The 576716-nt window shown below is 38.8% G+C and overlaps 16 protein-coding genes across 33 annotated transcripts in view; 8 read left to right on the forward strand and 8 right to left on the reverse strand.

The window, feature by feature from the left end:
• Window positions 1-16069: 16069 nt before the first annotated feature.
• ABHD13 (abhydrolase domain containing 13) lies at window positions 16070-24334 on the reverse strand. Of its 6 annotated transcripts, XM_083349157.1 has the most exons (4): window positions 23876-23939; window positions 22745-22854; window positions 18280-18339; window positions 16070-17310 (listed from the first exon to the last, which is right to left on the reverse strand). In XM_083349157.1, the coding sequence occupies exon 4, from the start codon at window positions 17271-17273 to the stop codon at window positions 16260-16262; it is 1014 nt and encodes a 337-aa protein (XP_083205283.1). In that variant the 5' UTR covers window positions 17274-17310; window positions 18280-18339; window positions 22745-22854; window positions 23876-23939; the 3' UTR covers window positions 16070-16259. The 6 variants fall into 6 exon arrangements, with proteins under 6 accessions (XP_083205283.1, XP_083205281.1, XP_083205284.1 ...); XM_083349155.1 differs by lacking the exon at window positions 18280-18339; XM_083349158.1 differs by lacking the exon at window positions 22745-22854 and having other exon boundaries at window positions 23876-23924.
• On the forward strand, window positions 23993-31625 carry LIG4 (DNA ligase 4). Of its 2 annotated transcripts, none has more exons than XM_083349151.1 (2): window positions 23993-24203; window positions 28115-31625. In XM_083349151.1, exon 2 carries the CDS (start codon window positions 28132-28134, stop codon window positions 30844-30846), a length of 2715 nt encoding a protein of 904 aa, XP_083205277.1. In that variant the 5' UTR covers window positions 23993-24203; window positions 28115-28131; the 3' UTR covers window positions 30847-31625. The 2 variants fall into 2 exon arrangements, with proteins under 2 accessions (XP_083205277.1, XP_083205278.1); XM_083349152.1 differs by lacking the exon at window positions 23993-24203 and adding an exon at window positions 26288-26438.
• Window positions 31626-41304: 9679 nt separating this feature from the next.
• On the reverse strand, window positions 41305-50773 carry HTR2A (5-hydroxytryptamine receptor 2A). The gene is made up of 3 exons (XM_083350262.1): window positions 50064-50773; window positions 45232-45432; window positions 41305-42581 (listed from the first exon to the last, which is right to left on the reverse strand). The coding sequence occupies exons 1-3, from the start codon at window positions 50464-50466 to the stop codon at window positions 41788-41790; spliced, it is 1398 nt and encodes a 465-aa protein (XP_083206388.1). The 5' UTR covers window positions 50467-50773; the 3' UTR covers window positions 41305-41787.
• An 8335-nt stretch (window positions 50774-59108) lies between these two features.
• SUCLA2 (succinate-CoA ligase ADP-forming subunit beta) lies at window positions 59109-94438 on the reverse strand. The gene is made up of 11 exons (XM_083349153.1): window positions 94249-94438; window positions 71541-71718; window positions 70688-70787; window positions 70170-70332; window positions 68395-68523; window positions 67271-67409; window positions 65519-65680; window positions 65265-65407; window positions 64065-64185; window positions 61199-61287; window positions 59109-59909 (listed from the first exon to the last, which is right to left on the reverse strand). The coding sequence occupies exons 1-11, from the start codon at window positions 94351-94353 to the stop codon at window positions 59835-59837; spliced, it is 1404 nt and encodes a 467-aa protein (XP_083205279.1). The 5' UTR covers window positions 94354-94438; the 3' UTR covers window positions 59109-59834.
• Window positions 94439-94993: 555 nt separating this feature from the next.
• MED4 (mediator complex subunit 4) lies at window positions 94994-104471 on the forward strand. Its single transcript, XM_083349160.1, has 7 exons — window positions 94994-95357; window positions 97079-97145; window positions 98069-98239; window positions 98973-99030; window positions 99967-100053; window positions 100777-100908; window positions 103362-104471. Exons 1-7 carry the CDS (start codon window positions 95275-95277, stop codon window positions 103532-103534), a joined length of 771 nt encoding a protein of 256 aa, XP_083205286.1. The 5' UTR covers window positions 94994-95274; the 3' UTR covers window positions 103535-104471.
• Window positions 104472-105219: 748 nt separating this feature from the next.
• Window positions 105220-112128, reverse strand: NUDT15 (nudix hydrolase 15; the record flags this gene model as incomplete). The annotated part of the gene is made up of 3 exons (XM_083374282.1): window positions 105220-106157; window positions 106943-107139; window positions 111986-112128. The coding sequence occupies 3 exons, from the start codon at window positions 112126-112128 to the stop codon at window positions 106021-106023; spliced, it is 477 nt and encodes a 158-aa protein (XP_083230408.1). The 3' UTR covers window positions 105220-106020.
• Window positions 112129-113231: 1103 nt separating this feature from the next.
• On the forward strand, window positions 113232-129604 carry ITM2B (integral membrane protein 2B). The gene is made up of 6 exons (XM_083374269.1): window positions 113232-113770; window positions 118146-118274; window positions 122184-122387; window positions 124907-125017; window positions 126520-126670; window positions 128964-129604. The coding sequence occupies exons 1-6, from the start codon at window positions 113633-113635 to the stop codon at window positions 129050-129052; spliced, it is 822 nt and encodes a 273-aa protein (XP_083230395.1). The 5' UTR covers window positions 113232-113632; the 3' UTR covers window positions 129053-129604.
• A 3607-nt stretch (window positions 129605-133211) lies between these two features.
• RB1 (RB transcriptional corepressor 1) lies at window positions 133212-208067 on the forward strand. 4 transcript variants are annotated; one of them, XM_083350072.1, is made up of 27 exons: window positions 133212-133438; window positions 135198-135303; window positions 137291-137400; window positions 144749-144883; window positions 146083-146121; window positions 146667-146734; window positions 147590-147700; window positions 150427-150569; window positions 156398-156475; window positions 156984-157093; window positions 157855-157929; window positions 158389-158476; window positions 163498-163614; window positions 166098-166154; window positions 166244-166275; window positions 166380-166456; window positions 166653-166855; window positions 191683-191801; window positions 192654-192790; window positions 193674-193819; window positions 195764-195868; window positions 196876-196989; window positions 197080-197246; window positions 198474-198504; window positions 202839-202981; window positions 205860-205909; window positions 206648-208067. In XM_083350072.1, the coding sequence occupies exons 1-27, from the start codon at window positions 133323-133325 to the stop codon at window positions 206719-206721; spliced, it is 2751 nt and encodes a 916-aa protein (XP_083206198.1). In that variant the 5' UTR covers window positions 133212-133322; the 3' UTR covers window positions 206722-208067. The 4 variants fall into 4 exon arrangements, with proteins under 4 accessions (XP_083206198.1, XP_083206199.1, XP_083206200.1 ...); XM_083350073.1 differs by having other exon boundaries at window positions 197116-197246; XM_083350074.1 differs by lacking the exons at window positions 133212-133438; window positions 135198-135303; window positions 137291-137400; ... (2 more) ...; window positions 146667-146734; window positions 150427-150569 and having other exon boundaries at window positions 147682-147700.
• Window positions 175371-176560, reverse strand: LPAR6 (lysophosphatidic acid receptor 6; the record flags this gene model as incomplete). Its single annotated transcript, XM_083350076.1, has 1 exon — window positions 175371-176560. One exon carries the CDS (start codon window positions 176558-176560, stop codon window positions 175535-175537), a length of 1026 nt encoding a protein of 341 aa, XP_083206202.1. The 3' UTR covers window positions 175371-175534.
• Window positions 208068-223001: 14934 nt separating the features above from the next.
• PCNT (pericentrin) lies at window positions 223002-335236 on the reverse strand. Of its 4 annotated transcripts, XR_014492080.1 has the most exons (43): window positions 335182-335236; window positions 333350-333511; window positions 332794-333049; window positions 332335-332393; window positions 331449-331596; window positions 329717-329841; window positions 328077-328167; window positions 323302-323563; window positions 322762-322849; window positions 321147-321363; window positions 318924-319162; window positions 314657-315123; window positions 308492-309038; window positions 307415-307636; window positions 306207-306352; window positions 303273-303499; window positions 297714-297904; window positions 296815-296977; window positions 294463-294675; window positions 293551-293780; window positions 293248-293367; window positions 283446-283673; window positions 279474-279641; window positions 276985-277137; window positions 275544-275711; window positions 273895-274866; window positions 272901-273422; window positions 269862-269964; window positions 268680-268840; window positions 267865-268056; window positions 253731-253929; window positions 252185-252407; window positions 249623-249773; window positions 246753-247445; window positions 243402-243658; window positions 242802-242895; window positions 239412-239570; window positions 237250-237488; window positions 236859-236947; window positions 233522-233660; window positions 227888-227946; window positions 224795-224904; window positions 223002-223355 (listed from the first exon to the last, which is right to left on the reverse strand). XR_014492080.1 is itself a non-coding variant. In XM_083359159.1 (42 exons), exons 1-42 carry the CDS (start codon window positions 335233-335235, stop codon window positions 223330-223332), a joined length of 9273 nt encoding a protein of 3090 aa, XP_083215285.1. In that variant the 5' UTR covers window position 335236; the 3' UTR covers window positions 223002-223329. The 4 variants fall into 4 exon arrangements, 2 of the variants coding, with proteins under 2 accessions (XP_083215285.1, XP_083215286.1); XM_083359159.1 differs by lacking the exon at window positions 227888-227946; XM_083359160.1 differs by lacking the exons at window positions 227888-227946; window positions 242802-242895; window positions 243402-243658.
• A 4933-nt stretch (window positions 335237-340169) lies between these two features.
• Window positions 340170-352278, forward strand: LOC310632378 (uncharacterized protein C21orf58; the record flags this gene model as incomplete). The annotated part of the gene is made up of 8 exons (XM_083349578.1): window positions 340170-340226; window positions 340923-340977; window positions 341995-342068; window positions 342562-342756; window positions 348709-348826; window positions 350595-350731; window positions 351653-351861; window positions 352236-352278. 8 exons carry the CDS (start codon window positions 340170-340172, stop codon window positions 352276-352278), a joined length of 888 nt encoding a protein of 295 aa, XP_083205704.1.
• Window positions 352279-366071: 13793 nt separating this feature from the next.
• Window positions 366072-395895, forward strand: KMO (kynurenine 3-monooxygenase; the record flags this gene model as incomplete). The annotated part of the gene is made up of 15 exons (XM_083349127.1): window positions 366072-366125; window positions 367515-367584; window positions 371173-371270; window positions 375823-375912; window positions 384273-384321; window positions 385322-385409; window positions 386244-386409; window positions 386513-386584; window positions 388838-388959; window positions 389720-389867; window positions 391960-392017; window positions 394454-394536; window positions 394616-394717; window positions 394834-394893; window positions 395648-395895. The coding sequence occupies 15 exons, from the start codon at window positions 366072-366074 to the stop codon at window positions 395768-395770; spliced, it is 1383 nt and encodes a 460-aa protein (XP_083205253.1). The 3' UTR covers window positions 395771-395895.
• A 5597-nt stretch (window positions 395896-401492) lies between these two features.
• Window positions 401493-439286, reverse strand: ITGB2 (integrin subunit beta 2). 2 transcript variants are annotated; one of them, XM_083353835.1, is made up of 16 exons: window positions 439212-439286; window positions 429516-429576; window positions 427126-427214; window positions 424729-424909; window positions 423791-423961; window positions 422134-422375; window positions 421136-421291; window positions 419905-420000; window positions 419692-419781; window positions 416445-416585; window positions 415175-415362; window positions 411125-411369; window positions 410390-410609; window positions 402966-403171; window positions 401969-402135; window positions 401493-401696 (listed from the first exon to the last, which is right to left on the reverse strand). In XM_083353835.1, the coding sequence occupies exons 1-16, from the start codon at window positions 439233-439235 to the stop codon at window positions 401631-401633; spliced, it is 2343 nt and encodes a 780-aa protein (XP_083209961.1). In that variant the 5' UTR covers window positions 439236-439286; the 3' UTR covers window positions 401493-401630. The 2 variants fall into 2 exon arrangements, with proteins under 2 accessions (XP_083209961.1, XP_083209962.1); XM_083353836.1 differs by lacking the exons at window positions 427126-427214; window positions 439212-439286 and having other exon boundaries at window positions 429516-429575.
• Window positions 439287-454011: 14725 nt separating this feature from the next.
• Window positions 454012-477781, forward strand: SLX9 (SLX9 ribosome biogenesis factor). 2 transcript variants are annotated; one of them, XM_083348807.1, is made up of 6 exons: window positions 454012-454180; window positions 457778-457886; window positions 464543-464608; window positions 471800-471956; window positions 472716-472781; window positions 474821-477781. In XM_083348807.1, exons 1-6 carry the CDS (start codon window positions 454052-454054, stop codon window positions 474945-474947), a joined length of 654 nt encoding a protein of 217 aa, XP_083204933.1. In that variant the 5' UTR covers window positions 454012-454051; the 3' UTR covers window positions 474948-477781. The 2 variants fall into 2 exon arrangements, with proteins under 2 accessions (XP_083204933.1, XP_083204934.1); XM_083348808.1 differs by lacking the exon at window positions 464543-464608.
• A 10843-nt stretch (window positions 477782-488624) lies between these two features.
• On the forward strand, window positions 488625-556113 carry ADARB1 (adenosine deaminase RNA specific B1). Of its 4 annotated transcripts, none has more exons than XM_083372551.1 (11): window positions 488625-488858; window positions 521757-521801; window positions 524090-524164; window positions 536129-537057; window positions 540648-540762; window positions 542264-542432; window positions 547000-547148; window positions 548092-548260; window positions 550980-551161; window positions 553025-553203; window positions 555252-556113. In XM_083372551.1, exons 2-11 carry the CDS (start codon window positions 521777-521779, stop codon window positions 555426-555428), a joined length of 2169 nt encoding a protein of 722 aa, XP_083228677.1. In that variant the 5' UTR covers window positions 488625-488858; window positions 521757-521776; the 3' UTR covers window positions 555429-556113. The 4 variants fall into 4 exon arrangements, with proteins under 4 accessions (XP_083228677.1, XP_083228678.1, XP_083228679.1 ...); XM_083372553.1 differs by lacking the exon at window positions 488625-488858 and adding an exon at window positions 525194-525257 and having other exon boundaries at window positions 521779-521801; window positions 536083-537057; XM_083372552.1 differs by lacking the exon at window positions 521757-521801.
• Window positions 556114-563207: 7094 nt separating this feature from the next.
• The window catches only part of COL4A1 (collagen type IV alpha 1 chain), a 154987-nt gene continuing 141478 nt past the window's right edge, over window positions 563208-576716 (reverse strand). Inside the window, exons 47-52 of the mRNA XM_083349205.1 lie at window positions 575261-575359; window positions 574282-574494; window positions 572450-572627; window positions 571067-571181; window positions 566434-566606; window positions 563208-564347 (exon numbers count right to left, since the gene is read on the reverse strand). Of these exons, the coding sequence (XP_083205331.1) occupies window positions 564266-564347; window positions 566434-566606; window positions 571067-571181; window positions 572450-572627; window positions 574282-574494; window positions 575261-575359 (860 nt within the window). The 3' untranslated portion in view covers window positions 563208-564265. The remainder of the gene's footprint in view (window positions 564348-566433; window positions 566607-571066; window positions 571182-572449; window positions 572628-574281; window positions 574495-575260; window positions 575360-576716) is intronic.

Consider the following 576716-nt stretch of genomic DNA (forward strand, 5'->3'; position numbering starts at 1 on the left):
GTGGGAGTTTGGCTCCTGGTAACAGTTCGATAGAGCAATCATTGGGTCGGTGGGGAGGTAGGGTGTCACATTATTTCTCACTAAATGCCTCCACTAGGTCCCTGTATTCAGTGGAGATGAGTGACTCGCCTGGTTGAGACAAGGCGGCCATGTGTGCTAGCTCCTTGGGTCGGCTAAAGTCTCCTGTAACATCCGTCAAGTTAAGGGGGGGCTTGGGTCCTATAGGTAACCTCACAGTCCTTATTCCCTTCTCCCACCAGATAAACAGCTAGCCATAGGATCATAGCCTCAGTCATTTTTGGAGGCACTATGAAATGAATGAACTCCCAGTGCTCACCTATTTCTAAGCATAGGGGTTCAGTCAATTGCATGACTAAAACTCCTCCCATTAGGGAGCCATCGGCTTGCTCAAACCTCATGGGTTTGGAGAGCAGCCTTGGTCGTATGCCTATTTTCAGGGCAAGTGACAAGCTAATAATGCAACAGGAGCATCCAGAGTCGACTAGCACTTTAAATTTCCTTTAATACATACTGTTTCTTGTTTAAATTAATATATTTCTTATTCCATCCATCAGCTACTTAATAGCTTTCTTACATTTATCAATAATTTTACATGTCTTATTTATTTTGACATTCCATCTTTTGGACCATCAATAACCTTATAAATTTTCCCAGCTTTAGTTTTGCATTAATATTTAAATTAAACATTTAAAATTTATCATTTACAAATTTTTATATGACCCCCAGTTCCCTTTATCACAATTTCCCCCAACCTCTAGTGTTCTAGATACATATCTTGTCTATCTCACTTCATATCAACAGATTAGTAATACAATGTAATATTCTTATTATCATTATAATTTCCAAATATTATAGGTTCAATAACCAAGATTTCTCCCATTTCAGCATTTAATACATCCTCTCTCTTCTTCTTTATGTCCACTTTCTTTAAGCTTAAGCTTTAAACTTATAATTTTATTCTTACCACTACATCAAAACATATTAATTACATCACTCTTAACATATATATGTTTTAATCACCTTTATCTAACCTTTATAAAAACTCAATATCTCAATTTAACTATTAACATTCATACATCTAGATTTTAATTAGCCAACATTTTTCTTTATCTTCATATCTTAACAATATCTCATATTCAAAATACGGATCTTGCCTACTTAGATATATTCTCTTTTAAACCTCCTAAATATGTCCACACTCCATTCTTCTTCAGTCTTATTCTGGCTTTTTGCCCTTGCCAAGTTATCTTCTGTGTCCTTGCTTCAGGATCGTCAAAGAGCTCTTGTATTATTGTGTCATATTGAGTTAAAGGGTCTGGTGGGCTACCAGATCTTCTCTTTGGACTCTCTCTGGACTGTTTATCTTTTCTTCCATCTGTTTCTCATTTTGATCTTCGAATTCCTTCTGATTTATATAGGTTTCTTACTCCATCCATTTTGTCAGATTTTTTTTCCTGAATCTTCTGTTTTCTGTATTTGTTGGGCACTTAGATCTTCTGTCAAAATATTTAATTGTTTGATTTTTTTCTGTTGTATTCTGTATAGATAGGTTTTTTTAGTTGTACTCAAAGTTTGAGTCTGCATATCTAAGATGCTTTCTTGTTTTACCCCCAAAAGCTCTTTTTTCATCACCAGCTGTAAGAAGAGTTTGGTAAGTTTGATAGGTTATTTTCATCATAACAAGGATTTCTTTTTGCATTTCTTCCATAGTAAAAGTCTGTTCCTGGTCTTCCATAGTGATGAGTTGAATTGAAAACTTTTACAGTTTTTTTCCCCTCAAGTAAATAAGAAACCCAACTAAGACTCTCACAGCTCATGTTCAAGGCTACATGAATCTTATCTTGTTCTCAAAACTATCAGCCAAGTCTCTTTTAAGAATAATACCTTGCAATTTCAGGTTTAGCCACAAGATGTCCCCCCACCGTTTAGGGAATTCCTTTAAGTCTCAAAATTAATTTAATCCTTTCAATTATTTCTTCTATTTTAGGAGAAAAAATCCAAACTTTCAAGTAAAAATAGGAGGTAAAAAGTAGATAATCAAAAGCTTTTAATCCACAATTTTTAAAAAATAAAGTTCTAGTTGGGATCCAATTATTTTTCAATTTTTTTAAAAAACTCCCCTGTATAGTGGTTGCTGGCCTCCCCACTGTGGATATTGCATCCCCAACTGTTGCTGCCCCCCCATGGTGGTTGACACATCCCCAGATGCTGCAAGCCTCCCAGTGTTGTTGCACACCTGGGAGCTGTTGCCACCCCCATGGCTGTTGCATTGCTGGCGGCTGTGGCACCCTGAATTGTTGTATGACCCCGACTGGTCTCAACGGCTGCTGTAATAGCACCCCCAACTGCTGTGGGCCTCCCAGAGGTTGCTGCATGGGTGGTGGCTGCTGCCATCCCCACTGCTTCTGGCCTATGGGGGTTGTGATGCCCCCAGTTGCTGCAGGCTCCCCTGTGGGCCCCTCAGCAGTTGCTGCACATTTGGAGGTGGCGACCAGCCCCACTGCTGCTGCAACACTCCCAGCGGTTGCTGACCCCCCAGCAGCTGCATCACTCCCGGTTGTTGCAAGGCCCCATCTGTTGCAGCACATTCAGGGGCTGCGGCAACGCCCAGCTTGGCTGCTGCACTACCAGAACTGCTGGCTTCCCACCTGGGGAGGCTGCGACATTTCCCATTGTTGTACGCGCCCTGGGCTGGGTGACCAGTAAGCATGTCAATCCAGGGTTTGGCTGTCCCGGTGGCAGCTCAGGCTCTTATCCCGCTGGTGGCGATCTGGGATTTTGGAGGGGGAACAACTGGAGCTGTCTCTCCCTACAGGGCTGGAGGCCATGGTTAGTGGCTTCGAGGATGGGGAGGCTACCTGATCTGCACAGGGGGACTGGGTATTCCCCTTGGTAGGAGTTGGCGGCTGCCTCGCCAATCATCATGACTGCTCGCATATGGGGAAGGGGAAGGTTGTACTTCACCCCTCATCTCTAGCTCCTCAAATCTTTCCACCAGCTTCTCCACTGATTGACTACGGGCTGCGGACAGGTACTTCCACTCACCCGAGTCCTCAGTGGTAGATGATTTTACAGTACTCCACCGGTCTGGGGAACACGATGTGTGGGAATCCACTCTTTGCAGCTCAACCTCATCCACCTTTGAAGGACTTGATGGTGGCAAGGCCATTTCAAAGTGTCTGGAGTCTTTACTGGGTAGAGTCCATTCTGATGACTAGATCAGCTGTCCTCGCAGCTTGGGCTTTGCCCCCAACTGGGAGGCCTGAAAAAGTTCCTTCTTCACCAGTGCGCTGGCTTTCACTTCCCCCTCTGGGGTAGCAGCCGCCACCGGGGTGCTGGTTTCAGGTGCTCTTTCTTTCTCAATGCTGAGATATTTCCTGAATCTTTGTCGGTCTATCCCTCAATTCTAGGGACAGCGACTGGGGCTCAGGATCCCAAAATAGTTAGGTAAAAAATGGAGTTTTGGGCTTAATGTCATGGTTCCAACAGATGAAACTCTTCAAAATAACTTCAAGGCATAGTTTACCTTAAAGAATCTTTTATTCGAGAAGCAAAGTATCATCACTACATAGTTAAAGCCAAAAACTGAATTCCCCTCCCCTGGGCACAAAGTAGCAAAGCACAATTCCCTCCTCCAATTAACAATCATAAATCACATTCCCCACTTAGCTTGAAGTGCAGGCTTTCTCCCCAGCTCTCCAGCCCACCAAAACACTATCAGCTCTTGGCCCAATGTTCTTGGGTTCCCATGGCTAAGTTATTATTGTTATGACTAACTAGACTCTCATCCACATCCCCCCTCCCAGCATCATCTAACTCTAAAAGAGAAAGAGAAAAGATGGCTACATTTCCATCTGTTGTCAAAGCAAGAACATCCAATTTTAGCACCATTGATAACCTTTGTTTGAGAGATAAGTGGCTTTTTTGTGAAATTCTAGATTTTAAGCCAAATTACTGCAGTCTGTGCCGAACAGTCCTTGCACTCAACTTCACATTGCATTTTGCCATTTCATCTTGTATACACCCAGATGATTTTCTTCTGTCACATAGGCACAGTCTTTTAATTCTTCTATCATCACTTGCTGTTGTGCACCTTTTCCTGCCTTTACTTTAAGTGTGGTTTTGTAGTACTGAGTCTCCTTATACCTCTTCAAAAACTTAGAAATGCGACCTTTGGTTAAGTTTCCACCAATTTTTCTTCTAATTTCTTTATAACTGTAGCCTTGTTCACTTAATAATACTATTTTATATTGCTTTCTGGGTGACCAGTCAACTCTTTGCACCATTACTTTAATTTTATTACATTTTACAAGCTCACTAAATGAAAGAACACAAAAAAGCACAACCAACTTGATAGTGATCACATAACACAATGACAAATGTCCTCAGCTTCAATACATGACATCAATAACTGAATCTTACTGTGATCTGATTGGCTCATTGCCAAAACAAGATGACACCTGATTGGCTCTCTAAACTCTCATGCTCATTGGCTACAATCAGATGAAGGAAAGCTACCTGATATCAACCTAAGCAAGTTGTGCTTCATTTTTCTGGTTATTTGGCTATAATTTTTCATAGAATACAGATAATTGAACAAACTTTGTTGCATTACATTCTTGATTATCTTTCTATTGATATATAATTTTATGGTACTACTCCAAAAAAAAGTGGTGCTATTAGCCATCAAACCTCAAATGTACACTTTTCCCAAAAGGTTCCCACAATTTTGGCCACTACTGTATGTATTTTCCTGGCCTCTGTTCTAATCTTGTTAGTCTTAATTTGCTCAGCTTGGTGCTGAGTCAGATTGATTTCCATTGGGTTTTTTTTCTGAATTGGCCAATGTATTTCTTTTTTTTTTATTATTTTAATTCCATTTATATCCCGCCCTTCTCCGAAGACTCAGGGCGGCTTACACAAGCTTAGCAGTAGCCATCATTCTATGTATATGCCTGCTTGTTAGGGCTTTCACCCTCCCCCCAAGCGGCATTATTACAAAGTCAGCTTAATTGCCCCCAACAATCTGGATCCTTGTTTGATTAAATTACATCCTTTTTATTGGGGTTGAAGGGGGTGTCTCTCATCATTAAGTACTAATTGTAAATGCATCATTTTATTGCATACTTCAGTACACAAATGTAGATGTTGAGTAAAGATTTAATGCAAAGAAAAATGAGAATAAAAATATAAGCAATTATTTTATTATTTATTATTCACACGCTGAACACACAAGAAATAGCAGGATTATTCAGCTTAGCTTTTGAGTCTTCTCCACTCACACACACACACACCATGAGAAGAATCTCCTCTTAAAACTTATTTATTCAACTTCCATTTGTTTGGAACGTGGCTCAAGATCCAAAACAAAACATTCCTGTTCCGATTTCAGTGAGGCGGTCGGAGAACTTGATCGTTCGGCTGAAATTTCTTTTTGTTGGGGATCCTAAGGGGCCAGAATCCACCCTGGAGGAGTGGACTGAAGAAAGGGAATTCCAGGGACCAAGGAGAGACGGTGGTCTCTCCAAATAGCCCAGGAGAACCCTCCCAAAAACCAACAGAAGAAAAGGCTGGCTAACGTTATGTCCAGTCATAGCTGAAATACCAACGGGAAGTCAAAAGCGATCAAACAAGTGAATAATAAACAGCATGCTTGAATCTGGGTAAGAATATTGATTTTTTATATCCTACCTACTTTTTCTGAAGAAGAAATCCCCAAGATAAGATCTCCGAAGAAAGAGGGGGAGGGAGATTTTGTTCCTTCCCTTTTTCTTGGCAGCGACTTTTTTACTACTTGGAGAAGGAAAACAACTAAAGACATGATAAATGAGTAAATGCTGACACCTGCTGGCGGATGAGGATTTCTTTTCTTTTTCCTTCTTTTCCTTTGTCTTTGAACTCTTAAGCTCTTAGAATGCACCTGTGTAAACAGCAACACAGTTGAAGCAATGAATATGTTACTAAAAGAAAAGCGACAACAATTTCAAAGGACAATAACTTTAAATTACATAGAGATTCAGAATAATTTCAAGAGTATGAATCAACTTATTGTCAGCTTAATTTCACTCCAAGAAACTTCTCAGGAAAACATAGCAGAGACCAATTGATTTTCAACTTAACCTCACTTCCAGAACTTCCTCAGGAAAAGATAGCAGAGATGTTTAACTGTAACTCTGAGGAAAGAGGCTGGAGGATGGAACTATATAAAATAAAAAAAAACATGACTTAATTCAAATGGGAAATATTTTAAGAGATGGATTTTACCAGAAAGAATACTTTAAAAAGAAACATTTGTTTGAATATGGTTGAACAATGGGGAAATCTTGAAATATATACTCTTAGAGGGAAACTTTTTTGTTTGTTTTTCTCTTTCTTCCTCTTAATTAATATAATTGTGTCTTTTTTCTTTTGATTTTTTGTTTTATTCTAAGTTGAAATGATTTAAACAGGAATAAAATATAAAAGATATGTTTTAAATGAGTTTTAGAGGACTAGATGATTAGAAATTTTAAAGCTTAAATAGATTAAATATATTTTTAGCATAGGTTGAGAAGAGTGGAAATTGAGGGAATGGATGTATATTGAACTGGAAGAAATGTATATCTCTTCCACTTTTTTCTCTATTTTTTTCACTTTTTAACTCTGTATTTCTCTCTTTTTTGTTTCTTTGCTAAGAAATATAAAAGCATAGAGGGTCTATATGAAAAAAACAGAATTAAATTTATAAATGTAAATATAGCCGAATGTTGAAATAATTATCTGTAAGAACATTTAGAATGTTGAGGGAGAAATAAGCTGTCCTTGTTTTTTGTTCTCTTTTTTAAAAAAATATTTTTACTCATTGATTAGGAAATATAAAAGTGTGAGAGGGTCTGCATGAAGGGAGAAAAAAAATGAAATCCATCAACGTAAATATAGTTGAGTGTTTAAAAAAGATTATTTGTAAATATTTTTGTTTGGGAGGAAAATAAGCTGAAATAAATATAGTGACAGGATTTATGATAAGGCAACTAAAACGATATATAGGATTATTGAAACTATATATTTAACTGTTGTTTAAATAAACAAAACTGTTTCAATCTAATGCTTTGCGAGAAACGATATGTTAGGGATACGGGAAATCAAATGAAATTAGCAGATGGAATATAGATTATAGAAATTAATTGTTAAAGATTGTTTTATAAATGTTACCCAGACAACATTCTGTTTTACAATGATCTATGTTATGTTAAAGAAAAAAATTCTAATAAAATATATATACAAAAAAGATCCAAAACAAAACAAACTCACTTGGAATTCCAGCAACAAAGTTTTATTTTAAAAGAAGCGTTTGCAAAGGCTTGGTGTTCAGCCACAGCTTACAGAGCTGTTTGACACATTTTTTATCCTATCCCCGATGCAGATTCTCACTCCATTGCACTCAAAGCCCCTTCCCTAATCATCCGATAAACTTTCCGGACCGCCTAAAACCACTGTCCTTCCCATGTTCCAGGAAGCCCCTTTGTCCATAGCCTATCTTTCACCATCTAATTTTCTGTTACCACAGTCCGACTCCTATAGTTGTTTCGATGTTTCATCTTACAATTTGTAACTTCTGCTTTTCACATTTGTACTTGTCAATACTTAGATAAAATATTATTTCTGATCTTTAGTTGGCTTCTGCTTCAACCTTTAGACTTATTAGAAATTTCTGAATAATACTTTTATTCCTTTCACATTGACTTCAATCCCTATTTTTTTAAGTGTTTATGCATACACCTCTCCCCCACAACTGCCATCAAATGTGTTACATGATTTATTGCTTTGCAAGTGCAAATGAGGTGGACAGTCATCACTTTGTGAAAGTCAACACTGACTTTGAAGGGAAAAGTCCAATTTAAAACAGTGACTTTGAAGGGAAAAGGTATTTTGAGCCTGCCCTACAGAACTCCTCCCCCAACTAAAAAAAACTGTATTACAATACAGGAAGTTTAGGAAGCAGTCGGGAAAAGGTTTGTAAAATACAATTGCTAAAGATAATAATGCAAGACTGGAAAAAATACAGATTTGTAAAAATAATTAATCTTGCACAATCTTTACCTGCTCTTTACTCCAAAAAGTTAACAAGTGTTACACTATCAACTTACAAAAATGAAAGGACTACTTAAAATGTATTACATGTGATCAGAATAATCATAGTAGAAATTGGTGAGGGAATATCATAACAAAGAGAATTTCTTAGTTTATGAGACATCAGACTATCATTTACAAACTTAAATTTTAATGCATTACAGAGACCTGGTTGGGCCCAGAGGGTGGTATCCCTCTGGTTGATCTTTGCCCACCAGGTTTCCGGGTGCTTCACCGGCCTCGGGCTCAGGGTAGGGGCGGGGGAGTGGCGGTAGATATGAGGGAGACCTTGTGTCCGCAGGAGGCCACCGTTGTCCAAATAGCCGGGTGTGAGTCCCTCCTCCTGAAATGTGGCCCTAAGGCGCAGTTGGGCTTGCTGCTGGTGTACCTTTCGCCTAGTCGCGCAGCAGCAGCCCTGCCTGAGCTTCTCGATATCCTCTCGGGGCTGGTGATTGAGTTCCCCAAATTTATGGTTTTGGTGACTTTAATCTACCATCCCTGGGAGGATCATCTGAGTTAGCTTGGGAGTTCATGGCTTCCATGACGGCCATGGACCTGACGCAAGTAATTCAGGGCCCGACTCATGTGGGGGGCCACATGCTCGATTTGGTTTTTCTATCTGGATGGTGGTTAGATGATCTTGGTGGGGGTTCTCCAATTGTTATGTCCCTGTCATGGACCGATCATCATCTCCTGCGGCTGGTCTTCCGTTTTGCCACTGCCCGTCGTGGGCCTGTTGAACCAACGAGATGGTTCCACCCCAGGCGCTTAATGGACCCTGAGAGGTTCCAGGCAGCGCTGGGGTCCCCACCTGCCTCCTTTGCTCACAGCTCGGCAGATGCCTTAGTGGAAGCCTGGGAAAAGGCAGCCACGGAGGCACTTGACCGAGTTGTACCCTTGCGGCCCCTGACCCGGTGCAGATACCAGTGGGCTCCATGGTTTTCCGCGGAGCTCCGGGAGATGAAGCGTCGGAGACGGGGCCTAGAGAGCTGTTGGAGATCCAGCCGGTCTGAATCCGACCGATCGCGACTAAGATCCTTTACTAGGTCTTATCTCGCGGCGATGAGGATGGCGAGGTCTAATTACTTCGCTACCCTCATCGCGTCCGCAGATAACCGCCCGGCCGCCCTGTTTAGGGTGACCCGCTCCCTCCTTAATCAGGAGGTGAGGGAGGATCCCTTGCAGGGTTGTGCCGAGGAGTTTAGTCAACATCTGTCGGACAAAATCGCTCAGATTCGGACCGGTTTGGACTCCGACTGGGCAGAGTCTGACGATCAGGACATGGGTGGTCTTGTCGATGTTATCTGGGAGGAGTTCGATCCTGTGACTCCGGAGGAAGTGGACAGGATTATGGGGAAGCTGAGCTCCACCACGTGTTTATTGGACCCGTGCCCTTCCTGGCTGGTTTATGTGGCTCAGGAGGGGACACGAGGCTGGCTCCAGGCGGTGATATCTGCATCTTTGAGTGAGGGTAGTTTCCCCGCCATCTTGAAGGAGGCGGTGGTGAGACCTCTCCTCAAGAAGCCTGCCTTGGACCCAGCTGTATTAAACAACTTTCATCCGATCTCCAACCTTCGCTTTCTTGCGAAGGTTGTTGAGAGCGTGATGGCGCATCAGCTCCCTTTGGTCCTGGAGGAAGCTGACTATCTATCTGGTGAATGATCTCTCGAGGGCCTGGGACAGGGGATGTTCCTCTGTCCTAGTCCTATTAGACCTCTCAGTGGTGCGCCTGACCTGTGGAACCGTTTACCGGTTGAGCTCCGGATGGCCCCCGACCTTCGCTCCTTCCGACGTGATATAAAAACCTATTTGTTTGAGCAAGCCGGCCTGGTCTGATGGGTTTGGGTTTTAATTATTGTTTTTAAGTAATTTATTTATTGTATTTGGGCACTATGGTTTAATCTGTTCTTAATTTTTGTATTTTGGTATTTATTGCCCTGTTCACCGCCCTGAGTCCTTCGGGAGAAGGGCGGTATACAAATTAAATAAAATAAATAAAATAAATAAATAAATGACAGAATTGTAAAAATTTTACAAAACATTAACTAAATGCAATAATAGTCATGTTAAAATTAGGAAAAACATTAAAGATATTTCTCTCCCCCTCTCCCATCCAAATGCACACTTTAAATATCTACTTGATCAGGTCACATATAAATTTGATAAGTGATTATTGGCATAATAGGACACCGCATACACTCACACATATGATCTCTATATTTAATTGGATCCAGTCTGCAAAACTTTCAATGACCACTAGAGGGCAGAAAGAAATGTACTTTAACACCTCGTTGCCATCTATGGTTTGTATTTTTATCCAGTGGAACTTTCATCCAAACAGCAAAAGGTCAATGTAGCGTTCTAGTATACAAATACCCTAGGACTGACTGTCAAAGAGTACCATTATTTGTGATTCCCTAGTTTGCAGTTTCAAACAGTAATATGTATAAAAACAAATTTTGGACACAAATCAGTCATTACAACTAAGCCTAACAAACTTGTGCAATCATTTGAGCTGAGTGCTGTATAAATAGTTTGAGTGACTATTTCAGGTAGAAATAAAAATTAAGAGGGCTTTATATATTTGCTATGAACCTACCTGAATCACAGTTCTTTCAGCACAATTCTTCTACATTTCTCAATGCAATAATAAAAATTAATTGCATATGTTAGAAAGTAATTAGAAAAGTAATTTAATTAATGAATCAATATACACATCAATTAATAAATTAATTAGAAAATTCATTGCATATATTAGAGATTAGTTTGCATGAGCTAAAATTACTCCAATTTATATTTATAACCCTCCCCCTCTGAGCAATTACAAAGAAAAAATGATTATCTGCGTCTATTATTATACTGCACAGTATTTCTTCTTTTCAGATATATAGTATATTTTCTTGGAAACATTGTTTCTCTTGTCCTTTCCCAGTAATACTGTATGATAATGTAAATAGAAGACAAATTTTGCATATGGGAAAAGATTTATTAGATTTCTATCTTGCCTTTATTATTTTATAAGTAACTCGAGATGATGAACATGCCTGATATTTCTTCCTCCTCCTATTTCCCTTAGAACAACAACTTTGTGAGGTGGGTTGGGCTGAGATTGATTAGTCCAAAGTCACCCAGCCGGCTTTTATGCCTAAGGCTGGACTAGAACCTAGTCTACCAGCTTCTAGCCTGGCACCTTAACCATTAGACCCAACTGGTGTACTTAAAAAGTTTTTGCTCAAAAATATTGGTTAAAAGTTTTAATTACAGGCAGTGGCGTAGCGTGGGTTGTCAGCACCCGGGGCAAGGCAAGTAATTTGCGCCCCCTAACCCGTGGATTTTAGCACTCGAGTCTGCCGCAGGGAGCCCCGCATCCTGGGCGTCCGCCGCACCCCCCACCCACGCCTCCCCCGGGAAAAGGGGGAAGGTCCGGCATCCCCTCCCTCACGTGCGGCAGAAGCGCCGGGACCCCAGAGTCACTTTGGGTTAGTTACTTAATTACTAGTCTACCTGCAAGGTTGTTGTTTGGGGAAAATAGGAGAAGGGAATACTGTACATGTGTCAGAATCCTGTCTTTTTACGGGCATTAGGGTTTCTGTTCTCTTTTCGGGTTCTAACATTCCTCTGGGGGGAGGAGGTGCTCAGGATTGCTACAGTGTATTTCCTTTGCTTTGTTCCTTGTTCTATCCTCTTTGATGTTTCTTCCTCGGGGTGAGAATGGAATGTGCCTCCGACCATCTGCCTTATCTCCCAGAGTGGAGACCTAACAGCCTTGGAAGCAGCCCCTTATAGCTCCATTCCCACATTTTCACAGCTGTGGGTTGGCCTATTCGAATCATTCGGATGGACAGTTGGGGTGGGGTTTTCATTGTCTCTTTTAAACTATTGATTCACACAGAAAATCCTCAGATCCTGCCTTCTACTACTGCTGTCAACACCTTCCAATAAAAGTTCCTTTTGAAATGATGCTTGTTTCAAGAGTTCTGCTTTCTTGGGAGGCTTAATTGAGGCAGTTCCTTACAACATCCATTGCCTTGAGTTCCTGAGCGAAAGATGGGGTATACATCTAATAAATAATAAAGTACTATGTCAGTGAAAAGAAATGGCAGGAACAAAGGATAAAAAAATGCCCCCACCAAAAAATCCAAGACTAATCCTAGCTTTACTTATAAAGTAATACCTCGGTACCCAATGTTAATTCGTTCCAGGCACAATGAGCATCAAAAACGATGAGTACCAAACAAATTTTTCCCATGAGGAATAATGTAGTGAGTCACAAGGCAGCCAACATCAACAAGTTCTAGATTGTACATTGAGTACAAAACAAACAATGAGTACCAGGACAAAATGCATTGTACCAAATCTGATGAGTTTCAAAGCAGTTGAGTATCAAGGTACCACTGTATATGTAAAATGTATGAAAAAACAGTCTCATTTAGCTGCATCCAAAAATATTGGCAATAGTATCTCAGGAAAGACAGTTTTAAACCATGTGTGTCAAAGTATTAAGATTTTGAGATGTCTAAATGGTTCTAGAGAGAATGGCTGGCTTAAAGTCAAATATTTTTTTTAAAAAAAGTTGAATCATCAGTAGATGAATTGTACTGGATCAAACAATTTGATTTAATAATAGTGAAAGTCAAATTACCACACATGTATTGTTGCCTTCACAAATTGCTTTCAGGTTTGCATTTTATTCCAAACCAAACTTACTTTGCGCAAAGTGTTCCAATAATTGGGAATGTAATTCCCAAATAGGAAATAAAGATTCTTTGCTCAAAAACCAGAATATTTTCAGTTTATATTTGTGTTACATATATGTAAACATACACACACATAGTATCTCTATACAAAACCTAGGAAAAAAGTGTGCTCCCCATTGTGGTCATATAGAAAGCTTCCTTTTTGGATAACGAATTGCATGGGGAATTAGAGTTGAATGTAAAAAAACTAAATTTTCAGTATCCTATTCTCAATTATCAACATGTCATTCCAGTAAAATAGTATTTTAGCTGTCCTGTTAGGCAGTTTAATTTTTTCATCCCAGGGCTCCTTTTATCTATCTGTTTATCTAACTGTTTCCCAGACAATTAAAACAATATAAATTTTAAATTAAAGACAGGAGCAATAGAGAAAAATATAGAAAAGTGGAAATGAAATAAAGATAAAAAGGCAAAAGAAAAAAGGGCTAATGAGAAAATAATAAATGGCTTTTGATCTTAACAGTTTCAAGTTCATTTATATTTTACCCTCTAAGGTTACATCAAAGTTTCTTTCCATAATGTACTCTTGGTACTAATCAAATTCCTAAATCATCAGTTCATTTTTTTTCTTTTTTCAGCAAAAAGTCCATAAGGAATTTCAAGTAACTAATAAATGTAGTAACTGATCTTTCTCAAAACAACCAAGTTAATTGTGCCATTTCTACTAATTTTGTCATCTTCGCCAATCATTCCTCCATTGTGGGTGTTTCAGAATCTTTCAATTTTTGTGCATATTGTTGCTCTGCAGCAGCAATCATATTATATATTTGTTGCTCTTAACCTGCTGTTTTTTTCCCTATAAAATACTTCTTGTGCCGTGACCTATAAAGGCATTTTCAGGCACAGTTTGGAATATATCCATTCCATATTCTCAGTATGGCACTTCTGGCACAGTAATTTTTGAAATCTACATTAAATTTATAGTTCAACAGAAAGCCATGCCTTCCAAACTTCAGAACATGCTAATTCAAAAATTCTTTTCTCAGCAGCACCCATTCTTTTATCCAAAGTAAACCACTGGCTACAAAATACAGTTTTAAATCAGGCAATCTCAATCTCCTGGAGGGAGGGAGCACTCAAATTTGAATCAGGATTTCCTCATGATGAAAGTAAATAAAAATCCTTAGGAAAATATTGAGTTCATTCTGTAATACCAGGACTGCAAACTAAAGTCTTGGGTATGACCAGGTTTACCTGCCTTTGAGACTGTGTGGTAATATCAAAATGATTATAACCTTTAGATATACCTTTTGTTACTTAAATGTAGAATTAACAGTAAAAATTAAAATTAAGTAGCTATTCCAATGAAGTGTTTCCCTTAACATTATTTATAATATTAATATTAAAAGATGTTAATTGTGCATCAAAAAATTAGATTAAATTTGGAGATTTAATCATGTATGTATTAAAGTAATAGTTGTCAGATTTCTCCTGCCAAGACTGGACTAGAGAATGACAAACAGGCAGTCAAGGACAAAGCAAAAGATTTCTGATAAATGAAATATCATAGAAAAGCCACCCATCAACTATTACTTAAGAAGAAATTGCAAGACTTATTTACAGTGAAATCAAGGTTCAAATTTTTGTGCCATTTCTGCTCCCCCCTTCTATAGTAATAGTTTCCTTTATTTATGACAGTTGTACAGCCACACAACTCAAACAATTTTGCATGGGCAGCATACAAAAATCACTAAACGAAAACAAACACGTACCAGTAAAATAAAATACTGCAGAACAATTACATGGCGATTAAAACAAAAAGCTTGCTGTATCTCACCAAATGGGAAATCTGCTCCTCTTGTCCCAAGGGCTGGCAGAAAAGCCAGATCTTAACCTTTCTAAAGCTTGCAGTGCTGGGGCCAGCAGTGTATCAGGAGGAGGAAGACAAATCCAAAGGCTAGGGGCCACTGCTGAGAAGATACGCTTCTGGAGTCCCACAAGATGGCATTGTTTCATCTTGGGCCCTTTCAGTTGGAGCACATGGGACAGGCATAAACCATTGGAAAAAGCAGTCCCATAAACAATTTACTCCAATGCCATGCTGTGGTTTACAGGTAACAACTAGCACTTTGAATTGCAACCAGAAACCTATGTACAGCCAATGCATCTTGTGGAGATGTCACATGGGTATAATGAGGAATGTCTAGAACTATCTGCCCAGCTGCATTCTGGATCAATTGATGATTCAAAATAGTTTTAAAGGGCAGCCCCTTTGTGACTGGGAGCAGCCCAGGAGAAGGTACAAATGGTGTACAAAAGTCCCTGTGCTCACGAGTCCAGGAAGACTACAAAATTGCATGCTGAATCCAAGCAGGGCAGTACAACCCCATTCGAAGTTGAAATATCTCCAGCCCAGGTCCTACGGGGGCCCAAGCCCCCAGCCACTGTCCTGGTAGGTTGAGCTGAAGTCTGTCCTTCCATATCAACTAGTGATAGGACCTTGATGCACATATTAAAAAGGAAGGATGTGTGTGTGTGAAGCCCTGTGGCACTCTTCAAAGCAGGGATCTAGGACATGACTCTGCCCTCAAACTGACTGGGACCTTCAGACAGGAACATTGTGCTCTCTATACTCAAACTCTAAATTTGTCCAGGATATATGTATAGTATGAAAAGCTACAAAGAAATCACCAATGGCCAGATGGATACACTACCCCCATCTTAAGTCTGCACAAGTCATCAAGGGTGACTAAGTTGTTTCAGTACTGTACCATGATCTGAAAACTGATTGCCACCTTCAGAGCTGTAGTTGGATCACATTCTCCATTTTTTCCCAGAAGCCTGGACACTGGATGGAAATTGTTCAAATCACAGGGATCCAGTAGCAGTTTCATAAGGTGAAGACTTATCTCTTTCAGAGTTGGAGGGACTTTCCTCTCTCAAGGAAGCACTCACCATTGCAGGGATCTACCCACATGCCTCTCCCTGGAGGTCTTAATCAAGTAGGCGCTGGGGTCGAAAATTCTGATTAATTTTAGTAACAGACTAACCTAGTATCTAGCTGTCTATGGTTCTCTGAAAACCAACTGTCAAAAATATTTTGCAAACCATTTTTATCCAGGGAGCTAACATACACACTGTACTGAACTCCTTTATTCTTCCCTCAGATCCAGAACATTCAGTAACAAATGTGTTAAAATGCCTTTTCCTAAAATAAAAAAAACTAATTTTATTAAAACAAATAGAAGTTTTATTTGTTTACAATGCAGTGTAAAAACTATGTTGGATCATAAATCAGTAGATGTCTCCATGTTTAATTTCACTTTTTTAAGATACAGACAGAATACACATTTTAAAAATGGTAATTAATGATCACTTCCCACAAATCCAGGTACAATGCAGTTGTATCAGAAAGACAGATTGGAATTACAATTATATTATTGTTACATTAGATGTCATTTTTGCCATTTCTTCAGGGGAGTGGCTTTTTATAACTTCTTTGATAAACTGTTCGAGTGCAGTAAAGTAGCCTTGGCACTGCCAAGTGTCATTATGAGTTCCATCTGGAAATATTGCCAATCTTTTAGTCCGAGCAGGAGAAAGTTCATAAAGTTGCTTCATCATAACTGGAGGAATCAATTGGTCAGCAAGTCCAGAAATGAAGAGTGAAGGCATCCTGCACTGAGAGATTTTTCTGTAAGACAGGAACTTGTTCTTATAGCACCATAAAGGAAGGTACCTCATAGGGAAGAAAGAAAACAGAGTGCTGGCCATATGTGGGATACTAAGGAATGTATTCTCCACCAAGATGGCAGAAATCCTATGAGAATTTTCAGAGGCCAGGTGAATAGCAACTGCTCCCCCCAAAGAACGGCCAAAAAGAAAAATTTTTGTCTTGTCAAGATCTGATCTAGTCATCACATAATCTAGAACAGCCTCACAATCTAAATAGATGCCATCCTCACTTGCTTCTCCTTCACTCTTCCCATAGCCTCTATAGTCAACCAATAATAAATTTACTTTCAGGTTTACCAGCATCAATAAAGCATTTGGTAGTCGATGACCAATGTTGCCTGCATTCCCATGAAAATAAATAATAGTAGGAGAATATGAGGAATTATCACCCGTGAATCTGAGAAGAATTAGGTTGAGCAACACACCATCTTTGGTTTTGATAAAGATATTCTCATGTGGGATGCCAGTAGGCATGGGAACATAGAGTCGTGATGAAGAGGGTTGCTCAGGGAAATAAAGCAACACATCCTGGAATTTATATAATATACCTGTGATAGATACAAATATTAACAGAGGTAAAATCAGGCCACCATACAAATGAAAAGTCACTATCAAAGGTAAGAGAGAAATACGGCAGACACCCCAGGACCATGACACCAAAGCAAGCAGCCATTTTTCAATGGAAGTCCAAAGCATCCATGATTTTTCCATTATAGTAGCCAATGAATCTCTCTAGTCCACATGAATCCTGAAAGAAGAAAATACACTTAAGCTTAAAACAACATGAACAAAAAAGTAAAGCAAAACAAATAGTAAGCATAATATATCAGAAAAAATAGGTTGCTCTGGTAATCTGAGCTGTTTTTGAAAAATAAAACAAAGTGTCTCATCTAAGGCACTTGAAAAGTGTATTAATTAAACAAATTAAAAAGAAAATTAATTTAAAAATTCATAAATAAAAGACAGAGAAAATAGAGATAAGGAAGGTTGAGAGCTTCAGCCCTTTCTCTCCTTAGGTTTGACTGATGTGTTCTAAATCAAAGCAAATTAAATTTGTTCTCTTTCCCCACTCACCTCAAAAGAGAAAACCAGTTTAACTAGATTTAATCAAAATTCCTTCATTCAAATCCATGTACAGAGATACCAGCTTGCAGTAGCAATTAAAACTCATTAGTTGGAAAGAACTATTAGTTAGTGTATAAGGGCAGTGCTGTGTTCAATATTGGTTTTGCCCTAGTATGAAACAAGACAGGACCTTCATTGCCTGCCATACAATCTCAACAAATGAATGCCTTTCTTTGGCTATGCCTTGAGATAGCTGATTTTTACCAACTTCCTATTCTTGCTTTCAGCACACTACACTGTTCTAAAGCTTGAAAGGATGGGTTATAAGAGACGATCTTACTACAAAAACATGCTGCCTATAATTTTTCAAAGGAATTGCAAGCTGGAACACAAAATATATTAAGTGGAGAAAACAGGGCAGTGCTTCCCCAAAGACATGAGAGTAGCTGTGACTCCATGGGAGTAGCCTTGACTCCTTTAATGAGACATAGACAAGTGCAATATTTGTACTCCTACATGTTCCAAAGAACTTTCAAAAGCAATGCCAAGTACCACCTCTGTTTCGCAAATTACTATTTAAGTGTGTAAGATGGTAAAAACAAATGCATGGAAGTGGTAGAATAGGCATCACAGACTTTTCCTAATGTATTACCTGAAGGTAAAAGAAAAGATCAACTTTGGCCTAGATGTGAGATACAAGATACAGAAGGTGCTGTAGGAAAAAGGAAGGCAAGTGAAGAATCAGGATAACATCATAGCTTATGTAAGCAGTATTCAACTGCAGACAAATGACATATTTTCATAATAGGTTATGGTCTTCTACCAAAAGCCCACATTGGCTGGGTCAATCAATATAATACTTTAAACAAAGTAAAATAAGCTACATTATGGCTGAGTGCTGCATTAAGTGTAATTCAGAAACCATAATTTCTGGTTTAGTATGCTGTGCTAATCTAGAAATTGTGGCTCATTTAATAAATTATGGTAAAAACAATGAATTAATAAAATTTATACAGCTAGCCATTCCATCTATCAAGAAAGCAGCTGTGGGAACTCAAAATCCTACTTGGCATGTTTAGGTAGCAACTGATGCCTTACCTTTATGCAACACCATTCTATTTTATAACTTAGGTTTAGATAATTCTGCCATTCAAGACCTAAGTATTTCTTCAGACTTCTGTATCTTGTGATCTCCTCTCTTCCTGACAATTCAATAGATACCAGAGCTGGGACATGGACATAAAACAGAACCCCATTTAGATCCTCCCATTTATACGGAAACTGAATAGAATATAATATACATACTCTAGTCTAGACTACTGAGCATGTAAATGTAGAAATGGATAAGTCATGGAAGATCAACCCTGCTTGCTTTATAGGGCAGATTTCCAGGCCAGCAAATATTTCCACTGATTTTTTTTTTAAAAAAAAACATATAGGGGAAAAAACGCCATTTTTCAAACTTAGTGATGTCAGAAGTTGTATTATCTTTCTAAAATATGTAATATAACTAAGACTTTTTTAACTTTTAAAACTTTCACAAAGCCATATGTTCTTCTAATAGTGATAGTTCTTTAAGGAATGAAAACATCTTCACTGAAGCTTGCTAGAATGGTTATATTACTATCTCGCCTACTATATTTCAGGGGTAAAATTTCTAGCTTTTAATCATATCCAAATGCAGATTATGAGAAAATGACAAATTCTGATGATACAAGCTTTCATATTAAGTTAATCTTTTCATCCTTTTCCCTTAACATCCTATTTGGGTTGCGTCATTTCAAACTATCGGCCTGTGGGTATTTACTGACTTCAATTAACACATAAGCTATTCTAGCAGCCTTCTAGGTTGAACAGCAACACATTAACATTTTTAAATAATTAATAAGGTTCTTCAGTAGAAACTTAATAAGTGCTGAACTTTTAGTATTGATTCAAAGAAATTTTAAATAACCACTATCATCCAGTAATATCTATATTAGCCTAATAATGATTAGGCATACTTTAAAGTTTTATGGGCAAATCTATTTACTTCAATTTTGACAAAAATTTGCTGGAAAAAAAACTTCCAGGGCTACCAATGAAGTGTACAACTAGATAATGGTTTAATCCAAAATAGCATGAGCAGAATTATGGCCATGTAGCAGTTTCCTGTCTCATCCAGCCCAGTGCAGCTTCCTACTCCCCTAAAAAGGTTTATATCATAAACTACATGGAATTACTTAGGGTGATATAGAAATATAATGAATGAATGAATTAATGAACTGTTTGAAAGTCAGATGGCCATTCCAGCTGCAATATTCTTATGTCCCTCAAACCAGGTGTTTACAGTTGAAGTACCATCAAGAATAGTATTGGAATAGACTGCAGCTGGATCAGAGAACCAGGAACTGCACTGATGTGCTTCCATTCTCATACTGAATCACACAAACTTTAGCCAATATCATACCAAAAATACTTTAGATACATAAATATCTTCATAAATGACTTAAATGAGGAAATTGAAGACGAATTCATCAAATTTGTAGATGACACCAAATTGACAGGAGTAGCCAACACCCCAGAAGACAAACTCAGGATCCAAAAAGATCTTGACAAAGTTAAACAATGGGTCCTATCCAACAAAATGTTTCAATGTGGTGAAAAGCAGTTTTATATTTAGGCAGGAAAAATCAAAGGTACAAGTACAGATTGGGCTAGACCTGGCTCAAAAACAATTAACTGTGAGAGGGACCTTGGAGTCCTAGTGGACAATCACTTGACTATGAGCCAGCAGTGTGCAGCAAGCAACCAAAAAAGCTAATACAATGCTGGGTTGTATAAATAAAGGCATAGGATCAAGAGCTTGTGAAGTATTATTACCGCTTTATAAAATCCTAGTAAGACCACACCTGGAATACCATATCACAAAAAAGATGTTGAGACTTTGGAAAAAAATCAGAGAAGACCATTTAGATGACCAAAGGCCTGGAGACTAAAACATATGAAGAACGGCTGCAGGACTTGGGTTTGGCTAATCTAAAGAAAAGAAGAAATAGGGGAGACATGATAGCAGTATTCCAGTATCTGAGGAGCTGCCCAAGGAAGAGGGGGTCACTTTGTTCACCAGAGCACCAGAGGGAAGGACGAGAAACAATGGTTGGAAACTGATCAAAGAGAGAAGCAACCTGGAATTAAGGAGGCACTTCCTGACAGTGAGGACAATCAACCAATGGAACAGCTTGCCTCCAGAAATCGTGGACACTCCATCACTAGAGATTTTTAAGAAGAGTCTAAACAATCACCTGTCTGAGATGGTATAGGTGCTTCTGCTTGAGAAGGGGGCTGGACTAGAAGACCTCCAAGGTTCTATTTATATTTATATTCTATTCTCATACCAAAAAATGACTTGAGGAAAATATCACAAACATCTCACCATTCAGGAATCTAGAAACATTATATCAACACCCATGAATTTGGAATATCTTTCTTCAGCCCCTACAGGGTTGGTACTTAAAAGCATAATGATGGTTTTGTGCATAGGATAATTAATCCACCTCTCAAAAGTAATACCTTCTCATCTGGTATTTAGTTTTTTTAAAAAACTTTTATCAGATTTCTAACAAATATGGTAATTGGGATTGCCAAGCAGCATAACTTATGTGCATGATAACCTTGCACACTAAAAGTAACAGTATTACACTTTTATTTCAAACTATTATAAACTACTACCATGGCTGCAGTCATAGACTTTTCATTGGGATTACTTTATTTATCATCCATCTATGTCCTAATCTTGGAACTGTACAACTGCAACAGTAATATTAATTTTACAATATTATTTTAGTTCTGGTTTCTCTTCACTCTTTTAAAATAATAATCATTACTGTTGATTCTTGTGATTATCCCAGCCCTGCAAAATATACGTTTAAAGTAGTGCTTATCCTATATTTGTTCCTTAGTAATAAGTGACAAAGAGATGAAATATTACCAGTAGTTATAAAGAATCTAGATTTTTTAGAAAAATATTCTGCAGATTTCATTAATTTTTCAGCTGTTAAGCCTGATGTGTGTTACCTGCAGCATCGTGAGAATCATTTAATTGTTCTCTGATAATTAAACTCAAAAGAAGATAGGCAGACTCAAAAACACAGATGGCAATAAGATACCTTTCCTACTTTCTCACATGTTCTCAATTTCTAGAATATTTAATTTTAAGATAATGTTCAGCTTTGGGCTAAATAATAATAAACAAGTCAGATCCACAAACCATATTGGAAACTGATTTATTTGAAGCTGACCAGCTTGTTTTACAAGACAAAAATTGGTTTCTAGATCATACTAAATTTAAATTCTATAAACAATGTTACAAAGTCAGTTCTACTATAGGGTTAGAGTTATAGTACATAAATCTAAGGTTTCAAATCAAATTTGTTGCAGATTGTCCACAAAGTTAAGCTATTGCTTGGAAATACAAATACAATCCGCTTTACCATAAAATCCTTCAATATTTGTTCTTAAACTAATCAAATAAAACAACTGTCCTAACTGCTAGCATTATTTTTTAATACCATGGTGGTATTCTGAAGTTTACATTAGTGCAAATAATTGGAAGGAATATCTACAGAATATTCTATATAATACAGAAGAACAATACGCTATGTTTTACAATAATAGCATGGAGAAAACAGTTTAAATTGGCCCCATGCAACGTTTCATACAAAAACATGGGAGAACTATACCTTATATATCTGCTAGTGGTATCTCAACTGTGCAAATCGCTTCAACTCGCTCTAATAATGCATTTGTGATATAACTGAATATCACAAAGGCTTCGGTGTGCTCGTTCTCAACTGTGCAAATCGCTTCAACTCGCTCTAATAATGCATTTGTGATATAACTGAATATCACAAAGGCTTCGGTGTGCTCGTTTGTGTACTCTAAAGGAAGCCTATTGTATTTCTGAAATAAGCCAGTATTTTTCCAGACCTAAATATTTTCTGGTTATGAGCTAAAATATTTATTAGCAATCTAATGTAATGTAAATAAACAAACCAGGTAAAGAATTTGGCACTGACTGGAGAAACTACATGGTAATATATGACAATAGAAACACAAGACAGCTGATGCATTCATACCTAAAGATCAACTTCTTGAAGAAAATGTCTCTTACATAAGCCATCTCCTTTCAACTTTAGATCAGGTACTGTTTTATAACAAAGAATGCCCACAGGATTTAGTAACGGAGCTAGGACAGAAAATAAAGAAGTTCGAAGAGCAACTATTTCAATTGCTGTACTACTATATTTGTTTTGAAATGTTCTTACTGTTCACGAATTCTACTAAATGCATTAAATATTTTAGTAAGCATTATTTTACTGTTTAGTAAGCCATAAGAAAACGTGACTGTCTGAAAAGAACTACACTGTGATCCACTTTTACTAGTTGAACCAGCACTTCACCCACTTAACTGGCGAAACCACAGCGGCAATCCTTTTCAGTGGTTCTCTTCTGGCCAAACCTGATGTATTATTACAAAAGATCGGCAGTTTGATCTTCCAATGTACGTTTGGCTTAAAAACAATCATGGAAGCGATTCAGACAAGAGGCTAGCCTAGGCTAAAAGAGGCTAATCTCAGAAAGACTATCACGTCGTTAACTGTTAACTAGGGCCAACCTTTCCCAATCTGGGGCAATCCAGAAAGTCAGAACTAGAAATTCCAGCCTCCAGAGTCGTTTAAGGGATGAGGGGGAAAGCCCTATTTCGGAACGCCGCGGTGAAATGTCCTTTTCGAAAGACCTCAGAAAATTCTCCTGCCTCGAGTACGAGGCAGCGAGGAAATGTTTTCGAGAGGAGAACTACACGTGAGCAGCCCTTTCCGCCCACCCCGGGGACTTTCTAGAGCAGGGGTCTTCAAACTTGGCCCTTTTATGACTTGTGGACTTCAACTCCCAGAATTCCTCAGCCAGCTTTGCTGGCTGAGGAATTCTGGGAGTTGAAGTCCACAAGTCATAAAAGGGCCAAGTTTGAAGACCCCTGTTGTAGAGAAACGCACGGCGTCGACTCCAGCGGCACGAAGAGAGGGAGCCTCCGCGAGCCAGGAGGCGAAGGGCTCGATGGACCTGGCGGCGGCCGAGGCCACGGGCCCCTGGAGGAGACCCAGACGGCTGCTTCCCCCACCTCGAAGGGAGAGGACGACGGCGCCAGTCGGCTTCCTAGCTAAGCGCGCAGGCCTCTCCTCGAACCAGCGGAGTCCCGGCACACCAACCTCATCGCTGCCCGGGACGGGATACCCCGCATCCTGTCCTTCCTCCTCTTGGACCGGGTTTGACTCGCTCGGCCGTCACTTCCGGGAAAGCGAATCGACGTCACAAGTGCTTCCGGGCAACGAGTAAGGACGACGGAGCTCCTTGAACCGACCGAAAGAGCGCTGCGCGCCGGTTTGCGAACGCAAGCAGAAAGTGGCCAGAGGGGACTTTCTCGGGCTCGAGGGCAGGCAGGCCGGCCTTCCTGTTTCTATGGCAACTTCCGAACCGTTCCTGTGAAGTTCCAGGAGTGGCGCTTTAATAGGCTGCGGTTCGCCGTGGAATGCGGAGGTGCCGTTCTCTGTCTCTCCCCCCTCCCCCTCCAGCGGGAACCCACAACAACTCCATTACGGCACAGAAATGGAGGAGCCCTGAATATTTTCCTTCATTATTTTGGTTGACCTCTCTTACCCGCTGCGGAAGAGGCGGAATGGAGGGTGGGGTAAAAATGTGTGGGTGAACATCCCAGCCCATTTTTCCTCCTGCAGCCGCCGCCGCCGCCTCCTTCGTCATGGCTGATAAAGAGAGCCTCTCTTTTTTTGTCACTGCTCCTTCAAAATAATTAGGCAGTGAGATTGGAGAACTGAAAGCAAGAGACCTACTCCCGCCTTGCTGTCCTCCAGTAGTGCTGGCTCGCCCTGTGGAGTAAGCGCTGTGGCGTGTAATCTGCCGGTGAATGAGGATAAACTTTGGCACATATATGCTCGTGAATAAGCCAACACTAGAATGTTTAACCAAAGTAGTATGAAAAATGTGCCACTTGCCAATAAGTCAATCCCACATTTTGCTTCTCTGCAGATGGTTTATTTTTGGGTGAAAAGTTAAAAGTTCAAGGATTGGCTTACAGTATCTGCAGATGGACATATATAAACATATACACTGGTACTTTAAAATGTAACCTTATGCACTTGTGAACACAGTCATCTATGAATAAGCCGAACCCAATTTTTTTATGTACTTTGGCACTTAAATTTCAAGGCTTATGCATGAGTATGTATAGGTAGTCCATAACTTACAACTGGGTTGCTTAGTGATTGAAGTTACAACAGACCCCTTCAGTTTCAGAGTTCTAAAGGCTGCCCCTCCCATGGTCACATGACAATCAGCCTGCATTTATTTATTTATTTATTTATTTATTTATTTATTTATTTATTTATTTATTTATTTATTTATGTATTTATTTATTTAATTTGTATACCGCCCTTCTCCCGAAGGACTCAGGGTGGTGAACAGGGCAATACATAAAAACAAGATACAAAAATTAAAAATTATTAAAAAGTAATTAAACAGTGCCAGTAATAAATTAATACAGATTAAAAGTTAAAATCCATTTATGGTTGTTTGCAATGCCCTGCAGTCACACAACCATGATTTATGTTTTTGCCAAAACTGGTTTTCTGGTTTCTGGCAAAGAAGTTTCCATAGTAAACAGTGGGTTTGCTTAATGGCTGCAGCATTCAATTAACTACCATGTTTGCTTAACACATGCTGCAAAAGCCATCATAAAATTGGGGCCAATCACATGGTGACGCTCTTGAAGACATCATGACCTAGGGCCATAATTGCAAGCTCAATTATGGGCATAAACCGAGGACTACCTGTATAGTAATAATGTTGTGGAGGGCTGCTGGAAATGGGTCAAAAGCTGTACCCACCCAACCCTGCTAATTAGGCAGTACTGTGCTTCATCTTGTTTGCCCCAACCCTTTTGGCTTTTTGCAAAGCTTGAAAAACCTGGCTGTGTACCCAGACCTGGGATTAGGAATGTGTTAAGGGGCCCCGTTGGCTTTACTATTAGTTGATTAATCATCATGGCTGCTGTTTATACTTATTTATGTTGTGGATGTTTTTATTGTTTTAATATCTTTAAATTGATTTATAATTTTAGAATTCTAAGCCACTCAGAGTCACTTGGTTGAGTTGGGCAGGTATAGAAATTGAACAAACAAAAAAATCTGGCATAGCTAAATGAGCAATATTATTCTGGGAGGGCTGACAGTTAAGAATGCCTCCTCTTTCTCCAAAAGTCCTTGATCCTACAGTATTAAAACTTAAAATTTGGTTGTTTGATCTTGCTGGCCTGGACTGAGGGGTTTTTAATTTAATTTTAATTTAATTTTAATTTTAATTTTAATTTGTTTAATTGTGGGCTAGTCTTAATTTAATTCTATTTTAAATTGTACTTATTTGTATTGTTTTAACTCACCCTGTAAACCTCCCTGAGTCCTTCGGGAATAGGGCGGTATATAAAATCAAATAAATAAATTGGGTAGGAGAATTGGTGCTTAAAGAACAGCTGCCCAAACACGCTTTTCTTGCCATTCCTCTTGGCTGCCTGAGGTCTGTTGCCAGAATTGGCACAGAATGTTGGAGACATGGCTGATGAACTCATTCAGTGAATCCAGATTTTCCTACTGCTATAAGGCAAATGGCCCTGAAGATCAGTAGGCAAGGATTGGAGCAGGAACATATGCACAGCAGCCTCTGGCTGTCACACCAATGTTATCTTGATACAAGATGAAACAGGTAGATGACAGGGCACAGCTTCTGCCAAAAGAAGTTGAAAATATAACTATTGTATTTACCATAGATTTAAAATATAGTTTAAAAAAATAGGGAAATATGTGTTCAGGGTGCCTTCTCTGTGGGTCAGAAATGTGTTAATGATTACTTAATCACTTCTCATCCTCCAAATATGATTGCTGAAGTTTCTCTGATCTCCAGTTAACAGGCTGTGGAAATGACAACAAGTTTGATGTAGAATAAAGGTTCTGGTTTAGAAACCAGGAAAGACTTAATTCTCAGTCTCCCTTGGGAGTAAAAGATGACTAGGTGACTTTGAGGCAGTCACTATCAGCTGAGTCCACCTCACAGAGTTGTTGTGGGAAAACAGATGTATTAGATAGGTTTGCTGCCGTGAGTTATAGATAAAAAGGCAGGACAAAATATAATTACTTAGAAGACAAATCTGGTGTGGCAGATTGTGTTGGTTTATTCTCCCAGTCTGGCGAGTGCTGAGTTTTGGCAGCATTCTGTGTCTCATCAAAGAGGGCAGTCATGGTAGGAGAATGGGAAAGACTGGTCCAGTATTCTCCCTTGCAGGTGGCCTAGCACAGAGTGGACCTAGTTGCCAGAGTGACCTATGTGGCCACTCAAACATGCGGCCCATGTAGACTACATGTACCCCAGCCCCGCCAGGGCAAAACAAATCCCGATACAATACAGCCCCCAATGTGATTGGGTTTGATACCCCTGCTCTAGATTAAGCACCTGGCTATCTTCATCTGCTCTCTTTCTGAGCAGCAGAATTCTGTTGGATCAGCATCTCAAGGGCAACAGGATAATTGGCTCTATATTTTTATTTCTTTATTAGATTTTTATCCTGCCTTTATTACTTAAGTAGTGAAGACTTAAGACTTAAAGTAGTGAACATACAATATGCTACTCCCTCCACTGATTTTCCCTACAATAACAAACCTGTGAGGTGGGTTGTGTTGAGAGAATGGTCCAAAGTCACCCAGCCAGCTTTCATGCCTAAGGTGGGACTAGAATTCAGTCTCCTGGTTTCTAGGTCAGGACCTTAACCATTACACCAAACTGTCTCTCTAATCCTCTGGGTCTAAGGATGCTGGATGCAGAAAGCAAAAAACAAAAAAAAAGAAGAAGAAGAATACAAGTAGAGCATGCTGCCTGTAGTAGTCCCTTCGTCACCTGCTGCCATTCTATCTCATTAAACATTAACATTTGTTGACTTACAAAGGACTTTGGGAGCATCACTGGTGAGGGCACATGTAGCTTTATGCCTCAATTAATACACTTCATAATCAGTGTTTGCTCAGTTTTCCTCACTGTGTTGCCATGTAGTGCTACTATATCCTCATGTAGCAAAAAATACCTTCAAAGGTAAAGTAATTTAAGACTATAAATTTAGAATAACTGGATATGGAAAGAAACAATATAGTAAAAATAAAACGGGAAGCTTCTTTGCTTACAGAGTATATAACACTGCAGCCTAAAACTCTTTTATTTAGTTTCTGAGGTGGCATTTGGCTTTGCCCTTGTACATCATCTGATGATATTCTGATATTCTGAACATGTTTCTAACCACATATAGATCACTTTGGCATAGCTGGAGCCAGAGAGTAAGACTAAATGTATTGCTTTGAGTTTAACGTTCTTTCTTTGGTTGTTTCTTTTTGTAGAGAAAAAAACATCTAAGATGGCTTCAGTCCCCACTTCACATTCATCTTCCAAGCTAACTGTAGCATCACAAGTCCCATTTGCAGATCTCTGTTCAACATTAGAACGAATACAGAAGTGCAAATCCCGATCAGATAAAATAAAATATTTCAAGGATTTTCTAGATTCCTGGAGGAAATTTCATGATGCTCTTCATAAAAATGAGAAGGATGTGACAGATTCTTTTTATCCTGCAATGAGGCTTATTCTTCCGCAGTTGGAAAGAGAGAGGATGGCTTACGGAATTAAAGAAACAATGCTTGCTAAGCTATATATTGAATTGCTAAATTTACCCAAAGATGGAAAAGACGCTTTAAAACTTTTAAATTTTCGAACACCCACTGGCTCACAAGGAAATGTTGGAGACTTTGCTATGATTGCCTACTTTGTTTTGAAATCAAGATGCATCAACCAAGGCCAACTGACCATACAACAAGTGAATGATCTTCTAGATTCAGTTTCTAATAATAATGCTGCCAAAAGGAAGGGTCTAGTCAAGAATAGCCTTCTTCAGTTAATAACTCAGAGCTCAGCACTAGAACAGAAGTGGTTGATCAGGATGATCATAAAGGATTTGAAACTTGGTGTCAGCCAGCAAACTTTGTTTTCTATTTTCCATTCTGATGCTGCAGAATTGCACAGTGTCACAACAGATTTGGAAAAGGTTTGTAGGCAGCTGCATAATCCTTCAGTATCACTTAGTGATGCTTCTATTATATTATTTTCTGCCTTTAAGCCAATGCTTGCTTCTATTGCCAGTGTGCACCAAATTGAGAAACAAATGAAAAATCAGACTTTTTATATAGAAACCAAATTAGATGGTGAACGAATGCAGATGCACAAAGATGGAGATGTTTACAAATACTTTTCCAGAAATGGGTATGATTACACTCAGCAGTTTGGTGCTTCTCCCCTTCAAGGTTCATTGACTCCTTTCATTCATCAGGTCTTTAAAAATATTCAAAACTGCATTCTGGATGGTGAAATGATGGCCTATAATCCCACCACCCAGACTTTTATGCAGAAAGGAAGCATAAGGATGGTGGATGATTCTGAATTACAAAAATGCTTCTGTGTATTTGATGTTCTTATGGTCAATGACCAAAAGTTGGGTCATGAGATGCTGAGCAAAAGGTGCAATATATTAAATACAGTTTTTACACCAATACCTGGTCGAGTACAGATTGTTTCTAGAATTCAAGCAAACACACAGAAAGAAGTAGTAGATGCCCTGAATGAAGCCATTGATAACAGAGAAGAAGGAATTGTAATAAAGGACCCCATATCAATTTACAAGCCAGATAAGCGTGGGGAAGGATGGCTGAAGATTAAGCCAGAATATGTCAGTGGGTTGATGGACGAACTGGACCTTTTAATTATTGGAGGCTACTGGGGCGAAGGTCGTCGTGGTGGCATGATATCTCATTTTTTATGTGCAGTTGCTGAGGCTCCTTTGCCCGGTGAAAGACCATCTAAATTCCATTCTATTTGTCGTGTTGGTTCCGGTTGCACCATGAGAGAATTGTATGATCTTGGTTTGAAATTGGCCAGATATTGGAAAAAATACGATAGGAAGGTTCCCCCTTGTAATATCCTATGTGCTGCTGAGAAGCCTCAAGTCTTTATTGATCCTTGTAATTCAGTGATTGTCCAGATTAAAGCTGCTGAGATTGTGAGTAGTGATATGTATAAAACAGAATGCACATTACGCTTTCCACGCATTGAAAGAATAAGGGAAGATAAAGAATGGTATGAATGTATGACTGTTGACCTTCTAGAACAACTCAGAAGTAAAGCTGCTGGGAAGCTTGCAACAAAACACCTTGATATAGTTGAGGATGAACCACAAGAAAAGAAGCGCAAAACTGTTGCAAAAATTAAAAAAGCAGTCAGTTTAATGGATCGTTTTAAAGCACCTGACCTTTCTAAAATAAGCAAAGTTTCTAATGTTTTTGAAGATGTTGAGTTTTGTATTATGACTGGGACACAACATTATTCAAAGTATGCTCTGGAAAGCAAAGTAGCAGAATATGGTGGCAGCATAGTTCAAAATCCTGGGCCTGACACTTATTGTGTTGTGGCAGGGACCGAGAATGTTAGAGTGAAAAATATTATTTCTTCCAATAATTATGATGTTGTGAGAGCAGAATGGCTTTTACAGTGTTTCCAAGCTGGAAAGTTTGTGCCATGGCAGCCTGCTTTTATGATTCACATGTCTCCTGAAACAAAGCAACATTTTGCTTGTGAATATGATACTTATGGTGATAGTTTCACAGCTGATACTGATCCACCAGAGTTGAAGTCATTGTTCTCAAGAATTAATACCTCTGAAGAGATTTTTCAGGATGTGATTGCTGACATAGAAGCCCGTTATTCTTGGGAAAGTTCCTTAAGTATGTTCAGGCAACAAACCATTTACTTGAGCCTTTCTGACGAAATGAGCAATTTAAGAGACAGGCGAAATCAAACCAGATGTTTAACCGTAGAGTTGATACTTCGCTTTCATGGAGCAAAAGTGGTGTCACAGCTTGAGGAAGGTGTATCCCATGTAATCAGTGGAGATCATTCTGATTTGAAGAAAATAAAAACCATTAGAAGGACATTTAAGAAAAAGTTTAAAATTGTGTCAGAGCAATGGATAAAAGATTCTGTAAAAGCTGGAGAATTACAAAATGAAAACTTGTATGTAATGTAAGAGTTTAATTAGTAAGAAAAGTCTTTTTAGGATTGTGCAAAGCATTTGAAGAAGGTGATTTGCAGTAACAGGAGCGGGAGTGAAGTACATCTCTTTCAAAATAGCTGTGCTTTCTGCAAGATGATGTGGCTGCTTCCAAAGTTGTTTTCAGAGTGCACTCTAACCTGGCAGAATGTGATTTTTGAATGTGTTGCACAATTCTATTTTTTTAATATTCCATCTCTCTTGAAGATATGTGAATGAAAGAAAAGGATGCTTAGGAAAATAGGGTGATGATTGTTTCTCAGTGTTGTGTTTTTATCTGTTTACCTAGCTTTTAATATATTTATAGGAAAACCTGTATTACTCAATTATATTAAAATTGTACAGATCTTAAAACAACTTTTATCATTTGCAGTCAACAGGGCTATATATTTAAATGTCCAGTACTGAATGTGGTTTGAGATGCATTTTAATTGTTTTTAAAGTCCCATGTTTCATTCATGTTTAATGTATTGTTAATAATGATGAATTTTTAAATGAATGAATATGTATCCTCAGAATTCAAAACATCTATAATCTTAAATGTATCATAGGAGTGTTTTTCCCAGCAAAGAGGCCTTTAGTTTTACAACCACAATTAAAGTTTTAGCAAAAGAGAATCCAGGGATCTATCTTCTGAAACGTGAAAAGACTGTTTTTCAATAGTATAGCAAGAACAGTTTGTTTCTGCACGTTTTCTGTTTTCATCATTTTGTAATAAATATTTGATATAATTAAATATATATTTTAAAACCTGATTCTGTTTTGAAATAAGTAATTAGTTGAGACTATTTAATTTTATGTATATATTCAAGGTTCTGTTAATGGCTGTGCAGTACAATTTGTAGTAGCTGATAATGTGGTTTTGTTTTTTTTAATCAGAGCAACCTGGTCTACCCAAATATAGGACCGAGCATACTGCTTCTGCTTCCGCCTTTCAGCCCCAGTGTAGGAGCCTTCACAAGCAGTCGCTTCTGCGACCACAGAATTCTCCCTTTAATTCTTTGTCGGTAAATTTAAATTTAACATAGCTGATAATGTGGTTTATTAGAAGATATTACTAGGATTAAACATGCTTTGGATAAACACATCTATCAGCTGACAAAAATTAAAAAAATAAAATAATTAAAATTAATTTTAATTACTAATTTAATTATTTTAATTAATTAAAAAGAAAAGGTTTTTTAGTCCTTTTCCAAAGAAGACAAGCCTGCAGTGGCGCAATAGATCTGGCGTCCCTGGAGGCCTACATCTTCCATGCAAAAAAGCTTTTCCAAAGAGCACGGAAGCGTGTATAAGGACATGAGACCTAAAGAAAGCAGTTTCATCGGCGTCTGAGAAAACAGCCACTTTTCCGCCACCTGGCCCTGAGCTGTGGGGACCCTAAAGGGTGGGAAGGGGAGTATGAGATATCTCAGTGGATGCGGGGAAGCCTTGGGTGGCTGGAAGGAGATAGTCTTGTTCCTGCACCAATACCCCATGAGCTTCCTCACCCCTGGGGTACCTAATGCACATTTAACCTGTGCATTTGATTAATGTTCATTTAACAGGATTCAATTAATGTTATGACTGTAATGGGCAGACTCCATTACAGTCATAACTCAAGGACTACCTGTAGTGTTTCTCAAGAGGTAATGAATGTGGGCAATGTATGCATAAGTGGAAGAGATGGTTGAACATGGTAGATTTGATGATTGTGGAAAACGAATTAATAGGAATTACTGAAGGGAGTAAAGGAACCAATTTCAATGCTAAGGATAAAGAAACCTGACACTGCTGAAGAAAATTGAGGTTTTGACTTATTAGTGAGGATCAAAATAGAACATACTCAAATAGACAGATGTGTACTCTGAATATTAGATTTTGTTATGAGCTGAGGTAAAGAAAATTGGTCATTTGAAACTTGGAAGTATAAATATTAAAAGTTAAATTTGAATATTGATTTGCTATAAAGGTTTGTAAAAGTAATTAAGATACCTATAAGCTAAAAATCTATCGATAAATGTAATAAATTGTTTTTACTTAGTTGCTATAACAAAAATTACTAGCTTAAATATGAGATAGTAGACTTCAAGAGAAAAAGAGGAAGTATTTAATGTTGAAATAAATTTTTGTTACTAAATTTAAGATATTTGGAAATTAATAGAAAATAATGTTATACTATTATTAATTAGTTGATGTAAGATGGTGAGAAATAGAATATATTCAAGTAGATAAGACGTGTATCCTGAACATTAGATTTTGTGATGAATTGGGATAAAGGGAACTGTGGTTATTTAAAACTTGGAAATTATAAATATTAAATGTTAAATTTAAATATTAATAGGAAACTAAAAATTGGGAAAAACTAATTAGTTTGATAGTCTATAAAAATTGAATGTTAAAATAACCAGGATATGTATAAACTAAAAATTATTGATAAATGTAAGAAAGTTATTTTTATTTAATTATTTACCCCTTAAATCATATGTAAAGGATACTTCCTTTGTTACTATGTCTATGGTAGTAAACATGGTTATGTTCCTAAACTTGAAAAACAGAAGAATATCATGTTGAAAGAAAGCAGCCAACCCATTCAACAGTGGCCAATTATCTACAAACAAACACCAGTCTGACATATACAGGTGAAAGTCGAAAAATTAGAATATTGTGCAAAAGTTCATTTATTTCAGTAATGCAACTTAAAAGGGGAAACTAATATATGAGATAGACTCATTACATGCAAAGCAAGATAGTTCAAGCCGTGATTTGTCATAATTGTGATGATTATGGCATACAGCTCATGAAAACCCCAAATCCACAATCTCAGAAAATTAGAATATTACATGCAATCAATAAAACAAGGAGTGTACATAGAACAATATCGGACCTCTGAAAAGTATATGCATGCATATGTACTCAGTACTTGGTTTGGGCCCCTTTTGCAGCAATTACTGCCTCAATGCGGCGTGCCATGGAAGCTATCAGCCTGTGGCATTGCTGTGGTGTTATGGAAGACCAGGATGCTTCAATAGCGGCCTTCACCTCTTCTGCATTGTTCGGTCTCATGTCTCATCTTTCTCTTGGCAATGCCCCATAGATTCTCTATGGAGTTCAGGTCAGGCAAGTTTGCTGGCCAATCAAGCACAGTAACCCCACGGTCACTGAACCAGGTTTTGGTGCTTTTGGCAGTGTGGGCAGGTGCCAAGTCCTGCTGGAAAATGAAGTCAGCATCCCCATAAAGCTCATCTGCGGAAGGCAGCATGAAGTGCTCCAAAATCTCCTGGTAGATGGCTGCGTTGACCCTGGACTTAATAAAGCACAGTGGACCAACACCAGCAGATGACATGGCTCCCCAAATCAACACAGACTGGAAACTTCACGCTGGACTTCAAGCATCTTGCAGTGTGTGCCTCACCATTCTTCCTCCGGGTCTCTGGGTCCTTGGTTTCCAAATGAGATGCAAAAGTTGCTCTCATCAGAAAAGAGGACTTTGGACCACTGAGCAACACACCAGGTCTGTTTTTCTTTAGCCCAGGTAAGACGCTTCTGAGGTTTGTTGTTCAGGAGCGGCTTGACGAGGAATACGACATTTGAAGCCCATGTCCAGGATCCGTCTGTGTGTGGTGGCTCTTGATGCACTGACTCCAGCCTCAGTCCACTCCTTGTGAAAGTCCCCAACACTTTTGAATGGCCTTTTCCTGACAATCCTCTCCAGGCTGCGGTCATCCCTGCTGCTTGTGCATCTTTTTCTTCCACACTTTTCCCTTCCACATAACTTTCTATTAATGTGCTTTGATACAGCACTTTGGGAACATCCAACTTCTTTTGCAATTACCTTTTGAGGCTTTCCCTCCTTATGGAGGGTGTCAATGATGGTTTTCTGCACAACTGTCAGGTCAGCAGTCTTCCCCATGATTGTGATGCCTACTGAACCAGACTGAGAGACCATTTAAAGGCTCAGGAACCCTTTGCAGGTGTTATGGCTTAATTAGCTGGTTAGAGTGGGACACTTTGAGCCTAGAATATTGCACCTTTTCACAATATTCTAATTTACTGATATTGTGGATTTGGGGTTTTCATGAGCTGTACGCCATAATCATCACAATTATGACAAATCACGGCTTGAACTATCTTGCTTTGCATGTAATGAGTCTATCTCATATATTAGTTTCCCCTTTTAAGTTGCATTACTGAAATAAATGAACTTTTGCACGATATTCTAATTTTTCGAGTTTCACCTGTATAATAAGAATTGTATTAGTTTAAACATGAGACAGTAAACAGGAGAGGAATTTTTTTTATACTGTATATATTAAGAAAATTTTATTAAATATACAATTAAAAACAAAAGTGGACATGTTACAGCTTCCCTGATTTCAACATTGCTATTAGTAATACCTTATATAAAGAAAAGAAAAAAGAAAAGAAAAAAGAAAAAGAAGAAAGTTACATTGTAGCAAAATGTGCATATAACATCAGTAAGTTTTCTAGTGAACATTCTTTCATTTGTCTACAATGTAGTCAAATATCTTTCAATTCTATCCTGTAAAAGGTTTCTAAACTATCAACTAATCAGTCGGTATTCATCCCAGTGTTCCTCCTTAACTCTATCCATTTGTACACATTGTTCCAAATTTCATAATAGTCCGTTTCGGTTTTGTTTTTGATCTCTAATGTTAACCTATCCATTTCAGCGCAGGAAGAGGATTTTGCTTATTCTTCTTCAGTAGGGGTTTCTTTCCTTTTCCATTTTTGAGTGTAAGCTAATCTTGCTGCAGTCAAAATATGCAGTATTAAGTATAAAGATCCTTCATTGAATTTATCATTAATAATCCCTAGTAGGAAGGTATCGGGTTTTAGTTCAAATTTTTGTAATGTTATCTCTTCAAACCAACTTTTTATCAGGTGCCAAAAATTTTGAGCTTTTAGACATTCCCACCACATGTGATAATAGGTCCCAGGTAACTTTTTACATCTCCAGCATGTCAGTGAGGTTTTTTATCCATTTTTGCTAGCCTTGTGGGGGGAAGGTAACACCTATAAAACATCTTGTATAAATTTTCTTTATAGGAGGTGGCTAGCGTTAACCTCCTGTTTCTATCCCATAGTGATTGCCAATTGTCCAGATCAATGGTATAGCCAAACTTTTTGCTCCAGATTAGCATTGTATCTTTAACCTGTTCTTCTAACAGATATTGATATATCTTTTTTATCGTTTTGTCTTCTGTTTCTAATAGGATTTTATCTAATTCTGTGTGCTCTAATTTTATCCTGGTTCCTTTTTATCTTTTCTATATCGTGTGTATTTGCAAGCAGGCCCACCATTCCAGCTCCGTACCATCTTCTAATAGTGTTTTCCTTGTTTTCAGCTCTCCGTTCTTATCTAGAATATCTTTATATGTAATTACTATTCCTAAGTTCATGAATTTTGGGTGCATAAATATCTCCAATGTTGATATCTAGTTGGGAATTTTTATATAGTTGATTTTTTAAATTTTAGTCCACACCTCTATTAGTGCCCATCTAATATAGTGTTTCTGAAAGTACTGATGTGCCTTGTGTTTCCCGTCCCACAGTATCACATGCCACCCTATCTGCATGTCATGGCCTTCTAATGCTAACAATCTTCTGTTCTTTAGATTTATCCAGTCCTTTATCCACACAGATGCTGCCGCCTGATAATATTTTTCCCAATTCGGGAGGCCAAGCCTTCCTCTTTCCTTTGCATCTTGTAATAGTTTAAATATGATTCTTTGTTTTCTCCCTTGCCAGATAAATTTGGATGTAATTTTATTTAGGTTTTCAAAGAAATCTTTGCCTAATTTAATCGGTACACTTTGAAATAAAAAGAGTAGTTTAGGGAGTATATTCATCTTGATTGTCACTATTCTCCCCATGAAGGAGAGCTGCAAGTTTTTCCATCTATCTAGGTCTACTGTGATTTGATCTATTAATTTATCGTAATTTTCTCTTTTGAGTGTGATGCATCTTGCTGACAGTTGGATCCCCAGGTACCTTACCCTTTTAGATATTTGAATGTTAATTTTTTCCACTAGCTCAATTTCTTCTAATTTGGACATGTTTTTAACTAGCATTTTGGTTTTTTCTTTCTTGATCTTCAACCCCGCTACATCTCCATAATTTTCCAGAACCTGTATTAGTCTTTTCCGGACTCTAGGGGCTCTTCTAAAATAAAAACTAAATTGTCTGCGTAGGCCTGTAGTTTGAATGTCTCTTTCTTAGTTTTTAATCCTTTAATCAGCTTATCTTTTCGAACTATTCTTGTTAATACCTCTAGAGAGAGTACAAACAATAGTGCTGAAAGTGGGCAGCCTTGTCTCGTACCTTTTTGTATTGGAAAGCTTTTAATTCTCCATTCATAATTACTTTTGCTTCTTGTTTAGAGTAGAATGCTTTAAACATGTTTATGAATCTTTCCCCAAATTCCATATGTTTAAGTTTGGTCAACATAAAATTCCATTTGACATTGTCAAATACTTTCTGAGTGTCAACAAAAATCAATGCCATTTGTTTTCCATTGTGTGATTCATAATATTCTAGGGTGTCTAATATAATCCTAACATTGTGTCTTATTTGCTTTTTGGGTAAGAAACAGTTTTGGTTGGTATGGATAAATTCAACCAAGTATCTTTTTAATCTTTCTGCCATTATAGTCATAAAGATCTTGTAATCTGTGTTCAATAAAGAAATAGGTCTATAGTTTTTAATGCAGGTCAAATTGGAGTTTTCTTTAGGAATTAGCGAGATGGTTGCTTCTTTTGATGAATTTGGGATTTTTGCTACTTTTAATACTTCATTAAATGTGTCCAATAAAGTTGGGCCCAAAAGTTCTTCAAGGTTCTTGTATATTTCAGACGGTAGTCCATCAGGACCAGGGGTTTTGTTACTTTTTTGTTCTTTATTGCTTCTATAATTACCTGGGGTGTTATGTCCTTGTTTAATATATTTTGTAATTCTTCGGGTACCTTTGGCAAGTCCGCACTCATGAGGCATTGTAATATTTTTCCCTCACTGATCTTTTCATCATCTTTATAGAGGCTTTTATAGAATTCATACATTACGTGTTTTTTTTCTTCATTTTGGTATACCATCTCCCCTACTTTGTTGCACAGTTTACTAATCCATCTTTTATCTTTTTGTTTTTTCAATCTGTAAGCCAACCACCTCCCAGGTTTATTTGCATGTGCAAAAAAATTTTGTCTGATGCTTTTTATTCTTTGTGCCATTTCTTCCTTTTCTATAATACTCAGTTTATGCTTATTTAAATCTAGTTGTCGTTTTAGGTCCCTACATTGTGGTGGGGTTTTTTTTTTGTAGTTCTGTTTCCAGTTTGTTGTGCTCTTCCTCTAAAGTTTTTTGATATTGACTTTTCTTTTTATTTTCATTGGCCATATATGAAATTGTGGTTCCTCTCATGACTACCTTGGCCGTATCCCATAGGTATTGGATGTTAGTCTCCTCTTCCTTATTCGTCTGGAAGAATATCCGCATTTGTTCTTCCATCTTACACTTTAATTCTTTTTGGTTTAAGATTGCCTTTTTTAGGGTCCACCTCCTTGTTGTTTTCTGTCCTTTCCATTTAATTATAATGGGATTGTGGTCTACCCATGTATTAATATCTATTGCTACGTCGTCTACATCTGAATTTAATTCTTTCGTTATCCAGACCATGTCAATTCTAGACCAGGATTGGTGATGCCCTGAATAATATGTGAATTGCTTTGCATTCAAATTTCTCTCCCTCCAACTATCCTGGATATTAAGTTCCTCCACCATTTTGAAAAAAGTACCGGGTAGTATTCTCCTGGTTCCTTTCCTTACTTCCTCACATTTATAATCTAATTCTCTGTCTACAATTGCGTTGAAATCGCCAATTAAGCAAATGTTCTCACATTCAACTTTATGTGGTTGCTTATAAAATTGTCTTTGTTTCTCATTAGGTGCATAAATTCCTACCAGGATGATATTTTTTTAATTCAGGGAAATTTCAATTATCAATATTCTACCTTCCTCAATTTGATAGATTTGTTTTGCTGGGATTCTTTCCTTGACATATATCACAATTAGGAGAGGAAATATTTAATTTAGTAGTCTGAAACTTGTACTAAAGATATTTGTATGTTATTGAATTATTGATTCACTCAGCTGCCACGTTGCTTTTTAAACATTTAAATGTAAAAGTAGAAAATTGATAAAACTTTTATAAAAAAAACCTGACACTGTTAAAAAAAACATAGTAAGAAAGAGAAAAGCCTGTATTATACTACCTAGAAGGGGTGGGGTAGGGCAACAAAAAAACCCAAACTCCTGAAAATGGGGAAAATTAAAGCCTATCTAAACAAAATTAAAAACTTATTACTCCCAAATTATATCTATAGTTCTATATAATTTTAATAGTGTGATATATTTATGCATTGGAAGTTATTACAGGTGGTTGTACTAAAGCTGCCAAGACTCTGGATTGCTGCATGGTGTTTAATAAATAAATAGCAGGTGGGGCAGTTTAACTAAGGAGAAAAAGAGAATCAGTTTGTCAGATCTGCCATCTTCCAGCTTAGAGTTTTGCTGGCATCCTGCCATAAATTGTTAGGAGCTGGGGGAAAGAGGAAATAAGCAATTGGCATGTAAATGGTAGAGATGAGCTAAAAGGCAGGGGTGTGACAGGTTTGATAGAAGCCAGAGGTGTGAGAACCACCTGTTCCAGTCTTCAAGGCCACGAAGCCAGGGAAAGGAATGTGAACTGCAACAAGCACCCCAAACATCTGAGCAGGTCCCAAAACACCTATGCAGCACATTGGACGAAGACAAACAGCCAAGGCGGGTGGGCCAGGGAGAAAGGGAATACTGTAACTCTTTGTGTGAAAACTAGTTCTAGCCTGCTTTCACTCCAACCACTAATCCTTAATAAAAGAACCTATCCCTTCTTACAAATGGACTCGAGGGTCTTTCTTGCCTAGGGATCTGGCTGAGGCATGCCTGACACAGTTGAACTCCCAGAGTAGTTTTGGTTGGCACCTGGCTGAGAAAAGGGCTAAAAGTGCCAAATTGCCAAGATAAATAGGGGAAGCGGTGCCTTTGTGAAGGCTTAGTATTACTTGATATTGTAAAGGTAAAGGTTCCCCGCACATACGTGCTAGTCGTTTCCGACTCTAGGGGCCGGTGCTCATCTCCCTTTCAAAGCTGAAGAACCAGCGCATGTCCGAGGACGTCTCCGTGGTCATGTGGCCTGCATGACTAGATGCCAAAGGTGCACGGAACGCTGTTACCTTCCCACCATAGTGGTCCCTATTTTTCTACTTGCATTTTTACGTGCTTTCGAACTGCTAGGTTGGCAGAAGCTGGGACGAGTAACAGGCGCTCACTCTGTTACACGGCACTTGGGATTCAACCTGCCAAACTGCCAACCTTCTGATCGACAAGCTCAGCGTCCTAATCCACTGAGCCACCGTGTCCCTATATTGATATTGTATAGAGAGGCAATTGGGTTAATCATGCCTCCTGTTTTGCTACTGTTGTCAATAAATTTAAGTTTGATATCTGTAGAAAAAAATTGTGCATACTAAAACATCAGTTTGGTATCTTTGGAAGTATTTGTAATAGAGAATTGGTATGCAAGATGAAGCTTATGTTACCCCAAAGGTCAGTCTCTTTAATCTTTCAAACCATAATAAAATTATTGTATTTAAAAGGCAGCTTTTTCCTCACAACTATTGAAACTTTGCCCTTTGAAGTTAGAAATAATAAAGCAACATGTACAAGGAAAAAAAGAGAGGAACCTTTATATTCATATGCATTTTAGGTAATGTCTTTCCCTTCTGGGATTCCCAGATCTGTATAAAATAATGCAAAGTGAAAAACCAATATCACTATGGTACGTGCAGTTTACATTTAGAAAATCTACTAGTAGACAGCCCCGCAGGAAAGGCGTTAAATTCTCATGGGGGTATTTGTGGAATGTAGAATCATAGATGGGCATGGGATGTCCTCTGACCATATGGCTGTGGTCACACTACGTACAGTAATCGTTCAAATTCATTTTCATTATTGGTACAATTGAGAATAAAAACTTGATTTTCTGAAGTGCAAAGAGTTGATCTGATAAAATTAAATGTAGTTAAAGAAAGCATTAGCTCTGTTTTCTGTGGGTGCACAACAAAGTGAATTAAAAATGACTGCAACTGCCTGGATTTGTGCATGTCATTAAATCAGGTACAACTCACTTAACAACTGCCTTGCTTAGCAACAGAAATTTTGGTGCCAATTATGGTTGTAATTTGAGGAATACCTGTGTAATGAGTCACAGTAGTTCAGAGTCATAATAACAATCTGCAAAAGAAGAAATTGCTACTTAATTTGCAGCAGTAGACCTGAATATGTCATTTTTATCAGTATTTGAATTATTTTTTCAACAAAAAGGCAAGGAAAACAAACATCTTATAGCAATTACTCAATTTATTTGTATTCTGTTTATAACATATTTCATATTACTTCTACTGTTATATTTTCTATATTTTCTGTTAATTAGTTTGATATAAAAATATATTAGTTTGGTATAATTAAATCAAAAATTTATATTGCACTGCTCTCATTTTCCAAGTCCAATCTTACATGACAGTGCACTTTATGACCATGTTGAGTAGCCACAGAAATTCCAGCTCCAGTTACTGTCATTAAGTGAGGGCTGCATGGTCCTAGAAACAATTGACACGAGTGACTTTAATGAGTCATAGATAGGAGCTAGCTGCTTTCACATGCCTGTGCATTCCTGTTTCCAGCATTGAGAAAAGTGAGAGACAAGTCTTCGATAGTGAAGCACTGTCTTGCAAATTCCCAGCAAAGTTGCATACTATTTTTCCAGGTCAGCTTTCTCCAGTTTGCAGAATATATGCAATTAAAGAAAATGGTGTTGTACCAGAGTCACAAGCAGCTAACATTTTCATTCATGTTGCTGACTTCTCTCTTTAAGGTTTCATCCAAACCATGTACTTCAGATGTCCCTGTGGAATAGTCTTTAGCCATCAACTTGGATTCCTTTCTAAAGCATTTCTTTTGTGTCATCTGATGTGAGTTGTACACTACAGTAGAGACAGTGTCCACTAAGAACAACTGCAGAGGTTTCTTTTTCTCTTTGTAGCGACATTGGATGTAATGTATAAAAGCGGATCGGTAGGTTTTACTGAATAATGTATATATAAGTGGGTTGACGGCCGAAGAAAGGTAGCCAATCCAAACAAAAACGTTAAGCAGATCCTCGATTACATCTTTGTCACATGCCTCCCTGCAAAAAACTACCATCACATTCATGATGAAAAAAGGACACCACATTATCACAAACAGGAAAAAGACAATTCCAAGTACCTTGGATGCTTTCTGTTCATTACTTATTGATTGCATCTTTCTCCTCCTAAAAGTTCCAGATTCTTTGTTCAGAGAGTGCTTGGAATGTTTATCCAAAGAAAGAGAACTTTGAAGGGAAAAACTGAATGAGCCAAACTTAACTTTTGAATCAAGATCATTCATGCATAATGTGGCTTCTTTCTGAAGGGATTTTATAGTTAAAAAATAGGAGATCATCATGATAGCAAGTGGAATAAAAAATGCTACAAAAGAACCAATTAAAACAAAATTCTCATCCACAAGGAAACAACTTCCATTCTTGAAAACTTTAGAATCATCATGGAATCCAAATATAGGAACTGGCATTGAAATACCTATATGTTTAGTTAAAAAAAGAAGAAAGATAAGTACAGTCATTTTCACTTTTAAGAATACATCTTGTACCACATTGGGTGCCCACTCATTCCCAATAACATTCCTGAAAACAAAGATCAGATCATCATTGCAGAGCATGACTGTTGCTTCCTTGAAGTTTGCACAGCTATTCAGTAGAAGCTAAAAACATAGTACCGTTTTACAAATAGAACTTAAAGGTTTTGGCTTTGGTAGTAGCTAAAAGCACTGTGTAAACTGAGCGGTGGCTCAGTGGGTTAGGACGCTGAGCTTGTCGATCAGAAGGTCGGCAGTTTGGCGGGTCGAATCCCGAGTGCCGTGTAACAGAGTGAGCGCCTGTTACTCGTCCCAGCTTCTGCCAACCTAGCAGTTCAAAAGCACGTAAAAAATGCAAGTAGAAAAATAGGGACCACTACAGTGGGAAGGTAACAGCGTTCTGTGCGCCTTTGGCGTCCAGTCATGCCGGCCACATGACCACGGAGACATCCTCGGACAAGCGCTGGCTCTTCGGCTTTGAAACGGAGATGAGCACTGGCCCCTAGAGTCGGAAACGACTAGCACGCATGTGCGGGGGAACCTTTACCTTTACCTTTAAACTCTACAAGGACAGATTGGAAAGCCACTTAAACCAATTGCTGAATTCAGAAGTCCCCAGCAACACCAATCTTATACGTTAGAATTTCAATTCAGAAATGTGAATGTTTATTAGCTCATTAGCTTTTATTGGGGGAAAAACACAATCATAAGATTTTCCTGTTTGGCAGGTTTAGTAATACAGACAGTGCTCATTTAGTGACCAGTCATTCAGCAACCATTTAAAGTTATGATGCTGCTGAATGGGGGAAACTATAACCGTTCCTTGCAGTTGCAGCCACTGCAGCATCCCCATACTCCTATGATCATGAGTTGGGTGCTTGGCAACCAACTTACAATTATGATGGTGATGACATCCCATGGTCACCATTTGTAAAGTTCCCTGTTGCTTTCCCACAAGCAAAATTAATGAGGAAGCTGGCAGGAAGTCACAAACAGTGATCCTATAATTCTGAGACACTAACTGTGCAGGATTTGCTTTAACAACTCTCATAATTCTGGGAACAGCTTCAAGTTGATGCAGTCATACAACATCATGCTTTCAAAATATGCTGCTCAACAATGAAACGGCTAGTCCCCATTATCTTCACTAAGCAAGGACTACCTGTACTATATTGTCCTAATGCAATCTCACACAGGGCACAAAAATAATGCTGGTGTATCTTGGGAACCACACATATATGTTTGCCAGCATATATACACTTTGAGGCAAAGCATCCCCTCCTTCCCCAGTGATTTAATGCAGTTGAGATCACTGGGAAGAGGAAGGTAAAATCTCCCCATCAGCAAACTCTACTGAGATTGTTCTATTTCAACTACATAAAGATTATGATCACTTTGGGATGCGGTGAGTGGGCAGTGCCAAATTGCAATTTTTAAAAACTCAATAGTTTATTCTGTTCCTTGCTTTCTTTTTAGGGTTTAAAACTTTTAAGACTTTCTTTTAACACTCCCTCCAGAAAAAACAACAAAGCTGGCCTTCAATACTGTATGTTCAAGCCATACATATTTCATCCACTGTTCACTATGTCTGCTGCGAATGATCAAGGCCTACTCTTTGAGGCTATTTTGATTCTGAAGCGTATTTTATCTCCATGCATTCTATATATGGCAAAAGGAAACAGTACTATCTGTACAGGACACAGCTAGAGAAAAAGACAATGTTCTAGTGCTCTGCAGTAATGCACATGCCAATCAAGCACGGAGAACTGCATCTTCAAGAAAACATCACTTAATAAATAAATTAACAACAGTTACTGCAATTTTCTCTCCGTGTTACACCGCTGCAATTAACCCTCTTTTTCTTCTATTACTTCTGTTTGGGGGCGGGTGGTGGTGGTGGTTGTCTTCTTGTTTCTTTCTGAAGAGACATGTTAGCTACAAAAGACATTGTTCCCAATAAAAAAATGTTATGTTTCAGACCTTCATTGATGGTTATGATTAACCATATAGTTACAGCAGGAAGCAATAAGAAGACACCCAAATTTTTAATGATTACAGAATGGGTTTTTCATGTTCCAGCCATTGTCCCATGCAGCAAAGTTGACTTTCTACTGTTGAACAGTGTTGTTTCATGTGAAGAGTTCTTAGGATAATAAGGCTACTGCGCTGTGGTAAATTTACAAAGCACTTTCCTGAATAAATTGTATCTATTTAGATTTGCATTTCACTTTATGAGTAAGTGTATTTTGAAGGGAAGACTCCATCTGAATTAAAATAGAACTGCACTAGCAGCACATGAGCTTTTAAACTAAATCCTCTGGGAAAAAATCAATGTAAAATATTGACAATTTAGTTCAAATTGAATTATCCTGGGGTGACATGGAGGTGAAAACATTTTTGATTTCCCAAATAGTAATAATAGTAATAAAAAGCCATGAAATGCAATAGAAAATATGGCATCAATGAAAGACATCAAAAGGCCACAGGCGAAAATGCACAGCTTTAGAGAGAGATTGGGAGAGGGATGCGCATATAATTTTACTGAAAGTAAAAATCCCTGATGATAACATAACACATACAGATTGAACAACTCACCTATTGATACCATCCAAACAAGAGCAATTTTTGCCAAGGCCTTTGTTCTGGAGTTAAACCGGCTATGATGAATGGGGTCTTGAATGGCAATATAGCGATCCAGAGATATGGCACAAAGATGCATGATGGAGGCAGTAGAGAAAAGCACATCTAAATAAATCCACACAGCACAGAGGTTCCTGGGCAGTGGCCATCTATATTCTGTAATCAAGGAGAGTGTTTATGAACTGTACAGCAGCTGGAAAGCTATATTTCACTGATACGAAACATATTTTCTGTTGTTATATTTTACCTCATCCATCTACAAATTTTTAAAAGTGGTTGGTCTGTGTCTTGCTGATATCTACAGGCTCCCATATTCAATTCTGAAGCCAGCAGAATTCTCTAGATCTCACTGTGGCTGATGTGGCAGCAAATTTGCCAAATTTTAATGATACAATTGCCTTTGTACTCTCCCCTCCCATCTTTCTGTACAGTTGTAAGATTTTATAAGCCTAGTGGGGAAACACTAAAGAATGCTAACCTTTACTGAAAAATTTGCATTCTGAGTCAGTTTATGCATGAAAGGGCTAAAATGTATATCAGAAAGTATAAACGGTTGTTATACATGTATAAATATGTATGCGAAACCAGCAGCCTGAAGACCGATGTGAGTAATGGTACTGTAATAGATAAATGAAGGATTTGTTTGGAGGAAAATTGTGCAACCTAATGAATGTAATTCGGGGAGGGGGGAACTATTCTGCTAGTCATAGGAATGGATAGACAAGGGATTGCAAGCAAACTGATCGGATCATTCAGATATTGCAAAGTGAAGGAGCATGGTGAATATTTGCTTGCAATAAAGGCGTTTGTTCTGGCTAAATGGTTTAAGAATAAATCTTACTGTAAATACACATGGCAGAGAACATCCAGTAGACTGAACAAAATTAAAAATAGGAATAATAAAATTATTTGAAATGGTAGAGTTCTGAAATTAATATTTTGAATAGGAATGATAGTTGACTCAGGGTTGACTCAGCCTTCCATCCTTCCAAGGTAGGTAAAATGAGGACCCAGATTGTTGGGGGCAATAAGCTGACTTTGTAATAATGCCGCTGGGGTGTGTGTGAAAACCCTAATAAGCAGGCATATACATAGAATGAAGGCTACTGCTAAGCTTGTAAGCCGCCCTGAGTCTTCGGAGAAGGGCGGGATATAAATGGAATTAAAATAAAAATAAATTAAAAAAAATAGTGACTGAGAAGACAGGAACTGAAAAGATAGTCCTTGACTTATGTTCATTTAGTGACCGTTCAAAGTTACAACAGCATTGAAAAAAGTGACTTATGACCATTTTTCATATTTACGACCACTGCAGCATCCCCATAGTCATGTGATCAAAATTCAGATGCTTGGCAACTGACTCATACCTATGACAGTTGGGGTGGCCTGGGATCACGTGATCCCCTTTTGCAACTTTCTGAGAAGCCAAGTCAATGTAGGAGCCAGATTCACTTAACAACTGTGTTACTAATTTAACAACTGCTCTGATTCACTTAATAACTGTGGTAAGAAAGGAGCAATGGAATGGAAATGGAGTAAAACTCACTTAAATGTCTTGCAACAACTGAATTGTGGCCATAAGTCAAAGACTACCTGTATAAATGTTAGCATTCAAGAAAAATTAATGAAAGGAAAGTCTGAAATACAGCGAGAATGTTAAAAATGATAGTGCTATAGGTTAGGTGATGTAACTGAAAAAATATTAAAATAGTGTGATTTATAGGTAGTTGGGCAACCTGTTTACCATGTGTGAGGTGTCTTGCTATTATTCTGCTACACAATGGAAAATGTATCAAAAACAAATGCATAAATACAGGGGGATTATTTTATGCCTGGAATAGTATACAGTGGAGTTCTGATCCAAAAGATGTAAATGAACAAAATGTGGGAAGTATAACATGGCATTAGGCCACACAGAGCTTGTGAAATCCATATTTTTGCTCTTCTGCAGGTTACTAAAAATATATGAATGTGAAAAAGAAGTTTATTGTACATTTGTTAATTTAGGGAGAGTGTATGATTATATGAATATACTAAATTTTGGAATGTTTCGCAGTAAAATTGATTTTAAGTATGGATATGAAGGATACAATAGATTATGTGCATATAACAATACAAAAGAAGTGTGTGAAAATAAAGGCTTAGGGGTTAAGGAATCTTTGGAGTTGAAAATTGCTGAATGTATTAAAGCAACTTTGCAAATAAAGGAAAGCTTAGCAAGTAGTTCACACAGTAAGGTATAATTACATGTTATCTCTTTGGCTGTTTAATATATTTATAGATAAATGTATAAGGAAAGCCTGTCCTGATGTTAGCAATCTATTGAATAGGGATGTGAATCTACATGTCCTTTTGAATAGTGGCTGAAACCACCTTGTTGGCTGAGAACCCACATGATAGTCAGGAAAGACATTAATGCACACTTAAACCTTTGACCGTGCCCTGTATATGATTTGCAAATGCAATGTTTAGTAAACGCAAGCACCAAAACTCACTTTTAATTTTAAAGTGATGTACAAGAGTATCCAAATAAGTATTTTCGCTATTCTCTATTAGAGATACCATCATTTAACACAGGTGTGGTTTGCTGGGCAAATACCTGACTAGAGGTTCCAAAGCTCTGATTCCTTATTCCGGATATCCAGTTTCAAAAACTCCTTCTCAGGAAAAAGTGATAATTTATTGGTTTGTGTTATTCCCCACCACTGTATTTTAGGACTTTTTGTGAGTGTTAACAGATGTGTATCTCTTTGTGCCTTGTCAGTGTAACATATAGACAGAGACAGAGAGAGACTTTATATCTGTTTGGACAAACACAAGTGCACATGCTGAAAAGAAATATCTTTACAATGCTTTCAATAGTTATCAAATAGAAAAGGTGCAGAAAAAATGGCACAAACTCTTCTCAGTATTCATCCCTGCAGCTATTTTCTGAGGGTGGGAAGCTCAGCATCACAAAACCAGACATTATATTTCTCTTAAAATTAAGGCAATAATATATCTCCATAGCACTCTTAAAAACTTCCCTCTCACTTATCCCTGCAGTACATTATAGAGAGCAGTAATTTTGACTAGACAACTTTACCTTTAGGAGCATAATGATCTCTGCACTATGCTATTTCAGAAAATAAAAATTCATTTGGACAGGGTGAAATATTCCAAAGTAATCTACAAATGCAAGGGCTGTTTTACATAATCACATTATTAATACTTCCTACTTTATTTATGTGCCATTCTTCCTACTCAAGAACCCTGAGGGACCTCACATAGGATATCTCTCCCAGCCATACGCATTGAGGGTTGCCATTCTTTGGAATTTAAGCCTTAGACACCTGATCCTGCACAAAGCATTCCCTCGAATATTAAATACGTAAGCTACCCAGAGTCATTCAGTGAGATGTGCTGTTAGTATACATTCAATCAAACAAACAAATAGAAATATTAGATGCTAAGCCACATGCAGCCTAATGATGTCCTTACAAAAACCATGAAATGCAGCTGATTACAGCCAGCCAGCGAGCCAATGGATTCCCTGGAAGAACAATATGATCTGATCTCTGAAAGATATTCCAGCCAGCACCCTCGCTACTACATTCTGCCTCAAGTATCTCAATTTAAAATTCTTGTGAAATTATTTTAATGCTCCTGATATTTTATATCAGGGTTACTTTCTTATCCTTTAGTTACTGAGGAATTCTTTGGCAAAGAATGAGGATTATAGGGGGACTTTTGTAATCAATTATGCTCACCCTGCCTGTTTAACTTATTTGCAGAGCACATCATGAGAAAGGCAAGGCTAGATGAATCAAAAGTTGGAATTAAGATTGCCGGGAGAAATATCAACAACCTAAGATATGCATAATATACCACTCTAATGGCAGAAAGTGAAGAGGGACTAAAGAGCCTCTTGTTGAGGGTGAAGAAGGAGAGTGCAAAACTTGGGTTGAAACTAAACATTAAGAAAACCAAGATCATGGCATCCGGCCCTCTCAATTCCTGGCAAGTAGATGTGGAAGAAATAGAGGTAGTGACAGATTTTATTTTCCTGGGCTCCAAGATCACCACAGACAGGAACTGCAGCCAAGAAATTAAAAGACACTTACTCCTGGGGAGGAAAGCTATGGCAAATCTAGACAGCACACTAAAAAGCAGAGACATCACCCTGCCAACAAAAGTGCATATAGTCAAGGCTATGGTCTTCCCAGTTGCAATGTATGGCAGTGAAAGCTGGACCATAAGAAAGGCTGAGCACCAAAGAATTGAAGCCTTTGAACTATGGTGCTGGAGAAGACTCCGGCGAGTCCCTTGGACTGCAAGGCGATCAACCCTGACTGCTCTTTAGAAGGCCAGATCCTGAAGTTGAAACTCAAATACTTTGGCCACCTAATAAGAAGGAAGGACTCACTGGAGAAGAGCCTAATGCTGGGAAAGGTTGAGGGCAAGAGAAGAAGGGGACGACAGAGAATGAGGTGGTTGGATGGAGTCACTGAAGCAGTAGGCGTGAGCTTAAATGGACTCCAGAAGATGGTAGAGGACAGGAAGGCCTGGAGGAACGTTGTCCATGGGGTTGCGATGGGTCGGACATGACTTCGCAACTAACAACAACAACAACAAATCATGCAGAATGAAGGTTTCAGACATCCACACCTAGTTCACAATTTTCATTTTTTACAAAGCGTGGGATTTACCTCTTTTCATTGAGTCTATAGTTACATTAAAGTAACTTGTAATATGTATATTAATCAATTAAAGTATATTGAGTTTTAAAGGTTGTTGATGGTACTTACCATATAATATAGTTAGCATTGATATCGGCATGACAAGAAAACCCAAGAGCATATCAGTTATTGCAAGTGACATCAGGAAATAATTTGTAGCATTGTGCAGCTTCTTTTCTAGTGAGACAGCCAAGATGACTAGAATATTTCCAAAAATGGTTATAACAATCACAATAATAATTAGAAGAGCAGGCCAGTTTTTCTCATGAATAATAGGAAATAATGATGTAGTCATGTTCCCTGTACAAGAACAGTTCATTATATGATCAAAGTCTACAGTCACATTGCATAAACAAGAATTATTATTTTCTTCAGATGTAAGTACACTTCTCATAAATTTTCTGGCTTGGCTTAATTGCAGTGAGGAATGTGCTTTTAGGTTCACAGAGCATTCTTCAGAAAAAATATGCATTTCTAAAAATTCCGAAACTGGTGAAAAATGCAAATTGTGGCTGTTTTGTTACCACCAAGCTCTATATTGATTATTAGTGCAAAAAAGGAAAAAAAATTTTTACCAAAAACTGACAGTCATTCAGATAACAGTATGATTTTCAATTTCATATATAATCTGATAGTGAATCTTGCTGAATGATTTCAATCAATTTTAAACCGTTAAGGAAAAGAAAAAGCAATCCATCCTCCTCCAATGTTTTCAGCCATAGCGATCTTCCCCCAAAACATTTTAATCATGTAACTGACAATTTAAAAATATTTTAATAATTAGTTACAATTATTATTTTGTCCTGTCATGGAAGTTATTAAATACCATAAGTTTATTTAATGCTATCATTCTGAAAAATGCTATTAAAAATACACTTACAATGTATTTGAAAAATTGCCTAAATTAAATTAAAGCTGTGCCTTGATTTATGTTATCCTTTGTTGCATTTGCTGGCATGATATTCTTTAGTTCCAGTTTGCATGAATCAAATGCATTTTGCAGATTCCTCAGCTGCCCCCTTACAGCAATGGTATTTCCTTGTTTGTTCTTCTTTGCCATTTACAGCTGCTCCGCTTATACTTCCCTGTGTTGTTTTTCTCCTTAAGGTTAATCATGTTGGAAGAATAATCTTTGGATAATCATCCCAAAAATTTACAATGCATGGAGGAAAGAAATTTCCAAAAGGGGTTCAAAATAATTTCTGGCAAAAATGGAGGTGATTCTCTTTTGTCCTGTTTCTTTACATAAATGGCAAAGGCAGAAGAAGGATAAACTGAAGGCAGCTGAATTTTTTTTACATGTTGCAGTTTTATATGTATCAATGTTAGGCATTCATGCTTTAAAAAAGTTAACATTTCCCACAGGATATCCTGCAGAGCAGCTCTTGATAACAGCAGCCTATACTAAAGTACGTTCTTGTATGAAAAAGAAGAAGAAGCTAGGAATTGCATATTATAGGCAAACATCAGATTATTCCTTTTAACAAACTGATCACATCCTAGCTCTAAATTGAAAGGTGAATATTATACTGTCAGTAGTGCTAATGTGTGTGTGGGGGTGTAATTTTGATGGTATAGAAAATAATTTGCTCAAGAAGAGGAATTACCTTTGCTTGCTTTTTGGATTACAAACAACTAACTGGGCCTGCTTGAAAAAAAGCATATAGAATGCAACTACTTAGAGCACCTGTCTACACCCATAAAACGTCAGCTCGAGGTTGTCTACCTAACCCTTCTCGAAGGATACCTGTGCATGATGCAGCCTTCCTCTCCTAACCTGTCTTTATCTGAGGGCAGCTAACTTATTTTCTCTGAAGTGCTCTTTCCCACTTTCTCCAACCCAGCAAAAACCTTGTTAGTGGTAGAACATGTGGGACCTGGGATGTGTCTATAGTTAATGATGTGGTGGTGAAATTGGGGGATTGCCCCAGCCAGTGGCGTAGCGTGGGTTGTCAGCACCCGGGGCAAGGCAACCGGAAGCGGAAATAGAGGGCCGGGTGGGCGGTGACGTCACGGCACTGCTGAAAAGACGCGCCCTGCAGCGGCGTAGACTTTCCAAGAAGAGTCGCACGCATGCGGGATGCTTCCGGGTCCCTCTTGAGGGCGGCTGGGCGGGGCTCCGACCTGCAAGAGCCGCTGCATTCAAGCTCGCACGTGAGCCCCGCTAAATAAAGCCATGCATGCATACGAAGCTAGGCCGGCCGGCCAGCGGGTCTGTCTTCGCTCGGCCAAACCTGCCAGGGCGCCTGCGGGGCGCTTGCGGTTGGCCTGAGCCTGGGCGGAGAGTTGGCCGCTTCTATTTATTTTATTCAGTTTATGTGGCCGCCCATCTCACCTGCCGGACTCATTTCGCTTTGCAAGAAAGAGCAGCTCGAGAGCGGAGCCAAGCCAACTCTGTGCAGCCCTTGGGGCTCCCTGAGCAGCTCAGTGCGAGCGCCCCCCCAGATGTTGCGCCCGGTGCGGCCGGCCCCCCCTGCACCCCCTACGCTACGCCACTGGCCCCAGCATCTCTCAGCTGCTTTCAAAAGGTGTCATTGTGAGGCTGGTGCATGCAGACTTCAGAGTCCCAAAGGACAGGCTTGACATTGTACATTTTTTCTACCTGGATCACCACATGTGGGAAAAGAAGACCTAACTGACATCAGCTGCCTGCGGGACTCAGAACTCTGCCTCTTAGCCTCTAGCTATGTGGGTGAATAAGAATGATAACCAGGATGCTTACTGTTGTTGATAAAACTGAGTGCTTGCCCTACTTATATGTGTATGTGAGAAGAGGCTGATAAGGGTGCTCAGCTACCCATAGAATATTATTGGACAAACTCCTACTCTTTATGCAGTTAAAGTGCATTATTTAATACATAGTTTAGAGTGATCACCATCATTGCCTGCCCACTCTTGGTGAATCAGATGCTGAAAGTGATCAACTATGTGCACTGGGAAAACTGTATGTCAAGCAGGAAAGGAGAGCTTCTGATCCTTGAGTGCAAGCTCCATCATCCCATATCACCTGTTGTTCAGGTGTTAGAAGTAATCCAGTGGGGTAAAGGCTTCCGAGTAAAACAGAGAGGACACTCTATTATTTTTTTGCCCCCTCCCCAATCAAGTTCAGTTGAATTGCTAAATCCACCACTCTAGATATCTGAACTTGCCTCTTCCCCTGTTGAGGACAATAATTTTCCTGCTGACAGTGTAATACATCAATTGCTGTATTTTAAGTTGCCCTTCAGCATCACTCACCAGGCACCAGAATTGAGATCAGCTATGACAGTAGAGCAAATTTATACAGTACTGGCATACTGGAAAAAAGTGGAGAAAATGTGGAGAAAAGCAAGGCAACCTGTGCAGGAAAAGCCAAAGGTACAAGTACAGATTAGATGAAATCTGGCTCAAAAACAGTTAACTGTGAGAACAACCTTGGAGTCCCAGTGGATAATCACTTAAACATGAGTCAGCAGTATGTGACAACAGCTTAAAAAGGTAATACAATCCTTGGTTGTATAAACAGAGGCATAGAATCAAAATCACGTGAAGTATTAATACCACTTTTAAAGCATTAATAAGGCCTCATCTAGAACACATCTGCATCCAGTTTTGGTCATCATGTTATAAAAAAAGATGATGAGACTTTGGAAAAAGTACAAAGATCAACTAAGATGATTATAGGCCTGGAGACTAAAACATATGAAGAATGGTTGAAGGATTTGTGTTTCGCCAGTCTAGAGAAAAGAAGGACTAGGGGGGACATGACAGCAGTATGCCAGTATTTGAGAGCCTGTCACAAAAAAGAGTGGGTCAACTTATCCACCAAAGCACCAGAAGGCAAAACAAGAAACAATGGTTGGAAACTAATCAAAGAGAGAAGCAACCTGTAATTAAGGAGAAACTTCCTAACAGTGAGGACAATTAACCAGTGGAACAGCTTGCCTACAGACGTTGTGGGTGCTTCATCACTGGAGGTTGGACAATCACTTGTCTAAAATGGTATAGGGTCTCCTGCTTGAGCAGGGGGCTGGACTAGAAGACCTCCAAGGTCCCTTTAAGCTCTATTCTGATTCTGATTTTGATTCTGGAGCACATTAATCAGATTGTCTAGATCCGTGGTGGTGAACCTATGGCACGCGTGCCACAGGTGGCACACAAAGCCCTCTCTCTGGGCACATGTGCCATTGCCCCAGTCCAAGGCCTTCAGCTGGGTTTTATAAAACCTTTTCGCTTTAGGCCTCCACCACCATGTGCAAAAAAAAAAAGTTCAATCAATCAATTTCAACTTCTTGTGGGAAAAAAAGATCTCGCAAAGTTGGAATTGATTGATTGAACTTTTTAGTCCCACCCAGTCTGCCGTTACCACCATGGCCATGCCCACCCAATGGGCCATGCTCACCCAATGGGCCACATCCACCCAATTGGACACACCCACCCAATGGGCCACGCCCACCTAGCACCCGATAATACATAAGTGGGTTTTGGGTTGTAGTTTGGGCACTTGGTCTCTAAAAGGTTCACCATCACTGGTCTAGATCTACTCTATATGTCAGTAAAATTAAAATAGCATCTATGCTATGTTTAATAAAAAAATAAAAATTATATTTTATATTCAATGAACATAAAAGACAGAAAACAGGGCCACCAAATTTGAGATGCTGGTGGGTATATTTAAAAAGCATGTTGTTGGTACTAGCTGCCAATTGAGAAGAGTGGATCCTTATCCATTCACATTACCAGTCTCAACCCATCAATTTGTAGAAGGCAAAGTTACAATTTCCTTGACTACTACTAAAGTTTCAGACTTCCAGACAAGATGGAGAGGCTTCTGGTCAGTAAGAAATCAGGCACAGGTTTGAAGCCTGAGTTTATCCATTCTGGATGAGGTTGTATTCTCCCCAAAAGAGCAGATCTATAGTTTGGGAAAGCTCTTTGATTCTCTGTTGTTTCTGGATTTAATTTCTTGGTGGTTATGTAACTGTGTTCTCAGATGCTGCTGTGGGAGAGTCTGGAGGCTTAGACCTAAGCTTATTGTTATGGAGACATGAACACTTCTTATTTCACTTACTGGAATCAGGGGGGAAATAAATGTATACTGTAAATAGAAAAGAAAATAGGGAAGAAGAAAAGTGGAGAGTATTGGTGCTTAGTTGGACTAGTGGAGTTAAGGGAGTCATCATATTTTCACTGTACAAATGCCAAAGGACATTAAATAGTGTGTTAGTGTCTATCTTAGTATACAAATTTAAATATCACTTGGGCAAAGCAAAAATTGTTTTCCTTTATCTCCAATAATTCAAAGTTATTTCAATAACTTATTTTAATGCCCAAATGCTCATGCAAACATCATTTTTACACCCTTTGCACTTTTTAAACACGTATCATAGTATAGGTCTGGACTGGTTTTGTGGTTTGGGAATAGGAGGCAGTTTTGTGGTGGCTCTTCTCTTTCCTCCATGGCAAGTTTCAGCTGGTGTTGTGGGGAGAGGTCAAACACTAGGTCCCCACAGTGTGGGATGCCTTTGGGGCTGGGGTCTCCATCCTCTCCTCTTTTAACATCTACATGAAAAACCACTGGGTGAGGTCATCTGGCAGTATGGGATACACTATCATCAGAATGTTGATGACACTCACCTATTGATCCCCACCCCTTTCCAGGTAACTGATACTATTGATATACTGGCCAATTGCTTAGAGGATGTGAGGACCTGGATGGTGAGAAACTGACTTTGCTCAACCCTAGCAAGAAAGAAATACCTTTGGGTTTTTGGCCCCTAGGGTGTGGTGATTTGCCATCCTTGACTCTTCGTTGGACTGAACTGGTGCATATTTTGGACACCCACCTGGACTCACACTGGATGTTCAAGGAGCAGGTGCCAGACCATTCAGAAGCTTCAACTCGTCCAGAATGCAGCACTGCAGACAGTATTGGGTGATCCTAGGTTCACCCATGTTCTACTTCTGCTATGTGGGCTGCATTGGCTCCCAGAGAAATGGGACATTTAGGCACCGACCCTTGGCTGTATTCCCTTCGCCTACAGACACCCACCTCAGCTGATTTACAGCCAGCTTTCCTCCTCCACTGGCCCTCCCCTGTCCATTCTCCATGGCCTTGGGCCCCTGGCCCTCCACCCCTGCCCATTCCCCCAGACACTGTTTGACCCAGGCCTTTGGCTGCATGGGACAAATAGCCCCCAGCCAATTGGGTGGCAAGCAAAAACAATGGTGCTGTGGGGGCAGCAGGCGATTGGCAATGGGCGGGAAGATCGCAGGGGCTGTGTGGTGGGCAGCATGCGATGCAAGGTTTTTTAAAAACCTGCTGAGGCTGCTCTGCAAGCTGTACTTTCGGACCAATTGGGTGGCTCCAGAGTGTGATTCTGACAGGTAATGCAGAGCGGGACAGGGCCTGAGTTATACAAGTGTCAGAAATGGCAGAGCTGCACTGCGAAAGCATCCAGCTGCTTGGGGCCTTGTGGATCTGTCTCCAGGACCAAAGGGGAGTGCGAGTTGTGGTAGGAGAGTAGCCGCCACCAGGGCCACCCCATTTGCCTGCCACACCCTCTGCACCAGCAGCCAAGCGCCAACGCAGATATTGCTCTCTCCCCAGCCTGCCACTGATCATATTGCATGCTGCCCACCCAGCACCCTCAGTCACCCCCCCAGTGCCATCACTGCCACCCACCACTCATTTGGCTGGGGGTTATTTGTCCTTTGCTGCCCAAGTCAAATTATGTCTAGGACAATGGGCCAGGACGAAGGGGCCTATTTGCTCAGGAAAATGGCCGGGGGAGGGACAGCAGAGGAGGAAAGCTGGCTGTAAATCAGCTGAGGCAGGCAGCTGTGGGCAAAGGGGGCATGGCCATGGGTCGAAGCCTAAAATCCTAGACCCAGCTCCCGGTGTCTCTTGGGTGCAATTCAAGGTTCCATTTATCAACTTTAAAGTCCTACATGGCACGGGACCAAGTTATTTATGGAACCACCTCTCCTTGAGAATAATTGCCCATCTTACTATATCACATAGGGTAGGCATGTTCTTGATTCCTTCCCTGAAATCTTGCATCTAGTGGGACCATGGAAGTGTACCTTTTCCATAGCTGCACCTACCTTATGCAACATCCCACCTCCAGTGATTCAGCAGGCCTTTCGAAAGGCTATCAACACCTGGCTTTTTACCAGGTGCTCGGATAGAACAAGGATATCTGGAGCTGGTTGTGGGGCAATCTATAATGATGGAGGCACTGGGTTTTTTTGACTTTATGGTTTTATAGTTACTGGTTTTATTAAGTTGCCCAGAGGTATAGTTATCGGTGGGCATAAAAATATTTTATATAAATAACAATATAGCACAAAATTGAAAATGAATTGACTACATTGAATTTGATAAAAAAGCATCCCACCCTATTGTAGGCAGAAAAAATATGGACCTCAGCAATAGCAAGAATAGAAGGATATGTCACAAATAGTAGATGGATTTTATAAATGTTTGCAGAAAAAAAGAAAAGAAAAATAGAAAATCAGAGGGACAAAGAATTATTTGCCATCTGGAAACAAACCATGGCATAAACAAATCTTTGCAGATCTTTTCTGCAGTGCTTCCATAATATTAGTTTTCATCTAGCCCCCAGTGCACCTGGGTGGCAAGTTTAGTTATCCTTAGCAGTATTTAGCAAATTATAGTACCAATAATTTTATATCTTTTCGCATATCATCGTGAAGTGATTGCTATCTGATGCATTCCAAAAGTTTTTGATGTGGTTTGCATGCTGCTCTGTGTGACAAAGAAGGTACCAGACCCTCCTTAAATTGACCTCCTTTTTAAAGGGGAGCATGTTTTAGGAAAAAGTACTGTAATAATTGTAGTAGCTCTTTCTCTTCCACCTTTGACAGAGTCTTCCGCTTTATTAAGAAATAATAAATATTAAATAATATTTTCTTTATTAAGAAAGTGAGATGATGACAATCCCTCCATTTCCTATTTGATGTCTATGGCCTTGGATGTGTGGATTGTGCCAGTTCTGCTTCCTTCTGCTCCAGATGAGGGAAATGGCTACCTCAAGCTGTTTTCAGTTGAGCAGGTTTTACAGCATTCAAAAACAGCATAGTCCCCTTCCTTGAAACAGAATGGTTTGGTGTTATGTGGCCACAAATCTCCTAACTTATTCAAGAACTCAACAAGGTTATTTTTAAACTGGTTTGGAGAATATTTTTATATTTGGGAACAGTGAGATCCCTCCTTTTCTACATATACTGTAACCATAAGGCTTCCCATAATCTTTCCAGCAAAAATTGAAAATATTTCTAAATGATATGATGCTTACCAATATAGCTTTCAAAATGCCATTAAAATATTTAATAAGACCATTGGTCTAAGACAAGCAATAGGTTTTAAGTGTTTATCCCCCAGATTTCTGTATCTTTTGTATGAATGTGGCCTTGGGGTAAATGGGTAGAACAAAATTTTTGAAGGAATATCCCTGTTTTTTTTAAGTTTTGGAATGTGAGAAAAGATTTCGCCCCAAATACTAGCTTTGCTCATTAAAGAGAGAGCTGCAGTTTAATGCAAACTACCGTGTACAATGGTGAGAAGTAATGCAAATATACATATATATATATTTCTATACCCATACATCAAAAGATATAGGCATCCCAAAAGATGATTTATCATATTCCACTGTTTTCTTACAAAAAAACTTATAAGGGTTAATAGTCTTATTTTGAACAAATTTGTAGAAATGTTTCCTTCTCCTCCATTCCTTTCTCATAAAGACACATTTGTAATATGTCAAAGATAATGAGAGCTGTAGAAAACACGGCTATTCTTGAAAAGGTGGTTGATATTATTACAAGTTTGTATCTTTTTCATAAAAGATAACACATATTGATCGAAGTGATGTAAAAATTATAGTGTCATCAATTACATCAATTGTCTGTGCTGCTTTTACAAACAAAGGACTTTATTATTCGGGGTGAAGTCCAAGTAAAACTCTGTCTGTTGCATTCAAAGTCAACTGAATGGAGGTCCAGAGAACTGAGGCTCTAATCCCATTATAGTTGGATAAATTATCTGCTTGCAAATTTCATTGCAATGTTTAAATGAAAGGATGCTGGAAAAAATCAGATTAAGAACAGTACTGAGCTTTTAAAAACTTTATTACTTTATATCATGTCTACTCAGCACTAAGATAAATAAATTTTGTTTACAAACAGAAAACTCCATGATACTTTTAAATAAGTACCAGAAATTAAGTATTACGTGTTACAGTATTTCCTGTAGTGGTTAAGTTACTGTGTTCAAAGAATGGTTGCTTCTGAAAACAATAACTGGAGAGATACACTGTCCATAAATAATAAGTGAGATGCTCCATTTATTCAGTGTACTGCAGAATATAAATATATTCACTAGGTATGCATTATCTGTATATGCCAATCAAAATATTCTAATATTCTTGTGCTTCCTGAATTATTCCTCAACAGCTGTTGAATGGTTCGATTGCAACTGCTCATATCTACTCTCAACAGTCTTATCACTTGGTTAATTATCAGAGAGGCAAAGGGAAAAACCTATTCACATCAAACTGATATTTGGAAAAAAACAAAGCTGTATGTTTTTGTTTACAAAGATATATTGAGAACTGCTCAGTCTGCATTTGGAAATTTAAGGAACTAAGATCTGTAACTAAGTAATTGGCATCAAGCCATTCTTTTACAATAAACATTCTATTAATAGAAAAGTGAAACCTGCATGTGGTCATTAAAACTACTACACATCAAATGCAGACATACATAAACGTTGGGGAGGGGAGAAGAAAAGCATTTAAGAAAAAAAACAAGGATGAGGGATAGTAACTATATACCGGACTAAATTGGCAACTGAAATTTAACATCTACTTGGGCTTGTTTTGCTAGGGTCACTATTTCAGAAAGTTTCACAACCTGGAAGACAAAACAGAGATAATATTTTCAGGAAAAGTTGAGGTAATACACTTTATCCTACATGCAATACTAGTGAGCCTATATTAGTTGTAAGCCCACTTTTCAATCAAACTCAAGTTATTGCAAACTGAATGGTAGCCATAAAATTCCCCTTTTAGGAGAGTACCTAAACAGATTCAGTAAAGTAGCTGCATCAAAGAGGTTAACTGTTAGGCCAATATGATGACCAGTGGCTTCCCTGGGGTTTTCTGAGATGTATAGGTAGTCATGGGATCTGTATCTAAGTTCAAGTTGTATTTTTTATAATCAGAGATGCCAGTTTCAACCTCCATCTATTCTTCTTCTCTGCCCAAATATAATTTCTTCATTGCCTTATCCAAACTGATTTTAATCTTCAGATATTGAAAGTTATGATTATGTGGCTGGCTTTCTCATCTACACACACACACACACACACACACACCTAAAGATTTTGATGTTCTAATCCAGGGGTGTCAAACTGCCGGCCCACGGGCCAGACGCATCGCGCCAAAACTGTGCCCACCCCATTGCCGGCAATGGGGAAAAAGTTCCAATACGTCGCGCGACGTCATGTGATGTCGCGACTTTGATATGTCTGTTCTAATCTGTAACTGGTGACAGGTCATCAGGGCACTGAAACCCAAGAGTGATGCTCCAGCACAGAGAATTAATGTAGTGAGCTTTATACAATTGAGAAGATTAAATAGTAAATATATACAAACTAAGCTTGAATGCATTTATACAAATTCTACAACAGTCTAAATTTCTTAAGTGTATGAAATTTTGTCCCTATAAAGGTAAAGGTTCCCCCGCACATGTGTGCTAGTTGTTTCCGACTCTAGGGGCCGGTGTTCATCTCCGTTTCAAAGCCGAAGAGCCAGTGCTTGTCCGAGGATGTCTTCCGTGGTCATGTGGCCGGCATGACTAGACGCCAAAGGCGCACGGAATGCTGTTATGTTCCCACCGTAGTGGTCCCTATTTTTCTACTTGCATTTTTACGTGCTTTCGAACTGCTAGGTTGGCAGAAGCTGGGACGAGTAACAGGCGCTCACTCTGTTACGCGGCACTCGGGATTCGACCCGCCAAACTGCCGACCTTCTGATGGACAAGCTCAGTGTCCTAACCCACTGAGCCACCACGTCCCTTTTTTGTCCCTATACATTTTTGTCCCTATACATGCCCCTATTAACAATCTATGTAACAAATGTTGAGAGTACCTTGTGGTAAGAACTAGTGGCTAAAAAATATATGGAAACTTTTTCACTTACCATTTTAGCAGCTTCATCCAAGTCATCACAAGCAAGTATTTTCAGACCACTGTCTGTTATTAAAACTTTGGCATCATCAACTCGTGTACCTGCACAATTATATGGTTGTTTCAGGATTACAATATTACTTCTCTCAATTTCAATAATATGTATCATTCATACCACAGAATGGTCTCTCTCTTTTTTTTTGGAGCAGCTGCCACACCATTCCTTCCTTCCCACTGATTTTTCCCATGATTTATTATTTATTTATTTATTATTTATTAATTTAATTTGTATACCGCCCTTCTCCCGAAGGACTCAGGGCGGTGAACAGGGCAATACATATTAAAAAACAAGATACAAAAATTAAAAGCGATTAAACAACAATGCCCATGAATAAATTAGTACACATTAAAAAAGTTAAAACAGATTTATAAAACCCAACCCCATCCCATCAGGCCAGGCCAGCTTGTTCAAAAAGGTAGGTTTTGAGATCGCGCCGGAAGGAGCGGAGGTCAGGCGCCATCCGGAGCTTGACTGGAAGATGGTTCCATAAATCCGGCATGCCCACAGAGAACGCCCTCCCTCTGGGGGCCACCAGTCGACATTTTTTGACCAGTGGCACCCTGAGGAGGCCCTCTCTGTGGGAGCGTACTGGGCGGAGGGAAGTTGACGCCGGCCGCAGGTGCTCCCCAAGGTATTCCGGACCCATGCCATGTAGGGCTTTGTAGGTCATTACCAACACCTTGAATCTCACCCAGAAGACAACTGGAAGCCAATGCAGCTCGCGGAGCAGAGGTGTAACATGGGAGTGTTGGGAAACTCCCAACACAACTCTCGCGGCTGCATTCTGTACCAGTTGGAGCCTCCGAGTGGTCTTCAAGGGTAGCCCCATGTAGAGAGCGTTGCAGTAGTCCAGACGAGAGGTCACGAGCGCGTGAGTGACCGTACGTAAGGCATCCGGTCTAGATAGGGCCGCAACTGGCGCACCAGGCGTACCTGGGCGAAAGCCCCCCTAGTCACAGCTACTATATGGTCTTCTAAAGAAAGCTGTGAATCTAGGAGGACTCCCAAGTTGCGAGCCCTATCTACGGGGGGTAATAACTCACACCCCATAGAGAGGGATGGGATATCTTGAATATCCCGAGATGCCGGTACGCACAGCCACTCAGTCTTGTCAGGGTTGAGTCGAAGCCTGTTCCTCCCCATCCAGACCCGAACCGCCTCCAGGCAGCGGGACATCACGTCGAGGGCATCACTGGGGTGGTTTGGGGTCGAAATGAAAAGCTGGGTATCATCAGCATACTGATGGTACCCAACTCCAAAACCACGAATGATCTCACCCAGCGGTTTCATGTAGATGTTGAACAGGAGAGGCGAGAGAACCGACCCCTGAGGGACTCCACAAACGAGAGGCCTCGCGGTCGACCTCTGCCCCCCTGCCAACACCGACTGCGAGCGTCCCAGGAGATAGGAGGAGAACCACTGAAGGACCGTGCCTCCCACTCCCAATCCTCTGAGACGCCGCAGCAGGATACCATGGTCGATGGTATCGAAAGCCGCTGAGAGGTCTAATAGGACTAGGACAGAGGACTATCCCCTGTCCCGAGCCCTCCAGAGATCATTCACCAGAGCGACCAATGCCGTCTCCGTGCTGTACCCGGGCCTGAAACCCGATTGGTACGGGTCTAGATAATCCGCTTCATCCAGAACCAGAGGGAGCTGATGCGCCACCACATTCTCAACAACCTTCGCAAGAAAGCAAAGGTTGGAGACCGGATGAAAGTTATTTAACACAGCTGGGTCCAAGGCAGGCTTCTTGAGGAGAGGTCTCACCACCGCCTCTTTCAAGGCGGCGGGGAAACTACCCTCACTCAAAGAGGCAGATATAACCGCCTGGAACCAGCCTCGTGTCCCCTCCCGGGCTGCATGAACCAGCCAGGAACGGCACGGGTCCAATAAACATATGGTGCTCAGCCTCCCCATAATCCTGTCCACTTCCTCCGGAGTTACAGGATCGAACTCCTCCCAGATAACATTGACAAGACCACCTGTGTCCTGATCGTCCGACTCTGCCCAGTCGGAGTCCAAACCAGTCCGAATCCGAACGATTTTGTCCGACAGATGTTGACAAAACTCCTCGGCACGCCCCTGCAAGGGTTCCTCACTCACCTCCTGATTAAGGAGGGAGCAGGTCACCCTAAACAGGGCGGCTGGGCGATTATCTGCAGACGCGATAAGGGTAGCGAAGTAATTAGACCTCGCCACCCTTATCGCAGCGAGATAAGACCTAATATGGGTTCTTAGTCACAATCGGTCGGATTCAGATCGGCTGGACCTGCAAGGCTCTAGGAGTTGACTATAATATCAAGCCTCTGTCAAGAGTGCTTTTCTGAATTAAACAGCTTTATTATCATTCCAGCCTGACTTTTAGGTACAGACCAATAATCAACAGCTTGACTGAGCACAAAGCTTGTACCTGCCTATAAGCAGAAACAGGCTCAAGCATAAAGAGTGGAACATTCCCAACAGAATTTTCAACTGTTCTCAGTTCAATGCTAGAACTAAGTGTGCCCATCCAACCCAGGGACATACATTAAAGTTATCTGAGAAATACTGCTCGTAAGCATAACCAGATCTCACTTGATAACTGCTCTTTTCAAAGCAAGGATATTGGGGGGGGGGGGGGTGGATGACAGAGTGTAATATTGCATGTAATAAAGAGCTAAGGCAATTGCTCCAGATACAGCTTTTTAACATATGAATGTTATTATTTCAATATATTTAAGATTTTTGGGTTTGTTTTTTTACTGTCAATGGATGGATGAAAAAAACAAAGAGGTCACTCAACAGATTTTAATTCAACCATATTTGGAATGCTTACCTTGTAACCGTACAACAATAGGTATTTTTAGATCCAAATCTTTTACTGCCATAATTATGCCTTGGGCAATCACATCACACCGCATAATGCCACCAAAAATATTTACTAGAATAGCCTGAACCTATGTAAATAAGTAATACATATCATCATAAGCTGAAGCACTATTAAAAGTAGATATTCTTTAAGCTTTTCCAATTTACATGAAAACAATTTGTTTTAATCAATTTTTGGAACATAAAGAACTAAATTACTCTCGGTATAATATTCACACATCTATCTTTCACACTGGTAGGAATGGGTTGATTTCTATATAATGGAGCAAGACTTAAAAGATTCAACTTGCTGCTTTTTAAAAATTGTTATTTATTTGGATTTCTCCTCCTTAAAGCAAGATGACTATCCAGACTTAGGAAAATTGTGGAGGAGGTAATTGATGTCTTTTATTCTAACAGAGAGTAAATGTTACAATTATACATGAAAGTCTCTTTTTAAAAGCCTCCAGGGATGAAGCACCCACAACTTCTGAAGGCAAGCTGTTCCACTGGTTGATTGTTCTCACTGTTACAGTTAAAGGTTACGGGATCAAGAGTTTTAGTAGTATATAGTACATGATATGAAAGTATTGGCATCTACGGTATTTAGGTTTAGAAAAAGCAGATGGTAAAGGCTACAACAAATTAATGAAAGCTAAGCAGAACTAGCTTTAGTCAGTTATTGAATGGGAAGCTGCCAGGGAGCCAGATGTATACATTTTGCCTTTATATTTTGCCATTATACATAAATTTATAGATAAAAGAAATTTATTTGCATTTAGCTAAAGGCCTTGGCAAAACAAGGACATAAAAGAATTTCAAAACTGGCTTCCTCACAGAGAGGATATCATGCACAAGTGAAAATAGTGAATGTCTTACAAATATTCAAATTAAACTTTTAACAATTATTAAACAGCAATACGATGTTTTTGTGCAAGACTGTAAGCCTGTGCGCACTTTTTAGTAGACAGCATACTGAAAGCTTTTTGAGACTTGTTTCTGAATATGAGAATATAGTATGTGAGATTGTGTTATCTATAAATATTCAATAGATACTCTGACAAAAAAAGCTCCTTATTTACGATACACTAGCATTTGGGTCCTTCAGCTCAGAAAGAGGTGTTTTTTTTTAGAAAACAATGAAATAAATCAAAGATTCTATTCATACCTTTTTATCTGAAGTTATAAGTTTAAACGCCTCAGTTACTTGTTGCACTGTAGCACCACCTCCAACATCAAGAAAATTTGCTGGAGTGCCTCCATGAAGTTTAATTATATCCATTGTAGCCATTGCCAGACCAGCTCCGTTCACTTGAGTGAACGTGGGGTGGGTAGAAAGACAAAGGGTGAGGACAAAAAAGAATCACAACTATCCAAAGCACTCTTGTTTTGAGCTTCCAATATTGGATGAGCAAAACATACCCAGGCATCCAATGTTTCCGTCTAATCCTATGTAATTGAGATCTGCTTTTGCTGCATCCCTGTCTCTCTTATCTTCCTGGGTCCAGTCCTGCAGGTCGAAGATTTTCTGCTGACGATAAGCCGAATTGCTATCAAAATTTATCTTTGCGTCCATACACATCACTTGGAAGACAAACAAATTTTGTTTAGATCCCTTAGCACTAAAACTTAAAACTTCTCCTAGAAAAATATGTTCTGGAAGTTAGGTGGTGATGTCACACTACCATTTTCCCTTCACTTAAATGCAGTTCTGCAAAATGACAGAAAACTGCATTCTTTGTGATCTAATGAGTCAGTGTAACAACATGTCTGCCTTCCGCACTGCGAGTACCTGTTCTCCTGAGTTTTTGTGCTTGTTTTTAACCTTTTATTTTAAAAAAAATACCGGGCAAGATTGTGGCAAGATTCCTGCCACCCTCCTCCTTTTCTATCCCTTAATACTCTGAGACCCAAGTAGGCTAACTTCTAAATGATTGAATTCAAAGAATCAGGGAATTAGAAGGGCATCAATTCAGTAAATTCTTCTACTAGAACAATACTAGGAGATAGCCATCAATGCTTGAATTCAAATGTATGTAGATCTAGAATCCGACCCTTTCGGAGGCAGTCTGTTTCATCAACAAATAGCCTGTATCATCACGGTATTTTCCTAAGGTTTAGTCCAGTGATAAGAGTGGGGAACCAGGGCACCTCTAGAGGACATTAAACTCATGACCATTTTAATAAACATGGAATAAGGCGAGGGATCATTGCAGGTCAGCAACCTTTGGTGTTCAGATGCTTACTAATTATAAGAAGTTTATCTAAATCCTTTTGGAGTGATTGACTAAACCCACTGGCTCTAGTCCCACAACACCCTTCTTAACCTGCAGTGCTTACAACTGAACACAGAATTCCAGGTGAGCTCTGACCAAAGTAGAATAAAGTGATAAAGTGACTATTATCCCTTGTGGACACTATGTTTCTTGCAGTTTAGCTGTTGTATAATGCTTATAACAAAACTGATCTGTATTTAGCTTTGGTCTACAACTCTAGAATCTTTTTGCATTTTATGCATCCACCATCCTTATTGTGCTGCATCTTCTATGTTTCTTTATCCAAAACTCATATAAAGTTAGTAAACACTATGTTGCATCTCATTTGTCACTTCTTCTAAATAGATCAGACTCACTGAGGAGCATTCAGTACAAATACAGTCCATCAAACAATTACCACAAATAAATATCTCCATAAAATTGTTCTCTATATTTTACTAATTTGTTAAAAAGAATATTAACAACTTTTCCAAAATCAAAATATATTGTACCATAGGACTCCTATGATGTACAAAGAAAAGGAGGCAGCATTAATTTGATATGATTTGCTTTTAAGGATTCTATGCTTTTTAAAGATTCCATGCTTGTGATGAACACTTTTTAAAAATGTGGAATAGTTTGCTGAAGAAACCATAGATTGAGCCCTGTATAATGCTAAGCCGTGTCTTAACCGCAGCTGCAGTAAACTGGTCTCAACACATTCTAGAATACTAATGATATGCAGCATTTTATAAGAGTAACATTGTGAAAATTGAGTAGCAATTTTGGACATACCGGGATATCCCAAGTAAGCTTTATTGTTCATAATTTCCTTTTTAGTGAAACTGGAACTTAAATACCGAAACTTAAGCCTTTTAAATGTTACCATATCAAAGAAGTCCATGAGAAAGTACTTTACCAATCCCTGTTGAATCTTCAATCATTGGATTTATTTCTACCATAGTGGCATCAAATTTAATGAAGAGGTTATATATCTTAATCATATTTTCAGCTGCTTCATCTACCAAATTAGCAGGAAATCCCATTTTCTGGGCTAGCTAAAAAAGAAAAAAGGGGAAGAAAGTAAGGAACCAACTACTGCATTATTTTATATTACAAATAAATATGCATAGCATACATCTGGGACACTCAACAATAAGTGTTATCTGCAGTGAGGGGCCCTCTGCTCTTCCCACAGATGAGCCATATTGCAAAAATTTCTGTTACATTTCAAAAATTTTGGAAAAACCCTGATGAAAGCAATACATTCACACATAAAACATGAAGCCTTTCCTTCCGTGAATTTATGCTGTGATCCTCAGTGAACATCCAGTCATTCCTCTTGGGGGGGGGGGGGGGAGAAAGAGAACTCCTTGTGATTTTTTTTTTAATTCCATTTATATCCCGCCCTTCTCCGAAGACTCAGGGCGGCTTACAAGCTTAGCAGTAGCCTTCATTCTATGTATATGCCTGCTTATTAGGGCTTTCACACACACACCCCAAGCGGCATTATTACAAAGTCAGCTTAATTGCCCCCAACAATCTGGGTCCTCATTTTACCTACCTCGGAAGGATGGAAGGCTGAGTCAACCTTGAGCCTGGTGGGATGCGAACCTGCACTAATTGCAGGCAGCTGGTGTTACTTAAGGAGGCATTAGCCCACTGCTCCACCAAGGCTCTTGGTGACAGTGATGCAACTTCTAATTAATATAGACAACATTAAGGTAGATGGACCAAAGACCTGATTCTTATTGAAAGATGATGGCACTAAAAACATTTCATATATTCTTGAAATTCCCATACTGCATTTCTGTCAAAGAACAGGATGTTATGCAACAAAACCCACACACAAAAGAAAATAGGCCATACATTGTTTCAACATAGTCTATTTAAGGACAAATTACAATAATCTATACTGCAGCTTCCTTCCCATGTTAGAACATTTCCGTGGGCATCCATCCAATACATTTTTATCAGTTCAACAGGTTGCACCACTTATGTTATACATGTGATGCCATTGAGCAAAAAGGGACATTTCATTACCTTGATGGCTTGTTCTTTTTTGATGCCTTCTACAATGTCAACTGGTTCCTTTGCAATTGCATCAGGATTCTCAGCAGCCACATCTTCAATATTGACACCTCCCTGAGAACTGCCAATGAGAACAGGCCCCTGAAAAGAGGAAATGTTTTAGCAAATTAGTACTATATTAGGTAAAGGTAAAGGTTCCCCCGCACATGTGTGCTAGTTGTTTCCGACTCTAGGGGCCGGTGCTCATCTCCGTTTCAAAGCTGAAGAGCCAGCGCTTGTCCGAGGACGTCCGAGGACGAGTAACAGGCGCTCACTCTGCTACGCGGCACTCGGGATCCGACCTGTCAAACTGCCGACCTTCTGATCGACAAGCTCAGCGTCCTAACCCACTGAGCCACCGCATCCCTTAGTACTATATTAAAGGTAAAAGGTAAAGGTTCCCCCGCACATGCGTGCTAGTCGTTTCCGACTCTAGGGGCCGGTGCTCATCTCCGTTTCAAAGCCGAAGAGCCAGCGCTTGTCCGAGGACGTCTCCGTGGTCATGTGGCCGGCATGACTAGACGCCAAAGGCGCACGGAACGCTGTTACCTTCCCACCGTAGTGGTCCCTATTTTTCTACTTGCATTTTTACGTGCTTTCGAACTGCTAGGTTGGCAGAAGCTGGGACGAGTAACAGGCGCTCACTCTGTTACGCGGCACTCGGGATTCGACCCGCCAAACTGCCGACCTTCTGATCGACAAGCTCAGCGTCCTAACCCACTGAGCCACCGCATCCCTAGTACTATATTAATACTGTTTAAAACCAGAAACCGCATTCATACTCTATTTAGCCTCTGGTTAGAACAAAGGCTTTTTAATAGGCTTCCAGAAAACAGAGCTATATATTAATGGTAAAAGCTTGTGACTGAGTGGAAGACAAATCAATGTAAGTTTATTAACATGTGATAGCCACATAATTTTAAATTCTGAAAACTATCCCAGCCTTCTTTGTTACATCAAAAACTCTGCAGTAGAAATTCTGTGGAAAAAAATGCAACATTTATGGATTTTTTATATAAGCAGACTGTCAAAGACAATAACAGTCTGATATCAACTTGTAGCACAGTACATACAGGCAAAAATTCCGAGCAGCTTTAATACTTTTCATTTTAAACAAAACTGTTTTGATCCAGAGGACAAATACTTTCTACCCACATACTTCCAAATATCTAAAGGTAAAGGTAAAGGTTCCCCCGCACATGCGTGCTAGTCGTTTCCGATTCTAGGGGCCGGTGCTCATCTCCGTTTCAAAGCCAAAGAGCCAGCGCTTGTCCGAGGACGTCTCCGTGGTCATGTGGCCGGCATGACTAGATGCCAAAGGCGCACGGAACGCTGTTACCTTCCCACCGTAGTGGTCCCTATTTTTCTACTTGCATTTTTACGTGCTTTCGAACTGCTAGGTTGGCAGAAGCTGGGACGAGTAACAGGCGCTCACTCTGTTACGCGGCACTCGGGATTCGACCCGCCAAACTGCCGACCTTCTGATCGACAAGCTCAGCGTCCTAACCCACTGAGCCACCGTGTCCCTTCCAAATATCTAGCCAGCCCTCAAATTCTTTGTAAGCCATGACCCAAAAGTGGCAAGCAAGATATCATTTTTATATTATTACATTTAATTCTATAAGATAAAAATATATTAAAGAAAATGGGAAATTATATGATTGATTATGGAATAATATTTTTATGTAGCAAAATATTTTCACAGAGTAACTGAGGAGGAGGTGTCTGTACTCGGTAGATACACTTGCCTGAAATGACCGTTCCATGGTTATGGCAAAATAGTACTCTCTCCTGGGATATCTGCGTTCACAAATAAATACTTGATTGCATATCCTGCCCTTTTCTCCTGTTTGTTTGGTATACAACTTTTTTCCAATCATTTTTGAAGATACCTCTTTTGCTTCTTCTGGACTAAAAAAAAAAGAAATCAAGTGTTAAAGATAGAGGAAAATAAAAATACTGTATTTTTAGAAACCACATTCTAGATGTAAACTTTAATCACTAGATTCAGAGAATCTCTTAAAACCAGTAAGTGGAAAGTTTTGCTCAGGTTCTCTCTGTAAACAATCCCACAGACATTATCTGGGCACTTGATTCCAAATGAGAACTATGTACATAAGGTCATATCCAGCATTGCTCTTCTTACAGTCAATTTTTCAAATAACCAACATGATTAGAATTCTGATATTGAAATAATTCAAGCAAATGTCTAAATGTAGTAGATTTGTAAGATCTAAAATAGCAGTCATCTACTGGTTTAACTTACGAAAAAACTATTTTCACTCCTCCTTTAAGGCCACCTTCAAATGTTCCTTTTCCCCTGCCACCTGCCAAAACCTGTGCCTTTACAACCAGATCCTTTGTACCTAGAATAAAAAGGGATAAGGCAAGAATTATATTAATTTAAATATTAAAAATCACATTTTTAATCTATAGCAATTGTGCATCTAGCTTTGAAAATCAGTGATAAAATAATGCAGACAGAAACTCTCCTCTACATAGTTAAAAAAAAAATGAAATCAACTTTTTATTATTATAAAATATCCTTGATGTCAAGCCAAAAAAATACACCGTTCAAGAAAGATTCCAATAAGATTATGAACTTGTTTCTCAAGATGTAGCTTTGCTGTTTGTTTTTTTAACTAAAACAGGTCAGAAGTGCACTAGGACAGCTGTCAGTGAAAGGAGATTACTATCACAAATGCTTCTGTAAGCAGTCAGCTGAGACCAAACATTTCAGTTCTAGATAAGCTCAATGCAGCAGCTTGAGGTCATAGGATGTTTAATTTTTAGGTGATTTAATAATTTTAATTAGGTGATTAGATAATAAATTAGGTGTTAGATAATACAGGATAAAATATAAAAAATTAGTAGCATTTACCTGTTAATACCAATTAATTCCAGCCTGAAGAACTATTGAAATTTACAACATCTTCCCAACATCTACTATAATAGCTAAGCATTTGTTTCCAGTGTAATAGTTCATATGGATAGACACTGGAGTGGGGGCTAAAATAAACACATATGTTTAAAATGCCCGAAATCTCATTTGAAGAATGAAAACAGGTTACTGCATCAACCTATAAATTTTACTGTACATATTCCCTTTGGTCATTTACCTATTTTTTTTGCAATGTTGTAAGCTTCCTCTGGTGTCTGTGCAACCAATCCATATGGAACAGAAATGCCAGCATCTTTCAGTAATTCCATACTCAAGTATTCGTGTAGTGATAAGTTCCTTCGTTGTTGAACTTGAAATACATGTCTATTAAATAAAACTGGATTTCCACCTAGGACCTGTGGAAATTAGAACACAGCTTTCACAACTGGACAAAATTTTTAATTAATCCTTTAGCATTATTCTTTTAACTAAGCAGCCTGGCCTTTGCAGAAGTATAGTGTATAACTACCAACTGGACCAAAAACCTCTGGTTCATAGAAATTCATAGGCTGAGATGGAAGCTCTGTTTCCCCAAATATAACATTTCCGATACTGAAGCCCCATATAAACAATCTATGATTACAAACTATCATGTGATTAAATGTTTTTGGACTTTGATCTTTTGGCATTTGAAATTTGAAGATTTTTTTCTGTTCCAGTTTTCACAATGCCTTTTACCATTCCCTATAGTTCTATATTTTCTTTATACATAAATTGTGTATACTGAATCTACTGGATGAAATGGACTGCAGATACGTATGAACTATCAATATATGAATTAAGGAGGTTTTTTGAGAAAGGCTGAAAGAGGCAATATGATTAAATTTGCTTGTACTTTATAGTTTTTGTAGACGAGATTGAGATTTATTAAATTTATATGCTGCCCTTCTCCCCAAGGACTCAGGGCGGCTCACAACAATAAAAAATTAAAAAACATAAAATACAAAATTTAAAAAAGGAATTAAACAATGGATGTAATAAATTAATGACAATTTAGCCCAATAAAAATCTAATTTAAAACCATAGTCCAGGGGTGTCAAACTCAATTTCATTGAGGGCCACATCAGCATTGCGGATGCCCTCAGGGGGCCGGGTGGGCATGGCCTGGGTGGGCGTGGCTAGAGTGCGTATGGCCTACTGGGTGGGCATGGCCAGCTCTACATCGTTCACATCAAGGGTGCCTATGGGGGCCTGGGCAGGAGTGGGACAGATCTGAGGGTCTCTGGCAGGAGGAGGGTCTCTGGGCCAGGGCCAAGGCAGTGGGGGCCATTCCCTCACTGTTTCCAGGATGGCTTCGCGGGCTGCATGAAACCACTTTGCGGGCCGCATCCGGCCCCCGGGCCTTGTGTTTGACATGTCTGCCATAGTCAGTCCAGGCCCGCTTGTTGGAACTGTATGTATGCCTTTTTTCTTTTCCATATATTTCAGTGCTGTTTGTTAAGAATCTGTGTATGGACATATGTATGTATACATAATGCACATACACATAGTCATTCTAATTACTTTGATGTAATATAACTTTTCCAACTTATTGAAAAGGTAGTTACAAGACATTTTCACGAGACAAAATATTTCCCTTTCCAGATGTTCCTTTTGAAATGCATCAATCATCTGATTAAAAGATCCTAAAAGCTTTAAAATGAAGCTTTGGGGTGAGGTTCTATGATGTACCGGACACCTCTGAAGTAGTGGGGATGTTGTAGCAATAGTGAATGGTGTCTAGTGTTGATTTCTGGTGGGCAAAGGTTTTTTTCACATAATGGACAGAATGAGATTGCCCACGTGTCCTAGACAGCTGCTCCTCTTGAGTAGACTTTGGGATGAAAGTCTTGTGGTTTTATTGTGAGTAGAGCATGGGGGGGGGGGGTGTCAAAGGAAAAAGAACTTGCTTAACTCTCAAGGTGCAGTAAGTTCAACTAGCCTTCACTTTCTTAATCACTTCAGGATATAGTAAACTTACAGTTGAAAATAGGTCTTTGAAAACAAGTCTTTGAAAACAGTTGGATAAATAAAACAGGACAAACGAAACTTCTTGATGAGTCAGCCTTCCTTTTAACAAGCCTCAGAGGGCATGTTAATAGGTAGGCCTAGAAGTCAAACCTCTCATAACTCAAAACAATGCAATAGTCTGTGATTTCAGGTCATAACACATGCAGAAAGAAATTTGTTTTTGCAATGGATATTGCCACAGCATTTTAAATTGGCTTTACATTGTATTTCATTGGATTTGAATCAGGTTTGCTTTTAGCTACTTAGCAGGGTGCTTTAGCTCATACAGTTGTTTCTATACCACAGGAGCATCTTTAAGTACACTGACATGCACCAAAGAGTAGTAGCTATGTTAACTGCAGTAACATCGTTCCCTATTTCTCTGATCAATCAGAGCACTGACATAATTACTGATTAGGTAATTATAAGCATTTCTAAGATCCCCTAAAATCTAACTGGATGTTTTTTTACAAAACTATTCTAGCTGTCCCCAGATAAATCAGATTTAATTCAATTTTATTCACATGCCATTTATCTCTGGCAGTTTGCTGACAAAATATTAAAAAGCTTACAGAAACATTTGAAACATCTACTAGATATTGAGTTAATTTCCTAGGATGCCCAGCTAAGATAGCAAAGTGACAAAATACTGTATAAGAACTTACTGAACATCGGGCAGCCAAGATTGAGATGACTTTCTTAATGTCAGAGATTCCCCAAACTGGAAAGTTAAGACTAAAAGAAACTTAACTCCTATTGAACATCCAGAGTAGGACCATTTCTAGAAGTATTAAAAGGTAAAATATTTAATAGGTAAGTATCAGTCCTAGCCCAAGAATGATGTAATACAATCTGGCCAAAATTCAGTTCTGTATTTTCTCACACCATATAGACAGAATCTTGTCAGCATTAAAGCATAGAAGATTCTAGGAAGTGGCTATCCTAAATTTTTTCCTCTTCTCATGATCCAGCTTGGGACTGTGCCATCTCTTGTTTTATTCCCCTTCCCTGGAAAGTACCCTTTCCTTCCTGAGAACCTGCTGTTACTGTGGTCCATCACTTTAAGACATTAGCCAAAACACAGCTTGATTACATTAACTACCTGCCTCACTGCAATATCCACTGATAAACTGTATCTGTCATGGTTGTGATAGATGAAATCAGTAAAAGAACTTCAAGGCAAGAATTCTTCCTTAAAGAACATTTTATTTAGGAAACAACGTATCGGCACTTACATAGTTGAACCCAAGAATGAGATTCCCTCCCCCCCAGATACAAAGTAACAAATTGCAATTCCCACCCCACAAGAGTTGTCATAAATCACATTCCCCAATTGCCAAAACCTTGTCAGAACACGTCCTTGAGTTTCCACATTTCTACATTGTTATGGCTAGCTAAATCCTCAGGCATTTACTCCATCCCCCCCTTCTACATCTGAGCTCTATAAGAATAGAAAGGCACATTAAAAGCGAAAGTAAAAATGGCTGCTGGTTCTCAGTTGTCAGAGCGACGACATCCATTGTCACAGCGTTGACAGTATCACTAATTTGGAATACCATTATAGGTGATCCTTATGGCCACAATTGGGAATGAAATCTTGTTCCTTGAGTGGTCATTAAATGAGACACTCATTGACTGCTTTGCTCATTGACTGCAATCCTTGTACTCCTAGCTGCAATTGTTAAACAATCTCCCAGATCATTAAATGGATGGAGCAAATCTCAAGAGAAGCCAAAATCCTCTTGGCAGCAGCCTGTTTGGTCTCAAATATTCTTGCAGCCCATTAAAAGATTTCCGCTCCCCTCCATGCACGGAGGGGAAATCCTTCTTGAAGCTGCAGGAGTGGAGCTGAAATGTTTGGGATTTCAATTCTATTCTGGCAGCCTGCCAAAGAATTTCCCCTTACCTCCATGCACTTCTGGCCACTGTAAAACATTGTTCTGTCCCTCTCCTCCCTCCCCCCAACGTGGTGACATGTCCACATTTTGGGAAGCCAGCAAGGAAGGTTACAAGTGAAGGGGATTTGTAACAATCTTCCCCCATGGTCTTCTGCAGAAATAGAAGCAGCTAATGCCACCCCTTCAGTACGTGTAACAGCTCCTAATGATGCTCTCTAGATGATAAAAGAAAGGGGAAAGGGAAACATATTCAGCAGATAATGGGAAGTTAGAAGCCAGTCAGGAAACAAATTGTTTAGCAGATTAGAGATGTATTGTTTCCCCACATCATGGGGAACATAAATGGAGAACACATTATTCCCCACATTATAACCACCATCACACCCAAATATAGTCTTATATCATCATCCTGGTATCAACCTGTGTAGCAATTTTCTTTTATTGTTTTTTTTTAAACAACTCAAAAGCAGGGATTCGTTTCAATTAAAATATAAGCACTTCAATACAACCACACATAAAAATGAGTATTTAACCCAAACACTACCCTTTCTTAAATTTGTCTATTTTATAATAATATTGTTCAAAAAGAGTCAGTTTGGTGTAATGGTTAAGGCATCAGGACAAGAAACCAGGAGACTGAATGTTCTAGTCCCACTTGAGGACAAGCTAACTGGGTGACTTTGGGCCATCCCTTCTCTCTCAGCTCTAGGAAGAAGGCAAGGACAAACCACTTCTAAAATCTTGCCAAGAAAACTACAGGTTGTCCAGGTAGTTGCTAGGAGACAAAACTGATTTGAAGCAATTCCTCTCCCAATTCTATCCAAACAAAAACACCCGGCAACTGCATATAAACAAAGGTCAGGATAAAGACACACAGACATAAATCTCAAATGCCTAGGCTTAACTAAGCAGAGCAAATGCCATAATGGAGGGAATTCTTGATATAAACTCTGCAAATGAATTCCTAGTGTATGCTGCACCCTCAACATGGCATAATACTAAGATTAGTTGATAAGGGGTATCAAGTCTTGGTGCAAGTATTATACCCAATACCCTGATTCTGTAGGAGGTTTTGTCTGTCAGAGTAAGTATGCTTAATCTGTCTTGGTAGCAAAGTGACAGCTGCTTCAGAACAAATGTAATATTTTTTGGTAAACTTTTTATTTTGTCATACAATTCAATAGTATTTACTCAACAAACGTGTTCTCTGAGTTTATCATTCAATAATACAAATTTAATTCCTAATCCTTTATTCTTTTCTCAAGCCATTGATAAAATAAGTCCCAAGTTTGAAAGTATTCTGTTTCTTCTTTTTCTTTCAACCTCATAGTAAGTCTGTCCATTTCCGCACATTCCAGTATTTTTTAAATTATTTCTTCCTATGGTATTTTTTCATTTTTCCAATATTGTGTGAATATGATTCTTGCTGCTGTTATCACATGTACAATCAAGTATATACTTTGTTTATCAATCTTTTCTGGCATTATACCTAGTAAAAAAGTTCAGGTTTAAAATCTACATGCTTTCCCAACATCTTTTCTAGCCAAGTATGTATTTTCCCCAGTCCCTCTTTGCTTTAAAACATGTCCACCATACATGATAATAAGTACCTGACTTATGTTTGCATTTCCAACATCTATCTTTTTTTAAAACATTTTTGCTAATCTTGCTAGTGGCAAGTGCCATCTATAAAACATTTTATACAGGTTTTCTTTATAAGAAGTTGACATTGTCAATTTATAATTTCTTTCCCACAGGTTTTGCCATTTTTCTAAATCTATGTTATATCCAAAATTTCTTGCCCATGTTATCATTGTTTCTTTAATGTTTTTTTCCACTTTCAAACTCAATAAAAAGTTATAAATTTTTAAAGTATTTTTTCATCAGAGGTTAATAATGTCTGATCAAACAAGGTCTGCTCTTTATAAAATCCGTACAGTTTAACATCTTTATCATATCTAACTTGCATTTGTAAGTATGCCCACCATGATAGATCCATACCCTGATTTTTCATCTGTTTAGATTTTAAATTCCTTTCAGAATTTAGAATATATCTGTATATCCATATTTTCTCAAAATTAACTAAATTTGGATGTACAAATGTTTCCATTGTTGAAAGCCAGCCTGGAATTTTCAAGTATATTTTATATTTTATTTTTTCCCATGTTAGTTGTAATGCATTTCTTATATAGTGGTTTTGAAAATACTTATGAACTTTGTTTTTCCCACACCATAAAAAAGTGTGCCAACCAAGTTGTAACTCCATTTTCCTTGGCTTCTTGTAGCATTTTCAATTTAATTCTAGCTTTCTTTCCTTGCCAAATAAATTTCAAAATTAGTGAATTTAAATCTTCAAAAAAATTCTAATTTTATGGGTATCATTTGAAATAGAAACAATATTTTTGGTAATATATTCATTTTCACCATAGCAATTCTTCCTAACATCGGCAATTGCAAATTCATCCATTTTTCCAGATCCAGTCTTTCTTGGTTCAGTAATTTAATATAGTTGTCAGGACCCACCCCAATCCACATCTTAGGAAAACAAAAACTCTTGGGAGTCAGTTCTAGTCCAAAAGGAATTTTTACTAGGACATGTTTGGTTGTGGAAATACAAGACAGGACCTGGTATTGTTTTACAGATTGAAACTTTTATAAAGAGTTCCCGGTTCAACCCCCATTCCCTCAACCCCATTTGGTCAGCCCCCCATCATTTACTTTGTGTCATCCCTTTCGTGGGAAAAAGGGAACTTCGGATCTTTACGATTATTGCCTTCTTCCTTTACAGATTCAAATGGAGACACAGGCCAGATGCCTTCTTCCCTAACCCTCCCCTTTGTTCCCCCAGTTCAAAAGGGTTCCCTTGGTCTTTGAAATAACCTAAGGCAGGCTGAATCGACATCCGCTCCTCCTTCCTCGGGAGATGGCAGAATCCAGGGGGAAGGGAAATAATGTTTTAAACATACATTTATGAATGTGATATAAATGGATTCAGACAATAGTTATCTTCTTTTATTGTAGAACATCTTGCTGTTAAATATATTCCCAAGTATTTAACCTTTTTAACTATTTGTAGTCCTATTTTTTCTGACATTTTTTTTTGTTTATCTGTAATATTTTTAACTATCACTTTAGGTTTTTTTCCTTTTTATTTTCAGTCCTGCTATCTCTCCATATTGTTCTATCTTTTCTAATAATTTAGGAATCAACTCTAAAGTTTCCTCTAAGATAAATACCAAGTCATCTGCAAATTCTTACAGTTTATAAGTTATACCTTTTATTTCTAGTCCTTTAATATCTGCATCTTGCCTAATATTTATATTTAAAACTTCCAAGGTTAGAATAAATAACAATGGAGATAGTGGACATCCTTGTCTTGTATCTTTTCTTATCTCGAAGTTCTCTGTATAGTCTCCATTTACAATCTCTTTTACTATTTGTTTATAGTATATCATTTCAATCATATTTATAAAGTTTTGTCCAAAGTCCATTGTTTTTAGTAGTTGAGTCATAAATTGCCAGGAAACATTATCAAACGCTTTTTGAGCATCTAAGAATACTAGTGCCAATTGTTTCCCTGGATGCATTTCATAATATTCCAATATGTCCATTATAACTCTTATTTGTCTCTTTGGTAAAAATCCATTTTGATCTAAATTAGTGTTAGCTGTCTTTTAAGCATATTCTCTTTTTCACCCACTCATAAATTTTCCCCCAAATTTCATAATACTCTGACTCTGTCTTATCTTTAATTATCATTGTTAATCTATTCATTTCCGCACATTCCATTATTTTCCTGATCACCTCTTCTTCTGGAGGAGCTTTCAATGGCTTCCAGTTTTGTGCAGACACAATCCTAGCTGCAGTGGTTATATGAATAATCAAATATGTGTTCTCGTTGCTGTATTTCTCTGGTAAAATACCCAACAGGAATATTTCTGGTCTTAAGTCTATATGTTGTTGTATCATCTTTTCTATCCATGATTTGATTATGTTCCAATAGGTTTTAGCTTCTGCACACATCCACCACATATGATAGAAAGAGCCTGGTATTTGATGGCATTTCCAACATTTCATAGATCTGTCCTTAAATATTTTAGCTAGTTTTTCTGGAGACATATGCCATCTGTAGAACATCTTGTACATATTCTCTTTGTACGATGTCGCCATTGTCAGTTTATAGTTTGTTTCCCACAATTGCTGCCATCTATCTAATTCAATCGTATATCCAAAATTTCTTGACCATTTTGTCATTGACTCTTTAACTTGCTCCTCCTCTAATTCCCTATATAATAAGTAGCTATACATTTTTAATCCATTTTTCTTCAGTTCCCGTATTTCATCTAACTCTGTTCTCCCCAAATTAAAACCATCTATTTTAGCATCTTTTTCATATCTAGATTGTATTTGCGTTCTCATGTACCAATCCATCTTTATTCCTTGTTCCTCTAATTGTTGTTTGGTTTTCAGCTTCCCCGTATCTGTTAGTAGGTCTTTATATCTTATAATGTTTCCCATGTTAAACATATTGGGGTGTATTATCGCTTCCATCGTTGAGAGCGAATCTGGAATCCTCAAGTAATGCTTCCTCTTTATTTTCTCCCAAACCATCAATAAAGAATTCCTGATATAATGTCTCTGGAAATAGCTGTGTATTCTATTTTTCCCATACCATATAAACAAATGCCATCCAAACTGTAAATCATGTCCCTCTAATATCAATAATCTAGTATTCCTCAGTAAAATCCATTCTCTCATTACTGCAGCCTGGTAATATAATTCCCAATTAGGTAAGCTAAACCCACCTCTGAGTCTTGCATCCTGTAACATTTTTAAATTAATCCTTGCCTTTTTCTCCTGCCAAATATATTTCAAAATTATTTTATTTAGCCCCTCAAAATATTTCTTTTCCAATCTTATTGGTATTGTTGAAAACAAAAACAATAATCGTGGTAATATATTCATTTTGATTATTGCAATCCTGCCCATTAATGATAGTTGTACCTTTTTCCATTTATCCAAATCTACTTCGATTTGTCTTTTCAATTTGTAATAGTTATCTTCTTTAATTGCTGTACATCTTGCTGTCAGGTGAAACCCCAGATATTTTACCTTCTTTACAATCTGTATCTCTAACTTTCCCATCAATTTTTTTGTTGTTTTTCAGCAATATTTTTCACTAACATTTTTGTTTTATCTTTGTTAATCTTCAAACCTGCTACCTCACCATATTTTTATATTTGTTCTATTAATACAGGTCCTATCTCTAGTGGCTCCTCCAAGTTAAATACTAAATCATCTGCGAAAGCTTGTAGCTTATATTCTTCTCTCTCAACTTTCATACCTTTTATATCCTTATTCTGTCTTATAGTTCTAGTTAGTATCTCTAGTGTCAATACAAACAATAATGGGGATAAAGGACATCCCTGCCTTGTTCCCTTCATAATGTTAATCTTTTCAGTCATATCTCCATTTATCATTATTTTGGCTATTTGCTTATTGTAAATTGCTTTAACTATATCTATAAATTTCTCCCCAAAATCCATAATCTGTAGTTGTCTTATCATGAATTGCCAATTCACATTGTCGAGTGGTTTCTGTGCATCCAAAAACATCAATGCCATCTGTTTTTCGGGATGTTTCATAATATTCTAATGTGTTTAATATAATTTGCATATTGTCTCTAATCTGTCTTTTGGGCAGGAACCCATTTTGATCCATATGTATAAATTTGTTTAGGAACTTTTTCAGTCTTTTGGCCATGATTGATGTGAATATTTTATAGTCCACATTCAGTAAGGAAATCGATCTATAGTTCTTTATTTTCTGTATTTCTGTTTCTTCCTTTGGTATCAGGGTAATAAGTGCTTCCAACCATGAATCTGGTATCTTAGCTTCAGAGAGGAGTTCATTATAGAGTTCCAGCATTACATTGCCTAACAGTTCCTGCAATGTTCTACATAGTTCCGCTGGTAGCCCATCTGGTCCTGGTGTTCTGCCATTCTTTTGTTTTTTAATTGCTTCTGTTAATTCCATCATTGTTACCGTATTTTCCGGCGTATAAGACGACTTTTTAACCCATGAAAATCTTCTCAAAAGTCAGGGGTCGTCTTATACACTGGGTGCTGAAACTTTAGGGACAGGGCTGGCTGGAAAACCTGGAGCGGATCTCCCGTTTAGTCTGCGCAGGGAAAGCGGGACCAATTGGAGTAGAAGCTGCAGTCTGTGATTTTTTACAGGCTGGGGTCTGGGCGTCTTTCCTTCTAAAGTTGAAGAGCAGCTGTAGTCTATCCCAACTTGAAAGGCAGGTGGGGAATGCCGCAGCCAGAACAGCTGCTTAGCTCTAAGGACACATTTGACTCAGGAACTGGGCGGGCTGGCTGGAAAACCTGGAGTGGATCTCCCATTGGGTCTTTTTTTAAAAAAATCCCATTTATATCCCGCCCTTCTCTGAAGACTCAGGGCGGCTTACAATTGAAAGCACAAATCAATGTGCTAAGCAATAGCCTTCATTCTATGTATATGCCTGCTTATTAGAGCTTTCACCCCCCCCCCCAAGCAGCATTATTACAAAGTCATCTTATTGCTCCCAACAATCTGGGTCCTCATTTTACCTACCTCGGAAGGATGGAAGGCTGAGTCAACCTTGAGCCTGGTGGGATCTGAACCTGCACTAATTGCAGGCAGCTGGTGTTACTTAAGGCTCTGCGCAGGGAAAGCTTTAGAGTGAATTAGGAAAAGTGAAAAAGTGAATTAGGAAAATAGAAAACAGTTGCTGGAACTGGGTATGTGTAGTTTAATGAAGAGAAGGGTGAGGGGTGACATGATAGCAGTGATCCAATATCTCAGGGGCTGCCACAAAGAAGAGGGAGCCAAGCTATTCTCCAAAGCACCTGAAAGCAGGACAAGAAGCAATGGATGGAAACTAGTCAAGGAGAGAAGCAACCTAGAACTAAGGAAAAACTTCCTGACAGTTAGAACAATTAACCAGTGGAACAACCTGCCTCCAGAGGTGGTGAATGCTCCAACACTGGAAGTTTTTAAGAAGAGACTGGACAGCCATTTGTCTGAAATGGTATAGGGTTTCCTGCCTTAGCAGGGGGTTGGACTAGATGACCTCCAAGGTCCCTTCCAACTTCTTCTTCTTCTTCTTCTTCTTCTTCTTCTTCTTCTTATTATTATTATTATTATTATTATTATTATTATTATTATTATTAAGTTTCATCCACTTGCACTGTTTTATGTTTACATGTTTGATGACAAACAGCCTTATGTTTATAAGTGACAGTTTTCCTATGTACCTGCATGTCATAAGCATTTGAATTAAAATTACCATAATAAAATCAAATCTGATGTTTTTTAAATTTGATTTGGTGTGCATTGGAAGAGGGGTAGTCTTATACGGCGAGTATAGCCCAAACCCTATAATTTAACAGGAAATGTAGGGGGTCCTATATGCCCAGTCGTCTTATACGCCAGAAAATACGGTATTTTCTCTTCTAGTAGCTTTTTAAATTTCTCTGGTACTTTAGGAATCTCTGTTTTTTCCAAGAATTGTTTTATCCTATCATCTGAAACTACTTGTTGCTTATATAAATTATCATAATATTCCCAAGCTATTTTTTTCTTTTCTTCATTCCGGTGTTGTAAAGTCCCCTCGGCATCTTCCAGTTGTTTAATCCATCTCTTCTCTTTCTCCTTTTTAATTTTATATGTCAACCATCTCCCTGGTTTGTTTGCATGTTCAAAAAAGGTTTGTTTAGCTGCCTTTATTTTCCTTGCCACCTCTTCATTTTCTATTAAGTTCATTTTATACTTGTTCAACTCCATTAAATTTTTTATCTTTTTCTTTTGTGTATCTTTCTGTAATTCTTTCTCAAGAGTCTTATATTCTTCCTCCAGTTTTTCCCTAATTTGTCTTTTCTGTTTATTATTTTCCCCCATATAAGATATAGCAAGTCCTCTCATGTACGCTTTCGCCGTATCCCAGACATTTTGAAGTGAGGTATCTTCTGTTTTGTTTTCCTTAAAGAAGAAAGTCATTTCTTTTTCCATATATTGCTGGAAGTCTTTTTCATTCAATACAGTTTGATTTAATGTCCATCTTGTTCTTTTTTTTTGTACTTTCCATATAATTGTGACTGGGTTGTGGTCCGCCCATGTGTTTGTTTCTATGTTTATATTTTGTGTAGTTGTAAATAAGTCTATTGATGTCCATATCATATCTATTCTCGACCAGGACAGGTGTCTGTTAGAATAAAATGTATATTGCTTCTTTTCCGGATATTTTTCTCTCCAAACAACTAGTATATTTAATTCATCCACCATATTATGAAAAGATTTTGGAAGTGTTCTCCTTAGAGTCTTTTTTTTTGTTGTATTATAATCCAGCCCGGCCTTTACAATAGCATTGAAATCTCCAATCATACACATGCTTTCGAATTCCAATTCTATTATTTTCTGGTGTAATTTTGAATAGAAATTTTCTTGGTTTTCATTTGGGGCATAAATTACTACCAATAAAGTTTTTTTTACAATTCATAATTACTTCCACCATTAAAATTCGCCCTTCTTCATCTGAATATAACAATGTAGTTTGTATTGTTTTTTGAATATATACCACACCTCTTTTACTCTGATCTGCAAGTGAGGTATATAAGTCTCCCAATTTTGGATATTCTAGTAGATTTTTATGTTGTTTCTTAATATGAACTTTTTGTAAACAGATTATATCCATTTTTAATTTCCCCAATTTATTTAATGTTCTTTTTCTTTTTATAGTCGAATTCAGTCCATTTACATTTATCGAAATTGCTTTTATTTCTTCCATGATTATTTGAAGTTTTAGTTGCTCTCGTTATTCTCATCTCTTTGCTCTTTTGTCTCTTTTGCTCGTCCCTTCTCTCAACACCCTTTCCTCCTGTTCTATGCTGTACTTACTGCGTTGCTTCTCTGTCTCGTCTCCTTGCTGTCTGATTACTCTTTCCCCTCTCAGTCTTTCTTCTTCTTGCTGCCCAAAGTATTGATCATAGAAAAGTTCTGCTTTCTCTATTGTGTCCAGTCTATGTCTCTGTTCTTGCCAATTTATCATTACTCCTTCTGGTATTAACCATCTAAAATTTATCCCTTTTTTAATTAAGCATTTTGCCAGAAATTGATACTTTCTCAGGTCTCTCACTCTTCTTGGGATCTGTTTTAACATCACTATCTCTCTTACTTTATATTTTATTTTAACATTTCTCAGCTTCTGTAGTATATCTACCCTTAATGCTTTTTAGTAAATCTTATATGCACCTCTCTGGGGAGAGTATTTCTCATTGCATATCTAGTGTATATTCTAAATATCTCATCTATATCATTAATTATCTTTTCCTTGCTTTCCTCCAATGCTTCTGCTAATATTCCTGCCATTACATCTGCTAGGTTCTCTCCCTTTTCTTCTTCAACATTTTGGAATCTTAAATAATAATCAGCTCTATCCATCTCTAAAGTAACAATCATTTTCTCCTGGTTCCTATCTGTTAATGTAAATCGGTTATCAATCTCCTCTAGTCTCTTGAATAAATAATTTTGGAGTCTAGTCCCTTTATATTCACTGAAAACATTCCATTTTCTTTCTCCATTTTGTTTACTTATATTTCGATCGTTGATATTGCGGTCCTCTGTTCTGTTACCATTACCTCATCCTCTTGGTCTGGCTAATCTTTCTCTCCTTCAATTTGTACAGCTGTTTCCTCTGTTGTTTGTTCTGTCTGCTCTTGTTCTTTTTTATGCTCTTGTTGATGTTGTGCTCTTTCATCCAGGAAAGCTCTGTTTCTTTCATCAAAATCTTCTGCCTTCCAAACTGAATCCAGTCGATATCTTGTATTGTTCCAATTAATTAGGATCTCTTCTGGCATTAACCATCTAAAGTTTATTCCTTTGGCAATTAACTTCTGTGGTCAAGAAGGGATATTGTCTTCGGATGTCTCTTACTCTCTTGGGGATCTGCTTCAACACCACAATTTCTTATTTTTATATTGTAATGGTTCATCTCTAACTCTTCTCAGTATCTCATCTCTTACTGTTTTCTTTATAAATCTTACATGGACTTCTCTGGGTAATTTATATTTCCTCACATAGCTTGAATTCATTCAGAATATTTCATCTATTTCCATTTGTATCTCCGCTCTATTTTTTAGGGTCTTCGCCAATAGATTAATGATCACTTCTGCTATATATTTCTCCTTGTCTTCAGATATATTTTGGAATCTTAAGTAATGTACAGCTTTCTCCATTTCCAAGGCTGCAACTGCTCCTTCTAAGCTTGGTTTGCTTGTTCTAATCTTTTATTATCTTGCATTAATGCCTCCATTTTTTTATCAGTTTCTTCTGATTTATTTTCCATTTTCTGGATTCTTTGTTCATTTTTAGCAATCATTTGGTGATGGGCATCAAATTGTGCCTTCATATCCAGCATTTGCTCATTTAGCTTATCAAAATTGGTTTTTGTCTCTTCATGATTTTTCTGTATTGATTCTTGAATTAGCTGTAATGTGGCTTGCAACTCTCACTGAGCACTATGCTTTTTCTCCCTGCAGCATTGTTTCAATAGATCCCTGGCTTGCTGGACTAAGAGTTCCAACAGAGGGTGCAGAAGTTTTCTTCATAAGTTTAGTGAGATTTGGTACACTCATTTTTCAATTGAGTGAGTTTTATAAGTCCACAAGGAGAAAAAGAAAAAGAAAAAAAAAGGCAACTGTCTTAGGCTATAATCCAACCATGAAAGGAGCCATTTAGGCTAATCCAAATGTTCCAGTTAGTTTAAAGGTGTAAAAAGCCCTGTTTCCAAATAGTTTCTTTTGTAGTTATATCCAGGGTCAGAAGATATGATTGTAGAAAATCTTCTCTGGCACAGAGTCACATAAGGTTTTGTTTACGCCAGGTTTTGTTTCAAGGTCAAGAGCTCCTCAAGTTCTTTTAGTATTTTGGTATTGTTGTAATATCTCCTTTTACCATTAGATGTCCTTATTTACTGTATTGTCTATGTCCGGGTTTAAAAAGTTCTTTTTAGGAGGTTTTCTCATAGAAATTAAATATAAAAAGATTTTCCACACGTTAGAGTTAACTAAATTTTCTTTAAATCAGTCCCAATTCCAGTTTTATATTTTTTTATATTCTTTAATTTCATTCCCCTGTTTATAATTTCTTGCCGCTTTTAACTCTCTTCTTCCCAAATCTTTCCAGGGTCTTTGCTTTGAATTTTTTTCCCATCAGTGGATCTCTATTTCCAAGTCCATAAGAAAGAGGAATATAAAAAAACGGTCTCACCCAGTTCTCAGCACATTGTCAATCACCTGTTCAGCGGCTTGCCATGGCTCGCTCCCCCCCCCGGTTGTCGATGACTTGGGCTGCCTGTGCCTACAGGCAGCCTTTCTTCCGTCTGTTTGAAGAGGTTCCTTGGTTCGTTCGGATCGACTGCCATCTGGTCCAAACTCCCAAAGCTTCCCTTCTCCTTCATTGCCTCTCCAGGGAAACTTTCCAACCCTTGGGGTCTCCAGACAGAGCAAAATTAGGCTAAGAAGCCAGAGCTTCAGTTTCTTTCACCCATCTCGTCATGATATCCTTCGTGAATCAAATGTAATATTTTAAAATTGTAACAGCAAAATAGCATATTGCAATAATCAAATCTCAAAGTAATTCAGAGCAATCCATGTCCAGGAACAGCTGTAACTGGAAACAGGTACTCTTTGTCCTGGAGGTCATTCATCTCTCCATGTATAATGATGGGTATGGTATAAGAATATCTCCAGTTTATGTAACTGATCTCTCTTGTCCAAAGCAGGAAAATTTCCAAATTAGACAACTATGTTGCTTATTGGGATATAATCTCAACATATTGGGTTTCAACTAAGTATCCATTTTCTCCAGCTATTAACCCAGAGCACAATTTACGATGAATTGCATAGTATTAAAAAACAAAATAGGAGATATTTAGAATATTTTAATGTCACTCCATTTCTTCTGATTGCTCCCAAAAGCTGCATAAAGATTTCAAACAGCATTTGTAATAGTAATCCATAAAAAGTTGATTTTCACATGACCAAGGTATAGCCACCCAAATGGTCCCCTTATGAACACACCTCCATAAATAGTAATAGGAGTCCATTGTAAAAAAATAACAACAACCCAATTTCCAACGCAAAACCTGGTCTGGAATATTATGGTTAACAGAATCAAAAACCAGAGAGGTCCAGAAGAATCAACTAGGTTGCATTCCTTATACCTCTCTTCCTAAATAGCTTATCCATTAGCTTTCACAACCATCACTTGAAACCAGATCAAAACAGAATCAGATAATCTGCATCTTCAAAGAGCATCTGCAGTTATGTAGTTACCACCTTCTAAGTTCTCTTCACCTGAAAGGAGATATTAACAAATTAATTACTATTAAGATCCAAAGAAACCAGAGCTATTTTTTTTAAATTTATGCATCACTTACATTTAGCTTTTCATTCTTCAAGAATGAAGTTACCTCCCTTTCAACTCATTCAGCTAATCCTGTCAAACTTCATTAACTCAGCCATGATGTGCAGGAGTTGAGTTGAGGTGTTCTAACACAAGTTTCTTGTCCATATTCTCAGGTCAAAAGAACTGATAACCCAACATAACCAGCAAAGTCAAAATCTTGGATATGCATAAAAGTATACTATAGAATAGAATAGAATAGAATAGAATAGAATAGAATAGAATAGAATAGAATAGAATAGAATAGAATAGAATAGTTTGAAGAAACCTTGGAGGTCTTCTAGTCCAACCCACTGCTCGAGCAGAAGACCCCACTGGTTAATTGTCCTCACTGTTAGGAAGTTTCTTAATTCCAGGTTGCTTCTCTCTTTGGTCAGTTTCCAACCATTGTTTGGTGTCTTGCTCTTTGGTGCTTTGTGGCAGTCCCTCAAATACTGGAAATACTGCCATCATGTCACCCGTTTCTTCTTTTCTTTGGACTAGCCAAATCCAAGTCCTGCAGCCGTTCTTCATACATTTTGGTCTCCAGGCCTTTGATCATTTTCTTTGCTCTTCTCTGAACTTTTTCCAGGGTCTCAACATCTTTTTTGTAGCATGTTGACCAAAATTAGTTTCAGTATTCCAGGTGTGGTCTTATTAGTGTTTTATAAAGTGGTACTAATACTTTGTGCGATCTTAATTCTATGCTTCTGTTTATACAACCCAGGATTGTATTAGCTTTTTTTTTGCACATTGCTGGCTCATAGTGATCGTCCACTAAGACTCCAAGGTCCCTCTCACAGTTGCTCTATTTGAGCCAGGTCCCACTTAATCTGTACTTAAACCTTGGATTTTTTTTTCTGCCTAAATGTAAAACTTTGCTTTTTTCCACACTAGCCTGTAGCATCTGCTTATTTTTGTGCCATTTCAGCTATCCCTGCTTCAGCTCTCCTCCATCCTACCTCATCCTCAGTAGATCCTTTGGGAACAAGTGGCTTTCCAGTATCTAAAGAATTAGCAGCCTGCTTTGTACTACAGGTTAAACCCTTATCCACAATCTCAATGCCCATATTTATATCACATATCATACATTTATTTTTAAACACCATTGGGTTTTACTGAGTTAATTTGAACATTCTGAAAAAGCTACCGTACACTCTCTCAAAGTCTAAAAATGGTAATATTCAGTCACTAAAATGTGGTATGTATGCAAAATGAATACAACTGTCTCTATAGTATGCTTGTTTATTTTTCATAGTCAAGTAGATGCTTTGTTGATTTTAACCTTACTAAAGCCTTCAAAGAGTCTAGAATGTAATATGAGATGTGAAAAACTAACCTTTATCCTATTTGAAGAAGCAGAAATAATTATACAAGAAAACAGAATATACTTAGATTGTGATTTCATTGGACTACTCCAGGGATAGGCAACCTCGGCTCTTTTATGACTCATGGACTTCAATTCCCAGAATTCCTGACTCAGCTGACTCAGGAATTCTGGGAGTTGAAGTCCATGAGTCATAAAAGAGCCGAGGTTGCCTACCCCTGGACTACTCTAACAAGAAAATGAGAAGTACAAAATATAACTCCACTATGTGGTGTCGTAACTTTAAATTGAAACAATTAATGTTAGAGCAATGAGCAACTGCTTGAAGATACTGCATCGCCTATGAGGAAGAGAGGGGGGTTCAGAATTTTTTTAAGAAATACTCTTTATCAGTAGGGTTGTGGAAAATTACTCTTTTTATATTAAATAAAAATAAGGGAAGGTAAAGCCAATGACATCACCACCAGCTTCCTTCTGATATTTGAGTCCAGTCTGGCGCCAGGACTTTAATAATCACCCTCTTTTGGCTGTGCTTGCACAACATAGTGAATCATAAATTAAGCAGATTTTAACCTAGTGTATTGTGTAACCATAGTTGGTATAATTTACAATTCATGTGTTGTACAAATAAAAAAATAGGTTAACTGAGAAAAACAGTTATGGTTAAACTTGGGTGTGTTTGGCAAACATATCCTACAAGTTGCAAAGGGAGAAAAGCTGGTTAAGCTTTTCCCTACAAATATAGGGCTCACATATTTTCATTTTTTGAAACAAATATTCTTTTCTACAATCAAGATCCCTTTAAAACTAGAATCTGTCTTCTAAATTATTAACCATACTTAGTAGTCTGGTGTCATCTCTACATCTGATAAACAAACCTTTACATTATAAATCAACAACCTGCATCAATAATGCCAACCCTTTTTAAAGTGCAGCCATTCAATAATGTATAATTAGCTGTTTGACAGTAAAAGGTTGCTGGTTTCCCATTAGAAATTGAATTGTCTCACTGTTGCTCCTTCTTCCCAATGACTCTGTCCCACATGTGCTGCCCTGAGCAGAACCACTGAAAGGGAGAGAGAATTAGGCCTTTCAAAGACTTCAGTTAATTTTTTTTATTTTTCCTAGTAGAAAACATGCAAGCAATTGGAGTTGAGGGGAAGCAGGTAAACATGTATGAATGGGACAGTTTTCAATATGACAGCTGAAATCATGTACTGATCTATTCTCTTGGCCTGGCAATTTATAAAAAATTGAACCGAACAGAGCTTAGGACAGATCCCAAGAATTTTCAACGTCACACTCTTGTTCAAGCTGACAGCAATGAGAACACACTGAGTATGACTTTTTTTGCCTTTCTTTTTCCTGGAAAACCCCTTCCCTTTCAAAAGACGCATTGTTGTCTTTCATCTACATAGCCATCTATCCTAAGTGCTCATATATAAGAAACACAGAACCTTCCTAAGGTGATCTCAAAGCTTTATTAGGCTAGTTTGAAAGGGTACAGATCATCTCTAGTAACTTATTTTGCATTATTTCTCTAAGAATAGTTAAAAGCAGACCTAATTCAATTAAATGTACATTCATTTTCTAAAGGTTTAGATAGCAAACATCATTCAGGTATTCTTCATGGGTATTTATTATAATGCATGTACTAAATTTGCATCCTCCCTTTCCTCCTGGAGGTCAAATACGATGCAAAACATTATTCTCATTTGCATTGGCCCCACAACTGTCTTGTGGGACGGACTGAGCTAAGTGACAATGACTGGCCTCAAAGCTTTCACTGTGCTTCCATGGCTGGATGTGAATCTGTTTTTTTTCTCAGTTCTTGTCCAACAGGTTAACAAATACCTACTTGTAAACAATTTTCCCCTGCAAGCTATCAAACTGCTGCACATAGAATAAATTGCCCTATTATCAGCATTAATGTCAGATATAAATCTGCAACTCAGAAATAACAAAAAAGGAGAATTTTTTGCCAAATGGAGATAAACCATTAAAAATAGCCTAATACAGATCAGGCAAAAAACAACACAGAATGTACCTAGGCAATGTACAGGACATACACGTGAAGAAAACTCTTAGCATATTGATAGGACAAAGAGAAAATTGAAGAAATTTGATTATATGCAGGAAATGATTTGTTGGGGGAAGCTGTAATACTTTATTCAATTTGTACATCTAAACTACGATCCGTCAGAGACTGCAAAAAACTTTGTACTTTTTCTTGCCTTTGTTTTGTATGATAGTTGCTGCTTTGGTTCTGTAAACATTTATTCTATTTCTTAAACTTGGTAATTACAGTAACTTCTAATTTTGCATAGTACAGTAGTATGCTGTCATTGAAATCTTAAAATATTTTTGCATATTCAAATTACTTACATTTATTTTAAAAAATTACATGGCTATCTTATAAATGATAATCCTAAACAATTCAAAATAGTAATATAAACTCACAAAATCCCCAAAGAACCATACTTCCCATGACAGCATCACAAAATCCCACCAACTGTACATTTGATGGGGTCACTTCCATCCTAGTGGACGATCACTCAACTATAAGCCAGCAGTGTGAAGCAGCAACCAAAAACGCTAATACAATCCTGGGTTGTATAAACAGAGGCATAGAATCAAGATTATGCGAGGTATTAGTACTGCTTTACAGGCCCTAGTAATATCACACTTGAAATACTGCAGCCAATTTTAGTCACCATATCACAAAAAAGATATTGAGAGTTTGGAAAAAATTCAGAGAAGAGCAACTAAGATGATCAAAGGCCTGGAGACCAAAACATACTAAGAACGGCTGCGGAACTTGGGTTTGGCTAGTCTAAAGAAAAGAAGAAATAGGGGAGACATGATAGCAGTGTTCCAGTATCCGAGGGACTGCCACAAGGCAGAGGGGGATCACTTTGTTCACCAGAGCACCAGAGGGAAGGATGAGAAACAATGGTTGGAAATTGATCAGAGAGAGAAGCAACCTGGAATTAAGAAGAAACTTCCTGACAGTGAGGACAATTAACTAGTGGAACAGCTTGCCTTTAGAAATCATGGGTGCTCCATCACTGGAGATTTTTAAGAAGAGGCTAGAGCTAGACAGTCACTTGTCTGAGATGGCATAGGTTCTCCTGCTTGAGCAAGGGGCTGGACTAGAAGACCTCCAAGGTTCTATTCTATTCCTATTCCTATTCCTCTTCTATTCCTATTCTAATTTTATTCCTATTCCTATTCCTATTCCTATTCCTATTCCTATTCCTTATTCTATTCCATTCCATTCCATTCCATTCCATTCCATTCCATTCCATTCCATTCCATTCCATTCCATTCCATTCCATTCCATTCCATTCTATTCTATTCTATTCTATTCTATTCCATTCCATTCTAATTCCATTTTCTAATCAAGTGAACAGTCAGGTCTTCACAACCCTTGGGAAGGCTAATAGAGGTGGCTCTTTTAATCTTGGATGGGAGGGGGAAGGCTGTTCTAAACCTAAAGGACTGGGGCAGCCTCATAAAAGTCATGCCTTCAAGGTATTACCAGATGACACCATTTAAGGAAAAGAAGCTGGAGTTGACTTGGTGGGGTGAGCAAATTTCCTCGGAGATATGCTAACCTACAAAACATGGCCTCATGACATTCACTGCTTTAACCAGCACCTTGAGTTGCATTTGGAAATAAAGCCAATGCAGTTCATGCAACAGTGATATGACATGAGTAAATAATGAAATATGTACTTGTCCAGTTCTGAGTGCTATTCAATAGCAATCGCATGTAGAGCATGTCACAGTAATCTACAGAGCAGTGACTATGAATGACTATGGCTATGGGCAGTATGAATGATTGTGAGCAAAGATCTCCAGTCTAGGAAAGGATGCAAAGCCCCCACTTAGCCACAGCTGCCCCTGCTCCTACTCTTGTTCAGTATTTTCCTTATCACAGATTTGTTAATGCTGACATTAGATACTGATACTTAACTTGTTTGTGATCTCATGAAATACTGTATGCGTTGGTTTTGGGAGGCTCTTGCTGGATATTCATCCAGCAAGTGTTGCACTTTCTCCATTTGTATAGTAATGCCTTATTATTGATCGATGGAGGCCAGTATCTTTAGCAAGAATTTGTCAGCTTTTTCCAGACTCCTGAACATCAACATGAAGACTGCCTGCATCACTTTTGACTGGGGCAAGATTCAGTTCTATAAACTTATGAACAGCAGATTCCAGTGATGGCAATCAACATGCATGTTTGTTTTATAGGGGAGGAGCTCTTAAACTCTGATTGCCAATCTCACTCACTGAAATGTGATTCAATGTATCCCTAAGATAGCTGATTATCCTAAAGTTTCACATATCCTTTCCTACAAAAGCAGTGAATACTAGCTTAGCATGTTCAATAAAGACATGGTTGCAAGAATCTATTAACAGGAGTGAGTTATAGTATTGCAGTATATGAATTGTTCTAAGGAGGCACCAACTTCATCTCAGGGCTGTATACTTAAAAAAATACCTGAAAGTTCCACACACATTCCCCAACTATTAATACACAATGACAATCAACAGCACCCGAGAATGTATCCCACAAGTGTAGACAATGTCTTATTTCTTCTTTCTAAAAAAAATAGATCGAATTTCAATTCTCATGCAGACCTTACTGTAGCTGTTCCACTTGTAACAGAGCAAAACCTGCATCCAAAATACATAAACGCAACCTTTGATAATGTACCTTGCTTTTCCCTTTATGATGCCACAAGCATAGGGAAAGAGTACACATGTCATGATCTTTCTGAGTGACCTTGCTTTAGCCAAGTGATCCCAACTCTCTTCACTATCCTTCAAACTGAAATTCAGAGTTTGAACTATCCTTGAAGGCAGGATCCCCAACACCATTCCGGGCAGCTCTCTCTGCTTTCATCTGTATTAACTCTTCTTTCCAACCCCCTGAAAGGTGCTGAAATAAGGCAGCATAGCGGCCAGACACCCGAAGAGGAGAGGATGAGGTTGGGAAGAATGGCCGGAGCCGCAGTTGCCCTCCATGTGTGCTCTTTCGCTGCAAAGCAAGGAGGGGAGGCGAGGCGAGGCGAGGCAAGGAGGCACCCGATCCCCTTCGGGGCGCCTCGGGGCAGTGTGTGTCTCTTGCAGCTGACCCTCCCTTCCCTGCCAGGGACCGCTGCCCGCTCGCTCACCTTGGCAGCAGCGTTCAAACTCGCGTGGCTCCCGCCACCTTGGCACCCGCTCAGCTGCCGGACGGCCGCGGTGACCATCCGCGCACAGAGCACGGAAGCGGCCATGATTGACCTCCTTCCTGCGGAGTCCCGCCGCTCTCGAGAACAGCCCCGCCCGCCCCGCGCCTGCGCAGAAAGGCAGGAACTGACCCGAAGGCAAACCCAGCCTCTTGATGCATTTACGGTACTCTTCTTCCCGTTCCAGGGAGGAAGCGGAAACCCCCGGCGGAGACGCCCAAGGCAGTCGTCACGCGTTGGCGGCGCGTAAGACGTCTTGAACCCCGTGGCCTTTATGCGTACCCCGAGAAAGCTTAAGTTGGTGCTTTGACGCCCCGGTTGCTCCGCCCCTCCTTCAAAGTAGTTTAGGGATTTCATTATGTAGCCTCGAGTTGTTTTCGACTCCTAGCGACCGCAGGCAGATTTTCTCCCTATCGGATCTATCCCTAACCGGGCCTTTCAAGTCTCCCAACGGTGACAGCCACCATAGCTGAGTCTTTCTACTTGCTGCCGATTCGTTTTGCGTCCCACCTTTCCCAACGTACAGTAGCTCCGAAGAAAACTTCCTTTTTCCTGCCTTTTATCCAAAGAGCTTTAATTTTATTTATGCAACTGTGAACGTTTCAAACGCTCCTCCCCGCAACGAATTCGGATAGTATGCAGGGGAAAAAAAAGAGAGGCCTTCCCTTGGCCGAAACCTATTAAGAGATGCAAGAGGTTAAATGCAGGCGTAATAGGCCGGCCACCATCTATCTTCCGTTAAAACGGCCCCAATGAACGGGGTTTCCTTTCCCAGCAGGAGCCCTTGCAGGGAACAAGCAGCCTTAGTCATGCGAGGCTTCGGAACAGAACCGGGGCCGAAAGCCGCGTGAATTTCCCTATTTTCCCTGCGCGGGCCTTAACGCCGAAGTCGCCAGGGGCCGCTCTCGCCTCACTGAGCGCGGCAGCTCTTCGCATCTCTCCCGCGGCTTCCCCTTCCGGCCGGCAGAGATGGCGGCCGGAGCGAACGTGGAGCAGAGCAGCACCAGGGAGAGGCTGTTGGCTGCCTTGGACGATCTGGAGCTGCTGGCCAGGTGGGCGTTGGTGGCCGTCGCGCCGTGGACCTGTCCTGGGCTGCGCTTCGCCGCGGGACTCGGCGCTTTCCGTGGAGTAGCCCAACCAGGAATTAATTCAGGCAGCCAATGTTCGGGGCTCGTATTGTTATTATTACTATTGTCGTTCCGGACTCCTCTCCTCAGCCAACGGGGTGGTTTAAAGCAGCGTTTTCCAACCTTAGGAACTTGAAGATGCGTGGACTTCAACTCCCAGAATTCCCCAGCCAGCTGGCTGGGGAATTCTGGGAGTTGAAGTCCACGCATCTTCAAGTTCCTAAGGTTGGAAAACGCTGCTTTAAAGCGGGGACGCTCGGGCCGCGACGTGCGCATAACGTTATTGGACGGTTAATAAGTACCCAATTTCAAATGATTAATTTCTAGGTTCACGTGACAAAGTGAACTATTTATTTATATCTCGCCTTTATTACTTTTACAAATAACTCAATGCGGCGAACGTGTCCAATACTTTCTTTCCCACCTCCTGTTTTCCCCACGACAACAACAGCCCCGTGAGGTGGGTTGGGCTGAGAGAGAGTCGCCCAAAGTCATCCAGGTGGCTTTCCTGGCTAAGGCATGAGCTCAACATTTGCTTTCTAGCCTGGTGCCTTAGTAGCCCGATCTGGCTAGCTTAACCATAAAGTGGAGGGCTGGGAGACCTGCACGAACAGACCTGGAAAGCATCAGTTGAGGGAAGTGTGCTCAGGAGTGTTAGAAACGGGAAATGAAATTTGCTCTTTTTTGAATCTGGATTTTGTTCACAATTGTTCTTCAAACATTTTATGTGTCAATGTTTACGTTTGTGGGGTGCAAAAATTACTTTTTTCAATTGAATGTACATTTATTTTGATGCGCCTCTGAGCAGAATTTTAAAGGTTTGCTTTACATTGCAAATGCTACTTCACTTGACAATCCATAAAGGTAAAGGTTCCCCCGCACATGCGTGCTAGTCGTTTCCGACTCTAGGGGCCCGTGCTCATCTCCGTTTCAAAGCCGAAGAGCCAGCGCTTGTCCGAGGACGTCTCCGTGGTCATGTGGCCGGCATGACTAGACACCAAAGGTGCACGGAACGCTGTTACCTTCCCACCGTAGTGGTTCCTATTTTTCTACTTGCATTTTTACGTGCTTTCGAACTGCTAGGTTGGCAGAAGCTGGGACGAGTAACAGGCGCTCACTCTGTTACGCGGCACTCGGGATTCGACCCACCAAACTGCTGACCTTCTGATCGACAAGCTCAGCATCCTAACCCACTGAGCCACCCACTGAGCCGTCCCTGACAATCCATAGTCGTTAGCAATTAATGATTAGGGGGGGAAAAGAAATTACTGGTTTTTTCACAGTTAAGGGGAAAAAAACCTACAATGGTCCATCATAGACAGGATGTCCACTTTGAGCACCATGCCCTGTCTGGTTCAATTTCACAAGCTATATATTTTTAAAACTAGAATCCCCATCCCCATCTGTTATCTTTTTACTGTAAGACCACTTACATTGTTTTAATTTTTTACTAACTGCATTTATCAATTATATTTTTATAACAATTATTTCCCTCAAATATTAAATGTAACGATTTCCCCTAATTAGCTGAAACAATAGGGAAGCAAAATTTAAGATGAAAGGCTTAATTTATTTGCTTTGGAGGAATAGGAAATACACTAAAACTGTCTCCTTTTTGGTCACATACTTATATTGTTTTGCTTTAGAGAACTGATTGAAGTTTTGGCAATTTCAAGAAACCAGAAGCTAGCACAACCTGGGGAAGAGAGCCAGGTAAAGAGTTTGAAAATCTTATAAAACTAGAGAGAAAAATGTTTTGTTAATTATCTAAATGTTGACCAGCCTGAAAAGTAAACTAATAAGTCTGCTTCTCTACTTTTACTGTAATGTTGTTACATGGACACTTTTATATTTTTTAATTCAGGCCCTGAGATTTATAACCAGAGCTATTAGAAAATCTAGATCAGACATGTCAAACTCACGATGTCATGTGACATTGCACAACATATCAGGAGAGTTTTGCCATTGCCGGCAATTGGGTGGGTGTGGTTTCTGGATGATGTGTCCGGCCCATGGGCCAGCAGTTTGACACCCCTGATCTAGATAGCTACGTTGTGACAACAAAAATTCCCATATTACACCTCTGCTCCATGAGCTGCACTGGCTTCCAGTTGCCTTCCGGGTGAAATTCAAGGTGCTAGTGATGACATACAAAGCCCTACATGGCGTGGGTCCGGATTACCTACGGGAACACCTACTGCCAGCGTCAACATCCCTCCGTCCTGTGCGCTCCCACAGAGAGGGCCTCCTCAGGGTGCCACCGGTCAGAGAATGTCGGCTGGTGACCTCCAGGGGGAGAGCATTCTCGGTGGGTGCGCCAATCCTTTGGAACCGCTTACCAGCTGAAATCCGGATGGCCCCCGACCTTCACTCCTTCCGGCGTGATCTAAAAACTTATCTATTCCAACAAGCCGACCTGGCCTGATGGATTTGGGTTTTAAAATTTTCTCACTTTATTGCTTTATTGTATTCTTACTTTATTGCTCTGTACACCGCCCTGAGTCCTCCGGGAGAAGGGCGGTATATAAAACAAATAAATAATAAATAAATAATAACTACAAGGTTTGATTTTATTGGAAATCCTGAAATTGACAACAGCTACATTTTCCTGTAATATATAATTATTTATTGTACAGATCCTGGAACTGTTAATTCAGCGGGATAAAGAGTTCCAAGAATTGATGAAACTAGCTCTTGATCAAGGGAAAATCCATCACGAAATGCAGGTATTGGAAAAAGTTATAGAGAAAAGAGACAATGATATTCAGCAGCTTCAAAAACAACTAAAAGAAGCAGAGCATATTCTGGTGAGTATAGTGCTCGATGTCTTTTGATGTTTGCCTATTAAATCAGTCATACAGAAACTTGGTATAGTTTGTTAGTATTAAATGGATCTAGTAAATGCAAATTAGGCTAGTTTATTTTTAATTTTTTCCTTTCCTTGGTTGCCATATTACTGCAAGCCAAAGTTGTCTTTACTTTCTTGAAATTGTTTTCTTTCTCTGTGCTAGTCTGCAGGGTTTTTTTCTTGATATTTGGATGTGCTAGCCAAAACCGTGTGAGTATTTTAGATGAATCCTCAAGCATGTTACCAAATAAGATATAACTCTGTGAGTCTGCAACCTCTGATTGTAAAATTGTTGCCTGAATTTATGTAGCATATGCAACTGTAATTAAGCAAGAGGTTGAATTGTACAATTCTTTGGACCAAAACCATAATTTGGCTAGCATGCTGTACAAAATCAGTCAATTTAGTTTTTGCCTTAGCATCTTGTGTAAATCCAATCAGTTCTTGTTTAATAGCCCATTATTAAACTATGGTTTAGTACAATTTTAAACCAGGCACTGGATCAAGATTTTATTGTTAGCACATTAGCTAGAAATATAATCCTAAAGAAGTACAAAAACATTCTTGGGATTCTGTCAAATAACCAAGCCATATTTCCTATACTAAACTAATTTTAATTTCTTTTAAGAAGATTTATGAAAGATTAATATGCTTTTTATAAATCAGCATAACAAATAGTATTTTACATATAGGCTACAGCTGTTTATCAAGCAAAAGAAAAACTGAAATCAATAGAAAAGGCAAGAAAGGGTAAGTGTTTTTAATTATTTCTTAGGAAGTCTATTTCCACAACCATAAATTGATCATTGCATGTCTCATGAAATTTATAAATATTTGTTTAATCATTATTTTCTTCAATAATTGTATATTTTTAAAAATTCATGGTACATTTGAAAAATATCACAGTTCAGTAGCACCATATATAATTTATTGTTCACTCCAAGGCATTTTCAGGCATTTGCACCTTAATACAGCTGTGACCAAAGCAAATTAAATAAAATTACGGTATGCAATTTTCTATGAGATCTTGGAGTCCAACAAGAGCTTCCTGCTGGAGCAGCTATTTAGAAGAGGATTGAGGTGAAACTAAAAGGAGCAATTGAACAACACACATATTCTTAATTTAGTTTCTCCAGCTTTGTAAAGACAGTGCTTCACAGGATGCTAGATATAATTATGAGAAGGGGAAACAATGGCTTTCCAGAGATTTGAAAATTGCAACTCCCAGCATTCTTTACATTAGAGCACACCTGGGAACTGTAATTTAACTATGTAGAATTATAGAGCAGAACGGAAGGTAAAACTACTGAAATGTCTCTATTGCTGTCTGTAATATATACATGAATCAGCAGAGAGGAATGTTCTGAGTGTTTGGCTTTAACTGCATCATTTTTGCACAAGAATTTGAGGACACAAAAATATTTTTATTTGAGTATTTCAAAGAGTTTGTGAACCATCATACCATACGAAAATGTAGCACCTTTTAAGATAAATTTCCATTACAGAAGAGAGATTGAAATGCACATAGAACTGCCCAAAAAGAAAGAAAGGACTCAGGAAAATGAAAAGAAATGATCATTTTATAATGTTAGTGCTTCTACATTTTTTACTTGAAAGGACTGGTAGTGAATTTTATGTTACAGAATGGATGGCTGCATGCATTCATTGTATCCACATTTCTTACAGGAGCTATTTCTTCTGAAGAAATAATTAAATATGCTCATAGAATTAGTGCCAGCAATGCTGTCTGTGCTCCTCTGACTTGGGTGCCAGGTAAATAATATGCATATATCACCTTATTTTTACTGACAGTAGATATTTACATATTCTTTGTTAATTGCAAGTATGTCTATGTATACTACTACTTGGTAAATTTGATAGAGAGGTAAGGCAAAATACATATTTTCTGACCTGGGAGGCTTATGCGGAGTTTGGGATTTTTAAGGTGAAAAGATGCCTTGGAGCCCGTGTGTGTGTGTGTGTGTGTGTGTGTGTGTGTGTATATGTGTGTATGTATGTATGTATGTATATATATGTATGACTAGCATGCAGTTCCTTGAATCTGCCTTCTAGAATTAAACTAGCTGCAGCGGCAGCCTGAGAAAAGGTGCAGCTGCTTTAAGGAGTTGCCAATACTCTCCTGAATGCTGCAATCTTTTTTCCTTTGACTCTGAATTTCTGACTACGGAATACACAATGCATGCCTTGTGTTAACCAAGTGAGTAGCTGTTAACTTAGATTTTTTTTTATGAAGAGTGTGACAAGGTAAACTATTTGTTCATTCATGCTATTTCTAAAGCTGGCCATTCATGAATGACTTCAGGTGGTTTACAGAAGGTTTAAATAAGTAAAGGTAAATGAAAGCAATAGTAAAAATGATCACGACAAGAAAAACCCACTATTATATATTTGCTTTACATTTGTTTATTTAGAATTGCAAACAAAATTATTATTTTTATTATTATTTATTTTATTTTATTACTATTATTTTTTAAGGGGATCCTCGAAGACCATATCCAACTGATTTGGAGATGAGGAGTGGTCTTTTGGGTCAGATGAACAATCCTTCAGCAAATGGAGTTAATGGACACTTACCAGGAGATGCACTTGCAGCTGGAAGATTGCCAGGTAATAGAAATTTAAGAGACATGAGTCTGCTGTCAGGTGTGTTGATATACACATTTTATATGTATTAAATTTATATACGTGTACGGGATATGCAACATGGAACCTTAGGCAATGCAAATGTATATCACTGATGTTAATGAAATTAGGAAAATAAAGACAAGTCCCTTGAAATAAACTAAGTAAAATAGATTGAAATATATTTAAAGAGATTAAAAATGAAAATACTAAAAGCATTTGTTGATCACTGTAGTGAAATGTGTGTACATTATTTACACAGGCTTGAGTAAAAGAATTGATTGTTTTTTTTAAAAGCTTAGATTTAATATTTGATCAGGAGATTATTTCTAACTTTTAAATCAAAGCTGGTCTGTAATGGAAAAACAAGTGACACTATGAAATGCAGTAGAGGGGCATAAGATCAGGATGGTTTCAGATTTTAGCACTTAGCAGCATTTAAACTTATATACTACCCCATAGTGCTTTATAGCATTCTCTGGGTGGTTTACAGGGTCAGCGTATTGCCTCCAACAATCTGGATCCTCATTTTACCAACCTCAGAAGGATGGAAGGCAGGGTCAACCCTGAGCTTGATCAGGATCAAACTCCAGGCTGTGGGCATAATTTGCCAGCAATACTGCATTCTAACCACTGCACCATCAGGGCTCATGGGGGGAGAGGGGGGGAACTGGAATATCAGCATCACCTTACCCCTGAAGTTGAGAACTATGGAGGGAAAAAGAAGGTTACCTTCTTTTTCTGTAAGATGCTTTTTTGGTGAAAGTGCATATACTGCTAATTTTAGAGGAAAGAAGACTTCCGAGGAATGATTTTGATCCTGTGATTTTTTTAAAAATGGAAAAAATAAAGCAAGAAGAGTTAAGCACGTGGATTTCTAAAGAAGTCAAGATTCTGATAGTTTGAGGTAATAGCCTGAGAAATAAATTAAACAAAAATAACAAAAAGGTGGCCTGGAAAATAGTAGAAAAAAGTGAGGTACGTGCTAAACCAGAGATTTCTAGGGTTGATGTAAGCGAGAGAGAGAAAAGCAAATTGGCTTCTTGACCAATTAAAATAAATGGAAGATAGCATAAAGAATAGCTGCTTTTATTTGCTGTCTTGTCTATCATGAGAGCTTTGTTTAGATTGTTCTAAAGCCCAGGTTGGCAGCACAGTGCTTGCAAATGCCACTGAACTCTTGCAGAATCACTACTATACCCTCAAAGTATCCACATCCTTTAACTAATCAGCATATCATTTCACCATTACCTACACCTTAACATTCTGTATCCTCTGAGGTTGCACTGTCTTGGCTCAAGGTAGTAGAGGATAACGCAAAATGCTGCAGGAGAACCAGTTGTGGCTGTTGATATGCTTGTTGGGAAGCTTTATGAGCTGCCTGGTAGAAAGATAAGATTCTGTAGGTGGAGGCAAAAAGAATAGACATTGACCATTGTAAAGTTAAATTTGAGGCGTTTGTTGATCTACTACTACCAGCAATATTTTTTTAAAAAAAATTAGCTACGTCCAGTGGTTTATACTTCATTGTATATGGGGAATATGTCATTTATTATGGGAGAAATTTGTTTTAGTCTGGGAAATCCAGTTTTGGTGCTTGGAGGAGGTCATTTGATTTATATCAAGGAGGGTGTTTGTCCAGTTGTTTAACACTATTGGATGTCCATTCAGTTTGCAAAGGGAGAAGGTATACAGTAAACAGTTGTGCCCCAATGGAAGCTCAATTGTTAAAAAAATTAAGAGGAATATTAGCTGATTCAATTATTTTTATCTGTTAAGCATGTGTACTATAGTTTGAAATCAGGAATCTGGTATCATCTTTTTAGATTAACAAATTTTATTATGGGTAATCCTCAATTTACAAACCCGTTAAGCCCAAAATTTCTGTTGCTAAATGAGACAGTTGTGAGTTTTGCTCCATTTTACAATCTTTCTTGCCACAGTTAAGTGAATCACTGCAGGTGTTCAAGTTAGTAACACAGTTGTTAAGCAAATCTAGCTTTCCTACTGACTTTGCTTATCAGGTCGCAAAAGGGGATTACGACTCCAGGACACTGCAGTCGTCATGAGTCAATTGCCAGGTATCTGAATTTTGATCGCGTGACCCTGGGGATGCTGCAATGGTCATGTGCAAAATGGTCATTTTTTCAGTGCTACTATAACTTTGGTCATCAAATGAATGGTTGTAAGTTGAGGACTACCTGTACAAGGCACTCTTAGCATCAGAGGATTTAATGGGAAAAATAGTATGTTCCTGTCTCCTGAAAGCAGTGGGAATTACTGTACAAATGTGTGGCTAGTTTATTTTGATTTTTGTAAAATTGATGTGCAATTTTATACTGTGAATTTCTGGTTGTCAGTCAAAGGTTGTCATTTTAATATATTGTTAAAAAAACCAAATAGAGCATGGAGTAATTGTATATTTCTTTTTTCTTCAGATGTTCTTGCACCCCAGTATCCCTGGCAATCAAGTGACATGTCAATGAACATGCTTCCTCCTAATCATAGCAATGACTTTATTTTAGAACCTCCTGGACATAATAAGGAGAATGAGGATGATGTAGAGGTTATGTCAACAGATTCCTCAAGTAGCAGTAGTGACTCCGATTAGGGCCTGATCTGAATAACTTGATTGTATCAGCGAAAGAAGACTGTATATCATTATACATATTCTGCATTCCAAATGGAGGCTTGGATACCAAGGAGGAAACTTACAAATTCATGAGAATCATTCTCTTGTATTTGATGAATATGATTTTATCCCAGAATTTCAGATAATCGTTGGAAAAAGTGTGGCGATAGCCACTGGAAACATGTTATGCTCTGACATAATTTATTTTGGTATTGTTTACTCATAACAATGTTTTGCACAAAATAAATACATATGAAGTTGCAAGTTAGCTTTTACATGTGAACACATACTGTTCTATAAACAGCAAAGAATTGCAAGGAGCAAATGTCACTGATTCCTTATTACATTTTTATGGTAAGTCTTCCAGTCTTTCAAAATGGATCTTCAAGGAGCAGAGATGTGGGAGAAAATTCCATTCAACTCCATTAACAGAAGCATTGTATGAGTAATGGTTGCTAATGGAGCTTTAGATCCAATAATCTTTCCAATTGCATAAAATCAGAAAATATTATTTAGATGAGAGTTCCCCAGCCTGCTACTTTGCATGTGCGTTAGTTTGTAATATTCTACCAGCACTCCCACTTCCTAGGCTTTTTGTCATGAGAATTGTAGCCCAATGCACACAAAAAGCATGAGGGTATAAAACAGTTAATGAATTTTATTAGTATGATTCCCTCACAATCAGGTTGTATATGTTTGTAGTAAATAATAGGTTTTACATATAAAATAGTAAGTTTTCACTAAAAATACTGAATGTATTGTGGTCGCGTCTTGTTTAATGAATGCGGGGGAAATGAGATCATAAGGTTATGTAATATGTCGCTGAATCATGGAGTTGCTGGTCCCAATTGTGATTATTAAACATGGACAATCTAAAAGTTTTAACAGTAAGCTAGCCCCATTAAACATGCCCTAAATCTGGCAACCAGAGAGGGTGCAGGAGATGGCTTTGGTTCTCAATCTTGGATATAAGAGAATGAATTCAAGAGGATGGTGAAGGCAAGGAGATCGGGAGAGAGAAATGGCGCCAGATCATCAGAAGCCAGGAAGGGCAAAGGAAAGCATCAGTCATAGAAGCTAAGCACAGCTATAGAATAGGGGCTCCCAACCCCCGGTTTGTGAACCAGTACCGGGCTGCAGCATGTCAGCAACTGGTCCGCACAACAAGTAAAGCCCCATCCATGGAATGCAGGCAGCACACAAAGCCATGCCCCCTCCGGTCCGTGGAAAGACCACGGAACCAGTCCCTGGTGCCCAAAAGGTTGGGGACCTATGACATAGAAAGACTATGACTGAGAAAGGGCAGCCTTTTCAATGGGAACACTGGGGACTTGGCTTTCCCAATGAACTAGAGGAAGAAGTAAATTTTAAGAAAACCTGAGTAATAGGAATGGATTTAAACATCCTGGAAACCTTTTTCTTAAAAGCTGATTTATTAAAATCAAAATTGGCTGGTTCTTTATATTAAGCCAAAATTAAATTGATATACTCTGTGAATTCAGCCTGCCTGTTTAAGATTTCACTTGTTATACTTGGCATATGTTCCTGACTGTTCCAGGTTACTAGGATTCCCCCCCCCCCCCAATCTTATCTGCTGGGATCCCTTGCTAAAATACTGTTCATGTTAGTTTTAAGTTAAAAAAACCCAGCACTTTCCTCTTGGATCTCAGTTATCTGCTAACTTCTTTTTTTCTTTTCAATTAAAATATCCCCAAATCAAACACTTTTTGTTTAAAAAGAATGTTCCTGAAAAAATTAAAGGCTTAGTTCATATGAAATGGATTTTCATAGTTCCTGGTTTATTCAGTTAATTATAGAGGCAAGATTCCCACAATACACTGAACTAACGTGGCTGAAGAGATTTTGGTTCAATGTTATCATGCAAAAATAACTATATAGTGGAAAACAACACAATGTGAGTTATATAATTGCATAAAATGTATAGTTCTTCCCCATAATTGGAAGTTTCATAAGGTTTTTATAATGAAAAAAGGCTTGCACACTGGTATTTTTTCTCCTTTACAATGGTATACTTCTAAGTCAGAGCAAAATGGATTAGAATGGAAGAGTTTAAAATATGGACCTTTGTGATTACAATGGATCATTCAATTATGGGGGCAACTATAATGCTTTTACTATACAATCATCTTTTCCGACCGAGCAAAGTAACATAAAATATAGGATGCATTATTGCAGCTGCTTTGACCAATAACCATAAGTATTATAAGCATGCATTAACCCTTGTATACTAGGATACATCATTGTATTAAACTATCTGTTATAAAGAAAAATAATTTAAAGCTCTATGCCAAAATACAGCTTTTGGAGGGAACATGATTAGTGCCAGTCACGCAGTAATGGCAGAGGTTGGTTCCAAGTATTTAGAGCACATGTACAACTTGGCACTGATAAGTCACTTCGGCGCCTATTGATATATTGTCTGCTTTAAATCCAGAAAATATAACTTATAGATTTCCAGTGTATCCAATCAGATGATTTAATTCTTCTTTGAAAGGATTATAATTTTGTTCTCTTAAGCAGCGTAGAGGCCAGAAGAGTTTATTGGCTGGTGGAAAGTCATCCCATTTTACCCATTCCCAACCTACAAAAAGAAAAAGAAAAGAAATGTTTCAGCGTAAAAAGTAAATCTGTCAATGATCTTCAGGATGATGTAGCATAAGACTGGGAAATGGGAGTTTATATAGAAGAAAGTCATTGGAAAATAGTAAAGTCCTAAAAGTTCCACATTGTTGTGATACAAAGATATGATTTTTTTAAACCCAGAAACACAAAAGTACTTCATTATTTTAGACTGCTCCATATGACTGACAACTGCAAGTGGTTAATTATTACTTCAGTGATACACATAAGCACAAGCCCAGCCCTGTATAATATAGTAGCCCTGAAGGATCAGGTCAAAGATCATCTTAATCCAGCATTTTGTTTCTTATACAGTACTTTTTACCAAGGTATCTTCAGAAGAAGCAGATGGAAATGAACTGTTCTCCTGCATAAAATTAGATTTAAGCATTCCTGTTTTATTATTACATTTATTTGAGTTCCAACCTGCCTAGTTATTTTGGAGTCTTACAGTTTGACATGATATTCTGTTACAGGAAGTTTAAAAGACAAATATCAAGTAGACAACTCAAAAGGTAATACTGGGACACTTTTTCAGTACCCTTTATCCTGAAAATAAATTTGGTTTACTTCAAGACAAATCAGGCAAACTTGCAGCCCAAGCCTTACCCAGATATAATATCAACAAATAAGGGATATGATTTGTACTTTCACACACACAAAAATGTTCAAACAAAAAAAGCAGCAAACCATTCTTACATTATACATATATGCAGACAACATGGATACAGTTTTTTAAAAACTTACTTTCATTTTTATCAGGTTCTAGATTCTTTGGTTCAGATTCATGATTCATATCAACTTCTCCTTTCATTAGGATGGTGACATAATGGTAATTGTCCTTTAAACTAGCAGCATTTACCACTGAAGCAAACTGCACATTTGTTAGATGCAAAGCAGCTTCTTCTAAAGTTTCTCTCTTTGCACATTCTACCAAACTTTCACTGCACAGAGAGGAAAAAAGGAAGGAAATAGGAGTTATTCAGAAAGCAAGAGTTGTCCTATCTATCAGTTTGAAACATCACAAGAATCCAGTTTATATGACAACTAGCAGGCATCTACTCTGAACAAGGTGCCTGAATATTTTTCTCAATTTTGTTTGCCCTTATTCTGAGAGAAATGGGTTTGCTTATAAAGAAGTGATACCACTTTATTTTCATTAATTCTTTTTCTCTAGTGTAGCATAATTAATATCTGTTGACTGGTGTAAAGCCTTTTTGTATGTTGAGATAATGGAAAAACTTTGATGTTTCAGTAGTCTCAGACTGTTTTTCTTATTTATTGTACTTTAATAACCCTATGGAATGGCTATAGATAGATAGAAGTCTATCATGTTTAGTCTTAGATGGAGTTGCACTGCCCCAGACAGACTCAGGGCGTAATCTGGGGGTCAGGTAGTCAGATGTGAGGCAGGCCCCCACTTTCCTAGCCTTCTGAAAAGGCATTAAAACATGGCTCGACCCCAGACAAAACCAGCACGGCTGCATAAAAAACTCTGATAAACTGAAAGACAAAATAGACAAGAATAAAAAGTGGAAAGAGGGACACATAAGTAAAACAGAATACCAGTATATAGCCTGAATCTGCATTTAACATCAGGAAAGTTACAAATGAGAAGTAAGAACTAAGACTTGCAATAAATGTTAAAAACAATAAAAATTTCTTTCAATATGTAAAAGACAAGAAAAGTCAAGGAAACGATCAGTCCGCTAATGGGAGAAGATGATGAGGTGACAGGCAGCAGTGAAGAAAGCAGAACTGTTTAATTATGTAAGACTGCTAAAACAAAACTGGATCTGGAAAAGTGGAAAAACTTACAACTTTCAATGCTGGGGAGAATAGCAACAGTGAAAATGAATATCTTACCGAAAATACTCTTTTTATTTCAAACAATTCCTGTAAGGCTGGGAAAAGCCTTTTTGGAAGAACTGAATACAACAATACTGAAATTTATCTGGCAAGGAAAAAAAGGTAGAATTAGACTGAAAATGTTACAAGAAGCGAAAGAAAGTGGAGGATTTGGACTGCCGGACTGGATGTTATACTACCAAGCAACTATTTTACAATGGTTTAAAGAATGGATAATGCTTAGAGACAAAAGACTATTATACCTAGAGGAGCATGACCTCCAAATTGGTTGGCATGCCTTTCTATGGTATGGGAAAAATAAAATACATAGATACTTTCAAGACCACTTTATAAGAAATATACTTTTTTCAGAATGGGAAAAAAACAAAAGCAAAAATTTACCTTAAGATACCTGGGACGGCTTTCAATAATAGAAGCTTTTGCTTACCCAAATTTAATTAATTATGACAAAGTTGTGACCCATAAAGATATCTTGGACAATGAAGGAAAATTGAAAGAGACAGACAAGATTTACAGGAACAAGGTATTGATCTATCAGAGATATGAAAAGGATGCTAAAATGATGGGATTCTATAAAGAACAGACAGAATTTGACCAGATACTCTATAAATATCTGTTAAACTTAAAGATGAAGAACAATTAAAAGAAAGAATGATAACAGGGCAAAGAACTTTGGATATAATATAGAATTAGAAAACTGGCAAAAGTTATGGGAAAGAAATGTAAAATTAACTAAAGCAGTGGCATATAAAGAAAATTTATATAAAATGTTTTACAGATGGCATATGACACCAGTGAGATAGCAAAAATGTTTAAAAATACTTTAAATAAGTGTTGGAAATGCAAACAAAGACCAGGTACTTATTACCATATCTGGTAGACATGCCTTAAAGCAAAAGGATTTTGGTTAAAAATACATTTATGGTTGGAGAAAATGACTAAAAAACAAATAAGACTTTTACCCAGGATTATTTTTGTTAGGAATAATAAGAGCAAATTATGAGAAAGATTGTATATATTTAATTTTACACGTACTAACTGCAGCAAGAATTGTACTTGCCCAACATTGGAAAAATGAAAATTTACCAACTGAAGAAGAATTAAATTTTTTTTAGAATGTGCAGAAATGTATAGATTCACTTTAAAGATAAAGAGAAAGAAGACTCGGTATTTTAGAACATGGGATAATTTTTAAGAATGGCTAGAAAAACGAGTTAGAAAGGAATGTGATACATAACTTTGAATATATATTAGCAAGAAGACTACTGAGTGATTAACATATTTATGATAATTAACTATTATCTATTATTTTTGTTAAACACATGAACCCCATTATGCTGTTTACTAAATATTGAGGTTATTTGAAAAAATTCTAATCCGAACTCCAACCCTAATCCTAACCCAAATCCCAGCTCCACCTCATTCATAATCCTATAAAAACTAATAAAATTTATATATATATATATATATATATATATATATATATATATGTATGTATGTGTGTGTATATATATATATATATATATATGTGTGTGTGTGTGTGTGTGTGTGTGTATGTATGTATGTATGTATAAAACAGAACTGCTTAAGTCATTCTTTGCATTGATCTTTACACAAAAAGGGGAAAAAATAGTTCAACCTATCAAAGACAACACTGTAGAAGACAGAATAGCAATGCAAATCAAAATAGGCAAGAAAATGGTAAGATAACACCTATCCACTCTAGACAAGTTCAAATCACCTGGAACAAATGAGTTTTGAAGGAGGCAGCAGATGTGATCTCAGAACTACTGAATCCTATCTTTCAAAGATCCTGGAACACCAGGGAATTACTATAGGACCAGAAAAGAACTGATATGGTTCCGATCTTCAAAAAAGGGAAAAAATGGATTCAAGAAACTACAGAATAATCAGCCTGATGTCAATATTTTTGAAGACCCTGACAAAGATAATCAAGCAACAGATCTGTGAATGCTAGACAAACCTTACTGCATTCTTTGACAAAGTGACTAAATTAGTGGACCAGTGAAACGCTGTGGACATTGGACTTCAGTAATTTGACAAAGTAGATCATAGCCTACTTCTTGGCCAACATAGAAAAATGTGGGATAGACGTTATCACCACCAGATGGATTTGTAGCTGGCTGATCAACAACTCTAAACATGTAGTCCTCAGTGAAACTGTACATGAAGGGAAATATACAGTGGGGTACCCAAAGTTCTGTCTTAGGCCGAGTACTCTTTAATGTCTTTGTAAATGCTTACATGAGGGGATAGAAGGGGAATTCATCAAATTTGCAGATGAAATGTGGGGGGGGCAGGATAGCCAACACTTTAGAACAGGGTCCGCAATTACTTTTCCTAAGGGCTCACATGCAAAACTGCAAATGTTGTGGAGGGCTGAACCAATGGGGCTGCTGCCATGCACCCTGCCATCATGGGTTGGACAACGTCAGCTGCGGGCCATAAAATGCCCAGGTCTGTCCAGAAGAATCTTGACAGACATGTACACTTGGCTTTATACAATAAAATGTAATTTGATGATAAGAAAAATAAGGTTTTACATTTAGGCAAGAAAAACCAAATGCATATGTATAGAACAAGTGGTACCTGGTTTAACAGCAGTAATTGTGAGGGTGATCTAGATGTCCTAGTAGATAAACACTTAAGTATGAGCCAGCTAAGTGCTGCAGCTGCTGAAAAAAGCCAATACAATCCTAGGCTGCATTAAGCAAGGGATAATATGAAGATCAAATGAAGTGGTGGTACTGCTTTATGGTACATTAGTAAAACCACACTTGGAATACTACATCGAGTTTTGATCACAATACAAAAATGATGAAAGAGTGCAGAGAAGAGCACAAAGATGATAAGGGGACTGAAGGATGAAACACAATGAATGGTTGCAGGAGCTGGGTATGTCTAGCCTAATGCAGAGGAGGACTGGGATGACTTGATAGCAGTCTTCCAATATTTGAGGGGCTGTCACAGAGAGGAAAGGATGAATCAATTCTCCAAAAGCATGTGATGACAGTAAGATTAATCCAGTCTTGAATTAAGAAGAAATTTTCTGTCAGTGAGAATAATTAATCAGTGGAATGGCCTGCTTCCTGAAGTTGTGGGTGCTCCATTATTGGAGGTTATTAAGAAGGGATTGGACACCCACTTGTCCAGAATGGTACAGGATCTCCTCCTTGAGCAGGGGGTTTAACTAGAAGACCTCCAAGGTCTCTTTCAACTTTGTTATTTTGTTACTATTATTGCCACTAGAAAGTAAAGCAAAGCCTTTTCTTCCTTTCCCCTCAATTCTGTGCTGCAATAAGACTAGTAGCAAAATTCCCCATAACAAGCAATACCAGATTTGGGCTACAAAAAAGAAAAGCAAATGTTAGTCTACTATATCTATTGTTACCACTCTTGGTCAATTAATGTTTTACAACCAAAATCTAGTAGCTTTACCACCAATATAAGTTTTTTTTAAAAAAAATAACACTCCACATTATTAAAACTGTTTCCTGCTTTAGCAGGGCGTTTAGACTAGAAGACCTCAAGGTCCCTTTCAACTGTTATTCTGTTACTGATACCAAGAACGGCTGACTCCTTACTTACTAATTCCCTTTTTCTCCCGAGTCTATGCGGCCTACAACTTTTTAAAATTACAATTGAGCGTTCATTCAGAAGGCATCCCATCTATTTAACCCGGTGTTTTTCCAAGACGGCAGCATTAAAAGTGCGGACTTCCATTCCTGGAATGTTGGCTGTGGGATTCCGGAAATTGGAGTCCACACATCGTAAAGTAGCCGAGTATGACAAACGCCTATTTCTTTCCAGGACAGAAGCCGCCAAAGCCTCTCCGCCAGGTCCACGCGCGCAAGAGAAACGGGCCGCGCGGCACCGTCACGAGGCACGCCTCCAGCTCACCCAAACTCTAAGTGCCCTCCAGGAAGCTGGAAGGAGCCCCTCCCGACGACACTTCTCCGCTTGCCTACTAGGACGCAACCAGGGTGCCTAAGACTCGTTATCACCACCCCAACTCCGACCCCCGGGCGAAGCGGCTTCTCCATACCGGGTCCCGCAGAATTGCGCTGGGTTTAACTCCGCCTTCCTTGGCCAGCCGGTCGCGCAGCCAATCCGCGCGGTAAAGGCTCTTGGCAGGCTTCTCAAGGCTCAACTGCCGGTGGTAACTGCTAATCTGGTAGCAGAAACGTTCAAGGAGGGTAGTTATTATCTCGATTAAAAAAAGAACTTTTTAAAAGGACAGAAGCTGTCTTAAATCTCCACTGGGAATGAAAGGAAAGCCGACTATAAAAATCTACTGATCAAACAATGGTGGTGGATGCAATTCAGGGTAAACAAGCACAAAATAATACTAATATGGGCAAAAACGCCAAACTTCACTTTAAAATGAAGGGGTTGGCTCTGACTTTGCAATGTACCCCTTATTAATCATGATTTACTGGATTTACACAGTGCATTAGGCCATAAACTGATAACCCGAATGAAGAAGCACCCTTAACTGTTCTTATAAAATTAAGCAGGATCAAATCTGATTAGCAAGTAGATGGAGGCCACGGGGAATGTTAAGGCATCAAAGCTAGAAACCAGGAGCCCTTGAGTTAGATTAGCTTGGGCCACTTTCTCTCCACCCTAGGAAGGGCAAACTACTACTGAAAAACTTTGCCAAGAAAACTCTGGGAATTTGTCCAGGCAGAAGAAAAAGGGGGAAAAATTACATAGGGAAACAAGATTACATGTTTGTGTCTTTACCAGGAGTTGAGCTAAGTGGCTGGAGTCTTTAATTTACAGCTCAGGCAGTTATTTAGCCAAAGATGAGCAGCACATCTTTAATAGCAGAAACTGCCTTGAGCCATGGCTTACTATAGTAGGAGTAAATATCTGCATTAGAACTCTGGAGGAGGGGTATCCACCTGTGTTATGTCTGGGAGTAAAATGAAAGGTTTCAGGTGAATGAATTTAGGAGACGTTATGATTTGTGATGTAACAACGCATGGTTGCCTTATTTGCTCTAGTAGCTCAGGATTACATAGAATGGAGTATGGTCCGAACCACGTGAGCTTTATGAGCAATTTCTGACCTAAGCTAACTGAATTCATCCAGTTTCAGATAGCAACAATCTAGCCCCGGAGTGAAGGCGAACCTGAGTAGTTGCGGCCAAGTTTTTGTGCCTCGGGCAAACTTCCGCAGAAGGCTCGCGCTCTACCGGAGCTTTTGGTTTCCTGCGTAGCAGCTCCGACTTCTGGTCCGTCGAGTCTGGTTCTCGCTTGCCCTGCGGCGGAGGGTTGGCTGCTCGATCCGGCCGTCGAGGCTGAGTTGGCTGGCTGGCTCCCGCCCTCCCGAATCCTCCCCCTGCCTTCTCGGCTTCCCTTACTCGGTCGGGCATGCTCAGCACCTGAGGGCGACAGAGGAGGAGGGAAGCCGCGCAGAACCTGCTCCGCTCTGCCTCTGGGACTCGGCGAGAAGGAAGCGGAGGCCCGATCGGCCAACTTCGCCGCAGCTGCCTGTCGCTTTGTTTCCCTGCTGAAGCCTTAGCCGAGAGCTTCTGCAGCCATGGTGAAGGTCTCGTTTAACTCGGCCTTGGCACAGAAAGACTCAGCCAAGAAGGAGGAGGAGGAGGAGGAGGAAAGGGGGCAGAATGAAAAAAACAGCTGCAGCAGCCAAGTGCTCATCTTGTCCCCAGACACAAAGGTGAGGAGGATGCTCCTGCCGAGCGCCAGCAGGGCCAGCAGCAGAAACGAGAGCGGTTCTCCCGGGCGCGGAGTAGCAGCTCATTTTGCAAGCTGTGGCCTAAAAGAGCAATCAGGAAGCGCAACGCCGAGTTTGGAAGGAGAACGTATGAACGTCCGGGGGGAGCAAGATGGGGGTCAAGACAAGGAGGTCTTATATAGGGCCTAATGAGACTCCGGAAGTAGCTTTAAGGCGGCTGGGGCTTTGAAAGCGAGTCTATTTCTTATGGGTTTCCAACGTGCGTTAGCTCGGAGAATTGCCTCGGAGCGCGACGGTGGGAAAGAGAGAGATTACCTCAAATTTTTGGCAGATCAGTTTATGAATCTAAAATGGCTGACGCGTGAATAGCCTTTAAACATCGCGGGTCTCTCTATATTTATATATTTTATCTCAGTTACGCAGGACCGAGTCGGCCTTGCATTTTTTTAAGGCGTTTCCTTTTCCTTTTGCATAATACTATCTGGGTTTTGCTTGGGCTCTGAACCTAAATAAAGAGTTGCGCCTGATTAGTACTTGGATGGGAGACCACAGAGAACTCCAGACTAGATTGACCTGGAATTTAGGAAAAAAAGTATATTGTTATTTTGATACTGGATGCAGACCCCATTAAAAGGGCAAAAGCAATTGATTTCAGATTTGCTTTTCTTGTTTATGAAATCTAATGAGATTCCAACCAGTAATTTTGGAAAATATTTTTAAAATTTTGGATCCTTTGGATATCATCTAACCCTGCCAAAGGAAACTGAGTTCCTGTCCTGCCTTAAAGCAGGAAGCTTGCTGGGTAATCTTTTCCAGTCACTTTCCCTGAGCAGGAGGAAGAAGGCAAAAGTAAAATGCTAATGAAAATTGCATGCATTTATCTAGTTGCCAGACATCCAAACTGACTCAGGAATGGCTTACTTGTCTGATGACTGTGATTTTGGACTTCTTTTCTTCTCAGTTCACCATTAGATTCAGTATGACTGATCTTACAACATCTGTTATATAACTCATTTTCTGGATGTATGAAGTACATTGAACCATAAACTAACCAGATGTGCTGAGTTTATACTGTATAACATTCTAACCTATAATGTTCCTTTGGATTGACCTTGGAAGACAGGAGGAAGACCTGGAGCTTATACAGTGGTCTGATATAATAATAATTAATAATAATAATAATAATAATAATAATAATAATAATAATAATAATAATAATAATAATAATAATAATAATAATAATTTTATTTATATACCGCCCTTCTCCCGAAGGACTCAGGGCGGTGAACAGGGCAGATATATAAAAAATACAAAAATACAAAAGTTAAAAGAAAATTAAACATATGCCCAACTAAAAACAGTAAATACATATATTAAAAATGACAATAAAAACCCAACCCATCCCCCATCAGGCCAGGCTGGCTTGTTCAAATAAGAGTGTCTTCAGATCGTGACGGAAGGAGCGAAGGTCGGGCGCCATCCAGAGCTCAACCGGCAACCGATTCCATAGCTCCGGGGCACCCACAGATATGACAAATCTGAGTTCAAAAGAGAGGTGGAGAAAGGGTCTCAGAAGGGATCCTCCCTAGTTTTTGAGAGGGTAAAAGTAGGGGACATTTGCACTCAATTTCCACCTATTTTTGCTTTTTTCAATTTTAATTTCCCATCCGTTCAAAGTATCCCAATCATTTATAATTTCAAAACAAATTATATTTGGGCAACCAAAAGCATCACTTATTCAAAGTTCTTAGCATATTCTTATTTCCCTTTTCATATCAAGATTTAATATTCTGATCACAAATCCTCTAGTTATAATAATGCTTCTATTTCTAACAATATTCTTAACCATGTTTAAACCTCTAATTAGTAATAACCCCTCTAATAGGTCAAAGTTTCTGTTTCCTTCAATCTTACTCTAGCTTTCTTTCTTTGCCAACTAACTTTCCAAGTCAGTGCATTTGGATCATCAAATAATTCTTCCTCTATTTTTGTATATATTATTCAAAACAAGAGAAACAATTTGGTTAAAGTGTTTTTGGAAAAGCTAGCCCATTGATAGCCCGCCTCCCTCCTCCTCCAGTTCCCCACAGTTCTGTTAACGGCTTTATCTTCTATTCCATCAGCTCTCCTTCCTTGTCATCCATTTTGTTCTGAAACCTTGGTTTGTCTTTTCTGTTTCCAATATTATCATTGTATCTTCTAAGTTTTCATTTATCTGAGTCTGGTCATTAGTTTTTTCCTTTAGATCATCATCAATGTTTGTGTCAGCATTCTCTAGTTTTCCTTCTATTTTCTGGGTTGCTGGTTCCTTCTATGTAGTTGCTGAGTTTGTAAACTTAAATTAGAAAATCATTCTTTTATCTCCTTTGTGTTATTTTTAACCTGATCACAAGCTAAAGCAATTGTTTTTTGTATTAATTTCAACATGGAGAAAATTTCTTTCTGTGATTCATCAGTATTTTCTCAGTGGTATGGCAAGTTAAGGCTACTGGGATGTTAAAGATGGTGTTTTATTATTTAAAGCTGAGCATGAAACATCCATTTTTTTTGGTAAGTAGCCTTTATAAAGTTATCCAACCAACTCTCCGTTCCTGAACCTCTCCTAAGCAAATATAAGTAAAGTTCAAATTTTTCTGTCCAGTAAGAAATATATCCTTTCTGTCCAGGGAGAAAAAAGAACCATTGAAGGTTGTTTAACAATCAAGATTTATAACCCAAAGTGTTCCATATGTTTCTTCCACAAGAAAATAAATCCACAATACAGTTCTGAAAGTCAGTATTTATTTTCAAAATTCAGACAGGCCAAATTTAGAATATTGTTCTTGACTCTGCCACATAGATAGGCACCCCCCAAGCCTGTTACTTTTTTTTTCTCAGATGCAATTCTCAATAGTAAAAGCTTCCAAGGCCAGCCAAAGTCTTATCTAGTTCTGAGCTTCCAGCCAGGTTTCTTTTAGGCATAAATAAGTTGTGGTGCCGTAATTCACCACTAGATGTCATCAACACCCTTTTCCAGTTTTTAGATGCAAAATGTATATTGTAAACTTTTCAAGTCTTTTTTTTTAAAAAAAAGTCTTAAAAACACTTTTAGTCCCCAAATTTTCAAGCTGTACGTATATATTAATTTCAAATAAGTCTTACAGGTTTCGCCATTTTCCCCAAGTAATTAATTCGCTGCTTTTCTTTTCTGAGGGAATGGGGCGAAAATCCATTTCCCTCTTTCATCGGAGGGAGTGCTTTGGGCAGATTTTCAGGAAGAGGTCTTAAAATCATCAAGTGAGGATCAGGTCTCACCCAATTTCATCTGCGTTGCTGTAAAGTTGCTTGGTAGTGCTTGTTGTCTTCCATTGTCAGCAGCTTCGGACTGGCTACGCGAATGCAGTTTGGAGGGCTTCCTCAGATCAAACGGGAGGGCTGCCACCCCCACCCCGCAATCAACAAGAGTCCCCTCCTTGCTTGCCACCTGTACGGGACAACTTTTGACCCTTGCAAGGTTCCCCAGCAGGGCAAAACAAAATGCGAAAGTCTTCCTACATCTGCATCACCGCGACATCAAAACCAGAAATCCCAGATTGATTATTCTCTTAATGGGGAAAGGTCCCCCATTTTTTGGCCCTAGCTTCTTTGAGGGTTGCAGGGATTTTAAGTATTTTGTTGATTCTTGGTCCTCTACTTGAAACAGTTTGGGTTCCATTCGTTTTTTGTCTGCCTGGAATTTATAAGCTTCTCTAGCTTTGTCTGAAGCCTTTCTCACAACCGGCCAGGTGCTTTATTGGTTAGTAATGATAGATTAAATTGAAATTGGAAATAAACACAAGCTTGATGTAATGTAATCATACTGAGCACTTCTAGTAATTTCTTTTGCTTACCTTTTTATGTTGTCTCAAGTTTGCAGATTGTCTTCCAGAGCAGCCTTGTAAGTAATGCATTATATTAATCTAGGTATTCAGGTGACATGAAATTACACTAAGAAGTTGCTGTTCAAAGACAATTGTGAAAATTTATGTGCTTCTATTCCACATTTATGCTTATAATGTTTTGATTTCAAAGTGCCTGAAAACTTTATAGTCAAATTCTGTTTAATAATTAAAAAACTGCCTAAAAAGTAATTAGATTTGTGGCCTTGAGAGAAATAGGTGACACCTCTTTTTCCTGATGGAATAGCTTCTGCATTAGAATTCCACCTGCCACTCCAGAAGGTAGTTTGGGGATTCTGTGGAAGATTTGGTGGCTGTGTAATGTGGAAAAGAAGATAAGAAAGGAAGCCAGTTGACATAGCAGACACAAGTGGTGACCACATGATGTAGTAGCAGGATATACCTCACTACTGATTACTTTTTTGTGTGTCACTTCCTAGGATCCAGCAGAAGTGGTGCCTCTTGGACAAAGAAGAGCTTGGTGCTGGTGTATGTGTTTTGGATTAGCTTTTATGCTTGCTGTTGTTATCCTTGGCGGTGCCTATCTGTACAAATATTTTCAAATTCAGGTAGGCTGGAAATATGTATATGATCAAGCTTTGAATGTTTTTGTTGTTAACTTACTAGGATTTATCCAGCTTGGTTTATCACCTTACGTCTTAATATAAAATTCATTTTTAATATTTTAAAACTTGAGAAAATTAACTCCAATACAACATAACATACCGTAACTCTAAATACATTTGGATTTAAGCTTATTATTAGGAAATATTTGTCAGTGCTTCTGCTGTGGAAATTAAGGCTTTGGGGATAACTAGATCAGGGGTGTCAAACTGCTGGCCCATGGGCATCATAGTGAAATCGCGCCCACCCCATTGCCTATATTAACTGTATATCAAAAATGGAAATTGTTTAAAGTTTCTGGGAGAAATGTAAGCTGCTGAATGTGTTTTACATTAGAGAAAGAGGGGAAAAAATCAGTGTTTTTATTTGTAATATTTATATCTCGCCTTCCCTTCAGACACTCAGAGCAGCATATTTTTCAGTTCCAAACATTTTTACTTTTAAAGCTTAGATACAAAACCTAAGAGAGAGAGAGAGAGAGAGAGAGAGAAGCAGTGACCAGGACCTCTGTTCTTTTTCTCCCAAGTGGCAGCAAGTGTTATGATAGCAGAAAGGAGATCTACTGCTCCTCTTTGTCAGCCAGATTCAGAAGGACAGCTAGCTAACTAGCTCTTCTTTCTTGCCTAGAAAGATTACTTTTCTGGATGCAGCAGTTATTTAGGGCTCTTTGTTAGGGATTGGTTTTTTTGGTATCATTATTTTGCTGTGAACCTCTGTGCAGTTTAACAAGATCTTTAAATTCACTAGTTATAGGAACCAGGCTAATGTTGGAAAGTTAATTGAAGCCTACAGGATATAAAATTTTCTTAAGTATTCTATCCAGACAACCTGGTGACAACTTCATCTAACATCCATATGGAATTAATCTAATTTTCTAGGTACACAGCATATAATGAAACGAATACAGTAGTCTGGTTTGTACAACACATTGGGCTAAAATGGAGTTTGTTTCTCTGTGTTTTCATACACAATCTACACAATCTAGAGCTAAAAATAATATGTGATTCATTTTGCTGATAGTTTGCTTGTGCAATAGCAAAAGAAAGGCAAAAGCCACCATAATAAAGTTCAAGTGCATATGTATGACTTGCTGATGGAATGTTGGTTGATTAAATTAAGTTGTCCATTGCCATCTTAATCTCATTCTGTTGGCTGTGTAATCATTGCTAGTGGTTGACTTGAACTTCAGAATATTATTTCTATGTCTATCAAGGCAACCAACATTTCCAGCTGCTGCTCTCTAGAATTTCAAATAAACAACTGGTCATTCCTAAAGTCATTACTAAAAGCCAACATGGGTTTGTCAAAAACAGATCATGCCAGACAAATCTTATTACATTCTTTGACCAAGTGACAAAATTAGTGGACCAGAGGAATGCTGTAGATATAATTTACTTGGACTTCAGTAAGGCATTTGATAAAGTAAATCACAACCTTCTACTTGATAAGATAGAAAAATGCGGGTTAGACAGAATCACCACCAGATGGATTCGTAGCTGGCTGACAGGCCGTACTCAGCATGTGGTCCTCAATGGAACTGCATCTACATGGAAGTAAGTGTGTAGTGGGATGCCCCAGGGCTCTGTTCTGGGCCCAGTGCTCTTCAACATCTTCATCAATGATTTGGACGAAGGGATAAATGGGGAACTCATCAGATTTGCAGACGACACCAAGCTGGCAGGAACAGCCAACACTCCAGAAGATAGGCTTAAGATACAAGAGGATCTGGACAGACTTGAACACTGGGCGCTATCTAACAAAATGAAATTCAATGGTGAAAAAAGAAAGGTTCTACATTTAGGCAAGAAAAACCAAATTTACAGGTATAATAGAGGGGGTACCTTGCTCAATAGTAGTAACTGTGAGAGGGATCTTGAAGTCCTAGTAGACAATCACTTAAATATGAGCCAGCAGTGTGCTGCAACTGCCAAAAAAGCCAACACAGTGCTAGGCTGCATTAAGAGAGGGATAGAATCAAGATCACGTGAAGTACTAATACCACTTTACAATGCCTTGGTAATGCCACACTTGGAATACTGCATCCAGTTTTGGTCACCATGATGTAAAAAAGATGTTGAGACTCTAGAAAGAGTACAGAGAAGAGCAACAAAGATGATTAGGGGACTGGAGACTAAAACATATAAGGAACGGCTGCTGGAATTGGGTATGTCTAGTTTAATGAAGAGAAGGACGAAGGGGGCATGATAGCAGTGTTCCAATATCTCATGGGCTGCCACAAAGAGGAGGAACTCAAGCTATTCTCCAAAGCACCTGAAGGCAGGACAAGAAGCAACGGATGGAAACTAATCAAGGAGAGAAGCAACCTAGAACTAAGGAGAAACTTCCTGACAGTTAGAACAATTAACCAGTGGAACAACCTGCCTCCAGAAGCTGTGAATGCTCCAACACGAGTTTTTTAAGAAGAGACTGGAGAGCCATTTGTCTGAAGTGGTATAGGGTTTCCTGCCTGAGCAGGGGGTTGGACTAGATGACCTCCAAGGTCCCTTCCAATTTTATTATTATTATTATTCTCTGGTTGATTTTAGATTGATGGATACAAAGTAGTCTGACCCAGAGGCCTGGGTGATTTCTGAAGGGGCTCGATAGTTTTTATCTTGTTTGCCAGCAGATGTTCTGAATAGTCAATACTATCATGGAAATAGCTTGTTTTTCAATGGATGACCTTTCTCATTCTTAAAAGTTGAAAAAAAATTATATTGCCAAAGTTTGGCCTTCTTTTGGCAAATTTTGCTGATGCAATCTTAAAAGCCTAGTTATCTTTTTAAAAATATATATTTTTTATTTTTTATCTTTAAAGCTATAGTTATCTTTTGTGGCCTACAGAATGCTCACCTTTGTGCTAAGCCACAGCATGGGGTTCTCATAATTTTTGTTCTTTGGATGTCTGAACCAAAACCAGAATGATTGTTGATCTGAATAACACTAATGTAGTCAACTGTGGTTGATTTAATAATTAAACAAATATGTATGAAAGTTGTATTTATTTATTTATTATTTATTTATTGATGGGATTTATATCCCGCCCTATCTCCCGAAGGACTCAGGGCGGCTAACAACAAAACATATAATAAGTACAGAAATCAAGATAAAAATAAAATTGAAATCATCTGTGCAATAAATTAAAATTAAAGAATTAAAAATAAATTCTAAATATAAATTAATTAAAATGCCTGTCAGTCCAGGTCAGCCTGGTGGAACAGGAGTGTTTTGAGGCCGCGGCGAAAGGATTGGAAGTTGTGGGCTATCCGAAGCTCAGGGGGGAGCTGATTCCATAGGGCTGGCGCTCCCACAGAGAAGGCCCTCCCCCTGGGGGTCGCCAGCCGACATTTCCTAGCTGACGGTACCCTGAGGAGGCCTTCTCTGTGTGAGCGTACTGGACGATGGGAATTTGTTCCCGGCAGCAGATGGTCCTGCAAGTATCCCGGACCTAAGCCATGTAGGGCTTTAAAGGTAAGTACCAGCACCTTAAATCTCACCCGGAGGGCAACTGGTAGCCAATGCAGCTCACGCAGGAGGGGTGTAATATGGGAGTATCGGGGTGTATGGACCTATGCTGAGGTTTTTTAGTAATTATTACTTAATGGTTAGCCAGTACAAAAAGTTATAAGTTTAAACTGTGAACTCTTTTTAGATGATAGATAATAATCTTCTTCTGATGGCAAATTCTGCTCTGAATAAGCTATAATATTATCTAATAAGTTTAAAAACAGAGTGGCTAGTATTCCAGATTTGAAATTTAAAAGTGATGAGGCTGGGGTAGATATATGCTGCAATAAGATTCATGAACTCTGCTTTGTTTGCATTGACTTATGTGTATTACCTTTGTTTTTTAGGAAAATGTTTACTTCTGTGGAATTAAGTATATTGAGGATGGTTTAACCCTAACGGACTCAGATACAGTTGCTTCAGCTCCTCGCTATCAGATAATTGAAGAGAGTATCCAGATTCTCCAGGAGGAGGATGTTGAATTCATTAGTGTGCCAGTTCCAGAATTTGCTGACAATGATCCAGCTGATATTGTTCATGATTTTCAGAGGGTAAGGGATAATACTCTGGATAACATTGTAACTGGAGGAAAAGGAACTTGTTCTCCCATTGAAGTTACTGATTATTTCTGGTGTCTTGGCTATATTTGTATATATAATGGTAGGTGCACAAAGAAAAATGAGATAGGTCCCAGAGTGGAGGAAGTAAAAGGACTGCATAGATTGGTTAAAGAGCCATGGTGGCGCAATGGTTAGAATACTGTATTGCAGGCTAATTCTGCTGACTGCCAATTGCCAGGAGTTCAGCAGTTTGAGTCTCAGTGGCTCAAGGTTGACTCAGCCTTCCATCTTTCCAAGGTAGGTCAAATGAAAATCCAGATTGTTGGGGGCAATATGCTGACTCTGTAAACTGCTTAAAGAGGGCTGTAAAGCACTGTGGAGCAGTATATAGGTCTGAGTACTATTGCTATTACAGCCTGCAAAGTTTTGTATTCCCTATTGTACAAGTGAGGAAATAATTTAATTATGCAAGAACAAGGAAAAAAACTGCTTGTATCCAACCTTCTAAAAGCAATGTGCCTTTTCTGTGTTAGTGCTAGCCTGAAACATTTAATACTATTTAGAGTTTTCAAAGTACACTCTTTCTTACCTTTTATTTGTGTTATATTGTACTAAAATTTTAATATAATATTTTAAAAATATAAAAATAGCCCAACCTACCAAAAAGAGAACTCTAAAGACAGACTGGGAATACAAATTAAAATAAGTAAGAATATGGTAAGAGAACGCCTGTCCACCCTAGATGAGTTCAAATTCAAATGGATTATATCCCAGAGTTCTAAAGGACTGGCAGATGTGATCTCAGAACCACTGAACCATATCTTGCAAAGATCCTGGAGCACTGGGGGAAATACCAGAAGAGCTGCTGTGGTTCTTATCTTCAAAAAAAAAAAGGAAAAAGGAAAAAAAATGGATCCAGGAAACTACAGACCAATCAACCTGCCATCAATACCTGGGAAAATCTTGGAAAAGATAATCAAACAACAGATCTACAAGCAAACAAAGTTATAACCAAAAGTCAACATGGTTTGTCAAAACATATCATGCCAAACAAATCTTATTTCATTCTTTGACAAAGTGATTAAATTAGTGGATCAGCAAAATGCTGTGGACATAGTATACTTGAATTTCAATAAGGCATTTACACAATAGACCACAACCTACTTAATTTGTAACTGGCTGACAAACTGCACTCAACGTGTAGTCCTTAATGGAACTACATGTACATGGAGGGAAGTAAGTAGTGGAATACCCCGAGATTCCATCTTAGGCCCATGCTGTTCAGTATCTTGATAAATGATTTACATGAGAGAATAGAAAGCACCAGAGGGCAGGATAAGAAACAATGGTTGGAAACTGATCAAAGAGAGAATTAAAGAGAAACTTTCTGACAGGGAGGACAATTAACCAGTGGAATAACTTGCCTTTAGAAATTGTGGGTGCTCCATCACTGGAGATTTTTTAAAAGAGGCTAGACAGTCACTTGTCTGAGATGGTATAGGTTCTCCTGCTTGAGCAGGGGGCTGGATTAGAAGACCTCCAAGGTCCCTTCCAGCTCTATTTTATTCAATATAAAAAGGATTTTGAGATCCTGGAAAATGTGCAGAGAAGAGTAACAAAGATGATTAGAGGGCTGGAGGTAAAAACATAGTTCCAGGAATTGGGTATGTCTAGTGAAAACAAGGTCTAGGGCAGCGTTTCCCAACCTTAGGAACTTGAAGATGCGTGGACTTCAACTCCCAGAATTCCCCAGCCAGCATAGCTGGCTGGGGAATTCTGGGAATTGAAGTCCACGCATCTTCAAGTTCCTAAGGTTGGGAAACGCTGGTCTAGGGGAGAAATGATAGCAGTGTTCCAATATTTGAGGGGCTGCCACAAAGTTAAGTTTAAGTTTATTGAATTTATATACCGCCCTTTTCCCGTAGGACTCAGGGTGGTTTACAAAGTATTTAAAAACGTCAATGCAATACAAAAGTTAAAGAAGTGGGGGGGTGAGTCAATCTGTTTTCCAGAGCACCAGAAAGCAGGACAAGAAGCAACGAATGGAAACTAATCAAGGAAAGAAGCAACCTAGAACTAAGGAAAAATTTCCTGATAGTGAGAAGAATTTATCAATGGAATAGTTTGCCTCCAGAAGTTGTGGGTGCTCCATAACTAGAGGTCAGCCATTTGTATGTCTCTTGCTTGAGCAGGGGATTGGACTAGAAGACCTCCAAGGTCCCTTCCAATTCTGTTACTCTTATATACCTGTCGTGTAATACTTTGATCTGTATTTACTGTTTTAAATGTATCTGGAACATATAAGGTAGAAAACTATTCTGTAATTTTTTCCTTATGCTAATTCTTTTTTTTTCTTGTTATCAGAAAATAATGTTTTAATAACTAAAAATGGAATAAATGATACCTAGAGTATTTAAATTATGGTTTTTGAAAGCAGCACAGTATATGAAGTTATATACAGTGTTATATATTCTAACATTATTAAGAGATTCATGCCATTTCTTTATTAGAAACTTACAGCTTATCTTGACCTCAGCCTGAATAAGTGCTATGTCATTTCTCTGAATACGTCAGTTGTTATGCCACCTAAAAACTTCTTAGAACTGCTGATCAACATCAAAGTAAGACTAAAATAGTTTTTTTAATGTATTCAGTAATCCTTATCTTTACTAAGATAATTTAAGTCCCAGCTGGCTAGAATGACTGTGAATTTAGTTTTATCCTATTATGGTATGCTTTATATTAGTTGATTCCTTTGTACAGTTTTTGATATGGTGTTTGTTTCATTGTCAGAGCAAGTAAAATGCAAAAAAATTCCTATCAGTTACTAAGTTAAACCTCTTAAGATGCTGCTTCCACTCTCATTTGTATTAACATTTTTATTACCCTAGGCTAAATAATCCCTCTCAACAAAATCAGATCTTATGTGCAATTTGTTCTTTGCTTATGGTCTAACAAATATCAGACACATTAAAAAAATTAATATACATAAATTACATAAAAGGTAGCCAAAACTATAAAGAAGGCGCCAACTGTTTCTCATGGGCTAAAGCTACAGGTAATAATTTTGCCATTGCCATTGAGAAATTGGTCACCTTAAAGGAAAGCAGTACTCTCCTTATAATGAGGAGAGTTTGTTATAATTGGAGGCATATGTTTTAATTGCCATTGTGTGCAGAGTGGACACTTTAATAAAATATAGGATATAGATATAGATGGAAATATCTTTAAATTGTCACCCTGTTGGGTACATAATTTGGGCCAGAGGAAAAAAAAATCCTCTTACTGTGTTTCCCCAAAAATAAGACCGGGTCTTATATTAATTTTTGCTCCAAAAGAGGCATTAGGGCTTATTTTCCAGTTGGGTCTTATTTTCAGGGAAACACGGTATGTGAAGCAAGCATGATCATAACAAGAAAAAAATACTCAGGGACAATCAAGGAAGATGGGATAATTTTATTACAGACATGGGAGATTTGGGCCTTGACTGACTAGAAATTATCTAAGTTCCAGACCCTCCTTTTGAGTTCTGTACAGGTTTTTATGAGGCCTAAAGTAATGTAAAGTTGGTATTGACAGATCACAATCTATTTTTTGGGGCTAAGATGAACCACAGGAGTCCCCCCTCTTGCTTGAGATCTTAAGCATTGCAGTCTTGCATGAGGCCTGAGCTGAGCCCAGTGTGTGCTGGTTTTAGAAACAGCTTGCAAAGAGTACAAGTTGCACATTTTCTTACACACCTGAGGATCATACAGCAGCAGGGTGCCCAAAATGTTGGCCTTGAATAGCTTAATAGTATGCCATTTAGATTTTAAAAATCAGCTGGCATCCCAGAAATATTTTTTTTAAAGACAAACCTCTTTAGCAAAGAAAATATCACTAACTTGTGTAGGGGACTATTGGTTCTCAGTCCATGATTTAAACTATGATCACTTCAAAAAAAAGTAGACTACTTTTTTCTGTTTCTTAAGATCCATATTTTTCAGAGGCAAAATTATAGATATAACTTAATAAATATAAATTCACATAAATTGAATTAATAATAAAGAAGTTAAATGAAAATGAATGCAACAGATGTATTTTTTTATTTTAAACTCTTCCATGTTTCTATTAATTTATGTAGGCTGGAACATACTTGCCACAATCATACTTGATTCATGAACGCATGATAGTCACTGACCGCATTGAAAATGTGGATCAACTGGGTTTTTTCATTTATCGCCTTTGTCGTGGTAAAGAGACGTACAAATTGCAGCGTAAGGAAGCACTGAAAGGTATGGCATAAACCAGGGCTTTTCAACCAGTGGTACGGGTACCACCTGTAGTACATTGGCACCTGGTAGGTGGTATGTGACCATCCTAGAAAAGTGGTAGTGGGGAAGGGGAATGAGCTGAACCGGTGGCAGCACTGCACAAGCCTGAGCGAGAGATGGCTGGAGCTACAGGGCTGTCAGGGCTCAGTGGAAGCACCAGGATCAGCGCCAGGCTCCAACTGGAGCTCAGCGCTGATCCTGGCGCTTCTGCTAAGCCCAGAAGAAGCACTGATCAGCTGGAATGTTGCAGCATCCCCAGGGTCTTGTGATTTACATTCAGATGCTTGGCAACTGATTCATATTTATGATGGTCACAGTGTCCCAGGGTCATGTGAAGTGACCAAAACGCTGCAACCACTCAGCAGCCAGCGGGAATAAAAATCAAACACCACCCCACCCCACCCCACCTGTACTGCCAATCCTCAACAGAAATGTTCACAACAATGAAAACCTCGGACAGGAGGAAGAGCGCTGCCGGGCGGGTAGGCAGGTGTCTTGCTTGGCGGCCACTTTTTTCAGTGCCATTGTAACTTTGAACAGTCACTAAGTGAACTGTTGTAAGTTGAGGACTACCTGTACTTAATCACTTTTTTCCTTTTTTTTTGGTCATTAAGTTTTTGACACCTTGCTAGGCAACTGGTGGTACTCGGATGTTGCCATATCCTAAAAGTGGTACATGGGTGAAAAGGTTGAAAAGACCTGGCATAAACATAGATGAGATAATAAAGATAGCCATAATTAATATTTGGTTTCCACGTGAAACTATGCCATAATTAATATTTGGTTTCCATGTGAAACTATGCAGAAGTAATATTTCAGTCTGTATATATACTGCTCACAAAATAAAGGGAACACTTAAACAACACAATTTACTGTAATAGTAGGATGTCTTATTTTCTGTTCCCTTTATTTTTTCAGCAGTATATTTTGCTGCATTGTAATAAAATCTTTGTATATGCAGTTTTCTCTTATTAATGCTATCACTAAGTGTTGCAGTCATAAGCAGTGACATGATGTGACCATGCTAATCTATGAAAAGAGTTGCATCTATGACAACAGTTGCTGGAATTAGGTGAATCCTATGTGACTGCAGCATCTTGCAATTACCATTTGCAACCTCTTGCTGTCTTTCTAATTGACTGCTTATTGAAAGCCAGCAGTGATAGTCACAAGTGGTGATCACGTGTTCTTGGGATGTTGCAGCATCATAATTATAAGTCACCAAGTGTGATCGTGATTGTGGGGATGCTACAACTAGGAGTACCATTAAAATGTCAAAGGGTGATTAATAAGTGGATTTTACATGAGGATTGCTTATATTATAAAAATGTCCTTAAAACATCCATGCTTCTTATATCACGTAATTTTTAATATTACAGATGTGCATATTTAATATATGCAAAGCTTTAAAACAGATTTTTTTGCCTTTGAATATTTCACATCAGTTGCAATGTCAGTAATTTTATGTTTAACACAATGTTCTGGTTGGAAAAAAAAATTCAGTACACACTTAAAATAAGAAACCAGTGAAGATACTGGTAGCAGATGGAAAAGTTTGGATATACTTCCAGCTAAGAAGAGTGCTTTTTTAAAAAAACAAAAACCATAATGTTGTTTAGGCTCACCTGTTTTCCGATTATTAAGAATAGGAGGTACTATCGTATTGTATGAGTATATGTGGACCGGGGTCAAGGTATTGCAGTGCTGCCTGAGTACAGCTATGTGTGTGTGGGTGCGCGCGCACACACACACACACACACACACACACTGTAGTGTGAGCTCACACTACAGAGTACAAGATCCCTGGGATCTCATAGCAGAGCTCCTTGGCAGAAGTGACTTACAACCTTCTCTGCTGGCTTCTCCATGGACTTTGCTAGTGTCAAGATGGCAGGAAAGGTTGCAAATGGTGGTCATGTCACTGCAGGACACTTTGTCATAAATGTGAACTGGTTGCGAAGTACCCAAATTGCAATTGTATGACCGTGGAGTGCTGTCATGATCGAGACTTTTAAGACTGGTTGTAAACACCACTCATTAAGCACCATCACAACTTCAAATGATCACTGAATGAGTGATCATCAAATGAGGATTACCTGTACTTGCAGATTACCTGTCATTTCAATTCAGAATGAGATTACTGTTTCTTTGTATAGGATTCTTTCTTTCCTGTATTTAAGAGGCTAATATTTTTCCATACAAGACATGTATACATAATTTCTTTATAAAATAACTTAATTGTTCTCCCATTTAGGCATTCACAAGCGTGAAGCAGATAATTGCCGGATAATTCGACATTTTGAGAACAGATTTGCGATAGAAACGCTTATTTGCGAAGAATAATAAGGAATACTACTGTAACAGAAGATTAAAAAGATACTTCAATTTATCCTTTCAATTATGTGCAGTGATTTCTTTTTTCTAATCATTTATGTAAAGAATAGACAAGGCTATATAGCCGAATCCAATTACTTAATCTCATGAAACATTTTTATGTCATATTTTGAAGTATAATGTTATTTTTTATGTTGGAAGCTATATATTGTTAGTGTATTTCACATAATAAATCCTGAACTATCAGGAGATAAATTATGCATCCAATATTACAAAAATATATATAACATAATTCTAGTTAAAAGCTAAAAAAGTGTATAGATCAATTGCAACTTTTGAGGTTTTTAACAGTATAATAATAATAGTATGGATTATAGCTCATTAAGAAACATTTTATAATAAAGATGGAATTTGTTGTGTTTCCAGTCACATTTAAATTCACTTCAAATTGGCTGTGCTAATATAAGTGCTGTACAAACTCCAGCAGTAATTTCATGTTACTGACCTGTATATAAGCTATCTGTGTGCAAAACAAAATAAATACAAATCTGTTTGTGTAAACATTTTTGCTAAGTTCTTTTATATCAGGGGTCTTCAAACCTGGTCCTTTTATGACTTGTGGACTTCAACTCCCAGAATTCCTCAGCTAGTGTGTGTTTTACATGAATTGTTTGTCTAAGAATTGTATTTTAATGGAGTTAAATTTCTAGTAATTACAGTACTAGGCTACTAAATCTTGGAATTATTTAATTTTATTTGTAATAAAAGTTTAGAGTAGAACTGAAAGTTGCTAAAAAGTAAATGTTAAAATATTGTTTTCTTTGGTTTTACTAAGGTTTTATCATTTGTTTATTTAAGTAGCAAAGAATGGACTTTTCTTGAAACCCCTTGCCTGGCAATCTCTCTGCAAGGTGGGGGAAACAAGTCAGGCACAGGAGAGATGCAGAAGTGGCTCCTGCCCCTCCTCACACTCCAAAAAGTGAAGAGATTGGAGAGGAAGGGATTACAAGAGTAAGCAGGCGCACAATAGGAATATGTCTGTTTGCATAGTGTGTTTGCAACTGACAGCAGCAGTTCATTGCTTTTGTTGTGTATTCCTCAGTGTGCCTGCTTATTTTCTAATCCCTAATTTCTCCACTATGCAAGGGGGAAAAACACAAAAAATGTATTGATTGGAATGGTGATCACGTGACAAAGGGATTGGGTGAAGGTTGTAAATGTGGGCATTGGATATAAAATTATTTTTTCAACACTATCATAACTTTGAATGCCCAGGATAAGGCACTCAATAAGTGAGATTATCTGTATTGGCATGGATTTCATGGGAAAAGTGTTCTGAAGAACTGCAAAAAGAACAATATCCAAATATAGAGTTTATTATGGTCCAGATAGAAACAATTAAAAATAACACAAAACAGGATAAGAATGTTGGAATTGGTGTTAGTCAAGGTATGTCTAATTTTACAGGCTGTTTAATAGAGTTTGGTTAGACAAGTCTTATGAGCCTCATAGAGAATACTGTACAGTGTAAGAAGACATGAGCTGTAGTTTCAATAGCCTCTTATCTGCAGGGGCATATTTTTATCTCATAGGGAACTTTTCTATATAGGTCCTCCAAAAACTTGTGAGAAGATTGTTGAAGCATGCTACAGTTAGTGATCTGTGGAATTTGTAGATTATATAATGTAAATATCTTGGTAATTTGAAAAATGGGCTTGAGCAACTATGTCAGACTGAAAGAACTCTCCATCCTAACTCATGTATTTTTGCCCTGCCAGACTGTGAGTTCAAGTCTTGCCTTAGCTATGGGCAACTTTCTGCTAGTCATTCTTTCTCAGCCCAACCCACCTCACAGAGTTATTTTTGGGAAAAGAGGAGAAAGGTGTGTTGGATATGTTTGCATCCTTATTTGTAAAAGTAATAAAGGGATACAAATAAAAATAAATACATTCCTAGGTTAACACATTGTGTAACTCTAAATTATTGTGATTTTCTGATTTGAACTAAGTTTCAAATTCTGATTACTTCTGCATTCACTTTGATCTGGGATCATGTGAAATGTTGATAGAAGTGGTTAGAAAGCTGAAGATTGGTGGGTATAAGTTATGATTTCCATAGGACCAACCTGGTTGACTTTTTGATGCAAAACAAGAAGCCTTGCATGGGAGTGCACAAGGACACCAGCTTCCGACCAGAAAACCTAGCAAATGGGGTCGACAGCAATAATTGTTGATGTTTGGAACGTGGCTCAATATCCCAAAACAAACTAACTCACTTGGAATTCCAGTAACAAAGTTTTTATTTAAAAAGAAGCGTTTGCAAAGGTTTGGTGAGCTGAAACCCACACAGGAGTTCAGTCACACCTTACAGAGCTGTTTGACACATTTTTATATCCTATCTCCGACGCGGATTCCCCCCTCCCCTATCGCACTCAACGCCCCTTCCCTAATCATCCGATAAACTATCCGGACTGCCTAAAACCACTGTCCCTCCCATGTTCCAGGAAGCCCCTTTGTACACATCCTATCTATCACCGTCTAATTTTCTGTTAACAAAGCTCGGCTCCTATAGTTATTTCTGTAGTTCGGTTTAGGTTAGCTAGCATTTTCAGCTTGTCACATTTGTACTTGTCAGCTTTTAGATGAGATGATAGACAATCGTTATTAGGATTTTCAGGTGGTTTCTTCTAATGTCCTTTACACTCATTAGAAATTTCTGAATAGTATTTTATTCCTTTCAATGTGAATATCATAATATCTACTGTTCACTAAAAGCAATCACTAAACCAGGGGCAGTGGCGTAGCGTGGGGGGTGCAGGGGGGGCCGGCCGCACCGGGTGCAACATCTGGGGGGGCGCGCTCGCACTGAGCTGCTCAGGGAGCCCCAAGGGCTGCACAGAGTTGGCTTGGCTCCGCTCTCGAGCTGCTCTTTCTTGCAAAGCGAAATGAGTCCGGCAGGTGAGATGGGCAGCCACATAAACTGAATAAAATAAATAGAAGCGGCCAACTCTCCGCCCAGGCTCAGGCCAACCGCAAGCGCCCCGCAGGCGCCCTGGCAGGTTTGGCCGAGCGAAGACGGACCCGCTGGCCGGCCGGCCTAGCTTCGTGCGCATGCGTGGCTTTATTTAGCGGGGCTCACATGCGAGCTTGAATGCAGCGGCTCTTGCAGGTCGGAGCCCCGCCCAGCCGCCCTCGAGAGGGACCCGGAAGCATCCCGCATGCGCGCGACTCTTCTTGGAAAGTCTACGCCGCTGCGGGGCGCGTCTTTTCAGCAGTGCCGTGACGTCACCGCCCGCCCGCCCCTCTATTTCCACTTCCGGTTGCCTTGCCCCGCCCCGGGTGCTGACAACCCACGCTACGCCACTGACCAGGGGTAGGCAACCTCGGCTCTTTTATGACTCATGGACTTCAACTCCCAGAATTCCTGAGCCAGCACAGCTGGCTCAGGAATTCTGGGAGTTGAAGTCCATGAGTCATAAAAGGGCCGAGGTTGCCTACCCCTGCACTAAACCATGTCAGCGGTTATTGCAGGGGTCTTCAAACCTGGCCCTTTTATGACTTGTGGACTTCAACTCCCAGAATTCCTCAGCTAGCATGCCTGGCTGAGGAATTCTGGGAGTTGAAGTCCACAAGTCATAAAAGGGCCAAGTTTGAAGACCCCTGGGTTATTGGCTCCCATTAGGGAGCCTCCGGGACTCCAGCAGAAGGCCCAGAAAAGTGTAGCAGCAAACACTCCCGCCGTTCAACGCAACTCTGAGATCTGCCTCTTCTTCCCGCGTGGTCGCCTTCCCCTTTTCTTTGTCCTGAGCCTCCTAAGAGACATTGCACGAATGTCGGGTTTGATTCACGGGTTTGATTCGCAGCTTCCTTCTCTCTTCCGACAACGTTGCAGAGCTGGAAACGTGGAGAGTTACAGCTCGGCTTCACTCGTCGTTCCAAGAAACGGGGCAAGTTTGGAACAAGATGGATGGGTGGGAGGCCGGGATCGTAGAAATAAGCTTCGCTATTTATCCCGGGAGAACTAGCCTAGCGCCCAGCGCCCAGGACGTCTCGGCTGAATGCGAGCCACGTCTATATACGTATCTCTACGGCAGTCTCCGCCGGAGCGCTTCACCAGAAGTGACGTCTCGGGGTGGGGCGTGAAGCATTTTCCCGCGGTTTGGGAGACGGGTGGGGGTTTCTTTGAGGAGCGCGGCTACGATAGTGGCCCGGCTTTCTGTAGCAGCGTCGAGGCTCTCGGGGGTGGGGGGGGGAACCTTTATGTGGTGGAGGCGTCGAGCATGGCGCCGACCAGCCCTCCCCAGAAAATGGGAACTGGCCTCCCAAGCCAGACGGAGGATAGCTCCCAGTCTGCGGGGGAGCCTGAAGCGCCCGCCGCCCCCCAGACTCCTGACAGGTCAGTTCGCCCCGCAGTGGCAGCTCTCGCCTGGGATCCGGGGGTGGTGGGGGTGGTAGTGAGTCGTGGGGCAGCAAGTGAGGGCAGGGTCAGGAGAGAGGAGAGAGAGCCGTCAGTCCAGCCCAGGGGTCTTCAAACTTGGCCCTTTTATGACTTGTGGACTTCAAGTCCCAGAATTCCTCAGCCAGCTTTGCTGGCTGAGGAATTCTGGGAGTTGAAGTCCACAAGTCATAAAAGGGCCAAGTTTGAAGACCCCTGGTCCAGCCCTTTGAGTGGCCCGTAGGTTGCCATCTTTTCCGTGCAAGGGAGGAAATTCGCGGCCTCCGCATCTCGATTGCTCCTTGGATTAAGGGAATTGTATCTCTGGGACTCATGGCTGGATTGCTTTTTTTTTTCTTCCCCTGGGAGCTTGCGTGTTACATAGAAAATAAATACAAAATATCTAAATAAAAATACGAACAGAGCCTTTTCCCCGTTTTAAAAGCTGTCGCCCTTATTTCCTCTGTCTGGGACATCGAGTGCGTGCCAGACAAGGTCCCGAGAGGAGTGAAGCAGTTTGATGACTTGGAAAAGATGCTAGGCTGGGAGACCAAAAAGGCATGTAAATCAACGCCAATCCCGACGGTGCTGAGTTTTGAGATCAGTGATATTTAACAGAAGGGAAGGAGTACAGGCTTCATTCTCGGCGTTTGCCTTACTGATCAGATGAGATGGCGCTCCGCATAAAGTGGAGAACATCATGCTTCTCTGCTTCTCTTGTTGCCTGTGCAGCTTTTCTTTCTGGCTGTTAGGCTTATCATAATGTGGATTTTACCTGGAAGAGAGAGGGCCTTGCAAAAGAAACAAACTATAAGCATTGTCAGTTCTTGAGATTTCTCTTTCCACAATAAATACCTGAAAATGACACTTTTCTGTGTATCATTTGTGTGTGTATATGTATGTGTGCAAGAAAAAGGGATAGAAAATTGGGAGGAGAATAACACAGAAGTAACAACTGGAAAGAAAAAAGTACCTCTTTAAATATTGTGGGAAATATTAAAAGGCCAGCAAAGCAAGGAACATTTTAGGTTATTTTCAAATCTATCCAGCTTTTCAGCAGCAGTGTTGCAGTCATATTAAAAGAAAGCTGAGACTGTGTCAAGGCTGGTGGGAGATGAGCCCTCTCTTTCCAGGAGATAGTATGTAATAAATAAATTTGGTTTTGGATTAGAAAAATTCAGATGAATCATAGCAGCAGCATTTTTAGAATAGAATTAGTTGTGAGAGCTTGAACCTAAATTTGAGTTATTGGGGAAAATGTGTTAGCATGCTGTGAAGACCACTAGCAGATTTAAGGAACTAGCAAAACATAGATCTAAATTTACACCACTGTTGAATAGCAACAATTAAAGTATCACTGTTTTGAGATGATGCTTTTCATCAGAAATTCTTTTTAGGTTTTAGAATGAATAAAGTATGTTTCATTGCACCAGGATCAAATAACTATATGCATTCATATGTATATGAACTTGTGTCTTGAGTTCATGGAATGAGGTCAGAAAAATACCATGGTACCTGTTGGTAACAGATAGGGCCTGTGATTGCATTTTTCATATATAATTTGCATTGTTTGTGCTTATTAATATATACAAAAAATACTGGGAATGAAAACGTAGTAGTTTATTTGCTAAAATAGTGTAGTACATACTCCACAGAATTATACAATCGGTCAAGCACCTAAAATATTCAGTTTTATCACTTACATATTTCTCTTTGGTAGGCTTTTGTTTGCTGAAACAGACTTTGTTTCCTTATGTGATGCTTTACACGTAACAGACAATGTGAGAATAATTGCTTGGAAGACCTGTGAAAAAATGGATGTAGTTGTGAGTATGTCTTGCTTATTAACTATGTAATTTTAGTTAATAAAATCAACTAAATAACCATAATATGTTTTGGAAAATAATAGCAAATACACACACATGCTTCCCCCAATTTAGTTTTAATGCTATTTCACTTTTCTCATGAGGTGAAGTTGATTTTAAAATAATTAGTACACATGAGATACAATCTAGACAAAGTTTTGTTTTGTAGTGTGAGTAGTGCTTAATTTCTTGCTCTCCATGCTAAAATGATTGCAAAGTGCTAATATTTCAGAATTACTTGTTGCTATTTATGGCCAGTAGCTTTGATATGGTACAGAATCCTTCCCTATGTAAGTAGAAGGCCGACCTATAGATAAACCTCTATACATCCCTTTCCTTTCCCATTTGTATAATAGATAGTCTGTTCCAGCTTCTTTCTCTGTATAGTCTACTCTAAGCTGCTATGGCTTATTTGGCCAGTAAGAATAAGCTGGATGAAATACAGAAATCCTATTCAATAGTTTGCATTGATTTCTTGAGATATTCCAAATTGTACTAATATACAGGTATATCCTAGAAAGTGTTTCTGTTACTCTTGACTATTAAATTATGGCTGGAGAAATGCAGTTTGATCTGCTGGCTCAAAGTACAGAATTGTATTAAATATAAAAGGCACACATATACAGCAAAAAAATACAATATATCTAATAATTCCCATATAGGACTTCATTCAGTTAGTACCAAGACTTGTAATACTTTTGGAGGAAAGTTTTTGAAGTATAAAAATATATTTTCATTTTTCTGTTTTTTAGAAATCTCCTTTTGTTCAAATCCTGTGAAATAGCAATAAATTATTCAGATTTTGGGTCATTAATCTGAGACTATTTTATAGCTTTCATCACCTAAAATTGCCACATCTTTGCATTTTCAAGATATGTGGCAAATACCAGCTAGGAAAGGCTTCTTAAATAGTATATACTGGTGATATGATATCAGGCAAATGATTTCAGTTTTGAAATGTTACTCAATAGCAAACATTTCAACCTCCACGATAATAGTTTGGGCTTTTTCAATTATCTTCCTTTTCTTTTGGTGCAATAAACTTCAATATTTGATTGATCCTAAAAAGTGCAATCCTAAGTAGTCGCTAAGCCATTCTTACATTTGACATAGCAATAACTTAAAATTTCTTTTGAGTTCCCTATACATACAGCAACAGTAATTAGCTTTTGTGAAATGATAAGGTGTTGGTCCATTTATTATTAATAATAATGATAATAATAAAATTTGGAAGGGACCTTGGAGGTCTTGTAGTCCAACCCCCTGCTCAGGCACTTAACAAATGTCTTACTTAGCAACAGAAATTTTGGGCTTAATTGTGGTTGTAAGTTGAGGACTACCTATAATAGCCTTCAACAGTAAGACCCTGTTATAGAAAGACATGTTTCCCGTAGATGATGATGATGATTATGATGATAGAGTTGGAAGGTATCTTGGAGGTCTTCTTGTCCAACTTCCTGCTCAGGCAGGAAACTATACCATTTCAGACAAATGGCTGTCCAGTCTCTTCTTAAAAACTTCCAATGTTGGAGCATTCACAACTTCTGGAGGCAGGTTGTTCCATGGATTAATTGTTCTAACTGTCAGGAAATTTCTCCTTAGTTCTAGGTTGCTTCTCTCTTTGATTAGTTTCCATCCATTGCTTCTTGTCCTGCCTTCAGGTGCTTTGGAGAATAGCTTGACTCCCTCTTCTTTGTGGCAGCCCCTGAGATATTGGAACACTGCTATCATGTCACCCCTAGTCCTTCTCTTCATTAAACTACAGATACCCAATTCCACCAACCATTCGTTAGTTCGATAATAGAAGATATTATGATGGTAAACTGTATAAATATAACTGCAAAATTTCTGTGTAAGACAATTGTTAAATATAAATTTTGATCTGATATTGTTTATTTATTACAGTTCTAAATAATACAACATATAAATAAGCTAACCTTTTTTCTAGGAGAGCCATCTAAAAAAAGAAATGTGGGGCATCTGCATTTTTATGGCTGCAGTTGACCTGGATGAGATGACCTTCACTTTTACAGAACTTCTGAAATGTTTAAAAATTAGGTATGTTTGTATCCACTTAGATTTCTATAATTATGCAGTTATAGTAATGTCTGTTTAATGACATTAAAGAATAAATTTTATTTAGATTCATGATGAGAAGCCTTAAATTATCTGTATGAATATTCATAATCAGTAATTAGTAAATTACATGTTCAAGTAGTAGGATTGGAGAAATTATTCATTTATACATATTCCTCACACTGTTTCCCTCTGGGATAAATGAAAGCATGCAGGGTCCAAAAAAGAGTAAAATCTAGTTAGCCAAAGAAATTAAAAGCATGAGGTAAAGTAAAAGGAAAAATAACTAATACCACCATATATCTTAATAATATCTTTCTGTCTTTAGATACTGTCCTTGCTCATTCATATATGACCTCATAAATCACCATAATACTCACCTCTTTTTAAAGGATTTTATCAGTACCATCCAACCAGAACTTTCTTAGTTGTTCCCTTCCTCTCAATCTATTTACTCATCCATTTCAGTTTTCATTTCATCATTACATTAAACATCTTTCTTTGTGCTTTCACTTAGCCTTATTCCACATGTTTCTGTGGCACTCTTACACAATTCTTTTCTTTTTATTCCAAGCATCTTCAATATTGTCTTTCCTTACATTCATTTCTTATTCATTCTTTTGGGTAATTGTTTTATGAGGTACAATCAAAATACATAAAAATAGTGAAACAACCAATTAAAATAAAAATAAAAACAAGTAAAAATAAGTAAAGATGGTAGGAAATATACATATACTCTTATTAACTGTCATAAAGCAGCAGCCCCCAATCTTTCTGGCTCTGTGGACTAGTGGCAGGGGTGGGGGGGAGACTGAGGATGGTTTTGCACATGCCCACACTGCTTACACAAATGAAATTGTGTGCTTGCCTGCTGCTTGCACATCCCAGGTCCCAACAGTCTGCAGCCTAGCACTGGGCCATGGACTGGGGGTTGGGGACTCCTGTCATAAAGCCATCTAGCAGAATCTATCATGGGAATCCCAAGCTGGTTGAAAAAAAATATGTTTTAAAGGCCTTCTACAAGGCAAAACAGAGTTGGGGCCAGTCTTTTCTGGGAGGGAATGATGTTCCATAGCATGGGACCACAGCAGAAATAGACTTTCCTTCTAGCCCAGTGGAATTCCCTGGTTGACAGAACACATAGCATACCTCACTTTCCTTCTAGCCCAGTGGAACAGATGGGACAGATATAAGTGGGGAAAAGCAATTTCCTCAAATATCAAATAATTAATCTCTCTTAATATTTTTTCATCTGGAATCATACTTTTTCTCTTTTCTTCTTTCACTTCTTTCCTTTGCTTCTGTGTCCATGTATTTTGTAGATCCATTCTTGAGGGTCTCTTCAAATGGCCTGTTTCATGTTTAGAACCTCAAGCCACCCTTGTATCCAGCTCTAATTCTGTCAGACTTTCATATGTTATACAGGTAGTCCTCGAGTTATGAGTGTAATGGAGCCTACCCATTCCACTCATAACTCAAAAACTCATAGAGTGAATCTCATACTTTCGTTAAGATGCACATAGCTCGTTAAGTGAACATGAGGTATCTCAGAATGGGGAAGATCATGGAGGCCTCCTTGACCCAGTAAGATACCTCATGCTTCCCCCTCCCTTCCTGCCCCACCAGACTCACCTGGAAAAGATCCATCTCCTCTCTGCCACGGTTCCTGCTGCTGCACAGATCTGAGGCTAGGGGACGCTTGTGAGCCCCTCCTGCAGGCTGATCTGGGCTCCGGAGGCCTTTTCCAGGCCATTGCCGCCCAGATCTGAGGCCGGAGGACGCTTCCGTGCCCCCCCATAGCCCACTTCTGCATCCCCCTGTGGTCTGATCCGGGCTCTGGAGGCCTTTTCCAGGCTGCTGCCGCCTGGATCTGAGGCCAGGGAATGCTGCTGTGGCCTCCCACAGCCTGATTGGGCTCCGGAAGCCTTTTTTAGGCTGCCGCTGCCTGGAAATAGACCACTGGAGGGCTACGTAACAGTCCCTTGACCTCAGATCTGGGTGGCAGCGGCCTGGAAAAGGCGTCCGGAGCCTGGATTGGGCCACAGGCGCCGCAGAAGTGTCCCCCAGCCTCAGATCTGGGTGGCAGTGGACTGGAAAAGGCCTCCGATGCCCCAATCTAACCTCCTGAGGGACGTGGAAGTATCCCCCAGCTTCGGTTCTGTTCTTTGTTGCAGAGGACAGAGGCCTAAAGTACCATGAGATCACACAAGATCAGTAGCATGAGATCTTGCCCCACTGATCTCGCGTGATCTTGCATTACTTTAGGCCTCTATTCTCTGCGAACGCACCAAAGGCCTGGAGCATCCAAGAAAGCGAAGGATTTCTATCTTTGCAGGATTAGTATTGAAAGCCTGGTGCCTAGGGAGACCCAGGTGGGGAGGGAGGGAACAACCAGGGTGAATGTTGCAGTGCCACTGTGGTCGCTTGTAAGGGTGAATGACTGCCGTGGTGTGGCAACATTTGTAATTTCGGGACTTGCTCGTAAGCACTAGGGAGTGCTCATCATGTAACTTAGAACAAGCGTTAAGTGAACACTTGTAACGTGGGGATTACCTGTACTTCTAGATTTATATTCTGTAGGGATTTGTCTAAATAAATAAACCTGCCTTAAATGCTTGTATTCAAAACAAACCTACCAAAATCTAGTTCTTTCATTTTCTCTATACTCTGGATCATAAATTGTCACCAGTATAGATTTGTAGCTTCATGTATATCCACAACCTCAATGGCACTGTTTCATACTTTCTGATACATATTTTACAGTCATGGCCGAAATTGTTGGCACCCCAGAAATTTTTCCAGAAAATCAAGTATTTCTCACAGAAAAGTATTGCAGGAACACATGTTTTGCTATGCACAGGTTTATTCCCTTTGTGTGTATTGGAACACAACAAAAAAGGGAGGAAAAAAAAGCAAATTGGACATAATGTCAAACAAAACTCCAAAAATGGGCCAGATAAAATTATTGGCACCCTTAACTTAATATTTGGTTGCACACCCTTTGGAAAAAATAACTGAAATCAGTTGCTTCCTATAACCATCAATAAGCTTCTTACACCTCTCACCCGGAATTTTGGACCACTCTTCCTTTGCAAACTGCTCCAGGTCTCTCTTATTGGAAGGGCGCCTTTTCCCAACAGCAATTTTAAGATCTCTCCACAGGTGTTCAATGGGATTCAGATCTGGACTCATTGCTGGCCACTTCAGAACTCTCCAGCGCTTTTTTGCCGTCCATTTCTTGGTGCTTTTTGACGTATGTTTGGGGTCATTGCCCTGCTGGAAGACCCAGGATCTCGGACGCAAACCCAGCTTTCTGACACTGGGCTCTACAGTGCAACCCAAAATCCTTTGGTAATCCTCAGATTTCATGATGCCTTGCACACATTCAAGGCACCCAGTGCCAGAGGCAGCAAAACAACCCCAAAACATCATTGAACCTCCACCACATTTCACTGTAGGTACTGTGTTCTTTTCTTTGTAGGCCTCATTTTGTTTTCGGTAAACAGTAGAATGATGTGCTTTACCAAAAAGCTCTATCTTGGTCTCATCTGTCCACAAGATGTTTTCCCAGAAGGATTTTGGCTTACTCAAGTACATTTTGGCAAACTGTAATCTTGCTTTTTTATGTCTCTGTGTCAGCAGTGGGGTCCTCCTGGGTCTCCTGCCATAGCGTTTCATTTCATTTAAATGTCGACGGATAGTTTGCGCTGACACTGATGCTCCCTGAGCCTGCAGGACAGCTTGCATTCCTTTGGAACTTGTTTGGGGCTGCTTATCCACCATCCGGACTATCCTGCGTTGCAACCTTTCATCAACTTTTCTCTTCTGTCCACGACCAGGGAGATTCGCTACAGTGCCATGGGTTGCAAATGTCTTGATAATGTTGCGCACTGTGGACAAAGGCAAATCTAGATCTCTGGAGATGGACTTGTAACCTTGAGATTGTTGATATTTGTCCACAATTTTGGTTCTCAAGTCCTCAGACAGTTCTCTTCTCCTCTTTCTGTTGTCCATGCTTAGTGTGGCATACACAGACACACAATGCAAAGACTAAGTGAACTTCTCTCCTTTTTATCTGCTTTCAGGTGTGATTTTTATATTGCCCACACCTGTTACTTGCCCCAGGTGAGTTTAAAGGAGCATCACATGCTTGGAACAATCTTGTTTACCCACAATTTTGAAAGGGTGCCAATAATTTTGTCTGGCCCATTTTTGGAGTTTTGTTTGACATTATGTCCAATTTGCTTTTTTTCCTCCCTTTTTTTGTTGTGTTCCAATACACACAAAGGGAATAAACCTGTGTATAGCAAAACATGTGTTCCTGCAATACTTTTCTGTGAGAAATACTTGATTTTCTGGAAAAATTTCTGGGGTGCCAACAATTTCGGCCATGACTGTAGCTATTTTATTTATAATTTTACATTTTCAGTTCTTACCATGTATTCATCAACTGCACTGTACAAAATCAGTTCATCTTCATACCTATTACAGCAGTGACAGCAGTGGACTGCCATTGCTTCTTTTGATCTTACGGGATGACTTTTTTTTTAAACTTCATAGTTCAGCCTATGGCTTTGGGATTTCTTGGTCATCGCCACTTAGGTACTAGCAAAGTACTTAGATTTTTTTTTATAGACATTAGTGACTACAATAATAAATTACTCTTAGTTGATTGATAATAGTTATTCAATCAATAGCAACATTTAAAACTACAAAAACAAAGTAAAGCAAATAGATACAAAAACATACTAGCAACTAAGAAAATAGTATACATTCACTCTTCTATTACTATATTAATCCATCTATAACCCAGATAATTTATATCTATTATACATTATATACCGCATTTCCCCAAAAGTAAACCATACTCCAAAGGGAAGCCCCGGCTGATTTTCAGGGGGGTGGGGGTGGGCCTAATATAAAACCTACCTGAAAGTATACCCTAGTGTGGGGTGGGGTGAGTCAACCCAGATCTTCTGTGCAACAGCTGGAGCACCCTGCTGGGCTGCTCCTGCCTGGTACGGGCCGAGTTGGCCAAGATCTGGAGTGCTGGCCCACCACCAGCCTGCCAGGGTCATTCGCCAGCGACCGCCAGTGGAACCGCATTGGCTACGCCTCTGCCCTTGGGCTGCTTTGTATGGCTTGTTCTTTCTAAAAGAAAGGCAATTTTATCTTTTTCTTATTCTTTTTATTAAGGTAAACAAGAAAGCTCTCTCAACCCCAGGTATACCACTCAGCATACCTGGGCATTTTTCCCACGGCACATGACTTTAACTGACATCCTCTTCTTTTGAAATATCTGCAATTTCTGTGTCCTCACTTAATTCTTCACTTAATTCTTCTGCTTCATCAGTTTGTTCCAGTACTTTTCCACTGAGTTGTAACTAGGTAAACACTGATTGGAAAATTGCTTCTGGGTCAGGTTCATTGCAGATTGCCAAGTTGTCATCCACTGCAATAACGTCTTCAAAATCTATTCCCTCGAATTGCACACGGGAGATGAGCTGCCTAGCGGGGCTGCAACATCTTGCTCTTGGGTTGTAACCAGTCCAGCTTTCTTGAAGCACTTCTGCGTTGTTTCAGGCTGAACTTCATTCCAAGCAGAATTAATCCAGAGAACAGCCTCCAGAGCAGTAATAAAATAGATGATTTGGCTTTTGCCAAATAGGTTTGGGTTTTAGCAATGACCCACCGCAGAAGCTGGGCTTGGTAGTGCATTTTGAATGTTTTGATTATGCCTTGGTCAAGAGGTTGAATTTTTGATGTAGCGTTTGGAGGCAAAAATTTCAGTTTCACATTTGAAAGGTGATTCAGTTGGGGATGACTAGAACAATTGTCCAAAAATGGACCACTTTTTCTTCTTCATTTCTCGGTCAATACTTCTTATGCAGTCCTCAAATTGGGCACCAGTCATCCATGTGTATTTGTTAAAGTTCCAGGTGATGGGAGGTCTTTCGGTTGCAGGTTCTTGAATGAGCGTGGCTTTGCCGACTTACCAATCACCAAAGGTTTTCGCTTCTCTCCGGTTAAGCTAGTGCACAGCAGAACTATGAAACATTCTTTAGAAAGCTTTCCACTGTTAACATTTGTCACCCCTCATAACGAGGGTCCTGTCAGGCGTTGCCTTGAAAAAGAGTCCACACTTGTCAGCGTTAAAGATGTCATCATCTTTGAAGCCATTGGCGAAGCCTGGAAACTTTTCAATGAACTGTTCAACAACTTCTACTGGAACTCCATCAGATTTGCCACACAATACTTTCTGGGAGATGTCATATCACAGTTTAAATTTCTCGAGCCATCCACTTGATGCTTGGAAATGTGATACTCGAGCTCGTTTGTGAACTTTTTAGCAATTTCTTGTTCCGCCCTTTCTTTGGCTACTGTTTTCTAAAAAACGTAAAAGTACAACCTTCTTCAATGTCAACTCTTTCGATTCCTTCCTTTTCGCCATCACGACTCAACTTGCATAGAGAAAAGACAAAAAAAAGTAAAAGCTGGTTTTTTCTCATACAACTGCTTTGTAATTGTACCTAAACATTGTTTGCTACACTTTAAAATTTTCTCTTTCTTTCTTTCTTTCTTTCTTTCTTTCTTTCTTTCTTTCTTTCTTTCTTTCTTTCTTGTTAGATCCATTGTAAATCTCACACTGTTATTGGCGCTTTGCTTTGATGGCCACTGCCAGGTAAAACGAGTAAAATGGGTTGTATATGTCTGTTGTGCATGTACTTGTTTCATTTTACCATTGGCTATTTTTTTATTGATCCTGAAAAAAGAAAAAAATGAAGTGGGAAAAATTTAAGTCTTCATGCAATTTCTATTATGAAATGAATCCATAATTAATATTGTTAAATTGCCAAATCAAAGTCCAAAAGTATTGTATTGTTTGATATTCTTCTTGAAATTCATTGCTACCAATTCTGCATTTCACTTTTCTTACCCTTGGTGCAGACTGGACTCAACCGGTTAAGTTATATATAAAGAATAAATTAATACCGTGTGTCAAGGTCCAGGTGGTCAAGATACAACATACAGAGGTGGTCAGTATAGAGAGGTTGGTTTTCTATTGTGTGCATATAGTATATGTCCAGTCTACGAAAATTAGGAAAACTTAGGGAGGTGGTCAACTATGGAGGTCTTACTGTAATTGTATTTGTTAGGGCGTGAAAACATCAGACATGAGACAGATGATATATTAACAGAAAATATCAGACATGGGAACAAAGTCACTGTTACAATGAATATAATTTCATAGAAATGGGAAAATATTACACTTAATTTAGTAAATGTTAGAAATGAATGATTTGGTTGCTCTCTTCTATTTTTCTTGCAGTGTGTGCAAATTTCTGCACTTGATTAAAGAAATAGATGTCAACATGGATACAATTAGTGCTAAAGTGGACTGTACTATATCACGTCTGAAAATAAAATATGATACACTATTTGCACTCTACCAGAAGTTTACAAGGTAAAATATCTATTGCATTAGAAATTTAGATTTCTTTAAAAAGTAATGTTTTGCTTAAGAACTACTTATATATTTGTTATGAAATGGCTTTATTTATAGTTAAGATAAGATAACCTTTATTGTCATTTTTTTACTGTGGGCACAATGGCACACATCAAAAATGAAATTTAGTTGCCCACTCTCAAAGTGGAACACATATATGACACACACGTAACCATACTATAAACAGTTGCTGGTAAGAAAACCAGGACAAATGTTTTTAATATTATTGCTGTGAAATTTAAAGGTTATTGGTTGAATCAGAACCAGGAATCACATGATTGTTCCATTTTATACTATTTACAGTTGTTAAAAAAGGAAACTTGTAGCTTAATCCTGAATTTTTTGACTTATTAACACCATCTAATGCATATGTGAAAAAGAAACTATTATAAAGGATATTACTGAGTTCCAAGTTGTTTTTCCCTTGGGGTTAAAAAAATGTATAAAATAAGTACTGTATGTGGGGGAAGTCCAGTCAGTAACAGTTTCTCTAGATGGTACAAGTTTTAATACACTTTAAAAAGTTTTCATTTTAAAAGAAGCTTGGCAAATGCCAAGGCAAGTACTAAAAGATTATATGAACTGTTTAACTATAATTATCTAGATATCTTGATCCCCATAGTGAAAGTGTTCAGGGCAAAAATAACCCCAGTGCTGATTTATGATGTGGAATTGTAGAGCCTTACAAAAGCTACCTTAATAGAGACCTATTTTTAAGAAGCTTACTGGGAAGTGACAACACATCAGCTCCTGTGGTCAGAGCTGAAACAGATATCCATTCCATACATAGTCAATAATTAAAGTTTTCACACATTGGCAGAGGATCCTTTAAATGGATTCTGATAGGCTGCAGGCTACCCAAATATAGGTAGTCCTTATGACTCCAAATGAGCGCAGTATTTCAGATCATCTCAAGAACATAATCAGCAAGGGCCCTTTCTGTTGAATTCGGAACCCTGAGGTCTGCTCCCTGAATTTCTCAAAAATGTTAAATAATCCCCTTTTGCATCAGCCCAATTTCACTAAAAATACTATTGCTAATATAATTAGTTCTGATTAATCCCACAAGAAAACTATCTCCTCTAAGATATTATAAATATATTAAGGCGAAATTTCAGATTCTATAAGCAGATGTCTTCATTTCTGGGTTTTTTTAGGACTTGTGAAATTATCTACGTTGACAAGCCCAATGATCAGTAAGTTTGTTTTCATAGAATAAAGATGGCTAATATTTTTATTATTATAAAACATTATTTCAAATATTCAGGCAGAACAATGGGTAAGGACAGATGGGTGAGCAGATAAGTGTAGGGTTGTTAGCTGATTTTTTTCTTTAAATAACAAAGAATTATTTTAAATGTTACCTTTACAATTAGTGATGGAGAAATAAGAATAATTTAAGAAATAGCTTCACCATAATTAGATTACTTGAAATAAGTTCAGAAGATAGACTAGGAAATATAGCTAATAATCCAAGCTGATGTTACAAGAAAGTGAAAACTATTGCTCCTATCTTGAATTTGTATGAGTTCTGATGAAGTTAATAACAGGAGGGTAGTCATGTTGTTTTACTTTTATTCATGTCATGTAATGTTAACATTTTTCCTAAAACTGTAAATGAAATATTCCTAATTAACTATTTTTTGGCTGAAAAGGTCTATGCAATGCAAAATATGGAGCCACTATATTTACAATTGCTTTAAAAGTTCAAATGTGAAATCTTACTGTGTTTTATTTGTAGAACTTGTGCTGAAATAAGTTCTTGCTTATTTATAAAACTCTGCTGGATTATGTTTCTTTTGGCAAAAGGTATGGATGTTTAAATCATTTATTATCACATTTACTTCATTTCAAATTGTGTTTATAACTGAAATAATAGTTAGATTAGCAAAGTATTTTGGGGAATTTTTGGTTTAATATTGGTTCAAGACAATAAAAACAAATAATAGTTAATATTATTGAGTGATATTATAGTAATTTAAAATCTATATTTACTCTGAGATCTCAAAGGATTGTAAGTGACAGTGTTCCCTCATATAATTTCTATAATAAAAATGTTTGGTAATAAGAAAATGACTTTCCCTGTGTCATCCAACGAGTTTCATGGTCTAGTTCTAGTAGAACTTGAACTTCATTTTCTCTGTTCCAATCCAATATTTTAAGCAATGCATTATAGTGGCTCACTATTCTGGTAGAACAGAGATAAGGATTAGCTTATCAATTTATTTGAGCAAAAGAAAGAGGAATATATTTAATAATTGTACCAGCTGAAATTCAGCATTCCTTTATTTTTATTTATTTCTATTTCTCCTTTATTATTTTTACAAATAAGGCAGCAAACACATCTAGCACACCTTCCTCCTGTTTCCCCCACAATAACCCTGTGAGGTGGGTTGAACTGAGAGAGTGATTGGTCCACAGTCACCCAACTGGCTTTCATGGCTAAGAGAGACTTAGAACTCAGGGTCTCCCACTTTCTAGCCTGGTGCCTTAACCACTAGACCAAACATTTAATGAGTTTTAGTGCTTCCTCTGAACAAGGGGAGAACAGGAGAAATAGACCAAGTAATTATTTTATAATGGCTTTGAAGAACATTTCAAAAGAGAAAGTCTTATTTTATAAAGATTTATATTCAGCACAAATATTTTTTTTTAATATTTCAGGAAAAATACTGCAGATGGAAGATGATTTGGTTATCTCTTTCCAGCTTCTGCTGTGTGTTTTTGATTATTGTATCGGACAATTACCACTTGCACTACTGAAAGAACCATATAGTAAGGATTTAATATGTTTTATTAACAAATATAATAATAATGACTATATTATAATAGTTCAAAAAATGGTATCCTGTCTTATACATTTTATAGCTGTGTTTTCATTTCAACTATCACTTTCTTCTACTTTTATTCTGTTCTGACCCATTTGTGTCAGGCGCAAAAGATCAGATCCACCCATGGTCCAATTAAGCTGATTTATTGTTACTCTTGTCTGTGTGCAGGAATATTCTCAACTAATAGTATCTGCTAGGAGTAAGATAAGGGTTAACTGAATTAAAGAGGTGGTTGGCCTTAGTCTGCTTGTAGCTACGTAGAGATTCTAGGCTGAGTGCTCTTTTTAACTTCATCCCCAGGCTTTGACACTCGGACTACAATTTGATATTTAATTGCAATATAGCACTTTTTCATTTAATGATCTAAAACAGCAGGCCCAAATAAAAAATTTTAAATTTTAATCATGCTTTATTAATGGAAATTAATACATTATTGTATATGCATTATTTTATTTTAGCCCATGCAAGTATATGAACTGGTTTAGTATTATATTTTTATCATGCTGGACAAAAAGATATTTGTCTGTTTCTTTTACATCTCTTTGTAATACTAATGGTGATTATAAAAACTGAAGAACTGGAAAGACATTACCAAATCCAAAGAGAATAAACAATCCTATATTTATTTTTTTCCAGAAGTAAAAGTGAAACAAATTTCTTATATTCTCATTATAGAATAGAAGATATACTTGTATTTTGTAAACTAGTCTTAAAAATGCTGGAATATCATGTTTTAATTTATATAGGGATGACCAATCAAAGAGTACAGTATTGGTCTGAAGTTGCTACTGTATCTGAACATTAAAGTATGGTAGATACAGCTGATGGGAATTCAAAAGGCAATATTCAGAAGGCCACAAGTGCCTGACTTGTTAATACTCTGAAAACATTTTTATTTACAGGTAATCCTTGACTAATAGCCATTCATTTAGTGACTGTTCCAAAGGCACTGAAAAAAGTGACTTATGACCATTTTTCACACTTACGACCATTGCAGCATCCCCATTGTCATGTGATCAAAATTGGGATACTTAGCAACTGATTCATATTCATATTTAGAACCAAGAAAGTTTATAAAATGTTGCAAAACTTACTTGACAACTGTCTAACCTAGCAACAGAAATTTTTGGCTCAATTGTTAGTTAAGTAGTACCTGTATTTATTTTATTTGTTAAATTTATTTGCCACCCATCTCAGTTTGAAGCTACTCTGGATGGTGCTTTAAACATTTTTTAAGGATACATTTAACTAGATGTGTCTCATTCTAATCTGTAGTTCTGTGGATATTCCAGCGATCTCCTTAATACCATCTATCCAAATTATCTATTATCTTCCTCTACTTAGTAACATACTATGTAAGGGTTAGAAGCAGTGGTGGGATTCAAAGACGTGAACAACCAGTTCTCTGTGTGGATGCCACTTCCAGAAGTCCATTCTGGGCCTGGGCAACAAAAAATTAGCTACCGGTTCTGCCAAAGTGGTGCGTACCGGCTGAATCCCACCACTGGTTAGAAGGGATCTGGGAAAACTTCTATTCCGGGTACTTACCCAGTACAAATTTCAGCACTACACCATTTCTCATACATGGCCATCCAGCCTCTATTTGAACATGTTCACATCTCCTAAGGAAGTTTGTTTCCATTTTTCCTTGATATGAAACTTAAATGTGTTTCCTTGTGACATAAATTCATTGTTTCTTGTCCTGTCTTCTGGAGCAACTCTTGATAACTCTGATTGCCCTTCAGACACTTAACCATCTTGTCTTCTTATAATCTTCTCCTATCAAGATTAAACATATCCTTTTCCTTCAACTGCTCCTCATAGGCTTTTTCTTCCAAGCTCCTTATCGTCTGGGACAATCCAATCTGTCAGTGGCCTACTTAAGATATGTCTAGAACTGAAGGCAATATTATAGGTGTGACGTAATGCAATCTAAAATTGGGGAATGGGAAAAAAACAGGAGGAATTGCTAATGGGAATAGGAGTGCAACAATATATATATAATAATGAAATACTTAGGTCATACTGAAAGAAATAGACCAAGATATTCTCTTCACATATTGCTCTTCATCCCTCTGAGAAGATGCTATGAATAATGTGGGAACCATTTGGAGTAGTGTGAAAAAGAAGGAAGTTTTGTAGAGGGAAAGAAGCAACTTGGAAAAATGGCTTCTTTGCCCTTTTATCAGATATCTCTGCAAACTGAAGGATTCACTCTATTCCTAGAGAGATGTGGGCTAAACCATTAGACTTTTTCAGTTTGGTATAAGAGTTAAGACGTTAAGCCAAAATTTGGAGCTTAAGAAAATATACCCCCTCTTCACATTTTTCCTCACAACAACAGTCCTATCATGTAGGCTGAGCTAAGAGTGACCTGCCCAAAAATTATTGAATAGGGTACTGTGGTTGAGAATGGACTAGATTTTCTTGATGCATGTCCCAAACTTTATGACCTATGCCCTACTGACTCTCATTTAATAGTTCCTTTGGGAAGCACCCAGCCTGGCAAGGAGGAGGGCTTAAGCATGTGTGGGTCTACCTGTTTGCGCCTGACAGTTTCTGATCTAGTAAATAAATCTTTTTTTGTATACTTGAAAGCAGTTTTTAAACTTTGCTTATTATTTTGAAATAATCATTTACAATAGGCAAACAATTGGCTTCTTTCCATAGAATCTGTAATTGCAGTATCTGGTAATGCCTCATCTCGTACAAGTAGACAAAGTCAGAATAGAAGTACAAGAACATCAAAAACTGATACAGACATCAAGGTTATTGAAGAGCTCTGTAAAGAGTATGATTGTAATTTGGATGAGGTAAGAGTAGAATTTTTAGAATTTTGCATTTTAAATACAAAATATTTTTATTTTAATTTATTTTACCAAGTTTTACTGAAAGATACAAAAAAACGAAAAAAGAAATATACAAATAGTCCTACAACCATTCCCAGGAGTCCTTCACATACCTTCCCACATCCTTGTGTACCCTCTCCAATTCTCCCTTACACCCTTCTACCATGGTAAAAATGGTCTTAAAATTGGGTCCAGTGGCTTAATGAATAGTTTTATAATGGCATTGTTTCACAATCAAAATTCTGATCTCAATTATTATAAGTCAAGGAGTACCTGTAGAACATTTTGCCTATTATATTATGTAATCTACACTAATAGTGTCCCGTGATTAATCTATTATTACAGATACCCAAATGCTAATCCTAAATAAAAATAAATCACTTAGGATTTCACTAGGTAAATTGAAATTATAATAATTATAACTTACTTTATATTTTATCAGCTATGGAATATAATAATAATAATAATAATTTAATTTCTATACCGCCCTTCTCCCGAAGGACTCAGGGCGGTGTACAGGGCAAATACAATAAAAATACAATATATAAAAGTTAAAAAGGAATTAAATAGTGCAGCCCAATAACAATAAAAATAATACAATTAATATTAATATTAAAATACCCCAAACCCATCAGAGCAGGCCGGCTTGTTCAAATAAGTATGTTTTTAGATCACGTCGGAAGGAGCGAAGGTTGGGAGCCATCCGGAGCTCAACCGGTAAACGGTTCCAAAGGTCTGGCGTGCCCACAGAGAATGCCCTCCCCCTGGGGGTCGCCAGTCGACACTCTTTGACCAACGGCACCCTAAGGTGGCCCTCTCTGTGGGAGCGCACTGGACGAAGGGAAGTTGATGCCGGCAGCAGGTGCTCCCGTAAGTAATCCAGACCCATGCCATTTAGGGCTTTATAGGTCATTACCAGCACCTTGAATCTTACCCGGAGGGCAACCGGAAGCCAATGCAGCTCGCGGAGTACAGGTGTTACATTGGAGTATCGGGAAACCCCCACCACCACTTGCGAGGCTGCATTCTGCACCAGCTGAAGCCTCCAAATAGTCCTCAAGGGCAGCCCCATGTAGAGAGCATTGCAGTAGTCCAAACGGGAGGTCACGAGCGCATGAGTGACTGTACGCAAGGCATCTCGGTCCAGATAGGGCAGCAACTGGCGCACCAGGCGAACCTGGGCGAAGGCCCCCCTAGTCACAGCTCCGATATGATCTTCCAAGGAGAGCTGTGAATCTAGGAGGACACCCAAGTTGCGAGCCCTATCTATGGGGGGTAATATCTTACCCCCCATGGTTAGAGATGAAATAATTGAATTTCCCAAGATGCCGGCACATACAGCCACTCATTCTTGTCGTGGTTGAGCCAAAGCCTGTTCCTCCCCATCCAGACCCAAACCGCCTCCAGGCAATGGGACATCACATCGAGGGCATCACTGGGGTGGTTTGGGGTAGAGATGAAAAGCTGGGTATCATCAGCATATTGATGATACCCAACCCCAAAACCACGAATGATCTCACCCAGCGGCTTCATATAGATGTTGAACAGGAGAGGCGAGAGGGCCAACCCCTGAGGAACTCCACAAATAAGAGGCCTCGAGGCCGACCTCTGCCCTCCTGCCAACACCGACTGCGAACGTCCCAGGAAGTAGGAGAACCACCGTAAAACGGTGCCTCCCACTCCCAACCCCCTGAGACGCCGCAGTAAGATACCATGGTCGATGGTATCAAAAGCCACTGAGAGGTCTAATAGGACTAGGACAGAGGAACAACCCCTGTCCCGAGCCCGCCAGAGATCATTCACCAGCGCGACCAATGCCGTCTCCGTGCTGTACCCGGGCCTGAAGCCCGATTGGTACGGGTCCAGATAATCAGCTTCCTCCAGGAACAAAGGAAGCTGATGTGCCACCATGCTCTCAACAACCTTCGCAAGAAAGCGAAGGTTGGAGACCGGACGATAGTTGTTTAAAACAGCTGGGTCCAGGGCAGTCTTCTTGAGGGGTCTCACCACCGCCTCCTTCAAGGCAGCGGGGAAACTGCCCTCACTCAAAGAAGCAGTTATCACTGCCTGAAGCCAGCCTCGTGTCCCCTCCCGAGATGAATAAACCAGCCAGGAGGGGCACAGGTCTAATAAACGTGGTGGAGCTCAGCTTCCCCATAATCCTGTCCACCTCTTCCAGAGTCAAAGGATCAAACTCCTCCCAGATGACATTACCAAGACCGCCCATGTCCTCACCGTCAGACTCTGCCCAGTCGGAGTCTGACAAATGTTGGCTAAACTCCTCGGCTCGACCCTGCAAGGGCTCCTCCCTCACCTCCTGATTAAGGAGGGAGCGAGTCACCCTAAACAGGGCGGCCGGGCGATTATCTGTGGACGCAATGAGGGTAGCAAAGTAGTTAGACCTCGCCGTCCTCATCACTGCGAGATAAGACCTTGTAGAGGATCTTAGTCGCAATCGGTCGGATTCAGACCGGCTGGACCTCCAACAGCTCTCTAGGCCCCGTCTCCAACGCTTCATCTCACGGAGCTCCACGGAAAACCACGGGGCCCACTGGGTACTGCACCGGGTCAGCAGGCTTGTAGGCTTTCTTGGAAAATTTCTTCTTATTTCCATTAAGGTCCTGGAAATTGCTGGGGTCCATATAATAGAAAAGGTATTCATTTCTGGATTTTTAAGTAGCTGACATGCTCAGACTGTTGGTTCCATATTATATTCAACTTTTTGGGGAAAAAATTCTGCAGTATTTTTTCCCCAGCCTATATTTTCATTATACTTTTTTACAAATTCCATGATTTTTAAATTTATTTATTTACATCCTAGCTTTATTTAATTTTTTTACAAATAACTCAGGTCGGCAAACATATCCAGCACACTTTCTTCCTCCTATTATACCCACAACTGCAACCATGTGAAGTGAGTTGAGCTGAGATCACCCAGCTATAGGGTGGATAATAATCAAGGATTTTTTTAAAAAAACAGATTTTTTTATTTAAATCAGATTTTCTTTATTTTTATCAAATTTATTTTAATAAAATGTTTTTGGAGTAAAAATCTAAAGATAGTTTTCTATTTAACATACATTAATAATTTAGTTTATTCAGCATGAAATGGAGCTTAGTTATGTAGCATGAGACTATATTCTTCAATATTTACATTTTTGGTTAACACATTCAATGAATCCAAGCTCTGCAAGTTGAGATAACATATAATTGCATTGATGCATTCACACAATTTCACAGTAATGTTGACATAAATCATAAAGGTTCAGGAATATTCCTTTATCCCATTGTTTTGCAAATCGTTGTACACTATGTACACAAATCTATGTATGATTGTTTGAAGAGAATTGCATCTGTTCCAGGCTCTAAGTGTTTTAATTAAATAAAAGAATTTGAGTAGTTCTCCAACTATGTGTGATTAACCTATTAACCTAAAATTGGTTCTGATATTGCTGTTTTACTAACCTGACAGCTTATTATTCTAAATAGGAAATCTTCATTTTGTTTGCAAATAATAATATTAAAGATTCTAATAGCAGCAAGAATGAGTTCTTATATTTAAGGAACACCTGTCATTTCAGATCCATCATGGCAGCGCCTGTTAGCGGGCATCTACTCACCTGCTGCCTGCCACGTCCCTCACCTTGTTGTGTCACTGCCGCATCAGCAGCCATCCTATTAAAGTGAATGGGACTGTTGGTGAGTGCACAGCAGGTCAGAGGAGGAGCCGCTGCGGGACAGAGATGACAGTTGCTCTTTAAAAATTATGATTTAAATTGAGTTGATTTAAATCAAGCCTTTTTACTAGTGATTTAAATCATGATTTAAATCAACTCGATTTAAATCAAATCTACTCTGCCCAGCTAGCTTTCATAACTAAAGCAAGACTCATGGTCTCTTGCTTTCTAGCCTGGTGCCTTAACTGCTAGCCCAAACTGGCTCTCTAGTGTTAATTAGTTAGCTGGTATTTTCTAGGACACTGTTCCAGTTCCTCTTACTTATTGGATATGGAAACAATATCACCGTATATACTTGAGTATAAGCCGACTCGAGTATCAGCCGAGACCCCTAATTTTACCCCAAAAAACTGGAAAAAGTTATTGACTCGAGTATAAGCCGAGTATAAGTATAAGCTTGGCCCCTTCTTAGCAACATATCTATATTCTGTGCCACGACGAGCCGCTCGTTGACTCTGGCAGCATCCCGGAGCTGGCTCGGGCCGCAGTTCGCAGGGTCCGCTCATCAGGCTGCCAGGCTTCCTGGCAGCACATCCCGCAGGGAAGGTCTGCTAGGGAGGCGGCAGTCAAGCGTTGTTTCCCTCCTCGTGCGTGTGTGTGTGTGTGTGTGAGAGAGAGAGACCTGCGGGAACGGCTGGTAGAGGTGGCGGCAGTCCGGCGTTTCCCCCCCTCATGCATGCGTGCGTGTGTCAGACCTGCGGTAATGGCTGGTAAGGAAGCGGCGTCCCCCCCTCCTGTGTGTCGGGCCCACGGGGCTTGACACACAGAGAAACGCAAATGCCGGACTGCCGCCACCTTTACTAGCCATTCCTGCGGGTCTGACACACACACACACACACACAAGGGGGAGAAACAATGCTGGACTGCCGCCACCTCTACCAGCTCTGCAAGCCTCTGCCGCCCCTTCTCTCCGCTGCCTGTTCCGAACGAAGGGGCATCCCTTCGTTCGGGCCAGGCTGCTGAGAGAAGGGAGCGGCAGAGCCTTGCAGAGCTGCTCCCTTCGGCTCCTCTTTGTTCAGGCCAGGCAGCGGAGAGAAGGGGCAGCAAAGGCTTGCAGAGCTGGTAGAGGTGGTGGCAGTCCAGCGTTGTTTCTCCCCCTCGTGCGTGCGTGTGTGTGTCAGACCCACGGGAATGGCTGGTAGGGAAGCGGCATTCCAGCATTCCCCCCCTTCCTGTGTGTCGGGCCCACGGGGCTTGACACACAGAGAAACGCAAATGCCGGACTGCCGCCACCTTTACTAGCCATTCCTGCGGGTCTGACACACACACACACGCACGAGGGGGAGAAACAACGCTGGACTGCCGCCACCTCTACCAGCCCTGCAAGCCTCTGCCGCCCCTTCTCTCCGCTGCCTGTTCTGAACGAAGGGGCGTCCCTTCGTTCGGGCCAGGCTACTGAGAGAAGGGAGCGGCAGAGCCTTGCAGAGCTGCTCCCTTCGGCTCCTGAACAAAGAGGATACATATGGATCTTTGGTTATTCAGGCTTTTTCTCACGTAGAATTGAAGGTGTAAAAGCAACGTTTCGACAAAATCCCATCCGTCATCATCAGGCTGGTGGCTTCTGCTTCCTTCTTCCATATACAAACACCCGCGAAAACCTCAGAAAACATGTGTGTGTGTGTGTGTGTGTGTGTGAAGTATTTGTCAAGGCTTTTTTGAATATATATATATATGGATATAGCAAAGTTTCATTCTTTGCTGTCATTCCTTTGTAATAGAATCAGTAAAACTAATCTTGAAACATGCTGTGAACTTAGTTTTCAGATGGTAAAACAACAGAAGGTACTCCAGAAGAAGATTAGTCTCTTTTTATGATCAAGACTTATGATAATCTTGCGTATAACTGCTTAGGACAGTTCATATAAATGATATGTCCTAAACCATATATTTTTGCAGGCATTTTATGCTAAACTAAATGTAATTCTAGATAACAAGTCTGTCAGATGTAGCAATGTCTTCATGCTACTAAATATAATAGTAAATCACATACATTTTTATACCATTTTATGGATGAAAAATGACACTCATGACACAGATTCTCTTTTATAATTTTAGGTGAAAAATGTTTACTTTACTAGCTTTATTCCATTCCTGAATTCAATGGGTATTACAACGTTCGGAGGACTTCCAGAGGTAAAGCTAAATTAATTTGAAAATCTGTTTGCTATTATGAATCCTTGATCTGATTTTGATAATAAGAAACTTGTCCCTTGGTAGACTTTTCTAATAGTGAGATGCTACTTAGCAGTTTATTAATCTTTTTTATGATTATGGATGTATTTGAATGTCACATGGCACAAAATCAGTGGTTCTTAAATTGTTTGATCCAATTACGCTTTTCCTGATACTGTCATTACCTGTCTGATTTTAGACTAAGCTCCAAAACCGGATCCTGAACTCAAAAACAAATAATGCTAAATTGCTCCATTACCCCCAGAATATGCCCAAATTATCCCCTTAGGATAATTGCCCACAGTTTAAGAACCACTGCATTAAATGGTAACTTACATAAAATTTTTTTTAAAATAAATGGAATAAATAAATGGAGTATAAACAATGTTTTCCAAAATAAATTACACATAAATGTATTATAGATGAACAGTATATTTTCAGTATGAATCTATTTTTCTTTCAACTTAAGGTTGAAGATATGTCAAGCAAATATGAAGAAATGTATTTGAAAAACAAGGATATTGATGCTAGATTATTTCTGGAGAAAGATGAGACTTTGCAACCTGAAAATCCAGAATGGTAGTCTATTTCTTTTTTGCATAGTCTGTATTCCAGTAATATCTATTCATTCATTAAGTTAATTGAGAATTAGCTTCATCTGCCTCACAGGCAGTGATACCTCATTTAAAAATGGAGGACTAGAATGAATATCCAGATCTATGATCTTATTGACAATAGAAGAGAGTAATTTGGTTAAAGATAGTATGGTCTCTTTTATTAATTGCTATCCAGCTTTGGCAATGCTGTTGCTGCTTTTGTAGAGGTGTGGGCTAAAATGGGTGCTTGATCATTCCAAGTTACAATTATAATATAAATATGATTTTGAATTGCAAGAGTCAGTCAAGCCTAAGTCTGGGAGGTTTGCTAAAGGAAATGAGAATGAATAAATGTTAGATCAGGTGTGTCAAATTGCCAGCCCATGGGCCGGATGCATCATGCCAAAACCATTGCCGGTAATGGAAAGAAAGTGACAATACATCGTGACATGTCACGTGACGTTGCAAGTTTGACACCCCTGTGCTAGATGTATATCTAATACATATTGGGGAAAAATTGAAAAGAATGAAGCAAGAAACCACAGGGCACTTATAGGGACTACTATTTTCAGAACTCAACTAGGAGTATGTAACAATCGCTCTTTGAATGTTGCCATTAACAAGAACTCTGTCATGAATGGTGTGGGGAGCAAATGTGACCAGAGATTTCAGCTTGGTTTAAGAAAAGAGGCTTTTATATATCTACATGACATGTATAGGTAGAGACATTTTTTTAATTTTAAGTTTACAGTTAGAGAGAACTCCTACAAAAAACCAAAGTGAAGATTCTCCTATTATACTTCCACAAACCCCTGTTCGGTAAGAATCATTTAAATTGTATTAATTTAATACTTTATTTAAATTATTTCTGAATTGTAACTTTCAAACATTTAAATAAATTGAATAAAATAAGTGTCAGTTTCTTAAATATTTAGGTCATTGAAATATTGCACACAAATACAACAGTAAGGGTAGTCTTAGCCTATCTTAGGGGTTTAAATATTTTAATAATAGTAGTTTTCTCAGCATATAGTAGAATGCTTGCAAACATTTTATATCTTAGATCATTAGCAAATCTATGCCTGAAGTTGTCATAGAACTTCATTGCTACTACAAATAAGTTCTTCATAATATGAGTAGTTTGAAATGCTTCATAGGATGCTAATACTATCATTATAGGGAACACTATAATGTTATACTAAAAATTATATTCTGAGAAATGTATTTAAATTCTGTTGTATTTCAAAAAAATACTAATAGTGTTTTTATTCATTTTAGAGCTGCAATGAATACTATTCAGCAGTTAATGATAATATTAAACTCTGCAAGTGATACTCCTTCAGACAACCTTCTCTTTTATTTTAATGTAAGTAGCAACAATTTAACTATTTTTGTGACTTCTTAATAGTTTGTATCAGATTTGTTTAGTTTTGTTCCTGACTGGAAATAATTGCTTCCAGTTTACATGATATGGTTAGCTTTAGTAAGCCAATTTGTTTAAGAAGTTGGCAGCGTATACTGCTGTTGGTCAAGTTTGTTGGTTTATCTTGTGCAGACTGCACCAATATGTTATAAATTTCTTTATACCATTGTGTGTTTTTATGAAGAGTATGTGCTTTTTCTGAAATTCTAAAGATGGTTGTTTAATTTCTGCAATTATTTTTTGTTAGGATAGTAACAAAATTTAATAATTCCCCATATTTCCTTTTGCTCAGGTATGATCTGGGCATGCCGAAATTTATTGTTTAACTACGTAAATGGAGTTGAATATAACAGGAATTCTTTTGTCTTGTAATTGCTTTTATGGAGCATAAAATACACCGGAAATAGCTGGATTCCAGTAAGACAACTGTTAAAACAAGCCTATAGTTATAAGCAAATTCAGAATTATGGCTTAACATCATAGGAAAACTCAGCTATGTTTTATGTATTTCAGTGTTGTTAGGATCTTTTTAAAACTAAAAAGATAAAAATACATTTTAAAAATGTCAATATTTTAAAATATATTATTTTGTCAGGATTTACTTCTTTATTTCTGATAAGCCATAAACTTTGGGAAAAGGAAGATTTTTGCAGGATGGGTATTATTTCCACCAGGAATAAAAACACATAATAAAATGCTAATTAAAAAGAAATTTAATATTCTCTTTTTTAAATAATTGGGTGAAATTCAGTGGTATCTGTCTACTATGGTTGACAGGATTTCCTCGTAAACAGCCCACACCAGCAGGTTCTCTAAAACTTATGGATGCCCCAAAGGACCTTTTTTAGAACTCAGTAAGAGGAAAGGACAAGTCAGTTTCTGTGAATTGATATTTGTGTACAGCTTGTGATTACTCCCCTACAACATGCATTTATTTATTTTACTTGTTCTGAATAAATTCTAAGTAGAAAATAATTACGGTAACATCCTAAGCAGCCTCAATCTCCCTGCTCTGCCGTCCCAGTAACCATTGTCAAGGGGACAATGGTTGACTTTTATACATAAGACTAACGCAGGATTTTGAAAGTGGTGCTGGTATGACAACAATTTGGTCCTAGTCTGGGCAAGATCTCATACATGGGAAGGAGCTGACACAGAAAATGTCCTTTGCTTCACGGCCATTGCCTGTACTTCAAATTGCCTCCAAATTGCCCAGACTAGGACCAAACAAAGACCTTTGTTGAACTTAAAGTAAATGTAGGCGTACTTCATTCAGGCTTATGGGCTAAACTTTGTTTTTCCCCCTTTTTTCAATCATTGCACAAAATCCTAAAATCTCAGTTAAGGCAAAATGTAAGCCATCCAGAAATTTATTCTGGGTCCTTAGTTATGGAGGAGTGTCATGCTGGGAATGATCAATAGATTAATAACAGATCCCACCACCCATTTTCATCCTACTCCCCCTTTCCCATCTTTTAGTTATAATTGATAATTTGTATTTTTATATTGTTTTATTTTTTATTATGTACATTTTTTGTATTTTTTTTAACATTGTAAGAAAAGTGGTCCCTAACCTTTCTGGCTTTCTGGACCAGTGGGGAGGAGGGAGAGGGAATGGTTTCAACACGAGTGGCAGGTGAGCATCCACTCTCCCGCTGCTTCCATGGCTCGGTTCCAAAGAGGCTATGGCCTGGTAATTGACGGTAGCCTGGGGATTGGGGCTCCTGTTGTAAGCTGACCAGAGTCAATTCGTGGTGAGATGAGTGTAAAACAAAATAAATATTTTGCCAACCAGGTATTATTAGCATTAGACATTTTTAAGGCCTTTGATTGTGTGGAATAAAAGGCCTACACTGAAAATATTAATAGAGAAATTAGAAAGGTGATAAATCAACTATACTCAGAGAATAAGGCAAGAATAGTCATAAATGATGGTGTTACAGAGACAATAACCTTAAGCCAGGGAATGAGACAAGGTTGCCCCTTATCCCCAGTTCTATTTGTATTATTGATGGAGGTTTTGGCAAATGCCATTAGGAAAGATTCATTGATTGAAGGAATTGGTGCATATAAGAAAACGAAAATAAATTTATTTGCAGATGATACATTACTAACATTTCAAAATCCCATAGCTACTATAGAGAGGGTATATTCACATTTGAATGAATTTGGGAAATATAGTGGATTGCAAATAAATTGGAAAAAATCAGAAATGATGTTTTATAACCATAGTAAAGAAGAAATGGATGTATTGAAAGAAAAATATAAATTAAAAATGGTAGATAGTATCAAATATTTAGGTATTGACATCCCAAAAAATATTAAAAAGTAAAGAAGATGAATTATGAGAAGTTAAAGAAAGATATAAAAGATAAAATGGATAAATATGGAAAAGTAAAATTATCATTGTTCGTAAGAATTACAGCATTAAAAATGAAAGTTTTACCAAAAAATATTGTTTTGTTTTGGATGATCCTAATTAAGTTTTCGGATCAGGAACTAAAGGAAATACTGTACATAGATTGCTGGAGGTGTATTGTAACGGAGGCAAGAGAGCAAGAATAAGTAAAGCTTTATGGTATGAAGCATTAAAAAAGGGTGGGCTGGGTCTTCCAAATGTTAGAAATTATTGGGCAGTTAATCAATTAAGGGTGGTTAATTAAGGATAATAATTATAGCAGATAGAGATTCATTATGTAGCGATATAGAATTGAAGGAGTTAAGGGAAATAGGCGATCCTATAGAAACACATTGGTTTAAAAAAGATATTTTTAAAAATGTTAAGAGAATTCAAAATTTCTTTTTAAAAAACTTGCTAGAATTATGGAATAAATGGAGAAATTGGTTAATGCCAGGAATTTCTCCTTTAACACCAGTAGTAGAAATGGAGAAATTCCCTAAGATTGAATTGAAAGATTGGATTAGTAAATTAAAAAAACATATATAAATGGGAAGACTGGAAGAACTAGATAAAGAATATAATACAATTAAAGAATGTTTTATCAGATACTAATTAAATTGGCTGAATTTAATACAATTTGAGAAATGCATAAAAATGGAAGAAAAATTTGGGATGAAAGACAGTTAACAAAATTTGAAATGATTATAAAAGAAAGTGAGGAAAATGAAGAATATATAGGTAAAGGAAGAATTGGGAAAATATACAGAATATTAACTGAACTAGAAGATCAGGCAAAAGGTTTAAAATTAATCTGGGAAAGAGATTTAGGAGAAATAAATGATAAAGATTGGAAAAATATTTGGAACAGAATATGTCAGTTAGAGTTAGGAAAATGGATATAAAGTGATATGGAGGTGGTACCTAACACCATGTAAATTAAATCAAATAGATGTTAAATATACAAATATTTGCTGGAGGTGCAAGAAAGAGATTGGAACATATAAACATATGTGGTGGGATTGTGATAGCACACAAAAGATATGGGACATGGTGTTTAGGGAAATTAGAGAACTTTTGAAGGTAAATTTAGATATGTGACCAAGGATTGCATTACTGTTACTGATGGAAAAACAAGATATAAATGAAGCAAAAAAGGAATTGATTGTAAATTGATAATGTCAGCTAGATTGGTGATGGTTAAATATTGGAGATGGAATTGGGTTATTCAACGAAATGAATGGTATAGTGAAATATGGAATATGGCAATCAATGATAAATTAACAACAGAAATTAAGTTTAAAAAAGGGATGATTAAAGTAAATAATTATAATGAAATATGGGATGATTTTATAAAAACAGTCTTGATGAAAGGCAAAGGGAATAAACCTGCTCAAGAATATATGTTGTTTTGGAAGGGATAAGGGCATAATTGAAATTTATTGTATATTGTTATTTATTATCTGAGAAGAAATATAGGTAATAAAAGTGGTCTCCAGGGGTGTGGGTGCACTGTAGTATTTGTATTTTTATACTATTTTTATTTAGATTTATATGTGTTATGTTTGTATTATTTGTATTTGAATAAAATAAAATTTAAAAAAGAAAAAAGAAAAACAGATATTATTAATATGAGAGGCATACTTTTATATGGCAAGCCTCCATGTCATATTGTATCCTAACTAGGTGTATAATATTCATCCCTGTTACAAAAAACTCTGAAAGTTTGTTGTAACGTGTTTATAATAGCAGATCCTAAATAATAATGTTACTTACATATTTTGAACTATGTTCAAAGCAGGTTAATATAATATATAAATGAGAGGTTATCAGAGTAGGAATCATTGCTATACTTGCCTATAATGTTCATAGCAATGATACTTCTCTGATAAAAAGAACTCATGTTTGTAGAGTTGGTTTTTCTGTTGCAATAATACATCTGTGAGTTTAAGTTTTAAATTAATTCAAAGACTCTTTCTTATATGTTAGCCTCCTAAGTTGATTTTTTAAATGTGTTTGTTCTCACTAAAACAATCCTAACCTGTTGCTAAAAAAATGAAGCAGTGTTTTAATAATGTACTACTGTATTTTTCCGGGTATAAGACGCTATTTTTTCCTGCAAACACCCTCTTCAAAAATCAAGTGTGTCTTATACGTGGAAAAATAATGGTAACCTCTGCAGCCCAGGACATGCCTGTATGGGTTGCCATGCCACTTGGTGCAGGTGTCAAGCCCCTGTGCATTTGCCCACTAATGGGAGAAAGGAGGGGGCAAGATGTTCGGCCGGCCGAGCCTCTGGATTTGCTGGTTCAGCGCAGAGAGTGTCTTATACAAGGGTGCATCTTATATGACGGAAAAATATGGTATTTCTAAAATTCACCTTTCAGTTGAAGATAGTTTTTCTAATATAAGATGATGATGATATCCATTCAGTCATGTCCGATTCTTGGTGATTCTATGGGCCAGGTCTCTCCACATCTTCCCATCTTGCACTACGACTGAGTTTTTCTGTGCTCTGTGTCAGTTTTGATGGTGGTATCTAAAGATTTCCTTCAAAATATTACAGAACTGCACAGTTAATCCTCATGAAGCAATAGTGAAAAGAATAGAAAATATGGGTATTATCTTCAAGAACAAATTTGCTGAAGCAGTTGGACAAGGCTGTGCTGAAATTGGATCTCAGGTAGGGTTCTTCAATAATTCATAACAAAATCTATTTTTTATTAAATGGTAGGTAAATTCTGAACTAGGGAATGCATTGAATTAGGGAAAGCAATGAATTTAAAGTATTCCACAAATCATGTAGGTGTCATAATTCTTATTAATTCACGTCCTTTACATATCTTTGGAAACAAAAATAAGATGCTTCAATTATCTTTAAAAGCAAGCTGATTTTTACTACTTAGTTTTTTTATGTCAGTTCTACTTTATTATGAAAACACTGTGTAATCTAGAACTCAAATGAGAATATAACTATCCTATATGTTGGTACAATATAGAAATGAAATACCTATAAATATATTGGAATGAATGGCATTTGAGGTGCTACAGTAATTAGAATTGGAGCACCGTTGAAGATGTCCTGCTGAATGCCTTACTTGCCCTCAGCCTGTTATAGTGCTCTCTGATCTTGCTTGCTTTCCTGCAGATGTTTCATTACCCTAACTAGGTAACCTCATCAGTGCTAGTAAGGAGTGCTGTTTGCTGATGGTTTTGCTGTATTCTGGTGTCTTGCCTGTCTGGGTGGGTGGGGGAGGTCTTAGGGATTCTTTAGTTGGGCTGTTTACTAATGGCTCTGTGGCAGTTTCTTGATTGGGTATTGCTTACTTGATTGTTGGACTGAAGGTGACCTTGGAGTTAATATATGCTGATCTGAGTGCTGATTACTGGTGGAGAGGTGCTAGAGTCTTTCTCTCTTTTGGGCTGGTTGATTGTTTCTTTTGCATAGTCTATAGATGTTGGTAATGTCTATGTATTTATTGATGGCTGATTTGTCATCTAGAAATTCCCTGGCATTTTTGGATTTGGCCTGGTCTAGATGGTCACATTTTCCCAATTGAAATTATGGTTAAATCTGTCTATACGTTGTGAAAGTAAAGAATTTGACTGCCAGTTGGTGTTTATGGATGGATTCTGCCAGTTTTCTGCCTGTTTGTCCTACATAGTGGTTGTTGCAGTTCTTACATTGTAACCCTAACCCTAACCCTGAACTCAAAGGCCCTGCTCACTATTACTCGTGCCCTTGTAACCTCTCATTTAGGTTACTGCAATGTGCTCTATGTCAGAGGTGCCCAACCTTTCTTGATTGGCGGACTGGAGGGAAAGGGGGGGAAAGCATTTTAAGAGTGCGTGTGCACACACGCACATACGGGCCACATGCAACACAAACAGGACGGGGTTAGTGCCCCCGTGATACTCACTAGTCCTGCCCTGTTCTTGCGCAGTGCACTGTTACCATACCCTGCGGTGCGGCAGCACCTGTTTTTGCACCCTGTGGTGCGGTAGCATCCCATTTTTGCATTCTGAGGTGTGGCAGCATCCCATTTTTGCGCTCCAAGGCATGGTAGCATCGCTTTTCGCACCCCGAGGTGCGGCAGTGTCCTGTTTTGACACCCCGCGGTGTGGTGGCCTCCCATTTTTGTGCCCCGTGGTGGCTCATTTTCATGCCCCATGGCATGGCGGTGTCCCATTTTTTCACCCTGAGGTGCAGCGGCATCCTGTTTTTGCACCCTGTTGCACGGTGTCCCATTTTCATGCCCCACAGTGCAGTGTCCTGTTTTTGCACCCCATGGCCACAGTGCTAGCCCGAGTGGTGCTTGTGTGCGCTCACACGGTGCTAGCCCGAGTGGTGCTTGTGTGCACTCACACGTGCTCACTGGCCAGCCTATCCTGCAGCCCGGTGGTCAGGAGGCCACGGCCCACTGCTAGGCCACGGCCCACAGGTTGGGGGGACCCCTGCTCTATGTGGAGTTGCCACCAAGGAGCACTCAGAAACTATAGTTGTTGCAGAATGCAGCCGAGCAAATAGTAAATGGTGCCAGACATTTGGCATAAATAACAATATTACTATGTGAGCTGCATTGGTTGCCTGTATGTTTCCAGGTGCAATTCAAGGTGCTGGTTGTCCCATATGATTTGGGATTCAGTTACCTGAGTGACCACCTTTTTCTAAGAGTCTTTGTCTAATTCTCAAGTTAATTAACATAGGTTTTGTAAAATATCACTAAGATTAATATTTTAAATACATAGCTCTCTTCAATAGCTTTGGGTACGTTCCCATGAAGGGATATCAAGCAAATGTGTGGCATTTATTTTTTATTTTTTGGAGCAGTATAAATAGATAAAGGGATAAAAGCAAATTTAGCACTTTACTCAAAGAAAAATTTAAAGTTCCTTGTAATATATTTCCAATACTATGTTATATACTGAAGTATTTCTTAGGTCATAAGATAAAATGTGTTATAAAAGTCATGGTATTGTGTATGATTTTTTTGTATAGGCATATTTTATTTTTTAAATTTTTGGATGCCAGCCATAATACACTTTTTTAAGTAGTACTGTATAATTAAATTGTTCCACAAAAATTGACAAAAGAGATTAAATAATAATTTGTATTCATAGCATTATGTTTCACTTTGCAAATTAATATTTTATTTGCTATTTCAGAGGTACAAAATTGGAGTAAGGTTATACTACAGAGTGATGGAATCCTTATTAAAGTCGGTATGTTTTCAGTATATTATTTTTTATAATACTCTAGATGTTAGCTTTGTAAAATGCTATACTAAATTTTAGTTATATATGTGTTACAGGAAGAAAAACGTCTGTCAGTTCATAATTTTAGGTATGTTTACATTGTTCAGATATCTCCACTTTGTAAAACTTTTTTGGAATGCTTTTATGATAAAAAGTTATTACTGAGGTATGCTGTTGTTGTTTTTTTTACAGCAAACTTTTGAACAATGACATCTTCCACATCTCTCTGCTGGCTTGTGCTCTTGAGCTAGTCATGGCTACATATGGCAGTAAGTTCAAATTAACTAGAAGCATTATCAAGCAGTCATTCCTGGGACAAACTTTTCCCAAAGCATTTTCTGTGGTAGAGGATCTGCCATCTTTAAAATGTTATTTTAAATCTAAAGTCTTGTACTAACTCACCTTAGTATAACAATTTTATAGATGACTTTGTTGCTCCAAATTAATTAGTTGTGTTCTCCTAAGCTTCAAGAAATGCTTCACAGAGCATGAAGGTAGAGACAGACTTGTCTTTTCCATGGATCATCAACATCCTGGATTTGAAAGCCTTTGAATTATACATGATTATTGAAAGCTTCATTAAAGCAGAACCAAGCTTGACCAGAGAGATGATAAAACACCTGGAAGGCTGTGAACACAAAATTATGGAATCCCTTGCATGGCAATCAGTAAGTTGTTTTCTAAACATATAATAACATGGAATTGGTAGGTCTGTGTTCCATAAAATTATTTTTATTGTATACTTTATTGGGTGAACTTTGAATTTATACTAGGACAATTTTATAAATGCATAGTCTAAGTGAGGTAGGAGTTGAACTGATACCTATTTTCCCAGTAGAACACACAGTACTTTTTAAATTGTGAAGACTAGTTTGAAGACCTACATTCCAAGGCATTTTCTGTTCATTTATAATAGTTTTGCTTCTGTACAGTGTTTGGAAACAGATTGGTTGTTGGGTTTGCAACTGCTCCTTAGAGTGAATTGGAAGGTTATTAAAAAAGGAGCAATGTGAACAGGATAGAAGTATTTATCTTTTTTTGTCAGTTCAGTATTGATCTTCTTTAATGCATCCTACATATTCCCTTACATACTCCCTCCGTCCCGTCTTTGACAGTTACACAAAATTTGAATTTAAAAAGAATGTAAAGGGGAAAATAAAAATATCTTCATTAGATTTCAAAGACCATGACTAAAAAAACCAAATGTAAGTTTATTCTTTAAAGCCAACATGGGTTTGTCAAAAACAGATCATGCCAGACAAATCTTATTGCATTCTTTGACCAAGGAACAAAATTAGTGGATCAGAGGAATGCTGTGCATATAATTTACTTGGACTTCAGTAAGGCATTTGATAAAGCAGATCACGAACTACTACTTGATAAAATAGAAAAATGTCGGTTAGACTGTATCACCACCAGATGGATTTGTAGCTGGCTGACCGGCCATACTCAGCATGTGGTCCTCAATGGAACCGCATCTACATGGAGGGAAGTATGTAGTGGGGTGCCCCAGGGCTCTCTTCTGGGCCCAGTGCTCTTCAATATCTTCATCAACGATTTGGATGAGGGGATAGATAGGGAACTCACCAAATCTGCAGATGTCACCAAACTGGCAGGAACAGCCAACACTCCAAAAGACAGGCTTAAAATACAGGAGGATCTGGACAGACTTGAACACTGGGCGCTATCTAACAAAATGAAATTCAATGGTGAAAAAAGAAAGGTTCTACATTTAGGCAAGAAAAACCAAATGTACAGGTATAGTAGAGGGGGTACCTTGCTCAATAGTAGTAACTGTGAGAGGGATCTCAGAGTCCTAGTGGACAATCACTTAAATATGAGCCAGCAGTGTGCTGCAGCTACCAAAAAAGCCAACACAGTGCTAGGCTGCATTAACAGAGGGATAGGATCAAGATCACGTGAAGTATTAATACCACTTTACAATGCCTTGGTAAGGCCACACTTGGAATACTGCATCCAGTTTTGGTCACCAGGATGTAAAAAAGATGTTGAGACTCTGGAAAGAGTACAGAGAAGAGCAACAAAGATGATTAGGGGGCAGGAGGCTAAACATATAAGGAACAGCTGCTAGAATTGGGTATGTCTAGTTTAATGACGAGAAGGATGAGGGATGACGTGATAGCAGTGTTCCAATATCTCAGGGGCTGCCACAAAGAGGAGGGAGGCAAGCGATTCTCCAAAGTGCCCGAAGGCAGGACAAGAAGCAACCGATGGAAACTAGTCAAGGAGAGAAGCAACCTAGAACTAAGGAGAAACTTCCTGACAGTTAGAACAATTAACCAGTGGAACAACCTGCCTCCAGAAGATGTGAATGCTCCAACACTGGAGTTTTTTAAGAAGATACTGGAGAGCCATTTGTCTGAAATGGTATAGGGTTTCCTGCCTGAGCAGGGGGTTGGACTAGATGACCTCCAAGGTCCCTTCCAACTTTACCATTATGATTATGATTATAACAAAAGTTGTAACTGAAAAATAGTCATAAGTCACTTTTTTCAGTGCCATTGTAACTTTGAATGGTCACTAAATGAACTGTTGTAAGTTGAGGACTACTTGTAAACTAAAGGAAGAAATCAATCAATAAATCTTTATTTTTGTTGTAGACCAGCATCATTAAATGAAGGACAAAACATGAGTTTTCTATTTTGTAGATAAGCATTAAAGCAATCAAAAGATAACTATTTTACCTGGAAGGTGACCAAAACAATTAAGAGGATAATTCAGCACTTTGCATTAGCATTGGAAGTCCTAAATCCTAGGAAGTAAATAAGATGTTTAAAAATCTTACTATTTCTGTAGTGGTCTACTGGAGGGGTCCCCAACCCTTGGGCTGTGGCCCACAGCTGGGCCGCATCCCGTTCAGAGCCAGGCTGCGGAGGTGGCGGGTGAGCACGAGCGCATGGACACAGATCCAGTTGAGTGTGCAGCAGGAGAACAAGAAGCACACGTGACTCCATTTGTGCAAATGGACCTGCACATGCTCTCCTGCCACTTGCACAGAATCATCCCCTTTCCCCCCTCCCCCTCCATTGGTCCACAAAACTGGAAAGGTTGGAGATGGCTGGTCTGCTATTTCAGAGATTCCATTATTTATGGTAATAACAGTATTACAATTTCACAGTTTACAGATTTTCTATGCCTGTGCTTAATTACTTCTGAAAGTGTTCATCCAAATGCATTCAGTTAGTCAGATAGTCATGGTTATCAAAGATTATTTTAACTAATCAAAGCTGCAGTAAAAAAAATGGATACTAAGTGCTTCCACAGAATATATCAAGATTTTCTGGGTTTAGCTGTACTCGCAAGTGTTTTAATTATGCAACTAATCCTTAGCTACTATTATATTGATAAAACAATCCTACAGATGCTCCTATACAGGTAGTCCTCGAGTTACAAATGTAATGGAGCCTGCCCATTACATTCCTAACCTGAGAATTTGTAGGAGTGAATGGCGTAACTCAAATGCAATCACTCCCTGCTTTTGCCCTCGCGTTCACTAATTGAATGTGCAAGTCTTTAAGTGCAATAACTTCCATCATGAGGTTGGAAGTTTTGATTGAAATTTCTTTTTAATCCCACAGACTTCTTTGTTTCCCTGCACATTTCTTCCGTTTGCAAGGCAGCTTTTAAAGCTGCAAAACCAAGAGCAGCTGTCAGGCAATGGAAGTTATTTCCCATTGGAGGGGAACCAGGATTAAACGGAGTGCAAAGAGGAGCTTTGCCTAGACGTTTGAGGTCAGCCTCCCACCCTCCTTGGGCTGCCTCCAGTTCCAGGTTAGGGTCCGAGGCTGTGAATGGGATTCCAGACTCATGCTTGCAATGAGTGGCAAGCTGCTTCTGCCAACCTGTGCTATGCAAAGCTGCAAAGGCATTGCCATGCCCTGCACCTCTGCAAAGTCTCCATTCAGGAGATCTTGCAGCAAAGCCACGGGGAGGGGAGGCAGAACCTAGCCGGCCAAGCCTCTTCCTTCCAATCTAGAAGCTAGACAGGAGCAGCCAGCTTGCTCTGGGTGGTTTCTTTCCACTCGCATCCAAAAAGGGGCAAGTGCTACGAAGTGAGGTGAACTGGATGATGGTGCGCCAAGGTGTCCAGCTCTGCAGTGGCAGAGAAACATAATGGGTTGTTTAGGAGCCCTTCTTGCAATTTGGAAAATTTGGAGTGAATGCTTGTAGCAAGCCAGGGGAGCAGAGTGGTGGTGCGCCAAGCTCTCCAGCTCTGTGGCCACAAAATTTGTGAAATCCGGGCAGGTTTGACACTCCACCAAGCGGCAAGCAGGGCTGCGCCTGCTTGTGAGAAACTGGATCTCGGTAGGGAAGGGGAGAGGCTGGGCCGGCACTTCTCTGCCTGGCTCAACAAGGGCTCCGGCACCCAAGGCTACGCAGGAGGCAAGCGTGGGCAGTTCAGGATTCTCAGATGTGGCACCAAAATAGCATGTTGCAGCGTCTCTGCGGTCATTTGTAAGTGCAAACAACCGCTGCGATGTTGCCAGATACATAATTTTGGGACCTGGTTGTAAGAATTTTTGGTGGGGGATGTTGTAACTTTGAACATTTGCTAAGTGAACTTTCGTAACTCAGGGACTACCTGTACCACCACCACCCAAGTCTCTCAGCCTAACTTAAGCTTCTTTTCAATGTTGAAGGTATGCTTAATCATCCATTTCAGAAACTGATTTGTAACATTTAATCAAGAGCATTGTAAGGACCTGCCCAGCTTTTACTTTCCTTGGGAAAGTAAAACTCTTGACTCTATTGAGATTAATCAAAAGAACATTTAGTGAGATAAAGTGGATGCAGAAAAATCAGGCAGAATCTGAAAGTCCTGTGCGAAACACAAAGCAATTCTTTTGTCTTCCCAAACCCAACCCCCCTGTCCAGTCCACCAGCAGCCAGATGTGATGCCACAGGGTTGTTTTGAGAACACTTAGGTGCTAGGTAGATAACAGGTCACCTTCAGGGCACCACAGCCTTGGAACCAGGCTGGAACCTGCTGGGAAGGAGTATGCTTCATCTCCTACCTAAGATAATTCCCCTCCCTAATTCCCAAGCGGTTACAGCAAAAGCGAATGCATGTGCAGAATGCCAGCAACCTTCCTCCTCCCCTCCAACTGAATAGCAGGACGCCAGCACAGTGAATCTGGCAAGCATCCTCAACTTTCACAAGGACACAAGTGGCTTTCATGTTGCTCTCTCTTTTAGTGTTCTTTAAGGTATTTCAGTGGATCTTGGAAACCTTAATTTTATTTACACTATATAAGTTTTAAGTATTAGATGCCTACATAATTTTTTAAATGCTCAAGATGCTGAGATACAGGCCTATCTTCTATACTGATCTTGTTTTTAAATGTATTCACATCAGATGATGAGACAGATTAAATAAGGAATCTTCATGTTACTAGACCCTATTAAAATTCTACCGATTAGCTTCTTTCAATAAAGGAATTTTGCTTCCAATGATAAAGTAGGCAGATAAATCTCCTACAAGGGTACAGTTATGCATCTGGAAAATGAGTTTTTGAATGCAAGTGGAGGTAGTCCTTGACTTACAACAGTTCATTTAGTGATGATTCAAAGTTAAACGGCACTATAAAAAGTGACTTATGACCATTGTTACACTCAGCGACCATTGTGGCATCCTCATGGCCATGTGATAAAATTCAGGTGCTTGGCAAGTGACTCACATTTATGATGGCTGCAGTGTCTCGGGGTCATGCTATTGCCTTGTCCGCCCTTCCCCATTGACAAGCAAAGTCAATGGGGAAACCAAATTCACTTAACAACCGTGTTACTAACTTAATGGCAGTGATTCACGTAACAACTGTGGCAAGAAAAGTAGTAAAATGAGGCAAAACTCACTTAACAAATGTCTTACTTAGCAACAGAAATTTTGGGCTTAATTGTGGTTGTAAGTTGAGGACTACCTATAATAGCCTTCAACAGTAAGACCCTGTTATAGAAAGACATGTTTCCCGTAGATGATGATGATGATTATGATGATAGAGTTGGAAGGTATCTTGGAGGTCTTCTTGTCCGACTTCCTGCTCAGGCAGGAAACTATACCACTTCAGACAAATGGCTGTCCAGTCTCTTCTTAAAAACTTTCAGTGTTGGAGCATTCACAACTTCTGGAAGCAGGTTGTTCCGCTGGTTAATTGTTCTGTCAGGAAATTTCTCCTTTGTTCTAGGTTGTTTCTCTCCTGAGTTTCCGTCCATTGATTCTTGTTCTGCCCTCAGGTGCTTTGGAGAATAGCTTGCCTCCCTCTTCTTTGGCAACCCCTGAGATATTGGACCAATCAAGCTAACCAAGTATTATTCTGAAAGTTCATAATCTTTTCCTCTTTGAACATCTATTGCAACTGTCTCTTTAATTTTCCTGAGGACCGCTCGTTCCTCTATCTGAGCTTCTTGATATTATCTTGTGCAGAACTAGATGATATCCTTGTCATCATGGAAGCCAGGAGTTCATTTTAGTTCTGCTTTAGTGGTGAAACTGCCTCAAGTGGTTCTGACAAAAATAATAGAATGCGGGAAATTAGTTTCTGATAAATGTGTGTGTGCTTGTATGTGTGTATGCATGAAATAATTTTATATATTTAAATAGACACAGATATACAGAAGGTTAAGAGAAGTTTGGAGAAAAAAAGCTAGTTTTTTAGAACAACAAATTAGAAACCCATGAATGAATGATACTCCTCAGAATTTGTAGTAATAACTATTAGCAGAGACAATTTAATACTAATTTGAGAAACTGTTTCTGAAACTTGGCAATTTTAAAATATATAGATTTCCAACTCCCAGAACTCCCCAACCCTCATGATGAACTAGAGAAGTTCTGTGTTTCTGGTGAATTGAATCATAGGGGAAAAAACTTGGCATGCATAGGAAAAAATCATGTTTAGAATCCTAAAGTCCTTTGTCTCCAAAAAAATACAAAGAACAAGGAATAATTAAAATTGCTTACAGAAGCTATCTTAATGTTTATATAAATAAACACACATTGTGACTTCTGAAATATAGTTGTAGCATTGTCCAACCCAAAGCTTTCCTGTGGTAGATTGCTATAATTACCCCCTTCCGTATCCACACAACTAGTAATATTTCAAAGTAAAGTCTGGCTCACTGCCATGTGCTATATTTATTTTCTAAGAAATATGCTGGGTTCCTGTGAGGCCCAGAGGGTTATGTGGAATTAAAATGGCGGGTTGCTGGAGGCCAGCTCTTTAAGGTTGAAGACTCTTGTTGCTCCTAACTAAGAATGGCTTTGCATGCACATACACGCAGAGACAAACTGAGTGTGTATTCCAAAAGAATTGTCTAGGCCTTGTAAATAAAATTGTTGCTTTAATGAATTAAAAAGAGTCATATGTTTCTACATGTTGGAAACATCTCTTTTGAATGATTTCCTCAGCCTTGGACATAGCTTTATGCGAAGGTGATTTCTTGCACGTTTTGCCTTTGAGTTGAGGATATTAATATATTCCTAATTTACTATGTTTTCATATTGATTGTAGCCAGAGGTGCCTTTCTCCAGTTGAGAATTATGTGCCGATTTTACTTATTCCTAATGCAGTCTTGTTTCATACTGTTACTATACAACTATTAATTTGATTATGATTTGATTACTGTAAATTTTTCTGCAGGCAACTGAGCCTCTAAAATCACTGAGAATATTAAACCAACTGGTTATTGTCTGTACAGTAATTTAAGGTGACGTAGTTTATTTTTCTGGTAGAAGTTGCTGAGCAATTAATTGTTGCTCAAGATTCTAGTTTCCAAGTCAAATTGTGCAATTTAAAAGATGTGTTAGTTCCAACAAATATATAAAATCCACCTAAGCTCTCACAGCTTTTAAATACTAATAGAACTAAACAGAAAATTAAAGGGAATAAATGTATAAAGTATAGACCAGAAGAAAAAAAAACAGAATCTCACAATAGAGTTTACTCACATCATTTTTTAAAACCGTGGATTGCTCAATAAGCAAAATTAGCAAGGTACTTATGACTTTTGTTTACACTTATGGGCTTTGCGGCATCCCCATCAACACATGACCAAAATTCAAATGCTTGGCACCTGGCATATATTTATGATGGTTGCAGTGTCGTGGGCTCAGCTGAACACCTTTTGTGATCCTCGGACAAGCACAAGTCAATGGGGAAGCAACATTAACAACCACGTTACTGATATAACAACTGCTGTGATTCACTTAACAACTATGGCAAGAAAGATCATAAAATGGGGCAAAACTCACTTAACAATTGTCTTGCTTAGCAACAGAAATTTTGGGGTCAATTGTGGCCATAAGTTGAGGACTACCTGTGTAACTAGGTTCATATTTTAAGCTAAAACTAAATGAACAGTATCTTATGTTGTGAACTTAGTGTATTAATTGTTCTCTATTATTACTAGCTGAAACAATTTAAAAATATCACAAGTTATCTACTCAGAAAGATGCATTTATGTATCTTTCTAAGGCAGAGGTCCACAACCTCTGGAGGTTGGCAACCCAGCTGGAGGGGAGAGGGGAACTGGGCAGTGCGAGTGGTGGGTTGGCGCGCATACATGCAATTGCCTGCTGGCTCCCCGCAGTTGAGCTGCGTGCATGCGCGCGTGCTCTGGCCAGCCACTCGTGCGGCCCAATTCCAAATAGAGATTGGGTACTCCTAAGGTACAATATAATTCCAGGTTTTTGCTGCAATTAACTAACATACTTCTCTAAAATGTATCTGAAAATCTCATAATATTCTGTCTAAAGGCTACAAATATTGTTTTCTCATTCACAGTAGGAATTTTTTTAACTATCACCAAGATTAAAATAATAATATTTCACTTAGAACTTGTTAATTCCATGGGATAGTTGAAAGTGATATTTAATAATTCATAATTCAAATAGATTTTACCAAGGCTCAGTTTGGTAAACAATCACCATAAACTACTTCTCTTCACTTTTACATGGTAGAATTTATTATACAGTTCCACAGTCTTTTCAATACCTTTGAATAAAATAAAATATTAAATTGTCAATGAAGTTAATATTGATACTAGTAACATAGAAAGAAAACAATTTATTGTATAATAAGGAAACCTATTAAGTCTTTATTATAACACCTCCTTTTCCTAAGACATTGAACAATAAGATTATTTTTAATCAAAACAGATGAAATATTTTTCTAATTTGATAATATAAATTTCAGGAAACAATGGCTTACAGATTAAAAATAGTGTTTAAAATTCACAAGTTTTAAATTCAATATAACCTCTTATATTTGCAGAAAAAAGAAGAATATTTATATCTTAAACATTCTATTTTCTAAATCTGTCAACACCATTTATATGGTAGATTCAGTGTCCAGTACTCTTGCTTTTAAGGCTTGGAATCTAACTTGAATATCAGAAACTTGAGTTTCAGGAAATCTCTGTTTTCTAGTTGATGAAGTTTTCATTTTTATTGAATTTTGAATAGTGCTCGAAATAAAATAATATACTATAGGGTCAAAACAACAGTTTGAAACAGCAATACACAGAGTGATTGGATACATAACTCTAACAGCAGTAACAACTGAACAATTAATCCAGGCTTGTGTTCTCATGAGTGCATAAAAAATTAGGGTGATGTTATACGGAACAAAGCAGAAACAGAAAATCAGTAAGTGAACGAGTATCATTCGTAGAACTTTTTTTTTACTTAATTTATTCCTGGTCAGTGTAATTGGCTTATTTAATGTCCTTATAACTATTGCAGAGCATGTCACATTCAGTATGAGAGGAATAAAAAACCCTACTGTTTCGATGAAAATAATAATTCTTGAAAGATAGGTTTTCCAAGTTTTTTCAGAAAAGTGTTCAAAACAGGTATTGTGTGTCCATCCTTCAGAATTAACACGAGCATTGGTGGATTGAAAGAAGCTTGCAGGTATACTTCCTGTTGTCACAATTATCCAAATTATAATGCAGATTATCTTTGCATTTCTTTTTGTTCTGATTGTCTTTGACTGAAATGGATATACAATGGCTAAAAAACGGTCAACGCTGATACTGGTTAAAAACAAAATGCTCCCATACATGTTTGTATAAAATAGTGTGACAGAAATCTTGCATAGTACATCTCCAAATGGCCAGTCTTTTGATGCAAAAGAATAAATCCTGAATGGTAATGTAAACACAAAAAGGAGATCTGATATTGCTAGATTAAGCATGTAAGTTGTAGTTTCATTTCTGATTTTTAGGGTCCAAGTAAAGATGTAAATAGCAACACAGTTTGATATTAAACCAAGGACAAATACCATACTAAACACACAGCCATATAAAGTATATTTAAATGAGTCATGAATAGTACAGTTGGAATTTGCTACCATAATGACAATTATTTATAATTACAGAATTTCTCAGTAAGCCTGTACCTTTGTTATAGTTGTGGTAAATCCTCGGTTGGTTTATAAATCTAGTCTTTCCATTCACTTGGGTCCACATTATTTGAAATTTTCATAGTTCAGTAGGTCACAGTGCTACTTATTAGTATGCCATTCCTTTTTTCCCAAAAATATTAGTAGTTCATGTTCACAAATCTAGACAGTAGTAAATTTCAGAAATAAGGAACATCATCCTTTCAATTAATTAAAATCCAAAATCTAATTTCTTCAAATGTTGAGATTGCTTTTTCCCCGTTCACTGGAAAAATACAGCAAATGAAAAACATAAACAAATAAATCCTGTGAAAACTTAAGTAACTTTGAAACTCCTAGGAAAATAGACGTTGAGGTTTCATCACTGTGTTGCAGTTTTCAGTTTTCTTGTTGTTGAACTGTACGATGGAATAAAATTCCGAAGCATGTCCTTTCTTGCTGAATTTCAGCTCTCTCCTTAGATGTTACTCTGCTATTATGCATTTCTGTCTACAGAGAAGATTAAACAAAGCCCTACCCATGCTTACTTAACTTATATGATAACATCACAGGAAGAAGGGGCTGAGCTACAAAATGTTTCAGTTTTCAATTTGCTTTAAGGGGTTTAGTTGGAAAGATTTTAGCCACAAATATTTGTATTGGAAAGTATGTAAATAATTCAGTATAATAATCAAAACTTCCTTAACTCTTGAAGTCTTTGCTAGACTGAACTTATTTTAGAGACACTTGAACTTTATCTATTAGACTTAAACATAATTCATACACATTATTTAAAGCTCGTTGTAAGGGCGTTTGCCACATTCATGCAATGAAGTAATACTCGATTTACTTTGGGAGGTAAAGGTAATGCTTCAACTTTTTATTGTTGTTGAATGAATTACCTGTAGGTGTAGGGCTAATCTACTATAGATTAAACTTTACAAGGACTACAGGTAGGCTGAAAAATAGGCAGGTGCTAGTTTAAAGTGGAATGAACCTCTGTGTGTACTTTACTCCATGGTCCAGTTTTGTCATTCTCTTTAATACATTGCTGCAACCTAGTCCTAGCATCTAAGCAGTTTTTCCTAAAATGTAAATGGGAAACAGAGTCACTTCTCATAACATGATTGCCAATATGATATATATTCCTTGGAGGAAGCAAGTAAGCTTTTAAAATAACCTATTAGTTACAATAACCTAATTATTTTACCATTGCCAAATAAAATTTATTTTGTACACACTTTGCTGAACATGTTTAATGGCTGTACATGCGTTCCCTTGGAAAAATATAGCACAGACAAGTCTTTGAAGTCGAGCAAGTCCTCTCTTGTGGCTATTCACCCAATTTCATTGGGTGACTCCTCAGATGATCAAAGTTTGTGTGGGTCATCTTCAAACTGAATAATATCACAATCCTTTAAGGTTTGTCAGTATGGGTGAGCCAAGATTTAGTAATTCCATACTTGAATTCAGCCTATTGGCTTCTCAAGACAGAACATTTTCCCTTACTGTAAATTCAGGAATAGAGTGAGACATTCAGAACCTTGGCTACAGCCAAATAGACTTTTGTAGCCAGTGCTAAAGGCAGGTCTTTACAGCCTAAGAGTTTTCAGTGGGAACATATTGTGGTAAGCTTTAATTTGTTGAGGTATATGACTTACTAAATCACAAGCCCCGATCTATAGCTACAATGATTGGCTATATACTGCATACTCAGCCAAAACTCTACAAGCTGGCTAATGATTTGGATGAATCCAAATCTTGTTAGGGTCGATAATCTTTGCATTATGTATAAAAGGTTGCTGTCATGCACTTAGAAAGAGCTTGTTCTTATAACATTAAACAAGAATGTCCATACAGCCATCTTAACCCTTCAAGCACAAAAACACATGAAGAACTCTAGACTAAAATTCATGACATCACTGAAGATGAGGCCAACCAGAAATTTCCACAATAGAAAAAGAAATACAAATTGGATTTAAAATTGCTGGAACAATCATCTTTACCCTGAAATATTTTGATAATACTACTTAATGGCTTTTAAAATATGAAAGTAGTGATCTGCTACTCAAGATTTAAAAACCTTCAAGATGTCAAAAAACAATGCCAACCCAAGGCAAATAGGCAGAGAATTGAAGCAGTAATATATTTTACTAGGCTTGAGAATGGTGACTTTAGCTATAATGTAAAGAAAAGTCTATTACTTGAGAAGAACTAAAGTTCTAAACAAAGTATTATTGTAGAGATATCATGCAAACAGCAAAAGCACATATTGTTAAGGCTATTGTTGTAGAAAGAAGAGACTCATGCCAGCTCTTCAGGAAAGGAAAAGTTTAATACGCAGGTTCAGAAGGCTTGAACAAAGCAAAAGTCTGAACCCCGAAGGGCTCATAAACAGACATTTTTATAGACCTCTAATTCCTAGTTATACATTGTTATACATTGTTACTTATGTGGTTAATATTCTACACATTCTTATCCGAAGACAGTTTACAGAAGAAAATTACTTGTAGTACGTGTAGACAGGATATAATTATCCCAATCATCATCTGCTTTAAGGACAAGACTATGTTTGCTTAAACAAGGACTTTAGTACATTCCTCTTTAAGACAGTCACCGGGGAATACGTGTAGTTACGCTAACAGGATTATGGCTTCCTTGATCAGTATCTGTTCTAAGGACAAGAATACTTTTGTTTCACTATTATTTTAGTACATTTCCTCTTTACTATGGTTTTCCAAATTTTAACATATGACTATGAAACCTAGATCATCAGACAAACTGAATGAAGAAAAATTGGTGCCTTTACATTGAGATCTTGGAGAAAATTGTTGAGAAACACTGGAGCTGCAAGTAAAATATTGTTATTCCAAATGAAGTAAAACCATACTGTTGCCTAATTACGTTTTGGATTCATATTATGAAAGGAAGAGCTATTGGAGAAAACCCTGATGCCTGAAAAAAAAGACAATATAAGAAAAATGGAAGACATAGCGGACAAAGCTGGGAAGAACTCAACTGTGTTGGATTATATATCATATGTCAATCATCTGTTTGTGGAGCCTTGTTAATTTTTTTCAAGCATGTTAAGGCATAGATTTTCAACATTAACTAATGTTACAAAAAAGTTTCTTGTCAAAGCAAGAACATTCGATGTTAGCAGCGTTGACAACCTCCGGAAGTCAGGGAGAAACTATAATATTTTTGCTTGATGCTATGTATTTACAGATTTTTCAAAACATTTTTATTTTTTTGCAATAAACTACTGTATTTTCTGAACTGGCATTTCTTGTTAATTCAAATGAGCTTTAGAGTTCAGCTGTTTTTATTTTATTTCATGAAATCCTTAATTTCGTAATGTTTCACCTTGGTTTCCTGTACATTTATATGTAGCTAAGTGTAGGATGCTTAATGCTGTGGGACAGAATGTAATATATTTAACTTTATGTACAAATATGATTATTTAAATATTTTCCCTAGATAAAAGTGAAAGAAGGTACAAAGTCCTAGGTGTAGGGCATGGTTCTGCTTAGTAATATTCCTTTAAAATTCTGCTCTATAGTGCTGGATTATCTGGGCAGATCAAGTCTATATGAATTTTATGGCATTTTACTTCTTGTATGGTTATTCAGAAAATATGACAATAGCTTATTGAATGTACATTGGATGGAAAGAACTCTTGTCAGATTTTAACAGTGTTTTGTAAATTTCTTTGATCATAAATACTATAAATATGCACGTTACTACTTTAAAATCCATTTATGAAAGTTATAGCCAAATACCAGTTAGTGGTGGAATTTATCTTACTTAGAAGAATTGATATGGCATTTTCTGTAAATATGCTATTATTTTTTTAAAACTTATGGGGAAATGCTGAAAATAATGTGTAAATGAATTCACAAAAAAAAATCACTAGTCTTTAGGTAAAAGTAGATGGGGTCCCCCCCCAAAAAAGTAATACCTATATATAAATACTGTTTTACCTGGGTGCTGCTTTTTACTGTTTCCTTATTATATTTAAAATTTTCTAGACAAAAGAGTCAAGATAATCCAGTTTGCCTGCCTTGAGAACTGTACTGTGGGCACAATTATTAGGCAAGTTGTATTCTGAAAGATTATTTTTTTATTGAACAACTACAGTGCTCTCTGTTAATCCAAAATGTTAATAAACCTAAAATATTTAAGAAAGTAAAAGTGAGGTTTTGGTTTTCTTAGGAGAATATCTATGTGTGCAGAATTACTGGGCAACTATTATTATGCAGAATTAGGCAACTAAATGAAAAATGAAAATTTGCTTATCTCATTTGTTTATTTGTATTTGTTAAAATGGGAATAATAAACAACCAATTCAAAATGTACAAACAAACATTTCTGACATTTTTTTAAAAAAATCAGTGAACAATATAGCCACCCTTCTTTTCAATAACAGTCATAAGGCTTCTATTCATGGAATGCATCAGTTTTCTTGATCTGTTGATGATCAACTTGGTGGCGGCAAATCCCCTGCCAGGAGTGCCTCTTATTCCCAATGAATATCGAGATTTGGCTGAAGTGTTCAGCAAGACAGAATGTGACATCTGTTAGTCATATGATTGTAGCCTAACTGGTTGGGTTGGCAATATATGAGCCATGATTTGTAATGTATCCCTTTAATGTGTAATGATTGGCCAACGCTGTGTTCTTTCAACGGCCATAAGAGGGAGCTAGAGACATAGCTTCTTACTCTCTGTGTTAGTTGCTGATTATTGTTGATTGTGGTTTTGCTACTGTTTGCTAAACCTGAAGAACTGTGTTTTTGACTTTTGGACTGGTAAGACGACTTTGTATTGGATAACTCTTGAACTGTTGATATCTTCTCTGTACCTATGTATGACCTGGACTGTTTATTCTTGACTTGTGCTACTCCTAAAAGTATTTTCCTTTTTACATCTCAGTGTATCAGTGTGGTTGCTGTGCAAAACCTGACTACTCTTAATACCACTTCTTCTGTGCATTCTCCTTGTTGGCTCAGGAGATATTCTGCACAAACCCTGTCATTGGTTATGGGCCCAGAGACGTACTGAGTGCTAGCATACACAGTACCATATCATAATAGCTCAGTTTTGTGTTACCTCTTCAACTGGAAATGGCACAAGAACAAGCAACAGGTATTTCCTGGATAACCCGGTTAAATGGGACAAACTATGTTTCCTGGTCCACGAAATGCTGCTTGCTTCTGCGCAAGGAAGGACTATGGGCTGTAGTTCATGACCCACCAGACGTGACTGCTTGGGATCCAGAAGATGAGGACGATGCAAAGAAAATAGAGAAATTTAACCAAGAAAACAAAAGAGCTCTTTGCCTAATTGGACTAACACTGGATGACCAGCAGCATGTCCATATCCGTGGTGAGGAGTCTGCTGCTAGGTGTTGGGACAGTTTGCGAAGAATTTATGTTCGTGATAGTGTGGGTGCACATATACACCTTACGCGCAAACTGTTTAGGGCTCATCTTCAGAAGGATGGGGACATGGTAGCTCATCTGGCATTCATGAAGAAAATTTTGCAAGAGCTACATGAAAAGGAGCTGATTTTCTCAGAGCTGCATCAGGTGTATATTATTCTTTCATCTTTGGATGAGAGCTATGATTTGTATGCCTCGTCTTTAGAAGTCCTGACCAGAGAGGAACTAACATTAACAAACATAACTGGGAGATTGCTGGAAGAATCCAGAAGAAGGCAAGACAGAGACCAGCTGAGAGAGACACAACCACAAGTGGAACAACAATCTACTGCTGCTTATACTGTTAAGAAATGTTATTCTTGTGGGGCTAAAGGGCATATTGCTAGATTTTGTAAGAAGGGCAAGAAACAGAATGCAGATAGCAATAGGAAAATAAGAAAAGATGTTGGTTTAGCTGTTTCTGATTCTCCAACATCCTTAAACCATGATTTGTGGGTGGTTGACAGTGGGGCTTCTCAGTGTATAACCAAGACTAAAGAGAGATTTGCCCGTATGACTAAGAGTAAACAGTATGCGTCTTTAGCAAATGGCTGGAAAATGAAAGCCTCTGGTGAAGGTAGTGCCTACTGTCCACATATTAATGAACGTTTACCAATGTTATATGTGCCTAAACTAAAGTTTAATTTGTTATCTGTGAAGGCATTGGTACAGGCTGGGTTTGTAGTGACCTTCAGGGGAGATAAATGTATTATTGAAAAGAATGGTATCAGAGCTATCGCTAACCTGAAGAACGATTTATTTGTTCTCATTGACAACCCAGGAATTATGGCTTATGCTGGTTCTGTCTATGAGAACAAAAAATGATGATTGTATCTATCTGCTTCATAGACCTTTAGGGCATGTGAATTTCAATACGTTATGGAAGACTGTTGAACTGGCTAAAGGGATAAAACTGAAACCGTGTCAGAAGTACTTGAATTGTAATGCGTGTAGCCAGGAGAAAAGCAAGGTAACCCCTGCAAACAGGACTAATGGTTTTAAGACCACTGTACCTTTAGAGGTAGTGATTGCAGATATCATTGGCCCTATGAAACCTAGTATTGGTGGAGCATGCTATATTTTGAGTATCATGTACCATTATTCATGTTAGGTTTTTGTTATTTAATGAAAACAAAAGCAGACACTTTTCAGAATTTCGCAAACTGGCTGAAGTTTGTTGAAAGAAAAATGAAAAGGAAGGCTCAGTGTATTGTAACAGATCATGGTACTGAGTTTACCAATACACGTTTTGTAGCCATGTTACAGACAGACAGCATTGAATATAAGCGTTTTGCCCCTTACAGACCCCAACACAACGCATTTGTTGAGCGACGAGGGCAAACGCTGCAAGCTATGATAAGAACATTGTTGTCCGATTCCAGATTACCCAAGAAACTGTGGGGAGAGGCGGCAATGTGTGCCAACCACATCTTAAACGTTGTGGTTCATTCCACAACTGGTGAACTACCATACACACGTTGGCATGGTAGAAAACCTGATCTAGGTTACTTACACACATTTGGAGCCCCAGCATGGGTTCATATTCCAGCACAACTGAGGCGAAAGGGACAGCATAGAGCAAGACAATTGTTTTTTGTAGGCTACGACTCCAACCACAGGTCTTTTAGGTTTTGGGAACAAGGTACCACTACTGTGTATTGTAGTGCTAGTGCTAAGTTTCTAGAGCATGTAGGTTGGAACAAGCTAGAGCAGGAAAGCGTTGGTGTTGATCCTATTGTGTTTAGTGACACCCCTGTTACTGTAAAAGGATGTAGTGATAAACCTTCTGTAGCTCTGAAAGAGGAGGTATCGATAGGGGAGGTAGAAGAAGCAGAAGAGGAGAGTTCAACACCAAGTCCTGTATTGCCTAGACGTCCACCTGATAGATACCAGGCTAGTGTTGTATGTCAGGTGAATGAAGAACCGTCTAATTTTGAAGAGATTAAATTGTATCCCGAAAAAGAACAGAGAGCATGGAAGGGAGCAATGGATAAGGAGTTACAATCCTTGCAAGAGTTAGAAGTATATGAAAATGTTAGACTCCCACCAGGTAAGTGTGCAATTAGTTGTAAGTGGGTCTATAAACTGAAGAAGGGTGTAGATGGGACTGTTACCCATAAGGCATGTTTAGTTGCTCAAGGGTTTGCTTCTGTCAAACGAAGACTATGATAAAGTGTTTGCACCTAGTCTAAGGGCTACTACGTTGAGAGCAGCGTTAGTTTGGGCAGCTAGAAACCGGTATAAAATAAACCATGTAGATGTAGAAACAGCATATCTGCATGCTCCCTTACATCACACTATCTACCTAACAAAACCACCAGGGGTTAACAAAACTGAGAAGAATGATTGTTGGAAACTAAAAAAGAGTCTTTATGGCTTGAAACAATCAGGTTTTGAATGGAACAGGTGTATAGTAGACGAATTGGTTGAAATGGGCTTTGTTGCCAGTATTGCAGATCCATGTTTATTTCGGAAGGAGAAGGATGGTGTATTTTCTATTATTATTGCTATTCACTGATGACATAGCAATCGTTACTAAGACTGACCAAGAAGCAATAAACATTGTTTCACGTTTAAAAAAGAAGTTCAGGATTAGGAATCTAGGAGAAATTAATCACTATTTAGGTCTGGATGTTGTGAAGACTGATACAGGTTATAAGATTTCACAGGCTGGAAAGATAAGCCAACTGCTGAAGCAGTACAACATGGAGCTATGTAAGCCTGCAAAGACTCCAATGGCACAGGTCATTAAACACGCTATTACAGCAAGTCCTGCTTTTGACAAAACGGTGTATCAATCTTTGATTGGTAGCCTTTCATATCTCAGTAATTGGTCAAGGCCGGATATTTTTACAATGTGAACCAATTAGCCAGATATAATGCTGAACCTACTGTTAGGCACTGGCAGGCAGCTAAGCGAATATTGAGATATCTAAAACAAACCATATATTACTCCTTATATTTGGAGCCCAGTCGTGATTTAGTTCTAACTGCTTATGCAGATGCGAGTTTTGCTACTGATGCAACCACTCGAAAATCAACATCAGGTTTAGTGATTATGTTAGGTGGTTCGCTCACAGGGTGGAAATCCATCAGGCAGAAACATATCAGTGTGTCCACTATGGAAGCTGAGTTTTCCTGTTTATCTGTTTTGTGTACTGAATTGTTATTTTATAAACAAGTCTTAATTGACATGGGATTAACTGTAGAAAGTCCATTTCTCGTGTATGAAGATAACCAGTCTGCAATTAAGATGGCAACAAATGCAGCCATCAGAACACGGTCTAAGCATACTGATCTACGTTACTTGAATGTTAGACAGTGTATAAAAGAGAAACTAATATGGTTGGAATACTGTGCAACCGATAAGATATTGTCCTACCCAAAGGGGAAAATGTCAGTCATATGATTGTAGCCTAACTAGAGCATGTAGGTGCCTATCAAGTGCCCTTCGTCCAGTGCGCTCCCACAGGGAGGGTCTGCTCAGGGTCCCACCGGTAAGAGATTGCTGGCGGGTAACACCCAGGGATAGGGCCTTCTCAGTGGGGGCGCCTGCCCTCTGGAACCAGCTGCCAGTGGAGCTGAGGACTGCCCCCGACCTCCGTTCATTCCGCCGGGGCCTGAAGACCTGGCTCTTCGAGCTCTCTGGCCCAGGCTGAGGAGTAATTTATTTTAATTGGGGTTTTAATTGCACAGGGTTACGTTTAATCTTTTTTAAATTGGTTTTAACTTTTGTATTGTTGGTTTTTTAATTCCCTGTAAACCGCCCTGAGTCCTCAGGGAAAGGGCGGTATATAAATGTAATAAAATAAATAAATAAATAAATAACTGGTTGGGTTGGCAATATATAAGCCATGATTTGTAATGTATTGTATCTCTTTAAATGTGTAATGATTGGCCAATGCTGTGTTCTTTCAACGGCCATAAGAGGGAGCTAGAGACATAGCTTCTTTCTCTCTGTGTTAGTTGCTGATTATTGTTGATTGTGGTTTTGCTACTGTTTGCTAAACCTGAAGAACTGTGTTTTTGACTTTTGGACTGGTAAGATGAATTTGTATTGGATAACTCTTGAACTGTTGATATCTTCTCTGTACCCGTGTATGACCTGGACTGTTTATTCTTGACTTGTGCTACTCCTAAAAGTATTTTCCTTTTTACACATCTCAGTGTATTAGTGTGGTTGCTGTGCAAAACCTGACTACTCTCAGTACCACTTCTTCTGTGCATTCTCCTTGTTGGCTCAGGAGATATTCTGCACAAACCCTGTCAACATCCCTCCCCCTAGCACCACTGATTGTGCTATTGAGATTCTGCCAGAAGCTAAATTGCCAAAGTCAAAGATGTATGCAATGACCCCACTCAAAGTGGAAGAATTGAAGGAATACATTGATAAAAATTTGATGAGGGGTTTTATTGAACCCACAAAATCCAAAGTGGCTGCCCCTGTGCTTTTTAAAGAGAAAAAAGATGGATCACTTAGACTCTGCATTGATTTTAAAGGTCTGAACGCTGTTAGTGTGGAGAATATGTACCCTCTCCTTAATGAAGGACATATTAGCCCACCTGGCGAAAGGATGAATTTTTACCAAATTAGACCTAAGAGGCGTATTATCACGTGAGAAGAAGAAAAGGTGATGAATGGAAAACTGCCGCCAACAGTAGTTAAAGTCATGCCTTTTGGATTACAAGGAGCTCCTGCTGTGTTCATGCAGCTGATCAACCAGGTGCTTCATGATCATTTATATAAACGGGTTTTGGTGTATCCTGATGACATCTTAATCTATACAGAACATACAGTTTTAGTATGAGAAATACTAAAGAAACCGCTGAACGTTAAACTCTCTGCCAAACTCTCAAAGTGCGGGTTCCATCAGGCACGTTTGGATTATCTGGGTTACAGAATCTCCAGGGAAGACATTGAAATGGATCCAGCTGAAGTAAAAGCAGTGATTGAATGGCAGCCTCACAAACTCAGAAACAGCTCCAAGGTTTTTTGTGATTTGCAAAAAAATTCTACCGTCAATTTATACCTTCATTTGCTGAGATTGATTTGCCCTTTACAGAACTATTAAAAACTGGCAAGGATGGGGGTAAACCACGACCAGGTCAACCCTTATACTGGTCGTTAGAGTGCCAAACCGCTTTTGAAAATTTAAAAAGACTGCTGCAGAACCAATTCTCAAACAACCTCATCCTGAGCAGCAATTTGTTATTCAAGCTGATGTCAGTGATGTGGCTATGGGGGCAGTGCTGTTGCAAAAAAAAATGAAGGAAATTTACAACCCTGTCCTTACACTTCGAAAAAACTCACTGACACAGAGTGTAGGTGGGCCGTTTGGAAGAAGAAAGCCTTTGCAATCAAATGGGCTTTATTGACTTGGCGGTGCCTTTTGAAGTATGGACTGATCACAAAAACTTAGAGGCTCTGAAAACTCCCTGTAAATTGTCTCCCAAACAAGTACGCTAGGCGTAATATTTAATCATTTTAACTTTACCCTGAAATACATACCGGGTGGAAAGAATTTCTTAGCTGATGTCTTCTCTAGACTGCCTCAATATAAAAGCCAACATGAACAAGTCATAGATTCTATTATGCCTCCACCTCAAGTTATTTCTCAAATAATCCCTGGGAAACAATGATATGTGAAGTCCCCTAACCCAGACGACCCATTGACAAAAGAAATTGAAGCAAGAACTAAAAAATGACAAACAGCTCAAGGAAAATCAAACCATCCTAAATGGGCTAGCTTGGAAAGGGGGAAAATTATATTTGCCTGAATCGCTCAGACTCCAAGCACTCCAGCTCAGACATGATATTAAACAAGCTGGTCACTTTGGCTATTTAAAGACACTACACTTAGTTTGAAGGCAATTTTGGTGGCCAGGCTTAAAGAAAGATGTGGAGAGTTATGTAAAAAGCTGTGCAGTCTGTGCTACCATGAAGAGGATCCCAGGAAAGCCTCCTGGGCTATTACAGCCTGTTGCAGATCCTTCTCAACTATGGGAAGAGATTGTTATGGACTTTATTGCTGAATTACCGTAGAGTAAAGGAAATACGGTAATATGGACTGTGATTGACCCTTTTGTCAAAACAAGCTCACTTTATAGCATGCTTTGGCCACCCATATGCCCCCAAACTAGCCACATTATTTCTCAAACATATTTACCGATTGCACGGTGCACCAAAATGAATAATTTCTGACAGGGGAGTTCAATTTACAGCCAGATTTTGGAGGGATTTCCTCAAGCTGATTGGGTCTACACAAGGACTCTCATCGGCTTTTTATCCCTGCACGAATGGAACGGCTGAAGAAGCAAATGCAATGGTGGAGCAGTATCTTAGATGCTATGTAGATTACCAACAGACAAATTGGACTTTTGCTGAAGTGGCTAACAACAACACAGTACAGCAGCACCGGACTTACACTGTTCAAAGAGCCACTGGAAGGGATTTTATTCCGATGCCTGAATACCCTCAGAACCCCCCTACCTCTCAAACATTAGATCAATGGGTATCTGCTGGAGAGGTGTTTGGGACAATACAAAAAAAGCTTTAACAAAAGCCTCAGAGGTTTACAAAAAACAGGCTGATAAGAAAAAAGCACCTCATTCCGGGTGGGTGAAAAGGTTTATCTTTCTACAAAGTATCTAAAGACTTAAGTTACCTAGCAAAAAATTGGGGTCAAAATACCTGGGACCATTTTCCATAGTGCATATTTTGAACACAATCACTGTAGACTTAAAACTCCCTCGTCTTTTAGGAAAGATCCACCCAGTGTTTCACTGCAGTCTGTTAAAACCTTTCAGAGAGTCAACTCTTTCCAAGAAAGCACCTGGCCCGCTTGTGGTGGCTGGAGAGACTCATAAAGTAAAGCGTATTCTTGATGCTAGATTATACAAGGGTAAATTGCAATATTTAGTGCAGTGGAAGGGATACCTGTTATCAGAAACCACCTGGTTGTGCTGATGTGAAAGCTGATAGACTTATAGGCAAATTCTGTGATAAACATCCAAGTAAACCGAGAGGGGATTCTTAATTTTTATTCTTGTTTAATTTGCAGGATTTTTCCTTTCTTTTAAGGGGAGCCGAATGTCAACGCTGTGACAAACTGAACTGAAGCCATTTTCATTTTGTCTTTCTTGCTACATATTTAGTTTAGAAAAAGAAGAAAGGGGTGTGTGTGTAGTTTTCAGTTAGCCAAAACAATTCAAATATATGGGAACCAAGGTCATTGCTGATAATGTTTTGGTGGCCTGGAGAGTGCCCGCGTTTTCTAACAATTGGTGAATGTGATTTATGACAGCAAATTGGGGTGGGAATTGCAACTTGCAACTTTGTAACCAAGGGGAGGGGAATTTAGTCTTGGGTTCACCTTTGTATGTGCCGTTATATTGTAGCCAAATAAAAATGTTCTTTAAGGAAGAATTCCTTTCCTTGAAGTTCTTTTAATTGGTCTCATCTTTTGGAACCATGACACAATGTTTTGTGCAGCAGCAGCCATAGTCTCCCAGACACTGTTCAGAGAGCTGTACTGTTTTCCTTCACTGTAAATTTCCCATTTAAGAAGGACCCACAAATTCTGTATAGGGTTTAGTTGAGGTGAGGAAGGGGCCCATGTCATTATTCGTTCATCTTTGAGGCCTTTACTGGCTAGCCATGCAGTGGAGTTCTTCAATGCATGCTATGGAGCATTGTCCTGCATAAAATTCACGGTTTCTTGAAAGATGCAGCCTTTTTCCTGTACCACTGCTTGAAGAAAGTGTCTTCTAAAATCTAGTAGTGGTTTTGGGAGTTGATTTTGAGTCCATCTTCAACCTGAAAAGGTCCAACTAGCTCATATTTCTTTAATAATACCAGGTCATGCCAGTACTCCACCTATAACTTACTGTTGCGTGAGTCCATCCATCTGGTCCGTCAAGAGTCATTCTCGTCTCATCAGTCTATGAAACCTTTGAAAAATCTGTCTTCAGATATTTCTTCACCCAGTCTTGCCATTTCAACTTATCTTGTTCAGTGATGGTCAGGTTTCAGCCTTCCTCACCTTGGCCATGTCTCTGAGCACTGAACATCTTGTACTTCTGGGCACTCCAGAACGTTTGAGTCTTCTCAAATCTTTGGCAGTTAATGTGTATCTTTACTATTTTTTACTTTTCAGAGTCAGTTAAATCTCTTTTTTGGCCCATTTTGCCTGAGGAAAAGAAGCTGCCTAATAATTATGCACACTTTGATGTGTTGATCTCCTTAGGTCACACCTTGTCTCATTATACAAATACAATCATCACCTGATATGGTCATATCCACTAAGAATTTAAGTTTATACAGCTTGGAGGTAGAAGATATGCATAAAAATGATATGGTCAAAATACTCATTTGCCTAATAATTGTGCATACAGTGTAGTACTGCAGCATTTCTGAAGAGGTTCTCTGTGTGTCATGCTCTCACTATTTTGATAATTTTGATTATTCAACTAGTTATCACAAAAGTTGATATAGAGAATAAAGAAACGCTATTATTTAATATAAATGAATTTCTGTGTACAAAGTTGGAAAGAATAGTGTAAATTGGTTGCACTTTTTAAATACTTTAGTATACTCATTTCACTCTCTACACAATCTCATATTTGCTACTTACAGTAGGAATAAATTACTTGCAAAATTTCCAAAAGAATAAATAGTTTAATGTTAGGGACCTCCCTGGTAGGATGACTTAAGCTAGAAATAATAAAAGCTACTTTGATAATTTTTAAATTAAAATGTTGATAATTGAGGGCAGCATTCAATGAACTTCCAGGTTGTTTCATTCCATTTCATCTCAGATTTTGCTTGCTTCCCAACCCTTAGAGAATATTTTATCACCACTGAGCATGCTTAGTTCTTACCAACATTTTGAAAATTTTTATATCCTTTTCAGTAACGTTGGGCAATATTGTTATTCTGATGCATGAGAATTATTTTACTACATATTTTGGGGACATTTTCCTTTATATAGCCTTATTTTCATACCAGGGTTAAATAAATATTCCTTTGAATCATACCTACATAATACTTAAATAGGGGACCTCTAGGAAAATTCAGGACTTGGATGCTACTGTGGTATTCTGCAGCACTGTAATTTTTTCACTGGCATCCAGAATTAGTAGTGCAGGATTTAGAAGGCCTATCCTTCTGATATTATAAGCTTAGAGAAGTGAACCTTATTGGGATTCAGTATAGCACATTTTCACATGGTATTATTGATGTGTAAATCAGGCTTATTTGTGATACAAATAGGAAATTAAAATAAAGCGGAACAACATGAAAGTTATGAATTTGTACATACTTATAATATCTCATTGATTTCTTTATATATTTCATAATTTATGATTTACTAATGTAATTATTTAAATAACTTAAAATGCAGCTTTCTATTTGCTTATATACTTCATATATAAGTACTATGGTTGCTAAATTCCTTGCTGTTAAAAGCTGTATTGACAAATGTTTGAAACAAATGTATATGGAAGTTAGCTTCCATTTTGAATATTCTTAGGATGGTACTTCTAAGATAGACTATTATGTTATGAGTAAGAAGAATTTACATAAGAAATGTAATTATTGTTTGGTGTCTTTTAGAATTCACCATTATTTGAGCTGATAAAGCAGTCCAAAGAGCGAGAGGGGCAGGCTGATGAGCCCGAGCCTGCCAACTATTTTACTCAGCCTCTTCAACATAATCACAGTGCTGCAGATTTGTAAGTAATATGGTCCTCAAAGAAGATATTTTCCACTTTCATATAGAGCTACCCTCTTGCATGTCGGGATCCAGATTAAAAGATTGCTTATAGACAGTTGTGTAGCATCTGCTTGAACATAATGCAGCAAGAAATGGACACCTGCTACCTCTCTGGGTAACTCTTTTCATTATCAGGTTGCACTTTCTCTTAAGAATTTCCCTAATATTCTCTCTGAATTTGTTTTCCTGTAAGCTTCAGTACTTGCTGCTTTTATCAAAACCATGCAAGTAGCATTCTACTATTGTGTTGCAAGCTTTGTTTTTGTGGGGCAGGCAGGCAGGCAGGCAGGCAGGTATCATCGTAATGTACATAGAAAAGGAGTGAGCATGCTTTGTGACAATGCAAGGCTGCTTTTGTCAGTTGCTTCCCCCTATAGATACAGCTTTAAATCCATGATTCCATATCTTGCACTTGGAAACACTCTTGACCAGCCTTTTATCTGTCTGAACTGTGCTACTTTCTGCTATTTTATTCTGTATATTACTGTCTTTGATACAGAATGGCATCTAAAGAAGTTTATAGCAAATGCAAGTTTAAAACACTTGAATTAAAATGTAAATAGGTTAAGACAGTAACCAAAGTGCAGCAGTAAATAGATCCAGTAAGATGCTTTGTCTCACACTGTATTTTTTTCTAGCTATGTGAGCTGTGTTTTACTAGTAACAGTCATTGAGAGCTGGATTGGAAAGCAATGGAGAAGGAGCTAGCCCACCTTATACTCAAGTCATTTTGAAAATTAGGCTTGTGGTCTAGAATATCATTGTTCTAATTATCCTTTTTTTATTCTGCGTATCTGTATCCTGTTTTTAGGTACCTCTCTCCCACAAAATCTCCTAAGAAAAAAGTTTCTCCCGCTTTTGTATATTCTCCAGAGTCACAGGGTTTGGGGCTAAATCAGCCTCAGAAACCTTATAAATCTATTTCTTTGTCATATTTCTATAAAAAAGGTGAGTGGATTTTAAAAGCTATTTTTCAACATTGTTGTCAAATTTAGATTGGGGTGCCCAACCTTGGCAACTTTAAGACTAGTGGACCCCAATTCCCAGAATTCTAGGAGTTGAGAACCACCAGTCTTAAAGTTGCCAAATTTGGACACCCCTAATCTAGAATAAATCATGAAGGTAGCAGGTGAGGGGGCAAATGAGCCAACCGCACAGAAAGTCTCCTGTGCCAGTCTTCTTTGCCTGGTAAAAGCCAGTTCTGGCTGGTCAGCTGAAGGGCATAAAAGGAAGGACTGGAGACTAAAAAAATATTTAAGGCATGTTTCGGGTCTAAGTTAATCCATTGCCTTCCTTTACCACTAACTTTATTGCAATTTAAAAATAGTCCTAATATATGTTTTAATTGCAGCATTATGTAAATTATATTTTTTAAACATTTTAATGCATTTCTTGATATCTTCTATAATTATTTGCCCATGACATATGTATCATGGAATTTTATTACGTGTAGAGTTTACCAAATTAAAAGAACAATATAAAACTTACATATTACTAATTCCTAATATATTTCTACAAATTCGAGCAGTGATTTCAGATTACTAAAAAACGCTTCTGTTGAAATCACAGCAGTTATTAGAAAAGAAGAGTTTCTATACCATTATCAAAAGTGACCGTCTCCCAATAAATAAGCTGACTTTGTACAGGCTAATATAATTTTGCTGTGATTAAAATAACACTACACCTTTTTACATTGCTGGAGTAAATTCGTAAATATATTCTGTACATTACATTACATTATTTCCCTGTGTCTCTATAAATATAAATATAAACATACATATAAATATTGATTTGACCTTGTTTGTAATTTATAAACAAATCTCTCCTCCAGTGTATTGCTTGGCTTATAGACGATTAAATAGCCTATGTTTGCGTCTTCTGCCTGACCATCCTGAACTTGAACATTTGATATGGACCCTTTTTCATCACACACTGCAAAATGAATATGAACTGATGAAAGACAGACACTTAGACCAGGTAATATATCTGACTGGATGGGCTTATTTACTATGTTACCTTTTTAATTTAGATTTTCCATGCTAAAACAATGGCAATTAGACTAGTCTTAGACTTAGACTTAGACTTAGACTTAGAATGGAATGGAATGGAACGGAACGGAACGGAACAGAATAGAATAGAGCTGAAAGGGACCTTGGAGGTCTTCTAGTCCAGCCCCTTGCTCAAGCAAGAGAACCTATACCAGGGCTTTTCAACCACTGGTATGGGTACCACCTGTGGAACATTGGCACCTGGCAGGTGGTAAGCAACCATCCTAGAAAAGTGGTAGCAGGGGAGGGGAATGAGCTGAACCGGTGGCAGCACCGCACAAGCCTGAGCGAGAGATGGCTGGAGCTGCAGGGCTGTCAGGGCTCAGCGGAAGCGCCAGGATCAGCGCCAGGCTCCAGCTGGAGCTCGGCACTGATCCCGGTGCTTCTGCTGAGCCTAGAAGAAGCGCCGATCAGCTGGAATGTTGCAGCATCCCCAAGGTCTTGTGATTTACATTCAGATGCTTGGCAACTGATTCATATTTATGATTGTCACAGTGTCCCAGGGTCATGTGAAGTGACCAAAACCTGCTGCAACCACCCAGCAGACGGGGGGGGGGGGGAGAAAAAGCAAACACCCCCCCACCCCACCCCCACTGCCAATCCTCAACAGAAATGCTCGCAACAATGAAAACCTCGGACAGGAGGAAGAGCGCCACTGGGCAGGCAGGCAGGTGTCCTGCTCAGCTGTGGCTTGGGGGGCACTTTTTTCAGTGCCATTGTTACTTCAAACAGTCACTAAGTGAACTGTTGTAAGTCGAGGACTACCTGTACTTCATCACTTTTTTCCTTTTTCGGGGGGGGGGGGGTGTCGTCAAGTTTTTGACACCTTTCTAGGTGACTGGTGGTACTCAGATGTTGCCATATCCTAAAAGTGGTACATGGGTGAAAAGGTTGAAAAGCCCTGACCTATACCATCTCAGACAAGTGACTGTCTAGCCTCTTCTTAAAAATCTCCCAGTAATAGAGCGCCCCCAATTTCTGGAGGCAAGCTCTTCCACTGGTTAATTGTCCTCAATGTCAGGAAGTTTCTCCTTAACTCCAGGTTGCTTCTCTCTGATCAGTTTCCAACCATTGTTTGTTGTCCTGCCCTCTGGTACTTTGATGAATAGTTTTACACCTTAGCTTACCTTACCTTAGGTATGTCAAAAACTTGATGATAGGCAAGCAAAAACAAATGATAATGTTATCCATTCAGTCATGTCCGACTCTTGGTAGTTCTATGGGCCTGGTCTCTCCACATCTTTCAATCTTGGACTGTTTTGAGCTTTTCTGTGCTCTGGCTGCTGACAGCTTTGATGGTGTCCATCCACCGTATTCTTTGACAGCCATGTTTCCTTTTATTGCTAACTCTTCCAAACACAATTGCTTTCTTCAGTGAATTCCCCTGCAAGACGTGTCCAAAGTATGTGAGAAGTAAGTAGTAACACACAAATGGTAAAACAAGATTAGAAGGACAGAGGGAGTATGAGTCCCTTATATTCCTATTTGTTATTGAAATCCCTATTTAGAGTTGTAACTTTAAGAAGTAAAGGATTCACTTTCATTCCCAAGGTTGGGAGTTAAATGGTGTTCCATATCTGTTTCTTATGTTAAACATCTACATGAACCTTTCTCAAGCTGGTGCCCCAATTATTTTGGAGTACAATGTTTAAAGGATTTTGTTTTTTGTTAAAATGTTATTTAATATTACATAGTTTTATTATTTCTTATAGTTTTATTATCTTGTTATGTTATTTCAGTTGTTTAAATAAACTTTACATATTTTTAAAATTAAATTAGTGCTAAGGTCTTGAAGCTTTTTCTATTCCTGAAAAGCCTGCACCGAACTTTCTTTAATGATGAGTTGTGATGTTTCTTCTCTGCATTTCAACAGATTATGATGTGTTCCATGTATGGCATATGTAAGGTGAAGAATATTGATCTCAGGTTTAAAACTATTGTGACAGCATACAAGGATCTCAACAATGCAAATCAAGAGGTATGGGACACATTTTAGCATTATTTGCATTAAAACTCTTACTTGAGTACGTTTGCAACAATGGTAAGCAACCACAAGCTTTTAGACCAGGGGGCTGCGGGATAGGCTGGCCAGCATGTGCACATGTGTGCGCACGCACACCCCCACTTATGCTAATGCTGCAGCTGCAAAAACAGGATGCTGAAAACAGGACTTTGCCACACCGCAGGGTTCAAAAACAAGCCACTACCATGCCTCGAGGTGCGAAAACAGGGCACCATGGAGTGTGAAAACAGGATGCCATTGCACCTCAGGGCACGAAAATGGGACACTGAGCCTTGCAAGAATGGGGCAGGGCTAGCGAGTATCACGTGGGCACTAGCCCCGCCCTGTTTGCATCACATGCGTGCTCGCGGCCCCATGCGTGCACATGCACGTGTACAAAATGCTTCCTCTTCCCTTTCCTCTGGTCTGCCAACCGAGAAAGGTTGGTGACCTGTTCTAGACATCACTGATTTATGGATGTTGTTTGTGACATCTTCTAGCAGTTGTGGTAGGAAACAATCTTACTTGCCTTTTTGCTAGCAATCAGCAATATTTGCCAGATTAGCCATTTTGCAAGAATTCCACAACATGTTTTCAAAATTCCAAATGAATGCGTGGTAAAAATTATGCATAATGCCAACATTAATTAGTATATCACTATATCCAAGCTTGAGATGCCACTTAAAAATAGTTCCCTCACATTTTACTGTATTCAGTATACCTCATGTCTAAAGCATTTGAAAAGGATTACTCAAAAAAAGGTGAAATTCACTGATTAATTCATCCAGGAACAAACATTTTCTGAATAAATCATTCTCAGATTAAGGCAGCTAACTTTGAGAAGATGGGGGAGGGAGGGTCAGCATAAGAATTTTCCAAAGAAGGAAAATCCTGTACAAATTAAGATGTTATAAACAGATATAGCTGCTGGAAGGAGTTAGTATAGATGGCTGATGCTTAACTCTCTCATCAATTCCATCTAGACATTCAAGTGTGTTTTGATCAGGGAAGGACAATACGATTCCATTATAGTCTTCTACAACACGGTATTTATGCAAAGACTGAAAACTAATATTTTGCAATATGCTTCCAATAGGGTAAGTAATTATACGTCTATCCTCTAATGACTATTTCTCAATAAAAATTGACAAATCCCCATAGCGCTAATTTAAAATTTCATCTTCCAGCCTCCAACATTAACACCCATTCCTCACATTCTACAGAGCCCTTATAAGTTTTCTAATTCTCCTTTACGTGTTTCTGCTGGAAATAATATCTATGTCTCACCTTTGAAGAATCCCAGCAAATTTTCTGAAGGGCTATTGTCACCCACAAAAATGACACCCAGAACAAGGTTAGTAAATTATTCCTTTAAGCAACTAAATCAAACACCAACCTAAGCTGGATAGATATTTTTCAGTTGTAATAGAAGTGATCATCTTCTGCTATTCTTCCATGATAGGAAATATCTATTTGATTAGGCATAAAAAGTTGTTTGTGCAATCTGCACACCCTCACCCCAAAAAAGAAACCTTACTCTCAGATTCTTTATATATTCTGTATAGACATTCTGGACGTAACGTGAATTGTACAGCCTGATGTTAAAAAGCATTTGTGGTTTCCTAGACTTTAGTGCATTTCTTAGTGGGCTAATGGAATCTCATGTGGACTTTCATCTTGAGCTGTCTTTGGGGGAACCATAGATTCAAATAGTTAATTGGATGGAGGGGTCAGTTCTATCTTCCTTTCTCTCTGTTCACCCCTTGGTCTGCTTACTGCCATCCCTGCTGTTTGCTAGAAATTGCTATTTTGCCACAGTGACATTCATGTAGTTGGTCTCAATTGCTGACGTAAGCAGCAGCGCCCTTTTCTTAGTCAGTTGGGGATCTAGTTTCCATCAACTAACAGCTCCTTGTTTTGCGCTGTTTCTACCCACATTATTTTATTATAAAATAACGATTTTTCTGGAAAGATGCTAAAAAAATCAAAATCTGAGAGCAGTGAACAATAGTGCTCACAGAAACACATTAACACTGGGCTGAAAGAGTGCCTGTCCCAAAGAAACTAAAAACAGCTGCCCTATCCTAACACTAATACGGCAGTAATCAGCACAAGGCCTAGAGGAACTTTAGGGCAAGAGGTATCTGAAGCTGAAAAATACTTTAAGTAAGGTATTATTCATCATGATTCACTCTAAATTTTTTTGGATCAATAAAACTCAAAAATTAGCTTTCTGAATCTCCAAAAAGGGAGGCAAACATCAAATCCAGCTTAATTTATCCAGGGAAAGTATTTGCATGTTTGAATAATTTCTGGATGGGCTTTTTGGAATATTTTTAGAATAATTTAGAATATTTTTTAGCATATTTCCTTTTTGCCTTTTCTCTTCATAAAGTGGGTCCTATTGTGGCATTGGAAATTAATAAATAGACAGTAACAGTATCTGTATGGTAATACAACTGGACAATATTGTATAAATTGCTTTATATTTATATATCCTTTATGTCTATGTCTTGTGTGTAGTTTCAAACTTCTTTTCTTAGAAAAAAGATTAAATGGGTTTTTTTATCTTTGTCTTCAGAATATTGGTTTCCATTGGTGAATCCTTTGGGGTAAGTTTCCTGTTCTGAGTAATTATTTAAATTTTTAAAAATGTATTGGATTTGCTTTCCATACAACTGAGATTTTATGTTTCTCCTAATATTTTCTGATGAAAAGTAACAGAAAAGTCACAGTTGACACGAAGAAAAGACAGGGCTCGAGGTGTTATGACCCAGGTGCTCAAGGTAAGGCAGGCTTCTAGAGAGTCCTCTATTGCCCAACAAACAGCCCTCCAATAACTGGTAAGGCTCCACCCCACGCTAACCTGAAGGTAGCCACCCTCAGTCCCCCAAACAATAGCCCATATGTAACAAAGGAAGTCCACAGAGTAGGAGCATACTCAGGGTGAGGTCCAGGGTCCCAGGTCCAGTCCACCTGGCTAAGTGAGTCCACAAGGAAAATTGTGGTCCACAAGGCAAAATCAAAGCATGAGGCAAAAGGCAGTTTGCAAGGCAAGGCAAAAGGCACTACTTAAGGAAAGGGCAAGGTACAAGACAAAAGGCATAAGGCGGTCTGCAAGGCAAGGCAAGGCAAAAAGCATGAGTCAAGGCCAGGTGTGTGTGTGTGTAAATCAAAGTAAACAATTGTTCCTGGCAAAGCTAACTTCTCACAGCTTCTCCTTAAGTCAATACACTCCCAAGTGTTCCTTGTGAGGGAAGGTGGGGAGACCCTTCTCCTGAGTAGCTTTGCAGCCCTTCTCTGAGGTTGCCTACACTCCGCTCTCTGTACCCTTGGGTCGAGGGGGGGCAGCTGTTCCTCATCAGAAAGGAACTGCTGCCTCTCAGCTCCACAACCTGTCTGCATCCAATCCTCCCCTGTGTCTGTGAGGACAGGCCGCTCTCCGTCCAGTTGACCTCCCCTCCCCCTGATGCCTGAGGGTCCTGGGACAGCCTCGTCCTGAGCCCCTGAATGTTTCCAAACATTCCAAGGGAGGCAGGCCTCCCCCATCTGATGGTCCCGATTCCAACTCCTCCTCCGAACTGGACTCCGACGGGGCCATGATTCTAGGTTTCCCCTTGGCTGCTTTTCTGTTCCAAAATTACTAGATATGCTTTATTTCCACCTATTAGTAAGGAACAGACAAACAGTAGGAAAAGGGTTCACACCAGTGGTGGGATTCAGCCAGTTCGCACCACTTTGGCAGAACCGGTAGCTAATTTTTTGTTGCCAAGGCCCAGAATGGACTTCCAGAAGCGGCATCCACATAGAGAACCGGTTGTTCACATCTTTGAATCCCTCCACTGGTTCACACGGAACCCTAGGTAATGGTTCTCCAAAAGATTGTAGATCCGGCTTTGGGGAAGGGAAGATAGAAATTGTCCTGAGAAAGTGGAAAGGATGAGAAAGAAATGCAAGATAACACTGTCTTGGCTTTTATTTTAATATGAGATAAGAGAACCCCTTGGCAGACTTTCCAGGTTGTGGTTATCCTACACTGCAACAGTAAAGGACATTCCTGGAATCCCTGCTGCTCCTGTTTCTTCGTCTCGCTTACTTCAGAGGGATGACAACTTCCCGCATTAGAAATGTCAGTTCGCTTCCATAGGAATTGCACCCAAAATATTTTGTGGGCATCAAAGTGCGTGTCAGTAAAGGAGTAGTTCAGGATTGAAATGGAGGGTTCTTGATGTTCTCTGAGCTTGCTTGGTTGCTTTCACTCATTACCCAAACTAGGTAACATCAGTACTAGTGAGGAATGGGGTTTGCTCTCAGTTTGTCCTGTCAGTGTTTTGGAGGTTCTTTGGTTGGGCTGTTTACTAGCTTATTTGGCAGTTCCAGGAATGGGGTATTCTATACTTTTGATGGTTGGTCTGATGTTAATCTTTGTGTTAATCTATGCTCATCTTGGTGTTGATTGCTGTTGGGGGTGCTTTGGTTGTTTTCATTCCCTTTTTGGCTTGTTGATGTCTTTTTTGCAGGATACGTATATGTTGTTTATGTCTGTGTGTCTATCGATGGCCAGTTTGTCAGAGTGCCAGGTTTTCAGGAATTGTCTAGTGTTTTTTGCACTTGGCTTGGTCTAGGATGGTCACAGTTTACCATTGAAACCATGGTTAAGTCTGTTCATATGTTGTGAAATTTAAGAGTTTCCATCATGATTTCTGAGTGCTAGTTAGTGTTCATAGTTCTGTTCTGCTAGGCTCTTCCTGTCTGTCCTACATAGTGGCTGTTGCAATCTTTACACTCTATGTCAGGGGTCCCCAGGCCACTACCAGACCATGGCCTATTCAGAACCAAGCTGCACGATTACTTAGGATGTTTTAGAGGGCTTTAGTTGTGTGCTATACTGATTCCACATAGTTGTAATAGTGTGTTGATAGTTTCTGAGATGTTTTTGATGTATGGCAATGTTCATCCTTTTATGGCTTGTGTTAGTTGTGCTATTTCAGATATGTCAAACACAAGGCCCGCAGGCCAGGTCCGGCCCAATATGTGGTTCCATCTGGGCTGGGGTCCTGCTCTGGAAACAGCGAAGGACTGGCCTGCTGCACCTTGGCCCAACCCAGGCCAACTGGGCACTGATCTACAACCTGGTTGTCTCCATAAAAGCCAGAATGCGCTCAGCCCTGCTGACTTCACCCAGGACACCGACGCTGGCTGTCTCCTTTGTGCACACCCAGGGGCGGGGCAGAGGCGGCAGGGCAGCCCCTTGCTGGTTCCAGGGTTAAGGCTGAGCACGTTCTGGCTTTGATGGAGCATGGCAGCGCTGGCAATCTCTTCCCCCTCTCATCACCCCTTCCTGAGTGCGGAGGAAGTAAAGAGATGAGAAGGAGAAAAGGAAGGAAGAAAGGAATGAAGGTTCCACAGAACAGCCCTGGAATCAGCAAGGAGCTGCCCCGCCGCCTCTGCCCTGCCCCCCCAGGTGTGCTCACGGGAGAGGGCCAGTGCCAGCCTCCTGAGTGAAGTCAGCCTGCGGGGCAAGACAGCCATCAGGGGCGCCAGACTTCGCTTGCACGTGCATGCCCCCAGGAGGCGGGGCGGGGCTGCCTGTGGAGCGTATTCTGGCTTTGATGGACGCAACCAGGTTGTAGATCAGCACTGCACCCCTCCCACCAGCACCTCCAGCCTCGCAACCATGAGACTTTTCTTTCACCGGGACAGCTCCCGCCTGCCCATGTGGGACAGCAATCTCTGGCAGTCTCTCCCCCTCCCATCACCCCTTCCTGAGCCTAGAGGAAGGAAAGAGATGAGAAGGTTAAGGAACAAACAGAGGGAGGGAGGGTAAAAAGGGAGGGAGGAATGGAGGGTAGGAGGAAGGAACGGAGGAACAGAGGGAGGGTGGAAGGGAGGGAAGGAAGGAAGGAGAGGCAACTTGGTTGGAGATGCCCCACTTTTTTTGGAGTAGTACCATAAAGTTATATACCAATGGAAAGATAATTTAACCAGGAATGTAATGCAACAAAGTTTGTTCAATTATCTGTATTCTATGAAACGTTATAGCCAAATAGCCAGAAAAATGAAGCACAACTTGCTTAGGTTGATATCAGGTAGCTTTCCTTCATCTGATTGTAGCCAATGAGCATGAGTGGTTAGAGAGCCAATCAGGTGTCATCTTGTTTTGGCAATGAGCCAATCAGATCACAGTAGCATTCACTTACTGATGTCATGAATTGAAGCGGAGAGGAGGACATTTGTCAGTGTGTTATGTGATCGCTATCAAGTTGTTTGGGGTTTTTTGTGTTCTTTCATTTAGTGAGCTTCTAAAACATAATAAAATTAAAGTAATGGTGCAAAGAGTTGACTGGTCGCCCAGAAAGTGATATAAAATAGTATTATTAAGTGAACAAAGCTACAGTTATAAAGAAATTAGAAGAAAAATTGGTGGAAGCTTGACCAAAGGTGGCATTTCTACTCTATACTTTTCCCAGAAGGTTTCCACAATTTTGGCCACTAGTGTAGTGCTAACACACCAGAGCAGAGCAAGATCTGTTTGGGCCAGGAGGAAGATGGCTTCTCCTTCTTTAACAGACTAACAGAAGTGGAAGGGACCTTGGAGGTCTTCAACTTCCTGCTGAAGCAGGAAACCCTATACCATTTCAGATGAATGGTTGTCCGATCTCTTAAAAACCTTGAGTATTGGAGCACCCACAACTTCTGGAGGCAAGTTGTTCCACTGATTAATTGAAATTAATTCCTTCTTTCTGCCAGGGACACCCAAACAAATTACAAAGCTTTGACTCTCAGTTGTTTGACATTCTGAACAACAGCACGCGTAGAGGCATGGAATATGCTGTCCGTTTGTTTTAAAGGGACCATATTTTCTCTTAAAGGAATTCCACTTAATACTTATCCAACCATATGTAAAAACAAATTATCTTTTTAATTTATCTTCCTGGATTTCTAGAGTTCTGAAAAGTTTCAAAAGATAAACAAGATGGTATGTAACAGTGATCGTCATCTCAAACGGAGCGCTGAACTAAGCACCACTCCTAAGCCTTTGAAGAGATTGCGTTTTGATATAGAAGGTCAGGATGAAGCTGATGGAAGGTGAGCTGATTTCTGAATAAAATAATGCAAGTCTGTATTAGTGGCCCCATCTCAGTATCCTGATTCATTCACATAGAATTTTGGCTTAGAATGTGGAAACCCATCTCTGCTATCCAGTTTATGGCAGAAATGCTTAATTGTAATTTTTAATGAGATTGGGGTAAAAAAAGACATTTTAATTTAATTAAAATTTCATTAAATTTACATGTGAACTAAATATAATCAACTTTAGTTTTTGATTTAGAATTGATTCCTTCTCCTTCGTTCAGTTTCTAGGCACAAATCTCTTCCTTTTATCCCTTCACCCTCCTTTCACTCTTTTTCCCCCCTATTTATGATGGAAGGACAAAAGGCAATGCACCTGTATGCATTTCATTATATTGCAATGATTTGTGTTTAAGAGAATGGTTGGGATATGTAAATGGGGGAATCTATTGATTTTATAAATGGGTTATTTTATTAGTTAATGCTATTTTTGAAGATCATATTGGAGTCGTGGCTAGGGGGGCATTTGCCCAGATTCGCCTGGTACGCCAGTTGCGCCCCTTTCTGGACCGAGATGCCCTACGTACAGTCACCCACGCACTCGTTACCTCCCGTATAGATTACTGCAATGCTCTCTACATGGGGCTGCCCTTGAAGACCACCCGGAGGCTTCAGCTGGTGCAGAGTGCGGCTGCACGGGTAGTGATGGGAGCACCCTGATACTCCCATATTACACCCCTTCTGCGTGAGCTGCATTGGTTACCGGTTGACCTCTGGGTGAGATTTAAGGTGCTGGTACTTACCTTTAAAGCCCTACATGGCTTAGGCCCGGGATACTTGCAGGACCATCTGCTGCCGGGAACGAATTCCCATCGCCCAGTACGCTCACACAGAGAAGGCCTCCTCAGGGTGCCGTCGGCCAGACAATGTCGGCTGGCAACCCCCAGGAGGAGGGCCTTCTCTGTGGGAGCGCCAGCCCTGTGGAACCAGCTCCCCCCTGAGCTTCAGATGGCCCCAGATCTCCAGTCCTTTCGTCGCGGCTTCAAAACACTCCTTTTCCACCAGGCTGACCTGGACTGACAGGGATTTTAATTATGTTTTTAATTTTTTAACTCTAATTTTTAATTTATTTTAATTTTAATTTTAATTTGTACAGGGGCCTTTAATTTTAATTTTATCTTAACTTCTGTATTTATTGTATGTTATTGTTGTTAGCCGCCCTGAGTCCTTCGGGAGATAGGGCGGCATATAAGTCCCAATAATAAATAGATTAGATAGATAGATAGATAGATAGATAGATAGATAGATAGATAGATAGATAGATAGATAGATATTTGTCTTGGCCTACCTGAAGTCTGTCTTTTGGCACATATTTATACAGAAAAACCTCAGTTGAGTCCGCTTGCATGAAGTGGACAAATTTCCCTGTGTTATTTGCATCATTTGTTCTATTTGTATATTGATACCAGATGGGTATAAATAATGTAATTTATACCACTAGCATAATATTGCAATAGACCAGCTATGTCCAACATTTGGTTTTCCTGGGCTGCATTGAGTAAAGGGGAATTCTCCTAGGCCCCATATAAAATGGTTCATCGCACAGTCAGCCAAATGTTCAGCCTGGATTTGGTATTTTTAGCTACTATCGAGTCCTTCTCAGCAGCCTGGGATAGGAAGATGTTGATGTTTCATGGTGTTAGAGGTATCCTCAGCTGTTTGAGTAAAGCTGCCTTTTGCAATTGATTGATGGTGAGTTTGTCAATACTGATGGTGTTCAGGTGGTGTTCCAGTTGTCTTGGGATTGCATCAAGGGGCATATTACTATTGGTACTACCTTGGTTTTCTTTTGTATGTATATAAATAACAAATTTATTTTAAAATATTTTTATAAAATTTTGGGCCATATTACTAGCTGTCCAGGACTGCATGCGGCCCGTGGCTTGGACATGCCTGCTATAGATGATATGCTGCCCAATTCAGTGGGCAACCCCTTTTTTTCTAGCTGGTCTGTAAATTGTTTCCTTGTGATTTCTTCAAATTTTATTTTTAGTAAAAACAGTATGCAGAAAGAAGCTAAAAATGGAATTTGAAGACTGTTAAACTGATCTCTCTCTTAACAGTTTCCCCCTCCCCTCCCCAGCGGTTCTGCCTCAAAACAGGGATCTTTCCAGCTCAACAGACTAGTTCTTGAATTGTTTTCGGCATTTATATATACCACTTTTTGTTTGCTGGTTCCTGACTTCAAAAATGTTGCTCTTAAGCAACTTAGTAATAATAGTAATAGCAAGTTAGTTAGACATCGTGTTAGATCTACTTTAGTTACATCAGTTAATGTTGGCAGAGAATATCTAAAATAGCGCTCTTGTGATGAAATTGGAAATTCTGTGTAGTTTATTTTTGAACAAAAATGAAATTTGAATTTTAAGTTTTGCAGTCAGGATTATATAAAAATGAAAGTACAGTCTTGCTTTTCAAAGGACATATACATAGTGAAGGCATGTTCCCCAAGCAGAACTAGATAACCTTTGTTTATTCAAATTTTCTGCATATAGCAGATATGCATTTGAAGGAGGATTATTCCATTTGGTTACTGTAGGTATTCCAATGTGAATTGTCATTTGCTGACTAGAGCTGTCTAGAGTAGACCTGGGCATTTTATGGCCCACAGGCACATCCGGTCTGCAGATGGTCCCAGTGTGGTCCACAGTGCTGGTGGGGCGGGGATGGTGGTGCTGGGGATGGGGCAACAGCCTTCCACAACAATTCCACAAACTCATGTAGCCCTTTGATAAAATTAATTGCCTGCCTCTGGTCTGGAGTCACAAGTTATGTGCAACACACTTTGAACTGTATAAAATGTAGAATTTATCTCCCCTCCCTTTATCTACAGGGAACATCTTTCTGGAGAGTCAAAATTCCAACAAAAGCTCGCAGAAATGAGTAAGTTTTGTACAGCATGAGAATAATTATAAATTACTGTTGGGGACAGTTGAGGTGGTCGTCTACAACAATGGGCAAGTTTCTCACTAGTGCCATGCGTTTACTGGGCTATGGGGGTAGTGGTTCCCAAGCACATAAAACAACATGCTATATAATCCAACGAGATCAGCTAATCACTATTTAAATGCCTCGTGTAAGAGGAGTCTCCGTGCAGCTAAGTACTATTTGGATTTTAATTGACCTTTAGCATCTGGTCTGCCCTTTAAGCTTCCCAGCACCTTTACTTTTCCTCTTCCCCAGGAAATCCCTCAACCATACTGTTCTCCCAACCCCAATCATCTTCATTTTGGTCTGTGTCCAAAAGAGAACCCCATTTTACTCCGTATCTTGGCCACTTTTCAGTTCATGCATGAACAATTTTATGAATTCCTAACTGCTACATTTAAATCAAAGATCAGCCAGTAATTTTTATGAGATTTCATATGTTTGAAATAGTTTAAAAAGCTATTTTGCCTTTTCTTTAATTTTACATTATTGTAATCTGCTGAAAGAACAATTATCAAAGTCCCCCAAGATCTAATTTAAATCTAGGGGCCTGCATTTCATGAGGATTCTGTTTTTAATTCACAGATCCGAGAGTAGCTGCTTACATGTCTTTGGTTTTATTTTAGCAAACATTTTCTTTATCACAATTTAGACTAACTTGTTAAAAAGGCAGTACTGTTTTTGTTTCTATAGCATCTACTCGGACTAGAATACAAAACCAGAAAATGAATGATGGTGCTGACGTTTCAGACACTGTACAGAAGTGAACTGCTGTTGAGATCCAGGATCTGCACTGTAGCTTTGATTTCTACCAGATTGTTTTGCATATATTGCATAGCTAATTTAATTTAGTTGAATTTCATGTTTTTTGGTGTTTTATGCTATAATATAGCATATGTATTATCCATTTAAGTGTTAATTTATATGTATTAGTTTTAAGTAAAATTGATTTCCTAGTGCATTCTTACTGAATTATATTACCTTTTCAGTTTTTATTGAACTACTTTTAGATATTCAATGTTCAGAATGCACTATGTATTTTGTTAAGAATTGTCATTTTAATGTTAGATTTGATGCACTATTTATATATTTGAGGTCCCCCTCCAAGAAACACCCAATACTATATCAGAGAACTGCCTGCAGGACAGAGTTCTACAATAATTTATACAATTGGACTGTGAGGTATAGTCACTAGTTCGGGATGCCCCCCACTTTCCTGGACACCACTTAAGTATGGTGTCTAGATCCAAAACATTAGATATCTCTATTAAATCATATACCTTTCTAACAATTTTGTCTTTTTTCCATTTTAAAACTCATACACAAATTAGAAAATTTGGCAACCTGGTTGAATTTTATTATTTTATTTCAGCAACCACAATGACTGTGCAACAAAACACCTACACTGTGCACACTCTAATTTGTCTCCTGATCAGAGAAGTGCAATTCTGTAGCTGTCATTCTTTAGTCTGTTAGTTTTGTAATAATCAGTAGCCAGATTGCAAACTCAATATAGACTATGAAAATAAAGTTCTGAAATTTTATTAACAGTAACTATTAAGAGTTGGCTAACCTAAACTATCATAACTATGTATTTTGACAAATTGAGCATAGAAATATTCTGTATTCTAATAAACATTAAAGATTAATAAAATAATTTTAAAAATAAGAATGAGAATCATTAATATTATACAATGAAAATTATATTTAATATATTTTATCCTGAAGTTGAGTTTGATATAATTTAGCTTATTGGCTTGCTAGCTATAATTCAGTAAACATGAAATAGCAATTAAACTTTCAGACATATTTCATACAGTGAACTTAAAATTGGAAAATTGGCTGACAGAATACAATCCACATTCTCCACATCGTATGAATGTATGCTTTCCCAGTAAGTATAAGAAAGTATAAGAAAATAAGCACCTTAATGTTTAAATGTGTTACCTTATTAAATATACTATTTAAACTCAGATTCAAAACCTTCTGTATTTCAGATTTTAGATCAGTATCTAGGTTGCTCATTGTTTTGTGATTCTGTTAGTGTAAACAAATTTTCCCACAAACGATTATTTTGCTCCATATCAGAATTTATTTGCAATAAAATATCATAAAGAAACACATATTCATATTTTCATTTAAAATTTCAGAAAGATAATAAAAGAACAGGAATGTGTAGAATCATCTCCATTCTTATAGTTTCAATAGAATTTTTTTAATCAGGTTATTTCATTGAAAGTTTGGCTTGTGGCCAAAGAGTGAGCCACTATTACTTTATCCCTTACACAATGTGAATTGTTCTATCCAGATTAGGGACAAGGATGTAGGTTTAGCTACTCCACAATTACATTGTTTAGAAATACAAGAGCAAGACTTTTATTTCTTGCCTCAGGCATGCCTCTTGACCTTCACATGCTCCTGTTTGAGAACTTAAATTCTTAGAAGCTTTAGCCCAGTGGTGGCAAACCTTTTAGAGACTGAGTGCCCAAACTGCAACCCAAAACCCACTTATGTATCGCCGGGTGCCAGGTGGGCGTGGCCCACTGGGTGCGCATGGCTACATTGGTCATGGCAGACTGGGTGGGCGTGGCCAGGATGGGCTTGGCCAGCTCGATGTTGCTTCTGGGGAGGGATGGGGACTGGGCAGGGTTGGGGGAGTTCCAGGAGGGTCTTTGGCGGGTGGGGCAGTGGGCAGGAGGGCATCTTGCTCAGCTGATGGCTTGGGGGAAAGGGGCAGCTACACCCCCTCCCAAATGCTGCCATCTCATAAAAGCAGGATGAAAATTCCAAAAAGCAACAAGGAAAAAAAGTTAAAACAGAAGAGTGTCTCGCGATGGTTTTCTTCCCTGGAAGGGGGGTGGGGGGCATAGGGGGAGGTTCCTGATCCCCGCAGTTCTTCTGAGGGGTGGAGGAGGAGAGTGGGGAGGGCTGTGCTGGGATCGGGGCTCCTCATGCCTTCTGCTGCCCACCTGCGCTCTTCTGCTGCAGATGCTGTGGCTCCACTTGCCTGGCAGGGTGGGGGCACACTTGCACACAGGGACGCACATGCGGCTGATGCTTCGCTTTCTGTGCCGTGCTTCCTGGGGCTGGGCTGGACTGGACGTGGAACCTCCACACCACTTCTTCCCTTGCGGACAGCGGGAGCACCCATTCCCACCTACCGCTCATCCCAAGGCAGCTGCTGTCCAGCGCTCTCTAGCCGGTCGGTGCGCCGAGCTTGGGCCTTGGGCGGATGGAGGCCAGAGGGGAGCGAGAGCCACAGCTTCTGATTCGCAAGGCCTGGAGTGGCAGGTGGGACTTGGGAGTGGCCGCGGGCAGGCTTTCGCATTTGTTTTGATGAAAGAAACTGGCGCTGTTCTGTCCCAGTCTACTACGTCCTTGTTACTTCACAAGGCAACCTCTAATTCAGCAGTAGACTTGATAAAAAAACCCTGTTTACTGAAGTTGCAGACCTTGTCCACAAACAAAACAGAGCACGGGCCAACAGGAAATAACTCACTGGTAACATAAACAGACCATCATCTCTTGACACAGAAGTTCTTTGCAAACGGTTGCCTCCAGCAACCAGCCCTGCCCACACTTCCTTTTTTGTTACTCAGCCCCCAAGGTGTGGCTTCTCACTGCTTTCTCTTTCTGCCCTGGAGTCGCCCTATTGGTTCCCTTTGATTTACTCGTGTGAACTGTCTACATTTCCGAGCGTCTCTGAGGTCTTCCAGCTGTGCTTCCTCTGAGTCTGACTCCGCCTCCAAGCCCAGCTGGTTTTCAGCTTGACCATGACTGGAGGGGCCAGGTTCTTCCTCACTTTGTAAGTCTGCTAACTCAGCCTTTCTCCAACTCTGATGGCTTTCCAGGCCCCTCCTCCTCTGATTCCCTATACTCAGCTGCCAGGATCACAGGCTGGCACGGAATCACAACAGGCGCGTAGCTATCTGGGAGCAGTGAGAATTGGGGTGGCTTCGGTCTTTTCGCTCCTCGAGTGAAATGGCAGTACTGCAAGGGGAACTTTCTGTGGCTCCCACTGCCACCCAGTGATGGTCTTGATTAGCTGGCTTGCATAAAATGGTAGCTTTGGATCAAAATACAGGCAAAAATCTCCCCTCTGAAGGGGGTTGAGTGAGGTAATAATAAAGTGCTTGGTCAGGGCTAGAGCAGGATGAATATGTAGCCAAAGCCTATCCACTCTCAAACCCAAGGGTAATTGGGGACTATGGGCCCGCAGGAAGTGCTGCCATGGCTCTTCCTGCCCACTGAGATGCCGCTGCTGCCGAAAGTGCTGCTCAGGTATGGTTGGGAGAGCCTCTGCCGGCCCAGGGAGCCCCGTGCACGGAGGCAGGGATGGAACGGAGACCCCCTTCCCCCTCGGCCAGTCTCCATGGGGCCCACGGTTCCTTTCTGAATAGGACCAAGCCCATCAGGGAAAGGAAGCCCTCTTGTGCCTTTAATTTACCCTCTTTTGAGAAATGTCGGCTTAGTAATTCGGCTCCTCTGCTTTATGAACAAAAGAGGTGGCGTTGAACACTGGTTATTACATGAGGTGAAATACCTTGCACTATAAAATCTTACTTGACAAATGACTTCTACTATAAAGACCACCTATAATAACGTGAAATAGAGGTCCCATACCTAGTTATAAAATTATTTTCAATGTCTGATTTTAAAGTCCTCAACGCACTATTAATAGAATATAGATGAAGACCAGGAAAAGATCCTTTCCATGTTGAAAGCAATACATGAAACCATTCTTTCAGCTTGTGACAAAATAAGATGCAACATAGAAATTTGAGGAGAAAGAAGAACAGATTGAATGGAAGATAAACATAGGAGAATCATGGGGAATTGGAATAATAGGGAGACGATCTAATGAACACAAATGGCAACTAAAATGGTCTCTTATTTCAAATAATATAGATAATAATAGAGGGAGATCTATTTGATGATTTAAAAGCATTGACATGAAAGGTTAGTTGGCAAAGGAAGAAAGCCAGAATAATGCTGAAGAAAATTGGGGTTTTGATTTATTAGAGGGGATTTCATATTAATTAGAGGGTTAAAGGGAGAAGTGGAGATAAGGGAAATTTTGGTCATTAAATTTAAAATATTTGGAAATTAGTTGAAAATAAGGATTCTATTTGTTTAATATTTAAAAATTAGACCCAAAAGAAAAAAATATGAATATGTTTGATTTATTGATTCCCAGACAATATATATAATGGTTTTAATTTATTGAAGGGGATACTGTATTATTAATTAGATGATTTAATATGGTGGGAAATAGATAACTTAGAAAATAGAACAAGACTACTTAAATAGATAAGATGTATATTTTGAATATTAGATTCTGTTATGAATTGAGATAAGGGAAACTTTAATTACCTAAAGCCTGGAAATTATAAATATCAAATGTTAAATTTGAATATTGATGGGAAACTAAAAATTGGGAAAAAAAACCAATAACAGGACATTGATTGCCTATAAAGATTGAATGTAAAAATAATTAAGATATATATAAGCTAAAATGTATTGATCAATGTAATAATGATGTTTTTATTTAGTTGATATAGTAAGAACTGTATTAGCTTAAATAAAAGATAGTAGATATTAAGAGAAAAAGAGAGGAAATGTTTGATGTTGTAACTTGAGATTTGTACTAAAGATTTTTGTATGTTATTGAACTATTGATTAACCCAGCCACCACGTTGCTTTTTAAATACCTAAATGTAAAATTAGAAAACTATTAAAATATTATTTTTAAAAAAGAAAGATGTGGTGTTGTATGCATAGTCAGGAATTGGATTGCTCTGGCTTCTTTGAGCCAAATTATTTCCTCCCCCTTTACTAGCGGTGACAGGTGCTTTCCTCCATAGCCAAATGCTGTAATGTAACTTCAGAGGGTTACTGTTGCAAGAGGGTTAGGCATGTCTGGGCTGGAAAGAACCTCTTCCAGGATTTCTTGTTTTGATGTCCCGGTCTAGCATACTGTTTAGGACAGGGCCTTCAAAATTTATAGCATTGTAGCTCCCTAAAACGATAAATGAATTTGTATAATCTTCTACATGAATAAAACTGTTTTGTTGAAGTTAGAATTCTACAAGAAAGGCACCATTTACTAAAACTGTCATCATGGTTCCAGACTTAAGCTGTTTTAACAACCATCTTTAATTTTTTCTCCATTTTTAAAAACTAGAATTTAAACAAAATTATATTTCACTCCTACGTATACTTTGCTGGTCATTTTTTATTTTTATCCTGACTTCATTATTTTTATAAATAACTCTAGGTGGCAAACATACATCCTTTCTGCTCCTATTATACTTACAACAACCTTGTGACATGGGTTGGCCTGAGAGTGAGTGACTGGCCCAAGGTCACCCAGCTGACTTTCATGCCTGGCAGGATTGGAACTGTGTGTCTCTTGGTTTCTAGGCAGCAATTAATTTTTTTGAAAAAATGATACATAAATACTTCTAAACACTGCAATCAGAACTTACCAGCTGAGTTTGACTGATTGCTGTTTGGCACTTTTGAACTTCACTCCCTGTGTTGCTTGCACAAGGCTGCTATGGTCTAAAGCAGGAGCAAAGTTATCACTTTGTACAAACATAATAAGCAAACAATTTGTTTTTTAAATATGTGTCCCACCCCCTGGAATCATGATCCAGAGTTTGAAAATCTTTGTCTTAGAGCTACCACATCTGGCCCTCAAATGTCTCTAGGATGACCCCTAGAACACAGGAGTTTTCTGTACTGACTGTCAGGACCCACTTCAGTACCTCATCCCAGGAAAGCAAAACTCATGGAAACAAACTCTTCCAAAAGGAACTTTTATTAGGAGAAGCTGATAGCAGGCATACAGGATCTGAGGTTTTCCTGCGCAGATCGATAGGTTAAAGTGTCCCCAAGCACACCCCACCACATAGTTCATCCGGTCATTTCAAATCAGCCAATCCCCAGGTGTCAAGTCCATTGTGGGAAAGGGGAGATAACATCAGGCCGGCTCTGGTTGTAACAACAATGTTTAGGCGGCTCTTTGCACCTTCTCTTGAGAGCGCAGAGATAAGCCAGTTGGTGGAGGTTACATTCCTTTCTTCCTCCCCCCTTTGCTAGCTGACAGTAAGGGAGAAGATAGTTCAGAGAGAAATAATGTAGGAAAGCAAAGTGTTACATTGCAACGATAGAGGAAGCCATGGCAATAAACCCGCAATCATTCCCCCCTCCCCTCCAGGAGTATGGCAGAACCCAGAGGGAGAAGAGAATGGGAATTGGGTCAGGGAAGCAAAAGGAAGGAGAAATAGGAAAACAGGATAGATATGGGTTCTGACACTGACAATTCTTTTTCGGATTTTTACAAAACAGATCTGGTAGCCAAACAAGCTTCCTATCCAAATATTAACCAGGTTATTACCCTCCCCACTTTCCCTTTTTCCGTATTTTTCTATTTGTTGTAATCTGTCTAATAATGATTATATGCTGAAGGAAAAAAATCAGTTTCTTTACTAAATCTATCACACCCCTGCCTACCATCTATCCCTCGCCATCAGCCAGAACCACCCCAAAGCCTTGAAATGAGTATAAAATATTAGTTCCTTGACCTACAAAATCATTTTCTCAATGTTGTACTTTGAGACACTAGATAAATCTTTTCGATAGATAGATAATTTATCACCTAAGAATATTGAATTGCTCATGCATACAGATATAAATCTCAAAAGTTGTTTGAATATTACTATTTAAATTGGTAACCTCTTTGAATGCCTTAGAGATTCTGTTCCAGAAACTAATGTGACGTAGAGAGAAACATTTACTTTATTTGGAATGGACAAAAGCTGGCTAATAATGCTGCAATCGTTACATTTCTCTCTCTTATGTTATTACATAAATGGATTCTGTTCTTTCATGTTTAATTTGATCACAAAATGGATTTAGGTTCTTGAAGAAATGCACCTGTCTATTCCATCTTCTTAGTAGCTCCATATTAGTCACAGCATTAGTAACAGTAGTCATCCTTGTGGCTGCCAGTGTGGTTGCTGTACTTACATCTGAAGAGGTCAGCTTCACTGTTATGAAGATTGCAATGTGGATGAGAATTGTCAGAACTCCTAAGAACACATTTAAAGTCCAAACTATGTTGAAAGCACTTTTTTCAGCCTCAGCTGATGATAGATTGACTTAGTACATTTCACCCCTGATGAACAGGAAATACTTAAGAGGGAGACAGGCACATGTATATGGTTCTGAAAATAGTTCTAATATATATTGCTAAATTAAGTACCATTTTCAAGCACAGAGTTTCCTACTACCAAATATTTAATCAGTTTTGAGCATTGTAAGAAACGTCACTATCCTCACTCCAGCGTTTCTCAGCCCTTTTCTTCCTGTTCCTTTCAGCCATTACAATGGCAGCTACAACAGTTACAAATACGGTAAAAGTTATGACAAGAACAGTCACTGTCTCAGCAATGCAAAGTTCCGTATCTACAGCTGACAGAGGCAGGTTTCTCAAGAGATGGGGCTCCATGCATGTCATGTTATGGTAATCATCCAAGATCAGTCTCCTGACACTGTGTAGCTTTGCAAAAACTCTTTGAAGATCACAGTCACAGAACCAGGGATTGCCTGAGAGTAAAATATGAGTTCCAGAGGTTTGCAAAGATAATAATGTTTTGAATTTAATATGGTCAATTTTATTGTGGATCAAGTTAAGTATTGTAAGGTGGCTTAATGGAATAAAGGCTCCAGGAGAAATAGTTTTTATCCTATTACTCTCCAAGTTCAGGATCTCTAAGTGTTGCAGCATAGAAAATAATCTATTATGTAGGGCATGAAGGCAATTGTTCTGAAGATAAAGTTGCCTCAAGCGAGTAAGACTGCGGAAAGTCCCCATTTCTATGGAGGAAATGTTATTATTTTGCAAATTCAGCTTCTGAAGGTTTTCAAAGTACTGAAAACTTTTGTACTGTAGCTCCTGTAGTTTATTGTAGGCCAAAATAAGTTCATAGAGAGAAATAAGACCCACTGAAAAATTGTTGCCAAGAAACGAGATATCATTTCTACCAATATCAAGCTTGTGAAGTCTGCCCAATGAAATGAATGTTCTTTCTCCAACTTTGTGGATGGAGTTGCTGCTCAAAAGGAGAACCTGCAACTTCCACAAGAAACTTAGAGATTTCCAAGGAATAGAATACAAGTTGTTGTGAGAAAGGTCCAAGTGTTCTGCATCAGGGGGAAATGTTAGATTTGACACCAGAGCGTGGACTCCCGAACAGTTCACAAACATTGTCCCCTCTTTGCAAAAACAGACTTTCTTGCAGGCTTGGTAGATTCTAGAATCACTGTGTGAAGAAGCAAACCAAAGCCAGACTAAGTAATGGAAATACATTTTCTGCCTCATTTTATTCTGTTTTTGATGATTCCTGTTGGGTAATACAAATAAAATATATATTTTAGAAAAAGTTGCATAATGCATAATTACATTTTAATTACAGGTAGTCCTCGACTTACGACCACAATTGAGCTTAACATTTAAGTGAGAAATTTGTTAAGTGAGTTTTGCCCCGTTTTATGACTTTTTGCCACATTTGTTAAGTGAATCACTGCAGTTGTAAAGTTAGAAATGCGGTTGTTAAGTGAATCCAGCTTCCCATTGACTTTGCTTATCAAAGGGTCACAAAAGGGGATCACATGACCCCAAGACACTGCAACCATCATGAATAAGAACCAGTTGCCAAGCAGCTGAATTTTGATCAATGTGACCATGGGGATGCTACAACAGTCATAAGTGTGAAAAATGGTCATATATTACTTTTTTCAATGCTGTTGCAACTTTGAATGGTCACTAAATGACCTGTTGTTAGTTAAGGACTACCTGTATTATCATGAGATAAAGTTGTTATTTCATTGACATGTCTCCTCTATACTTAATAAATTATCAGGCTGTCAAGTCCTCAGCAGTTTCCACAGATTTTGACTTACAGTTTAGTTAGGCTATTGGCTGTATGCCTGTTAAGGCTCTTCAGCACATAACATGGCAGATTTAAATAACAATCTATTATTTAAAAGTGAATACACCACTAAAATATTTGATTGTCTAAAGGAGCAGTTGTTTTGAGTTCCATTGCTCCCAATGGCACTAACAATCAAAATATCATCTGATAGAATATTCCAAATAGGTCTGTTTGTTCTGCACTTATGATAAAGCAAATTTGGTTTCATCTACATCTCTACATTTTAATGCAAATATTGGTAACTTGATAGGTTTGGGATACATCTTTTAAAATGCACAGTGGATTATTAGTGTAACTACTTTTTCTCTATTTTTGATAAGGGAATAGGCTACCTACTTATAAGCAGAAAGAAATGAAATAACAAATCAAGGAAGGGAGGTTTGACCTTATATTTCCTTTAATTAAAAACTGGTTATTTAAGAGACAAGTAGTAAAAATTAACTTTATTCAGTTAATGTTTAGTGGATATTCACTTTGAATTTTTCATCATAGGCACTATGACAATTTAAATTAAGGTTTTTATTTCAGAATTCTTAGTTTGTAGGACATTTCTTATTTAAAACATTTCTATACTGTTTCAATCAATAGACTCCTAAGGTGGTACAAAAGTTTAACATAGCTTAAAAAGTTTAAAATATTTAGACATACAGTATACCATTTACCAATCGGCAAACCATGAAAAGCTTATTTAATGCTTATAAATAAGATACCACAATACCAATGACGAACAAAAATAACAGCTCTCAAAAGAAACCGCATGGCTGCATAAAAAACTCTGATAAATTGAAAGACAAAAGGGACAAGTATAAAAAATGGAAAGAGGGGCACATAGCTAAGGCAGAATATCAGCAAATAGCCTGAGCCTGCAAAGATGAAGTGAGGAAAGCTAAGGCTCAAAATGAACTAAGGCTTGCAACGAGTCAAAAATAAAAAAAAAGCTTTCAACACATAAAAAACAACAAAAAGGTAAGGAAATGATTGGTCCATTAGTGGGAGAGAGTGGCAAGAAGGTGACAATCAACAAGGAAAAAGCAGAACTAAACTCGTTTTTTGCATCCGTATTTATACAAAGGGAAAAAAGAGTCCAACATATCAAAAACAGTACCGTAAAAAACAGATTATAAACACAAGTTACGATAAGCAAGAAAATGGTAAGTGAGCACCTGTCCACCCTAGATGAGTTCAAATCACCAGGATCAGACGGACTACACCCCAAGGTACTGAAGGAACTGGCAGACATAATCTCAGAACCACTGAACGATATCTTTCAAAGATCTTGGAGCACTGGGGAACTATCAGAGGACTGGAAAAGTGCTGAAGTAGTTCCCATCTTAAAAAAGGGGGGGGGAAATGGATCCAGGAAACTACAGACCTATCAGCCTGACTTCAGTACCTGGGAAGATCTTGGAAAAGATAAATCAAGCAATGAATCAGTGAACACCTGCAGGCAAACAAAGTCATTACCAAAAGCCAATATGGGTTTGCCAAAAACAGATCATGCCAGATAAATCTTATTGCACTTTTTGACCAGGTGATAAAATTAGTGGACCAGAGGAATACTGTGGATAAAATTTACTTGGACTTCAGTAAGGCATTTGATAAAGTAGACCATAACCTATTACTTGATAAGATAGAAAAATGTGGGTTAGACAGCATCACCACCAGATGGATTTGTAGGTGGCTGACTGGCCGTACTCAGCGTGTGGTCCTCAATGGAACTGCATCTACATGGAGGGAAGTGTGTAGTGGGGTGCACGGGGCTCTGTTCTCGGCCCAGTGCTCTTCAACATCTTCATCAATGATTTGGATGAGGGGATAGATGGGGAACTCATCAAATTTGCAGACATCAAGCTGGCAGGAATAGCCAACACTCCAGAAGATAGGCTTAAGATACAGAAGGATCTTGACAGACTTGAACATTGGGCGCTATCTAACAAAATGGAATTCAGTGGTGAAAAAAGGAAGGTTCTACATTTAGGCAAGAAAAACCTAAATGCACAGGTATAGTATACTATATATGTGGTACCTTGCTCAATAGTAGCAACTGTGAGAGGGATCTTGGAGTCCTAGAGGACAATCTGTTAAATATGAGCCAGTAGGGTGCTGCAGCTGCCAAAAAAGCCAACACAGTGCTAGGCTGCATTAACAGAGGGATCAAAATCACATGAAGTATTAATACCACTTGCCTTGGTAAGGCCACACTTGGAATACTGCATCGTTTTGGTCACCATAATGTAAAAAAGATGTTGAGACTCTAGAAAGAGTACAGAGAAGAGCAACAAAGATGAGTGGAGTGGAGTGGAGGTGGAGGCTAAAACATATAAGGAACGGTTGCTGGAATTGGGTATGTCTAGTTTAATGAAGAGAAGGACAAGGGGTGACATGATAGCAGTGTTCCAATATCTCAGGGGCTGCCACAAAGAAGAGGGAGTCAAGCTATTGTCCAAAGCACCTGAAGGTAGGACAAGAAGCAACGAATGGAAACTAATCAAGGAGAGAAGCAACCTAGAACTATAAGGAGAAATTTTCCGACAGTTAGAAGAATTAAATCAGTGGAACAACCTGCCTCCAGAAGCTGTGAATGCTCCAACACTGGAGTTTTTTAAGAAGAGACTGGACAGCCACTTGTCTGAAATGGTATAGGGTTTCCTGCCTGACCAGGGAGTTGGACTAGATGACCTCTAAAGTCCCTTGCAACTTTTATTAGGTAATTAGGTAAGATGCCGCTCTAGTGAGTGGGGGAGAGTTAGTCTATGATAAAGTAAGGAACAGCTTCATCTTAAACAAGGTAGACCTTGAGATAATTTGACCCAATGGAAGAGTGTGGGTTTTCTTTTCCTAATATGCACTGAAATCTTTTTTTTAAAAGATTTTGTTAAAAGATCATGAGCTTGAAAGGGCATCATTTCAAACACAAGATATTTATATTCTTTATCTTTAATTGATAAAGATGCCACACATTGCAAAATAGGAGTGGGTAACCCACAGCTTCCAAATGTTTGCTTTGTAATGTAGCATCCAGAACACAGATAATTATTGTAAACATGCCTTATTGTGAGATGGAAAACATGAAAACCAGCATAAGCTATAGAAGAGGCTCCTGAGGACCTTATTCTCATTTTACATAAACATAGCTTTGACAAAGATGCACAATATATTAATTGTGTATGCTCTCCCAGAGTTTTGAAGTGTAATAAATTATTTGAGGAATGTTGTTAATGCATGAAATGTGAGAGTAAGCTGTCACAACACCTGTGTATGAATGGATAAACTTAAATAGTCCCAATTTTTTCAAAATAAAATTACCCATACAAAGCTGAAAAAAATATTAATGGTTTTCAAACACTGTAGACAACACAGATTGTACTAACAAAAATGTCCAACTCCTCACTCGGAACAGCGGAAATGAAAATACATTTTTGTTATTTTGCATTGGTGTGCCTTTTCAGCAACTTTCACTATTTGTCATATCCAACAGTATTCAAAGCAGTCTTACCTTTGTTGCAGCCTGAGACGCCCATAAAGTGCATGTTTCAAATGCCTTTCAAAGGAGAGCGACTGGTGGAAAAAGTATAGAGATGAAAGGATTGGCTATCATTGTGCTAAGACAGACTAGTTGAAATGTGTGTGTCTGCAGAAGCATCAGGTTAAAAAGAAAAGTGTTAATAATTTAAGGATGCAACTGAACATTTATGCCCACCACCTGCTTCTTTTAGTAAATACTGATACTCAAATCATCTTATCAGAATGTAGAAATATAAAAACACGTTTTCACTGTAATATACTGTGCTCCCTCCTAGTAAATTATAATCTACTAAAAGTTGATATGGGTGCATATTTTGGATAGCCACCCATATATGCATTGGCAAGATATCTCAACAGACATGTGAAGCAAGTAATGCAATAGTAAAAATAGTGATTTCTGCTAAGTTTTTTTTGCGATAATATTGTATGTTAGGACACTTCTCCTTAAAACATGACTTTAATAGAATGTATTGTATTTGTATTTTCCAAACCACATCAACCCATGACATTAAAATAAACAGAAGATTTTGCATGTATTCTTGACTTTATTGACTGTATCCTTGAATATACATTGAATATACATTCAAGAATATACATTCTTCAGTCCTTAAGAAAAGCTAAGTTTGGTTTATACTAACCTATTTTTAATATATCAGCTAAAATTAACAGTCCACATTATTAATGCAAAACCTACAGAGTAATTGCTTCAGGTCAGCTACCTTGTGTATTTCTTAAAATTGATAGAGCCTTTCTTTAGCATACAGCAACTAAAGTCTTTAACATATAGCACAGGGGTGTCAAACTGCCAGCCTGAGGGCCAGTTGCATCATGCGGAAGCCGTGCCCACCCCAGCTCTGGCAATGCAAAAAAAGTTGCGATACATCATGAGACGTCACGTGATGCGGTGAGTTTGACAACCATGATATAGCAGCTAAGCATCCTAACCAAAGGCAATCTGCCATTTTAACCTCAGGTTTAAAACCTTCCACAAGATGCTTACCCACTACTACACCAAGCTTGAGGGAAATGCAAAACATTGTTTCAGCTTTCCAAGATAATCTTGTCCCATTGTTCTCCTCATATGCTACAATAGCCTATTGTAAATATCCAAAATATAACCTATAATTTATTTTAAATCAGTGATCTAGGATAGGGGTTGCCAACCTTTCTGGGTTGGCGGCCGGGTGGGAAAGGGAGGCACAGGCACCTTTATGTGTGCATATGCACACACACAAATGTGGCTGCGTGCACCTGAACGGGGCCGAGAGCATTCGCGCTCTGCAAATGGGGCTGCTAGCACCGGTGCACAGCTCACCTAGCTGGCAAAAGATTCATGGCTCGGCTAGCAGACACAAGGACAGGCGGTGAGTGTGCATACATGCATCTGTGAACTGGCCAGCCACTCATGCAGCCCAGTGGCCAAGATGCCACAGCCCGGGAGTGGGCCGCGGCCCATAGGTTGGGGACCTCTGGTCTAGGAGAATTCTGTTCTCAGCATGATTGAAGTTTGTATGAATTTCCAAGTAAGCTAAAGTTTTCTTCTATTGGTACAATAAATACAAGTTTTGTTAGTTTAACCCATATGTATGAAAGGATATAGGTCAGGGTTGTCAGCCAGTCCAGAGGTCAGAATTTCATAGGCAGAATGCCACTTGGGTTAGAGATCACTTGTTTCCAGCAAAGGAACTTGGGTCAGAGTTGCCTCTTAAATCAGGCTGCAGCCAGCTGTCACTAATCGTTACTCCCTTGCTTGGCAAGGAGTTTCATAGAGGTCTCTGCTCTGCTTTCCTCCTTACTGACCAGGTGCAGATTTACATCTTCCTCCTCCAGCTATTCAAGTGGTGCCTATTTTTCAACAACTTCATGTGGTTCCTGGATACGATCATTCTACAGGTTCAGCTCAAATAGCTTCTTGGTAACCAAATTCATAGTCTGAGTCCTGGGCCACGACACACTAGGAAGTTTTATTTGAATCCTACAAATTTGGTGTACTTCAAAATCTGTTTCTGCTAGATGCATATAATTACGGTTTTGATCTACATGTATTGGCAGCACAACTGAATTTCTAGAAACATAGCTATTTTAAAAAGTTAGATCTAAGTGAAGAGCATTATAAACTTGTATTAATGAGGGTGAAGGTTCGTACTCCGAGCTTGTGGGTTGGTTTCCAAATGTTTTGTTACCAGGCTAGGTAACATCTTCAGCAGAGTTTAGGGGAGGTCAGTGTTCTGACCTTCACCCTCATTCTATACCCAAGCTACAGATATTCACCACTATTGCAAACTTGTATTAATGTTTCTATTGTTTGTACTTGTTAAGTTACCCAAGTATATACGATAGACATCAAGCCCTTTCTCATCACACAAAATCTCTCTCCACCAAAAGGTGTTTCTGAGAAATCAAAGAGGAATTTATCAGGCTACCGTATATGTTAATTCTAGCTAAGATTGTTAAAATTATGCTTGTTGTTGTTGTTGTTAGTTGCAAAGTCATGTCTGACCCATTGCGACCACATGGACAACGTTCCTCCAGGTCTTCCTGTCCTCTACCATCTTCTGGAGTCCATTTAAGCTCACGCCTACCGCTTCAGTGACTCCATCCAGCCACCTCAGTCTTTGTCGTCCCCTTTTTCTCTTGCCCTCAACCTTTCCCAGCATTAGGCTCTTCTCCAGTGAGTTATTGTGCTTATAGAACTGGAAAGTAGGAACAGGCCTATTAAAATCAGAAAAATGTGATAGTTTGGCCCCATACAATACAGAGGAAATCCCAGACCTACTTCATGCTTTACTGGATCACTTATGTCATAGTCCTATGATGGGAAAATCTGCCAAGATTTTAGAACTGAGAATCTATGCAAATTCTGATTAGGAGATCAGTGCCCAGAAAAAATGGGAAAGCTGACAAAATATTGTGCCAAAGTATGCTTAATGTATAAACTTTTATATATCCACGAGCTCTAAAAATATCTCTTTCCTCTTTATATGTCATTCCATGACAATAATATGTACTAGGATCGAGGCTGTTTTAAACTATGATTTGTTTAAACAAACCAGTATCCACATTTCAGATTAGTCAGTTTGAAACAAATTATAGGGTGATTATTGCATGTTCCATTATCTCCAAAACAGTTTGTAGAAGATCTGCAATCATCTTTAGACTTACTGATCTCCAAATGTTAAGGAACGAAACTCCTGCACACCCAAACCCACACCATCCACTTCCTCCACAAAACTCCAGAGAAAAGGCTGACAAATTCATTGGAGGGCTACGATCATTAAACCATAATTCATAGCATGATACTGAAAAGCTGTCATTAATGTAATCCAGACTAATGTCATATAGAAGATCACATTTGCAGTGAAAGAAACTGGCATTAGTAGTACAAGTAGGACTTCTATTCTAGAATATTAATTAATTTTTCTGTTTTGGGAAATGTAAATTAATTAGCAACTACAATCATAAAGAAGTAAAATCATTCTAAGTAAGTATTAGAAATGTATTTTGAATAAGAGTCTGTGCAATTCAGTTGAACGTTTTTAATAAAAGCATAAATGGGAATCAGCATTAATAATATAGAAAAGGAAAGCCGAAGTTGTAAGCTTCCCAGCAATTTCGATAAAAAACTGACCATTATTTTATATGAAATATCAGTATAAAAACACATTCAAACACAAAGATTTTTTTTTAATAAAATCTGATGCAAGATTTATCACACAGAGATCCCTTTATTTAAATGCTCATCAATGTTGAAAGATCCGCAGGGCACAACACTAGTGCAAGCCATTCACTGGTGAATAAGGCAGTTACCAAAGAACTCTGGTTCAGATTCAAAGCGGGTTCTCACTACATTTAATTCTTTTCTTGTGCAGCTTGTCCTAAATTAATACAAATTTAAATTAAATTAGTTATTACACAAACTTTTGGAAATAGATATTTTACAACTTTAAAATAAGATGTTTTAAAAGGGATTTGAATTAAACAGTATAGAAAAATCTAACTTGTAATTAAAACTCAATTTCTGATACTATACAAAATGTATTGATGTATTGATATTTAAATAGTGTATAAAAGGACATAACTGTGGTCTAACTTGCACATAAGAGTGAGACATAATTCTTCCCAATCCCATCAGTTTAGCTGTACATGCTGCTTTTGCATTCTGATTAGCTACTACAACCAACTAATTTTAGATTCAGACTTTGCCTTAACAAGCGAGGAATTCTTAAACTGTCTGTGGTTTGCGTAGATTTAGATCCTAGAGCTAACATTTGGGGTTGAGGAGCAGTTTGATTTTTTTTTTAAATGTATCACTTCCTTGTCCTCAAGAAAGCAAACTACATGAAGGCATTTTGTTCTTGAAGTTTTTACCGCTAATTCCTAAATGTAAGGTTGATCTTCTAGAAAATTGTAGCCATATCTGACCAAAAATGTATATAATTTCACTTAAAGTAGCATAAAAGAATAAGCTTTGTATTGTGCTCTTAACTAAAGTGAATTACTGATATTGTGATATTACTTAGGTACATAGGAATGTATACATTTAATAACCTTAGTTGGGATTGGAATTTCCATCACTTAGTGATGCAGTCATCAGGCCAAATATCATATGACTGCACTACTTAACAGTGATAGTTTTGGCAGACCTCATGCTTCTTCTGCACTCACTCTCACCTATCCCCTATCTCTCCCCCCCCCCCCGGCTTTTAGCCACCCTGCTCTTACTGCCCTGTTGCTCCTACCACTTGGCTTCCCTGTCTTCTTCCTCCTGCTGCTGATTAGGTGTCTCCAGCCTAGCCCTTTGTGAAGCAGTTGCTGACCACACACAGCATTCCCAAGGCCTTGATGGCAAAGGTCACCTGGGGACAGCCCAAAGGGCAGAGATTGGGGAAGATAGGTGGGCTGGGTGAGTTGAAGTATATCCCATTGTCATGAATGTGGGCAGGCTGCCAAGTGCCCAAAATATGATCATGTGACCAATCATTCAATAACTTAGAACAGTTGCTGACTGAATAGTCATTAAGGAGGGAGTACGTGCAATTTCTGCTTCATGGAAGAAAATTTGTTCTAGTTTCTTCCAAACATGGTTAAATAATTAGACTGGAATTTGGTTGTCATGCAGACAGAGGAGCTTTTACATGTTCTCCAAAAGATAAAGGAGAGTAGGAAATCATTGAATTAAGCTTCTATAGTGTTTACACCAAAGTCAGCAAATTATATCTAGTTTAAGATTGGACTTTATGTCAACTCTAAGATTATCAGGTATGATTTAAAACAAGTTAATGCTTTCATTCAGAATTTATCAATATGAATTTACCTGGCAGAAGAATTCCTAGTCTTTCCTGAATGGCCTCCAAGTGTGCAATGTATTCAGTTAATGAATCTTCAGGATCTTTTAATGAAGTTTGTGAAATAAAACTTGTAGACCTATACAACAGAAATTATACTTTACCTTAAAATATATTACACGTTAGAAAATATATAAACAGAAAAATACAAAAGAATGTGTTAAATGATTTACAAATGTCAGAGATTATACTTTTCCAGTATGTATAAGTGTATGTGCCTGTGAGTCTGTGATGACTCTTGACAACTGGTTTGACATTGACTGCTCTCATTTCTACGGCTGATAGTGTGACTGACCCAAGGACACCTAGCTGGCTTTGTGCTTAAGGTAACACCAGAACTCATGATCTTCTAGTTTCTAAGCTGAGACGTTAACTACTACAGCAAACTGGCCACACTAAACTTTGTGGTATATGAATTGTGAATAATGGTATATGTAAGGACCCACTTCAAAACCTCATCCCAAGAAAGCAGGACTCTTAGAACAATTTCATTCCAAAAGGAACTTTTATTAGGAGAAGCTGATAGCAGGCATAGAAGGCAAGATCTGAGGGTTTCCTGCTCAGATCAAAAGGTTAAAGGAGTCCCAAGCATAACCCCACCCCAATAGTTCATCCGGTCAGTTTGAATGGGCCAATCCCCAGGTGTTACGTCCGCTATGGGAACGGAGCTGATAACAGAGCCCATTCCCATGCCTGTGAAGACATTGTTGGGTCTTCACACCTTTCTCTTCTGCAGCGAGATAAGCCAGATGGCCGAGGCACATTCCTTTATCACCCCAGGTTGACAGGAAGGGAGAAACAGTTCAAAGAGCAAGCATATAAAAACAGCAGAGAGGATACATTGTAGCAAAGTGAAAGGGCATCCCATAGAACCTTCCCCCCTCCCCCTCAGGAGAATGGCAGAATCCACAGAAAGAAATGAATTAGATGCCCCCCAGGAAGGAAATGGGTTCTGACAGTATATATTATATCAAGAACCATAATACATATAGAACACAAAATGAAAACTATGAACTATAATAAAATCTGTCCATAGTACTAAAGGCCATTCTAATTTTAAAATCCTGTAAAACTGAAATATGGATTTTAGGTAGATAGAAATGCAAATTTTGGATGTGCTACAAATCTATAAACTGGGGTCTAGGAATAGGTTACAATTTGAATTAAATTGTGTTGTCAGATTACTCTTAAGATATGAAATTATTTTAGACATTGAAGCATACTCCCACAATGTAGCTCTTGGCATAGGAAGGGACTTTGGAAGTCTTCTGCTCAAGCAGAACCTATACTATCTCAGACAAGTGACTATCTAGCCTCTTTTTAAAAATCTCCAGTGAGAGAGCACCCATGATTTCTGGGAGAAAGCTATTCCACTTTTTTCCACATTGAAACTCATTTTGTTGGATAGGGCCCATTGTTCAAGTTTGTCAAGATCTTTTTGGATCCTGAATTTGTATTCTGGGCTGTTGGCTACTCCTGCCAGTTTGGTGTCATCTGCAAATTTGATGAGTTCCCCTTCAATTCCCTTATCTAAGTCACTGATGAAGATATTGAAGAGTAGATGGAACCTTGTGGTACCCCACTGCTTACTTCTCTCCATGTGGATGTAGTGCCATTGAGGACTACTCGAGTACGGTTTGCCAGCCAGCTACAGATCCATCTGGTGGTGATGTTGTCTATTCCACCTTTTTCTAGCTTACCAAGGAGTAGGTTGTGGTCTACTTTATCAAATGCCTTGCTGAAGTCTAAGTATACTACGTCCACAGTATTTCGCTGGTCTATTAGTTTAGTCACTTTGTCGAAGAATGAAATAAGATTGGTTTGGCATGATCTGTTTTTAACAAACCCGTGCTGTCTACTTGTTATAACTTTGCTTCTAGTTGTTCACAGATCTGTTTTTTGATTACTTTTCTAGGATCTTCCCAGGTATTGATGTTAAACTGATTGGTCTGCATTTTCTTGGGTCCATTTTTCCCCCTTTCTTGAAGATGGGAACCACATCAGCCCTTTTCCAATCCTCAGGTACTTCCGCAGTGCTCCAGGATTTTTGAAAGATGGTGCAATGGTTCTGATAAGATCAGCCAGCTCCTTCAGAACTCTGGGATGTAATCGGTCAAGACCTGGTGATTTATATTCGTCAAGGTTGGATAGGTGTTCTTTTACCATTTTCTGGCTTGTTTTAATTTTATTTCTAATTTGTCTTTTGCAGTGGTTTTTTTGGTATGTTGGGCTATAGTTTCTTTTTGTGTAAAGATTGATGCAAAAGTATGAGTTAAGCAGCTCTGCTTTCTTCATGTTGTCTGTTATTTCCTTGCCATCTTTTCTCTTTAGTGTTGGAAGAAACTATTTTTATTATCCATGATTTCTGTTGCAACTCTTTGTTTGTTCTGAGCCTTTGCTTTCCTGATTCCATCTTTGCTTGTTCTGGCTGTCTGCTGATAATCAGCCTTAGTTATGTGCCCCTTTCCATTTTTTGTATTTATCCTTTTTTGTCTTTCAGTTTGTCAGAGAGATCTTTGTGCAGCCATGCTGGTTTCTTCTTGAACTTCTTGTTTTTCTTTTTCAGTGGTATTGTGCTGGTCTGGCCTTTTATGATTGCATTTTTCAGAGTTACCCATGCTTCTTGGGTTGTTTTCCCCTTTAGAATTTCCATCCATGGGATCTTTCCTAGGTCCTCTCTGAGTTTGTTAAAGTCAGCTCTTTTGAAGTTCAAGACCCTGGTTGGATTGTGTTTGTATTATATTAAATTCCAGTACAATGTGGTCACTTTCGCCCAAGGTTCCTTCAACTTCCTCTATTACTTCTTTTCTATTAGTTAGAATTAAGTCTAGTAAGGCTTTACATCTAGTTCCCTCCTCCACCTTTTGGATAACAAAGTTGTCGGCTAGTTAGTTAGGAATCTTTTTGGTCTCCCGCTTGCTGCAGAGTTTGTCTCCCAGTTGATATCTGGATAGCTGAAGTCTCCCATTACTACTGTGGTATGCTTCCATACATTTGTTAACTGGTTGGCAAACTTTGGTGGAATATATGATCAAAAATGTGGTGCCTGGGAGTCTACTCACACTTAGAACAGGCTTCAACTCTCATCATCTTCAGTTGGTAAATTTTCATTTTTCCAATGCTGGGGAAATACAATTCTTGCTGCAGTTAGTATGTGTAAAATTAAATATATACAATCTTTCTCACAATTTGCTCCTATTATTCCTAACAAAAATAATTCTGGCTTAAAGTCTATTTGTTTTTTAGTCATTTTCTCCAACCATAAATATATTTTTACCCAAAATCTTTTTGCTTTTGGACATGTCCACCAGATACGATAGTACGTACCTAGTCTTTGTTTGCATTTCCAACACTTGTTTGAAGTATTTTTAAACATATTTGCTCACTCGTGTCATATGCCATCTGTAAAACATTTTATATAAGTTTTCTTTATATGCCACTGCTTTACTTAATTTTATACTTCTTTCCCATAACTTTTGCCAGTCTTCTAATTCTATATTATATCCAAAGTTCTTTGCCCATATTATCATTGTTTCTTTAACTTGTTCTTTACATTTAACAGAAAGCTATAGTTTCTTAATCAGCTTTTCATCTGTTTTTAACAGTATGTGATCAAATTCTGTCTGTTCCTTATAGAATCCCATTGTTTTAACATCTTTTTCATCTCGTTTGAATTTGCAGATATGGCCACCATGCTAGATCAATACCTTGTTCTGGTAGGTCTTGTCTTTCAATTTTCCTTCTTTGTCCATAATATCTTTATAAGTCACAACTTTGTTGTAATTAATTAAATTTGGGTAAGTGAAAACTTCCATTGTTGAAAGCTATCCAGATATTTTAATGTAAACTTTTGCTTTTAATTTTTTCCCATAGTGAAAGTTGTAGATTATGCCCCTCTACGTATAATAGTCTTTTGTCTTGAGCATTATCCATTCTTTAAGCCTTGTTAAAATAGTTGCTTGGTAGTATAATGTGCAATCCGGCAGTCCAAATCCTCCACTTTCTTTTGCTTCTTCTAGCATTTTCAGTCTAATTCTAGCTTTTTTCCCTTGCCAGATAAATTTCAGTATTGTTGTATTCAGTTCATCCAAAAAGGCTTTTCCCAGCCTTACAGGAATCGTTTGAAATAAAAAGAGTATTTTTGGTAAGATATTCATTTTCACTGTTGCTATTCTCTCCAGCATTGAAAGTTGTATGTTTTTCCACTTTTACAGATCGAGTTTTGTTTTAGTAGTCTTACATAGTTATCTTCTTTTATTGTTACACATCTTGCTGTTAGATAAATTCCCAAATATTTGACTTTTTTAACTACTTGAAGATTTTTTTTGTTAGATGATTTTTTTGTTTTTCTGTTAGATTCTTTATTAGCACTTTAGTCTTTTCTATTTATTTTCAACCCTGCCACTTCTCCAAATTTTTCTATTTTCTCCATAAGTTTAGATTCAATTGATCTTCCAATATAAAAACCAAGTCATCTGCAAATGTTTGTAGTTTATATTTTTCTATAAATATAATTTAATTTCTATATCTTGTTTGATGTTTCTATTCAATACTTCCAGTGTTAGTATAAATAGTAATGGAGATAGTGGGCATCCTTGTCTTGTTCCTTTTTTAACGTTAACGTTTTCTGTGAAATCTCCCTTTACAATTATTTTGGCAGTTTGTTTACAATAAATTGTTTTGATTACATTTATAAAGTTTTTTCCAAAGTCCATTCTGCAAACTGCTGAAACATAAATTGCCAGTTTACATTGTCAAATGCTTTCTGTGCATCAAGGAATATTAAAGCCACCTGTTTCCCTGGATGAATTTCATAGTACTCTACCACATCAAGAACCATTCTGAAATTATTTTTTATCTGTCTTTCTGGTAGAAAACCATTTTGGTCTATATGTATAAATTCAATCCAAAATTTCTTTAGTCTTTCTATTATTGAGGCAAAAATTTTATAGTCTACATTTCATAGTGATATTGGTCTATAGTTTTTTTTATTTGCGTTAGATCAGAGTATTCTTTGGGTATTTGATGTTGGCTTCAGTCCACGTATTTGGTAATTTTTTTTTAATCCCATTTATATCCCGCCCTTCTCCGAAGACTCAGGGCGGCTTACAATTTTAAGCACAAACCAATGTGCTTAGCAATTTAACCTCCAGGAATATTTCATTACACAGTTCTCTCAAAGTAGGAATTAATACATCTTGTAATGATTTATAAAGCTCTGGAAGTAATCCACCTGGACCTGGAGTCTTATCATTTTTTTGCCTTATACCCTCTATAATCTCCACTGATATTTTTCCATTTAGTATATTTTGAATATTCTCTGAGATTTTTGGTAAATCTGTTTTTTTAAATATTGCTGTATTTTTTCTTTTGGAATTTCCTCTGCTTTGTAAAGTATCTCATAATAATCTTTGATAATTTTTTAAATTGTATCATTTTGAAACTGTAATTCACCTCTTGTATCTTGCAGCTTGTTTATCAGTTTTTTCCTCTTTTTCTTTTTTCAGTCTATATGCTAATCATCTCCTCGGTTTGTTGGCATTTTTAAAGAAGTTCTGTTTAGCCCTTTTAATCTGTTGAGCCATCATTTCGGTCTCAGCTTAATTTAATTTATGTTTTATTATCTCCATTTGTTTCTTAAGTATTTTCTTTTTAGATCTATTTGTAATTCTGATTCTAACTTTCTGAATTCTTCCTTCAACTTTAACTGTTGTTGTTTCTTTTATTCTTTTTAGCGTTACAGGTTATAGCCAACACCCTGAAATATGCTTTAGCCATATCCCACACATTTTGAAGCGATGTTTCTTCTTTGTTTATTTTGAAGAAAAATAAGTTTAAAGCTAATATTTTTTAATGTAATTTTTGGTAAAATTGTTCTTGTTTATCGTTTGGCGCATATATTGCTACCATCAGTATCTGTTTTTGATCAATCATTATTTCCACCATTAATATTCTCCCCTCTTCATCCGCATAAATTTGTTTAGGGTTCACTGTTTCTTTAATGTATAGAGCTATTCCTCTTTTCTTTTGTAGTGCTAATGTGAAGTTTACTGATTTTCAGTTGTTCTAACAACTTATAATGTTGTCTCTTAATATATGTTTCTTGGAGACAAATTATATCCATTTTTAATTTTTTATTTGTGTAAAGATTTTTCTCCTTTTTGAGGGAGAATTTAGTCCATTTATATTCGTTGATAAAATGCCACTCTTTCAATTATATTTAGGTCTTAATCTTCTAGTTGATCTTATCTGTCTCTGATCTCTTCCGTCTTGCTCCTTCTTCTGTATATGTGTTTTTAAATTATTCCTCCTTAGTTTAACTGCACCTTCTACTGCCATTTCTTGCTGTTTCTTTGTTTTTCTCTTTGTACCAGATTCAGAGTCATCTCCTTTGAGAAATGCTCTATGGTTGTCAAAGAATTCTATTGCTTTAAGTGGCATATCCAATCTATATCTTTTCGTATCCCAATAGATTAAAATCCCTTCTGGAATCAGCCATCTGAAATTCACTTCTTTTTCAATTAATTTCCTAGTTAGAAACTGGTATTCTCTTCAGGATTCTCTTATTCTCCTAGGAATTTGTTTGAGGACTACAATTTCTTTTTCTCTGTATTTTAAAGGTTCATCTCTTACTCTTCTCAGAATCTCGTCTCTTATGGATCTTTTGAGAAATCTAACATGTACTTCCCTGGGAACTTTATTTCTTCTAGCATAGTTTGAGTTGATAGATCTGATCTAATTCTCTTTCCATTTGCTGTTTCCCAATTCCTAATGGGTCTGCCAATAATTCCATTACCAAGTTTAGGAGATCTTCTTCCTTATCTTTCATTATATTTTGAAATCTTAAAAACTATGAGGCTCTTTCTATCTCCATCCCAGCTATCGAGTCTTCTAGTTCTCCATTTATTTGCATCAATTTCTGATTTTCATCTTTTAAGACTTCTAATTTCTGATCAACCTTGGTTGATTTATCTTCTACTTTTTGGATTCTTTGTTGATTATCTGTAATCCTCTGTTTAAAAATTTCAAATTGAAAGTCCATGATGTTAATGTTTTGATTCACTTCTCATCTCATGATTTCTTGTTGTAACCGCCATGTGAGTAGCGTTTGCCTCGAATGGTTTGTAGAGTCACTCAAGTTTCCTTTTGGAAGTTATTAGCCTTTTCTTGTTGTAGCATTGTATCAATTGATCTCTGATAGACTGGACTTGCAGAAGGAGAAAAGGGAGCAGAAGATCCTTTTTTTCCAACTGTAGATAGATTAGGGATGCTCATCTTTATCTTTTAATCATACTTTATAATCCACCAAGTAAATCAAAATTTATAATCCAACAGGCTTGTAAGAAATAGGAGGGGTAAATAATAAAAATAGTGAGTGGTAAAAAAGAGCAAAAGGGGAAAAAGAAAAAAAAGGAAAAAGAAGAAAAATTTATATACCAAAATTTGTAATCTGAAGTGTTCTGTTCAAACAGATTTCTTGTTATTCACTCTTTCAAAACAGCTTGTAAAAATTCCAGGTTAAGCTGTATTTGTAATCCAGGGAAGTTGATGACTTCAAAAACAATTTTTATTTATAATTGTAATCCATCCTGTAGAAAAGGGAAATCCAAAAACAGTCTTTTCTTTTTCAGCCACAATCTTCAGGACTATAAATTCCAAGGAGACTAAAATGTTTAAACTATAAGCTGTGTCTGGGCATACAGCCAAGTTTTAAAACTCCAATCAAAACAACTCAGTAAGATAAAGAAAAGAGGGGGAAAAAGCAAGATTAAAAGTAGTTCTCAGTTTTGCCACTAGATGTCATTAGATGTCCATTTCCATCATACTTTAAAAAAAGTTTAAGTTAAAACCTGATAGTTTCCAAACAAGGAATAAACAAAAAAGATTTATAAATCCAAAAGTTTTCGAAATTATCCTTCTTTTATGCCTCAGTTATCTTCACAATATTGTTATAGGTCAGTTTTAATTTCCCCAAAGCTTAAACTACCGCTTAAAATTCAGGGGGGAGGGGTAAGGGAAAAAAAGCCTCCCCTCCCTGGAGCTTGGGGATTTCTTGCTTTTGAATGCTTTTTCCCAGAACTGGTATTTCCACTTGTAGAGAGATAAGGAAAGCAGTCTCACCCAAATCAGCTGTTTTGCTTTCGGTTTTAGAATTTGTTGTCTCCGACAATCAGCTGCTTTTGGCTGACCGCATGGGTGCCATTAGCCTTTCTTCCTGCCAGTCCCGAGGACTCCTTTGGATCAAGGGGGCCAGCTACTGCTGGCCCGCGATCTGCAAAGTTTCATCCTCTGGCCAGTTGCCTTTATGGGGTGACTTTCGGTCCTATTGGACTCCTCAGCTGGTAGAAATCAGGCTTGGGGAACAGAGTTTCATTCCCCAGTGCCCATCTTGCAGCAACATCACCAGAAAACCCCAAGTTTGATATGAAACTTTATTCATATTATATTTTTATCAACAAGTACTTTTAATCATACCATTGAAGCTATACCTTTCATAAACATGGAAATACAATAATAAAATGAAGTACAAATTTTACAATCATGTAGATAAAATAATTTTGGTATAAATAAACATAGATTTTATTATCTACAGAACTGGACATGAGTCTAGTTAAGCATAATATATATTTATAATATTGTTAATAAAAATAATCCTGCAAAAGACACACATACAGTGAAGTAAGGTCTGCACTGACCTGTTATGTAAATGATGTAAAGATTTAACTGTGGAGCTTGCAAGTCTCATGAGATTATTTCTGTTGCATTCACCTTCTGGAGCAGCATAACTTGGGAAGGGCTTTTGTTGCTTTAGTACTTCTAAACTAGCTACAGGATCTGTTTTAAACAATGTAAAATTTTAATCTGAATTGTGAGAATTTCAGGTTATAGCTGTTTCACAAATGAAGAAAAATAAGCACGATTAGTACATTCTATTGTGCATTAAAAACTGTGAATACAGGTAGTCCTCAAGTTATGACCATAACACAGTCTGCCCATTGCAGTCAAAAGTCAGAAGGGCTGTTAAGTGAACCACCTCATTAACAACTGCGCCATCGCTGCTCTCTCCAATGCATTCGTTAAATGAATGCATGGATCATTAAGTGGAACACTGGGTATCTTGTGGACAGGGAGACCCTGGGAGGCTTAGAGTAGACACAAGCCTATCTGCTTTGGGCCTCCCAAGGCCTCCTCTGAGATACCTCATGCCCCCTTCCTGCCCACAGCCCTATGGGACTCCTCCCTACTTTACCCTGTCACAATTGCACTTACTTTTTGAGATCCTCAGAGCTCAAGGAGGTGAGGGTAGGGAAGGACATGCTGCTCTGTTGCTGGGCCACAACTGAGAAGAAATCCCGTCTTGAAAGGGAAAACCCTTTCAACATTGCTAGTTTTATATATGCAAGTGCTGCTAACACTGGGGAATCTAAAACTGTTTAGGAATGAAGAAAAACTGGCAAGATTTCTTGTCCTCACTAGCATTAGTGCAGTTAATGCTGGGGCAGCTAACACTTTTAACTATTGACCATGGTATCTTTTGGGGCTGATTTAGGGAATTGGAGAAGGGTAGCACAGTGTTCTGCTAGTTCATCTCCTTCTTCAAGTCCCAGTTGGTGTTAATAGGATGTGCAAGATCCAGCTCACCACAGCCACTTCTCTGGACTTTCTTTGCTCCTTTTTAGCATCTACATCAAGCCCTGTGGAATGAAACATGAAACTGCTGGGCAAGATCACCTGTCACCATGGGATGAGGTATCAACAGTATGCTGATGATTCTCGGTTATATATCTTTGTCCTGGGACAAGTGAATGATGCAGCAGACATTCTTTTGTGGTGCCTGGAGGCTGTGAGGGCCTGGATGGGGAACAGACTTCAGCTGAACTCTGGCAAGGTGGGAGTGGCTATATATCCAGATCTTTGGTCTTGGATGGGGTTGCATTCCAACTTGGAAGTCCTCGTGGACTCATGACTCTTGTTTGAAGAGCAGTGGGAAGCTGTGGCTAGGACAGCGTTTGAACAACTTCATGTTATGCGCCAGTTACTTCTTTTCATGGACAGTGAGGGTTTGTTTGATCATCTCCCGTGTGGTATACTGCAACTATATGGGGCTACCTTTGAAAAGTATCTGGAAGCTTCAGCTACGAGCTATACTAGGTACCCAAAGAAGGGCACCTAGTATAGCTCAGCGAACTGCATTGGGTACCAGTTCGCTTCTGGGTCCAATTCAAGGTGTTGGGTTATTACCTATAAAGCCCTACAATTTTAACTCAATAACTTAACTAACATTTTAATTGTTTAATATACTGACTTATCTTTTAATGTCTTATTGTATAATCTCCAAAGTCCCTCTTTGAAGGCGATGAGTGGTTTAGAAATGTAAATATAAATAAAGTATTAAAAGTGGTGTATTTATTTCCTGCCTAACCCTAACTTCAATGATACTGATTTTATTATGAGGTAGGTGTCTCAAAACTTCTGAATTAAGATATATATTAATTTAAAATGTGTGCTTAGCCCCTACCTGTACTCTTTATACACATATGATTGTGTATCATCTGACCCATCCACTGCGATAATCAAGTTCGCAGATGATACAACTGTGGTGGGTCTTATTACAGGTGGGGATGAGACAGCATACAGGGCGGAGGTACAAAAACTATCCATATGGTGTAGTAACAGCAACTTTCACCTAAACATTGGCAAGACGAAAGAGATGGTGTTAGACTTCCGGAGAAAAAAGGAGGAACCTGCCCCACTTTACATCGGGGAGGACTGTGTAGAGAGAGTTTCCTCCTTTAAATTTCTGGGAGTCTACCTCTGTGAAGATCTGACGTGGAAAGTTAACACAACTCAGGTGGCTAGAAAGGCCCAACAGAGGCTTCACTTTCTTAGGGTCTTGCGGAAGAACAGGGTAGAACAACGGCTAATGACCCTCTTTTACCGGTCTACTATAGAGAGCGTCCTCTCGTATGGTATTGTGGTTTGGTATGCTGGTCTGACAGCCGCGGACAGGTAAGTATTACAGAGGGTAGTGAGCACAGCACAAGACATTGTGGGCTGTCCCCTGACACCACTGGATGACATCGCCAGGGCTTGTTGTCTTGGAAGAGTGAGGAAAATTCTCAGGGATAACTCACACACTGGACGGTAGTTCTTTACTCTCCTACCATCGGGTAGGAGATATAGGAGTATAGCCAGCCGTACCAACAGGCTGAAAAACAGCTTTTATCCGTGGGCTGTTAGGCTTTTGAATAGGATATAATCTCTGTGAACTTATGCAGAATTGACTTGGGAGGCCGGTGTGTGGTGTAGTTGGTTCACATGGTGTGGTAGGATGGAGGGTTTGTTGTCATTGTGTGTTGTGGGGAGGGAGCACGGGGAGAGGTTCAGCTAATCTCAATGTACACATGTTGTACTTTGACAATAAAGGTTTATTATTATTATTATTATTTATTTTTATGTAAAAATAAACTGGCTTAAGATTTTAATATTGCTAGTGACAATAAATGTTGAGAATATAGCATATATTGGCATACAAACGCTAATTTGTCTATAGCAGTCATTTGTTCTTTTCACATTATTTAAATTAAGTTAATAAAACTGAATTAAAATTGCAATTGGTGTAAATATCCAATTATTTTATCAAAATGTCATACAGAAATACAATACAAGGTACCTATTTGTTATCGGCAAGTGACGTATTTCCCCAAACAAGATATTCATATCAATTTAATTTTGCCAAATAAATACCCCCAACTTAAGGCAGCCAAGCTATCCATTGAATATCTCTATTGCTCTCTAACAATCTCAGTCTCATATAATTTCCAGAAGTGTTTATTTTAAATTTAAACAATTACAAAAAGTAAGAATATGTTGTTGCGCTTTTACAATTTCTTCAGCATAATAAAATATTTTGTTTACTCAGAATAAATCTAATAGAAATATATGTATATATCATTACTTTGCAGTTTACTTAATAGAAATGATTTACTAAGAATTACAGTGAAGCTATAGGATTTATCAGAAAACACTCACATGAATTGCGTCCAAGGCTAGAAGAAATGACTTCCAGTGGCATTTCTTTCTTATTTACTTTATGCCATTTCCTTACTAGAAACTGTAATCTTTGGAGATAGAAAAAGAGAAACATTAATGAGTAAATTGAAACAACACATAAGATAATATTTCTATATTAACTATTAATTATCGAAGTTTACAAGTGCTGTCAACCACAGTATTTTGCTTTCTCATACTTGTTTTTAAAAAAGGAAACATGGATTAAAGCTTTAATAGTTAACCAACCATTCAAATCCCATTAGTTCCATTGGAACTATAAGGATTTTTATTCACCATTTATAGAAACCAACATCAGGAAATAATAAATTAATGTAAACCCTTTGAAAAAAAAATACTAAAGATTAGTTACCTTAATATTGCAATGACCACACGGACTGCAGATCTGAACTTGGTAAAAAAACGACTTCGTGTTTCAGAAACATTCAGATCAGGAGGAGAAGGATAAATCCCCATGCGTGCTATCAGAGACAATGTTGCTTGTTCACATTCTTGAAATCCACCCAAAAGCAGAAGAAGGTATTTCTTCTGATACACCAGGGCCTTCCTAAAACTCTCAGCTCTCAAATACTTACAATAAAGCTTCTGTATCTAAATAACAACAACAACAACAACAACAACAATAATAGCAGTAGCAAAATAATTCTTATGGGGAGCTAAGAAAATCTTTTGGAGTTCTGGTAATCACAGTGCTTAACAACAGCCACTGATTACACCAACTGCATCTCTTAGCGCTGACAATCCTTGGACTTCCTGCTGCTCTTCAACAAGCAAAGGATTATTGTTGTGGGGGGAAATGGAGAAAGAAGAAATATTAGCTGTGTTTGCCACCTTGAGTTACATAGAAATTAATAAAGATGGGATAAAAATCTAATAAATCTAAATAAATACATACATTACATACATACAGTTGGGAAGTCACAAGTATCAGGTAGTACACAAAGAGTAAATGCTGTTGCCAAGGGGAGAGGCGGAGAGTGCATTAATGGCCCCTGAGATGTAGCCTGAGCATGGTGGGGCCAGCTGTTGCCGAGTGGGAAGGGTGCACAAGGGCAGGTGGCTGGCACAATGCAAGCAAAACAGGGCCAAAGGTGGCCGCTGCCAGGTGGACTGGCAGCCTTTGGGGAATGGTGTGAGTGTGGTGTGGCCAGGGCTGGCTGCTTCAGGGTTTGCAAGAACGCAGGAGGGGTGTGGATGACTGGTAAGAGTAGGACCAGGGAGTGGCTGCTGCACTATGGTAACTGTGGCTGGAGACACAAAATTGTGCAGATGTGGGATGAGCACAGTGGTCCTAGGATTGGCTGCACAGGTGGCTGCTGTGGGCAGCAGTTCCACGTGAGTATGGAGTATGACATCCCCAGAACCTTCAGAGGAAAAACCTCTGAATCTCAGCGATTTACTACAGCAATAGTCCCCAACCTTTTGGTACCAGGGACCAATTCCATGGAGATAGATTTTTCCATGGACCAGAGGGGGTGTGCTGCCTGCAACTGGTGGATGGGGCTTCACTTATTTGTGTGGCTGGTTTCTGGCATGTCATGGACTGGTGCTGGTCCATGGACCAGGGGTTAGGGATCCCTATACTAGAGCAACTCACAACCTTTAGTTCCAGCTCTTTGATTGATTTTGCTTGCGGGAAGCCAACAGGAAAGGTTGCAAGTAGTGATGATGTGACATAGGATACTGCAACTGTGGTAAATGTAAGTCGATTGCCAAGCACGAGATCAGGATCACATGACCACTGGAATGTTGGGATGCCAGAACTTGAAGAACTAGTTTCACTCAACGCTGTCATAACAGCCAACGGTTGTTAGCTGAGAACTACCTATAGCTTAATGAGTGAAAACTTCTTTGCATCTCAGAAGTTGCACTAGGCATATAAAATAAGGACTGGATCCTACAATATCTGTTAGCTGAATGTTCTGTTGTTAAGGGCAGTAAACATATATTCACGTTCATAGTTGTACAAATTCTGAATAAATGCTAAGAACTGTGCTTTTGTATCATTTTTATAGGAAAAAAGTTTGGATTTATTAATTTTTTTTCAGTAAGTGGGAGTTGAAAGAGTTAACCATTACTTCTGAAGAATGTAAGACGATTAAAACAAAGCTGATATGTTTCAAATGTTCTGGGGATTATGTTTTCAAAAATATTTTAAAATCTTCCATTCTGCCAAATTATTTGTATTTTGGATGGTGAACAACAATCCAATATAGTTGGTAGATGACATCCAATCTGGGAGTGGAAAAAATGGAGCAGTAGCTCATCCCAAATTTCTATTTTTTCCTATAGCCAGAATACTCACAATATTCCTGTGATAAAGAAAATTTACCTTGGCTGTTTTGTATGTTCTTAACTCTAAAAACTACATGAATCAGAGACTACTTATTTGAAATTTCAGCTAAAATTAAAACTCTGCTTTCTCTTGGCAAGCCCACTAAATCCCAGTCTGCTCTCCTTTGCCATTCCCAGACAGACAATGGACAAAAATAATAGAAATATAGTACTGTTTACCTTTGGGGTGGAAGACATCACAGTTTCTTTGTTTTCTGTCACATTTGTTTTGGTTGCTGCATAGTTTGTTGCTTTCAAACCATTCTGTAAACCATGCTTATCCTGGCAAGTATACCCTTCTGATGCTTGCGTAGAGTGAATTATACTTGTAGGGATAACCTAAATGTAACATTTTAATAATAAAGTGATTAAAAACTTCACACAACAAAACATGACTTTAATTCAACAGTATAAATATATATGTTAAAAAAATTAAATCCACTGTGGCAAATCAATCTGCTACAAGATTAATTTAAAAGAGGACTGGATAACTTCCTGAGGACACCTAGTTTACACCGTTAAGTCAGTACTGACTTCTGGCAATAGTCTGGACTAGTTCTTGCAGTTTTCTTAACCAAAAAAAAAAGGAAAAAAGTGATAACTTATGAAGTCATCAAGTTTTTGACACCTTGCTAGGTGATTGGTGGTACTGAGATATTTTAGGATATTGTTATATCCTATAAGTACTACAACTTACAACATTTCACTTAGTGACTGTTGTAAGCCCCAGGATCAGCGCCAGGCTCCAGTTGATTGGCACTTCTTCGGGGCTCAGCAGAAGTGCCAGGATCAGTGTCGGGCTCCAAATGATCAGCGCTTATGTGGGGCTCAGCAGAAGCGCAAGGATCAGCCAAATTTAGATGGAACAACACTGACTCATTTTTCAAGCAATATTGTGCGAGGGGAAGGGAGCGGGGATAAATATAAGAATGGGAGCACTTAGCCTCCCAGAAGCTGTTCCTACACTTATTGGGCATTACTGTTGAATTTTAATTATACAATAAGCCATGGGAAGGCCATATCTGATCTACAGGACATTTGTTAACCACTGAAAATATTTTATTGCATATATGAAAGTCTTCATATTTCCCATCAAAGTCTAAATAATTTTTAAATGTTAAGATTATTTAACACTGAAAAAAATGTTATTGTGATAAGAACATAATTAACTGGTTTGGATTCCAAACTACATTCAAAAATATATATACAGTAGAAAATAAACAGGTAGCCCTAACTTATAACCATTTGTTCAGTGACCGTTGAAGTTATGATGGTGCTGAACAAATCGTGGTTACAACTAGACCTGAGTTTTGGCTGTCCCAGTGTCCCTGTGATCAGTTGCAATGCCCCATGACCGCTTGATTGCCAATTGTGACCTTCTCTTCTGGCTTCCCCAGAAAATCAATGAGAAAGCCAGTAGGGAATGTAATAATTTACTGGGGTAAGTCTCCCGTACCTGTGCACCCTCCTCCAGCTCTACACCTGTGACAGCCACTCACACATCCTTGCGCATCCTTCCCAAGCCTTCCTTCTTTGCATCCTCGCACACCCTCTGATTCTCACTCTGCCTCCCTCACACCATCCCTTATGAACTCTCCCACCTGGCAGCCACTGCATACTTACCTACCAATCTGCTTGCAAGCCACTTGGGACTTGCAACATCCTGCTAGCTTCCCAGTAACTAGGTTATGGGACATTGGCAGGAAGTTGTAGGTTTCAGTTAACAATGACAACAAGGACTGCAGGGATTGCGGTCGCTAAGTATACATAGTCAAGTCTTTTAATTTCCCAGGGAAAGATTTTGGGGAAAAGAGTAGTTTATTACGTTTTAATTTTTTTTATAATAAAATATAAAAATAATACAATTATTTAAATATTATTTTATTTATTTTTTTTTATTTTTATTTAACTTATATACCGCCCTATTCCCGTAGGACTCAGGGCGGTTTACAGGGCAATTGAAATCATACCATACGAAAGTTAAAAAATTTAAAACAGTTAATTAAAACAGTTAATTAAATTTGGAGCCCAAAATTTAAAAAGTTAAAACATTAAAACCCAACGAAAACCCCTCAGTCTAGGCCCGACAGCTCAAAGAGCCAAGTTTTCAGGTCCCGGCGGAATGAGCGGAGGTCGGAGGCAGTTCTAAGTTCCATCGGAAGTTGGTTCCAGAGGGCAGGCGCCCCCACAGAGAAGGCTCCCTCTCTGGGATTATTATAAATAATAATACAAAATACTATATAATGTGTATATTATACAATAATATAAAATGTTATATTATAATAAGAATTGTTAATTTATTTTAGACAATCTGTTTTAAAGGACAAGATCATAGGTTTATGTCAAAGTTCTGCCACAGAGGCTTTTCAAACCACAAACCTTGGGAAAATAGATTGCTACTGTGAGTTTTCTTGCCATTTTTAACATGGATCTAGACCAGGGGTCAGCAACCTGAAACAGCAAAAGAGCCACTCGGAACCGGTTCCGTCACACACACAAAAAATTGGGAGCCGCAAAATGTGTGCACGCATGCGTGCACACACGCGCATGCGCATAACAAGGCAAAATGTGCACCAGCCCTGCCCCCGTCCACCTCTACTATGGACGGCTCTGCCATCCTGGGCTTTTCCTCCCTCAGAAAAACTGCTCTCCCCCCACCCTGCGCTCTCTCTCTCTGGGACTTTTTTCTTTCCGCCTTTTGTGACGTTTCGGGATCAGCTCCTGCCCTGGATCGCTTGCACTGCACTGATCCTTGGCAGCCCCGACGCCTGTGCCACATTCTGAGCCATGTGCACCTGTCGCCGCTCGGTGCCTCCAGCTTACCGGGGGGGGGGGACTCGCAGGCTGAGCCGCGCAAAGACGAGGAAGGAAACGGCCTTTCAGAGGATCCCGCCTGGGCCCCCCTCAGAGGCAATGGGACCTTACCCGGCCGAAGGAAGCCTTGCGTCTCTCGCAGCGTGGCTCTCCCGAGCCGGGAGGCACCTGCACGGCGGCGGGTCTTCCTGGCGACAGGCGCTCGGTCGCAGCGCTGCCTTCAGCCCGGGCGCCGCTGGAGTCACGCAAGCACCCTGCCCCTCCCCCCGGGGCCTCCAAACCTCTGCCGCCCCATTCTCTCAATGGGAATGGGGCGGTGGAGGTTCGGAGAGCTGTTGCCTTCGTCTGCGTTTCCTTCGGCCTTGAAAGAAACACGGACGAAGGCAGCAGCTCTCCAAACCTCCACTGCCCCGTTTGGAGCCGCAGGTTGCCGACCCGTGATCTAGACTGCGATATATTAAAAATCTGAGCAGAGAACTTCAAATTGTGTTTTGATGTGCCTGTACTAGTGCTAATTCAAAACTGATGTGATACTTCACAGCTTTGTCGTGGGGAAAATAGGAAGAGGAAAGTGTGTTGGATAAATTTGCTGCAATGAGTTTTGTAAAAATAATAAAAGCAAGATATAAATAAATTAAAGTAAAATAAAATGAAAATATTTTTATCCTATTGGAAGACATGAGATTAGCTGGTTTTCTATAAATTTTAACTAAAGTCTAAATAGTTATTTATGAAAAGAAAAAGACATCCTCTTACCACAGGTTTGGAAAAAGCCAGTAATTCTTTGATTTCAAGTGTATGAAGTAAGGCTGCAACTATTTTATCATTTGATGCAGACCAATTTACTGTTCTGTTAAGTACAAGACAGAAAAATGTAATCTAGGTAGCTATGCAACAAGTAGCTATCCCAAAAAACAGATATATAACTCTGTATATTTAGTCTCAAGCAACATAGCTAAAGATAATAAGTTTGTGTAAAAACAATTAATCTTATATAGATTTTCGCAGTCATATAAAATTAATATTCACCAGCCAACTTCACAAATGATTTTGGGCAGGGGACAATTTCTGCTACTAGGAATCTTATGCACCACTTGACTGAAATCTGGAAAGCAGTTAATATTCAGTACAGAAAGCAGAGTTCCATATATCATTGAATTCAAGCTTTCTGATTAACTATCACTCATCTAAACAGTAATGTCAGGTATTGCCGTTAATATTTTTTTCCAGGAAGACTGATATTTTTTGGAAAGTATAGACAGTGTGTCCAGTTGTTAGAATTAATGAGTTCGCCTTGTTTCTCCAATTTCTAGAAGATGTTTCTAAATCAAAGAGAATTCTTAAAAGAATACTCACTTGTCTATAGTTTTATATATGAACTCAGAAAGATATGCAGCAACAAGAACCAGCTGTTCTCTGATGTTTTCCAATATCTGTTGTTCAACATGCAATTTTACAGTATCAGATGTAAAAGTTAAGTCAGTGTAATTATTTTTTGAAGGAAATTCATTATATTTTTTTAATAATATTTCTTGTTTCTTCAGATCTTCTAGCATTTTTTGTAATTCCATGAATTTCATACAGTTTTGCAAATATTGTAGTGTGGACGCATTCTATTGGAATAAAAAAATACAGTAATTTGTATTATATCCAATAATGTATATGTAGAACATCCATAAACAGAGGGAACTTGTCAGTGTTATTGATTTTTAATTGACAAAATATCATTAGAAATATACTTCTCAACATCTGAGTATATACAGAGAAGCCAAAGCATTTTTTGGGGTACAAGAGGCACTTTGTGGTAGTTGGTGATTCTTTGGTAAGAGAAATAAGGACTGAGTATGCCAAGCTGGTATTATATCACAGGGACAACCAGAATATTTATTTATTTATTTATTTATTTAATTTATTTTATTTTATTTAACTTATATACCGCCCTATTCCCGTAGGACTCAGGGCAGTTTACAGGGCAATTAAAATCATACCATACAAAAGTTAAAAAATATAATGATGAACAGGTTGCTGAAACTGCAAAGTATGGTAACCATCCCTCTGAGTATTCAACATGAATGACAATGCCAAAAAAGACTTTCAGAGACTACAAAGTCCTGGGCAGAAAAATGGGAATATAAATATTGTTTTTGTTAATCTTTACATCTATAAGGATAAAAGCCTTTCACATGTGATAAGAGGAACAGGATTCTAGAAGTCAACAGTTAGCTATATAGACTGTGCTGCTATCTTTGAATTCCTCAGTCATGGATCCATTTACACAAAGAACTCATGAAAAAGGTACCGTATTTTCCGGCGTATAAGACAACTGGGCGTATAAGACGACCCCCTACATTTCCTGTTAAATTATAGGGTTTGGGCTATACTCGCCGTATAAGACTACCCCTCTTCCTCTTCCAATGCACACCAAATAAAAATTAAAAAACATCAGATTTGATTTTAATATGGTAGTTTTAATTCAAATGCTTATGACATGCAGGTACTTAGTAGGAAAACTGTCACTTATAAACATAAGGCTGTTTGTCATCAAACATGTAAACATAAAACAGTGCAAGTGGATTAAACATAATAATAATAATAATAATAATAATAATAATAATAATAATAATAATAATAATAAGTAGTTGGAAGGGACCTTGGAGGTCATCTAGTCCAACCCCCTGCTAAGGCAGGAAACCCTATACCATTTCAGACAAATGGCTGTCCAGTCTCTTCTTAAAAACTTCCAGTGTTGGAGCATTCACCACCTCTGGAGGCAGGTTGTTCCACTGGTTAATTGTTCTAACTGTCAGGAAGTTTCTCCTTAGTTCTAGGTTGCTTCTCTCCTTGACTAGTTTCCATCCGTTGCTTCTTGTCCTGCTTTCAGGTGCTTTGGAGAATAGCTTGGCTCCCTCTTCTTTGTGGCAGCCCCTGAGATATTGGATCACTGCTATCATGTCACCCGTCACCCTTCTCTTCGTTAAACTACACATACCCAATTCCAGCAACCATTTCCTATTTTCCTAATTCACTTTTTCACTTTTCCTAATTCACTCTAAAGCTTTCCCTGCGCAGAGCCTTAAGTAACACCAGCTGCCTGCAATTAGTGCAGGTTCTCATCCCACCAGGCTCAAGGTTGAGTCAGCCTTCCATCCTTCCGAGGTAGGTAAAATGAGGACTCAGATTGGTGGGAGCAATAAGCTGACTTTGTAATAATGCTGCTTGGGGGGGGGGTGAAAGCTCTAATAAGCAGACATATACATAGAATGAAGGCTATTGCTAAGCACATTGATTTGTGCTTTAAATTGTAAGCCGCCCTGAGTCTTCGGAGAAGGGCGGGATATAAATGGGATTAAAAAAAAAAGACCAAATGGGAGATCCGCTCCAGGTTTTTCAGCCAGCCCGCCCAGTTCCTGAGTCAAATGTGTCCTTAGAGCTAAGCAGCTGCTCTGGCTACGGCTTTCCCCACCTGCCTTTCAAGTTGCTCTTGCATTCCCCACCTGCCTACAGCTGCTCTTCAACTTTAGAAGGAAAGATGCCCAGACCCCAGCCTGTAAAAAATCACAGACTGCAGCTTCTACTCCAATTGGTCCCGCTTTCCCTGCGCAGACTAAATGGAAGATCCGCTCCAGGTTTTCCAGCCAGCTCTGTCCCTAAAGTTTCAGCACCCGGCGTATAAGAAGACCCTGACTTTTGAGAAGATTTTCATGGGTTAAAAAGTCGTCTTATACGCCGGAAACTACGGTAGGCTACATCTCATGGAACCGGGAAATATCTCACCATTCTCAACAAGAAGCATTAAATGGAAGAAAAAGGGGAAGGATGGTGTTGAATGTATCACCAAGGACTGAGAACAGGTCCACACTTGAAGAGCCAATTACTCATTTATTGCTACTCCTGCTTATGCACAGGAATAGTGAAATTGATATTTAACACATACTTGGAGTTAGATAGAGTAAACAGAATTCAAGGAAGGTTAGACTCTTTTCACTGTGTCCCCAGGTTCTGCCACCAACAATGCAGGAGACATAGGAAATCAAAGAAGTTGAAGGGTATGTAGAGATTGAAAGAAATTATAAAAGTGAAGCCACTAGGAGCCATTATTTTAAACATGAATTGTGAATTTATTAGGTTACCTTAGACAGGCATAATATATGGAAGAGATCCTTCTGTGTCACATTAAAAACTTGACAATGGGAGATTTTAATTAATATGATATCTAACAATTATAGTCCTCTCTTGCTGAAAACCTCTTTGGCAGAAAATAGAAGGATCAAAGGGAGAGGGTTCTATTTTGGAGCCAATCATTTTTAATTTTGTGTATGTGTGTGTATGTATGTATAAAATACATTTATTTTATTATATAAGAGAGTCAGCCAGCTGGATGACCTGGGGCCGGTCACTCCCTCTTAGCCCAACTCACCTCACAGGGTTGTTGTGGGGAAAATATGAGGAATACGTATTAGGTGTGTTTGCTGCCTTGAGTTGTTTATAAAAATAATAAAAGTAGGACACAAATCAAAATTAATCAATCAATCCATTAATGTTCTTTACTCATAGGCTTCAAATATAGACTACATAGCTGTCTGTTCCAAACACTTTAATAGCCCTTGCACAGGTGATCTATAGGCTGGACCACAAAATCTACAATTCTACATGGATTCCTCTATGTGCATTATACTACTAAGGCAACAAAAAATAGGATATTCTTACTTGATTTTCTTGAGCTTCTAGAAGTGAGCTTAGACAGTGACATTCAGTTTGTTGCTGCTGTGCCCTTTTTCTTTCTCCTTGTACTGTCCTGATCTGTTGATCGCTCGTTGATTTCACAACAGACTGCAATTGTTTCCACCCCCTTTTCGTTTGTGCTTCTTTCTCTCTTTGTACCTCCAAAGTATGAGCAACATCTTGTTTTTTATTTTGCATCATTGACCCTGTAACTTGAACAGTGTTTTGGAGATCTTGTTCTTGTTGAAACTCTTTACAATGTATATGCATTTCTTCCATCTGTTTCTTTGAATCAAATATCTGCTGCTGTGATTTCTCAATTATAGCAAAAAGTTTCCTAGAATTGGACCTTTCTAAATCCAACTGTGCTTGCAATTCCAGCAATGAATCTTTATGTTTACAAGATCCACATTCATTTAATTTCATAGTCAGATGTTCTGTCAAAACACGTTCATGGTTCAAGGCATTTAACAGGTCTGCATTTTGTTTTTTCTCAAAATCTAAATTTTTCTGCAGTTCCAACAGTTTATTCTGATCCTTGGATAATAAAGCCTCACAGCGAGATTGTTCAATTTGGAGTTCTTTACGGAGATTATTATTTGCTGACTGTTCATGCTCTAAAGCGACAGTTAATTGATTGTTCTGAATACACTGTAACTCCAAGGCAGCTTGCAACTCCTGTACAACACAAAGATATATTTACATTAATTATATGAAAATTCAAACCTGAATATCTATGAAGTCTAATACTGTAGTCAATGAGATTTCATGGAAATTAGGATTTGAGTCCAGACAACTTTAAGAAAAACAGACAGAAGTAGTCTTTCAGAAATGCAAAGAAACAATTTCACCAGTGAAAAAAGGTCCATTCCTTCTACCTGTGTTTTCAGCTATAGGCTACACTCTCCCAAAGATAAATTGATTTATAAAACAGCAGCATAAAATTAGGGAAGAAGCACTTACCCAAGACAATATGTTAAAAAAAACACAACTAAGTAAATTAATGAGACATGAATAGTAAACACATTTTCATCATTTAAATTGGTGTTGCAAGGGTAAGCCTATTTGAAGTGCTTTAGTAAGTTGATTAAGGCCTGGAGGAACGTTGTCCATGGGGTCGCGATGGGTCGGACACGACTTCGCAACTAACAACAACAACAACAACAAAGTAAGTTGATTGAAGTTTGCCAAACTAGCCATTTATAGCTATACAAATCTAAAGTGAGCTCTTGCTGGCTAGCTGAAGGTAATTTGATGATCTAAATTTTAAAATATTTTGAAGGTGGATTTATTGCTACTAGGCTTTTCTTTAAAACTATTGGAAATTTGGACTGGCAGGACATAAACATCATGCCATATCCAGTAAATCTGACATTCATTTCAGGGATAATGAATTTGATAAAGTCCTCGGAGAAGATTTTTACTTGTGAGCAGTGTGTTATGTTGTCAAACTTAAAAGTATTTTGTATTTTCATATTTCTGTGTTATTTTTCAGCATCTCTGACCATGTCACGGCTGCCATTCTGCTAAACTATGCATAGCAAGCTGACAGCCTGACAGTAACAAGAGGAGGAGGCAGCAGTGGGGGTAGGGACAAAGGGAGGGAACCAGGAGCAATCAAAACCAAGCCATACTGTCCAGTGAGAAGCTCCAGCCGTCTCAAGGGCACACCAAAATAATGCGGAGCCGGCAAGTGCCGAAAACAGGGACTGTTTCCCAAACAATTTTGGGACTGGACAATAACCAGCGATTGGCTGGGAACAAGGGAAAGTTGACGGTATCTTTTGGTGTGAAATGCTCAGATCCAGCTTGTTCCAATGACTATCTACCCCAGATTCATTACACTTATCAACAAACACAGTAAAATAGAGATACAAAAATAAAGGCCTTCTCTACACATTGAGGTGTTAAATACTGACATTTTATATAAATTTATGATAAAAAACCAGGGCAAATTCTTTTTATTGTTTGTAGAAAAATGAAACTGCTACGCTGAATTGGTTATTTATTTATTTATTTATTTATTTGTTTTATATACCACCCTTCTCCCGGAGAACTCAGGGCGGTGTACAGAGCAATAAAGTAAGAATACAATAAAGCAATATAGCTGTCTTTTCACTGACAGATATCTTTCTTTATTGTAAAAATTAAATATTAGATGATCTTTGCAAGACAACTATTGAAAGGAGTCTTTTAAATATGTGAGAAACTGACCTGGCAAGCTTGCATCTTAGTATATTTGGAAGCAAATAAACAAAACAATTGGTTGATTTTGTCCTCTTTTACATTTAAGAATTATTAATAACACTACATGGAACATTTTCTGAGAAGGAGACAATGTATTAGCAAAGTAACATACAGATTTTTTTAAGGATCAGTCAGTATCAAATTAAAGACAAATGTAAGATCAAACTATAGGGTGTGACAACTATATAAGTTATCTAAAATATATCATCTGGCTGGGGCTTGAAACAAAATCACAGTTAGTACTATAATAAATAAAATAAAACAAGATGTGTTATCACTTTTAGGCATACTGAGCTAACAAAAAATGAATCTAGTTTGAACTTTGATCATTATACAGTTTTTGGAAAGTGCTCCATGACAAGTGATCTAGAGGTAGTTATTCCTTCCTAGCCTAGCCTAACTGAAATTTGTTAATGGGCCCAGTTAGTCAGTTTATAGATATTATTTATTTTCATCAGGAAAAGGATATATATCTAGTAATGGGGAACAAGAAAAAAAATTGTTTGCTTTGGAGATTTACTACATTGAATTTAACCTATTTTGGTTGAAGACAAGAATATAAAAAACTGTGTAGCAATAGGGATTATTATTTTCATGACATATTTTACCTCTGTAGCTTTTGATTTTTCATCCTCTTTTATTTTATGCTGTTTCTGCTGTTCATCCAACTTAATCTGTAATTCTTTGTTTTTAAGATGTTCCCTCTGTAAATTCTCAAGTGCTGCTGTAATACTTCTCTCTTTATTTTCCAATGCAGAACTATGACATAAAATTTTAAAATATTATTTATAAAAATTGTTAATCTAACTGCAAATCATTCTTTTCAGGAAATTAGGCCTTTAATGACTGAACAAAAATAAAATTAATATATTTTTCACTATAGATTTTAATCATAGTGGTAAAAAAAGTCAAATTTCTTTTTGTGAATCTCTTCATACTGGTATCAATACACAATATAAAAATGATTTCTCTATATACACACAGCTGAAAATATAAAATAGGAATGGTATGTATCATTACAAAATTAGGCCTATGCGAAAAGGGCAACTCAAATAAGAAATCATAACAATAATGAAGTTAATTACCACAATAAAAATAACAAAAATAATTCTTTATGTAGGAAGCAGGCATTTTTTAAACAAAGTTATAAACACCCAAAAAGATTTATTAGAATTGGTTTAAAGGAATCTCAGAAGTGAGCCTTTATGCTATACAATAGGGATTGAAGCTATATACCCCAAAATGACGACCCCCTTCTATTCAAATTCCCATGAATAGAACTAATGAGTTCATGAATGGGATAATCCTACTGAAGGGGCCAGGAAAATTCCTTTTTAAGAACAAGTGTATTAACCCTATGCCAGATGCAATTTACTTTGGAGTAACTTATACATATAGTAAATAAGTACAGGCTGTACACACACACACAAATATTTGTATGAATCCACATACAAACACACTAGTGTACATCTTCCCCGATGCACTTATATTTTGCTGATATGTAGGCTGACATTCTCCACATATAAGTGTCCATCTTTCTTCCTCTTCCATTCCAGGATGTAGATGACTTTTTTTCCCTTTTCTAACCTCTTCCAGGAACAAGGGAGATATCCTAGTTCTCCTCCTCTTTCCATAGAAGGTGCTTACTGAGGTCTCCCCCAAAGCCCATCTGAAAAAGGAGGAAACGAACATCTGGATCCCAGCATCACCCAAATGTTCCTCCTTCTACTTGGCATTTTGTTTTCCAGCTGAGCCTGTTGGGAATGGTGGCTGATTCCAGACTGTTCCTGTATAGAATTGGGATATTTTGTATGGGTGTGCAAATCACTTGAAAGGGCAGGAGTAAAGATAGGAGTGAATCTCCTTTCTCTTTGCTCCTTTTGGCTGCCTTTCTCTTATCCTTTCTTGACTTTCCTGTTAACACATCCTGATGTATCACACTGATCCCACTTAAACAAATGAATATGGGTACTGATAAGTCAGAGGATGTACCACAATTCATCCCTCCCCCACACATCACTCGGAGATAGCATCCAAAGAGCAGAGCAGTGGCACTATTAATGCGTCTGCTGCATTTCTAATACAATAGAACTAATAAAACTAAGGAGAAATTTCCTGACAGTGAGAATAATCAACAGTGGAATAGCTTGCATTCAGAAGTTGTGGGTGCTCCAACACTGGAGGCTTTTAAGAAGAAACTGGATAGTCATTTGTCTGAAATGACATAGAGCAGACATGTCAAACACAAGGCCCGGGGGCCGGATGCGGCCCGCGAAGTGGTTTCATGCGGCCCGCGAAGCCATCCTGGAAAAAAGTGAGGGAACGGCCCCCACTGCTTTGGCCCTGGCCCAGAGACCCTCCTTCTGCCAGAGACCCTCAGATCTGTCCCACTCCTGCCCAGGCCCCCATAGGCATCCTTGATGCGAACAATGAAGAGCTGGCCACGCCCACCCAGTAGGCCACACCCACTATAGCCACGGCCACCCAGTAGGCCACGCCCACCCTGGCCATACCCACCCGGCCCCCTGAGGGCAACCGCAATGCTGATGCGGCCCTCAATGAAATTGAGTTTGACACCCCTGACATAGAGTCTCCTGCCTGAGCAGTGGATTGGACTAGAAGACCTCCAAGATCCCTTCCAACTCTGTTATTCTGTTCTATTCTTCTGTTCTATTATTCTTACAAGGCAGATTCCCACACCACACAGCACATGTCTGAAGATACAGAGGATCCAGAGACAGCCATCCTCAGTCAATTGAGGTTGCAGCTACCATATGAATCCAAGCTGACATTGGCTCACCACCATCTCTCCTTGCAAAGTAGCTGCCAAGCTACCACAGAAAGGGAAGAGGACATCAACCCTCATTTAGCCCACTACTTTAGGGCTTGCAAATGTTGCTGAGGATAGTAGAATTGGGAGGGAATTATAGATAGGTATATGGGAATAAAAAAAGAAAGATAAGACAGATTTAAGAGAATCCTAATGGTCCTGGTTGCAGAGCTCTTTGGTAGAGGTCCCTTGTATAGACAAGCTGGCTACAACTCCCCCCCCCCAAAAAAAGCCTATGATCCCACTCTCCACCCGTGTGGAAGAAAAGAGAAATTTCATAATATACCAGTAGCAATGCATTAACAAAAATGTAAGGCAGAATCCATTTGGAAATCTTTACCTGTATTTCATTACTTCATTTTGGTTTTTTTGTAAAGATTTTTCTAACTTCTCATTTGTTTGTTTGCTTTCACAAAGATCTGATTTCAAATTCAATATTGCAGTGTGTTCCTGTTTCAGCAATTCGTGCATTTCAGAAGCTTTCTCTTGTTCATGTTTTAGGGAAGCCTGCAAGTCATTTGCAATGGATTGTTCTTGCTGAAGTTTATATTCTAGAAGTTCAACTGAGAATAAATTTAAACATTGCAAAAATACATAAATCTATTCCTAAGCTTTCTATATTTTCCCCAAATATATTTTCCCAATATCTTTCCTTTTTAAAAATAAAGATTTAATTTAGATGGAAGATTAGGATAATAAGGTAGCCCTTAACTTACCACACTTCTTTTCGTGATCGTTTGAAGTTACAATGATACTGAAAAAAGTGTGACTGTTTTCCACACTTATGACCATTGCACGTGATCAAAATTCAGACACTTGGCAACTGGCTCATTTTATGATGGTTGCAATGTCCTTTTGCAACCTATTGATAAGCTAAGTCAATGGAGAAGCCAGAGTCACTTAACAACTCTGTTACTAACTAACTTAACAACTGCAATGGTTCGTTTAACTACTGTGGCAAGAAAGGTCATAAAACGGGGCAAAACTCACTTATCAATGGTCTCGCTTAGCAACAGAAATTTTAGATCCATTTGTACTCATAAATGGAGGACTACCTATTGCATCACATGCTCTCACCATCTGTCTCCCTTTCCTTTCATTGTTCAAACCAAATTGAATCTGCTTGAAATTGTTTTAACAAGAATATTTGAGGGACAAGTTGCCAGGCAAGGTAAGAAAGAGGAAATAAGTTTGCTGAGTTTGTTCCCTTTTGATAAATTTAATTCTGATGATACAAAGGTTATTCTTGTTATTCACACAAACCGTTCGAAATCAACAACCATGAATAAACAGAATACCCATGAAAAGTGTTCTTTGCAATGTGCGAGTGTTCATTTGTTCCATTTTGTGACAAAAAATACATAAAAAACATACATAAGTGAAATCCTGAATAGATATTGAAATCTGGTGAGCAATTTCCAATTGGAGATATATGTAGTTGCATACAATGAAACCAGGAATAGTAGTACTTGGATAATACAACCAATAGATATATTTAAGAGATATTTTAATTAATATTTCATTAATTGGAGGTTATCAAATCTTCATTTTGGTAGACAATTTTTTTATCAGCTAGGAAAGATACAAGCTAGTGGGGGATAAAAGAAATTACAAATAGGTAGTGGATGAGATGTTGAGTATTCAGAATTGAGAACTCCTTATCCAGCTTATCCGGTTCTCCAATATTTGGCATAGACGTATATTAGGGGTAAAAGATACAAACAAGAAAGGATGCACTAGTAATGCAGCACAGCAAATTTGGGAAGCAGATATATATTTCAGTAGCCTGGTATCTAGTATTCACAAAAAATGTAAACAAAACCAATAATGAATAATTATTGATTTTTATTTTTAATATGTATTTATTCAAATGAACAATACATTACCCTGTCTTTGAAGCTGGTACTCTTGCTTTTTCCCCTGATTCTCTGTATTTATAAGTGTTTCTTGGAGTTCCTGTAACTTTTCTTGGCTTTGAAGTTGTGTACGTCTCAACTGAATTTCAAGATCCTGCATATCAGAAAGCAAGCTGTTCTTATCTGAGGATGAAAGATGTTCAACAGCTCTCTTTGGTTGCTCCTCCTCCTGAAAGAAAGTTCATTTCATACAGTGAAAGAAAATATGGTAGATTTTTAAAAAGATGTAAATTCACATGCCTATTTTTTCAGCAAGAATTTAAAACTGATTCAAACTATGAATAACATGTTATTTACATTTTTAGGCTACTTGAATTTACATAGATTTGTAAGATTTTTTCTGGTTCCTTACGGAAAAACAAAAGATTAATGTGAGTTGTTGATACTGGCACTGGTTTGGATTTGCACATGTACATGCATGCATATTTCAGTAAACCACATATGTGTATAATTTGACACAAATAAGAGTCTTGGTGGAGCAGTGGGCTAATGCCTCCTTAAGTAACACCAGCTGCCTGCAATTAGTGCAGGTTCGCGTCCCACCAGGCTCAAGGTTGACTCAGCCTTCCATCCTTCCGAGGTAGGTAAAATGAGGACCCAGATTGTTGGGGGCAATAAGCTGACTTTGTAATAATGCTGCTTGGGGGGGGGCGAAATCCCTAATAAGCAGGCATATACATAGAATGAAGGCTATTGCTAAGCACATTGATTTGTGCTTTAAATTGTAAGCCGCCCTGAGTCTTCGGAGAAGGGCGGGATATAAATGGGATTAAAATAAATAAATAAATAAATAATTGTTTTGTTCCTAAAAGGGTATGTGATTTCCAGACTAATTTTTTTTAGAAATAAAATACTGAAAAAAAATAGCAGTTTGCTTCAAGTGTAATCATTTCACTTTACCGTTGCAGGCAAAAGTTTAGACATTTAGTCTAATTGTATGTTTCAGTGCATTCTTAAAAAATGGAGGTTGGTACAACCCATACATGATACAAAGTTAATGTCACCCGGATTTCCTGCTTGCAGTTTGCCCACTTGGGGAAGTGAGCTGATGTAAGAATTGGAAGGGAGGATCACTCATCATCAGAGTGGACATGTTTAGACTCCATCAAGGCCATCTGCCGAAAGGATTTCTCATAACATCATACTGGACGCTGATTGGTCTGCAGGGATCGGACCATGGAGGGAGGGCTATGGGGAAACTTTCAATGTGTAACTTTCACGTGGTTTTTACTCAGATCTTGCCTTGCTTTTGCTGCTATCAATTCATTCTTAGTAAAAGTACCTCCTTGGAGTTGGGTTTTTTCTTTCTTAGGATTTGAATGGAGGCAGACCTGATAATTAATACTGACATTTCTCTATGACTTGTGGACTTCAACTCCCAGAATTCCTCAGCCAGCTTGCCTGGCTGAGGAATTCTGGCAGTTGAAGTCCACAAGTCATAAAAGGGCCAAGTTTGAAGACCCCTGCCCTAACCCTTGGTATTTAACTGAATTCATTCTTCCTTCCATTTTAGAGTGTTTCCTGTGCGATTGACTGCTATACCACTCCTACAGCAGCTGCATTTTCAATGATTGGCAAAGTTTACTGGATGAACAGTTCAGTTTTTCTCAGTCCAAAGCAACTTGTGCCAAAAATGTTCAAGCTTTTCAAGGCTTTTGTACATGAAAGAAGGTTGGAAAAATTTTTATTTCTGACAACTTGCCCATATAGATCATAATTGTTTAATCCCAAGTAGACACAGGATTAACTATTCTAGTGAGAGCTAAATTTCCATTAGGTCATTAGTGATTTGTTATATCTTATCAATCCGACTAGTTTTCAGGCAATTACAAAAAAATTTCTTTATTGAAGGTAAAGCAATAGTCCTTTGTAACCTGAATTTCTTTAAGAATGGGTTTGATAGGTAAAATTATTAGCTGGAAGTCTTTATTATTATTTATTTATTATTGGGACTTATATGCCGCCCTATTTCCCGAAGGTCTTTATCCCTGCTTTATAAGTGTAAATTATTTTCATTCAAGGCCACACTGTTTAGATCTACATATACAGTATCTATACTAATACATTATGACATCCTAGATTCTTGGGAAGAACTAGATACATATGAAGGCAAACACTAGGCAACTTTTCCAGTCTGGTGTTTGATGAGACAGGTGGAAGAAGCTGGGGCTCCTGGAGGGGCAACGAAGGAGGAGGGATGCCTCAGGAGTCCGGAACAGATGGCGGTTGGTCCAGATGGAGTGAATAAACCCTCGAAAAGGACGGAGGAAAGGCTGCCTGGTAAGCCCAGACAGCCCAAGTCATCGCCAGCCGAAAGAAAAGTGAGGAGCCGCTAAACAGCTGATTGTCAACAGCATGCTGAAACTGGGTGAGCCTGCTCTTTCATTCCTTTTCCTTTTGGACCTAGAAATGTTGACCCCCTGACTGGGAAGAGCTATGAAGTAAAGACCCCAGAAGGACTAGGGGAGAAGAGAGTTAAAAGTGGTGAACAACTACAGGAGACGGAAGGATTTTAAGGATGATAAAACAACTCTTAAAAATTGAACTTGATTGACTCAAAGAAAGACTGCTTAACCTAAAGGATGTGAAAAAAAAATTAGATATAATTTCTAGGGTAAATAACCTATAAAGAACTTTAAAAGAAAAAGTTGTTATAATCTTTTAAAACCACATATTGAGAAAACAGTGTACGAGGACATCTAGTGGTGAAAAGAGATATTACAGTAATACTAAATAATAAAAGAACCTGAAAGTGTTTGACCTTGAAACAACACCTGGTGTAAACAAAGTCCCTTTGTGTGAGTTTATAAGTGAAAAGACTTTCTACAATTATATCTGTTGACTCTGGATATAACCAAAACAGGAATTACTTGGAGACAACGGGCGTTTTACATCTGTGACTCGACTGGAGGATTTGGATTTAGCCTAAAGTAGTTGGCTTGTTCTTTTTGGTTGGATTTTAGCCTAAGATAGTTGGCTTTTTTCCCCTTTTTTACTTTGTTTTCTCTCCTTGAGATATTGGGATTTAGCCTAAAGTAGTTGGGTCCTTTTACAGTTTGGATTTTAGCCTAAGATGGTTGGCTTGAAAAATGAGTACATCAAACCTCACCAGACTTATGAAAAAGACTTCCTCTGCACCCTCTGTTGGAACATCTAGCTCAGGGGTAAGCAACCTTGGCACTTTTATGACTCATGGACTTCAATTCCCAGAATTCCTGAACCAGCATGGCTGGCTCAGGAATTCTGGGAGTTGAAGTCCACAAGTCATAAAACAGCCAAGGTTGCCTACCCCTGATCTAGTCCAACAAGCCAGGGATCTATCGAAACAATGTTGTAGTGTGAGAAAATAAGCACTGCTCAAAATGAGATGCAAACTACATTAAAATTAATTCAAGAATCAATACAAAAAAAAAACAAAGAGACAAATATAGGATATAAAGACACAGTTTGAAGTCCACCACCAAATGATTGTTAAAAATGAACAAAGAATTCAGAAAACGGAAAATAAATCAGATGATATTGACAAAAAATGGAAGTAGTAATACAAGAAAATTAAAATTTAGAACAAACAAATCAAAATCTAGAAGGAGCGGTGGCGATCTTAGAAATGGAGAAAGCAGAACACTACTTAAGATTTCAAAATATTCCTGAAGACAGAGAAGAAAATATAGCACTTGTGATTATTGATCTCCGGGCAGAGGCCTTGAAAGGAGACAGAGCAGAGAGGCAAATGGAGATAGATGAAATATTTTGAATGAATTCAAGCTATGCAAGGAAATATAAACTACCAAGAGAAGTGCACGTAAGATTTATAAAGAAAACAACAAGAGATGAAATACTGAGAAAAGTTAGAGATTAGCCGTTACGAGAATAAAGAAATTGTGGTGTTAAAGCAGATACCCAGAGAGTAAGAGATACTCGAAGACAACATCATTTCCTAACTACAAAGCTGATTGCAAAAGGCATAAATTTCAGATGGTTAATGCCAGAAGGGATTTTAATTAACTGGAATAATACAAGATACTGATTGGATTCAATTTGGAAAGCAGAAGATTTTGATGAAAGAAATTGAGCATTCTTAGATGAAGGAGTGCAACATCAACAAGAGGAGAAAAAAGATCAGAAACAAATTGAAGAAGCAACTGAAGAAGTAATTATACAAACAGGAGAACAGAAAGAGAAATTTGATCAAGTTAGTGAAGGAACCGCAGGAGAATAGAGGATTACAAGATCGACTAGACTTAAATATAAATAATTGAAATGGAGAAAGAAAATGGAATTTTTTCAGTGAATAAAAATGGTCTAAACTCCCCATCAAAAAGAAACAAAATGTTTAGAAAACTACAGAAATTAAATATAGATATAATTTGTCTGTAAGAGACACATATAAAAAGACAATATTATAAGCTGTTGGAATACCCCAAAATTGGGAAACTTTACTATGCATCAGCACAACAGAAAAAAAAGAGGTGTTGCCGTATATATTAAAGAGACAATAGATTCTAAAATGATTTATTCAGATGAAGAAGGAAGAATTGTGATGGTAGAAATATACTTATATAAAAACAAACATTGCTGGTAGTAATCTATGCACCAAATAATAACCAGTAAGAATTCTATCAAAATCTCCATAGAAAAAATAATAGAAATGGAGTATCAAAACATTTGTTTAGTAGGAGACTTTAATGCGATAGCGGATGGGACATTAGATTATAAAAGTAGTAAAACGGGAAAAACTGGAAGAAAAAGATTACTTAAGACCTTTTTTAATATGATAGAAGAAATTGGAGTACAAGATGTTTTGAGGGAAATCAATCCAGGAAAATTACAATACACATTTTATTCAAACAGTCAAAAATCCTGGTCCAGAATTGACATGATCTGGATGACATCTGAACTGAGGACAAATATGCAGGAAACAGAGATAAAACCAGGTACATGGGCAGATCACATCCCTTTAAAAGTGACATGGAGAGGAATACAAAAAAAATCAAGATGGACTTTGAACCAATCTATATTAAAAGAAAGAGAATTTATAGAACTAGCAAAAAAAGAAATGGAGTTTTTTTCCAAAGAAAAAAAAAGAAGATATCTGTTGGATTCAGAAAAATTGGCACAGCAAATAAAAAGAACAAAACAAACTTTTTTGAAAATGCAAATAAACCAGGAAGATGGTTAGCTTATAAACTTAAAAAACAGAATAAGAAAATAATAAATAACTTAGTAGATGAAAAAGGTTCCCTACAATTTAAAAATGAAGAAATAAAAAAATAATTAAAGAATATTATAAGAAACTGTATGACATAGAAGAAATTCCAAGAAAATCATCCAATATCTGGAAGAAAATAATCTTCCAAAAATTTCAGAAACCTGTAAGATTATGTTAGAGGAAAAAAAACGATGGAAATAACATAGGCCATAAGACGACAAAAAAACCAGAAAACACCGGGGCCAGATGGACTACCGGAGGAGTTATATAAAGTTTTACAAGATATACTAAGTAAACTGCTGAAAGATGTTTGCAATGAACTTTTGTTGGAGGCTAAACTCTCAAATACATGTATAGAAGCAAATATTACCGTATATACTTGAGTATAAGCCGAATTTTTCAGCCCACTTTTTGGGCTGAAAAATTCCACTTCGGCTTATACTCCAGTCAACAAAAAAAACTTACCGAGGACTTGTGCGCGGCCGAGGCTTTGGTGCTTCCGGGATCGCCCGCACCTCTCCCAAGCCACCGCCGTCCGAGACCTGCCGAAGTTTGGGGAGGTTTGGGGAGGTGCGCGCGCACCTCCCCAAACTCCGCGCCTTGCCTGCCTGCTTCTTTCCGCAGCGGAAAGAAGCAGGCAGGCAGGGCGCGGAGGAACGGAGACTTGCCGACGTTTGGGGAGGTTTGGGCGTCTCCCCAAACCTCGGCAGGTCTCCGTTCCTCCGCGCAGACCTGCCGACATTTGGGGAGGTTTGGGCGCCTCCCCAAACCTCCCCAAACCTCGGCAGGTCTCCGTTCCTCCTGCCGACCTTTGGGGAGGTTTGGGCGCCTCCCCAAACCTCCCCAAACCTCGGCAGGTCTCCGTTCCTCCTGCCGACCTTTGGGGAGGTTTGGGCGCCTCCCCAAACCTCGGCAGGTCTCCGTTCCTCCGCGCAGACCTGCCGACGTTTGGGAAGGTTTGGGCGCCTCCCCAAACCTCCCCAGGTCTCCGTTCCTGTTTGGGGAGGTTTGGGCGCCTCCCCAAACCTCCCCAAACCTCGGCAGGTCTCCGTTCCTGTTTGGGGAGGTTTGGGCGCCTCCCCAAACCTCCCCAAACCTCGGCAGGTCTCCGTTCCTCCGCGCAGACCTGCCGACCTTTGGGGAGGTTTGGGCGCCTCCCCAAACGTCCCCAAACCTCGGCAGGTCTCCGTTCCTGTTTGGGGAGGTTTGGGCGCCTCCCCAAACCTCCCCAAACCTCGGCAGGTCTCCGTTCCTCCGCGCAGACCTGCCGACCTTTGGGGAGGTTTGGGCGCCTCCCCAAACGTCCCCAAACCTCGGCAGGTCTCCGTTCCTGTTTGGGGAGCTTTGGGCGCCTCCCCAAACCTCCCCAAACCTCGGCAGGTCTCCGTTCCTGTTTGGGGAGGTTTGGGCGCCTCCCCAAACGTCCCCAAACCTCGGCAGGTCTCCGTTCCTCCGCGCAGACCTGCCGACCTTTGGGGAGGTTTGGGCGCCTCCCCAAACGTCCCCAAACCTCGGCAGGTCTCCGTTCCTGTTTGGGGAGGTTTGGGCACCTCACCAAACCTCCCCAAACCTCGGCAGGTCTCCGTTCCTGTTTGGGGAGGTTTGGGCGCCTCCCCAAACCTCGGCAGGTCTCCGTTCCTCCGCGCAGACCTGCCGACCTTTGGGGAGGTTTGGGCGCCTCCCCAAACGTCCCCAAACCTCGGCAGGTCTCCGTTCCTGTTTGGGGAGGTTTGGGCGCCTCCCCAAACGTCCCCAAACCTCGGCAGGTCTCCGTTCCTCCGCGCAGACCTGCCGACCTTTGGGGAGGTTTGGGCGCCTCCCCAAACGTCCCCAAACCTCGGCAGGTCTCCGTTCCTGTTTGGGGAGGTTTGGGCGCCTCCCCAAACCTCCCCAAACCTCGGCAGGTCTCCGTTCCTCCGCGCAGACCTGCCGACCTTTGGGGAGGTTTGGGCGCCTCCCCAAACGTCCCCAAACCTCGGCAGGTCTCCGTTCCTGTTTGGGGAGGTTTGGGCGCCTCCCCAAACCTCCCCAAACCTCGGCAGGTCTCCGTTCCTGTTTGGGGAGGTTTGGGCGCCTCCCCAAACCTCCCCAAACCTCGGCAGGTCTCCGTTCCTCCGCGCAGACCTGCCGACCTTTGGGGAGGTTTGGGCGCCTCCCCAAACGTCCCCAAACCTCGGCAGGTCTCCGTTCCTGTTTGGGGAGGTTTGGGCGCCTCCCCAAACGTCCCCAAACCTCGGCAGGTCTCCGTTCCTCCGCGCAGACCTGCCGACCTTTGGGGAAGTTTGGGCGCCTCCCCAAACCTCCCCAAACCTCGGCAGGTCTCCGTTCCTCCGCGCAGACCTGCCGAGGTTTGGGGAGGTTTGGGGAGGCGCCCAAACCTCCCCAAAGGGCGGCAGGAAGAACGGAGACCTGCCGAGGTTTGGGGAGGTTTGGGGAGGCGCCCAAACCTCCCCAAAGGTCGGCAGGTCTGCGCGGAGGAACGGAGACCTGCCGAGGTTTGGGGAGGTTTGGGGAGGCGCCCAAACCTCCCCAAACAGGAACGGAGACCTGCCGAGGTTTGGGGACGTGTGGGGTGGCGCCCAAACCTCCCCAAAGGTCGGCAGGTCTGCGCGGAGGAACGGAGACCTGCCGAGGTTTGGGGACGTTTGGGGAGGCGCCCAAACCTCCCCAAACAGGAACGGAGACCTGCCGAGGTTTGGGGACGTTTGGGGAGGCGCCCAAACCTCCCCAAAGGTCGGCAGATCTGCGCGGAGGAACGGAGACCTGCCGAGGTTTGGGGAGGTTTGGGGAGGCGCCCAAACCTCCCCAAACAGGAACGGAGACCTGCCGAGGTTTGGGGACGTTTGGGGTGGCGCCCAAACCTCCCCAAAGGTCGGCAGGTCTGCGCGGAGGAACGGAGACCTGCCGAGGTTTGGGGACGTTTGGGGAGGCGCCCAAACCTCCCCAAACAGGAACGGAGACCTGCCGAGGTTTGGGGACGTTTGGGGAGGCGCCCAAACCTCCCCAAAGGTCGGCAGGTCTGCGCGGAGGAACGGAGACCTGCCGAGGTTTGGGGACGTTTGGGGAGGCGCCCAAACCTCCCCAAACAGGAACGGAGACCTGCCGAGGTTTGGGGACGTTTGGGGAGGCGCCCAAACCTCCCCAAAGGTCGGCAGGTCTGCGCGGAGGAACGGAGACCTGCCGAGGTTTGGGGACGTTTGGGGAGGCGCCCAAACCTCCCCAAAGGTCGGCAGGTCTGCGCGGAGGAACGGAGACCTGCCGAGGTTTGGGGAGGTTTGGGGAGGCGCCCAAACCTCCCCAAACAGGAACGGAGACCTGCCGAGGTTTGGGGAGGTTTGGGGAGGCGCCCAAACCTCCCCAAACAGGAACGGAGACCTGCCGAGGTTTGGGGACGTTTGGGGAGGCGCCCAAACCTCCCCAAAGGTCGGCAGGTCTGCGCGGAGGAACGGAGACCTGCCGAGGTTTGGGGACGTTTGGGGAGGCGCCCAAACCTCCCCAAACAGGAACGGAGACCTGCCGAGGTTTGGGGACGTTTGGGGAGGCGCCCAAACCTCCCCAAAGGTCGGCAGGTCTGCGCGGAGGAACGGAGACCTGCCGAGGTTTGGGGAGGTTTGGGGAGGCGCCCAAACCTCCCCAAACAGGAACGGAGACCTGCCGAGGTTTGGGGAGGTTTGGGGAGGCGCCCAAACCTCCCCAAAGGTCGGCAGGTCTGCGCGGAGGAACGGAGACCTGCCGAGGTTTGGGGAGGTTTGGGGAGGCGCCCAAAGCTCCCCAAACAGGAACGGAGACCTGCCGAGGTTTGGGGACGTTTGGGGAGGCGCCCAAACCTCCCCAAAGGTCGGCAGGTCTGCGCGGAGGAACGGAGACCTGCCGAGGTTTGGGGACGTTTGGGGAGGCGCCCAAACCTCCCCAAAGGTCGGCAGGTCTGCGCGGAGGAACGGAGACCTGCCGAGGTTTGGGGAGGTTTGGGGAGGCGCCCAAACCTCCCCAAACAGGAACGGAGACCTGCCGAGGTTTGGGGAGGTTTGGGGAGGCGCCCAAACCTCCCCAAACAGGAACGGAGACCTGGGGAGGTTTGGGGAGGCGCCCAAACCTTCCCAAACGTCGGCGGGTCTGCGCGGAGGAACGGAGACCTGCCGAGGTTTGGGGAGGCGCCCAAACCTCCCCAAACAGGAACGGGGACCTGGGGAGGTTTGGGGAGGCGCCCAAACCTTCCCAAACGTCGGCAGGTCTGCGCGGAGGAACGGAGACCTGGGGAGGTTTGGGGAGGCGCCCAAACCTCCCCAAAGGTCGGCAGGAGGAACGGAGACCTGCCGAGGTTTGGGGAGGTTTGGGGAGGCGCCCAAACCTCCCCAAAGGTCGGCAGGAGGAACGGAGACCTGCCGACGAGCCGCGGCTACACAGGGTATTCCTGTGTATTCAGGCTTGCAAAATGGCGGATCGAGCCTCTGCTGGCGGCAGAGGCTTGCAGAACGGCGGATCGGCTTATACTCGAGTCAATAACTTTTTCCAGTTTTTGGGGGTGAAATTGGGGGTCTCGGCTTATACTCGAGTCGGCTTATACTCAAGTATATACGGTACCTTAATACCAAAAGAAGATTCAGATTTGCCACAGATAAAAAATTATAGACCGATATTGTTACTAAATGTAGATTATAAAATTTTTACTTCAATAATGGCAGAGACTGAAAAGATTCTTAACTGAATTTATACATTCAGACCAAAATGGTTTCTTACCAAAGAGACAAATTAAAAATAATTTAAGAGTGATAATGGATGTATGGGAATATTATGAATTACATCCAGGGAAACAACTAGCACTAATATTTCTAGATGCCCAAAAGGCATTTGATAATGTTTCTTGGCAATTTATGATTCAGCAATTAAAAATAATGTACTTTGAACAGAACTTTATAAACATGATAAAATAATATACAATAAACAAACAGCGAAAGTGATTGTGAATGGAGACTATACAGAGAACTTTGAGATAAGAAAAGGCACAAGGCAATGATGTCCATTATCTCCATTGTTATTTATTTTCACCTTGGAAGTTCTAAATAGAAATATTAGGCAAGATATAGAAATTAAAGGACTAGAAATAAAAGATGAAACATATAAATTACAAGCATTTCCTGATGATTCGGTATTTGTTTTAGAAGAACCTTTGGAGATGATTCCTAAACTACTGGGAAAGATAGAACAATATGGAGAAATGGACTGAAAATAAGAGAAAAAAACCAAAGTAATAGTTAAAAATCTTACAGATAAGAAAAAAAAAGTTGGAAAAAACAGAATTGCAAATAGTTAAAAAGGTCAAATATTTGGGAATATATTTAACAGCAAGATGTTCAATGATAAAAGAAGATAATTACCGTATATACTTGAGTATAAGCCGACTCGAGTATAAGCCGAGACCCCAATTTCACCCCCAAAAACTGGAAAAAGTTATTGACTCGAGTATAAGCCGATCCGCCGTTCTGCAAGCCTCTGCCGCCAGCAGAGGCTCGATCCGCCATTTTGCAAGCCTGAATACACAGGAATACCCTGTGTGGCCGCGGCTCTCGGGGAAGCCCTGGCTGTCCGCTTCCTCGCTCCACGCTGCCATTCGGGGCCCGCGCGTTCCCCGGGCAAATCGCGGCGCCCAGCAGGCGAGGAAACACACCCGCTCCAGTCGCCCCCCCCTTCCCTCAGGAGACGCGAAGCAAGTGACCGCCCGGAGCTTACCGAGGACTTGCGCGCGGCCGAGGCTTCGGTGCTTCCAGGATCGCGCGCACCTCTCCCAAGCCGCCGCCGTCCGGAGACCTGCCGAAGTTTGGGGAGGTTTGGGGAGGTGCGCGCGCACCTCCCCAAACGTCGGCAGGTCTCCGGACCTCCGCGCCCTGCCTGCCTGCTTCTTTCCGCTGCGGAAAGAAGCAGGCAGGCAGGGCACGGAGGAACGGAGACCTGCCGACGTTTGGGGAGGTTTGGGCGCCTCCCCAAACCTCCCCAAACGTCGGCAGGTCTCCGTTCCTCCGCGCAGACCTGCCGACGTTTGGGGAGGTTTGGGCGCCTCACCAAACCTCCCCAGGTCTCCGTTCCTCCTGCCAACGTTTGGGGAGGTTTGGGCGCCTCACCAAACCTCCCCAGGTCTCCGTTCCTCCGCGCAGACCTGCCGACGTTTGGGGAGGTTTGGGCGCCTCCCCAAACCTCCCCAAACGTCGGCAGGTCTCCGTTCCTCCTGCCGACGTTTGGGGAGGTTTGGGCGCCTCCCCAAACCTCCCCAGGTCTCCGTTCCTCCGCGCAGACCTGCCGACGTTTGGGGAGGTTTGGGCGCCTCCCCAAACGTCGGCAGGTCTCCGTTCCTCCTGCCGACGTTTGGGGAGGTTTGGGCGCCTCCCCAAACCTCCCCAGGTCTCCGTTCCTCCGCGCAGACCTGCCGATGTTTGGGGAGGTTTGGGCGCCTCCCCAAACCTCCCCAAACGTCGGCAGGAGGAACGGAGACCTGCCGACGTTTGGGGAGGTGCCCAAACCTCCCCAAACGTCGGCAGGTCTGCGTGGAGGAACGGAGACCTGGGGAGGTTTGGGGAGGCGCCCAAACCTCCCCAAACGTCGGCAGGAGGAACGGAGACCTGCCGACGTTTGGGGAGGTTTGGGGAGGCGCCCAAACCTCCCCAAACGTCAGCAGGTCTGCGCGGAGGAACGGAGACCTGGGGAGGTTTGGGGAGGCGCCCAAACCTCCCCAAACGTCGGCAGGAGGAACGGAGACCTGCCGACGTTTGGGGAGGTTTGGGGAGGCGCCCAAACCTCCCCAAACGTCGGCAGGAGGAACGGAGACCTGCCGACGTTTGGGGAGGTTTGGGGAGGCGCCCAAACCTCCCCAAACGTCGGCAGGTCTGCGCGGAGGAACGGAGACCTGGGGAGGTTTGGGGAGGCGCCCAAACCTCCCCAAACGTCGGCAGGAGGAACGGAGACCTGCCGACGTTTGGGGAGGTTTGGGGAGGCGCCCAAACCTCCCCAAACGTCGGCAGGTCTGCGCGGAGGAACGGAGACCTGGGGAGGTTTGGGGAGGCGCCCAAACCTCCCCAAACGTCGGCAGGAGGAACGGAGACCTGCCGACGTTTGGGGAGGTGCGCGCGCACCTCCCCAAACCTCGGCAGGTCTCGGACGGCGGTGGCTTGGGAGAGGTGCGCGCGATCCCGGAAGCACCAAAGCCTCGGCCGCGCACAAGTCCTCGGTAAGTTTTTTTGTTGACTGGAGTATAAGCCGAAGTGGAATTTTTCAGCCCAAAAGGTGGGTTGGAAAATTCGGCTTATACTCAAGTATATACGGTATACAAAACTATTTAATCAAATAAGACTGGGTTTGGAAAAATGGAAAAACTTGCAATTGTTACTATTAGGAATAATTGCTACAGTGAAAATGAACATACTACAGAAAATCTTATTCTTATTCCAAACAATACTTATAAAACTTGAGAAAAAATTCTTTGAAGACTTAAATTTATTAATCTTGAAATTTATTTGGCAAGGAAAGAAAGCTAGAATTAAGACGAAAATGTTACAAGATGCCAAGGAAAATGGAGATCTTGGTTTACCAGAGCGAGTTCTATATTATCAAGCATCTGCATTAACATGGGTAAAAGAATGGATAACTCTCAGAAATAAAAGGCTGTTATATCTGGAGGGGCATGATTTACAATTGGGGTAGCATGCTTTTTTATGGTATGGGAAAAATAAAGTTCATAAATATTTCCAAAATCACTATATAAGAAATACATTAACAACATGGGGAAAATTAAATGTAAAATATATTTGAAAATTCCAGGGTGGTTATCAACAATGGAAAAATTTGTACACCCAAATTTAGTGAACTTTGAAAAAATCTGGACATATAGAGATATTCTAAACTCTGAAGGGAATTTAAAATTAAACAAGAAATGGAAAATCAGGGTATCAATTTATCATGATGGGCACATTTACAAATGCAAGCTAGATATGATAAAGATGTTAAACTATGGATTTTATGAGGAACAAACTGTGTTTGATAAGACATTGTTAACTTCTGATGAGAAACTAATTAAGAAAATGTATAATTTTCTATTAACTTTGAAAATGGAAAGTGAACAAGTTAAAGAAACAACGTTAAGATTTGAATACATTGTGGAATTAGAAAAATGGCAAAATTTATGGGAAAGAAACTACAAACTGACAATGTAAACTTCCTACAAAGGAAAAGTATATAAAATGTTTTATAGATGGCACTTGCCACCAGCAAGACTAGCAAAAATGTTCAAAAATATGTTAGATAGATGTTGGAAATGTAAACATAAGTCAGGCACTTATCATGTTTGGTGGACATGTGACAAAGTAAGAGTTATTGGAAAAAGATACATGCCTGGCTAGAAAAGATGTTGGGAGAACATGTAGATTTTAAACCTGAACTTATTTTTATTAGGTATAATGCCAGAAAAGACTAACAAACAAGGCATATATTTGATTTTGCATGTTACAAAAGCGGCAAGAACTATATTTGCACAATACTGGAAAAATGAAGGAATACCATCAAATGAACAAATAATTAAAAAATACTAGAATGCAGAGATGGATAGACTGACTATGAGACTGAAAGAAAAAGAAGAAATCTAATATTATCAAACTTGGGACTTATTTTATCAATGGCTAGAGGAAAGAATAAAGGATTAGGAATTAAATATGTATTAGCGAATGTAAACTCAGCACCTTTGTTGAAAAATTATTATTGAATGTATGGGGAAAAAAACCCCATAAAACTTTTACAAAAAAACCCTGGCAACTGTAATTTTCATGCTTTTTTGTATGTAATAATTAATTACATATTATACACATTAATAATTAGTGACTAACTGTAAACAAAAATATTATATTATCCATGTACCTTGTTTTCTTTATTAGATTGTTTGAGATAATTCTTCAGTGATTGTATTATATCAACCAAGATTAGTCTCTCTCTTTGCCAACCTTCCACCAATGGAGCTTGTTGAATCTTATCACCATCATCAAGAGGTAGAGATTTTTCTGATAGAACAAGTATTTTGTAACTCTCGTCATATACCATCTTCAGCACATTCTGAAAAGGAATGAAGTATGTTACTTAATGAGAAGAGAAAGTCAACACTTAACAAGGCATTTACCATCTGAAAGTTTGACTTTCTGCTATGTTGAAATTTGTAAATTAAGATTTCTACATGCTCTGCCCTTGAAGGAGATTTTTAATTATTATTATTATTAATTTTCATGTCCAGGCTTTTGTGATGGAGAAAGTACGAATTTAAACTCCAGCAACAATTTATATGTAAGAAAATTACTAAAAAGAAGACAGAGTATTTTTTTATTTATTTTTATTTTTATTCCATTTATATCTCGCCCTTCTCCGAAGACTCAGGGCGGCTTACAAGCTTAGCAGTAGCCTTCATTCTATGTATATGCCTGCTTATTAGGGCTTTCATACACCCCCCAAGCGGCATTATTACAAAGTCAGCTTATTGCCCCCAACAATCTGGGTCCTCATTTTACCTACCTCAGAAGGATGGAAGGCTGAGTCAACCTTGAGCCTGGTGGGATGCGAACCTGCACTGATTGCAGGCAACTTTTCTTAAAATCCTATCTTCTATTGAAATCAATAAATACCTTATTTAAAATATTGCTATTCCATATAGATAGTAGATCACCCATTTATTTGCGAGATATTACCTTCAATTGTTGTGACAACATTTCTGTTTCTTTTACTGTTGGTGCAGTGACATCTGGAGTCATTCCAAAACTCTGCAGAGGAGCCATGACATTGCTGTTTTGGCATACCTTATTTTCTGGCTCTACCTGATTAAGCTGAAGTATCAAATCTAAACTAGTATCTGAAAAATAGAGTATTAAATATGATATTGAAACAGAGCTGCAAATGAATCTGCAGTTGTCTAACCATCTGAATTTCATTTAAATTGCGTAACTAGCCATGTTTATCTCCTTTATAAAGGTTTAACTCACCCTCCTTTATAAAAGGGAAAGCTAATTGCACTTGGAATGACTTGGACTTTCAGAAAAACATCAGGCTATTTGCTGGCACTTTGTTCACTTTCACTTATAGCAGTAGATTTATGGAGAAATCCTTTAATGTTAAAGATAATAATATTGTGTTAAATTAGGCCCTTAAACTTAGGAATCTGATCATGAGGAATTATAGCTATGCCAGGCCTGGAGTGTTGCTAACAGAATTATTTTGAAAAAACTGGAAAAATAGCATTAATTCTCTATCAAGTGATAAGCAAATTATCTGTTTTTGAAAAAACAATTTTATCTACTAATCAAAAAATAATGCAATACGTTTGGCAAAGATTTCATAATATTTTACAATAATATATTAGCAGTTATTCTTTTATTTAGAAACATTTAAATATTATTTAACATTTCATGGATATGGGATATCTATCAATGGATTCCTTCCTTCCTTCCTCTCTCTGTTTTTAAAATTACTTTTATGGTTTTTTTGCATTTTGTATTTTTGATGCAACTTGTTAAGATAATAATTAACATAATAAGGCATACAGTGCAACCAAAAGCAAAATGTCTCTGAGGGCCAAGTGCAACAAATGGTAACGAGATTTTCTACTGCTTTTAGCTGTTAGCTTTTTGTATTTAAATTCTATTCAAATGACTTTCTAAACTGCTGCTCTCTAGATACACTTTATTTCATCTCCCATATAGCCAAGTCACTGGCCATGCTAACTAGACATTGTGGATATTTTCATTATGGAAAAAAAAAACTTCTATCTTAACTATCTTATTTAAAGGTTTTGTTCCTATAAATTATTCCTCATGCTTTAGCCCAAAATATTGTCATCAAATGCTCCAAAGTTAATTTTAGTATCCATGACTCACTGCTTCCATATTCAGTGCTTGCACTTTGAAGTCTGGACATTGTTACTTTCAGACCATCTTGTAACTCAGGTGGCATCAGAGAGAAGTCTTCAGGGTTGTTTACCTATCAGATTTCATACAGAAAAATGAAATTAATTCCTAGGTATGTTAAAGATTGATCTACAACCATTCTTGCTTTTATTTATTTAATTAATAAGTCACGTTTATGCTGTTTCCTTCCTTTTGTTCTAAAAATAGATCTAAATGGGCTGTTTTAAACAAAAAATTATAAATTAACATCAAAACCAAATTAACACAACTACCAATATAGCTAAAAAAAAGAGTCCAGCAGTTACAAGTTGCTTCAGCAACTACGTTCATTTAAAAGCCCTAAAATATTTGACTTAGGATATCTGGGCAAAAACTAGGAAAGATGAAATTCATCTGGACTCTTTTAACAGAGAACTTCTATTTCTGAAAATAACTCCCCAGAAGTTCCTTTCCCACATTCTCCCCAAATTATCTTCCTATCTTTCAGAAAGCCTGGTCCCAAATTGTACAGCTCTAAATCAGTCATAATCTACATTGTGAACATTGAAATAGACCAGTGACTAGGGAAACTGCTGTAACTATAGTCACAAGTTGCACATAACCATATGACTGAAACAATATGAAACATTAATTTCTGAACATTTTTTCATAGTACACTATAATGTTTTAAGCATTTTATAGGCTATGTGTTAATGTGACCAAACAGACATTTAACATTGTATTAGCTGTGCAAACACATGGCTAGTCCTTGCTAAAAATTGGCCATATAAGTTCAGGACTGAATCTAGGAAAACATGTGTGAACGTCTACATTCAAGATATGTACAACCCTTCAGCAAAGGTTGAATCTTTTCAAAGCACAAAAGCGCTCAAGAATTAAATGAGTCCCCACTGCTGAATATTCTGAAGCAATATTCTACATATTTTACATACAAGTCATATTATATTGTACCCAAAGGAACCCTGAAATACTGATCCTCTTATCAGTGACTAAATGATATATTTGCACCCCAACTTGAGGAAAACTTAGGTTTCTACAGAAACTCTTGTTCTCATGAGAAGTTCTGCTGAAGGGAGGTCTTTTTTTAAATACACCAATAAATACTTCAATTCCATGCTGAGCATTGGAAGCAGCAGACTCAATACTGCAAGAATCCACTTTTACTCCTGTTAGGAAAAAATCCATTTAGACGGGGAAAATATTCAACTGAATAGTAAGCCCTGGAACATGAGAAAAGTGAGTGGTCTCTTCAGAACCCTCCTCAGGTAAGAGCTCTAGCTTCACTGTGCACAGAACTGCTACTCCCGCCACAATTCCTATCAGTAATACATTAACGGGCTTCACAAAACACACATGCTTCTTGCAAAAATAATTAATAATAATTAATAATAATTTTCCTTCAGTGTAAAGGGAGCATGCCATATAAATAAAAAGACCTTCCACAAAATGTTGTAAGACAAAACACATGGCTATCTGAGTGCAGATCATCATGTGATATGACGGGAACAGAGTGCCTGGTCCTTTGTCAATTCCACTTCCTCATTAGAATTGAGCAGCTTGAGAGGAAATTATACAAGAGCAAGAGGACAGGAAAACTAGTTTCTATTTTCTCAAGATATTTTGTTTATTCTTAATTTCCTTGAATTATTAACTTTTTATTCTTATAGTTGTCTCAAGTGCTGGCTATCCAAATTTGCAGAGATAGGCTGAGAAATTCAATATTTTTCTTTTAGAGACTCCCAATAAGAGAAGAATTTTCTTCTTAAGAGGATGACTCTCGGGTAGATGCAACATCTCTTCAAGCATACAGAAATCTGAATTGTAAAACTCAGCACTCTTTTCAGGGAAATCAGATTCTTTGGTATGGGTCAGATTATACCACAGTTCTTCATACCTTACATAAAGCTTCACATGGTTTTAATTCTCTGTTAAAGCAAGAAACTTCTATTATATTAGAAAAGACTTAAGCATCCCAAATAAATTATACTGACTGATCTAGTAGATTTTATCTGCTTCATTCAAACCATGCCTGCTAGGCCTCGACTAAGCATCTTTCATTGGATTCCATCTACTATATATCACTTCACCTTGCCTTGAGGAGAATTCACCTGCTAAAGTATGACTCATTAGATGCCTTTGCCTGTTCTTGTGAACCTCAGGACATAAGTAGATTTAAGGCTCTCTCTCTTAAATTGTTCCCATCATTAATTTTTCATTTTGATCACCTTTTACATCCAATAACCAATGCACTAATGATGTGGCTTCCATGAGAAATCCTTTAAAAGTTTCCCACGTGGAAACAAGGTACTGGAGTAGTTAAACTTTTGGCTTAATCTATACGAATTTGCTTTTATAGCTTACATGGTTCAACATAAGCAATATAATCAAACATTATTCAGAAATATTTTGGATCTTGCCTGATTTTATAGAATCTCTCAAATCATAAAATTAAGCCCTCTTGTTTTAGGTTTTCATGTCAACCAGAAATAAGTGCAGTTACTTTAAGAATCCATTGAATTAATTTTTTAAAAGCAGACTGGCATTCTTTTAGGCTTGTACAGAAGCCTAAAAAGGAAAGTCTAGTTTAATGTGTAGAGATGCTGCACTTATGAAAAAAGTGAAGCATTTCTTCCCAATCACTTTCAAAGCATGCACAAGATAATCAGTAACATTTTGTTTGGAACAATTAATGGATGAGTAGAATAATCCATCATTCAACTGTTATAATAGCTTTTTTACTAGTTTAGATCCTGCAATTGTGTTTATTACTTCCTAAAGTAATTATTTTTACTTTCAAGGAGTCGCTTACATATAATTAATTACTGAAAGGCCACGGCAGTATTATCTCAGAATTACCTTTGCTTTCCTGACAAGAGTTCATGGTGAAATGATACAAAAAGGACTATGACAGAGTACTTACTATTCATAACTCATTTAGTCTCCATGGGAACTGAAGATACATGACTCAGCAACAAAACAATGTGAATGTGGAAATAATTAGTCACTTACTGATACATCTTCTTGTATGCCATTGCACTTGTTAATAGAAGAGGTGGGCTCTAAGAACACAGAAGACAAGAAGTGGAGATTGGCAACTGCTGCTTCCTCATTGCCATTAGAGTAAGGAACTGGACCTTCTAAAACTCTAGGGGTGTCTCCCTGGATGACTGAGTTCTCTGAGCATAGGCTCTCAAAGGCTATGCTATGCATATCAACTTCTGAGAAGGGTGTTAGGGAAAGACTTGCTTGAAACTCTAAACTTTGGTTCTCTTTTCTCATATTCTCAGGAGAATCCCACAAAGTTTTATTCATGATTATATTTTGAAAACAATCAGGTATTGTTTGAGAGATTTGTGAGTTTTGAGAATCCTGATTCGATTGCCACATTTTTTTAAAAAGAAGGTTCAGATTTTGCTGTACTTCATTAGGATCTGTTTGCTTTCTCTGAACGAAAGGGATGTCTTGGGGTTGTTTATTGTGAATATTTGGATTTCTGCTTGAGATCTGCAGATCAGTTACACTATCTTCTTCCTGCAAAATAATGCAAATCTTTAGAAAATGGCTGTAAATTGAATACTTCCAAACATTAGTTGAGATAAAACAGAAAAATAGGGCACTTTGTGCAAACATCTTGTTTCTATAAAAGAAATGAAGCACAACTACATTTCTCAGTATGAATTCAGACAAGTTTATTTTTCCTGGTCATCTAGCATTTGGTGATACTTCAAAGTGAACTTGTTTGAAATTTTCTAAAGTTGTGGTATTTTCCCCAATAATGACATATATAATTTTATGCAGATATACTGACCCATTCTTTTGATAATTTAGAGAGTAATTCTGTAGAGAAGCATCATAGCAATATAAGTCTTGACAAGCTACTGGTAATGGGCACATTCTGCTTAATGAAAAACGATTGATAATTTGAGTTTCTCTTAACTATGTTTTTCTTAACCTCTGATTCTCCTATTTTAAGATTTAGCAGTAATTTGGCATTAATACATACCAGTGGAAAAGAAAATTCAGCAGATGCTGAAAGCATGTTACTTAAATCTCTTTCTTCTCCCCCTTTCTCTTTTTCTTCAGAAGGAAAAAAGGCAACATCAAGGGTCTTAGGACATGTAACTTTTTTCTGGTAATTGTCTTGGTCTTTTTCCATGGGGTTCTTCAGCTGTGAGTGAAACAGATCTTTTTCAGACCTTATTAATTCCAGTTCTTCCACATTTTTCTCAATTTCAGATTTCAGTTCTGCCACAGTAACCTGAAGTTCACTTATCTTTCTTTGATAAGTGGTCTCGTTATTGTGCAGTGTTTGTGTCATAATATTAAGTTCATTTTCTAGTTTCACAATATTTTCAGTCATATGCTGAACTTTAGCTGCTTTCTCTACTTTCTGCTCTGACAATATTTGGAGTTGTAGTTCTGTCTCTAACAGTTTCATTTCTCTCTCTCTTAGGTTAATTTTAAGATCCTGACTACAAGAATTCATCTCTTTCATTTCATCTTCCTTTTGCATTACATACTCCTTCAGAAGCATGTGTTCTTCTTGCAGTTCTTTGTATAACAACTGTAAAGATGTTAGTTCAGAACATTGCTGCTTACAAAATTCTTGAACGTTTTCAAGATTTTGTTCTAAGATTTTAAATTCCATTTTAAACTGAGATTCTTTTTCATTAAGCAGCTGCTGCAAAGTTTCTTTATCCATCAAAGACATTTCTAGTTGTCTCTGAAGTTCATTCTGATTATCAAGATTCTCTTTTTGTTCTTCCAAAGAAAAATGATTTGGATTGCCTTGCGCATTTTCAGCTTCATGACAGACAGGTATAAGAGCTCCTGATTCCTTCTGAAGCTTCTTAATTACTTCACGAAGCTCTTCAATTTCTTCTGCTTTATTTCTTAACAAATCCTCCTTCTCACTACGAAGTTCTTCTATAGTTGATTTCATGATTTCAGTTTCAAGCATTTGCTTTTCCAGAACCTGAAATATTATGTACTACGCATTAGTTCTGACATTTCTCTTTTGCATTTTTAAACATATAACATATATTATAAACATATTTATATTTTATGTGATCTATGAGGAGAGCTCTTTTTAATGACTTTAATATTGGAAAGTAGAAACTAAGTAAGAATTCAAATCAAAATGTGATTATGGGTTGACAAGAAATGATGACTGAAGCAAACCATTATAGGTAGTCTCGACTTACAATGGTTCATTTAGTGATTGTTCAAAGTTACAACGGCATTGAAAAATACTGACTTATGACTAATTTTCACACTTATGACCAGTGCAGGATCACCATGGTCACATGATCAAAATTCAGACACTTGGCAACTAACCCTTACTGATGTTGATTGCAGTGTCCTGGGGTCATGTGATCGCCTTCTGACCAGCAAAGTCAATAGGAAAGCCAGATTCACTTAACAACCACGTTATTAACAACTACAGTGATTCACTTAAAAATTGTGGCAAGAAAGTTCATAGAGCAAAATTCACTTAACAAATGTCTCACTTACCAACATAAATTTGGGGCTCAATTATGATCGTAAGTCGAATACCTGCATTTGTCACATTTAGGTCAATAAATAAAATCTAATTTAATATATATCAATGGATTCATTAGCAGGCAAATTTAAAAAGTGATATTTTCTTACCTCATTTTCCTTGCTATTCTCTATTTGTTGTTCCAGTCTCTCAATTTGTTCATTCAGGTGATCAGTTTCTTGATTTTTTTCTTCAAGCAAGGATTTGAGAAACTGCAGAATAACCAGCTCATTTTCACCTGGATTTTGACACTGTATGGCCAATTTTTCAATGTTTTCCTAACAGAAGGAGTTCTGCATTAGACAGATCAATCTATAACAACCTATTTCTTTACTTTTGACAAAAATAAAGCAGCATGCTGACACTCCAAATATGTCCCGCTTTGTGGAAAATATAGTACATTAATATATTTTTAGTTTACATATAACAAATCAGCTACTTCTCTCTTATGATAGATTTAGAACAAATTACTGCTACTGCCTCTGCTATTAGGAATATTATGAGATAGCATAGCCTTGATTAAAACAGCTTTTGGCTTGCAGATGGGTAAAGTTTAACAAAATATGTTTGCATTATTACATGATTCCGCTCAGAAGTGCAAAGCTGTTGTATTTTCCTATTTTCTAGGAGACAAATTGTGTTTGCAAGATTCTTTCTCTTAGCATTAGTAGTATCTAAGCTCAGACATCAAGCTGCAAACAGGATTGACATCAAGCTGAAAACAGCTTCTAAATGGGGGAAACTTATACTTCCAATCAGAAGACACCTATAAGCCTTGCACTTTAAAAGCAAAATATATTTTGATGTGTGCTGTATACAATGTAAACATCAGCTAGCATATAAAGATAATCCAGTTAAAATTTACAGTCTTCAGTGCCTCATAATTTAATTTATATTTATGATTTTAGGTTCCTTGCTCTATTTTTATGTCAATGAGGACTCAATTGTCCAGGCCAAAGGTGTCCGAAAGTTGACTCATGGCAACTGGACCAATCTTTGTTAATCTGCTCTATTTGTATTTTTATGTCTATTTCCAACAAAACCAATTTCTAACTCAAAGGGAGGCAGCTGGTAAATTACTACACTAATTTCAGTCTATAACAAAAACTTATTTTTTTCTAGAAATTAGATGGGAAATCTATCAAAACACCAGTTAGTATTTCAGCAAATGTAAATGGAAAAAATAGCTCTTCATTCCTTTCTGAAAACCATATGAATACAAACATATTTGTAAGACTGACTTCAATGTTTTCCTAAAGAAGTTCAATTGTGAACAGAGACACTAGAATTAGAGTTAGGACTTGCATACCATCCTCTCCTAGTGCAATGTTTCTCCAATTTTACTCATGCTTATTGTTACTTATTTAAAATAAAGGGTGTGCACATAATCTGTAGGCCTAGTTTTAATTGATGTTTTGTGGCATTGCTGTAGCAAATTCTTCCACAAACACATTATATGCTTTTTCCTTAATTAAGGTAATAATATGTAGTTTATAGGGAACACAATCTCTAAAGAAATGATTTTTCCCTAAAATTAAATTGCAGGCATACTTTCAGATGTGCATTTTCTTCTTTCAATTGGATTAGTTTGTTGATGTTAGCATTTTTTCCCACTTCTAATTTTGATTTCAACTGTAAGATTTCTTCATTTTTCTTCATTAAATTCTCTTTAAATTGTTCAAGTTGTTCTAATAAATCAGCAATCTGAAGCAAAATGAAATTACGGAATTAAACAATTAAACAGTATTACTGTCTTCAATCATCCTATCGACATATCTTTGTAAAAGTTCAAATTATTTATTTATATAATTTTATATATTTCAGTTAGAGACTCTTAACCCTTAAACATCTATCAAAAGAAAAAAATGATACCCAATTTGCAAACCTGAGCTATAAACTCTCTTACAAACATTGGTGAATGTGCTAGCTTCATTGTTTACAAGCAATCACCAAGGAATCTCCTGGCTTCTCTTCCTTTTTTTCAGATTAGAAAAGGGAGAGGGAGTTTGGAAAATGCTAAAAAGAGACTTAATTCTTTTTATGGGCTGTAGAAATTAAATAAATGCCATTTTGTGCAAGTATGGAAATGTTCTCTGCATACTCCATTTAACCATGGAGATTTTTCTGAGAACGAAATAAGACTAAATGCTCCTTGTATCTGAGGGAAGATAGAATCAAATGTTCCATCTGCCCATGATGGAGAGAAACTAAATTGGGACCTTTCAGGAGGCAGAGATGATCCTTGTAAGTTGCAAGGGCCATTACAAGGAAAAAGGATTAAAGCATCGGAAATTCCATAGATTTTCACTCTGACCATCAGGCTTATCAATGGGAAAAGGTATAGATGAAGTCTATTCTAAAAGAATAGGAAGAAATAGCTGTAGGTGAAGAATTATTCTAACCTCTGCCCCTATATTGAATCAGATATTTCCAAGAAATCTGTAAGCTTTAGAAGATTCTGAACATTCTCTGCACACCTGACACTCAATGTATATGGATGATAGAGTCCCTGATAAAGAATTCAAAGTAAAAGGAAATATTTGCTCCTAGGAGTCCCATCGTAAGAATGGAATATATTTCCTGAAATGTCAGAACCCTCAATTATTAATCATGCATATTCTCTGGGTTTAGGTTATTCAGGTTCTGCCATTCTCCTATGGGGGGAGGGGGATAGCCAGGGGCTTGTAGTACACGTAGACCTCATCTGCTTTGATGTATCCTTTATGGGGTGTGAAAAGAATGCCTCGGGGTCATCTGTCTTATATGAGCGCAGGGAGGAGCTGGAGAAGACTTAATAACCGTGAGAGGCGTGCCTTATCGGTTGCTTTCCCACAGCTCGATGTCACCTGTGGATTAGCCTGTTTGAACTGACCGGATGGACAGTTGGGGTGGGGTTACTGTTTTGCAGGTTTAACCTATTGATTCGGCAGGAAGTCCTCAGATCCTGCCTAGCTTTCCTGCCTTCTGTACCTGCCAATAAAAGTTCCTTTTGAAATGATGCCAGTTTCAAGAGTTCTGCTTTCTTGGTAGAGAAACGGAGGCAGGTCCTTTGTAGCGGGAAATAAAATAAATCCTGTAGCTGTCACTTAAAGGCAAGTCAAGAAATTTTCCTTGAAAAATGTAGTTCTTGGTTAACAAGTCAACTTACAACCCATGACTTAGCAACCATTCAAAATTATGACAATCTCCAACCCCCCCAAATGTAATGATCTGGATTCAAAGTTCCAATGGCTGCCCCCTCTGCAGTCATGTGATTGTACTTAAGTGCTTGGCAACTGGCCCACATTTATGGCCATTTGGAGCATCCCACAATTATATGAACACAATTTATCATGTTTTTTTGCCAGGAAACTTTTCAACTGCTGCAAACAATGTCACCAAATCAAGTTGGCCATATGGTTGTCTTGATTTATGACTATTATGACATATAAAATAAATTATTGGCTCCATTATGGTCATAACTAAAGAATTATCTGTAATTGGGAAAGGGAGCAAGGTCACTAAGCAGTGCAGTCAGTAAAGCATGACATCACATACTACATTGACTTTTGACAGCAGTTCTCATTGTTCCAGTTGTGGTTGCTAAGCAAATCCAACATGACTCTTAAATGTGATGTCACATGACTGCCATCTGCAACCTCAACTGACTTTGCTCGTCAGAAGCTAACAGTGAAGCTACAAATGGTGATCATGTTAATGTGGGACACACTATGACCATCATAATTAACAGCTGGCTGCCAGGTGCCCAATTTGTAATCATATGACCACAGGACTACTGCAATGGCTGCAATTTTGCAAAATGGTCATAAATCTCATTCAACAATATCATAACTTCAAACACTTGCTGAAAAAATGGTCCTTAAATGAGCACTACCTGTACAAACATCTGGAAACAAAAGGAAAAAGGAACTGTGGACTTTTACAAAAGACATTATACATTTATAAATTATATTTTTGGAATAGGATTTTTCACTGCTAATTATATTTTTTACACAAAGAATCAACACGAGATTTTTCCCACTGAGTTATGTTTGATTTACCTCTCTTTTTTTTGTTATAAGTTCTTCCTGTATGTTTAGTTGTTCCTTTAGCATATGAGCCACATTAGTGTCAGTAAGTACTCTATGTCTAACTTCATCTAGTTTAGATTGCAAAGTGGAAATCAGAATTAAATTTTTGTTATGTTGCTGCTGCAATGTTTCTTTATCCTGTAAAACATCAAAAAATGCTTGTGTAAGTAAATACTTTTTCATACAGCCTGTTGTTTTAGCTTTCTAGGAACACCCAAAGCAAGACGCAAGCGCTGCTCTAGACATGAAAGTCAGTAATTATGTGACCATCACTTGAAAAGACTTTATATGTATTAACTATCTAATCTGAAGATAATTCAAGATCACAAAACCCTATGATTGAAGAAGCTATTTAGGCAATCCAGTCCACTCCCCACTTCTCAGTAAAGAAATTCTAATCAAACTACTCTTTACATCTTGTTTTTGAGTACATCCAATAAAGAGAATTTCCCCCACTGTGAAGTCCTTTTTTTGAAATATTAAACTGCTATCTCACATCCTATAACAAAAATCCATAATAAACTTTCTCCTCATTGGACTTAGCTTCTTGTTCCCTTGATTATCATTGCTATCCTTTGAACATATTTAATGTTCTTAAAAGGGACGCGGTGGCTCAGTGGGTTAGGACGCTGAGCTTGTTGATCAGAAGGTCGGCAGTTTGGCGGGTCGAATCCCGAGTGCCATGTAACAGAGTGAGCGCCTGTTACTCGTCCCAGCTTCTGCCAACCTAGCAGTTCGAAAGCATGTAAAAATGCAAGTAGAAAAATAGGGACCACTACGGTGGGAAGGTAACAGTGTTCCGTGCGCCTTTGGCGTCTAGTCATGCTGGCCACATGACCACAGAGATGTCCTCGGACAAGCGCTGGCTCTTCGGCTTTGAAACGGAGATGAGCACCGGCCCCTAGAGTTGGAAACGACTAGCACACATGTGCGGGGGAACCTTTACCTTTACTAATGTTCTTAAAATCCACACGGATTCCAGACCTGGTTCCGGGACAGGAACAGTACTGATCGCACTTGTTATGATTTGATGATCTCATAAAAACAGGATTGGAATAGTGCATATATTCTTGCTCTCCCTGAAGTCTCAGCAGTCTTCAGTACTGCTGGCCATAGTATCCTTTTGCTATGGCTGCAGAATCTGAGTGGTGCAGTCTTGCATTGGTTTGGCTGTTTTCTCCCAAGACTGGTCCTAATCAGTGTTGATAAGAGAGTGAGAGGTCCAGTCCATGGCTACTCCTTTGCGGCATATGCAGGGCTTGGTACTTTCTCCGCTCCTCTTTAACATCTACAGTAGCTGCTGGAACACATCATCTGCCACCATGGGATGAGGCATCATCAATTTTCTTCACCGTACTATTTTATATCTTCATCGCAGGTAATCCACATGCTGCTGTTGCAGTACTTGGAGGCTATAGGATCTGGATGGGGGACAACAGACTTTGGTTGAACTCTGATAAGACTTGTGGCCATAGTTCCATGGATCATCTTTAGTTCTGGATGAGGTTGCACTGCACCAGACAGACCCTGTGCACAACTTGGGAGGTTTCCTAAACTCACAACTCCTGCTTGAAGAGCAGTTGGCAGTTGTGGCTAAGGAGAGCCTTTGTACAATTTTGTGTGGCATGCTAGTTATGCCCTTTCCTGGATCATGGGTCCCTGCACTCAGTCCCTCATGCCTTGGTCATCTTGCAATGTGATGACCAAGTTGGTAAATAATTCTTTTGTTTCATTTTTGTTTCGTAGGCTGCGTAGTCCAACTACATCTTTGTCAATATCTCCCTCTTTGGCATTCCAGTCTCCAACTATATGCAGCTCATCTTGCTTACATGTTGTGTTCATTTTCAGTTTGAATTTGACCTTAAAACTCATCGACCTCCTTTTCTTCTACATCAGTCATTGAGTATAAACTTAGAGAATCTTCATATTAAACTTCATGTTGCTTGCAGGAGTTCAACAGGGCCAGAACTGTTAACTGCTGATTTTGATTGTACTCAAGTGCCCGATGCTCCTCACTGCAGTGTCTAACAATAGTCAGCCAGCCAGCATTAATAGATTCCAGTTGCCCTGATATTATTTTACCATTATGGCAATATCCTAATGAAAATCTTCACCATGGTTGTCACTGACTGCACCTAGCTATTGGGGAGAGAAGTCCAAGTGTGAATACAGAAATTGAATCTTAGTGACATGTTGAACTTCATGGTCATATGTGCTATAAGAAGTTTGTCAACCAGCTGAATGTACTTTGGTGCTCTGTTCTCAACAATACCCCGAATGATTTCCAGGCAATTTTCTCTAGCCTCACTAAAAGATCATTGAACTGCTTGACACTGATAACTTATCTAATCTGTGGACCACTAAAAATGCCTCCTTAAATCTTGGCATCAGTTTTCCTAGAAACAAATTTTTTCATCAGCCTGAGTTTTATGTAAAGCGGAGGCAAAAATATCTGTGTTGGGTCAACAAGTGGTTCATCTGTCATATTTTTCTGTCCTGGAACCAAATTCTTTCAGAGAGGCCATTTCTTTTTAATGTAATGCGACTCTCTTGCAATGCTTTTTCATTTGCACATGTAACAACAGTATTTGGCATATACAAGATGCATTTCAAGCAGCAGAGCCACTACTTTTGGATCTCCATAGATATTCCAGTTGTACGGGTTGTACTGGATGTGCTTCAACAACAGTTCCATGTTCTCTATGCTTCTTTCATGTTTGCAGCATAGCCAACAAGTACTGAAGGTGTACATTGCCATTCTGTAAAAACATAAGATTTCTATAGAACATTAAGCAACAGGTAAAATTACATGTTATTTTTGTGATTAGCAGCCAAAAATCTACAAAATAAATTCAAAAGTGTCCAGGAACCAAAATCTTCCTTATCCAGTTTTCTTTTTCTGAATACAAACTTCAGCAACTGGATATCCTGAATGCTTTAATCTAACCACTTCATTGTTGCTCTTAGATCCACAGCATTTTCTCAATTCCAGGCTGAGTGCATCTGACCTGAGAGAACTAACGTCTGGCATTATATTAGCAATCACTTTATACTGTCTAGCCAAGTGGTTTTCTTGGTCAAATAAAGAAATGTTTTGCCATTGCTTTCTCCTACATAAAATGAAATGATGCTTTGGCCATTGTTACTAAAGTGATTGTCCACTTCAAGCATCTGTCCAATATACAATAGGTACCTAGTTTGCTTTACCTGAGGAGCTGGGATGATTGTCATACTTTGGGTAACCTTGATGAGAATATATGCTTACACTCTATCAAGAAAGTTACCAATAATACTGAGGTAAGATTAATAAACAAAAACCTATTCAAAATAAGGGCAGTATGGTGGCTTAGTGTTAAGATGTTGGGCTCGTAGGCTGGAAAGCCAGCAGCCCAGTTTCGAGATCAAAACACCATGTGACAGGGCGAGCTCCTGTCCATGCCCCAGTTCTTGCCAACCTAGCACTTCAAAAACATGCAAATGCGAGATACATAGGAACCACTTCAGTGGGAAAGTAAAAGTGCTCCATGACGTCGTGCTGGCTACCTGACTGCGGAAGTGTCTTTGGACAATGCTGGCTCAATGGCCTTGAAACGGAGATAAGCACTGCCCCCTTAGCCGGCAATGCTTAGTAGAATAAAATCTGAAAGTACTCCTTCACCTTTTATTCAAAATAAACAGATATTCCCTGATTATATTTCAATCAGTCTTGAGCTTTCAGACCTCTTCCTGCTCCTCACAATGCCTGCCAAATGCATACCCGTGTTAGAAGACTGAGCCAAAATAGGTGAGTAGCTCCATTTTTTTTACTACTCATTTGCATTTTCCCATCTCCATTGAGAAGTCTGTATATTTGAAAAACACACACAATTTCAATTATTAGCTGTCCTGTATAAATTCTAAATCCCTTCTTAAAAAAATGTAAAATTAGAAAATTAAGCTTACTTCTTTTAGTTCAATTTCCTTCTTTTTCATTTTTTCCAGTTCCTGCATGAGTCTATCAACATTCTTTGTCGCATCCTTATTCAGACATTGCAACTCCCTGACCTGTCCTTCCAGCTTTTCTATTTCTTCATTACGAGCAGTAAGCACTTTCTCTATTTGCTCTTTTTCTGCAAAAAGCCTGTTATAATCATCCACTCTCTCTCTTATTTCATTGTGGAGAGATTCTACCTATAAAACAGACAAAAAAGAAACACAAAAGATAAGAAAATAATCACCATATTGTAATATTTTTACTTTGATTAATCTAATGTTTCAAATCAAAAGTTACTCCTTGGCAGTACTAAAGACCTGAAGGCTTATATTCAGTTAGCACCTGCTAAAGATATTTTGCTTCAAGGCAACTGGAGGTTGTCTGAAGATCCAAAGAGATTACAAGGAAGAAAAAAAGGTAACTAACTGCATGTGTGATAGACAAATCTCACTACACTATACTTCATTCAGTAATGTAGACAATGTATATATTCAGCATATTCTAGTTTTAATGATACTGCCATAAAATGCTAAGTAATAATAATAATAATAATAATAATAATAATAATAATAATAATAATAATAATAATAATAATAATAATAATAATAATAATGAAGGGACCTTGAAGGTCATCTAGTCCAACCCCCTGCTCAGGCAGGAAACCCTATACCATTTCAGACAAATGGCTGTCCAGTCTCTTCTTGAAAACTTCCAGTGTTGGAGCATTCACCATTTCTGGAGGCAGGTTGTTCCGCTGGTTAATTGTTGTGTCAGGAAGTTTCTCCTTAGTTCTAGGTTGCTTCTCTCCTTGACTAGTTTCCATCCGTTGCTTCTTGTCCTGCTTTCAGGTGCTTTGGAGAATAGCTTGAGTCCCTCTTCTTTGTGGCAGCCCCTGAGATATTGGAACACTGCTATCATGTCACCCCTCACTCTTCTCTTCATTAAACTACACATACCCAATTCCAGCAACCGTTCCCTATATGTTTTAGCCTCCAGTCCCCCAATCATCTTTGTTGCTCTTCTCTGTACCCTTTCTAGAGTCTCGACATCTTTTTTACATCGTGGTGACCAAAACTGGATGCAGTATTCCAGGTGTGGCCTTACCAAAGCATTGTAAAGTGGTATTAGTACTTCACTTGATCTTGATTCTATCCCTGTTAATGCAGCCTAGCACTGTGTTGGCTTTTTTGGCAGCTGCAGCACACTGCTGGCTCATACTGAAGTGATTGTCTACTAGGACTCTGAGATCCCTCTCACAGTTACTACTATTGAGCAAGGTACCACCTATACTATACCTGTGCATTTGATTTTTCCTGCCTAAATGTAGAACCTTACTTTTTTCACCATTGAATTTCATTTTGTTAGATAGTGCCCAGTGTTCGAGTCTGTCCAGATCCTCCTGTATTTTAAGGCTGTCTTCTGGAGTATTGGCTATTCCTGCCAGCTTGGTGTCGTCTGCAAATTTAGTTCCCCAGTGCTCCAGGATCTTTGAAAAATATAGTTCAGTGGTTCTGAGATCATGTCTCAGTTCCTTGAGAACTTTGGGGTGTAATCCGTCTGGTCCTGGTGATTTGAACTCGTCTACGCTGGACAGGTGTTCACTTACCATTTTTTTGCCTATCTTAACTTGCGTTTCTATTCTGTTTTTATGGCACTGGTTTTGGTAGGTTGGACTGTTTTTTCCTTTGTGTAAAGACAGATGCAAAAAACGAGTTAAATAGTTCTGCTTTCTCCCTATTGCTTGTGACCTTCTTGCCACTTTCCCCCACTAATAAACCAATCATTTCCTTAACTTTTTTCTTGTTTTTTATATGTTGAAAGAAGCATTTTTTGTTATTTTTGACTTTGGTCGCAAGCCTTAGTTCATTTTGAGCTTTAGCTTTCCTCACTTCATCTTTGCAGGCATGGGCTATTTGCTGATATTCTGACTTAGTTATGTGCCCCTCTTTCCAATGGTCTCTCTAAGTTTATTGAAATTAGCTCTTTTAAAGTCCAAGACTCTAGTTTGGCCGTGTTCTATTGCTTGTGCTTCCAGAATGTTGAATTCCAATATTGCATGATCACTTCCCCACAAGGTTCCTGTGGCTTCAACATTTTCTATAATTTCATCTCTGTTTGTGAGAATTAAATCCAATATGGCTAATCCCCTAGTTCCCTTCTCTACTTTTTGGGAGAGAAAGTTGTCTGCTAGGTTTGTCAGGAGTCTGTTTGATCTTCCACTTGGTGCAGAGTTTGTCTCCCAGTTGATATTAAAGTAATTAAAGTCCCCCATTACTATTGTGATGCGCTTCTTACATACCTTAGTTAGCTGACTAGCAAAAAGTTCATCTATTTCCTCTGCTTGGTTGGACGGCCTATAGTATACACCTATGGCAATGTCATTTTCCCCCCTTTTACATTGACCCAAATGCATTCAAGTTTACAGTTATAGGTCTTATGCAGTTATAGGTCTTATATAGGTCTTATGCAGTCCTGCCTTGCATCAGAAATGAATAAGGGGGAAACGCTGAGATAAAATAGTATGCCTAATTATAAATAATTAATATGCATATTTAACTTTTGAATGTTTAATGGCTAGTAGTTACTATTTGATATAACTAAAAAGTTCATTCTAGAACTTTATTATGTACCATATCTTACTGCACCAAAAAAAGTCAGAAGTTATTGCTTTTTCTTTCTTTTTTAAATTTTTCTCACTTCCCTCACTTAAAATAGAATAGAGCTGGAAGGGACCATGGAAGTCTTCTAGTTCAGCCCCCTGCTCAAGCAGCAGAACCTATACCAGTGATGGCAAACCTTTTAGACACTGATTGCCCCAAAACCCCCACCCCCACCTGCAGGGCCACTTACCGCCTCCACAGCAGACCGCCCAAGTGGCCCTGCAGTACCATGGCAGCCACGCCCTCCTCTTGCGCCCCTCAGCATCATCTACACACGATGGGGTGTGAGGGCGGAGTCCTGTCCCTGCTGCCTGGCTGCCATGTCCTTGGCTGCACTGCTCCATGAAGGCCATGTCCAGGAGCGACTCTCCTCCAAGGTGGGGGAGACTGTTGGTGAGGAGGGGGCTGCGGTGAGACGTGGGGCTGGGGCGACGCCACATAAGCCCACAGAGAGAGCTCTGAGTGCCATCTCTGGCATGCATGCCATAGGTTTGCCACCACTGACTTATACCATCTCAGACAGGTGAATGTTTAGTCTCTTCTTAAAAATCTACAGTAATGGAGCGCCCATGGTTTCTGGGACTAAACTATTCCACTGGTTGATTGTCCTCACTGTCAGGAAGTTTCTACTTAATTCCAGGTTGCTTTTCTCTTTGATCAGTTCCCAACCATTGTTTCTTGTCCTTCCCTCTGGTACTTTGGTGAACAACCTGGCCCCCTCTGCCTTGTGGCAGCCCCTCAGATACTGGAACACTGCTATCATGTCTCCTCTATTTTTTTTAGACTAGCCAAACCCAAGTCCCGCAGCCGTTCTTCATATGTTTTAGTCTCCAGGCCTTTGATCATCTTAGTTGCTCTTCTCTGATTTTTTTCCAAAGTCTCAACATCTTTTTTGTGATATGGTATTCCAGGTGTGGTCTTACTAGGGTTTTATAAAGCAGTAATAATACTTTGCAAGGTCTTGATCCTATGCCTCTATTTATACAACCCAGGATTGTATTAGCTTTTTTGGTTACTGCTGCACACTGCTGGCTCATAGTCAAGTGATTGTCCACTAGGACTCCAAGGTCCCTCTCACAGTTAATTGTTTTTAAGCCGGGTCTAGCCCAATCTGTACTTGTACCTTTGATTTTTCCTGCCTAAATATAAAACTTTGCTTTTCACCACATTGAAACATTTTGTTGGATAAAGGTAAAGGTAAAGGTTCCCCCGCACATGCGTGCTAGTCGTTTCCGACTCTAGGGGCCGGTGCTCATCTCCGTTTCATAGCCGAAGAGCCAGCGCTTGTCCAAGGACGTCTCCGTGGTCATGTGGCCGGCATGACTAGACGCCAAAGGCGCACGGAACGCTGTTAACTTCCCACCGTAGTGGTCCCTATTTTTCTACTTGCATTTTTACGTGCTTTCGAACTGCTAGGTAGGCAGAAGCTGGGACGAGTAACAGGCGCTCACTCTGTTGTTGGATAGGACCCATTGTTTAACTTTGTCAAGATCTTTTTGGATCCTGAGTTTGTCTTTTGGGGTCTTGGCTACTCCTGTCAGTTTGGTGTCATCTGCAGATTTGATGAGTTCTTCTTCAATTCTCTCATCTAAGTCATTTATGAAGATATTGAAGAGTACTGGGCCTAAGATAGAACACTGTGGTACCTCACTGCTTACTTCTCTCCATGTGGATGTAGTTCCATTGAGGAATACTTGTTGAGAACAGTTTGTCATCCAGCTACAGATCCATCTGGTGGTGATGTTGTCTATTCCACCTTTTCCTAGCTTACCAACGAGTAGGTTGTGGTCTACTTTGTCAAATGCCTTACTGAAATCTAAGTATACTATGTCCACTGCGTTTTGCTGGTCACTTTATCGAAGAATGAGATAAGATTGGTCAGCCCTTTTCCAATCCTCAGGTACTTCCCCAGTGCTCCAGGATTTATGAAAGATGTACTGCAACGGTTCTGAGATAACATCTGCCAGCTCTTTCAGAACTCTGGGATGTAATCTGTTGGGTCCCGGTGATTTATATTTCTCAAGGTTTGATAGGTGTTTCCTGGCTTGTTTTAATTTTTGTTTCTAGTATGTCTTTTGCAGTGGTTTTTTGGGTATGTTGGGTTATAGTTTCTTTTTGTATGAACACTGATGCAAAAAATGAGTAAAGCAGCTCTGTTTTCTCCCTGTTTCCTGTTATTTCCTTGCCATCTTCTCTCTTTAGGGGGCCTACAGTTTCCTTGACTTTTTTCTTGTTGTTAATATGTTGGAAGAAACTTTTTTTTATTGTCCTTGATTTCTGTTGCAAGTCTTTGTTCATTCTGAAACTTTGCTTTCCTGACTTCATCTTTGATGTTCTGGCTGTCTGCTGATAATCGTCCTTAGTTATGTGCCCCTCTTTCCAGTTTTTGTATTTGTCCCTTTTCTCTTTTAGTTTGTTAGAGAGATCTTTGTGCAGTCGTGCTGGTTTCTTCTTGGATTTCCTGTTTTTCTTTCTCAATGGTATTGTGCTGATGTGGGCTTTTGTGATTGCATTTTTCAGGGCTTTCCATGCTTCTTGGGTTGTTTTCTCCTTTAGGATTTCCATCCATAAGATCTTTCCTAGGTTCTCTCTGAGTTTGTTAAAGTCAGCTCTTTTGCAATTTAAGACATTGGTTGGATTGTTTTCTGTTGTTAGTGTTTGCATTATATTAAATTCCAGTATGACGTGGTCACTTTCATCCAAGGTTCTGGAAATTTCGATTCCCTCTATCATTTCTTCTCTATTTGTAAGGATTAAATCCAGTATAGATTTATATCTAGTTCCCTCCTCCCCTTTTGGGTGACAAAGTTGGCTAGGTTGGTTAGGAATCTGTTTGATCTCCCACTCACTGCAGTTTGCCTCCCAGTTGATATCTGGATAGTTGAAGTCTCCCATTACTACTGTGGTATGCTTCCTACCTTCTTTAACTGGTTGGCAAAGAGTTCATCTATTTCTGATTGGTTGGGTGGCCTGTAATGTACACCTATGGTAATATCACTTTTTTTCTCTTTTATATTGATCCATATACATTCTGGAGAAATTTTATATTTGACCATGTGCATTTCTGCAGATATGTAATGTTCTCTTACATATAGTGCAACTCCTCCTCCTCTTTTTGTAGACCTGTTTCTTTTGAACAATTTGTATCCATCAGTCCATTCCATTCATGGGCTTCGTCCCACCAGGTTTCTGTTATGCCAACTATGTCATACATTCCCTCATGTACTATTGCTTCTAGTTCACCCTGTTTGTTCCCCAAGCTTTGAGTGTTAGTATATAAGCATTTAAGACTGTTATGCCTGTGCATAGGTGTGTTTCCTGTATCTCCTGGCTGTTGTTTGAGTTTTTCCTTTTTTTCCCATCACTGCCTATCTCATTGTTTGATTTGTTTTCTTGGGATTTGTGATTGTTTTTGGATTCTGGAGATTCTAGAGATTGGTCACTCTCCCCCCTCAATTTTAGTTTAAAGCCCTCCTGATGAGTTAGGCCAGTCTTTTTCCAAGTATATTTTTGCCTGTTTTCGTAAGATGTAGCCCACCCCTTGCCAATACGTCCTTCGTGTAGGAAATGCAGTCCATGATCCAGGAAACCAGAGTTTTCTTGGCAACACCAACCCTTTAGCCATTGGTTTATTTCTAAAAAATGTTTTCCCTCAATGGGTGTTGGCCTTTCACTGGGAATTTATCTCCTCTGTCCCCTTTCTCCATTGTCTTTATTTCTATTTCTATTTCATATTAAGAAAGAAACTTTAATAAAATAAATTTTAAAAAGATTATGATCCAAATATGTGAGTGCCAGGTGTCATGATTACAACATTGCAAGCTGCAGTCATGTTGTAGGAACCCACTCCAATCCACACCCTAAGAAAGACTCTTGGAGGCAAGATTGTCCAAGCAGGAACTTTTACTAAGACATGGATGATACAAGGTATAATAGACAGGATCTAAAAAATCTTTTCACAATCAATATTTTTAAAGTGTCCCTGAGCAAAACCCCACCCCTCAGTTCATTTGGTCAGTTCCGGATCAGTCAACTTTCAGGCGGCAAGCCCCTTGTGGGAAAGGGAGAACCATCAGTCCACAATTACTCCCTCCCCTTCACATTCCATCCGGAGACACAAACCAGAATTCCCCCACCCCCTTTCTTAGTTGCTCATAACATCAGAGAGAGAGAATGCCTTTCATCTATCTTTTTTGCGATGGCCAACAGGCAGGCTAGATAAACAAAAAGTTACATCTAAAGGGAGGAAATGGAGGCAATAATATCCCGTTTATTCCCTTTCCTCCTTGGGAATGGCAGAATCTGGGGTGTGTGTGTGTGAGATTTGGGTTTGCACAGAAAGAGTTAGAAATGAAACATAAATGGATTATGACACATGTGATAGCCATTTGTGATATTGTTTTCCGAAAACAAAGTCAATGGAGAAGCTGAAGGGAAGATCACAAGTTGCTCCTGCTACCTTTCCTCCCCGAGGAACTCGCTATGGAGTATGAGATCACGGAGATCAAAAAAGGTAGCAGAAACAAATTATGATCCTCCCTGTCAGCTGTGGATCATAATCTTTTTAAAAATTTTAATTTATTTTGGATTTCATACACTATAGCACCCTGCCTGCATTGAATAACATTATCCCACACATCCGTTGCCTCCACAATAGAGTCTCCGCTTATCTACTCATGACCTCTGCTGGCCTTTCCAAGATCTCCAATGATCTGCATATAGCCAACAGGTGACTTGTAAGGGGCCAGGCCATGTGCACCACATTAGCAGTGGGAAGAAAAAGACAAAGGTAAGCTAAGAGACCAGGCATGGCAAAGGGCAGGGCAGCAGTAGTGTCAGTGGAGTGCATGGTGGCAAAGTGTAGGGCGCCAGGGGCAGCAAACATGGCAGAATGTAAGGTGGCCAAGAGTAGAGAAAAGGGGGAAACAGGCAGGTGGGAAGAACTGAAGTAGAGGCAACAGCGACAGGGCAGGACAGAAGAAGTGTGAGGTTCTGGTCTAATGACAGCATGGTTCTGGCCTAACAATAGTAACTGGGACTACTGAAACTGATCTAGGATAATTTGCCACGGCCAATTCACTATGGCCAACTTGCCATGGGACAATTCAACACTGTTTTGTTTCACTCAGTTATTTTTCTTATTGGTGACCATGTTTTCATCAAAATTATTGTACTACTGGATTGACTATATTTTATTATTATTGGCCACTGTTCCGTTGAAATTAATTTAACTTTTGTATTTGTTGAATTATCCTGCAATGAGTTGTCCCATTCCGTACTGAAACTTCCAAATGGTACAGTCATATGAAATTTCGCGTGAAGTACTAATACCACTTTACAATGCTTTGGTAAGGCCACACCTGGAATACTGCATCCAGTTTTGGCCACCACGATGTAAAAAAGATGTCGAGACTCTAGAAAGGGTACAGAGAAGGGCAACAAAGATGATTGGGGGACTGGAGGCTAAAACATATAGGGAACGGTTGCTGGAATTGGGTATGTGTAGTTTAATGAAGAGAAGGGTGAGGGGTGACATGATAGCAGTGTTCCAATATCTCAGGGGCTGCCACAAAGAAGAGGGAGTCAAGCTATTCTCCAAAGCGCCCGAAGGCAGGACAAGAAGCAATGGATGGAAACTAGTCAAGGAGAGAAGCAACCTAGAACTAAGGAGAAACTTCCTGACAGTTAAAACAATTAACCAGTGGAACAACCTGCCTCCAGAAGCGGTGAATGCTCCAACACTGGAAGTTTTTAAGAAGAGACTGGCCAGCTAGTCTGAAATGGTATAGGGTTTCCTGCCTGAGCAGGGGGTTGGAGTAGATGACCTCCACGGTCCCTTCCAATTTATTATTATTATTATTCACTTGACAACCACATAGCTTAGTGTTGGAAATTCTGGTCCCAGCTAGGGTCAGGAGGTGAGGATTATCTGTAAGGATTTCATCATAGGAACCTTTAAATGCTCCATGATGAGGAAAGTGAATCCAGTTTGACTAGTTAATTTATAGCTGGATCTGATCTTGATAAAGCTTATATAGATTGCCAAATTTCATAAAATGATTTCAGAAAAAGCTTGGGAAACTCTGGCATTAAAACACTACCTTGATTTCTATTCCTGGGTCTGTCAGTAAGCAGTCATCAGACTTCATTTATTCATTACTGATTAGAAGCAAAGAAAATTGGAGGAAATGAGACCCTATAAATTTTCACTTTCTCCACGAGTGCCTCTAATTCATTTCCTTTGATTTGGGAAAATCTACTGAAATTGTGGCTTGAGAGGCTTTAGTTTTGCCATCTTGTAGCTGAATTTACTTTTTCTCTGTTAAATCTTTTAAAATCTTTTGGTACCCATGGTACATTAACAAAATGGTGTAAAGCAAAACATTCATTCTGAACTCATTGCAACACCATATCATATTGTAACGGAGCATAGTTTTCCTATTTAGCCTGCACACAATCACAGCGGATCGTATTCAATTTCTAACATTCATTCATCCTTCATTTTGATATATTCTCTTAATGCTTGCTTCAAGTGCAAGGCTGCCCAGCAAACAAAATACATTGTCAGGACACACCCCAATCCACGTCTTAGGAAAACGAAACCTCTTGGAGTCAGTTCTAGTCCAAAAGGAATTTTTACTAGGACATACTTGGTTGTGGAAATACAAGACAGGACTTAGTATTGTTTTACAAATTGAAACTTTATAAAGGGTTCCCGGTTCAACCCCCCTTCCCTCAACCCCATTTGGTCAGCCCCCATCATTTTACTTCATGTCATCCCTTTCGTGGGAAAAAAGGAACTTCGAATCTTTATGGTTATTGCCTTCTTCCTCTACAGAATTAAATGAAGACACAGGCCAGATGCCTTCTTCTCTAACCCTCCCTTTTGTTCCCCCAGTTCAAAAGATTCCCTTGGTCTTTGAAATAACCTAAGGCAGGCTGAATCCACATGCGCTCCTCCTTCCTCGGGAGATGGCAGAATTCCACGGGGGGGGGGGGGGAAATAATGTTTTAAGCATACATTTATGAATGTGATATAAATGGATTCTGACATACATATATTATAAGCTAACACTAAAAGAAGTGTTTCATATGGAATGATTTTACTCACCAGATCGATTCTGGACTTTCCAAAAGTTTGGGATTTTGTTGTAAGTTTTAATTCCATTTCTAGTTTCTGAATTTCTTCTTGAAACTCATCACGTTCATGTTCCCTTTCAATAGCTTGCTTCTGTTAAGAAAATGAAAGTTTTCTACATATTAGAGTCTATTTTGGATTTCAAACCAAATCAAAGCCATTTAATTACTAATTTTTAAGATTTATTTTTATAGATTAGCATAATTTTATACTCTGAAAGAAATCTTTAATCCAGGGTGCTAGGGAAAAAATAAGTTTTATACATGTTTTTCTTACATCCATGAAATCTCTCTGATTTTTCAGCTGTCTTTCAAGAGCTTCCATTTGTTGTCTGAGATCAATAACTTCAGATGCCATCGCAGCTTGATTTTGATTTTTGTTCAGCTGCTCTTCAAGTTCAATCTCCAAGATTTTCATCTGTGTATTCAAGTTTGAACAATCTTTCTCTGCTTGACACTGCAATTCCAAATTTGTTTTTGCTAGACGCTCTATCTCTTTGATTAATTCTAATACATAAAGGAAAAACAGCAGTACCAAGACTATAACATTTTTCAAAATTCATATGAATATTTTAAACCAGTTATGCACCATAAATTAATATTTTTACAATACGCTAGAATTATAATTATGACTTAGACTGGCATCTAACATTCTCTTGCCAGGGGCCATATTTGACTCCATGTAATACAGGAGTCTAGCTACTTTTTTCTTTGTAAAATATTCTGTAATATAGCTGTATAAGAAGCATTTTGGGAAGTTAAAGTGGGAGGTCATTTTGCTGCCTATCATCATTGTCAGGTTAGCCCACCAGGATCAGGGGCAAAAGAAGATTAATCAGAAGAACACTTCACCACAATGTTTCCAAATTTCAGTCAGATTTTGTGAAAAGATTATCTTCCTTCCTCCCCAGATCCATGTATAATCATGTCTATAAGGTATGGGTCACAATACAAAAGAATCTTTCAAGAAACACGAACTCTTATTTTTTAAAAAATAATAAATATATTATTTCTGAAATGCTGTTAGAAATAATGCTTGTCCTGCAGCTTAACCAACATAAAAATGACTGCCTTTTATTTTAAGTAGATTTTTAAATACAATGAAAATTACATTAACACTGGCAGCAGTCTTTTTCTCCACCCAAGATTTATATGTATATAATATAGTAATGTATATTTCATTTCTTACCAACTTCTCTCTCCCCCACGTTGGCAGCTAAAGCTCTATTTTGACTTATTAGTAATTTTTGTTCCTCTGCAAATCTTGCGTTATCCTGGATTAACTTCTGAATCTGTGCTTTAAGTTTTTCCAATTCTGCAACAAGACAATGCTCAGATTCTTCTTTAAGATTTAAAGCTTCTTCCAAAGTATGTCTCTCTGTTAAATAACCTTCAATGAGACCTGTAACTCAAAACAGAATAATGTTTGAATTGTTACTGAGCAACACTGTAAGAATTTATACAAAACAGTAATATAATAACTATTAGTGTTAACATTCTCTATGTGTAGAATTCTATATGCAGGAGACTGTCTTTAAAATGTCAATTTCACTCTATGTAATTTTTTTACCATTTATTCTAATTATATTAACATAAAGCATCATACAATTAAAGCATCAGTTGGGTGCTTTCCACCAGATGGCAGAATAATTAGCATAGCATAAGAGGGTTTTAGCTTCCATATAATAACACCACAATCAAAATGATCCTCCCTTAAAACATCTTTGTTGTTACTTGTTACTGCCTTTTTTTTAACCAAAAATGCCTGTCATTGGCTGCTTCCACCTGCATTATCAATGACACTGTCATGGTTCTGACAGATGAGACCAGTAGAAATAAGAACTCTTGAGGCAATTGCTTTCCTCAAAGAACACTTTTAATGGCTACATAATATCAGCACGAACAAAGGTGAAACCAAGACTGAAAGTTCCCCCCCAAAAGGTTACAAAGTAAAAACTGAACTTCCCACCCCTTAGTAATGATAATGATAACTTTATTGTCACTTTGAATGTACACCAATTGGCATACATCAAAATGAAATTTCGTTGCATACAGCTCTCAAAGGGTCACCACCTCCGATATATACTCCTTGTTCATGGCCCGCTCAAATTTCACATTGTCCATTTTAGTCTCTAGGGAGTGAACGATGGCAAACAGGACAGATGGAAATGGGGCTCCATGTGGATTAGCCCTCAAATTTGCTTGTATTCTGACAACCTTGCTTTCTTTCCTTTTTCTGATCCTGACTCTTCCACCTTTTCCTTAAAGAGGCCTTGCTTCTTTTTGCCCCTGGAGCATGCTGCTGCCACCACCAACTCCTCCAAAAGCCTCTCTCTCTTCCTCTGGGCCTGCCGACAGCCTCATCCAGTTCCTTCACTCCATAAGCTCCAGGTCCTCTCCTCCTCTGCCTCCTCTGGAAACAGCCCTGATTTGCAATACAATCCATCACTAGGCCAGCAGTCAGATCTTGCTGCTGGTAGAACAAATTCAAACAGCGCCAACGACTTTTAACGGTCTCACCAACAGTTCCAAAACAACTAGAAACTCGCCATGCCAGCAAAGATTGTCTGTCGTATGTTACCTTAGTTCCACCATGTTGCTCAAACACATCAAAATTTAGTGTGTCCTAAATCACAATTCCCAATTAACACCTTTGACGGGCTTCCTAATAGTAGCTCCAGCCTGCTAAACACTTAGGCTGCTTGACCTTGGTTCCCAAAAGAAAGTTATTGTTTTGACTAAAATATAAGAATGCATCTCCCCCTCCTGTCCCATTGCTGTAGCAACCGAAAAAACGAAGAAATATGGCTGAATTCAGAATGTTTTGAAGGTTTCAGTCAGTTCTCTAACCATTTTGGCTTCTTGTTCTGTTGCTTTAAATTTTTTCAAATATTGATGTCTTTTCCAATAACTATTACCTTTCCATTAAGTTTCCATTTGCTTCACTATTAGTATTTCAATTGAGGATACTGACTTTACATCATCCAACACTGAATGATGTGGTCCAAGTGTTCTCAATTTTCCCATTTTTTCCCTTTCTGTCTTTTTGATGGTTCATTCAATTCCATGTATTACAACAATAAAAACATGGCCTTGACAATACACCCCCTTGAAGTCAGTATGCCAATAAAGAAAAAAGACCAAATTTGATTTGATGTGAGAAGCTAGCAAATATCAAATTAAAAAATAGACTGGATCTGGTTGTATTAACTGACAAATTAATAGGTCATATTTCTCAGGAATAAGCCAGTACTCAATTGATTCTTTTACTACTCTAGCTAAATTTTTAACTGAACGTCTATCAAATTATGTGGATAAGCAATAAAGTATAGAATGAATAAAATTATGTATAATATAGTCAAGTGAAAACTTTAGCAACTGGAAAAAAGTGTTGTTGTAGAAGCAAAATTCCAGTATTTATTCAATATTTATGGCTCCCTACTTGCTAAGAATTTTCCTCCTCTATATTTGGACATGTTTTTTTCTTCATATAATTGTGGCCACGTCCATAGTCCATTACTAGGTAGTTTAGCTTGCTTACCTTTTGCTTTATGAAGCTCTAATACAAGTTGATTCTGCACTTTACTCTCTTCATTAAAACAGTTTATTGATTCATGCTCTTCATGAAGCATTTGGCATGCTTCCCAATTCTTATTCTGGCATTCCTCTTTAATATTACTATGGATATTATGCATTTCCTCCAACTTCCAAAAAAAGAAGAGATTTAAAAGACAATGAAAGTACATACTCTAAGAGGCAACCTGAAGTCTTAGATTGCACCTAGTCTCCAAATCCCTCTTGTACAGCTGTCACCTGAGATCATTACCAAAATCTGGTGGCAAATGACTAAATAGTAGCACAATTCCTAGTGATCTTTGGTAGGAAACAAAGCTTGATATATCTATAATGCAGATTTCCCCTGCCCCCTCCCAAGAACCCAATGAAAGAAAGGATAAGAAATCCTAGCCCTGTCAGTAACATAAATACATCAGCTTTTTGTAACTGTTTTAAATTTAAGAATATTCAAAGGAAAGATATTAAATTTTAATGAAGTTTCATCTATACTCATTGTAAGAAAACATAATTTTCTTACACAATAACAATTTCTAGGTAGGAAAATTTATATATATCAGGGGTTTCAAACTGCAGGTTGTGACTCCTGGGAGACTGAGCATCAGGTGTGTATGTCACAATTAAAATAATGCCATAGACATGGTGTCACATTTGGACTTTGGAGTATTAGTAAGGTAAGAATAGAAGTATCCACGTTCTTCCTTTTCAAAGCAGAAAAAAAAGTTTCTAGGATTTTATGAACCATCATAGAGATTAAATTCTATGTTATATTACAAAATGTTATTTGAAATGAATGTTTACACTTCCATAATATTTTTATTATATAAAATGATTTGATTACTGCTTAACTAAATAAAAATATTTTACTTGTTTGGTTGTTTCAGCAAGCATATCAAGAAGTTTCTCCACAGTGATATATAAACAATGGCAGATGTTTTTAATCCTCTCTTCATTTTCAAATATAAGTTCAGAATTTTCAAAAATACTTTCACATAAATGCTCACTCAGTTCCAAAGAATGAAAACTATGTTCCAATAGAGTTTGATCAGGAACTTCACCTATTAAATTGATAATAATAAACTGATTAATTTTAAAATGCAGGTTTAAAAAACATAAAACATTTTGTTACACTTCACTAATCATTTTTATATAGATTTTATTAGATTTTATAGGGTTAGGGATAAGGTGGGGTCAGGATTAGGGTTAGGGTTTTTCCAAATAACATTTTCAGTATTTAGCAAACAGTATAGTGTCTGGGTACATGTATTTAACTAACAATAATAGATACAGTTAATTATCAGAAACAATATGTTAATTAATCACTCAATAGCCTTCTTCTTACTAGTATATACTCAAAATTACATATCATGTTCCTTTCTATTTTTATAGCCATTGATAAAAATTATCCCATGTTTTAAAGTACAGTCTTCTTTCTCTTTAATCTTTAAAGTCAATCTATCCATTTCTGCACACTCTATAATTTTCTTAATTAGTACTTCTTCAATTGGTAAGTTTTCATTTTTCCAATGTTGGGCAAATACAATTCTTGCTGCTGTTAATATGTGTAGTATTAGGTATATGCAATCTTTCTCATAATTGGCTCGTATTATTCCTAACAAAAATAATTCTGGTTTAAAAGTTTACTTGTTTTTTTAGTCATTTTCTCCAACCATAAATGTGTTTTAACCCAAAATCTTCTTGCTTTGGGGCATGTCCACCAGATATACCGTAATAAGTATCTGGTCTTTGTTTGCATTTCCAACAGTTGTTTGAAGTATTTTTAAACATTTTTGCTAATCTCACTGGTGTCATATGCCATCTGTAAAACATTTTATATAAGTTTTCTTTATATGCCACTGCTTGTAGTTAACTTAATATTTATTTCCCATAACTTTTGCCAGTCTTCTAATTCTATATATCCAAAATTCTTTGCCCATATTATTGTTTCTTTTACTTGTTCTTCCTCCATCTTTACGTTTAACAGAAATCTAGTTTCTTAATCAACTTTTCATCTGTTTTTAACAGTATCTGATCAAATTCTGTCTGTTCTTTATAAAATCCCGTTGTTTTCACATCTTTTTCATATGTCATTTGAATTTGCAGATATGACCATCATGGTAGATCAGTACCTTGTTCTTGTAAATCTTCTCTGACTTTCAATTTTCCTTCATTATCCAAAATATCTTTATAAGTCACAACTTTATCGTAGTTAATTAAATTTGGGTAAGCAAAAGCTTCCATTGTTGAAAGCCTTTCAGGTATCTTAACATAATTTTTTCTTTTATTTTTTCCCATTCTGAAAGAAGTGCATTCCTTATAAGATGGTTTTGAAAGTATCTATTTTATTCTTTCCATACTACAGAAAGGCATGCCAAACGATTTGAAGGTCATGCCCCTCTAGGTCCAATAGTCTTTTATCTCTAAGCATTATCCATTCTTTAAGCCATCCTAGAATGGTTGCTTGGTAGTATAACCTCTAGTCCGGCAATCCAAATCCTCCACTGTCTTTTGCTTCTTGTAGCATTTTCACTTTAATTCTAGTTTTTTTTTCCTTGCCAAATGAATTTCAATATTATTGTATTCAGTTTATTAAAGTTTATTTTCCCAGCCTTACAGGGATTGTTTGAAATAAAAAGAGTATTTTTGGTAAGATATTCATTTACACTGTTGCTATTCTCCCCAACATTGAAAGTTGAAAGTTTTTCCACTTTTCCAAATCCAATTTTATTTGTTTTAGCAGTCTTACAGTTATCTTCTTTTACTGTTGCACATCTTGCTGTTAGATACTGTAAATTCCCAAGTACCGGTACTTAACTTTTTTAACTATTTGAAGATTTGTTTTTTGTTAGATGATTTTTTTGTTTTTCTGTTAGATTCTTTATTAGCACTTTAGTCTTTTCTGTTTATTGTCAACCCTTCTCCAAATTTTTCTATTTTCTCTGTAAGTTTAGTGCTTGTTTCCAGTGGATCTTCCAGTATAAAAACCAAGTCATCTGTAAATGCTTGTAATTTATATTTTTCATCTTTTATCTTCAGTCCTTTAATTTCTGTGTCTTGTTAGTATACATAGTAATGGGGATAATGGGGATCCCTGTCTTGTGCCCTTTTTAATATTGATGTTTTCTGTATGATCTTCATTTACCATTATTTTGGCAGTTTGTTTGCAATAAATTGTTTTGATTACTTAGTTAATTTTTCCAAAGTCCATTTTTGCAAACTGCTGAAACATAAATTGCCAGTTTACGTTGTCAAACTCTTTCTGTGCATCAAGGAATATTAAAGCCATCTGTTTCCCTGAATGAATTTCATAATACTCTAACACATCAAGAATCATTCTTAGATTATTTTTTATCTTTTAGGTAAGAAACCATTTTGATCTGTCTGTATAAATTCAATCAAAAATTTCTTTAGTCTTTCTTCAATTATTGAAGCAAAAATTTTGTAATCTACATGTAATAATGATATTGGTCTATAATTTTTTATTTGTGTTAAATCAGTGTCTTCTTTAGGTATTAAAGTAATATTGGCTTCTGTCCATGTACTTGGTTTTTAGCCTCCAGGAGAATTTCGTTACACATTTCTTTCAAAATCGGACTTAATACATCTTGTAATGATTTATAAAACTCTGCAGGTAATCCATCTAGGCCAGGAGTCATATCCTTAATTTGCCTCTATAATCTCCATCATTGATATTTTACCATTTAGAATGTTTAGAATGTTCTCCAGAATTTTTGGTAAGTCTGCTTTTTTTAAGTACTGCTGTATTTTTTCTTTTGGAATTTCCTCTACCTTATAGAATATCTCATAGTAATCTTTAATATTTTTTATTGTATCATTCTGAAACTGTAATTCTCCTCTTGGATCTTGCATCTTGTTTATCAATTTTTTTCTTTTTCCTTTTTCAGCCTATATGCTAACCATCTCCCCAGCTTGTTGGCATTTTCAAAGAAATTCTGTTTATCCCTTTTAATCGGTTGAGCCATTATTTCCATCTCAGCTTAATTTATGTTTTATTATCTCCATTTGTTTCTTAAATATTTTCTTTTTAGATCTATTTGTAATTCTGATTCTAGCTTTTTGAGTTCTTCCTTCAACTTTAACTGTAGTTTTTCTTTATTCTTTTTAGCAATATGTTATAGCGAACCTTCTGAAATATGCTTTAGCCATATCTGACACATTTAGAAGCAGTTTCTTCTTTCTTGTTTATTTTGAAGAAAAAAGTCATTTCCTTTGTTGCTAGTTGTAAGAATTCTTTTTCTTTTAATATAGATTTATTCAAGGACCATCTTAATTTTTTGTTAGTTCCTCTCTAAGTCATCTTTATTGGGGTATGGTCTGCCCAAACAATTTCTATTTCAACTTGTTGTATCATCGTATGAAGTTCCAAAGATGTCCATATCATATCAATTCTAGACCATGGTTTATGTCTATTTGAATAAAATGTATATTGTAATTTCTTTGGATTTTTTCCTCTCCATATATCTTGAATACAGAGTTCTTTCATTTAAAAAAATGCTTTAGGTAATATATTTCCTCCTTTTCTCCCTTGTTTGGCACTTTTGTAGTCCAAAGTTCTATCTGTTATTGCATTAAAGTCTCCCACTATACAAAGCTTTTGATAGTTTAACTAGTATTTTTTGTATAGTTTTTGATAAAATTGTTCTTGTTTATCATTTAGTGCGGATATTGCTACCATCAGTATCTGTTTTTGATCCATCATTATTTCCACCATTAATATTCCCCCCTCTTCATCTGCATAAATTTGTTTGGGATTCATCATTTCTTTAATGTATAGCCCTATTCCTCTTTTCTTTTAAAGTGCTAATGCAAAGTAAAATTTACCGATTTTCAGTTCTTCTAACAATTTATAATGTTGTCTCTTAATGTGTGTTTGTTGAAGACAAATTATATCCATTTTTACGGTAATTTTTGTAATTGTGTAAAGACTTTTCTCTTTTTTGAAGAGTTTAATTCATTTATATTCATTGACAAAATCCCATTCTCCTCTATCTCTTTCAGTTATATCTAGGTCTTAATCTTCTAGTCGATCTTATCTGTCTATGGTCTCTTGGTCTTGCTCCTTTTTCTGTATATGTGTTTTTAATTTCTTCCTCCTCTCTTTGTTTAACTGCTCTTTCTACTGCCATTTTTTCTTGTTTCTTTGTTTCAGGGTCACCTCTTTCCAAAAATGTTCTGTGGTTGTCGAAGAATTCTATTGCTTTAAGTGCCGTGTCCAGTGTATATCTTTTTGTATCCTAGTAAACTAAAATCCCTTCTGGAATCAGCCGTCTGAAATTCACTCCTTTTTCAATTAATTTCCTGGTTAGAAATTAATAATTCTCTTCAGGATTCTCTTATTCTCCTAGGAATTTGTTTAAGGACTACAATTTCTTTTTCTTTGTATTTCAAAGGTTTGACTCTTACTCTTCTGAAAATCTTGTCTTTTGTAGATCTTTTAAGAAATCTAACATGCACTTCCCTGGGGAATTTGTTTTTTCTAGCATAGTTTGAATTGACTCGATAGATCTGGTTTAATTCTCCTTCCATTTGCTGTTTCCCAGTTCCTAATGTGTCTGCCAATAGTTCGGTTATCAAGCCTAGGAGATCCTCTTCCTTATCTTCTATAATATTTTGAAATCTTAAAAAGTATAAGGCTTTTTCCGTCTCTATCCCCGCGATCGAGTTTTCTAGTTCTTCATTTATTTGGATTAACTTCTCATTTTCATCTTTTAGGACTTCTAGTTTCTGGTCAACCTCAGTTGATTTATCTTCTATTTTTTGAATTGTTTGTTGATTATCTGTGATCATCTGTTTAACATTTTCAAACTGAGGATTCATATTATTTTATTCATTTTATCAAAAGCACTTTTCAACTCTTCATGGTTTTTCAATGTGACCGCCATGTAATGATCGCCTCTTGAATTGCTTGTAGGGTCGCTTGGGTGTCCTTTTCTTCTTGAAGCATTGTAGCAATTGATCTCTGATACACTGGACTTGCAGAAGCCGAAGAGGGAGCAGAAGATCCTTTTTTTCCAACTTTAGATAAGTTAGGGGCGCTCATCTTTATTTTTAAATGTGCCTGGGGCTGCTAGCCTGATTGCATTGCTTTCAATGTGTAGAAGAGCAAACAACCTTATTTTCTTGCAATCCCTTTCCTTCCAATCTCTCTGCAAGGGGGGGGGACCACATAGAAGGAATAGGACAATGCATACTGAATGTAATGGCAATCACATAAATTAGGGATACCACAAAGGTTGAAATTGGGCAAAGTTTTTTCAGCACAAAAAACTCACAATCATCTCTTAGAACAGTCACTGAACAAATGGTTGATAAACAAAAACTACCTGTACAGCAAAGCTCTGGAAGACAGCAATAACGTAGTTGCAGAATTCTATCAAAGACTTTATTTTCCCTTCAAGTGATTACCTTGACAAATTCTATTGTTTTTCTTTAATTTCCATTGCTCTATTGTTTTCAATGGGTGTGCAAGTACAGTTTCTTCAGATATAATCCCTTGTGACGCTCCAGATGCCAAGCTGTCATCAAGACAAAGGCCAATTTTCTTGCAGATAAGATCTTCCACATCTTTTGCGGACTGCACCATTTTCAGAAGTAATTTTAAAGCCTGCTGACAAGATTCTTGTAGTTTATCCCTACAACAAAACATTATAGATTGAATTGTTCTGTGTGATTTCTCACCACAAAGATTTCTTCCTTATAAAAAAATGGGAAGCAGATTAAAACAAAAGCAAAAATAAATGTTCAAATATTATGTATTTATAAGTAGTCATACTGTAAAGTCTAAAATAGATGTACCGTAATTCTTATACCATTTCTCCCTGAAATTATCTCTAGTTGAGAGTTATTCTAAAATAAAATTGAAAATAACTTTATTGTTATTTATAGGTATGCATATCATCCAGATGACTCATTCTAAATTGAGTTGACATAGAAAAATACAGATATTTAAGTTTTACAAATTACACTAAGATGTAAGGGTGGATAAAGATATTTTTCACTTTCTTAGGAAACTGAATTAGTAGACCAAACAATTCAAGGTGGTATGCAGCATCCTACTGATTAGCAACAAGGAACAGAATGTAAGGAACAGTTAATAAATAAGGGCAGAAAAGCAAAGTTATTCCAGGCTTTCCTATTAATAACTTCCATTAAGCATACTGTATATTTTAGTTGTTACTACTTAATCCTTTAGCATAAAAATTCCTTTTCTCCATCTGGTAAAAATGTGCACCTTTCCTTGTAATTCCAAAGATTTCCAAAGTAGGCTTATGCACCTTACCAGTTGATTTATAACAGCTTAATATCCCATAGATTAGTTATTGCTCTTTAATGTTTAGGCTATCAGTTGGAAAAGCATTGAGCAAGGTTTTCAAATTGGACCAAGGGGAAAAACTCTCATGTAGGAATGACACCAGGGTCCCTAGGTTGATTGCCTCCAGAAACCACAAAGATCTCAAACAATGGAAATTAGAATTAGAATAGAATTATATTAGCTTCATCCCTTAATCTTAAAAACTTTTGGAAGCAGACTGAGGAGACATATACATGAAAACTTTTGAGCATGGATCTTTTCCATTGTATTTGTACTTAAAGCAGCTGGATATATGGTATGAGTAAAGACCTGCAAACTACATAGTTAGCAGTGACAAAGAGCTGATAAAGATAAATCCTAATTTCACTATCACCTCTTAAATGCTAAGGTGTTCACATAGTTGTGGATTATTCATTCTACTACTATATCACTCAGTTGTATTTTTATCCTTGCTCGACACCCAACTCAGTTTTGTTAGACTATTCTTTTAATGCTATCCATTCATTATATCAGAGGTCCCCAACCTTTTGGGCACCAGGGACCGGTTCCGTGGAGAGGTTTTTCTGAGGACCGGAGGGTGCATGGGTTTGTGTGCTGCCTGCATCCCATGGATGGGGCTTTGCTTGTTTGTGTGGACTGTTGCTGGCATGCCGTGGCCTGGTACTGGTCCACAGACTGGGGGTTGGGGACCCCTGCATTATATCACTAAATCAGTTTACTATGTTGAAGATCTGAGAGATCAGAAAAATGTTATGATGACTTGACTTGGGCTAAATCAGATTCTGCATCTTTTACTACTGTAGTCTCTGCTTCCTACCAATATATTTATATTAGAAGAAACATTCATACAATATAATCTCTAAGCTCATCTTTCCCCAAAAATGGCTTATTAGTCAACTATATCATATAGTTAAAGATTTAAAGAAGTATTTTGATTTCTAAGTTTCATATAATTCTGGAATAGAATATTAATAATCATGCCACCTCTCCTAGTATGTTCTGCATTATGTCATAGTGTTTAGACAAAAGTTATATTAAATATTAACATATATTGTGATTTCCCTACAAATTATCTTCAAATTCTGAAATGATTTCAAAATTATTACATTGTATTGCATTACTAATATTTAACATTAAATGGTTTTATTGTTGGCAAATATATTAGCTTTAATATTCTCTATCATACATACCTGCCTGTACACTATTCTCCTTTAGGTTAAGGAGTATTAGGCAAAGAATTAATAAGCATAATAAATTAAATGGATATAGCAACAAAAATATTTTTTCTAGATCTAGTTGACACCAACACCATTCGTACCTCTCTATACCTTTCTGTTCTTGAACAATTCTCTTCCAGCACATGCACAAATCAATTCCTTTTTTTCTTTAAATTTCCTCTCCTTGAATGTCATTAATGCTATCCAGCTACAAGTTTCTTGATTTTCTTGACATCTCCCTCATTCTTCCTTTTTATATGCTCAATGTTCTGCAATTTGATTCATTTTTATATATGATCAAATTACTTTGATGTATTTCTACTATATTAATCATTAATTCATTCTACTATTCATTCTTGACCTTCTCTCTTCTTTTGCCAGACATTTTTAAGTAACTCATTTCAATCTACTTTTGTTTGTCCTAATATATTCCATGTCCACATCCATTTTAACAAACATTCATTTCTTGCACTGGTCATATATTACCCCAATACAATTGTATCAGTAATTGTATGCAAAATATATTTCCCCAGGTTTAGTACACATTTTACCAAAATACAGTTTACTTGCTCTATTTTCCCCCTTTTATTTATGACTTGAAATTATTCATCCCCCATCAATATAAATAACTTGATATTTGATAATATTCTCAGACCCATACAATCTAACAAGTTAATATTAACTGCAAATCATTTGGGTTCTTGGCCAACAAGACTGCATCATCTATATACAAAATAAGCATACATGTTCATATTTCTTTACTTTATGTAAAATCCAAAATGTACTCCAGAATGTTTCAAGTATTCAAACCTTTCATTCTTGCAACTGCCAATATCAGATCTCAACAAGACTATAACATTTTCTTCCTGATTCTCTCTCTCTTGTGGATGTAAGTTTTTAAATTCAGTATTGGCCACTTCCATTTCTTTCTTTAAAAAAATGATTTCTTTCTCCAACTATGGAAAAAAAACCCAGTAAAGATATATAAGTTTTGCTAAGACAAGCATGCAGGTATCCTACTCAATGCATTATGTTTTCATATATCAAAACATTAAAATGTATTTTCACTGCACTGATGAACATGCCACATAAAATTGAGTGAATAATGTTATAGAAATTTGGAAGATAGGAAAAATATTGAAATATATCTAAATTTATGCTTTAGGCTTGAGTAAATGACTTTTTTGTGGTCAAAATTCAATATATTTTAAAATCAGTTACCAAGAACAATAGCAAGCATGTTCTATGTTACTGGGATAGAGCCAGAATTTCTGATAATGTTTGTGTTTTTAAGATTCCACAACAGCAAAATACACACATACACAAGAAAAATATCCCTCTGGAATTTGAAAGAGGTTAAAGACCTAAAAATAAACTTTTTTTCAAAGTTTGATTGAGTAGTTTATTATTGTACTTTGCATTACGTATACTGATTGTTGGTATTATTTTATTTGTATTTCTTGCTTTTTGTTATATGTGACTTGCAACCAGTAAAAGTTACAACAGACCTACCAGGGTTATTTACGATCCAAATTTGAAGTTCTATAGCCTCCCCATGTGATTGCATTTTGGGTGCTCGGCCACTGGCCCGTTTTTATGGCTGTTTGCAGCGTCCCACAGTCACACTGAGCTTTATGGCTTTTTTTGCAGGAAACCATATGTATTGCTGGTTTCCAGCAAAAGCTACCCATTGTGAACAATAGATCTGATTATTGACTGCCATGCTCATTTAACAACTGCAGTTGTTAAATTCACTTAACCACCACAAAAAAGGTCTTAAAATTGGAGGTAGTCATGTAGTGACCCGCTTAACCACCAGCATGACTTACTACTATAATTCCAGTTGTAAGTCATATTTTACCTTTACTTATGCTTTTTTTCAAGAAAAGTTGGTAAAAGCAGCAAAATTGACCACTTCTATTATAGTTTCTTAAATAGGCAATTGCAAGTTATAGCAAAATAAAAAAATGAGGTCCAAATGAAAATACAATTTTACTTTTTCAAAAAGCATTTCTCACCTGTTGCTTGTCTGACTTCATTTGTTCCAATTCGTTCTGAAGTTGCTGAAATTTTTCTTTTTCTTTTTCAATTTCCACCAAATGTAGATCTTGAAAGTCCTGTACTGTTCTTTTATGTTCTTCTTCCATTTGGAGGATTGTTTTCTGCAAAACATCTAGGGCTTTATGATGCTCATCTCCAAACAAATGCCTCTGTGTTTCTAGCTCTACAGTCAATTCTTTCTACATAAAATCAGAGATAATAATTCACAAATTATAGTTCATCTTTTAAAAAACAAAACAAAAAGTTACCAGAAAAAAACAAAGTTAATTTTTTCCTATACTTAGATTAAAACACAATTTAGAGCTTGTTACAAACTAAGTACTACGTATTTATTTGGATGTACTGCTGACTATCAAAAAAGAAAATATAAAATGAAATGTTAAAATTGCAATTAAAATAATCAGGTAAACCAGTAACATTCATAATTAAAATTAACAGTTAAATTTCTCAGTTATCTCTTCTGAGGCATTTTATGAGTTATTATGCCTTTTGACTTTTGGGGATGGCATTCCAAAGAACAGGGGTAGCAGCAGCAGACAAAGCTTGACTTTGAGTCACCACCAGATAGGTGGTCCTCCTTAGGCAATCTCCTTAATGTGTAAATTTACACAGAAATTGTTGTTTTATCAAACAGCTTGGATCAAACAAAAAACCCTTGTTATTGCTTTATTACAGTACATCTCTTTAAAAGCCTGCCCTGGATTCCTCAGAGATAGATAATTTACATCTTTGAATTCTTAAATAAGCTATTTGAAAGAATGGTTCCTTAAATGCAAAGATTACTGAAACCATTAACATAGTAGCCAAAATGAACAGCCTAGTTAAGTTTACTACAGATGAATGTAGCCATTAATTCAATTTCTTATAGATGATAATATATCATGAACATGGAACTAAGAACCAAAGATGCAAAACTGTGTGCACATGAGAAAAAAGGGGTATTGTAACAGTCACAGCGCAACTATGACAAGGTTGGCCTGTATTGCTAAAATCAGAACTCAAAACCAACCACAATCTTTACTATTCAACCCTACCTTATGAACACCTTCATGTTCAGCAGCCATTAATCTATGTTTTTCTTTTTGAACATCAGCGAGCTCTATTTTTGGATTGTCTTCACAAATCTGCAATTCTTCAGCAGATTTCATCGTATTTAATTCTTGAGCTAAAAGCATTTCATTTTCTTCATCCTTCTGAGGTAATTGTTCTTTCAACTTTATCTGTAAACACGCAAGAGCTTTCTTGTGCTCTTCTTGCAGGAACTTGATTTTTAAAATGTATGTAGCCTCCAAACTATTCAAATCAGATAAATGCTTTGTCTCCAGCTGCTTAATGTGTGCTTGATTATTTCTCTGGATATCAGCCGCATGAGTCTCTAACCAATTTTGTTGTTTTCTTTCTAATGTAGATTTGAGAACTTCAATTTCAGCTTGCTGGCTGGATGTAAGGGACAAAATGTGTTCCTTATTTTTCTGATGCAATTCTTTATTTTGAAGTTCTAGCTCATCAATATGTTTTTCCCTCAATTTCTGGAGAAGAATTTCATATTCTGTTCTGTTTTTTTTATTTTCTTCCAAAAATCTAGATTTATAAGGAAGCATACAACATATATTACCAAAAATATAACAATGCAGATAACAAATAACATATTTTACTTCTGGGATGTTTTGAACATTATCTTAAAATGCGACTTATATTTGTTTGTTACTATATGTAAGACAAAGGAAATCTTGTATACCTCTCTGTCCATCATCCATCTGCTATTTTCTTTTCCAAATTAATATTCCAGAAAGTATAGCCATCACTAATTTTAATTGTAAAAAACAAGTCCATTAAAGCTATTTATACAACATGTCCATGAAGAGAAGACTGAGAAGAGACATGACAGCAGTTTTACAATGCTTGAAGGGCTGCCACAGGTAAGAGGGCAACAATTTATTCTCCACAGAACCTGAGGTAGGACAAGAAACAATGCCTAGAAACATGCCAGATGGGGATCCAACCTGGAAATAAGGAGGACTTTTCTGAAAGTGAGAACTATTAAACAATGGAACAGCTTGCCTCCTGGAGTTGTGGGGGCTCTGGTGATGGAGGTTTTCAAAAAAGATTGGACAACAGTTTGTCCACGATGGTTTTAGAACTCCTGCCTTCGGCGTGGGATTGGACTAGAAGACGCCCAAGGTCCCCTCCAACCTTATGATTCTATGAAAGCTTGTTCGGTAAAGGATAAAATAGTAGTATTGTAGTCTTCTGCTGAAATCCAAAGACAAAAGGTTATTTGCAGGTAGTCCTTGACTTACAATGGTAATTGGAACTGAAATTCCCTTTGCTAAGCAATACTGTCATAATGTGCAACTGTATCATTTAGTGACACTAGGAAAGGTATTTCATGCCAGTTTTCCATAGTGAAAGTCAGTGGGGAAGCTGCCAGGAAAGATGCAAATCCCAGGTCTGCAGACAGGTACAAAGCTGATGTTGGAGTGGGGGAGGGAGCCAGGTGGTGAGCTGGTATGTCAGGCAGGATTGGGGAGTGTGTGAAAGGCACCATGAGGGTAGGGAGGACGAACACATGATGGGTGCTTGGCAACCTATTTTATGAATATGTTGCCAAGCACAGGGTTGCTGAGATGGCCGAGGACCATTTGCAACCATAATTTGTTCAGTCCAATCATAACTTGAAATGGTCACTGACCGAATAGTCATAGGTCGAGGACTACCTGTACTTTTTTGTCTTTCTGATGCTGTGGCACATATACATGCACACTTATACATAAGATTTTAAGTACAGATTACAGATTTAATGGCAGTAGTAATCTGCAAAACAAAATTCACCCTTAAATGTATTAATTTATTGATTACATTTATTTGTCGCCCATCTCACTGTAGAGCTACTTTGGGCAGCTTACAATAAAACAGGAAAAAAAATGATCAAAAATATAAACATAATAGCAAAGGAATAAAACAATGAAAGTACAATTACATGAAATTTTAAAAGATGGGTGGAGCAGGAAATGCAGGGGGAGGTGGGGTCAGCTAATTAGTCCAGTAGTTTTTATTTTATTTTTATTTTAATCCCATTTATATCCCGCCCTTCTCCTAAGACTCAGGGCGGCTTACAATCTAAGCACAAATCAAATGTTATCTCCAATTATGTACTGCCCTATTGGGTCCCCAGGTCAACCAGCAGATTGTATTTAATGCCAGTTGTTTTCAAATCACAGGTACACAACAAGGGGTATTCTAGCAATCTTTTTTTTGGGAAAAGGCTTTCCTCCACCTGTTATCATTGAAGGCATATTTGATGTATAATAATGCCTTATTGTAATATTTTTGACTATTTACAGCAGGGGTCTTCAAACCTGGCCCTTTTATGACTTGTGGACTTCAACTCCCAGAATTCTTCAGCCAGGCATGCTGGCTGAGGAATTCTGGGAGTTGCAGTCCACAAGTCATAAAAAGGCCAAGTTTGAAGACCACTGATTTACAGCTAGACAATAATTGGGTCTGGAATTTCCACTGCTAAGGAATGTGACCTTAAAGCACATGACTACCTCCTGGGACTCCCCAATGACAGACCGGAGGATGGCTCTCGTCTTCCACGTCCAGTTTCGCATCGCTGGGGGGGGGTTTGAAAGGGCCGAAGAGTCACCCTGGAGGGGCGACCAGAAAGAAGGGGCTTTTGCAGAAACGCGGGGGAGCCGCAACCCCCCCCGTAAGTGCCTGCATTCCCTTCGTACCGGCGGAAGAAAGACTGGCCATAGTAATATGGCCAGTTACTAGGCTGCAGACAGCAGAAGTCAAATTTACCATCAGGCAACATTAAAGCAGCGTGGAAGAGATGGGGGTAAGATTCCTCTCTTATATCTTAATCTTCTTCTTTTCACCTAAATAAGCTGCTAAGTACCTTCCCCCCCACCGTGGGGAGGAAGGGGGGAATTCAACCCTCCCTTCAAACAAGTGGCGGGCAAGCTCAGGGGTGTGTTTTTTCTTCTTCTTTAAACGTTGAAAAAAGAAACGGACTAAAAGAAAAGAACTTTCAAAGCGCTTGGGGGACACCAAGTGGCTAAACCTGAAATTGCAATCTGATTTTCTTCTTTAAAAAAATTAAGAAAACATTTAAGAAAAATAAGATAAATTTAACCTTGAACACCAGATGTAAAATTCCACCATGGAAGAATTTCAAAAACAAATCTATGCTATGCGGGAAATATCCTACCAAACTTATCAGTTCCTTTCTCCAGCTGGCGATGAAATAAGAGCTTTTGGAAAAGAAATAGAAAGTATCTCGAAGAAACAAATTCAAATTGTGACTAAAACCAATATTTTATTGGGACAGAACTTAACAGAAAAATCAAATACATTGGCAGAAGAATTAACTACTCATCAAACACAGTTTTTTGAAGACAAAGAATTAGAAACAGATGGAACAAGATTTATTCAGCCCAGCGCAACTATATCAAGAGGCGAAAATAATGAGAAGATTTGGTGTTGTTAACAGACCCCCTCAATCCTTCAAAAATGGAGACTGGAGGGCTACTTAAATATGATACAACAATACAAGAATGCTTTGATGACCCTGAGGCAAAGAAGCGAAAAATGACATGGCAAAGGAAGAAAGCAAGAATAAGATTGAAGAAATATGGACATACTTAAGAGGCCTGAAATAGATAACACCAAAATAGATAGGATTGTACTTGGATTATGAGAGATTGCTTTGATGAGTAGATAAAAATATTGACTAATTAAAAAAACAAAAACAAAATACAGATGTATGAATACTAACACCGAAATACTGAACTCTTTAAATGAAATGGATTAAGATGTATATATGTTAAGAATGATACAATGTAATTAATATACTTGGATGTAGTAACATGAAAGGATGTGTTAAATGTTGAAATGGAGAAATTTTGGTTAACTTTCAATATGTGGAACTTATAAATGAGAAATAAGAATATTATTTTATATTGTCCTCCTCCTCTTCCTCCTCCCTGCAATTGGTATTCTAATGACTACCATTCTCATATTGTACTACTAACTTGTCAATATGAAAATGAGATAAATAAGAAGTGTATTTACATTACTAGGTATAGGAGAAAACTGTAAAGGGAAAGGAGGTTATTTACAAATATGAAAATGAGAAACTTTAAACGTTTAATCTTAATATTAATGTAAAATTAAAACTGGAAAAATATATAATGTGTTTTGATATCTTAAAATGGAATGTTAAAATATAAAATATACTAAGGTATTGATAAATATAAGAAAACTATTAAACCTGATGGATAGCAATGAGAAGTATGTTAATTTAGATAAGAGATAATATGTATTAAAGGAAATAAGAGAGGGAATATTAGTTACAACAACTTGGAGATCTGTAATAATATGTATTTGTCTGAAATGGAACTATTGTAACCCAGACACCACGTTACTTTTAAAAGATATTATTGTAATAGTGGAAAATTAATTAAAAAAAGAAAAAGGTGTAAAAATGAAAGAAGAAATGCAAAATATAGGACTATCTTACTGAAAAAAGGAGAAAAGGACCAGAACTGACCTACTTGTTGGAACAAGAAAGGCTAGAAGGTCAATTTAGTAAGAGTATTTTATACTTTGTATAGGGACGCGGTGGCTCAGTGGGTTAGGACGCTGAGCTTGTCGATCAGAAGGTCGGCAGTTTGGCGGGTCGAATCCCGAGTGCCGTGTAACAGAGTGAGCGCGTTACTCGTCCCAGCTTCTGCCAACCTAGCAGTTTGAAAGCACGTAAAAATGCAAGTAGAAAAATAAGGACCACTACGGTGGGAAGGTAACAGTGCTCCGTGCGCCTCTGGCGTCTAGTCATGCCGGCCACATGACCACGGAGACGTCCTCGGACAAGCGCTGGCTCTTCGGCTTTGAAACGGAGATGAGCACCGGCCCCTAGAGTCGGAAATGACTAGCACACATGTGCGAGGGAACCTTTACCTTTACCTTATTTTATACTTTGCCTGTTTGCCTTTTGGCATTACATTGAATGCCTGGGAAATGTGTGAAATATTAAGCGTTTCATTCTTTGATGTCTCATTTTTGGCATTCTATAAACTTCCTAGGCATTCTATAAACTACCTAATGGTTAACGTTAATTAAATAGCTAATTAATAAATACTGCATATACACGCAATAATTTGGAGATGGTTATGAAAGCATTTACCGTATTTTCCGGCGTATAAGACGACTTTTTAACCCATGAAAATCTTCTCAAAAGTCAGGGGTCGTCTTATACGCCGGGTGCTGAAACTTTAGGGACAGGGCTGGCTGGAAAACCTGGAGCGGATCTCCCATTTTGTCTGCGCAGGGAAAGTGGGACCAATTGGAGAAGCTGCAGTCTGTGATTTTTTACAGGCTGGGGTCTGGGCATCTTTCCTTCTAAAGTTGAAGAGCAGCTGTAGTCTATCCCAACTTGAAAGGCTGGTGGGGAATGCAGCAGTCAGAGCAGCTGCTTAGCTCTAAGGACACATCTGACTCAGGAACTGGGCGAGCTGGCTGGAAAACCTGGAGCGGATCTCCCATTTGGTCTTTTTTTTTTAAATCCCATTTATATCCCGCCCTTCTCTGAAGACTCAGGGCGGCTTACAATTTAAAGCACAAAACAATGTGCTTAGCAATAGCCTTCATTCTATGTATATGCCTGCTTATTAGGGCTTTCGCCCCCCCCCAACATTAGCATTATTACAAAGTCAGCTTATTGCCCCCAACAATCTGGGTCCTCATTTTACCTACCTCGGAAGGATGGAAGTCTGAGTCAACCTTGAGCCTGGTGGGATGCGAGCCTGCACTAATTGCAGGCAGCTGGTGTTACTTAAGGCTCTGCGCAGGGAAAGCTTTAGAGTGAATTAGGAAAAGTTTAATCCACTTGCACTGTTTTATGTTTACATGTTTGATGACAAACAGCCTTATGTTTATAAGTGACAGTTTTCCTACTAAGTACCTGCATGTCATAAGCATTTGAATTAAAATTACCATATTAAAATCAAATCTGATTTTTTAATTTTTATTTGGTGTGCATTGGAAGAGGGGTAGTCTTATACGGCGAGTATAGCCCAAACCCTATAATTTAACAGGAAATGTAGGGGGTCGTCTTATACGCCCAGTGGTCTTATACGCTGGAAAATACGGTATACTAAATGACCAAGATAGAACTAATAAGAAAAATTACTAACCTGTTTTGTGCTTCTTTATATTTAGTTTTATATTCTTCTTCTAAAAATTGTTTGGCTTTTTCTAATTCTTCAGCCATGTGAGTCTTTGTAGAAGATAATTCACTGTTATATTGAGCCAAAGTCTTCTGTGCATTCATTAAACTATCTTCTAAGTGCTGGATAGTATTCTGTTGCTCTTTTAGAGTTTTCTCTAATTGTACAATTAGAGCAGCCTGTTGTTCTTGAAGGCAAATCTTTTCTGCTTCTCGAAGGTCAAACTGTCTTTGCCATGTTTGCTTCTCATATTCTGCCTTGTTCTGGAGCTCTTTACGAAGCAATAATAATTTTTCTTCAGTTTCTGCTACCAATATCTCCTTTTCAAGTCTCCATCCTTCAGCTTCTGCTTTATGAGTCTGTTCCACTTCCTGGAGCAATTTTCTAGTTCTTCTTAATTCAGCTGTATGATCTTCAATTACTTTATACTTAATCTATTAAATATTACACAAAATCCATTAAGGCCTAAGATACTCTAACTCAACACAAACTTCTTAAAATTTATACTTCAAGCTATCATTCTGCATTGTTATATTTAAAAGCTTTCTAAAATGTAAAATATATTGATTTGTATGAAAATGCTTATGCCCCCCCAACTGTAACACAATATTTAACTTTACCTATAAATCAACAGATGTTGTGATTCTTGTAACTAATTGCCAGCATATATATTTCTACTCAAGACATTGCAAAAACCATTAATGAGAATTCCCTGAGTACATTTCCTAACAGCACTTAATATTCATTCAATCTCAGTCACCTAAAATTAAGTAGCTAGCATGACATTTCAATGAGCTGCAAGTTGACTTCTACTAAACAATGCATTTTGCTTATACTGATAATAGCTTAACTAGTCTATAATTGCTTAAACCCAGTTTTCTCCCATTTTTAAACATAGGTAGGGACAAACTTCATCAGTTTGTCACTTATTCTCCAAGAATTTTCATAGATTGCACACAGTGGCTCTGAAATAATAACTCTAGAAAGGAGGCAATGGAAAACCAGTTCTGCCAAGAAAACTGCAGGGAGCTGTCCAGATAGTCTGAGAACCAGAGAGAATGGAATGGAAGAAAAAAAAATCAACAGAACTTTAACACAAATTCTATGTTTCAACAAATGACAGTAGAATTGAACTTTCACATTTTTCATCAAATCTGTGAGTTTTTGAACATATGATCTAGTAAAGTTTATTTTCCATCAGGCTGCATAGTTCCCAATATGCTGTCATAACAATCCATGTTCATTGTCCTGTTCGTGTCCAGGTACTTGAAAAGTACACAGAAGTACAGACTTCTATTTTCATACATGAACATCTAATACTACTTTCTTTCTGCATTAGTAATCTAGATCAGTGTATGTTGAAATGCATACACTATATGTTATTTTCTTCTACCAGTCCACCTTAGGTATTTGCAGGTTCTGGTATTCTCATTAAAATAATGAAAGCAATATCCCATCACAAACTTTTTTTTTCACATGTGTACAGTATCATATTTCTTCTGTCATTTTTGCTCCACTGTCATCTATTGCTGCAACTCCAACAGATGAAAAACTCTCCAATTTTACTGCAAAGAGATACAGATTTGCATTCTTTTAACCACTAAAAAAATCCCTTTTCTGGAATCATGCTCATTTTACAAGAAGGGATTATCCTTTGAAGGTTTTTGAGCAAATTAGGGTGACCAAAATAGGTAGCCCTCGACTTACGACCCCAAAATTTCCATTGCTGAGCAAAACAGTTGTGTTGCCCATTTTACAACTTTTCTTGCCACAGTTGTTAAGTGAATCCCTCCAACTGTTAAGTTAGTAACATATTGTTAAGCGAATCTGGCTTCCCCAGAACCTTGTCAAAAGGTTGCAAAAGTTGACCACATGATCCCACAGCACTGCAAATACATGCCAGTTGCCAAGCATTCAAATTTTGATCATGTGACCATAGGGATGCTGCAACAGCCATAAATGTGAAAAATGATCATAAGTCATTTTTTTCAGTGCTGTTGTAACTTTAAACGGTCAGCTGAGTGATGGAATCAAACAGATCAGGCCGGGCAGTTGCTGTAGAGCAGGGAGGCGGGAACCGCAGCAACGGCTAACTACTGCCTACACCACCTTGAACCACCAAATCTGAAGAACATAGTCTTTGAAAGCTATTAAGATTTCCTGGATTGCAAATGCTGCCCCCTTCCCCTCCAGGGCCCACTCTGGGGTCATACTTGATGTCAAATTTGAAAGCCAGGTGGGCATATCAGGAAGTGGAAAGGCCCTATTTGAGCAAATCCAAGTCTCATGCCAAATCAGGCTTCTCACCTATAAGATGAGGGGAGTCTGTTACAAATTAATATGACATTTAAAAACACTATTCAAAGAGTAGGACCACTGAGGATCCAGTGATCCGGCATTAGGACTAGCAGCCTGAAGGTGGAATTGTTATCAAATACTGACTCCTTACTGGTGTGTTGCCCACTTCTAGATTGTCACCACCTCTCTTCCCCCCTCTTCCCATCACCATTCTGATACTACAACCCATCCTATCTCCTCCATCAATTGCTTCCTCAAGTCTTGGGAACCATCTATTATATAATTATATATATGATTATATAATCATCTCCACAATAAACAATTATAGCCAACTATTAGTGCTTAGCATCTTTCCTTCTGCTGCAGCACATTTAGCAGTTGCAGGAAACATCAAGTGGCTGCAAAGGCCACGCCACACATTCCTTATACCATTTGCTAAGGGCTTGAGCTGCTTGTTTAATCTCCTAGTACACAGAGCCAGGACAAGATCTTAGAAGTGCAACAAAGAGTCCCATAGACAATCCCACAGGAAGTCCAGCAGGCAAATGTAATATTAGCATTAAAGATTTGTTGGGGAGATGAATGCACATGTTCTTTTATCAATAGAATTGCACTGTTGAGTGAGGACCTGAACAATTTGCAGCCAATTCACAATTGTATGATGAAACTAAAAATATGTGTCTGAAAACTAATCAAACCAAAGGAAATGGAGTGAAAGAACAAGTGAATGAATTTGTGACAAATTTCTAAATATGGGGAAATGATGAAGAGATTTTAAAATTTACAAATGCTGGGGCAGGAGATTATTCCTTAACAATCTCTCATTCAAGTGACTGTTCAAACTTAAAGGCACTGAATGAGTAATACTTACATTGATCACAATGTCCCCATGGTCATGTTATTTATTATTTATTTTATTATTTATTGTTATTTTATTGCATTTCTTGGCTCTGCTATTTGCATTTTGCCTCTGCCTTACCCACATATACAGGAAGTCAAACTTTACCAAAATATTCCCATGTGGGGTCTTTCTGGAGACTTGTTGCTACGTTGGTTGTACAACTCAATTGTATCCAGAAACTTATTTATTAAATCTTCATAGGGCAGAAATGGCTTTCTCTACTTTTTGTTTCACCTTCCTTTGCATACAACTCAACTTACAACTATAATTGAGTCTGCTAATTATGGTGGTAAATCATTATGGCCATAGCAGGTCATCATGTGATCAAACCAGATTTTATAATGTTTGCACTGAGTCAAGCAATTGCTATGGTCATAAAACAAACCCATTGTACACTATGGGGTGGGTTTTCCCCCCCAGAAATTGGAAGTAAATGCCAGTTTCTGAAAAAATGTCATAAATTGTGGTCATGTAACGCTACAGATTGCTGTAAATGGTGACCGGTTGCCGAGCACCCAAAATGTGGTCACGTGACCCAGGTGGGACCAGATATCATAACTTTGAAACTGAATCATAAGCAGTTTCGGGGGTGGGGATGTCCATTGTAAGTTTAAACAATCGCTAAGCAACCAGTCATAAGTCAAGGACTGCATATATCCAGACTCCTCTTTCTTGACTCCTCTTTCTTGCCCTGACCTTCTTTGTCATTTTAGAAAAATGTCTGCTACAAGTCAGTTTGCTTATTTCTATACCAGCAATAGCAATCTGACTAGAATATATTTAGAAGCTATGTTAATGATAATATCTTTGAGCTAGTTTCATCTTTAATAAAGCAATCTTTAAACTCTGAAATTAAATTGTTATTTTTTTAAACAATTACTTATTTTCATTGACCCTTGACTGCACAGTAAACATTCACCTTGTTGGTAATTTTAAAAAATGGGATAGATTATTATTTTTCAATAATAAAGATAACAGATATGTTTAAACAAATTATTTCCTAAAAGCAGTATTTTTGCGTTGCTCATTATATACCTGTTCCAATTCTTCTTTCACATTTTTTTCTTGTTCTATGCCGATTTGTTTTAATTCAGTATTTTTTCTCTTCAGTTCTTCTATTTCTTCTTGTTGACTAGAAATGGATTGCATCTCAAGCTGAAGACAGCCCAGGTCATTCTTGTATTCATTCTCTAATATCAAGAGTCGCTCTGCCACCTCTGTTTCTACCTGACATGCAGCATCTTGAGCACTTTGTAGACGAATTTTAGTAATTTCTGAAAATGATAAAATGTTTTAAAGCACAGAAAAGAGGGTTTGACAGACCAGCAGTCCCCAATCCTTTTGGCTCTATGGACCGGTAGAGGTGGCAGTGGTAGAAGGGGAGGCAATGATTTCACATGTGCAACTTAATTCTGTGCATGGGCAAATAAAGCTTCACATGCTTACCCATCACTTACGTAAAGTGGTTCCCAAAGGCCTGGGGGTTGACTGTCATTGATACCTTCTCTTGTGAATTCTGAGAAACTGTGTTATCACTTCTACTATGATGCAATTATAAATCATTCATAAACCTAATTCTCTGATAAGAGACAAATGTCAACCCACATGGAATAGCTGGGAAATATTGGTTCTGTCCCAATGAAAGCCAATCTAGAAAAGTAATATTTCTGCAAGCTTAAGAGACAGTACAGAAGACATATGTATGTAAAAGTATGCTGAAATTCTAGAGATGGGTTTAATAGAGGTCTTATTGCCTAAGCAATAAATCAGGAACACAATATTCTATTTTTTATATCCTCCCTTCATTATTTTTATAAATAACTCAAGGCAGTGAACATACGTAATACTTCTTCCTTCTACCATTTCCCCCACAACAACTACCTGTGAGGTGAATTGGGCTGAGAGAGTGTAACTGGCCCAAGGTCACCCAGCTGGCTACTAAGAATTACAGTAAAGTTTATAAAAGGTTTCATAAAATTTTTTGCTCTAAACAATATAACCAGGTAATTCAACCATTTAGTTGCTGGGTTATCAAATTACACATGCTAAAATATTTTAATACATTTTTTCAATTATTTATGTAACTACATTACAGATATAAGGTTTACCAATCGTAAATACAAGATTGAATGATACTACCCCCCTCCAAAAAAGGTAGATTTTAAGATATTTTTTCAAACTTACGGTTTTATGCAGCAGTTTTAAAGATTTATAACAGCGACAAAAAATCTTGTGAAGTTTAGAGGCTGGTGAATATATTATGGTATATATTTCTCAATACATTAGAATAGGAGAGGATGAGGAAGAACTATTCTCTGCCAGTTCTGTACTTAAGCCATTAGTTGTGTTTTTAAATCATTAGTGTTTTATCTCTTTAATTCTTCAGAGGTTTTATTTTCTTTTAAGCAAGCAAAATCTCAATATAAAAAGTACTATATCCCAAAACTGCTACGAGGAACCTTTGTTTGCTCCCAAATAAAATATTCATTGTAAAATACATATTTAATCTTAATAATTAACAGCTACAGGTAGTCCTGACCAAACAACCATGAAGGGATTTGCAACCTATGCCCAAAGTTACAACTGTTGCAGCAGACCTGAGATTACATGATTGTAATTAGGACATCTGGCAACCCACTCACACTTACGATGCATTACCAAGCTTGCTGAAGTCATGTGATCACTGTTTGCAATCTTTCCTGCAGGTTTCCCCAAAAAGCCACTTTTCTCTCCACAAAAGATCACTCCCATCCTTTTTTAAGCAATGTATCTGCTCTATGAGGGCGGAGGGTGGGAGAAGACACCAAGCAATTTCTGTAAGCAATCTTTCCTATACGTGACCTGTTGCCTTTCTCCCATTGCACAGTGGAGAGATTAAAGAGGAAGGCATTACAAAGGGTGGGCAGGGACTCTGCACTCTGCAAGGGGGGGGGGAGAAAAACAGGTCAGACACAGGTCAACAAAAAATTATTATAATGGCAATCATGTGAGCAAAGGCCACTGCAAAGGTCATAAATGTGAGAACTGGTTGCAAAATTATTTCTTCAGCATCGTCATAACTTCAACTGGTTGCTGAACAAGCCAGACAATAAGTGAGCTCTTCCTGTACAATATATGACTACTGGCTAAGTGGATAATCATTTATTTAACTTTGACATTTGACGCAAAATGTGCCCATTTAGAGGTTTTTCTTCTAAATCTGTTACAAGTCAGGACATTTAAAATACCCAGTTTGCTTATGAGACAGTGTCTTTTTACCTTTGAGGTGTTCATCTGAAATTTTGGCACGGAGCTGTTCAAGATGTAAACAATGTTTCCTTTTCAGTTGTTCTATTTCAGAAGTATATCTATCTGAGAGCTCCAATTTCAGCTTTATAATATTCTCTTGGTATTGGAGTGTGAGAGTAGATCTTAATAGCTCAATCTCGTGTGAATGTTTTTTATTCAAACGCCATTGTAAAGAACAAAGTTCTTCCTAAAGTGAACATGTAAGAGAAATGTATTAAGTCTAGGAAATTTGAATTTTTATCTAATTTAACTGTTTTGCACAATTTTATACATCACAACAATTTATACTCTTGGTTAAAGTGCAATATTATACTACAATATGCAGATGACATTTTAGCAACATCACAATCAGGCTGAGAAATCTAAATCTTCATAAAGAAAATGAGAACTGAACAACTGTTAAATATAGCATTGGTTTTAACAACTGGAATATTAATGCAAACAAAGTCAAGGTGCAGAAATGAATAAAATAATTCAAGGAAAAAAGGTTAATTGTTGATTTTAGAACGTAAGTTAAAGTAGTTAAACTGATAAATTCATATAGTAAATTATCTTTTTTTAAAAACAGGTAAAAAGGAAAAAAATGTCTTTGGAGCAGCTTAAAGTGGTAAAATGATGTATTTATTTTTTTCAAATTTGTTCTTTTTTTCCTGTGAATAAAATATCTCCTTCCCTCCCCTCGAGCTGGGTAGTTTAAAACCACAGAATTTTAATCAAGCAGAAGGAAATGACTTTTCACATCACATTTAAGTTAAAAATGGATTGCTAAGGGCTGTCCAATAACAAATAGAAAGAGAATTCAAAGAGAATTCAATTCAGCCATTCAACACAGCTCAGGAAGAAAGTGGCTTGCTCTACTTTCCTAATTGCTCTGGAAAGATCTACTGCAATCCACAGCTTGCTTGAGGAAGCAGAAGGCCATTCTGTTCCTGGGCCATGTGACATGACCCATACATGTCCCATGTGACATGACCCATACCCATGCAGCCTCCCCCAAAATGGTGGCTTAGGAACAGAGTGGCTTGTCCTCCTTTCCTAACCCAAGCTTTGGAGATCTTTGAAAGCTAAGTGGTGATAGATGATGCAGGGTGAGGAGGGACTGGGGTCCTATAGGGTGGGAAGCAGGCCCACTCTAAAGGGTGGGAAGCAGAGCACAGGATGCCTTAGCAGGTAGGGGAGGCCTCTGGAAGCCTGGCACATGGGCTGTGCTAGTTCTCCCAGACCTTCCACTGCACATGTTTAATGATTGCATTGGGAAGAGTAGGGATGGGGACCATAGGTGAGGTGATCACATGGGCGCTTTACTTAATGGCTGTTGCAACATCTCACTCTCAATGGGCAAGTTCCATCAAAGTTATTAGTCGAATACTATCTGTAATTCAACTGTCGATTATTCAACCTAACCATTTAAAACAGAAACAAGAACACTCTTTTTCCAACTTCAGTAGTAGGCTGTCTGCAAGTGGGAAGCTTCACTATAAGGATATGTTCTCAGTAAATCATACCCTTAGCATCTTTACACTGTAACAGGTGGTATGGAGGAGCTAAATAACTTCCAAATACTATTTATTGCTTGGTAACTGACCTTATAGTGCTCCAATTGCTGAGTTAGCTGTTCAAACAACTCCAATCTCTCTTTTTCTGTCATTTCTTCCAATAGCGTAATAGAAGGGCTGTATAAAATATATGGAATAATTCAGAAAAATAACTTTAGCTAGTATTAAGAACAGAATAATTTAAACTTTCTGAATTACAATCCTCACATATGTATCAATATTGTAACCTATGATGAATAAAATACGAGCATGAAGTAAAGCTGTATGGATTTCCTAATTCATGTTCATTTATCAGTTAGAAGTTAGTAATATACAACTCATTTTACACTAAGTGTTCAGTAAAATTCTAATATTCCAATATCTGTAATATACGGGAATAACTTCTCAAGAGTCACGTGAACAGTTACTCTTGTATAAACTGGAAGTCATAGTACCTTTCCCTATGGCTAGCTAAAAAGTTTTCTTTAACAAGAAATTAAGATAATTATTATATTCATCCTAAACTAGGATTTAAGGCTTACTGAGGTGGAACCAATAGCAGGATAGCAATATTAAATTATTAGCTTAACCCAAATTCTGTATCTTGAGATTTTTCCATCTCCTCTTCTATGGAATAATCTTTTACTTCTTGCAATCTCTGATGCAACATTGTTAATTCTTCTCTGTAATTTTCTTCCACAGACTTTAATTTCTGTTCAAAATAAAGCCTTAGTTGTTCCAACTCAGTTTCATGTTCAGTCTTTTTTTTATCCCATTTAAGTTGAAAATCTTTTTTCAGATACTCCAGTTCTTCCACATGTGACGTACGAGCAAGCAGCTGTATTTTCAGTTCTGATGGGTAAAAAAAAAATACTGTTTACTTTAAATATATTAATTCAGCTGAATGTTTTTTAAAAAATGCAACTCCCATATTATTAAGGGTTCAATACTGAAAAAAATGGGACTTAATTCTGAACATGGAGATATCATTACAAAAACATGTATTTCCATTCTATGCACATCTATGCAAAAGATCTCATGGAATTCAGTAGGATATTGTATACTCTTATATTTATCTATAGGATTGCATCATATTATAAATTTATACGATTTACTCAGCTGGCCCTCTGATTGAAAAAATATATGACAAACAAATTAAATAAAGTCATCCTCATTCTACCTTGCCAATCTAAATTTTACAGGATGCTGTGATTGCTTAATCAACTCACATCAGTGGTCTACATAGGGAATGGATATGGCAGTAGTTTTATCTTATTCATTAGACATATATGGTTGTCAGTTTACAAAGATTCAAGTCAGCTTTTTAGACACACCTTAGATCCCAAAGGATAACACAACGTTCATTTTTAATTGTCCTTTTTTCATTTCTTCATTTATCAGGGCAGAGGCCTGCAATGCTTTCTGGGCAAAGAATCACACTTTTTCTTTCCACAATACAGCTAGATTGCACTGCACAAAATGATAGAACCAAAACAAGAACTAAAGTCATGGTTGTCCCAAAGGTGCTTTTCCACGAGGCAACTGGACTTTCTTTTTTCTCTTTGAAGACATTTTGTTTCTCATCCAAGAAGCTTCTTCAGCTCATCCAAGAGGCTTCAGAGCTGAAGAAATTTCTTAGGTGAGAAGCAAAACATCTTCTAAGAGAAAAAAAAGTCCAGTTGCCTCATCAAAAAGCACCTTTGGGACAAAAAAGTGACTTATGACCATTTCTCACACTTACAACCATCCAGCATCTCCATGGTCACGTGATCAAAATTCAAACGGTTGACTCATATTTATGACAGTTGCACTGTCCCAAGGTCATGCAATCACCTTTTGTGATCATCTGACAAGCTAAGTCAATGGGGAAATCGATTCACTTACCAAGTCTGTTACTAACTTAATAACGGCAGTGATTCACTTAACAACTGTGGCAAAAAAGGTTGTAAAATGGGGCAAAATGTATTTAACAACTGTCTCATTTAGCAACAGAAATCCTGGGCTCAATTGTGGTTGTGAGTCAAGGACTACCTGTACTTCAGATGCTGTATAGAAAGTTACTGGAATTGCACTTTAGGTCCTTCATATTATTTGGACAAATACTAGATTTTGGGATCTCAGACACAAATGCTTAATACCATACACTTCTTGCATCGATTCTATTCTATCAAATTAAGTTTTTGATGTAAATCAAAATAATGCCACAATTAATCCATCTGTGAAGACTGTCCAATTAACTTTCTTAGGAGAATTCCCTATCTATGGAAATATTCCTGAATAGCTTTGCTTTGTGTAATTACAGCAACAAGTGCTCTTTAAGAGGTGAAACATAACTAAGCGAGGCTACCAAAGATTGATTTTGAGTAAATGGGAAAAATGTGTATGAGAAACAATGATCCTCCCTGACTTCAGATCACTCAGGCCTATAGAGATCAAATACCGTTACTATAGGAATGACAGATGCTGAAGCTGAAGCTCAAATACTTTGGCTACCTAATGAGAAGAGAGGACTCATTGGAAAAGACCCTGATGATGGGAAAGATTGAAAGCAAAAGAAGAAGGGGAGAGATTGAAAGCAAGAGGAGAAGGGGAGAGCAGAGGATGAGATGGTTAGATAGTAACACTGACCAATGAACATGAATTTAGGCAAACTCCAGGAGATTGGAGGACAGGGGAGCCTGGTGTGATATGGTCGAATTGTGAAGAGTCAGTCAGGACTTAGGAACTGAACCACAATCATTACTGTGAACTGAAATTAAAAAATTTACAAGTGAGTTTGTGATACATATGTCCCATACTTTTGAACAGGAAAAATTATGTCTATTTCCAAAAATGAAATTTAAAATGCTGTTAATAATATAATTTAAAGGACGACTTCCGATTTGCCAGCACGGCCACTTGGAAGGCAAGCTTGTCTTCCACGTCCGATTTTGCATCGCTGGGGGACCCTGGAAAGGGTTGAAAGTCGCCCTGTAGGGGCAACCAGCAAGGAGGGATCGCGGAAGCTTTTCCACTCTATCCAGTGCAGCCCTCCCAACCAGTGGACGAAAGACTGGCCATAGCAATATGGCTCATCACTAGGCTGCAGACAGCCGAAGTCACACTTACCACCAAGCACCTACAAAGCAGCACGGAAGAGACTAGGTGAGGTCTGAATCTCTCTTTAATCCTAATTATTTTTTCTACCTGTATAAGCTGCCCAAAGTATTTCCCCCCCTGTGGAGAGAGGGAAGGGAAACTCTATCCTACCCTGTAATAGCCGCGACTGACTATCCAGGGGAGTTTAAAACATTAAAAGAATAACCTGATTCTAACTGGACTTTTACTTTTCTAAAGCTTGAGGAGTAGAAGATTCTTTATTTTTATTGAAGATTTGGGTTTTTATCTACAAAAAAGAAGCAAAATCAGGAAAAGGGTTAAAAAATTTGGACTTAATACAAAAATTCCTAAATGGTGACACCTTGTGGCTAAACCTGATATTACAACCTGTTATTGCCTAACAGAGACTTGGCTTGCAGCCCAGACTATAGATAAGTTCTGTAACCTTGGCAGATATCAGCTGTAAGAAGCCCAGCTGTGTTCCATACTCAGTGACAAGATTACTCTTATTCTTTGATTGTAAAGCTTTTAATTTAACACACTATTAAGAAAATATGGCTGAAGATCAGGAACAGATTCTTTTTATGATGAAAGCAATTCTTAAAACTATTATTACAGCTATTGATGAAATAAGAGGCTACAAAGAACAAGATGTCAGCCTAGATATAGAAATGCAAACTTTGACTACAACTAAAGAATCAACTACACAGGATATAATAGAAGTGGAACAATGAAATACTATTACAGAAGATTTAATTGAACAACAAATAGCTAAGGGAAAAGCAGGAAGAGACTGATAATATTGAAAATGGAAAAGATTTTCTACACAAACCAGAAGAAGCCTGAGGACCAAAAAGAAGAACAGACTGAAGGGAAGATAAATATTTCAGGACATCTACATCGAGATGGAAAAAGAGAGACGATTTGTTAGTACTTCCAAAAAAATGGTGATTGAATGCCATCTTTTATTTCAAATAATACATATAACAGAGGGAGATCCATTTGATGATTTAAAAGCATGGAGATGGAAGGCAAGTTGGCAAAGAAAGAAAGCTAGAATACGGCTGGAGAAAATTGGGGTTTTGACTTATCAGTGAAGATTAAAAGAGAATATACTCAAATAGATAAGATGTATACTTTGAATACTATATTTTGTTATGAACTGAGATGAAGAAAATTTTGATTATTTAGAACTTGGAAGTATGAATATTAAAAGTTAAAACTGAATATTGATTTGTCTATAAAGATTGAATGTAAAAGTAATTAAGACATATATAAGCTAAAAATCTATGGATAAATGTAATAAACGTCTTTATTTAGCTGATATAATAAGAATTGTATTAGCATAAATATGATAGTAGACATTAAGAGAAAAAGAGAGGAAGTATTTGATGTTGAAACAAGAGAAATTTTGATTACTAAGGTTAAGATATTTGGAAATTAATAGGAAATAAGAATGCCATATTGCATTATTAATTAGATGATGTAAGATGGTGAGAAATAGAATACGTTTGAATAGATGTGTATCCTGAATATTAGACTTTGTGATGAATTTGATAAAGGGAATTTTGGTTACTCAAAATTTGGAAATTATAAATAACAAATGTTAAATTCAAATATTAATGGGAAACTTAAAATTGGGAAAACTAATTAGGACATTGATTGTCTATGAAGACTGAATGTTAAAATAATTAGTATATGTATAAGCTAAAAATTATTGATAAATGTAAGAATGTTTTTTTTAATTGACATAATAAGAACTGTATTAGTTTAAAAATGAGACAGTAAATACTAAGAGGAAAAGAGAGGCAATATTTAATGTGGTATTTTGAGATTTGTATTAAAGATATCTGTATATCATTGAATTATGAGTTAACCCAGCCGCCATATTGCTTTTTAAATACTTAAATGTAAAATTAGAAAATCAATAAAACCTTTAAAAAAGCAATTTATCAGCAAAGGCGATTTACTGATATTAAATGCACAGTAAAATGAAATATTTGCAACAAAATTATGAATTTTAAAGCTAGCATTCATTTTCTGTAATGGGATTTTTTAAAAAATGCAATACATGGCATATTCAAAATAAAAACAAAATATAATTTAAAGGAATCTATTAATGATTCCTTTTCTAAGTATATATATACTGTATGACACTAAAAAAAATCATTCCTTTAATATGATATTGGTAAACATAAAGCAAAATACATTTACTAAATTATAGCAAATTTAATTACAATTTACAATTTCCCAATTTTAAACCTACCACTTAATTCTTGCCGACTTGCCCGTGCACCATCCAATTGTGAACAAAGTTGTGATATTTCTTCTTCTGATTCTGCCTTTAGTTTCTGTATCTATAGAAGTCATAGTAAGTTACCACATCATGGTCAGTTTTTACATTAACTTGTTACTATATGAATTGTGGAACTATTATTAAGGAGGAAGCTGAAGAATCAATTGGAAAGAAATGCCACTTTCATTTGGATCACCATATGTACAGTACATAAATGAAGAATATTAATATTTGATAACACTTTAGATATAGAAAGTTAGCGGAAATATACTTTTTCTTATCTATTATTATATGAAGAAATATCAGAATCTGATTTATCACCAACACAGATGCTTAAAATCATACTCCTTTTGCAATTATTCTATCAAGTTTTTGTTGTATATTGTAACTATGTTGTGAATTATCAAAGCAATAAAAATAAATATATTTTTGCAAGGCACCTATCTCAAAAAATGAAATAAGGCCCACTCTAGTGATTACTTGCAGAGACCACCCGACAAGGATATACCAGAGTATGACAGATTAGGAAATTTAAATAAAATTCAAAAGACAATGGAAAACTATTTCACAATGTTGCTGAGACACTAGTGATGTCAGAACCCTTTTGGTGGTGGTGGTGGTATTTTACTAGATGGGGTCCCCCCCCTCTGCAGGTTCTGCCATGCTCCTGGGGGAGGGGGAAGCCTTTGGGGAATTGCTATGTATCTTGTCCTCTCCGCTTCCTCTATCTGCTTGCTCTTTGAACTGTTCTCCCCTTGATGTCAAACTGGGGTGAGAAAGGAATGTGCCTCTGGCCATCTGGCTTATCTCTCGCTGTGGAAAAGATGCAAAGAACCAACAAAATTTTTACAGCCTTGGGAAAGGAGTCTTATCAGCCTTGTTCCCACAGCGGACTGGGTGATTGGCCCGTTTGAACTCACCTGATGAACTATTGGGGTGGGGTTTGCTTTTTGCTACTTTAACCTATTGATTTGAGCAGGGAAACCCTCAGATCCTGCCTTCTATGCCTGCTGTCAACTTCTCCTAATAAAAGTTCCTTTTGGGATGAATCTGTTCCAAGAGTTCTGCTTTCTTGGGAAGAGGTTTTGAAGTGGGTCCTTACAGTTGAGCTAGGAGCTTTAAATGTACATAGAGATACCTATTAAGAACACTAACACTAAAATATCTTCTTCCAGAGCTCTAAAGAATCTGAAATAGCTTAAACTCCTTGACATTATAGACTAGTGGCCCCCAACGTTTTGGGTACCAGGGACCTGTTCTGTGGAAAGAGGTTTTTCCGTGGACCGGAGTGGGCATGGTTTCATGTGCTGCCTGCATCCTGTGGGTGGAGCTTCACTTGTTTTTGCAGATCAATTTCTAACATGCTGAAGACTGGTGCCAATCCACAAACCAGGGATTGGGGACCATTGTTATAGCCAGTAATAAGTTGCAACCGAGAAGTGAATTTATAAGTTTTGTCAGAGCAGATTTTTATACACAGAAAGGACAGAATGCTTCTTCACTTTATGGTTTTGTGTTGCAGTAAGGCATAATTCTATACAACTTTTTAGAATTCTGACTCCCAAAAGGATTTGTCTTTATCAAATACTATGTGCTTAATGCATATTTACCTCCTGCTGCAACTCTTCTACTTGTTTCTTGTTTTGTTCTTTTATATCTTGCATTTCTTTTTCATGCTCGCTCTGCAGTTTTTTCATGGCTAGATGGTATTTATTTTCTAGATTTTGATGTTCCACTACAAAATAATGTTGAGTTCTGTTATGAACATTCTTGAATTATAAAGATCAAAATGAACACCTTTTGCCCATGAGATAAAGTGCCTCTTTTGAAATGACTTGCTTAAACTACCTTTTCTGGTATCAGAAATAGAGTAGAGAATTCTGAAGAGATGTAGGAAAAAAGGAGTGAATTTGATGGTCTGCTTAGTTTGCACAATTTTATTTAACTTTTAAAAAACAAATCATTGAAATATTTGGAGCAATCCCAAACCAGAAAAGGCTATAACAGAAAGATTTACATGTTTGTCTGTGGTGTGTATGCATGTATGTGTGTGTAATAGCTAGATATAATAGAAAGAAATGGGAAATTGCTATGTCAAGCATCTTTTCCAGAGTACTACATAACATATAGATGAACCACACCAGGAAAAAATAACAAAAGGCAAAAGGGATAGCAGTTAAAGATAATGATTAGCAGTTTAGGTACAAAATGATCTAAACTTGGATAGCTTTTCTAGAATGGAAATATATGGAGATGAAAGAGATCAGGTAACAGCTGGTAGACAGAACACATTTAAATATAATGGAAAAACAGTGAAACAAGCCACATAAAATACAATAATAAAATGACCCTAGCAAGAAATTTGCATGAAATAAAAACATGTTTTTCCCCACTTGTTTCAAATTGACTATGTTGCAATGTAGAAAATTTAAAAGAACATTACAATACTACATTACTTTGGAACAAAATTGACAGAGAAAAAGTGAGGATTTGACCCAATACCAAGGATAAAGAGCTAATTCTCTCATCAATTTTCTTCACTAAATATTTAATCATCCTTATTCAGATCTGCATGGGGCACTCAAAACAATACAAACAGAAATATTAAATATCTTGTTTTCAGTTGAGCATATGAGCTTATGAGATCTTACATATTCTTTGCTATAAGCCATGGGGGTCAAACTCGATTGCGTTACATGAATTATCGCAACATTTTTTGCCTTTGCAGAGCTGGGGTGGGCTGCCAGTTTGACACCCCTGCTATAAGCCAAGCCCCTACTTCTGTAGAGATTATCATCTCCCAGAAACTCCACTGCAATCAGTGCTGCTGTTTCTTGAAAGGAGGAAAGATACTTAATATTAAATCTAGGTACATTACTAAATACTGTCCAGGACATGGACATGGTGTTCAGGAGAAAACTGAAATTGGAGATTCTTTAGAACTACTTGCAGAAGATGTTAGTGATAGTGTAAGGATTATAGCAAACCTCACATTATCACTTTTCCTACCAGTGCAGAAGGCTAAGCAAATCTTGATTACTTGAGACAAAGAAAAAAGCAACATTATCTAATATACAACATCTAGTATTGATTCTGATAATTACTTTTTTAGTTCCTAGTTATTTAAGACTTAACAAATTTCACATCACTCTGTAAGCCAATTCTTCAGTTTTGAAAAACATATACTTCAAAATAAATGAAGTCTACTTTGTATCGAAAACAGTAACAAGCATCTTCTTGTTTTAATGCTACAATAAAATCCTTTATCTTGCTGATTTCTTAACCTCTCTGGGGAGCACAGAGATATTGGAAAGAAAATTATTCCCAAAATGAAGTGCTTACTTTCAGCTTGTCTTTTTTCAAAAGAGAGCATTTCCATTTTTTTCTTTAATTCCTCAGTTTCTGCTGTTAAGTTTTGTTTCAGCTTGTTCAATTCAGTCTGATGTTTTAAACTGACATCTGCATTCGAGGCCCATTCCTTTTTAAGATTCTAAAAGAAAATTAAATTTCATAATTAAAATGCCATTACCTTACTAAAACATTTTTCCAAATTGGACTCTTTCTAACTTTAGTAACTCTTCTACTCTGTCTCATCTACTGCACTGTAAGACTTCACAGAAATTGAATAGGATTCTATTGCAAGGCCTGTATCAAAACACGAAACCTACCTTTTTTCCCCAAAAACACTAACATCTTACTAATCATCTCAGGATTCTTTGAGCACCTCTGAAATCTGTTTCCTAAAGGGAAACACAGAACTCTGAATATATCCTTAACTAGGTGACCTTAGGAAGACTGGTATTGGCAATTTCACTCCTATACTTGCCTCTAAGAGTATTTTGAGAGAACTGAAACAGCAACATTTGTCACTCTTCTCAGCACTGTTGCCCTGTCCTGTTTACATACACATGCCGTTTCTTCCATGCCTTTAATAGTTATTTGTTTTCTGTACTCTAAGGCAGAAGAACCCAAAGTTATACAGATGGTAATGGTTCCGTTACTGATCACCAACCTATAAGCTATTGAAAAATGTAATAAGCCAAGTAGTAGCTAGGATGAAGACAGGCATTAGAAATGAGAACACACAGACCTTATTGACATCTCAAAATTATATATATAAAACCTGTTTTTAATTAGCATATTCATATCAGATTCTGAACAATATTAAAACAGATGTTTTAAAAGATAGAAATGTGATTTAATAAAAGTAACAAATTACATGCAATACCTCCAAAGTGTGAAAATGTCTCTTCTCCATTTCCAGACTTATTTTCTCCTTCATTTCATCTGCAAAATGAAATGGAACAGAATGGGACTGACATATAGGTTCAAATGAATATGTTTTAAAATTTGGTAGTGAAAGCACATTCTTCATTAATTTTGAAAGTATTTTTTGCACATCATTGTTGAAATTCCCTCCTTCAGCTTGTACAAAATAGTCAGAATACTACAAAGTTTTATTACATTTAATTTCATTTCATTTAAATTTTTAATTTTTTAAAATTTTACTGGCAACTCATTTTTTATTTCATTTTAATTTCACTCTGAATATACTGTATGACTATGATCCATTATTACTGTACTTGGGAATCATTTTGCTTCCAATTTATTGCTTCAGTAATAAATCAGCTCATCAAAAAAATTGCTGTCTTATTAATCATAGAGTTGGAATCTATAAATTGTATACCCATGTGAAGTTGATGTTTCAAAACCATTTCTTCCTTTTCTTTCTGATTCTGTTTGTTTATATGTTCCAATTCAAGATGGTATCGACTTTGCAGAACTGCAATTTCTTGAGCATGCTTATCATTAAGCATTTCACGTAGCTCCATTAGGGCAGTTTCCTTCTCCTTTGTCAGATTCATTTGCATTAGCTCCATCTGAGATGTGTATATGTTATTTGAAGTTAGTCTTAAGGCTTCCAGTTTAAGATTATCTGGAACCTACAAATTAAAAAAGACAGTATATGAACAAATATGCTTTATTATAATTATTATCAGTTTCTCACAATATTAGAGTTCCAATGCTATGCTCCTTGAAATCAAACTGCTACTAAAAGCAGAAGATATATTAGGTTTATATGAGGTTTTGAGAGCAGCATGCCATTTCCTCACAGCTTGGTTTCTTAACTAATGCGAGTATAACATCATATTGGCACAAATTAAAAACACTATTAGTTGCAATCAGTGGGGACTTAAGATCTGCAATAGCCAAGGACTTTATTATTCTATTGAATACTGTACCTCAGCTTGCTGCAGCTCCCCTTGAAGCGTAGCTTCCACTTTTTGTTGCAAGTCTTCTAATAATTGCTGTTGTTCCTCCATCAGTTTAGCATGTAAGTTTTTGTCCTCATCTTGACACTTAAAAAATTCACCTATGTCATAATTCTGTTCTTGTTCCTGAATCTAAAGAGAAGTAAAATGCATTACATTATTTATACATATACACAAGAACATTAATATGATAACCAGATTTCAATCCTTTTCTTAAAAAATTGAGTTTTCTTCATCAGCTTAGTATGCTTTGACTGTTTGGAGTTGGTCATTTTTCCTGCTGATTTTAAATAAGTTGGATCAGCAATGCACACTGTTGTACTGCTATATGAAATCACTAAGTTATCCAGATACAGTTTCACTCTTCCGATAACAGCATAAAGGATTATTAAAGTGTACATTACTTTTTTCTCCAAGATTACAACAGTTTGATTTGTATAATATGATTTGCATAACTACACTAAGATTTAGCATTTCTTTGCTATAACTAGATGTTTAGCATCAAGTTATGTCCCATCTGTTAGTAAAACGTTCTGCTATAGTTTCAAAGTATTCTGAAATCTTACAGAAATCTAACTTCAACTATTCCCTTTTTCTTTAGAGATTAATTTTAAGATGTTTATCTTCATTTGAATGAATGAATGAACCTTTATTGTCAAAGTACAACCTGTATACACTGAGATTGGCTGAGCCTCCCTTTGTGCCCCCCCAACTTACAGTGACAACAAGCCCACCATCTTGTTACACCATGTGAGCTAATTTCCCTGGTTTTCTGGATTATCCTTGCTAAATCAGTTCCTCACTAACTTCTAAAGCAAATTCCTTTTAAAGGAAATCTTGCTTTTTGATATTTACTGCTTTAAAGTACTCAGTGAATATAATGGTTTGTGTGTAATATAAGCAACTGGAGCGACACACTATGGCCAATGTAGTGTAGTCTGTTTGTAACTTTTAAAAGTATATTAATCCAATTTCAGGGCCTTTTCCCTCTAAAATATCTCTAATAAAAATAATTGTTTACAATGTTTAATACTTGCTTGTTATATTTATATGCCGCCCGTGAGTCTGGGCAGTTTACAGTTGTTAAAACATTTGAAAATAGGAAAGATGGATTGATTATATACAAAACAAATATGGGACTAGAAAGTTTCAAATAGTATATGAATAATTTTAATAATTATAGAAGTATTATTATAATTAGTTTTGTTATAAGGGAGTTAAAGGGTGGAAGGTTTGTTAACGTTGTATTAGACATTTAGCATATGTTTGCTTAAGATTGCTATATGTAATACCCTGTATTCTGCTTTGGGAAGTCGGGGGGGGGAGGGTTGGTGGGGAGGGGTTTTTTTTCATTAAAACTTTGTAAAACTTTTCAATAAAAAACATTTGAAAACAAACAACGTAAAAACATAAAAACAGCAGAACACACAAAATCAACTGATTCTTCTTTCGGTGCAGGACAGACTGCTTTAAGTGGTGAAGGACTGTCAGCCGCCCCTATTGGCGAAAAGGGAGGTGGGGAAATCACAGAAGGCGTCCTTTGTGAATGAAAGACCAGTTGAAGAAGCAGAACCTCCTAAGAATGCGGGAATTGCTACTGCATTGAGCCGAGCAACCCCCTAAAGGGGGAAGAACCATGCGCCGTGCAGACAGGCGTATCTCACACCCGAGGCGGCGAGAAGGACCCTTCTCCATCCAGCACACCACAGACCTCGGACCCTGCGGATGGAGCCTTCCCCAGGCAGCTCGGAAAAATAAGCGTCTGCGACCACCCCGCCACAGAGCAGCGGAAAGCAACGCACCTCGGGAGGACCGCCAGCAGCCTCTCGAACTCTTGCAGGATCTCCCCCTTCCATGGCCAACGATACTTTGGGCCAGCAACGGTCGCGCAACCCGCTGAAGCCTTCAACTTTCAGCCAATGGGCTCCTTTGACGTCATCCAGCGCCCCTCCCACCCAGGTGCCCTGCGAAGCCTAAGCCAAGCTGCCTCGGCGCCAAGTATTGGAGCGCCGGGAACCAATAAGGAGGCAGCAGCAAGGCGAGACGCTCCAAACTGAGCTCGCGGCCGAGCTTCCGGAACGTGTAACCGCCGAATGGGGAGAAGGCGGTTGTGTATGTGACACACAGAGAACTTGGGAACTCCGAAGCTCTTTTACGGTCCTCGCGGGGGCGGCGGGGGGGGGGAAGCTTTCTTTTGATTTCCATTTTCAAAATTTCGAAACTGCAACGTGTCTAGAGGCCTCAGTGCCCTATACAAAAGGAGTGTGAACGGCATCTGAAAGAAAGTTATATACTAAATTCATATGAGTCTTTTTCTGCCGACGGTGCACTCGGAAGTCTTTGCCTTCTACGTTTTGGTTTTCTGTTTATATTATTTTTTACCCTTTTAAGTCATCCTAGGAGTTGGAAAGAATAGCATTGTGCTACATTTTTTTCGCTATCACAGCTGTAAGAATTCCTAGTTTACAGTGGGCGTATTTCACACTCCTCCAATACATTAAATGTTAATAATTTTTCTCTCCAAGAATTGAGTTCTAACTTTATTTTTCTGTATTACACAAGCGGGCGGCTCCCCAAAGAAAACTCACGACCGTAACTTGATCCAGGACGGGTAGGCAACCTTGGCTCTTTTATGACTCGTGGACTTCAATTCCCAGAGTTCCTGAGCCAGCCGTGCTGAGGGAAAAGGGGTTTTCAAGCTGAGTTATGCTGGCTCAGGAATTCTGGGAGTTGAAGTCCGCGAGTCATAAAAGAGCCAAGGTTGCCTACCCCTGATCCAGGAGAACATATTGCGCAGTCTCTGGTTTAGTTTTAAATTTCACTCCCCACCGTCAGAGCTCCATTAATACAGTACAGCGAAGCGAAAACGGATTCCCTCCATGTAGAAGAGCCGCTGGTAACAGGAAGAGGAAAAGGCAGCGGCGTAGATTGTAACATGTTTACGAATCAAGCTCTTTTTCTCTAAGAAAATTCATCTTAAGAAAAAGGAACGTTTCTCCTTTCTCCAGCACTAATCAGCAAAAAATGATAACTAGAGTGGAGCAGCTGCTGTTTCCTTTATGGCTTATTTCTTCCCTGAAAAGACCTGGAACCGACTCTGTTGATTGCACATTTGCAATCACATTTGGCATTGAAGTGTTTGATAGATTTTTCTTACAAATGTGAGATTGGATATGCTACGTATCAAGAGTGAGCTTTTTTTTTTGTTTACAGCGCTGAAGCTGCATTCTGCTTCTCTACTAATTGAAATAGTTGATACTATTAGTACTATTTCAATGGCCCTAATAGTAAATTTTTGATAGCACTTTTTAATTGCAAAAATCGGTGATCAAACTGTGATTTTGTCTGTCAAAACAGAATTTTAAGTAGGGTTTTGCCATGAAACCAAGGAGAAATTACAGTACTATATTTTATGTAGTGGGTTAAGTCATAGGCAAGGAGCGACACAGCATCAAAGCATCTCTTTATTGTCTCAAGAAAACAGCTGCTCAGCTACAAGTAATGGCGGTACACATAAGCCCTCAGGTGTTCCTCCAATTACCTGCCTGAATTCTCCCGCCCCAAATACAAATGTTCCCGCTGAAACTGTTGGGACTGACTCTAGCCTCGGCTTGGCAGGAAATGCCTACTTAGCTTCTCCACAACAGAGGAGGGTCAATGGCTTGCATCATTACATTCCAGTACATAACACTATATATCTTCCCTGGCAGAGTATACCAGTACTATTGTACTTAGTGGGGGCAAAGTACCTTCAAGTTGCTTTTGACTCCTGGCCACCCTTCAGACAATTCCTTGTGGTTTTCCTGGGCAAGATGTTCAGAACTGGTTTGCTGTTTCCTTCTTGGCTGAGTTTTGTGCTTAGAACAAGTCTAGAATTTCAGTCTCACTGGCAATCATGATTTCTACAAGTCAGACTACCAATATGTTTTAAACACTATTTCATTGAATTGAACACAACCTTCAGTTCATCCATATATCTTCTCATTATTTCATATCTTCACATATCTAACGAGGGGTTAATTAACTAGCTTTGGAATGTAACAAAACTCTTAAGAATTATTGCAATGTGTTTGAATAAAAAGTCTCTGAAGCCAGAGGACTGTAATAATTAATAACTAATCCCAAGCATTTTCCAGGTTCTGTTGAATAAAATTCAAGCCCTGTTGTGGAAACTCCACTGTCTGAAAACTATGTTATAACTTGTATATGAAGATCCATCACCTAAGAACACTGTATAAATGTGAAAAAAAATGGAATAGCACCATTTCTGACTGAGAAATGTTATTAAACATTTGTGAACTCATTTCAGATACGTTTTTAAATGTTGCTGGTGAAAGATTATGAATATACAGTACTACTATATATTTTCCCTGGCTGTGTATATATAGTATTGTACTTAAGTTAGTGGGGGAGAAATGTACCTTCAAGTCTTTTTTTACTTCTGCCCACCCAAGGAATTAGGCTAGAAACTGGTAGACTGGTGAGCTCTGGTATCACCCTAGGCACAAAGCCAAATGAATGACCTTGGTTTAGTCACTCCCTCATAGCCCTAGGAAGAAAGCAATGGCAAATCACTGCTGAAAATACCTTAGCAAGAAAACTGCAGGGTTATCCAAGCAGTCACTAGGAGTCAATACTGATTCAAAGGCACACATACACATACACAAAAAATGTAATAGATACATACAATCTCAGATGTGAATGTGCTGACTAGATTTCTAATTAATAATGTAGGAAAGTATTGTAAGGTTTTACACTTAGCCTCACAATTGCCCCAGCATTACTCAGGAATTTAAGAGAGCCAAAAGAAACTCCTGAGCCGAGGTTTCAGCAAGCAAACAACTTTTATTTTGATCAAAATAGAGTTGGGTGGCCACATCTCTCTTCGTGGCTGGTAGAGAGATGAAGGCAACAACCAGGAAAGATGTCTTCCACCTTTTATACCCCTTCAGAACAAAGAGATCTGGTCTTGGTACTAGGAACCAAAAGGTACAGAAAAATAATCCCTACATACACAACAACCCAGGCTCCACCACAGCTCCTTTCCCCCTCTCCTTACCATGCTCTTTTCATGTAAGCAATCACCTGTACCTAAAGCATGAAACATTTGCTTTTATATAACTAATTTCCCAATATAAAGCACCTACAAAACTGCTTGCACGTAAAAAAAGATGATTACAAAGTATCACTACTAATATCAATATTACTAACATCAACCTTTAAGCATAATAAAATCCCTTCAGTATTTTTCACATTGTGGGAAGTCAGCTTCCCAGAGAAGTAAATATTAAAAGGCAGAAAAATATATTTCCTCAAAAGATATTGAAGAACCAGAAAAGCATGCCCAGTTTGCTTAATAGCCCCAGCTCTCCCTTTCCCAAGCTCTGTACAAATGCAGATGTAGGAGGCCCAGGCTAGAAGCTTAGGAAGACAAAGACCTAAAATCTACATACCCCACCCAAACTCTAAGACAGGACATAATAGGGCTAGCCCACAGATGCCAAAGGGCAAACCCAGACTCAGCTCAGAATACGTGACACAGGAAATAGCCTCAAACAGGAACACGAAATCATTCAAAAAAAAAGGCTCAAGAGGGTATAAAAACCCACTCCCTACATGTGCTCAGTCCTTTTTTTTCCCCTGCCAGAGCCATCTTTCTTTCTGGCTCTGCTCTTCAATAAACTGTAACCTTCTTTCTAAAGCAGTTGCCATGTTGTTTATCCCCGGCTTGGATGAATCACGATGTAGACTTTACTTTCAACAACATACTCTGTCTTTGCAATATTTTTTAATTAGCTATCCTGGGCTAAAAACAATTACTTTAGGCCATATGAGATAGAATGGTTTTTGAAGCAGTAATATTTTAATTATTAATTAGTACATTTTGTTGCTTAGGACTAGTTTATATTTTATCTGTGATTGCCCAGACACTGAAACAAATTTGGAGACCTAGTTATATTGATATATTATTAGTTGTTATTGATCAAATCTGCTTTAGGTTAATGTTCAGCATATCCAGGGCTTTTTTTCTCATAAAACGCTCAGAACGGAGTTCCGGCACCTTTTTTGGATGGAACGTTGTAGAGTAGGCAAGGCGGGTTGTATGACTTGTGTGAGTTCCGGCACCTTTTTCTTTTACAAAAAAAGCACTGAGCATATCTATGTAGAACCTTCATTCTATTTATCTTTGACTTCTTAAATCATGCTTTTAATGAACATAAGCTGATGCTTTATTTTTTCAGATATTGGTCATAGTATGAGATTTCAGGGATTATTTTTAACTATAGTTTGGGAAACACTGGGTTGAAATTTGAATTTATAGAATCAATGGATAGCCTCACTCATTTCTTTTGTTTTTGTTTTTTGTCTTTCTCTGATTATTGTATGAGCCAGCTGAATACTGATCCTTGGAAATACATATTGTTTAAATTATGACCAACAGATGTGAAGCTAACTCGTTCTCTAGGCTTAACAGAGTTATTCAGAGAAGGGTATTAGCAACGCACAGGGTTTGGCACATTGAACTTGCACTGGAAGAGTCAGCAACCTTAAAGAAAATATTGCTATTGTTCTAGTGAAACAATATCTTAGCAACCCGTGTTGAGTGTACATTACAAAAGACATGATACAGTATAAGAAGTTTCTGTTTTCTCTGTAACCACAACCTGAACCTCTTGCTGAAGAAAAGTACATGGAAACTCATAACGAAGCTGGAGAGAGAGAAAGGTAACCCATATTCAAAATAATGTAGCTTACCACCCACAACTTACCTTGGAATTTTTCCCCAGTGATGGAATCTGATGTGGCTGATCACATGACCCGTCTGAAGCTCAAACTCCTTGAAAAGGTAAGCTGACTTTTCTACAATGATATCCAAGCATTAACTATCCACTAATAGGGCAAAAAAGGATGGAAAAAACCCTATCAATTAAAATGGAGATTTTGCAATACAGATAGCTGTTAGCTGTTTCGTACTGAACATGTCAAGAGTGCTATGTATGCATAAAGGTGTACCTTTAATCAAATGTTCCTGATCCTTTGGGCCTCTCCCCAACTTGTCTTGAAGTCCCAACTGCCTATCAGAAAGCCCTACTGTCATAAACGCTACTGTCCTTATTGCCAAGCCATATCCTGCTTTTAATGCCTGTGTTCCCTAAACTGCTTTGAAGGCACCAAGTGACAAAATTACACATATTCTATATACTTGAAAGCTGCTCAAGAAATGTGTTAATATAGTGGAGGAAACCATACTTTTACACTGGTGCAGCTAAGGACAATATTATGCTGATTGCTGGCTAGGGTTAAGATGTAAAGCAAGTTCACAAGAAAGAAAATGGATGTCAGAGGACATTGGTCAGAGTTCAAGAGAGATTTCTACCCTTATGCTGCACATTAGCAAATTGATTTCTACGTAATTCAAGGTTTATCTAAAGTTTGATTATTTCCTGCTGATTCCTTTTTATTATTATTAAAAAAAACATTAAAATTAATGTCAGAAGTTACAGGTTTTTTTTAAAAAGAATCCTGTTATATTGTTCCGTAGAAATTAGAAAATGAACATGAAAACGTGGATGACTCGAAATCACCTGTCTCTTCAAGTAAGCAATTAAAGCATATTTGTGCTGGAATTAAGTATGATGTCAAGTCATGGATTGCAATAAAAAATTTTGCAGAATTAATCCCATCTGAATTTAATATTTGCCTAAAAATCTTTTATCACACAAAGCTTTATTTATGTTATTTGTGTTTATTTGTATTAATTAGGTTAATTGCTACACATGTAGAGGATGAAAGTTAAAACTATCAGAAAGTTAACAAGAGCATTAATCTAGGATTGCAGGTCTGTGCATATCTACTTGTAGAGCTGTCCTGTACCATTAAACAGAAATCTCCATGTAGCAGTACTTACCTCTTTATTAGTATGTTGATATACTATATATTGTTTTTATTACTTTTAATTATCTGTTTAATGTGTTTATAATTTATTATTAACTGCTCGGAGACTATCAGATCTGGGATAGATTACAAATATTGCATATAAATAAATAACAAACATGGATTGGCTTGAGTTGCAGAAGCCCTTGCCAAAAAATATGACACTCCTTTCCCAGTTCTTTCTCTATGGGCTTCAAATGTCAGCTTCAAGATCTTCTTTAAGCCGAGCGATACATTTTTGAATTGTGCGGATTTGCAGTAGCTGCTTTGACTTCTTTTAAGGAGGTTGTTGGGGGTGACAGAAGAAAAGAACATCCTGTTTCCAGCAATTTTTACAGTGGCTATAACTTCCTACCATGAAGGGATGGATGCAAGTGACTGGAGATGTCCCTTCCTGCTACAGTCTGTAGAGCATCACCATATATGACAGACTGGGGAGAATTAGAGCTTTTCCAGTCCCTCTGCTCCCAAGCAGAAGCAACACATTCGCTTGTGCCTTGTCCCAACCTGTGCTCGCCCAATGGAAAAAGCCTCCACTGGCTACTCAGGATATCCATTGCCTCCTAACGAGTGAATGGTTGTTCAAACTGTTCTGCATGAAGAGTAATATGCTAGTTTTACTCTCTCTTTTCTCTTCACTTTTTTAAATGCGATATTAATGTCACCCACATTTTTTGCAGGAATTTATGACAATTATGGCTATGCCTTACAAAGTGCATTGAGAAGAAGGAAAGATCTTCTACAGCAGCTCAGAGTATGATATCCCTAATTCTTATCATTTTCTTTTAAAAAAACAGAATAAAATATACTTCCTTTTGCTCATTTTTACAATGTTAATACAATGTTAACATAGTTTAGCTCTTTGCCAGCTAATACTATCAGTTTAGATAAGGTGTAGTGAAAAGTAAAAATTCTAAGGAAAAGCAAAGTAATTTTGAATAGATAAATTTGGGAGGGGAGATAAGAAAACCCTTCTTTTTGCATCACGGTTCTTTTTTTGAAAAGGAAAATCTCTTATACAACTTTTAAAGTTTAATAAAATTGTGAAGTGGAGTTATGCAGTATCTCATCTATTTCCGTCCAATATGTTGAATACAATTAATGAAAAGTTTAATGTTCATTTTTTTGCTAATGTCTTTAGCAAGAAAAGATTATATACTGGAAATGTCTTCAGTTTCTGTCTAGTTGCAGGTTGGTTTTCTTTAAGCAAATATATGAGTTTAGAAAAAATATACTTTGTATTATAGGAACAAAATCTTTTGGAAGAACTTTCAGTACCACAAGGTTTACCCAGAATTCATAAAAAGCCCTTGAAGCCACATCATATCTACCAAATTCCTCCTCCTGCTCTGCCTCCATCTCCTCCTCCTCCTCCCCCTCCCCCTCCCCCTCCCCTTCCCCCTCCCACTATACCTCAACAACCAAGAATTATCCAGCAAACAGTAAGTGTATTCTGCTTTATTTCAAGGAGGAATAAAAAAAATCATCAAACTAATCCAAGCAAAATCAACTGTGGGCAGCATGAATTCATTATGTGACAAGTCTGGAACATTATTTCATCAGTAACATCATGATTTCATAAGATCTCTTGCAATATTATTGGCTTGCTAGGCTGACTGAGGGGGGGACGCCGTTCCCTACCACGCTCTGTGCTGGTCTCACCCCCTAGTGACTTCAGGCTCTTACGGTGAAGCAGCACATCCCACCATCGTCGCCAGTGTTGTGTATTTGGTTTTTTCAGGCATTGAGCGAGATGGAGGGTTCAAACAGCAACAGGCTTTATTGAAGGTCAGAACATAACAGAAAAAAACTAGGAGCTGCTGCACAGCTATTTATATGGTTGGCCGATAAGCGGCGACCAATAGATTTAATGCAGCAGTTTCCCGCCCAAAAACTTACTTAACTGGCTAGAGACAGCCAGTCTAGGCCGGCCCAGCAACCGTTAAAAAAAACATAAAGTGAATTCAGCCATTAGCAAAGAGTTTAACATAAGCAAGCAATTACAGCATATAAGGCTAATACATTACACCCCTTCCCCCTGGATAGCACACACATTCATTTGGTTACAAAATCTTGTAGGTACTTGGGGGGGTCTTCATGCTCGTTCGGAGCATCGGGGGGCTACTGGGAACTCCCGGTCTACCTGCTTGCCTGCTGTGCTGGGTAGGCCCGGGCTCTGCGGTTCAGTGGAATCAAAACGACTCGAGTGCCTTTGGCTGGCCTGTCCCAGTGGGCCCAAACCAAACTCCAATTGTGCTGCGAAATCAGCAGGGCTGCTACTGGTTGTTGGATGACTGTCCGGCTCCTGTGGTACAGTCTGTGTCTCCAGGGAAAGCGCTTCTACAGCCCTGTCCCTGTTCTCTTGTGCAAGAGCATGCAAACTGCTCTGCTGGAATACTGGCTTGTGGACTCAATGTCTGTCCCTCTTGGAAGTCCTGAACCAGTGACTGCTCTGCTAGCCTCCAGTGCAACTGATCAATATGTGGGTGAATGACTTGCCCATCTTCCAGGACCACCTCGTAGGAGAGTGGTCCTGACATCTTAACAACCTTCGCTGCCACCCACAAAGCCCCCTGCCCATAATTCTGTATCCAAACCTGGTTCCCCACTTGTAAGTTCCTTGGTGCTTTTGGACAGGCTGTGTCAGAGGCTACTCTGTTGGAGTGCAGCCTGTCCAGCTTAGTTATTAGCCTCTTGCCCCAGTGAAGCTCTGCGGGGCTCTTGCCTGTGGCTGTGCAAGGTGTTGTGTGCTGGCATAATAGAAAATTGGCTGTTGTGATTCAGGGCCAGCCTGTGGATCCGGCAGCTGGCTTGGATGCCTCGGATGACTCAGACGAGGGGGAGGAGGAGGGTGTGGAAGACGAACTTGTTGATGATGGCTTGGAGGCTTCGCAGAGCCCCCAGCCAGGGCCCTCTTCTCAGCTGCGCGAGCCCGATAGTGCGGAGGATGATGACCCACAGCTGGCCCTGTTCAAGGACGCCCGACGCAGGAGGCAGTCAAGCAGGAACAAGCAGAGAAAGGCTGTGGGACTCCTCGGAAGGAGGCACAGGGAGGCCACGCCCTGAACTCTACATAAAAGGAGTGTTTGGGGAAGGGCTGGTTGCTGAAAGCAACCGTTCCGTTTGAGGATCAAAGTTCCGGTATCTTGTTTCATGTTCTGTTGTTTTGCTTGTGAATTAAACTTGGCAGACGCTTTCCAGCCTCAAACGCTCTCCAGTCTCTACTGTTTGCACAGGGGTTGCCTTTCTGCAAGGCCGGTAGCAGGCTGGTTCAGAACATTGGCCAGCCTGTGGTGCCAATCCCCTGTAGCAATGCATTTGAGGGATTCTTTGGTTGTATGAACCAAAGAACCATTCTGCCTGTCTGTTCAATGATGGGTGGAAGGGAGCCAACATGGCATGCCTTATGAGGTTGGCCCTGAGAAAGGCCTGGAATTCTGACGCAGTGGGCTCCATTGTCAGAGACTACAACGTCCGAAAGCCCATGTGTTACAAACAGTGACCTCAACATCTGGATGGTCCTTGCAGTAGTCATATTGGGAATTGGAACCACCTCCAACCATTTAGAGTGGCTATTGACCACTATTAAAAACAACTGTCCCTGAAAGGCCCCAGAGAGATCTACGTGGATTCTTGACCACGGTGTGTGCATTTCCTCCCATCAGTGGACAGGGGCCTGCGGCATCTCCAATCTGGACTGTTGACACGTGTAACACCTGTGTGCTTGGGCCTCGATAGCTTTATCTAGCCCTAGCCACCAGAGGTACCTCCTCACCTCCATATGAAGGTGCATTCATATGGACGATGCCCGGATGGCCTTCATGCAGAGACTGGAGAAACCTGAGCCTGAGACTGTTTCCCATCAGCCAACAAGTGGCTCAGCACAGCCCCAACCCCTTATGGGGACGCATCACATGCGATGCAAACTGGGAGCTTTTCGTTAAAGTGTGTGAGCACTGAGTTCGAGGATAACAGCACTTTGACAGGCTGGAAACTCCTTTCATGGATCTTGGTCCACTGCCACTGAGTGTTTTTAAAAGCCAGTCTAACAGCTCTGCCACTGCGGCCCTGTTAGAGAGGAATCCATGATAAACATTTAGGAGGCCCAAGAAGGTTTGAAGCTCTCCCTTGGACCTTGGTCTTGGTGCCAGCTGAATTGTTTTCATCTTTGACTCTGCAAGATGGATGCCCTTGGCATCGATCCGAAACCCAAGGAATTCTGACGACTGAACCCCAATCTTGCATTTGTCTTTCCTTAATCTAAGTCCTGCAGCGTGGAACCGCTGAAGGATGGCACGAAAGCTGCTCAGGCAGAACTTCTGTAGATTCCCCAGCAATGAGTACATCATCAAAGTAGGGGCAGACCCCCAGAATGCCCTTGAGCGTATGCTCCATTACTCCTTGGAAAATCCCTGGGGCTACACTCACCCCAAATTGTAGTTGCTTGACCTTGAAGGCCCCCCTATGAGTAACAATCATTTGGGCGGCTCCTGTGGCCTCGTACACTGGCAGCTGTTGATAGGCCTGCGCTAAATCTAATTTAGCAAACACACAGCCTCCATGCAACGATGCCAGAATATGGCTGACGACTGGGACAGGGTACACATGCTGCTGTAGTGCCTGGTTAATGGTACACTTGTAATTAGCACATATTTGTACCTCTCCGTTGGCCTTGAGTAGCATTACAATGGGGGTCTCCCACTCCCCACTGTCTACAGGCTGCAAAACCCCCTGACTGACAAGTTTGTCCAGCTCTGCATCAGTTTTATGCTTTAACACAAATGGCACACCATGGGGCTTAACCCGGATTGGCGCGACCTGTGGATCAAGTTTAAAAGCTATTGGAGGGCCCTTGTACTCTCCCAAACTCCCAAACTTTGGGCCGAAAACATCTGTGAATTCCTTGCAGACAGAAGACAGGTCTGTCGTTTGTGTTCAGTGAATGCCGGTTACTTGGATGCCCAATGGATCGAACCAATCGAGCCCTATGAGGCTCGTACATTGGCCATCTACCACAATAACATCTAGTGGGCCTGAAAAGCCCTTGAATTTCACAGGAAGTGTGACTTCACCCTTGACCACCACTCTGGAATTATGGAAGTCGGTGAGTAAAATATTAGATGGTCGAAGCTTGACCCATCTGTTGCTACGGCTGCAAACTTGCCGAAAGGTTCCGATGGAGATGATGGACACAGCTGAGCCTGTGTCCAGTTCCATTTTACATGGAACTCCTTGAAGTTCAACCTGCAGTTGCAACTTCTGTTTAAGAGGTCAGTGGGCACCAATGCGGAACATGCTCCGGCAACTGGAGCAGAACCCTACTTGGTGTTGCCCCGGGGCCCTGGTACCTCTCCTGAATGGCTCGTCTGGCTGGCGGTCCCTCTGGCAACCTTGACAGATGGCGGCAATTTGGCTTGGTTTCCCACACGCCTGGCACGTGGCTGTTCTGAAACAGCAGTCCACACGTTGATGGCGGCCTTTGCAGCCCAAGCACCTCGGGAACAGAACTGCCTTGTCAGATGGCCTCAGTCCCCTTTCTTGGTGCCTCTGAATCTTGTCGACTTCGTGGTTGTAGTCGGTGTCTTCCAACCATTCGGCGTCCTCATGGTGGACGGTTTCTGTGTTTGGCGCACTTTTGGAGGGCCTCAGTGCCTTCATGGCCCCTCTGGCGGCTTCGTCTGCCATGACCTCCTTTAAGGCCTCTTGGGGTGAGAGAGTCTCCAAGGTGAAGAGTTTTTGTTGCAGCTCTCTGTTCCTGAGTCCACAGACTAAGCGGTCTTAGTCACTCTTCTAAGTTGGAGAAATTGCAGAGTCGCGATGCTTGACAAAGTGCTGCGATGAATTCTGTCGCCGATTCGCTGGGTTGTTCGCATTGCTTGGAGGCATGCCTCCATGCTATCACGGATAGATTTGGCTCGAAGTGGTCACATAGTTTTTTCTTTGTCAGCATAGGTGATGGTTTCCAGTAACACTGGGGTGACCAAGTTCTCAGCGATATCGAAGATGGCTGGGCCGCACACACAGGGAAGGGTCGCGGCCTTCAGCCCATTTTCGCTGACTTGATTGGCCCGCAGGTAGTTCTTTACATGGGAAATGTAGGACAACCATCTCTCTGGGTGCGTCACGTTGAACTCTTCAACCTTTCTGACCTTCTCCATGGTGCATAGTCTTCGCGGCTCGTGTCTTGCGTTGCCTTGTGCTGCTGGCTTCTGTGTAGGCCCTGGGATGGATCCTCAGGGCGGGGTGGCCTCCAGCATGGCTTGCTAGGCAGACCGAGGGGGGAGCCATTCCCTACTAGGCTCTGTGCTGGTCTCACCCCCCTAGTGACTTCAGGCTCTTATGATGAAGCAGCACATCCCACCGTCATCGCCAGTGTTGTGTATTCGGTTCTTGCAGGCATTGAGCGAGATGGAGGGTTCAGACAGCAACAGACTTTATTGAAAGTCAGAACATAACAGAAAAAAAGCTAGGAGCTGCTGCACAGCTATTTATAAGGTTGGTCGATAGGCAGCGACCAATAGATTTAATGCAGCAGTTTCCCACCCAAAAACTTACTTAACTGGCTGGAGACAGCCAGTCTAAGCCGTCCCAGCAACTGTTAAAAAAACATACAAGTGAATTCAGCCATTAGCAAAGAGTTTAACATAAGCAAGCAATTACCTCATGTAAGGCTAATACATTACAGCTGCTACAAATGCTGCTCTGGACAGCTAATCAACATAGAGGATGAAATACAAATAAGTTATATTTAAAACGCTTGTGTTGTATTTTTTCCTCTATTGTTAAATTAAATCTAAGTTAACTTCCCACTTCTTTGTATTTTATTTTTATTTATTTATTTTAATTCCATTTATATCCCGCCCTTCTCCGAAGACTCAGGACGGCTTACAAGCTTAGCAGTAGCCTTCATTCTATGTATATGCCTGCTTATTAGGGCGTTCACACACACCCCCAAGCGGCATTATTACAAAGTCAGCTTATTGCCCCCAACAATCTGGGTCCTCATTTTACCTACCTCGGAAGGATGGAAGGCTGAGTCAACCTTGAGCCTGGTGGGATGCGAACCTGCACTAATTGCAGGCAGCTGGTGTTACTTAAGGAGGCATTAGCCCACTGCTCCACCAAGGCTCTTGTAATGATTTTATTCTGTGATGATCTTTTCAATGTTCATGAATCAGCATACAATTCTTCAGAACATACAGCTTTGCTGGCCTCTGTTCTCTCCATTAAACTCTTCTTAGCTTTCACTGTTGGTTTGCTCAGTGAATTCTATGTAAGTATAACATTTTAATTGTTTAATATGTTGTCTATTAACTTAATTCAGCTACAGATATAAGAATGGAGCTACGGTTTATTCTTTAACCATTCTTTTTCCATCTTTTTTCTTTTGCAAGTTACCACAGCAACCAGCAACCATAATTCAACAAATACCTTCATATCAGCCACCACTCATTACACAGATTCCATCTCCACAGTCCTTTTCAGTACCTAGATCTGGGAGTATTAAAGAAGGTATTTGTGCTCAAAAACTATAACTATGTGTACACTGTAGGAATAACTCTCATTTAATATAATAGAACTAACTTCAAGTCCTAGGAAATATAACTAAGATTACAGTATGCTGCAGAGCTACAACTCTATACAAATTGACTCAGAATTAAGTCCATTGGGCCTAAAATGGATAGGATTGTTGATATGGCTCCCATCTATGTACCCAAATTCAAGAGTAGGATCATTTGGATTCAGGGAGACTAGCAAGATTTTTTCCCTTCAATTGTGTTCGATTCTTGGACACTGTCTGAACAAGCCCCTGCAATTTTCTTGGCAAAGTTTTTCAGAAATGCTTTGTTCTTGCCTTCTTTCCAGGGCCTGAGAGAGAATGAGCTGGCTTTGGGGACTGGAACTCACAGCCTGCCATTTTCTAACCTGGTGCCTTAACCACTAGACTGAATTGAGTCTTAACTTTTAACTAAAATACCATAGAGAGTGTCAAATATTCTCTCTTAATTTTCCCACTTATGAGGTTTGGGGATGCAATTTAAAAAGTAAAGAGTAGCTATGGAAAGAGTCTTTTTAGAATTAGTCTGCTAGAATAAGAGGAACTTACTTTACACTTTACTGTAATAACTTCTCTCTCTCTCTGTGTGTGTTATGTACTGGATAAATTTAATACATGCAACAAAGCAAGGACTTGTGGATAAGATAATGGCACCAAATGACAGGAAATCTAGATCTGCATACAATACAAGTGCTAATCTTAAATTACAATCAGACAATCCAAATAAATAAAGGGACAGAAACGATTTAGTCACACAACTGACTAGTGTAGCATTAAAAAGAAATAAAACCATTCATGGCACTTTTTCCCTGACAACTTTACCTTACTGGCAAGGGTGTCTGCAGGGAGGATCAACAGCATCAAAATGTCAGGCATAAGCAACAGAAGGCAGAATGATGCCTTTGAGAATGTATTTATTTCCCGCCTTTATTATTTTTACATACCTCAAGGCATGAACATATCCAACAAACCTTCCTCCTCCTGTTTTCCCCACAATGACAATCCTGTGAGGTGGGCTGGTTTGAGAGAGAATTACAGGCCACCCAGCTGGCTTTCATGGCCAAGGCAGGATTTGAACTCACTTGCTCTTGCTTTTTAGCCTGATGCCTTAACCATTAGACCAAATTGGCTACTACAATAGCATGCATGGGGCAGTTGTCTTCAGCTTCTCCAATGCCATATTTTCCTGGGATCCCAGTACAGGTGTAGAGAATAGCTGAGAAAACGTGGGCAAAGATGTGGCTGCTTTAAGGAGCTACAAAAGATGATACCTGAACACTCTACACACTCTAAATGCAGAGCGTTACCAAACTAATATTACTTTGATATAATGTAGGCAAGTAGTTAGGAACCTCCTTGATTTTTTTCATTCAATTGAAATATTTATAATAACCTTTCCTTAGCAACGTCAGAGTCTTTGAATCATTTATAGACTTTAAACTTAAAGGAATTATTGAACTAATTATTTCCATCTTTGTTGAGCACACTGTGTACATATGTAGTACGTCCACTGTGTAACTTATTAAACTTCTTAACGTGTTATTTTTTGTACTTTTAAAATATAAATTTTGCAGCTCAGCTAACACTAGAGTGGTTGCTTTAAAAAAAGATATTGATCTAAGAGATTAAGCTGTTCAAAAGGCTGCACTTCACCATTTGGATTACATTATGTTCTCCATTATAACCATAGGGTGGGCTTAAATTGTCCTTTATCCTTTATAGATATGGTAGAAATGATGCTAATGCAAAATGCACAGATGCACCAAATCATTATGCAGAACATGATGCTGAAATCTTTACCACTGTCGTATTCACCAACTAATGGGTATGGGGTCCCGATGCTTCAACATGGACAACAGGTAGCTATGTTTTTAAAGGACTTTCAGTAATAATAGTTGAGTCAAATCTGTAAATTTATGTGTGCTAATCATTTTAATGGTCAGTGTCATTCTAAGATTCTTAATTATAGTGTACAGGTAATTCTCATTTAAGGACCACAATTAGGACTGGCAGCTCTGTCATTAAGCAGAATAGTGGCTAACTGGCAAATCACACAACTGGGACTACGCTTTTCTTTTCCCCACTCTCCCACTTCTTAAATGCTCAGGCCGACACTGGGATAATTAGCAAGAAGGGAATTCATGTTTCTAGTTACATTCATTGGAGAAGAAAGGATTATAAGTGAGTAAATAAGAAGGCACATTATGGGGAATTACATCAAAAGGAATGCACTGGCATCAGGAGTCACGAGCGTACTATATAAACAGCCTGCTGTATACCCCATTGTGTGCTGCTTACTTCTTATAATACCTTCCACTCCAGTATCTCTGCTGTGTGTGTAGGGGAGAGATTAGCAGTTTTTGTAGGCAATCTCCCCTGTATCTGACCCTTTTTTCTCCTTTTTTTCTAATTTGAAACCTATGCTTTACAATGCTTAAAAATTTCAGTACTGAAGTTACTTCTTTGAACTGCATGAAGAAGTATAATAGTTTTGGCAAACATCAAATATATGTTAGCATTTCCAATCAAAACAACTGAAAATATTATAGAGTGAAATGTTTTGTGCTTTTTGCAACATGAAAGGTTGCCTCTCCCTCAGTGGAATTTTTTATGATGGAAAGTAAGTTTGTCACTGATTCATTAATGCATTTTGTGAGTCTGAAACAAAGGAGAAAAAATGGATTTTAAACCATAAGCTTCAAATCAGTATCGGAATCACGAAATCATTTGACTTCATGTATTTAAATATATTATCCTGATCTTTTTAAATTTATCTGCAGCTTACTGCTCCTGTTCCAATAAGAGTGGAGAAATCACAACCACCAACTGTACATCATCATCACTACACATCTTTAGGAGCACCAGTTATTCCTTCTCAAAGTGGCTTCCCCATGTGGCCATTAGTTCTGCAACCTGGCCCTAGCCCACAACAGGAGGGTTTCCCATCTGAAGTACATAATCTGCCCATTCCAGTCAATGCATCACACACGTAAGGAAAATTGGTTTAAAAACTTTCTAAGACATTTGTTCTATTTGTTCCCTTTTTACAGTATTCCAGTTCAGGTATATTTCTTCAAGTATTATGTATATATAAAGAATCACAGAAAAACAACAATGAATTGTTGTGAAATATCAAAAGTCATGTTTTCAGGATGAGCAGGTTCTGTTATATTCCATTGTATCAATCTCATTTCAAGCAGATGTTAAGTCTTTGTAGCCTTTGAAAAGTTTCCCTCTAGCTAGTCATACATGAATTATTTTCAATTGCTCAAAGGTGCACTAAAAGGAAAAATTAGATAAATCACATAAAGTTAGTTCATTGTGTAAATATATATTTCTAATTACACATTTTTCTTCCCCAAGTGTCCCACCACACAGACTGCTTGGATTACCTTCGGGTTTGTAGATTCCATAACAACTGTCTAGAAAAGGTAATATGAGTGTAGCTTCCTATATTTATATCAGGGCTATGTCAGCATGCCCAATTAGTCTTTTTCTCCCTGCTAACTCAATAGATTTGAGATTTTTAAATTGTTCCACCAGGCACAACTAACAGCAAATTGCCACGTAACAGTGATGTTAGTCAGTTTACCCTATTGGGCTTTTCTCATAATCTTGTTGAGCTTTTCTGCTTTCATAAAGTGAGGGCAGGATAAAGTTGACCAGTCTTGGATCTGGGAAAGTCCCCTCTAGATTTATAGGAGTACAAACACTTTGGCTAGACGTGGTGGGAATTATAGCCCAACACCCCTGAAAGCTTGAGTTTGGACATTTTCAAATCTGTATCGCCTATTGAGGAAGAAAGTCACCAAGCATCTTTTCCCTATTACTCTGTAGCATAGGAGTTCTGGTTATGTTTTCTTGCGCGAAACTTCTATCTGTTCAGCTGATCACTGATACCTAAGATTCTCCCGGAGCGTCTGGGACAGAGAACTCCTGTTTAGGAGAGCTAATCTGTGTATTAGATAATGTAATCTTATAAAGACAAAGCTGTAAGTTCCCATAGATTTTACTACAGAATTTATACTAGACCCCATTTGATGTTTTAGACACCATGATTGCATAGCAGTATTTGCTGAGTTCAGAATGTGAATGAAAATAGCACCTGGATGGATTGGAGAGCGTATTATGTACCTTCTCAATGATTCTAGATAAAATATTGGTCTCAAAAGAAGCTGAGAAAATTTTATTTTACCTGAAATGGAGTTATATTTTTAATAATTTCCTTTTCTCTGGATACATATTTTCTTTCCTGTCAGAATTAGGATGATGATGAATAGCTTATACAGTTTACCATTCTGTGTTGTTGTTGTTAGTTGCGAAGTCGTGTCCAACCCATTGCGACCCCATGGACCACGTTCCTCCAGGCTTCCTGTCCTCTACCATCTTCTGGAGTCCACTTAAGCTCACGCCTACTGCTTCAGTGACTCCATCCAGCCACCTCATTCTCTGTCGTCCCCTTCTTCTCGTGCCCTCAATCTTTCCCAGCATTAGGCTCTTCTCCAGTGAGTCCTTCCTTCTCATTAGGTGGCCAAAGTATTTGAGTTTCAGCTTCAGGATCTGACCTTCTAAAGAGCAGTCAGGGTTGATCTTCTTTAGGACTGACGCCTTGCAGTCCAAGGGACTCGCAGGAGTCTTCTCCAGCACCATAGTTCAAAGGCCTCAATTCTTTGGCGCTCAGCCTTTTTTATTGTCCAACTTTCACAGCCATACATTGCAACTGGGAAAACCATGGTCTTGACTATTTGCAATTTTGTTGGCAGGGTGATGTCTCTGCTTTTTAGTGTGCTGTCTAGATTTGCCATGGCTTTCCTCCCCAGGAGCAAGTGTCTTTTAATTTCTTGGCTGCAGTCCTCATCTGCGGTGATCTTGGAGCCCAGGAAAATAAAATCTGTCACTACCTCCATTTCTTCCCCATCTATTTGCCAGGAATTGAGAGGGCCGGATGCCATGATCTTGGTTTTCTTAATGTTGAGTTTCAAGCCCACTTTTTCACTCTCCTTCTTCACCTGCATCAAGAGGCTCTTTTGTTCCTCTTCACTTTCTGCCATTAGAGTGGTATCATCTGCATATCTTAGGTTGTTGATATTTGTCCCGGCAATCTTAATTCCAACTTTTGATTCATCTAGCCCTGCCTTTTTCATGATGTGCTCTGCATACAAGTTAAATAGGCAGGGCGACAGTATACAGCCTTGCCGGACTCCTTTCCCAATTTTGAACCAATCAGTGGTTCCATGTCCAGTTCTCACTGTTGCTTCTTGGCCCGCATATAGGTTTCTCAAGAGACAAATAAGATGGTCTGGTACTCCCATCTCTTAAAGAACTTGCCACAATTTGTTGTGATCCACACAATCAAAGGCTTTAGCATAGTCAATGAAGCAGAAGTAGATGTTTTTCTGGAACTCCCTAGCTTTCTCCATGATCCAGCATATGTTGGCAATTTGATCTCTAGTTCCTCTGCCTCTTTGAAATCCTGCCTGTACTTCTGGTAGTTCTCGATCCACATACTGCTGGAGTCTAGCTTGTAGAATTTTAAACATAACTTTACTAGCATGTGAAATGAGAGCAACGGTGTGATAGTTTGAACATTCTTTGGCATTGGCTTTCTTTGGAATTGGAATGTAAACTGATCTTTTCCAATCCTGTGGCCACTGTTGAGTTTTCCAAATTTGCTGGCAAATTGAGTATAGTACTTTTACTGCATCGTCTTTTAAGATTTTGAATAGCTCAGCTGGAATACTGTCACCTCTACTAGCTTTGTTGTTGCTCAGATTTCCTAAGGCCCACTTCACTTTACATTCTAGGATGTCTGGCTCAGGGTCAGTGACCACCCAATCATGGTTATCTGGGATGTTAAGCTCATTCTTGTCTAGTTCTCTGGTCCTCCTTATTCTATTGTTTTCTTCTATTTCTTTGCATTGTTCATTTAAGAAGGCATTCTTATCTCTTCTAGCTATTCTCTGGAATTCTGCATTCAATTGGGCGTATCTTTCTCTTTCTCCATTGCCTTTTGCTTCCCTTCTTTCCTCAGCTATTTGCAAAGCTTCCTCAGACAGCCATTTTGCTTTCTTGCATTTCTTTTTCTTTGGGATGGTTTTAGTTGCTATCTCTTGTACAATATTGCGAACTCCACCCATAATTCTTCAGGCACTCTGTCTATCAGATCTAATTCCTTAAATCTATTTGTCACCTCTACTGTGTATTCATCAGGGATATGATTTAGTTCATATCTGAGTGGCTTAATCCTTTTCCCTACTTTCTTCAATTTAAGCCTAAATTTTGCAGCGAGAAGCTCATGATCTGAGCCACAGTCAGCTCCTGGTCTTGTTTTTACTGACTGTATAGAGCTTCTCCATCTTTGGCTGCAGAGCACATAGTCAATCTGATTTCTGTGTTGGCCGTCTGATGATGTCCATGTGTAGAGCCGTCTCTTGGGTTGTTGGAACAGAGTGTTTGCTATGACCATTGTATTCTCTTGACAAAATTCTATCAGCCTGTGCCCTGCTTAATTTTGTACTCCAAGGCCAAACTTGCCTGTTATTCCAGTTATCTTTTGGCTTCCTACTTTAGCATTCCAATCCCCCATGATGATAAGGACATCATTTTTTGGTTTTAATTCTATAAGGTGCTGTAAGGCTTCATAGAACTGGTCAATTTCATCCTCTTTAGCACCGGTGGTGGACATTGTTGTGTATGTAAATAGTTATTAAATAGGGAATTAGCTGATTGCAGAATAGCAGGGTTTTGAGCGGGAAATCCTGGTGCAATCATTGGTTGCAATAACCTAGGAGCGGGAAAATAAGCTCCATCGATTGGCTACACTTCAAACACTACCCCTATATAAGGTTGCAACATTTGACAGTTGACAGTTGACTTTGTGTATTCAATAAACTCGTTCATTGTTAAACCACTCTGAGTCCTTGTCTATCAGAACCAAACAATTGGCGACGAAGGTGGGATAGACAGAAGACCAGAGAATTGGCGGAATTGTCGCACAAAGGCGGCAAATTCGAATACGTGTCAAAGTCAACCGAGCGGCCGCGGCAGAACAAAAAAAAAGTCTCCGAATGGCGCAGATTGGGTCACTGAAGGAATTCGACCCAAACTTCCCCGAAGATTGGGAAGAATACGTAGGACAGGTCGAAGGGTTCCTGCTCGTGAACGGAATCACAGACGACCGGAAAAAAGCGGCAGCATTACTGACGATTTGCGGCACACCGGTCTATCGAGTCGCTGTCGGACTGTGTCAACCGCAACCGGTCTCAAGCGTGCTGTATGCCGATCTCCTAGCCAAACTAAAGGTCCACTTTACACCTAGGAGATCCGAACTATTCTGGCGGCGCATCTTCGAGAAAAGAAACCAGAGGCCGGGAGAATCCATACAAAAATTTGTCGCTGCCGTCAGGGAAGCCGCAGTACGATGTAAATATGATAATCTTGAAATAAGAATTCGCGACCGTGTAGTACTGGGCTTGAGAGACAAGCAGCTACAAAACAGAATTATATCCAAACCCACTGGCAATCTGCAGGAGGTGATCGACGAACTTTTAACGTACGAATCAACCGGGTATCGCGACCCCCCCCCGCAGTAGCATGGCAGCATCGTCCGAGATCAACCAAGAAGGCTATGTGGACTGTGGGGAGGTGGACCAACAGTGGGAAGAAGATATCGCGGAAGTCTCCAGGCGGTTCGGAAAATTGGCGCCAAGACAACCCAGAAGTGAAAGGCCCGAACCTGCCCGCCGTCAACAACCCGCAACTCCGCAAAGACAAGCGATGGCGACACAACGACCCTGGCGGGACACCACAACTAGACCGCGCGACATGGACAACCAGAACCGGTGTGGCAGCTGCGGAGGCAACCATCCCCGCGCCTCTTGCCGATTTCGTACCGCAAAGTGCAGGGCATGCGGCAAGACCGGCCACATCCAGGCCATCTGCAGGAGCCGTGTTCACGACAACCGCCTCCAAAAAATCGATGTGTGGGCCGAGGGTAAGGTAACCCCTAGTTTAAGTGGCAAGGAGACCCCTAAACCCTGGGTAAAATTTCCAAATCTAGGGGAGGTGGCGCGTGTCAGCCGGAGGAAACAGGGAAATGGGTACAATTTTCCTGGAGGAAAATCAAAAATTACAGTCCACCTGCAAGGGGTCCCTTGCAGAATGGAAATAGACTCAGGGGCTTCAGTGTCAATAATTTCCACTGAAACCCTTGAGAGGATAGAACAAATAAGTGGAAGGAAAATTCCACTTAATTCAACAAATATTCAATTAACCGACTTCCAGAAAAGCCCCATAAAAATAAAAGGGAAGGTCAGCCTTAGCGTTAAATTTAAGGGATTTAAGGGGATCTTAGAATTAATAGTCACGGAGGGACATAGGACTAGCTTAATAGGGGTTAACTGGTTCCCTGCCCTGGGCATTTGGATCGGGGGGATAAATTCAGTAATTAAAAATAAGACCCTCGAATCAGTCTGCAATGAATTTGCAGACGTATTCGATGGGTCTTTGGGTAGGTACAAAGGGCCCCCAATTAAATTTAACCTAGACCCCTCTGTAAAACCGATCAGGCTTAAGGCCCGAAGGGTACCTTTCACCCTAAAGGAAAAAATCGAGGCCGAGCTCGACAGGCTTGTAGGCCTAGGGGTACTAGAACCTGTTGAGGGTGGCTTGTGGGAAACGCCGATTGTCACACCCCTCAAACCCAATGGGGATGTGAGAATCTGCGCTGACTATAAGGCCACACTCAACATGGGAATGAAAAAGCATGCTTACCCGGTCCCGACGGTGAAGCAGGTCCTCGCCACGATCCAGGACGGCGCCATGTTTGCCAAGCTAGACTTGGTGCATGCATACTTACAGTTGACTGTTTCTAAAGAGGCTGCAGAGGCACAGACGATAGTTACCCACAAGGGGGCGTTCCAAGTCCATAGGCTGCAATTTGGCATTGCAGCAGCTCCAGGCATCTTTCAAGAAGTGATGGAGAGGACCTTAAAGGGCATACCTGGAGTATGCCCTTACTTTGATGATGTCCTGATAGCTGGAAAAGATGAGGAAATGTTAGTAGAGCGACTGGAACAGGTACTGGGTAGATTTAGGAGGGCTGGTTTGAAACTAAAAAGGGAAAAATGTAGCATAGGGGTTAAATCCACTGATTTTTTGGGGTTTAGAATTGATAAAAATGGAATCCACCCTACCCCTGACAAAATTAAAGCAATTAAATGGGCCCCAGAACCAAAGAATAAGGCAGAACTGCAGGCCTTCCTTGGACTGGTAAATTTTTACCATACGTTTGTGCCCCACAAGGCTGCCATCGCAGAACCCCTCCACAGACTCTTAGATAAGAAGACTCCTTGGCAATGGCTAGACAAACACAGAGTAAGTTTCCAAACTTTAAAGGACATATTGTCCAGTAAATCAACTGTAACCCACTTTATAGAAAATAAACCTATTTACCTGGCGTGCGATGCTTCGCCTTATGGTGTAGGGGCTGTAATCAGTCACTTAGACAAACAAGGAATACAAAGACCAATTGCATACTATTCACGCACACTAACCAAAGCAGAGCGGAATTATGCTCAGATTGACAGGGAGGCATTAGCAATAGTGGCAGGTGTTAAAAAGTTCCACGACTACCTTTATGGTAGGAACTTTACTATACTGACTGACCACAAGCCCCTGTTGGGACTGTTTACCACAGATAAACAGACTCCCCAAATAATGTCACCTAGAATGCTGAGATGGTCCATTTTCCTCTCAGCATACTCATTCTCCCTCCAATACAGACCGGGCAAGGACATGGGACATTCGGACGCCCTTAGCAGATTGCCCCTAAACATAACAGAGGAAGACCCTGCACCTGCGGGACAAATAATGTCCCTACAGGATATCCCCGATTGGCCACTAACTGCTAAAGACATAACTGAGGCAACAAATAAGGACCACACTTTAAAGAGAGTAATGGCCTGGGTCCTGAGCGGGTGGCCAAACGCCAACCCGGATGAAAAATACATTCCCTATTTTAGAAGGAAAGATGAACTGTCAGTTCATCTGGGATGTTTACTCTGGGGAAATCGTGTGGTTATTCCAGGAATCCACAAATCAGCCATTTTACTAGAATTACATGAAGGACATCCTGGAATAGTTCGGATGAAAGCGTTGGCTAGGAGTCACTTGTGGTGGCCAGGACTGGACAAGGACATTGAAGAGTGTGTTGCCAATTGCCATCTGTGCCAACGCTCTAGGCCGGAACAACAACACATTCGTACGCATAAGTGGGAGTTAGCTAGAAATCCTTGGTCCAGGATCCATATTGATTTCGCTGGGCCTTTCCAAGGGTTAACATTTATGGTAGTGGTTGACAGCTTCTCCAGATGGCTAGAGGTAGTACCAGTCAGTTCAGCAACCTCAGGTAGAACCATACAGGCATTAAGGGGCCTCTTTGCCACTCATGGGTTGCCGGATTTAATCGTGTCTGATAATGGGCCACAATTCACATCTATTGAATTTCAGGATTTCCTCAAGGCCAACTCGATTAAGCACAGGACATCAGCACCCTTCCACCCATCCACCAACGGCTTGGCTGAACGAAATGTGAGGACCACCAAGGACGCCTTAAAAAGAATCATTCGAGGTGACTGGCATCAGAGACTGGCCGAGTTTTTGTTGGCCCAACATACGACCCCATGTTCCGCTACAGGGAAAAGTCCAGCTGAAATGCGGTGGGGACGGAGACTAACCACCAAATTGGACAGACTACACCCCGACAGACTTCTGCCAAGCGCTGAATTGGACATTCCTAACAGAACATTTAAAGTGGGGGACTTGATCTGGGCCAGGAATTATGCCCAAGGGGACAAATGGATGCCAGGGGTGGTGACTGAAATTTTAGGACCTCTGTCGTACACTATTGAGGGGGAAGGGAATAGGATCTGTAAAAGATACACAGATCAGCTGAGGAAAAGATCCAGTGGGTGTTTGCCAGCAGAGGGGGGCCAAAGCTCAAATGGGGAAGGAAGCACATCCAGATTCATTAATAACAACTTGCCAGAGAGCGTGGTAGAGGAATGGCAAAACATCTCTTTCCCTGTATCCCCACAACAACAACAATCAAGTCAATTAGATTGGGAGGCACCCCTGCGAGGTAGGCCAGTGACTACTGAGTATCAAACACAAACCAACGCACAAAACAGCAACATGGAAACATCAGAGTCAAGTAACCCAGAGCCTAGGTCCAACACAGACGAGCAGCCAAGTGGTCAATCTGGAAAGGGGGTCCCCAGCAGCCAGACTAATAGATACCCTACTAGAATACATAGGCCACCAAAATATTTAAGGGACTTTGTAAAGAGTTAACAACAACTGGGGGGTAAGGGGTGTTGTGTATGTAAATAGTTATTAAATAGGGAATTAGCTGATTGCAGAATAGCAGGGTTTTGAGCGGGAAATCCTGGTGCAATCATTGGTTGCAATAACCTAGGAGCGGGAAAATAAGCTCCATCGATTGGCTACACTTCAAACACTACCCCTATATAAGGTTGCAACATTTGACAGTTGACAGTTGACTTTGTGTATTCAATAAACTCGTTCATTGTTAAACCACTCTGAGTCCTCGTCTATCAGAACCAAACAGACATAGACTTGGACTACTGTGATATTGAATGGTTTGCCTTGGATTCGCACTGAGATAATTCTGTCATTTTGGGGGGTTGTATCCCAGTATTGCTTTTCCTACTCTTTTATTGACTATGAAGGCTACTCCATTTCTTTTGAGGGATTCTTGCCCTCAGTAGTATACCTGATGGTCATCTGAATTAAGTTCACCCATTCCTGTCCATTTTAGTTCACTGATTCCTAAGATGTCAATGTTCAGTCTTGTCATCTCTTGTTTGACCACGTCCAGCTTGCCTTGATTCATGGATATTACATTCCAGGTTCCTATGGAGAAAATATCTTTACAGAATCAGACTTTCCTTTCACCACCAGATACATCCACAGCTGAGCGTCCTTTCGGCTTTGGCCCAGTTGCTTCATTTTTTCTGGCTCTACTAGTACTAGCCCTCTGCTCTTCCCCAGTAGCATATTGGATGCCTTCTGACCTGAGGAGCTCATCTTCCAGCATCATATCGTTTTGCCTTTTGGTACTGTCCATGGGATTTTCATGGCAAAGATACTGGAGTGGGTTGCCATTTCCTTCTCCAGTGGATCACATTTTGTCAGAACTCTCTGCTATGACCTGTCTGTCTTGGGTGGCCCTGCACGGCATAGCTCATAGCTTCATTGAATTACGCAAGCCCCTTCGCCACGACAAGGCAGTAATCCATAAACGGGGGCATTACCATTCTACCTCTGGTTATACCTTTGATTCTTAATTTTAAAATAAGATTAGTATGCTGTCTTTGTAGAATGATTTATTTTATATTTTTATACAGAAATAGAAAAATGTGTGGTTAATAGAAAGCTTCTGATGCAAACATAGTAAATAGTAAAACATACAGTAATGAAAAGATTCATTATGCAACTGATTTCAATTATTAATGAATTTGACACTATAAAGATTTTATTCATGGAACCATGTGAGATGCAACATTTTGGAGCTAGAGAGAAGGAAAGAGAGCTTCAGGAGTATATATAAACTCTCTTTTCAATTTAGTTTTTTAGTTCCTTTCTTTGGACCCCTCCATCATTGTAGAAGTACACTGTTACCTTGCTTAAATATTGTATGCACACTAACTGATTTTCTCTTATAGGTGGCTTGCAAAGGGGCAATGAATACCTGATTAAAAGCATTGGAGCTCTCTCCTCTGATACTTCACTTCACTGCAGAAAGACAGAAATTATGCACATTTGCTGAGAACATAGGGATTGCAGCGAGCATACAATTTCCACCAGATACAGCAGTCTTATACATCAATTCTATTTGACCTATGCCATGTGATAAATAATGTGCACCATATCCTGTTCGTTCATGTCATAGACATAAAAGAGGAGGAAGAATGCCATGGGAAAGAAGGGAAAAGTGCCAGCATCCATGGCTATACTGGAAGCTCATACCAGTTATGGGCTTCATAGCAGCAGTCTTATGATAATATTTAGGAAGTGATGGAGACACCTTCTTTTGTGCATTGTTCAATCCACCTACCAACATTTAACATAGGATGTCAACAACAGAGCCTTTCACTACAAGGCTGTCTACAGGAGTGGACCAACTAGGAGTTGATGGGAAATTACTGCTCTAATTACCCAACAAAAGGGAAGAAGACGTAGCCTGGAGCACAGTGGCACAAATCTTCTCAAACAATGGAAATAGCTTTTGGTCATACAAAGAGAGTGATAAAAATAAGGAAGCCAGAACTATTGTAACAGTGCATTGACTAGGGCATAAGGTTTGGAATCAGGAGCAGCAAAATAAGCTCTATGAGACAGAATAGGAAGAAAATAGTTGTGGTTTAGCTAGCAAGACTGTCATCATATGCAAAAGAGAAGGGGCCCCAGAAATCAGAACTATTCTGTTGGCTGTTCACAAAGAAATTCTTCTGTTGCAAAATAATAGAGAAGCTATGAGGCACTCATCATATCTTTTGTGTATGTTAAACAATTCTGAGGTATATGTGCAAAATGTTCAGAGTTTAAAACTGCTAAGGCTTCTCACCAGGAGTGGCTGGGAGACTTCTTTACTATCTGAAAACAATATTGTTCCTTAGTGTCAAGCACAAGCCCCAAAACAACAGAGTGAAATCCAGTTGAGTCCAATTTTTTATTTGCTTACATGTGATAGAAAAAATCTTGCCAGACTAAAGCTATCATCTTATCTAATAGATATACCCTGAGAGATTCAAGGGTATGATCATCTTGAACCCATCCAGTTCAGGGCTGCACAACCTCTTATTTTGGTCTTCTCTCTGTTATGTATTGCCTCCTCCTTGGGAAAATGGACTGCACTTGCCAAGACTCGCCCCTTCTCCTTCACCAGGTGTACACATTCCATCACACTTGGTAGACAATTAAGCAAGTGCTGCATGAGCCAATGGTAGGTATAAATTTGATGGTCCTCTGTTCTGATGTTTTTGAGTATAATTCTCATCAGTTCCATAAGCATGATCAGAAGAAATTGAGAGAGTTATACTTCAAAACTTCTGGAACATACAGAGATTTATAAAACTCTGCACAATGGCCAGGCTCCTGGACACATGAGTGAACCTTTCCCCTCCCTTACTGTTTTATTATCTGAGGCAAGCATCTCAGCAAGTCTTGTCCAACTGTTTTAGGTTATCTGTTTCATATACCATGGCAACAGTATCCATGTCAATAAGACTTAGCTAGAATAAAGAGGCCACTGGCCTTTTAGCTACAAACCCTTTGCTCTCAGGTACAGAATCCAATCCTAAAGGTAGTTTGTGCAGGGTTGGGATTAGGGTTTGGGAGGTTCTGGTTTTGTCATGTTTAAACTGTTTAATGTTTAAACATCAATAATCCTTTCTGAATCTTTTCCCCCAAATGGCTTGGAATTGTGTTTTTTTTGTTCATGACCTTTTGCTACCAAAGCCAGCAATGAATCAGACAGTTGTTAAGTGAGATTTGCTCCATCTTATGACCTTTTTTGCCACAGTTGCTAAACAAATTACTGCAGTTATTAAGTGAATCATGGTCATTAAGTGAATCTGGCTCCCCCCAATTGATTTTGCTTGTTGGAAGCCAGCTGGGAAGGTTACAAATGGTGATCACATGACCACAGGACAGTGCCAAGCATCCAAATTATGATCATATCACTATGGGGATGGTATAATGGTCATAACTGTGAAAACTTATTATAAGTCACTTTTTTCAGTGCCACTGTAACTTTGTTTGGTCACTAAATGGTTGTAAGTCAAGGACTACATGTTTGGCCCTCAAGTTGTCACTTATGAGTTCTGCTTTGGAGCATGAATTTGTTCCTTAGCAATGCCCAACTATGTATGTGAGGCTTGCAGTTCTTCAACATTTGTCTCTTGAGTGATTTGACAGAATCCATATTGAAAGTTTTAGAAAATCAGATGTTAGTGATAGCTCACTTCTGGGATGGGAAGTCAATACTCTCAGGCCAAATGTCTTTCACTCTCAGATTGTATCTGCAAAAACTTAGATGACCGGTAGGTGGCAGCAGAGGCCTGCATAAAAGTCCAAGTCTGACTTTCTGGCTAGATATTTGCAGTTAAATCTATTTTTAAATCTATATTTAAATCTGTTAAATCTATTTTTGTTAAATTCTGTTGTTCTCCATTTTGTACTGTAAGTATATATGAAATGGGAATTGAGAGAGTACCCAGCTGTATGCCTTATCATTTGGTGATGGTCTCCTTAATTATCTGCAGTGATGTGTATGGGATGGGAGAATAAATTCAGTGTAATTTGCAGGTATCATTTTTTCCCTACCTTGACATTCTGTGCAAAATTCAATGAAACATACAATATTGCACTTATTATAAATTCTGAAATTGAAGACACTGGAAAGGTAAGGGGTTGGGGTAATGGACCACTAAGAAGATTGGCAAAAGTTTGGTCTACTGGTTAAGGCACAAGGCTAGAAAGCAGTAGACCATGAGTTCAGGCCTTGTGTTATCCATGAAAGCTGGCCCAATTTCCCTCATAGGGCTGCTGTTATTGGGGGAAATAGGAGGAGGTAGGTGTGTTTGGGTATATTCACCACTCTGAGTTATTTGTAAACATAGTAATTTAAAGAAACAGTAGTGGAAAGAGACTGAGAAGATTGGGTATTGGGCTTGTGGGAAGATGCTTAAAAGATGTGGTAGCACTGTGAATTTCTATAATGCCCATTTTCACCCTTCCACAAGAGTAAAAACGGAGCAAGAATTTGTAGTTGAACAAATACAGCTCAATTACCTAATTTTCTACCAATATAACATCTTAATCAGAAAACCTGACTTACATAATTACATTGTAAATTGATGTTTTCTATTTTATTTGCATTTGGTACATTTTGATTTTTCCTGGGATTGCAATTCCAGCCATTAAATTAATGGTGTGATTGGAAAGACCAAATCATTCAAAAGTATCTATAAATGCATTTCCCTATGCTTGTTTCACCAATTTATATTGCTTGTTCTCATGTAAGATTAAAATGCTGTGTACTCAGAAGTCAAAATAAATAAACCATATTCCCGATAAAGAAACACTGAAGTTTAGTATTTCTTTAGTATTTCATTTTGTAATTTTGACTTGCTGCATACACCACTTTCAGGGGCTGAACATTAAAACACATGAATTTGCAGAGTCAGCTATTGCATTCAATAGTGCAATTGCTTTACAAATTTACAAGTCACAGATTGTTTTACTGTGCTTTGTGCCACATGTTAAACTAACCCCGATTATAGCATACCACAAATTGGGAGGCAGTCCCATGGTCTGGCTGACAACTGGGATGTTTTTGAACTTTTTTCCCCCCAAAAGGTTCTGATTAGGAGGAAAAAGAAGAAAAAAACACACCAGCCAGCTCTGATAATTTTTTTAAAAATGGATTCACAACAGGAGCTGAGTGAGAAGCACAGCTAGAATTTCCCTCATCTTTTCTTTCTTTCTACAGGTAGTCCTTGACTTAAAACCATTTGTTTAGTGACTAAACAAAGTTACAACGGCAATGAAAAAAGTGACATGACAATTTTTCACACTACTGTTGCAGCATCCCCATAGTTACATGAACAAAATTCCGATGCTTGGCAGCTGGCATGTATTTATGACAGTTGCAGTGTCTTGGGGTCATGTGATCACCTCTTGCGATCTTCTGACAAGCAAAGTGATTGGGGAACCCACTTAACAACTGTGCTACTAACTTAACAATTGCAGTGATTCACATAACAACTGTGGCAAGAAAGATTGTAAAATGGGGCAAAACTCACTTAACTGAGAAATTTTGAGTTCAGTTGTGGTTGTAAGTTGAGGATTGCCTGTATAGGCAACAGATACCTTAGTTCAGATTCAAATATTTTGTCTTGGAGGCAGTGGGGAAGGGGAAACCTATCATTCTACTGCTGGAAGTTGTATTACAGAATGAACTGATGTCAAAATGTCATCTGCTTCAGCAAAATCTGATTGGTTATAGAACTGAATGGAGCCTCCTCTTTCCCCTCCCTTGCAAAAGATTTTCTGCTGAATGCAAGAAGAAGGTACAGACTCTCTTTGCCTAGTCAAAGGAGACACATTCAAACCATGGATTCTCCTAATACACAGAGAAAAAAAGTAGCTATTGTTGGGGGAGGATTGGTAAGATCTTTTAAAATATTGCAAAAATACAAAATGTTTATTATGATCACTGAGCAGAATTGCAAACTATTTCTTAATCATCGTTGCTAGGTGTTGAATAGTGGCTATTTTTTGTATTTGAATGAAACAGGAAATCTTCTAACAAGGTCTTTTATTTGACAGAAAGTGTTTAAGCCTTTAAGTGGGCTTTAGTGTGAAATGTAAAAATCTGTTTAAGCTGAAAATAGCTGCACATTCTGTGATGATAAAGGATTGCTTTCATATCTTCTTAGCTGTGTATACTCACAAGGATGTCATCATTCATTTTCACTTTATCATATGGGCTTCTCAATGGCTTTTGAAATGTATTTGTAGGAATGCTGGACCTGCTTGTTTTCAGCAGTTCTCCCCTGTAAATTGTAGCTACTGAAGTTCCGTTGGGTATTTTGGAGCACCATTTGAATTTTTAACATACACCAGTCTGCAAAAATCAGGAAGCTTTCATAAGATCTTCCATGTCTGCTGAGTATGGGATGGCATGAATTTGTGTGTAGGAGAGAGAGAGAGAGTAATGTTATTTATTTTAATAAAAAAATGAATTGGGAAGAAATTTAATTTGATTCTGTATAGGACTTAGCTTCTTGAAACTTTCTAAAAAATTGTTATTAAGGACAAGTGACTACTGTTTTATTGTTAAAAGATATAAAGCCTCCCCTGTGTCTAAAGAAATAATAAAATAATATGAAAATTAGATTATGGCCCATAAACCACAAGGACATTTGTCTGTTCCTTAAAGGTTTCTGTGATATTGTGATGTGAATGGCAGCAACTCGGTAGAGCCAGGTTGTCCTAATTGGGAAGGTTCTGTGCATAAAAAAATACCTGTTAAAAGTTGGTAAAATTTGTGCTTTTGGATAAGTTAAAAAAGAAAGCAATTCTAGAGACATGCCTTAAATACAGACTTGAGAGTGCTTGTGTGATAGATAAATAAATAAACATAAAACATGACACAAAAATGAAAATATTATAACAAAACAAAAACATATTTTCCAACTTGCTTTGACTCTTATGAGAAGCAATGATTAAATAGTTTCCTTATCCGCTGCATTTCATGACTGTTTTTATAAAAGGAACATCTTTTTGTGGATAGAAACAATGAAGTGGCATATTCAAAATCCTCACATTATTTCTAGCAAAGGAAAGTCCCTCAACATTTACCTTTTATCAATATCTTTTCAAGTCTGGTTTACACAAACATGTCAATTGGGGGGAATTGGGTTGACCTGATTCTCCTCTACAGAAAAGGCTTTAGATGCAGCATACATTTTAAAATCATGTAGCATTCCCTCAAATCCTTTTCAGCATATTTTTGTTTTTGACTCAAAAAACACTGCAATGCTTCTGTTGCAGGTGGGTTCTCTAAGTGCTTCTTTCTTTGCAAGAAGGGGATTCCAGGTAGAAATCTATGAAGCAAGATCAGGTATGATCTGTTACTTGATAATACATTAACATTTTAGATGATAACCCTACTTATATGGATGCTTGCAAATCTCACTGGAATGTTGTTTTTGAAATTTCTCATTCTTTCGGAAGTGAGATTTTATAGTATTAAATCACCAAGAGACTTTGATAATTAACATTATTTACAATAATACTTTAAATGATGGTTTAGATTTTTCAGATCAAACGCAGCATCTCAGTTATCCTTATATTTGCAAGTTGGAGCAATAGGACCTGCTTCTAAACTTCACATCAGCAAATTTTATACCCAAATGCATTGATCAAAATTGCACAATCAATAAAAATTTGTAGAATCTTTCTTTTATCCCAAATGTGATTTTAAAAACAGAAGAAAAATCTGTATGTTTAATCATGTTGCCTATGAATACAGTGTTGGAAGAAAAGTCTTCATCATGGTTCCATCCAAGCTGGGAATAAACATGGCGACTGCTTTAGGAAGAAGGTTGTAGTTTATTGAAGAGGTGAGCCAGACAGGAAGATGGTCTGGTAGAAAAAAGGACTGAGCACATATAGGGAGTGGGTTTTTATACCCTCTTGAGCCTTTTGTTTGGAGTGATTTCCTGTTCCTGTTTGAGGCTATTTCCTGTGTCATGAACTTTTGATCTGAGTCTGAGTGTGTCTTTCTGGTATTCTGATGGTGATGTGTTAATCCTATTATGTCCAAAGGTCATATCCTGCTTCCCTGGGGCTGGGCTGATGACTCTTTGGAAGGGGTATGTAGGTTTTAGGTCTTTGTCTTCTTAACCTCCTAGCTCCCTGGATTTACATCTGCATCTCTATAGAGCTGGGGAAGGGAGCTGGGGAAGGGAGACCTGGGGCTATTAAGAAAACTTGGCATGCTTTCTTGCCTCTTCAGGATCCTTTGAGGAAATATATTTTTTCTGCCCTTTTAATATTTCCTTCTCTGGGGAGCTGACTTCCCACAATCCCCCCTTTGTGCCATAATAGTGAGGTTGACACACTTTTAAGGGCACAAGATTAAAACTGATCTGATCAGGGATACTTGGTAAACAAGCTTTAAATGTTAAGCCAAAAAAAAGGGAAAGGGGAAAGACACTAATGGAGGCAGCAGAAAAAGATCCGCACAGTGGCTCCCAAAAGGGGACCTTCCAACCCATAAAGTTCTAAAAGCCAGGGCAAAAATTTTGTTAGGTGGAAAAGAAATACTCTGTGCCAATTATTTTCAAATGTTGGATGGCACTTTGAGCTTCCAATCAGGTTTGCACATTCCTCCCAAAATTCTTCACAGCCATGGTTTGCCTCAGTACATAACCACTGGCTGCCCATTTTCAAGGGTTGTTTCCTGCCTTAGCTCTTAGTTCAGTGCATCCAGGTTTGTAATGTCCAATTGAGGTTAGCCAGTATGCAAGCCAAGCTATTAATTTTCTTAAACTGCACATAGTGAGCCCTAGAACTCCCAATCTGAGTCCACTAGTGCAAGATATTCAGGGCTTAGGTTTGGAGATCTCTTTCCTGCTACTTTCTTAGTCAGGGCATATGAATTGCAAATCAGCTGAGGGGGCTCGTTCCCTCCCCCTTGGAATTTGCTGGAAGTTGTTCCTTCAAAGTTTTAATGACACACTGCAAGAATCAGGCTGGAGCTTTATTGAAGGTAGGTGGAGGAGACTCAGTGTGATTATGAATGGGGTGTGTGTGTGTGTGTGTGTGTGTGTGTGTGTGTGCATGCGCATGTGTGTGCAGCTACTACTACAAACAGGAAATACAAACATTTTGGAAAATTTTCCCTCCCACCGGACAGAAGTCCAAGATGTTCAGGACTTGCTATGCCAACTATTCCCAAATGCCATCACTCCATAAATACATTCAACTGGCTTATTACAATACAAATGGGGCAAGAAAGAAAACCTTACAGTGAGATTCCACCCTCCCCCATAGTCTTCCTAATATTCTTCTGAGGCTTCACGTGGGGATCAATGGCTCCAGGACTCCTTCCTTCTTCTGCAATTTCACAGGCATCTGGGGGAATGGTACGGTTTGGGAAGATCTGTGCCACTCAGGTTCCATGGTGGCTTTTTAGTGGATGGCTTTATTCAAAACTCAATTCCATGGCTCAAATGGATGGAGGCAACATCTGGGTCAGTGTGCTCTGCTTCCCTAAATGGGAAGTCACCAGCCATTGTCTGGTTTTTCTTTTCAAAAAGAAGGAATTCTATCCTTTCAGTTATCCAAGCCCTCCAAGCAATTCAAACAATATAATATTTCTGAGATCAGTTTTCAGGGTGTTATCCTAGGTGCCCAGTTCAGCCCTCAACTTAGAAGACTGTTAAGTGGATTTGTCTCCCTGGAGCTCATTAAAATCAATTACTGGCTGAAACCTAGTGTCAGAGCCCAAAACCCCTCACCTATTCTCTTTTGCCTTCTATTCTTTTGGGGCCTGCCATTCTGTTGGTGGAGGGGGTGCATGGGGGAATACGTTGGTAACGTTCACTTTCTTCTTTCTTTGTCTGGTATCCTCCTTTTGAGTCTCCTTATCTAGGAGACAGTTGCAAGGAAACAAAAGCTGGAGAAGACCTTGAATGCACGCCTACCGTTCCAGTCAGCCAGCCATCGAGCCACCTGTGGATTGGCTGGAGTTCAAACGGACATTATGACTTTGGTGGGAGGGGGCATATTGCTTGATTTAATTATATCATTCACCTGGGCTTTTCTTCAGATCTCGCCTCACATGCCCTGCTATCACTAGTCCCTAATAAAAGTTCCTTTTGAGACAATGCCTGCTTCAAGAGTTCTGCTTTCTTGGTTGATTAGTTAAAGTGGGTCCACTACCTGGAGTGTGTGTGTGGCTGCATTTATGCTTGCTGACTGTTTTGCTCAAGCAGGATAAAAATGCTAGCTTCGTTCCTTACATTGCTGGTGATTCAATACTGTTTTTAAAAAAACAATTCTACTCAAATAACAAAAAAAAAAGTGCTGAGGTGGGGGGGCAGAGGAAAAGACATACAGGCAGACCCTTCTGCAGTTCTGTGACCAGATGTTTTCCTCTGACTGGTGTCAGGCACAAGAAGGAGGTCAGCAAATCCTATGGAATCAATAGTGTGTGTGTATGTGTGTGTGTGTGTGAGAGAGAGAGATTGAATCTCTGTGTTTGAAAAGCAATCCATTGTCCATCAACATTCAAAAAGGGAGGGCAAGACAGTCAGAATGATGTAAACAACATTGCAATGAACCCCCTCAACTCCCCATTGTGTAAAGCCATTCCCCCAAGGGCAGAAAAATTGCCCTGAGGTTGTTTTCATTATACATGTTTTCAGTCATACAGACTGATACTCCCACCCCAAAAAGGATGCCCATCATGAGGTACAATAGTTACCCTAAGGTAAGATGGACAGCCAATACATTTTATAAATAAATAAATTATAAATAAACATGCCATTCATACTCTTCTGCTATCCTTAATGGGAAAATTGCATAATTCTACCCTGGTACGTCACTATTTGGAAAGTGAGTAATAAGTAATTATGAACATTTTTCATACTAGCAGTTATAATATCTGAAGGTACATAATAAATGGTTCATTTCTTTTCAGATATCCGTAGTTCAAGTGTAACTCGTGGCAGGAGCATTAATTTGGCCTTGTCTCACAGGGGACGGGAAGCTCTCAAGGCAGTTGGAGTGGAAGATCAGGTGACGTTAAAGATAAAGATCTAACATTCTTTGTGGCTGGTGGGTTATAAAGGTAAAGGTAAAGGTTCCCCCGCATATGCGTGCTAGTTGTTTCAAACTCTAGGGGTCGGTGCTCATCTCCGTTTCAAAGCCAAAGAGCCAGCGCTTGTCCGAGGACGTCTCCGTGATCATGTGGCCGGCATGACTAGATGCCAAAGGCGCACGAAACGTTGTTACCTTCCCACCTATTTTTCTACTTGCATTTTTACATGCTTTCGAACTGCTAGGTTGGCAGAAGCTGGGACAAGTAACAGGCACTCACTCTGTTACGCGGCACTTGGGATTCGACCTGCCAAACTGCCGACCTTCTGATCGACAAGCTCAGTGTCTTAACCCACTGAGCCACCGCATTATAGGACGACTGTTTATTTATAATAACATTTCTAGGGCAAAATATGAAGGATTTTGTCCACCATAATGTAAACATTTACAAATAATATATACTTATATATTTTAATAAACCCGGTCATTTATTGTAATGCCCCTATCTGTGTATCTCATGCTGAAAAGCAGGTTGATGTCATTTTCCAGAAGCTGGAGTAATCACCAGGCAGAGTATAGGCATAGTGTGGGTACAGCATACAAGATTTTCAGAGGAACTGGAGCTGAGCATACACCAAAAGGGCAGGGTAGGAGAAGAAATGTGTGCAGGCAGATTCAAGGAAACAGAAGATGAATTATGAAAAGGAATGGTGGAAGTAAGTGCTTTAGGTGATGGGATTGATCTGTGCCAGATGAGAAAGGAACTCTCAGCCACCCAAGATAGAACAGACAAAAAAAATCAACTCCACAGATAGCCTATAACTACTTTTACAATTTTGAGATTAGCTATGATAATAGAATCTTGCAAGTCACCTTTTACTACACTGTACCTCCTCATATTTCAGTAACTTGGGGAGGTTTTTTCCTAAGATACTGCCAAGCATTATCAGGACTTAAAAGATCTTTTATCCCTTGTTGCTGTGGCAACATATCTCCATCAAAATCATCTTCCATACTCTACAGAACTATACATCACATTGTTAGCTATTGTGTTTGATTTTGCAGGAATTAAATCATTGACTTTTCAGGGATGGTCTTGCTTGATGAAAGTCCACAACCCATTGGGGGTTCACATTATTCCTTGGCTGCCAGTAATTCTTAGTGGAATATGTTATCACTGGTGTACAGTTTAGATAATGATATGTAATGGACAGGTAGAGATCCATGTTCCAGAATCTTCCAGTAAAATAGACCATATAGTAAAGATACCGATAATACAAGTAGGCAAGTTATACATCTGGAAAAGATGATGGAGAAACAGATTGGCAATCCCCTTGGTAGTTGGGATCTTTGAAAGGGATGAAGTGCCCCATTTTAATGAAATGATCCACCACCATCAGTATGGTGGCAAATCCTTGGGAGTGATGATAAAGTCCATGGAAGGGATCTTCCAGGGGCCTGAGGACACTGAAAGAGGCCAATAGTTTTGAACAAGATATAGTTAGCCTGATGACAGACTGGACAATATAAGGTATCTCTGAGAGCAAGCAGTTCTTTCTCTCAGATGATATAGTTGACGTCAGCCAGGATCAGCTTCTTCGAATGAAAGCTATAGGGCAAGGCTGGTAGATTGATGTTGTGGGATTCAGGAAGACTGCTATAATAATCATACTGGAGACACTGGCCTCAACCATGAAGAGATAGGCTGGTGTAGAAGGAGGAATGACACAAACATCACCTTTAGACAATGGAAATTCCACTGCAGTTCAGGACCTCCTAGGAAAGGCTCTTAGAGTAGTTCAGAGGTGGAAGCAGCAAGATTTGAGAAGGCGAGATAGGTGGTAGATGTTTGTGAAGTCCCAAAACCACTACACATTTCTTTTTCTTTCCTTGGGGACTTCTAGTCTTGGATTACTTGAACCTTTGTGAGATGCTCCAGGATGACTTGACATATGTGGAAAGCTCCTGTGGTGCTTTAAGAGGCATCTGTGCTGGTAGAAAAGGTGCTTGGCAACATCCACACCCAGGGAAGCAGAAAATTCTCAGCATCCTTTACAGCCCAATGCTCCATGATCTGTGGCAGTTGCAAAACATGGAATAAATGGAAAGAAGAACTGAAATGCTGGAAGAAAGTATCAACTTTTGACTATGAGAACAGATGAATTTAAGAGGGAATTATTCCATCTCCCTTTTGGATGCTTTAATTATCAGGCAGGAGAAAACTGCAAATGTATATACAATACGCAACAGAGAATTAACAGGGGTAGAATATGGCCGGTGATCATTTTTAGGGCAGTCTTGAATTGTTAAATTTAGATAGAAAGTTTATTTATTAATTAACTGATTATTAAATTTATTTGCTACCCATCGCATGTGCAATGACTCTGAGTTATCAATAATAACAAGGATAGGAAGATATGTTGAAAATCAGTACAGATAGAACATACAGAACATAGAATAATAGGGTTAAAAGAGGTCTTGGAGGTCTTCTAGTCCAGTCCCCTGCTCGAGGAGCAGAACCTATACCTTTCCATACAAATGGCTGTCCAGTCTCTTCTTCAAAGCCTCCAGTGATGGAGCATCCATAACTTCTGAAGGCAAGCCATTCCACTGGTTAATAGTTCTCACTTTCAGGAAATTTCTCCTTAGTTCTGGGCTGGATCTCTCTTTAATGATCTTCTACCCAACACTTCATGTTCTGCCCTCAGATGCTTTGGAGAATAGGCAGATTCCTTCTTCTCTGTGACAGCTGAGTTACAAACCTACTTAGGCAAGTGGGCACACTTGAGCTTGAGAGTATGATACAGTCTCTGATAAGGAGCAATGTTTGCTCTTCATAAAAGGGCTGCCATAACATTTCAAGATTCTAAAAAGTAATCCACTTCAGCTAAAACTAATTTGCTTCCAAACCAAACAATATTCAGAGACCACTGTTTTAAACTTTATTTGGCTGGTCATGTTGCCCCTCCCCCCAATATAAAATTTCAAAAATTCAAAGCTTGCATACAGCATTAAAACAATTTCAATACCGTATTTTCCGGCGTATAAGACGACTGGGCGTATAAGACAACCCCCTACATTTCCTGTTAAATTATAGGGTTTGGGCTATACTCGCCGTATAAGACTACCCCTCTTCCAACGCACACCAAATAAAAATTAAAAAACATCAGATTTGATTTTAATATGGTAATTTTAATTCAAATGCTTATGACATGCAGGTACTTAGTAGGAAAACTGTCACTTATAAACATAAGGCTGTTTGTCATCAAACATGTAAACATAAAACAGTGCAAGTGGATTAAACATAATAATAATAATAATAATAATAATAATAATAATAATAATAATAATAATAATAATAATAATAATAATAATAATAATAATAATAATAATTTGGAAGGGACCTTGGAGGTCATCTAGTCCAACCCCCTGCTAAGGCAGGAAACCCTATACCAATTCAGACAAATGGCTGTCCAGTCTCTTCTTAAAAACTTCCAGTGTTGGAGCATTCACCACTTCTGGAGGCAGGTTGTTCCGCTGGTTAATTGTTCTAACTGTCAGGAAGTTTCTCCTTAGTTCTAGGTTGCTTCTCTCCTTGACTAGTTTCCATCCATTGCTTCTTGTCCTGCTTTCAAGTGCTTTGGAGAATAGCTTGGCTCCCTCTTCTTTGTGGCAGCCCCTGAGATATTGGATTACTGCTATCATGTCACCCCTCACCCTTCTCTTCGTTAAACTACACATACCCAATTCCAGCAACCATTTCCTATTTTCCTAATTCACTTTTTCACTTTTCCTAATTCACTCTAAAGCTTTCCCTGCACAGAGCCTTAAGTAACACCAGCTGCCTGCAATTAGTGCAGGTTCTCATCCCACCAGGCTCAAGGTTGAGTCAGCCTTCCATCCTTCCGAGGTAGGTAAAATGAGGACTCAGATTGTTGGGAGCAATAAGCTGACTTTGTAATAATGCTGCTTGTGTGGGGGGGTGAAAGCTCTAATAAGCAGGCATATACATAGAATGAAGGCTATTGCTAAGCACATTGATTTGTGCTTTAAATTGTAAGCCGCCCTGAGTCTTCGGAGAAGGGCGGGATATAAATGAGATTTTTTTTAAAAAGACCAAATGGGAGATCCGCTCCAGGTTTTCCAGCCAGCCCGCCCGCCCAGTTCCTGAGTCAAATGTGTCCTTAGAGCTAAGCTGCTGCTCTGGCTACGCATTCCCCACCTGCCTTTCAAGTTGCTCTTGCACTCCCCACCTGCCTACAGCTGCTCTTCAACTTTAGAAGGAAAGAAGCCCAGACCCCAGCCTGTAAAAAATCACAGACTGCAGCTTCTACTCCAATTGGTCCCGCTTTCCCTGCGCAGACTAAATGGAAGATCCACTCCAGGTTTTCCAGCCAACCCTGTCCCTAAAGTTTCAGCACCTGGGGTATAAGACGACCCCTGACTTTTGAGAAGATTTTCATGGGTTAAAAAGTCATCTTATACGCCGGAAACTATGGTATTTAAAAAAAATCTCTTTTTAAAATTTCAGATTGTGTCTAAAGGCATCCCCATGAAGGGAAGGAGAATTCACACTCGCTCAGGGAAAAGGTATACAATTTTTTATGGAACAAAAAGCCAGGTATGTTAAATCAGTCAAAACATATTAACATTTGTGTTTTATTTTTGTATACTTGTGTATGTTGTGACTAATGAAAAGCCAGATACTATTATGAACAGAGGCACTAAGGTTCTAAGATGGCGGCGTCTGGAATGTCTGCGGCTGCATTGGCTCTTGAAGGCGAATAGTTTTGGGAGGGATAGTAAGGGCTATAGGCCACATGATCAGGAAGATTTTAATGTGTTTGAGCAACATGGTGGAACTAAGGTAACATACGACCGACAATCTTTGCTGGCCTGGCGAGTTTCTAGTTGTTTTGGAACTGCTGGTGAGACCGTTAAACGTCGTTGGCGCTGTTTGAATTTGTTCTACCAGCAGCAAGATCTGACTGCTGGCCTAGTGATGGATTGTATTGCAAATCAGGGCTGTTTCCAGAGGAGGCAGAGGAGGAGAGGACCTGGAGCTTATGGAGCGAAGGAACTGGATGAGGCTGTCGGCAGGCCCAGAGGAAGAGAGAGAGGCTTTTGGAGCAATTGGTGGCAGCGGCAGCATGCTCCAGGGGCGAAAAGAAGCAAGGCCTCTTTAAGGAAAAGGTGGAAGAGTCAGGATCAGAAAAAGGAAAGAATACAAGCTAACTTGAGGGCTAATCCACATGGAGCCCCATTTCAATCTGTCCTGTTTGCCATCGTTCACTCCCTAGAGACTAAAATGGACAATGTGAAATTTGAGCAGGCCCCGAACAAGGAGTATATATCAGAGGTGGTGACCCTTTGAGAGCTGTATGCAACGCAATTTCATTTTGATGTATGCCGATTGGTGTACATTCAAAGTGACAATAAAGTTATCATTATTATCATTATCACTACTGTCTATTTCCTGGAAGTACGAGGACACAAATGGCCTCTTCCAACACTGTACCAATCTTTAGCATTGCTCTCAGTGAAAGGTGGGATCAGCAGGAGTGCATGGCACACAGTAGATTTCCCTTTTGTTATATTGCTTTGTCTAGAAGAGGATAGAAAGATATCCTTATCTACCCTGTAACAATCATCCTTGCTCTTATATATGTATTCTTGTTCTCTCTCTCTCCCTTTTTCTAAAATGTGATAGCATATTGGAAGAATGGAATGAAATTTGGCGGACTGACATATATATTCAAATAACGCAGACATTGATGAATAAATGTTACTGGATTAGAAATGAAAATCAAAATGTTGTCTCCATAGATGAGGCTCAAATTCAATGCAGTTCTTACAAATAGTCTATACTGTACAGTAATTTCAGGTGAACTGCTAGAAATTCAATAGCAATTCTAAAATAATGCAATCTTGATTTGGTAGCCTTCAAAATGGGCTCTTCCAGTTCTTCTCTATTTTTAACAAACAGAGTGATATAGGCTGTCTTACCACTTAAATTGTGTTTTGGATGGCTATTTTGATTCTACCCTTTTTCAGTCTCTGTGCCATCCTCTTCAAACAAAGATGTTAGCTACTTTAACTTCCTCTTCTTCTGTAACTGTATATATTTTTCTATTTGATGACTGATGTATTTTCCTTTGTACCTCACTTTCTAGAGAAATCAGTTCCTGAATATATTCCTTCTCCTTTGTAAAGGGGTTCAGTTTAATCTTCATCTGCTTCTATCAAATTAAAGCATTCCTATCTTAGTGGCTGTTTCTTGCCTGTTGTTTGTTGGTTCTTCTTGATACCCAAATCTATCATCCTTTGTTGTCTATAAATAAAAGTTTGTTTTGAAAGCCACTTGGATATTTTCTTTTTTGAAATTTTGGAAATGTTTTTTTCCATTTTTGTTTTCAGAATATCTTTTATCTCATCCCCTACTTCATCAGGTTCTGTTTCACATGAATTAAGCATGTCAATTCTATTCCTTTCTTGCTAGCACATTTACTCTCTTCAATTTAATCCTTATATTTGACAGTGGAAATTCATTATCTGTTTAACAGTCTGTACCTGGAAATACCTGGCTGGGTGACATACACTTCTCCATTTTCTGTGTCCCATGACATAGGTTTGCATCTGGTAATTCCTCTGTATAGCATCTGTGTTTATAATGCATAAAACAATGGTTGGGAATAAGCAAAACATTTTTTCCTCAACTTATCTCCTGCATTCCAAATTCTCCTATAATTCTAGCTTCTTCCATTTTTCAAATATTTATATTCTATTTACACATTAATAGTCCTATGTGCTTGCTTGATGATGTATTAAGCATTTCATGCAATTTGCCTTAGAATTCCTAAATGCCTTTCACCTTTGCATTTATAATAATTTATTATAATTTATTATACTAATGGTTGCTAGGTATCCACTAATTCTAATAGATGTCCTGTCCTTGAGTTAACTAAGCATATATAGCAGAGTTGCCCACCTTTCCGGCTTTGTGGACTGGGGGGGGGAGGGCAAAGGGGATACAAGCATGTGCACACACAACTCCATTTGAATGGGTGGCGGGCACACACACACACTCACTGCTTGAGCATATGGAGCGTGTACGCACTTGCTTATCTGCTGCTCATGCAAGTGAGGATGCCACTTCCAAGGCCTGGTTCCAAAAGGCTCAAGACCAGGTAGTAGGCCATGACCTGGAGGTTGGGAACCCCTGATATATAGCACTGTCCTTTTGGAGCATCATTGCCATTTTGATCCTTCATATGATCTTATATCCTGAACAGTATATAATGTAATCATCAGATTTAAAGTGGCCAGATCCTCTCCATCTAAAATCCTAAGGCATCAAATGTAGTATGCTTCATTTCTGCTTTGATGATTTCAGGTTTTCTTTGGTTCATGCTTCTGACATTCTCTGAACTTCCAAAATGGCGGACGTGCAGACGGTCGTGTTAGGCTGATCTTTGTAAGTCCAAAAAAAAAAAGAGGCATCCTAGGAGCCCCTCAGGGGTGTTTATACCCTCTGGGTTGGGGTGAAGTGTTTCGGCAGCGATTCAGGCAGCTGGACAAAGCTTTTTGCTGCCTACTAACCTGGTCGGTGTTCCGCTGGGCTGTTGCCTGCTGCTAGCCGGGCTGGATACTCGCGGCGTTCTCCGCTGCGTTGGGCGGCCTCTGAGCTTCCTTCGGCAGCGTTTGGTGTTTTCGGCAGCCGGCGGCGGTGTTTTTCGGCGGCGACGGAGCTGCCGTCTTTGGATGGCTCCCGACTGTTGCTGGCTTCGACGGAGACATTTGCGAACTGCTTTGGGCCGTTCCTTTGACCGGCCTGGCTCTGCTCTTGACTTTGTCGGCGACGGCGCTTCGGCCCACTTCAATGGCGGCGGCGACGCCAGCGGTGGCGGCATTGCTCCCGGGCCGTTCTGGGCCACTTTGTCATCGACTGCTGCGGTTTGGCCTGCTTCGCTTGGGCCGTTTGTCCCACGGCCGCCTGAGCCTCTTTGGCCCGCTTTCCATTGGTGGCGGCGATGGCCTCTTCTGGATCGTTTGTGGCTTGGCGGCGCCCTGGTGGTAGCGGTGATGGCGTCGTCGTCATCTGTAGCAGCGCTCCGGCAATGGCAGCGGCCCCGATGGATCGGCGGGGGTGTTGGCCGACCTGCCTCCTCCTCTGCCTGCTCTGCATGCTCCAGATGGCCTGGCATCCCCATCGTTCGTGGTGGCCCCGAAAGTTCCTGGGTTAGCCGGTTAACCCCGGTGGAGCCCAGTGGAGCCCAGTGGATCCTGGTTATTCCGGAGGATCCTGGAAGATCTACGCTCTCCATCACACCTGTTGTGATCTGGTTGGTGCTGCTGGATTTTGAGGGGGCTCCGGGGAAATCAGTAGGCTTGGGGGAATCAGACTTTATTGATCACACTCTGGAAGGCCCCAATGACTATGGAACTGAGGGCCCATGGAGTTGTGGTCAGGTACAACCCCCTGGAATGGCGGAGCAGCGGGTGACCTCGCCGTTAGCTGACCAGACTATGATGGCTTGCCCTTTACACATCATCCCCAAAGGACTCAGAGGATTCTGGGTATTAGCCACCGTGAGAGGGTGGCTTGAACTTACATCTGCTGCCCCTAGAGGTGAGAGCTGTATGGGGCATGCTATATCCGGAGTGGTTGTTTCAGGCCACCATCCCCCTCCCCGGGAATTGGCTCTGCGGCCGTCGTGAGAGGACAGTGGGCGGCCTGCCCGGGGGGTTCACCCAGCTGAGTGGTGGCGGCTGGGTGGAGGTCTGGGACACCTATTTATCCTCTGTTAGATCCTCCTTACTGACTGACTATCAACTACGGACTGCCTTCTATCTGGACTACTCCTTATGCCTTTGCTTAAATATTCTTGCACGGACTTGTTCGCTCTCAGGGGTGCCCCCCCTTCCTGGGTGCGACCCGCCTTTCTAGCTGCTTATGATCTCGAGGAAGGGCCCATCTATTGGGACCCTGAGAGATGGCTGGGCACGGGTAGGGGCCTTCGACGGAAACCCAACAAGAGGCCCCTGGTTAGCTTTCTTTCTAAATTTTTAGGGGGTTAGGGAGGGGGGAGGGTACTCTTTTTGGTTGTTTGGACAAGGGGGGCAGTCCAACAACCTCTGTTCAGGCCAGTGACAAGGTAGATCGCGGGGGGGAGGAGTGGGGGTCAGTTGCCTCCGGGGCTCCAGGGCTGGTCGTGGGAATACCTATTCCCACGACGTTAGGGAATGGCAGCAGGTGTAGGAGCAGAGGGCCGTATCGATCTCAGGGAAGGCCTCTCCGCTGCTTACAAGCGGTGAGGCACTCTGACCCTCTGGCTCCGCCCCGAGGTCCCGGGAGTGAGGATGTACAGCCTCCTGGGCTCCAGCTGGTGTACTTGAATGCCAGGTCTGTCGCTAATAAAGGTCCTCTCGTCCACGACTTGGTCGAGGGTGAGCAGGCGGACCTGGCTTGCATCACGGAGACTTGGTTGGGCCCAGAGGGTGGGATTCCTCTGGTTGACCTTTGCCCACCAGGTTTCCGGGTGCTACACTGGCCTCGGGCTCAGGGTAGGGGCGGGGGTGTGGCTGTTGTCATGAGGGAGACCTTGTGTCCGCGGGAGGCCACCGTTCCCCAGATAGTCGGGTGTGAGTCTCTCTTTTTGAGATGCGGCCCTGGTGCGCAGTTGGGCTTGCTGCTGGTCTACCTTTCACCTAGTCACACAGCAGCAGCCCTGCCTGAGCTTCTCAATGTCCTCTCTGGGTTGGTGATTGAGTTCCCGAAACTTATAGTTTTGGGGGACTTCAATCTACCATCGCTGGGAGGATCATCTGAGTTGGCTCGGAAGTTCATGGCTTCCATGATGGCCATGGACCTGACGCAAGTAATTTCGGGACCGACTCATGAGGGAGGCCACACCCTTGACTTAGTTTTCTTATCTGGACGGTGGTTAGATGATCTTGGTGGGGGCTCCCCAATTGTTATGCCCCTGTCATGGACCGATCATCATCTCCTGTGGCTGGTCTTCCATTTTGCCACCCCCCGCCGTGGGTGTGTGGAACCAATTAAATGGTACCGCCCCAGATGCTTAATGGATCCCCAGAGGTTCCAGGCAGCGCTGGGGTCCCCACCTGCCTCCCTTGCTCACAGCTCGGCAGATGCCTTAGTGGAAGCCTGGGAAAGGGCAGCCACTGAGGCTCTTGACCGAGTTGTACCCCTGCGGCCCCTGACCCGGTGCAGATCCCGCCGAGCTCCATGGTTCTCCGCGGAGCTCCAGGAGATGAAGCGTCGGAGACGGGGCCTAGAGAGCGGTTGGAGATCCAGCCGATCCGAATCCAACCGATTGCAACTAAGAGCCTATACTAGGTCTTATCTCGCTGCAATAAGGGAGGCAAGGTCTAACCACTTTGCTACCCTTATCGCGTCCGCAGATAATCGCCCGGCCGCCCTGTTTAGGGTGACTCGCTCCCTCCTGAATCAAGAGATGAGGGAAGAACCCTTGCAGGGTCGTGCTGAGGAGTTTAACCAGCATCTGTCGGACAAAATCGCTCAGATTTGGACCGGTCTGGACTCTGACTGGGCAGAGTCTGGCGATCAGGACACGGGCGGTCTTGTCGATATTACCTGGGAGGAGTTTGATTCTGTGACTCCGGAGGAAGTGGACAGGATCATGGGGAGGCTAAGCTCTACCACTTGTTTATTGGACCCGTGCCCTTCCTGGCTGGTTTATGCAGCCCGGGAGAGGACATGCAGCTGGTTCCAGGCAGTTATATCGGCTTCTTTGAACGAGGGTTGCTTCCCCGCCATCTTGAAAGAGGCGGTGGTGAGGCCTCTCCTCAAGAAGCCTGCCTTGGACCCAGCTGTATTGAACAACTTTCGTCCCGTCTCCAACCTTCGCTTTCTTGCGAAGGTTGTTGAGAGTATGGTGGCGCATCAGCTCCCTCTGGTCCTGGATGAAGCAGATTATCTAGACCCGTACCAATCGGGTTTCAGGCCTGGGCACAGCACGGAGACGGCATTGGTTGCGCTGGTGAATGATCTCTGGAGGGCTCGGGACAGGGGATATTCCTCTGTTCTAGTCCTATTAGACCTCTCAGCGGCTTTCGATACCATCGACCATGGTATCTTGCTGCGGCGTCTCAGGGGACTGGGAGGCACGGTTTTACAGTGGTTCTCCTCCTATCTCCAGGGACGTTCGCAGTCGGTGTTGGCAGGAGGGCAGAGGTCGACCGCGAGGTCTCTCGTTTGTGGAGTTCCTCAGGGGTCGGTCCTCTTGCCTCTCCTGTTCAACATCTATATGAAACCGCTGGGTGAGATCATTCGTGGTTTTGGAGTTGGGTATCATCAGTATGCTGATGATACCCAGCTTTTCCTTTCGACCCCAAACCACCCCAGTGATGCCCTCAACGTGATGTCCCGTTGCCTGGAGGCGGTTCGGGTCTGGATGGGGAGGAACAGACTTCAACTCAACCCCGACAAGACTGAGTGGCTTTGCATACCTTCATCCCGGGTTTATTCGGATATTCCACCTCTTTCTATGGGGGGTGAACTATTACCCCCCGTAGATAGGGCTCGCAACTTGGGAGTCCTCCTAGATTCACGGCTCACCTTGGAAGACCACATAGGGGCTGTGACTAGGGGGGCTTTTGCCCAGGCTCGCCTGGTGCGCCAGTTGCGGCCCTATCTAAGCCAGGATGATCTATGCACGGTCACTCATGCGCTCGTGACCTCTCAACTAGACTACTGCAACGCTCTGTACATGGGGCTGCCCTTGAGGACCACCCGGAAGCTCCAACTGGTACAGAATGCAGCTGCAAGAGTTGTGTTGGGAGTCTCCCGATACTCCCACGTTACACCTCTGCTCCGTGAGCTGCATTGGCTACCAGTTGCCTTCCGGGTGAGATTCAAGGTACTAGTAATGGTGTTCAAAGCCCTACATGGCAGGGGTCCGGAGTACCTTAGGGAACACCTGCTGCCGGCATCAACTTCCCTCCGCCCTGTGCGTTCCCACAGAGAGGGCCTCCTCAGGTTGCCACCGGTCAGAGAATGTCGATTGGTGGCCCCCAGGGGGAGATCCTTCTCTGTGGGCGCCCCGGAGCTATGGAATCAGCTACCGGTTGAGCTCCGGACGGCGCCCGATCTTCGCTCCTTTCGCCGCGAGCTAAAAACATACTTTTTTGAACAAGCTGGCCTGGCCTGATGAGGGGACTGGGGGGGGTTGTTACTGTCATTTTATTGGGGTTTTAAGATGTATTTTTAGTATATGGGCATGTATTTAATCATTTTTTTAACTTTTGTAATCCTGTATTTTTATTCTTGCCCTGTTTACCGCCCTGAGTCCTTCGGGAGAAGGGCGGTATAGAAATATTATTAAATTAAAAATTAAATTAAAAATTTACAACAGTTTCAGCAGTGGTACCACCACAGACTAGATGTCCTTGCAATTCTGGTCTGGCGAGTTCTTTCACCTCCAGATTTACCTGTGAATATTCAATATTACTCCCCAGTATCTAAAACAGTGCCTTCTGACCTAGGGGTGATGATGTCTCACTATCTGGAGTCTGAAGTTTCAGCCACGTGCATGTGGTTCTCTTGGTAAAAATACAGAAGAGCTCTTCTATTGCCTTCTTCTACGTATTTGGAGATGCTTCTTCTAATTGTTGGCTTCCTTCATATCTTCATAGCCTCACTTGCTATGGTCTGTGTTGTGACTTCCCTTACCCTATCTTACAAACAAGATTGACTCTGGAAATCATATTCCCATCAGCACTGTTCTCAGAGTTCTAGAAAATATGGGGTCCTCCAGCAGATCAAGATGATAATTATTTGGGATAGACTTTATTAACCATGGTCTCTGGTCATGAAAAGAATCTAAGATTTCTATTGCTAAAATATTGGAAAAAGTGTATTGTAAAAGGATATATTCAAATATACTTAAACATATAAAACGTTCTCTGCCTTATTTTGTTTTGTTTGTTTTTTAACAGTATATTCTCTCTATAGATAGAGCAAATTTGAATAAGGAGTTATTAACTGGTAAGTGCGGCTTAATCTGTTTTGATCCTTTCTCAATTTATCACATTTAAAATTACGTTGTGTTTGAGGTAGAAACATTACTCAGATAGAGTCAAGATATAAGAAGGATGTGCTATTTACTGTTTAGAATGAGTGTCTTCTTCTCCTTTTGCTTGAACAAAGACCACAAGCAGTCTATGGATGCTGTAGAAAGAGAAGGGAAAATCAGCACCTCAGCAAAGTCCTCTGAAGACACCAACTCTCAAAACCCATTAGCCCTCTGCTGCTTGTCAAACGCCAGATTGTTAGGTTTAAATATTCTTTCAAAGTAACACACCTCCACAAGCTCAGGCAAGCTGAACATCTCAACAGCTACAAGACAGAGAGTTTATTTAGTCATTTTGCTTTAAATGTCTAGCATGCTGGAATTTAGAACACAAACATTTGGTGGTAAGCAAAAAAAAAAAAGATTGCAGAAAACAATAATGGTTACTAACCTACTAACCATGGGGGGTGGGTTAGTAACCAATAGAGGTTACTAACCCACCCCCCATCCAAGAATAGGAGAACAGCACTTTCACCAGGCGTAATAGAAAGTTGCTCAGAATTGGTAGAATCCTGGCTGCTTACAGTGGGCAAGTAATGAGTATGTTGGAGTAGGCCAGAGTGACCTGTTTTTCACCATATGATAGGTCTCTGTGGTGCAAAATAAACACTTAGAATTATTGAGAAGGTGAAGGCAGGAAGTTAGGAAGTGGATGCATATATATCACCTCAAGAGCAAAAAGTCAAATCTTATGTTGGCACGTATGTATCAGGCTAAATTGCCCACATGTAACTACAGAGATCTTAGTGAATGGACTGGGTGAGAAAAAATGACATGATTAAAAAATGTATTACATTCTATAAATGTGTTTATTACAGAAATATTTTTGCAAACAGTTATTCAGATGTCTACCTCTAAGAAAATAAATGTCTAAATGTTTAGATTTCATGTTGTTTCTTTTTCCTCTATTTGCAGCTGCTGAGAAGTATCCCAATGTTAAATTAAACTTTGAGCACAAACTGCTTCACTGCAATGTAGATTCAGGGCTACTGACCTTTTCAAGGTAATCAAATGGCTCCAATTTTCCTAGCACACTTTAATCATTAATAAGTACCCAAACAATAGGCCACACTGACTCTTTCCAACTGTTGTGGGGCCCTGTATTTGTGTGAATTGAAAAATCGTTAAGTTTCCCACCCCCAAGTTAGAAAAGATTAGCAATTTAACCAAACATGACAAAATGTTTAATCAACAACCAGAGTACTGCACTTCATAAATTCCTGACAATATAACCTCTTGGATGGAGGGACTTCTGCTGACTTTAGGATATATTTGTTAATGAGCAATGATTTATACTTTCACAAAATAACATGTTTTTTTAAAATGAATAAAATCTAATGTAAAGTGCCAATTTTATACATTCACTCAGTCTCCTCTTCATCCTCTTCTTCTTCGCCTAATAAAGATATAAGATGAAATGTATGGAAACATATTGGAACGACCATTTGAAAACATCATCTCACACAAAACCCATTATGAACAATATTGGAGTACAGGACTGACAAATCTATACCTGATTTTTAAAACCTTATTTTATTGTCAATAACATCTAATGACATGCAGTTGTTACATTAAAATATAAATTTAAAAAATCATTTTAGGATAACTACTGGATGTCAAAATTCCTATTTCAGAAATAGCTTCCCTTACTTCCTTTTCCCCAAATCTGAAAGAGTTAAGTAGGAAAAAAAGTATGTTCTTTAAACTTAGTGCTTCAAGAAAGATCTAAGCAAACAGAAGTCACATTCAATCACTACTCAATATACTGCAATATTTATTTATACCTTATAAATACCTGAGTACACATACTAATGGTACTTTTTGTGTTTTCTTAAAGATCAGACCAAATGACTAAAGAGGTCACCTGTGACTTAATTGTGGGCTGTGATGGAGCTTTTTCCACAGTTAGGAAGCAGTTTATGAGACAAACACGGTTTGATTACAGCCAAGTGTATATTCCACATGGATACCTGGAACTGAAAATTCCTCCAAAAAATGGAGATGTAGGTAGTGAAAATTCATGGTGAACTTGTTTCTCCTGTTTTCAGTTCAAAAGGTACACTCACATTGACAGATATCTTTCCATTACTTTTTTTGGTCTTTCAGTTTGCAATGGAGGCAAACTATCTTCACATTTGGCCTAGGAACACATTCATGATGATTGCACTGCCAAACCTGGTAAGAGACCTAATGCATCTTTCATTGGTGGAGCAGTGGGCTAATGCCTCCTTAAGTAACACCAGCTGCCTGCAATTAGTGCAGGTTCGCATCCCACCAGGCTCAAGGTTGACTCAGCCTTCCATCCTTCCAAGGTAGGTAAAATGAGGACCCAGATTGTTGGGGGCAATTAAGCTGACTTTGTAATAATGCCGCTTGGGGTGTGTGTGAAAGCCCTAATAAGCAGGCATATACATAGAATGAAGGCTACTGCTAAGCTTGTAAGCCGCCCTGAGTCTTCGGAGAAGGGCTGGACATAAATGGAATTAAAATAAAAAATAAAAAATCTTTAATATTCTGGAATCAGGGTTTGGACAATCAGTTCCAGCCAATGTTGGCTTCCTGTAAGCACACAGTATTAGGCATTGCATGCCTGGAACTGCATGTCTAAATTTTTCCTGATACAATTTCCATTCCTACACTCCATTCATGGTTCATTAGTACATTCCCATTCGTATATCCTCTCTTATTGCTACTGGCAGGTAATTTCTGACTCCTCCAACTACTGAACTGCCTGAGTGGATTCACTCATTTATAATTGTTCTCTTATATATGACAACATTCCCAGCCCAGTTCATTACAGCCTGAAGGGTGATTTTAGTAGGAGTCACAAAATGGAGGGAAGAAAGCACCACCTGCACACTGCACTAAGATGTTAAATTAATTTCAATAATCAGAATTGCTATTTTAAAAGCTTGGTTAGTGTATAAGAGTTCAGAAGTTTCTATTTTCTCTGTGATGCAGTATAGCATAGTCTAGAAAAGAACAGAGTTCAAATGGTCATTTTTTGCAGTGAAGGAAGAATGTAACAGATGGAGTTAAGTATCAGCTATTACTACCTATTGTGTCCTCTTCTTCCTTCCAAAAGGTAGCATCTTATCAAATAAAAAATGAAGTAATTGCAAAACTTATCTCATAACAGCCAAAACTAACTTTTCTATTTCGTTTCTTAAAATAGATTAAAAAAGAGCTTTTGCTGTTCCACCCAGGTTGGACAGACGTGATTCAGTAATGAAACTATTCTAAGGATTTATTTTCTTTCCCAACTTTAGGCGTTTTCCTGCTGAATTCTACAGTATATCACTAGAGGGCTGCCTGCAAAATCAGTCAAACAAACATAAGTCACCCTTCAGTAATTCAGAATCATAGAGTAGAAGTGTGTGGTTCAGAGGTTAGAAAAGACCAGGTTTCTCTTTGTTCACTCCCTTATCTTTTTTGGCTTTAGTTTCAAATGATAGGATTAAGGATTATTTCATTGCTCAACTTGCTTTTCTTCACAGACTTGATAGACTACTAGATAGACATAGTCCATCCTTTCTCTCTACCTGTGGGCAGATGACGTCAATATATTCTGTACACACTTAGTTTCTAACAGACAGTTTTGGAGTGGGTTTTTAAAAATGTGGAATGAAAGATAATGAGTAGATTGACATTGCTGATGGTTGCTGTCCAAACATGGGCAAGCAATAAATAAATATTTCATTTTTGAATGCCTGTTTCATTTTCAAACTACTAAGTCCTTGGAATGTGATTAACATCTCATTCATCTTAATGATCTCCAAGTTCACCAAGATGACAGATAAAAATTTGTGGGTATCTCCCCACTTGCATCTTAGATCTCCCCACAAGCATCTAATAACATGCCTGGGCAACAGCATGTTCTTATGTCCCCAAGAGGTTGCCTTCAGCAATCTGCCAATCCTTAAACAGGCTTAAATCATCCTTAGCTGTACTGTTGTTGCAGTAGCCCAAGTAGCATTTTTTTGACATCACCCAGGAACACCCTCAAGATAAAGAAAACTGTAGACTTTGTCAGCCAGGAAGGTTGGCTGACTAGCAATTAACAGATCCAATAAAATATAAGCGTTTGGCAATGGGGATATAGTGCTGTAGTTTTCTACCTTTTCAAGAAGGTGGATAGCTTTTCAATCAAGCAATGGGGGAAGCCCCTAAAGTAAGTGCAGTAGCTTTGAAAAGGGTGGAACCCTCTTTTTTTACTGAAAGCCTCAAGGAATAGCATAGAAAATTATAGAATTTAGATATATAAAAATATATGTGTATATGTATTCTGTATGGGTATTTAAATAAGTGAACTTAACAAAACTGAATCAATATATATTTATTTTCTTTATCATGCAGGGAACTAGATTTAGGATTGGACTGAATCAAAATTCTTTTCAAGTTTTCATGTATTTTACCCATTTTAATCCACAGGATAAATCATTCACCTGTACGCTCTTCATGTCCTTTGATGATTTTGAAAAGCTTGCCACAGGAGAGCAAGTGCTGAATTTCTTCAAAACCTATTTTCCAGACTCAGTCCCTCTAATAGGAGAGTAAGTTTTAATCTATCTTGTTGTTGTTGTTAGTTGCGAAGTTGTGTCCGACCCATCGTGACCCCTTGGACAATGTTTCTCCAGGCCTTCCTGTCCTCTACCCTCTTCTGGAGTCCATTTAAGCTCATGCCTACTGCTTCAGTGAATTCATACTGCTACTATGAATTAAAACAAAACAAAACAAAACAAAACAAAACAAAACAAGCCCTAATCTAGAATAAAAGCTTCTAAGCATCAGTGAGCTATTGCAAATGACAGAGTAAGCTCTAGCAGAGATTATGATAGACATGAAAGTCATTGATTCTGTTCTTTGTGCAGGGCTTACCATTGTGCCTTAGTTTCCACTTATTACTTTAGTCTTCACTCTAAAAAAATAATAATTCTGAGATGGGTTTTCTATAAATTGTCCTGCAATGCAAGGTGGTTTATAAAAATTTAACTCAGAAAAATAAACACTCTTTGAATGTTAAAAAAGCAAGTAAAGATCAAAACAACCACCTACCACAGTTCAGCTGTCCTCCAACCCCAATTTGTATGTTCTATTTTATTGAATCTTTGATTTATATTAGGACTTAATTATACATTTGTTGAGTTTTTTCAATGTTATATCATAATGCAGATCAATAATAAAACTAGTTTAAGACAATGCATATATATATATTTATTCATATATGTGCATAAATATCCATATTCCAATCAGTTATCAAATGGTAATGGTTACTTAGCATTTAATCAGTGATACAGCACTTTGAAATTTCAGGCGCCAACTGATGCAAGATTACTTTGTGCTACCAGCTCAGGCGATGGTGTCAGTGAAATGCTCATCGTATCATATTGGCTCTCAATGCATGCTAATGGGAGATTCTGCACATGCCGTTGTACCCTTTTATGGCCAAGGCATGAATGCTGTAAGTCAAAGAATCCTTGCAACTGAAATTTTTGTTGTTTGTTTTTCTCAATAAAGAGTGCTTCTTTGCAGGTATCAACTTCCACCCCCTGCAGCAGTTTCAGATAATTGCAGAAGTGTCCTCACTGCTGATCTGAAGGAGTGGAGGAGCTAGCCAATTAAAAAAAAAGCGGTACCCTATTTCCTCTGCATTTGCTCACAGAACAAGGAAAAAAGGGGTGAGAGTAAGAGGACAGCTGCCAAGCAATAGGGCAAAGGGATCGTGAGGTGTCAGGTTTTTCTTAGGGCAGGAGAGACTCGGAGCAGGAATGCAGAGAATGTAAACATGCCACATCCATTAACAAGTGAGCATGAGAAAAGGAAGGCAAAATCTTCATTATAAAGAGGGAGATGTGGGAAAAGGACACAATGGATTTGGAGTAGGAGGGACTATAAGTTCTGTATTAGCCTCTAGCTGCTCAGTGGCTGTCTGCTGTTTATAGTCACTATTGTTCCTGAATCATCAGTAGGATTCAATTCCTTGTTGTGTTGCTTAGTCTACTTTGGGGCCTTCTTGGGGAATTTGAACCAAGGTATCATGAGCTTTGTCTTAGGAAATCAAGAGTTACTGCATACACTAGAGATGATTATATATTACTCCTAGCATGGGAAGAGTGGAGAAGAAGGAGCGACTAAAAAGTAATGGAAGATAGAACTAGAGTAGTGATATAGCAGGAAGTTCAGGATGTAAGTGTAGAATATTGGTATCGCTTCTGCTGCTAAGACTCCAGGTTTTTCCATTTCTGGACTGGCTAGTTTGACAACGAAGGAGGCACTCAAGCACATTGTTACAGGTGACTGGTATCACAGATTGACAGATTTTTTTTACTCTGCCAGCATTCTACGCCCTGCACTGCTACAGGCAAATGTCCTTCAGAACTACTGGACAGGTTTCATCCAGATAGAGTGGCAGCAGAAGCCTCTCGACCAAAACCCCTGAGTGGGCTGCACATGGGCGATTGGGTTTGGGCCAGGAACTATGGTCATGGGAATCTGTGGGTTCCTGGTCAAATTACCAAGGCATCCAGACCCCTATCTTATGAAGTGGGGTTGGAGGGAGGGCGAGTTGTCAGTCGACACATTGATCAGCTCAGGAAACGGTTTCCAGAAGTTCCACTATGTGAGGACTGTGTCATAAGTCCTTCTCAAGGTCCTCAAACTTGCGTCCAAGCCAGTCCTCACATGGACTATCAGGACTTATCCTTCTTAACTGAGGCACAACTGGAGGGAGAACTGGGGAGCCCTGGAGTACAACATGGGTCCCCTGAAGGAGCAAGCCTACCAAACTTCAGCAACCACTGTGCCTACTCTGCTGAACAGTCTGACTCTGGGGTGGGCCAACCTGGAGAGGCTAGCCAGAGTGCATCAAATCCCCTTGACTCATGAGCACAAAGGGACACAAATCTACCCAGCCCACTGGGTAAGCTGGTAGACCACAAAGTGATGGAAACTCCGAGACGTTCCTCTAGGGCACACAAGCCTCCTTCATATCTTGCAGATTATGTTGTAAAATAAAGAGCTATATATTGTTGTAATTCCTGTTGCCACTACGCTACAGAACTAGTGCTATGATGTAACTGTCTAATAGTGCCAATTTTGAAGCCTATTCATTGAGACGTTGTTTAATAACATTGCAACCTACTTTTTTACTTTTATTATTATTATCACTTTTATTTTAGTGTGTTTGGATAATGAGTCTTGACAATTGTTGAGACTAATTGCTGTTATTATGGTCTGGTCTAAGAGGGGAGGGGTGTTATATACTGGGCTCTTAAAGAATACCACTTGGGTTGCTGGAGCAGCTAACGGCTCTCCAGCAACCCAGACTACAAGTCTCCTGTGCTGCAAATGGCTATCTCCAGGCGGCAATGGTTGATTCAAACCTATTGGCTGCTGCCCAGGGGCTAGACTATATATTGCGGCTAGTTGCAGCCTTTCCCCCAGTGCAGTTTCTGCACGAAATAAACTATGAGTTACCTTGTACTCAGCTTCGCGTCTTCATTCCTGCACCTAAGAACCGGCTATTTAACAATTTCTTTGCATTTTCCCCCCAGGGATTTGAAGACTGTTTAGTCTTTGATGAGCTGATGGACCAGTTTCAAAATGACCTCTGTAAGTGTCTATCAGATAGAAAAAAAACAATATTCTACCAAATGCAAATTAAAAATGGCTTGATATGAAATAAGTTCAGTATCTGTATCATCTACTCCATCCACATATTTAGGATTTGTCTTCTCCTTCTGCAAAACTGCATAAGAATCAACTCCCCCAACCTCTGTGGGCTGGGCAGATTGTAAAGTCTGATAGATCCTGCATGTACAGTAGTGGCCAAAATTGTGGAAACCTTTTGGGAAAAGGGTACATTTGAGGTTTGATGGCTAAAAACACCACTTTGGGAGTAGTACCATAATATTGTATATCAACGGAAAGATAATTTAATCAACAATATGCAATAACTTTTGTGAAGGATTTGCTATTAGAATAGCAGTTATAAAAAAATGAAACACGTAGGAAAAAATGAGATATACAAAAATTATCATCATAGAAAAAATGAGATGTACAAAAATTATTACCATAGAAAAAATGAGATATACAAAAATTATCACCATGTCAGTTAATACTTAGTTGGGTAACCTTTTGCATGAATTATGGCCTTACATCATTCAATGTTGGTTTCACATTTTGTTTCGTTTATTGCAATAAGTGGGGAGAGAAGCTATCAAAACTTGGTTCTCTCCAAAGTTTCAACCCAAAATATTCCCATTTTTATACATCCCTGGCCCCGGCCGCACATCCCTCCTCTTTCTCCATTGGCTGAGGTACTATGAGGTTACACTCTTTCCGACCGCCTCCTACATATTTCCTGCTACATGCTAAATCATACGTCCCATGTACATTAAAATTAAGAGATAATTTATGCAAGGTGTGTCAGTTAATATTAATCACCTAATTGCACATGCGCAGTTGCTTGAGTTCTAGCCCCCTTTTTGTGACCTCTTAGAAAATCATAGATTCTTTCCTGTTTTGCTACTTATCTTCTCTTACAGATGTATTGATAGCTTGTCGTCTTCCTTTCCCACTCTTAAGACCCAGCTAATTTTTGCCTACGTGTTTCACTTAGCATCCTTTCTTTGTGCTCTCCTTTCCTGGTTCTCATCTCCATTCACCTAGTAAATTTCCACTTCAACAGATTCAGCTTTAAATTTCTCTTTCGATATTAAAATTTGGAGACCTTTCATTTACTTCTATCAGAAAGGGACCTTGGAGGTCTTCTAGTCCAACCCCTTGCTTCTTCTTAGTTCAGCCCCCTTCTTCTGCTTCAGTACAGTAACAGAGACCAGCTAGTGTGAGTGAGTGAGTGTAATGTAGTCAAATTAAAAAAGCCTTTGTTGGATTTCCCTGCCTTTATTTCTCTTTCACTGAGTGACACCTGTTGGTGGAAAATATAATTGCACTGCTTGATGGGGTTTGAAAGCGTGGGAACCTGGCTGGCAAATTGCAGGCATAGAGGAAAAATGAAAAGGAGCAATTCTGACCGACTCCTGTTTCAGCCTGTGCGCTTCCTCCATGCCTGGGATGTGTCAGTTGGAAAAGCTGTAAAAGCCGGGTACAGGGTGAATTGGGAGGAAGCTGCAGCTGATAAACACTGCAAAGAAATGGCGGTGTGTAGCTTCAGAGGGCAGAAAATGGAACAGCCAGGGGGACATACAGTAGGATAAGAATTAGGCTGAATAGCACCGACATCTCCAGAATAACTGAAACAGAGAAAATACGGCCAGGCAAAACCCCTTGTTGGCAGAAGTAGTAGTAGTTTGGAATTTAGCAATCCAAGCTGGCAGCTCTTTTCCCATATACAAGTAAACCTAAAAGTCTTATCACAAATTTCTTCTGTATAATATGCTAATGAGCAACGATTTAGCCCCTCCCCTACCTTTCCTGAAAAAACAAAAAGTTATCATTCTTAAAATCTTTCCTTTCATAAATTTTAAAAACTTACACAAGGCAGACATACTAAACTTTTAAGCTAAAATGGGGGTTTAATTTTTTTTAAAGGTAATCTCATTCCATTTAAAGAAAAGGCTGGCTGTGAAAAAATACAGACAATATTGAATAGTGAAGCTATTAAAAGTCTTAACCCTAAGAAATATGTACAAAAATATAGACAGCTTTATACATGACTTTGGAAAAATGTGCCTTAGTGGCAGGCCAGCAGCTGAGTAATGGTCTATAAAAATTCTCAACACTGCAGGAACTGTGAAATGCAAAGCTTTTTTTAAAAAAATGTTAATTTTTTTGGTTGCAATCTCTTGCAGAACCTGAGTTGACAAGGACTGAAGTAGAATATTAAACACGTATATAAATATAAACACTTCATAGACTGTATCCTTAGACATTGTATGCTCATAAAGCTGTAAACTGAACGTGAAAAAGCACATAACAAATGCTTATCAGGGAATGGCAACTAGTTGCAACTTCTATTTGCATCTTCTATGGCATATCAAAGTTTCTCTCTACAGAAAGCCTGTGTTGTCCCTGCTTTTTCCTTAGGTGTTTGCCTTCCAATGTTCTCAAAGCTAAGGGTACCTGACGATCATGCAATTTCAGATTTAGCCATGTATAATTATATAGAGGTAAGTTAAATAATATTTGATTGGCCATTGAATTATGGGCAATGCCTCCAAATGCAAATCTCTCTCTCTCTGATTTCAGATGCGGGAACATGTGAATTCAAGGTGGTTCATTTTCCGAAAGCATATAGACAATTGGCTTCATGTACTCCTGCCTTCTATTATCATTCCTCTGTATACTATGGTGAGACTCTAACGCTTAATACTGCAGGATTTTTCACGTATTTTTTCTCCCAGTTGTCCACTTTTTCCTTCTGGGATACGCCCAGGTTCCTGTATTGATTTTGTAACCTCCTTCAGGTGACATTCTCCAGAATCCGATACCATGAAGCTGTGCAAAGATGGAAATGGCAGAATAAGGTAAACTACATTCAGATGCATTTGCCTAAAGTAGCTACAATAAGCATTTATTTTTGTGGCAAATGCATAGGAGGAAGGTGAGAAGTATATCTGTCTTCACTTTAGATTCAATAAAGCTGAACATTTAGAATGTCTAGTACCATAAAATTATACATACTGTAAGGGTGCAAATAGTTTCCCAGTAGACCTGCCTGAAGGCCCTGCCTGACTCATCCCCTCTTTGCTCGTCAGGGCTTGGGGTTGACAGAGAGCATGACCAGAGACACCCCAGGACAACCACTACGTATAATCCCCTAGTTAGAATTTATGAGTCCTGAGGTTGTTCAGGATCAGCAGAATATTACTGGGGCTACCCTGAAATCTCTTCCTTCCAGGACCCTCTTCTTTCCTGGAATGTGAGCCCAATTTCACCAAACAGTTCTGGGAGGATTAATGAACTAGGATGGTTATATGCTCATCATGAGCAGATTCCCTTGTGCCATATCTTGCCTAGTTTGATGGTGAAATAAAGAGACAGATGAAAATAGGGAGCGATATAACAGAGAAATAAAAATGGTAATTAAGGATGCAAGAAATGCTTGTTGAACTCAAATCTAAATTTCTTTCGGACTGACATTGATGTGTGTTCAGACCAATAGCCTTAAATAGCCAGATTTAAGTCTTCCTAAAAATGTTGGCAAAATAATTGCAATTGTTTCCCCCTAGAATATTTTTCAGATATTTTACTAAAATGCAGATTTTTTTGTTGTTAAAGGTGATCAATAGAGGCCTCTTCCTCACCATGGCAGCAGCAGCAGTGAGTGGCATCTATCTGTTCAGAAATGGAAAGTTACCCAAAATTGACTTTCATATAGATGATTTGTGGAGGCATACTTAAAAATGGTGGAAAATTTTAAGAAATCATTTGAGATAGTAATGAATGCTTTCTGAATAATTAATCTCTGTTTTAGAAATTGGTCCTTCAAATATAAAAACACATAAGATGTAGATGAATGCTGGATTCAAGACCTAAATTCCTGTTCATATTGAGAAATTCTGTGCTATTTTGTTATCAGTGAACATGTCATAAGCCACTTTTAGATATGGATATGCCTTGTATTTTATCATCGCTTTTCTGTTTGTGTTGCAACTGCAGTGTACAGCCCACATAACTCATTGCTGTCCTGTGTTTCATTTGCAAGAAATCTGCACTATCCCAGCTACATCAACACATTTTGACAGAAGATGCTAGGGCTTTTCTAAGATTGTTCTACCACCTCATCTTTGGTTCCCTCCCATAAGATGATCATTATGGCAATGTTTGGAGTTATCTAACTCAATTGTTTCTGCATCTTTAAAAGAAATCATATAATGCCGGTATTCCATTTTCTCAATTTCTAGTATCGTGAAAAAAATAAAGTTGTTGGTTGGAATCCAATTGTCTGTTTCTGCTAGAACAGTTTCAATAATTGCAATAGGAAGGTAATGATTATCTCCTCTGTAATTATCACCCTGTGCATCCTCAAAATATGATCTGGACGCTCTTTCAGGTTTTGTGGCAACAGTGAAATTCAGTTTGCATGATATTAGTGTCATCCAAAGTTCTAAATCTCAATGTCATGCTCAATGGATTTTAAGGTAGATGGGAGGATGGTAAGGTCAGCAGGTTAGCAGGCAAATGCCTGGAAAATATGGTGGAAAAACATCAAAATCAGGACAGTTTTCAAGTTCACAGAAGTACTCCAAGAAGATTAAAGGATGGGCAGGCAAATGCTGAGAAGATGAGAAGGCAGTGGGCCACTGGGAAGATTTGGAAGTGAGCAGGTCAGTGAGGCAATCCTAGAAAGATGGGAGGCAGCCAAGCTGGTGAGAAGATGCTATGACAGTGATGGCGAACCTTTTAGAGACCAAGTGCCCAAAAACCGCTGCCACCCCCCAGCCAGCCCCCAGCCTGCCCCCGCTCTGTCCCCACCCTGTTCACCCATAGGGCCTCACCACCTCCACGGCCTGCTGCAGATCACCCAGGTGGCCCAGCAGCACCATGGTGGCCACACCCTCTGCCTGCGCCCCACAGCATGATGGGCATGAGGTTGGAGTCTTGTCCTCGCTGCCCAGCTGCCATGTCATTGGCTATGCTGTTCCACATGGACCGCGCTTGGGGGCGACTCTCCTCCAGGGTGGCTGCTAGTGAGGAGGGGGCTGTGGGGGAAAGCGGGACTGGGGCAATGGCGCACGTGCCCACAGAGAGGGTTTTGAGTACCACTGTGGTGGGTACTTATGGGAGTTCCTCGATACTCCCATGTTACTCCACTCCTGCACGAGCTTCATTGGCTTCTGGTTGTCCTCTGGGTACTAGTAATTACCTTTAATTTAATTTAATTTAATAATATTTCTATACCGCCCTTCTCCCGAAGGACTCAGGGCTTAGGCCCAGGATATTTGCGAGACCACCTGCTGCCATTGTCAACCTCCCATCGCCTGGTTCGCTCCCACAGAGTTGGCCTCCTCAGAGTTCCGTCGGTTAAGCAATGCCGGCTGGCGACCCCTAGGGGGAGAGCCTTCTCTGTGGGCGTGCCGACCCTCTGGAATGAGTTGCCTCCGGAGCTGTGGATGGCCCCTGACCTTCGGTCCTTCTGCCGTGACCTGAAGACATGGATGTTTCAACAATCGGGCCTGGACTGACTGGTTTTAAATTTGGTTTTGTAGGGTTAAATTACTATGTATTGAACATATCTACTGTTTAATTCTTTTTTAAATTTTGTATTTTGTATTTTCATGTTCTTTTTTAGTTTTTATTGTTGTGAGCCGCCCTGAGTCCTTAGGGAGAAGGGCGGCATATAAATATAATCAATCAATCAATCAATCAATCAATCAATCACTGTGCTTTGATGATTGGTAGGTGAAAGGGCCAGCAGGAAGAGGCTGAGAAGATAGCAATAGCACTTAGACTTATATACCACTTCACAGCGCTTTACAGCCCTCTCTAAGTAGTTTACAGAGTCAGCCTATTGCCCCCAACAATCTGGGTCCTCAGAAGGATGGAAGGCTGAGTCAACCTTCAGCCGGTGAGACTTGAACTGCCAAATTGCTGGCAGCTGGGAGCTAGCATAAGGAGCCTGCAGTACTGCATTCTAACCACTGCGCCACCAGATGAGATGGGAGCCAAAGATGCAAAGAATAGTGGAGCAGAGACCATGTACTAGGGAAATTTGAAGTACATTTGAATCTGTGGTAATTCAGATTACATACCTGAATCTCATATACTATATAATTCCAGTTCTCTTGCTTGTCTTTAAACTTATGAAAATTCTATCTATTCATATTTAAGGGGAAATAAAATTGATACCAAACAACCCCTTTCACATCTCAGACTACTTCAACACATAAGGCATGCTTGAGCACAAATTGAAATATACATGGGCTTTATTGGTATCAATGTATAGCTGAGAATTGCAAGCATGGCTACATAGTTACAAATTGAAATGGCTTTAAATCAGTAAAAGTTTTATTGATTTCAGTGATGCATTAACAACATTTATCAAGTACCTTATTAAGTACCTGGAATCTGCACTGAGCCAAAATTTTGTGAAAACAATGCTATGCACATTGTGACTTCACAATACAAGTTCTGCTCCTTACATACATATACATATGATACATTGCAATGCTAATACAAAAGGGGAGAGTTTAGGTTGCAATTGTTATTTCGCCATTTTCCCTTCCCGTGGATGGTCATGCCTAGCATCTTCAGAACTGACAAAATTTAATATACAATGTTAAAGTGACTGCAATTACCATGTTTTCCTGAAAATTAAGACCTACCCTGAAAATAAGCCCTAGCTTGAGTTGGGGGAGTGGGCCTAATATAAGCCCTGCTTCAAAAATAAGCCCTAGTTTTGGGGTGAGGTGCACACCTAAAAATCAAGCTAGGGTGGAGGGGGTGGGGGTAAAGATACCCCATGTGCTCTACACCCACTTACCATTACAACCAAGCCTCCCATGCCTCGACACCTGCCTCACTGGCCCACTTCTTCCGCAGCTGCTTGCCACTGCTCACACACGTGTGTCATCCCCAACCTCTATTTTGCCATCAGAGGTCTTTAGGAAATGCCTCTGCAGCTAAGAATGGAGCTCTAGATGGTCACATGTGGTGCTTCCCGGCCTCCATTTCACCTTCAGAAGCCTTCAGGAAAGGCCTCTGTAGCTGAGAACCGGGCTGCAGATTGATGTGCACAGAACCTCCTGAGGCCTTTCCTGAAGACCCCTGACAGTGAAATGGAGGCCGGGAGCAACACACATGAGTGGCAGCGAGTGGCCACAGATGTGGGCCGGCTGGGCAGGGCTGTTGGTGCCACTGCCATGAGGTGAGACCTTGGAAAAGACATCCCCTGATAATAAGATCTGGTGCCTCTTTTGGAGGCAAAAAAATAAAAATAAGACTGGGTCTTATTTTCGGGGGAAAACAGTACCTTGTTTCCTTTTGGTTGCATACAGCTTGCCTGATTCTTTGCATTGACTTGTTCTTCACTGTAGTGAAGGCCTTATGCAGGATTTCAAACCAATCTTTTCCTGTAGAACTACAGGGATTTTTTTTACCCACCAATTAGTTTAATTCATATACCATTCTATTAATTAAAATTTGTTAAAATCAGTTGTGACAATACTATTCCTCATGTAATGTCCTATCTTGCCTATCATGTACTATCATGGCAACAATTGATGTCTACAGTGCCAAAAATTTGGGATTTACATATGTGAATAGAACAAAAATGAAATACACAGCTTTCAAATAGCTCATCTGCTTCCATGTCACATATAATGCTTGGTTTTGCATTTGCTTATATCCTGTGGACTTAACCAATTCAACCAAACTAATAAAAATGATTTAATGCAATGAGTAAACCAGGACAGAACTCTGTTCATATATCTCATCACTTGTAATATGGTTTGCCTGATTTATCATAAGTCATAAATGTTCTTTGAATATAGAGCTGATCAACAGCCCAAAGAAAAGCTATCTAATTATTTGTGGACCTGTCAGTATTTTTTCAGTAAAAGGATTTCCTATATTCAGCAGCTGATATAGCTGTTCAGCTTAAATCAGAAAATGGAAGTTACCATTTAGTCTTATCACTCACTGGGTAATACTTTTGGAAAAACCCATTTTTTTCTGGATTAACTAGGCATCCCAAACAGTAGAAGAGAAATGCAAGTCCATTTTTACTGACATGTTATTGTTTAAAACAATCCTATTACTGGGGATTGAATGGTTGATTGATATCCAGATAGGACATCTGGCACAAAGAAGCTCATCCTCAGTTCATAATCTGCTCCTCAAAGTTATCAGATCATCAGATCCCTGATATAGCACCAGGTGAATAAAAGTTTTTATAGATTTTTTTTATTCATTTGGTAATAGCTTCAGAACTGTCCCTTGCAAGCAGAAACAAAATTTTGTGTTTACTGGACAAGACTTCACAAAGCTTGCTGACCCACAGTCATGATGAGCCAAAGCCATTTGAGACTATTCCATAATAGTCAAATATTTCCCCCCTCCCTAAAAAAACCCCCAAAGTTCTCTGACTACTCACCTGGTTTTATAAACTATGAGACAAATATACACATAGGTACATATAGGTGATATGTATGGAAAGAGCAATGCTAGAAATGTGAAGTGCTGGAAGCTCTCTGAGGTAGTAAACTCAGCTATTTAAAGCAAAGGGACTGAATGCTGATTGGCTGTTCTGCTCTGATACACTCTTTTGGAGTCCCAGAAAAAAAGGTTCACAGTGCAAAACATCGACGCTCTTTGAGAGATGGGTGGAATTACAATTGCTCATGAGATGAAGAAATCAGCAACACACATTGTTTTGAATGCAACATAATACCTTCTTGGGAAAATTACCGGTTTGTGGTAATAGCTCATCACCTTCTCATTCACCTTAAAATAGGCCTTATAAACAGCAAAATTGTTAATTAAAAGAACTCCCTGAGTGGCAGTTGGCAATTTTATTTACATATTGTATATAGTAGAGGTTTAGGTAATTTTATAAACCAAAACCCCAATTCCCTACAGTTTGTATGGGTGATGAATGGGAGAGGTATAGCTGCTCTGAGTGCTTCATCTGAGATATGCAGTAAGGTTCTCTAATGCTTACGTATTTTTTAAAAAAATGTTGGAATAGAAGCATGTTACATGTAACAACAGTGACAATAATTATATTCACACAGTATTGGAAAAAGGAAGAAATACCATCAGATAAAGAAGTAATTAAAAAAACAGTAGAATGTGCGGAGATGGATAGACTGACTTTGAGGTTGAAAGAAAAAGAAGAAATGGAATATTATCAAACTTGGGACTTATTTTTATCAATGGCTAGAGGAAAGAATAAAGGATTAGGAATTAAATATGTATTAGTAAATGTAAACTCAGACAGAACGTTTGTTGAACAAGTACTATTGAATGTATGAAAAAAATCAATATAAATCATATATATATATATAAATCATATATATATATATATATATATATATATATATATATATATATATATATATATATATAGAGAGAGAGAGAGAGAGAGAGAGAGAGAGAGAGAGAGAGAGAGAAGCATGTTGCAAAACCTGCATAATGATTTTCTCAAAAATAACTGATATTATACGGCAATAATAGTTGATTTAAGAAAGCAAATGGATTCATTTTCTGTTTTTCTTTTGAAGAGTTTCTTTGTGCTTTGCGCTGTTGCTGAAGTTTCATTTCATTGGCCATTAAATCTGGGGTTCACAACAGTGGTAGTAGCACTCTTGAAAAGAGGATTGTCAGCCTGTCAATAAAACACCAGAAACTTTTAGCTGCTAATAAAACCTAACATTTCAAGATCAGATCTGGATTCAGATGGATAATCATACTCTCATTTAATAGCTTGATAAAACCCAAAGTAAACAGCAGGAAGACAATAAAATCTACACCAAAGGCCTGCCCAAGTACACCAAGCTGAATCAATTACTTTGATTAATAACTCAAACACAGGAAGAAAGAGACACAAGTTTGTCTTCTCCTTTCTTTATATTTCCCCACCAGAGTTAAACACCTTACCTCATTCCATTTGGCCTTGGATTTCTCCTTCTCAAATCTGTGATATTCTTTGCGATCAATCAACTCTGCTACCAGCCGCCAAGCCATGAGGAGAAGGAGCCCAATAAGAGCCACTCCAGCTATAGTGCCCCCCACTATGGCTGCAATGTTAGGAGGTTGGGGGCATTCTAAGAAAAGAAAGAAAAATGATTAAAAATGTGTGCTTGACTGAGCAATAGAAATACAGCTATGCATGTATTTATAAGACTATATCCGTTTGCATATATTACATGCTAGTGGTAAACATTTCTTAAATGAATAAAGATGAGGCAGAATTCAAAAATATACATGATACATTTTCCCCTACATAAATAACAGATCCTGAATCTCCATATGAGATTGGTAGAAACTCTTTAAAGGCCACATGTTCTGTCAGTGGTTTGCTTTCCCATCTGGGAGACCTCCTAACTAATTCTGACTCACCAGTTACTATAGGGCACAGGTCTGCAACCCGCGGCTCTGGAGCCGCATGCGGCTCTTTCAGCCGTCTCCTGTGGCTCCCAGTCCTCTGCCATGTGCAGTCCCCCCCCAAAAAAAAGTGGGACTCAAAAAGTTCAACCAATCAATTCAAATATGCAGGGTAGGTGCATATCTTGCCTTGTCTCCACTCTTCAGTCAAAGCCTGTTCTGCACATGCGCACATGTACGCGCATGCACACACATTTTTTGCGGCTCCCAGTTTTTCCTTTTGTGAGGGAACCAGTTCCGAGTGGCTCTTTCACTGTTTCAGGTTGCTGACCCCTGCTATAGGGTCTTCCATCACAAGGAAGAAAAATCCTCATGAGGTCCTCTCAAAATGCTGAACAATACAAGTTGCCTCTCTTCCCATCACTTACACAGAAGATCTTCTTACGTTATTGGCTGTGTCCAGCAATTACACGGCACTCGTGCCATTTGTAAAGAGATATTACAATGGAGAGCAGATGTTAGTTTGGGTGATGTGGCACTAAAAGCGTACCTTTCTCAGGATTGACTGTAATAGAATAGCGCTCTTCTCCATCAGTCCGAAACATTGTGTAAGAGATCCAGCAATTCTCTGAATCCTTTTCTCTGCATTCTTTACTTTTTGGTTGCACTTTACTTTCAACAATAATATTTGAACAATTATCAGAGCAATTCTTCTGAAATGGACCACTCCCAAAAGCAAGACATTCAACACAGGAACTAAAAAAAAGAAAAAGAAGGAAAGCTTTTTTAAAAAGTTTCATAACAGAACCATGATACAACAGATCTATATTTTATATAGTATATTATAGCATATTATAAGTGAGGAGGATGTAAAGCTGAGAGAACTCAGACTTATTAAAATATATACTAGGTAAGTTCTGTATCAGGAGGATGACAAATCTGAGCTAATCTCAAATAGATGAGATCCCCCTGGGGTTTACATTAACTGTCCCTGATCAACTGGTATTGTTTACTGAGGAGAATGGTGACTGAGGTAATATCGTAATGAGACTCCCTCCAAATCATTTTATGATATAAATAAGCTGAACCTGAAGTGGAGCAATAAAATCTACTTGTACAGCAGATATTTCTCCAGGAGCCTAGGATTTGTTGGAAGCTCCCTCTTTGTATTTTTAATACCGAAATCTACAGACAGGAACGGATTTTATTGATGCCAGTTACTGAACAGGTTGGGAAGCCAATGGAAATGGTTCCACTTAAGCTCAGTTTTGCTTAACCCTTTATACTGAGGACTGATTGACAATATAGCAGTTGGCTCACTTTCCCACTGTTAACATGAAGATCAAAACATGAATAGTAAAAATGATGCACTTTGGGACTTTTAAATTAAATTTGTTATTGTGTGTTTGGATGTGTTATTATAATGAGCTCTACTTTTTATTTATTAGAGTATGTATTGCTGCCGTATTTTAAAAATAAGATCAAGGTATTTTTTTTTGAGAGGGAGAATTAGGATGATTGGACATTTCCCTGGATCTTGAATAATGATGGGAAGAGACTGCAATGTGTGCATGGGCCCTACTGATAAATTTCTATTTGCTACGTTTGTGCATATATAGATATTACAGAAGGAAATAAAGGCTAATCAACAAAAACATCAAGAGGGAAAAGCTGCAGTTATGTACAACTATGCCTTGCATGTTCACTAAAGAGTTTACATCATTTTGTACCCAATGGAGCAGCTATGGGAAGCTCTGAAAATGAATGTACTCTTCTCATGGGCAATGCCACCTATATAGTTGTCTTTTAGAGTTTGTTATGGTCTGTAATCTAAATGTCAACCTCCAGCTCAAGTATCCAAATAAGTCCAGGATTATTTTCATCTCTGAAAAGCTTACTCTTTATTGAATACATGGCCTGGAAAAACTAACTCTAAAATCCCAGAGTTCTGAAGAAGCTGACAGATGTTATCTCAGAACCATTGCACCATATCTTTCAAAAATCCTGGAGCACCGGGGAAGTACCTGAGGATTAGAAAAGCATTTATGTGGTTCCCATCTTCAAGAAAAGGAAAAAAAAGAGACCCAGGAAACTATACACCAATCAGTCTAACATCAATACCTGGGAAGATCCTAGAAAAGATAATCAAAAAACAGGTCTGCAAACAACTAGAAGCAAACAAAGTCATAACTAGTAGCCAGCATGGGTTTGTTAAAAACAGATCATGCCAAACCAATCTTATCTCATTCTTCAATAAAGTGACTAAACTAGTAGATCAGTGAAACACAGTGGACATAGTATACTTAGACTTCAGTAAGGCATTTGATAAGGTAGACCACAACCTACTCCTTGGTAAGCTAGCAAAAGGTGGAATAGACAGCATCACCAGCAGATGGATCTGGATGGCAAACCGTACTCAAAGAGTAGTCCTCAATGGCACTACATCCACATGGAGAGAAGTAACCAGTGGGGTACCACAAGGTTCCATCTTAGGCCCAGTACTCTTCAATATCTTCATAAATGTCTTAGATGAGGGAATTGAAGGGGAAATCATCAAATTTGCAGTTTGGTAGGAGTAGCCAACACCCCAGAAGACAAACTCAGGATCCAAAAAGATCTTGACAAACTTGAACAATGGACCCTGTCCAACAAAATGAGTTTCAATGTGAAGAAAAACAAAGTTTTACATTTAGGCAGGAAAAATCAAAGGTACAAGTACAGACTGGGTGAGACCTGTCTTAAAAACAGTACCTGTGAGAGGGACCTTGGAGTCCTAGTCAACGGTCAATGTGTAGCAGCAGCCAAAAAAGCTAATACAATCCTGGGTTGTATAAACAGAGGCATAGAATCAAGATCACACAAAGTATTATTACCACTTTATAAAACCCTAGTAAGATGATACCTGGAATACTGCAGCCAATTTTGATTACCTTATCGCAAAAAAGTTGTTGAGAGTTTGGAAAAAATTCAGAGAAGAGGAACTAAGATGATCAAAGGCCTGAAGACTAAAACATATGAAGAACGGCTGCAGGACTTGGGTTTGGCTAGCTTAAAGAAAAGAAGAAACAGGGTGACATGATAGCAGTATTCCAGTATTTAAGGGGCTGCCACAAAGACAAGGGGGTCACATTATTCTCCAAAGCACCAGATGGAAGGACGAGAAACAATGGTTGGAAACTGAACAAAGAGAGAAGCAACCCTGAATTAAGGAGAAACTTCCTGACAGTGAGGACAATTAACCAGTAGAACAGCTTGCCTCCAGAAATCGTGGGCGCTCCATCACTGGAGATTTTTAAGAAGAGACTCGACAATCACTTGTCTGAGATGGTATAGGTTCTCCTTCTTAAGCAGAGGGCTGGACTAGAAGACCTTCAAGGTCCCTTCCAACTCTACTCTATTCTATTCTATCCCAAGGCATCAGATGCATATAACAATGACTTTCCCAGCCAACCCCCCAGATGTCTATGTAGCTCATGTAAACAAGTTCTCTTCCGTAGAACTGGAGAGGTTTCATTTCTCTAACTAACCCATTCAAAAGCAAAACTCCTCCGCCCTTACTCTAATGGCAAGATGAAAACAGAGAGGCACATAGCTGCCAAATTTTCACTCTTGACAATAAATCAGAAATGATAAGCTATTGATCATATTGATTCTCAGCATGATAGCTTGGGAATGTATTATAACATCATAACATAACATAACATAACATAACATAACATAACATAACATAACATGACATGACATATATATCTATACCTATACTCTACTTATCATCTATCTCTATCTATTTACCGGTGTCTGTCTATCTGTCTGTCTGTCTGCCTGCCTGCCTTCCTACCTACATCTCTTTCTGATCAGTTGAAAGGGAATGCCCCATGCATATACAGTATGGTGGACTAGTGATCTGTCTAAAGCAGAGGTGTCAAACTGCCAGCCTGTGGGCCGGTTGCGTCATGTCAAAACCACGCCCACCCCACTGCTGGCAATGGAAAAAAAGTTCTGTTACCTAGCAACACGTCACGTGACGTTGCGAGTTTGATACCCCTGTTCTAAAGTATTGATGAATGTCTTCATTTCTGTATCCACATCAGGTGATCAAATGCATTTTTAGAATTGCTTCAGATCTTATCATGCCTTTGAAGGTCTTTGATTTTTAAGAGAACAATGCGAATTTGAATTTGTTCTTCTAAATCAAAGCCCTGGTTTAAACATGAATGTATAGCTGCTAAGAAAATATGAGCTAGTATACAGCAAGAGTAAGTTTGAAGAAGAAGCAGCAGTCTGTTATTGTGGAAAAAGACATTACAGGTAATCCTCGACCTATGACCACAACTGAGCCCAAAATTTCTGTTGCTAAGCAAGGCAGTTGTTAAGCAAGTTTTGCCCTGATTTACAATTTTTCTTGCCACAGTTGTTAAGTGAATCACTACAGTTGCTAAGTTAGTAACACAGTTAAGTGAATCTGGCCTCCCCATTGACTTTGCTTATTGGAAGGTCGTAAAAGGTGATCCTGTGACACACACACACACACACACACACACACACACACACACACACACACCAGGACACTGCAACTGTCATAAATACATGCCAATGGCCAAGCATCTGAATTTTGATTATGTGACCACGGGGATGCTGCAATGGTCAGAAGTGTGAAAAACTATCATAAGTAACTTTTTTCAATGCATTGTAAGTTCAAATGATCACTAAACAAATGGTTGTTAGTCAAGGAATATCTGCAAAAGGCATCGCTTAAACATAAAAAAGTATAATGATGCACAAAGCTTGGCAATAACTTGCTCAGTCTATCAATAAGAGAGTTACAATTAAATTTTAAAGTATTATAGCAGGAAATATTTGACAGAATGAACCCAGAGCTGTTTATCCTATTTCCCCCCACCCCCCAAAAAAGGAAATTTACTTCCATTTACATTATGTTTGATAGGTTACAATCACTACCCCAGTCACTACCTCAAAGGTTAAAAGTTTACTTAGCCAGATTAAGGTAGGAAAGTTTCTGGTGGTGTCAACATTCCTATAGGTGCTATTAGTTTTCACTAAGCACTGTTCAATCAACTTCATTTGCATTTATAGATCAAGATACTTATATACCCAAAGGCCTATGAACTATCAGCAACATACTTTTTAAAAAAACAATTAGATGTAATGATAGAAAAATAATTTTGCTGCATTATTGCTACTGTAAAATTTATTCAAAGCATTTAACTGATAGCTAATGAAGAGAAACTGATAGCTAATGAAGAGAAGGACAAAGGGTGACACGATGGCAGTGTTCCAATATCTAAGGGTTTGCCACAGAGAAAAGGGGACTGATTTATTCTCCAAAGGAGCTGAAGGCAGGACAAGAAGCAATGGATGGAAACATATGAAAGAAAGATCCAACCTAGAAGTAAGAGAGATTTCCTAACAATGAGAATAATTAATCAGTGGAATGGCTTGACTCCAGAAGTTGTGGGTGCTCCATCACTGGATGGTTTTTAAGAGTTTGGGCAGCCATTTGTCCAGAATGGTATAAAGTCTTCTTCTTTAGTAGAGAGTTGGTCTAGAAGACCTCTAAGATCCCTTCCAACTCTGTTTTTCTGTTATTTTGAAGAAAATATTTCCTATTAGATAAACTATTGATAAACTGATTATATGCTATCAAGTCAATGTCAAATCTTGGCAACCACACAGATTTTCTCTATGATAATCTGTCCCTAACCTGATTCATCTTGTTACTGGTCATCCTGTTCTTCTCTTTCTTTCCATCATTAGAATCTTTTCCAGCAAGCTTCATGTTTGCAAAATGTGTCTGAACAAGGATAATTAATTATACTTTAAATCATTTTCCAACCTTAAACTCTAGCTAATTTTAATATGGTTAGTGGATGTAATCTAGTTTAACAAACAATGATCTTATGAAGACTAGCTGCAGAATTTTTCCTTTGTACTTAAATGTCAGATACTGTAGAATCTAAAAAAAGAAATGAACGTAGCTCAATTTCTCTTTTCAGCAACAGTAAAGGAAAGAAGTGTGCAAGCAAAATGTTTACTGCAGCTCAGTCTGTCTCAAATTCCTTTGATACTTTTACTCGCAAAGGATTTCTGACAGTGACCTTCAACAAAGGCTCCTAAGTAAATCTAGAAGTCATGGAATAAGGTAGCAAATTCCTTTAGGATTCCATTGCTACAGAATAACAGTTGGAAGGGACTTTGAAATCTTCTAGTCCAATGCCCTGTTCAAGCAGGAGACCCTATACCAGGGGTGTCAAACTCCCGGCCCATGGGCCGGACGCGTCATCTGGAAGCCACACCCACCCCATTGCTGGCAAAACTGTCCCGATAAGTTGCACAGCGTCAGGTGACGTTGCAAGTTTGACATGTTTGCCCTATACCATTCTGGACAAAAGGCTGTTCAATTTTTTCTTAAAAACCTTCCATGATGGGGCATCCACAACTTCTGGAGGTAATTAATTGATTAATTGATTAATCAATTAATTAATTGTTCTCACTGTCAGAAAATTTTTCCTTAGTTCTAAGTTGGATCTCTCCTTGATAAATTTCCATCTTGTCTTGTCTTCAGGTGCTTTAGAAAATAAGTTAACACCCTCTTCTCTGCAACAGGCCCTCAAATATTGGAAGATTGCTGTCATATATCATCCCTCATCCTTCCCTTCATTAGACTAGACCAGGGGTCTTCAAACTCAGCCCTTTTATGACTCATGGACTTCAACTCCCAGAATTGGAATGCTGGCTGAGGAATTCTGGGAATTGAAGTCCATGAGTCATAAAAGGGTCTGGTTTGAAGACCCCTGAACTAGACATACCCAGTTCCTGCAACCATTCTTCATGTTGTAGCCTCCAGCTCCCTAATCAACTTTGTTGCCATTCTCTGTACCATTTCTAGAGTCTCAACATCTTTTTTGTATTATAGTGACAAAAAGTGGATGCAGTATTTCAAGTGTGATTTTACCAAAGCAGTATAAAATGGCACTAACATTTCATGTAATATGATCCCTCTGTTGATGCAACCTAGAACTGCATTGCCTTTTTGGGCAGCTGCAGCACACTTTTGGCTTACATTTAAGTGGTTGTCCATTAGGACTACTAGATCCCTCTAACACTGGGGTGTCAAACTGCTGCCCCATGGGCCGGATGCGTCTTGCAGAAGCCGCCCCCACCCCATTGCCGGCAATGGCAAAATCGTCTCGATACGTTGCGCGACGTCATGTGACATCACAAGTTTGACATGTCTGCTAACAGTTACTGCTGTTGAGCCAAGTACCACCTATTCTTTACTTGTACACTTGGTTTTTCTTCCCTAAGTATAAAATCTTACCTTTCTCACCACTGAATTCCATGTTGTTGGATAGGGCCCACATTCAAGTCTGTCAAGATCCTTCTGGATTTTGGCCCTGTCTTCTAAAGTGCTGCCTATTCCTGCCAGCTTGGTGTCATCTGCATTTTTGATGAGTTCCCCTTCTCACCCCTCATCTAAATCAATTATGAAAATGTTGGAGAGTAACTGGGCCTAAGACAGAACCTTGCATGCTTCGTCCATGTGGATGTAGTTCCATTGAGGACTGCATGTTAATGTGTTTGCTCAGTCAGTTATGAATCCATCAGGTGGATGCGATTTATCTCAAGGTAGTTACCAAGAAAAAGGTTGTGGTCTACTATGTCAGTGTCTTACTGAAGTCCAAGTATACTATGTCTGTAGCATTGGGCTGGTCCACTAATTTTAGTCATTTTGTCAAATAATTCAATATGATTTGTCTTGCATCATCTCTTTTTGAAAAACCCATGTTGGCTTCCAGTAATAGCTTTGCTGGTTTTAAAGTATTTGATTATCTTTTCCAGGATCTTCCAGGTAATGATGTCAGGCTGATTGATCTGTACGTTACAAATAGCAAAGTGAAATTAAATGAGGATAAGGAGTTGGATCAAAGTAGACAGTTCCCGCATATCACTTACATATATCTGGCACAGGGAGATGGGCAGCTTGGGCACTCCTCACAATAAGGGGGCTGATAGTGTCCATTACATTTGCATGTATTGCACTGACATTCCCCCCGGAGACTGCACACATTCCCATATTTATTCCGGCATTTATCTGTTGAAGCTAGGCACTGACAGGCAGTGCCATCATATTTTGAGTTACATTTACATTTTCCACAGTCACAAACACCTCTTTCTGAAAAGAGAAATTGGAGAGGTTAGGGCCAAAAGCATTTCTTTGCATCTGTCCTTGACACATAACATCTAGAAAGGGTTACTAAATACAGGCCAGCACTCTGCTGCACATGGCCAGCCATTCACAAGTGATCCACTGCAGGTACAGAAGCCCTGGAATTCTGGGCATCATATGAAAAATGCTGCAGTGATCCTCAATGCAAGAACTTGTCTCTGGCAAATTGGATGTTCAAAAACTGTGAAATAAACAATATTCTAAAGGAAATAGTCAATATTTATTTATAGGAACACAAAAATTCATCCTAGGTATATGGATATCAGCTGATTTACTTTCAAATTATACAGTGTGGATCAAATGGCTATTTATACAGCTCTTTGTAAAATGCAGAAAAATAACTCTGTGTAATGGGAATCATATGTTTTACAGCTTATAGTAAGAATGTCTGGAGTAATAATATTAAAGGCCAGAGGAGATAAATTTGGTATTTTCATACTCAGCTTTCATCAATCACTTACCTTCCCCTCCACACACTAGATCATTGTGAAGTTCACAGTTCATGTTGTCACATTCACAGAAGGGACCATAAATATGCTTTTTGGAATCTGCCATAGTATGGCAAATGCATTGTCCACATACACAATCTCCCAGGCCAGAACAAATGACTGAAGAATTGTCCTTTCTACAAGTTTTTTCCAGTTCCTTCCTGGTTTTGCCTCCAGTCTTACAATCACAGTTCTTTCCGACATAGCCAGCTTTGCATCTGGCATGAGAAAAGACATATTCAACATTGAAGAATAGAGTTAGCAAGCATCGTTATTATGATTAACCTTATTTTCAACTACAGTTTCCTTTATCTGTATTTATAATCTGCTACTATACAGTCTGCATCCACATATACTCATCAAAGAAGGCGTCAGGACCCACCCCAATTCACATCTTAGGAAAATAAGGACTCTTGGAGCCAAGTTGTCCGAAAGGAAAAATTTTACTAAGAATAAGGTTGGTTGTGGAGATATGAGACAGGATCTGGTCTTGAGTCACATTTCAAATCTATATAAGTATTCCCGGTTCAACCCACTCCCCTCAAAACTCCATTTGGTTAGGATCCCATCAATTTGGTTGTCAGGTCCTTCCGTGGGAAGAAAGGAACTTTGTGCATTCCTTTGTTGATTGCCTTCTTCTTACAGCCCCAACAGACAGATCACTTCCCCCCCTTTGTTCCCCCAGATCAAAGGTTCTTTGAAAGTAGCTACAGATAGACTGAATAAACAATCCCTCCTCCTTCTACCAATATGGCAGAATCCCGGTAGGCACAATATTTTAACCATACATTTATCAATGTGATATCAATGGATTCTGACAGAAGGATTCCTACTTCTGGATGGAGAGGCATAGAATTATTCTACTAATTTCTTTTTAGTCAGGATCCAGCCCACTGATGCCTCTGCTGCTCAGACTGTACAGATTACATAATTGTTCTCAGGTTAGTAAACTTCTATTTGAATTCACTTGCAACAGCCCCAAAGGCTTCAGGCAAATATTACATTTCTAAATATATACAATCAGATATTTTTCATTTCCACTTTCTTTCATAAGTTTATGTTTTACATTTTTAAAAAAGTTTCTGTATAGTATGCATGTATTAAATAAAAATTACCCAGAAGATTTGTGAATTTGATAAGAAAATGATTCAGTATGAAATATTTGCTAGCTAGGTACTCAGAGAGCCAGTTTGATGTAGTGATTAAGGTACAAGTCTAGAAACTGGGAGACCATGAGCCCTCCCCAAAATGTTTTTTATTGCTATTTATTGTTCTCAAGTTAAATTCCTTACCTTGAAAAATTCAAGCAAGCATTTGGTTTTTTTCTATAAGAGCAGTTTTTGAAAGACAGACTGCATGAAAATATGGATGTACAGATAGTCCTCAAGTTATAACCACTTTTTCAGTGACCATTCAAAGTTACAGTGGCACTGAACAAGAAGTACTTGTCATGGTTCTGATAGATGAAACCATTTAAAAGAACTTCAAGGCAAAGATTTCTTCCTTAAAGAACATTTTATTTAGGAAACAAAGTATGGGCACTTACATAGGTGAACCCAAGACTGAAATCACCTACCTCAGGCTACAAAATAACAAATTGTGGTTATTGCTGTTATAAATCACATTCACCAATTATTTCAAAACGCAGGATCTCCTCCCAGCTTTTCAGCCCGCCAAAACCCTTATCAGGGCTGACCTTGATTCTCACACAGAAGTATTATTATGGCTAACTGAGAAACTTAACATCCCCCTTCCTCCTCCTTCATCTAAAATCTCTAAACTAAACTGTGGCAATGAAGACAAAATGAAAAATGGTTTCAGTTCAGTTTGTCACAACATTGACAGTATTTACAACTGTTTCTTGAAGTTCCGACCATTATAGCACCCCCCCCATAGTCATATAATCATCATTTACAACCTTTCTTGCTGGCTTCCCACAACAAAGTCAACAGGGTAATGAGCAGGGAAGGTTGCAACTCACTCCCACAAGTTGCTCCTGCCTCCTGAGGAGCTTGAAACTTCTATGAAGTTTGAGATACTTCATAGGAAGAATAGAATAGAATAGAATAGAATAGAATAGAATAGAATAGAATAGAATAGAATAGAATAGAATAGAATAGAATAGAATAGAATAGAATAGAATAGAATAGAATAGAATAGAATAGAATAGAAGGGACCTTGGAGGTCTTCTAGTCCAGCCCCCTGCTTGAGCAGGAGAACCTTTACCATTTCAAACAAGTGATTGTCTAGTCTCTTGTTAAAAACCTCCAGTGTTGGAGTGCTCATAATTTCTGGTGGCAAGCTGTTCCACTGGTTAATTGTCCTCACAAGGAAGTAAGGACAGTGATGGGATTCAGCCAGTTCACACCACTTTGGCAGAACCGGTAGCTAATCTTTTGTTGCCCAGGCCCAGAATGGACTTCCGGAAGCAGCATCCACACAGAGAACTGGTTGTTCACACATTTGAATCCTACCACTGAGAATATTTGTACCTTAGGGTACAGCTGTGGTGCTCTCTGAGCTTGGGTTTCTGATGGAGTGGGGTTTGCTCTTTTTTATGCACTAGTCACTAGTGGCTTGCTTGTCAGTGATGGTAGAAGGGGTCTTGGCGGTTCCAGGTGCATGCCCTGCCCACCAGTGTCAAAGACAAACCTCCAATGAACCGCACAGCTGGATGGAAAATAGCCCAAGAAAGTAAGCAGAAAATTATATGGCTCATGATCATGGTTGCACACCTCAGACTAAACAAATATCAGTACACTGTGGAAAACCTCAAGGAACAATTAGAACAGACCAGCACACAAGAGCACATAGAAAGGCCAACAATCCTCATGAAGATTACATCCTTGGAGACATGCTGGAAAAGGGAAAAACCAAACTACTCAAACTATAAAAGGCAGAAGATTAGCAGAATACATCTATGCACACCAACTAGCATTCAGAAGACATGAGGAAAACTTCTTATTTTTACAACAGAAGGACAGATTTAATCATGGTTTCAATTGGGAAACTGTGAACATCCTACACCAAGCCAATTCCAAAAATGCTAGAGAATTCCTGGAACCCTGACACAGACAAATCAGATATCAATAATACATAGAGATAAACAGCATCTACATACCATTCAAAAGGGACAGTCAAAAAGCCAAGAAGGAACCCAAAAGACCCAAACACCTCCTCACCAGCAATCAACACCCAGATGTGCAGAGATTAATACCAAGATTAATACTAGACCAACAATCAAGAAGTACATAATATCTCAATCAAGCACCGCAGACTCAGTCAAACAAGTCAAACAAGTAAACAACAGCCTAAACAAGGAACCACCAAGATCACTCCTATCAACACTGACTGAGTAAGCCACTAATAAATATATATAAAATGAGAGCAACCTCCATTGCCTTCTAGAGCTGATGATGTTACCTAGTTTGGTAATGAAGTGTCTGCAAAAGAATAATCAAGCTCACAAAGCTCCAGGGACCCCATAATCCATAGCACAACCACCTGCCAGCACTCTGCAGCACCTCCTTTCAGCATCCCTCATCCTCTGCGGCATCTGCACATACCCTCTATAGTGCCTACCTGCAGTATCTGTGTACTGTCTCATGACATCTGTGCATCACCCTGCACTCCTTGCTCAAAATTCCCGCCTCTTCCTGCTTAATGACCTAAACAGTCCTGGAGTTACAATGGCAACTGGACCTGCTGATATTGCTGTCACTAAGTGATACAGGAACATGATGTTGCAATATATGACCGCTTTGGGTAACGCAGAAATTCTAATCCCATTATTTATTTATACCCCGTCTTTATTATTTTTACAAATATCCAAAACACCTTCCTCCACACAACAACAACCCTGTGAGATGGGCTGAGAGCCCAAAGTCATTCAGCTGGTTTTCATGGATAAAGCAGAACTTGAACTTATGGTTTCCTGCTTTCTAGCTCGGTGCCTTAAACACTAGACCAAACTGGTTCTCAATTGCAAATATATGACTTGTGTTGCTAAAATAGTTAGATTACCTGCAAATCCCACAAGTGATAGTCCCTTGTCCATTGCAATCGGATTCATTTGGTAATTCCTCATCACATTCACAGTTGCACCGACTGTATAAATGTACAGTGGTGAAGTCTGCGAAACCAAAAGGCTGCAGAGTAAGAGTCTGATTTTCAATGCATGATGTTGCTGTAATTTGCACTTGGAAGGTAATCTGTAAAAAAAAAAGACTTTGAGAGAAATGCTACATTATTAACATCCCTTTGCCCAATATTTCCTTCTTTTAAACTTTGATTTTTATAGCTTTTAATGTTTTGAATGATAATAATAATACTTCTGTATTTAGTTTAACTGTTTTTAGCTTGTTACACATTGCCCAGAGTCACTTGTTTTATGAGATAAGCAACTGTATAAATTTGACAAATAAATAAATAACCATATTAGCATGCATGGGGACTGATTTATTTTTTAAAAAATGGTCAAACACATAATTAATATATAGAGTTAATATGTAAACATAAATCAGGATAAGTTATAGATGTGTAAAAGCAGCAATTTAGTTTCACTTTAGCAGATACCATACTTGTTTTTATATGTGAATTGTAATAAACACTAACTAGCAATAAATCATACTAGCCTCAGTCCCTATTTGTTTTTGGAGTAGGAAGGATTGTCAAAAAGACAGTCCTGTTTAACAGTCCTGAACTCTAATATGTCCATTAATTAAGCACTAGAAGCGAGAGAGAGAGAGAGAGAGAGAGAGAGAGAGAGAGAGAGAGAGAGAGAGAGAGAGAGAGAGAGAGAGAGAGAGAGAGAGAGAGAGAGAGAGAGAGATAGCGCTCCAGTATTTAAAAGCTACATTTTGTTCTACTGTATATTTGTCTTGAGCAGGAACTGTACTTTGGAAAACAACTGCCACCACACCTATACAAAAACAACTTCAATAAAGATTGTCTCCAGATGTAACATTTTGTCAAGAACCTGTCTTTAAGGGACTCAGCCATATATTTTAAGAAAGGAAGTGCCACAATTTTATGTCATTTGCATTGTCGTAAAAAGAAGGAATGGGTAGGAATTTTAATCAGAGCATAGTATCTTTTAAGTTCAAAGGAAAAAAACCTTTTCAACAGAATCTTTAACAGCTTTGTTAAACAGGCTTATCAAATAAATTAGTACGTAAATAAATAAAAAACTTTTTGTAAATGTTTTCTGAAATGGAGAAACTAGCCTTTTCTTTTCATGTACATTACAATCAAAATACTTTTCAACAGAAACCATGTATGAGTTACTCCCTACCTTATCCTTTATTTTTACATTGTCGCATTCCCCTTTTGGTTGATTCTTTGTATGTATGTTATTAAGGCAGAAGGAATCATATGAAATTTTGATGGAGCTTGGCACAGAGCTATGTTCTAAAATAATTTTGGAAGATAAATCCTAAAATGAAATAAAAATAAACTTGATGAAAGACTAGAACCTGTGTCTTATTATTCAGAGGAAGAAAAACAAGATACTATTGCCTGTAAGTTCACAATGTTACACATCTTACATATAGAATAGGAAAAAAAAATCAACCCCAAAGAATTTTGGTGTCTCTCTTTTTGATGATATACCTTATTGTAAGTGATGATCCACTGATCAACTGACCGCTACCTTCTTATAATTACATTGTCTTCCATTTGTTTCTGGAAAATGGTTGGATTTTCTCTCCCTCTAATGAATGCATTGTTCTCTGACCTGGCAAGCAAATGGTAAGCTCAGCTATAGTTATCCTAGCCAACAGCTGTTTTGCTTTTACTTCTTCTGCCTGACACTTTTTTTTAGTAAATTACACATAGTTCCAAAGGGTAAAATAAATAGCTGACTTAGCACTCTTTTTCACTGCGAGGGCCACACCAAAATCTTTGGGGCTACAGCTTTGCATGCACGCAAATACACACATAGATCTTCCTTACACACTCACCCCACATGTATTCTATCATTATCTAATACAAACAATAATTCTATCATTATCTAATACAAATAATGTTTGTATTAAACAATTACATAGAGAATTGTAGGTCTTTACAGTATATTTTTTTGTTATATATTTTCATTTATTTTAAGCATTTATCATGTTGTTTTTTACACAGCCTTTTGATACAGTAATGCATATCCTTTTGGGCTTCTTCCTTTTTTCATTATTATTATTATTATTATTATTATTATTATTATTATTATTATTATTATTATTATTATTATTATTTCAAAAGCAATACAAAATGTATTTTAAAAAAGAACTAGCTTTAAGCTCTTAGATGGGGAGGGAAGGAGGAAGCTATTATGTTTTTTTTAAAAATCCCAATACTGACAAAGGGCATTATCATCCTTAAGTACTAGACTGGGAGAAAATGAGAAGCCACGAGATTTTCTGTTTCCTCACTGCAAGAGTGACCTTCTGCAGCTTGCCAGTAAGTAAGCAGATTGTCAGGCTACCTGGAAGTGAGGGATGGATGGAGACAGATGTGTTGAGGGCTTCCGGGTGGCAAGGCTCCGTTGCCGGCAGCCATTTAGGCTGTCAGCCCCGTCGCTCCGTAGAACCGCCGAAAACAGCGACGATCAGCTGTTTTGGCAGCTCGGAAGCCTGCTCCTCGGGAGAAGAGGAGGGAGTGAGCGCCCAGGCAGGGGTAGAGCTCTCCCAGACCGCCAGATTTGAAACTCTGGTGGTTGAAGGATTGAGCCCCCCCGAAGCCTGAGTTTGCTCCGGACCTCGGGACGCCTCTGCTCCAGGGCTTTGGAGCAGAGCAGGATGCAGCAACCATCCCTGCCAGCAAGAGTGAACTTTGGATTACTTGGATGCAGGCAGAGCTGTACAGGAGAATCATGTCAGAGCAAGTATATGATCTTTAACTCAGTGGATTTTGTGGAGATTTTTAAAAAGTGAAAGTGCGCAACAGAATTGAGTGGGCGAAAATAGCTGCCAAATCATCTAAAGTTCCTAGAAGTGCGGGGGCTTCCCCGGTGCAGCAATCTTTGTTACAGGCTTTAATGCCCCCTCCCCCTGCACCTGCACCAGCTTTGACAGCAAAAGATTTGCAGGATGTTTTGCAAGAGGCTATGAAAAAGCAATCTCAACAATTAGTTGAACTTATGGATGAGAAGCTTACAGATCTTATGGATGAGAAGCTAACAGAAATGAGGGCAGACATCTTACTTGCATTTCAAGGCATGGCCGTTTGCATTGAGCGTTTGGACGAAAGAGTAGAAGAACTTAGTCAAAATAATATCAGATTAGATGCTAAAATGATGGATGCTGAAACTGTGATGGATAAGATTGACGACGATTTAACCATGGTACAGTACCATGAGATGGAGTTTGCTGTGAGAATTAGGGGCTTAAAAGAGGATTCTAAGGAAAATTTGAAAAAAGTAGTTTCAGAAGCCCTGGAAGGCATTTTGGGGCGCTCAGCAGAAGATATTATGGTGGATATAGATAAAATATTTTGTGTTAATTCATGGATTGCAAGGCAAAGGAAATTACCCAGAGATGTGGTGGTTAATTTAAGAGAGAATTTTTATAAAATGTTTTATAGATGGCATTTAGATCCTAAAAAATTAGCAAGTATGTATCCGAACTGCCAGCCCAAATGTTGGAGGTGTGGTTGTGAGGATGCAACGTATTTTCATATATGGTGGACTTGTAAAAAGGTTAAAGCTTTTTGGATTAAAATTTGGTGGAATATGCAAAAGATATTTAAGAAAAGGATAAAGTTTTCTCCACAATTGTTTTTATTGGGTATTATTACAGATACTACTGTTATAGATATTAAGTTGATGTTGAATTTAATTACGGCAGCGAGACTTTTAGTAGCGCAATATTGGAAGAAGGAAGAACTGCCGACTATAGAAGAGTGGACTTTAAAAGTTTCTAACTTGGCGGAGATGGCAACAATTTCAGCGTATTTGAAAGATCAATCGCAACAGAGATACATTGTGGAATGGAGGAGATGGATTGATTATATTCAGAATAAATATGGGACTAAAAAGTTTCATTTAGCATTTGAATAAGTAGTGGATCTATATGATGTACAACTAGTTAGTAGTTATTTTATTAATATTTTGACGATGGTGAGTTAAAGTGCAATAGAATTTAATGTTTTATTGTTGTTAGCATATTTTAGATTATGTTTATTTGTAATTTTATACCCTGTATTTAGCTCTGGGAGGTCGGGGAGGGGGGAGGGTAGGGTAGGGAGGGGTTGGGGAGAGGGGAGAGGGGAGGGGGAGGAGGGGTTTTTTTGTATTCAAAAATGTATTGTAAAACTTTTCAATAAAAAAAAAAGAGAGAGATGTGTTGAACTGCAGGAAGCTTCCAGGGGTCGTATATGGCCTATGAGCTGGAAGTGAACTTAAGTAAGATAAGAAGGTTATCTTAGAAGATTATCTCCTGAATGGAAAATAACTTCATGTCAACATAGTATGATAGACTTGTGGGGCGGGCGCGTTGTGCAATAAATTCACATGGTGTAATAAGATTTCATTTGATTTGATTAATAACACTTACATTATAAGCATGCTGGATGAGTTCAACTATATTATTTGAATTCTCCTGCAGTTCTCCTACAGCAGACTTGGGGATCATCTTGCTCAGTTTCTACCAATAAAACATGCCAAAAACATTATCTTATAAGCTTTCATGCAGCATAACATAACAACATTTGCTTTGTTCATGTGACATAATTTACAAAATTGTCTATGTTACTGGAGATTTACTTACTTCGTATGTATCGTACACTTTTTTGGTAACAGCAAAAATGGGCTGGATATTATTTTCTTTAAGTTTTAGAATCAACTGACCAACAGAAGGATAGTCCTATGGAACCAAGGAAATGGGGTGAGAGCTCTGTTTTCAAATAAACACAGATGATGGTCCTAACCCATTCACTAATTCTGACCTAGCTTTTGGACAAGAAACCACCCTGCTTCAGTCTCAGCTCATATTTTTCATCTGGGCAGTACAAGTATTGTTTGGCTGTCATTGTACGACTCTCATATTTTCCCACTTTATCCTCCTCCCGCTTTTTTTGCTACAAAAGTCCACTGAGATAGAACAAATGGAATAATTGCTGAATGCTTATTTACAGTATTCATAGTTGTATGGATGCTCTATTGCATTCTACTATTTCACTCTGTCTCTCTTTTGCGACATGTCATGTGACTGGTAGTTCAAGCAGCATCACTCTGAGAGCAACGCTGGCTTTGAGTGACAGAGCATAAGATTATCAGACCTCTTGCTTTACAGGAGCAGAGATGATTACTCTCAGAAGGTGACCCTCACTGGTTTTGCCTAAACAATCAAAGTCTTCTGTCCTAAGCCATCCTTTCTTCCAAAGGGGTTATGGGATGGGCAATGGAGCAATGTGTTTGAAATAGCCATGCTTAGACAGGGATTACAAGACATGTTGTGGACAGGGCAGCCCCTCATTTTTTCCCCAGGCTTCCAGAGAGGAAGCCTGAAAAATCTTGTACAGCTTTAATGAACACAAATAGCTTCTGCATTCACAGAAGTTTGGCAGGTCTTCTCTTTAATAATTGTTGACGTGTTTGTAGCCTTACTACATTTTAATATTTTGTTTGTTCTTTTTTTATTTTATGGATTTATTTTAGGCAGCACACTGTGTGTTGGGGTGTGTGTGTACACACGGAGACACAAGTACATGTTACTCTAAATATATAATAGAAACACATACACATATATACAATTGTGTAATTAGATGTTATTAAAAACAGTATAAAATCTTGCTCTTAATATAATTATTCTTATTGGATTGCACATAATCTGGTAAATCATGTTCTTATTGTCAAAATGATTGGCATCTTGATTCTCATTTCCAGAGGGCGAATAGTGCAGACCAGCTGTTTTACATGAACTCTAGTCTACCTCTAGACTGAAAAGGCAAACTACTTATCCTATAGCAGTGCTAGCTGAGAGCTACTTGTATACTTACATATTCATTGCTTTTTTTGTACATATTGTCTTCCAAGTGGCATTCTCCATCAAAAGGTGTTAAAATGGCTCCAAGCTTACCATCCCCAGCAAAATGAAAACCATCATCGGTTGTGTAGACCAATAAGCGAGTCACATCCTTCCAGCCAATTTTATTCTAGATTTTAAAACAAAACAAATTCTAAAGCAGTAATAATTATAACAAATTACAAAATCGCCGATGCAGGAAGGGACATGATGAATCTGACAATTTTTCAATCTAAGACAGGCAAGCCTTTCTAATGTCACATCTTTAACAGGTGCTTTCAGGTGCCTGTCCTGCTGCTAAAGAAAGAAATTCAGCATTTTCCTTCCAGATGCCTTCCTCCAAAAGAGTTCTTCATGAAAACCTATTTCTCCTAGCTTACCCCAAGGCTGGATTCAGTGGCAGAGATACGAAGAAAATAAATGTGAGGCATTCTACTTCACCTTCTTCCGAACCCTCCTTGGTTGACTCAGCTAGTGTGTTTGTTGACGCCAAGAAAAGACCAAACCCACCTCAGGAACCATAAAAAGAATTTACTTTCTAATAATTTTTATGCTATTAATGTCATAATCTTAAGAAGCCTTAAAAACAGTAAGGTATGATATTTGAAGTCAAAGGTTTTGGCTTCTTTTAGTTTATTCCAGGGGGAAAAACAGCATGAGCAGAACACAAATATTAGTTTTAATAAATGAACAGTCTCTGTGGGAAATCCTGGATTGTTAATTCTGTTTAGTTTGTCACTTTTTTCCCCTGCAAGCTGTTTCAGTTGCCCATACTGACAACAAGCACAATATAAATGTAAATAATCATAAGTGGCATTTATATGGGCTTACATTCATGGCCCTGAACGGAAAAATTATTTGTATAGAATTTGTGGAAAAGTAGCATATACTGGAAATAATAAATTAGTGAAACCATCTTCCAGAGGTCATTAATCAGTTCTATTTCCACACAGTAGTGGCCATGAGACTTACCCCACAGACAGCGGCCTGCATCATGGCATCAAGTCCTCCTTCTGGCGCATCGAGATTCCCCGATATATTCTGCTTCCCTACTTCTTCTTTAAAACTCTGTACATCATCAGTGAGGCTAAGCACATGCCTGAAAGCAAATGGTGGTTGGCACTTGGTCTCCTTGGTTGGGCATGGATTCTGGAGCTTCTCTGGATGTGTGTTTACAAATGGCAGGACAGTCTTATCCACAAAGGCACCAAAACCTAAAGAAAATGTTAAGGAACAGTAGTCCTTGAAAGACAGAAGCTAGTGGAAAATGTTTTGGAGATGCCAACTGTCTTAAGAAGAGCTTGGTTGGACTGCACTGAGGGATTACCTAACCAAGCATTCTGTTTTTTTTGCAACAGTCAGTCAAATCTTGTCTGACATCTATGAGAAGGACATGAGGATAACTGATATTCAAATCCATGCTAACTTTCCTGGAGAAGGCATATTATGTTTACCAACCGTTAGTAGCTTTATCCTCCATGAATTATCTAATATTGTTTTAAAGCCATTTAAGGTGAAGGCTCTCAGCATAGCATGAAAAAGTGAATTCCACTATTTCATTTAGTAGTATGAGGAACATTTTCATAAATTCCCCCAACCTATAGCTTATTTGTAGGACCTTGGTTTGCAGTACAATGTAAGGAGGAGATATTTAAGGTCATCTCAAAAGGCTTTAGTGCTGATCTCTCAATATTATCATGTCTCTGTATTTTTCCAGCCCAAATGTCCAAAATGTCACTTAGCAAAACTTCCATTTACAAATTGCAATGCTGGAACTCTTTGGCGCTTGGGGCAGGCTGGCTCCCCATTGATATTTCCACTTCCCCATTGCGGACAAGCTACAAATCTTGGTACTGTCACCCTGGGCTTTTCAACCACCAGAGATATACATTATTTGCTGTGGTAAGGATGGGGCAAGTACATGCAATGCCATTAAGTAGTTGATTTGGCACTCCTGCCAGCAGAAGAAGCATGGGTTGCTCTTGGTGGTTATTCACAATGATTGAAGTGGGGAGAAGTGCAGACCATTGTGAGACCAAATCTGAGGGCTTCAAGAGTGGAAACTATACTAGCATAGAAGCTCCCTAATCCAGAAAACACCAAATAATGCAATCCTTCTTTACAGAATTGTTGTACCAGAACCTTAGTCTCCTTTATTTCCATGGTATGACATTTTATTATGTCAAATAAAAAAGAAAAGAAAACTAACTATAAAGTATAGTTGTATCCAATGTTAAAATTCTGAAAATGGCTATTTCTTCAAAATGCAAAATTAAGAAATGTTAATTAAGACATGAGAAATACCGGACTCCATATTATAGAATTTCTCAGGGGAATCTTAGTAACTGGAAACACTTGAAAAAATAAGAATCATGTCAAGCTTAATTCTTGGCCACTCATGGACACTGCCATGCCATTTTCTTATCAATAATATGAAGCCATTTGCACTATCACCACTTGGAATACATTTTTGACATTTCAGCACCCTTAGGGTTTCAGGGTGGTTTCTTACTGAGCACTAATTGGGTATGACCCTTATTAGCTGTTTCTCAAGATCAGCTAAAGTTGGTTAAGTGCTTTCATCTGTTGTGACAGAAGACAGTTGAATATTTTAGTAGAATGCACATACCTATCCGTGCACGTTTGGTAATGTTCTGGAGAGCTTTAAGGAGATCTCCTCCTAATTTCTTCACTGTTTGCAGATCATCATCCATAGAGAATGAGAGGTCCATCAAATAATAGAGATCTATAGGATAATCTTCCCCACGCTGGAATGTCACATTAAAAACAGCAGGTTGTTCTATTGGTAAAAGGGAAGATGTTGAACATCTGCTCCAATTTTATCTCATCTCACAAACCTAATGATGCTTCTCTGAACCAGGTGACTGTAGGCTGAGTAGCTGATTGTGTGACGTGTGAGAAACCCATGAAAGCACATGAAAGGGCAGAAGAAATCAGCATGGTGGTCAAATTGTGACAGAATGATAAAGAAGGCATCACTGAAGTTAATTAGGTCCCAGGGGACGGTGCAGTGTGAGGATAGGAGCAGAGGAGCAGAGTGAGAAATGCACAGAATGAAAGTGGGGTATGGAATATGGAAACAGAAATCAAGCCAGCAATCTTTGTGCATATACATATACACAAAAACACACAAACACACGGGTCACATGCCTATTTCCCCATTCTCTTTAATTTGCATAACTTTATATATGATACTCAGATCTCACATACTCTGAGATACGCATATGGTGTTTCATTATAGTGAAAACTAGGAAATTTTAAAGTAAAAAAAATGACATTAATAGAATTGTAGTTAGCCTGAATTATTGTGCCAAGGTCATAGTGAATTAATTGCCTTGGAAAATACAATTAGTCATGTTGTCTAAACAGAGCTTTTGAATAAGAATATATATATCAATATATTTGAAGCTGGATCTATACTAATTCTCTATTTTAAAAAAAATGCTTGATAAGAAATGGAAAAAGTCACATGTGTCATATGCTTCCTGCAGCCATTCTTTTAGCCATTTCCTAAGTTTCTGATTTAAGGTTCAGATTCTGAAATACCTGGTCTTAAATGTAGTCGCACCTCCTCTGGGTAGATTTGTTTCTTCATATTTGATTGATCAGAAGAAACTGGGTGAGCAAAGCTTTCTGGGAAAATAATGTTCCCATCACATCCCTTCTCAAGGAGCTTTTGCTTTGTGTCACATCGAACTGAATCTGGTTCTCCTATTTTTGTGAAATCCTGTGTTTCATAACAATCAAAACACAAAAACAATTAATAAGCTTGAGATATTTATTGGGTATACATAAAATATTTTAGATAGAGGAAAATATTATTTTATTGTTAAAGGGCATGTTTCTTGCAATCATCATCATCATCATTATGATCATCATCATCATTCTAGCAACTCTGGGCAGTTCACCAATTATTTAAGACATTTTAAAACAAGTAACAGTACAAAAAACATGATGGCAGAGAAATAAACCCAGATAGGAACAAGAGAAACAAAGTAAATGGAGATCAATTATTCTCACCAAGGTCTTAGCAAAGAACCATGCCTTCAAGGCCCTTCGAAATACCAGTAGAGTCAGAGCTATTTATTTCTTAAAATAATAATTACTTCATTTGGTATTTCACAGCAATATGAAGATAGTACCTCCTTCAAGTTGAAGTCATTTTTTAGAACTTCATGACATGGGCTATATAGTTTCCTTGACAACAATACACAAGTGGTATGAGATTGCATTTTTCGAGGGTGCTTTATCATCTAGCCTAACTTACAGTCCACTGCATCCTCCTCCTAGTCAGTGAGATGTGGTCAACAGTATGTTGGCTTGCAAACCTATATCTCAAATATCCTAAATTGCATAGAATAGCATAAGCATGTCAAACTGGGCATTAGTTGCCCTTAGGGCAGTCTGGCCAAAATTTGCCAAAACTGGCTGATAGTATCATTAGTAAGAAATTCTGCAATGGTTCCAGCATGACTGAGCTATTTTTATTTTTCTCTTGTAAAAAATGGTTTAAAATTATTGATTGACCAAAGCCTTGATGGGCACAATCAAAATTAACTGAAAATATAAATTTACAGGATTTATCAAGTGTGCACAAAATAATTATTATTTCTTTGGTCTATTAATGCCTTTTACAAGACCTTTGAATATGAATATTCTTTCTGGAATCAATGAAACCAATTTTTTAATATCTTCCTTACCATTCCACTCCTTTTTAGTTGAAAAACTAAAAATGGATGAGAATGAGAAGAATCTTACAGATTTTCCAAACCACCTGTTCTGTTTCCCTAGCATTTACAACACCAAATCAGAATACCCAAAGCACTGTAAACACAAACATATTTATATTGTTATGCATTTGGAGTACAAGGACAATACTCAACCAAAATTTAATTATGCTGCACAATAAGAGCGGAAATTATTTGGTTCCTCATCTTAGCAACATTTATTTCTGTATGCTTGTAGTGGCTTGTACAGACATTCTTTCCTTGGGTTTAACATTAGGTGTGAATGTAAAGAAAAAAATTCTACCAATGTATTGGTTCCATTAGTATTATTTATTTATTTAGTGTATGGCATAATCATATATGGACTAGTAATATAAATTAACATTTCAACTAGATTAGTAGAATCCAATAAAATATAAATGACAAAGAGGTCTATGTTGAAATATCAATGTCTCCGGGCCATCTAACCATTGAAGAGCAGCATTATTTATATTAAAAAAAAATCAAATGCTGGACCGGTATATGCCCTCAGCTTTCAGCCAGTCATGATGTAAATCTACAGTTTGACATGGGACCCCAACTGAGTCACACGGAAGGGAGGATATTTTGCCCCATTTATACAGAGAATCCCGGCAAATGCCGGGTGCGAGGTGCGAATCCTATTCAGGATTGTCCATTTCTGATGTGGTAGTTAAAAGCCTGGCACCTTTTTTGTGTGGGATCTTTTATATGTCTTTCTATGTCTGGGCATCCAGCGACCCCTTTGATTTTCCACTAGGAATCATTGTTAAAGTTGTTGGGCAGATGCTGTGCTAGTGCCAGTGGGGGCTTTCCTGGATTTGAGTTCCATTACTAGCAGCTATAAGAAAGAACATTACAGTCTGCTTTGTTTCCTATAACCCCAGTAAAATAGCATTGCGAGAGATGAGACAGAGAAGGTCAAGTTCATCTGATGACAAAATAAAGATAGAATTCTTTTTTTTTAGTATTTTCGGACTGCAAGTATTTTCTTTTCTGGGAGCACTGACAGCAAGCCTTTTCATAAAGCAGAACTTAATGTGAGCCAAAGTTTCCACCCAAAGCAAAAAACCAAAAAGCAAACCCCAAACAGTCAATGACAGTTGAAAGGGACAAATTAAAAAGAGACCACTGAAAGACACTTTAAAATGTAAGAGTTTGTTTTTTTGTTTCTCTTTCTTTAAAAAAAAAAACCTACCCGTTTCTTGCACCAGGCACAACCAGGGCCAGACTCAATGCAGTCCTGACATGTTTTTACATTGTATTTGGTACATTCGAGAGAAAATGCTTAAGAAGGAAGAGGAAGAAAATGTTATAAAAGAGCTATAATGAACAACAGACAAAACACAAGTACCTGAACCTCCCCAGATATGAAAATAGCCCACTTTGGCAGCAATCTACCATCTGGAAGTGCATTTTGCCAACCACCCCAAGCATCAGCTGTTCTAAGTCCTCAACTTAGGATCACAATTAAGCCAAACGTTGCTGTGATTGTTAAGTGAGTTTTGCCCCATTTTACAACTTCTTTTACCACAGTTGTTAAGTGAACCACTACAGATGTCAAATGAATCATGTGGCCATGAATCTGGCTTCCCCCACTGACTTAGCCTGAGAGAAGCCAGCTGGAAAGGTTACAAACCGTGATCCCATGACCCTGGGACAGTGCAATTATCATAAACACATGCCAGTTGCCAAGCGCCCGAATTTTGATCACATGACCATGGGGATGCTGCAATGGTCGTAAGTGATAAAACAGGTCATAAGTCACTTTTTTCAGTACTATGATAAATTTGAACAATCACTAAAGAATGGTTGTAAGTCGAGGACTACCTGTACTAAAATGATGTTCTTTTTCTTTTATGGGCCTGTAAATCTATAGGTGAGACCTTTGCTTTGACACTGGAACAAGACTACCTGCCCCCTAGCAACCTCCTGAAAAATCCAAAAAACTGTTTCTACAGTACCCTTGGAGATACTGAGGTAAAGGAAGTTGACCCTCAACTCCACCATTTGCAACAGCTTGCAAATCTAGTGGGTTATAGTGGAGCTGAACACTGTGTCAAATAAGACAAAATAAGCTTTGCTAGTTCATAAGAAAAAAAATGTAAAACCAAGTCATGGAATACAGTCTCACCCTGAAGTGCTGCATATCCATACAAAAGGGAAATTAAACAAATGGTTTGCCCTTCTTCTCCCTAAACTACATCCTGATGCAAACATAGTCAACAACAGTGTTGCATAAGGTGCATCAAGTGAACAATGTGTTAATTGTTCCATGACATAACCTGGAAGGGTTTGTTCACCAGATGGTGACCTAGCTATCTTCATTCCCTGAATACTCAAACCAGCCACTGAGTGGATAGCAATAGCACTTAGACTTATATACTGCTTCCCAGTGCTTTACAGCCCACTCTTAAGTGATTTAGAAGCAGGGCTTTTCAACCTTTTCACCCATTGTACCACTTTTAGGATATGGCAACATCCAAGCACCACCAGTCACCTAGCAAGGTGTCAAAAACTTGATAACCCCGCCAAAAAGGAAAAAAGTGATGAAGTACAGGTAGCCCTCGACTTACAACAGTTTGCTTAGTGACTGTTCAAAGTTACAATGGCACTGAAAAAAGTGTCCTCCAAGCCACAGCCGAGCAAGACACCTGCTTGCCTACTCAGTGGCACTCTTCCTCCTGTCCGAGGTTTTCATTGTTGTGAACATTTCTGCTGAGGATTGGCAGCAGGGGTGGGGTGGGGGAGGGTGTTTGGTTTTTATTCCCCCCCCCCTCTGCTGGGTGGTTGCAGCAGGTTTTGATCACTTCACATGACACTGGGACACTGACCGTCATAAATATGAATCAGTTGCCAAGCATCTGAATGTAAATCACAAGACCCTGGAGATGCTGCAACATTCCAGCTGATCGGCGCTTTTTCTGGGCTCAGAAGCACCAGGATCAGTGCTGAGCTCCAGCTGGAGACCGGCGCTGATCCTGGCGCTTCCACTGAGCCCTGAGAGGCACGAAGAAGCGCTGATCCTGTTGCTTCCGCTGAACCCTGACAGCCCTGCAGCTCCAGCCATCTCTCGCTCAGGCTTGTGCGGTGCTGCCACCCATCTGCACAGCACTGCAGCACCCCCTCCCCAGCTTACCTGCACTCACTACAGCACCCTCTACTTCCCTTCACATTCACCCACTCTCAGGCCTCCTTACAAGCCACCTGGGACTTGCAACTTCCAGCTGATTTCCCCATTGACTTTTGTTGATGCCCATTGTTCTCTGAGCTCATCAGTTAAGAGATGCAGCATGCTAACTGCCTTTGAAAGAAGTCTGGAAAACACTTCAGATGAACATACGGATTTTCTCTAGGATAAGCCAGCTCTTCTGTTCATAGTTCTCTCCTGCATCTGTTAGTATTAATTGAGATCCAAGTGACCGAATAATAGTATCTTGGATTATTCAGAATGTGATGGGACATATTGGCCCTTCAGCAGAACCTAAAGAATTGGTCTTTTTTATTTCAATGGTCTTAAGCATCTCCCCTATTCTACGGACTGAGGCCATATGGCAGAATTGCATAGTAATGGCAAATGCAGCTTACCTGTTGTCAACAACAGCAGCACAGCTCCAAATAGCAAAAGGAAGTACTTAGGAAACATTTCCTGTGGAAAATAAATAGTATGCAATGAAATATAAGAAACAAGACAATTATCTTTCCAATGCATGGCTAAAATTTAAATAATAAATGGAAGAAGATACTCCGCGGAGGAAGAACTCCTTAGGAGAAATGGAAGGGTGTATAATATTTGTTTACACTTGTATTGACTATTTTAAATTAGACTTAAGGTTATGATCATATTAAAATTATTGTGGATTACATAATAGAAATAATTATCTTAATTTAAAGAATGTAAAATACACAACAATAAGGAATTGGAACTACTAAGATCAAACTTGGAATACTGAGTGCTTTTTTTGTAAAAGAAAAAGGTGCCGGAACTCACACATGTCATACAACCCGCCTTGCCTACCCTACAAGGTTCCATCCAAAAAAGGTGCCGGAACTCCGTTCTGAGCGTTCTATGAGAAAAAAAGCCCTGGGAATACTACACCCAGTTCTGGTGACCACAATGTAAAAAAGAGGTTGAGGTTCTAGAAAGAGTGCAAAGAAGAGCAACAATGATGATTAGGGGTCTGGAGGCTAAAATATATGAAGAACAGTTGCAGAAACTGGGTATGACTAACAAAGAGAAGGACTACCCTCTCCTTAGGAGTACCTAGTGGTTGTATCAACATTTTTATAAATGACTTAGATCAGGGGTGTCAAACTGCCGGCCCGCGGGCTGGAGTGTCACAGAGAAACCGCACCCATCCCATTGCCGGCAATGGGAAAAAGTTCCGATATGTCGCACGACGTCACGTGACGTTGCGAGTTTGACATGTCTGACTTAGATGAAGGTACATAGGGAAGCTCAACAAATTTGTACAAGACAAAGCTGAGGGAGGAGGGAATTGCTGATACTCGAGAAGATGGGCACAAGATTCAAAAGGATCTTGCTAGACTTGGATATTGAGGCCTATCCAACAAAAACGGTTTGGTGGGGAAAAAATGTAAGGTTCTGCATTTAAGCATGAAAAACCAGATGCACAGATACAAGACAGTTGATTTGCATCAGTACAGATAGAGCTCGATGTACAACCACAACTGAGTGCAACATTTCTGTTGCTAAATGAGACATTTGTTAGTTTAGTTTTGCCCCATTTTATGACCTTTCTTGCCACAACTGTTAAGTGAATCACTGTAGTTGTTAAGTTAGTAATAGGGTTGTTAAGTGAATCTGGCTTCCCCATTGACTTTGCTTATCATAAAGTCACAAAAGGTTATCACATGATCCTGGGGACACTGCAATCATCATAGTTATAAGCCAGTTGCCAAGTGTCCAAATTTTGATCATGCGATCATGGAGATATGGCAATGGTCGTAAGTATGAAAAATGGCCATAAGTCGATTTTTTCAGTGCCATTGTAACTTTCAACAATCACAAAGCAAACTGTTGTCAGTTGAGGACTACCTGTACCTATGAAAAGAACTTGGGCACCCTAGTAGACCACAAATTAAGCATAAAGTAGCAGTGTGCTGCTGTGCCAAAAAAAGCCAATTAAATTTATATTTATATTAGTAATTTGTAGTTAGGCAAATGGTTGCCTTCTTGCTAGATTAAAAGCCACTGAATAAGTTCAATACAAGCTTTACTACAAAGGAGAGGAAACCCACAATTTCTGGACTGTATGCAACCAATATTTCTGCTCTCTCATAAGATCACACATATGAAATTCAGTGGCCAATTAAAAATTGTTTTAATAACATATGTCACAAATAGGTGTATTAAAGTTATTTTGAATAAAAACAACCTCTCCCACAGAGCTAGAGGTTTTTCCTCATTCTTCTGGCGCCATTATCACCACATGCCTTGCAGCGTTTGAAGGCCAAATAACAATTTTAAAAAGCTATAACCTCCAGTCCCCACCTCTTGCCTGCCTTGCTTGAAAATGAGACTAAGAAAGTTATAAAACTTCAAATCCTTTGAAAAAACCTGTATAAAAGTTGGATAAGCATTTTAAAAATATTAATCATTATAACATGTACTTCTGTTCTTCCATGCCAGACAGTAGTGAAGTGTCATTGTTTGTATTTTACTTTGTTTTAAAGTAACTATTCTCCAGCAACTGGAAAGAAACCAAGAGGGCCAGTAATTTCATCAAGAGAGGAAAGAACTGAACCAAATTCTTCTGGATATCTTTCTTAAGAAGTAAATTTATTCGAAGAAATGTTCCTATCCACATCCTGTTGTTATTCTAGAGTCTAGACAGTACAAATTTTCAAAAGGTGGCAACATGCTCTAGCTCACATGAAGGAAGCAATGACATTTGTAAAACACTCCAGTTTGAGGAAACATTGCAAGCTGCACATTCATATTCTACTAGTGTTACAACAGAACATTTCAGATTTTCCTCTGTTGTCAGATGATAACCAAAAAAGGAAGAATGTTTCTCACTTGTCTTACTTCCAGTTTGATCTCAAAAGTGGTTTTACTCATACAGAAAGATCCTTTCTGTTTTTTTCCTGTTGTTTTTTTAATGTATTAATTTTACAAGTACAAGCAATTTTACAGCAAGGGGAGAATAAGAGGAAAAAGTGAAAATACAAAAAAGAAAATTACAAGGATTATAAAATTAGTTAAAACATGTCAAAATTAATGTAATATAAATTTATACATAAATATAAATTTGCATATTAGAGTATTTATTAAATGTTAAGTGTGAATGTATTACATTCTGTTTAATAGCTGATATTATATTACATCAATTTAAAATTTAAAATCATTATAAAATAAATCAATATTAAAATTGGGCTATTAAGTAGCATAGTAACCACAACAACCATTACTCATAAAGTATAACTCAAATTGCAAGCATTTCTGTCTAATTTAAGAAATATGGCAAATTTCTCAGATCACAAAAATATTGGCTATTATAATCTTATGTTAAGAGAAATCCAGATTTTGGGTTTGATAAAAACCCATTTATAAAACTACAATCCAAAAATAATTTCAATGTTGAATTACATTCTATATGAGAATTATTTTTCAAATGACAAGTTAGGGTTTTTTTATAATTGCATAATTATTCTACGTAATCATTCTTGTAACTTTCATTTGGAAATGCAGAAAATCCTAGCAGTTGTTATCATGTATAAAACCAATTCAATATATTTTGAGGGAATATAAGACTTAGTAAATTTCTAAAATTATTAATCCTAATACAGGGTACTAAAATTATTAACTGATATGAAATAGAATCACTATGTAAAACATTTGAAAACCAAATAAAAGAGTATTTAAAACAAAAGCTTTAAAAGTTAACTAAAAATGCAGTCTGTCTGTGACCATGTTGTTCAGCTCACCCAAACCAGCTCAGGCTTAATATTATTTAGTAAAAAAAATAGTGGACTAAAAATAAAAATTCACCTTTAAGATTCATTTCATTCTGTTATGGGTCATTTTACTCAACTGGCTTATACAGCATTGCTATTAAATCTGTCTATCAAATCTGTCTATCAAATCTGTTTGTCTGTCTGTCTGTCTGTCTGCCTGCCTGCCTGCCTGCCTGCCTGCCTGCCTGCCTGCCTGCCTGCCTGCCTGCCTGCCTATCTATCTATCTATCTATCTATCTATCTATCTATCTATCTATCTATCTATCTATCTATCTATCTATCTATCATCCAACCGGGCTTCCAATAATGTTTAAAGAATGAATTGTCTAATTTGGTATTCATTACTGGAGCAATATACAATCAATAGAACATATTATATCATTTTTCTCTAAGCATAATATTGTGAATTTTTCTGCCCTTAATATTCCACTGTTGTATGTTGATTGCTCTTTGGTCTGATATAAAAAGACAAGTAGAATCTATACAGGACTATTTAAAAATAAATGTGCTAAATGTAAGGGATAAAGAGAAAATGAATCAACAAGGTGCTGGTGATGACCTATAAAGCCCTAAATGGCTTGGGTCCGGGATATCTGAGGGAACACTTGCTGCCGGCATCAAGCTCCCTTCGTCCTGTGCACTCCCACAGGGAGGGTCTTCTCAGGGTACCTCCGGTAAAAGATTGCCGGCGGACAATACCCAGGGGGAGGGCCTTCTCTGTGGGTGCGCCGGCCCTTTGGAACCAGCTGCCTTTAGAGCTTAGGACTGCCCCTGACCGCTCATTCCGCCGGGACCTGAAGACCTGGCTCTTCGAGCTTTCTGGCCTGGACTGAGAGTATTAACTGGGGTTTTAATTGTATTTTAATTGTAATTGGGGTTTTTAGTTCAAGGTTAGTGTAATCATTTAAATTGTTTTTAATTTTTGTAATTTGTTGTATTGTTTTTAAAAAACCTTGTGAACCACCCTGAGTCCTACGGGAGAAGGGCGGTATATAAGTCTAATAAATAAAATAATAAATAAAGCACAAATGCCCCCCCTCCCATCCCTGAAGATAATGAATTCCTCACCACTCATTGCTCAAAGGATCTAAAATCAAACTTTGCAGGTTAAAACTCCTCATTCTAAATGGCGCCCTTGAGAATGACTACCTAGCCAAATCCACCTGCCTATCAGGCTCCAGAAAATGAGTGCAACTGATTATATAATTGAATTTAGGGACCTTTTCCCTCACGACAAGGTCCTAGAAGTTATGCCTAAATTTGATAGCGATCATCTCCCAATCCTGATTAAGTTAAATGCCTTCACTTAAGAAACACACATTAAGGATTGCTGCTTAGTCTTGCCAATGCCAGCAGGAAAAACAAACTGCTGAGCTAAAAGGATCCCACCAAATAATAACTGAGGTTTTTTGCTGCGGTTCAACTACAGAACCCGGAGTCTGCCCTGACATCTCGGAAACTCCTGGTGTACTTTTAGATAATTATAACACCCTAACTGAAGTGTTCCACTAGCACTTAACTGGCTGCAACTGTGCAGCCCTAAAGCAAGAACAGCATCACTCCAAGCCATGGTTCAACTTTATGCAAAAAAAAAGCTCTTCCCATTTACCAGACTTATGTATCCAATGCTACAATGACAGCTGCACGTAATCTCCTCCAGCAGAAAAGGATATTACAAACAACTGCTAGATGCAAGAAAGAAAAAAGCCATGAAAAGCAACAGGACACGACACATTTAGGCAGTCCGATCTAACGACTCAGCCTCTTTCTGGCACATCACTTCACGTAACGCCCCAAGAAATGGCCTGGGCCCTGTGGATTGTTAACCCAGGGAGCTGGGAGGCATATTTTCAGGAACTCTATATGGATAGTAGAAGCCCTAGCCAAAATATAGAAAATCTGCAGAACATAGGCACCAGTGACAATGACAGAGATGAAGAATCTTTTTGAGAACAACTAAAATCCTTGGGATTGTCTCCAGATTTTCTACTTAGCATGGGATATGATCAGATCAAACGCTGATTAAAGGGAGTCTAGTAGACACAAAATATCATTTGGACCTAGCCTGGTCCTCAACCTTTATTGCCAGTGAAGCCAACAGGGACTTTGCTTCCCCTATATGGCATATTTAACAAATCAATGTTCCTGAAGGGCCTTTATTGGGCCTTTATTGATGTTACGCTTGCTCCTCAACTGTCTTTGAAGGCTGATGCAGGAAGATTTCTTAACTAGAGCGACAATGCCCCTGTGACCCTGGACACACAGAAACAATATAGCATGTACTTCTCTAGAAACTGTACTATTACAACCCCTTCTGCCCAAACCCAGATGGAATACTTAAAGATTTGACTGATTTAAAAAAATATTACACAAAATTCAGATAATTAATCAATCAATTAAGTTGTTGGTGAGGTTTATCACATCACACTTGCAACTTCTGCCATTTTTCCCACTGACTGCTTGTCAAAAGCTGACATAGAAGGTCATAAATGGTGATCACATTGTGGACACTGCAAAAGCCACAAGTATGAGAACTGGTCCTAAGTACCACTCATTCAGTGCTGTTGTTGCTGAATAAGTGGTTGCTAAGTGAGGAACATTGTGAATGGATGCAGAATTTTAACAGAACCATCCTCATTCAGTGGAAGAATGGGACAGTCTTCTAATGAGAGGAAAGGGAGGTATCTAGTTCCATACTACAGACATAAATATGGTTGGATACTTTCTTAAATGAAGGAAAGCTCCACTGAACTCAGCTGAATGAACGTCTGGGCAATATGTTAGATTCTGATCTGATCATGAGTCAATCTATGATGGTAGGAACATTTCCATGAAAGCAGATGACTATATTTATGAAAAGAGCTGGGAAACAGAACAACTTAGGTAACTCTCTTGCAACAAGCAAATGATAAAATCAAAGTGTGTCTATACTGTTAGCATAATCTGAATAGATTTGGAGCACACCCACATAATTCTGTAGAAGTAGGTGATGACTTAGCTCTGTGCAATGGCGAGGTCAAGTTACAGTTGAAGAAACCTTAGGGTCAAATATTATTTTTGCCATGAACTCTTAATTTTGGCATTTTAAGTTTGCTTTTGGTCTTTCATTCTCAGATACTGCCTGCTTCCTCTGTTGAAGGATAAGGCAGGCAGGTGGATACTGACCTAGCTTACAATGTTACCATAAAAACTGCAATTCTTAGGACAATTATTACAGAGAAAGAGGTCATTAAAAAAAGGAAGAAGGAAATGTTTGAAAATTTCTCAAGCTGGTTCTTGCTTCACACCATATGACTTCTGCCCAGAATTATAGCTAAACCGGATCTAGTGATTATTGTCTCATAATGTCAGCCCCTGCTGGGAACTTTTATTCATCAGTTTTTTCTGATGAAAAAGTATCAAAGAAGTATCTTTACTTATACTTTGGTGCAGTTAAGGCACCAGGCTGGAAAATCAGGAGACGTTAAAGTCTAGTACCATCTGAAGCTCAAAGACAGCTGGGTGACTTTGGCCCAATAATTCTCTCTGAGTCCTAGGAGAGAGACAATGGCAAATTATTTCTGAAATCTTGTCAAAAAAAATTCAGGGACTTGTGCAGGCAATTTCCAGGTATTATCAATGACTCAAAGGCACCAAAGGACAGAAAAAGGAAAAGTTAAAGGAAACATTAAAGGAAAAGTTAAAGGGAGAGGAGAGGAGAGGAAAGGAGAGGAGAGGAGAGGAGAGGAGAGGAGAGGAGAGGAAAGGAATGGAAAGGAAAGGAAAGGAAAGGAAAGGAAAGGAAAGGAAAGGAAAGGAAAGGAAAGGAAAGGAAAGGATGCACTGAACTCAAAGATTTTTCTTGTTTTTAAGTTCTCATTAACTTCTTTAAATCAATGTTTCATATTCTGACTCATTTATCTTTTAGAGAAAAGGGGAACAAGTTGACAAAATTGATTATGACTATGGTGAAATACTGTACGGAACAAAACAGCTATATATTAAATAAGTAACCACTCTCCTCTCCCCTCCCCTTCTGAAGTGATGAACCAAGTTACCAGAGCATGGCAACCCCAAAACTAAAAAGTAGAGAACATTACCACAGCATAAAAGGAGGAAGGGAAGCAGAACTTATAGTCAACGGTTACATTTTTTAATCAGCGGTTACACTTTTTAGTCAGTGATTACATATGCTGTGAATAAAAAGTAGAGGATAAAAAGTTATGTATAAAAGGATAAAAGACCTTTACATTGGTTAAAAATCCGAAAGACTATATGTTATGTGTTAATCCAGAAATGTTCTGATGTTGCAATATTTTACTGTTGTTTTAAGGAAGTTTGACAGACGGACAAATATTTGGTCATTCATAGCCGAAGAGCATTTTCAGTGTTCAAATAATGATATACATGAAGAAAAGACAACATTATCAGTAGATCAGTTTTATTTAAGGATTTTGACTGGCATTTTATATTAAATGGGTGAGATGTATTTTAACAATGACTTTAATTAAATTGGCACCAGTAGTATATAGTTTCTTTTAATAGTAATGTTGGGTACTACAAACATCTTTATCATTGGTTAAGAAACTTAGTTATAATTATAACTTGGTGGTCACTACGTGATTTTAAGCCAATATTATATAACCTAACTAAAGAAAATATTTTGGTAGCTACTAGACAATAATCTAGCAAAGTTGTTCCCCACCCACAAATAAAAATTAATATTCCAAGATTCACCGTTGTACCATTTAGGATGATTAAATTAAACTTTTTACAAAGACTAGTATAGTTGATATTCTGATCTGTAGACTGCCTGTTGTGTAATTCACTTAAGTCCTGGAAGATACATATTTATCATTATTAAATTAAAATGCTTTAATTTTAATCACCATGGAAATTACATTTGGATACAATTATAAGTGACAATCCAAATGCATAATAAACTAAGGGAGATTAAAGAGACTGATTAGGAAGAACTGTGAAATCAGAAATTCAGATAGTATAGATAATCTTACTTCTGTCAGAGGTTTTCTATTTTAAACAATCACATAAAGGGAAACATTCTGCTTTCAAATTTGAGAAAGTGTGCTTCCCAACAGAGTTGCCAACAGCACTTTCTGTTATATTATTGTTATGGACTGTTGTTGCCACCAGAAAAATGTTAGATACTTTAGACAAATGAACAAAGAGAGATTTTTTTATTTAATAAATTTGTATACCATTGGCCCCAACTACTCTAATTTGTATTAACAACATCATTTTTTGCAACATTACCAGAAGGTAGGACACTATGTTCAAAACAAGTCTACCTCACATCTACCTGGAGGTACACATTTTCAATTAAAATTGCTATGCTTATTGATCCATTCTTCTGCAGTTCCTAAACAACACATCTAAAGTACTGCAATCCTTATAGTTGTAAATTATAAGGTTGCATGAATACTATTTGCACACCTAATTTAATTAGAAACAAATGGATATACTGTAGCTTACTGCTAAGCATGAAAAAACAAAACTCACACAGTTCTTTACATCTAATACCACATGCTTATAAGTAGCTAACTCCTCCACAGTAATAGATAGAAAAAAGTTAAACATTTTTGAATAGTATTTCAGCAAAGAACTGTGTTCAGAAACTCTACTCTGACCCCCATTTCCTCACGTGCAGAATGTTGAGTGGAACCAGGTTTCCTTTCTTATTTTAAAACAAGTAGGTCTCTGCTTACTAATTCCAGAAAGCCCTGCCTGGCCATCTTGATGCAGCTACCACTAAGAGCTTTAGATAGACTGGACCTATCTGCGCCCAGTTACACAGCTGAAACCATGCTTATTTTTTAAAATTACAATTTTAGGATATTTTAAGTACCCTTGTGATAGGTACCTGACTGCATACAATGCCATGACTGAACAGGGACTCTACTCTCCATATGCCAGGATTTAAAATTAAGAAGTTGATTTAGAATTGAAAAATGGTAGTTAAGAACACAGTCAAGAAACATGTTGCTTTTTCTTAATTAAACATAAAACAAGACAAGCAAACAAAAATAGAGCATCAAGTCTTTGTGGCATAACAGATATGTTACCTTGATGGCGAAAAGTATCTGCGGCTGCTGATAACAGAAGAATTAAAGCTTGGTCACATTAAAACCACAGGGAAACAAAAATAGTGGAATAGCTGACAATTCATGACATGAATAAGTAAAAAGTAATGTCAGTTCATAGATTTTTCTAAAGAAAAGGTAAACGAATTATAACTACACAATGTAGAGTAATAATCTCACTTCAAAGAAGATAAATACCCACTAAAAGAAATATAAAACATACATAAAGCAGTCTCTGTGGCTTCATCTCAAGTTTCTTTGTTAACTGTGAAAATGTGGAATTCCTATTCTTCCGAAGAGTCACTTCTGTATTAATAATAAAAATAAAACAAACCCACAACCCTCTCTTTAGAAAATGGCTAAAGTCACACCCCCTTCCTTTAGTGTACTGATCTTACGTTTCTGTAGAGAGGAAGTGAAAACAGAGGAAGAGTTGTTCACTTCAGTGAAGAATATGAGGAATATTAAATTCAAACCTGTGCAGAATGTGCATTTGTTTGACTGTAGGTGTACAAGAATTAATGAGATCGCAGTCCTTTTGTAAAGATCAATAAATAACTTCTAAAGGTGGTTTGTTTGCTAGTTTCATAAGGTAAACTCTCTTTTTTGGCCAGTAGTTGAAAGCGGAAAAGAATGGGAGCTGTGTTAGCTTAGCTTTTCTTGAGGTGGTAGTGGTACAAAAAGGTTTCTGTATTTTTCATAGCATCATAATTAGACAAAATTGTTGGCAATCAACAGTAGACATTGCTAATTTTTCCCATAGCCACTCTTTGGAGATTGAATCAAAAATTACATTTATATTAATAAAGGAGGCAGAGAGAATGGATCTAGGGTAGTGGGAATATATTTTTAACGAGGTAATAGAGTGCAATTCAATGGTAAAATATTGACTGTGCCATCTTAAATCTTACTTGCTCCTCTGCCAACACATTATTTCTTATAAGGACTGTAATAAATTGATTGCACTGCTTGGGCATCTAAAAAGGATAGTCTACATAACAGAGGTCAGTATTGGTACCCACCAAACATAATCTATTTTTAAGAATTCAGCTAGTATCGGGTCCTTTCCAAATAACTTTGCTATTGTTCAGTTGTTGAATAAGGTTACTATGAAGTCTTAGACATGGACTCAGCAGGCCACTCAAGTAAACATTATCAATACACTATATCCAAAAGATGTAGAACAATTTTTACTAGACAAGGTAGAGATGGTGTTGAAAGTGGATTTACAACTGAGAGGCCAAGAAAATGACTTAGAAAAGAATGTTTTACTTGACCCACAAAAGCACTTAGCCAAGGCTTTAAAATTTAAATGGCAAATACAAGTGAAAATCCAAAAGCATGACCTGGCTAATATTTTTCCCCCTACTGGATTTACAAAAGGGCTTATTAATGTCTTATAGAACTCTGTGCAATGGGATAAGAAGAAATGAAGAGAAATGAAATCCTACAATATTTGAATGAACTAAAACTGTTGGAAGAAAAAGGAAAGCATATAAAGCTGATTTATTTGATCAAGGTTAAAACAAGCTATGTTGTTACTTCTGCCAGTAACTTCTTGCTAACACCTGGACTGAAAAGATGATGTTTATAGATTTCTTTATAACTAAGAGATGGAATATAGGAAGAAGAAATAAATATTTATTACTTTAGAGAGGGTGAAGAGTTACTAAATTTGTTTACACTTATTATTATTATTACATATTTATCTTTATTATAATCTTATAATAAAAGTTCTAATAAAAATAGATAGATAGATAGATAGATAGATAGATAGATAGATAGATAGATAGATAGATAGATGATTGATAAATAGATAGATAGAAGAGCTCTGGGAACGCAGTGGTTAGATTGCCGTATTGCAGGCTAACTCTGCTCACATTGCCAGGAGTTTGATTCCTTCAATCCTGACTGGCTCAAGGTTGACTCAGCCTTTCATCCTTCCGAGGTCACTAAAATGAGGACCCAGATTATTTGGGGAAATATACTGATTCTGTAAACCATTTAGAGAGTGCTATAAAGCAGAGATCCCCAACTTTTGCACTTGGCAGCCTGGCTTTGGGGGGAAGGGGAAACTAGACTTTGTGAGCAGTGGGTCTGCATGTGCACATGCAGCCCTTGCACAAGTGGCAGGCTGGCGCACACACACATCTCGACTTGCATGAGTGGCAGGCTCATGCGCACATGTAGAGTGCCTGCCAGCCTATCATTCATTCAAGTCAAGCTGTACGTGCATACACATGTACTCCGGCCAGCCACTTGCATGACCCAATTCTGGTAGTGGGCTGTGGCCTGAGGGTTGAAGACCACTGCTGGAAAGCACTGTGAAGCAGTATATATGTAAGGACATGCCTCAACTAGTTCTCCCAAGAAAGCAGAACTCTTGAAACATGCAGTTTCAAAAGGAACTTTTATTGAAAGTTAGTGATGGCAAGAGAATGAAGCAAGGTCTAAAGATTTGGCACATAAAGGATTACATCAAAAAGGCAATACACGGCTCCTTCCATCAGTGTCCAACCATCTGGTTGAAATCCAGCCAATAGACAGGTGCCACAGTGATATGAGAAGCTGGAGATTTAGCACACTTCTCAAGGTGTCTTTGGGTTTCATTTCCCAACAGTCCCAAGCTCCGTTGTCTGGAGGTAAGGCAGATGTTTTCAGGTCACATTCCTCTTGCCCAGAGGGAGAGCATCTCATAAAAAGCAGAACAAAGCAAATAATAATCCCCATGCAAGCATCCTCCCCCAACAGTATGGCAAGCCCTGAAAATACATAGGCAAAAGCAAGGAAGGGAGAAAGGGAAGGATTAAAGGCAAATACATTTGAGGGGCTCTGACAATGTAGGTCTAGGTTCTATTGCTCTATGTGTGGAGTTAGTATTGGATCATGTTGGAGCCAATATCCCCATTTTACTGGGATTAAGTCTGAATCTGTGTGGGGATGTAAAATTGACTATCACTGCATACTGGTACCCTCACTCCAAAACAGCAGACGTTAAAAAGAAATCAGGAAGGGGTGGAGCCAAGTACTACTGCTCTTAACAATCCAACTGCACGTCCCTACAACTATTGACTGGAGCTCCCTATAGAGATAGGAACTATCATCAAAGAGTAATTCAAGTTCCCCATAAAACAGGTCAGAAGCATAGTAGATCTATTGCAGGGCTTTTCAACCTTTTCACCCATTGTACCACTTTTAGAATATGGCAATATTGAAGTACACCAGGCGCCTAGCAAGGTGTCAAAAACTTGATGACCAAAAAAAGGGGGGAAAGTGATGAAGTATAGGTAGTCCTTGACTTACAGCAGTTCGCTTAGTGACTGAAGTTACAATGGCACTGGAAAAAGTGCCCCTCAAGCCATAGCCGAGCAAGACACCTGCCTGCCTGCCTGGCGGCGCTCTTCCTTCTGTCCGAGGTTTTCATTGTTGTGAGCATTTCTGTTGAGGATTGGCAGCAGGGGTGGGATGGGGGGTGTTTGGCTTTTATTCCCCCCATCTGCTGGGTGGTTGCAGCAGGTTTTGGACACTGTGACCATCATAAATATGAATCAGTTGCCAAGCATCTGAATGTAAATCACAAGACCCTGGAGATGCTGCAACATTCCAGCTGATCGGCGCTTCTTCTGGGCTCAGAAGTGCCAGGATCAGCGCCGAGCTCCAGCTGGAGCTTGGTGCTGATCCTGATGCTTCCGCTGAACCATGACAGGCCCGAAGAAGCGCTGACCCTGGCACTTCCACTGAGCCCTGACAGCCCTGCAGTTCCAGCCATCTCTCACTCAGGCTTGTGTGGTGCTGCCCCCAGTTCAGCTCATTCCTCTCCCCCGCTAATTTTCTAGGATGGTCGCGTACCACCTGCTAGGTGCCAATGTACCACAGGTGGTACCCGTACCACTGGTTGAAAAGCCCTGATCTATTGTATCACTAGGACACAAATTTAATAAATTGCATGTGTATGAATGTGTGCACATGCTCTCCCTTACACACACATATACAGTATACAGGATATCTCAGGTCAAAAATTGGCAGTAAAACGTTTTTATTTTTTTAATTTTAAAAATTAATAACTGCATGCCAGAGATACATAGTTATTAATAATAAAATTGCAGTGACTTATTTATTTGGGGAACTGTTTTTTTTTAACTTCTGAGACAAGTATATTTATGTATACAGTGTACCACACACTATTGATAAAGAGGCTGGAATGAATTCTAGCAGCTACTCTAGCAGTATTTTGCAACCTTCCCCTTAATTCTTGCTCAAGACTCTTAAGCATTCTCACTGCTTAAATGATAATGAGAAAAATAGGAAAGTTTTAGTTCCACCCCCCCTTTCCCTTCCTATTTTAGTTAATATGTTCCATAACACCTTTCTAAAAACAACAGCTAAGATTCAGCACAAATGCCGAAGCATTTATTGCTGAAGAAATAAACAAAACACTAAATAAAGGTTGTGGTAAAGTATGAATAGTCCAGTGAGGATGGCTCATATCCTGACTCTGATGCAACATTTGCAGTGTTAAGTAAGAATGAGTAGTACTTCATGAAATGAGAATAGTTATATTTGTTGTACATTTAGATCCTACTAATAGAGGTGAGATATAAACGTATAACTGACATACACAATTTCTATTTTGTGACTGGATAAAATCCACCATGATTTCCTCAACTATGAAGTCAAATAATTGATCAGGTAAAGAAATAATATGTTTACATTTATAAAATAATACAATTTTTTGTTATCAGAGCAAATCTGTTTAGAAGCAAATTTTTTGGTAAACATGTATGTAACAAACTATTTAGATTTAAATCCCACACCCTAGATTTATTCTCTGTAAATTTGAAAATAAAGTTGGAATTTACTTTCTCCTACCTGTGGAAGATAGGGACGCGGTGGCTCAGTAGGTTAGGACGCTGAGCTTGTTGATCAGAAGGTCGGCAGTTTGGTGGGTCGAATCCCGAGTGCCGCGTAACAGAGTGAGCGCCTGTTACTCATCCCAGCTTCTGCCAACCTAGCAGTTCGAAAGCATGTAAAAAAAATGCAAGTAGAAAAATAGGGACCACTACGGTGGGAAGTTAACAGCATTCCATGCGCCTTTGGCATCTAGTCATGCCGGCCACATGACCACGGAGACGTCCTCGGACAAGCACTGGCTCTTCGGCTTTGAAATGGAGATGAGCACCGGCCCCTAGAGTCGGAAAACGACTAGCACGCATGTGCGGGGGAACCTTTACCTTTACCTGTGGAAAGAATGGCTAAAATTGAAATTACATTTCTATAGAAAATCCTACCACATGGCATCCCATTGAAGACACAAGCCACACCTAGTTATAACACTACTCTGCCTGCTGGTCCAGCACGGTCATGCTCTTTTAATTCCTGGGCTTAGAAATTGGAAAGGAAGTCATAGAACAATAGGGTTGAAAGGGACCTTGGAGGTCTTCTAGTCCAGGGCTTTTCAACTGGTGGTACGTGTACGTGTACCACCAGTGGTACTTTAGCAACTGGCTGGTGGTATGCGAGCCCTAGCTAATTGTAGTGGGGGAGGGAACCAGTTAAAGCAGAGCCGCACAGACCTGAATTAGATCAGCTGGAGCTGCAGAGCTTCGCAGAATCCCCAGGATCTGCCATGTGGCAACATGGTAATTGGAGCTTCTGGTGCACCCAGAACAGAAAAGGAGGAGGAGGGTGGAGAGAAGAGAAGGTATTAAATGGGCAGATCGAGAAGAGAAGAGGCTTTTCTTACTGAAGCAGTGAGGAGAGACAGAGCAAGTGGCCTGTTTTCAGAGGAACAGTGAGCGAGCAACCTGTTTTCGGAGGAAGAGTGAGTGAGCAAGCGGCATGTTTTTGGGGAAGAGCAAGCAAATGGCATGTTTAGCAAGCATATGTTTTCAGGCGAAGGTTGAGTTAGTGAGCGAGCAAGCTGGGCAGGAGCCCAAGAGCGGAGCAACAGCTGATCCGCACTTCTGCTGAGCTGCCCAGAAGCGCGGATCAGCTGTAGCCTGGCACTGATCCTGGGGCTTCTGCTAAGTTAGCAAGCAGCATGTTTTCCAGAGAAGCACGAGAAAGCGAGCTGGGCAGGAGCCTAGGTTCCACAAGCGCAGCTACAGATAATCAGCTGTAAAACCACATTTCTGGAATTCGGTTTAGTTTGGAGTAAATATTAGGGCAGCCACACTTTATTTTCCAAATCTGGATGCAGGAAGTTTAGAAAGCTTCAAATGGAGGGCTTCCTTGTTCCCAGATGTCAGGCTGAGGAGGGATAGGAAAATCTTTTTTTTGTTGTTTAGGGGACAGAGGTGCTCCATTGGATGTGGCTTTTGGTGGCCTTTTTGTGGGGGGAAAGGTGGAGGTTCTAAAAATTAAAATGGGGAAAATAGGCTGCTAATCTCCTGGGAATGCAAACGAAGGTGCTGGGAGTCATCTGTAATTATGGACTGGTCATTTTTGTCTTGAAAAATGTACTTGTAGAAACCCTGGAAAGGTATCTGGATTCTTCTGTTGCCTTTCCTGTTTTATTAACTATTGCTGAGTTATTGCTAAGGCTCAGAGTTTGCGCATTGGTCCAGAATTTTTTATTTCAATAAAACAGTATGTTTTGTTCTTTTTTATTGTTGCCTTAAGATGAATTGGGAATCTCTGCCCAATCATATTTGCTGGGGTATATTTCCCCTCAATCTACCCAGAATGGTCCTACCTGTGGCTGTGGTATTGGAGCTCAGCAACAAGAAATCATATTAATCTGAGAGGGTTGCAACAGGCCTGTCTGTGAGAACTGATCCTCTCTAGGAACTCTGACAAAAGCAGGGAGGGATATGGAACCCTGAATGATCTTATGTAAATCAGGTGATTTTGAAGAAGGATATCCATTGCTTTCTGAAAAGTACTTAGAAAGGTGCTCTCAACTTGAATAAAAATGTAAAATTCTTCAGTGCAGTTTTGTGGGTGGGAGCAGATGCTCCTATGTAGCTAGGCAGCCACATCAGTAAAAGGTCTGAAGCAGCAGTGCTTTAATGGAAAAATCAGCTCTGACTGGTAGGCAACTCACTGAACACCTTGCATGTGGAAGTTGGTTGCACAGCAGCTAAATTATTAGACATACTGTATGAATATTTCTGTGATAAGGTAATCATTACTAGAAAAGGGATTAAGTATAAATTACTGATAAAAGTAGTCATTGTTTAGTGACTGCCTCATTTAGCAGCTGTTCAGAGTTAACAACTGATGGAAAAAATAACTGGGCAACCTATCCTTGCATTTAGAAACTTTGCAGGTCTGTAAAGCTGAACAGAGTTCATAAGCACAGCAGGGGCATCTCTTAGCTACTGCCTTACTTAGTGACCAAGTAACCAGTTCCAAATGTGGATGGTAATTGAGGATATCTATATTGTCAAAACCCAAAGTGCAGATATTTTCAGAATGAGTGACCAGGTACAGTAAATCTATCTGAAAAGCTTCTCAAATGTGGAGCAACTGGGTGTACTTTATCACTTTTTTCCTTTTTTGTTGTTGTTAGGTTTTTTACACCTTGCTAAGCCACTGGTGGTATTCAAATATTATCATGTCCTAAAGGTGGTACAGTCTGTGAAAAGGTTGAAAAGCCCTGTTCTAGTCCAACCCTCTGCCCAAGGCAGGAGTCTTTATTCCATCCTGGACAATTGGTTGTCCAGTCTTCTCTTGAAAACCTCACTGTTGGAACACCCAAACTTCAGGAGGCAAGCTGTTTCATTTACTAATTGCTCTCACTGTCAGGAAATTTCTCCTTAGTTCCAGGATGGATCTCTCTGTAACAAGTTTCCACCCGTTGCTTCTGGTCCTGTCCTCAAATGTGTTGGAGGATAAATAGACCCTCTCTTCCCTGTGATAGTCCCACAAGAATTGGAAGATAGCTATTAGGTTTCTCCTAAGGCCCGTCCCCCATTACTACCCTGGTCTGTTTCCTGCACACCTTAACTCGGCAGTCCCCAAATTTTCTGGCTTGGCGACAAGGCGGGGGAGGGGAGAGGGGATATATAAATAGTGGGCAGGTGGGCGCAAGCATGCACAGCTCCATTTACATGAGCAGTGGCCACACGTACCTGCTGCTCAAACAAAGGGAGCTTCACAGCAAGTGTAAGATGGCTGCCACTTATGAAAGGGGAGCTTTGCATGTGAGGGCAAGTGACTGCTGCTTGTGCAAGGGGAGCTTTGCAGTGAGTGTAAAATGGCCATTGCTTGCAGAAAGGGAGTTTCGCATGCAAACGCAAGATGGCTGCTGCTCATTTGAGGGGAGTTTCGTGTGAGAGGGCAAGCGGCCACCACTCGCATGAGGGGAGCTTTGCACATGCATGGATGCACTTGCCCGTCACCTGCACGGGTTGGTTTCAAACAGGCTACGGCCTGGTAGTGGGCCACAACCCGGGGATTGAGGACTCCTGCCTTAACTAACTGATAGCAAAAGGTTCATCTAATTCTCTGCTTGGTTGGGTGGCCTGTAATATTTACCCATATGTATTCAAGGCTTTTATCCTTGGTTTTATGCATTTCTGTAGAGGTGTAGCTTCTTACATATAATGCAATTCTATCTCCCATGTTAGGTATGTTTCTTTTGAACAACTTTTAGCAGTACATGCCAATAAGGGGTTTCATCCCACCAACTTTTAATAATGGCAACCATGTCATACCTGGGCTTGTGTATTAGGACTTCAAGTTGGTCCTGTTTGTTCTTCATACTTTCAACATTTAGTATATAGGCATCGGTGTTATTTTCTTCTTATGTCTCCTGTTTTATATCTGAGTTCCCCTTCCTTCTCACCACTCCCTACCTCATTGTTTAATTGGTTGTCTTAGGTTTATGCTTGGGATTAGGTCCTAAAGTTCCTAAAAACTGGTCACTGTTTCTTTCCAGTTGTAATTTAAAGCCCTTTAGTTAAGCCAAGCTAATTGTCAAACACGTCCTTTGTAGGATGAAAGCAAGAATTTCCAAGCAGGAACGTGCAACAAACAAAAGGCTTTATTCAGCTCAAAAGCAGTCAGCGCTGAGAGTGAATTGCTCCCAGCGCTTACATAGCCATCCGGAGACAGGACCCCACCCCTAGGCCACAAACCAGCATCCACCCACAATCCTTTATAATCCCTCCTCACCCCCTTGCAACTTTCTTTGCAAAACAGCTCACACTACTCTATGCTGCCCACCACCCTCCATGCGTCCTTCAGCCCCCCCCATGTGCAACAGTCCACCGCAAAACAGGTAGGTAGTTCAGGCAAGCCCACCCTCAAGCCCAGATGGCCGGCCTCACTGCTGTTGGCTCCACAAGGGGAGGTGTGGTTGCAAATGCCCCCAGGCCTTGCCAGTGCAATACGAGCTCCGGAAGGCTCGCTACAGTGGCGGCGGCCCTTTGAGGTACTGGACTACCAGCTGGGAGGTGATGGGGCTGGCATCAGCGGCAGTGGGCAGGGAGGTGGCAACGCGAGTAGCAACACCCTCTGACGTTCCAGGGCCCCGGTAAGGCCTGCAGCAGCCAGCTGAGAAGTGGTAGGGCCGGTGGAGAGCTCGCGGTGGCCTGGTGCAATGGCGTTTAGTCAGGAGGCAGGGAGGGGAGCTGACGCGGGATTCTGCCTCCCCCCCTCACTGTATGTCGGGCCCACAGGGCTTGACAGGCAGCTCCCCCTACCAGGGCTCCACCTGGAAGATAAGAGGGTTTGGATGAACAGTCGTCCATCCGACTGGACGGTTCGGCCAGCCCTCCACCTGGCTTCCCTGGATGCTGACTATGGAACGCTCAAACCAGACGGGGTGCATGAACGTCCACCTCCCCCACCCAGTATGCCTCCGTAATGGGAAACCCCTTACACAGAACAATGTACTGCAACCTTCCCCTCCGAACCTGAGAGTCTAGGATTTCTTGGACCTTGAAGTGGTCGCCCACTACAGGCTCTGGTCCCCCTTCGGCTGGTCCATGGGATGATTCCACAACCAGCTTCAGCAAGCTACTATGAAATACAGGATGTATTTTGCCCAAATATTTGGGTAGCCGAAGCCGGACGGTTATGGGGTTAATGACCTGTACTACTCGGAATGGTCCTAGGAACTTCAGCCCTAGTTTCTCATATGGTACGTGCAGCCGCAAGTACATCGTGGAGAGGTACACTAGGTCTCCCACCTGGAAGGGCTTATGAGGTCTCTTCTTTTTATCTGCCTGCTCTTTGTTCATTTCTCCAGCCTTTACTAGGGCCTTTGTAACTGTACCCCACACATCCCCCACCTGTGTCATGTACTCCCTAGGTTGGCAAGGTAAGAGATCCCCTTGAGCATACTTGGGAATGGGAACGAACTCCCGACCAAACATCACCCTGAAAGGAGAAAACCCAGTACTGCTGTGCACTGCGTTGTGGTGTGCCACCTCTGCGAACGCTAACAGGTCCACCCAGTTGGACTGTTGATATGACACATAGTACCTCAGGTAACGCTCCCCCATAGCGTTCGCTCGTTCTGCTGCCCTGTTGGTGCTAGGATGATATGCTGAACTGAGACCCTGGGATGATCCGATGATGCCCTCCATAATTTAAAGACCTTGAGTTAAGCCAAGCTAATTTTCCAAATATGGTCTTCCTGGTTCTTATGAAGTGCAGCCTGCCAGAAGCCTTTTATGTAGTACAGTAGACATGCTCTAGAAATCTGAAGTTCTCTTGATTGCACCATCCCTTAAAGTAAACCAGTGGTTTACTTCTAAAATCCTTCATTTCCTCACTGGATGTTGATCTTCCTTTGGAAGTACTGATGAAAACACCAGTACTGTAGCTCTAATTCTTTGGCTTTCATGCTGAACTGCTCATTGTCTCTTGATATTGTTTTCAGACTCTTTGTCATATCATTTATCTACATATGAAAGAGGAGAAAAAGAAAATAATATGTGGACTTATTTTAGTAAGTCCCTCAACCACATCTTTAATCTTTGCTCCCACACCCCTAAATTGATTGTCCAATCTACAAATTGCTGATTCCATTTCTCTGAGGAGTGTCCTATCACCAATATATGTCTTTTTTTCATGGGGAAGTCTGGTATTTGTATGATGTCAGGATGCATAGCATTTGTTTGTCATCTATGGAAATCATATGTAAATTGGATATACTGATGTTGAGATTGACCTTTGCATGCATTATAAAATGCAGTATGAAGAAATAGGGAGCAACAGCTAAATACAAAGAAATTGAGTTTTGTATCCAATTAATTGAATGTATTAGAAGGCAAATATTTTAAAATATAATGGGAATTTCAAATAGGTTTTGCAATCTTTTATTTCTATAATCAGACTTGATTTAGGATAAATTAAAAAATAGTCTATGAGAGAGAAACATTTAAAAATCAACAAATTGATAGTACCTTTATCAATATTTTATTGAGATCAGTCTAAATGACAATATAGTCCAGCTGCTATCTTAAACACTTACTGAAGTTAGTACACTATATGAACATGTTCAGATTTCATTTTAAGCTTAAGAAAAGGTGGGATGGTACAAAAGATCAGATAAATGATAAATGAGACTCTTTTAAAGAAAACTTTGGCTATGCATCAGTTCTCCAGATATATCTGTTTGAGATATCTTCTTACTTTGTTTATTTTAAGATTAATTACATTGGAGGTTATAATTATCATTCTGTGTGGTCTTATTTTTTAAGTTACTATGGGTCTGAAAAGATTTGATAGAATAAAATAAAATAAAGAACAAACTCACAGTAAAGACAAGTAATTATTATCATTGCAACACTTTTGAAAAGTGTGAAGTTTTTATGAGAAAGAAGAAAAAAATATTATTTGCAGATGAAACAGGAAACCAAAGCTGCAATTTGAAATGCAGAATCAGTTTGTCACTTCTTTAATGTTTTCTGAGAAACATCTCTAATTTTCTCCAAAGAGAAATTCTAATTCTAGTCTGTATGAAAGTGTGTATACTGTACAGATCATTTTCCTTTGTTGTTGTTTTCAAGTGGTATGGTACTAATAATGATGAAGTTCCTATATATTTAAATAAAAGTATAAAGAAAAAAAGAAAAAAAATCAAAGTAACGCAGAAGCCAAAATGGAAAATTTCATCATATGCACACAAACACTATTACTTTTAATTCAAAACCAAACCAGAATGTAATAGAAATGCCCCAAATCCAATGTAATTCAGATTTAGAGGGTACTGAGCAGAGGATACAAATCTTCTAGAGAAACTGCATTCTCAATCCTTTTCAGGCAAAAGTCAGTTGTTTTTAAGGAGCCCAAAATGCATGCATACAAAGAATTCACGGCTACACACATCTTTATTTATTATTACCTTTTTAATATTCTAAATATACCAGAGATGCTAAATAGCTTACAATTTCCGCAAAACAATAAAAACACATATAAATCACTATAATGCTGTACATCTATGTAGAGTTTTCTCCACAAATGGTCCTGCAGAAGAGGAAAATATTTACAGGTATTGCCATACAAAATATTAACAGAATGAGCAATATCCTGACCTGGGAAGTAACTTCCCAGAGCAAGAAGTTGTGACCATCCAACAGAACCCATTCCCTAATTCCTTACTGAGTAGGAATTCACTGCATTCCATCTTGGCTAATACATTGGTGGGCAGATTCTATCTGGAGTAGATGATTTTAGTGAGGACCTAGTCATGGAGGAGGAGGAGGAGGAGAGGAGGAAGAGAAAGGCTTAAAATTAAGTAAATTGACAGTATCAATTTTATAAACCTGATACAAAAATGCAAATAGATACAAAGAAAGCAAAATATAGTAATTCATAATAAATCATCATCCCTACAGTTAATTCCAATCTGATATAGGCAGTGGTGGGATTCAGCCAGTTCACACCACTTTGGAAGAACTGGTAACTAATTTTTTGTTGCCCAGGCCCAGAATGGATTTCCCACCACTGGATATAGGGATTCTATCCTCTGTGAGATGGCCTTTGAAATAAAGAATGCAGTCTTATTATGTACAGATTTGTTCCCTGCAATAATAAGATTTTCTCCCAGGTGCCTCAATAAGTTAATTTAAACATTTAAATATATATATATATGCCTGAAAGCTCTAAGGAGACCTAAAGGATAAAGATCTTAGACTCTTGTCCTTGTCCTTTCTACTGTTATATGAGTAACACATTTAGTTAGCATGAACAGTTAGGAAGTGGGGTTCAGGCCATATTTGGAAATGCTGTAGTTTTTTGTCCAAAAAGTGGTTCCTGTTTTAAGTGTCATGGTTGATGATGATGAAATTCTTCAAAAGAACTTTGAGGCATTGTTTACCTTAAAGAATCTTTTAATCAAGAAACAAAGTATTGGCACTACATAGTTGAAACCACACTAAATTCCCCTCCCTTGGATACAAAGTACAATTCCCTTCTCCAATAAACAATCATAAATCACATTCCCCAATTAGCTTAAACCACAGGCTCTCTCCACAGCTCTCTAGCCCGCCAAAACTCTTTCAACTCTGGGCCCAATGTCCTTGGGTTCCCACGGCTGAGTTATTATTGTTATGACTAGCTGGACTCTCATCCCTATTCCCCCTCCCAGCATCAACTAATTCTAAAAGCAATAGAAAAAATGGCTGCATTTCCATCTGTTATCAAAGCAAGAACATCTGATGTTAGCAGCACTGACAAGTTTGGAGTTTATCATATCAACATGTTTTTATTATTCATACCTAATTAGAAATTAGACATTTGGACTAGACTCCGTAGTGGAACATGGAAACTTTAATTTTATGAAAGCTGCAGGCCTTTGGTCTCTTTGGCAAGCTAGAAAGTATTCAAAACTATTAGCTTATCTTGCAGATGGCTTTGGGGTGTTTTGGGATAGATAAAAACATTGAAAAAGTTATAGTTTTTAACTATTATTTTCAGGCATCGGTTTTACTTTAAAAATCTTTTTAGTTCTAACTTTTGATTTAGCCCCCCCCCTTCCCCCACACGCCTGCATTCTGATTTTTTTTAAAAAGGAACAGGATTATCACTAAGGAATCATCACTAAGTCTCAGGGAAAGTTCCTGGTTTCTTTAGCCTGTTCATTTTATAGTTCTGTTCCTCAGTTCTGCATCAGTCCCTTTGTTACAGATGGAATACATTTTCCCCTGTGGGAAGTTAGCCCTCCCCCCCCAAATATTTTTGGGAATATTAAAAGGCAGATCCCCAAAGGATCTTAAAGGCAGAAATCTTCCCCCCCCCCTCTCTGCCCCAAACAGAAACAAGGTCTGCAGACATGTAGATGCGATAATCTTGTCAGAAAGATTGGAATCAGGAAGCTGGGATTAGACAGATCCCTAGAATCCATAATGCCTCACACCAAAAAAAATCCAAAAGTCATTAGCCACAGCCCCTAGAAACAGGATATGACCTTTGAGACATAATAGGATTAACACACCACCATCAGAATACCAGAAAGGCACACTCACTCAGGTCGAAGTTCATGCCACAGGAACAACTCCAAACAAATGCCCACAACGTTTTAAAAACCCACTCCCTACTACACGTGGTCAGTTTTTTCCACAGCCATCTTTCTGTCTGGTTCTCCTCTTCAATAAACTACAACCTTCTTTCTAAAGCAGTCTGCATGTTTGTTTATTCCCAGCTTGGACTGGGCCCTGATAAAACCCACTCCCTACTACACGTGGTCAGTTTTTTCCAGAGCCGTCTTTCTGCCTGGCTCCATAAACTACAATTTTCTTTCTAAAGCAGTGTCCATTTTGCTTATTCCAGGTTTGGACTGGACCCTGATGAAGATTTTCCTTTCAACACCCCCTTTGCACAGGTGCATCTCTTGAGTAAGCGTCCTAAACCTAAACTCTTATTTCAACACCCTGCTGGCCGGAATCTCCTTCAAAATACGAATCCCGCCCGGCTAACTCGTAAAGGAGACGGCAGCCCGGAATGAGCAACGGCTGCCGCCCCCTCGTGGCCATAAAATGGTGGCGGCGGACCTTACAGCGCACGCGCCGCACTTCCGGGGGAAGCTGCTGGCGAGCGCGTGGTCTGTTGTGGCGCGCGCCCCCCCTTTCGCTGTCGCCCTCGCGCGTTGGTTCCTCTTGGCTCGCTATGGTGGGGAAAATAGTAAGGCGGAGGAGGCTCCACCAGCCCGCGCCGAAGCCGACACAGCCGCAGCAGAGTGGGGGCGAGGAGGTGCTTTCCGCGGCTGTGCTGACCTTCAGCGCTAACACCGGAAAGGTGGGTGGTGACGGTGCGAGGAGGCGGCCATGAAATGAGAGAAGACGAGGACGCAAAAGACACGTGCTTCTTGGCGGCCGACGCTTCTTAATTGTCCCTTCCCGTGCAAGGCGCCTGGGCAACGAGATTGGCAGGCTTGAACTCTTCTTCGTTCCCTAGTTGTTCCTTTCAAGAAAGACGCGTACGTCTTCCGTGAAAAGAGCGTCAGTAAGACCAAAGCTTGCCCAAATACTTTTGCACTAGGGAAGCGTTTCGTTGCTTTGCATCCTAACTCCCTTTATGCTGAGGAGTAAGAGCCATTAATCGGAGGAAGCTAATTGCCGCTGAGACACTTTTCACTTAGAACGTCAGGATGGTTCATAGTTGAAAGGGACGTCTGACGAGGGAAATGTGCAATTACTCATTTTTACCTAATGTTTCATTACCATCCCTTCCCTCCTCCCCGTTAATATAGATCGTTTACGTATCAAGTAGCAACACGGGTTGCTGCTCAGTGCCATCCTCTCATTAATGGGCATATTTTATAACTTGTGTTCTCTATTTGCATTTCGCTGGCTCTTTTGTGAAGGTTCCATCGTGGTTTAAGGTTGAGGTCCCCAAACTCTTAAGCTTATTGACCTGTTCATGGAATTTTAAGATTATTCGTTGATACCCAAATATTATAGGAAAATAATCTTATAAATATTACTAACTGATACTAAGAATAACAAAAGCATAAACAGGCAAGTAACAACACATTACTGATAGAACTGATAGAGACAACTCAAAGCCATTCTCACTGGGTAACACTATTTTACACTAGTCACCTCACTTTCAGAACTAGGGACTGCCATGAAGCTGTACAGAGGGGTCTATAGAGACCCCCCCAAAGATTGGCTCCAATTAACTTTCCATCGTTTATTAATCTCCTGCTGACTCCCAGACATTGGCCCACTGACCCTTTGGTGTTCATATTGATTACATTGGGGAATCCTGGTTTAAAACAGATTGCCATGTGGCATCTTAATATGAGAATATGAGATACTACCTTGGTGCAAACCAAGCTCTATCTAATCTGACTTTTTAAGGAGTTGTGTTTTTTTTTAAGCAAAGGACTTGATTCTTATTGAAACTTTGCTTTAATCACCAATGTAGAATCAGGATATAATGGAGGCAGCTTCAGTTAAATACAATATAGCACCATTGTTAATCTTGCACCATATGTCCCCAAAAGGTAGCTACATTACAAAAGGAGACAGATAAATTACAGTTTAAGTTTGGACAGATAGGAAAAACTGTAACTTGTCAATGGAAGCTTTATTTTGTTAACCATTTGTCAAGTTCATGCCTTCCATTTGTTAATACTGGAGACAAAATGTATAGGAATTCTCCACCAGATGGTGATATGACACAGGTCTGGATCCTTTCAGAAGAATGCAAAGCAAAGCAGCCTTTTATCAATGTTGTGTTTATTTGGTACAGGAAATTTCATGAGTGTATGCTGGAAAATGTCTCCAGAAAACAAACTAGTATCCTTAAAGCAATATTGAAAACTGTTCCATAACTGGAACAGCAGTTTGGAAATTATCTATGCATATAATATGCATAAGATATTGCTTATCTTATTGTGAAAGTAAGAAATTTTCTGAAAGTGAGAACACTTAATGGAACGGCTTGCCTCCCACAGTTGTGGGTGCTCCATCACTGAAGACTTTCAAAAATAGAACTGGACAACCGTTTGACTGACATGGTATAAGCCTCCTGTCTTGAGCAGGATTGGACTAGAACATCTCTGAGACCCCTACCAGCCTTATGATTCTGTGTTTTACGTTCAACTAATTTTCAGTTTTCCTTTGTCATTTCATGACAGTCTGAGAAAGGTCATTGCTGATTTTAAAAAAATCCTATGTCTAAGAAAGAAGAAAAATGAAGTTGATTTTCATTTAAGCCACAATTTTTTACAGTAACAACACTGATGTTGTTTTGATTCTTGCATTCTTGAATAAAATGGCAAAAACAGAATCTTCATATACATCAATATAATTAAAGTGACATTTTGAGGAAAGAAAAGAAAAAGCACCCCCAACAAACAAACCAATGTTCTTGTAGAGATTTTTATATTTATTTATTTATTGATTAGCCCTTGGGCCATATCAAAGTGCAAAGTTCCAGAAACAAATTATTACTACAATTTGATAAAAGCAATTTAAAATGGAATTAGATAAAATGCAATTTAAAATGAAATGGGAATAAAATAAAATGAAATGGGAATAAAATACAGTCTAAAATGAAATTGGAATAAAATACAATAATTTAAAATATAGATAAAATATGATAAAATTATATTTCTGTGTCACCCCTGCAATCTACCCCAATCAGTCCTACATATGCAGATCTCGACTGAACCATTTTGCTTAAGTACTGTGCTGTGTTAAATGTTATTTTCAGATTCTGGCCAGACATAAGGCAAGTTGTTTTGATATGGGGATCCTAATGGGTCATTCGTTTGGTATATAGACCAAGGTACCTGTCTCTCACCCTCTTATATAGGCAACAATCAAATAGGATGTGAGCCATCCTATTTGATTGTTGTAGAACAGGGGTGTCAAACTCAATTTCATTGAGGGCCCCATCAGCATTGCGGTTGCCTTCAAGGGGCCGGGTGGGTTTGGCCAGGGTGGGCATGGCCTACTGGGTGGGCGTGGCTAGAGTGCGTATGGCTTACTGGGTGGGCATGGCCAGCTCTACATCGTTCGCATCAAGGATGGCAGTGGGGGCCATTCCCTCACTGTTTCCAGGATGGCTTCGCGGGCCACATGAAACCACTTCGTGGGCCAAATCCGCCCCCCGGGCCTTGTGTTTGACATGTCTGTTGTAGAGATTTTAAAGCCTGTTCCATAACTTTTGGTGGATAGACTCAGAATAATTTTTTCCCTTCATTTTAGAGCAAGATGGTTGTTCTATCCTGAGTACTTTGTGTTATGGTACATTGGGTACTGCATGTCTTTTAATATTCCCCTCTTCCTTGCATTGATTGCTGTGTTCATGTTAATGGCCAAGACCAAACACAGTAACTGTTAGGTAAATCCTAATATCTCCTGATCCAAGGAGTTCCCAGAATTTGCTGCGGGAAAGAGCCATCCCAACTGCAAACTACGAAAGCAGTTGAAAACCACAAGATTTTGTACCTTACTATTCCTTACTGTTTCTGATTTTCTTGGCATTCTCTGCAACTTGCATCTGTTTTGAATTTTTTAAAAATCTTCATTTGCATTTTGACCAGAACATACGTTACTCTACTTTACCTTGTCCTTGCTATGGGACAAATCTGTGTTGGACTGCAACACATCCTGAAGTAGTATAAGTTAATAAGCTAAATATGGTAAATAATCAGCTTGAAGAACAGGGTAGTGATTACATAAAAACAAGATACCAAGTGATTTGAAGTATTATATGTTCTGGAAAAACACTAGCAGTGTTTGCATACTACAGATTGGATTTCAGTAAACATACCTCTTTTAAAGGCAGAAATGAAGTTAATGCTCCAATTCTGTATATCAAAATGGAAACAATGATTAAACATTGGCTCTATCCCATCTTTATTTTTGTTCTTGTTAGGGCAAGGGAGTTCTGACATCGGACATTTTTTCTGGGGTGAATATTGTTCCAAAAATTCTGGTGAAGAAGTTGGACACTGATTCAAGGAATCTTTTTTCAGTCATAAAAGGTAAGAATTGAGTGTCTTCGCACATGCCTATGTCAATGAATAAGAATGTAAAAATGGATAAAATTTGTCTTCTGTAATAAAGATAGATTTGATTTGAAACTGATAAATTGGATCAGTCTTTATTTTCCCCTTCAAGGAATAGAAGTGGAAATGCCTTCATGTTGAACAGAATACATACTTTTCTTCATGCTTAGCATCATGATAACAATGATTCTTTTGCTGCTTTTCTGCTTTGTGAGAAATAGATGATCTCAGGGGACTGGAATTCTTCCCATTAAGAACTGTCTGTGATGTGATCCTGGTTGTCAGGGCATGTGAATTGGATTCAGTTCATCTCCCTGACTTAAATCAGTGCTTGCTCCCAAAAGCACAGATTTTACTCAAGTTGGGAACACTCTGGAGTTCTCAAAGTTTATCTTTGTGGGGTTTTGCTCATAATATTCTTCCCTCCCTGACTGTATGAAGTGCATTTATGTCAAAATTGCTCAGAAGAGAATGGAAAACTGCAGTGCAAAAACTTATTGCTGATTTGTTTAATGCCCTGTATTTTTAATGTAATAATGCTGTTAGGCTAATCTTTTCCTAAACAAGAACTAACAAAAATGACTGTTGTAAAATTATTTTACTTTTGAAAAACGTCCTAGTTACTGTTATTTGTTACACTGTTACACAGACATACACACACACTAAGTATCGTGTGATGCTTCCTGTCCCTTATGATAAATTTTCATAAAATGTAGGAATTAGTCTGAGAATGCTCTGCATTTAGAAAAATATAGACTTTTTACCTCTTAGTGCTTAGATATGAGCAGCTATAAGCCAGGCATGACGTTCCCCCCCAATTTCTTTTTCTTATAAGTTCTTGATTGCTTTTAGTTCAAGACAAAGCTCTTGGACAACTGCTCTTATAGTACTGATAATCCAATACAGTGTAATATTATTTAATAAATTCACTATGGTATGGCAAACTTGTTGGCAAACTTGCACCCTCCAATTGATTACTATCCAGCCATTAAAATTCTTTATATTTTTACAACACAATTAGCTCTTATCTTGTAAAATTTTCAGAACTTTTATGAGCTAGAGCAGGGGTGTCAAACTGCCAGCTCACGGGCCAGATGCATCATGCTGAAACAACGCCCATCACATTGCCGGCAGTGTAAAAAAATGTCACGATACATCGCGACACGTCACATGACGTTGAGAGTTTGACACCCCTGAGCTAGGAGTTACTATTTCAAGAATCTCAAATTATCTACTCTGTAAAATCACATGTTTTTAAACTCCTAACATTTGAATCAAACATTTATTACATTCAATACTAATATTTTGCAGTTTCTGTGGTAACTAGATTGCAGAATGAATTATTTTTATGAGGCTTACATTTTTGGAAATAACATAACTTAGAACATAACACTGTATACAGATACCATTAGGTCTGAGTTTTCAGTAATAGAGGCTGTAACATCCAGATGCAGCCTATTTTTTAAAGCGTTTATTTGCTGCTTCTTCATTCTTTGTTTTTCTTACATTTTGACTGATTAAGGTTCTGGAGAACTTGACTAGACATTCCTTAACATCCTTCCTGCTGATTCTAATAAAGGTTCTAGGCCTTTCTAGAAGGAAAAATGTTGTGTGTAAAATGAATTAACAGACTACTGCCAATACTATGGAAGCAGATTTTTGTTTGTGCAGTGGAACTTCTCCCTTTCCTTTCGGCTTGTAAGAGTTAGTTCTCATACCATCAATACTATATCAGTATGAACTAGATACGAACAAATCTGACCACGCAACAGCAAAGGACAGATGGAAAAAGTCCAGTCCATAGAAAAGAAAAGAACAAGCAATATATAGTGCAGGAGGAAAAAATGTCAAAAAGAGTTTGAACATTACTTCTCAAATATTGCTTTTAGAATCATACAATCACGTGGCTGGAAGGTATCTTGGCAATTTCTGGTCCAACACCCTGCCCATGGCAGGAGACCTTATATCATCTAGATCAGACATGTCAAACACAAGGCCCGGGGGCTGGATCCGGCCCGCGAAGTGGTTTCATGCAGCCCGCGAAGCCATCCTGGAAACAGTGAGGGAACGGCCCCCACTGCCTTGGCCCCGGCCCAGAGACCCTCCTCCTGCCAGAGATCCCCAGATCTGTCCCACTCCTGCCCAGGCCCCCATAGGCACCCTTGATGCAAAGGATGTAGAGTTGGCCACGCCCACCCAGTAGGCCACACCCACCCTGGCCACGCCCACCCAGCCCCCTGAGGGCAACCGCAATGCTGATGCGGCCCTCCATGAAATTGAGTTTGACACCCCTGATCTAGATAAATGGTTGTCCAATCTTTTCTTGAAAACCTCCAGAAATGCTGCACTCCCAACTCCAGGAGGCAAGCTGTTCCATTAGGTAATTGTTCTCACTGTCAGGAAGTTTCTCATTAGTTCCATGTTGGATCTCTCTTTAACGAGCTTCAACCCATTGCTTCTTGTCCTTCGCTGGGGTGCTTTGGAAAATAAATCGATCCTCACCTTTCTGTGGCAGCTCCTCATGTACCTTTTTATCTTTATGTTGCTTATTTTATATTTACAGTGAGGGGAAAAATATTTGATCCCCTGCTGATTTTGTACATTTGCCCACCGACAAGGAAATGATCAGTCTATAATTCCAATGGTAGGTTTATTTTAACAGTGAGAGACAGAATAACAACAAAAAAATCCAGAAAAAAGCATTTCAAAAAAGTTATAAATTGATTTGCATTTTAATGAGTGAAATAAGTATTTTACCCCTTCGCAAAACATGACTTAGTACTTGGTGGCAAAACCTTTGTTGGCATTCACAGACGTTTCTTGTAGTTGGCCACCAGGTTTGCACACATCTCAGGAGGGATTTGTCCCACTCCTCTTTGCAGATCGTCTCCAAGTCATTAAGGTTTTGAGGCTGACATTTGGCAGCTCGAACCGTCAGCTCCCTCCACGGATTTTCTATGGGATTAAGGTCTGGAGACTAGCTAGGCCACTCCAGGACCTTAATGTGCATCTTCTTGAGCCACTCCTTTGTTGCCTTGGGTCATTGCCATACTGGAATACCCATCCACAACCCATTTTCAATGCCATGGCTGAGGGAAGGAGGTTCTCACCCAAGATTTGACGGTACATGGCCCCGTCCATTGTCCCTTTTATGATGTGAAGTTGTCCTGTCCCCTTAGCAGAAAAACAGCCCCAAAGCACCTCCATGTTTGATGGTGGGGATGGTGTTCTTGGGATCACAGGCAGCATTCCTCCTCCTAACACAGCGAGTTGAGTTGATGCCAAAGAGCTCAATTTTGGTCTCATCTGATCACAACACTTTTAGCCAGTTCTCTGAATCATTCAGATTCAGATGTTTATTGGCAAACTTCAGACGGGCCTCTACATGTGCTTTCTTGAGCAGGGGGACTTTGTGGGTGCTGCAGGATTTCAGTCCTTCATGGAGTAGTGTGTAACCAGTTGTTTTCTTGGTAACTATGGTCCCAGCTGCCTTGAGATCATTGACAAGATCCTCCTTGAAGTTTTGGGCTGATTCCTCACCTTTCTCATGATCACTGAAACTCCACGAGGTGAGATCTTGCATGAAGCCCCAGACCGAGGGAGATTGACAGTGTTAAGTCCGTAACGGTCCTGGTTTTACCCCACACCAACACAGGCAAGAAATACATAGGAAACCGGGAAACAGGAACAAACATTTAACATGCTGGAAACGCAAACAAAGTTAGCACTGGGAGTGGTTTGCTCCCAGTGCTCTAAATATCCTGCCCTGCAGCTCCACCCTTCCCTTCCCAGAAGACCAACAGCCTGGTGGTTAGGCATAAATCCCTCCCCCCTCCGAGGTTACAGCCCTTGATTGCCCTCCGCTGTCTGCACAACTCTCTGTTCCACTGTCAGCTCCGCTGTCTGGTAAGTCCCCTCTTTCCATTTTGAGGGTACAGTTTCTGAGTCATTGCTAGCAATCCAAGCCTGTCTGTGGAGGTCTTCCCAGCCACCTGGGGGTGCTAGAGCATTTTCCAAGCCCATCAACTGTTCGGTGGCTTTATAGTGCAGGCGCTGGACTTTCCAGCCGATGGCACCCCCAAGAGGATGCAACTGCCTCTTCCACTCATCCGGAGGTATTGGAATCAGTCGCCGAGGTTCCCCCCAGCTTACTGGCTGCGGCCCGAAGTGCACATGTCCCAGCTGATCGGTGGGATTCCCAGCTGGTTGGTGGTGACGTCTCCAGCCTACCGACCTCCCAGCTGATCAGCGGAGCAGCATGTGACTGGCGGTGCAAGCGGCTGTGAAATAGGCGGTTGGTGGCCATGTCGGGCATTTCCCCCACCCAGCTGATTGTCGAGCCCGGGTCTTGACAGGTGGCTCCCCTACCAGGGGTCCACCTGGAAGATAAGAAGACACATGTAAGGATGTGTTGAGGGACCAGATGCCGGCCTTCCCCCCCCCCCCGGCTTACCCGGGTATTGGTGATGGAACCTGCACACCAACCTGGCAGCATGCACATCCGGTTCCCCCACCCAAGATGCGTCCGTCACAGGATACCTCACCCACCTCACCAAATATTGCAGTTGTCCCATTCGAAACCAGGAGTCCAAGATTTCCTGCACCTCAAACGTCCCCTTGGACAGGGCCTGGTTTCTCTTCCTCGGGTCTACAGGGGTTGTTCCTAGCCGGTTTTTAAAAGCTACAATGGAACACTGGGTGTACCTTTCCCAAGGCCCAGGGCAGTTGCAGTCTGACGGTCACTGGGTTAATGATCTGGGTGATCCGGAAGGAGACCAGGTATTTGGGGGCTAATTTCTCGCAGGGCACCCTTAACTGTAAGTATTTGGTTGATGGGTAAACTTGGTCCCCCACCCAGAACTGTTCCTGGGGACTTCATTTTGTTGTTGGCCTGGGCTTGTGCACTGGCCTCTGCTTTAACCAAGGCCCGTTTCACGTCCCCCCCGATGTGGGTTATTCATTCTTTAGGTTGGTATTTTGTGTTTTTTCCAATTAATAATTGCACCAACTTTATTGAAATGTGTTTTTCTGGATTTTTTTGTTATTCTGTCTCTCACTGTTAAAATAAACCTACCATTAAAATTATAGACTGATCATTTCTTTGTCAGTGGGCAAACGTATAAAATCAGCAGGGGATCAAATACTTTCTTGCCTCACTGTATGTTCTTATGGCTGTACAAGTATGAATCATGCTTATTCAAATCGAACTAGAGGAAGAACTAGTCCGTTTTTCAAATAACCTATGTCTCTTCTGTGGCAATTACTCTTTTCTTTCATTGCTACTAGAAATCAAATTGGAAGGACTATAATGTGGTTGAAACAAGCTGTGGCTTTCATTTTGTTGCTTTGACTTTATATTAAATCTCGATGACCTTGCCATTCACACATATCTGTCCATGCCAAATTAGGATATATGCTGAAGCATTCAACTGGAAGAAGTACACAGTTTGGAAATCCAATAAGTTGCTAATGAAAATGCCATTTCACAAATATTGAGTGAAAAAAAGAGCAAGCTTTGGTGGTTGTCAGTGTCCTCTTCATGTAGATGATAGTGCTAAAAATAATATCAGGAAAGGGCAAGAATGATTTACCTCTGTTTGAAATCCATTTTACAAGTTTTCTGTTTTGATACCTGAACAAGCAAAACTGCAGATTAGAGGTCTATTAAGAATGTTTCAGTTTGCTTCTGAGGATAAATAACACAAAATCCTACACAGTTGTCTGCCTCTTTCTTAAAATATCCAAGTTCAATCAGGGGTTGCCATTAATATCCCATTAATGTAGTACATGAGGGGCATGGTGGCTCAGTGGGTTAGGACGCTGAGCTTGTCGATCAGATGGTCAGCAGTTTGGCGGGTCGAATCCCGAGTGCCGCATAACAGAGTGAGCACCTGTTACTCATCCCAGCTTCTGCCAACCTAGCAGTTTGAAAGCACGTAAAAATGCAAGTAGAAAAATAGGGTGGAAAGGTAACAGCGTTCCATGCGCCTTTGGCATCTAGTCATGCCGACCACGGAGACATCCTCGGACAAGTGCTGGCTCTTCGGCTTTGAAATGGAGATGAGCACCGGCCCCTAGAGTCGGAAATGACTAGCACGCATTTGCGGGGGAACCTTTACCTTTAATGTAGTACATATTGAAAGTGGGATGTTTGCCTTTTCCCTATACTATCAGGAAAGAATAAGGAGTAAGGTGCAGACTATAAGGTGCATGTTCTTTGATCAGTATTTCCCTTCTGAATCGATTTCACCTATTTCATTAAAACTTGGTAGTTTTTCGGCATCATGAAAGGATATTGGTTTCTATCACTTTTCTGAAGATAAAAAGCAATTGCAATAATATTTGGGGTTTTTTAGGATTTATGTTTTGTTTTCACATAAAACCTTATTAAAGATATCAGTAACCCAGTAATTGAGTGCTTATGGACTGGCACTCCAATCATGTTATTTATGTAGCATATTTTAAGTGTTTATTAATTATAAAAGACAGAGACACTAGATGTAGCTGTTTGATATGCTGTTTTATTTTCTGTTCAGTTAATTACATTTATTTCTAATACTATCTCTCCAAAATCCAGATTTAAAATTGCAGTGCATGTAGGGAATATTCATTGATATTCTCTAACTTTTCAGATAAAGATGAAAAAGTAATGTCTAAGAAAGAAAAAATGAAGATGCGGAAGGAGAGATGGCTGCAAAGTTAGTATTTGTTTCATGATTTTCACAGATAGCTGGATTGTTAGGTACAGTATGCCAAACAAGAAAATGCTCCTGGAAATATGAACAAGAATTTATCTGAACAGTTACTTTTGACAAAGGCCCATTATATATGATATGGGGTGGGATGTTATGTATAATTCCACTGGCTCAAATTATTTAAAAAATTATCTAATTTTCTTAAATACATAAAAATTGTACTATGCTTAGATAACCAGAAGTACAGGCAGGATTTCGAAGAGGCAGAGGAACTAGAGATCAAATTGCCAACATATGCTGGATCATGGAGAAAGCTAGGGAGTTCCAGAAAAACATCTACTTCTGCTTCATTGACTATGCTAAAGCATTTGATTGTGTGGATCACAACAAACTGTGGCAAGTTCTTAAAGAGATGGGAGTACCAGACCATCTTATTTGTCTCTTGAGAAACCTATATGCAAGTCAAGAAGCAACAGTGAAAACTGGACACAGAACCACTGATTGGTTCAAAATTGGCAAAGGAGTCCGGCAAGGCTGTATACTGTCGCCCTGCCTGTTTAACTTACATGCAGAGCACATTATGAGAAAGACAGGGCTAGATGAATCAAAAGTTGGGATTAAGATTGTCGGGAGAAATATCAACAACCTAAGATATGCAGATGATACCACTCTAATGGCAGAACGTTGCAGGTGAAGAAAGAGAGTGCAAAAGTTGGGTTGAAACTTAACATTAACAAAACCAAGATCATGGCATCCGGCCCTCAATTTTTGGTAAATAGATGGGGAAGAAATGGAGGTAGTGACAGATTTTATTTTCCTGGGCTCCAAGATCACTGCAGATGGAGACTGCAGCCAAGAAATTAAAGGCGGTTGCTCCTGGGAGGAAAGCCATGGCAAATCTAGACAGCACACTAAAAAGCAGAGACATCACCCTGTCAACAAAAGTGCATATAGTCAAGGCTATGGTCTTCCCAGTTGCAACGTATGGCTGTGAAAGTTGGGCCATAAGAAAGGCTGAGTGCCAAAGAATTGAGGCCTTTGAACTATGGTGCTGGAGAAGACTCCTGCGAGTCCCTTGGACTGCAAGGCATTTAAACTGGTCAGTCCTAGAGGAGATCAACCCTGACTGCTCTTTAGACGGCCAGATCCTGAAGTTGAAACTCAAATACTTTGACCACCTAATGAGAAGGAAGGACTCACTGGAGAAGAGCCTAATGCTGGGAAAGGTTGAGGGCAAGAGAAGAAGGGGACGACAGAGAATGAGGTGGCTGGATGGAGTCACTGAAGCAGTAGGTGTGAGCCTAAATGGATTCCAGAAGATGGTAGAGGACAGGAAGGGCTGGAGGAACGTTGTCCATGGGGTCGCGATGGGTCGGACACAACTTCGCAACTAACAACAACAACAAAAATGCTTAGATATATGTATACTAAATACAAATGCTAAATATATAGTAGATTGTCATGTAATGTCTTTTAATTACGGAAATATACAGAAGTAATTCCTGATTCTATAATTCTATAAATTATAATTTTATAATTTCTAGGATTTTTGCCCCAAATCTAAGATTTTGCCTAAAAAATTACATAAGAAGTAATCATGTGAGCCATATTTTGACTGTTGAGAAGGTTAGGTTTCCGCCTGGGATAAATGTACTAGGAATGGAGAATCCCAGGCCACTTTGGTGTTCTGTATTGTTTTTGATGGCTAAAATTCTCTGGGGTTATAAGGTTTAAGGTTTATTAAATTTATATGCCGCCCTTCTTCCTGAGCACTCAGGGTGGCTCACAACAATAAAAAGTTAAAAGATATAAATACAAAAATTAAAAGAGGATTAAACAATATAAAAAATAAGTACAATTTAAACCAATAAAAAACCAAATTTAAAAACCATGATCAGTCCAGGCCCGCTTGTTGGAATAACTAGGTCTTTAGGTCACGGCGGAAGGACCGAAGGTCAGGGGCCATCCGCAGCTCTGGGGGCAGTTGGTTCCAGAGGGTCAGTGCGCCCACAGAGAAGGCTCTCCCCTTGGGGGTCACCAGCCAGCATTGCCTGGCTGACGGCACCCTGAGGAGGCCGACTCTGTGGGAGCGAACTGGGCAATGGGAGGTTGACATTGGCAGCAGTTGGTTTCGCAAGTACCCTGGGCCTAAGCCATGTAGGGCTTTAAAGGTGATTATCAGCACCTTGAATCACACCTGGAGGGCAACCAGAAACCAATGCAGCTCGCGCAGGAGTGGTGTAACATGAGAGTATCGAGATACTCCCATAAGCACCCACGCGGCCGCATTTTGCATCAGCTGAAGCCTCCGGGTGCACTTCAAGGGCAGCCCCATGTAGAGAGCATTGCAGTAATCCAGGCGAGAAGTGACAAGGGTGACTGTGCATAGGGCATCTCGGTCCAAAAAGGGGCGCAACTGGCGTACCAGGCGAACCTGTGCAAAAGCCCCCCTGGTCACGGCAGTTAGATGATCTTCCAAATTAAGCTGTGACCCTTATAGAGAAGCTGCAATGATTTCTCATTGGAGGAGAAATATAGTAAGTACATGGAGAAAACCGGAGGTGACATTGGTGCTCCCTCTGCCTGTTTCCAGGGAGCCTTCTTAATTTTAATTGATAAGAGCATGGTTTTGTGTGTGTTGAATACTCCTGTTCCCAGAAGCAAACATTTGAAGACAATGCTGACTTAATGTTTAATATTTTGGTCTAAGTTGTATTTCTTAGTTAGGATTGTAATGTGCATTTGATTTTCAATCAGATCTAAGATCCCTTTGAATCCACATTGTCAGTTACCTCACCTTCACACACTGCACTTCATCATACATTTTAGATAGTTCCAGAAAAGAGAAAGGCAAGTGTAATGTCTTTGGCTACCATAAAACAAATGGGGCAGAAGCAGAAAGGAAAGAAAATAATGAGCAACTCGTGACAAGAAATATGGGATTTCATGATTCAGAACAAAGGAAGTGGAGTGAACAAAGGAACATAAACATCTGAAGCCTCTTCATAAGTGGAATCCTGGAAGGCCTGTTAACAGCCGAAATGGTTTCCTGTGAGGACATTTTAATAACCAAAAATTGTTTCTCAGGATAGACAAAGTGTGTTTTTAAACCATGTACTGATTGCACTATATAGATTTTGGCAAACAAATATATCTCAGTGAGATGTTTCATACCAAGATAAAACCTCAGTTAACTCACTGAGGATTCATTAAAGATAACCGTTATTTTAATGACCTCTGGACAATAAAATGAATAATGATAAAAATGAATAATAGTACAAATTATAGAACCAATTTCACTCTTCAATCTTAGAAGGTCATTAGCATCTCTATGATTTGAACTTATAAATACCTGATGTAATGAGAGAGAATGATCGGAGAAGAAAAATAATGAGACGTAATAACAGCATAGCTGTTTTTAGAGGGCAGAGATTTCCCTACAATTTGTTAGCTAGGGAGGAAATTAAAAAAGAAAGTCTGAAAAAAAGTCTTATCTTGTACTCTATTCTTTGGAAAATAGATGAACTACTGAAGGGAATGGGAAAGTATACAAAAAGTAAGTGATTCAGTTCAATTGAACTGTCACAGGGTGACCCTTTATTTTTATAGATAAAGGTACAGTGGAAAGAAGAGAACCATTTTGGTCTAATGGTTAAGATACTAAACTAGCATCCATGAGACCATGAGTTCAAGTCTCGCCTTAGGCACGAAGCCAGCTGGGTGACTTTGAGCCAATCACTTTCTCAGCCCTAAGAAGCAGCCAAAAATCTTGCCAGGAGAACTGCAGGGATTTGTCCAGACAGGCACTTGCCAGGGGTCAAGATTGAGTTCACGATGTATAAGAAAGAAATATGTGAAAATAAAAATTTACTATTCCCTACAGCTGAAATTAATTAGGAAATTGATGCAATGTTGCTTTTTTTTTACTTCAGCAATAATCAGTTACAATTATATGCCTAGGAAACAGATGATTTACGTACTTCCTTAAACATTAATGTAATAAACTAATTGTTAGACTTAATTACTCGATTAGCAAATGTAATTCTGTAGCTATTAAAGAATAGTTTTTGCAGATATATTTTCATCATCTTTGGGTTGATTTGCCTTCTGCTTGATTTTTTTGGGGGGGTGGGCGGGGAAGACATTCTGTTTTTGTCCTACTTTTTTGACAACTGGAATAATGGAATAATAGCAAGTTTATGTATTCCAGTCCAGCCACAAATAAATCACGTTAAATTGAGAAAAAGGAAGAAAAAGAATTCAAATTTTAACTACTAAAAATGTATCCCTGCATCTTAACCCCTAAAATGATTTCATTGGAAAAGAATTCAAAAGTAGTTATGTGCAAGCTTTAAGTAAGTGACATTTTTGGAAAGCTTTGAAATAACACAGCTTCATAACTGCAGACCAAAAAAAGAAGTGTTGCAGAGCTGAAAAATACTGACAACTAGCTGAGAGAGTGCTTCCAAGGAAAAGTGTATACACAATCCATATTTTTCATAAGCATCTGTAAAAAGCAACCATGACAGGTCAAATGTAGGTTGTACGTTGAGATGTCAAAACACCATAAATCAAGGATGAAGGAATTAAATGAACAGGAAAGTACAATAATGTAACAGAATGTTTCTAGCTCAATAGTTCATACTCAGAAGGAGGGGAGGGGAATCCATAATAACATTGTGTAGATCTCCAGCTAAGAAAAAAGACAACCAGATTGAACTAATATTCAAGCTCAAGACATACACTTTCCCCTCTTTTTTTGAACATTACAATAATAGGATTTCTGAAAATTATACCAGGTCTTTGAATAAATTGCAGTAAAATTGGCTGATTGTTTGAAGCTATTGAGCTTGTACTGTTCAGGCTAAAAGTGCTATCATTTCATTGTTGTAGCCCTGAATGAATAAATATTTCTTTTTCGCTCTTTCCTTCCATCTTTCATTCTTACCGAATTACCAGAAACCTTTAAAAGATCATTAGATCAGAACAAAGCTAAAAGGGTAGTAATATTTTTTTCCAATTTACAGAGAATTTACAATTTAAGTTGGAGAATAAATATCTTGGCAGCATGACTAAATAAACTTTAGATATTTCCTGGATGAAGTAATTGCATAAAATGTTGAAAATTTTATTGATCAGATACAAATCTTTCCAAAAGAAAGAACAGAAAATGCGTCTGTTGCATATAAGAAAACTGATGCTACAAATAGGGAGAGTAAAACCAGTGCTTTAGATTCCTGTTTCTTAACACTTTAAAAGGGCAATAAACTATTAATTATTGAATGTATCATAGGTCTATTTTCAGTACAAGACCTATGAAGTAGGGAGGGGTGCTTCTGACTTTGTGTACTCTTTGCCTTTATTTAAGGAGGATGTGGTTTCATTTACTTGCAATAGCTTTGCACTAAAAAATAGGGGTGATTCAAGAGAGATTGCAGAATACCTATTATGGACTAGACTATTATAATTCAGGTATTTTAACATTTTGTTTGATTTTTTTTAAAATCTAAGCAGTAGCAGCAATGTTGAAATAAACCTATTAGCATAAACCTTAATCTCAAAACCCATTTAAAGAAAGGCCCTGACAGATATTTCGTGAAAAACTTAAATAAATCTGGTGAGATGTTCAAGATAGTAAATTCTTACAGGTAGTCCTTGGGTTATGATCCCTTGTTCAGTGCCCATTCAAAGTTACACAGAGCTGAACAAGGGAGATATGTGACTGGCCCTCCAATATGCCATTGCAGTTTCCGAACAATTTGGCTGCTTAGCAACCAGCTCTCAACCAGCAAAATCCATTGGGAAACTGGCAGGAGATTGCAAGATGCTCCTACAAGTTGCCCCCACTACTTTTTTGCCTGCCCACACAGGCTCTATATCCCCTGTGGCATGCTCTCCTATGGTACCTGCCCATGCTCAAAGCAACTGCTCACTCATGCTCTATAGCACTTGTTCGTTGCACCCACCCACTTGCACTGTGCACTGCCTGTCCAATGCCTGTCGCACCCTACCAGTTTGTTTGCCTGGGACTTCTGTCTATGTCATGGTCATGTGAGGTGCTCACTTAATGACCCGAACAGTGCTGGGGTTGCAAAAGCAACCAGGACTACTCCGATTGCCATCACTAAGCAATGCGGTCATGTTACGTTGCACTTTACAAACTCATTGCTCTTAGCAATGGAGATTCTGATCCCCATTGACATCATAACCCAAGGGTAACCTGTAATGTAGATCAGAGGTCTTCAACCTTTCCAGGCTCAAGCACCGGAGGGAAGGAGAGCAGCTTCAAAATTGGTGTGTGTGCGCATGGGGCCACACACACTGGTGAAGCTCTAGCAGCCCTGTTCACACATGTGGCTAGTGCTGTGCACATGTACGAATGGCCGTACACATGCGTGAATGGCCATGCACCATGGCGGCTAGCAGCATATGCACAAACGGGCTGTGGACACCTGTCCTGCGCCAGCATCCCCGTTTTCACCTGTGCACATGTACAAATGGGGCTGTGGCCACTAGCATGAGTGGGGGGGGAATGCGCACCCCCACGCGCATGCACCAGCCAGCCGTTTCCACGGCCCCTGATGTAGATGCCCTGTTAAAAACAGTGAATTCTTTATATTTGTCAGGTTTCTCTAGAAAGGTGGCATACTTAGAGCAGAGGCTCATCTAAGGGCGTTAACCCAAGGATAACACATGAGAGAAAGTGTTCCTTATATTTGCCTAGTTTGGGGAGAAGAAGAATATAAAATATGAATTTTCAAGTATCTTAAAAAATTATTCTTTTCCCAAGTCATAAAACCTAGTGTATGTATTTTTGTGTGTATTCATTCTTTCTATTTGTTTGTATCCCACCTATATTATTATTATTATTTTAATATTTTTACAAGGCAGTGAACATATCCAACATCACCTTCCTCCTCCTATTTTTGCCTTAACAAAAACCCTGTAAGATTCATTTATTTATTCTTTGGATTATTGATTCACAGCACCTTGTTCCATTAATCTTACTGCTGATTAGATTGCATTTTCTTATTTTTGGAGCATTGCAATTTAAAGTTTACATTTTGACAAAACACTAATAAAATCATTTTAATTACTGCATTTATACTACAGGACTTATTCAGGCAATAGTACACAATTTAAAAATTAGTTTAACATAAGTACTTTCCTAATAGATGTTTCTCCCTTAAATAGAAATTGAGAGCATTAAGTTGGCAAAGCTGCAGCAAAAAGCAGAGGCAAAGCGGAAAGCTACTCCAGTTGTTGGAGATATGCATTCATTGATGGATGCTCTGCCTGAACTTTCAGATCTGGTGACAGTAAGCAAGTTCTCCAAACAGCGTAATAAAATGTAAGTGTTTTGAGTACTTTTAATAGATTGCTCTGATTCTTCATTTAAACAAACTGGCTGTATATAAGAAAGCTTCACGGTCCTAGGGCCTAGCTTTGCTTAGTTAAATTAGGTTCTAGACTCATAAAGTAAAAAAAACACCTCACTTTTTCCTGTTAATCAAGATTATGAAATAGCTTATTTGTTAGCTCCTAGTAAGAAGTGTGTCATGGTTCCAACAGACAGAGACGAATAAAGCAGAACTCTGAGGCCAAGTGTGCTTTCAAAATTTTCCAATCCTTTGCTTCAAAAGAGATGGGCAAACTCCTGAAAGCATGTTTAAACTAAAATAATGACTAAAGAACAAGATTTAGTACCCTGAATATTGAAGGTTAAGGTAAATATTGGTAAATAATTGAAAATGTAAAGTTTGAACAATGATCTTTTAAGGTTATTATTCCAGAAATGTATGTCTACAGACCATTTTTCAATAAACTTATCAATTTGTCTTAAAGTAAATTCTCAAACATAATTTATATTTTTTTAAACAATTGTTTTGCCATTGTGTAATTTAGCAGCTATTCAGTTGATAAGTCAGTAGATGAGAAAAATGAGGTTTTCTGGTTGTTTTCAAAGTTTGAATTAACAGAGTTCTTCCTGTCACAGAAATGCTATTTATTTGGAGTTCAAAGTAACACAAAACTGTTCAAAAGTGATGAACACTTTTAGAAAACAAAACTACAGGCAGAATGCATTAACCATTATTTTTGTTTTCTTTAGGCAGAAAAGGAAGAAAGTGTTGACAAATTTCAACCAGATGAAATCAGCACAGAAATGCAAGGTCTTGTAAGTATTTGACAGGAAAACAAGAAATGACACCAAAATCTGCTGTATCACAATTGCAGGGCAATTCTGTGGTTTTGCTGTGAGAAAAGTAGCTGCACTGAGATGTTAACCAATGTGATGAAGTTGTTCAGATTCAATTCTTAACCATTAGCAAGGCAATAGCAAAACAGCTGTAAAAACAAATTCGAAACCAATAGTACTTACACCATCTCACATTCTCTAGCAATTTGTTGCTATCAAACTACCATGTAGCCACTGACATTGTCCCTCATTGAGCAGTGCATTAAAGATGCTTATGTATGTTGACCAATAATGTTCCTTTACTTGGCATTTAGTATGCAACATATACTATTGATATTTGATCTGATTTGCTGTTTAGAAATAAAATAGAAAAAAACCCAAGGCAATCCAAATCCTGGTAACAAAGTGCCCATAATAATTGAGAAGGTTGTACAGGTAAGCAACCATTCAAGGTTACAACAGACATCGTCAGAGCTACTTATGACCTGGTTCTGAAGTTCTAATGACTGCACATACACACCTGTGTGGTAACATGATTGTACTTGGGGCATTTGGCAACTCACATTTATGGTCATTTACAGAGTCTCAGTGTCATGTGACCATGATTTTTTTTATTTTTGTTGGTTCCTGCAATTTAGTTCTGGTTTCTAACAAAAAAAATGCCCCCTTGAAGGAAATGGGTTCATTTAATGACTACAGTGTTCACTTAATAACTACCACAAAAAAGTTGTAAAATCAGACAGTCAGGTGTCGATCTGTTTAATGACCTCCATGACATATGACTGTAATTACAGGCTCAGCGATGGTTATAAATTTGAGGACTATGTGTAGCCAAATTGGGGAAAAAACTGGGACATTCTAGGTGATGTTTTGCTCTTAGAATGGTCTTCCCCAATTTTGTGCCTTCCAAATATTTTGGATTTTAACTCCCATAATCTCCAGCCAATATAGGCTTTGAACACATTCTGGTTGGGCTTAATTTACTATATATATGGAAGACAAAAGCTGCCATAGTAAAACAGTACTTCTGCTCCTAAAAAATCAGTAGCAATTAATGGAAAGTATGCCCTATTTACTACTGCCCTCTTTTATCTCATCCCATTCTGTTTTGGAGGGCTTATAGCCCTCAAGAGCATCTTGTTTATGGGGAAACGGTTTATATGACTACATAAGAAATATGTCAACTCTGTAAACATTGGATGTTCCCACTCTGACAACCGATGAAAATGCAGCCATTTCCGCTTTGCTTTTAACTTGCTTTTTCTTGCTTTTAGAAATGAGGTGCAGAAGGGGGGGTTGGGATGGATGCTTGAGCTCAGCTAGCCATAATAATAAGGCTGCTTTGTGGGAAATCGAGGACAAACTGATAACGGTTTGGCAGGCTGAGAAGCTGGAGAGAAAGCCTGCGTTTCAGGCTAATTGGAGAATGTGATTTATGATTGCTTATTGGGGGTGGGAATTGCAATTTGTTACTTTGTATCCAGGGGAAGGGATTTTAATTTTGGGTTCAACTATGTAGTGCCGATACTTTGTTTCCTGAATAAAATGTTCTCTAAGGAAGAATTCTTGCCTTGAAGTTCTTTTGATGGGTTTCATCTATCAGAACTGTGACATGATACACAAAATCAGGCTCTGTAATTTAGTAGAAACATTTTCCTGTAAAGAAGAGGAAACTGCTTTGTAAAAGTTCATTAATATATCTTTTTTTTTACAAACAATAGGACAGTGGGTGAGCTAATGTGACTTTAATTTCTCTATATTATGAGAATATATGTTGAGAGCATTGGCAATAGGATTTATTTAAAATGTAATTCTTAGATTACTCTCTTCTCACGGATTACAGTATTCAGTGTATGTATGTTAGCAGTTTGGTTATGTCAAGGTAGTCATACCTGAATACATTAATATATTGTAGCAAAATATTTTGCTTTACTAAAATACTATTTCCAAGGAAAAAAAAGTTGTAATGCCAGCAAATTAACTGATACATTTTCTCCTTTTCTTCCTATTTTTCCCAGGGAGGAGGAAGTGGCACAGTTTCACAAGACTATATCAAACCCTTTATTCAGAGCCAACCCTCTGTCAGTCATTAGTGAGCATCTTTCCAAAAGATTAAAGCAGGAGGAAGAGGAAGAACCACTTTAATACCATGACTGAGGATGTTTAAAAACTCCAGCAACTGACTCCATCGTGACTTTATCTGTACAGCCGATTAACGTAACGTTCAGAAACCAGAGGAAGAGAACCAGTAACTTTGTTTGATGAGCATAGAAATAAGATGACCAACATCAATTTGTGCACTTTGAGTACTAGTTACAACTCTGGATTGCTTTGTTGGAAACTTGTGGAACTCTGTAGATGTAAGACTGTTCTAATTTCCCAAATTTATCCTAATTATACTTCAGGTCTTTTTGATTCCCTCTCTATAGCTTCTGTGAAGTAATGTCTAAACCACCAACTTTCTACTTCTGAGTAATGTAAACTTTTTTGTTTCTTTCTGTGAGCAGTTAAATGGCTGCCTTTAGAGGATTGTTTTGGTAAATGCAGTGTTGTAATTAATAAAAAAAGAGCTTTGCTTCTCTTTGAAAATAGGCAAAACCACTTTTTTAAAAATTTGAAATGTGGTGACACACTTAAGACCGTACATATTAGATGTGTAACATTCAGTTTATGTGTGTGTGTGTGTATTTGTATTTGTGTGCGTGCACACACACACACACACACACACACACACCAGTGTTTGCCTTTATAATACATTGGTCCCTAATCCTTCTGGCTCTGTGAACCAGCAGTAGCAGTGGTGGGGGGAGAGAATGGTTTTGGGCATGCCCATCACTTGCGCAAATGGAACTTCATGTGCTCATGCACCACTTCCGTAGCCCAGTTCTCAATGAGTTGTGGGTCAGTACAGGGCTACGGCTCAGGGTTTGGGGATGCCTGGCATAACATACATGAAATTATCTGCTCTAGTTGAAAGTGGACATTACTTATAAACAGTTTATAAGATCTATGAAATTAAACTATAACACAGCGGTCCCCAACCTTTTTGGCATTAGGGACTGGTTTCGTGGAAGACAATTTTTCCATGGACTGAGGGGAGGGAGGGAAGGAGGAGAGCGCAACCTAAATCCCTATGCAGTTTACAGTAAGGTTCACCCTTCTATGAGAATCTAAAGCCTGTTGATCTGAAGTGGAGCTGAGGCAGTGATGCTAGTGCTGGGGACAAAATTAATAGCCAAATGTTGAAATATACAATATATACAAACCTATACAGGCATTATGGAAAGTATTCTTCCTTAAATTGTTTCTGGGAACTGACTGAATGCTTCCACCCATCTGTCAATAGAATAGACTTTGTTCCACAGGAGACCTGATGAAACACTGGAGCAAGTATGTTAAATGTTTGATGTGTCTTTTGCTATTGAAAGTGAAGGAATGGGGTTAAATGAACTGAGCCCAAAGGAAACACATCGTTGAAAACATGTTAAATTGTGAGAAGTTTGGGAAAAATCCTATTTTTCGTAAGAGTGATTATAAGTGTCCATTAAAACTAGATTTTCCTTAATCAAGCATGATTCCTTGGTGACTGCATAGCCTAGGCACATCTATATTGTTTTCCTGGCAGCAACACAGTTGATTTTTTACTGCCATTTTCTGGGACAGTTTTTCAATTCAAGTTCCAAGATTAGCCTATTGTTGTGGTATTCTGTGGTGGTCATCCAGATGCTAACAAGTCAAACCCTCCTTAGCTTTTGAAGATCAGTCAAGATTGGTAATTTTGTATAAATTTTAAATAAAATTTAAGAAATTAATTCTATAAATTTAAACATGTAATATTACACTAATCAAGAAAAATAATTTCTAATTAATTTTTAGTGCTCAGAAAGGTTTGCTTTGTCTATGCAACAAAAAGCAATATAATAGTAAATGTTCCTAGTTCTATCAGCCAAAAATTACTGCAGTACTGGAACACTCTTTTACAATCATTTTACAATTAAAAAAATTGGTCTGCTGAGTTAACAAGGAAGGTCTTTATCCTTATCCTAATATGTTCGCTGTTACGTTCAAGTTAACTTGCATTTAGTATGCAGAGGGAAAATTTTGTAAGAAAAGAATATATTAACATGTTAACGTAGTATGTGAATAGATGCAATATTTGTCAGTTCTAGCATGCATATTAGGCCACTGGCCTAAATGTTGGCAAATCAGAAAGACTGAATTGGTGACAACTATAGAGAGTTGCTGCAGTCCCTGCCTCTGCTTACTATCCTCATGATTTTGGTCAACTATGCTCAAGGTTACCTTTTCTTACTTTTTCTGAGAGCAGGTAAAGATATTTTTATCAGCCCCTAACCTGATTCTCACATACCCTGTAATTAGTTTTAGCTGAGTTTTTATAAGACATAAGATGATATGGTATGCTGAATATTTCATTAGATTGTATTGATGTCATTGTTTTAGCCTCCTTGAATATTATTTGGTTGAAAGGCTAAATCTAAGGCTAAATCTAATAAAGAAGCAACATTAATGCATAGCAATTAGTCTCTAAAAATAACATATATTTTCTGTTGGAATATGGATCCTGTTGATTTTTTTTTAGTAATCAGAAATAACTAACATAACGGTTGGCAGATTTTCATCAACTTTGCTTCATTTTGTACTTGCTGACATGTTTTTTCTGTTATAAATTTATAACTTTTTCTATACAAAACATTTTCATCCAAATCGACATGTTTAACAAGAATTCCTGTTACCTGAACAGGTAGGAGCAGTTGTAGGGATAAGTGAGTCTGACTATGGGAGGATGCAGCCTGTTTTCAATTTAAAGTTGCACCATGTTTGACTGATCATGTACCAATTGTCTTTAAATACACTTTGGAAATTTTGTTTGAGATATGATATTGCGAAACACAGGACAATGCTTTTTAAATCCTTTATTGCATATTAATTCATGTTCATTATTTTTATTTAATAAATATGCCAGCCAGCTACTTCAAAAAGTTCTTAGTTCTCTATGTGGTAGAATTAAGATTTATGTCTGATTTCTGAGAAGTGTATAAACACATCTGAGCTTGTTGCATTTGTACCACAAGGTAGCCAAGAAAAAAAAGTTAAAGAAGAATGATTGTTGAGGCAACAATCCAAATATCTGCTTTCTTTTAGAAAGTGAGGTAGGTTGCTAGCAGAATTGACTATCAGGAATGCTGATTCATACCCAGATTTCCACACAGGTAAGTGTTCAACTGATGTCTACTTAGTCATTTGCAAGAACACTGCATGAAAATTCTTTTCACTAAGAAAATTAATCCCCCCAAGTTGATTATATAGGGACAATATAGGGGTGTGTCAGCAGCCCTTGGCCTACTCTAGCCAAAGATGTATCCCAGGAAAAAGTTAATGTGGATGTATCCTCTGCATAATATATATCTTCTATTGTCTAGATTTTCATCAAATTAAATTATTTTAAATACTGTTACTTCCAAACCAATTCTGCTCTATACTTGAGAGAAAATGCAAAATTGCTCAAGCTGTGACTTTTATCTATCTAAAATATTGCCATGACTGATCATCCAGAAACACTTGTCTGGCAAGCGAGGGTATGCACAATCATGCTTGTCAATTCTCCAAAGGACACTGGCAAAGAGAAGGACAGATAGAGGCACTTCAAAGGAAATAGATTTGCACAGAAAATAAGGAACAATTTCACATGCCATTCTGGAAGCATCTTGCTACATTTGAAAATAACACATGATATAGAGGAAATATAATGTACATTTAATATTCAATTTACTGTAAGACATTAACCATGGCTTCATAGAACTATTATTTAGAAACTTAATCTGACTATCATTTCAATTCTTTTAAAAAGTAGAGGGGAGAATACTGGTTTGAAGAAATGAGATCATTGAAGAGAGATGGTGCTCTGCTGAATAAAGCATGACATGATGGAATGAGTCTATGAACAAGGACGTAATGTGATGAACTACAGTGAAGTGGCAGTTTCCAGGAAGGAGAAACCACATTCCAAAGAGGGGGGCAAGACAACATAGCCCAGAGCTGGATCAGAAACAGGAAGAAAGTTATGACAGCCACTCCCTAGAATTTCCCAGGCATATCCATTAGGGTGAGAGCAATACTGGTTTAGTCAGGCAAGATTCTGTCTATTGAGTGTAAGCAAATAAAGAATTGAAATTTGGCTGGATTGTTCTATGTCATTCTTGGACTGGTCTGACAAATGAGGTGAATCTTTACTCTTCCCATGCATTGATACAGACACACACGCACACAATAATAACATGGTTCACAATATTTTATTCCATAAATCTCTAGAGAAAGTGTGTTATATATTATTAGAGTTTATTTTACAAAGACTATAGTACCTACAGTTAGAATAGTATAAAATATAAAATTAATTAGCTAGAAAAGGAATAGAAATTAATATCTCTTGTGCATAGTGCTTTGTTACAGATTATTGTAAATATTTTAATACAAGAATTAAATTGAGGGTAGCATCTTATACAAAAACTATTAGGCTGAAAAAGGGCACTTACTGCAAAGTGTAGCTATAATGGCCTTTGTCTATATATGTTTGCTTGTTTATGTGCTTTCATGTTCGTGTCAACTCTTAATGACCACATACCAACCATCTTCAACTTATGAGTTTCAATTTCAGGATCTGGCCTTCTAAAGAGCAGTCAGGGTTGATCTCCTCTAAGGCTGACCGGTTTGAATGCCTTGCAGTCCAAGGGACTCGCGGGAGTCTTCTCCAGCACCATAGTTCAAAGGCCTCAATTCTTTGGCGGAGTGACTTATTACTCTTCCTCAAAGTTACAACCATCAAACCACTTCTATAGTCCAGGGGTCTTCAAACTTGGCCCTTTTATGACTTGTGGACTTCAACTCCCAGAATTCCTCAGCCAGCATGCCTGGCTGAGGAATTCTGGGAGTTGAAGTCCACAAGTCATAAAAGGGCCAAGTTTGAAGACCCCTGCTATAGTCACAATCACTTTGAGCACTTGCCAACTGGCTCACATTTACAATGGTTGCAGCATCTTGTGGTCATATGCTGCTGATTTGCACTTTCTCTGCCAGTTTCCAACAAGCAAAATCAACTGGGGAAGTTGGATTTGCTTAATGAATGTGGTGATTCACTTAAGGACCGTGGTAAAAATAATAGTAAAATTGAGTAGTCATATTTGATCTTCACAAATGCACTGACTTACAATGGAAATTTTGCTACCAGTTGTAAGTCGATTAAATGCAGGTACTTTTTTTTCTAGAATGATCTGCCCCTTACTTGGTTCACATATTTATTTATTTATTTATTTATTTTATTAGATTTATATACCGCCCATTCCCGAAGGACTCAGGGCGGTTTACAGGGTACTTAAAACAGTGATACAAAAATTAAAAACAATTAAAAACAATTAAATTTAATCCCTGAGAATAAAACCCCAATTAAAAACTAAAAATTCTCAGCCTGGGCCGGGGAGCTCGAAGAGCCAGGTCTTCAGGTCCCAGCAAAATGAACGAAGGTCGGGGGAAGTCCTAAGTTCCACGGGCAGCTGGTTCCAGAGGGCAGGTGCACCCACAGAGAAGGCCCTCCCCCTGGGTGTTACCCGCCGGCAATCTTTAACCGGCGGCACCCTGAGAAGGCCCTCCCTGTGAGAGCGCACTGCACGAAGGGAACGTGATGCCGGTAGCAGGTGTTCCTTCAGATATGCCTAGGACCTGGTATTTATGTTGCCATTAATATCTGGAAAAGGGTTGAAGATGAAAATCTAACACTAGTTATACATAAGCAAATCGCCTGAGTAGTACAAATGGGTGTAGAGCCTTCTTGGAGCTTCTGAAAGGACTGTGTTGTAAACAGGAGATAGGTGATGTGGTATCTCTCCCCCCCCCCATCGTTGAGAGAGGGCTGTTCAATTTTTACAAACTGAACAATTTGATATATGCAATACAACGCAATGAGATGTGTAGATCTGTACATCGGAGAAACAAAGCAACCATTTCACAGACATAATGGCATTACATACAGTAGGAGAACAAACCCATCAGGACAAGATTCAGCAGTCCATTTGCATTTCAAAGACAAAAACCACTCTTTTGAAGACAGCAAAGTCTGCATTCTGGACAGAGGACCACTGGTTTGAAAGGGTCAAAGAGGCCATCTATGTCAAAATTAAACAACCTTCTCTCAATGGGGGGGATATGATACTACCTACTCCTGTTTATAATACAGTCTTTTCAGCAGTTCAAAAAAGGTTCCACACAAATTTGCACTATTCCGGTGATCTTGAGGGCACAAATAAATCTCTAATTGGCCTCAACAACTCTCAGAGAAACTTCTTGGATGAGAAGTGAAATGTCTTCAAGGAATTGGTTAAGGTTACATTTCCCTGAAAATGACATGCAGGACAGTCCAGTTCTGCTCAAGATGAAGAAAAAGCTTAATCAAGATGGAGGGGGGGAGGCGGGAGGGGGAAGGAGGAGGAGGAGAAGAAGAAGAAGAAGAAAAACAACAACAACTTTACCCAACAACAACAACTTTACCTGGATCCCCTTTTTGTTGTGGGAGGAACACTTCTTTCTTTGCAACCAATCATGCATACTAAGGTAGATTAGAACAGAAATTCAGTATTCTGGATATCTATACATTTTCAATGGCTTTGAGAAGAAGTAATCTCTAGATTAGGTTAGGTTAGGTTAGATTAGATAACTTTTATTGTCATTTTTTACTGTGGGCACAATGGCACACATTAAAAATGAAATTTTGGTTGCTCTCAAAGTGTATACATAAATAACACACATTTAAACATACTATATACAACATATGTATAGACCTACATCCTTACATAAATAACATAAATATTAATCACTGTCCATCTTGAATACATAACAGAAGGAGGAAGCTTTAGAGTTCATAAGGTTAATACTGTATGGAACAAAACTGTGACTGAATCTGGATGGTCTGCTTTGGACACCACGGAGCCTCCTCCTAGAAGGTAACAAGCAAAACAGGTTGTGAAGAGGATGTGTAGTGTCCCAGACAATCTTACGGACCCTGCTCAAGCAATGCTTATGTGCTATGTCCTGGATGGAAGGGAAGGAACTGCCAATGATCTTTTCAGCCATCCTTACCACTCTGCACCGCCTTTCTGTCTGAAACAGTGATACTTCTAAACCAGACTGTGATGCTGTATCACAGGATGCTCTTGATTGTCCCTCTGTAGAAAGTGGTGAGCACAGGGGAAGGAAGATGTACTTTTCTCATGCAATGCAGAAAATGCAGGCACTGCTGTGCCCACTTCACCAGTGTCTTGCAGTTGAGTGACCAAGCCAGCCTACTTGTTAACTGCACACCCAGGAATTTGATGCTGGCAACCATCTCCACAAGTGAATCATTAACGCATAGAGGAGTGTGGCTGTGCCTGCTTTTTCTGAAATTGACAATGATTTCTTTGGTTTTTCCAGTATTTAAAACTAGGTTGTTTTCTTTACACCAGTTCACCAAATCCTCAACCTCCTTGCAGTAAGCACGCACATTGTCATCATGAATAAGGTCCACTACTGTTGTATTATTTGCGAACTTCACAATATGGTTGGTGGCAAACCTAACACAACAGTCATGGGTCAACAGGGTGAACAACAGCTCAAGAAAATGGTGTTGGAAATATTTGTTCCAGCTCACACATATTAGGGCCTGTTAGTAAGAAAATCAAGAATCCAGTTGCACAAAGGAGTATTTAAGCCTAAAAGGCCCAGTTTGTAAGTCAGCCATGGTTTTTCATTTGCCCTTACAACAATGCTTTTAAGGACACAGACATCCTCTATGCACTTTTGGATATATGCAGACACCGTGGTGGCATACTCCTCCACATATATATGTTGGTTATCAGTTGCTGCTTCTTTAAACATGCCCCCATCCCCAATCTAGTCTTAAGAATTCAGTTCAACTTGTTTTCCTCAAGCTCAGTCTTTGCTACCAGCTCTAGTTTTAATAAAGTTATTCCCAAGGATGATTTAACTTGCAGGAATCAAGGCTCTCCTTATGCCCAACAGTTTAAACTCCATTTGTTTGTGATTATGTTAGAGATTCTGATAGTGTCAGTTGTCACTAATACTGTCACTCAGTACGCCACAGCAGAAGTACTTCATGTATTTCATTCATATCTTGTATTTTAGAATGGAGATTAGAAACACAAGAAATGGCAGGCTTTCTGAGACTGCATTTCATCTATTCTATAATTGCCAATTGTTTCAGAATCTGCACTTTGGGTTATTAGGCATGTCTCCAACAGGCAGTATTAGTGCAACACGTCTTGAAGCACAATCATACAGTAAATCTTAATGTGATACGCTTCAAACTAACACCGTACAAAGACCCTTAAAAATATTTTATATCCCAGAAGCTAAAAACTACCCAATAAACTGTTAGCATTTTCTTTTTCTAAGAAATCCTAGCCCCTTGCAAAAAACAAGGTCTGAGACTAAGTTTTCCTTGCTTGCATGAAAACACAATCCCTACAAAATTTGATGGTTGCTTATTCATTAGATTTTTTTTACTACTATTTGCCAAAGCCCCTGGATAATTTGCAAGATGCCAAACATCTAGTAACAATTTTTAAATTATAAAGTATATAATTATTGGAAGGAAATCTAATAAAGTTAATTATAATTTTGGCAAGGGGGTTAAACATGCTAAAACAAATTATACAAGGTAGGCCAATTGAGAGATCTGTCTTTTTTTTTTACTATTTTTCTGCTTTTAACATTATAAGTGGCTTCTACTTTGAAAGTTGGGTGGCTTCTAAATCATAACTGTATAAGATAAATCTGTTTAGGATCTTAAATTAATAAGATGTTATATCTGGAAACAAATTGACAGTTGTACAAAAATGTCAGAAGTTGTGTAATAGAGTCACTGTGGGATATTCCAAAAACTAGGAAAGAACACTGCTGGTATTCAACCAAAGCTGGAATACTATCAGTTGGAGTATTTTTATTGATAGAGATTACTTGAATTTGTCCTATACATATTTAATCTGCATGCCTTATTCTATTCACAGGTTTGTTTCTATTTATTCAGACCTTTAACAAATAACTCTTCCTTCAAGTCAAGTTTTACTCCTGATGACGCATGAATCAACTTATCACCCCAATTCCTAATATGTAAGTAGATAACAATTTTTAAAAGTTTATTTATATAGTAAATCTGGCAAGTGAATGTGCAAGAATGAAGGCAAATATACTTAAGAGCCGAGGGTTTGGCAGCACAAGGAAACAACAGCCAATCACCAGCCATCAACACATCAATCAACCAATATGAAGGCACCACATAAACATGACTCACAAAATAGTCCAAAACGTATATTCTAGTACAGAGAAATTCTCTGAAGATGTGAGTCCGAAAGGTCGGAAGCGTATATCTTGCGTCAGCGACCAACCCAAATTCAATCTCGCATGAATATGCAAGATCTATCTTCATCATCAAATAATGTGAAAGTAAAATGATGGTTATGCCAACAGTACTGACAGACTGCACAGTTATGTCTGGAAGAGTTATTTTAAAATCTCTTTCCTCCATATTTTAACATTACAATAGGATTCACATGGCAATATACTTTGTGGTGTTTAAACTGATTTGCTATGTGATTGTGACAAGATAAACCTTTACACTATAAAACTAGACATGAAATTCTTTGGATTGTAGCCATTATTGGAAGGAAGTTTTTTATTGATTAAATATGTATAGCATCAGAAAGCCTCTGGGGTACATTTAAAAATACATTAAATCATGATACAACTAAATAACATTATTTATCAATCAAGAAGTATATTACCAAGAATGAATCAATTTATTTAATTCTATTCTACTACAATTCTAGGATGAAGGAATAGACAGTAACAGTACTCTATTTAAAAGATTGATAGAAATCAGAAGGCATTTTTCCTATTATAATTACAGCATCCACCTCTAAATTTATAACATGGTAAACCATTTACTGCAACCTGTGTTAAGACTTTCAGAATTAATGAAAGACAGTAAGTGAGACAGGATATTTTAATGCTTTAAAAAAGCTGAAAATGTTAACTGCATGAAAGAATTTCGAAGCTAGAATTTGTAATCTACTTATATAAGTAGAGCCCATTAAAAGTAGACCACAACAATCACAGAATAGTTACTCACTCCTACCTTTAATAGGAAAATCCAGTTTCATTTAAATTTTTTCATCTATGCTCCTGATTAAAATTTACAAACCTGCTCAATTGCAAAGTATTTTTTTTCAAATTAGACACAGTACATTGCTTTTTTTTAGATGTTTTCAAACACATTTCTGCTGTTCAATCCACAGAAAGCTATTGAGGGGAGGAGTTCATTGTCCTGTGGAATTTCTTTTTGCTGCTGTTAAAGAAAACTGAAAAACAAGATCTTCTACAGTCTGTAGACAGTCTGTAGACCATGACTTCTTCTATTAAAAGACCCTGATGGCTTTGCCAACCAAAAACAATACACTTTCCTTAAGGAGGAGAATTAGAATCTTTATTACGGTCACAGACTAGCACAAAAATTAAACATTAAAATAAACACATACTCTAAAATTTATGTTCGTAAGAAGGAGACTACATGGCTCCTTGCATACTCATGGACCTGGCAACACTTCCTTTACCATCTGTCAGTCTCCCTTCCACTCCTATTTTTAAGTAAAAAGCTATTTTTTTTTACTTTTTTAAAAAAAGAAAGCTAATTTAATAGGAAGAAAAACACTCACATATAGCAACATCTTTATTATTATTCCCAAATATATTTATGTGCACACAGGTCTCATACACGTTCTTAGAAAAGAAATGCTGAATAGTCACGACCTAGTGATTTGTCTACAAATGAAATCAGGTCTTGAGTTTTAAAAGATCATGGCAATCTGGGGTAATAGAGGGCATCCCAAGTTGTTTGTGAGGTACGGTATATTCTGGCAAATGGGTATACTGTGACTTATCATACCCTCTGTGGCAACCACTAATAAGTAATACAGTAACACAATTTTTTATACAAAATACTAATTTTATAATATTGATTGTGGATCATGTTTACAATTATTTTAAAAACGTTTTAGCTTTTTAAAATCATTGTAAACATGATCCACAATGTTTTAGCTTCATTGCAAACTGACAAATCACTAAAATACATAGCATTCATGTGCATGTTCGTGTATGTTTCTGTGCGTGCTCATGTGTAAAACAGACGCATGAAATCAGATCAGTTTACTCAGACTAGCCTCTTTCCCATAATGGCATAAAATCTATATAAAGTGTATACAGGAGGCTAAGGCCATACCTTTGTCCTTCTGTTGTTCCTTAGCAACTGTAGTCATTCTGAGAAGCAGCCATTGATACCCTTATTGTCCATAAATTGATTGAATACCCTTTAAAGCCATTTAAGTAGCTATCACAACATTTTGGAGCATCTCATTGTATAAATGTATAATGCACTTTGTAAAATATTTAATTGGATGACTCTAAATCCCATTATTATGAGATAGAACTTCCTTGTATCTGTTTTCTGTGTAGCATGCATAATTTAATTGTTTCTTCTATTGATCTTCCTAAAGTAAAACTGCATTGACAGGTCCATGAAATCATTACAAATTAACCTTAAGTCAAAGGAGGCTTTAACAAATTGATTTTCATTTAAAAGATTTCAGAGTTAAAGAAATCCCCATCCAACTGAGAACTGACATTTTAAAGTTAAGCAAGCTGACAACTGCACCAGCTTAATTTTTAGAAATTGCAATATTCAGGATTGGGTTCTGAAGTTTATTACAGCATTCTTTTAAGCAATGTCCTATTCATTAAATAACCAATAACTAATAACCAAAAATTAACGGGTTTGTCAAAAACAGATCATGCCAGACAAATCTTATTGCTTTCTTTGACAAGATGACAAAATTAGTGGACCAGAGGAATGCTGTACATATAATTTACTTGGATTTCAGTAAGGCACTTGATAAAGTAGATCACAACCTACTACTTGATAAGATAGAAAAAATCTTGGTTAGACAGCATCACCACCAAATAGATTCATAACTGGCTGACCAACCGTACTCATTGTCCTCAATGGAACTGCATCTACATGGAGGGAAGTATGCAGTGGAGTATCCCAAGGCTCTGTTTTAGGCCCAGTACTCTTCAACATCAAATTTCCTGACAGAACAATTAACCAGTGAAACAACTTGCCTCCAGAAGTTGTGAATGCTCCAACACTGGAAGTTTTTAAGAAGAGATTGGACAACCATTTGTCTGAAATGGTATAGGTTCTTCTGCTTGAGCAGGTGGCTGGATTAGAAGACCTCCAAGGTCCCTTCCAACTCTGTTATTCTCTTCTCTTCTGTTCTGTTTTATTCTGTTCTGCTGGAGAAACTGTTATGACATAGTAAATTCACAAAGTAATAATGAATAATCGCTTATGGTTTAGTTAGTACTAGGACATCTGTTGTTTTTTTAATTGCAAATAGAATATTTATGCGTAGGGAAATTGGACAAAGATTGGATTATAATTAGACTCTAAAAATACTGTACACTGTGAAATTAATAACACCAAATCAAAGGGACTTCCCATGTCATAAACAGTTATCAGAATTAGTTTTTTTCCAGAGAATTTATTTCAGTTTATATAAATGTAAATACTGTATGTGTGTGTGTACAAATGCATACAATGTTACATAACTCACTAAAGAAGTGTATATGGAATTTCCAGATGTTCTGCCGTTAAGCTGTCAATCAGAATCTGAACAGCTCAGGTTCAGTAATATGCCTTCATTAGAACTCTGATGTAACTAAAATTCAAAGCATCCTAACCACTCATTTTCTCAAGGTTAATAATATTATTCTTGAATTCATTTCAGGAAAGATGGGCGCATACACTCATATTAAGACTATAATCTTACAATGCTTTTGAGCAATACCACCACCTATGTCAATAAGCATCCATCGGTAGCGCTGTTCAGATCACTCAGTCAATGAATCCCATTACTTCTTTACCTAGATCCACTTAGGAAAAGGTCCCTTATCGGCCTGCCCAGGACCACAGCTATAAATCTGGTGCAGATATAGGACAGAATGAGTGGCTGTTTCATGAACGGGACCTCAAAAACGCTCCCCTACTTTGCAGTCTGCGGCAGCGACATCGCCTACCTAGCCCGTGTTTCAGGAGACAAAAGCGTCTCTAATCCGCGCAACCGTGGGCAGCCTTCGGTGGGTTTCCTGCAGTAGCAAGAAGAGCCCCGCAAGGCAACATCCGTTGCCGATCCTTTCTCACGGCATGGGGACAATTCGGCTTCCTGAACATGGAGGCGCCTTCTCTTTCCTAGGCAGCTCCAGACTTCTCCTGCCCAGCCCGGGCGCTTCAGCTTAAGAGTCCCCGCGAAGCATGTGTTGAATAGCAATGTGTTGATATCCACGCCGCAGGAAGAAAAGGCGCCACCTCGGGCCGGCATCTGGTTCAGACGAGAAAAAAGAGAGGAGGGGAGGCGACAACCACATCCCGCCGCGCCATTCCCGATTGGCAGCTCGGCGCTTTGAACGGGAAAGCAGGAAGAACGGGTGCAGCTGCGGAGGCTCTCGCGCGCATGCGCGCGCGCGCGAGAGAGAGAGCCGCGGAGCGGGGATGTTTCGGGCTTCCTTCCCCCTCGGCTCCTCCCCCTTCCAACCTCCGTGGTGGCGAGTCTTTCCCTCAGCGCAAAAGCAGTCCGCGGCGGGAGGAGGGGGGGGGGAAAGAGCGGAGTGGCTCGAACGCGAGCTCTTGCCTTGCCTTGCGGGGATCCGCCGCCGGTAGTCTCGCGAAGGGAGTCGAGCGCGCGCCTGCCCGCCTGCCCTCCCGCCCGGCGCCGAGCGACTCATCGACCAGCCAGGGCGGCTGCGGGACCAGGGTGGGTGGCTACGCCGTGCAGAAGTGGCCGGGAAGCGGGTGTGTGTGTGTGTGTGTGTCGCCCCGACAGCGCCGCGAGGAAGGACGAGCCTGGTCGGCGAGGTTCATTGTCGCCGGGGCTGAGCGAGGTAAGCGTGCTTGCTTCTCTTCCTCGCGTTGCTCCTTCATCCATTGCCCGGTGAGGGCCTCCGTCCCTACGGATGGTATCTTTCTCCTTCCCCAGAGGAGCCTGGGCATCGGGAAGGGGAGCCGGGCGACAGGTGCAAGCGGAGAGAGGAACCGCCGGACCGCGCCGCCTGCTGCTCCTGTTGCTGCTGCTGCTGCTGCTGCTGCTGTCCAAGGTCTGTGCTGTGTGGTCGCCCCTTCTCTGCTGGCCTTTGGCGAGGGCTGGAGAGGGGAAGGGCGAGAGAGAGGGCGCAGAATCTCTTCCCTCGCCTCGCCTCGGCTTGGCCGGCCCCGGTCCTTTCCTCCGCGCCCTCACAGACCGCACTGCAGCTCCCCAGGGCAACAACCTCAGGGGATTGGGGAAACGCGGGGTGCGCCGACTGCGTTGAGACCGGGCGTCCGGAGACGCCAAGTTTAACCTTCCCCAAGTTTTTCCTTCGTTCTTTTTCGAAACGCAGCAATTCGGTTCAAGTAAGGGAAGCGGCAGGAAGCCCGGCTCTGCAGAGGGTCCTCCCGTCTGGTGTGTTGGAGTTTGGGATTTGCCTCTATCGTCCATCCGAAAGTCTACCGCAGGGGTCTTCAAACTTGGCCCTTTTATGACTTGTGGACTTCAACTCCCAGAATTCCTCAGCCAGCTTTGCTGGCTGAGGAATTCTGGGAGTTGAAGTCCACAAGTCATAAAAGGGCCAAGTTTGAAGACCCCTGGTCTACCGAATGGCTATGCAATCTGTATCATTAAAATAGCACCTCCTGTCAGCAGTCTTTGAAAGTGGTACAGGCCGTAGTGTCATTTAAGGATGTATAATTGAAGCCTACGGGCCAGCCTGAGACCTACTGAGAGGACAAACTGGAGCTACCTCTAGCTACTATTTAGACAGATAGACAGATGTTTCTGCTTTGGAGAGCATTCTTTTGCATATTTATAAGGCTTTCAGAATATAGCAGGTTTCTCCGTCTGTGTCCATGTCGATATACTGTAGAGGTAGCAACTAGCGATATCATTTTAGGAAACAAATGAAATAGACATTTGTCCGTAAAACTTGTATGTCATAATAAATATATCACTCATTGTTAATAGCTTCAATACTCAGTTTTTGCCATAGCAAGCTTCTGAAATGATTTCATTAATAAAATTTATCCTGATCCTATCAAATTCTTTCCTTCCTGAGAATTTAACAAAATAACCATGACAGTTGACCAACTGACCATTTATATTGCCTTTTGTATATCTGTTCTTATTTTCCCAGTAACGTAGAAACTGCAATTTTTAGTATGGCTAAGATACTTGATGTATCCTATTCTTACATATGTAAATTTATTTTTGCTTTTAGAGAATGGACAATAACAGCTCAGCTGCCTTATAAATGCTGAACAATTGTTTAAAAACCAGTTGACTGTTTAGTTATCTGTTGAAATTTTCAGTGATACAGTAAAATATCAGATGTAATTATCAGAATATGTTGTGATACTCTTAGAAGGGTTTCTATTTAGATAATAATTGAAATGAAAACTTTTCTAGTTCTTTTTTTTAAAGGAAAGTGGTAAATAAAGCAACAGCTTTTAAACATAAGCTGTGAACCAAAATTCACGGGCTTTTTAAAAATTCTCATTAGTTGCTTCCAGGAGACAAGGCAAAACATTTTACATCTTTGAATTTGATTGGACAACTTGATTTACAAACATTTATTTTAATGTGTTTTGAGATATCACAGAATAGCAGGGACTTTAGCGATAGCAGGAATTGAAACCTTAGAATAGCAAGATATACCTTAGAGTAGCAAGAATAATTATATATTCTAATAACTGAAAAATAAGAAGAGATAAAGAGTTTAATAGTGTAGTTGCAATGTGGAAATTAGTATAAATGTCAGGCTTATTGAAAGTATTTATAGCTCCATATTTCCTAACACCTGGTTATTAAGTAACAAAAATAAAATGCTATACATAGCAATAGAGTGGAAGAATAAAATATTAAAGCTTTTACCCAAGTGTGTGGATTCAAACTGTGCTGCTCATTTACCTGTTTAGAAGGTATGAATGCATAATATATCAGATTCACTCTTCATTATTTCTCATTCTACTGCTCATGGAGAGAAACCTACCTCAAACCCTGTGGAATTGCTGCCAATCCAAATAGACAGTATAAATGAACCAGTGGCCTGACTTAGTGTAAAGCAGCTTCCTATGTTCTAGTGATTAGTTTTCCTAAGAATCTAAAATTACTTCAAAACAGTTCAAGATAATAGATTTTGATGTGTCAAAACTTAAAATGCTACAGAAATATCAAGATTTGCTCTGTAACATCAATACATTTTGGTGTGGGAAAATCTTTAAAAATCTCACTGAGAGATGAGAATGAATGTTAAGTTAAAAGCTTTTAGACTATCATTTGTGTTCAGTTGTGGTTTTTTCCCCTTCACACCCATATCTGTATAATAGTTATATAATAATTTTATATAATATTGCTTTGAACATACATGCAAATTAATACTCTATACATGTTATCAATTAAATGTTTACCATTCCCATTTTATGAGCGTAATATTTTATATCCTCCAGAACTCTTCATCAGAAACAGGTCAATTTAGTTCTAATTTTTAATATACCATGTAAGCTTATAAGGTAACTATTTATCTAGTCAACACAAACATTTTGTATTGTTTTGTACTGAGTTGTGGTATTTTATTTTTAGCAATATATCACTGAAATATTTTATTTAACGGAAAAGACTTCCATAATAATAATTCATGGCTGTATACTTCATTTGGAACCTTTGTGGAAGTGAAAAATAATTTGATAAAAATGAGTGCCATGACCAATTCCAAGGAATACAATAAATAGTAATCCCTTTCATTTTTAAATCTTGTAGGATACTATGTTATGTTATATATTCACTGTTTATGGCCAATAGATGTGGTAATATTAATGGTGGATTATTTATTAACAATATTATCAAATAATACTCTGAGTGAAATCTAACATTAGGGTCTTAGAACTGCCTTTGCATAATGATATTTTAAAATATGCTCTGGAAGATTAGGAAGCAGACTGAATAGTGTAGTGGACTCTAATGCAGAGTTAATTGATCCCTTTCCCATTTTGTAAATAGAAACCATTTCCAGTTTTAGGAACACAGCAGTTTGTTTCATCTGTTATGTGTCATATAAAATATGTAACCTTCTAGTTGCTAAATGCAAACAAAGCTTTTTTACTGGTAAGAAACTCATCAACATCAGCCAGCAGCCATCTAATTCTGAAGTTACTTGGCTGACCTTATAAAAAATTTGGGAAAGAAAAACAACAACAATTCTGTATAGATAAACTATAAAATGTATTGCATAATGTACCAGATTTTACCTGATGCAGAAACATAAAAGAACACATTGTCAAATACAGTGGCTGTCAATATATTCTGGCGGCGGCGATTGAAATCTTACAAGTTTCCTAGAGAAGAAAGCCTGTGTCTGTAAATAAGTTGCTATTTTATCATGTGATTTAGATGAAACATACTTAATTATAATTTTCCCTATTTGGTGCCATCAGTGAAACCCATGCCACAAAAAATATTGCATCCTGAGATGATTACCTGATATGTAATCCATTAATTTAGCATTACATTATGTAAAGTATAGAATTGTAGCCAGGCTTCTTTCTTTATTCTACTAGTCTAAACAGCACAATTATATTAAATAAATATTTTTCCAACTTGTATATTGGAAAAATATGGAACAATAGATATATAAATATTTACATTTTTAAAAATGACACCCAATTCTCTTATAAATGCTGCATCAGCAGTACTGTGTAGTACTGCCAGAAGTATGTGGAAAAACATATTCTGAATTATATCAAATTCATTTCTATATGGGATTTTCCATATCAACACGTATCTAGCATTGCTTCTAATAGATGAAAATCTTCAGCATAGTTTATATGTTAGTTGATACAGATTTTACTGACAAAAATGAGTATGCAGTGGGTAGAGCTAGCACTGCTCATTGTAAGTATTCAGTAATCATTTATAATGGCTGTAATCTTGGAAAATGCCACCACTTTAGTCTTATAAACAAACAGACCTTTCTGTTTACAATGAATTCCAGATTTAGAAAATAATCCCATGCAAGTAATAAAATGGTGGCATAAAGAGTCAATAGAACCTTTTGAGAACCAATTGAAAAGACAGAAAGGATGCTTCCCTCAACTATGCAGTTTAAGATATAGAATTTGCATCTGTTTTCAGTATTTGAGAGATGTACAAACTCTTGATGGCAAGTGTTACATATGTAGAGTATGCTCGCAAGTAGTTGCTATCCAGCAGTAGTGTATTTCTTATTAAATTCATACTGCAATGGATATTAAAGCTAATATCCATTTACTCATTTTTGTAGTTTTCTAGCAGATCTTATGGACATGTTTTGGCAAGGGTATTGAAAAAGCTTATTCTTCTGCAGTGGTCCTGAAAATCACCTCCAGTGAACTTGTGTAAAGATTGGAACAAATATACAATCAGATAAACAATAAAAAGAATTGGACCAATTTGAACAAAAATCCAGATAGTAGAAGATGTGGTTCCTGTGGCTTTACCTAGATAGATTTTTTTCAGTGAGGTGTTTTATTTTTATGTCACTCACAGTTATCCAGTTTGGTAGAATGTCTAAAATAATCTAAAGTAATCTAAAGTATGTAGCATTTTGTTCCACAAGACAGTCTAGCAGCTGACTTATTTCAAATGTACACATTCATATAAATGTAAGATGATTTTGCTACGGGATAAAGGCTTTCCAATGTTGATTTCATTTACATAACTTCTCATATCCCATGATCTTTCAATTAAGTTCAGGTTGCCTGAGATTTTTTCTATATTTAACATATCTCCTTTTTTGTTTATGGGTTTTTTTAAGCTTTTATTTATTTGACTTATTCAGCTTGAATAACCAAATGTAATTAGGACTATATAGTCCACATGAAATCTAAATTAGATGTGAAATTCCTGATACCATAGCTTTTTCAGAAACTTCATTTTTTCCTTCAATCCAATATAAACTGAGAAAAAGATTACATAATATATATTGTAGTATGTTTTTCATGTGTGAGATACAGTTTACATAGGGGCTGTAACTACACATTACACAATCTACTTTTGCAACTAATAACAATTATTATTATTAGCCAATCACTTTAAAAGAAAAAATTAAGTTTATTAGTTTTAATTTTAATTTTATTCATTTTAAATGAAAGATTTAATTTAATTAAACATTTGTCTGGGATGGTAAAAGGCCTCCTGTCTTGGGTGAGCAGTTGGACTAGAAGACCTCTAAGGTCTCTTCCAATCCTATGTTTCTATAATTGTATGTATTCCATAGGCTAAATAAATCAATATAATTCTATGAATTTAAAATACTTTAAATGCAATCAACCTCAGTATTCCCCTTCTGAAATAAAATAGGCATTATATTCATTTATGTATAAGTCTACAATGTAAAAATGGTAGCTGATTTTTTATAAAGAACAATTAACACTTTTTATAAATAAGGCAGCCCTATGAATATCTAAAATAAGTATATCATCGTGAAAGGAAAATTTAGTCATGCTTGTTTAATTTGATGGCATATAATCTATAAATATGCACTTTTAAGCATATAGTCTAATAAGTTTTAGAAACATTAATACAGTTAATTTAACTATATTATTACTCTACTCTATTTACTATAATTTTTATGGTTAAATATTTGATACTGGCTGAAGGTCATATTTAATATTTAAACATTTAATCGTTTTTAATTTTTGTATCTTGTTTTTTAATATGTATTGCCCTGTTCACCGCCCTGAGTCCTTCGGGAGAAGGGCGGTATACAAATTAAATTAATAAAATAAATAAATAAATATGTAGAGGTCAGTTCAGCCAGGTTTTATAAGTTTATTGATGAAGTTTCAAATTTATATTTGAACACCATAACTTCTTCATAAAAAGTTATGTCTAATTGGGATATATAAAAGATCAACTGAAAATCAATAATACGGTGCTTTGCTCATTCTACCATTCCTTTTATTGTTGATTTTTCTTATCTAAAAGTGATATTTTAAAAAATGTTTTCATTGCTTGTTTTAGTAAATTGTATAGTTATATCCTGATTCTGTTTTTATGGCATGACATTAAATTGTGGACATGATTTATCTTTCAAGTCAAATTTGACTTCTAATATCTACATGGACATGTTCAATCTATTACCTTGACAACAATGCAAAACTAGTTTGTCATTGTTCAAACCAATATCAAAAGTTAGGGACCTAATATTTGCTCTTTATTTATTTCTACATTAACAATTGTTCTGACTTCTTTTCATTCTTCGGAAAGGCATCCTTCCTAGAATCCTCTTCGGAGATTTACTATATTTACTTGCTGTTTACTTACTACTTGCTGTTGTTAATTAATTTTGTGAAGGAAGATGCTAAAATGCAGTTTCTTGAGTAGTATTTATTAATCTTTCTCTGTTTGGGGGGCATGTTTAATAAGCTTTGACTTCTAGGACTCAAATGAATAAATCAAATTTCCATCATTTGAGTAGAGAGACCTTTTCTCTGCATTTTTAAAGAATAAAGAACCATTCAGTACAATTAATTACAAATCCAATTAACTATTTTTAGATTTGGTTAGATTGTTTAAACTATTCTGTTCACTGGGAATAACTTAATACTGTACTATTTATAGCTTATACCTTTTAAACCATTATTGAAATGAAAGAAAAAATTAAAAACAAATTTGGCTTGCAGGAATAAAAACATTTTTTTTATTTAAAAAAAATATTTACTTTACTAAATTCTGATACAATGTTCCAGTTTTTACCAATAAGTAACATACTATTGTTCCCAAGTCCCTCTAAATCTACAATACACACCTCTTTTATGGTTTGTTTATTTGAACTGTCATCGTTTTAAAAAAGCGAATTGAACAACATCTTGAGCAACATTTTCTACCTGTTTGATTTTTAATTGTAAGATCTTTTACAACAAGAATCACATTAAATTTAATTTCTTATTTAATATGTTGGTACAGACTAACTTTATTAATAAACAAACTAGAAAAATATTTACATTATTAATAAAATCAATCTGTACCTCCAAATAGGGGATGCTATTTTAGAGCCAAAGGGTTAGAGCAGACATGTCAAACACAAGGCCCGGGGGCCGGATGCGGCCCGCGAAGTGGTTTCATGTGGCCCGCGAAGCCATCCTGGAAACAGTGAGGGAATGGCCCCCACTGCCTTGGCCCTGACCCAGAGACCCTCCTCCTGCCAGAGACCCTCAGATCTGTCCCACTCCTGCCTAGGCCCCCATAGGCACCCTTGATGCGAACGATGTAGAGCTGGCCACGCCCACCCAGTAGGCCATACACACTCTAGCCACACCCACCCAGTAGGCCACGCCCACCCAGGACACACCCACCCAGCCCCTTGAGGGCAACCGCAATGCTGATGCGGCCCTCAATGAAATTGAGTTTGACACCCCTGGGATAGAGCATAGGAAGTTTTACTGGCAAGATCAGTTATATCATCTGCTATCTATATCCTGCTTCTTGATTTTTCTCTATACTTAGTTGCGATCCTAACATTACCTTTATGTGTTTGCATGTTTATTTCTAGAATTCATTTGTCACCTAACAGTGACTTTCAGGGAGATATGTATGTTCACAGAATAGTACAAGTTTTCAGTCTGTTATCATTGGGTTGCTAGAAATGAGGTGTCAAAAATGTATTTGATGATGATACTTAAAAATAAAATTAGAAACAGAAATGATGTGGCCCTTTGATCTGTACCTGATACAAGTATGGGATGGATGAGAGGCCAGAAAGTTGAAACTACATCCCATCAAGACAGAGGCATTGTAGTTAATTCCTTTTTCCATAATAAAAAGTAATGTATGAGAGTAAAGGTTCGTTCTCCGAGCTTGTAGGTTGGTTTTCAAACATTTCATTACCAGGCTAGGCAACATTTTAAGTACAGTTTAGGGGATGTCATTGCCAGTGTTCTTCTGTTTATAAGGGCTTTGTGTGGTCAGTAGGTCCCAACCAGCACTTCACCTCTCAATGATCCTCACCTGATGTATCCTCTCAATCACAAGACCTATCACAAGACTCTCACTAGTGACTCACACTTGACCCACCACAAGACCCTCATTTGACACACCCACACCTGACCCATCACAAGACCCATTACAAGATCCTGCCCTGATGGGACCCTCACCTGATGTGACCTCACCGTCACAAGACCTACTGACCACACGAAGCCTGTATAAACAGAAGAACACTGACACTGACATCCTCTAAACTCTGCTGAAGATGGTACCTAGCCTGGTAACAAAATGTTTGGAAACAAACCCACAAGCTCGGAGGACGTACCTTCACTCTCATCCTACTCCTGAGCTACAGATATTCACCACTATTGCAAAGAAATGTATGCACATACAACCCTACACCTGTAACATAGCATGTGTAAACAGTAGTCTGAGGGTTCATCTCAAATTCTTGCTATTACGAAATGACTTTTCTAGCTCCACCTGATTTGCCTTTAATGGTTATTCCTTTGCATAGTTTGTGTAGTAACCTTAAGATTGGGAGCCAGTTTGGTGTAGTGGTTAAATCATCAGACTATAAACCAGTAGACTAAATTTAGTCCTGCTTTGGGCACAAAGCCAGGTGGGTGATCTTGGGCAAGTCACTCTCTTTCAACCCTAAGAAACAGGCAATGGCAAACTTCTTCTGAAATCTTTCCAGGAAAAGAGCAAGGATGTGTTCAAGCAGTTGCCAGGAGTCAATACTGACTTGAAGAGACTAACAAAACAAAACAAAAACATAAAAGCCCCTTAAGGTTGCATGATTGCAAGGATTTTTACAAGTTTCTGCCTTTGAGATGAAGCCAGAAATTGCAGCTCATGCAGAAAGTTGTGGCTTAACTTTTGAAAAGGGCAACTTAATAGTGAATTTATTACAGTTATTCTGAGCCAAGTTTAAGATGCTTTTATTGACAAATAAAAATCTACAGTACTTAAGGCCAGAAAAAATTGATAGATTGCCATCTCTGTCATATATTAGTGGGGTTGTTAAAGACAGTGCATGCCCTCATGCTCAAAATAATACAAACAATACCATTACATTCAGAGATTCACTAAAATACATAATGCAGGAATTAGTCTAACCTGCAATTCAGATGAATGACTCTGTCCTTGATGTACAAGGGCATGGCTGCAGTAAATATTATTTGTAGCACGGGTCTTTTTTTTTTTTAATGAAAACCATTTTATTACAGCTCAGTTCTCCACCAGCTTGGCATGCACAGATGTTATTCAGAATGCAGGATGATCCAGGAATGACAGTAATTCCTCAGCAGACCTTTACTGTCACAAAATTATTGGATTGTGGCATTTCAGTGCCTTTCAACTTTTGACATTCCATTCTGTTGCATAGCTTTGTGGTGGTGGTGGTGGTGGTGGTGGAGATATTCAGCTCTGCTGGCACTCTTATAGGCCTGGAGATTAATTCAAGGGAATCTATGGTGGGATGTGGTTCTATTTATTCAGTGGCTTCTACAACAACCCTCAGCTTATTTTCTTCCAAGGACAAGTCATTTAAAAGGGCATAGACATCAACAGTAGTTTGTTGTTACGTAAAACATTGGAGGAGGATTTCACTTTGTATAAATAAAAGATCTGTCAGCTCTACTAAGAGCCTCTTCTTTGTAATGATCATTTTAGCATTTTAGGTTTTCCCAGTCCCTTTCTCATGTAATATTTTCATGGATGTTCAGGAAGGAAATAATTTTTAATAAATGTGGAATATGTATAAGCTTGATTAACACAGTTATCTTTCATGTAGAACTCTATCTGAAAATTAACATGATGAAAACCTATACTTCAACATTTAGAACTGGGTTTGAACACCAAATACCCTCTCTATCTTTTGTTTTTTAAAATTTCATTTTTCTTTGTTTTGAGTTTGCAGTATAGAGCTCTATTTTGATCCTTTTATCTTTTCTCCCAAATATTTAATGCCTTGAAAGTGTTTTTACAGTTCAAAAAACAGATATTGAGAAACCAACTAAAATTATTTATTTATTAATCAATGTCATTTTAATTTCAGTTCAGAACCAGTACAATATAGCATTACAGAATTGGAAGGAACCATGGAGGTCTTTTACCCCAACCCCCTGTTTAAGCAGGAGATCCTATACGATTCCATACAATTTCTTCTTTAAAATCTCCAGTGATGCAGCACCCAAAACTTTTAGAGGCAAGCCCTTCCACTGATTAATTGTTCTCACTTACAGGAAATTTCTCCTTAATTTTAGGTTGGATCTCTCTTTGATAATCTTCCATCCATTACTTCTTCTCTTGCCCTCAAGTGCTTTGGAGAATAAATTAACCTGTACTTTCTGTGACAGCCCCTTATTTGACATTTAATTTAATTTAATTTAATAATTTGATTTCTATACCGCCCTTCTCCCGAAGGACTCAGGGCAGTGAACAGGGCAATACACAATAAAAATCGAATACAAAAATTAAAAAGCCATTAAACATCATGCCCATAAAATCAATACATATTAAAGTTAAAACTAGTTTTAAAAACCCAACCCCATCCCGTCAGACCAGGCCAGCTTGTTCAAAAAAGAATGTTTTGAGATCGCGCCGGAAGGAGCGAAGGTCGGGGGCCATCCGGAGCTCAACCGGTAAGCGGTTCCAAAGGTCTGGCGCGCCCACAGAGAACGCTCTCCCCCTGGGGGTCACCAATTGGCATTCTTTGATCGGCGGCACCCTGAGGAGGCCCTCTCTGTGGGAGCGCACTGGACGGAGGGAAGTTGACGCCGGCCGCAGGTGTTGCCGTAGGTAATCCGGACCCATGCCATGAAGGGCTTTGTAAGTCATAACTAACACCTTGAACCTCACCCGGAGAGCAACCAGTAGCCAATGCAGCTCGCAGAGCAAAGGTGTAACATGGGAGTATCGGGAAACTCCCAAGACAACTCGTGCGACTGCATTCTGCACAAGTTGGAGTCTCCGGGTGGACCTCAAGGGCAGCCCCATGTAGAGAGCATTACAGTAGTCTAGACGAGAGGTCACGAGCGCATGAGTGACTGTGTGCAAGGCATCCCGGTCTAGATAGGGCCACAACTGGTGCACCAGGCGAACCTGGGCAAAGGCCCCCCTAGTCACAGCTCCAATATGCTCTTCCAAAGAGAGCTGTGAGTCTAGAAGCACCCCCAAGTTGCGGGCCCTATCTACGGGAGGTAATAGCTCACCCCCATGGCCAGTGATGGAATAATCGGAATTTCCCGGGATGCCGGCACGAACAGCCACTCAGTCTTGTCAGGGTTGAGTTGAAGCCTGTTCCTCCCCATCCAGACCCGGACCGCCTCCAGGCAATGGGACATCATGTCGAGGGCATCGCTGGGGTGGTTTGGGGTGGAAATAAAAAGCTGGGTATCATCAGCATATTGGTGATACCCAACTCCAAAACCACGAATGATCTCACCCAGCAGCTTCATATAGATGTTGAACAGGAGAGGCGAGAGAACCGATCCCTGAGGGACTCCACAAATGAGAGGTCTCAAGGTTGATCTCTGCCCCCCTGCCAACACCGACTGCGAACGTCCCAGAAGGTTAGAGGAGAACCACTGGAGAACTGTGCCTCCCACTCCTAACCCTCTGAGACATCGCAGCAGGATACCATAGTCGATGGTATCAAAAGCCGCTGAGAGGTCTAAAAGGACTAGGACAGAGGAGCAACCTCTGTCCCGAGCCCGCCAGAGATCATTCACCAGCGCGACCAATGCCGTCTCCGTGCTGTACCCGGGCCTGAAACCCGATTGGTACGGGTCTAGGTAATCAGCTTCATCCAAGAACAAAGGGAGCTGCTGCGCCACCACGCTCTCAACAACCTTCGCTAAAAAGCGAAGGTTGGAGACCGGACGATAGTTGTTTAAAATTGCTGGGTCCAAGGCAGGCTTCTTGAGGAGGGGTCTCACCACCGCCTCCTTCAAGGCGGCGGGAAAGCTACCCTGACTCAAAGAGGCCGTAATCACTGCCTGGAGCCAGCCTCGTGTCCCATCCCGGGCTGCATAAGTCAGCCAGGAGGGGCACGGGTCCAACAAACACGTGGTGGAGCTCAGCTTCCCCATGATCTTGTCCACTTCTTCAGGAGTCACAGGGTCGAACTCTTCCCAGATTAAATCGACAAGGCCGCCCATATCCTCTTCGTCAGACTCTGCCCAGTCGGAGTCCAAACCGGTCCGGATCCGAGCGATTTTGTCCAACAGAAATCTACTAAACTCCTCGGCTCGACCCTGCAAGGGTTCCTCCCTCACCTCCTGATTAAGAAGGGAGCGAGTTACCCTAAACAGGGCGGCCGGGCGATTATCTGCGGACGCGATGAGGGTGGCAAAGTGGTTAGACCTAGCCACCTTCAATGCTGCGAGATAAGTTCTCGTAAACGACCTTAGTCGTAACCGGTCGGATTCGGATCGGCTGGACATGATATTAAATATACTCAAATTCCAATTGGAAAAGTCTACAGGTAAGGCAAAAGTGGTAAATTCATTTATCTAGAGCGTTGACCTCATGGAACTTCGGAAGGCATGTCTTTATGTTTTCCACACTTGGTGGCAGGAAATGCTATAACTCAGTTAAGGAACGTTTGCAGATTAGTCTCTCAACAGTTCTTTGGCAGGTTAAATGTGTCTTGCTTTTACATATTTAAAGCAGTAGTCATAGGTTTAAAGCCATAGGGTTCACCCTAGAAGTTCATGGATTCAGTAAATTTTAACCTATTTATTAGCTATCAAGACTTGAAATATTTGAGGCTCAAAGTATATTCTAGATGAAACTGTTTCCCCCCCTTAAAACAGATTTCAAAGCAAGGACCTTCACTGCTTAGATTACAGTATATTTTAATTATGGATTCAGTTCATCTATTTAATTTTATGCATATATATTTGTAAATAAAGGATGTTATAGTTAGTGCAGTATTTACAAGAAAGTACACAAAAAATTGCAGAATACTCTTTTAAAGTGCTTTTCCCACAATGTCAGGAATGCTTCTGTCACATTGTGAACATGTTTATTTAGATGTCATCTTGCTAGATTGCTCTTTTCAATCCACAGTAAATGAAAAAAAAATACAAATGTCATCTGTTTGTAAACCCTACCATCAGTCTTCATGTACTTCCCTTCTCTCTCCTCCCCCCTCCACCCGCTTGATTTCTTTCCTAAAGCTTAGGAAATATAGAAGAATATATTTGGGGAGCAGCCTACCAGTGAATGATTAACAATAGACAATTACCAAAATATAATTAGCACGATGATTTTCTAGTTTTTCTTAAATACAGGCTGACAGGTAAAGCCCTACGCTCAACAGGATGTTTCATAGGCTTGCATCTTGTGTGAATTGATGCAGATACTAGGATTGTTCTGTTATTCCTGCTAAGCAAATGTTTCCCTTTTCCCTAGTTCATTGACTACTTTAGGTGAGTATAGTTATAATAGATATTAGTGATATTCAAAATCCATAGGAATTAACATGTTGAAGTACTACTGTACATATGTCTAAATTGAAGGCAATAACTGAAATTCTAAGTTTGTTTAGTAAGAATCAATTCATTTATCTTTTCATACTTCTAAATAAAATATATATGCTCTGTTCAGTAATTTATGAGTAAGCTACATTGGTCTAGTGGAAACTGAAAATAATTGTTACTGGGTGCATAATCTAATGAACACAAAGGGAAAGACATTAAACCAACTGTTCACTGTTGATTATTTTACTGTTACCCCACATCTCTTCCATAAGTGTCATCTTAATTAGTAAAACAAAACCTGAATGTATGCAATTTCTTGAAAGACAATACAGGGTGTCTTCAATTTACAACCATTCATTACAATAGCACTGAAAAAAGTGCCTCTGGACTGTTTTTCACCCCACTGTTGCAGTATCCCCATGGTCACATGATCAAAATTCAGATGCTTGGCAACTGACTCATATTTGTGACGATTGCAGTGCCCTGGGGTCATGTGATCGATCACCTTTTGCGACATTCTGACAAGCCAAGTCAATCGGGTAGCCTAATTCACTTAACAACTGTGTTACTAACTTAACAACAGTGATTCACTTAATAACTGTGGCAAGAAAAGTCGTAAAACTCACTTAATAAATATCTTGCTTAGCTGTGGAAATTTTTGACTCAGTTGTGGTTGTAAGTCGAGGGCCATCTTTATATGGAGCAGTCATTTTAAGGCATATTTGGTGCAGCGTACTGCATCAGAATATGTGGTATAAAATTTGCTAAGTAGCAGTGTACTTGAAGGTAGAATACCGAGGAAGGATATTCTCAGAAGTCAGGGGTTAGCAAGCTGCTCTGCCTGAATGCGCAATGCTTTGTTTTGTTTTGTTTATTTTTTGTACTTTGCATTTCTGCTCTGTTGTATTTTTTTCTTTTAATAAGTTGTTTTTTAGTTGTAAGCTGTCCAGAATTGTTTCGAAGTCATGGCTTATAAATAAAATTAATTAAATAATAAATTAAAAGATTCCTCAATCCTACTCATTTAATTAAAGTTGAGATTTACCAAATGCTTAAATCAAATTTTCTTGATAATATAAAATATTTCACTATTTTGTTCTATATTTTCAAAATTTGTAACTAAATAAAGAAGTTAAATTTATGATTTAGCCAAATATACCATTTCTATGGACTGAATTTTCCAGTTACTAGACATAAACAAGGAACATTGTTAAAGTAATATTATAGTTGTATAAATTTAGGAGTGAGGTATGAAAGAAAGTATTTGGTGAAATCCGTTCTCCCATTATGTGCCCCCAATAGTCGAGTAGAAGTGATATTACATTAGGTTTGCTCTTTGTCTCAAGATAACATCAGTCTCAGGGATTCTGCTAAACGTAAAGCTTCCTGCTGACATCTTTCAACATGGAACAAAACGGGTTTGTGTTGTTTCAGTCTAAAAGTGGATCTGTGTTAGTTTTGTTTTGCTTATTTTTGCCAGAAAGGATTTAGCCCCCCACATCTAAAATAATAGCTGTATTGTTCTTCAGGATTGAAACTTTGGGTAAAATTTCAAAGAAATTTTATCTTCAAAGGAAGTGATGATTTTTTGCTTTGTATAGAGGCAAAAGGCATGTGGCCAATAGCAACACACCCCTACACCACATCCTCAGTCCCTTCTGCTGCTCATTCACCTGCCTGCTTCTCGGACACAGTGTTCCTTACCTCCCCCCCCCCCCAATCTGCTCTGCTCTTTTCTGACAATTATATTCGATGCTTTTTTCTTTGTTGTCATAAAGAGTGACAACTGAAGCCTGAAACAAAGAGCTGTAGTTTCCTTTCTTGACTATTTCTTGATATAAGCGGAAATACAAAGATTGTTTCTTTTTATAAGAAATTAAAATATAGTACGTTGTTTATTATCTGTGGCTTCCAGAAGGCCAGCTACAGGACAGAAATCCTGGAGGGAAGTAAGTTACTTCCTGCCTGCTGATTGTAACCTTTCGTTTTTCTTTCTTCTGTCTCAAAACAGGAAGAGAATGAAACATGAGATTAGGCGAGTAAGACAGAAACCTACAGTAGAGCAATGAATGGTTTGGGGAATTTTCAAGTACAGGCAAGAGATTGTACTCTACTGAAAACTGTTATTATATTGTAGAAAGTGGTACCGTGCCCCATTCAGAATATATAGTATCAATGTCCATATTGTAATATTGTAATACAATCATTATAAATATTAAAAACTTACAACAGTATAAACATATATATGGTATTCCCACAATAAATTCAATTGAAAAAGCCCTTCAGAAAAGTTACTTCTGAAAGATTGATAATATTGGAGCCAATCTAGTTTCTTGGGGGAAGTTGTTTCATGGCCATTACTGAGAAGCAGCTTCTCCTGGTCTCACTGCCCTCCCACCAACCAAAGTATGGGACTAATAGTATTTTTCCACAGACGTTCTTACTAGGCAGTTTGATTCTAGTTAAGTAGGTAATCCTGAAAATCCCTTGGTGCCATTTAGAGCTTTATAGGTTAAAACAAATACTTTAGAGTACCTGACAAGCAATGCTTGTCATACCACAGATACAATATACTAAGGGCATCTAGGAGCCTTGGTGGAGCAGTGGGCTAATGCCTCCTTAAGTAACACCAGCTGCCTGCAATTAGTGCAGGTTCACATCCCACCAGGCTCAAGGTTGACTCAGCCTTCCATCCTTCCGAGGTAGGTAAAATGAGGACCCAGATTGTTGGGGGCAATTAAGCTGACTTTGTAATAATGCTGCTTGGGGTGTGTGTGAAAGCCCTAATAAGCAGGCATATACATAGAATGAAGGCTACTGCTAAGCTTGTAAGCCGCCCTTAGTCTTCGGAGAAGGGCGGGATATAAATGGAATTAAAATAAAAAATAAATAGTTCCACTGAGCAAATGGGCCATTGCATTTTATACAAGTACAGTTTCCAGATGGCCTTTTTCAGTCTCATGTAAAATACCCTGTAGTACTTGTCTAACTGAGTGGTAATGGGAACATAAATTATTGCCACAAAAAGCTCTCCAATAGAGCCATAACTAGTGAGTGAACTATGCTGGCTGAGGGCATTCTGAACCTCAGCTTGCGCATGCAGGAGGATCTTAAGTCATGGACTTGCCATCTCAGGGACAGCACTAGTCTTTCAGATCAGAACTGACAGAGAATTGTGATGAATAAACAGCAGCCGTCTTGCTCAGATCCTGTAGGTTCTCCTGCTCGAGCAGGCGGCTGGACTAGAAAACCTCCAAGGTCCCTTCCAACTCTGTTATTCTATTCTGTTCTGTTCTGTTCTGTTCTATTCTACTGGAGAAACTGTTATACCATAGTAAATTCACAAAGTAATAAGAAAAAATTCATATATGTCTCAGTATTACTTTACTGATTTTGAATGAAACATCACTTATGGCTTAATACATGGGTGTCAAACTCGCCGCATCATGTGACGTGTTGTGATGTATTGCAACTTTTTTTGTATTGCCAGAGCTGGAGTGGGCATGGCCTGCATATGATGTAACCGGCCTGCAGGCTGGCAGTTTGACAACCCTGGTTTAGTACTAGGACATCTGTTGTTTTCTTAATTGTAAATAGAACAATATTTATGTATAGACAAACTGGACAAAGATTGGATTATAATTACAATCTGAAAATACTGTACACTGTGTAATTAATAACTGTTTATTTTGAAAATTGAAAAATGAACTGGTGCTGACATCTAGTGGTGGATGAAGACTATGACAGCTATGGCTCTTATAAAAGATAAAGGTTCCCCCCCCCCCCGCACATGTGTGCTAGTCGTTTCCGACTCTAGGGGCCGGTGCTCATCTCCGTTTCAAAGCTGAAGAGCCAGCGCTTATCTGAGGATGTCTCCATGGTCATGTGGCCGGCATGACTAGACACCAAACATGCATGGAACTCTGTTACCTTCCCACCGTAGTGGTCCCTATTTTTCTACTTGCATTTTTACATGCTTTCAAACTGCTAGGTTGGCAGAAGGTGGGACAAGTAACAGGCGCTCACTCTGTTACACGGCACTCGGGATTCGACCCGCCAAACTGCCGACCTTCTGATCGACAGGCTCAGCGTCCTAACCTACTGAGCCACCGTGTCCCTCTATGGCTCTTATAGGACTTGGAAAAATCTGAAAAAAACTAATCTGTGCTTCTGACCTTTAAAGCTCTAACAATAGAGGTGTGACAAAAAATAAACAAACAACAATCTGGGCTACAGACAAAGAGACAATTATAAACTTCAGATTTTTTTTAACTCTTTGGATTATAAATATCTACTTAACTGTGACTCCAAAGCTATTTGCAGAGAAAAGAAAGCCTTGATTCTTGGCTATCATGGAAAATCAGAGACTTGTAGAAAGAACTTATCAAGAAAAAAAATACCTTTCAAGAGGAGATATATGATATGCTGCAACTAATTCAAACAACAATGATTTCAAACCACAAAGAAATCCAAAATAACTTTGAAAATATAAACTAATTAATCTCCAAGTTAACTTTCCAACAATAAAAAAGCCCAGAAAACAATAGAGAAGGAGCAGATAAAACAGATAACTGAATATAAATTTGAGGATAGAGACTTAAAGATGAAATCTAACAAAACAAAGAAGTATGATTTAACCTAAGTGGAAAAATATTCACAAGAAATATTGGATTTGGAAAAGACAAGTTATACTTTAAGACCACAAAACAAATTTGAGGACAAGAAAAAAGATTGGACAAAATGGACTGCAGAGATGTGAGAAATACCATGAGAACTGGAGAGACAAGAAACAGAGAGAAAAAGAAAGAAAAAGATTTTCAACAAACATGAAAGGGTAAAAGCCTCTTACAAAGACATTGAATTTGACTTACCTTTTATATCTACAGTAACATCTACAAAAATATGGAAAGATTCTTTGATTCAGCAGAACATATTGATTAAGAAAGATACTGGGCAAAAGAAAAAAGGCTAAAGTGAAAAGTAAGAAAATAGATGATGGGACCTATCAGAGAGAATATTTAAAAAAGAAACACCTGTTTAAATATGGTTAAAGAAATAGAAAGATTTTGGATATGAATTTTATTTTAAGAGGGAGGAGGCCCTCAAGTAACATAAAAGAGTTGGAATGGCTTATATAAAGGAAATGTTTTAGATATTTAAATGTGATTGACTTTAAGAAAACTACAATGGATAAAAGTGTTTTGAATAAGAGTTAAAAGATTAGATGACTAGATTTATTAAATGGAATATTTAAAGATTAAACATATTTTTAATCATGGTAAAAAAGAATGGAAAATTTTTGGAAATAAATATGTATTAGGAGGAACATGTATTTTAAGTAGTATAAAGGTAAAGATAAAGGTCCCCCCACACATGCGTTCTAGTCATTTCCAACTCTAGGGGCCGGTGCTTATCTCCATTTCAAAGCCGAAGAGCCAGCGCTTGTCTGAGGACATCTCCATGGTCATGTGGCCAACATGACTAGACGCCAAAGGTGCACGGAATGCTATTACCTTCCCACCGTAGTGGTCCCTATTTTTCTACTTGCATTTTTACATGCTTTCAAACTGCTAGGTTGGCAGAAGCTGGGACGAGTAACAGGTGCTCACTCTGTTACGTGGCACTCGGGATTTGACCTGCCAAACTGCTGACCATCTGATCGACAAGCTCAGTGTCCTAACCCACTGAGCCACCGCGTCCCTTTTTAAGTAGTATACTACCTTTTTATTTTTCTTTATTCTTATTCTTTTTTTTCTTTTTTAGTCTTATTTAGTCCTTAAGAAAGGTAAAAGTATTGGGATGGCTTACATGAGAAAAATAGACTTAAATATTTAAATGTAATGAACTTTGAGAAAATCTTAACCAGTAAGAATGTCTTGAACATTGTGGGAAAAATAAATGTAAACAAGGACTGTAAACAGGATCTCTGATGAGGCAACCAGAATGACTAGATAGAAAAGCTGCTAAAAAAGCCAACACAGTGCTGGCTGCATTAACAGGGATAGAATCAAGATCATGTGAAGTGTTAATACCACTTTACAATGCCTTGATAAGGCCACACTTGGAATACTGCATCCAGTTTTGGTTACTAAGATGTTGAGACTCTAGAACAGGGGTGTCAAACTGCCAGCCCATGGGCCAGATACATCACACAGAGGCCACTCCCACCCCAGCTCCAACAAGGGGAAAAATGTCACAATATGTTGTGACACATCACGTGACGTGGTGAGTTTGACACCCCTGCTCTAGAAAGAGTGCAGAAAAGAGCAACAAAGATGATTGGAGGTTAAAACATATAAAGAATGGGGCTTCTGGTTTGCCACGCAGCTGCTATGGATGGCTGGGAGACTTTTTCTCTCTCCCTTGTCCAGTTTTGCATCGCTGGGTGGCCTTGAAAAGGGCTGAAAGTTGCCCCAAAGAGGCGACCAGCAAGGAGGGGCCCTCGCTGGATCACAGGAGAGCCGCAACTCTCCTGTCAGACCTGGCGATCCCTCCAAACTGGAGGACGAAAGGACTGGCCATTATGGCTCGTCCCTAAGCTGTGAACAGCCAAAGTCACATTTTCCACCAGGCAACCAGCGCGGAAGAGACTGGGTGAGATCTACCTCTTTTACACCCTAATTACTTTCTGTACCTCCTTAAGCTGCTAAGCATTTTCCCCTCTGCGGTGAGGGAAGGACTTTAGCCCTCCCTCCAGAAAGAGTGGCGACTAAAGACCCAGAGGCATTTTAAATGTTGAAAAAGTAACTGAATCCCAATTGGAATTTTATTTCTCAAAGCATGTGGACTGAATGATTTTTTATTTCTTATTTTTCACTGTCTACTTCTGATGGAAATCTGGATTCTTTCTTATAAAAAAACTGAAAAGATTAAGACAACTTTGGGACTCAAAGGGAAACTTTAAAGGGGCCTGGCTGACTGCCCAGGGAAATAGATAAGATACATAACGTTGAGAACTTTGAAACAATAGCTGTGAAAGGCTTTGTGTTTCCTACCTAGAAAAAAAATTCTCTTTTGGATTTTCTAAGTGTAAAGCCTTTAGCTTAAAATACTAATATGGAAGAAGACCAGGAACAAAATTTATTTATGGATGAAGATAAACAAACTCTCGCTATGTTGAAAACACTAATCCAAATTCTTACCACAACCCATGAAATACTAAGAGGCTATGGGAAGGAACAAGAAGACAGCCCAGATATGAAAGCCCAAACTTTGACCACAACTAAAGAACCATCTATACAAAATACAATGGAAAAAAATGAAACATTCAAATACGATGACAGAAGAATCTACTATTCAACAAATATTGATATTTGTAAATACAGAAAAGACATACAACTCAGATGGAACTAGAGGATCTAGAAAAAGAACAGTTGGATGAGAAGACAAACAATTCAGAACAACCACGTCAATATGGAAGAATAAAGAGACGACCCACTAGACCTACAATTCCTCTCAGAAAAAAGGTGACTGGATGGTTTTGCCAATATCAATTAATATACATAATATTACAAGGAGATTGGTTCGATGACCCAAAAACAAGGACAAGGAAGATGATTTGGCAAAGGAAAAAAGCCAGAATAAGACTCAAGAAGAATGGAATTTCAACCATCTTATTGAAATCTGAAACAGAATGTATTTAAATAGATAAGATGTGTATGTTGAACATAAGACATTGTTATGAACTGAGATAAAGAAAAAATTTTGGTCATTAAAATTTAGCAGTATAAATACTAATAGCTAATTTGAATATTGATTTGTTCATAAAGGTCATGAAAAGGTGAATAATGTTGATAAGCTAAAAACTTGTTGAAAGTAATAAATAGGTCCAGGGCTTTTTTTGTCATAGAACGCTCAGAACTGAGTTCCGGCACCTTTTTTGGATGGAACCTTGTAGGGTAGGCAAGGCGGGTTGCATGACATGTGTGAGTTCCGGCACCTTTTTCTTTTACAAAAAAGCACTGAATAGGTCTATATGGTATGTTAAAAATGAAAATTATCAGTTTAAGCAAGAGATAGTAGATACAAAGAGGAAGAGAGGAAGTATTAAATATTGAAATAAAAAGAAATTTTGCTTACTAACCCCCCCCTGAAAATTAGCAAAAAAGTAAGGATATCATATTGTATCCTTAATTTGTTGACATTGAGGGTGAGAAGTTAAATGGGATGTGTATTTTGAATATTAGATTTTGTGAGGAATGGTTATAGATGAATTGGGAGTATGCTAAAAATCTTGGGAATGATAAATATTAAATGTTAAATCTAAATGTTGGTGGAAATTAAAACTGAAAAATCTATTAGGTTATCGATTGTCTAAAAGATTGTATGTTAAAACAATTAGAATATGTGTAAACTAAAAACTATGAATATATGTAAGAAAGTTATTTTTTATGTGATTGATAGGATAAAACTTGTCTTTAAATTTACAAATAGACAGTATATAAGAAGGGAAAAAGAGAGAAAATGTTTGGTAACAATTTGAAATCTGTACTAATGATATCTGTATGTAATTGAATTACTACTACCCAGCCACCACGTTGCTTTTCAAATATGTGAATGTAATATTAGAAAATCAATAAAATTTGTAAAAAAAAACATGTAAAGAATGGTTGCTGGAATTGGGTATGTCTAGTTCAGGCATGTCAACTCCCGGTCCACGGGCCAGATGTGTCACGCCCAAACCACGCCCACCCCACTTGCGGCAATGGGGAAAAAGTCACGATATGTTGCACAATGTCATGTGATGTCACAAGTTTGGCATGCCTGTCTAGTTTAATGAAAAGAAGGACGAGGGTGACATGATAGCAGTAATGCAATATCTCAGGGTTTGCCACAAAGAAGATGGAGTCAAGCTATTCTCCAAAGCACCTGAAGGCAGGACAAGAAGCAATGGATGGAAACTAACCAAGGAGAGAAGCAACTCAGAACTAAGGAGAAATTTCCTGACAGTTAGAACAATTAACCAATGGAACAACCTGCCTCCAGAAGCGGTGATTGCTCCAACACTGGAAGTTTTTAAGAAGAGACTGGACAGCCATTTGTCTGAAACGGTATAGAGTTTCCTTCCTGAGCAGTGGGTTGGACTAGAAGACCTCCAAGGTTTCTTCAAACTATTCTATTCTATTCTATTCTATTCTATTCTATTCTATTCTATTCTATTCTATTCTATTCTATTCTATTCTATTCTATTCTATTCTATTCTATTCTATTCTATTCTATTCTATTCAAGCCACCAATGAAGCAAGATGTTTTTGGAAGCAGCCATGCTGCCTCTTGACTAGAGTTACTATGTCTGGGCTGTAAAAATCTGGAAGACCAATGGATGGCAAATATCACATGCAGCTACTTCTAACTCTCTCCTTTGCTTAATGGCAATTTGGATTTTTGCAGGCTAGATCTGGTAGCCCTGGGTTTATCTGGATTAATAAGCAGAATAGCATCCCTATCTGGTTAGAGAATATTCCTGGCAGCAGACAATATTTTTGAAAAAATATAGACATTTTTGCTTTCTTTTATCTAATTGGATAGTGTTGATACATTGTATGTCACCCTATGGAATAATATTTTTATTGCTTAAATACTTTATAGCTTAAGTTCTAATATAACTTCAAGATTTGAAACTAGCTTGACTGCATTGTGGTTTGGAAGGCCTGCATAATGCTATCATACTTTTGTGGGTTGTTGGTTTTAGTCTGGGCTTTTTCCCATTTTAAAGGGGCAAGGTTCATTCCCCATTCACCAGGATGGGACAGATCCAAAGGATATCATAAACATTTTGCAGCTATTTATATAATACTGTAATAAATCAAACTATGAGCTTCCAGTTTGTCTAATGTTCAAAAAATATTTTGTATCCTGTATACAAACAAAACATACACACGAACAGCCCATCAAGTTATCCATCTTAAGACCCCTTTTTTGATGCTGTATACAGTTACTTAATGATGCACTTGCTTTCAGCCACTAATGGTGACACATATAGGGATCTTTTAAATATTGAATATTAAATATTCTTTAAAAACCTGGTATGTTAAAATGCAATTGTTTTGTTTATTAAACAGCATCAAATTTGATTTTAAATCAGATTTTAATTGGAGCAGTTCAGTTAATTAACACTGGATTATAACAGTATTTGCAAGATTAAGTCAATCTAGGCTTGCTTTTCTTAACACTAGTAAATGAGTGAGGAGGAAATAGCCCCAGAATATGTGAAAAACATGCTGCATGTTCATACTTTATTTTTAGTGTCACTTTTTAGATGGTGACACTAACTATCTTTTTATAGACTGAGGAAGCAAAAATAGAAGAGTTGAATAGCAAGCTATCTATAAAGTGGCAGGGAAACAATGGAAACTGGAAAATCACATGTCATTATATCTTTTGAATTTCTGTCAAGAAAAAGTGTTGTTATTAAAAACACCACAGAAAGATTGACTTTTTAAAGTGCATTGACAAAATCAGATTAATTACATACAGTCAGTAAAAAAACAAGTTTTTAGAACTAATGTACTTGTCATAGGATGTCCATAGTAATGTGATTCCAGTCCTAATGTCTTTCATATCAATCTGTTTAGACCATAGTTGTAAGCCTACGAACAGGGATTCCACAGCCAGTCTTAAAGACTGGACTGAATTGGGCCTGGAAATACACAAGCAATCAGTAAATGAAGAAACAAAATGATATTATTTGATATGATTGATAGTCTCCCACAAGTTACATGTAATATTTTACCTGTCTGAACTAACATTGAAGGCAGCCCTTGCACCCTGTTTATCAAAATCTGCCATTTCCAGATAAGGATGCAGCTGGAAGATCAGACAGAATCTAATAAAAATTGGTCCCAGATAGCTATTCAATTTTTTGTAGCCTTCTTGAAATTAGAATATTGGTGAAGGCCATCTGGATCTTGGGGGTGATCCTTATTCTAGGGGGCAGCAATTACAACAGGGAAGGCATGCTTCCTAGTGTTGGAAGAAAAATCAGGACCAGTTCCAATGCACAAGAAAGACACTGAAAATAAAATGGAGGCTGGCTGCTAGGAAATAAGGTCTCTGTTCACTGGTGAGCAGAAGCAACAACAGCATGCGGTTCTGGGACAGCTGACCATATGGAGTTGAGAGTAGGTGGGTTTTTATACATTCTTTGGAGCTTTGTGATTGAAATGCCTGATTGTTGTGAAATGTACTTTAACCTGTGCTTGAGTGCTCTCTTTTAATATTCTAATTATTGTTGCCTGACTCCCATTGTGGCTGGGAGATCATGCCCTGTCCTTGAAGCTGGTTGGAGAATGTAGATTTTAGGAATCCCATCAGCTCCAGCCTTCTGTGGGAGCTGTGGCTGAAGGCATTTTGTTTATGAATGGGATGGCCTGGCTTTCTTAATGGGTACAAAATATCCATTTCTAAAGACTTTAGGCTTCTGCTTGCAGCTGTCTTTCCTATAGCAAGAAGACTGCTATAGGGGCTGCTTTCTGCTTTTAAGACATGTTTATCCTTTTCTCCTTTAGGGGAAATATAATATTCTGCCTCTTTTAATATTCCCCAGAATAGTGGGGTGGGGGCTTTCCACAATAGGATCTGATAGATGGCAGTTCCATGTAAAGCGCATCACTATAATCTGTACACTATAATCAGGCCATGAGATGCTTAGGGCATGAATTGCTGTCTGTTTGGCCTTCTGATCTTGGAAGGGCTCAGCTGGCACACCAGATGAAGCTGTGCAAAGGTCTTCCTGGCCACAATTGCTATCTGCACTTCAAGCAGAAGTTATGATTCAGGGAAGACCTCTCTCTACATTGCGCCTCTAAACATGGATGGGAAATTATTATCCCATCCAAGGTTTGAGATAAAACATCCCCAGATCTGGCTCCTTCAGTTTTAATGATTGAATTGGAGATGATTTCTTCCCATTCAAACTTGTACACCTTCCAGGCACTGGGAAAAGCTTCATGCACCTCGCTTGGCTAGCCTAGGATTGAAAGCGTACACCGATGATTTCAACAGAATTATAACTAGATAGTACACCATTGCAGTTAAGGCTTCCCCAGTTGGAATGTATGTGAGCAATTTTGTCTGCAAATGTCTAATTGTTTTTCCACCCAGCTAAATTATATTGCAGCCAGCTTGCCAAGCAGCTATTTGGTAATATGGATGGAATGTGATTTATATGAGGTAGACTATATGCCACAAGGACCATTTTATGTTTTTCCTCCAGCTCATGGAGTTCCCCCTTAGACAACCTAAGGAATGTGGGTTTCCCACTTGCATATTAGACCTGAGCAGTTGTAGATTCTGCAGTCCATGATTGCTATTTCATCAGACAATCTGCTGCTTATGTCCAGAAAAAAAAACCCCAGCCTTTTCCTCTATCCAACTGTATTTCAGTAATTCAGTCCAAATGATCATGCTTGTCACCGATCTGGAAGTTTTCACCAACAGCAACGTAGGAATGAAGTGGCTTGTAGAAAAGCCACCTATGCTGTTGAGTAGAAGCTGAGCTGCTACTAGAGCTAATCCATAAATATTTGATTCATCTCCTTTTCTCATGATATTTCGGCCTTTCATTACCATGATACTACTTGCTTGCCAAACATAATAGTTACTCACTACCAATTCATTTATTACTCCTTGAAAAATTATTTAGAGAGTCAGGCCATAACTGGAGTTCAATGTAACTAGTATATGTGAGGAATATCCTACCTGGTTATCCTATAATAATAAGGCAGGATGGTTGCAATAGTTTTTTCTGCAGTCCTAACTGTCTGTTGAAATCTGTAACTGTCCCGTTTGGTTGCTGTACCAAACCAGACGGTTATAGAAGTACAAATGACAGATTCAATAATTCCTCCGTAGATCTGTATTAACAGCTCCTTGGGCAGTCTGAACTTTCTGAGCTGATGCAGGAAAGCATTTTCTGTTGTGCCTTTTTAATGATGGTTCTAATGTTAGGTGTCCATTTCAAGTTCTGGGAGATTAGAGAAGCCAAAAACTTGAAAATCTCTACTGTTGATACTGTGTTGTCTAATATAATAAGAGGTTGTAGAATAAGAGGGCTCCTCCTAACATCCACTATCATCTACAGTTTTAGATGTGTTCAACTCCAGATTGTTCTGGCTGCACCATAGGGCCAGTTGTTCAACCTCCCACAAAAGGCAAAGAATGCTTAATTATAGAGTTTTCCCTTTCATACTGTTGGTAATGTCCTATGTTTATTGCAGAGTTAGTTGGATTTCACATTGAATCAGTCCTCCATTGTTTGCTCTGTCTTTGATTAATTTTGGGCCTTTTTGCTAGAAATATTACACTAAAATGGCCCAATGATTATATTGGTTTATTTTAAGTAATGGAGGCATATATAAATGGCTTGGGTCCAGACTATCTAAGGGAACACCTGCTGCTGGCATCATCTTCCCATCGTCCTGTGTGCCCCCACAGGAAGGACCTTCTCAGGGTACTGCCGGTTAATGAATGCCAGCGGGTTATTCCCAGGGGAAGGGCGTTCTCTGTGGGTGCGCCTGCCCTATGGAACCAACTACCCACAGAACCTAGGACTGCCCCTGACCTTCGCTCATTTCGCCGGGACCTGAAAACTTGGCTCTTCAATCTGTTTGGTCCAGACTGTGGGGTTGTTAATTTAACTGGGTTTTAGATTTACTCTTGGGGCTTGAATTTAATTTAATTTAATTGTTTTTAATTTTTTTGTATTCATGGTTTTAACTGCCCTGTAAACCGCCCTGAGTCCTACGGGAATAGGGTGGTATACAAAATAAATAAATAAATAAATAAATAAATAAATAAATAAATATTTGGAACAATGAAAGCATACCAATTCTTCTACTATATGTTAAAACTTCTTTTTTTTGTAAAAGTTTTATTGATTTTTTACAATAACAACCTTAGTGCCTAGTGTACAGCGTGTTGCCTTGGTTCATGATTTTTTTTTAAAAAATATACAATCAATAATAGTTAATTAGCAGTCAATAATAATTAATTTTTATATTTCCATAATTAGCATATCAATTGATAATATATTTCCTTGATCCTCTCTTCTCCCAATGGTATTCTCCTTCTTCAGCATTAAACAAATATAATTTTTGATATTTGATATTTTCCATATATAAATGATTAGATAAAACCTTTTTCTTCTATATTTATACCAACAATAATAGCGTCCACATATAGCATTTTTTTCTTATCAACTTATGTTATTTTCGTAAAAGTCATCTTATTGATTTACCATGTATCTTATTTTTATAAATTTTGTTTAAGCTCAATTTCTCCATAATATTCAAACAATTCTTATCAAATAATTTTTTTAGTAATTAACATCTAAATATCCAAATTTTGCACTTAAATATATCATCCCAGTATTTTCATATTTCATATATTATAGAAATACTATACTACTTATCTATCATAACATCTACCTGTAACATCTTTTCTAATCAATTTATATTTCACTTCTATTTGTAAAAATTGATTGAATCACTATATATCCTTTTTTTCAAAGTTCTTATTAAGCCTAATTTCCCCTCCATATTTCAATCATTCCTTAATCCTAAATCTTTTCAAACTTAATTTGTCTTTAAAGTTCAAACTTTTCCTTCACTTACATCATCCCAATATTTTTTACATTTTGTATCTTATCAAAAAATATTATATTACTTATATCTCTTATCCCACTTATTCTAAAACCCCTTTATAGCCAAAGCCATATTCAAACACGTGTTTGGTCATATAATATTCTATCTGGTAGGGCGAGTCAAGTCTCAAGCCCGTCTCTAATCTTCTTCCAATTGTTTTCCAAATTAATATTTTTGAATTGTCAAACACTTCTTGTATTTTTGTAGTTGTTGTTAGACGTAGAGGATATATAATTCATAAGATGTATGCTTTTTGTCTCCCAAAAAGTGATTCTCCTAGCAGTGTCCATTTTGTTAAGTTGTCAGAACCAACCCCAATCCACATCTTAGGAAAGAAGAACTCTTGGAGACAAGATTGTCCAAACAGGAATTTTACTAAAACATGGTTGACAGTGGATAATATAGGCAGGATCTGGAAACTGTCTCACAGGTCGATACTTTTAAAGTGTCCCCGAGTAAAACCCCTCCCACCAGTCCATTTGGTCAGTACTGGATCAGTCAAGTTTCAGGTGTCAAAACTCCTCGAGGGAAAGGAGAGCCCCAGTACATTTGCAACATTATTACTTCCTCCCCTTCACATTCCAGTCGGAGATGCAAACCAGAATTTCCCCCCTCCCTCTTTCTTTGTTCTTCTTAGTTCAAAGGGTTTCTTCCCTGGTCTTTTGTGATGGCCTCCACGCAGGCTGAATAAACAAACCTTGCATCTAAGGGATAGATATGGCTTTTAACAACCCTGTCTTCTCTTTCCCTCCTTGGGAATGGCAGAATCCAGTAAGGTGGTGAGATTTAGATTTGCACAGATAAGGAGTTAGAAATGAAATATAAATGGATTCTGACATTAGTCTTTTTTCTTCTCAGGTTTATTATGACATTCTAATGCATAAGGTATCTTTTCCATATTTATTGTTGTATCCAAATCTTGTGTTTTTTCTTTTGTAACTTCACCAATTAAGTCATTTTTTTCTAGTTCACGTTCTGTTATCTGATTTGTTTGTTCATTCTTTACCATCATTCTTTGGATGTTTTTTGATTGTAAATTTAAGTTAGTGTATTCATTTATGTTATCAAAGTTATGCTTAATCTCCTTGTGGTTTAGAGCTATTGTGATTTGTATCTGTCATAGCATTGCATAAATTTCTTCTTGGAAAGTATTTGTCTTGTCTTGAAAGGTTGTTTCTAGAGGTCTTTGATCTTTCTGGCTGAATCTTTCAAGAGTAGATATTAAGTGTGGTTTTCTGTCATTTTTTTTGATGAATATGTCATATCCATGTCATCTCCCCCTTTCAAGTAATCCATCATAAGTGCCATAGTCTCTGTAATTAGCCTTGTCAAGGTGGCCAAAACTCAAAATCCAAACAGTCCAATTTTGTATAGTTCTTGTCTTTATATATAATTTTTATAATTCAGTGTAATTTTCAATTGTCAAAGTTTCAGTAAAATCAATGTTTTATAACAATTCTTTCGCCGCTTCCATCTATGGGGGAATGGGAATGTATTCCCCTCCCCTCACTTTCGGAGATTTTTTGCTTTGGGGATCTTTCCCAGGGACTTAGTTGCAAAATAAGGGAGAGAAATCAAATACTCTCACCAATTCCAAGCACGCTGTTCACTGTTGTTCCGGTTAGTGCTCTAGGACTTCAGCTGCAGGTGGCTTGGGGTAGATGCTGGCATGTGGCTAGCCTTTCTGGGCTTTCCCCAGATCAAAAGAAGTGATTGCCATTGCTTCGTGATCAAATGTTCATAAGAATGTTTTATAGACACTAATATCTGTTAATTTCCTGTGTTTTATCTTAGTGTAAGGTGCTCAGATTTGCTTTGAATTGTGATGTGGGTGGCAAATAATTTTGATAAATTAATTAACTAAATAATGGGCACAAATCTTTTAAGTAAACTGTAAGATTGGCATGTCTTTAATGAACATTATGCTGTAGTTTTTATCTAAATTGAACAGTAGCTTAAAATTCCATTTAAAATTGTCTTAGCGTTCTTTTTCTCATACTTTACTATAAATAAAAAGGATGAGTTGGTTATACTGAAAAAAGCAACAAAAATAATCAATGCGCAGCATGAGGGTGGTTGAAATGAAAAATGCATTTACCTCCAAAGATGGAACAAAATATTTCAGAAGTATATCAAAGAGAGAATAATTGGCTCAAAGTCACCCAGCAGGCTTTGTACCTAAGGCGCAACTTAATAACACTAACTTAATAATGTTAGGATAACTAAGAAGTAATCTTATAAAGATATACTAAAGTGTGAGAATGAATACGAAGGTGCTTAAGATTCTTTTAATTAATTAAATAGTTAATATCTAGTGTGGGAAGTTGTATTCTACAGTGTTTATATTAGTCTAGTGTGAAAACAAAAATAATTGTGTAAAATTTTGCAATATCATTGGCTTATCCACTGTATGATGGAGGCTGCCATAAAACATCTAATGAAGAAGTCTGAGTTATATATATTCAGATTAGAACAGAGGTCTTTATGGAAGAATGAGTCGATTGTTTCATCTCTGATCAGATTTTGTAAAAAACTAATATATTCAATTATAGTATTGTAAAGATAAGGATAAATCACAAGACAAGCAGCTTAATTTTCTTGGATCATGTAGATATAAAATTGTTAGAAAGAGTCAGAAAAACCCAAGCACTCTTAAAGTGAATCAATTTAAGTGAATAATTGAAGCAAATGAGCCATTTAGAGACTTGTGTGAAAGCCAGCTATATTTCTAGCCTTAGTGTAGGATTAGAAATATATAGAGGCACACCAAATAAATCCCTTAAGAATTTAGACTGAATTGTTTCAAGAGGGGTCTCAGAGCAATATTTCTAGGCCAGGGATTAATAAATTAAGTAACTTATAACTTTTGTGTTGTCTATCCTAATTGATGTCAGGATGAAATTGGAGCTATTTCATCTTGCAAAATGCAAAGTAACCTTTGATCTTTCCTGGATGTTGATGCTGAAGAGGAAATCCTGTGATATTTAAATTATCTGATCTGTCATTTAAAGATTTTGCAGGAGTGATACAACATTTCTAGATAAAACAAGTACTTTTGTTTTAGTGTAGTTGCTGTCAAGTTCATTATTACTACAGTTCATTATTGCTACAATGCAGTGTTCAGGACTCTAAAGGTTCTCCCCTTAAGTACTGTACCAGGAAAGTAGAAAGAATGGTCATGTCATCTGCATAAAGGAGATTCAAGACTCTGTGTACTGGCTAGCAGGGGTCTTGATAGGGCTTGAGTGTTTGTAGAACATGTAAAGGGTGGGGATCACTTACATACTCATTTCACCTCTTTATCAATGGATACATGGGCAGAAAGAACAGAAAATCTACATGGAATTGTGCTAACAGAGCAATGATAAGGACAAGTAGTCGATTGAGGAAGCAAGGGCAAACAGTTTCCCCTATAATTGTTTCTGGTTATTGTGCCCAGTATAAGAAATGTGCCTTTGGTTAGGCTCTTGAAGACTACACTCGGAAAGCCTAGGCTTGATTTCATTTCCCTACAGAAATCCAATCCTATGATAATACCATATATCAACCAGTCCACCAGTTTTAGATTTCTAGAATAGAGCTTGTTTATGATGCTCATCAGACTAATTGGGCAAAGGTTAGGGGGTTTTTTAGTTCTTTTTTTAAAATATCAGAATTATGATATAGATTTACATCAGACAACTGATATTTGAAAAATTGGGATTTACCAGTTGATATTGGACTATAATAGTTCAGTTAAAATTAAAACCTTTCCCAGGAAGTCTACCACTTTTAAACTATGAGATAAAATTGGAGATTTCAGATAGTCAGATTTCTGGTTCAGACTGTATGCCCAGAGGATAGAAATTGCAAATTGGTACCTACTGTATTTGAGGATGAGTTACTGCAAATGGAATCTCCAAGTCTATTGTGACAAATGTTCTGCGTAAGTCCCATTTGAATATGGTTCCCCTTTGGGAAACAGATTGATGCAGAATAGGAATGGAGCATTGTGCTCTTTGCATGATCTCTTATCCTCTTATCTCTTAGCAATAGAACAACCCCTTCCTTTTTTTTCTCTTCTGACTAACAAAATAAAAAACCCTTTTATATTAATGATAATTTCCTTGCAGTTAGTTTTGCGATTTAGCCTCTCTAACTTCATTCCTTTAGATGTTAGCTCCTTACTAGTATGCTTTGTTTGAAGGATACGCACATCTGACATTTCCTATACATGCTCCTTTTAAGTCTTGGTTCAGTTGAAAACCCCCTATGCATTAGTTAACATTAATTTCCTAAATTTCTTCTCTTTTTTTTCTTCCAATTGGATTGGGATATGATTATTCATTAGATATTTAGAGGACAGAATAATGGATTGCTGTGAAAGCTGTTTGAATTCTCTCTAATATTTTAAGATCTTGCCCTTGCGGCTCAATGTTTTGCTATTAGCAGACCAGACTGGTAATGATTCTTCAGACACATCCTCAGGCTGTCAGAACTACTGTGCAATGCCCTCTACCTATTTTTTTTACCTACCTCTGAATAAAGCAGAGATCTTGTTTTATGCTGATTTTGTGTCCTTAACTACCAACAATGCCCATTTAATTTGGGGGAAATCAGAAGGGGCAGAGTCAGCCAGAACTCTGACCCTAATGCCTCTGCCTCCTTTCATTCTAGGGGCAGCAATATCACACATCATGAGGGCAGAAAAAGAGATACAAGGTAAGAAAGAAAATAATGGAATGTGGATAAAAGTAAGCCCAACAGTTTGACCAAAGCAGGTCTGCCTCTAGTTTAGGAGGAAAACATATGAATTTAATTATTGTATTGGGACAAGATGGGTCCTGGAACATTTTGTAAACTAATATGTAGAAAAAATATAAACTAAGACAGATACAGTGACTTAGACAGAAAAAAAGTTTTCTACTGAAATCATAATTGAAATTAAATTAATTGTAATTGAAGGCATAAAAGAATAATTAATTGAGAATGAATCAGTTTGTTTTTTAAAATGAAGAAATATGTTGGAAAGGGAATGGACAGATAAAAAAGGTACTATCTAAAGGGAAAGTATAAGTGATGAGAGATTAATAAGATGTTAGGTCAAGTGAAGTTGTAGCAATATAGTGAACAGCCTCATCTTTACCTCTTTCATCTGTGGGCAGCTGATTTATCACATCCTATTAGATGAATCAAACATCTCTCTTCTCTTTTCATTTTGCTGTTTAAAAGCATTTTTTTTTAAAAAAAATTATGGCTGCTATGATGATATCACCTGTAAGATGCGAGGAGCTCCGATCGTGCAATAGTTAGAAGGCAGTATTGCAAGCTAACTCTGCCCACAGCCAGGAGTTCAATCCTGACCTGCTCAAGGTTGACTCAGCCTTCCATTCTTCCGAGCTTGGTAAAATGAGGACCTAGATTGCTGGGGACAATTTGCTGACTCTGTAAACCGCTTACAGAGTGCTGTAAAGCACTATGGAGCGGTATATAAGTCTAAGTGCTATTACTATTAGAACATGTTTTATGATTTGATCTGCATTTAGGAGAGTGAATTGGAGATTAGCCTCCCTAAATCCCATAGGTCCATTTGTGGACTTGCTTTCTCAAAATAAAGCTTTAGATTTTCTATGTCATATCTAAGTATTAAAATAACTATGTATAAAGCAATGAGATCTTATTTATCAGCCTCCTGTAAATAGTAACCAAGCCCAGACAAATTTATAGCCTGTTATTGTTTCATAACTTGCATATAATTTCACTTACAATTAGATCATGCACTTTTTTGCACAGCTTCATGATTCTTTTGCTATTTATTTTTGGAACTATTTGTATACCATATACTTTCTTGACTCCAGATAGCTTACCGTCATAAAAACATAATAACAAACTAATCAAGAGCCCACTGTCCACCTAATTGGTATTTTACTCACCAGAAGCTTTGAGGAAAAATGTAATTCTATTGCTGGTGGACCACCAAAACTGGTCAAAGGCTCTCCCTGCAAGGGCTCTACCTGCTACTCTTGAAAGAGGTGTGAATCCAGGATAATATGTAGGTTGTATGCCTGCTCTTACAGGAAACTACAACCCGTCAAGAACTTAGAATAAGCCGTTTCGTATCTAAATAAAATATTTTTAAGATAACCTTTTAACCTATTAACTGTTTCACTTAGGGCAGAATTCTAAGTTGTTCTTCCCACAGGGATATAATGTTTTAATGTATTTATTTTTATTTATTAATTTTATATGCTGCCAATCTCATTGATAAGGAGACTCTGGGCCTTATCCTGCCTCCCCATGTGCGGTTATTTGTGCTAGCTTTAAAATGTTTCTTTAATTGTATTGATATTTTATATTGGTAAATACATTAAATGCAAACACTTTATCAAAAATGTATGAATTAGTATAATTTCTGTCTACCAGGATATTTTTTTAAATACCCAATCTAGTCTACCTCCTTGGGTAGTTCCCCTATCCAAGTACTAATCAGGATCAGTTGTTTCAAGCTCAATGAATTTATGACTGAATAAAGAAAGAGCTAATGAAATAGGGAGCAAGAAATGTATGAAACCCAGGATAGTGCATGCTACCTGCTTTGTAATTAGAGGATAGAAGGTGATTGAGGTGTATCTTCCCATTTCACCAGAGTCAGGCAAAATGATCTTGACTCACTTTTATCATTGTCCAGAGAGTTAGTGTGATTATTTAAATGGAAACTCTAGAAACCCAACTAATTGTTTTTTTAAATAAGTCAATAATATAAAATAGACAAATAAAAAATACCTTAAGTTTAAAGTTGCTTAAAAACGGATTTTAAATTAAAAAGCATACACTGATCTGGGATAATTCCAATTATTAGTAAGTATTAGAATGTAATTTATGTGAATATAAACATTTATATGAAACACTGCGGTATAATATATATTGTAACATATATTCAAATATTCATGCTAATAATACCAAATATTATTTGCTAAAACATACTAAAATTATTCTGTTTTATCTTTCAGAAAAAAGCCATCTGCACCAGTGTAGAAGCCTGAACAACTATTTCATGATGAACATAGATGATGAAGAAAATATGAGTAAGGTGTACTCAGTGTGGTTTCTGCAGGGTACTTCTCTTAAATCCCCTTTGAGAGAAAATTTCCCTTCAGGTTTTTAATGAAATGGGAAGGATTTTTCCTATTTTGGTTGTATGAAATAAGATACAGTGTCAGCATTTAAACATAAGGGGCAGTCTCTGGAGTGTACCACTGAATAAGTGGTCTATCTACTTCACTAAATATTTAGTTGCTTTGGTTTGATTGAATATTCAGAATACATACTTACTGACAATTAGGTCCCCTTAAATTTGGTTAACTTAGTTTATGTATTTAGTTAATTATGTTTCATATTTCTAGACCAGGGGGCACTATGGCTTAGCTTTTAAAGATGCTGAGCTTGTCAGCTGGAAAGCTGACTGCTTGGGATTGAGACTTGAATGCCATATAACGGGGTGAGCTGCTGTTCCTCCCACAGCTCCTACCCACCTACCAGTTTGAAAGCATTCAACTGCAAGTAGATTAATAGGTATCACTTCGATGGGAGGTTGACAGTGTTCTGTGTGCCTTTGGCATATAAAATAAAATTTTTCTTGAAGTTACAAAATAGCTCTCTGTATCCTGTCCCCTGCATGCAAAATTTAATGTATATTATTCATCTTTATTTAAAAAAGTGAATTTTACGAGTACTCTGTGTGTGATGAGTTTTGTATATTACTTTTGACATGCCAAAAGAAATATTAAATATATATCTTTTAGATTCTAGTACTAAATAATATATTTAACTGACGGCTACTGTTCTGTAAATATGACTTTCCCCTCCACTTGACAAAAGCTGCAAAACACATTTATTAAAGAGATATATATATTTTGCAAAATCAATAGGCTCATGATACCACTTGGTTTTCCATTTTTTTGTATGTGTGTGTATCTTAGTATTAACACTGAATTTTTGTTCAATTATATATCACTAGATCTTTCTATGTTATATCATAATGGTAAACTAAATCTATAAGTTTAACTTACCTGTTAAAATTCCATTTATGAAAATATCTCATTCAATATTAATAGAAATGGGTTGCAAATAAGTCTTAAAATACTGGAAAAGAAAAAAGACATTTGGAGGCTAAATAAGGTTTGTATTTCAACACAATTTCCTTTTTTTAAACTTTAAAATAGTTGCCTATTGCTTTTTTAACAATTAACCTATTGTTGCTACTATTGTCCACCTTGGTAAGAAATTATACTAGAAGAGCAGGTTCTTATTTAGTTAAATTTTCTAATTATATTTTAATGTTTACTATTACATTCAGCAATATGAATTAATGTTTGTTATATGCAGTAAGATATACAGTAGTGACAGCATTTAAGAATAAGAGCCTTGGTGGAGCAGTGGGCTAATGCCTCCTTAAGTAACACCAGCTGCCTGCAATTACTGCAGGTTCGAGTCCCACCAGGCTCAAGGTTGACTCAGCCTTCCATCCTTCCAAGGTAGGTAAAATGAGGACCCAGATTGTTAGGGGCAATAAGCTGACTTTGTAATAATGCCGCTTGGGGTGTGTGTGAAAGCCCTAATAAGCAGGCATATACATAGAATGAAGGCTACTGCTAAGCTTGTAAGCCGCCCTGAGTCTTCGGAGAAGGGCGGGATATAAATGGAATTAAAATTAAGAAAATTAAGTGCAAAATCATTCAGAGCAAAATATTGATAAATGATTAATTGATTGATATTATTAATAATTATTTAAGGCCCAAGTAGTGATTGATGGGAAAATAAGTATTTGGAACATATCAAATCCATACTGACAGTACTTGAAATTTTAAAGAAAGCATTGAAAGACTTAAACCTTTTGGTATTGAATGGGTTTTGGAGGATGAATTCTCAAAAGGATATCTTTGGGAAAAATATTAATTTATCAATTCAATACATAAAAAAGGAGCAGTGCAATAAAAACTCCAGATTTAGTATTGTAATATTTACATTTTTAAGAAATAAGAATGATTTTCTAAACAGGAAAACTTCAGAAGTCTGTGATGTTATCATTGTGTATCATATCAGATCGCAAAAATAGTTAATAATGACTAACTGACAGGGTCATGTCTCCCAGTGATCTATGCTTTTATAGATGGGAACAATTTGCACTGGAAATAGTGTATTTCTGATTATTCATGCAGAGCTTATATTTAGGAATTTACATGTGTAGTTAGAGTCTATTGAGGTGGAAGACAAATGAAATCTTTCGTAGATATATTGTATTAGGGCTGACCTTGTCTATGCATCTTGCTAGATGTCTTGGCCTCATTCTGTTGGGCTATTCCTGGATTCCTGCCCTGTATTAAATGAAAATGATCTTAAATATGGGCTTTATTAGAAATGTTGAAAAAATAGTTAATCTCTCTTATTTATTTTAAAGAGCCTATGGGCAAACATATAGGTTTTTCATCTTAATAGAAAGCAAGTTCAAAAATGTTTTCTAATAGATTTGGAAACAACTCAAATTGTTGATGGTAAAGGTATTCCTTTGGCCCAGTGATAATCAAATTCACATATTAGAACAATTAACCAGTGGAACAACCTGCCTCCAGAAGTGGTGAATGCTCCAACATTGGAAGATTTTAAGAAGAGACTGGACAGCCATTTGTCTGAAATGGTATAGGGTTCCTGCCTGAGCAGGGGGTTGGACTAGATGACCTCCAAGGTCCCTTCCTTTATTATTATTGTTGTTGTTGTTATTGTTGTTATTGTTATTCTCAGGTCCAGCTTGAAACAATCTGAAACCTCTGAAACTATTTGATTGTAACTTTTAATGGGACAGAAAAAATGTTCTAAACATGTACAGTCTCCATAAATATAATGCTCTAAACATGTTTTATTTGAATACTATCTTCTATCAAATTGTCCCCTGAGGTAAAATATAGTATATGGTGAAACATATTACAAAGGAAATAGTTCTTAGAAATACGAAACTATTAGTAACTTTTATTTTATTTGCCTTTATTATAAAAGTATTATTACTTGCTTTTTAACTTCTATGTTTTACCAATCTCTTTCTATCCAGCTTCTAATTTTCTCTTCTTTTGAGCACCGAAAGGAGTAACCTATCAAGCTTTTGTTGGAGGATGTTATAAATGAAAATTTAATAGCCATTCCATCAGCTTTGTCAACTAGGTGAAGTGGTGTGTGCATGTTTTTAATTGCTAGGTTTAAAACAAATTTAAATGTTATCCAGGTTTAAAACAAATTTAAATATGTTATCCAGTCATGATTCTGCAATAGTTTGTATGTATAGCAGGCATTTAAAAATTTCTATCTTTAGAATATTTTTCTCCAGCAAGGCAGAATGTTACTTTTCACTGGATTCCTTGCAGCATTTTACCAAGTCTAATTTAAAAATGTGCTGTCTATTTATTTAAAAAAGGCAATGAATTACTGGGTTATAATTAAGGCTTTGACATTTAATATCTTGTTTTAACAAAAGAATAATAGCATAGAAAGTATTATTTAAAAATCACAGAAAATTACTGTCTACTTTACTATATATACTGTAAGTATAAATTCACATCATTTTTCCAGTACTGTAGTGTATACTGTAAGGTCTCTAGTTTGAAGAGAATTGTTGGTAACCATTCACAGCATTTAAAGGCTACCTAATTCAAGTTTCTGTTTTAAACTATTTAGTTAATAGATGTATATCCGACTTGACAGCATACATCCTCAAAATAGGTCATATGCTGTCTTTTTGTTTGTTTGCTCAATTCCACAGAGCAACTGATGACAGAACAACTTTCTGCGATGCAAGAAAGGACACTTGAGCAGCAGAAAGGGCCCTAAATTTTCTTCATTGGGACTCATTTTTGGAATTAAAAGAAGCCTGCTTAGCATTCTTTCTATGCCCTCACCTGCCTACAAATGGCAGAGCTATGTGAGAGCTTAACTCATGACAATAGTTCTGGAATGGGTCAAAAAACCAAATTGTTAGAGAATTGCCATTAAGTCCTAAGGAAGTACTTGAAATAAGAGGATGTGAGCTACCTCCTGCCCAATAATATTTAACTAATTGTTTCCCTAATGACCTGCCTATATTGCATGCTCTTGCCTTTAAAAATTAGTCCAATTTTTCTGCTAGTTCATGTAATCTTTTTATTCTTTTTTATGAAGCCTTTTTATATTATTTAGTTGTTCACATATATTTCATTAGTACTGTATAATTCTAACATCCTAGTCCAGTCTATATACCGTCATAATAACTTGTGATGCCTGTGTTGGAAGGGTCTTTCCTTTTATACATTGACTTCCAGTTTGGGGTGACAGCTGAAAAAATGTTTGATACTATGTTAAATTTATACATAATTACTTTTATTAATTTTGTCTAAGTAAGGTATTCTAGTTAATGTTAAATACTTCATTTCACCCTAAGTTGATAATGATTTGTATATTTTCATGGTATAAAACATATTCTAGCATTGGCTGATAGTAGCACTAACTCATAGGAAATCAGTTGGGTAACTAAAGCTTTATTGTTTTTTATGCCAGATATATTGATACTGTGACAAACTCTTCTTCTTCCCATATTCTTTTCCCTATAGCCCCAAAGTCCTATATTCCTGTATTCCAGGCATGAATACAGTTCCAACATGTTTTGCTCATTATAATTTGTCCTGCAGTGGTAATTTCTGTTTCCATTCTGTTGCACAGAATAGAGTGGGGATGACTATGCACATAACTGAATTGTATTATTTACCCTTTCTCAGTCTGATTACACATCTTTGCCTCTTAATGATGATGATAACTTTATGATGATAACTTTATTGTCACTTTGAATGTACACCAATCGGCATACATCAAAATGAAACTTCGTTGCATACAGCTCTCAAAGGGTCACCACCTCCGATATATACTCCTTGTTTGGGGCCTGCTCAAATTTCACATTGTCCATTTTAGTCTCTAGGGAGTGAACGATGGCAAACAGGACAGATGGAAATGGGGCTCCATGTGGATTAGCCCTCAAGTTAGCTTGTATTCTGACAACCTCGCCTTCTTTCCTTTTTCTGATCCTGACTCTTCCATCCTTTCCTTAAAGAGGCCTTGCTTCTTTTCGCCCCTGGAGCATGCTGCTGCCGCCGCCACCAACTCCTCCAAAAGCCTACATACATAATACCTACATATTTGCTCCTGATCAAAATAAATTGCAATATTTTTTCTTATTGAAGTAGAGATGGGTAAATAAGTATGAATGTGGTCATGTCACAATGGCTTACATTTATAAACTAATTCATTCTGTGAAATTTTCTCCAAATTTGTTTTTTAAAGTAATCACAAAACCTGGGAATTTTCATTTATAATACTCCTCAACATGCCCATTTTGCATCCATCCTTCCTTAAGTAAGAGTATTCAAGGAGGGGATGGTTGGCTCATTCAGTGGGAGTTCTGGCATCGGGTTGAAACTTTGTTCTGTCGCCACCTGAAAAGGGGTGTAGCCCATGCTGGAATGCACTGCATTGTTATATGTGACCTCTGCAAATGGGAGCAGGTCGGTCCAATTGTCCTGCTGGTAGTTAATGAAACAGCGTAGATACTGCTCCAGTACTGAGTTCGACCATTCAGTCCCAGCATTTGTCTGTGGATGATGACTAGATGACTGTGTGGTCCCCAACAGTCCTAGGAATGCTTTCCAGAATTCTGATGTGACTTGTACCCCTCTATCTGATATGATTAGTTCTGGAGCTCCATGAAGTCGATATAATAAGCTAGACGAACAGCTTTGCTAGTGTCTTTGCATTGGAGATTTTTTGACATGGGATAAAATGTACTTGTTTAGAGAATAAATCCGTCACGACCCAAATGACTGTGTTCCCCCCACTTTCTGGTAACTCCACAATAATGTCCTCTCCAAGGCGCTGATAGGGTTGCTACTGGTTGCAACAAACCTGGGGTCTTTCTTTGCATTCTCTTCGCTGCAGCACAAGTTGGATAACTGGCCACGTAACTTTCAATGTGCTTTTTTATTGACGGCCACCAGAACTGCTGTTTCAATCAGGTGCAAAGTTTTTATGACTCCAAAATGTCCTGCTGATTTTGAATCGTGGCATAGTCCCTGGCTCTTTGGAATGTACAGCTTTCCTCTGACCCATTGTAACCCATCTGTCATGGTGCATAGGTTCTTGTGGCTTAGGAACCATTTGTTGGTTTCTAGTGCTTTTTTTAATTCAATCCCTACTTGGCTCGCTAGGGGCTTTTGAAGTTTGGCTTGTGCTTGGGTGGTGACTTGTGCTGCTAATTGTTTTGTTGGCATAAGTAGGTCTGTTATTTCTGTTCAGTGGCTATTGTACTGAGACAGTCTGGACATTGCATCCTCTAGGAAATCCCCCCCCCCCCTGGTAAGTGCTTTAGAGTGAAATTAAACTGGTGGAAATGTTGCGACCATCTCACTTGCTTAGGGGTCAGTTTCCTGGGTGTTTTTAGTGCTTCCAGGTTTTTGTGGTCTGTCCACATTTGGAAAGGAATTTTGTTCCCCTCCAGGAAGTGCCACCAGGTTAGAAGTGCCTATTGGACCATGTAAGCCTCCTTCTCCCAAACTGCCCACCTTTTCTCTGTCTCTGTGAGTTTTCTTGATGTATATGCGCAAGGCTGCAATTTCCCTTCATCATTTTCTTGTAATAGTACTGCCCCCACAGCCACATTACTAGCATCAGCCTGAATTACGAAAGGTTTTTTGGGGTCAGGGTGCCTTAGAATCAGCTCTGTGGAAAATAGTTTTTTTAACCTTTCAAATGCAGTTTGACATTCTACTGTCCATATCAATGGCTGACTCAGTTTGGGTTTCCCCTCCCCTTTTGTCTTTAGCAAGTTAGTAATTGGTAGTGCGATCTGTGCAAAGGGATGAATTGCCGGTAAAGGTTAGCAAATCCAAGGAAACTTTGCAATTGCTTCCTGGTGCAGGGCGGAGCCCATTCTAGTACAGCTTGGACTTTTTCAGGGTCCATTTCTATGCCACTTGGTGAGATGCGATACCCCAGGTAGTCAATTGTTTTCCTTATGAAAGTCACACTTAGACAGCTTAGCATACAGGTGAGCTGCCTGGAGTTTTTTCAGCACAGTTCTGACTAATTTCACATGTTCCTCTTTTGTTTCAGTGAATATCAGGATATTGTCCAGGTGCTCTCGTAGCATGTCATTTATTAGTTGCATGCATACTGTGGGTGCCTCTTGAAGGCTGAAGGGTAAAACCCTGAATTGGTAACACCCTAAGGGGCAATTGAAAGCAGTTTTCCACTCATCCCCTTCTTTAATTCTAATCCTGTAATACACCTCCCTCAAGTCTAGTTTCGAAAAGATTTTTCCTTTCAATAGGTGTGCTAGCATGTCCATGAGAGGGAAGGGGTATAGGTTACTCTCACTCACTGTGTTCAGAGATTTATAGTCCACACAGAGGCAGAGTGTCCCATTTTTCTTTTCTTGAAATAACACTGGGGCTGTGGTCTTTGGTTTCACCAGCTGGATGAAACCCCTCTCCAAATTTTTGTCTATGAACTTTTGCATTTCCCCGAGCTCCCATGGGCTCATGGAATATAGTTTTGGCTTGGGTAATTTCGCCCCTGGGAGGATCTCGATGGAGCAGTCCATGGGTCGGTGAGGGGGCAGTTTGTCAGATTTCTCTTTGCTGAACACTTCAGCTAAGTCCCTGAATTCCTCTGGGATGTCTTGTAACTCCTTTTCCCCTCCCACCGCTGCTCTATCGGAGGGACTTCTCCCATTTTGGAGCTGAGCCAGGGTCTTTTCTGTACTTCCATCTGGGAATCTGAGTTCTCCTGTCCTCCCATCCACCTGCGGGTTCTACTTGGCTAGCCATGCCATGCCTAGAATAAGGGGGCACTCCATGCCAGGGGTCACAACAAATGTTATAGACTCTTTGTGATCCCCTATGGTGAGCTGGACAGACAGTGTGGCCAGTGTGGCTAGTGTCCTCCCTTCAATGGACCCATCTAATTGACCGAATGAGACCAGTTTTTTCAGCCTCTTCACTGGAATTCCTAAGTTCCCCACTAATGTTGGGCATATGAGTGCTATGAGTGCCACTCTCTTGGACATTCTGGGGCTAAACAGTTCTACAGTTCTGGTGAGGGGTACGATGGGTTCACTTACCAGGGCTTCATCCTCCGAGTTGTCATCTGACGAGTCGGATGGCTCTGTTGGTGTTGTCAGAGTTCCCTTCCCCTTTTTGGGGGGTGGGGAACGTTGAGTTCTAACCTCTATGCTCCTCATGGCCATTCATTGGGGTCTTTCTGGGCTTCCCACCCAGGGCTCGGTGAGGTTTGTGGATGGGACTGTGTGAGCAGCACTCCGCAGCATGGTGTCCTTCCTTCCCGCATTTGAAACATCCTGTCATTCTCTAGGTGGTTGGTGCTTGTTTCGCTGGTTCACAGGGTTGCTCTGCTGGTGACTTTCACCAAGATCTCCCTCGAGGCTGTTGTCTTTTGGCTCGACCAATCTCTGCTTCCTCGGCTAGGATGTACCACTCTTGGAGTCGGTTTGGGTCCCCTCGAGGGATGCAGGCATCGTACAAATCATAGTTCAGGCCATCCTTGAAATATCTGATCAATATATCTTCCAGCCAGTTCAGCTTGCTGGCCAGGGCTCGAAACTCTTAGGTATATTTCGCTACAGGTCGCCAGCCTTGCCTGACAGTTTTGATGCATTCCCACACCTTCCGATCAGCCAAGGGTCTTCAAATCTGTGTCTGAGGGCTGCCACGAACTGATTGAAATTCTGCAATTCTGAGACATCGGTGTCATGGAGATCCACCACTCAGTCTGCTGCGGTGCCATCTAGGGTGGCTTACACAATCTGTATTCAGCTGCGGTCACTCGGTATGTCACGGCCGTATTCCTCCATGTAATTCAATACTTGGGTCATGAAAAATCCCAAGTGGCACGGCTCCCCGCAGTATTTTACTCCCAGTGGTGGAAGTTTTCAGATGGACTGACGTCCCTTCTTCTGTCTGTGTCTGTGTCCATCTCTGTCAGCTGGTGTGACTTGTCTTGGGGTAGCAGCAGTGGTAGCGATGGTTGCTGCTTCTGCAGTGCTGGTAGAAGGGCCTGGGACTGCTGGTTTGCCCCCCCTTCATCCATTCCTTCAGCTGAGCCCAGGTTGACGGTGCCCTGGCATGGTTCAGCTTTCTCCTCCTTCATGGAGTCAAAGGTGACTCTTTGCATGTCGATGGTTTGCTCCAGGATTTGGCTGGAACAGAGTGGCAGGTTGTCCTATTCTTCGCTAAGGCAAAGTGACCTCTCCATCTCAACTTTCCAACCTGGTTGGTGACTGCTGCATCTGAGCGTCACTTTCCTGGATTACTTCTCCCAGTCCTTCTTCCTGACACCCATTGACCACCTGGGCTTGTGGCGGCATTCCACAACCACTACCTCATCTGATGAGCTGTAAGATTGAGAACTGTATTGGCTGGAGTCTGCTAGATGGGAGATGTGTCCCCCCATGGCAGGTTCTTTCTTTTCCATTCCGATATCTGACATAATTTGCTTAGTCCCCTGGTAAGGGTCTTCCTTCTGGGCTGACTATTATTGTAGATCCTGCCCAATGTCAGGACCCACTTCAAAACCTCGTCCCAAGAAAGCAGGACTCCTTGAAACAGTTTTTTTCCAAAAGGAACTTTTATTAGGAGAAGCTGATAGCAGGCAAGATAGGCAGGATCTGAGGATTTCCCGCTCAGATGAATAGGTTAAAAGAATCCCAAGCAAAAGCCCACCCCAATAGTTCATCCAGTCAGTTTGAATGGGCCAATCCCCAGGTGTTAAGTCCGCTGTGGAAAAGAAGCTGATAACTGGGTCCTTTCCCATGCTTGTGAAGATGTTGTTGTGTCTTCGCACTTTCCCTTCCACAGCGAGAGATAAGCCAGATGGTCGGAGGCACATTCCTTTCTCACCCCAAGGTAACATCAAGAGAGAGACAGTTCAAAGAGTCAGCATGCAGGAACAATGGGAAGGATACAGTGTTTCAAAGCAGAATAACATACAGTTGCAAGAAAAAGTATTTGAACCCTTTGGGATTACGTGGAGTTTTGCATGAAATGGCCATAAAATGCTCTCTAAGCGTCATGTAAGTCACAACAAAAGAAAAACACAGTCTGCTTAAAATAATACTACACAAACATTAGCTGTTGTCATGTTTTAATTGAACATAAGATGGAAACATTCACAGTGCAGGGTGGAAAAAGTATGTGAACCCTAGCCTAATGACTTCTCCAAGAGCTAATTGGAGCCAGGAGTGAGCCAACCTTGACTCCAATCAGTGTGATGATATTGGATGTGTTGCTGACAGCTGTCCTGCCCTTTAAAAACACACACCTGTTTTGGGTTTACTGGTCTCAAGAAGCACTGTCTGATGTGAACCATGCCTCGCAGAAAAGAGCTCTCAGAAGACCTACGATCAAGAATTGTTGACTTGCATGAAGCTGGAAAGGGTTACAAAAGTATCTCCAAAAGCCTTGATGGTTTTTTATGGCCAATTCATACAAAACTCCACGTAATCCCAAAGGGTTCACATACTTTTTCTTGCAACTGTACCACTGAGCCTTCCCTCCTCCCCCACAGTGGAATGGCAGAACCCTCGGAAAGAAATAGAAAAGAGATGAGATGGATTTCCAGAACCCCAGAGAAAATGGGTTCTGACAATTAATATAAAATTATCCTCTCTGTGTCTCTCTGTCTTTGTCTATCTCCCTCCCCCCTCTGTATGTTTGCATGTGTGTGTGAATGTGTGTGTGTATGTATGTATACATATATCTATATGTGTGTATGTGTGTATAGTAATTTTCTCAGGGTAATGCATTTATGTACATAATTTTTAAACTGAGAAATATCTACTCATGTCACGTCATGAGAGATTGTACTTTGATGGAAATCAAAGTGCAATGTATTTCTTTATTTTATTTTTATTTAGTTTTTTATGAATGCCAGGAGAATATCTTTCCCTCTCTCTTTGAAATTCTTGCGCTTCCTTTCCATGCATTAAGTAAAATGTGGTTGCAGACTGAGTTCTGAGAAACCTTATTCTGTACTAGTCTATATTTTCTATCCTTCATCCTTTAGAATTCCTGAAAGTACCGGTAATTTTTGTGTGTGTATCATTGAAAGAATCAGAGAATATTGATATCTTCATTTTTCATGGAAATACAAATATCTTTGTAAGAGACTAGTTTCTGTACAGCTCTATTTTCCAATTTTATACCTTCAGCATGCATAATAGATACTGAAGTTTCTAAATAAACATCCAATGAAAAGACTACAGATAAATCTCTTGGTAGTTAGTTCTCCAAGCAAGCATAGTGATGAATATGACAAAAATATTTTCTTAATAAAGATGGCTTTTTTAAAAAAATGTGTGTCCTGAAATTTACTTGAAACAATTTCATACATCAGAGGGACCACCTCATGCATTCAAGGGAGCGAGATAGCAATTGCTAGCTGCACTCTAAAATGCCTTCATTAATACATTCAGCATTAATATGAAGGGAAACTTAATGGCCAGGTAAATATCCAGTTGCGTAGAGGAGCTCGTGTATATAAGGCTTCTTAGAGGAATCCTGAACGTTAAAGTTTGTAGGGAAGCTTGGTAGGTATCAAGACTACAATTTGAAGAACTAGATTGTCAGTCATTTTTTCCCCAAAGGAAGAACTTTCTTTTTTGTGCTAGAGGTGAGCAAATAGCTTCTAAAAACATGTCTGATAGTTTGTTTTCATTTTAGAATTAAGGGTATCATTTATAATATATATTTTAATAGCTTTTCTGCTTGCAAAACGAAAAAATATTTGTCAATACTGAGTACAAAATATTTAAATAATTTGTGTATATGGTTAATAAATGAATTACAATAACATCTGAGCACACATCACTTAACCAGTTGCAAAGGTAGATAAAGGAATCTCTAAATTTTACATTTACAAGGTCCTGCAACGAAGGCATTGTAAGTTACTCTTTCTGGGCACCGCAGGTTCAGGCAGCACTGATATTAAAGAGAACCGCAACATGGACAACATTCCGCCTAAAGACAGGAGTGTGCAAGGTGCCGGGGAGGGGAATCAGCTCCCTAATGGTGGAGGCACTAGCAGCAGGAAGCGGCTGTTGGACGAGGGAAGCAATGGCCATTCCAAGTTCCGCCCAAAGAAGAAAAAGAAAACTCCAGGTCCAGTGCTGCCCAAAAATGCCCTGATGCAGCTGAATGAAATCAAGCCTGGCTTACAGTACAAGCTTCTCTCCCAAACAGGACCAGTCCATGCTCCAATCTTTGTGATGGCTGTAGAAGTTAATGGGCAGATGTTTGAAGGGTCTGGCCCCACAAAAAAGAAAGCAAAGCTCCATGCAGCTGAGAAAGCTCTGAGGTCCTTTGTTCAATTTCCTAATGCATCCGAAGCTCATCTAGCAATGGGCAGAACACTTTCGGTAAATACAGACTTTACTTCCGACCAGGCCGATTTCTCAGACACTCTCTTCAATGGGTTTGAAAATCCAGTTCAGTCTGAGCATTCCTTTTACCTGGAATCCAATGGAGATGGCTCCTTTACCTCCAGTGCAGATTTCAGCCTCTCATCCGCTGTGGCCAGTAGTTTTATCCAGTCATCTCTCCCTGCCCCATCACCATATGCATCAACCAGTGGGAAGAATCCAGTGATGATACTAAATGAACTTCGACCAGGATTAAAGTATGAATTTATTTCAGAAAGTGGAGAGAGTCATGCCAAGAATTTTGTAATGGCTGTGTCAGTGGATGGCCAAATGTTTGAAGGATCTGGACGGAACAAAAAACTGGCAAAGGCTCGGGCAGCTCAGTCAGCTCTCGCGTCTTTGTTTAATATGCAGCTGGACCAAACACCATCTCACCAACCTATTCCTAGTGAAGGCCTCCAGTTACACTTGCCACAGGTGAGAAAAAAAATATAGGATATTCATGTTGCAAATTTTTACAGTGCTGGGATAGTTTTTATTGTAATTCCAATTAAACATATCTAGAAAGCTACAAAATTCTCATGTACTACTAATATATTTCTGCCAGGTCTGTTAATTATATTTTGTGTATATTGCTATGGAAAAGTTATGTTTTTTGTTATTCCTGAGAATATTTTATATTGCTAAGAAAATAGGCATAGTAATCCTGAGCCTTAGGTATGATTTGATCAATCTTATTTTTGTGCAAAGTGCTTAGGATAGGGTGGAACTGCTATTATAGTATTGTCATTATGAGCAAACATCATAGCAATGTTGTTTGCCAGAAAGCCATGTAATTTGTATAACATAATAATGCCTTGCCAAAATCAGTTGGTAAAGCATGTAACTGCTTGTAGGTAGACAAGACTGGAGATGACTCATCTAAGTGGAGCTATTCATTTCCTTATAAGCATTTCACTTTGTATGCTGCTACCAACACTGGTATTCAGTCTTCCATTTCACCTTTTTTCTCCCATATGGTAGATGTGAGTGACTGCTATTTCTTTAAATAAAGAATACCTCTCAAACACATTGTTTCCCTGACTGCACATGGTAATAATGAAGGACACTGTACCATCACCAGGTCAATTTTTCATTGTCCATTTAGGAGGTAAAACTGCCCTAGACATATTAGATTTTTGGGACATTTGGATCCCTTGAGGGTTACAGAATCCAATATTGCTAAAAATGGCAGTCCCATGTATAATTTTACAAACATCACAATTGTTCTCATTGTTTGTGTAATGCCTCTGAGCCAGTGGTGGGTTTCAAATAATTTAACAACTGCCTCCCCTTTGCCTTGGTCTGGATGGGCTGCTCAGTGGATCAGCTAAGGTGGGGGCAGGAGGTCCCAGCAGGGGGGGCAGGAAGCTCCCGGTTGTGGAATTGCTGGAGGTCCCAGCTGGGGAGGGGCAGGAGGGTACAGTGCAGAGGGCTGCAGGAGTCTTGGAATAGGGTGGGTGCAGGAGGGTGGGGGGGATCAGCAGGTCCTGGCTGGGGGAAGGTGAGGGGGGGCAGCTGGGGGGGAAGGAGGGCTGGGACGCCTCCGCAGGGGAAGCCGCATCCCTGCCAGTTGAGCCTCTTATCCACACTGTGGTCATGTAGGATTGCATAGAAGGGGCAACGGGCAGGGGGCTGCAGGGAGAGCAGCTGGCAGGGGGAGAATGAGAACAGTCACTGTCTCCCTTCTGCAGCACAGCCCCATCGATGCAGATGGAAACAGCCCTAGGATGGCTGGAAGTGGGCCCTCGCCTGGCCAGGGCCCCATATGCTTGGTGGCTCTGATAGGGGTGGCAGTGGCTGCTGCTTCGAGTCCCTCGACTGGCCAGCCAGGCAGGGAAGCAGGAGGTAGTGGTGGCGATACCTGCATTGTCAGGCCTGACTGGCAGCAGCTCCGGAAGTGAAGTTGTGCCACCCATCCTTGCACTGGTGGTGGGGGAAGGCGGGCTCTGGCACGTGCCCAACCCTCGCTGCTGCCACTCCACATCATCCTGGGTGCACTCCCAGCCCCTTGCCACTGCCGTCCTGGCAGATGCTGTGCTGTGGAAGGGAGATGGCATGCTGCTGGCTAGACCTGGTGATGCAGGGATCGCTGCTGCCCCATGCAATGCCCAAGCACCACAGCACACCATCTGCCAGTCACGCAGGGAAGCAGCAGCAGAAGGAGGAGGAGGCGGTGGCAGCAATCCCTGCATTGCCAGGCCCGGCTGGAAGCATGCTGTTTCCCTTCTGCAGCACAGCATCTGCCGGGACGCCACCAGTCGCCACCCCCAACAATGCAAGGATGAGCGGCACAGCTTCACTTTCAGAGCTGCTGCTGGCCAGACCAGGAGATGCAGGGATCGCTGCCTCCTCCACCTCCTGCTTCTGTGCATGGCCAGTGGGTTGAGGGGCTCAGAGCAGCAGCAGCTGCCACCCCTGTCAGAGTTGCCGAGCAGACAGGGCCCAGGCCGGTCATGGGCTGCCTTCCGGCCATCCCGGGGCCATCTCCGCCCCACCGATGGGGCTCCGTAGCCAGATCGCCATGATTCAGGATAGTGCCTCTTATGTTTTCGATTACAAGTGGTACCTTCCTCGACCACACGGTCTCCCTGAAAGCTATCAGTTCTAAAACCGGACACAGGCCGTTGGAGAATGAACCTCCACCCTCATCCTACACCCGAGCTACAGATATTCACCACTATAGTGAGCTGCATTTAGAGAGAGCCAGTCTGGCATAGTGGTAAAGGCACCAGGCTGGAAACTGAGAGACTATGAATACTAGTCCCCCAGAGACAGGTAGCTAACTGAATGATTTGAGCCAATCTCTCTTTCTCTCTCTCTCTCTCTCTGACCTAGGAAACAGGCAAAGGCAAACCGTTTCTGAAAAGGTTGCCAAAGAAACTGCAGAAATGTATCCAGGAAGTGGTCAGGAGCCAGGACTCCCTGGAAGGCACATACATGCATATCTACATAAAAGCAGAGATAAAGGAATTGCAAAGTTTATTATGCATTCTCAGGGTTGTCGGATGTTATGGCTTTCTTGCAATTTTAAATTTAAAAAAATCTTAGCTCATTCTAGGAAAAACCTGATGTATATTAGCCCAATTCAGTTGGAGTTTACAGCTTGATATTATGGAAAATCAAGTCACGGTTCTTAGAATATGAAACCTGTATATCATGGGTATTTTTCTAACAATTAGAAATACAATATTTGTTTTAAGGGAATTCAGCAGTAAATTAATAAAGTTTTTCCTTTTTACAGTTAATAATATTGCGTTGTTTTAAAAGGGGAGATTATTTAAATGGTTAAAAAATGGAGAATTTTAATAGTTTTTATCTATGTTTTGTTAGGCAGCAGTTGGTAAAGCAGTTTGGAAGCTGTCTTTCCTTATTGTTTGACCCCTACTTAAACAGTGTTATGTTTGAACTGACCAATTCTGGATTTTGTTCAGCAACGTGAAAGATCCGGCTGATAACTAACCAAATAACTGTCATTTTTCAAATATTATGTTATTTCCTTCCCTGTTAAGCATTTATTGTTTATATTCAATGTGTATTTCATAGTTACCCACTCTAGTACTGTGATAATTTTAAAATTCTTCATTTGATTTTTTTTAAAAGAATCTTTTATTCTTAAGCTATTTGAAATATTTTACAAACTTGATATTTTTTATGATTTTGATAAAAATCATAATGAATGTCGTCCATTATATGATATAGGACTGACCTCTCTGAAGCAGAATCTTCCTTTAAATCAGTTTTTAGACTTGTATGATTTTCTAGCTAAATATGTATGTAATCCATAGTCATTCCTTTTTAATTCCCTTTAATTTTACAGTATATCTGGGTCATCCTTCAGTTTCCGATTATCTGTTCCATTCTAAGGGATGCTATAGAACATAGCATGATAATGCAATGCAAATGGATAAATTCATTTTAACATTGTAAGGGTAGGTTTTTAGTGTTCATTTTTAAGTAAGAAATAGATCTGAATTGTCCAACAAATAGTTTCTGAATTGTCCAACATACCAATATGATTTTTGCAGGTTTTAGCTGATGCTGTTGCACGCTTGGTCATAGAGAAATTCAGCGATTTGACAGATAACTTTACATCACCTCATGCACGTAGAAAAGTGCTAGCCGGTGTCGTCATGACAACAGGTAAAAACAAAACAAGATCAACCTGCCATGCAACTGGGTTCTTTTTTTTTCTTTTTTTTTTAATTCCATTTATATCCCGCCCTTCTCCGAAGACTCAGGGCGGCTTACAAGCTTTATCCCCTTGTTTGTATAAAAAAAGAAAGTGATCAAGGTAAATAGTTATTGCCCCTTTCTTTCCCATATTTAATAATGTGAAATCTCTTCATGCCAAAAGTTATAATTAGTAATTCATATTTAATTCTAATCATTAAATGTTATGTTTTAATATTAACCATTATTGGGCATGTATACATATGTATGCAAATCATTGTTTTTATTTTTAATTTTAAAGCCCTCTTTTTCTTTTGCTTAATCATATATATGTAGCTATTTATAATAATTAAGTACTATATTATCCCAAATTTAACATAATACCATTTTTAACAACAGCAATGCTATTAATCATACAGTACAGCTTAAGTAAATCATTGATAGTTTCACTGTTATAATCGTGTATATTTTATCCATGATATATTCAATACTAAAAGGGTAGAGATATTTTGACCCCAATGGACTGGAATATCACTGACTTAAATACATTCTGTTGGCATGGCACCTATAATCCATAAACATATGATTGTCCCATAAATAGAATTGATTGTTGCACTAGTGAAATAAATTATATATTGAAAGAAAGAAATTGAACAAGGCAGAAAAAAGGAATCAGTAAGACTCTTAAACTCTGACTTCTAGAAAGTTGTGTTTTATTCATGCCCGTATATATTTCAGTTAGCTAACAATTATAATGAACAAATATATTTTTAATCACATTAATTAAAAATATGTAAATAAAATGGTGATAAAAACATTCCCAGTTTAAATTCATAGTCAATGTCATTTCATATTTGTTCGAGTTCAACAAATTAGAATCTGGTAGTTTAAATAACGTTGTCCATAGACAACCAAATCTACTATTCTGAATTGCATGAAAAATTCAACTCATAGTTTAATTGTTAGAACTCAGATGGAACAAAAAATGCCTGAGACTGCAAGGCTGGAAACTAAATATTTTTTTCTCTAAAATTCACAAACTTTCACCTAGCCCCACTGTATCTGATATGGATTTCAATAATTAGCTTGATCAGTGTTGTATTTAATCTGAGTTTAGTAATGACTTAATTGTACAGATATTTTCAGTCCATCCAAGAAATGCATATAGTTTTATGGTTTGACAATATAATGTATAAAATCCAGACTATGCAAATTAATAATTTACTCAGTTTTATATGATTCCAAAATTTGAAAGGCAATCCATACTGAAATATCTGTGTATTCAACTTCAAGTATCTGTGATTAATTTACAGTTCAGAATTATTTAGAGTTGAAAATTAACTCAATTTAGTTATTTAAACCATTAATTATTAAATTATTTTTATTAGATAGTATCCATTAGGTTACATGTTTAAGATGACTGGGGAGAAAAACTTTCTGTAAGTCTTTTCTCCTGAAACTGATTTTCCAGGTACTGATGTGAAAGACGCTCAAGTTATAAGTGTTTCTACAGGAACAAAATGTATTAATGGAGAATATATGAGTGACCGTGGTCTTGCTTTGAATGATTGCCATGCAGAAATTATAGCTCGGAGATGCCTACTTAAATTTCTTTATACACAACTTGAACTACATTTAAGGTAAGTTCAAAGGACTTTTACTCTAGAGAGGCAGGTTCTATCAATCACACTATGGATAGGGTCACAGAATATTGTGTTCATACAAATTTCTATGAAGACATAGTACACTTCATAAGATGCTAAGACCTAATTCTGGAAAAACAATAGTTTGATTTGATACTTTCAGATAATAGCAATTGAACTAATGCTTCTTTCTATCTCTGAGATAACCCATGTAGGAAATAATTTTGTACTACTATCAGTTTTAATGGAGCAGCATTCTATAGATTTTCAGGAGATTGCTCTTAGAGAGGTACGGGGGTCCTCAGTCTTTCAATAATTTATGAAAAAATTTCAATCTTTAACCATTAATTTATGCTTGGCTGTATCTCATCTTAAATAATGCAGCACTATTTATGTAAGACCCTTAAAATTTTTTGGGAATTGCAGTCAGTCAAAAATGCAGCAGTTTGGCTGTTAAAGATACAAATATAATACGTTACTGAATGAATTGTACACAGTTGCTAGTTGCTTATTGGACACATTTTAAAACATTAATATAATTTTCAAAGCCATGAGTATCTGCAGGAAGGCCAAGGGGGCGCATTATGTTAGTAGACACATAGGTAATTGTGATTTTTCATAATGAAGTCATCATATTTATCATGATTTTAGCACCATCACATTATACTGTGGATGCTATTATTTAAAGCCTGTTTAAACTTTGAGGAAACTCTACAGCTTTGAGGTGCCATAAAAGATAAACTTTATTGAATACACATCTCAGTACTGAAGAAGCAAAATCAGCTCTAAGTTTCCCACACGAAAATCTGGTTTGTTAACAATAGTTCTCCATAACCCCCACCCACCAAGGGTTCACGTTGCCCAATCATATTTCTTTGGTTTGTTATGAGAACGGTCCACTTCTCCATCAAACTTCTGTTTTTGTAGACAGCTTCTTACAAAGCCCGTCTCCCAAGCAGCCCCTCCCCCGTGTTTCTATGGCAAGTTGAGTAGCGACAGAGGTTAGCAAGCATCTTAGCAATTCAATCTTGACACCTGAATCCTTGGCAAGCAGGATAGTCCGTGACTATCTGAAGGACCATCTCTTTTGTTGTGAAACCTGACTAGATACAAAGCCTCAGAGGGAGATGCCTTTCTGAAGCTCCCCCTACTGTTGCTCCCAAGCTATGAAATGATTTATATTGATCCTCACTTTTTATGGATTTTGTGAAGTAGTATCTTTTCCCTAAACTTTTAATTATTAGCATCTGTTTAAGATGTTTATGTGGTAACTATTGTTAGGTACCCTGAGTGCTAATTTAACTGAAAGATGAGATTCAATAAATTAGTAATAATGGATCAATTGAATGAAATAAATAATGCATGCTCTGCATGGACTATGGCATGAGGCTCTTCTCAAGAGATTCTCTGTCCATAATGCATAATTCTATGGACATTCTTGGTATCTATTGAATGTATTATTTGTATTAGAATAACACTTTTTATAGTTATATATGTGTATAAGTATATATGCATAGTTATATAGCTATAGATAGAGAGAATATAAAAGTCCTTATATAAAAGTAGTCCCCATTATTTTTAAATGATTCATACTATAAATGAGTCATACTGAATGAATGGCTTAAGTAAAAACATATGCAGGAACTGAAATATACACCAGCAGTCATAAATGGACAAGGATCAGGTGGTAAATGTTGGGTGGAATCTCAAAATGTCATAGATAGCCTCATTTGTTTCCTCTTGAGATGTTACAAATAATTTTTAAAACTATTATAATCATATATGAAAGTTTCTGAAATACTTGGAAGCAAATTGTATGACTGCTTGTCTTCTGAGGAAATAACATTAATATCTATCATCTTAAATCCCCAAAGGAAATTTGTAGTATTACCAGTTGATTCAGAGGTAGTCTTTGGTTGCTGAACTTATATCTGTTGTAATTTAATTTGGTCCTAGTTTCCATAAGGTGGTTAAGGCTATTTATGCTAAAGTTTTCCCCTGATCTTCACATCAGTAATATCAGATGAAAGATTTTTGTGCTTGACAGAGGATGCCAGGTTGTCTGTTTTCATGTTGAATTTATTTTGCAGAACTCCTTATGAAGAATTTTTGAGAATTAAGATTGGTAATGCATACTATAAAATTAATATCTTCCTGGATGTGTACTATGTAGAAAATACATTTTTATTGATTGTCTTCATTCACATTTCCAGCACAAATAAGTCAATAGGACAAAGGGACAGTTGCAAAACTGACATCAAATTTTCTTAAGCTACTTCAAAATCATGGAAAGCTTTTAATCTTGGGTCAAACAGAAAATTAGGTTTTAAGCAAATTGAATGTAAAATAACTAAAGCAGATATTTTTTTCTTAATGTTATTTATAGTGTTACTGTACTAAACTAAAAGGAAGTATGAATATATTCAATAGTATTAAAGAAATATACTTCAAACTGTATCATAATAACAGTGGAGAGGTGGGGAGTGACTTGAAAATTGTTATAAATAGAAAATTACATTATAAACAAGATATTCTGAATTTCTCATTATTTAATGAGGCCTTTCATTGGTCTAAAGCAAATTCAAATTATTCTATAGGTCACATAGACTAACTACTTTTAGCAACTTAATTCAACTGCCTATAAAAAAGTTGTTGCATGAGAACCACAAGTCTTTTAAAGACCTGCTATAGAAATCAGAGCTATTGTGGCATAATAATTAAAGTGTAGAATTGGCATTAACCCTGGGGAGAGCCAGAATTCAAGTCCACCTTCAGCCCAGAAGCTCACTGGATGCCTTTTGATTAGTCAATCTATCCCAGCCCAATGTATGTTATAGATTTCTTTTTGTTGAGAGAAATGTTAAGGGAAAATGTGGAAGCAGCAGAGGCATGTGGACCAAATAAACCAAAGTCCATTAGGGGTTACCAGAGATAAATGACATATCTATTTTAACCTTAATCAAATAAATCAACTGTTTTATTTTTAGCAATCTTGATCTTTACTCCGTATAAATAATATCATAGAACTTTATTTCTTTCAATGTTTTTGTCCCTTCTCACAAAATAATTTAAATCTTTAACAAGCCTCTTTTATAAAACTAATATAGGAAAATTATCCATGTCAGTTTCTTGGTTTGTTATTTATATTTCTCTTTTAATTATTAAGACATCAGTCAGCTGGTTTATGTGAAAAATATTAGTGAATAGAATAGTAAGAAATTATTCAGGTTTACAGTATTAGTCGGATATGTGCTCACTTTCTGTTTATGAGATGGCAGTTTATCACTGTAGTTTAAAGACTGAAGAATATTAATTTTTGTAGTAATGATTTATTTTAAAGTTAGACTGAATTATTTATGGTATGTAACACAGTATGTTTTGTTTCCTTGTTTCCTGTTAGTTGTTGCATTTGTTTTCTATCTCTGTTTCTTGCTTCTTTTGTGCCTATTAAAGCATAAATATATCTCCATGGGACTTCCAGCTATTTTAATGGAATTATTAATAACAGTGATGAAATAATTTAGATATAATTGATGGAAGGAAATGTTGGAAGAGGAAAATATGGAATTGTGGTGGAATGTGTATCCACTGGAGCAGTGGGAGACAATTTTAACAATACAGAGCTTTCCCAGAGAGAGGTCAGGATTAAGAGATTGCAGTGTCCCAAAATGGAAGGGGAAAAGATTCAGGGTAGCCACACCCTAGAATCTCTCAAGATATATTTGGTAGAATAGTTTGGCAAGATTCTGTCCAAATAAAGTATTGCACTCAATTTTACTTTACAATGTTATCTCTGGGATTGAGCCTGACAAGTATTGAAGTAAATAGATATAGGACCCAGGAAGCTTTTTAAAATAAAGTCATACATTCTTTGGGAATGTTGAAAAATGTGATGACTATGCATTGTGATCAACCTGTGGAAAATGGAGTTAATAGAAATTATAGATAAATGTTGAAAAAATAGAGAAAATAGATGAATTTGTGTATATGGTAGAATGTCTAATGGGGTAGATAGGAGAAACATTAAGATGTACAGAAATATAATTTTCAGAAAGATAGATAATGGGTTCTATGCAATCCATTGCAAGGTATGAATATTCTAAACATTGTGAAAATGGCTGTGAATAAGAGGTTGCTTCTGCACTTTGGTATTTGGAAGTGAGTACTGAATCGGGTATGTTAAGAGAAATTTATAAATATTGCCTATAAATTTTATGAATCAATGTTCTTTCTAATTTTTCTTTGGTTGGTTTCAGAGGCTGCATTTCAGCCATTTGTTTATAACTAGTTTTTGTCTAAGTTGTAAGTGAACAAGAGTCGTTTGTAATTTCCTTTGATATATTCCATGACTGAATGTAAGGTTTGCTGCTAAATTACTAAAGCAAAAAATCCTAATTATCTACAGAATAATTCACTTCTATTGGCAATCCTCTCAGTATTCCCTTTGATTTATTACAATAGATATATAACTGTATCGTAACATTTTTGATCTAGTTATGCTAAATTTTGGGTTTTGTTTGATGCATATATTTCCACACAACCTGAATTTCCCTCTTTGTTTCAGCAATAAGGAAGACCAGCAAAAATCTATTTTTATCAAGTCAGAACAAGGTGGTTTTAAATTGGATGAAAATGTGCAGTTTCATCTCTATATTAGCACCTCCCCTTGTGGTGATGCTCGGATTTTCTCACCACATGAAGCTGCCCAAGAAGGTATAAATGGTTCTCTGGTGGAGTTTATTTCAATAAAGCCACAGCAAAAAAGATTATTTAGATAAAGCCAAAGAGAGTTTTTCTAGTTTCTAAAATCAAAATCAACTAAGTCCCCTAATATAAAACAGAACAGTACAAACAACTGACACCACTTTTTGGCCCTTTCATACATCATAAAAATGTCTTTGAATTAATCTATGATTTCATTATCATTATTCAACACACATGCAAGATACACAACAATTTACATCTGTATAGAATTTATTAATTTAATTGTAAATAACTGTATAAAATAATTGTAAAGAATAGTAATAAGTTGTAACCCATTCATTCCTACAACAGCTTATTTATTGTGGCTTTAATTCTGCATGTAAATTACTTTGAAATATGTAAGTTATAGGTAGTTTTTTTAAAAAATCCTAAGGTTACTTTGATTTGAATGCATGAAATGTTAACAATGAAGGCTAGATAATATTATCAATTTTATGTGTATAAAATGATGGGTAAAACTATTATTGCACACAATAACTTTTCTAATTGCACTACATTTTGTGTTGTTTCCCTGTTCTGTCAATTCCCTGGCTGAAATAAGAAATAAAAATAATACTTAATATTATTGGTCTAGTGATTGAGGTACCAGGCTAAAAAATGGGAGACTGTGAGTTCTAGTCCCCCTCTGCCATGAAAACCCACTGGGTAAACTTGGGCCAGTCACTTTCTCTTAGGCCAACTCATCTCACAGGATGGTTGTTCTGGGAAAAATAGGAGGAGGAAGGAGTATCAAGTATGCTTGCCACGTTGAGTTGAATAAAGATGCCATATAAATAAAATAAATAATAAGTAAATAATACATATAATATATGTGTAAATTTTATAATTGTATTAAAATTAATGTTTATCTTTTATGCTTTGTTTTGTAACTATGGTGACTTGCATGATTCAGATCAAGGAGACAGACATCCAAACCGGAAAGCAAGGGGTCAACTACGGACAAAAATTGAATCTGGGGAAGGAACAATCCCTGTCCGTTCTACAACTACGATCCAGACGTGGGATGGAGTTCTTCAGGGAGAGAGGTTACTTACTATGTCTTGCAGTGATAAGATAGCTAGGTAAGCTATCTTTTTACATTGATATATTTCAAATTGGGGTGGACAGCATTTTGTGGCTCAGGGACATGGGAGGGACATTATCAGTTTTCATTTTGAGAGAGTTTTGAGAGTAACACCAATATGTTAAGTCTGCTGGAGTACTACTGCTATACTTTTACTTGTTACTGTACTTCCTTTTTAAAAAACCAAAACCATCCCAAAGATTTTTGCGTGCAGCCTTATCCAGACCTTCTGCAGCTCATGCATTACCTGGGTATGCCCCCCCTCGCCTCACATGAATTGGCATACTTTGAACATTTTTAGATACAGATGGAGTCCTCTCTTACTTATCTATCTAAAAGAGCTTAAGGCAGATGATATTGTGCTCTCTCTTTCAATCCCTGACAACTTCATCCTGTTGGTTCTCATAGACCATAGCTGCTTTGGGATTGCTTATGTTAAATTTTCAGAGAAAAATATAGGAGAAAATTGACAAAAGGAGATAATAGCATTACTTTCCTGTCTGCTGAGGGCTTTAAGTTGGAAATATCATTTACTGTCAGAAGAAGAATGTTTATCTACTCATGCATTTCTTTGATCAAATATTATTTCTTATAAATCAGTTGATATATGATGTTCAATCTTGTCATATTTTGGTAAAGCAAGTGATATAGTGACTGTAATTTTTTCATTGATATGTGATTTAAAAATAATGAATTGAAATGTATTTTAACACAAATTATAATTTGTTTAAGTATAACCCAATTATACTTCAGTCTTAGTACATTAGAAATTCTAAAATGAGACTTACATGCAAAGCATAAGTTCCACAATATTACAGCCCTTCTACTCTTTTGAACCTACTCTAAGCTTAAACCACAAACTTAAACATGTCGATCAGAGTTGTATCAACAAGACATATGGAAGAAAATGTTAGAAGCATATGATACTCAAAATGTATAAAAATCAATTCTGTGTATCCCAACTTGATTATACTACTGAGACTAGTTCAATTGCATTTAATTTTATTTGGCTAATATTTATCTGTGGATGTTGAGACTCTGTATCACATGTTACATGTAAAAAAATATATATTGGGTTAAGAGCTTTTGGCAGCCAATGAAATGAAACCTCTCACCTCTGTAAATTAGTCTCTTTTTTTACTCTAAACTAGTGTAATATACACTTGTAGGACCAGTTGTTATGCCAGCATTTCATTGCTTGCTGGTGTTTCAAGTCTCTGTTCAGACAGAGGTCAATGGTTGAACACCGTTTAACTGGATGGCTGACCCACTTAAAACAGTATCCATCTTGACTTAAGACCCCAGTTTATAAGCCTCATGCAGTCCATAAGCCTATAACACCAGTTAAAAATTAATTATACCAAAAGAAACACTCTAAGTGATTCACATTTGATAACTCTAATAGCTTCTTTCAATAAAGATGCTAAAAAGCATGGGAGGTAAAAGGAACCCTGAGGATCACCATAGCATAATCTTCCTGGGCAGAGTAATAGTTTCCTGAAATCACCTATCCAATTACTAGTAGAACCATTCTACTACAGTTCCTTCATCTCCCAACTCAGATATCCTGTCCAGAAAAATATTTTGATCAATTGCATCAGAAAGGAGTATTAGGAGCCAGTATATTAGGTTTATGGTAGGTTTTACAAAAGTCACCTTTAAAAGTGCCATAAAGGAGGAATTTACAACAACATGGATTCAGCAGGTCATGTTCCCCATTATCCCACTTAATAAGCCAGAAAGGACAATGGTCAGTCAAATAAACATGATCAAGTATTTTGTTAATATCCTCAGCCCTAAAAAATTGACATGTCATGGTTCCGATAGATGAAACCAATTAAAAGAACTTCAAGGCAAGGATTTCTTCCTTAAGGAACATTTTATTCAGGAAACAAAGTATCGGCACTTACATAGTTGAACCCAAGACTAAAGTCCCCCCCATAGAAAGTAACAAGTTGCAATTCCCACCCCAGAAAGGCCATCATAAATCACATTCATCAATTAATCTAAAATCCTCCCCACTTTACAGCCTCCCAAAACTTTATCTAGAATTGACCTTGAAGCTCACCCAGCTGCAATTGTTTAAAAGGTAAAGGTAAAGGTTCCCCCGCACATGCGTGCTAGGAATGCTCAAGCATTCCTCCCATCCCCCCCTTCTACATTTGAGAATCCAAAGCAACAGAAAAAGCTCAAGTAAAGTAAAAGGTACAATGGCTGCAATTTCTTAATTGTCACAGCATTGACAGACGCTTATCCAACACAGCTTGGCCAGAGAGTGCTCTGCACAGCTCCAGTATGTAAAGTGCACTAACTGCAAAGTCCTATTGTGACTTCACCTTTTAAGAATCTTAAAAATTAGTCACACTGGGTGTTAGAGTCCAATATTCACTTTTCCTTTGACCAAGTTAGGACAATTACCTTAATAAGGGATAGCAACTGTCAGGAAATAAAAGATTTTATTTTCTCTTTGCAGTCATATAAACTGGATTATGTTCCATAGAGTTCTAGGAAGTCTATTGTGTAGGTGCTATTTTGCTATGAAGTCTAATGTTTTTTTCTCATTACTGGCAACAAATTAGCAAAAGCTGAAAAAATAATGAAATGGCAGGGTGAGTCTCAAGAGGCAATCATACACAAAAAGTTGCTTCACATGTCTACTGTATTATTGTTGAGTGTTGACATGCTAAAAGCAGTTGATGTTATTTGTTTCACTTTAGATGGAATGTACTTGGTATTCAAGGAGCTTTACTTAGCCTCTTTGTAGAGCCAATATACCTCTCAAGCATTATCTTAGGAAGTTTGTATCATGGAGACCATTTGTCCAGAGCAGCATACCAGCGGATAGCAGAGATTGAAGATCTACCACCTCTTTATATACTTAACAGACCTTTACTCAGTGGTAAGCATGAAAGGAAAGAAAAACTAAATCTCTTCTAATGTGCTGTCATGCTTTTCAAAATATTGCAGCTAACACGATAACTTCAATAAATGGTAAATCTATTTCAAGAGCTTGGAATCAACTAGACCAGGGGTGTCAAACTCAATTTCATTGAGGGACACATCAGCATTATGGTTGCCCTCGAAGGACCAGTTGCTGTCCCCTTCTCTCCCTCAGGTTTGTCCCACAGAAACCTCTTATCGCCCTCTCCCCCCCACTCCTCCTTCTTGCCAAAACCCCTCTTCTATCCTCTCCTCTCCTCCCCCATGCATTCACTCACTGCCCAGCTGGCCTTTTCACACAGTGCTCATTAGATGGAGCTGCGTGTGCCACAGTGCTCATTAGTTGGAGCTGCGTGCACTTATTCTGGGGTTCCTGCCAAGCCCCGGCAGCTCCAGCTGACTCTTTCCCTGAAGACTGCATGCAGCTGCTGGCCACCCCCCTGAGGCTGCTGGAAGCCCCAATCATCTGGAGCCACATGCGCCAATCCTGTGGCCTCAGCAGAGCCCCAGCAACACTGTAGCTCCATCTGACCATCTCGTGCTACCGTTGCTTCAGAGCCCCCCCCCACAACATACTGAATCACCTCCTCCTACTAGTCTGCTTGCAGGCCAGATCTAAACACATCACGGGCTAGATCTGGCCTGCGAGCCTTGAGTTTGACATGTCTGAACTAGACTGTTGCTATTGACTATGGTTTAGTACAAAACTAGAGATAAACATGGTGGAATTGATGGGCATGAGGGAGCCTTCTATTGTTTTTGCACATGACTGGAAACATTTATGTCTTATTAAAGGAATGTTGCTCAAAGTTTTAATTAATTTAGAAACTGAGCCACACACTGTGAATAATGTTGTGGTTTGTTTTAGGTTAACTGAAGAACATAGTGCAAAATGAGTTAAAAGATTGCTGTTAGAGAGCCAAGGGCTGCTTTTTGTTAAAAATTGCCATTGCTGAAAAAAAATAAAATGTTAGTACTTAAATGGAAAATGTTCACCAGGAGACCTAAGAAGCCTGTTTAAGTACATTAGTAATCTCTTACACAAGCTGTACAAATGGCTGTAGTATATAAAAAAGCTTTTTTCCAAAGAACCATGAAATTATGCATTAGATAAAACTCCACCATTAAGTCCTTTTTTGTTTTATCCTTTTTATTAGTTTATAATATAAAATACAAAAGTACAAAAGCAAATAATAGGAAAAAATAGGGGAGGAAAAAGGGAAGAAAAAAGTGTAGAAAAGAAGGGAAAAATAAATAAAAGGCATTGACTTCCAACTCCCTTTGGTGCAGTAGAATAAAATAGTAACATTGAACTTCAACTTTTTACTTTTACATAATACTATAAACTAGCCATTTTTATAACAACAGAGCTATCTAATCAGTAAAACCTAAAATCAGAATTTCATTTTTTCCACCTCAAGCACAAAGTCCAGAAGCGGTTTCCAAGCAGAAACTACAGTAATTGTGTTTTTTTCTTTTATCAAAGCAGTCAATTTAGCCATCTCTGCTAACTCCATCATGTTGGAGATTGTAATTAAAAATGTTAACATCAGGAAAAACAAATATATATTAAATACATTTAATCTATTCTGAGAAGTGATAGTGTACTTTTTTCCTCTTAATATATATAAACTGAAAGCATAGTTAATAGGAGAGCAACACATTATCACTGCTTTTGTGCCCACATATGCTTGATCTTATATACTAGCTTTTATTAAACATTGGAAATGATTTGATCTCTAAAACAGATCTACAATTTATTTGGTATTACCCTAATTTTTTTCTTCCAGATACTGAGGATATTTTTGTTTGGTTATTTCAGGTATTAGCAATGCTGAAGCCCGTCAGCCAGGAAAAGCACCTAATTTCAGTGTGAACTGGACAGTTGGGGATGCTGGGCTGGAAGTTATTAATGCTACAACAGGCAAGGATGAGCTTGGTCGTGCATCCCGTCTTTGTAAGCATGCACTATATACTCGCTGGATGCGTGTTTACACAAAGGTAGGTTTCAAAAATAGACAGTCCCGTGTTACTTTATGGCTATTGGACTTACTATCTGATTTTATCTCTGAGAGCTGAATGTTTTCAAGGTATGAACTCTGAGGAACATCAAATATGATTTTATTGTTGCTGCTGCTCCAAGAACAACTTGGAAATAATAAACAATAGAACTGAGACATGCTGCCGTCTTTGATGGGGAATTACTTGCTGTTCAGTTATTGCTGAGCTAAACTTCCAGAAGCCCCAATCAGCCTCATCAATGATAAGAAATGTAGGAAATTTTTATGTGACAACATTTGCAGAGCCACAATTTTCCTATCCATGGTGTAAATTCCTTTTCTTATCTCCTATTTATCTCATAGGACAGAGGAAAAGCTTTGCCATGTTAAGAATTTGGCTTAAATGATCTAGGGAAAAAAAAGTCTACATCAAAGATCCTCAAATTCTTTATGAAGTTTGAGCTTATTCATCAACTCCTAAATAATTATTATATGAAAATAATTTCGTAAATTCTATTTTAACAAATAGTACACCAATACTAATAGTAATACTACTAATTATAACATTGCTTGCTTGGTTAGTCCTGTGGACCCTCGGGAGTTGATATTGAACACTTTGGGGAATTCTAATCTACACATATTCATTTCTAATAAGTATAGAAAATCTTCTCCTTCTCCTCCTCCTCCTCCTCCTCCTCCTCCTCCTCCTCCTCCTCCTTTTTTTCTTCTTCTCCTTCTCCTTCTCCTTCTCCTTCTCCTTCTCCTTCTCCTCCTACTCTTCCTTCCTTCCTTCCTTCCTTCCTTCCTTCCTTCCTTCCTTCCTTCCTTCCTTCCTTTCTTTCTTTCTTTCTTTCTTTCTTTCTTTCTTTCTTTCTTTCTTTCTTCTTTCCTCTTTTCTCCTCCTCCCAAAATGTAATAACATTTACAAAAATTACTAACAAGAGAAGAACATGTAGAGCATGGCTTCTAAAATTATTTCCAACCTTTTTAGCAGCAGTGACTATTATCCTTTGAAACAAACATGTGTGTTGGGTCTATATGGGTGTTCCTGTTCTTCCATTGTGCTTTTTCTGTTCATGTTTATGTACAGGACAGGCTATGTATCTTGTATCTGGGTCATGTAGGAGGCAGGAAAGCTTTGAATGAACAGCCAGTAACATTTTGAATTGCTGTCCAGCCACCTCTCCCATAGGGTTGAATTGGGATTATTACTTTTTAAAAAATGTTTTACTTCACATCCCCTGGCCAGACTTAACCCTCTTTTGAGCTCAGGATTTTACTTGCCAGCTTCTTCCCCAAATCAAATTCTGTTTTCATTCTTGGAAAGTTATCTTACTAAAGGGCAAGAGCATTTGATATAACTTCTTCCCTTTATTCTATTGAATTGAGGAGAATAAAAAGACAAGAATAAGAAGCAGAGGAAACTTATTTAAAACAAAGAAGATGACTACTGCAATGTATTGTGAGCACTTGAAAACATTTATTTAAAGAAAACTAATTTTAAAAAAATCCATAAAAATATCTGGGGAGAAAAGAGTTTTCTTTCTCCATTATGCTGATTTACCTAGTTCAAAAGCACCTGCCTCTGCATGGATGGGCATGGCTGTAGCCTCGTGGGCCCTTTCTCTCTAGGAAAAGAATGGGCTGTGAGATGCATCTCCCTTAACCATAGGCGTTTTCATCCTGCTGAGTGTAATTCAAATAACCTTTGGGGGATTGCTCTGCTTTCAAAAGCCCTCACTAAAGGAGAATGAACCATGAAACAGAAATGAATAATTGATTGGAAAAGGATGGGATTTTTTTTAAAAGTCCAAATGATTTTTCTGTTAGTAAGATTCTGTGTTAATGTTGAACACATGCTATTTATTTGTGGGTTTGAAAGCACTGCAATTTAATATTAGAACTGCAAAATAGGAGGAAGGACACGGGGTATTGGAGATGATTTAGAGATTAATTCTAATGTAAGTTTTATTTTAAAACAAACCAAATCAGAGCAATCAAGGTGGTGCTTTAGATTAATATCTCTTTTTTTCTCTTTGATTTATCCAGCTTCCTGCCAGTCTTCATTCAAAAGTCAATAAGCCAAATATATATCATGAAACAAAACAGGTAGCTGTGGAATATCAGACTGCCAAAGAGTGTTTGTTTAAAGCATTTCTGAAGGCTGGCCTTGGGGCCTGGGTGGAGAAGCCTATAGAGCAGGACCAGTTTTCCCTGGTTGTCTGAATTATGGTTTGCACTTCGTGGAACTCTGACGAAAGGTCCGGTTTCCGTATCAACATTTCACCTGTTCATCTATAACAGCAGCTTTTTAACTTTTGTGATTTGGGGAACTAACTTGTGATTAATTATTATTGGTTTTGTTAATTCAAACTAAAGAACAACTGATAATATAGGAGCTAGTTTGGAATCAAAACAAAATTATTTGATTACTATCTCAAGACTTTATCTTTGGAGGAAAAAAATCTTGGTGCAATTTTTTTCAATAATTCATCCACAGTTTTTAACAATTATTTTAATGAATTGCTGTCAGATGCATATGTAATGCATGTTGGGTAGGATTTTTACATGCCACTTGAGTCTTGTGTTCTATTTTCAGAGCCTTAGAAAAAAGAAAATAAATATGCACTTTTAGAGTTTTATTTTTAAATTGATTAATATCATAGCAATGATAGAAATTACAAAACTGGACTGGTGTTAGACACTTTTTCCTGCTTCTGTCCCAACCCTTAAAACACAGCTGCTGAAAATCTTTGTCTTCGCTGTGTGTATGTGATAGTTTTTAACATGCTACTTTATATTCCATTTTAAAATACTTGTCTTCAATTAGTGTTTATATACATTGTGATGTTATTGGTTTTTACCATTGTAAACTGGAAACTATTTATAAACTAATACAGTATAGACTTCAGCTTAGATGTAGGTGGTTCTTTGTTTCACAGGAACCTTCTAAATTACCACAGTAACATTGTTAATGTGGTGGCCATTTCAGAACCCTTTTTCCTTTGTGAGAAACATGCTGATTTGCCAAAAATCTACTGCACATGCACACCACAACAGTTAAATGAGTGAAAGGTTATTCTAAGTTAAATTATATGCTCTTTGAAGATTTAACTTATTTTCAGCCAAACTGTATATAACTATGGGGTTATGCTGCCTGTGACTGTAAACATGTGGATATAAAACTACCTATTCAGATTATTCTGCAATGTAGTTTTGATTGATCTAGTATAATAGGAATAAATGTTGAGCACCTATTTATTTATGAAGTACCCAATCCAAAAGCATGTTTGTATGTGTCTGGATCCCTCAGAGACAGCAATATTGGCAGAGGGAACTGGTACTTATGCTGAGCATGGGTCTTCAGACTCCCTAGAGCTGTCGGACGTCACGCAGAAGCCGCACCCACCCCATTGCCGGCAATGGCAAAACCGTCCCAATATGTTGAGTTTGACATGTCTGCCCTAGAGCAGGAGTGTCAAACTGGCAATGTCACATGACGTGTCACGATGTATCGTAACTTTTTTTCCATTGCGAGCAATAGAGTGGGCGTAGTTTTGGCATGATGCATCCAGCCCATGGGCTGGCAGTTTGACACCCCTTCCCTAGAGGATCCTCAGGCTGAGCGTGCTGCACAGACTATTAGCTGTAAAGGCTTACCCTGAAATACAGTCTGCATAAGTCCTCGTGTTGAGTTCTAACTAATCCATCAAGCTATCTCTTCTACCCAGTTTCAGTTGATTGATACCTCACCTCTAGCTTAGAGGAAGTAGTTATAAACATTAAATTGTGCTAGGATTTTATTTCAGTAATAAAGAAATTTAACTGTAGAGCTAAAACAAAATTAATAACAATGAAATAAAAATTAGAGTTGGTCTTTTCAATTCCATTCCAGCAAAGTGTGCCATGTAGGCTTAACACTGTTAATTCTGACTGTTCTTCAGTTTGAAAAAAAATAATGTTGACATGTTAATTCAATGCCAGGAATTTCAGGTAATGTTCATATTGAAGATCACATAACTATAGGTTATGTGGATATAACTATATTGTATTGTGGTGATAGATACAAACACCAAGGAAGGGTATATGCATGTCTTGAAAGCTTTATGCAGTATTTAGTAGACATGGCCTTCTCAAGACAAGGACCCTCTCCATTCTGCTATAGAACTGTGGACAAGAAAATCACAAAGAATAAGAGATTTGAACTCTGTGGGAATTTGGGCGGGCATGGGGAAGGATTTTAGACTATGGTCATCTCTTCCTCCCATGAGTATATCCATTCTTCCTCCTCTAACAGTCATCTATGCAATGTATCTGTATGTGCTCCTTTGATCCTTCCTCAGTCCTAACAAATCTCACTGGGTCCACCCAGTCATGAGCTCTTCACTTTAGGCTCCTATATCTTCCTCAAGCAAACTAATAGCAAATGAGTGGTTGGTGGGCAACACTAGCAACTAATAATGCAATTTATTGATGTTGCAAGAAGTCTGCAGACAACACTGATCTCCAGTGAAACAATAGAGAGACCTCTCCACTGAGACTGTAAAAACATCATGTAGGGTGGAGAAGTCAGCATGAACCATGTGGCATCTCCATCAGCAGCAAGTGAGTTGCTCCACAGAAAGCCATCTGCTTCAGAGAACCACATGAAGCTTCATGGCTGAGACGATCTGTCAAAATTCATCATGTCTTATCAAGGAGAAAAAACAAACACAGGTATTTTGCACAGATGACCTAACTCTAACCTTAAAAATAACATACTTTATGCATGTGCAAAGTGCACCTCTTCTTTAAGTGCATGCATAAAGTAACGAGATGTGGCAAAAAATAGATATGCACAACCTTCTGCAAGTATTAAAATCTGATCTCTAATTATTAGTTGCAGATATAAACTGCAGATAAAAAGAACTACCTTTTTTAAAGGAAAGATAGTTCACTTAAAAAGACTAATAGGCACAATAGTGATAAATGTTTTGTTAGGGCCGTACAAAATTTAGTCTGCAAGAGCAAATTATTTATGTAGCACTTTTAAATGACAATGACAGAATTGTAACTTGAATTAAATAGGCAATAGCTACATTCACATGCTGAAAACTCCATCACATAAATATTCCCATTACAATATACTCCATTACTGATGATCAAAGCCAAATTATGAACAACTGGAAAGTAAACCAGATGATAGATAAGACTGCCAACTTTGTCAACATAACACATTTTGCTATCTGAGCCAGATCTGGAAACATGTCAGGGGCTTTCCGCCTCATTGTTGGCGTCCAGAGGGTCTGGCTGATGACATAGATCTGATTGACCTGTATTTTGAGACCAGTCAAGCACAATATCAGTTGCGTTACTTTTAATTTAATCTTTTAAGAAAGCTAACAAGGAAAAGTGTTGGTTATTTAAAATAACTGATTCAATAGCACAATAAAAAGCAAGACTAAATAAATTTCATAGGATTACAAGTAGTCCTCAGCTTACAACCACAATTGAGCTCAAAATTTCAGTTGCTAAGTGAGAAATTTGTTGTTTTGCCCCATTTTACGACCTTTATTGCAACAGTTGTTAAGTGAATAAGTTAGCAGTTGATAAGTTAGTAACCTGGTTGTTAAGTGACTTCCCCATTGACTTTGCAGAAAGTGATCACATGACCACAGAACATTGCAACTGTCATAAGTATGAACCACTTGCCAAGTGTCTGAATTGTAAATGTGAAAAACGGTCATAAGTCACTTTTTTCAGTGCCATTGAAACTTTGAGCGATCACTAAATGAAATGTTGTAAGTCGAGGACTACCTGTACTGACTTGTTTTCCTTAATTGATCGGCAACCCTGATTGTGAATCACCCTGATATTCCCAAAAATGCTTTTTGTGTACAAGAGTAATTAAAATATTCTGTAAATTCTCTGTAATTTCTGGCTTGAAACAGACTGTTGTTTAAGTTTTAGAGTGACCTAATTTGGAGAAAAAAACAAAACATTGTTTATTTGCTGTAGGAGTGAGCAGAAATAAGTGTGGGACCGGCATTCCTTTATCTTCTACACATCTGACTGGGTTAAAAGAAGAAGATGCTTCGGATTTCTTTGTCAGGATTTACTAAATGGGGAGGTGGGGGGAAAGCCCAGTTAAAGTCTGACTGTTGTATTAAAAAACTCATTTAAACTGACCAGACTTTCCCCTTTTGAATTTCACAGCTAATCCTCATTTGTTTTTGGCTTATTTTAAACTAAATAAAAGTTCTTCAGAGAAGGAAAAGTCAGTCCATCCAGAGTTACTTTCAGTTAATTTTCTTAAGCACTGAATTTCTCCAAGATGTGGAATGTTTGTTGCTCTGTTTTCTCCCCCTCCCCCAGCCCCTTCCTCATTTCTCTGTCTCAGAGACCTGCACTGTCATTAGCAATAAAATTTTAAAGGGGGAAGCATGTTGTTGTGTAATGCCTCTGGCTGGTTTTATAACCCTTGTAGCAAGTAACCTTCTTAGGTAGATCCAAGTAAGATTACAGGATAGAAAACTATCCGAAATAGCACAAACATCTTTGATATTATTGTGTTACATAACAGTTACTAAGCAGGCTGATATAGCTGTTTTGCTGTTCACATTTTATTTTGAGGGAACTCATCTTTGCCAAAACAATTGTCATTTCTATTAGGATAACCTGTGTCTGTATGAATTATATTATGATATAATTTTTATTAAACCATTTGCTCATTTTGAATTAGCAAAAGTATTATTAACATGATATGATTCCTTATTACAATGGGATTACAAAAAGCTTAGACATGCTGTAAACAATGAACTGCAATGGTTGATGATGTGAACATTCCACCACATAAAGTAAATTCCAGGGTGAATGGTCCACTTTTATATTAACATTTCTCTGCGCTTGACAGAATGACTATAGCTATAGCTATAGCACAAAAATGTTTTCACGTGATAAGTAAGAGAGGGATTAATTTCCTTTCCTTCTGTGCTCCAAACAACTAGCTATTTTCCTTGCAAAATGGATAATTAGAAATGCCTATGTAATAATGTTATGAATTAATTGCAATGGAGGCTTATTTTTTGCTTTGTTAAATATGAGGGGAAAAATTCCAGACTTACAGATATCTTTTCAGATGTGAGAGAGATAATGTGATTGAAATCCAGAGGGTTAAATGAAGTGAGTTCATAAATAAAATGAACAAAACTGGGTTTTTTTTGAAAATGTGTGTGGTACTTTAAATACAAAGACTGATTTGCAAAGTATGCAGGAAAATTAAATGCAATGCTAATGATTAGAGAAAAGAAAAGCTTCTTCAGTGCAGCAAGCTGTTAATGGATTGCTGGCCCAGGATGGGTTGTATTTCACAAGGACTGGCAAATATATTTGGCCAAAATGTACCAAACTGGATCCTGTAGAGGCTGGAAATGAAAAGGCCTGTGAGAGGGCAAGACCAAGGAAGCCCGGATGGAGGTCAGAATGATATTTTGAATGCTGATTTCTGGCCATCACAGAATCTTAAAAGGGGTAGAGGAAATACTCAGCCTCAGTTACATGGTAGAGAGTTAATTAAGGCATTCTCTTTGCGAAACACAACTCTTCTATCTGGACAGAGTTTCCTGGGATAAATTTTCAGATACTTCCCCCCCCACACAATTTCCATATTGGAATGTATTAAATCTCTCAGTGAACATTTGAACAACTGTTCAGAATATGAAAAATAATAGAAGAGTGACCTTGTACTGAAAATTGGACTTAAAAGATTTAACAGAGGTTTATTGGGTGAATTCTAAGACTGGAATAGAGCAATTGAAGCTTATAATTTGCTTTAAAAGAAAAAGAATAATGAAAAGAAAATATTGCTCTGTGTGATGAAATTATTCACAACTGACCTTGACAATATTGTAGACAGCTTCTGAGTTAATAAAAAGAATTCTTGTTTTGGTTTCTACAAGCTTCATTTTTTTTAATGACCATTCAACCAACCAAGAATAGCAAATTGGAGAACTCAGTTGACAGCCCTTTTAATGATAGAGACTGATTCAACCTGCCAAATAGCTGCAGAAACACGATAGCATTATTTCCAGAGTATCTTTACAATTAAATAATCAGATAATCCAGTTGCAGCTTATTAAAATACTCCCACAAACATGCGGCAAAGGGTGAGAAGCGAACGGAGAAACGGAATGCAGCTGAAAGGCAGGTTGGTAAAAAAACGCTTGGGGGAGGCGGGGGGTGGGGGCGGCAACCTTACCCTGTGCGGATATTGATGCAGGTTGCTCATGGATGGGACTGGAGGCCTAGGACTGGGGCATTGGCATGCATGCCCACAGAGAGGGCTCTGCATGCCGCCTGTGGCACAGGTGCCATAGGTTTGCCATCACGGATCTATAGTGTATATATATCAGCTTATTTCCCAATGAATATGAAACAGTATTAAATACTTATTTCATAATAGCCATCCATCTGGTAAGTCCCAAATGTCAAAATATTCTTTTACCTGTCCTTCTCATATATCAGTTATTTAAACCTCAAAGGTTCTTCTCTGTTAGTTCCTTGTATAATTTATACATATTATACTGATTGCTTTTCTGTTATCTCTCTCTATATATCTAGATATTTATTGATATATGTAACAGTTCTGTTATTGGAGATACTACTCAATCTGATCTTATGATTGTAATAATTATTTGATTTGATTAGTTTTTTACAAAGTATTCTTTAGTTTTATAAGATTTTATTTATCTTTAATTATCTTTCAGACAGTTTCATTCCAAAAGGAATTTTTATTAGGAGAAGCTGATAGCAGGCATGGAAGACAGGATCTGAGAGTTTCCTGCTCAGATCAATAGGTTAAAGGAGCCTCAAAGAAATCCCACCCCAAGAATTCATCCAATCAGTTCAAATGAGCCAATCCCCAGGTGTTAAGTCTACTGTGCGAACGGGGCTGATAAGGGAGTCCATTCTCATTCCTGTGAAGACATTGTTGGGTCCGCAGTGTGAGATCAGCCAGATGGCTGGAGGCACATTCCTTTCTCACCCCAGGTTGACATCAAGGGAAAACAGTTCAAAGAGCAAGCAGATAGAAAAGGCAGAGAGGATACATTGTGGCTAAGCGAAAGAGAAATAAAGCATCCCAAAGGGCCTCCCCCTCAGGAGAACGAAAGAACCCACAGAGAGAAACCAGAAAAGGACAGAACCAACCCCCCCCCAAAACAGGAAATGGGTTCTGACAGTTTATGAACTTGTCCAAGCATACCTACCAAGTCCTATTGGATAGCATCTGTTGATTCATGCAATTCAGTCTTTAATTTTTCTTTGAGTTGCTTTATTAGATTTCCTATCAAACCAATTTCAAAGCTTCATCCTGAATGATGTTTCATTTTCACACATTCCATTGGAGCATCCTCGTCCACTGTTGTCTTGGCTCATAGCGACAAGTGTAGACTTTAACTCAGCCCAAGGCTTATAAACATATCTAACCTGTTAGACATAATACAGTCAGCAGAAAAGGGAGAAAGGGCTGACCTAGTACCCACTGATTGGAGATTACAAAGGTCCACGATCAATGACCATGGCAGATCTGAAGGAGGCAGTGTGAGACAGAACAGAATGGAGAGTGTTGATCCATAGAGTGACCAAGGGTTGGACACGACTGAATAGCTGACAACAACAAGCATAATTCCTTACTTCAGCTGTATCAGAGAAAGTATTATCACTGCAGATGTTGATCCATGCATGTGTATTTATGTACATACGCTTTTAAATGTTATTGCCCTGACTTATTAGTCATATGCAATTCCATTCAAATGTTTGGAAGATAGTATTTGCTATATTTCACTCAGCAGTTCTGAATAGTTCAAAAGGATATGTTAAATTTTATCCACATGAATAATGCATTGGATAAGAACAGGAACAATTACACATATAGGTTCTAAGATAATGGCTGCACATTCATCAATCCACACAAACAGCTTCTCAAAAACCAACAAACTAATGCTGAAAACATTTTTATACAAATTGTTTAATTTTTAAAAGGTCCACTGTGAAAGATTTACCAAGAGGGTCTATATTTAAAAGTATTTTAATATAATTTTTATACAACCTGTTTTATGAATGATTTTTTTGAATTATTAGCATATTTTTATAGAAACCCAATAAAGTATGTGAGTTTATTAACTAACAGATTCACCAAGTCATAAGGCTGTTTATATATTAAAATCAAGTCATTCAGTGTATTAGTGCTTTAAAACCCTGAAAATATTAAATCCATAAAGAAGAAGCTGAAGGGCTGAATACTACTGTAGTAATCACCTGTTAGTTGATTAGGGTTCTTTTTCCAAGCCAATTTGATCACTATGTAGGAGAATTAATTATTTCTCATAGCTCCTGTAAGAGTGGATACTAAGAAAAAATACATTATAATTAAAGATTGTTCAATGCTTCATTTGCAGAATGGCGCTAGTATATAAATATTCAACACCAATCAGTTTGCGCACACATTGGTCCATCCTGAATTCCCTAAGAAGGCAGACTAGAAAGGGCCACGTAGTACCACAGAGCAGAAACCTTCAATCCCTCAACCAGAACTCTGCTTTCTTCCATCCAGTCCTTTGAATCCAATGCAAGAGGAAACATTGGCATATTGCAGTGTCATGTTGCTCTTCCAACAATATTTTGGGTCCAGAAATCCTGTGTCTGTGGCGTAATTTGTCTAGCAATTATCCTAATTATGACAGAACCCCACATATATAAAGCATACACATGGAAAAAAGGGACTTGTGTCAGAACGGGATCCTTCTGTTTTTCCTCCCACTTGTGAATTTAGAGCCAGGTTCCAGTGCATCACATTGACATACAAAAATCAGGTTTCTTCAAGAGTGCCATTTGACACATTGTATCTTCCTCCTCTTCAGCAAATAAAAGCCAAAAAAGTAAAGAATTTAGTCAGGCAGATTCCTGTATGGCACTTGATGGCTTTATACCTGGTAACAATGAGGTACATAGGAATATATGCCTAAACTTCATTGCTGTTAACAAAATAGCACCATATTGTGAAATTAAGTACAATAGGGCAGTCATTATGTTCTCTTCATACAGACTTGGCAGCGGCTAACATTTGAGTGCAATTCTCCAGCCTTCAGTGTGGAAGATGTAGGTTTTCTGAAAATTGAAAACAAAAGTCACTGTCAGGGAGGAAAGGGCCAAAGGCAAGGTGAAATTTGTTGTTGCAGCCCAGACTTTTTCTGTGATCATTTCCACATGCTCTTTCTATGAGATTGTTGCCTGGAGCTGAGAAGAATTGAAGTCAAAACCACTAGGAGGGTGTGTGTGATTGCTTACTTTTGCCCTTGAGTACATAATTCTTCTAATTTCAGAGAATCTTTGGGCCATATTGAGTTTGGCAGAACGAGGCTACAATCCTGTATCCAGCTACCATTGAGCTCGGCATTTATTTACAGGTAGTCCTCAGATTACAACAGCATTAAGGTCTGGGATTGCTGTCTCTAAGTGATGTAGTCATAAAGCATGACATCACATGCCTGCATCATTTAGCAAAAAAATCCTAGTACTGCCAGTTGTTTTTATAACCCCAAAACACATGGATCAAGTAAGAAGCAGTGGGGATGCCATGGGGGAGTGGGGGAGTTGTGATCAGATGAGACCAAAATCGATGTCTTTGGAATCAACTCAACTCACTGTGTTACGAAAAGGAGGAATGCTCCCTGTGACCCAAGAACACCATCCCCACCATCAACATGGAGGTGGAAACATTATGTTTTGGGGGTGTTTTCCTGCTAAGGAGACAGGACAACTTCACCACATCAGAGAGATGACGGATGGGGCCATGCACCGTCAAATCTTGCGTGAGAACCTCCTTCCCTCAGCCAGGGCATTGAAAATGGGTCGTGGATGGGTATTCCAGCATGGCAATGACCCAAAACACACTGTCAAGGTGATAAAGGAGTGGCTCAGGAAGAAGCACATTAAGGTCCTGGAGTGGCCTAGCCAGTCTCCAGACCTTAATCCCATAGAAAATCTATGGAGGGAGCTGAAAGTTCGAGCTGCCAAACATCAGCCTCACATCAGCCAAACATCAACCTTAATGACTTGGAGAGGATCTGCAAAGAGGAGTGGGACAAAATCCCTCCTGAGATGTGTGCAAACCTGGTGGCCAACTACAGTACAAGAAACGTCTGATCTCTGTGATTGTCAACAAAGGTTTTGCCACCAAGTCATGTTTTGCGAAGGGGTCAAATACTTATTTCACTCATTAAAATGCAAATCAATTTATAACTTTTTTGAAATGCATTTTTCTGAATTTTTTTGTTTTTATTCTGTCTCTCACTGTTAAAATAAACCTACAATTAAAATGATAGACTGATCATTCCTTGTAGTGGGCAAATGTACAAAATCAGCAGAGGAGCTAATACTTTCCCCCCCCCACGGTATATGGTGTTCATGTTATTGCAGGATGCTACAACCATTTTAAATGCAAGCTGGTGCCAAGTGTCCAAATCCCAATCACATGATCATGGGGATGCTGCAATGGTCAGAACTTTGAGAATTGGTCATAAGTGCCGCTTGCTCAGCATTGTCACAACTTCAAATGGGCACCGAATGAATGGTTGGTAAGAGAGGACTACTTGTAATTAACTTGATTTATATTATTGCTCATATCACTAATGTGACTCTGGGAGGTGTGATTGATTTTCCAAATTGATACATACAAGTTGGGATTATTAGAAGGGTAAAATCAAATGAGCTTTTTTCCTTAACTGGATGGAAAGCAAACTCCCAAATTATAGGAACTGCCTATAAACATGGTGACCTTTTATCTCGCTGGTAGACATCACAGTGTCAACTCGCTCACATTAGCTCCTATGCTCTGTATATTCTTGGTAAGCAGGTAGAAACAGTAGCCAAATGAAGCCTGGAACAGAAAATATGTCCCCAAATAAGCAGCAGAAAAGACTGAGGAGACACTGTTTTATAGAGTAGATCTCCAATTTGTGGAATGTTGACTATAGTGCTCAAAACCACACTTGGTGGTCCAACTCAAAATTGGCCATTAGCCACTGTAACATGGGGACAGGTAAAAATATAAGGAAACAAACAAACAAAAAATAGATAAAACTTGCAAAGCAGCTTACTTTATCACATCCAGTCATAATTATGTTTGCTATGGAACATAGGATAAAAACGTCCCTTACCTTACAGCAGCTAACATAAGACACTTCCAACTTACTTGAACATTTCATTCCTCTCAATAGTGGCAAGCCAGAAGCTGTAGGCATTGGCATAATAATTGCAGGTGCCCTTTCCATGGCATTCAATGAAGGGTGCACTGCGGAACTCTTCAAGGCAGGAGCCCGGAGAGGCCAGTGCTTGCCCGGAGCCTTCTGCCCCTGCACTGGTGTGCTATCAAGAGACACAGAGTACACTCAATTACAGGGCCAAATGCTCTTTGTGCACATAATTTTAGAGGACTTCTAGTAAATATTTGTACGCTATAATTTTATGGCTGTCAACAGAACCTGAAGTGCACTGATTGGTATCAATGTGAATTGAAATAGGCTGCATAATCAAAAAAATTTTAAAATTTAATTTGAATATTGAGTATTGAAAAATGGTCTTTAATATCTGACTTTAAGCAATGGTTTACATTCAAGTCCCATATATATTTATTCAAAATGAAGGTCTGTTATATTTAAATTAATCCTACCCCTTAAAAATCATGTTTAGGTTATTCTTAAACAGAAGTGAGCATGTAATTGTAGTAGACTCCAAATAAAGTTAGTAAAATGTGATCACAAAACATCAATTAATTTCACTTTACACAAAATTAATCCAGAAAAACATGAGATGGTCATTAGGTACACATATATTGCTCTTAATATAACAATTGTTTTCTGAAATGTATGAATTTGAGGAACTAAAATACAGCACCTAATGAACTTAGGGAAGAAAGATTTTGCTGAAGTAGACAAGGATCTTGTCAAGATTTCATAGGAAAATGTCATAAAAATATAATTTGTGATACCAACTCTGTCTTTCTCATCTGTCTTTCTAAGATTATATTGAATTGATGGATGTTTTATTTTCAATATTGGTCTAGATCAGTTTCTGAATCTCAGTAACTTTAACTCATGCATCTTAGCATGATGGTTGGGGAATTCTGGGAATTGAAGTCCATACATGTTAACGCTGCTGTGGTTCAGAAATACTGCTTCAAAGATGTAGTGCTCGTCACAATGAAGTGCTTATTGCTGAAAAATACAGTGATTGCTGTTTTTTTTCTGCTGTGACTTCTGATATTGATGCCAAATGTTTAATTTCACACAAGGCTGAGAAACTCACTTATATGTCAGTAGAAAAAAGCATGGAAGAAACTAGTAGGATATATTAAAATTAAGCTGAAATAGAGTATGAAAAAGAATAGATATGCCCCATAACTTGCTAAAATTAAAGCAATATCTTACTGAGGAATATAAAATTTATCTATAAAGTAGTTGCAAGCTGCTGAAGTTAAAGAACTTTGACTGGACAAGATCATTAAATTCTAGGGAAAAAATGAGGGGGGAAGGGGGAAAAATATGGCTGATGTTTAAGCATTATCTGTTCCAGATATAATTTTAGATGGGGTCGGACAAACAATATCTATCTATTTTAAATATTGTCCTGCTTTCCACTGACCAAAAGAGATATACACTGAATGGGAGAAAAATAGGACAATACTTAGCTATACATTTTTATTTTTTAAGTATCCCAGAGGGATTTTTTCAGTTTGGAAATGATATCCCTGCTGTAGCAAACTGGCAGGATCTCCTTTAACAATGTTTGCTTCTCATGGAGAATGGATCATTCTAACTTCTCAAACTGTAATGGAAAAACAAGACTGCTGATGGAAACATCATTACCAAGTCAAAAAGGCCTACCAAATTCTGCCATAAATCCTATTAATTGAAGCTTTCCAAGAAGGCAACAATTTCTTCGGAACCTCTGCCGAATAAGTTAAATTCTGCTATTCTGCCTCCAAACTATGAGATGGAGAAGGCTTAGCAGAAAATGTACAACTGAAACTTAGATTAGCAGTTCTTTCCTGATTGGGATTCTCCAGTAATTCTGCCCCACTAATTCTAGGAGCTCTGGAAACCAAGAGTGTCAAAGCCAATGCGGTATCGCAAGGGACTTCAGACATGGAACATAAATTGGTACTTTAGCTTTCTGTTACAGGGTAAACAAATCCAGGATTGGGCTTCCTGTTAAAAGGAATGATGCTTTGGTCCTCATTTTGATTTTTATATTGAACCAGTCAGCTAGATTATTGTGAGATTCCATATTTATGGAGTACAGATGTTTTGTTTTTACATCCATGAGAGAATCTGTAAATTGACATAAATATCTAGAGAATTGAAGTCAAATCAAATGATATATGTTTTCATATATATTTTCTGATATACTGTGTGTTTTTCGCTATGAGTTATTTTTCCTCATTTAGATGAAGAGATACATTAGAGTTAGCATTGCCAGAAGGTACTCCTTACTGATGACCTCCAGATAAATGTCATAATTTTGATTTGGAAACATCTTTTACTAAATATTTGTTCATCATGTGAAATCAATATCACCCTGGTATTTCAGTTATTTTGGGGTACTAAAAAGAAAAAAAATCATTTGGGATATAGGAGCTTGAGAACTTCACTAAAGACTAGGCTGTTCTGACAAATTTCTGATATTTCAAAGGATGTTATGCTTATAAGGAGCCATGAATTCACTGCTTGGCTGGTGAGCAATTTTTTAACAGGAGAATTGGATGGATTTCTAAAGGACATATCTGTCTTTTGCTATTAGTCTTGAAGATTCAGTGTTCTGAACTCAAACTCCTCCTTTAGGCTGAATGATGGCAGTAGAGGCAAGAGTTGCTATCAAATATCTAGCACTGAACTGTGAAAAATACTATAAATTTATAATGTTGGGAGTACAATCTATTTTTGTAACATATTAATGTAACATATGACTGTTATGAAAAATACTGCCTATTCAAACTTCAACATTTGGTCAGATGATGCAGGGAACTAGACTACTAGGGGTTGGGATCCCTTGAAAAGTGCATAATGCTGGGAAACCTGGAAGGGAAGATGATCACTAGCAGCAAGATAAATGGACTCAACTATAATGGCAATGTTTGTAAGACCTGAAGGACCAGCCTGGGGCCAGATCCTCCTAAGGTCCATCTGCCTGGTTGCTCACAGTAAACATTGAGTTGATGGCACATGATGAACCATCAAAGGACTTAGGAAACCCATGTGTCGAGCAAAAACATCCGATGTTAGCAGAGACACTGCTCTAGCAACTTGCCAAGCACCTGAATTGTTTTCCATCTCAAGTTTGCTTTGTCCTGGTGAACCTTGCAGAGCCCTGCATATTTTGCAACACTTTTCAGAAACAGTTATGAAGGCCAAAATGATTCATGATTGTCTTCAAAAAGTTATTTCTTTTTTTTAAAATCAGTGAGCCTGAATCCAGTGAGGGAGACAAGTTCTTTGCCTTCTCTTCTGTTTCAATCTTAGTTTGGCTTCTAGGATGCTTGTGAGCCACCTTGGATTTCCTAGGAGATGGACTTTTGGTCTGGCAGAAATGGAAGGAGAGGAGAGACATTTGCAAACTTTAATGTTCTGGATCTGGAAAGGATTCAGAAACTGTTGTGTAGCTCTTTTATATTTATGTCTTAGTTCTGGAAATGTGCTTGGACTTTTTCTTTCTCTTATTGTTGTTTTCTGCAGCTACAGTGATAACTGAAAAAGCATTATTATTTTTGTTAGTTTGAGATAAGGCCAATGTGACAAACCTTAGTAGGAAGGGAGACCAACTAAGCAAAACAAAACATTAATGGAAAAAATAACTTTGGTAAGGGTTTTCTTTAGGGTTATAAATAAGGTTTATTCTTACACGACCCAACTGTTAGTGCTCACTAGCTCTGGGGAGTAAGGATGGTTTCTTTATCAGATAGAACCATCCTGTTGGTTCCAATGATGTTATTCATGAATTGGAAAATACTGCCCATGAGAGTCAGAAAAATGAAAATAGTTTTGACATTTAACATCTGGATATATTTCCAAATATGATGACCAATTATAATTTGGCCTTATGTATCTTTCAATAAGGGACGCAGTGGCTCAGTGGGTTAGGATGCTGAGCTTGTCGATCAGATGGTCGGCAGTTTGGCGGGTTGAATCCTGAGTGCCGCGTAGCAGAGTGAGCGCCTGTTACTCGTCCCAGCTTCTGCCAACCTAGCAGTTCGAAAGCATGTAAAAATGCAAGTAGAAAAATAGGGACCACTACGGTGGGAAGGTAACAGCGTTCCGTGCGCCTTTGGCGTCTAGTCATGCCGGCCACATGACCACGGAGACATCCTCGGAGAAGCGCTGGCTCTTCGGCTTTGAAATGGAGATGAGCACCAGCCCCTAGAGTCGGAAATGACTAGCACGCATGTGCGGGGGAATCTTTACCTTTACCTTTATCTTTCAATAAGCTTTGAAAGCATTTCTGTTCTCCCATATGACTTCAGAACCTAAAGCAACTTACTGTGCATATTTGCAGACCTTCCAGCATTCCATTAAGAACTACAATCTGGGGTGGAGCAGAAATGGTTCAAATGCTGGCCACAATTTTTCTCTGATTTCACACTTCCCCCTTCCCTGATTTTTAATTTTCCTCCATGATTTAATTTTCTTCCCTGATTGAAGAGTTCTTAGAAATAGAGAGCTTGCAGTTTTCTGTAAACCCCCAGCTGAACTAACTGAATATTGTAATATGAATTTGTCATCAACATAGCTGCTTTTGCTTTGTGACGTGAACTGGAACTCAGTGCACATTACCATCACAAAGGAGTAACCGATCCACAGAGAGTTCCATCCTTCTGGACATGGTGGGATTTGAACTGTTTGGCTGTGGATTGCTATCACCATAGAAGGAGCTTCACACACAGCACACCTAAGAAAGGGATAAGAGTTACAAGATTAGACCTTCTACTACTAAAAGCTCAACCTCCATTCTTACAAATAAGCAACTGCAAGGGCAGTTCTGCCAGGGCACATTCAGTCTGGCTCATCCTTTTCCATCCTAGTATCAACAGCACAGATCCATCCAGTATGAAAGTGGTATACCAATGAGTTTACAATCTTTAATATGAAGCATCTTGAGAAATAAACCATTGTACTGCAAATACAGGGCAGAAAAGTATGAGCCATTTCTGTAATTGTTACTAGCAGCTGACTTCCTCAGAAGATAGAGCATCCACTTGCTATCATAAAAGAAAAAAATACATCTGTAATATTTAGAAGTGATGCCAAATTAGATCTAAATAGCTGTCCTATAAATTTCTTTAAGGAATACAATGTTATAGAAGGTTGCAGAAATGGAATGCTTGCTCCTAGGGGTCCAGACTACACAGGCTAAGTAACACCTACCTAAGATTTTTGATGGAGAAACCTTTTTCCAAAAAGTAAAAAAAGATGAAGAAAATTCTCCAGGAAAGGAAGGAAACAAAGAAAGCCACAACAGACTTTCTGATATGAAATAAGAGCAAGGTAAAAGTTTGTTCTGTTCCTCTGTATAGACAGTTTTCAGGTCAAAGGACTATTAGGGCTGTGACCTCAAATAAATACAGGTAGTCCTTAACTTATAATTATTCGTTTAATGAACAAAGTTACAACAGCACTAAAAAGTGACTTATGACCATTTTTCACACTTACGACTATTGCAGCATCCTTGGTCACGTGATCAAAATTCTGACTCTTAGCAACTGGCATCTATTTATGACAGTTGCCGTGTCTCAGGATCATGTGATCAGTTCTGCGACCTTCTAACAAGCAAAGTCAATAGGGAAGCCAGATTTACTTAACAACTATGTTACTAGCTTAACAACTGCAATGATTCACTTACCAGATGTGGCAAGGAAGGTCATAAAATGGGGCAAAACTCACTTAACAAGTGTCTTGTTAGCAATGGAAATTTTGAGTTCAATTGTGGTCATGAGGAGTTTTCCTTAGGAATAAAAGACAGACCTTTCTAGAGTATCATCTTATGGAAAATGATTTCCCACTGATCAAGAGATAGAACTCCCTCTTCAACAACAACTGCCAATATTGTCCAAGAATTTTAAATACATGAGGTTTTAGAGCTGTCTGTTGGTGAGGGTTCCAATAGTTGAAGAAACACCTGGATTTGCCAGGAATTCTTCAGGTGACTCAAGTGCCTACCTGCTGATGAAAGGCCTGATGCTTTCTCCTGTTAGAGGAGCCATGCTCATTGGCATGGGCTCTGGGGTGGACAACCAATAAGAATAATCATTTCTTGAAGCAAAGTTGCAGACATTGTTAATATTGCAGAATAGGAAAGGCATTGTGCTGAATTTACGTAGACAGCTTCCAGCAGAGCCTGAAAAACCAAAAGTGAAAGGTTAATTTCCATCATTCTATATAATACTGAGATATGTATAAAGGGACAATTATATTGTATGGAAGGGCTAAACAAGAAATGTTCTTTATGTAGTTGTTGCAGCAGGGCTGAGTGCATGCAGGTATTTTCTCAAGCTGTAGTAACAGAAATAGCCAAATCTACATTGTGTAGATTTGTGCCCTGTTGATGGGATGTATTGCAGGTACCATGTTATTGATTTGGCCTGATATCTGCTAGGATTATTCTCTTCAACTTTGTTGGAGATTCAAAGTGTAAAAAGACTTCTGATTTTTTTCTTGTTCTGCAGAGTAAAAAGTGAGCAAAGTCGTACAAATGCCATTCCTTGCTGAACATAAAAAAGCAATGACACTCACAGGGACAGGGAAGAATAAAGGAATCCGATTCCTCCAAAGACTTATCAATGTTATGATACGTTCAAAAAGTATCCATTGAAGTCTTAGTGGCTCCTCTAAAAATATCCCAAATAGAAAATTCGTGTTGGAATGTGACTAAAGTTGACTATTAGTCTAAGCAGATAAGAAGTATTTTGCTCTGCTTATTAAGAGGCTGGTAGGTTTCAAGGATGCAGCGCTTCAGCCCCCTATTTTGCCCAGATGTATTTATTCTTTCCAAACTCATATGGCATTTTGAAATAGAACTAGCACTGATGATGTTACCTAATTTGGGTAATGAAACATTTGCAAGAAAATAACCAAGGTCAGAGAGCACCAAGGACCCCTCAAAGAGAACTAGACTTCTCTGAACGTTCAAGTAGCTGCAAGTCACGTTCCTGAGGATAAGGAGCGTTAGGACAGAAGGGCAGAAAGAAAAGTTCAGAGTGTAGTAAAATGTAGAATGAAGGATAGATTTGGTCTCCATACATTATCTGAATAAAATAAACACCACCAAGAGTTAGAAGTGGAGGGAAAATCCACACGGCCAAAGAGAATGCTGTGTTGAGCTGTAGCCATAAGCTTGAAGACCCGTAAACCTAATTAAAAATAAAAATCTCTGAACCTGACCTAGATTCAGAAACATCACTACCCTCAAGAAACATCATTATTTCAGATAGCCTGAAAAATAACCTTTGCTCAGCTTTGATAGGTATAAAATACACTATGCCTTGAACACTTTCCTTCAAGATACTGTCAGAGCGCCTGCCTGAAGCTTGATGATATACTTGTCCCACACTAGGGACGGCAAGTCACTTTCCAATTTTTCTGACCATCAGTTTATTTCAGACTATTTCTGCATCAGTTTCCATTAAAAAAAAGTCTACACAAACATTGACTTTTCCAAGCATGAACTGTTTTTACATGCAGTTCCCCTAACACAATGTCCTTTTGTGCTATTTCTTTTTCATACATGCTTTTGGGAATAATTTTCACTGATTTCACATTTTTTTATTTATTCTTACTTTAGAAGAATTTGAAAAGCTTGATGTTCGCTAATATGCACAGGTTATATACAGAACTAAGTTTATAGAAATATATGAACCAAATCAATTTCTCTGCCATACTTATGCAGCAATTGATGGTTGGAAAAACTTAGCATAAAATCCTGCTCTTTTAAATGTTAGATGGATTAATATAATAAATATTCATTTTATAGGATTCCTTCTGTGGTTGCTTACCCAAGTCCTGACCATGGGCCCGTTGATTGCCTTGTACATAAAGCAAGGAATATCCGTAGAACATGAGTCTTGTCCCAAATGGGCAGGAGGGCTCCTCTGTGGTTTGGCTGTGCCTGGTCACAAGGAAGCCATGAGCCACAGAGGCACTGCCCGGTGGACCCACCGTCCCTGGCATGCCTTCAGGACCAGGTGGACCAGGAAAGCCTCTCGGACCTACCAGAAACAATGATAAGAACACTGACATTGTGAAAAGAGAGCTGTGTCTCTAACTTCATTACATGACTTACTTTCAGTTATTATCAATGAAGTCCTAGTATATATTTTTTTACAAATCCTTAATTTTATAAATTCTCAATTTCATCTTGGAATATGATCTAATGCAAGTCCTAATAAGAATGTGTTTAAACAGAATAAAAGCTTTATTTAATTTCAGAGATGGAGAACAGGACTGGACCCAATAGTTAAAGCTTTACTTCATTACATTCATTTGGTCAGATGATGCTCCTGGGGATGAAGCCAAAACAGTCTCGACTGAAAATTTTATTATATGGAATTATGCTCAAGTACAGCTCAATCTCTGCCATTCTTTGCAGTCTTGGTTCTGCTTTAGCCAGCCCACATCTTCCACAGAGGACAGCGTTGTATAGCCAAGACCTCTGAGCACATTTGCAGGCATTCTGGCTGCCTTCCCTGGGTTGCCTCCAAGCAAAAGGTCTCCTTCAAAGTCAGAGCTTCAGAATAAACTTGTTTAAGGATTCAAATGGTACATTTATTTTGTGGTGGAGGTGTAGTGGGGGAGAATATTGGCTCTCAGAGCCAAAGACTGATATGGTTTAAAGACAAACCACCTCACCAATTTCTCGACAATTGTTTTCTCCTGAGAATTGACCTTTCCCTCAAGCTTATCATCTCAAACTACTCTTCACTGAATTTACTATGAGGCTATTAAACTGGCTACAGTAATATTTTTCAGACTTGCCTGGAGGACCCACAGGGCCTCTTTCTCCTTTCTGACCAGGTGTGCCATCAAATCCTGGTAGTCCTTGGGGGCCAGTCAAACCCGCAGGTCCTATTACACCTATTGAAATGAAAATGCACAGTCACAACTCACTTATAGTATTCCAGTCATGAAGAATAGGGATGAAGATGAATAACAAAATAACAGAGTAACAGAGTAACAGAGTTGGAAGGGACCTTGGAGGTCTTCTAGTCGAACCTCCTGCTCAAACAGGAGACCCTATACCATTATAGACAAGTGGCTGTCCAGACTCCTCTTCAAAGTCTCCAGTAACGGAGCACCCACAACTTTGGAAGGCAAGCTGCTTCACTGGTTAATTGTTCTCCCTGTTAGGAAGTTTCTCCTTAGTTCTAGGTTGCTAGCAATAGTAGAGCCTTCACTGGGGCAAATCACGGAAGCACAAGAGGCCCACTGTCAGGTTCTCAAATCCTTACTGTCTCCCTTCCATATATATATTCTTATGCTTTGCTTTTGGGCCTGCCATTTAGCTGCAGGGAGGGGGGATATTTGCTTTCGCTTGGGATAACTTTTGCTTTCTGCTTTCCTTCTTCCACCTCTATCACTTGAGAAAAGAATGTGTCTCCCTTATCAGGGAGATGGTTCCAGAGAAACAAAAGCTGGAGAAGACCTTGAGATGCCCGCCAACTGTACCAGTTACCCACTCATTGTGCCACCTGTGGATTGGCTGGATTTCAAATGGACGTTATGACTTTGGTGGGAGGAGGAAGATTGCTGCTTTAATTACACTGTTCAAGTGGGATTTTCCCTAGATCTTGCCTTGACTTCCCTTCTGTCACTAGCCCCTAATAAAAGTTTCCTTTTGAGACAATGCCTGTTTTTCAAGAGTTCTTCTTTCTTGGGTGGTTAGCTGATGTGGGTCCTTACACCTACATTCTTCTTTCATTCAATGCAACCTTATGCTTCATTTTCACTGGTGAGAATATCTAGAACTGAATACATGTCTTCTGCATTAGTATGTTTTGCAGACACATTCATGTTAAATTCCACAGCACTGGGGAATCTTAAGAGTTAAATCAGGTCATCTGAAATGGTTATAACTCCACTAGTCATGAAAGTCACTTTTAAAAATGGCCATCTGGATAATTTTCCAATATTGAGTTTTCTTCACCTGAGTACCAAAAGTGCACTTATTGGCAACATAGTAGTATGCATGAATAGAACCAGTGTAAGAGGATTTTAATTCCTGTGTGCAACATAGGAAAATTTTGGAAGTTTAGTTTGTTGCATTCGTGCTGCCTGGATAAGGTGGCTTGATCAACAGAAGTTATTAGGGTGTCCCTACGTTTGACAAATCGACTATTTTGTTGGAATGAAGTAATATAACATCATGGAAGCATTTTCTTCTTGCAGTTTCTGTTTCAGCATGCTGTATGAAGTTAAAGATAAACCACACTGT

The sequence above is a fragment of the Vipera ursinii genome (genome assembly GCF_947247035.1).
Source record: "Vipera ursinii genome assembly, chromosome: 1".
NCBI classification, from domain to species: domain Eukaryota; kingdom Metazoa; phylum Chordata; class Lepidosauria; order Squamata; family Viperidae; genus Vipera; species Vipera ursinii.

Excerpts from the sequence above, each read along its gene's own strand:
- ABHD13 (XM_083349159.1), bottom strand. The coding sequence starts at position 17,273 with ATGGAAAAATCATGGATGCTTTGGACTTCCATTGAAAAATGGCTGCTT.
- LIG4 (XM_083349151.1), top strand. The coding sequence starts at position 28,132 with ATGGCTTCAGTCCCCACTTCACATTCATCTTCCAAGCTAACTGTAGCA.
- HTR2A (XM_083350262.1), bottom strand. The coding sequence starts at position 50,466 with ATGCATATTTTTTCTGAAGAATGCTCTGTGAACCTAAAAGCACATTCC. Across the intron at positions 45,433-50,063 it reads AATGCTAACTATATTATATG|AATATAGATGGCCACTGCCC; the intron begins GTAAGTACCATC and ends CCTTGATTACAG. Across the intron at positions 42,582-45,231 it reads TGTTTGGATGGTATCAATAG|GTATTTCAATGCCAGTTCCT; the intron begins GTGAGTTGTTCA and ends CTAAACATATAG.
- SUCLA2 (XM_083349153.1), bottom strand. The coding sequence starts at position 94,353 with ATGGCCGCTTCCGTGCTCTGTGCGCGGATGGTCACCGCGGCCGTCCGG. Across the intron at positions 71,719-94,248 it reads GTTTGAACGCTGCTGCCAAG|GTCCTAGGTGGAAATCCAGT; the intron begins GTGAGCGAGCGG and ends TAATTTCCACAG. Across the intron at positions 65,408-65,518 it reads CGGAAACATTGGATGCCTGG|TGAACGGAGCTGGTCTGGCA; the intron begins GTATGTTTTGCT and ends CGTTCACTCAAG.
- MED4 (XM_083349160.1), top strand. The coding sequence starts at position 95,275 with ATGGCGGCCGGAGCGAACGTGGAGCAGAGCAGCACCAGGGAGAGGCTG. Across the intron at positions 95,358-97,078 it reads GATCTGGAGCTGCTGGCCAG|AGAACTGATTGAAGTTTTGG; the intron begins GTGGGCGTTGGT and ends GTTTTGCTTTAG. Across the intron at positions 98,240-98,972 it reads AAGAAGCAGAGCATATTCTG|GCTACAGCTGTTTATCAAGC; the intron begins GTGAGTATAGTG and ends TTTTACATATAG.
- ITM2B (XM_083374269.1), top strand. The coding sequence starts at position 113,633 with ATGGTGAAGGTCTCGTTTAACTCGGCCTTGGCACAGAAAGACTCAGCC. Across the intron at positions 113,771-118,145 it reads TCTTGTCCCCAGACACAAAG|GATCCAGCAGAAGTGGTGCC; the intron begins GTGAGGAGGATG and ends GTCACTTCCTAG. Across the intron at positions 126,671-128,963 it reads GCGTAAGGAAGCACTGAAAG|GCATTCACAAGCGTGAAGCA; the intron begins GTATGGCATAAA and ends TCTCCCATTTAG.
- RB1 (XM_083350072.1), top strand. The coding sequence starts at position 133,323 with ATGGCGCCGACCAGCCCTCCCCAGAAAATGGGAACTGGCCTCCCAAGC. Across the intron at positions 146,122-146,666 it reads GTTGACAAGCCCAATGATCA|AACTTGTGCTGAAATAAGTT; the intron begins GTAAGTTTGTTT and ends TTTTATTTGTAG. Across the intron at positions 166,276-166,379 it reads CTGTCAGTTCATAATTTTAG|CAAACTTTTGAACAATGACA; the intron begins GTATGTTTACAT and ends TTTTTTTTACAG.
- PCNT (XM_083359159.1), bottom strand. The coding sequence starts at position 335,235 with ATGGAAGGGGGAGATCCTGCAAGAGTTCGAGAGGCTGCTGGCGGTCCT. Across the intron at positions 332,394-332,793 it reads GAAACATCAACTTCACATGG|ATGAAATGAAGGAGAAAATA; the intron begins GTATACAATTTA and ends TTCATTTTGCAG. Across the intron at positions 321,364-322,761 it reads AGCAATTGGAGCACTATAAG|GAAGAACTTTGTTCTTTACA; the intron begins GTCAGTTACCAA and ends TGTTCACTTTAG.
- ITGB2 (XM_083353835.1), bottom strand. The coding sequence starts at position 439,235 with ATGAAGCCACAGAGACTGCTTTAT. Across the intron at positions 424,910-427,125 it reads GTGCCTGGTGCAAGAAACGG|GATTTCACAAAAATAGGAGA; the intron begins GTAGGTTTTTTT and ends TATGAAACACAG. Across the intron at positions 423,962-424,728 it reads GCGACTACATTTAAGACCAG|AACAACCTGCTGTTTTTAAT; the intron begins GTATTTCAGAAT and ends TTTTACCAATAG.
- SLX9 (XM_083348807.1), top strand. The coding sequence starts at position 454,052 with ATGGTGGGGAAAATAGTAAGGCGGAGGAGGCTCCACCAGCCCGCGCCG. Across the intron at positions 457,887-464,542 it reads TCTTTTTTCAGTCATAAAAG|ATAAAGATGAAAAAGTAATG; the intron begins GTAAGAATTGAG and ends CTAACTTTTCAG. Across the intron at positions 464,609-471,799 it reads GAAGGAGAGATGGCTGCAAA|AAATTGAGAGCATTAAGTTG; the intron begins GTTAGTATTTGT and ends TCCCTTAAATAG.
- ADARB1 (XM_083372551.1), top strand. The coding sequence starts at position 521,777 with ATGAGGGCAGAAAAAGAGATACAAG. Across the intron at positions 521,802-524,089 it reads GGCAGAAAAAGAGATACAAG|AAAAAAGCCATCTGCACCAG; the intron begins GTAAGAAAGAAA and ends TTTATCTTTCAG. Across the intron at positions 537,058-540,647 it reads TCCAGTTACACTTGCCACAG|GTTTTAGCTGATGCTGTTGC; the intron begins GTGAGAAAAAAA and ends TGATTTTTGCAG.